Raw genomic sequence first — 576716 nt, forward strand, 5'->3', positions numbered from 1 at the left:
TGTTTTTTGCAGACTCTCCATGGAATACTGGAAACCCTGGTGGCATAGTGGTTAAGCACTATGGCTGCTAGCCGAGAAGTCGGCAGTTCAAATCCTCCAGGCACTCCTTGGAAACTCTATGGAGCAGTTCTACTCTGTCCTATAGGGTCGCTATGAGTCCGAATCAACTTGATGGCAGTGGGTTTGGTTTTTGGATATGGCATAGTGGTTAAGAGCTAGGCTGCTAACCAAAAGGTCAGCAGTTGGAAACCACCAGCCTCTCCTTGGAAACCCTGAGGGGCAGTTCTACTCTGTCCTATGGGTTCGCTATGAGTCAAAGTCAGCTCAGTGGCAATGGGTTTGGGTTTTGGCTATACTTTACCAAGCATGACGTCCTTCTCCAGAAATTGGTCCTTCCTGATGACATGTTCTAAGTAAATGAAACAAATCTTATCATCCTCACTTGTAAGGAGCATTACGGCTGTACTTCTTCAAAGACATGTTTGTGTTTTGGAAATTGGAAACCCCCCCCTTTTTCGATGTACAACCAAATATATACCTAAGTCCCTGACTAATTTGTAGAAGAAAATCTTTATTTAAATTCGGGAGACATATAAAAGCTTAATTTTTCATGTAATTTCCTTAATTTCCAAACATCCAACAACTGAAACTAATTGGTACTGATGTTTACAAGCCAGAGCTCTGCTGGTTTTGCACTAATGACCTTGTGAAACTAATGCAATGCCCCGTTTACATCAAACTGCTTCAGGGAGCTAAAGTGCTTTAGGTTTTCTGAAGATTCAAAGCTTATACAGTAAGACATTAATAGGGATTATCAATGGATAGAATGGTTTGGGTAATTTTTTTTTCCTTTAGTTTTTTGGTGTATTTTCTTACAGTATGTGTTTTTTTTTTTTTTTTTTTTTTTAAGGATGAACAGCTAAACTTAGATAATAAGGTTTCTCTTAAACTGATTTAAAAAGCAGGTTGTATTCCTAAGTAGTTTAAGTAGGCTCTGATTTTTTTCACTGACACTTCATTTTTCTGCACAGCCTCGTTTCACTAATAATAAAAATATGAAATTATTCCCTAACCCAATCTAAATTTTTATAAAGGGAAAGTTAATGGCAGTAAGTGGCTGAAGTGTTATTCTATTTTTCATATATTTCAAGCTGTTTCCTTAAAGTATCTCATCAACAACAGGTAGGTATCTGCTGTCCGATTTGTTCTGTATTGCCGGCTCCAGGGTATCTACGTAATGTGAATTACTTTGTGGATAACTAGTTTAATTTTATGCAGGTAATAATTTTTAAAAAGTGATTCTGTATATCGTATCTTTCCTTTTCACTTAGAAAGCAACCTCAGCTATTAAACCGTAAACAGGGCAAACTCTATTACAAACGCTATTACATTTGGGGAAACTCAAGACAATCATGCCTGCAGAACCTATATCGCTGGACCACGAAGGGGCACTCGAAACCAGAAATGCCTTTATTGTCTGATTAGAGCTTTTCCATTTGTCTCAATTGGTTTCTTAATAGCATATCTATCAAATAGATTTACTTTAACCCATGCTATTTAGAAACCGCTAGTAAAATGCTGACAGGAACAACCTTAAAAACCAACCATGACCATTTTTCTCTGACAAAAGTACAGAGCGACACAACATTTACTCTGCCATATCAAATCACTGCTGTTGCTCAGTGAAGACTTTATTTTCCCACTTGAACTTGAGCTCCTCTGAAAGATCACCCCTGCCAATCTTGCGGAGATGACGTGCCAAAAGGCGAAGTTTATCAGTGGAAGTTGGAAGCGATTTCTTCCAGAAGCTAAGAATTTCATGGATCTGTTCTGTGAGATTGTCAGGGTTCTTCAGTTTGATGAGCTGAATGGTGCTGCAGCGAAGAGGGAGGGATGAGGACAGAGACACGGCGTTGTCTTCTGAGAGCTCCTCTGCCAGCCAGTACAGCAAGTTATCCCACAGGACTTCTGTCAGGCACATGTTGAACACTTAGTGTTAGGGGCTATTTCTTGGAGGGTGTGCTTATCTAGCTCACCACACCTGTTTACAGGCTATCCAGGTGCTCTCTGGTTTGGTCTCTGAATGGTAAGCAAATTTGAGACAACCAAGATAGACACTTGAGAGCCTCTGCTGGAGTCACCTCCTCAGGGTACCACCTATTGCAGAGGGTTAGAAACACTCCTCAAATTTTCCCGTGCCTGAGAACCTCCTGATGGCTTGTTAAAACAGTTAGCAAGCCCTACCCCAGAAAGTCTGATATAGCAGGACTTGGGTAAAGTCAAAACTTGACATTTCTCACAAGTTCTCAGATGATACTGATGCTGGGGTCTCCAATCAATAGCACTGTGTTAAAGAAGGAAACCTTGGTGGTGTAGTGGTTAAGTGCTCCAGCTACTAACCAAAAGGTTGACAGTTCAAATCCACTAGGTGTTCTTTGGAAACTCTATGGGGCAGTTCTACTCTGACCTCTAGTGTTGCTATGAGTTGGAATTGACTCCACAGCAATGGGTTTGGTTTTGGTTTTGGTGTCAAAGGATATTTTTAGGTTCAAAAGGATACTTCCCTTAATTAGTACTAATCTGCTATATAAGTTATGCCAGCAGCTAGTCAATCCTCACTCCCCAACTACACACACAAACTCACCAAGATTCACTACCCAAAGAGTAATTCTATAGAAAGTCTTTTACACCAACATATTACTCAGGCTTCAAGACTACTTGTTGTTTCTAGGTGTGGTCGAGTCCTTTCTGACTCATGGTGACCCTACATACAACGGAACAAAACACTGCCTGGTCCTGCACTATCCTCACAATCATTGCTATGTCCAAGCCCATTGTTGCAGCCACTTAGACCCACAAATATCTCCTATGACTCCTGCCTACTTAAATCTACGATTCCTTCTTTCTGTTGTTATTGCTTTTGCAGTATAATTCAGATATATCACTCTCAGTAAAACCCCTACGCACTACTCTCTCTTCTCCCATTGGCTTCATGGGATCTCACAACACAGCTACTTTTTTCCACTATCCTACTATCTCTCTCTTTCCGTAGACCTCATGGGATCCCATATCACAACCATTTTCTCCCGCTACCTTCCTCACCCCTGTGCCAGGTACCATGATCTAGTGTGAGCGCAAGAATCTATAGTTGTCACCGTTCACACAACTACTCACTTACTTACATAAATTGGAATCTAGTTTTATACTATGAGGTCACCTTTGTCCTTTTCCTAAGGCTACTCACTTAGGTAAGGAGGCCACACATCTTTGCCCTCCATTGTCACTTTCAAACCAACATTCTGCTACCTCTAAGTGGCATATTCATTTTGCAGCCCACCCTATGTGGGTAAGACCTTCCACTCCTCATTCATATCATCTATCTCCTGCCATCAGCAGGCAGCATCTTCAGCGTCTTTGTTGATAATCATTCATATCCCTGCCCATATAGTTCCTTAATCTTGTCTGCTCCAAAACTCTATATTAGAAACTGACTTTCATGACCCATCTTCATGAATTGTCATCAACCAAAATTATTTTGCTTCCGTGGCCTCTGTTTCTCAAAATTCACTGCTGGCTATAACTACCTAAGCTTCTCTGCTTCTTTTCCTTTGCTCTTGCTTAATACACTATTTGCTCTCATCACTAATATGGCTATTTTCTGATGTCCTCTAGTCATTCAATCAAGGAGCCCTGGTGGCACAATGGTTAAGTGCTCAGCTGCAAACTGAAAGGTCAGCAGTTTAGATCCATCAGCCACTCCACAGGAGAAAAGTCCTGGTGATCTTCTTCCATAAAGATTATAGCCTGGGAAACCTTATGGGGCAGTTCTACTCTGTCCTATAGGATCAGTATGAGTCACAGTCAACTCTACAACACACAACAGTAGTCATGCAATCACTCCTAATAGGTCTCATATTTTGCACTTCCTCGATGGCAGTGGTGGGTTACCCATACTATGTCAATGATTACCTTGCTTCCACCTTATACTGTATTGTCTTTTTTTATCTTTCATTGTTCTCCATTTGTCAATTCCCAATCCTGATTTGCTCACAGAGCATTCAATTTCTGATCTGTCCAGCCTTATGAAACTAGGCTGAATATGATCAACAAACACTATGCTATTTCCCATCATTTGAGCCCTTAAAAGCCTACAAATCAGTTTTAAAATCTTTTTTTTTTTAACTGTATTTTCCAAAGCAATGACCCTAAACTTTCCCACCATCCCTAAGCTGCGATTTCACTCTCAGACTTTTTCACTCAGTGTCTGTTCCTGCTACCCAGAACCATTGGGCCTCAGTTCTCATAACCTCCCTTCCATGTCAAAATCACTTCTTTACAAAATCTCATTCCTCTGTATCTCCTTCCATACCCTCTTGCAGTGTTTTTCATCAAGGACTTCTCCTTCACACCTGTTTCTTAATTGCTCCCTCCCCACAGGTCCTTTATATGTTTCTTACAAACACTGTCAGTTCTTTCCTTGCTTCTGCTACTATTTCAAGTTATCGTCCTCTCAACTTCCCTTCACCATGAAAACTTTTAACGTCTGTTGTAAACTTGACACCTCAGTTGCCTCACTGTAAACTATCTTTTTAATTAAACCTTTGATTTGGGGGTAATATACCACCTTCTAAAACTCTATTGCAGCCTTTCTTTCAAACACTCTTAGCTCCTTCCTTGTTACTACTTACAGCGACTGTTTTTCAGTCTTCGTCTTCTCTGAGCCCCACAAAGCACTTTCCTCCTTTCCTTGGGTTCCATGACTCTGCCTCACCTGGTTCTCTTCTTGGCTCTTTTGTCACAAACCTCTTTTCCTTTCACTGGCTTTCTTTCTCCTGACCCCTCTGAATTATGTGCTTACTCTTAGGCCTCTTCAACTCATTCATTAACTTTCACCACCTTCACATCTCCTCTCGGTGAAATATTTCCAGATCTTCTATGCATTTATCTTTGGCTTTGCTTCCCAAATCCTAGGAAATTTGAAACATTCCACTGCTAATCATTTTTACCAGTGTATAGCACAGCCAATTCAAACTCCACATTTCTAAAATCAAAATCATCAACTCTGGCCTTTCTTTTCTTCTACCTGATCCTTCACCCTATTCGTTTTCTGAGTAAATGTGACCACTCAGTTGAATAAGCTAAAATATTTAATATTATTCAAGATTATTCAAGTCCTATTTCTCATCCCCACTTCCAAGTTCTATTGGTCCTAACTCTAAACTGTTCCCCCTACTTTCCCACCTTACTGACACAAGCTTAATCACGTCCTATCTCTTTTCCGAAGTATTGTAGGAGCCAAAGTTCTTATTAGTATCCCTGTTGTTTTGCTTCACTTTATCCTCCAAACAACTGACAGAATTTTTGAAATCCTAGTTTAAGCTTGTTGGTCCCTATTAATGAGTCTCTCTTAAGATCCCCCTATTGTCTAAACTTCTTTACTTGGCATTTAAATCTTTTCATAGTTCTATCCTGTTCAAAATGTCTAACTTCATCTATCGTCACCCTTTCTACAGCAGCACTAATGGTATTGGTCATGAGGGAAGATTCCCATGTGGACAAATATCTCCCAACCTGTGTTTCTGGGCCCTCCAGATACAAGGCACAGTCACCACCTAGAACTCCTAGTACACATGGGAAGGATCATTATACATTTGCATCCTACAGTGGTTATTTACAAAGGTAGCAATTGTGCTTTAATTTGAACATAAAATTCTTCAAAATTTAATAGCCATTATTAAACATATTGGGCTTTTATTTATTGCTGTTGGATTTATTTGTTTGTTTTGGGCTAATGTCACAAGCCCTCTCTTTGAAAACAGTTGTATTGTGCTTGAAAAAGTACATAATACTAGGTTTTATTCCCATCCTACTCACTTCCAATGTAGCTCATTAAAACCTACACAAATTTGTGTGCAAATCCACAAAGGTAACCCCTGATTGAAATTCCATGCCATCAGTTGTGGGCCTGACACATTAGTGAAAGAAAAAAATAAAAACCACAGTTCACTGATCTCTTTGGAGGACTAAGTACTATAATAGTTGATGCTAATAGTGCTAATGTGAAACCAAAATGAATAGTTTCAAAGAGTAAAATAGAATAAAGGTCAAGTTCTCTCCATGAAACCCACATCATTGTTATATAATTGAATTATGCATAATTGTGATCAAATGGTAAACATTGTCTTTTTTGTTTTATCTAGCATATCTTTATTTAAAATCTATTGATCTCAAATGTAAGTGTGAAGTGACCACACTATAAGATTTAAAACATAACAGCATTCCAGAACGAACTATGGTTGTCGGTTTACCAAATTAAGCAATTACTAGTTGTGCAAGTAAAATAACATTTAACAAGGTTCATATTTCTTATAGGTTATACCACAACTTTAATTAGTCCCACTTTCAAGAAGTTATTTGTTTTATATGTGTGAGACTTCCCCAAGGACAATTCATTTATTAGGCTGACAAACCTAATAATTGTTTAATTGCAAAGTCATACTTTCTACTCTTTTTCCTCTAAGGATTCACCAATACATATATAAAATATAAGGGAGAAAAAAAACAAATGTAATGAGGACAGAGCAAATATTCCTTACCTAGAGGATCTGTGGAAATTCTTTTGGTACCCTGTGGACGGTGGATTGATTTTTCATGCTATTGGGGAAAGAAGGCATAGAATAAGCTGAAGAAATCATTAATTTGTGAACAAGTTACAAATAAAAATCCATCTGAACTTCACCTCAATTTGAAAAAGTGCAGAGTTGCTTATCTCGCAAAATTAGATTGTGTATTTGTGCATGCATACTCAATAATTGCTTTCCTAAGATAAGGCAAAGAATATTAACCCAAATCTGTCAATATAAACAAATTAAAGGATACGTATTAAAATATTAACAGCACTCACATTAACTCTGAATAAACATTTTCCAACTAAAATTTAAAATTGTTTTAAAATCAACTAATATACAGCAAGCTACCTCTAAGCTATAGATATGGCATTTTGTAAAAGCCCTTTTTGGGGGCAGACACCTTGCCTCAACACTCCGCAGCGTAACTGGCACACATGGGTACACAAGCAATAGCTTTGTGGATGAATGAGTGAAGGAATATGCATATGTAGTGATGGAATGGCTCTGTATCTCTACTGGGGTGGTGGTTACACAAACCTAAGCATAGAATTATATGAACACATTGTACCAATATCAGTTCTCAGGTTTTGATATTGTACTATAGTTGCATAAGACAAAACCACTGACAAAAATGAAGTGAGGGGTACACGGGATCTTTCTGTATTATATTTCCAATTTCCTGTGAATCTATACTATATCTCAAAATGGAAGGATGATGGAAGGCCCTGTATGTTAATGCATAGCACACTATCTAGTCCATACTAAACACTCCATACAAGTTGGTTGAATCTGCATGTCATATTTTGTAAATATTCTGGCCACAGATGTTACATAAACATGGAGTTTTATAAAACTTACCATGTGGGAGTGCATTAAGAAATACAAGTTCAAGTATATTGTATTGTACTGTAAAAAAAAAAAAAAAGCACAGCAAAATAAAGAGACAGATGCCGTTTTAAAGAGTGCAGCAGATTCTGCCTATGGTTCCCCTCAAGGGACATACCACCTAGATTGTGACTGGAACAAGAGGCATGCATCATGGGTTTTCTCTTCTTTACGTAAATAGTTTTTTCCTCTTAATTGCTCTCTTTTCACAGGTTTCGCATAGAATCTTGGTGCACTGAGTGAGATTCTAATGTTTAAGTATACGTATTTTTTTTTCACACACATGAAAATTCCAGCCAAGAATTTCATCTGGCACGCAACCACAGAAGCAGTAATGGTGCACCACAGAAGACCCTGGCTCTGTGGACTTTAGGCACTCTCGGTCTACTACGTGTTCTCTTCCTTGGTGGTTTTCAGTGTTCATTTTGTCAGTGCATTATTTTTGCCTTGCACACTACCGTTTGAATTTCTCTGGTGCTCAGGGCCCTAAGCCAAACAGGGCAGCCTCTCTTAGTCCTTGTGCAAACTCCCCTCCTACAGTTTTTCCCTAGATACCTTCCTCAGCAGGACCAGCCCTAATTTTCCCCTACTTTCTGTCTTCTTCCACTCAAAAGGTGCCTTCCTGTTACATCTTCTCAGACTCTACTAATTGATAAAGGTGAGTTCATTACCCCTCCCAGGTAATCAATTTTTACATTAATATTCTGTATTTTAATTTGCTAAATACAATTTTTTTTAATGTCACTGCTCAGAAAGATTCTTGGGCAAATCTAAATCGGGCTGTCAAGCTCTCTGTAAACTGTTTCCCTGACACACATCTACCTTGTATATGGGTGAGTTGTTGCTGTGTGCCATCAAATGGATTCTATAAAGACCCTATATGACAGAGTCGAACTGCCCTAGGGTTTCTTAGGCTATAATCTTTCTGTGACCAGATCCCCAGGTTTTTTTCTTCTGCAGAGCTGCTGGTGGGTTCTAACACCCACCTTTCAGTTAGCAGCCAAGCACTTAACTATTGCACTGCCAGAACTTACATAGGTTTAGTGAGGGCCGATATGGTAGATATCTCCCAAGGGTATCCATATCAATGTAGAAATAATTCAGATATGTCAGTCATGTCTTATTTATACTGCTAAGCACAACTCAGGCCTCATCTATTTGGAAGTGGTTAAAAAGATTAAAACCAGTGGCAGCCACTAACAGTTGAAAAGGGTATGTATGTTTTGAGTTTTACAGGCCACTGTTGCTAAGGCTCCTACAATTACTGACTATTCTTGCCATCCTGCCTAAATACAACCCTGTTCTTGAATTCTTAATGCTAAGTAAGTCACTTTTACTTGAGCTCATACTTGTGACAACATGATCTGTTGTGTGCAAACCCAAAGAACTTAACTCGGGCACACCCATTATATTACACGACAGTATTCCCCATGGTTCCCCAAGAGCTTCTTCTCAGTGGGTCTTTAGGCCACTATAAAAACCAGCTGTGATCAGCCTAGGCTCTGCTTGTTAGATTTTAATCTCTTTGTGCGCCAAGAAGGTACCTTATTCTCAGGTAACGCTTGTTGGAATCGTAACCCCTATGCCTGTGGATGTAACCATTGTGTTATGTTAATGAAGTCATATCAGTGTAGAGTGTGTTCTAAACCTAATTATTTCTGAGTTACAAAAAGAGCAGATTAGACACAGTGTTACAAAAGGAGAAGATTAGTCACCAACATGGGGGAAGATAGACACAGACGATGGAAGCAGATGAATCTACAAGCCCAGGAACAAAAACAGGAAGCTAAAATAGACAAGGAAGGACCTCCCCCATAGAGTCATACCTTGAATTCAGGCTTCTAGCCTCCTGAACTATGAGAAAATAAATTCCTGTTCCTTAAAGCCACTCACTTGTGGTATTTCTATTACAGCAGCATTAGAAAACTAAGACAATACTTAATATGGTGTTGTAAACGTAGAAGTACAGGCAGTCACCGGGTTATGAACGTTAGACTTACATACAACCAACCCTGTAAAACCTATTACATTAAAAATTTGAGGCACATACAACAGTTCGTGATAACAAATGGGCACTACTTTGTGACACGCATCAAAACATTATTATTATTACTGTATTGTTATGTTACAGATGTTTTAGCGTATCTGGAAGCGTTTCTTTCATCTTTTTATGCATAGAAAAGTACACCATCTTCTAGTTATCTAGTGGTGGTGTAACAAATATCACAAGTGCATGGCTCTAACAAAGAGAAATTTATTCTCTCACAGTTTAGGAGGCTAGAGGTCCAAATTCAGGGCGCCAGCTCCAGGGCAAGGTTTCTCTCTGTTGGCTCTGAGGGAAGGTCCTCGTCATTGATCTTCCCTGGCCAAGGAGCTTTTCAGCACAGGGACCCTGGGTGCAAAGGACGTGCTATTCTCCTGGCTCTTATTTCTTGAAGACAGTCCCCCATCTCTCTGCTTGTTTCTCTCTTTTATACCTCAAACACATAACTGCCTCTAATCCTGCCTCCTCATTAATGTCATAGAGGTAGGATTTACAACATGCAGGAAAATCACATAGATGACAAAATGGTGGACAATCACACAATACTGGGAATCATGGCCTAGCCAGGTTGACATATATTTTGGGGGGACGCAATTCAATCCATGACATACACTACGTACTATACACTAAGACAAACATTTGACTAACTGATGTTAGACATGAATAGTACCTAACCATTTCACCTTACGTACAATTTCAATTTAAAGGCAGACTTAGGAACAGAACTCATTTGTAATCTGGGCACTGCCTTTAGTAAAAAGCATTTAATTTATGTGAAGTTATCTTTTGATTTGAATAATTTCTACCTTCCAATCTTACCATATTTATAAGCATAGGTCAAATTCCACCTCTTTTATCAACTATCTTAGTCCATTATTATTATTATTATTTTGGAGAATTTATGCACTATCATACTATGTATCTCTTCATATTGCCTTGCATTATTGGGTTTTTTGGTTTGCTTTTGGTTTATTATTATTAATGCCATTCACGTGCCCATTTTTCTTCCCCAATTAGGCTTTCAGCTTTTTTTTTTTTTATATCAGTACTTATATTTAGCACATAGTACTTACATCATGCACTCAGTAAAGACTTGATACCCATGGCAACAAAAGACACTTTAGTGGCACAAATGGTTAAATGCTCTGCTTCTAACCAAAAGGTCAGTGGTTTGAACCCACCCAGAGCCTCCGTGGAAGAAAAGACCTGGTGATTTGCTCTTGTAAGGATTATAGCCTAGAAAACCCTATGGAGTAGTTCTACTCTGTTCCGTAGGGTTGCTATGAGTCAGAATCAACTCAAGGGCACACAACAACAACCCCACGGGGGCCCTCCAGGAACAATCCCAAGGATTGCTATCACCAGAAGTTTAAGATCTGCAATTTCAACTAGGCCATGAGGGCTGCTCAGCAATGCTTTTATGTATCCCTGAGGACCATTCCCGACAGAAGATATCTCACATCATTACTACTCTGTGCAAGACCTCTACCACGTGTCTGGCCACCTTTCTCTCAGCAAGTGGTTTTACCTTCTACTTAGTGGGAAAATAAAGCAGTAGTTCTCAAACAGTAGTGTTCCTGTAAATCAATCTTGAAGGGGAAAAAGCAAAAAAGCAAGCTCACTCACTAGTAAGCTCACCCACCTGATATTTTGATTCAGCTGGTCCCAGATAAGCTACATTTACCACAAGCAAACCTGGTGATTGATGTTGAGGTGTGGAGAGCACACTTACAGAAACACTATCATTTTACACTCTTAAAAATGTATCTCGATGAATGCATGAAATTTTCCATTATTATGTTGGGACAAAATGTGTGATTCCAATTGCATGCCTAATACTATAGGGATACGGTAATAATAATGAACTCTAACTCATAAATTACCTCACAGGTGTCACACAGGTGACCCAGCTCTCATGTTCATCTCTTCATGCAGAAAATCCAGCTTCTGGTAAAGCCCTCTCCAAGTATTTCTGTTCCACCAGGTTTTACTGCTTCCCCACGATGACTGGCTGGGCAACGCAGCCCTCCACTCTCCTTCTGTGGGACAAGTTACCTTCTCTGTGGCTACCACCATGTAGCACACCATGATGGTTTCTACCCAGAGGCCACTTTTGCTCCTGAGTCACCATATAGGCACTCTTGTTCAACATCAATGGTGCCACAGGTTTGTTCTGCTGCTAGTCTGCCACCAATCTGCTGGGCTCTGACGCCACTCTGACCTACTCCATCTGAGCCACTCTGTCTTCTACTTCTCTTCCAAGAGAAGAAATCCTCCACTGGTGGCCACCCTAAGCCCTCCTGGTGTGTGAGCTTGAAGTAAAATGTGATAGAAAGAAGGAAGCGCCCCGCCACCACGTTACATAACATTGAAGTAGTATTGACTGTGCCCTGATGTGTCACAAAGCCCAGTGAAACAGGTCTTTCAGTTTTTAGTTAAAACCTTTTCCTTTAGGACATAGCCATGCATGGGGCTGAATTGGGAGACAGATTTCACTAATAGTTACGGCACTCTACAATGACTACCTGCTGGCCTCTGACAACTAAAGCTAAACATATTACATGTTATAATTTAACATATATTTTTATTAAAGATATATATTATTCATATAACATAATTATAATAGGTATTTACATATTTTTACTAAAATATGTTTATATATTAAATATATAATACAGCACATCACATATTTACATATAGAAATACATACTTATATACAGGTTTTTTAATTTTATGAAAACCTATGCACCCACCCTGTCTGACCCACTTACAAATAAATTCTTTCAAGTCATAGTTCATAGATAAGTTATGTTCAAGGTCTAGTAGTGGACACAAGTTAATTTCTTACCCCAGGAGGCACCTCAGCTTCCATACAATAACTTCCTGGGCTGGTAGAAACTCTGAACCCATTTACAAGGTATGTCTTGTCAAAGAGGGAAATTGATAGCACATATCTTGCTTTGATTTGGGAATTTTCTTACCCACAAAGTCAAATATTCACTTTAAAGAAATCCCTGACCAAAATCACTCCTTCAGCTCCTTGTCTTTCACCAGAAGTGGCAAATCTTTTCTTTCTTGTTTGAAGCTAGGCTTAATAAATTTGCATTTCTAAAGATACTGCTAGGTGGAGGGGCAGAGACTATTTTGTGAACTGATATCCCATGATCTCAGTGAAAGGGGGAGGGCAGTGCTCAGTCAATCATGTTAAGATTAGCCAAGGGTTGATCTCCTAATTTCTCCCTCATCTTCTTTATGGGGCCCTGGTGGCAAAGTGGTTAAAAGCTTGGCTGTTAACCAAAGGGTTGGCAGTTTGAATCCACCAGCTGCTCATTGGAAATCCTATGAGACAGCTCTACTCTACCCTATAGGGTTGCTATGAGTGGGAATCAACTTGACAGCAATGGGTTTGGTTTGGTTTGGTTTTCTTCTCTTTATAAACCCCATTGTACCTAGTTTTTTCAAGGCTTTTGCTTTTTCTGGAGTCAGAATGGTCCTGGTAACACAGTGATTGAAAGCTTGATTGCTCACCAAAGGGTCAGCAATTTGAATCCACCAGCCGCTCCTTGAAAACCATCCTATAGGTCCTATACAGGTCACTACGAGTAGGAAGACACTCGATGGTAATAGCATATAACTGCTCAGAACAAATGTTATGGTCAAATTTCAGTGAGTTTAGATTATTTTTAACAATCTGAAAGTCTCAAAATTGAGCTATTTCAGAGTTACTTACAAATTACTTTCTTCTTGCTTATCTTACGTGACTTTCACAAAAACACTGTGAGAAAGATGAAGCATCTCTTATTTTTTTTCCCCATGATGTGTGACAATATCAAGTCTCAAGGCACTTAGCTATCCTGGCTGAGACTATGGAGTATTTAAGCGAGAGATCAGGATTTGAACCCAGGTGTGATTGCCTACAAATCTGATGCTTTCCCTACTACCAAGCTGGTTGAGCAAGTGAGCTTTTAGACTTCCTGAACCTAAATCCCACTCTGTTAATTGCTGAATCCTGAATCAATTCATGCCTTAGTTTCTTGAACTTTAAAATGACTATCATTGTGAACTTTGAATAAAACAAACTGTGTAAAGCATTTTAAATGAAATAAGACAAAATAGTAGGTGCTCAATAAAATCACCTAAGTGCTTTTATCACACAAGTCTTGATAGAATTGGACTCTCATTTTTCATAGATCAGCTTTCTACAACTGTCAAATTCCAATACATAGATGGTTGTCCAAAGATTCATCTACAACTAAAGCTAATCCTGTAAGTATAGCCTTTTCTATAGCAAGGTGTGATCCAACTGTCACCATGACATGATGGCACTGGAGACGGCACTCTTCCCTGTGCTGTCACCTCAGACCTGGGCTCAGATGCTGCTGGCCATCTAGTCTCTGACAGTGCTTTGGTCTGAAAAGAATCTCAATTTTTTAAACTGGGTCAGGACTCACTCTGATTATAATGTGCTCTCAGGGAGCTTAGGATGGTGCTGGAGTTAACAAAGCTAAACACACTTTAGAAACCCGTATGAAAATAGGTGTGAAAAACAACACAATAGAAACAACTCCCATTATGGCTGACTTAGGACAGATCTTTTCATGATATCATGTCACTTCGTCTTCTCCCAGCCTAAAAGAATGAACATGGGTCAAATCCAGATGGACAGCAAAGATGATAGCATGTAATTCCTCTGGGTCCCACCACAATAACCCATTAAATTTAATATGAAAGTTGGGAAAGGGGAAGTCAGAAAAATGGTAAGTCCTTCCCACTATCTTATACATATTTTAAAGCGCTAATTAGAAACATAAGGAGCTCTGATGGTGCAATGGTTAAGCTCTAGGCTGCTAGCCAAAAAGTAGGCAGTAGGAACTCACCAGTGGCTCTTTGGGAGAAAAGACCTGATGATCTGCTCCCGTAAAGATCATCTAGTGCCATAGAGTCAATTCAGATTCACAGGATTTCCAAGGCTGTAATCTTTATGGAAGTTTCTACCTTGGAGAATCTGGGGGTTGAACCACCGCCTTCCAGTTAGCAGGTGCATTTAAGCACTGCACCACCAGGGCTCCTTACCATAAAGAATAAAACCACCCGTAACCATTGAGTTGATTCCAACTCATAGTGACCTTATAGGACATAGTAGAGCCTCCCCATAGGGTTTCCAAGGAGCAGGCTGGTGGATTCAAACTGCCAACCTTTTGGTTAACAGCCAAGCTCTTAACCACTGTGCCACCAGGGCGCCACCATAAAGAATACAGCCTAAGAAACCCTTTGGGGCAGTTCTACTCTGTCATATAAGGTTACCATGAGTCAGAATTGACTCAAGGTCACACAACAACAATTGGAACCTTAAGAAGCCCTGGTGGTACAATGGTTGAACGCTCTTCTTAACCAAAAGTTGGGTGGTTCGAACCCATTCAGTTGCTCTTCAGATCGAAAATCAACTTGACGGCACACAACAACAATCGGAAACAATGAAATAAAATAATGTCTTTGAATCCTAGAGCAATATCTTATTTTAAATTGTGCCTCAAGGACACTCACAACTATATTGTTATTATTTGGCAAATGTAAAAAGAATAAGTGGTAAGAGTTTGTCCTCTTTAATTTCTTCTGCCTAGATGTTCTTAAGGTATAAAGTAACATGCTAAGGACTTTCTGGTACTTGAAGCACATCTAACATTATTATCTAACATATAATATTATAGCTAAACACACTGTAATACAACCAACAAAGAAAATACCACGCTGGCATTAATTATTTTTTCATTTACTCTAAGGCACTATTGCATGAAGAAATTTTCACAGCTAATTATATCTCATTGAAACAATCCTTCTATGCAGAGTTAACCCCCATGCTCCACCCACCCCCACATACTTACTGAAGATTTTTTTGGTAAATAGGTAATTTATTCTGTAATTAGAAGGCATACAAGGGAGAGTGATATGGATAAAAATTGAACAAGGAAGTACATATAATTAGTATTTTTCTGTGTATCTTTACCACGAATTTTACAAGAAGTATTTATGGTACAGTAACCAAGTACCATTTTTCACTGCTTTACTCTATATTTATTTTGCACAGAGGTCTCCTCAAGTAAATAATTGCTGTTATTTGTTTAACTTGAGTTTATTTATCATATCATAAGAGTAACTAAATATTCTTGATGTTATAACGTATACCTCATATAGAATTCTTAGTGGTTTTATATTATAACAAGTTAGGTAGAATATTGATCAAAGATGAAATATAATAAAAGGATTAACATTAATATAAAAACTTTGCTCTACAGTTGCAGGTCCAACTTTACCATAAATCAAGTAAGAGATTATATCAGTATCCCATACGGCCTTACACATGTGAGAAAAAGCATTACCAACTCCCTTTTAAAGATATCTATAAAGAAGCTCCGGTGTTGCAAGAGTTGCTAACCAAAAGGTTGGGGACTTGAACTCACCCAGCATCTCCATGAGAGAAAGACCTGGCAATGAGATCCCTTAAAGATTGCAGCCAAGAAAACTCTATGGGGCAGTTAAACTCTGTCACATGGGGTCACTATAAATAAGAATCAACTTGATAGCACCTAACATGTCTCTAGGTGACACAAACAGTTATGTGCTCAGCTACTAACAGAAAGGTTGGTGGTTCCAATCCACCCAGAGGTACCTTGGAAGAAAGGCTTGCCAGGCTACTTCCAAAAGATCACAGACATTGAAAACCATATGGAGCTCAGTTTTACTCTCAGACACATGGGGTTGCCATGAGTTAGAATCGATTTGTCAGCAACTGGCTTGTTCTTTTTTGGTTATTTAAAGATGTAACTTCTCTAAAGTAACATGCTTAGTATGTTATAAAACTACTCTTGAAACCCAGACCTGTCTAAAACCCTAACTTAAACAATTGATAATATTGTCTTCAAATAATAATATTAGTTTCTGTTTTAATAATTACCATGTGCCAAGAATTACACTAAGAATTTAAAGTATATAATCTTATTATCTATAATCTTATAACATAGTTGTTGTTATGCCCATTTTACAAATGAGAAAATTGAGGTTTAGAGAAGCAAAATAATTTGACAAAAAACACACACTAACTGATGATATAACATTTAAATTAACATTTGTAAGACTTCAGGTGTTTTATTTATTACCTGTAAGTTAAAACTTTCACATACAGTGGAGGTTGCAATGCAAGACTTTTCACCCAGCCTTTCCAGTACCTCCTATACTATCATCATCATTTAGATATATCAACTTTACTGATCTGGATTTACAGGCAGTATTAGAGGGGTAATACTGCCTCTAATGAATTCTTAATCATACTACTTATCAACCATGTGACCTTAAGCAAACTACTCCTTCTGTGTCTGTGTTTAGAAAATGAGGATATTAATAATAGTACCTGCTTCATAGAGTCATTGAAAGGAGATATTGAGTAACGCCATTTAATAGCTTTGAGCAGGGTGTCACATGTACTAAATGCTAAAAATATGTTAGCTTTTATTACACCCACTCTTCACTTATCAACATGGTTGGGTCCCAAAGACCAGGTCATTATGCAAAAATTGGCTTTATGTGAAAATTAGGGTAACCTAGGTGAGCATTGCTGGAATATCCATTGATACTGGATGCAAGCCACACACCCTCAATGAAACACCCTTTCCACTGATTGGTTGCTCATATCAGATCACAAAATGGAGGATAACTACATCATTACATCACTGCCAAATTACAGAATTACATAGCTGTTGAATTACATCATCACATAACTGCTAACCCACTGAGAATCCTAGCCCAGCCACATTCACACATAACCTTAGCCATCACAGTCTGCATTACTCTCACTTCACACCTTGGTGTTCATTACTGCCAGACATGCAGTTTTTATGCAAAATAGATACTAGACTTTTTTACTATTGCTGTAAATGCAAGTATCAGATAACAAGATAACAGATGAAGACTGAGTGTATTTAATAATTTTTCTATTAAATTACTTTGTATATTTTACCTACATAATTACATTTTTAAAGATACTTTTATATTTCAACCTTAAGTTGAAAAAGGATTTCACTTTATAAACAGAGACAAAAACTTAAACAGAATTGAAACAAAAAAATGTTATTAAATTCTGTTGTCAGTCAAAATCTTTGAGCCTGAAGCTGCTCTCTGCTTGTTAAAAAGGGAGCTTAGCCAGTATTAGGAAGATGTGAAGCCATACTAACACCAAGCTGAGGTTTATCCTGAAGCATCAGAGAGGATTAAAAAGAGAATAAATATCTCACCATATGAATCCATTTTATTTAAAGCTGGTAAGTGTATTGTTCTAAAATTAAAATATAAATAAATAAATCACCAGCAAATCTAAAATTCGGGATAAAGGAGTATAACCACAGATCTCCTTTTATTTACGGGAAATTATATCTTTCATTTGTAAAAATGTATGGAAAGTGCTTTTTACCTTTTAAAACTATGGAGATAACATTTTGAAGGCACCTGATAAATCACCAACAAAAACAAGGGAGTTGATGGAACTCAACCCAAGTCAGAGAAAGCCGAAATCTTCATCTTACGAAAGCAATAATGGGAGTTATCTCCTTTGCCCTGAAAATGAGCTAAGATCTGATGTCATTACACAGATGAAACAGAGGAACTTACTGGGCTTTTCAGAAGTAAGCATTTAAAACCTAGGCAACAGAGGAAGTTGGCGTCTGTCTCTGGAACTGAAAAACTCCACGTAAACAGAGGATCCTCCATGACTCATGGCCCTGTGGTGTCAGAGTAGTACTGTGCTCTATAGTGTTTGCAATGGCTGATTTTTTTGGAAGCAGATTGTCAGACCTTTCTTTCAAGGTGCCTCTGGTAAACTCAAACCTCCAACCTTTCGGTGGGCAGCCAAATGCATTAACTGTTCGCACCACCCAGGGACCCCCATGCAAGGTTATGACTGCTCTATTCCAAACCTTAGTTTCAACAGAAAGTACAACCACCCACCAGCTCTTTGAAAGAGCCTCAAAAGAGACAAATGATATGAGAGGCAATATTACATAGTGGTAAAAGCGGTAGATATAAAGCAAGGACCCGGCTTGCTCAAGGAATAGAAGGAGAAGGAAAAGCATATAAGTTTAGAGGAAAGACTTGAGGCCTGAGTTCTAATACAGCCTCTGCCCCCGTGCAGTTGTGTAAGCTGAGGCAAGCAATCTAAACTCTCTTAATAACTGGTAAAACAGACACTGCAGCCCCTACCTTTGAAGTGTGTGAGGATAGGTTGAGATTACATCCATAAACGGTGTGCCCTACACTGAGAACTCAACAAACAGTGGCAGAGACACGCAAACCAAATGCAACGTGTGGACTTTATTTGGACTCTGTTTTTGAATGAATCAACTATAAAAAGAAAACATTGAGTCGTTAGGTGAATGTAGAACACGACCTATATAGTTGTGGTTGTTGTACTGTCAATTCTGACTCAAAGTGGCCCTATAGGACAGAGTAGAAGTTCTCCCACAGGGTTTCCTAAGCTGTATATCTACGGGAGCAGATCACAAGGTCTTTTTTCCTGCAGAGCCTCTAATAGGTTCAAACCACTGACCTTTAGGTTAGCAGCTGAGCATTTAACCCCTGCACCACCAGGGCTCCTTGGCTGTATAGTAGATGATATTAAGTAATAAGTGCTAATTTTATTGGGTGTAGTGATAGTATTATGGCTATTTTTTTAAGCTTTTACCTGCTAAAGAAACATACTGAAATATTGATTTGCTTTAAAATATACCAACAAAAAACAAGGATTAGATGAAAGAATGAGAGGAAGTTATAGGTGATAAGTTCATACAGGCTCATCGTATCTTCCATTTTTATGTGCATTTGGAAATCTGCCTAAAAAGGCTTTTTAAAATAAATTAATCAAAGCCAATACCCTCTTGTTGTTTTCTCATAGATACTATTAGTATTATAACCTCAGTGTAGAACTTCCACAAGCCCTGGGCAGAAATGCTTGGCTCATACAACAAAAGGCAGTGCCTTAACTTAGAAAGGCCTGGAGACCAACATAAAGCCGCAGAGAAGTAAGGCAACTGTGAAACAACATAGGAACAGAGCCCAGAGCAAGAAGTTCTGACCCAGAGGAATCCCTCTGAGGAAGAAATCTTAAGATTAGACTTGGACATGAAATCAGTCGGTTACCAATTCTGGAAGCAATGCAGATCCACACCTACCTGGGTTAGAGGTTTGAGCATCTTTGCTCAGCTCAGCTATTTATTGGTTTTAAATCCATGCAAAGTTTGATGCAGCCAGTTTTATGTTTAATTGCTTCTTAGAAAGTTACTCTTTTTAAGACTTTGATCTGGTTGTGCCTTTTTTCAAGGTGAAGATATTAAATATCATTCAGCGCTTGAGAAACTCAGTCACAAAAGAAGACAGCTTTAGTCTCCTTCTAACCAGGTGTGTCAATTCAAGAGACCCCACAGAATCTAAGGAGCTGTGACAGAAGGAAAGGGTGGTCAGGGATAGCAGCAGATATAAAGTGAGCAAGGTCTGAGTCATTCAGGAAATATATAAGGAATACATACATGAGGTAACAAAGAAAAACTGTCAAAAACAGTCTGGAAGAGCTAAATCTGGTTTCTAACTTTATGTCACAAGTTTGATTTTTTTATCCACCAAATATGCAAAGCAGTCTATGTACTCCATGGGATTGTGGTGAGGATTAAATGACATAATGTATATATAGCACTTCAAACATGCTTGGCATTTGGCAAGCTCTCTATAAATGTTAATATGCTTAAACTTTGTTCAGTTTTCCAAGTAATTTTGGCAAAATCTGATGCCTTTGACTCATAAATGCAGCTTCACAAATCAGAGGATACACTTAGAATTTGCATAACCTTCAACCTCCACCCTTCGTTGTTTGAGTTTTAGATTATAATCCCAACAGCTTGTTGTTAATACAGAAGGTCTGTCACTATGTCTATTTAATTCTGTGCATAATTCTTTCTAGAATATTCTAATGGATTTTTTTTTTTTTAATTTCCTTATGGGTCTTTTTTTGTTCGTTTTTGTTTGTTTGGTTTATAAACATGAATAGCCTTTCCTGATACAAAGGTTGCTGGGAAAGGCCTGGACAGCCACAAACATCTTCCTCTCAGATCTTGTCAGAGTGCGTGAAATCCCCACACATAAGTCACTTCTTTCAAGTCATGAAAGGCTTCTGCTAAGTATAACTTAACTGGGAAGGAAACAGGTAGAGCTTTTGTCAGCTAAGACTCCAACTTCAATTGCTTTATCAATTTCCCCAGCATGTGTTTATGTACTCATAGAATAATTTAACAAAACACTATTGAATGCATATTAGGAGATAGGATTATAAAATTGAATAAGCTATGCTCCCAGTCCCAAGGAACTCAGTCACAAAGGAGTTAGTAGGATATAATAATTAGGAATGCTGCCATTGGAATCAACAAACTTGGGTTTCAAAAGCAGTTTTGCTTTAGCGATTTCCCCTTGGAAGAATTTTCCTCTCTGTGCCTGTTTCTTCAACCACCCACCTCTTCAGTAGGTAGTTAATATGTGTAAATGTTTTGCCAAGTTACTAGCAGGGAATAAACAATAAGTATTAGTTGTTATTATTATCCTTATTATCATATACATAAAATTATAATAGACGACTTTTTCCATTTCTAGTTGAATCGATTCTGACTCATGACAACCCATGTGTGTCAGAGTAGAACCGTGTTCCAAAGGGTTTACAATGACTGATTTTTTGAAAGTAGACCCCCAGGTCTTTCTTCTGAGGTGCCTCTGAGTGGACTGAAATGTCAGTCTTCCAGTTAGCAGTCAAGCATACTAACCATTTGCACCACCCAGGGACAGACTACCAGTTGGTATATAAAGGGCTTTGGTTACAGATACAGTGTTGTGCATAATTCTGCCTGGGAAATTTAAAGGCTTCTTCTAAAGAGATGATACTAGATCTAAGTGTGGAGTTAGAAAGGCAGCTGTGGGAGAAGTTCATGGGCAAAGACTCTGAGGCAGGTAAGACCATAATGCATTAGAGAAGTGAGACCTTAAGTGGAACTGGGGCAAAAGATGGATAGGCTGGAGAAATGTAGCATGAAGAAGCTATGAGGGGAAGTTGTGGGAGTTTTTTGAAGGGCTTTATGCCAGGGTAAGCGTTTTGGACTTTGGTTAGTAACGATTCTAGTACCAAATGAGAAGTTTTAGGAGAAGGGTGACATAATTATGTTTGTTTTGAGAAAAATCACCTTGTCAGTTATGTATAAAGTAGCCTAAAGCAGAAAAGGGGGCTGGTGATAGGCTTTCAAAGAGAAAGCTGTAGTCATTCATAGGATAAGGCAATATTAGAGGGAGTAGAAGTGAAACACAAGTTTAAATAATACTTCCAAAGTAAAGTCAACAAAACACTATATTGTATGATAGAATATTAGCTCGAACCAGAGTCCTGGGAGCCATTCTAAGAAGCCCCTTCTCCACAATTCCTTTATCTCCCAATGCCCTCCTACCTCCCAACCCCACACACATTCATTCTATCACTAAGTCCTATTGATCCCAAGTCCTGAATCTCTTTCCAACTCTGTTCTCTTCTTTCCATCCTTACTGTCATGGTGGTTATGGTGTCATGGAACCCTGGTGGTTAAGAGCTTGCGTGCTATCCAAAAGATTGGCAGTTCGAATCCACCACCTGATCTTTGGAAACACTGTGTGGCAGTTCCCCTCTGTCCTATAGGGTTGCTCTGAGTCGAATCACCTTGACAGCAGCTGGTTCAGTTTGTCATGATCTCACATCAAGCCATTACCATCTCTTCAGTGGACTACTTCATTAGCCCCTTATTTTGCTGTTGCTAAGCCCACCACTTTCTAACTTATCCTTATAGACTGCAGCAGTGATATTGCTAACATAAAACTTGATCATCACCCACCTGGTTAAAATTTTCCAATGGTTTTGCCATTACATATAGGATAAAAGACAGACTTCATTAAAATCTTACTGGATACCTACTTCTCCATCCTCAACACTAGCTACATCAATTCTAAGAATTCCAATGAATGAGGCACTTTTTTTATTCATATGCTAAGGGTCTTTGGTTTGAATCCCCACTTTGTACCTGTGTCATGTGTACATTTTCTGTGTCACGAGAGCAATCTAATTTTTTTTTTAACAAATTTTGACAGAAGGCCCCAATATAACAATGTCAGACATATTTGGTTCACATTAAGTAAGACATTCAAAGCCGTCTATAATCTTTCCCCATCTTCCTTCTAATATCATTTTTCCAAATCTTCAACTCAAGCCAGACTGGTGTATTTCTTGGACTTTCTTGAAACACTTCCTACACCTTGCCACTTGAAATTTTCATCTCACATCGCCCATCTTGTAAGGAACCCATTGCCCCTCTCTAGGTCCTAAATATTGTCTAATCCATCTTGCTTTGTGAAGCATCCCCATGTCACTTCAATCCACAGGGATCACTCCTTTGTCTGATGTGCCTTGCAATTACAATCTCAGCAGTTCATTTGTCAATTTGTCATCATTTCCTGCCTTGTGATACTGCTGTATGCTTTACTCAATTATTATTTGTCTCTTGCATTGTTTTATAACTTTTAAAGTTTATGCTTTATTTCCTGATCTGAATTGTAATTTCCTTGAAAGCAAAGACGTTGTCTTGTATTACTATCAGTTTTTTTTTTTTTTTTCAGGCCTTACACAATGCCTCACATACAGTACTCATTTAATTGTTGTTACTGTTGTTAGGTGCCATCAAGTTGGTTCCAACTCAACTCATACCGACCCTTACTTACAACAGAAGGAAACACAACCCAGTCCTATGCCATCTTCAATATCATTGCTATGTTTGAGCTCATTGTTATAGCCTCTGTGTCAATCTATCTCATCGAGGGTCTTCTTCTCTTTTTCTGACAGTCTTCTTTAGCAGACATGATGTCCTTCTCCAGGGACTGGTCCCACCTGATAACCCATCCAAAGTATGAGACAAAGCCTCACCATCCTTGCTTTTAAAGGAAAAATCTGACTGTACTTCTTCCAAGACAGATTTGTTCGTTCTTCTGGCAGGCCATGGTATATTCAGTATTCTTTGCAAACCCCATAATTCAAAGGTATCAATTCTTCTGCCTTCCTTATTCGTCATCCAGCTTTCACATGCATATGAAGCAATTGAAAAAACCATGGCTTGGGTCAGGCACACTTTAGTCCTCAAGGTGATATCTTTGCTTTTTATCACCTTAAAGAGGTCTTTTGCAGCAGATTTGCCCAATGCAATATGTTGTTTAATTTCCTGACTGCTACTTCCGTGGGCATTGATAGTGGGTCTAAGTAAAGTGAAATCCTTGACAACTTCAATCTTTTCTTCATGTATCATGATGTTGCTTATTAATCCAGTTGTGAGAATTTTTTGTGTCTTTATGTTGAGATGTAACCCATAGCAAAGGCTGTGGGCTTTGATCTTCATCAGTAAGTGCTTCAAGTCCTATTTAATTTCAACAAGCAAGGTTGTGTCATGTGCATATCATAAGTTGTTAATGAATCTTTCTCCTGGTGCTGAGTCATTCTTCACAAATTTTTTGTTCAGCATACAGATTGAATAAGTATGGTGAAAGGATATAACCCTGACACATACCTTTCCTAATTTTAAGCCATGCAGTATCCCTTGTTCTGTTTGAACAATTCCATCTTGGTCATTGTACAGGTTCTGGAATTCCCATTTATCGCAAAGTTACCTATAATTTGTTATGATCCACAGAGTTGAATGTCTTTGCATAGTCAATAAAACACAGGTAAACATCTTTCTGGTATCCTCTGCTTCCAGCCTAGGTTCATCTGACGTCAGCAATAATATCTCTTGTTCCACATTCTCTTCTGAATCCAGCTTGAATTTCTGTCAGTTCCCTGTCAATGTACTGCTGCAACCATTTTTGAATTACCTTCAGCAAAATTTTACTTGTGTGTGATGTTAATGATAGTGTTTGATAATTTCCACATTCTCTTGAATCGCCTTTCTTTGGAATGGGCACAAACATGGATCTCTTCCAGTCAGTTGGCCAGGTAGCTGTCTTCCAAATTTCTTGGCATACACGAGTGAGCGCTTCCATTTTTGGCACATATCATTTGATATTCCATCAATTTCTGGGGTCTTGTTTTTGCCATTGTTTCAGTGCAGCTTGGACTTCTTCTTTCAATACTATCTTGATCATATGCTACCTCCTGAAATAGTTGAATATTGGATAGTTCTTTTTGATAAAGTGACTCTGTGTATTCCCTCCATCTTCTTATGAGGCTTCCTGATTCATTCAATTTTTTGCCCATAGAATCCTCCAATATTGCAACTGGAGGCTTGAATTTTTTCTTCAGTTTTTTTCAGCTTGAGAAATTCTGAGTGTGTTCCTCGCTTTTGGTTCTCAAACTCCAGTTCTTTGCACATTTCGTTGTAATAGTTTACTTTCTCTTCTCTAGCAGCCCTTTGAAATCCTCTGTTCAGCTCTTTTACTATCACCACTTCCATTCACTTTAGCTACTCTACGTTCAAGAACAAGTTTCAGATTCTCTTCTGACACCCACTTTGGTCTTCTTTCTTTTTTTTCCTTGTCTTTTTAATGACCTTTTGTTTTCTTCATGTATGATGTTATTGATGTCATCCCACAATTTATGTGGTCTTCATTCATTAGTGTTGAATGCATCAAATCTATTCTTGAGATGGTCTCTAAATTCAGGTGGCATATACTCAAGGTTGTACTTTGGCTCTCATGAACTTATTTTAATTTTCTTCAGCTTCAGTTTTTTTTACAATTGATGGTCTGTTCTGCTTTCAGTCCCTGGCCTTGTTCTGACTGATAATATTGAGCTTCTCCATCATCTCTTTTCACGAATGTAGTTGATTTAATTCCTGTGTATTCCATCTGGTGTGGCCCATGTATATATTCACCATTTATGTTGTAGAAATAAGGTATTTCTAATGAATAGGTCGTTGGTCTTGCAAAATTCTGTCATGCAATCTTACACATCATTTCAATCAACAAGGCCATATTTTCCAGCTACTGATTCTTCTTTGTTTGCAGTATTTAGATTCGAATCACCAGTAATTATCAATGCCTCTCGAGCACATGTTTGATCAATTTCGGACCCCAGAAATTGATAAAAAATCTTCAATTTCTTCATCTTTGGCATTAGAGGTTGGTGCACGAATGTGAATAATAGTCATATTATCTGGTCTTTCTTGTAGGCATCTGGATATTATCCTATCATTCACAGCATTGTATTACTTTAGGATAGACATTGAAATGTCTTTTTGACAATGAATGCTATGTCTTTCCTCTTCAATCTGTTATTCCTGGCATAGTAGGCCATATGATTGTCCAAGTCGAAATGGCCAATACCAGCCCACTTCAGCTAACTAAGACTTAGGATATCCATCTTCATTTTGACAATTTCCAATTTTCCTAGATTCATACTTTGTATAGTCCACATTCCAATTAGTAATGGATATTTGTGGCAGTTTCTTCTCATTTTGAGTTATGCCACTTCGGCAAATACAAGTCCTGAAAACTTTATTTCATCGACATCATAAAGGTCAACTCTGCTTTGAGGAGGCACCACTTCCTCAGTCATATTTTGAGTGTCTTCCAACATGAGGGGCTCATCTTCTGGCACTATATCAGACAATGTTCTTTCTGCTGCTATTCACAAGGTTTTCACTTGCCAATTTTTTTAGAAGTAGGTTGCCAGATCCTTCTTCCTAGTGTGTCCTTGTCTAGAATCTCCCCTGAAACTTGTCCATCATGGGTGACCCTGTTGGTATTTGAAACTCCAGTGGTATAGTTTACAGTATCACAGCCATACACAAGCCACCACAGTATGACAAACTGACAGATGAGTGCTGGAGTCATTTAATTAGTATTTGGTATTTGAAGTGTTCATAGATATATATACGGAAGGTAAAAATATTATGAGTTCATGAGCTAGAAAATAGTTTGAGTTAGTGAACTTCATTTTTAACTTATTACATGTTACAATTTTAAGAGATTTAATGCAAAAAAGGTTCCTTTTTTAGTTATTAAATATCCTCAGATGGGTGAGAATATATGTATTTCTTTTGTTAAATAATTCTTGAAAGCTCTAATGGTTAATTTCATGCCTCAACTTTGCTAGGCTGTGGTACCCAGTTGTTTGGTCAAACCCTTGTCTAGATGCTGCTGTGAAATTGTTACCTGTGATTAAATCAGTTGGCTTTAAGTAGATTACCCTCCGTTTTAATGTGAGTGGGCCTCATACAATCAATTGAGGGCTTTAAAAGCAAAAAGGGAGTTTTCCTTGGGGAATATCCTGCCTCTAGACTATAAATAGGCATCTTGCCAGAACTTTTCCACTTTTTTCTTTCCACCTCCTGATCTATGGATTTTGAGATACAAGACTACAGGAATCTCCAACCTGTCACCTGGCCTACAGATTTTGGATTTGCTATCACCTGCAATCACATAAACCAACTCCTTCTATCTATCTATCTGACTCTCTATCTAATATTTTACTGATTCTGTTACTGGAAAGAACCATAAAATAAAAACCATATGACAATACAGTACTCAGTTCCTCATTTAGTTACCTCTCTTTTCAGCAGAAAAAACACTTTCCCTTTTATGGATAGGGCATCAAGGAGGATGAAAAAGAAGGAGGGGTGAATGAAAAAAGAGGAAGAAGGAGAGAGGGAAGGTAAAAGGGAAGAGGGAGAGCTGGAAGGAGAAGAAGAAGGAAAGAGGAAGGAAAAAAGGGAGGGGAAGATGAAAGGGAAATCCCCATGAATTCACTATTCCTACCCCCCTCCCCAAAAAAACGTGATTTATAGAGTTTTTTCCAAACATCTACTTTTCTAACATGCTCTCTTAATAACTAGCATTAGGGTAGTAAGTTATGTTTTCTTTTTTGATCCCTAATATAATTTTATAAAGTATTGCAGCTGAAAACCATAAGTGAAATTGAAGTGCCTGTGAATATAAAACTTTTAAATAGCTGTGACTCTTCTCATTTATTTATCCAATATTGTTCTTTGGGTTTTCATATGGTTAGAAGAAAAATTATATAGAAAAAAGCCATCCGTGGTGATGCAGGGAGTTGGCAATGAAACTCCACAGTGACGAGAAGGTGGTAATTCTGACAACATGAATCTCACGCTAGCATCTGCACACTTCCTCCATTTGACACAGCAAAAGTTATTTAATGTGGTGAGAAAGTAGGTGTTGAGACAATATCATTGTTTCCTAGAAATCATGTGTCATGAGTTAAGATATATATAAAAAAGGGGGAAGTTCAGGCTAAGCAAAACTTGGGTCACCAGATGGCTTACATAAATATTTAGGTTAGCTATTACTGGGAAACGGCAGCCATGAACAGACTCCACCCAAAACGGCCGTCAGACTTGAAGCCCTTCTTTCCTTCAAAGGAAAGCCTCCAAACAGAAAGTATTAATAAAAGGCATTCAAAGTCCAAGAGCGCACAGATAAGCGAGGGCACAGATAGTATCAATGTGGAACAATTCCAAAGGCACGAAAGAGACATTTGCCCCAATTCCTCCTACCTAAAAATCTGGAGAGTTTGTTAAAACTTGCCCTGTTACTATCAAAGTACAAAAAACACATGCTGAAACTGAATTTACTCGAACATTTTAAGAAGGGGAATGTTTGGGGCACAACTTAGGAAAGATTTAGAGGCAAACCATTGTTCTTTTCACCCATGCAATATTGATTATGTGGCATTTTCAAGACATCATATAGAAATGTGAAATACCACCAAGACCCTACCTATCTTTCAGATCTGATCACATTTCTCTGCTCCTCGTTCACATGCTTAGCCTTGATGGCTTTCCCTTCATTCTCGACTAGCAGTTCCTTCTCATCTCAGAGTCTCAGTGCTGACTTTTCCCTTCACTGCAATGGTCACCTGGCCACACAGGCCAATGGGCTTCTTGTCATTAGTTGGTCCTCAGCTCAAAAAGCATCTCCACAGAGAAGCCTTCCCTGCCCATCCCACCAATTCTGTCAATCCTCTGGTACTAATTTTTTTTGTATTTTTATATGCAAGGTTTTTTTTAATGAATTCATTCATTCATTCAACCAACATTTACTGAGCACCTAACATATGCCAATAAGGCACTGGTGGTTTGGTGGTAGAATTCTCACATTCTCTGTAGGGATATGCAGTCAAGAAGAATTGATGCCTTTGAACTGCGGTGCTGGCAAAGAATATTGAATATACCATGGACTGCCAAAAGAACAAATAAATCTGTCTTGGAAGAAGTACAACCAGAATGCTCCTTAGAAGCAAGGACGGGAAGACCATATCTCACATACATTGGACATGTTATCAGGAGGGATCAGTCACAGGAGAAGGACATCATGCTTGGTAAAGTAGAGGGTGAGTGAAAAATAGGAAGACCTTCAATGAAATGGATTGACACAGAGGCTGCAACAATGGACACAAGCATAGCAACAATTATGAGGATGGTGCAGGACCAGGCAGTGTTTTGTCCTGATGTGCATAGGGTCACTATGAGTTGGAATGGACTCAACAGCACCTAACAACAACAACAACAACATGTAGAAGTCCCAGGTCTAATTCCCAGCAGATGCATCTCATGCATAGCTACCACCCATCTGTCAGTGGAGGCTTACATCTTGCTATGATGCTAAACAGGTTCAGCAGAACTTCTAGACTAAGAAGAACTAGAAAGAAAGACCTGGTGATTGACTTCTGAAAATCAGCCAATGAAAACCCTGTGGATCACAAAGGTCCAATTCACTACCAATCACGTGTATGGCACCGAACTGGGCAGCATTTTATTTCATTGTATATGTGGTCTCATAAGTTATGGACCAACTTGAAGGAAGTTAACAAAACAAAGCAACATATGCCAGGCACTATTCTAGATATTTGTGATTCAGAAGTGAACAAAACAGAAAAAGATTCCTGCCCTCATGGAGCTTAGAGAGCAGTCCTGATTGGACCCTTTCTTGTCCCCCAATTTCAAGTTGAACCAAATCAACTCCTTAGCCTGTCACTTAAGAGTTTGTAGAATCAGGCTCTAAACGGTTGATATGAGAATATTCGAATATTCCTTCAAGTCAATAGTTCTTTCCAAACTAATACGAGCATAGAACTCCCCCCATTCATCCAATCACAAATATTTAGAGTGCTTACTCTGTGCCAGGCACTGTTCTAATCATTGAAGATATAGCCATGAGCTGGATAGATAAGGTCCCTTCACTCATGGAGCTTGCTTTCTCAAGAGGCAAAGGCAAATAGCAATATATGAACAAATAAACACAATGATTTCGATTAATGATATGTGTCATGAAGCGACCCCAAGTGTATCAGAGTAGAACTGTGCTCCATATGGCTTTCAAAGGCTGAGTTAGGAAGTAGATCACCAGGCCTTTCTTCCAAGGTCCCCCTGGGTGGACTCAGGCAATCAGCTTTTTGGTTAGTAGACAAATACGTTAATGATTTGTACCATCCAGGGACTCCATCCTTGGCTGAGATCCTAGCTTTATTTGCTAAAGAGGCAATATGACACTGTGATTCTTAAACAAGTGGGCTCTTGAAACACATTTTCTGGGTTTGAATCCTAGATCTGCCTGCCATTTATTTAGCTATGAAAGCATGGTCAAGTTGCCTCAAATTTCTATGCCTCAGTTTCCTACAAAATGAAACCATTGATAATCCTCACAGGATGTGAGGATTAAGTGATACAATGCATATAAAGCAATTAAGAACAGTTAATGGCCCATGAGAACTTGGTATAATTGTTATTATAATAATTGTGAATTCCTGCTAAGCCAAACGGATTTTACAATGCCCTGTGCCTACCACTTCAAGTCAAACTCATTTCATTTTGTCAGTCTAACATTCTTTTTTCTTCATTTCCAATGGTCAAATTCCTAATCACCTGAGGAAGCTCAAATAAAATGCCACAACCGCAGTGAAATTTTTACTGATTTCAGCTTTTAGAAAAGTCATTTCCCTTCTCTGAACAGCTGTTAGTATATGTTTATACCATTAGTATAATTAGCTACCCTCTTTTAATGTAATTTTGTGTACATGTTTTCCATATTCTAATAAATTATAAATTCCTTAGGGCAGCACTGTTCAATAGAAGTATAATTTGACACACATATGTAATTTAAAATTTTCCAGTAGTCATGTAAAAAAATTTAAAAAACAGGTGAAATTCATTTCAATAGTATGTTTTATTTAACCCAATATAACCAAAATATTATCATTCCAACATGTAATCAATATAAACAAATTATTAATATGATTTTTTAACTGAGTCTTCGAAATCTGGAACGTATTTTATACTTAAAGCACCTCTCGGTTCAGAACAGACATATTTCAAGTGCTCAAAAGCCACTCGTGGATAATGGTTCCTCTGGGAATAACAAAGCCTTAGGACATGTGTCATCCCCCTGTTTTCATAACACCTTGCACAGCATGTTATCTATTACAGGAGTTCAATAAATATTTGTTAAATTAATTGCTTTACTCATTTATTTATCATCGGTACAAAAATCTAAGCCCATTTGAAAACACATTTCTGCTTCTCATAACCCGAAAGGTAAAAGCGTGGAAAAATTATTTTGACTTTCTTTAAAGAAAAAGAGGTTTGCCCTCTGTCTGGAGCGATAAAATGAATATGTCTATTATATCTATTATTAAGCATACAGTTTACAGCATTAACAAGACACAAACCACAACCAACAACACACAAACCCCAGAAGATAAGCTAGATAACTGGGATCTTCTAAAAATTAAGCACTTATGCTCATCAAAAGACTTCACCAAAAGAGTAAAAAAGAACCTACAGACTAGGAAAAAAAAATTGGCTATTACAAATCAGACAAAGGTCTAATCTCTAACATCTACAAGAAAACTCAACACCTCTACAACAAAAAGACAAATGGTCCAGTTAAAAAACAAGCAAAGGAAATGAACAGACACTTCACCAAAGAAGACATTCAAGCGGCCAACAGACACATGAGGAAATGCTGGTGATCACTAGCCATTAAAGAAATGCAAATCAAAACCACAATGAGATACAATCTCATCCTAGCATTATAGGCATCAATCAAAAAACCAGGAAATAACAAACTCTGGAGAGGCTGCAGGGAGGTTGGAACCTTATGCACTGCTGGTGGGAATGCAAAATGGTACGACCATTTTGGAAAATGATATGGCCCTTCCTTAGAAAGCTAGAAATAGAAATACCATATGATCCAACAATCCCACCCCTAGGAATATATCCTAGAGAAATAAGAGTCATCACATGTATAGACATATACACACCCATGTTCATTGCAGCATTGTTCACAATAGCAAAAAGTTGGAAACATCCCAGATGCCCATCAGCAGAAGAATAGATAAACAAAATGTGGTACACGCACACACAATGGGATATTATGCAATGATAAAGAACAACGATGAATCTTTGAGGCATTCCATAACACGGATGATTCTGGAGGACATTATGCTGAGGGAAATAAGTCAAACACAAAAGGACAGATATTGTATGAGACCATTCCTGTAAAAACTCGTGAGAGGTTTATACAGAAAAAGAGGGAGAGGAGGGATAGGGTTGGAAAAACACAAAATAGGCAATAGATAAGTGGTAACTTTGGCAAAGGGTAAGAGAGTACACAATACTAAGGAAGCCAGCACAACTTGTGTAAGGCAAGGTCACGGAAGTTCCCTGGATACATCCAAACTCCCTGAGGGACCAAATTGCTGGGCTGAGGGTTGTGGGGACCATGGTTTCATGGAATATCTAGCTCCATTGGCATATCATAGTTTATAAAGAAAATGTTCTACTTTCCACTTTGGTGCATATTGTCTGGGGTCTAAAAAGCCTGTGAGCAGACATTTAGAATACTCCACCGGTCTCACCCCTTCAGGAGCAAGGAAGAATGAAGAAAACTAAAGATACAAGGTAAAGATTAGTCCAAAGGACTAATGGACCACGTCTACCACAACCTCCACCAGACTGAGTCCAGTACAACTAGATGGTGCCCGGCTACCACCACTGACTGACAAGGATCACAGTAGCAGGTCTTAGACAGAGCTGGAGAAAAATGTAGAACAAAATTCTAACTCAAAAAGAAGGACTGGACTTGCTGGCCTGACAGAGGCTGGAGAAACCCTGAGAGTATGGCCCCCAGACACCCTTTCAGCTCAGTAATTAAGTCACTCCTGAAGTTCAACCTTCAATCAAAGATAGGATAGGCCCATAAAACAAAACAAGACAAAAGGGCACACCAGCCTAGGGGCAGGGACTAGGAGGCAGGAGGGGACAAGAAAGCTGGTAATAGGGAACCTAAGGCTGAGGAGGGAGAGTGTTAACATGTCGTGGGGTTATTAACCAAAATGTCATAGAACAATATGTGTATTAACTGTTTAATGAGAAACTAGTTTGCTCTGTAAACCTTCATCTAAAGTACAATAAAAAACTAAAAAAAAAAAAAGAATACAGTTTGTAAGTACTAAACCCTGGTTCACTGAAAGACATTGTGTATATAGTAATAAGATTTATTTATTAGTTTGTTTCACAAGTTTAGAGAAACAATTATAATCCTACTTTCTGATAAGAGTAAGAATTTTAGATAAGAATAAGTCATAAAGCAAGCATGCAAGATCTGGTATAATTGCTAAGTAAATCTCAACAAAAATATTCTAATACTGTCATTTCCTTCTCAGAACATGATACGTCCTTTAGGTAATATGCTCTAAAATGATATCCAATGCTTTCATAAATGATTTTCCAGCTACTCAGAAGCACCTACAAGAAAATGAATGATGTTATATCTACAGTCACTTGCAACATACCGTCCAGACCAGATCAGCTTGAACTGCCCTTGTTAGAATAGTTGATACGAGAGGAAGTGGAAATCCTAGTATGTATTCTACCACTACAAAATTGACCCTATCCATTGTTTATCTTTATTCTTATCTTTTTTTTTTAACCTTATATATGCCTGCTGTATTGATTGTGGGAGAGAATTATGAAAAATTAACACAATATGGTAACTAGGGAAGTAAAAAAACTCACCTTCGGCAAGCTCAATGGTAATTTGCAAACTGGTAACTGATATTGGTTTTCGTTCAGAGTGAGAGATTGATCCAAGTTAGGGACTATCTTTTCTTTAGGCACTTTATAAACTTCAACAGCTCCCTTGTAATGAGGACAGCTATAGTTTCCAAATTCATCCACCTCTTTGAGTTGGAGGTCCAGTCTGGGTTTTCTTTGTACGTGAAAAATAAGTCTGTAGTCTTTTCCATAATCCTTCCCATTGCCTACATAGAAGCAACATGCATGTGTTATTATTAAGGCATACCACTTTCTCTTAGCTCTTTTCTTAAAATGCAAGTAATAATTTCATTTGTTAATACAGCTAAATCTTCCTTGTGTTTTAATACAGCATTGCTTCTTCTCAAAACATGACCTGACAGCAGCAATAGGCTGAGGCCATGTAAATTATAAAAAGATTCCTTGTCTATAACTGGACAACCTGTTCTCTGTCTGGGTCTAGGTATGTTTTTTAATTTCTTTTTCTATTCCATTTTGCAGTAACAAGAAACTACTGGAAATTTTCAGTTTTTTCAATATTTAGAAAATGGTGAAGCAGAAAATTATTTTTGCCTTTCAAAAGTTATCTTTTTCCCTTTCCCCTAACTATTCATATCATATCGAACACTATCATGACCCCACAATAGACATTCTAAAACTGCACTCTGCAATATGGTAGCCACTAAAAACATACCCCTGTTTAAATTTAAAATAATTCAAATTAAATTAAATTAAAACTCAATGTATCAGTCACTCTAGTCACATTTCAAATACTCAGTAGCCACATAGGGTTAGTGGCTACCTTACTGAATAGAGCAAATAAAGAACACTTCCACCATCATAGAAATGGGTACTGCTATTCTGGAAATTACAAGAGAAACAGTTACTGGATTCATGTGACTGAAATTTCCATGTAAACCTGGTGGAGTTCCTCAAAACAATGAAAGATAAATGTCTTCTTAATTCCCCACTGAAAACACTGGGGCTTTGCTGAACACGGAACCTTTCTTTTATGGGAGTTTTACTATGACGGTTAGGATAACCCCTGATGACTCTATTTGAAATTGCTGCTCTTCCACCTGCTTTGAGACTTGCTATATTCTTTACCTGCTTTATTCTTTTCTTTTTGTACTTTTTGCCATCTACTAAGCTAATTACCTTATCATTGGGGAACCAGAAAAATCCTATGAGAACCACAGACCCAGAGTATTTCTATACTCTAACCCATTCTCTACCACCTCTGAGTCACTAGCTTGGTTTATTGCGAGGCCCTACTAACTCACCTCCTTGCTTCTAGCACTGCCATAACAGTCTATTCTCAACACAGTTGAAAACAAGTTCAAATCATGTCACTCCTCTATTGAAAACCCTTCATGTTTCCCCATTTCACTTAGAATAAAAGGCAAAGTCCTAGCAACGGCCTACAAGTCATGATCAGTCCTCATCTCATTTTCTACAGCACTCTTCTCACCTTCTTTGATCAGCCATCCCAATCTCCTTGCTGTTCCTCAAATACACCAGGCACACTTTTGCCTCACCTCATTTGCACTTGCTAATCCCTCTGCCTGGGACAAAGTTCCCTGAGGTCGGCTTATGGCTTACTCTTGCACCTTGTTTGAGCCATTGGTTAGATGTCACCTTCTCAGAAAAGATCTTCCCTGATGACTCTATTTAAAACTGATGATGAGTCTCTGCCATTCACTCTCAGATTTCCTATATCCTTTCCCTCCTTTATTCTTCTCTGTTACACTGTTCATCCTCTGTTAAGTAGTACATTTTATTTATTTATTTGCTTATTCTTTGTCTCCCATCACTAGAATATAACTGTATAAAAGCAGGGAGTCTTTGGTGAATGAATAAAAGATGATCATTCTAGCATCTTACACATATATCTGGAAAAATCACTTCCCTGGGTCAAAGGGTATTTAAGTCAACTTTAGACACACAGACTGCAATAGAGCATTGCTGGTTGTTACAAGTGAAGCTAAAATTTATACAATTTTGTAAAGTACTTCACAGCACTTTCCGGATTTGGGGTGTACCAGGGGCTTTTTTTTTTTTTTTAAAAAAAAAAAAAAGGATGTCATGCAACAGGAAGCCTAAATGCTAAACTGAGAGCTCTACCCTAGGGAGCACATGCTATCTTGTAGCCAGAAAAATACCGAAAACCAATAAAAAACTAAGAGATTTTGGCATTTCTCAAAGGAAAGTTGTCTAAATTCACTAATTAACACTTAAGTACTTTTAATCACCCATAATACTATAATGTTAAGTCCTTTCCTATTCCTCTGTCGTCATTCTTCCAACAAGTACTCACTGAGCTCTTTCTAGCTACCAGGCACTGTCCTAGGTGCTGGATTTGAGTGGTGCCCACCAAAGGAACAGACCCTCTCAAACATGACTGTAGTCAGAGAAACTGGCATTGGTCAAACAATTAAACAGATAAATAGAAAATTGTATCTATGGTAGACCCTGAAAAGGCATGTTGTTATTGTGTGCCATCAAGTGAATTCTGACTCATAACAAACCTATATGACAGAGTAGAACTGCCCCATAGGGTTTGCAAGGAGCAGCTGGTGGATTTGAGCTGCTAACATTTTGGTTAACAGCCTGAGCTCTTTACCACTATGCCACCAGGGCTCCTGAAAAGGTATAGTAAGGACTAACAAACATAATCAAGGAGAATAGAGACAGCTTCCCTGAACCTAATTATTGAGGTGAGATCTGAAGATATAGTAAGAGATAACTTGGGGAATGGGACAGAGAGAATCTTCCAGACAGGGCTCTGGCTGCATCTCTTTGATATTCACAGAGACTACCCCAGGTCCTAATGGAAGGACAGGGTATCAACTTATTACTGAGGATCTTGTTGCTCTTTGAAGTGTTGAAAAATCCACTGAGGCTCTAGATCTGAGCGTGGGCTTCTAGATATTGTGGATTGAATTGTATCCCCCCAAAACATGTGTTAATGTCCTGGCCCTTGTACCTGTGGATGTGATCCTGTTTGGAAATATATTTTCTTTTGTTATGTTTATGAGGTCACACCAATGTAGGGTGGATTCTAAACCTAATCACTTCTGAATTATAAAAAGACCACAATAAACACAGCAAAACACACTGGGGAAAGACAGACTCCATGCAAGAATCTTCTACAAGCCAAGGAATGCCAAGGAATGAAAGACAACCCAGGGCTACAGACCAGGGTTGCTGGCAGCTACTAAAAGCTGAAATAGACAAGGAAGGACTTCACCCTAGAGCCCTTCTAAGCTGTGAAAAAATAAGTATCTGTTATTTAAAGCCACTCCTTTGTAGTATTTGTGTTAATGCAGCACTAAGTAACTAAGACATTAAGGAAAACAAAGCAGAAATGATCCTGGCATTCTTCCTGACTCATGTTCCTTGAGTGAAGATGAGTTCTTTTCCACCCCTTACATGGGGAACTGCACAGGTGCTGGCCATCTCAAGGCACTCTTATTTTTGTAGGCACTCTCCACTTCTCATTACAGGCAATAGCACATTTAGTATTACTGCCTATGAGAAGAATAACAACTCACTCCTATTTAGGGAAGTAGGTAAACACAGCTGGCTGTCCCAAGTATTACAGGAAAATCATTTGTATCATTCGTTTGGGTGGGACACATCCGGTTCTTGACTATCTCTCATGAGAAAGATTGTCCCGCGGTGTGCACTGTGGTTTCTGCTCCGGAAGCTAAATAGGAAGAAATCTCTTCCGCCCTTCCTTCCTCTCCTTCCTGTCTCTCCCTGTCTCCTTTCTCAGATACCCTTGCACTCACTAAGTCACGTCAGCTGGCTCAGATGAAGAAGATCCTGAATATAGAAGTGGAAGAGAGACTTCAAATTGGGGTACTTTGTGTCCCACTTATTCCTGAGATACCAGAAATAGGGCAGCCTGGGCTTCAAACCTCATCATTTTGAAGCAACAAAGAGCCAGTGAGTTTGGGAGGCCATTTCCTGAATCATGGAGAATATAGGTAGGCATCATTCCATTCTGTGGGATACACATTAGTTTTTAAATGAATAGAGACCATTATTACAGCTATAGCTAGGCCTCCAGGACCAGAAATCCCCATAAAACCAATTTCTGAATCCCCGCCTCCCCCCACACCCCACATTTACACGCACACCTGTTAAATTCCACTCAGCCTCAGGGGCAAGTTAAAACCCAAAGCCCACTGCCCTCAAGTTGATTCCAACTCTATAGGACAGAGTAGAACTGCCCCGTAGAGTTTCCAAGGAGCGCCTGGCAGATTCAAACTGCCAACCTTTTGGTTAGCAGCCGTAGCACTTAACCACTACACCACCAGGGTTTCCGGGGGAAGAGTTAGAGAGAATTAATGTAAAAGAAACTGCTGTGATGGCAATTCCCTCAAAGACTTTTATCTTCTCTTCCTGCACACAGCTGTTCTCTCTCCATGTTCTTCTTTCTCCTCCTTTTCTTCATATCTCTTCTACCTCATTCCTACCCTCACTTCTCCCACCTCTCATTCTTTCATATTCCTTCATTCTGCTACTTTACTTCGGCATTGCCTTCTATTCATTTCATCCCGGCATATTTGTTGAGGGCCTTTGATGTACCAGGCACTGTGCTAGGCTAGGGGAGTACAACAAGACAGACATGGTCACTGCTCTCAGGAAATTTACATGAGGAACATAAGTATATGAGCAAAAATTAAGTAAACAAATACAAGTAAAATAACTTCAAAGTGTGACCATTTCTATAATGGAAACAAAATGAGTACTAGATAAATATGGGGATGAATGGAGGAGGCAAATTAAGATAAAGTTGTCAGGAAAGACTTCTCTGTCTTAAGTCGAGACTTGAAGAATGATAGATGGAATTAGCTGTTAACAATTGTGGCAGGAAGAGCGTTACAAGGAGAGGAAACAGTGTCCTGTGGCCAAAATGAACTTGGCCCATTCAAGGACTATATAAAAATAATTATAATAATCATATAGACTTATTATAAGATATGAGGGAAAGAGTTGCTTGAGATAAGGTTGGAGGATTAAATGGAAGCTAGAAAATGCAAGGCATTGTAGTCCATGATGAGAAATTTGACTTTAACTCTAAGTAAAATAAGGAATTTTTTAAGGGATTTAAGCAGGGAGGGAAACCCTGGTGGTGAAGTGGTTAAGAGCCACAGCTGCTAACCAAAAGGTTGGCAGTTTGAATCCACTAGGTGCTCCTTGGAACCTCTATGGGGCAGTTCTACTCTGTCCTATAGGGTCGCTGTGAGTTGGAATCGACTGGATGGCAATGGGTGTTTTTTTTTTTTTTTTTTTTTGATCAGGGAGGATGACAGGATTCCCCCAGAGATTCTCTCTTACGGCAATACAGAAAGTGGATTGGACCCAGCTGGAAGAGGGGAGGCCACTTAGGAGGCTATCACAGCAGTTTCAGTCAGAGGTGGAGGTGTCCTGGGCTAGTGTTTCTGCACGGGAGAAAAAGATGGACAGTGGACAGATTCTTGAGGGCATGTGGGAAAGGATAAAAAAAAAAAAAAAAACAGACCCGTTACTTAGTAATTCAAGTTTAGCAAACTCCTTCTGAAGGTTGTGACTTGTAGCCCATAGCGTATAGAAGGAGATTTTCTTATACTTACTTGAAGCAAATATGTTTCCAGTAAACCTTAAAAGCAGTTGTTCTCCTTCTCTTAACTGCAAACAGTGAGAAGGCTCTGGAGGACCACTGAACCCTCCCAAGCGCAATTGTTTAAGCTCCTGGTTTAAATCCTTATGAGGCACCGCTAAAATAACCGCTCTGTGTGGATTGTCCTTCTGGTGATTCATTACTATGCAGGCAGTGGTGCAGAGTGTGGCTTCCTCTAAAGATTTCACAAAAGAAACCAGGTGACTACTGTCCACAACGGAAGAGAGGTGAAGCACAATAAACCTGTATGGGAAAAATACAGACTCAACAACACCCGGCATTATCTGATAATACCCAAGAAAAGAGCCATTATCATCTAAACTCCCTGCAAAATCAAGCATTCTGATGGCCAAATGGTTAAATTCATTAATGACTTTAGGGAAGCTCTGGGCAGTTGCAAACTCAGCTCAAATCAAATTAAGTTGTAAAACACATGTCCTTAAGCATAGAAATCATCTAGTTTCAGGTCAGTTCTCAAATATGGCAATATATTTTAAATTGTATGTTTAATTAGCATTTTCTTGTTAGTTGCCAGTTGATCCTGACTCATGGTGACCCATGCGTGCAACATATAATGCTTGCACAGAGTTTCAAGACTGTGACCTTGCAAAAGCAGATTGCCAGCCTGTCTTCCAAAGAGCCTCTGGGTGGAGTCAAACCATCGACCTTTTAGCTAGTAGTCAAGCATTTTGCCATTTACACCATCCAGAGACTCCTAATTAAGCATTACCAAATAATATTAGATCAAAAGATAGAAGAGAAAAATGACCCAAGTAATCCATTCCCTCTCAATAGAATACAGAATACATGTCATCACTATGTGTCTCTTGTCACTGTCTGGTAAGGGCATTATGATGAACTCCTTTCCCTGGAATGGACCACTCGTCCCCCAATTCTCTTCTGAAGAATTTCTCTTGGCCTATGGGGGCCCCCTTATCCAGGGCAGCCAGGCACCCACAGGCAACCACTGAACAGTGAGGGTTAGAAAGCCAAACTCCTTGGCAGTGCTGTTGAAGCTCCAGAGTTTCCCTAAGGCGATCAGGATGAAGTTAGGCTTCAACCGAAACTATATTTTTGCCTAATTTCTTCCCTTGCCCTATTCGGTCCCTTCATTCCCTTACAGAATTCACCTGAGGGTGCCTTTCGCTAAATCACAGAAGCGTTCGCATCTCAGATTCTGTTGCTAGGGAAGCTGGTCTAAGACAATTGCTGATGTAGATCCTCCATTATGAAATCAAAATGCTATCTTTATATGTATGATTGCCCGATCTTTATGAGTGTCTATTCCTCATGAACCTTAAAACTCTTCTCATAATGCTGTCTAGAAAACATGGAAATGAGGGCACTGAAATAAACTGAGTTTTAGATACATAGCTATGAGATGAACACAGTACGAACAGTTAATTACTGTCTCCATGGAATTTCAGAAATGAAGGCACTGTTTTAAAACTATTTTGGAGTTGGAGAAAGCCTGTAAATACAAATCTAAGTTATGACTGGTTCTCAAAAGCACTTGTTAAACTGTCATGAATGAAATTGGAATTAGCATATTCATGGCAGTTCTGGTTTGCATTTTAAATACATCCTAATGGACTCCTCATACTCCTATATCAGGGATATAAATCTAGTCTCATGATTCCAGTTCTGTAACATCAATTATGCACTACCAAAATACAGTATTATCAACCTTTATTGTTTACTATTACGTTACCTCTCTAAGTGTTCAAACAAGTCAAATGATACCAAGCCACTCTGCATGGTTCTCACCACAACGTCATCAAGCCCAAACCAACCACCGTCTCGGCTTCTGAATCCTAGTAATTTCAAAGATTCACAGGCATTGCTCCCAGGTTTTCTTACGGAAACACTTTTTCTCCTATATAATGGTAGCAGAAGAGAAACTGGTGAACTTTACTTAACATGAATCATATTAAATGCATTCATTCTCTCATTAAATGAGTAATCCGGTAACAATTTATTAAGCAAATACTACATGCCAGTCATTATGCTATGCACCAGGAATACAAAGATGAGAAATTCAGAGCCCTTGCCCTACAGAAGCTCAGTGTATTATAGCATTCCCTTTACTACCCAAAAGGTTGGTGGTTCAAACCCACGCAGAGGTGCCTGGGAAGACAGATCTGGCAGTCTGCTTTCAAAAGGTCATAGCCTTAAAAACCCTACGGAGCGGTTCTACTCGCACACATGGGGCCGCCATGAGTCAGAATGGACTCAGCGGCAGCTAGCAACAACATCTAAATATAGCACGAATTAACCTGAACAATAATTAAATGAATGTACAGTTGTTTAGGAATAGAAGGAAGTGCTCAAAGGAGCTCGCAAAGTGCAAATACTGATATTCAAGATGGGCTATGGAGAATGAGAAGCATTCTACTAGTGGCAAAAGAGGTTAAAAAGGAACACACAAAAACATTTACAAACTTGCTCATGTAAACCAGCACAGCCAAGAATGTTGTTATTGCATAATAGTTAAAACCACAGATTCTGAAGCAAGACTACCTAGGTTCAGAGCCTGGGGCTTGTATGAGACTAATAATAGTACCTACATCATAGGATTTAATGAGTTAAATATTTGTAAAGCACTTGTAATTGTATAGTGACCTGTGAGAACCAGAATTCGAGAGGACTACCTTCTTTTTCCGGGTCTCACAAGCTTTTCACCTTTGACAGGGTACAGTTCCACCACTTTTCTATCTCTCATTTTAGTGGAAAATATTTGAATTTTCCTTCTCTTACAGGTTTCCACCTTACACAGGTTCTGGTTTTCGCAGGTCTTACTGTAGTATTAATGGCATTAAGGAGCTTGGGTGGTACAAGTGATTTGCAATCAATTGCTAGCCTAAAGGTTGGTGGTTCGAACCCATCCAAAAGCTCCGCCAAAGAAAAGATCTGGTGATCTGCTTCCATAAAGATTATAACCAAATAAACCTAATGGAGCAGTTCTACTCTGTCACGTGGAGTTGCTATGAGTCAGGGGCCAACTTGACCACACCTAACAACATAAATGGTATTGATATTCTCATCTTATTCCTACAGCAGACATATCAGTCAGTTAACTTTTCTTGTCTAACCCCCCTCCTTGCTTAACCCACCCTAGTTAAAGTCCCTGAAAGAGGCAGTTATATGTACCATGTGACAATTGCCCACAATCAGATCTGGTTTGACTAATAGTAAACCAATTTCTAAAAGCCAGCCAATTCATTCTTTCCCTTTGGAATTTTAATTAATAGGCCAAGAGACTGTAAATTGTCATGATCATTTAGCTGTCTGTGGTGCCCTTTCGTAACTGTTGTTAGGTGCCGCCGGGTCGGTTCCAACTCATAGTGACCACACGTACAACAGAACCAAACACTACCCTGTCCTGCACCGTCGTCACATTTGTTCTTCTGCTTGAGCCCACTGTTGTAGCCAATGTGTCAATCCATCTCTTTGAGGGTGCTTCTCTTTTTCACTGATACTCTACTCTACTAAGCACGATGTCCTTCTCCAGGGACTGATTCTTCCTGGCAACATGTACAAAGTATGTGAGACATAACCTCGCCATCCTTCATCCTAAGGAGCATTCTAGCTGTACTTCTTCCAAGACAGATTTGTTTGCTCTTTTAGCAGTCCATGGCATGTTCGATGTTCTTTGCCAACACCACAATTCAAAGGTGTCAATTCTTCTTCGGTCTTCCTTATCCATTGTCCAGCTTTCACATGCATATGAGGCGATTAAAAACACCAGGGCTTGGGTCAGGTGCACCTTAGTCTTCAAGGTGACATCTTTGCTTTTCAACAGTTTAAAGAAGTCTTTTGCAGCAGGCTTGCCCAATGCAATGCGTCTTTTGATTTCTTGACCGCTGCTTCCATGGGCATTGATTGTGGATTCAAGTAAAATAAAATCCTTGACAACTTCAATCTTTTCTCCACTTATCATTATGTTGCTTATTGGTCCAGTTGTGAGGGTTTTTGTTTTATTTATGATGAGGTGTAATCCAAAATGAAGGCTGTGGTCTTTGATCATCAAGGGTTTCAAGTTCTCCTCACTTTCAGCAAGCAAGTTTGTGTCATCCACATAGCGCAGGTTGTTGTTAATGCATCTTCCTCCAATCCTGATGCCCTGTTCTTCATAGAGCACAGCTTCTCAGGTTATTTGCTCAGCATACAGACTGAATATGTATGAAGAAAGGATACAACCCTGATGCACACCTTTCTGACTTTAAACCATGCAATATCCCATTGCTCTGTCCAAATGACTGCCCCTTGATCTATATACAGGTTCCTCATGAGCATAATTAAGTGTTCTGGACTTCCCATTCAGCCAAGATCCACCTGACATAAGCAGTGATATCCCAGGTTCCATGTCCTCTTCTGAATCTAGCTTGAATTTCTGGCAGTTTTCTGTCAACGTACTGCTGCAGCCACTTTTGAATGATACTTCAGCAAAATTTTTTTATTGAATTTTAGATGAATGTTTACAGAACAAAATAGTCTCTCATCAAGCAGTTAGTACAAACATTATTGTATAACATTGGCTAACAACCTCACAACATGTCAACACTCCCCGTTATTCACCCAGGGTTCCCTATTACCAGCTTTCCTTTTGCCTCCTGCCTTCCAGGTCCTGCCCCAGTCTTGTTTTGTTCTATGGGTCTGTTAAATCTTTGGCTGAAGGGTGAACCTCAGGAGTGATCTCATTACTGAGATGAAAGGGTGTCTGGGGGCCATACTCTCAGTGTTTCTTCAGTCTCTTTCAGGCCAGCGAGTCTGATCTTTCTTTTTGCGTTAGAATTTTGTTCTACATTTTTCTCCAGCTCTGTCCAGGATCCTCTATTGTGATCCCTGTCAGAGCAGTCAGTGGTGTTAGCTGGGCACCATCTAGTCGTATTGAACTCAGTCTGGTGGAGGCCATGGTAGATGTGGTCCCTTAGTTCCTTGGACTAATCTTTCCCTTGTGTCTTTAGTTTTCTTTATTCTTTGGTGAGACCAGTGGAGTATCCTAGATGGCGGCTCATAGGCTTTTAAGACCCCAGATGCTACTCACCAAAGTAGAACATAAAACATTTTCTGTATAAACTATGATATGCCAATGGAGCTAGATATTCCATGAGACCATGGTCCCCACAACCCTTAGCCCAGCAATTCGGCCCCTTATGGAGTTTGGATGTATCTATGGAGCTACCGTGACCTTATCTTGTACAGGTTGCGCTGGCTTCCCCAGTATTGTGTACTGTCTTACTCTTCACTAAAGTTACACTTATCTATTGTATATTAAGTGTTTTTCCATCCCCCACCCATCCCCTCCCTAGTAACCATCAAAGAATGTTTCTTTCTTTATGTAAATCTTTTCATGAGTTTTTACAGTAGTGGTCTCATGCAGTATTTGTCCTTTTGTGACTGACTTATTTCACTTAGCATAATGCCCTCCAGATTCATCCATATTATGAGATGCTTCACAGATTCATCACTGTTATTTAGCATTGCATAATACTCCATTGTGTGTATGTACCACAGTTTGTTTATCCATTCATCTGTTGATGGGCATCTAGGTTGTTTCCACCTTTTTGCTATTGTGAACAATGCTGCAACGAACATGGGGGTTCATATATCTATTCTTGTGATGACCATTATTTCTCTAGGTTATGTTCCTAGGAGTGGGAGTGCTGGATCATACATATTTCCATTTCTGGCTTTCTAAGGAAGCACCATATCAGTTTCCAAAATGGTTGTATCATTTTGCATTTCCATCAGCAGCACTCTGTTTCTTTATGGGTGCATTTAGGCCATTTACATTCAGTGTAATTATTGATAGGTGTGAGTTTATTGCTGTCATTTTGTAGCGCTTTTTTTTTTTTTGTGGTGCTAACATTTTCTTTGTTCCTCTAACTCTCCTGCGCTGAGTTCCTTTTGTTTGTGGATTTCTTTTGTTTTTGTAGATTTTATTTTTATTGACACTTTATGTTTTTTTTCTTTATTTTGATGAGTAGGTTTGTTAACTTTATTTGCGGTTACCTTGAAATTTACCCTTACCTTCCTAGGTTTGAACCAATCTATTATTGGTTCCACCTTGCCTTCCTCTCTATTAGTAAGTTCTATATCTACACCATTTATTCCCTTTTTTATTGTTCTGATGTTGTTGTCATTTATAGATTAACCTTTCTGGTTCCCTGTTGTAATTCTTTTAGTTTTGGACAATCCTTGAGAGTTCATTTCCTACATTGGTATCTGGTACAATCTTGTGTCCTACAGTCAGGCTGTTTTCTGATGTTGTTTGTTCTCAGACCAAAGGATACCCTTTAATAATTCTTGTAAGTTTGGTTTGGTTTTTACATATTCCCTTAATTTCTGTTTATCTGGAAATGTCCTAATTTCACCATCATATTTGAATGAAAGTTTTGCAGGATATATTATTCTTGGTTGGCAATTTTTTTTCTTTCATGGTTTTTTGTATGTCATCCCATTGCCTTCTTGTCTGCATGGCTTCTGCTGAATAATCAGAGCTTAGTCTTATTGTTTCTCCTCTGTATGTGACTTTTTGTTTTTCTTGAGCTGCTCTCAAGATTTTTTCTTTGTCTTTGGCTTTAGTGAGTGTGATTATGATATGCCTTGGTGTTTTTCTTTTGGCGTCTATCCTATATGAGGTTCATTGAGCTTCTTGGATGGTCAGCCTTTCGTCATTCACGATATGACGGAAGTTTTCTGTTAGCAATTCTTCAGTGATTCTCTCTGTGTTTTCCATTTTCTCTCTCTGTTCTGGAACTCAGATCACTTGCAAATTTTTGTTTTTGACTGTGTCCCACATAATTCTCAGGGTTTCTTCATTTTTATTCGTTCATTTTTCTGATTTTTTCTTACAGTTGTATCCAAGTGTTTGTCTCAATTTTGCTGATCTTGTCTTCCATCATTCAGACCTGCTCCTCAGCCTTTCTATGACACTGTCCAATTCTGAAATCTTGTTATCTTTTGGATTTCTAATTGTTTTTGTATGATTTCTAGTTGTGAATTTATTTTAGAATTTTGTTCCTGAATTATTCCATTTTTTGTCTGTACCTTCCATGAATTTGTCTGCCTTTTCCATAAATTTGTCTATCTTTTCCTCATTTTTGTCTGCGTTTTCCTTCAACTCTTGTCTTGGATAGCTTTGAATGTTAGAGATTTGGATCCCCTGTCAGATTTTTCTAGTGCCTTTTCTTCTACTGGAAAGTCATCTGGTGTTTTATTTTGGATGTCTACTGGAAACATCCTGTCCTTTTTTTTTTTTTTTTATGTTTTGATATTGTCAACTGTCTTCAGGGCATTCAGTATTTATTTTCTTTGTTTCCTGATTGTAGCTTTGTTTGTTTCATCCTGCTTTTTTGTTTCATTTGGTTATTTCTGAGCAGGCATGCCGTGCATTCTTTGTGGTTTGCTCGTCTGTAGTCACTATACTTTTCACTTCCTTGTCCAATGGGCAGGGCCAGTCACTCAGGTATGGTGCAGGAGGGCACATCCAGCAGAAAGGGAGGGACTGGGATGGCTTGTTTGTGGCATGTACTATGGCTGACATGGTGGGCCAGGAATCAGTGCTGGGCAGGTTCCAGTAGGCCATAGGCTGTGCCTGTGCTGCTCAGAGGTATGATGTTCAGTGCACAGTGCAGATAGGCAGGAAAAAGGGGTTGGGGGGGAGGTTGTGGTGTAGGTAGCTAATAGGGGCATGCGAAAGAGGAGAAAGGAGAGAAACAGCAGCCAAAAACAAACAAACAAAGGGAAAATAAAAAAGAGTGCTAAGGGATCTGCCGTTGGAGTGGAGAGATGAGAAACCAAGAAATGCAAAAGGGAAAAAAATAAAATAAAATAATAACTAGATAAAAATTTAGAAAAGAAAAGCCCCCAGGAGTCCCACTGGTGAGGCTGCAAAGACCGAGGAAGTGGTTCCCAGGCTGCGCAGTATAGCCTGGGTAGAGGGGGTATACATGTCACACAGCACCAGGAACTCAGGAGACAGGAAAAGAAGGTAAGTATAGAGAGACGAGAACTAAGAAACGAAGAAAGACAGAAAGGGAAAAAGAGGGAGAAAATAAAGAAAGAAGAAAAAGAAAAGCCCTGAGGGATCCCATCTAAGCAGCTGTGTAGATTGGGTGAGCGAATCCTAAGCTGTGCAGTTCAGCCTGGCTAGAAGGGGCTCCCAAGCCATGAAAAGAAAAAAGAAAACAAACAAATGAAACACAACAAAGCATAACAAAACGAGCAGAAGCCAAAAAAAAAAAAAATCCACGGGGATCCCGCCAGCATGGTGTTGCGGGCTGGGGGAGTGGTTCCCCAGTTGAGTGGGGCTTCACAGCCGTTCAAGAAGTAAAGATGGCACATGGAGCCAGGTGTTCACGAGAAAGGAGGAGGAGGGTTTAGGAGGCACAGAAGAAACCAAAAGAGATGGAAAGAAGCAACGCCACCTCAGGGGGCCAACCAGTGTGTGCAGGGTGAATCCAAGCAACCTGAAGCTAAAGCAGTTGCCTCCCAGCCAAGAGACTGCAGCTCGAGGGAAGCAGAGGAGGCTGAGGAGGGGAAGAGAAGAAGGGTGAGGGTCAGGAAAACATATATTGCTTGTTACCGGGTGTTCTGTCTCCCCGTACTCTCTGTCCACTGATTTCCAGTGTGGGTGGGGCAAATCCAAATGGCAAGAACGTTGCATTTCCCAGATGGCTGAACCACTGCAGCCATCCAGGAAGCTCAGAGGTTAGAGCAGCAAGAAGAGGATGGGGGTGGGAAAGTGTATATTGCTGGTTACTGGGTGCTCTGTCTCCTGCTGGGAGCCTCATGAAGCTGGTTTCCTGTGTTCACTGTCTCCTGATCCCCAACAGGAATCCAAGATGGCGGATTCATGCTGCATTAACTTGAAGGGGCCCTCCACACATATCATTCCTCACTCTCTGTCCTCCTTCAGCTTCTTACATTTCACACGTAAGGTTCCAGAAATGACGTTTGTCTCTATTTTACTCAGTTTTTTGGGTCTTTGCTGTAGAGGGACTGCATGGTGCTTCTGTTTGTGATGCCTTGTTGGCTGAAGTTACTTCAGCAAAATTTTATTTGTGTGTGATGTTAATGATATTGTTTGATAATTTCCTCATTTGGTTGGATCACCATCTTGGGAATACACATAAATATGAATCTCTTCCAGTCAGTTGGCCAGGTAGCTGTCTTTCAAATTTCTTGTCATAGAGAACTGAACACTTCCAGTGCTGCATCTGTTTGTTGAAACATCTCGGTTGATATTCTGTCACTTCCTGGAACCTGGCTTTTCACCAATGCAAAGAACATGCTCAGCATTTCTCAAGCCGAAAGAACTGAAGAAAAAAATTCAAGCCTCAAGTTGCAATATTGAAGGATTCTACAAAAAAAAAAAAATATTAAACAATGCAGGAAGCATCAAAAGAAGATTGAAGAAATACACACAGTCACTATACAAAAAAGAATTGGTCGATGTTCAACCATTTCAGGAGGTAACATATGATCGGGAACCAATGTTACTGAAGGAAGAGGCCAAGCTGCACTGAAGACATTGGGGAAAAACAAGGCTCCAGGAAATGACGGAGTATGAACTGAGATATTTCAACAAATGGATGCAGCGCTGGAACTGCTCACTTGTCTATGCCAAGAATTTTGGAAGACAGTTACCTGACCAACAGACTGTAAGAGAAACATATTTATGCCTATTCCCAAGAAAGGTGATCCAACCAAATGGAGAAATTATTGAACAAATATCATTAACATAGCATGCAAGCAAATTTTTGCTGAAGATCACTCAAAAGCAGCTGTAGCAGTATATTGACAGCTAAGTGCCAGAAATTCAGGTTAGATTCAGAAGAGGATGTGGAACCAGGGGTATCATTGCTGATGTCAGATGGATCTTAGCTGAAAGTAGAGAATACCAGAAAGATACTTACTTGTGTTTTGTTTACCATGCACAGGCATTGGACTGTGTGGATCATAACAAATTATGGATAACATTGCAAAGAATGAGAATTCCAGAACACTTAACTGTGCGCATGCCAGACCTGTACATAGACCAAGAGGCAGCTATTCAAACAGAACAAGGGGATATTGCGTGGTTTAAAATCAGGAAATGTGTGTATCAGGGATAAATTCTTTCACCATACTTACATTCAACCTGTTGCTGAGCAAATCATCTGAGAAGCTGGACTATACAAAGCAGAATTTGGCTTCAGGGTTGAAGGAATACTTGTTAACAACCTGTGATATGCAGATGACACAACCTTGTTTGCTGAAAGCAAACAGGGCTTGAAGTACTGATGAAAATCAAAGCCCACAGCCTTCAATATGGTTACATCTCAACATGAAGAAAACAAAAATCCTCAAAACCAGACCAATAAGCAATATCATGACAAAGGCAGAAAAGATTGAAGTTGTCAAGAATTTCATTTTACTTGGATCGCCAATCAACACCCACGGAAGCAGCAGTCAAGAAATCAATTGATGCATTGCATTGGGAAAATCTGCAAAATACCTCTTTAAAGTGTTGAAAAGCAAAGATGTCACTTTGAGGACTAAAGTGCACCTGACCCAAGCCAGGGTATTTTCAGTCACCTCATATTTTTTTTTTTTTTTCATATGCATGCAAAAGCTAGACAATAAGTAAGGAAGATCAAGGAAGAATCGATGCCTTTGAGTCATGGTGCTTGTGAAAAACATTGAATATACCATGGATTGTCAGAAGAATTAACACATTTGTCTTTGGAGATGTACAGCCAGAATCCTCCTTAGAAAGGAGGATAGCACAACTTTGTCTCAAGTATTTTGGACATGTTATAAGGGGGACCAGAAATCCTGGTGACATAGTAGTTAAGTTCTATGGCTGCTAACCAAAAGGTCAGCAGTTCGAATCCACCAGGCTCTCCTTGGAAGCCCTATGGGGCCGTTCTACTCTGTCCTATAGGGTTGCTATGAGTCAGAATTGACTTGATGGCAATGGGTTTGGTTTTTTTGTTGTCAGGTGGGACCACTCCCTGGAGAAGGACATAATTTGTGGTAAAGGGTCATTGAAAATGAGGAAGACCGTCAACAAGATGATTGATACAGTGCCTGCAATAATGGGCTCGAGCAAAACAACGGTCACAAGGACAACAGGGGATTGGGTAGACTTTCACTCTGCTGTATGGCTATGAGTCAGAACCAACCAGACAGCACCTAGAAACTACAACAAAAATTTATATGAACCAAAAAAAATTTCTCTTTGCTTTTACTTTTTTGTCATTATAATCAAACAAATCCTTAACAATATAAAAATCAAACTTAGACTATAATTAATATGGTGATAGATACAACCCCCATTCAAATTATTCAGTGGAATCCTTCTTTGTCCCAGTTTTTTAACAGCTCTGCAACTGAACTCTTCCCTTTTATATGCTATTAACAAACTTTGACAACTAGCCTTGTCTATCAATGAATAGAACTGCTCCATAGCGTTTTCATGTCTGTGATCTTTCAGAAGTAGATGGCCAGGCCTGTCTTCTGAGGTGCCTCTGAGTGGCTTTTGGCTAGTAGGCGAGTTCATAAGTGTTTGCACTACCCAGGAACTCCCTACGGTCATGGTTTTACAGGGTATTCCAGTTAATTGGCCTAATACATATTTTTTAATGATTATGTTCTACCTCCTGGGTCTTTGTGTAGTGCCTGGGATCTTAAAAGCTTGTGAGCAGCCACTCAAGGTACAACAATCAGTCTTTATTTGCCTGGAGCAACAGAGGAAGAAGGGGAATAAGGAATCAGAGGAGGAACTGGAATGCATGGCTAATTGCCTCTATAACATGAGACCAGAAGAACTGAATGTGGCCTGGCTACCATATCTGAATGCTTTGATGAAAGATTCTGTAGAAGAATCCTCATTCAAAGGGGATAAGTTTCAACAGAATTTCAAATTTTCATGGAATTCAGAATTTCTGGAGGCATTGAGGCTGGATGACCCCCCAAACTATTGCCCTGAGGTAATGTTTAAACCTTAAATAGCAACTGTCCCATTAAGCCATCTTTAAACCAAACAACAAAAAAATTTTTTTTTTTAAAAAAACAATAGTTTAGCTTAATTAGTAAAGAATGTCTGCCTTGAGCATTGTGCTTAAGAATTATCTGTATGTGTTCAAATAGGCAACAGCAACTTGAAAAGGTTAGATGAGAAGTTAATGGTGGTGAAATAATTTGGAAAAGGATAGCGAGAATGGTTGCATAGCTTCAAGAACACAATCAATGTCAGTGAATTGTACATTCAGAAATTGTTGAATTGGTGTATGTTTTACTGTGTATATTTTTGCCAAAAAATAGATAATATAATCAACCTTTATCAAAACAATTGTTTATCCAAGAATAGTCAAGACAAATTTTTCTTGCAACTCATCTAGACAGGAATAAGATCTCTGAGGACAGATTAAAATACATATGCTACTCTATCTCCAGGAAACCCTGGTGGTCCAGTGGTTAAGTGATATGTCTTTTAACCAAAAGGTCAGCAGTTTGAATTCCCCAGGCGCTCCTTGGAAACTCTATGGGGCAGTTCTACTCTGTCTTATAGGGTTGCTATGAGTTGGAATCAACTCGATGGTAATGGGTTTGGTTTTGGTTACTCTATCTGCAGGATAAATAATACGTAATGCAGATTTTGACAGGGAATCATATTGCCAAAGTTCTTATATTATTATTTTTAGAATATTTATTTTGTGATAACTAGAAATAATAACTAATGCATAGTTATTTTGATGTGAATGCTATTAATATTTTAGGATTAACTTTTTCTCAGAAACCTCAGAAAATATTCCAGGATTTAACTTTTACATAAAAGTCAAAAAAATGACTTTTAAGTTAGTCATTAAAGTAATGAATTTAAGTAGTATAATGTACTTAATGAGCTCTTAAAAATAAAGATTTTACCTGTTATAAGTTACACATGTTGATTATAAAATTATTTTAAAATAAAAAAGTAAATAGAAGAAAGTACATGCAATTGCATTGCCTAGATCCAAACACTATAATATGATGATAAATTTCTTGGAGGTCTTTTTTTTCTCCTTTTAGTTTGGTTTCTAAAGTAGTAACCATATGATAAATACAATTGTGTATCCTGACTCTAATATTTATATGATTATCCTTTGTGATAACAAACCTCTAAAACTGACATGAAGTCTGAATTAAAATTCCATTTTGTTGCAGGCTCCTGCTTCTGCAATCCTGAGAATGCAACCTCAACTTCTTCCTATTCATATGGATATGGACTTGGGCCTCTGGCTGGAGAGGATCAGAAGACCCTGACCCCTATCAGCCATCTTGTTTAACTGGCCTGGCTTTTGACCCAAGATACTGTTGTTATTAGGCTCTATAGAGTTGGTTCAGATTCACAAGAGACCCAGTGTACAGCAGAGCAAAATACTGTCTGGTCCTGCCCTATTTTCACAGTCTTTGCTATACTTGAGCCGATCATTCCAGCCACTGTGTCAATCCATCTTGGTGAGGGTTCCTCTCTTTCACTGACCTTCCACCAAGGTTCCGCAAGATGAGTCATGTCAAATAAGGGTGAGGATCAGGAATGTGATTGTAAGAGAACAAGTTTACTCAAGATACTCTAGAAAAGAAAGTTGCTGGTGACATACCCACCTTGTGACCATGTGATTATCACATACTTCCCTTCATCATCTTTACTATAAAACACACGCCTCTCCCTCCACGCTTTGGAGCATGTGGTAAATTCCTCTCTGCTTCGTGCTTCCCCAATTTGTGAAATGTGTTACCCTCAATAAATCTTGTTTTTTCTTTAACAGAGTAAGCATTCTTACTCTTGGACACTTTGAATATTAATTTGAGTGCCTTTAATCCCTATCTCACCACTGAGAGAAAATTTCTCTCCTGACTCAACTATCTTTTTTACTATCTCACCACTGAGAGAAAATTTCTCTCCTGACTCAACTATCTTTTTTACTATAGACCCATAAACCCCTGGAGCCTTACCCAGTCCAAGGTTTCATTAGTTTCAGTTGTAATCATCACATGGAGAAAAACCTGCAACACCTAAGCAATCTGTGCATGGTCCCCATTCTCCTTTGCTTTGCTTCATGCAGTTGAAAATGAAATCCCTCATAATCTGATGTCATACAGCTCTGTTGGTGTAGTTATCAGCATATGCCACTATTCCAGTGGTTTTTCAAGGTGTAAAGAGGAAAAATAAACAAACTCTTTCCTCACTGTTATACTTAGATGTGACTCTTATTTCATCATAAATATTACAAAGATACCGCACTTAAGCATACCACTTAAGCATCTTGCCCCAATCCCAACACGTATATAGCTGTTTTTCCAAAGGATTATCTACCATGCTAGAACTTTCCATCCTCTGCCCCATATTTTGTCCAGAGTCTGCTCTATTGATGAGCCTGGGGAACCCATTCAAATTCTCTTTTCCTTTGTGGTATCTTTTCTTGCCTGCTAACTTCAGAATGTCTACCCTAACCCAGTAGAAATGCTTCTATGGTGTTCCAGTGGGGGCGGGGGGGGGGGGGGAAGGGCTGTGGAAGTGATGATTTCAGTTGCTTTTCTCTCAGGAGGCTCTGTTTCCTCTGCAAATTTTCTCTTCCATCCTCAGGGATAACCAGTTCTATATATCAAGGAGTATACAGATAAGGTAGACTTATTTCTAAGACTCTTATGAGTAGCAGAAACCCAAATCAATTTTAATTAATTATAAAATGAAGAAATTATAATACTGATTTGTTAATGGAACAAACATGGAAGACCCCAGAAAAAAATTGAATCAGAGATTTATGTGTTATCTTTAATTACTTCTCCACTCTGTGTATGTTTTCTTGCTTTTCCAAGTGGTAGAAAGCATGGCCACTGACAACTCCTGAGTTTTATGCACTAAAACATAAACTACCAAAGAAACTAAGCTTTCTAGTCCTTGAGTCAAGTAAGTGTTCAATTTAAGTAGGTGTAGGGACATTGAAGAACATAGAAGCTCCAATTAGGTCAACACGAATAAATCTTTCTAGTCCTTGAGTCAAGTAAGTGTTCAATTTAAGTAGGAGTAGGGACATTGAAGAACATAGAAGCTCCAATTAGATCAACATGAATAGAAAGGGCAATTTCCAGGAATTCTGGTGTAATTCCCAAATAATGAGGTGGCTAGACAAAGCAGTAGGTATCTGCATCAGGCTAGCTTTTTTGAGTTAAGTGCCATAGTACATCTTTTCCAGACAAATGCCTTAATATTACATAATTAAAGGACACGGAAAAGATTTTCTTACTGAGAGAAAAGAGATCTTCTCCAAGGTATCTCAATATTTTGTCTCTTCAAGTGGAGATAGATGTTACTAGGAACTTATCAAGGGTACTTTTTTTTTTTTTTTCAAAATGAAGTTAAATTCTCCCTCACCTGAAATTCTAATTTATAGGTAACATTATATAATGGTAAGTATAATGGCATATAATAATTTTAAATTATTTCCAGTACACTGTCACTGAATTTAATTAGAAAAACCATTTTTCTCAGTGAACATTTGCTTCAAAGTTTTATCAAAAGAGGTCTGCCTATAATAATATAAAACTTGTAGATCAACACAAAGGAAAATATGGAGTGTATGATTTTGCTGTCTATAAATTTATTATTTCTTTCTCAAGCTAGATCTCTAAAATATTTCAAATTTAATACACAAAGCACAGAAGTATAAATAAAAATTTGAGAATAAATAATCTCAAAGCCCTCTTATTTAAGGAAAAAATAACTAGATAGCTACAACCTTGCTTTTTGATACATATTTTCACTATGATGACAAATTCCTTACAACACTGTAATTTATATATAGAAGCATGCAACTCTATGTGATAATTAAGTGAGCAGAACATGGAGCGGTGATCCTTGAGAGCCTGGCCACTTGGGGAAGATGAACTTGAGACCTTTACTAAGACTTTCAAGGAGGCTAAAGTATTCCCAGGTAATTAGTGCCGGTTCTCAGCAGAGGCAGAAACAAATGCCATCTAGAGAAAAGTAGCTCTATTTCGGCCTGCAGAAATCCCATGTACACATGCTCACAAACAACAGTCACCAAACAAATATGAAAGTAAATAGAATGAGTGACACTCAGCAGAAGCAATATGCAACAGATATAAACACCCCAACAACTGCATATTGGAATTAGTAAATACAGAATGAAATGCCTATATATGCAAAGTTTAGCAAAATAAAAGACTCAAAACCAAGCCCACTGCCATCAAGTCAATTCAGTCTCAAAGCGACACTGGAGGACATAGTAGAACTGTCCCATAGGGTTTCCAAGACTCTAATCTTTATGGAAGCAGACTGTCAACTCTTCTCCTGTGGAGCAGCTGGTGGGTTCCAGCCACCCACCTTTTGGTTAGCAGCTGAGTGTTTAAGCACTGTGCCTCGAGAACTCCATAAATAAAAGACAGCATGACAAAGATACGTAGGCAAGAAGAGACTATCAAGAATGAGAAACAGAAACAAAAGACAAATTTAAGTTTTTTTAAATTTAGAAATACACGCCAAAAAATTAAAAACACATTTCTAAATAGCTCATGGCTTAGCAAAGAAATCATATTGGTAATTAAAATTTAGCTAAAAATGGACAAAGCTGAAGTATCATACACTAAGATTTGTCAAACTAATGAAGACAGTCCTTACAGAGAAACGTATTCCTTTGGTGGTTTTTATTAAAAAAAAAAGAGAGAAAAAGTTAAGTACCTACCTGGGGTTATTAAGAAAAAAAAGAAAAAGACAATAGAATAAAACCTAAATAGTCAAGGAAGGATATAATCAAGATTAATAGAATAAATTAATTTTAAAGCAAAACATTTAACCACGTAAACCTTTAGCCAAAAATATCCCCTGAAGTCTTCTTTAAACCAAATGTTCGTTTAAGAGAACTATCTATATGAATCAAATCAGGGCTTTGAACCAGTTCAAAACAGTTTGGAACAGTTATTAATTGCCAACATAAATGAATAATATCCATATGCCTACAAGGAAGGCCAGTTAATATGACTACTATTCAAATTTATGCACCAACCACTAAGGCCAAAGATGAAGAAATTGAAGATTTTTACCAACTTCTGCAGTCTGAGATTGATAGAACATACAATCAGGATGCACTGACAATTATTGGCTATTGGAATGTGAAAGTTAGAAACAAAGAGGGATCAGTAGTTGGAAAATATGACCTTAGTGATAGAAATGATGCTGGAGATCACATGACAGAATTTTACAAGACCAAGGACTTCTTCATTGAAAATAACTTTTCACCAACGTAAGTGGTGACTATACACATGAACCTCACCAGATGGAACACACAGAAATCAAATTGACTACATCTGTGGGAAAAAGATGGAAAAGCTCAATATCATCAGTCAGAACAAGCTCAGGGGCCAACTGCAGATAAGGCCATCAATTACTCATATGCAAGTTCAAGTTCAAACTGAAGAAAAGTAGAACAAGTCCAAGAGAGCCAAAGTATGACCTTGAGTATATCCCACCTGAATTTAGAGACCATCTCAAAGAATAGATCTGACGCGTTGAACACTGATGACTGACCAGTTATGGAACGACATCAGACGAGTTGTGGAATGACATCAACCATTATCCATGAAGAAAGCAAGAGGTCATTAAAAAGACAGGAGAGAAAGAAAACACCTAAATGAATGTCAGAAAAGACTCCAAAACTTGCTCTTAAATGTCGAGTAGCTAAAGCAAAGAAAAAAATGATGAAGTAAAAGTGCTGAAGAGAAGATTTCAAAGGATGGCTCAAGGAGACAAAGTAAAGTATTATAAACCAAAACCAAAAGGGAAGAACATGCTCAGCATTTCTCAAGCTGAAAGAACTGAAGAAAAACTTCAAGCCTCGAGTTGTAATACTGAAGGATTCTACAAGGAAAATATTAAACAACGATACACACAGTCACTATACCAAAAAGAATTAGTCAACGTTCAATCATTTCAGGAGGTAACATATGATCAGGAGCCGGTGGAACTGAAGGAAGAAGTCCAAGCTGCACTAAAGACATTGGCACTAAACAAGGCTTTAGGAATTGATGGAATACCAGTTGAGATGTTTCAGCAAATGGATGCAGCACTGTAAGTGCTCACTCATCTATGCTAAGAAATTCGGAAGACAGAGAGATCCACATTTATGCCTATTCCCACGAAAGGTGATCCAACCGAATGCGGAACTGTTGAACAATATCATTAATATCACACGCTAGTGAAAATTTGCTGAAGATCATTCAAAAGAAGCTGCAGCAGTATATCAACAGACAACAGCCAGAAATTGAAACCCAATTTAGAAGAGAATGTGAAACCAGGGATATCATTGCTGATGTCAGATGAATCCTGGCCGAAAGCACAGAATACCAGAAAGATATTTACCTATGTTTTATTGAGGTGCCCTGCTCAAAGATGGTGGCTGAGTTCACCACTTTGAATAACTGTTACTCTCCACAGTCTTGCCAAAAATCCAATCTCCTGTCTCAGGCTCCTGAAACTTTCAGGATCCATGAGGGAGATTTGGATTATTGGAAGGATTGCATAGAGCTAGAGGAGCCCTAGTGGTGCAGTAGTTAAGAGCTGGACAGCTAACCTAAAGGTCAATGGTTTGAACCCACCAGTTGTTCCAAGGGAGAAGGATGTGGCAGTGGCTTCTGTAAAGATCACAGCCTTGGAAACGCTGTAGGGCAGTTCTACCATGTCCTGTAAGGTTACTATAAGTCAGAATTTACTCACCAGGTTTGATTTTTTTATGAAGAACAACACTCATTCAAAGTGGCGTGCTCAACCACCATCTTTGAGGCACTGCTGTTTGTTTACTAAGCCAAAAAGAAACCAAACCCATTGCTGTCCAGTCCATTCTGACTCATATTGACCCTATAGGACAGAGTAGAAGTGCCCCATAGGGTTTCCAACAAGTGCCTGGTGCATTCAAACTGCCAACCTTTTGGTTAGCAGCCATAGCTTTTAACCACTATGCCACCAGGGTTTCTGTTTGTTTACTACTCATGTCAAAATCGTAGGGGCAAAAGATTTGGTTGTTATGCAACATATACACAGCCCTCATTTACTGTGGCAATTACTGAACTGTTCTGAATCGTTTTGAACCAGTTTGAAGCCCTGGATCAAATCGACCACTACAGCTTGAAAGGTTAGATTGGAAGCTTAGGGGGCAGTGAATTTATGTTAATGGTGGAGAAACAATTTGGAAAGAGAAGGTGAGAATGGTTGCACAACTTGAAGAATGTAATCAGTGTCAATATGTACATGTAGAAATGGTCAAAATGGTGTATGTTCTCCTGTGTATATTTTCAACAACAACAACAAAATTATAGAAAAAGCAGAAGCACGTAAGCTTTTACTATAACTGATCAAGAATAATAGAGAAAAAATGTAAAATAGTAAGAATCAAAAAGATGTATAACTACATATGTAGCAAAGATTAAAATTAATAATAAATGCAAAAGAATAATTTCCTAGAGAAATATAACATCAAATCTGGTTCAGGAGAAAATAGTCTAAACAGTCCAAAATTATCAGAAAAATTAATGCAGTAGTTAAAAAATCGTCACAAGTAGAAAAACCCAGGTTTGGGAAGTTTTACAGGTATGTTGTACTAAACTTTCAAGGAAGAAATCACTCCAACTTCAGACAAATATCCAGAGAACAATAAAAAGGTTGTGTTCTTCAATTCAGTCTATTAGGCCAGCAGAACTTTGGTACCAGCGCAGACAAGGTTGCCACATTAAAGGGAAATTATAGGCTAATCCCACTCATGAATGTAAAAGCAAAAATCCCAATCAAATATGCATCAGCACATCAGTTCAAAGCCCTAGTGGCAAAAAGGTTAAGTACTCGGCTGCTAGCCAAAAGGTTGGTGGTTTGAACTCACCCAGCAGCTCCCTGGGAGAAAGACCTGGCGATCTGTTCCCGTAAAGATTACAGCCTAGAAAACCCTATGGGGCTGTCATATGGGGTTGCTGTGAGTTGAAAATTGACTCAATGTCACCCAAAAACAATAATAAATTTAAAATAATACATCATGACTAAATTAAAATATCCAAGGTCTTAAATGGTGTTATAGCATTATAAAAATCTATAAATGTAATTCACCCGATCTACTTAAAGAAGAACCACATGACATCTCAATAGGTACCTAAAACGTATTTTAAAGCCCAACACCCATTGCACTGAAAAGTCTTAGCTACTTAGGAATGGAAGAAAACTTCCTTAATCTGATAGAAGTATCTACCAAAAACCCACAACAAATATCCTTCTTAAAGGTGAGCATTAGAAGAATTTTCTTCAAAAACAAGAACAAAACAAGGATGTTCATTATCACTAGTTCCATTAATAAATACCAGATATCAGTCAGAAAAATAAACTGAAAACATGATTAGAAGGGTAAACAAAATTGTCTTTGCTTGAAATTGACATTTTATCTTAAATAAAAACTTTAAAGAATTTTCAGAAGAGATGTTAGAAATAATAAGAGACTTTAGAAAGGAGGTGGACCCCAAGGTCTAAAAAAAAAAAACATAAAAATTCACTACATCCATGTATATCCCCAACAAACAGAAAACAAAATTTAAAAATGCCATTTATGATAGCAACCAAAACTATGAAGTGTCTAGGAATAAGTCTAGCAAAGCATGTACAATATGTATGTGGAGACATAACACTTCATTGAAAGACTTTAAATAACTAAATAGAGACATGTATTGTAGAAAAAGGCTCAATATGGTAAGGGTGACAGTTCTTCCTAAACTTACCTACAGGCTAAAGGCCATTACAATCAAGATCTCAACAGATTCTGTTCTTGTGTAACTTGACAAACTGATTCTAAATTTTATGAGATGGGAAATGTTTAAGAAAGTTATGGAAGAGAAGAATGAGATGGGCAATTTGCCTAAAAGATATCAAGACTTACTATAATGCTGTAATGATTAAGACAGTGTTAAATTGGCTCAAAACTAGAGAAGAAAAAAAAAAAACTGACCAACGGAAAAGAGTGGAGAGCCCAGAACATGGATATTCGTTATATGACAGAGGAGGAATTGCGGATTGATGAGAAAAGAAAGAACCATTCAAAAAATGATGCTGAGATAATATGTCATCCACAGAGAAATACATTGAATTCCTACCTCTCACTGTATGCAAAAATCAACTGATGGATTGAATTCTTATGAGAAAATAAAATTTTTGAAATCAAAGATAATAAAGAAAAACCTTTTTATAACTTTAGGAGCTAGAAAAAGTTTGGACCAGTTCACAAAAAGCACTAAAAAGAAAAATGGGATAAATTTGGGAATCAGTATGAAAACACAGGCTACTAACTGGCAAATAATTATCATTGAGAATATGATAGAAATCATATAAACAAATGTAAAAAACAAACATGAAAATGAGCAAAGAAAGTAACAGATATTTCAGATAAAGAAACACAAATGTCTAATAAAACTTATGAAAAGATGTCACCTTTGTAGTAATCAGAGCACTGCAGTATAAAACCACAGAGATATATTTTACACCTATTAAAAAAAAAAAAAAATTTTTTTTTTTTTTTTTACAAATCTGACAACGTTCAAAGTTGGAGAGAATGAGGAGCAATGGTGGTGAAATTATAAATTAGTTCTACCACTTCACAAAAACTTGTAAAATTGCACACGTGCATGCTTTATGACCCATCAATTCTACTCCTAGATATATACCAAAAAAAAAAATACCTGCACAAAGATAGCATGAGCCAAGAACAAGCATAATATCACTATTTTGAATAGCAGACTATTCAAAACAACCCAAATGTCCATCATTTGTAGAATGGATAAAGAAAATATGTAGTCACACAACAGAATATTATATAGAAGTAAAAATGAACATATCATGCCACAACAAGCTTGGATCTTAGAAACACAATTGTAGGTGAAGAGTAAGTTGGATACCATTTTTATAACCCTCGAACTTATGCAAAACCAACAAGATATTGTGGAGGGGTGAATATTTAAATATGTATTGTAAAACCATAAAGTAAACAAAAGCAAAGAATAGTGGTTAGCTTCGATAGGCATGAGGGGTTATTAAGGTAGGAGGCAGGGACTAGGACAGGGAAGGGCCAAACAAGAAGATACAATTGTATTGATAAGGTCCAATTTCTTAAGTCACATGGTCACTTTAATAGTTGTCCATTTTATTATTATACACTATAATTTACACATATTTTACAAATATCCTTGAGTGTAACTGACACATTACCTTCAAAAAGAATCATTTTAAAACTCACAGGCATTATAGAGAAAATTTTTCATGGGCAAAACCATTCACCCACCTAACTCTCTAAAATATTTCTCACATAATACGGAATAAGTCGTATTAAACAAATTCATTTTCCCTTTCATTACTGTTGAGAAATCTTCTCTGGCTCATAATGAAATAATTCTCATCATTTCCTCAGAAATTATTCAGACATGAAGGAATGTAATGCAATAAAGACCTTTTTATTCTTAATATTCAGACTATGTTTTGGCCCCAAATAGTTTTTTCTATCTTAGGAAGCATGGATTGTTTCATTACGTTTCTGTTTCCATAGAAAATGTTCAGCTGGCTTCATTCTTTGATGAAAGAATGTTAAATAAACAGGTAAGATGGGTTACAATTTGGTTGTTTGATTCTCTACTGGATGAAGAAAACACTTCTACCATATCTGGTGCATATTATGGCATACTAATTTAGCATTGTCATAAGTATAGATGAATTATTAATATAATTTACATGTTTAAATATTTACTCATTAATTTATTTAGTTCACCTATTTTTTTTTTTTTGCAGGGGGAAGCCCTGGTGGCACAGTGGTTAAGAGCTCAGCTGCTAAAACAAAAGGTTGGCAGTTCAAAACCACCAGCTGCTCCTTGGAAATCCTATTGGTTATACTCTGTCCTGTGGGATTGCTATGAGTCAAAATTGACTCAATGGCAACAGGTTTGGGTTTTGGAATATGTTGTAATTGTACTTAATGATGATAAATGGAAAAGGGAATAAAATAATTGCACAGTATGGTATAGGTGTCACTAGGTGCCAATAGATGGACCTGGAAATCTGCTGCTGATAAATCAGCCATTAAAAATTCTGTGGAGCCACAGTACAGGGGAAGTCAGCACAAACGGACTAATCCAAAAGCAAAGAAGTTTCCTGAATACAACCAAACACTTTGAAGGACAGAGTAGCAGGGGCAGGGGTCTGGGGACCGTGGTTTCAGCGGACATCTAGGTCAATTGGCATAAAAAAGTGTATTAAGAAAACTTTCTGTATCCCACTATGGTGAGTGGTGTCTGGAGTCTTGAAAGCTAGCAAGTGGCCATCTAAGATGCATCAATGGGTCTCAACCCACCTGGAGCAAAGGAGAATGAAGAACACCAATGAGACAAGGAAAATATGAGCCCAAGGGAAAGAAAGGGCCACATAAACCAGAGACTACCTCAGCCTGAGACTGGAAGAACTGGATGGTTCCTGGTTACCACCAATGAATGCCCTGACAGGAAACACAACACAGAAACCCTGATGGAGCAGGAGAAAAGTGGGATGCAGACCTCAAATTCCAGTAAAAAGATCAAACTTAATGGTCTCACTGAGCCTGGAGGGGCCCCAGAGGTCATGCCCCCTGGACTCTCTATTAGCCCAAAACTAAAACCATTCTCAAAGCCAGCTCTTCAGACAAAGATTAGACTGGACTATAAGACATAAAATGATACTGGTGAGGAGTGTGCTTCTTAGCTGAAGCAGACACATTAGATTACGTGGGCAGCTCCTGTCTGGAGGTGAAATGAGAAGGCAGAGGGACAGGAGTTTGTTTAATGGATGTGCGAAATACAGGGTGGAGAGAAGGAGTATGTTGTCACATTGTAGGGAGACCAGCTACTGTCACATAATAATGTGTACATAAGTTTTTATATGAGAAACTGACTTGAATTGTAAACTTTCATTTAAAGCACAATAAAAAAAACAAAAAAAAACTCTATGGAGCACAGTTCTACTCTGACACAGGGGTGCTATGTGCTGGAATCAACTCAGCAACTGGTTTTGTTTTATGATATAGAAAAAGCACAAAGAGTAGGACTGGCACACCGGGAGAAGCAATCAAACCCTTCTGGAGATCTTGCGGCATCTTGACATTAAAGAAGAACTGAACTGAAATTCACAAAATGAGTTAAAAATTCCACAGGCAAGTGTGGTAGAAAAAGGATTTCCTAGCAGAGAGATCATGTGCAAAAGACAAAAAAAAAAAAAAGAGATTTCCAGCAACTTGGCCCATTAAACTGATGGCAAATGGCCATCTTCCCACCACATACGAATGCTGAACAAAAAAATCACACACGCACACACACACACACACACACACACACATAAAGTTAGATGATTTCAAAAACTGGAAAGAAAATCTAGATCTGGAACAAAAAGAGATATGAAAGCCAGAATTTTCTTCCCTCCCCGGAGAACTTGATGAACTGATTCTATGGAAGCCTTCTCCTCCCACCTGTAACTCCCAATCACACACACACATGCACACACACATACACACACACACACACACGCACACACACACCAGGCACTATGGACTGGGATTTAACATCTACTCTCGGACATCAGATGCAGTTGCCAGCTGCACAAGGAAAGGAAGGAGCTTTAATTAATTCAGTCATAAATCTGGGATTCTAGAAGGGCCACTTTGGCCATGAAAGAGGGAAATAGCAACTAAAAGTCCTTTGCCTACTGGCCCAAGAAATCGAATAGGAAGCACACAAAATCTATTTTGGGTTTGGGGGGAGGGAGAAGATGATGTTTAGCTCTGGTCAAAAATTATAATCAGTACTTGGAAATGAACTTCTAAGGGTGAGAGTCAAACAATGGAGTTAGTATAACATACAATATTTATACCATGATAATAGATATTGTTGTTGTTAGGTGCTGTGGCGTCAGTTCTGACTCACAGAGACCCTATATACAACAGAACAAAACACATTCCAGTCCCATGCGATCCTCACAATCATTGCTACGTGTGAGCCCCTTGTTGAGTCCACTGTGTCAATCCATCTCATTGAGTATCTTCCTTTTTTTTGCTGACCCTTTACTAAGCATGATGTTCTTCTCCAGGGACTGGTCCCTCCTGATAACGTGTCCAAAATAAGTGAGACAAAGTCTCACCATGCTCCCTTCTCAGAAGCTTTCTGGTTGTACTTCTTCCAAGACAGGTTGGTTTGTTTTTCTGACAGTCCATGGTACATCCCATATTCTAGGCCAATGCCACAATTCAAAGGTGTCAATTTTTCTTTGGTCTTCCTTATTCATTTTTCAGCTTTTTCACACGTATGATGTCCTATAGGGTCTCTATGAGTCGGAATCAACTCGACGGCTGTGGGTTTGGTTTGGTTTTGAAGTTCGTTGAAAACACCACGGCTTGGGTCAGGTGCACTTAGCACAGCTTTGCTTTGTAACATTTAAAAGAGGTGTTTTGGAGCAGATTTGTCCAAGGCAGTACATCATTTGATTTCTTGACTGCTTCTTCAATAGATGTTGATTATGGATTCACATAAAATGAAATTATCGACAACTTCAATATTTTCTCCGTTTATCATGATGTTGTTTATTGGTCCAGCTGTGAGGATTTTTATTTTATTTATGTTGAGGTGTAATCCATACTGAAGGCTGTGGGCTTTGATCTTCGTCATTAAGTACTCCAAGTCCTCTGCTTTCAGCAAGCAAGGTTGTGTCATCTTCATATCACAGCTTGTTAATGAGTCTTCGTCCAATCCTGATGCCTCGTTCATCTTTACATAGGCTAGCGTCTCAGATTCTTTGCTCAGCAAACAGATTGAATAAGAATGGTGAAAGGGTACAAACCTGATGCACATATTTCCTGATTTTAAACCACACAGCATTCCCTTGTTCTGTTCAAACAACAGCCTCTTGGTCTATGTACAGGTTCTTCATGACAGCAATTAAATGTTCTAGAATTCCTATTCTTTGCAATGTTATCCATAATTTGTTATGATCCACACAATTGAATACCTTTACATAGTCAATAAAACAAAGGTAAACACTTTCTGGCGTTCTCTGTTTTCAGCCAAGGTCCATCGGACATCAGCAATGATATCCCTGGTTCCACGTCCTCTTCTGAAACCAGCTTGAATTTCTGGCAGTTCCCTGTCAATATACTGCTGCAGCCATTTTTGAATGATCTTCAGCAAAATTTTGTTTGCGTGTGATATTAATGATATTGTTCTATAAGAATGGAGCATTTAGAGGAAGATTGATTAACAACCTGCAAGATGCAGATGATACAACCTTGCTTGCTGAAAGTGAAGAGGACTCAAAGCAGTAGTTACTGATGAAGGTTAAAGACTGCATCCTTCAGTATGGATTATAGCCCAACATAAAACAAAAATCCTTACACTAAACCAATAAACAACATCATGATAAAGGGAGAAAATATTGAAGTTGGCAAGAATTTCGTTTTACTTGGATCCACAATCAATGCCCAAGGAAGCAGAAGTCAAGAAATTGAAGGATGTATTGCACTGGGCAAATCTGCTGCAAAAGAACCCTTCAAAGTATTAAAAAGCAAAGATATCACTTTGAGGCCTAAGGTGCACCTGACTCAAGCCATAGTATTTTCAGTTGTCCCATATCCATGTGAAGCTGGGCAATGAAAAAGGAAGACTGAAGAACTGATGTCTTTGAATTAACGGTGATGGCAAAAGGTATGGAATATACCATAGACGCCAGAAGAACAAATCCGTCCTGGAAGAAGTACATCCAGAATGCTCATTAGAAGAGGGGATAGTGTGACTTTGTCTTATGTACTTTGAACCTGTCAGTTATCAGGAGGGACCAATTCTTGGAGAAGGACACGATACTTGGTAAAGTAGAAGGTCAGTGAAAAGGAAAAACCTCAATGAGATGGATGGACACAGTGGGCTCAACAAAGGTCTGAAACATAGCAAGCATTGTGAAGGTGGTGCAGGACAGGGCACCACCTTAAAAGGATTTTTAAAAAATCTTTTATGATTTTTTTTGTTTTCGTCTCCGATGATACCGATAATTATTAGGTTACATCACTTCCAGCTGAGTCCTCATCATACCTTGGTCCCTTTTCATCTCAGCTTATTATTATTGTATCTTATCCTGTTTGTCATTCTGTCCTTTTCATTGGTCTGTCCTCTTCATTGGTCTGTCCTCATGACTTTCTGTTTTATTTTTTCGAAATTATGTCTACTGGATGCTACTAAACTTACAAAAATAGATTTCTGTAATGTTCTTCTGGTAACTGTAATTCTCATTATTTAAATGGCTGTGGACTTTCAGGATAAAGTTCTTTCATTTTCTGTACAGTTTTTCATTGTTGTTTTTTCCAGATCTTGGTATTGATTTCTTTTTTTTAAAGGCACCATGTAGGATTTTTGTTGTTGTTTCTGTTTTTTGCTTATCCTTGAATGAATGCTTGTCCATCCCCCTTCAGTATGGGAGTCAGTTGAATCTCTTTCTTAGATTTGGAGAGCAGATTCACATGCATAATTCCTAAATCAATTCTCCATGTCTAGCAGTTTTCACCAAGTATAATTCTTCAGTATCAAGGTGTGACTTTCTTCTACCTCTGCTGACTGGCTTTCTAATGCTTCGTATCAACTGAGTGTGTGGAGATGTGCCACCTCCAACTTGTATTGTTATTGGGTTCTTATAACATTTGCCTTCATCCCTATATTTGTAGGAATTTAATTTCCAACAATATAATATGCTGCCTCCAATTTCTCTCTATACCCTGCCCTGTTATTTCTGATGAATGAGGAAATATATCAAAGAGGACAAAAAATAACAAAAAAAGATCTGATCACTATGAAAAATGATACTGTGCACTGCAGGTGTAAATTTATGTTCTCATTGCTATATATAGACTATGGGATCAGACCATAGAGGACAGGCAAATTGCTTTTCCCATCATCTTTCAGGCCAATGGCCCTTCTATGTTTTATGACATAAAGTACATATCAATCACAAATTTTTTTTATTAATCCTGTGCTGTGTGCTTTGTAAACAATAAAAATTCTTACTAGATTCTTGCAATAGCTTACCAATCAGAATCAATTTTTAGATTTTTTTTAAGTCCTTATTTTTTAAAATATGTATTTTTATTTTAGTTGGATACTTGGGAGAGGGTCTTTTTTTCTTAACATTTTGTTGTGCTTTAGATGAAAGTTTACATAGCAAATTAGTTTTTCAATCAATGATTTTTATATAAATTATTTCATGACATTGGTTACAATTTCCTCAAGGTGTCAGCACTTTCCCAGTTTCCTCCCTGGGTTTCCCCATTTCTGTTAGTCAGATTTCCATGCCCCTCTCTGTCTTCTCATCTTTGGATTTAGGTTAACGTTACCTTTTCGGTCTTGTATAGTCTATTGTTCTAAGGAGAACATTCTTCATCCCTGTTATTGTTTACTTTATAACCCAGTGCCATCAAGTCGATTCCGACTCATAGCGACCCTACAGGACAGAGTAGAACTGCCCCCTAGAGTTTCCAAGGAGCACCTGGCGGATTTGAACTGCGGACCCTTTGGTTAGCAGCCATAGCACTTAACCACTACGCCACCAGGACTTCCGTTCAGCTCTGTCTATTGTTTGGCTGAAAGATGGCCTCCACAAGTATCTATGGTTTCAAGTTAGGAGGTTAACTTAGGGCAAGAGTCTTGGGCGGGGGGGTTCCTCCAGTTTCTTTCAGACCAGTAAATCTGACTTTTTTTTTTCTTTAATTTGAATTTTGCTCTACATTTTTACCCATTCTTATTGGGATCATCTATTGTGATCTGAGTCTGAGTGGTTGGTAGTGGTAGCCAGGCCTCATCTAGTTCTTTCAGTCTCAGATTAGAGGAGTCTGTGGCTCATGTGGGCCATCAGTCCTTTGGACTAATTACTTCCTTGAGTCATCAGTTTTCTTCATTCTCCTTTGCTCCAGGTGGGAAAAAACCAATAGTTGCTTCTTAGATGGCTGCTTACAAGCTTTTAAGACCCCAGATGCTACTCACAGGCTAGGATGTAGAACACTATCTTTATAAACTGTATTTTGCCAATTGATCTAGATGTTCCCTAAGACTATGGTCCTTAGCTTTCATGTCCAGTAGTTCAGTTACAATGTCTAAGTAGTTTCTATAACTATCCCCACTATACATGCTATTATGTATATTAGTGTACACACAGTGTTTACAAATATGTATGTAGAGATATCCACGACCATACCTATACTGGGAGAGGATATTCCTTAATCTATCAGATTAATACATTTTAAAAGGGAAGGAAATTCTGGAATTTCTGTCTTTAATCTTACTTTGCTGTGATAAACAAGAACACGGATGAGCTAGACTGCCATCTATATACACACAACCTTACTTGCTGAAAGTGAAAAGGACTTGAAGCACTTACTAAGGAAGATCAAAGACTAGAGCCTTCAGAATGGATTACACCTCAACATAAAGAAAACAAAAATCATCACAGCTGGACCAATAAGCAACATCACGAAAATACTGACACTGTCAAGGATTTCATTTTACTTGGATCCACAATCGATGCCCATGGAAGCAACAAGAAATCAAATGGCTTATTTCATTGGGCAAATCTGCTGCAAAAGACCTTGTCAAAGTGTTGAAAAGCAAAGATGTCACTTTGAGGACTAAGATGCACCTGACTCAAGCCATGATATTTTCAATCTCCTCATATGCATGTGAAAGCTGTACAGTAAAAAAGGAAGATGAAAAAAAAATTGATGCCTTTGAATTATGGCATTGGTGAAGAATATTGACTATGCCATGGACAGTCAGAAAAAGAAACAAGGCTGTCTTGGAAGTACAGCCAGAGTGCTCCCTAGAAGGAAGGATTGTGAGACTTCCTCTCAGTACTTTGGACATGATTTCAGGAGGGACCAGTCCCTGGAGAAGGATATCATGCTTGGTAAGTAGCGGTACAGAGCAAAAGAGAAAGACCCTTGATGAGATAGATTGACACAGTGGCTGCAAAAATGGACTCAAACATAGCAACAATTGTGAGGATAGCACAGGAACAGGTAGTGTTTTGTTCTGTCGTACATAGGGTCGCTATGAGTCGGAACCAATTCTATGGCACTTAACAACAACATATATACAGCACAGCCCAGTATTCTACTGTTGCCAGCTTCCTGAATTGCAAACATAGTGAGGAAGAGAAAATGCACTCTTTCCGAATTTCTATCTTTGTAGCCCTGTAATTGTTAAGGTTGTTTGTCAGCTTGGCTGGGGCCATGATTCTCAGTAGTTTGGCAGTTGTATAATGATGTGATCACCTCCATGATATTTGATAGAATGTGATCACCTCCATGACAAGATCTGCTGTAAGTAGCCAAGCAGTTGAAAGGGAGTTTCCTTGGAGGTGGGGCCTGCCTGCAATATAGGTGGACTTTTCTAGCAAGGGTCCTGGGCTTTTGTTAGCTCTGGATCCTGCAGCTGGCTCCTGTTTTTCTGACCTCTGGTTCTTAGAACTTGAGCTAGCAGCTTAGCTACCATCTTGCCTGCAGAGCTTGGGATTCATAAGCCTTCACAGCCTATGAGCTAGATCCCTACTCTCTTACTTGCTGATCTTCAGCTCACTAGCCCCTGTGGTTACACCAATCAGGAGAAGCTTCCAGCCTGACTCACAGACTTGGGATATCCCAGCCTCTACAACCATATTAGCCATTTCCTTGATAAAAATCTCTCTGTCTCCCTCTCTCTCTATATATATATATTTATATGCTCTTACTGGTTTTGCCTCTCTAGAGAACCTGACCTAAGACAAGCCCCAAACCAAAGAAATGATGGCTCTACAGAGTCATGGTTAGACATAGAGAAATGTAAGTCCAGACGAAGATTGTACCACTTACTAGTTATAGGAACTTGTACAAGTTCTTACTCTCATTGAGCTTCAGTCTTCTCATTGATAAAAATGAAGTCGAGATGACGTGATTAGATGAGCTAATATACATAAAGTACCTTGCACATATTAGCTCCTCAATTAATAATACTTATTATTTCAATTAAGTGTCTGAAGTTGTATCTCCCTCTTCTGACATTTCAATCAAAAAAAAAATTTCCCTTCAGAATCAAAGAATAGAAATATTTCTACTTTTCTGTGAAGAAAAAAAGATAGGTACTAAGTGAAAAAGATAGGGAATAATGTCAGGGCTACTATCATTCAGCGTACCCTATTTGTTGCTAACAATTTATTTCTGGTTTCATTTTGTTCTGGGAGGAAACTTAACACACACACGTATACATAAAATCTTATTGGTGGGAATTTTCTATAATTGTAAAAATTGGGCAAAGAAGGAATTTATGGCAAAAACAGATTGAAACTAAATTTGTTTGGAGAACAAAACATTACTACCTGTGATGTTGCATAAGACTGTTACTACATTAAGGGAACACTTTAAAATACAGAAATTAAAATCACCATCTTCCTACACTACAATACACTACAATTTTGTAATTACTACAACACAAGTTCTTTGAAAGCAATGATTAATTTTTATATCTTTCACGTCTCTCATTGCATAGCAAACTTTGGGATCCTTTATGGCTAAAATCATTATCTTTTGTAGGTCCACAATATTTTATTTCTAGACAAAAATTTATAATATTTAAATACCAGACATTTGATTATATATTTTTAAATCATTTAGGTTTCTTTTCTGACCATCAAGTCAATTAGGGATATTAGGATCTTACTCACCGTTTGAGGTACAAAGGAATGATCCTATTCTTTGTGACGCTAGCTGTACCTTTATGATCTATCTCAGACCCCAGATTCCTTTTATCAGAGTGTGGACAGCAAGGTAGAAAAACAGTGATTGGCTTCTGAAACAGATGTGTTGACGGGTGCTGAACATGAATCAGTGGGCTTGTAGATACAACTGAGTAGGAAGTATCTTGCTTTGTTTTTAAATATGCCACCAGAGCAGAGTCAACTGGTTGAACCTAAAAAAAGAGAGAGAAAAAAAAATATGTATACATATATGTATGTATTCTCATATTTTAACAATGAATGCAAAATATCAGCATATTCTTAAGCCAATTTTCTGAAAATTTATACAACTCTTCCTTTGAAGTTTATTCCCAACCACCCTAGACAATGGCACCATAGCATCTCTTGAAATACTAGATCTAAAGTCCTTTGAATTCATTTGGCACTCATTTCTTACCTTCATATTTATTTTCTCAAACAGGGGAGGATTCTATATGATGCATGTTGCCATCAAGTTGAGTCTGACTCATAGCGACCCCATGCATTGCAAAGTACAACTGTGCTTCATAGGGAAGTAGATTGCCAGGCCTTTCTTCCAAGGAGACTCTGGGTGGGTTCAAACCACCAACATTTTCGTTAGTGAAGTGCTAAATGTTTGAGCCATTTAAGGACTCCTAGAGTATTTTAGAGTATGCACAGTGCCACAATATTAGAGATAAGCAGAGAGACAACTGCTACTGGGTTGACTCCAACTCATGGTGATCTTCTGTACAACAGAACAAAACATTGCCTGGTCCTACATCATCGTCACAATTGCCAGCATCTTCAAGTTCATTCATTCACTATGAGTCAGAATCAACTTGACGGCAGTGGGTTGGTCAAGTTCATTGTTGCTGCTACTGTGACAATTCATCTCCTCAAAGATCTTCTTTGCCATCATAGGCCCTCTATTTCACCAAGCACAATGTCTTCCTCTAGCAATTGATCCCTCCAGATGATGTGCCCAAAGTGAGTCAGACAATATTCTGTTTTGACCCATAGAGTTTCCACTGGTTAATTTTCAGAAATATTCCCAGGCCTTTCTTCCTAATCTGTCTTAGTCTGGAAGCTCTGCCAAAGCTTGTCGCCCTGATGGTATTTAAAAGACCAGTGGCATAGCTGCCACCCTCATAGCAACACACAAGCCACCACAGTACAACGAACTAACAGATGGGTGGTGGATCCCAGTATTAATACCAAGTATATGAAAATACGAGGTCTGTTGGCACAGCGGTTAAGAGCTCGACTGCTAACCAAAAGGTTAGCAGTTCAAATCCACCAGCCATTCCTTGAAAACCCTATGGGGCAGTTCTACTCTGTCCTATAGGGTTGTTATGGATCAGAATCATCTTGACGGTACAGGTTATATGAAAACAGATTCAAAACATAAGGATGCCTACAGGACCATGATCCTACTTGGAACATACATATATGTATATGTATAAACCAAACCCGTTGCCGTTGAGTCAATTCCCACTCGTAGTGACCTTATAGGACAGAAAACTACCACATAGGATTTCCAAGGAGCAGCTGGTGGATTTGAACTGCCAACCTTTTGGTTAGCAGCTGAGCTCTTAACTACTGCACCACCAGGGCTCTCTCTTTCTCACTCTCTGTCTGTATATATATATATATATATATATATATATAAAAGGTTACACATATATGCATATACATATATATATATGCATATATATGTAACCTTTTTTGGTGTAGTGTGCATTACATATACACAACTATAAGGGCCATAATTGAGAAAGGTGGGAAAATTTGAACGTAGACCATATATTAACACTGTAGTATTTAAGAGTTCAGCTGCTGACCAAAAAGGTTGGTAGTTCAAATCTACCAGCTGCTCCTTGGAAACCCTATGGGGCAGTTCTACTCTGTCCTATAGGGTCACTGTGAGTTGGAATCTACTCAACAGCAACAGGTTTGGTTTATTATTTTATTCATGGTTAATTTCTTGATTGTAATCATTGTATTATGGTTGTAGAAAAGAATGCCCTTAAGAGAATGTGCTGAAATTATTGGGGATGAAATATCTTGATGTCTGTCTCTAATGAAATCTCAGACATGTAGAGAGAAAAAAGATAAAGCAAATGAGTCAAAAGTGGCAAACATTGGTTATCAACTTAAATCATTCTGAAGTTTGAATATATTCAAGATAAAAAATATTTGCACACTATAAACCCTCACGGCCTATCTTCTATTATACTTATTAACAGTTACTGATTAAATTTACACTGAGGTCTTAGTTAAATTGTATAGGGAAATTGGCCAAAGCAATACTCCATTAATTTATAAAAGAACACAGCATTTGAGCCCCTTTTAAAAAAATACTTCCGAAATCCGGGTTCTCTGTCCTATGTTATAAATAGCTGTGAAACACTCTTAATTGTAGGCAACAAGATGACCTAGAAAACAAAATAGACACTTTACATAATTTCTAATTAGAACTATTGTTAGATCAAGTGATCTTTAGAAACTAGAAAAACAAGACTGTAGTCTCATAAGTATTTCCTCTCTCATAAGTATGGCTAGTAATAAAAGTGAACATATTTTCAAAATAGAAAAGTTTATGGAAAATAATTATGAATAAAATATTCATAAAATGTTTTCTACCTAATCATCACTTATCAATTACAGCAACATACTGGGGGAGATAAACAGGAGTGCATGGGCGAAGAGTTGAGGACAGAAGGACAAAGATTATTTAAGGAAATAAATCCTCTATAATTGACATTGACATACTTCATACACTCTGAGTAATGTTTATACACATTAAGTCCTTATTCCAAAAGAAGAGCTAATGTTTCATAATTAAATATAGCCAATTATTCATCATCATAAATATTTCAATTGATTGGCTTCATTCTTGTCATTCTCAGGTAGAAATCTTATAAGAATACCCCAATGTCTGTCATCTGCTCTATTATAGGTAGGTGCACAGCATATGTTTTTGTAAATAAATATCATAAACTAAGAAAAACAAAAATAGGTACAGAAGTCTTTTAAATAAGGCAGGTATTTATTTTGGAGAATAAGAATCTATATACTCAAAATTATCACTGTATCACTATCTGCTAGGTCATTGCAAGTATAAGAGAAGAATACATTATATTGTTTAGTGTTTGTATCCTCTTCAACCTTTAGGACCATGCTTAATGACCAAAAATATCTATATCTAGAACTCACCAATTTTTAATATTTACCTTTAATTGTACAAGCACTGGCGAGCTGAAAACTCCTGGAGGGTAATTTAAGGATATCCGGGAATCCATGCTTGGTTTAAGAGTAAGGCCTTTCTTTGTTACTGTGAAGGACTCTTTCTTTAAACAAGACACAACAGAAAAGATGCCCAGCTTGTAAGCTTTCACTTCAGCACAGGTTCCCTGTATGGATTAAAGGACATTAAAACAAGCTACAATGTCGGTTGGTGGGCAATACATTGCACACTCTGTGGACTCTGAAAAAAGTATATATTTGCTGTCCATGTATTCTCTCACTATTTGGAGTGATTCCAATAACTCAGAATGTAGGATCCTTTCATGAGATTAAGGTGGTATTGTTTTTAGCGTCTCTGGAGTCGGCACTGACTCATGGTGACTCCATGCACAACAGAACAAAATGGTGCCTGGTCCTGCACCATCCCCATCGTCAGTTGCAGATTGAACCATTGTGATCCATAGTGTTTTCACTGGCGGATTTTCAGAAGTAGGTCTCCGGACATTTTTATTCCCTAGGAATTGACTACGGCACTGGGTTTTTAGTCCGTCTTTTTTTTTTTTATTATTCTGGGAGCTTCCCTGAAACCTGGTCGGTATCCTAGCAACACTTAAGCCTCCACTGAGATACAAGTGGTTGCTGTGCTTGAGGTCCATTGGCTGGAAATCTGAACCTGGGTCTCCCACATGGAAAGCAAGAATTCTACTACTGAGCCACGACTACCCATGAGATTAAGGTAAAAATAGATAATTAGGTGTTTCTCAAATTTGTACTTTATAATCGAAGCGAGAGAAAAATATTTCTAAATTTAAATTAAATTCCCAAAATTTATATGTATAGCAATCACAGTCAGTGTTTTCACAAGTATGAATTGCTTCTTGAATCCTAACTTCCTTTAGCCAGAATGGACTTTACATTTCTTTATGCAGGATAGTCAATATTGTATTAGGGAATTCCAAGGACTGAAATGTCATCATTTAGGTAGTTTACTCAAATGCCATATCGCCTGTACTGTCAGCAAATTTTTCCTTCTGAGAACTCGTAATCTCTTTGGGTACTGAAGTAAAGTCATTTTCTCTATTTTTCTCCTTTGTAGAGTGGGAGCAGATGACTGCAGAGAGACATATTTGTGTTTCTTTTTATACCATGACATTTAAATTTGAGGTGCATAGATGTAGGCAAGTATTCAAGCTTTTTTATCACACAAAAGGGAACTGAGTGCATAAATGAAAACAAAATGATCTACACATATAATCACCAAAGCTTAAAATGAGGAGGAAGATTTAGAAGTAATTTGGTCTATTCAGGCTTCCCCAAACACCAGCTGGGCTCCTCCCCAGCATGAGTGGATAATCATGTACACACATACAAAAACATTTCAGGGACAATCACACGGAAAAAAAAAAATCTCTCACTTGAAAGCTGACTAAGGAAGAGATTTCACAATATCACTGCATGAATCTATTGTTGGGAAAATTCAGGGCATGATGAATGTTCTGAATTGGCTGCAGGGAAAAGGTCTTCTGGGAACTGCTCGTGGTTGTCATGCTAAAGCATTTAGACTACAGTTAGCAGCAGGTGCTGGGAAGCCCATGGAGTCCTGGTGGTGCAGTAGTTAAGAGCTTGACTGCTAACAAAAAGGTCAGTGATCTGAAGTCACCAGCCACTCCTTAGAAACCCTATGGGGCAGTTCTACCCTGTCCTATAGGGCCACTATGAGTTGGAATGACTCAACAGCAATGGATTTTTGTTTTTTTTTTTTTTGGTTTTGGTTTTGGGGAGCCCATAAGTGTTTTTAAGCAGAGGAGTGTCATGAACAGAACCCTGACAATGGTTTCTTTGACTCCAGAATTAGAATTCTTAAATAAATGTGATATGACTCACATAAAAAATTTTGGAAGGGATTCAGAATTTAAATTTTCTTAAACTAAAAATAGGGAGAACTACCATTAGAATACTAAAGTAAAGAGAAAAGTAAAAGCCCTTATTTTTTTTAGTCTAGGCAATGATTCTCTTATTTTTCTTTTGCTTTGGTTATCCACTAATCTATTTACTAAATACCTTAAGTGCCCATTTCATGAACGCACATGTGCTGTAAGCAGTTTTTGCTTTTATGACAGTCAGACGGACTGGCCAAGATTAAAAAGCTGCACTCAAGGGCAGCGCTGCCAGACTATTACAGGCTACCTAGACTTAATATAAAAGATATTAGTTGCATGAATTGGACCAAGTAATTAGAACAGGCTTAACTTTCATATTCAATTATATAAGATTTTTTATAGCTCAGAGAAGATCCAATTCAGAAAAGGGAGAGTTGTATTATAGTTCTACACACATCGAAAATTTTATATAAAGCTGAAAAGACAAATATTTTAGTAGTTTAAAAATGTGTTCATTAAGGGTGGTAACAAATTTGGAAATGGGCAGTGGTGACGATTGTACAACATGGTGACTATAACTAATACCACCGAACTGTACACGTAAAAGTGAATGAAATGGCAAATATTTAGTGGTATATATTTTACCACAAAAAAAAAAAAAAGAGAGAAAGTTCAGTGGCCTGCAGAATTTGCTAGATGTTAATTCCCAACAACTCTATGCTGAGCTTTATAATTGCATATATTCTGTCTTCCCACACTACGAATTCCCAAACTTTGAGAGGACCTCAAAGTTATTACAATAAAGCCTACCATGAAAAATGATCATTCATTTATCAAAATGATAATGTATTTATTTATAAGCTTCCTTTTATCTTTTTACATGTCATATCTCACCTAATCCTTACAAACCTATCAGACGGACACTATTATTTTGTTCATTTTTCAGATGAAGACATTGGGTCACATCAAGGCTACATAGCTGGTTCAAGTTCATATAGCAAAAAAAGTGTGGGAACCACATTTCAGTCCAGCCAATCTACCTCCACAGCCCACATCCCACTACATATGCTGTTTTCAACATGATACCATTTACAGATTTAAATATCTCACAGGCATACACACACACACTAAATACCATTTACAGATTTAAATATCTCACAGGCATACACACACACACTAAATACCATTTACAGATTTAAATATCTCACAGGCATACACACACACACTAAATACCATTTACAGATTTAAATATCTCACAGGCATACACACACACACTAAATACCATTTACAGATTTAAATATCTCACAGGCATACACACACACACTAAATACCATTTACAGATTTAAATATCTTGCAGGCATACACACATACTTACTTTTTTATTTTTATTTTTTACATGTATTCTCAATGCAAGAATGATAATAAATAAATAAATAAAAGCTACTATCATTGGGAAATTCTAACATTTTTAAATTTCGACTGGAGAGCCATCACATTCGAGATGTTAGTCTCAAGAACAGAACTAACTGGGCCAAAGAAGTCAGTTTTGTTTTCCAGGTGTAAAAAATAGTATTTGCTAGGTCCTATGTTTTTTATGCCCAAGTTCTCCATTTCAAACTCTGGTCAATAATTTCTGTCCTTTGATTTTCATGGATGGTAAAAAAGCACTAATGTACTCTCATTAATTAATTAGATTTACTATCAACCCTTCTATTTTTTTTTTTCTACCAATGAGCAGTTCTATGTACACTGCAATCTAGTAGTCTGAGTAATATTTAGAAAAGGAGCCAAACAGCAAATGTTAATGTAGCCAGGGAGGTACCAACCTTATAACTTCCTCTTGGTCCTTCCAGTGAATTTGGTGTTAGGTAACTTGATCGAAGGCTTATGTCAGACACTTTCACCATGATGTCTCTGTAGTTTCCCCTGTAACGTGCGGTAAATGGAATTGCAATGCCTATTGGGAATGGGATTCTCTTTTCCTGATCTGAGCACTCAATAATGATGACATTGCTGACCAACTCTTCATTTTCACTCACTATTAAAGAGCTCATGTTATTAATTATTTGACATTCTAGGTGCTGTAGAACATATGACGGTGCCGTAACATAGCAAGACACCTGTGGTCCAGTTTCATCATTCAGCACATCAAGAAACCTGCAGGATAAAAAATGGATGTAATTTTTAAACTTCTTTGTTTTATGTACTGTATAGCTAAATACTTAAGAGCACAAACTCGAGATCCACATTGCCTTGGTATGAATCGCAGTTCTACCACAATTCTGCCGCTTACTGACTCTGTGACTTTGGGCAACATACTCAACCTTTCTGTGCCTTGGTTTCACCAACTGTAAAATGGTGATAAAATAACATCTATCTCATAGGAAAGCCAAGTGAATTAAATGAACTATTATACATTAAAAACTTATAAAGTAGTGCCTGGCAAGTAAAAAAAAAAAAAAAATTTTTTTTTTTTTTTTTACCAATAAATACATAGTTAGATAGGTAGAGAAATAAATAAAACAACCAATCCTGTTGCCGTTGAGTCGATTTTGACTCATAGTGACCCTATAGGACAGAGTAGAACTGCCCCATAGGGTTTCCAAGGAGTGGCTGGTGGGTTTGAACTGCTGACCTTTTGGTTAGCAGCCAAGCTCTTAACCAATGTGCCACCAGGGCTCCCCTGGCACATAGTAGGTATTATATATGTTAACTACTATTAGTGTTATTACTATTATTATTTAAGTGGTTTATTCTTTCCTGTTTTGATCACAACATGAATCTGAAGATTGCTGAGGCTTCTTGATAAGCCAAGTACTTAGACCTGAATATTTCCCTAAGTTTGGGGGGATGGTAAACATGTATATGATATTGAAATTGTCTAAATACATTAGGTCAAGTTATAGTATTCATTTAAATTTTAGTAAAACCTATAGATGTACAAAAGTACTTTCTATTTATGATTAATCATAGTAATTAGAAATAGAATATTTATAATCCTCAAAAAATCAATTCAAAAGCCTTATTTTTAACATTCATTTTCCAAAATTTTAGAGTCTTATAGATTTGAATTTGAAATCAATTACTTACTCTTTGTTTGACCTGAGACATTGATAATTACTATTCAAATAGCTAATATTTTAGTGCTTTCTATGGACCAGGTTTTAGGCTACACATTATTTCATTTAATCTTTACAACTATGGTGTCAGGCAGGTACTATCATAATCACCATTTTACAGATAAAGAAACTGAGACTTAGAAAATTTAGCTTGCTAAAGATCATACAGATGGTGAGTTGTAGAACCAATAATTGAATCCATCTATCTTTAACGCCAAAGCTCAAATTCTCAAATATAATATCTTACCTCCTTAATCATTCCAGGGCACTGATTTCTTTATACATCACAAATTGAAACCAATACCTAATCCAAAATAGTGTGATGACTGAATAGGATGACACATTTAAACCTCTTTTTATGGATTGAATTGTGTCCCCCCAAAAATCTGTGACAACTTGGCTAGGCTATGATTCCCAGTATTGTGTAATCGTTCCCCATTTTGTGATCAGATGTAATTATCTTATGTGTTGTAAATCATAACCTCTATGATGTTAATGAGGCAGGACACAGCCTACAGGATTAGGTTGTATTTGTGTCAATCTCTTTTTAAATAGAAAAGAGAAATAAACAGAGAGGACAGAGATCTCCTTCCATCAAGAAAGAAGAGCTAGGAGCACAGCATGTCCTTTGGACTGGAGTCCCTGCTCTGAGAAGCTCCTAGACCAGAGGAAGATTAATAACAAGGACCTTCCCCCAGAGCTGATGGTGAAAGACAGCTTTCCTCTGCAGCTGGTGCCCTAAATTAGAGCTTCTGGCCTCCTAAACTGTGAGAGAAAAAAATTCTATTTGTTAAAGCCAACTACATGAGTATTTCTGTTATTAGTAGCATTAGATAACTAAAACACCTCTCATAATAATGGGTTAGCATAAAATAGGTACAAAATAAATGTTAGATCTCAACATTAAAATTATCAACTTGAGTTTCTTCTCTTGTTACTTCTCATTTTACACCACTGACATGATTGCAATATAGGTAGTATCAATGAGAAATAAGAGGATCTACATAAAACATAGCACTAATAACTAGTTCTAGAATAATCAGGTTTTGACCGTTTTTCAACCATTAGTAAATTGAATTTTATAGTGCACATAGCATAAAAATCTAAAATATATGTTGAAAATGAAAGATTCATTTACTTACACTTACAATTCTGAACTCATAAAATGAGAAGGAATAGAACACATCCAGCTTATTGTTCTGCTGGAGCATTCTCTGATGACGGTGATAATAGCGGTTCAGACAATGAGAAACATTGTTTAAAACAAAGGATGCAGTGTCACAACCTTGTATATCTTCAAGGATGACTCCTCCATGGTTACCAAGGACCCGTTCCCTAGAAACCAACTCAATACCCTCTTCTTCCAGAAGGCATGTTTCCCAACTGACAGATGAAGTAGGGCAAGGGGACCTGTAAATGGTTCCATTCCCCTTGATTCATATCACATAGGTCTAGTCCAGGCCCTAAAAAAACCACATCTTTTTTTTCTGGTGTTGTTTCCTCCTTCAGTCTGTATACACTAGGACAGCTACAGTAAGAGTAATAGGCTTGCCTTTCAGAAAGCTACCCAGGGAGAAATCACAACAGACTCTGAGCAAGGCTTTGTTTATGACACACATCTTTTATGTGGTATGATCGCTTCCTAGCCTGAGGGATTACAATGAGTAGTCATCTTCTTAAATATGCAAGCCAAGCACAATTGGTTTGAATACCACCAAGAGGAAATCAGCAACTAGTGAACACCTAAAGGAGGTGTTAGAGGGAGTTGTTTAGGCAAGGACTCATTAGCTGATGCTTTGAGTCATTTCTGAATGTTAGGGATATGAAATATTATTGTTTTTCTCAAATGAAATGTGTAACCACATATTGACTGCTTTAGTCGTTGTTTTGCAGAGGCAGTAGTTTTTTCAGATCATGGAGGTCTTTCATGAATTGAATGCATTCCGATGAAGTCCATAGAATCCTTTGGATTTCCAAGCCTGTAGGGACATCACAAATAATTGAGCCCTACCCAACCCTTTCATTTTATAGATGGGATAAGCCAAGGTCAAGGTAGGCAAAAGACTTGTCTGAGATTGCAGATTCAGTTAGGGATGTTTTTCTGGAAATAGTATTCTGCATCTGAAAGAGCACCACACATCAGGGCAGAGAAAGGGGGGAGTGAGGGATGGTAGTGATTGGGAGGCGGGGAAAGTGAGGGCTGTTGAGGATGAAATAAACTAACATACTAACATTTAGCTGAGTGAGAACATCTGCAAAGTGGCATGGAGCTCAGCCTTTTACATGATTTTCTCTTTACCAATTAATCCCAGGAGACATACATTATTTCTACAAAAAAGAGAAATGAGGCTAAGAAATGAGTCAAGTTACTCAGGGCCACAGAATTAGTATGTAATAAAATAAAATTTAAGTCTTTCTGATTTCCAAAGACAATTTTTTTTTCCACTATTCCTCATTACCTTCTAAGGGTATGGAAAAATGTAATTCATGAATATTTTATTTTATTTGAAGAAATAGGAGATTATTACACGTTTGTATAAGGGACCCTGAAAACCCGTTACCCTTGAGTTGATTTGATCCTGACTCATAGCAACCCCATAGGACATGTAGAACTGCCCCATAGGGTTTCCAAGAAGCACCTGGTAGATTCAGACTGCAGACCTTTCGGTTAGCAGCTCGAGCTCTTAACCACTGCGGCACCAGGGATCCTGTATAGGGAAGGTTATCTATGAAATAGATCAGTCTTTCTCACTTTTTTTAAGTCATGGGCTCTTTGAGAGTTGAGGAAAACTCTGGGTCATCTCCACAGAGATAAAATAGGTGTGAAGATATACATTCAGTTTTAAGAACCTCTCAAAGCTTATCCATGAGCCCCTAGACTTCTGCAAACACAGGTTAAGAATTAATGATAATTTGCTGGAGAGTGTAAATAAATCTGAAGACAGAAAATTCTCACCTCATTTCTGAACACACTGCAGCCTCTTAGTTTTGACTAATTATAATTGATAACGTAGTGTCTTAGAAAAGCATCCATGTTCAGGATAATTATATATTTTAACCACTTTCTTATCTAGTTAGGAGCCCTGGTGGCTCAGTGGTTAAGGTCGGCCATTCAAATCCACTAGCCGCTCCTTGGAAACCCTATGGGGCAGCTCTACTCTGTCCTGTAGGGTCATTATGAGTCCGAATTGACTCAATGGCAATGGGGTTATCTAGTTAATTCCTCCCCCCTTAAGGAAACATTTGTTTGCACCCTTAAGATATGAGGCAAGTAGTATTAGTAAGATCAGCCACACGTATTTTTATGGGATAGTTTAAGCTGAATTATTGATTTATAATAACTTCTGGAGATATGGAAAAGACATATAAAATTTTATCCATGTATAGATACTGTGTGTATTAACTACAAAAACACACCTATAAATAGGCATATATAATCCCCTCTCCCGTTGCATTTACTTACTCCTTTTCCATTATGTTATTCTTTTCATTTGCACTCTCTGAATCATTGGGAAGGAGACTAGTCACATATTTATTGAAGCTGTCATGTGTTATTGAATATGCGGTAATCTCTTCTCTTTGGCTTTCTGAGATCTCTTGAATTTCTCTTTCTGTTGTCTGGATTATGTCATGAATCTCTTCCTTGTTGCCATTTATGTTCTCAGCGGTCATGTGTTCTACTTGTTGATCATCTTTATTTTCTGCTTTATCTGGGAACATTTTGTTCTGTGAGTCTCCTTGTCCTGTTACATTTCTATTCAATGATGTGTTGTTTTCTTTTTCCATTAAGTCTGAACTCGTATGTGTTTTAATTTTTTTTATCTGGACTTGGTTCATGTAATGACTTTCCTCTCCATTTGTGGGGGAAAGAGCAACAGTCTCTATAACATTTAGCTCCCCTCTTGTAGCAATGTCTGTTGCTTTGATATCTTGAATGACGGACATTGTCTGTAGTGGAGTACATTCATCATGCATGCTGCATAAATTACACATCTCCTTTTCTTTTTCCTTTAAAAGTGTAGCAGCGCTTCCCAAATACTCACTTATTTTCATGAGGCAGTCTATGAAAGTAATGATTTCTGCACACATACACAGAGAAAAAAGAATAAATACAAAACTAAACCCAATTATATTTCTGTACTGACATGCAAAGAGGTATGGAAAGATAACCTCAGAAATCAAAAAAAGACCCTTACCAGGCATTGAAGCTAACCTCTTTCTTGAAGAAGTCATTTTTACAACCGTCATTCGTTAGTGACAGATCTAGGAATTAACGCTTCTAGGAATTAGGGACAAACAACTTTTTAAGGTTGTTGTTGTTAGTTGCCATGGAGTCGATTCCAACTCATAGAGACCTCAAGTGTGCAGAATAGAACCGCTTCATAGGGTTTTCCAGGTTGTGACCTGTTGGAAGCAGATGACCAAGCCTGCCTTCCAATGTGCACCTGGATGAGTTCAAACCATCAACCTTTGGCTAGGAGTCAAGTGCTTAGCCATTTGTGCCACCCAGGGGCTTCCTTTTTGATAGTCCATAAAACCCAAACCCGTTGCTGTCGAGTTGATTCTGACTCACAGCGACCCTATAGGACAGAGTAGAACTGCCCCGTAGAGTTCCAAGGAGCATCTGGCAGATTCAAACTGCTGACCTTTTGGTTAGCAGCCATAGCACTTAACCACTACACCTCCAGGGTTTCCCCTTTTTGATAGTAGCAAAGAGTAAATCTAATTTCTCTTGCTCACAAAAGTGCTTTGAATATTTGAAGTATCACCATGGCTCCCTGGAGCCCTAGTGATTCAATGGTTAAGCTCTTGGCTGCTAAACAAAAGATCAGCAGTTAGAACCCACCAGGCGCTCCTTAGGAGAAAGACATGGCAGTCTGCTTCCATAAAAATTACAGCCTCGGAAATTCTATGGGACAGTTCTACTCTGTCCTGTAGGATTGCTATGAGTCAGAATTGACTTGATGGTGATAGATATGACTTACCATAGGACTCTTCCAACAGAAGTTGGTATCTCTCTCAACCATTCCTCATTTGGTATGATTTTGAGAACTGTTTTTTCTCCTCTGGCTGTACCATATTTTATGAATGATACACTTACAGTGTTGGTCCTAAAACTTAGCTGAACACTCCAGATTAGGCTTGACTAGCAGGAATATCATAACTACATTATTTCTGCTGGCATAGATGCTATATTTTATTGAGTGTTTTTTTAGCTACTATGAAAATTGAATTTGGTTTACACTATGCCTCCTGCTGAACTTGTGATCATTGACAATTTTCAAATTAGTCTTCCAAAGAATAGCTCTGATCATACCAGTTCTCTGATCAGGACCTGCAGTAGTTACTCAAAAAAAAAAAGGACTCCTAAATCAAGTCAAACCTCTTCACTCTGATGTAAACTCTCACCACAGTCATATATAATCTCTCACTTCCAGTTCCATTTTCTTATATGTTCATTCCTCTTCACATAGCTGAGGCCACCTGATGACCACTTGCTGGCAGAGCACCTCTCCAATCTTTAAAATACAATCTGAACTAAGGAAGATGTGATTTAAGGCTCCATAGCTCAGAATGCTTAGACTCATCACCAAATAATCTTTTCACTAGTCTGGGATTGTCTTTGGGCTTTCATTCTGACAACTTGTGTTTTGTTTTCTTTTGGTTTTATCTTATACCAGAAGCCCTGTCTTTATTTTGATCTCCTGTCCTGGTAGCTGAGTTCTTCTAGGACCATTTTTAATGCTCCCCAGAGACTAAATGCCTTATTCTGAGTTCCAGCTGATGGGCTCTTTGTCCTGCTACCTTTGGACAGATTTCCCTGATACGTACACTCTGCTTTCAAGATTCAGTTACTTATCCTATCTCCCCTGGATTCTTGATTGATGGGACCTACCTGCTTGACTTGATACCATGTTACCTGCTTGACTTGATACCATGTTATTTAGAGTTAGATTTTATGATGTCACATACCTTCCTATCTGAAGTAACTCTTGTTGTCTGACATCATATTCTTTAGATGTCTTAGTGTACGCCTCAGCATCCATAGTTAGATATAGTCCCCCAAATTTGCCCCACCTTGTTGTGCATGTGTGGGGGAGTCCAATTCCATGTTTTAGACTACCCCAGTCCTCCAAGTATGTATTTTTGCAATTAATGAGCTCATGCTCAAATAAGTCTAGAGATAGAATATTCTACTACAGTCTAGAAACGCTACTTTCTCTGCCTAAACTTGATCTATTCTTGCTTGTTTCTAAGCCTTGAATCCTGCTAATAATACCTCTGCCTGTAATGCTCTTTCAAGGCTCCCAATTTCCAGCTGCATAAATCCTGTTCATTGTTTAAGCTTCAGTTTGAATATCACATGTATTCTAGCAAGTTTTTCTACCCTAAAAGTGGAATCTTGCCTGATTTTGAACAAATAGGACATTATCACACATCCCCTATTGCTTCGGCACCCTAGTGGCACAGTGGTTAAGAGCTACAGCTGCTAACCAAGAGGCTGGCAGTTCAAATCCACCAGCTTCTCCTTGGAAACCCTATGGGGCAGTTCTACTCTGTGTGATAGGGTCGCTATGAGTCAGAATAGACTCAGTGGCACTGGGTTTGATTTTTTCTATTGCTTCTGAAGCCCTGAAGTATTTCATTCATATGTCTCTGATGGCAGTGGTCTCAAGTCCCTTGTATTATTATGTATTTGCCTTATCTTATTTTTCCCTTATGCCCTGTGAGAGAGACTCTGTCTTAACCTTGATAGCATGCTTCTCAGTGCCCCTCAGACTGGTACTCAATTAATATTTCTTACAGAAAGAACAAATAAGAGAAATACTTGCCTTGTGTCCAGATACTTCGATTCTCCTTGTCAAACTGTACCTGCAGTTGCTGGCAGGTGGAGTGCAGGGTCCCTGCAGTGTGCTCCAACAGCTGGTGAAGGGCCCCAATGAGCTCTTGACCCAGAAAGACCACTGTGGTTAGCCAAGTGGCCCCACCATCCTCCTTATAAAGGTCATCCCCTAGGAACGCCTGCTTTAGCATCAGGTTTTGTCTCCAAATCTGCTTCAATATTTGGCCTAGTTTACCTGAGCCCATGTCTTCTGTATCCATTTTATGCTCCAAAATTGGTATGCTTCTTTCTTGCCAGCAGAGCCTAAAGGTTTAGCAAATTCAAACTTGGCAATGCTTATTTCTCCTAAAATCCAGGAGATGATCCAAGTCTGCTAGCCAAGCACTTTCCCACAACATAATAGTTTATTCAGCTTGTTGTTGTCCAGTGAAAAGTTACTAGGTGACCAAAGAAGGGGCGTTTCTGCACCCGGGTGCCATTGTGTACAGAATAGACTAATCACACAATCCAACTCTCCATGTATGTTTTACAAATGCAATATACTTTGGAAGTCCCAAATATTTTTCAACTTTTGAGCAACAAAATTTGAATTCTGTGGCAGGATGAGAAGTTTACTAATCAAAGGTAAACTGTTTTAACAACATTTCTAATAAGATCCCTATGTGATACTTATAAATATATATGAAATGATATGATGTCTGGGGTTTGATTCAAAATAATCTAGGAATCAAGGAGGGAGGGTATAGGTGAAATAAGATTGGCTATAAATAATTGGTGAAGCTGGCTATGGTTACATGTGGGTCTTTATAGTTATTTCTGCTTTAGTGGAAAGAGCTTAAATAAGAAAGAGTCCTCTTCGGGTGCAAAGCCCATTACTATGGGTTCGAAAACCAAAATTCATTGCTGTCAAGTGGATTCTGACTCATAGCAACCTTATAGGATAGAGTAGAACTACTCCATAGAGTTTCCAAGGAGCAGCTGGTGGATTTGAACTGCTAACCTTTGGTTAACAGCTGAGTTCTTAACCACTGTGACACCAGGACTCCTACTATTGGTTAAAAAAAAAGTAAAGACTTTTTTTTAGGTAAGTATAATTAGAATCTTCTTGTAAGGCAAGTCCGTGATGAGATTGAGATAGGCAGTTGGCTTCTTTACTCTTTGATAATTTTGCTCTAATTGGATAAAATGCCCTTCACTAAAAGAAAACAAACCTGAGCAGTGGTTTTCTCTGAACTAGCAAGGAGTCTTTACCATGTATAATTAAAATTCTGATACATCAAGTTCTCACCCACTGCTGCTTCCACGGTCAACACTTTTCATATGGGACCGCTGCAACACAGAACTTGATATGGGGGTCCTAGGGGTGTGGAGAGGAAACCAGAACAGCCTCCTTCCTCCTTTCTAATCCCCTTCTTCTAATACAGGAGAACACAGCACCAGAGGGAAAGGGGAGTACATTCCAGACAAGCTCATGTTCTCTCAGACATACTGGAATGAAATAAAAGCTTTCCAAAGGGGAGCTGGAATTCTTCCCTCCCACAGGCATTGCATTATCTCATCTTAAGCACTGGGGTTCTTACAGCTACATTCATGGCACCTGGAAGACTAGATGAGGGAAAAACAAACTCAGTGAATAAAAAAAGAAAACCACAGGTATCAATAATGTCCAAGCTGCTTCTGTTTCGAAGAGTCTGAGGGAAAGGAAAAAGAAGGGGTTTTCTTCTCTACCAGAAATTTAATTTTTCAGTAAATAAAAGAAAGCTGGACTTTTTTTTTTTTTGAAATGTGAGCCCATATCACATTATAGGTCACGTGGCTTTAATCCTTTCCAGCCTTGTCTCAATATTGAAGACTTTCTGGTTCAGTTTTATTTTATTTTTTCTCTAATTTCTGAAATATATGTGTGATTCTCAATAATTTTAATGAAAATGTACATATGGCTTTAATTCACTGCTAAATTTGTAAACCTTATATAGCATTTATTATGGGCCAGGTACTATCTAAGTGCTGAGGAGAGTACCCTCTAGGGCTTAAGAGGGAGTAAGACAAAAAATAACCAAAAAAAAAAAAAACTAAACCCTTTGCTGTCAAGTCGATTCCAACTCATAGCGACCCTACAGGACAGAGTAGAACTGCCCCATAGAGTTTCCAAGGAGCTCCTGGTGGATTTGAACTGCTGACCTTTTGATTAACAGCCATAGCACTTAACCACTATGCCATCAGAATTTCCAAAGACAAAAAATAGGTTATTAAAATACAGTGTAGACTTTGTTGAGAGCTATAGCAATGATATGAACAAAAAGTATCAAAAAAGATATGAGGAGTAAAAAATTCATTCTGATTAGCGACCTGGGAGATATTTTAATTAGGAGTTAAAGGATGAGAAGGATTTGAGCAGACTAGAAAAGAGAAGAAAGGAACATTTCATCGTAGGAAATAATACGATCAAAGGCACGGATCATGAGATTATACAGTGTGATAAAAAATGGGGAAGTATAGCTTTAGAGTTGTTATTGTTAGGTGCCTTTGAGTCCTTTCTAACTCATAGGGACCCTACGTATAAGAGAACAAAATGTTGCTCAGTTCTGTGCCGTCCTCACAATTATTGTTATGCTTTAGCCCATTGTTGCAGCCGCTGTCAATCCACCTCGTTGAGGGCCTTCCTCTATTTTGCTGACCCTTGACTTTACCAAGTATGATGTCCTTCTCTAGGGACTGGTCTCTGCTGATAACATGTCCAAAGTATGTGAGATGAAGTCTTGCCATTCTTGCATCTGTGGAGCATACTGGCTGTACTGCTTCCGAGACAGATTTGTTTCTTCTTCTAGCAGTCTGTGGTATATTCAATGTTCTTAACCAACACAATAATTCAAATGCATCAATTCTTCTTCAGTCTTCCTTTTTCATTGATGGCTTTAGAGTTGGCTTCAGTTAATGAGTCTGGGGAAGTGGCAGGACATGAATCTAGTAACTGTGGAGAGTCAGGATGAGAATTTAGAATTTTATTTCATAGAAAATAGGGAGATGTCTGTGCTGCAGAGATGCAGACAGTTTAGATGGGAGAGACACAAGAGTTAGAGGCTTGGAGACCAGAGCAGCTGCCTGTGCAGGAAGAGAAAGGCGCCTTGAGAGGGGATTTGAAGTAGAGTAGATGAACTTAATAAATGATCAGAGAGAGGGAGAGGACTAGAAAGCATTGAAAATCCACTGATTCATTTATTTGAGGAATATTTATTGGCCACTGGTACAAAAATTGTGCTTGGCAATGAAAAATGACTAAAATTTTTATGTTAACTGACTGAATAGATGGCAAAACCATTAAATTAGGAAATTTAGGAAGAGCACTAGACTTGATAGGTAGATAAGTTGATTGATTTCTGACTTAGAATTTGAAATATCTGAGGACAATTCTTTAGGATGGGTTAGAAGTTTAGAAGAAAAGTCAGAATAAGATTGGCATATTTGAATATCATCAGCAAATAGGTAGTGAATGAACCCCTGGAAGTAGAAAGATCAAAGGAGAATTTACACTATTCACTTTTCGAGTTTTGAATAAAACTGATAATGAGATGCTGAATTGCTAGGTTAACATACATCTATTCTCTTCTAGATAAGTGAGAAAATCCTTTCTCATGGGAAGAAAAAAACAGTTCTTACCCTCAATGACACTTGCTGTCCTCAAGTCTAAACTTGCTCTCTGTCTGGCTTCTCAAGAATATGTAATATTTGCAAGTGAGCCTTACCGTAGGTCACATTGCATTTACTTGTTCAAACAAGCATCTGCATGTTTCTACATCTTGTTTTCAATTAACTGATGTCACTAACCACGGAAAGAACTGACATTTGCAGTCAAGACTTGTGACACCCACAGAAGTTAACTGCAAAAATTCTTCTGGATGGTTTTAATGTTTGATTAGCATCTTCATTGTTGCTACTTGTCATTAGGACTCCTTTTACTTTCTTACTGAGAATTCTGTGCTTCCACTGACATTAGGGGAATGAGTATGCAGTCTTTGATTCACACAAAGCATTATATGGTTGAAAAGACAATAAACAAGATACCAAACGTACAAAAGTGGGTAGAGATAAGTTTCGGGTAAATAGGCTCTTCACTTGTTTACTACCTGAAGATATAAGACTCTGCAAGTGGTTAAGTGCTTGGCTGCTAACTGAAAGGTGGGTAGTTCGAACCCACCAGATGTTCCATGGGAGAAAGATGTGGCAGTCTGGTTCCATAAATATTACAGCCTTGGAAACCCTTGGGGCAGTTCTATTCTGCCCTACAGGGTCACTAGGAGTTGGAATCCACTAGATGGCAACAGTTTGGTTTTTTTTTTTTTTTGGTTTTAATAGGCTGGATAAAGATGACAACAACAAAGTTCTGAAGTTTAATAAAATGTGTCATTTTACCTGCAATTTATGGTGGGTAGTAGTGGATAAGTTAGATAGAAGCAAAAGAATTATGAATGTTTGAGATACTATGAGTCGATGTTAATAGTTCTATTATCTGATTTCGTTATTTTCTTTGAGCTCCTATAGTTGCCTACATCCAAGACATATTTTCTCTGTTTAAAGCAACCTAATACAGCTTGATTGCTGGCAGAAGAAGAAAGAAAACCCATTTTGTTTTGCCTTTTTTCTTTTTTGCTTTTCCCAGTAACCCTATGACACCAGGAAATTACAAATTAAATGTCAGAATTGCCAATGTGCTTATCAATTTTAAAATGTTTTTAAAAGCAAGACTTAAAATTCAAAGCTAACATTTCTGTTTAAACAAGGTAGATTAAATAAACATTTGTAAAATTCCACTAAACATTTAAAAAAAAAAAAGCCATATATAAGCTTCAATCTTGGTGGTGCAGTGGCTTAACTCTGTTGCTAACCAAAAGGTCAGCAGTTTGAACCCACCAGCCACTCTGTGGGAGGAAGATGTGACAGTCTGACTCCGTAAAGATTCTGCTGGGTCCTATAGGGTCATTGTGAGTTGAATTGACTCATCGGAAATGGGTTTGGGTTTTCGTTTAAGCGTCAATGGACAAAAAGAATGGGTGATAAAATGACAGACAAAAATGTCAACAAATTTTTGGAAGATGAATGCAGATGAATAAGTGGTTATGAACTAATCAAGCGGAGAAAGCTGAAACCTAAATAACTATATGTGGAAAATAGGCCAGTTCTTGCCATAGAATCTCAGCATCCTGGGGGCTGGAAACATTACGTGCCTCTAAAAGTGGGAGTGAAGGCTGGAATTGTAAGCAGAAATTTTGGTTGATAGTCTGTTGTAACAGTTAAGCACTTGACTGTTAACTGAAAGGTTGGTGGTTCTAACCCACTCAGCAGCTCTGCAGGAGAAAGACCTAGAGATTTGCTTCCATAAAGAGTACAGCCAAGACAACCCTATGGGGAAGCTCTACTTTGTCACATGGGTTCACTATGACCTGGAAATCGACTTGACGGCACACAACAAAAAGTCTGTTTTGAAAGCAGGTAGCTTGCTAGATCCCTTTCTTCTGCTTTAGGCAGCCAGGCAACTGCCCATCTTCCACCCAAGCAGACGCTAGAGTTTTTTTTGTTCAGTGATGAAACTGTAGCAGATGAACTCCAGTGAGGTATCATGCTGACAAAGGTTAAGTGAAAACTTGCACATTAAATATGGTGAGTTTCCTCTGCATTTCTCTGCTAAGTTCCCAGAATACAGGCTGGCAGGCATAACCTCTCAGGCAGGAAATTGGGGATTTTCTCCTTGGAGTAACTGAACAACCCAAGGGAAAAACCTACCAAGACTAAAAATTGCAGATCTTCCCCAAAATCTAGACATGTCCTGGCAAGTTATTCAACAGTAAAAACCCCAGTCATAAGACCTACTTTGTATATAAGGCTACCAAAAAATTCGTCTAATGCCTCATTTTTAAACATGCAGTAAGAGTCATTTGGATCAGGCATTTAAAAAACCTGTAATAAAAAACTAGAGACTAAAGCAAACAAATGTAAATAACCAACTGGAGAAAAAAATAGAGCCAATCCAGGGAACAGAAGAAAATATCAAGTAAATGTATAATTAACATCCTCAGAGTCCAGAATAAGAGAAGATAGTGCACCCACAAAACAAATTCTTGTGGATTGTCTAAAAAAAGAAAACATTCAGACAATGAGAAAAACTTCCAGAAATTAAAAATATGACAGCAGAAATTTTAAAAACTGGTATAAGTTTATAAAGAAGTAGATAAGGAAATATCCTCGAAAGTGAAACAAAAGGACAAAGATACACAATAAGAAAAAAAATAAGAAAATTAAAAGTTCAGTCCAGGTGGTCTAACTAATATGAGCTCTAGAAAGAAAAAAGAAAGGGAAAGATATTAGCAAAATATATATATACATATATATATAAGAAAGTTTCCAGAAATCTAGGACAGAGTACACCAGCAAAAAAACAAAACAAACAACAACACAAAAAAAAGTAACTGGAAAGGCAGAGCCAAGATGGCGGAATAGACAGATGCTTCCTGCAAACCCTCTTTACAACAAAGACCCAAAAAAACAAGTGAAATGAGTATATTTGTGACAAGCTGGGAGCCCTGAGCTTCAAAGGCAAGCTTAGAAAATGAACTGAGGGGCAGGGGGAGAAAGAGACCGTTCAGAAGCAGAGAGGAGCTACATCATTCCGGGAGCAGCGGCAGCAGTGGACTACTACTGGCGTTTGGCAGCAGTTTCCTCAGGGAGAAGCAGCCAGCCATACAGCCTACTCACACCTCCAGAACGTGAGAAGAAGGGAGCTCTCAGCAAAAGCTAAGTACTTGTGTATATTTTACCGCACCCCCGCCCCACACCCAACCAAGCTTCAGCGGCTGAGTTCCCTGACCTGAGATAGGCACTGTTGAGCACCTACAGCCATCCTCCCGACCTTGGGGAAGGAAAAAATTTGCAACTGGGGGGAAAAGATAATTTACTAGTTCCACTAACCAGGGGAGCTCAGGACAGAAGCCACTCCTGTCTAGGCACAAACCCTCCATGGACCTTGAGCACCTTTCCCTTCCTCATGGACCTCTGTGGGCCTATTAGAGGAGAATAGGCTCTTGCTGGCAGACTCCAACTGTTTCAGCTGTGCAGTGGAGAGGTGGCTGTTTGATGTTTGCAATTGCTTTGCCTATTAAACAAGGTCCTCACCTACCCACATCAGGGACCTAAGGGCTGGCAGCTCCAATCAGGTCACCCAGCCACCCGCAACAGGGGTCCAAAGATAACTGGTACCTCCCAGTCCTTACAACCAAAAACTTTGGGTGCTCATCGTCCGTCTGCAGAACCCACCCACCTGCACGGTCTAGAGAACAGGGACATGCTTTCCTCAGAGACACTTGGGGGTTGGCTTTCAGCCCCCTGCCTTCTTCAGAGCATGAACCCCTGCTGCAATCAGGTACCAGTATATATGCCAATCACTCCTGCCCCTCTAAAACTGTAGGACAGAGCCTGTACCACACATTTGATGATCAGCTACCTGGAAACCTGAGCTGAATTCATACAAGAAAACTGAATGGACTCCTAGACTGATATACCAGATAATAGCTCTAGCCATCCGGGAAGAGGACATCAGAGCTCCAAAGGCAAAAATAATCAAGCTAGCTCACTCAAGCAACCCATAGGGGTATACCAAAACAAAACAAAGCAAGAAGCTACAACACCATAAGCAAGCATAAATTAATACAATAACTTATAGATGGCTCGGAGACAACAGTCAATATCAAGTCACATAAAGAAACAGACCATGATCACCTCAACAGACTCTCAAAACAAAGAATCCAGGGATCTTCTAGATGCAAGTGCATTCCTGGAATTACCAGGTGCAGAATACAAAAGTCTAATACACAGAACCCTTCAAGATATCAGGAAGGAAATCAGGCAATACGCAGAACAAACCAAGGAAAACAGATAAAGCAATTGAAGAAATTAGAAAGATTATTCAGGAACATAATGAAAAGTTTAATAAGCTGGAAAAATCCAGAGACAGACAACAATCAGAAATTCAGAAGAACAACAATAAAATTACAGAATTAGACAACTCAATAGAAAGTCAGAGGAGCAGAATTGAGCAAGTAGAAGCTAGAATTTCTGAACTCGAAGATAAATCACTTGGCACTAGTATATTTGAAGAAAACTCATATACAAGAATTAAAAAAATGAAGAAACCTTAAGAATCATGTGGGACTCTATCAAGAGAAATAATCTATGAGTGATTGAAGTACCAGAACAGGGAGGGATAACAGAAAATATAGAGAGAATTCTTGAAGATTTGTTGGCAGACAACTTCCCTGATATCGTGAAAGTCGAGAAGATATCTATCCAAGATGCTCATCGAACTCCACATGAGGTAGATCTTAAAAGAAAGTCACCAAGACATGTTATAATCAAACTGGCCAAAACTAAAGATAAAGAGAGAATTCTAAGAGCAGTGAGGGATAAACAAAAAGTCAACTACAAAGGAGAGCCAGTAAGAATAAGCTCGGACTTCTCGGCAGAAACCATGCAGGCAAGAAGGCAATGGGATGACATATTTTTAAAAACTGAGGGAAAAAAATTGCCTGCCAAGAGTCATATATCCAGCAAAACTGTCTCTTAAATATGAAGGTGAAATTAAGATATTTCCAGATAAACACAAGTTGAGGGAATTTGTAAAAACCAAACCAAAACTACAAGAAATACTAAAGGGAGTTCTTTGGTTAGAAAATCAGTAATATCAGGTATCAACCCAAGACTAAAACACTGGGCAGAGCAACCAGAAGTCAACCCAGACAGGGAAATAAAAAAAAAAAAAAGCAAGATTATTAAAAAAAAAAAGCTCAAGACAAGGTAATAGCGATGTCATTATACAAAAGAAGGCAACATTAAAATAATAAAAAGGGATTAAGAAATGTAATCATACACCTTCCATATGGAGAGGAAGATACAGCAGTACAAAGAAATAAAAGTTAGGTTTAAATTCAGAAAAATAGGGGTGAATAATAAGGCAACTACAAAGAAGACAAACCATCCTACTCATCAATGTAAAATACAAGAAAAAAATAAAAACTCAGCAGAAACAAAATCAACAACAACAAATTTGAGGAAAGGACAATATATAAAGATAATCTACTCAGCACATAAAATTAAGAGGGAAAAGGAAACTGTCAACAACACACAAAAAAAGACATCAAAATGATAGCACTAAATTCATACCTATCCATAATTACCCTGAATGTAAGTGCACCAATAAAGAGACAGAGAGTGGCAGAATGGATTAAGAAACAAAATCTGTCTATATGCTGCCTACAAGAGACACACCTTAGATGTAGAGACACAAACAAACTAAAACTCAAAGCATGGAAAAAAATATATCAAGCAAACAACAATCAAAAAAGAGAGAGAGTGGCAATATACTGACAAAATAGACTTTAAATTTAAATCCATCAAAAAGGATAAGGAAGTACACTATATAATGATTAACGGGACAATACACCAAGAAGATATAACCATATTAAATATTTATGTACCCAATGAAATGGCTGCAAGATACATAAAACAAACTCTATCAGCATTGAAAAGTGAGCTAGACAGCTCCACAGTAATAGTAGGAGACTTCAACACACCACTTCCAGTGAAGGACAGGACATCCAGAAAGAAGCTCAATAAAGACACGGAAGGTCTAAATGCCACAATCAACCAATTTGACCTCATGGACATATACAAAACACTCTGCCCAACAGCGACCAACTATACTTTCTTTTCTAGTTTACGTAGAACATTCTCTAGAATAGACCACATATTAGGTCATAAAGCAAGCCTTAGCACAATCCAAACCATTGAAATATTACAAAGCATCTTCTCTGACCATAAAGCCATAAAAGTGGAAATCAATAACAGAAAGGGCAGGGAAAAGAAACCAAACACTTGGAAACTGAACAATACCCTGCTCAAAAAAGACTGGATTATAGAAGACATTAAGGATGGAATAAAGAAATTCATAGAATCCAATGAGAATGAAAACACTTCCTATCAGAACCTTTGGGACACAGCAAAAGCCGTGCTGAGAGACCAATTTATATCAATAAGAAGAAAGCACCAAAATCAAAGAATTATCCCTACAACTTGAATAGAAAGAGAGCAACAAAAGAAACCCACAGGCACCAGAAGAAAGCAAATAATAAAAATTAGAGCTGAACCAAATGAAATAGAAAACAGAAACACAGTAGAAAGAATTAACAAGACCAAAAGCTGGTTTTTTGAGAAAATCTACAAAATTGATAAACCACTGGCCAAACCGACAAAAGAAAAACTGGAGAGGAAGCAAATAACCTGAAGAAATAAGATGGGCAATAGTACAACAGAAAAAAAAAAAATTTTTTTTTTCTTTTTTCTTTTTGACCCAACTGCAATTAAAACAATCATATCAGATTACTATGAAAAACTGACTCAAACAAATTTGAAAACCTAGAAGAAATGGATGAATTCTTAGAAACACACTACCTACCTAAACTAACACAAACAGAGGTAGAACAACTAAACAGATCCATAACAAAAGAAGAGCTTGAAAAGGTAATCAAAAAAATCTCAGCAAAAAAAAAAGCCCTGGTCTCGATGGCTTCACTGCAGAGTTCTACCAAACTTTCAGAGAAGAGTTAACACCACTACTACTCAAAGTATTTCAGAGCATAGAAAAGGACGGAATACTACCAAACTCATTCTATGAAGCCACCATATCCCTGATACCAAAACCAGGTAAAGACACCACAAGAAGAGAAAATTATAGACTTATATCCCTCATGAATGTACATGCAAAAACCCTCAACAAAATTCCAGACAAGAGAATTCAACAACATATCAAAAAAATAATTCACCATGACCAAGTGGGATCCATACCAGGTATGCAGGGATGGTTTAACATTAGAAAAACAATTAATGTAATCCACCACATAAATAAAACAAAAGACAAGAATCACATGATCTTATCAATTGATGCAGAAAAGGCATTTGACAAAGTTCAACACCCATTCATCATAAAAACTCTCAGCAAAATAGGAATAGAAGGAAAATTCCTCAACATAATAAAGGGCATTTATACAAAGCCAACAGCCATCATCACCCTAAATGGAGAGAGCCTGAAAGCATTCCCACTGAGACTGGGAACCAGACAAGGATGCCCTTTATCACCACTCTTATTCAACATTGTGCTGGAGGTCCTAGCCAGAGCAATTAGGCTAGATAAAGAAATAAAGCGTATCCAGATTGGCAAGGAAGAAGTAAAAGTATCTCTATTTGCAGATGACATGATCTTATACACAGAAAGCACTAGGAATCCTCAAGAAAACCACTGAAACTAATAGAAGAGTTCAGCAGAGTATCGGGATGCAAGATAAACGTACAAAAATCAGTTGGATTCCTCTACACCAACAAAAACAACATCAAAGAGGAAATCACCAAATCAATGCCATTTACAGTAGCCCCCAAGAAGATAAAATACTTAGGAATAAATCTTACCAGAGATGTAAAAGACTTATACAAAGAAAACTACAGTACATTTCTGCAAGAAACCGAAAGAGACTTACATAAGTGGAAAAACATACCTTGCTCATGCGTAAGAAGACTTAATATTATAAAAATGTCTATTTTACAAAAAGCAACCTATACATTTAATGCAATTCCGATCCAAATCCCAATGACATTCTTTAATGTGATGGAGAAACAAATCACCAACTTCATATGGAAGGGAAAGAGGCCCCAGATAAATAACGCATTACTGAAAAAGAAGAACAAAGTGGGAGGCCTATCTTTACCTGATTTTAGAGCCTATTATACCTCCACAGTAGTCATAACAGCCTAGTACTGGTACAACAACAGATACATAGACCAATGGAAAAGAATTGAGAATCCAGACGTAAGTCCATCCACATATGAGCAGATAATATTTGACAAAGGCCCCAAAACAGTTAAATGGGGAAAAGACAGTCGTTTTAACAAATGGTGCTGGAATAACTGGATATCCATCTGCAAAAAAATGAAACAAGACTCATACCTCACTCCATGCACAAAAACTAACTCAAAATGGATCAAAGACCTAAATATAAAATTAAAACAATAAAGATCATGGAAGAAAAAATAAGGACAACGTTAGGAGCCCTAATACATGGCATAAACAGTATACAAAACAGTATAAAGAATGTAGAAAAAAAACTAGACAACTGGGAGCTCCTAAAAATCAAACGCCTATGCTCATCCAAAGACTTAACCAAAAGAGTAAAGAGACTAACTACAGACTGGGAAAATGTTTTTAGCTATGACATTTCTAAGCAGCACCTGATTGCTAAAATCTACATGATACTGCAAAAATTCAACAACAAAAAGACAAATAACCCAATTAAAAAATAGGCAAAAGATACAAATAGATACTTCACTAAAGAAGACATTCAATTAGCTAACAGGTATATGAGGAAATGTTCACAATCATTAGCCATTAGAGAAATGCAGATCAAAACTACAGTGAGATTTCATCTCACTCCAAAAAGGCTGGCATTAATCCAAAAAACAAAAAGAATAAATGTTGGAGAGGCTGTGGAGAGATTGGAACACTTATACACTGCTGGTGGGAATGTCAAATGGTACAAACACTTTGGAAATCAATTTGGCACTTCCTTAAAAAGCTAGAAATGGAACTACCATATGATCCAGCAATCCCACTCCTCAGAATATATCCTAGAGAAAGAAGAGCCTTTACACGGACAGATATATGCACACCCATGTTCACTGCAGCACTGTTTACAACGGCAAAAAGTTGGAAGCAACCAAGATGCCCATCAATGGATGAATGGAAAAATAAATTATGGTATATTCACACAATGGAATACTGCCCATCAATAAAAAACAGTGAGGAATCTCTGAAACTTTTCATAACATGGAGGAAACTGGAAGGCATTATGCTGAGTGAAATTAGTCAGTTGCAAAGGGACAAATATTGTATAAGACCACTATTATAAGAACTTGAGAAATAGTTTAAACTGAGAAGAAAACATTCTTTTGTGGTTATGAGAGGGGGAGGGAGGGAGGGTGGGAGAGGGATATTCACTAATTAGATATTAGATAAGAACTACTTTAGGTGAAGGGAAAGACAGCACACAATACAGGGGAGGTCAGCACAACTGGACTAAACCAAAAGCAAAGAAGTTTCCTTAATAAACTGAAAGGTTCAAAGGCCAGGGTAGCAGGGGCAGGGGTTTGGGGACCATGGTTTCAGGGGACATCTAAGTCAACAGACATAACAAAATCTATTAAGAAAACATTCTGCGTCCGACTTTGAAGAGTGGCGTCTGGGGTCTTAAACGTTAGCAAGCAGCCATCTAAGATGCATCAATTGGTCTCAACCCACCTAGATCAAAGGAGAATGAAGAACACCAAAGACACAGGTAATTAGGAGTCCAAGAGGCAGAAAGGGCCACATGAACCAGTGACTACATCACCCTGAGACCAGAAGAACTAGATAGTGCCCGGCTATAACCGATGACTGCCCTGACATGGAACACAACAGAGAACTCCTAACGGAGCAGGAGAAAAGTGGGATGCAGACTTAATGGTCTGACTGAGACTAGAAGGATCCTGGTGGTCATGGCCCCCAGACCTTCTGCTGGCCCAGGACAGGAACCGTTTTCGAAGCCAACTCTTCAGACATGGATTAGACCGGACAATGGGTTGGATTGGGATGCTGGTGAGGAGTGAGCTTCTTGGATCAGGTGGACGCTTGAGATTATGTTGGCATCTCCTGCCTGGAAGGGAGATAAAAGGGTAGAGGGGGTTAGAAGCTGGTGAAATGGACACAAAAAGAGAGAGTGGAGGGAGAAAGCAGACTGTCTCATTAGGGGGAAGAGTAATTGGGAGTATGTAGCAAGGTGTATATAAGTTTTCGTGTGACAGACTGACTTGATTTGTAAACTTTCACTTAAAACACAATAAAAATTATTTAAAAAAAAAAAAGTAACTGGTCATATCATCATGAAAATTCAAAGCACCAAGGACAAAGATGCTGAAATCTTCCAGAGAGGGAAAGAAAGTCACACTTAAATCAGAAGGCATTAGACTTCTCAGCGGCAACACTAATACCTAGAAAATAATTGTCTTGATTTCAATATTCTGAGGGAAACTTATTTCTGACTTAGAATCCTATTTCCCCCAAGTTATCATTCAAGTGTACAGGGAGGGTAAGGACATTTTCAGGTATGCAAATCTCAAAAAAAAAAAAAAAAGCCTCCCATGTATCATCTCTGGAGAAACTACTAAGAAATGTACTCTGTCAAATGCAACAGAGTAACGAAAGAAAGAAGACTTTGGGGTTAGGAAATAAAAAAATCCAACCAAGGAGAGAGGTAAATCAAATCCTAAAATAATGCCCCAGGTGACAGCAAGGCCTCAGGCCTAGATTGCACCCAGTCCAGACAGACTGCCAGTTTAAAAAAAAAATGAAAGAAAGAAACTGAAGAATTGGTTGATGTTTAACCATTTTAAGAGAAAGTTTTATTAGAGAATTTGGGGGAAGAGTTATTAACTGAGCAAATGAAATAAAATGACACAATTACTAAAACCAGGCTAAAACTAAATTCTAAAGAAAAGGAGACATACAGTCATAGCATGTGACCTGTCTCTGCTATGAATAATATTTCCCTAGCTATAATAATGAAAATACAGGGTCGCTATGAGTCGGAATCAACGAGACAGCAACGAGTTAATAATGACATTGTCTATAGCTGCTTTAACTACAAATAGCGATATAAACACGTTTCCAGGATGGATACAGAAAACACGTATGTGGAAGATGAGTGTAGTAAGCTGGATGTACGAGATTGAAGTGTTTATTTCTGTAATAGGAAGTCAAACTCTTAAAAATAAATCAAATGCTTAAAATGAGAAGAAATGAATATTTAGGAATCTAGAGGTAAGTGCCAGAAGACACTGCTAAAAAAAAAATAAATGTGATTGATTTTTCTGCATTTTTCTCTAGGGAGTTTTATAGAAAAGAAAAAGCAATACTTGACTTCTAGGAGCTGGGCCTTGGTGTTGCTACGAGCTGGCCTGGCACTCACAGTTAAACTGTGGTGTTCTCTTGTTGAACATAAACAACTCCACAAAACTTCAACATCGGATAAGGCCGCTCTAACTATGATGGATCAAGGCAAAATGAAGATCACTCCATAATCATGTCTATACATAGACAAAATAAGAAAATTGTTCAAATCATGAAATCCTGAAACATCACCCTCTTCCAGCTGATATGAGAAAGGGCTTCTTGCCATTTACAGCTTTAGCATGCTCGAATCTGCCCTCACTACAGATTTATTGAGATACCCAATTATAAAATTGTCTCCGCTTTTAGACAGTATCAAACCCAGAGCAAGGACTTTCCCCAAAATCATCCAACCAAAGTCCGTATCCTGTAACAAATCCTTTTATAACACCCTTTTATTGAGACATCCTACTGCTCCCCGTGGTGTGAATTCTACCTGACTGCAAGCCCTACTTGCACAACTATACATGTGTTCCTGGTGTTCTTTTGCTGATGGCACTGAGGGATGCTTGCGTACTTGGGCTAGGAGGAGGGCAAGGGGCAAGTGTCTGCTATATTTCTTCAAAGTTTTTACCATACTATTTTATTTTTTTAACTGTGTACATGTGTTACTTTGATATAAACTAGATTCACAAACTAAAACAAATACTAAATGCTGCATGTACCTCAGTCATTTAGTCAACGTAAAGTAGCACATCAAGTAGGTTACTTCAACAGCTAACCCATACTCTATTGACTTTATAAAGCTTAACTTATCATTTGAAAATGTTTGGAATTCAGTGGCAAGTGCCCAAGAACGAACTTAAAGCAGCCAAATGATCTCACTTCAAACAGTGGTAGAGTAATTACACCTGGGAATGGATGAATAGCAAATACTTCATCTGGAGCACAGAGCACTACGGAGCGATACAGTGTGAGCTCAACAAACGTTTGATGATTAAGACAATGATGAAATATAATAAACAATCTACGAGTTCTTTTAAAAAAAATAATCAGAGTACCATTTTCACACCTAAAAAATACTGTGTTTTTACACAGATAATGCATGTCTTCTATGTTTGTTTGCCAATTGAGCCCTCCCCCAATGAGGTATTTTTATAAGCCCTGCTATGGCAATTTTTTTTTTTTTAATATATTGCTGTGAAAAAAGATCAACAAAGTGTGATTGCGAAAATACCTCAAGGGAGGAGGCCACAGTTGCCAAACAAACGTAGAAGATGCATGCTATTTGTATAAAAATACAGTAACAAAAGTCTTTGATAGCATTACTTGCTCAGTTAGGCTTTAAATTTCCAGTTGTCTTGTTAAAATCAAAAAAAATTTTTTTATATAATTTCTTTTTAACTGGGCATCAAATTAGGTCAATAAAACAGCAACTAACTCCCTATTAATGGTTTTCACTTTCATACAAGTAAAAATAACTGAAAAACTCATTTGAAAACGTATATGTCAACAAAAAATGTGATAGAGCAGTTTAAAAACAGCTTTTGGACTTATCTTTCATTTTTGTTATTTTTATATGTTGATGAGGTTATTTAGAAGGAGTAGAAGAGGAGTGATCCAAATTAAGCGATCAGATTTAAAAAATGAGAGTGGACGTATTCGCAGAACTAGTTTCATTGCTTTGTATTCAAGTTAATCCTGAATTTTTACCATTCAATTAAAGCAGTTATTGATTTTTAGATTTTTTTTTTGTGTGGAAGTTTAGTATTGAAAGTTCTTGTTGGCAAGTTCTGCAGTTGCTACACAAGATTGAAAAATAATTACAAGTGTTCCATCATTTGGTTACTATGTGGATTTAATTATGTATACCTCAAAAATACGTTCAAGGTCTAACCCCTACTACCTGTGAGTGTGACCCTTTGGAAACTAGGCCTTCGAAGATGTCATTAGTTAACATGAGGTCACTGGAAGAGAATAGGCCTTAATACAATGCATGTGGTGTCTTTAGGAAAGAGAAGAGACACAGAGACATAGAGGAAAGATGTTACATGAAGACAGAGGCAGCTTTGGCGTGATGCTTCTACAAGCCAAGAAATGCCAAGGATCTCTACCCACCGCCAGATGCCTGGAGACAGGCATGGAGCAGATTCTTCCTCGAAGCCCTCAGAAGGAATCAGCACAGTTAACACCATGATTTTGAACTTCTAGCCTCCACAACTGTGAGAGACAATACATTTCCATTCTTTGAAGCCACTCAGTTTATGGTATTTTGTTATGGCAGCCGTCAGAAACTAATACAGTTGCAAAAGCTCTTTTTTAACAGCATTAATCACTTCTGAAATTAATATTAAGTCTTTGGGTTACGTTTTTATACTACTTCTGTGTTGAGTCATTGTTGTGTTTGTAAAGATGATCACTCTTTTTACCGTAATGGGCCTATAATATGAGACCAATGAAACACATTTTCGTGTGAAATAAAAACTAAGTGGTTTTCTTCTCCGCCAAAAGTTTCTGTGGTAGATTGTCAAATTGGGTGTCTGCCAGATGCATTGCTACAGCGTGCTTTCTGGTAGCCTAGTACTTAGAATATGTTACTATGCCCTTCTCACTGTTTTACTTCTACCAGACAGTGATGTGAGATTTGAGGAGTAGTTTTGGCAAAGGAAAAATCGAAATAAATGAAAGAAGAAAAGAGATTTGATTTAGAAAAACAAAAAAGGAGAATAAGAAATCTAATATATTTAAGACTAACATACTCCTTCAAATTCACTTCCAGGATCTCCTCTTTATCTCTGGACAATCATTAGGAAATCCACCAATGGGATGTGACTGTCCTATTCTAGATCTCACTTCCACAAAATATCCTTTCTACCTACACTCTATGAGAGCTCTTAGAAAACTTATTCCTAGATGTATCACACGAGATCTTATCTCTTAGAAAAGCTGAATTGCCACCTAAAACCTATTCCTCATGCTGCAAAAACAAATTTACAACAAGAAAATTCTGCAGCGTGAACTTTACCCTCAACATTATAGCAACTATTGCTTGAAGTGGGAAAAAGGATTCAGAGGGATGCCCAATTTGCTGCTTTTCAGAAAGACTTTAACTTTTTCTACTAACTTTGGGTAGACTGAGACCACCTCAAGAGCTCCAATGCCCATCATTGCTAGAAGGATGACATTGTACACACTGAACTCCCAAATAAAGTTTCTTTGTTTCTCACAAATAAAAAAAATTATTATAAAAGGAAGGTATTAAGACCCTTAGAATAACAACTCTCTCCCTCCAGATCCTTGTTCTCTTGACCTATTTGATCTTATCCTACCAACCGTTGTCTTAAATTACTTACGTCCCTTGCAAATATTAACCATGTTACATATCAGAGAAGAAAATGTTGCCACTCTCTCTTTTTATTTCACTTCCCTTCCTCACTTCTCTCAACACCAGGTTCAGGGCTATTTGCTGGGATATAAGGGAATGGCAAAAGGTGAGAGGAGGGTCAGCCATGGCTAGCCCTAAACTAGCTCAGTTGCCATTGAGAACACTGATTCGTAGCGATCCCACATGTGTCAGAGTAGAGCTGTGCTCCACGGTGTTTTCAATGGCTGATTTTTTGAAAGTAGATCACCAGGTGATCCAGGGCACCTCTGAGTGGACTCAAGCCTCCAAATTTTCTGTTAGCAGCCAAGCACATTAATACTTTACACCACACAGGGACACCATGGCTGGCACTAGGCAATCATTTTTATTATTAAGTTGTCTTTGGCATTCCTTTTGGCCCTGCGTCCCACCCATTTCACCATTTCCATGTTGTTCTTTTTTTCTTGCTGCCTCCATCTGCCAAAAATCACTTGGATAAACCCACTTACCCTACAATGTTGGCAAGTCTGTGAATTTCCTCACCAGCATTACTTAATTTGTTTAAAGAATGAACCTGTAAGGAAAAATCTGAAGCTTCTATGGCATGACTTTCCAGGTTCTTCTCAGGCTATGGGTTAGGTCATGTGGACTTTGTTGCTGTTGTTATTTTGAGCATTGTCAAAAATGCATGATTATTTACAAGTTCATTCTTAACTCAGACTTAGCTATAAAATATCTAAGGGAATTGCATTTGCTTTAAAAAAAAAAAAAAGTCCTTTTAACTGTTTGTGATAAGATGAGACCAAGAATGAATTCATTTCTATTGTCACGTGGCATTCAATCTTTGTTAGAACGCAAACAATCCAAGATGGTGCCACCTTTTAAAGATGCTGTGGCAGTTACTGATAGACTCAGATAACAGCTTCAATGTAATCTCAGGTGCCTATATTGAATTAAATCTGCTTTGGGTTATTCAGGTCACATACTTCAGAAATGCCCTCTTTGTCATTTCTCTGTAAATAGTGGGTGTGCTTTAGTTTCCTCTTTAATATACATTTATTTTTGGAGCTCATTAAACAGGTTAGGCAATTTAAATAGGTCTAGCAAGCAGAAAGAAGCTGAAGTTAGAAATATTCTCTGTGGTATTATCTAACAACACAAGAGGGTCGTTTTTAACTCTTGGCTGCTACCTACAAAGACATTGAAAGAACCATTTGAAAATCAGATCTTAAAACCGGGTCTCCACTTTAGATCCAAAAGCTTTTCATCAATTTTATGTCTTTCTTACCTTTTTTTTTTACCTAAGGATAATCATTAGCTTTAAGAGCAAAAATCCCAAAAGGTAGTGAAGTCCTCTAAGAGCTATTTTTCCCCCCAGGAGAAGGTGGGAGTAGGAAATTATAATTCAAATAGCATAAAGCAATTTGTCTTCCTTACCTTGACTCTGTTAACTCCTTTTTCTGCAGATAAGCGCTTATAGTCCCTTCCTAATCTTAAATCGGTCTGTATTCTTCTAAAGTCTAAAATCACTCCTAGAAAATAAACTTAGTGTTGAGGGATTAATGATTTAATTTCACTTCAGTAGTGGTTCCATGCAAAGTAATTTGATTACGTAGGTCAGTACAATAAGTCAGTGTTTCTGTATAGGCAGTGGCTTCCTTGTTTTTTAAAGGAGTTAATCACTCAGTGCCTCATTTATATCCTGGGGGAGACTGATGGTACTAGGAGATACATGCCTGAATGTTCAGCACTAGAGGAGTTCTTTTATTTCAAATGTGCAAAAGAAATAATGCTTTTATCCATGAGAAGAACTGACTCCTCTCTTTGGATACTTTAAAAAGCCAGTATTTCATGCATTAAATCTTCAAAATTTTAATGGTAGCTTAGAAAAGTAAAAAAAAAAAAAAAGCAATTTCAAAGCATTGATCATTACTAATTCAATACCTGGAAGTACTAGGAGCCTTCAGATTTTACCTTGTGGGGTTTGCTAGAAGATTTTAAAATATGAAATTTCAAAGTATGCTATATATTTTCATAGCCATAATTTTGAGGATGTTGTGGGACTGGGCAGTATTTCATTTTCTACATAGGATCACTATGAGTTTGAACTGACTTGATGGTACCTAACGATGACAAATATTTTCCTTAAGAAGATATAGATTTTCTTTAAAGTTCTAGACTTCCAAATATTGTATTGTGCTCTCAACTTAAGATCTGGAAAACAATCTCAACTTTCTTAAGAAAGTGGAACACTTCAGGGATAGATAACAGGGGATGTGCCAGGAGTTTAAAAAAACACACACAAGAAACACACACATGCAAGAAAGCATCTTCAGTATACTTCTGAGAAGAAGTGGCCCATGAGATGGATATTTATGAGTAAACAGGGGCATTCTGGGGATTTTCATAGTAGTTGGAATTCTTTATCTTGTCCAAAGGAGAGATATTAGTATGTTTGCAGGATCTCGAAGACTAAGATTTTGAATATTACTTGATCCAGTAGCTGTGGTAAAGCCCTTTTGTATGATACACTACTTAAGAAGCAGAATCCCCATGCATCTGTCAGTTTGTCCTACTGTAGGAGCTAGCATGTTGCTGCGATGCTGGGAGCTATGCCACCAGTATTCAAATACCAGCAGGGTCACCCATGGTGGACAGGTTTCAGCGGAGCTTCCAGACTAAGACAGACTAGGAAGAAGGACCCAGTGGTCTACTTCTGAAAAGAATTAGCTAGTGAAAACCTTATGAATAGCAGTGGAATACTGTCAGACGTACTACCAGAAGATGAGCCCCTCAGGTTGGAAGGCAATCAAAAGAAAACTGGGGAAGAGCTGCCTCATCAAAGTAGACTCCACCTTAGTGACGTGGATATAATCACACTTTCGGACCTTCATTTGCTGATGTGGCACGACTCGAAATGAGAAGAAACAACTGCAAACATCCATTAATAATCCTAACATGGAATGTATGAAGCATGTATCTAGGAAAATTGGAAGTTGACAAAAATGAAATGGAACACATAAACATCGATACCCTAAGCATTAGAGAGCTGAAATGGACTGGAATTGGCCATTTTGAGTCAGACAATCATATAGACTATGCCGCGAAGAAAACTTGAAGAGGAATGGCTTTGCATTTATTGTTAAAAAGAACATTTCAAGATCTATCCACATGCCTACAAGGAAGACTAGTTAATACAACTATTATTCAAATTTATCCACCACCCACTAAGGCCAAAGATGAAGAAACTGAAGATTTTTACCAATATCTGCAATCTGAAATTGTGATTGACTGAACATGCAATCAGGAGGCATTAATAATTACTGGTGATTGGGTTGCAAACGTTGGAAACGAAGAAGAATGATCGGTAGTTGGAAAATATGGCCTTGGTGATAGAAATGATGCTAGAAATTGCAAGATAATTTTGCAAGACTAACGACTTCTTCATTGAACATACTTTTTTCACCAACATAAACAGCTACTATACACATGGATCTCACCAGATGGAATACACGGGTATCAAATCGACTATTTCTATGGGAAGAGACAATGATATTGACAAAGCTCAATATCTTCAGTCAGAACAAGGCCAGGGGCTGACTGCGGAACAGACTATCAATTGATCATATGCAAGTTCAAGCTGAGACTGAAGAAAATTAGAACAAGTCCAAGAGAGCCAAGTATGACCTTGACTATATCCCATTTGAATTTAGAGACCATCTCAAGAATAGATTTGACTCGTTGAACACTAATGACCAAAGCCCAGACAAGTTGTAGAAAGACATCAAGTACATCATACATGAAGAAAGCAAGAGGTCATTAAAAAGACAGTAAAGAAAGAAGAGACCAAAATGGAAGTCAGAAGAAACTGATAGTTGCCCTTGAATCTCAAGCAGCTAAAGGGAAAGGGAGAAATGTTGAAGTAAAAGAGCTGGACAGAAAATTTCAAAGAGCAGCTTGAGAAGACAAAGTATTATAATGACATGAGCAAAGACCTGGAGATAGAAAACAAAAAGGGCATTTCTCAAGCTGAAAGAACTTAAGAAAAAATTCAAGCCTCGAGTTGCAATTCTGAAGGATTCTACAGGGAAAATATTAAATGCTGCAGGAAGCATCAAAAGAAGATGAAAGGGATACATACAGTCACTACACCAAAAAGAATTGGTTGACATTCAACATTTCAGGAGGTAGCATATGATCAGGAACCAACGGTACTGAAGGAAGAAGTCCAAACTGCACTGAAGTAATTGGCAAAAAAACAAGTCTCCAGGAACTGACGGAATACCAATCGAGATGTTTCAACAAACAGATGTGGCACTGGGAGTGCTCGCTCATCCATACCAAGAAATTTGGAAGACTGCTGCCTGGCCAACTCACTGGAAGAGATCTACATTTATGCCTGTTCCCAAGAAAGGTGATCCAACTGAATGTGGAAATTATAGGACAATATCATTAATATCACCCACAAGTAAAATTTTGCTGAAGATCATTCAAAAGCTGCAGTAGTGTATCAACAGAGAACTGCCAGAAATTCAAGCCAAATTCAGAAGAGGATGTGGAACCAGGAATATCACTGCTGATGTCAGATGGATCCTGGCTGAAAGCACAGAATGCCAGAAAGATGTTTCCCTGTGTTTTATTGACTATGCTAAGGTATTCAACTGTGTGGATCATAACAAATTACAAATAACGTTGCATAGAATGGGAATTCCAGAACACTTAATTGTGCTCATGAGGAACCTGTACATAGATCAAGAAGCAGTCGTTCAAACAGAGCAAGGGGAAGCTACTCAGTTTAAAGTCAGGAAAGGTGTACATCAGTGTTGTATCCTTTCACAATACCTATTCAATCTGTATGCTAAGCAAATAATCCGAGAAGCTGGGCTATATGAAGAAGAATGGGGCATCAGGATTGGAGGAAGACTCATTAGTAACTTGCATTATGCAGATGACACAACCTTGCTTGCTGAAAGTGAAGGGGACTTGAAGCACTTACTGATGAAGATCAAAGACCACAGCCATCAATATGGATTACACCTCAAATTAAAGAAAACAAAAATTCTCAAAACTAGACCAATAAGCAGCTTCATGATAAATGGAGAAAAGATTGAAGTTGTCAGGGATTTCATTTTACTTAGATCCATAATAAATGACCATGGAAACAGCAGCCAAGAAGTCAAAAGACATATTGCATTGGGTAAATATGCTGCAAAAGGCCTCTTTAAGGTGTTGAAAGGCAAAGATGTCACCTTGAAGACTAAGGTGTGCCTTACCCAATCCATGGTGTTTTCAATTGCCTCATATGCATGCAAAAGCTGGATGACGAATAAGGAAGACCAAAAAAGAATTGATGCCTTCGAATTGTGGTGTTGGTGAAGAATATTGAATATATCATGGACTACCAAAAGAAAGAACAAATCTGTCTTGAAAGAAGTACAACCAGAATGCTCCTTAGAAGGAAGGTTAGCGACACTGTGTTTCACATACTTTGGACATGTTATTAGGAGAGATCAGTCCCTGGAAAAAGACATCATGTTTGGTAAGTGGAGGGCCAGTGAAAAGAAGACCCTTAATGAGATGTATTGATACAGTGGCTGCAAAAATGGGCCCTAGAATAACAACGATTGTGAGGATGGCACAGGACCAGGCAGTGTCTTGTTCTGTTGTACATAGGGTTGTTATGAGTTGGTACCAACTTAATGGCACCTAACAACAACAAAAAGGAGGATACAATAAAACAAGCTAATTCTTAAGAATGTTTGCAATTGATCATGTGGTATGTAGATGCAGCTTCAGCCTTCATAAAATGTTAACTTTCCTGGTGGTATCTAACATACAGTTTAGCTATGAGAATTGAACCAAAAAGATATAACAACCCATTTGGGACAAGGTTAATCAATCTAACTTGTGAGCCATGAATAGGACAATTAGAAAGACAAAATCATTAGAGATTTGCATTTATCACCTAAAATCTAGGACAGCTGTCCTGTATACTTATACATTACAAAGAACAAAAGCCCTGAAGTTGGACATCTGTTCACCAGCCAATATTTATTGTTGGTTTAAATGATGCATTGGCGGTTCAGTGGTAGAATTCTTGCCTTCCATGTGGGAGACCTGGATTCCATGCCTGGCTAATGTGCTTCATGCAGAGCCACTACCTGTCTGTCACTGGAGGCTTTCCTGTTGCTATGATGCTAAAAAGGTTTCAGCAGAACTTCCAGATTCAGAATGAGTAGAAAGAAAGTTCTGATAACCTATTTACAAAAATCAGTCATTGAAAACCCTATGGATCACAATGGTTCAATCCCCAACCAATCATGGGGATGACGCAGGGCTGGGCAGCAATTCATTCCATTGTGCATGGAGTCGCCCTGAGTTGGAGGCCAACTCAATGGTAGCTAACAAGAACAACAAGCATTGTTCTAATCCTGTAGTTGGCATAAAACAAATAGTTCTCATCCCTAGGGATCTTAAAAATCTGGTTGGAGTGACCCAGCATTGCATTTAACAAAGATCAGAGGAAAGCAATAATTCATGCTTAAAAAGCGCAGATTAGCCATGTATTAAACAGGTTTTAAAAGAATGAATGCATGATCTAGATTGGATAAGTAAAACAAGGGGAAGAAATGGCAAATAGCACAGACAGGCAAGCAGAGTGGTAGGAAGTCAAATATAAACAACCCAACACATCCTCAAATGCAACTTCAAACCTGTTGCAAAGTCCCCGACTTGTGGAAAGAACAGTGAAACCACAGATGAGTAAAGTGTGCAGCAGTCAGGAGAAGTTCACAGTGAAACCATCTCTAGGGAGACAGCCACGGCATCCAGGCTGCTCTTTCACTCATCAGCTAATTATACCAAACACATCCTGTTTCCTGGGGATAAGAACTATGAAACAGCCAACATCTTGAAATCAAAAAGAAAAGAAAAGAAAGGCCTTCTCGGTTATATACCAACTTATTATTAATAGTGACATTCTTCTGCTCAGTCCTTGAATCTCTCAGACTAGTGGACATACTTAGTTTGGCCCAAGAAGATTGGGTGGATATGAGTTTGAATGAAAATTTAAGCTTTTTTTTTTTTGGCCCTGGCCTACAATGTGTAAGAGCTCAAAGAAGCAGTTGCACACACACCTGTTTCCTGTCTAGGGGATCCTGGGGTTTCTACTACTATTTCACGCTAATTGTCAATATAGCTTTTTTTCTTGTATTTATTTTCAAATAATTTTCTGGGATAGAAAACTGGAAATTCAGGGAAATATATATTATCAGATAATTGCTTTTGGTCTCTCCCAGCTGAGTCTTGAGATTTGAAACCTTTGGATTTCTGGTCAGCCTTCAGAAAAGTGTTTTTGTGCTGTGGCTGATTGCATCAGCCAAGTCAAATACAGCTTCCTTTGAGGTTTTGAAAGATATATCCTTTGGAGAGCCTCAATACCAAGACAAAATATAACTTATAGCAGTTAGTAAGCTCAGGCTGAAGGGATTTCCCACAACTAGCGGGTTCATTTTCAGTATTTTATAAGAAAATAACATCAACTACCTCAAACATCTACACACTACACTAGAAATATAATTAATATCAGCAGCATCTAAATATACATATATATTTATAAAGAGATATATATATATATACATATAAAACCCATTGCCTTCAAGTTGATTCTGACTCATAGCAACCCTGTAGGACAGAGAACTGCCCCCATAGGATTTCCAAGGAGTACCTGGTGGATTCAAACTGCTGACCTGTTGGTTCACAGCTGAACTTTTAACTACTATACCATCAGGGTTTATATATGTAGATAGATAGGCAGGCAGGCAGGCAGGCAGACAGAGAGAGAGAGAGAGAGAGATACATATATGGATATGCATATATGTACATAGATATATATAAACAAACATATTCTGAAATGTATTCCATATGTGATGGAGAAATAAAGTCAATCCATTTTGGTAAGTGTTAATAATTTCAATTTCAAACCTTAAATTGAGCAACATAATTTAAAAAGACATTTATTCGTTTAAAAAGCCCTGGTAGCACAATGGTTAAGGACTTGGCTGCTAATCAAAAGGTTGGCAGTTCCAACACACTAGCAGCTCTACAGGAACAAAGACCTACCATTCTGCTCCTGTAAAGATTACAGCCTAGGAAACCCTATGGAACAGTTCTACTCTGTCCTTTGTGGTTGCTATGAGTTGAAATCGACTCCATGGCACACGACAACAATGATATTCATTTAACAAATATTTACTGAGCATCTGCTTCCTGTCAGGTACTCTCAGGAACTGGGAATACAAGTTTCATTCTTCATGTAACTTATATTTAAGTGGAAGACTTATATCCTATTTGTAGTTTAACTACTGGGAGATGCTAACTAGCTATCTAGTTAACTATTAAAGGTAGACTTAGGGAAGCGATTTCTAGTACTGCGTAGTCTGTTCATATTTAAATTTTTGTTTGGAGTTTATCTTAGCCATACAGATAGAGGAGCAGTTCTCAACCTGCTGCAGCATGTAAACATTATCTGACATTTCACAACAACGTTAACAACACCAAATTCTTTCAGATCTGATTGTGTTGTTTATTTTGACTGCTAGAATAAGGTAATTGTTAACAGTTATGCTTGAAACAAAACAAAGCACTGTATTTCCAAATAGTTAATAAGACTATTCTCCATTGTCGTCAAGCACAGTATCTGTTCTATACTATGTGCATGTGTGTATTTGTGTGCATCTGTGTGTTTTTAAACTGGTTATACTTTCACCAAAGTACTATAACAACCAACGAATGCTAGACATTTTTAATATTATTTTGCCCATAACGAATTAGCTCTTCTGACTGGTTATGGTCCATTTTCATGATGTCAGATCACTGAATGGAATTTCAAGTTCTTGGAACTTCAAAAACCTTGTTATGTAATATAACTTTCAAATTTAATTTGAAAGGAGATGCTTCATTAAAGGCCATTTCCTGAGCATGTCTTTGTAAATAGGTGGGAGTTTGGAAGCTTTCTCCCATCACAACTTATTGTCATCCCTAAATGTGTTCTCCTATGATGATTAGGTGTTTAAAAGTTGATCAGAAATTGAACAAGATTAAACTTATAAAGAATCACGTAATTCTAGGGCTGGAAATGATCTCTTGGGTCTCTTTAGTTCAACTCCCTTATATGAATGAGGATGCTGAGGAACAAACTAGCTGCATTGCATGAGGGCAGACTGTACAGCTGGGCCTACAGTCAATGGGTTCCATATTCCCACTCCAATAGGTCAAGGAGAAAAGATTCATTCTTTTACATAAAAAAAAAGCTTTGAGATGTACAGATGTTCATACACTAACCTGAACTGAAACTGCTAAATTATTCACAACTCCCTATAGTATTATTTCTTTCTAAAGCATCATCTATTCATGGTTTGGGCAGAGTAAAACAGTGCCATGAATGTACACATGTAATTTATTTCAGATTTTATATACTGCTTATTTTCCCCCTCCAAAAAAAATCCAAATATTTAAAGGTACCTAATAAACCCATAAGCAATATAATAATTGCCAAGTAACCTAGAAAGATCAGAAATCAAATAAGAAAAAGAAAAAAAAAATTATGCAAAAGGTAAGATTATTCTAAAGCATTATACGTAACACTGAGCTGCATGACCACCAAGATAATGGCAGGATGAAGGCTTCTGGTCTCATTTTTAAATGAATGGAGGTATAAAGTATTTCGGGAACTGAATTCTAGATTTTAGCATCTAAATCAAAGGCCACTGACATAGTAAATAAGGCCTCCAAAAGAGGCTTTGAAAAAGTTTAAACATTTCTTCATTTATCTGATTCTTATACTGAATCCAGTGAAAGTACGTGAACATTAAATTGTATTCCTTAAAAAGAATTTTATTTGGGGCAATGTAACATTAATTTAGATATGCATAACACTGATAATCTCAGTTGAAGCAGGAATAGAGAGTAAAGCAACTGAAGAAATGGAGATTAGCTTGTCTCTTAGTCTTTTTCAAATATTATGTCAACTATACTATGGGCTAGATAGATGCCAGCCCATTCAACATTATCTTATAATTGGGAAGATAGGTCTACCTCCACCAGATTGGATTTCCTGGAGTATAAATAACTCTTGCTAGGATACTCTTTCAATGATACTTTCACATCCGTCATTGACCCAACAGAAGTGGGCAAGAAGATGGGAGAGTTGAAATGGGAGTGGTTTCCATCAATGTGAAAGGATGAGAGAATTTTTCTCTTCTAACAACAGAACTCTCCAATAACAGCCTGGCTTCTGTGAGGGAGAGCAAAATATGCCAACTAAAATTCTAAATTCTATGCAAAGAAATTCTTATCTTGAAACCCTGTGTAAAGAAAGTAGTCTAGAACCAATATTTGGCAGTTTCTTTGGTGCTGTAACCCAATCATAAAGGTCAAGATTTCTAAATTAATCATCTGTTACTTAGATTTCGCTTTTTAGTGCTAAACTTCATTTTTTTTAGTGTCCTGACATTTTTCGTTGAAATAGTGTAAGTCCACGTTCTCTGTCTTGGTTATCTAGTGCTACTATAACAGAAATACCGCAAGTGAATGGCTTTAGCAAACAGAAATTTATTTTCTCACAGTTTAGGAGCCTAGAAGTCTGAATTTAGAGCAATGGTTCTAGGGGAAGTTCTCTCTCTTTCAACTCTGGAGAAAGGTCCTTGTCTCTCTGAGGTTCCGCTTCTGGGCGATCAACATATGGCTTGGCATCTCTCTTCCCTCATCTCTGCTTCTTTCCCTTGCTTGTTTAATCTCTTTTATATATCAAAAGAGATTGATTTAAGACACACTCTACACTAATCAGAAACCCTGGTTGCATAGTGGTCAAGAGCTATGGCTGCTAACCAAAAGCTCAGCAGTTCAAATTCACCGGGTACTCCTCGGAAACTCTAAGGGGGAGCTCTATTCTGTCCTATAGGGTCGCTATGAGTCGTAATCTACTCGACAGCAATGGGTTTGGGTTTTTTTTTTTTTTGTCTACACTAATTCTGCCTCATTAACATAACAAAGACAATCCATTTCCAAGTGGGATTATAACTATAGGCATAGAGAACAGGATTCACAACACATATTTTTGGGGGAAGAAAACAAAACCCTCTTAACTGGGCCAATAAGCAATATCATGATAAACAAAGCAAAGACTGAATTTGTCAAAGATTTCATTTTACTTGGATCCACAATCAATGCCCATGGAAGCAGTAATCAAAAAATCAAACGATGTATTACACTGGGCAAATTTGCTGCAAAATACCTCTTTAAAGTGTTAAAAAACAAAGATGTCACTTTGAGGACTAGGGTATAATTGACCCAAGCCATGGTGTTTTCAGTCACTTCATTTGCATGTGAAAGATGGATAATGAATAAGGGAAACCTAAGAAGAATTTTTTTTAAAGAAGAATTGATGCCTTTGGATTACGGTGTTGACAAAGAACGTTTAATAGACCTTAGACTGTAAGAAGAATGAACAAATCTGTCTTGGAAGGAATACACCCAGAATGCTCCTTAGAAGCAAGTATGGAGAGACTTCATCTCACTTACTTGAGACATGTTACGAGGAGGCACCAGTGACTGGAGAAGGATATTATGCTCGGTAAAGTAGAGGGTCAATGGAAAAGAGAAAGACTCTCAATGAGGTGGACTGACCCAGTGGCTGCAACAACGGATTCAAACATAATTATGAGGAAGGCGCAGGACCCAGCAGTGTTTTGTCTGTTGTGCTCAGGATTACTATGAACCGGAACCAACTCAATGGCACTTAACAACAACATTCTGGGGGGACACAATTCAACCCATAACATCCTCCAAGAAGCAGACACCAAGACAAAATTAAATGAGCTAGAAATTTATTCAGGGAATTGCCTTTGAGAGAAAATAATGGAGGTAGGTAGGAGAGCCTTGGTCTGACTCTGCATGAAGGAGAGAGGGAAGGAAGAAAGGAAAGAAGACAGAAAGGGAGGGAGAGAGAGAGTTAGTTTGGGTGGAAACATTCTAGATTGGTTTTGCAGTTCTAAGTAAAGTTCGGCATGGCCATTGGAGAGTTCTTGAACCAAAGCCTGGGCTGTCAGAGGAGCCTTCGGTCTCCCAGAAGCAGATCTGCTTCAGTGTCCCTGCTGTACTCAGTCACTGGGTAGGGGCAGCTCCTGAAAAGTCTTGGCATCAGTGTAACTGAGGTGAAGAATTCTAAAAAAAAGAAACTCATGGGCAGTTACACTCCCACTGTCAGAGATCATGGCCATCATAGTAGTGTATGTGCACGTCTATCTGCATTATATATACTGACAAGCTATGCTTCAGACTTCCAGACAGCAATAAGACTGCTAGTAATGAGACATATGCACCCGCTGGAATCAATCATTATATGCATGCTACTTTCGTCTGTGACTGAGCCGGGCACATGAGGTACTTACACAGTGTTAGCAAAGTGAAAGCCATTATATTATTTATGGAAAGTAAAGAGTAAATAATAACAGAGTCTCAAAGAGGAAATGCTTAACTTTCCTTGAATTACCCTTGTCCATTCTTTCGTGGCTGGGCAGACTCTTCATTCAGGTCAGATGTTGTGTTCCTGTCACTGTTACCTCCAGCTACCACCACATTGCCCAAGGCTTCTGCTCTGCAGCTGGGCCACCCTGAGTCTTGCCTCCCAAGCCTCTGATGCTGCTTCTACCACACTACTCATGCCTCCCATGGTACCCAGGCCTACGCTGCCAGAGAGCCCCTGTGGTTCCTGCCACACTTCCCAGAGGAGGAGATAGGCAACCCCTGCATGGTGCACACTCAGGCCTCTGCCTCTCATGGCCAAGTGTTACAGCTCTTTTAGCTCTGCTGGCAAGCCTTTAGCCCAAAGGTGCTCAGTTCTTGCTCCATGGGCAGGAAAGTCTGCCACTATTACCTTACACAGGTTAAACTAGGAACTACCCAGAAACTATGTTTCCTAAAATTTCCTTACCTATATAGTCCACTTAGCTACAGAGTTAGCCTTGCAAGAAGCTTGAAAATTGGAAGTGATGCAGTAGACATTAATCTTTGAAAGTTGTTTGCAGTTAGGTGAGGTGAAGAACAGATGAAGCAGTACTCAGTGGGTTCTAGCTTATCTTTCCTCCGTCACCATGTCTTCTTTCAGCCTACTGACCCTGATGACCAACAGCTGCCCCAGGCTCACCACCAGATGCTTGACTGTGGACCTACAGAGGTAGTTGCTACAGTGAGTCAACAACTTCCTTTAGAGCTTTCTATGGGTTTCACTTTATGGTTCTAATTTAGCAACTGATATACCTGACTTCTTCAGTTGACTGGCTGCTAGCTCCTCCTATCTTCTACCTCTTCCTTCTCTACCTTCACTTCCCCTGCTCCCCCCCAAAATTGTGTAAGGTTTTATCCATATGATAAATTCCTTATTCCAGAACACATAGTGACTGCTTCTCTAACCTGAACCCTGGCTGATATTGTAACAGGGCAATAAACATGTGTTGAATGAATGAATGGGCAATTTAGGCTTAGCCTATGGATCAAAATCAGGGAGCCTGGCTTCAGAGTCCAATGATCTGTGTTTTGGATTTAAAGCAAGCACAGTCCACTTTTTTCCAATGCCAAATACGCAAGAATAAAATTTGACCAGAAGTTATTGAGATTAAAGTACCTCATTTGTAGTTTTCCCTACAAAGTTATTCTACTATTTCAGAGCGGTGCAATGTGTAGGGTAAAATTTCATTAAAAAAAAAAATACTTCTTTAAATGAAATTATTATGAACACCTATAATGTACCTGGTTGAGACTCCAGATTTTTCTGTCCTAGAAAGTAAAAGATAACATAGTAGACCAAGAAAATGTTAAGATCAGGCATTATCAGTCAAGCTTCTAATATTAGATAATTCTTCATGTATCTAAAACTGCCTGCAGAATCTATCATCAAGATGTTGAATGGGGTTATTTAATATTTCTCTGTCAATATATAAAATTGAACATTGAAACATATTTTTCCAAAATAATGGTTTTGCCAGAATTTATTTAATCATTCTTTCAGAGAATAATTTTTAAAAATGTTTAGTTTATTATTTTTCAACTTTAAGTATTGAACAATCAAGTATCAAAGAAAGAAAAAAAAAAATCACCAATGGTGCTGTCACACCAGCCTGGGAGAAAAAAATATAGGGCCAAAATAATAGTCACACCCAGTTCTTCTCTGCTTGCTGTATTTTTTTTTTTTTTTAAAGGTGACTCAAATCCACCCTGCACTATTCCTCTGTGATGTACACCTTTTGGTAACTGATGTCTTATTCTGTTCTGACAATTAGGGGGCACTAGAAGGAGATTTATGAGGGCAGGGGTGGTTCGGTGGTAGAATTCTTGACTCTTGTGCTGGAAATCGGGTTCTGATTTTCGGCCAATGTACCTCGTGCACGGCCACCACCTACAAGTCTGTAGAGGCTTAGGTGTTGCTGTGATGCCGACCAGGCTTCAGTGGCGCTTGCAGACTAAGACAGAACAGGAAAAAAGACTGGAGATCTGCTTCTGAAAACCCTTTGGCCAATGAAAACCCTATGGATCACAAGTTCTGGACCGCAAACAGCCATGAGAATAGTACAGGACTGGGAAACATTTTGTTCTGTTTCACATGGGGTTGCCATGAGTCGGGGGCTGACTCCACAGCAATTAACAACAACAACAACAACAGCAACAAAGAGAGCTTAGAAGCTGAGAGGAGGGCAGAAAGGACTTCCTTCCTCTTTCTAATTGTTTCTCTCAGCGTTACTTGGCAGCGGTACTTTGCCGCTAAGTGACTATTTATTCCCACCCGTTTTGGTACTCTCAGGATCACATAGCCTTAGAGATCACACAATCGACCAGGTGGTACCCCCCTCCCCCCTTATTAAAGATCTGAGCTTCACGTTCTTGGGGCCCTACCACTAAATTCCTAGTCCAGTAACCTCCATCTCTTTTCTTTCCACAGCCCTTGGGATAGAAGCTGCTTCCTGTAGTTATTAGCTGTGGGTTTACCAGCTGTTCCCTTTTTGCTTGTAAGGTCTTCAACACATACATAAGCAAGTTCTTATATTTAATTTTCTCTGTTGAACTACCTGATGTGAATTCTGTTCTCCTGAATGGACCATGTCTGATACACTCACTATCGTATGATTTCTATCATATAAAATTCCCTCTCCTGTCTCCTTCTTCCCCTGCCAACTATTTATGAGTATTGCTAGGGTAGTCTTAAACTTTCTCAGGAAGCATTCTATCAGTGATCATGGTCATAGGCAGCATCTGCTATTCTCTTCTTCTTCCCCAATTCCTTGTGATGTCTACTGCCAAGGGTTTAAAAACCCTGAGACCTAAGGAGGGACAGGGGACTTCTTCCTGATGAAGCTGAAGGGACTGGCAGAACTTACTGCTGACAGCATCAAAGATGGTGTCTTTTTTGAAGGCCCAGATATGGGCTTGCTGCTCATTCTGCTGCTCAGTCTACAGTGCCCACTCCATGTTCCAAAAGTGTCTATCATGATATAACCTCCACTTTCCAGGGCTGCATTCTTTCACATACTTAACGTAGTACCTTTGTGTTGAGCTCTCAGGAACTTTTAAATACATAGGAAAGCTTTCACTTTCACAGTCTGCTTCATTATACCCTATGGGACAGGTCTGAGTCATAGGTCTGGTCTGAAGGGCAATCTGTGTCCCTGATAGAGTACACTACTAAGGATTTTCCATGCTCCCACAGAGGACAACAGTTAGGCAGGCCTGCAAAGTCTCTACCTTCGCCACTGCCCTACTTCAACCAGATTATTATCAATTGTATCTGTTTTATTTTATGTTCATTTCCTCTAAAGATCTCATTTGAACAAAGAAGTCTTCTGCTGTTTTGGAAACTATTGCCATAGATCCTCCAGACATGTCCAGACTTATCTAAACCCAAATATAAAAATACCTAAGTTTCAAATGGGACCACCACTATACATATCTTGATTCTTAGCTTTCAGTATGAAAATCCCTCCAAAATTTTATGCTATTTTTTTAAAATAAATTCTATTTGTTGATGAGTATTCCTGTTGTATGTGCTCTCCTAGGAAACCCAAAGCCTATGATTCTTGAAATTGTATTTGTGAGTTCAAAGAACTTATTTGAAAAGGTACAGTAGTTACACTTAGTGCTTCTTGGAGGCTCCAGGGTGTAAGGAGAACCCCTCCGAACTATCAAATAGATGGTAAATCAGTACTCATGGATTTCATTAAACAAGAGAAAATTAAGAAATGTACTGAGCTTCAGAGATGTCTAATAAGAATCATACTTTGCATTTATATTCACCAGCGCCAAGAATTAAGTGGAAAATATATATGCAAGGTATTTGAAAGCTAATTAAAATGAGGTGTAGATCTTTGCAGTGCTTCTCTCCATGAAAAGTGGATACCTGGAAAAATATTTGAAAAGAAAGAAAGGGAGATGCAAAGAAAGAAAAAGTTTTATAGGTGGAAGCCTCATACAAACAGGGTTTTTTCAATTGACTTATTTCTGTTAAAGAGTTAAATTCACCACGTGTTAGCGTTTATTTGTTAAAATAAGCAAAATATGGAAAAACATTAGTATTCAAGCATTGTGCCATTTACTTCTAATATTATATTTGCAACATGTTCTGCGTGATTCCATAGATTTTTCTTGAGTCTAAATAGAAAATTTTAGTCTTTTTTTTGATATGTTTTATCCATATAAATTTTGAAATTGTTCTTATGCAGATTTTTCTCTTACTTGTTGTCTAAGTTTAACTCATATATAGCTTGATGCTTTTTACATGTACAGGTGGTCTCTGGATTGTGAATGAGTTTCATTCCTAAATCTGTCGAAATTTGTACGTAAGTCAGAACAGTTAGGTCTGGTTCATATCTAACGTCCCTTAGTAAATGTTTGTCTTTGTATATAGTGTATAGTGTACATTTCTATGCATAAAAAAAATTAAAGAAATACTTCCAGGTACACTAAACATCTTTAACATAACAATATAGTAATAAAAATTATAAGAGTAGTGCCTGTTTATTATTAAGAACCATAGTATGCATCTTGAATTTTTAATATAATAAGCTTTATGGTTTGTAACTACGGTTTGCATGTGAGTTGGACATTCATAACCTGGGGACTGTCTGTGTGTATTTAGTTAAGATAAGTATTCATTATTATCTACTATGTGACTGTTTTAAGTTACTTAGTGACTAATTTAGTTTTTTTTTTAAGATTCACTAGAAATAAGGGAGACCGATACTAGCTGAACTTTGTATATATGTATCATTCATGGATGTAGCTGCATGAGCTCAATGTAGATCCCTGAACATTGATGCCTTGACACAGTCTACATCTTAATAGTACCACAGAGACATGTAGAGTATATATGATCTTCAGCTGGATCAGAGAAAATTTTCCAATGACTTTATAATACTTTTGAAGAAGCTGGACACGTCTTCTGTCATGATAGCAGAAAGATTAACATCCTCCCATCTCTATGAAGAAAGAATTTTTTGTTGACTCAGATTTCTAGCCATATCATCCCACTGGCCCTGCTTTTCCGTTTCTAGCAAAAAGACTTACCTATACAAAATGTTCTAATACAAAATGTTCTAATGTTAGATCACAATTTTTGTTAGAAACTTCTGTAATTACTAACTTTTAACTAGTGATCCTGTGACAAAAAGTTCAAGCTGTCCCCAAATAGACATTCTCTTTTTGTCCCTTCAGTAATAAAACCCTGAGAAGTCTTGGTGGTACAATGGTTAAGCACTTGGCAGCTAACCTAAAGGTCAGTGGTTCAAACCCACAGGAGAAAAGACGTGGTGATCTGTTCCCATAAAGATTACAGCCTAGGAAGCCCTGTGGGGAAGTTCTACTCTGTTCTGCAGAGTCATTATGAATTGGAATTGACTCCACAGCACACACAACAACACAAGAATAAAACCCTAACATTTTAACCAAGCACATGACTACCCAGAATAAAGACTTCATTTCTAAGCCTCCCTTGAAGATTGGTGTATCCTTTTGATTAAGTTCTAGCCTATGGAATATTGGTAAATTAATAGGAAACCTCTAGGTTCAGCCCATGAAAGGGTAAACTATGCCCTCTTTTCTTTGTTCCTTCCCACCTGCTGGGATGCGGACGTCATGGTGAGGTCTGGAACAGCCATCTTTGACTATAGGATGGATACCACACGTTGGTAAAGAAGCAAAGAGCTTCAGTCCTCATCACCATTAATCCAGTCCTGAACTAAGAGAGGAATAAACTTCTATCTCGTTTAGGTGACTATTACCGTGGCAATTGTTACCACATCCAAACAAGTATCCTAAATGGTACAGTTTATACATATAAAAGTCCTATACTGGGCTATTGAATAGAGTAGGCGATTCTGGCTCGACCACTTACTACCAGTGTGAATTTGAGGCAATTTCTTAAAGATTCTTAGCCTCATATTACCTATCCTTCTATAAAATGTGGGTTGCTATGAGAATTAAAATAGGTAATCCATGTAAGCGCTATCCTCTGTCCCCAACCCAGTAAGACTTCAAAAATATTAACTAGCATTATTATTAGAGCAGTTAAATTATTTAGTTATATGGATGTATTTTTTGGCAAATTACTATCTCAAGAGTTTCTTTGGAAGTTATATTTTGTCAGATTGTAGGTCCTAAGGACATATGAGTGAGATCTTTTAGGGCCTATATCAGTATGTGTCACCACTCACTTACAAATTTCTAGGGTAAAATTTTCAGTGGTGTAGAATTTGTTAGTCTTTATTGTTCTTTGGCTATGGGTTGGATTGGATTCAGAACTGATTTTTTAAGTAAAATCTCAATTTTATCTAGGAAGAGGTAGACTGGCCTTCTACCTAGGCCCATCTTCTGGGGAGTGCCACAATTTTTTTTGTCAACCAAATGTCCAACTTGAAGACTATGGACCTTGAGCAGGTATCCTAAAATATCTGTATGCCAGTAACATTTTAAAGATTATTTCCTTTAACTCATGCCTATCAAAAAATTCACAATAGCTTTGTTGCAAGGGGTAATATCCCATAGTATTCTTTGAGGATTACATATGGGATATGGGGTTCCCTAATAAACTGGACCAACTTTTCCAAAAGTGTGCTTTAGTGAACTAAAGGTATTGAACAAAAAGAAGGCTTCCTGATCAAATAAATGTAGGAAATGCTAAATTAAACAGGTTTCTTTTCTGCAGGACTCCCTTGAAGATTTAAATATGATAATGTATATGCTAAATCTCCAGGAGAGAGTATTGATTAAAACATTTTCCTGATTTGGTTGATCAAGTAGCTCTTGTTTTCATAAAGCATTACATAGGCCTACTATGGAACCCTAGTTTATGATTAGTTTAAGCAGGATCATTGGAGAGCTGCATGGTTATCTGCTAGAAATAACCGTCCCATTCAATTTAACCCTTAGTCAAATGCTTTCTTGGATCAAGCCCTTGCTCCTTAAATCCCTTTAGACACTATGTATGAGAATGACCATCCCCAGATCCTCTCCTCAGCCCCCATTCTGGCTTTCTGTCTTCTCCATGGAATCTTGTCACTAAGGCCCCTGTAGGCCTAAAAGCCCAAAACCTTAATTTTCTCAAGGCTCAGCACTTATTTTACCTGTAAAGCAAATCTATCTGCTCTGAATCACTGTTTTACTAATGCGGCTTGTGGATGACCTGCCTGGTGTTATGGAATGAGCCTATTTTCTCTCACTGGTTGTTACAAGTAATGAGATAGTTTTCCATGCTCAAAAATGCCCCAAGGAACCTGTAAACTAGAATTCAAAATCCATAGCTAGACCTCGGGAAATCATGACTAAAGTAACTATTAATTTAATTAACTGTCAAAAGAAATTTGAATCATGGTACTGTTGACTATGTCATTGATCTAGCATGCAAAAAGATGTGTGAGGGAGTGAATGGACTACTTTGAAGTCTCCGTTTTTTTTATCGTTTCATATTATTTAATAAGAAGATTGCAGTCACGTATCTACCTATACCCAGGACACGCCTCAATGAAAGATTTCTATCAATAATACAGAGATGAAAGCTGTCAGTTAAAGTCTGTTATCTGGGTAAACCTTTGGCTATGGATGCAAGAAGCCATTTTAATAGTCTGTCTTAAGTAAATAACACTCCAGTCCCGAGGCGAGATGGCCTGTTGTAGTAATTACTGTAAGCTAGGCCTGAGCATCCGACAGAGATACTAAGCTTGAGTTCCAGCTCCACCATTAACAAAGTGTGTGACCCTGGGCAAATCATTTAAACTCTTAAACCCTTGAAGTGCTTTCATCTGTAAAATGAGGAATATAATAGAATCTAATTCATAGAGTGGTTGCAAGGATTAAGAGGAATAGTTTATGTTCTGGGTTTGCATGTGGGGAGTATTTAATAACTATGACTCCCCTACACACACACACACACACGTACACATATGCATGTGCGTACACATACGCACACTCCTGCAAAAATGAGACTCAAGCTTTGTTGGGGTAATGACATTCTTTTTCCAATTTGTGTCTGCAAAATGATATACTTGGCCCAAGATTCTTTTCTTATTCTTAGCCATGTCAGATGCAGGTTTGAGGTTCAATCTGAAAAAAAAAAAAAAAAATAGGACAACAGTTCACACATCTGAACTAAATGTCTGCTGTGTATCTTGAACTTTGCTAGAGGCTGTAGCAGGCATAAGAGCAGTTTGAGGTAGACCTTTGGAGTACTTTGTCAGCTGAGAGAAAGAAACTTAATGTACCAAAGAAGGGGAACAGGAAGGGTATTATGAGTTGCTGGCTGAGAGGAAGTATTTCCAGCATTTCAGGGAATACTCCAATAGCAGTTGGAGGATGGGATTCAGGGGAAAACTAGGTGAGAGAGAGCCAGAAAATGCTGCTAAACTACAGCTGCACCAACCACTTGAGAGACTGCCCTTCCTCTCAATCTCTTCTTCTCATTGATCTGAACTTTGAGGAGCCTCATGCAGCACCCAGTGAGTGAAGGAGGAGGTGAGCAAGTGAGAGAGAAAAGTCTACCGCTCCCTGTGTCTCATCCACCACCCCAATATATGCTTCCAGACCTGAGGCAGGCCTGTGGGAGAGGACGTGGTGACTGGTTAGTTTTATAATAAATGAATGGGACTGGAGTTATTCTCTTATGCTAGGTCAGAATGGACATTTTTATCACCTAAATGAGACTGTTACTGTCATTGGCACAGATCAGAAAATCTAGGGGACCCACCCTATGTTTCATTCAGGGGCAGAGAATGAGTTCAAAAGCACAGTTTCAAAGAGACACTGGAAGAAAGACTAAAGTTCTTTATATTTACTTGTCCCTATCTAATTCAGCTAGTTCAATAAAACCTTTACCCAACTGATGATTTTATAAATGTGCTACTTTTCATTTGGAAGTACATTACACACTTTGCAAAGCAAAGATAACGCAGTGAATTAAATTGGTGTCTTTTTTTTTTTTTTTTTTAATTTCTTTAGTAAAAATTATACCCAGCCAGAGCGTAAAGACAAGTGACTGGTTCCAGTGCTGTTTTATTTTCTTGTTTTTTTTCTGGAGAAAAAGCAAAAAAAAAAAAAAATCCTTTTTAGTGTCCTAGTAACTGTTTTGAAAATGCCAAGCATTCATGCCTGAATGAATGACCAGTAGTTCCTTTTTAAAAGTGAAAGAGAGAAAAGTCCAATCAAGCGTGACTGCTACAGGCTTCTTAATACACTTGCAAAATGTACTAGGCAGACGCTGTGTTTTTTGATTGCTAAACCAGACTGACGCTAAAGTGGTGTGGGTATGAGAGTTTCCACAGGAAAAAGTACAAAACCATCGCACAGGATGCTACAGAAGCCATGTGGAGTGAAGGAAATGTGAACATATGCGTTAAGTCTTTGAAGGTCTCTGCACCTGCTATTCAGCATAACTGAGGTGGTATGTCATATTTCACACGTAGAAAATGATCAAATGGCAGATATCTTTTCTAAAGAAATGTGGTTTTTAAACAAACTGAGCAAATACGCTCTTTTTGAGACAGAGAAACAGTGTATATGGATCTTTGATTTTTAAAGTAAGAACACACGCTGTTTGCATAGAGATTACTATCAACCAATGACACAAACTGTACATGAAATCAATGATGAGTGAACTTTTCATTCACGTGTTGATTTCTGGCAATCTCAGATATACAGAAAGTAACTTGGTCAGCGTCTTCATTCTCATATCTACCAAACCTTTTTCGCGAACTGCTAAGATAGTCTTATCCTATGTTCCCCATCTCCCAATTTATTTTTAACTACTTAGTTTAGGGGAAAGCGTTGAATTTGTTTATATAATACAAAAGAGGCAACTCGCATTTAAAGTATCAAATCTTCCCTAAATGATTAGAATTCTACTATGGAAACTGGAAGGATGAATTGACTGGATTGTCCATTTTATTTCCCTAAACACAGAGGTATTGAATTATAAAGACAAAATAGTTTCTATAAACATTTCAAAAAGCAAGTAAATTACTCATATATATTATTTGTAAATCATAGCCTGCAAATATATAATTAATATGAAATTTCTACAGATTTGGACTATGGACTTATTTTAGAAAGTTAGAAGAGCCAAAAGTAGGGTCCCTGGAATATATATATATGTGCCATAAAGTAACATATTTGCAATTTAACCTCTCTCCATCTCAGTGTATTTACCTGAAATATGGGCATGATAAAAGTGCCTTCTACCCAGGGTTGTTCTGAAGATTATATACAGTAAGGAAATAAAATGAAATATGTCATCTACCTGATGAATTCCTACCAATGATTTCCAAATCTTGGACATGGCCTAGGAGTTCCTGGGTGGTGCTAATGGTTAAGCTCCCGGCTACTAGCGGAAAGGCTGGCGGAACAAACCTACCCAGAGCACCATGGAAGACAGGCCGGGCAGTCTGCTTACAAAAGGTCACAATCGTGAAAACTCTGGAGTTCAGCTCTGCTCTGAAACACATAGGATTGCCATGAGTTGGATTCTACAGCAACTGATTAGGGGTTTGTTTTTATTTTTGACATGGCCTAAGGCTATACACGATGTAGACGCCTGACCCTCCAATTTCATCTTGTTCCACTATCCCTTTATTCACTATCTGGCTGAAAGGCCTTCTTTCAGTTCCTCCAAAGTTCCTGCTTTTTGCTGTCTCTGAGGTTTTACAAATGCTCTTCTTTGCCTGGAACCTATCTCCGCCCTCCCACACACAGGCACTGTGTCCATAGTTGACTCCCACTCAGCCTTTATGTCTCAGTTTAAGCAGTCTCTTGTTTAAAGAAGACTTCTCTGATTTACCGATCAAAAACCATTTCCCCTCCTTATTATTTTCTAGCATAGAATCTTGTTCCTTTCTAATACCACAAATGTTGAGGTATCTAGTTTGAATTGAATGGAAAGATAGATGGGAATCAGGCAGACAAGGAACCAAAAAAAAAAAAAATACTGGTATGGCTTTTAGACAAACATGTGAGGCTCTGGAGGCCATGGCTACAATCAGTTCTTCCATAAGTCTTGCAGCTTGAATGAGAAACATAGAATTCTGGCTCGCTGAAGGCAGCCCACGCTGAGAGAAAGAGGAGATGAAGGAGCAGAGGCTCCTGGTATCAGTTCCTCTTTCCAAACACTTGGAACAAACAAGTTACTCTACCTTTCACAGAGTAGAGCCTGTAGAGTGGACTAGGTGGTGGCAAAAAAAGGCCAGGAGGGTTAGCAACTTCCTCCACATAAAGAAAAGATTAACAGGACTAGAAAAGCATTTCCTCCATTCTCAACAAAAACTTTTTAATTTAAACCATATGCAATGGCCATTTTTGAAGTTAAATGTAGACAAATATCAGCAAATTTCTATAGTTTAAGCAGAATCATATGAATACAAATGTATGCATGCATATATACTGTGCAGTATATATAATGCATATTTACTAAAAAAAAAAGTTTTCCATCGAATCAACTCTTGCTCATGGCAACACCACGTGTGTCAGAATAAACTGTGTTCCATAGGATTTTCAATGACTAATTTATCTGGAAGTAAACCGCCAGCCCTTTTTTTCTCAGGTGTCTCTGGGTGGGCTCAAACCTCCAACTTCTCGGTTAGCAGCCAAGTGCACCATTTGCACTACCCAAGGACTCCAACGTACGTCTATACATATATGTATATATAACACATATGTAAAACCAAGCCAATTGCCCTTGAGTCAGTCTGACTCATGGAAGCCCTATATGTGTCAGAGTAGAACTGTGCTCCATAGGGTTTTCAATGGCTTATTTTTTGGAAATAGATTGCCAGGTCTTTCTTCTGAGGTGCCTCTGGTAAGACTTGAATCTCCAACTTTCAGTTAGCAGCTGAGCATGTTAACCTTTGTGCCATCTACGGACAGTAGATATATACATATGTGTAATACATACATGTGTGTTTATTTGAGTAATATCTGTCTCTGCTATAATACTGTAATCTACAAGAATATCGTGAAGTAGGTCTACTTTGTTTACCTCTGTATCCCTGTGGCCCACCACATCTTATAAAATCTATAGAAATTAGTTGAATGAATAATAGCTGTAAAGTGTTTAGCATGGTATTTGACCTATTTTAAGAATTCAGTAGATGTTAACTATGAATTATCATGACTGTTTTTTGAGGCTACCACTGACAATGAACCAGTCTTAATGTGCTTGGTATTAAATGTTGGTATGGACAATATGGAAACCCTGGTGGAGTGGTGGTTAGGAGCTATGGCTGCTAACTCAAAGGTCGGCAGTTTCAATCCACCAGGTGCTCCTTGGAAACCCTATGGGGCGGTTCTACTTTGTCCTATAGCGTTGCTATGAGTCGGAATTGATGGCAATGGGTACGGACAATGTATTTCCAATATTCCCATTTCAGAAGTCTGTAAGGTTGCCTTGAAGAGCACTCATGCAGCTTATCTTTAATTGGTCATAATTTCAGGCAACAGCACGTAGTTGTGACCTCAACAGCTCCTGAGTCATAACCCAAGGTGAGCCACAGTGGGTAGGGACTATGGTAAACTAGACTGTATGTCCTGTACAAAAAGGGCAGGGAATTTTCCAACCCATTTAGACTTTCATTGTGCTATCAGGCTTTCTGATTTTTAAAGAGAAGCTGAAAATCCAGATTTTAATATATAATCTTCTAAACTCTGAAAACTAGCTAAAAATTGCTAAACTCTATGTGGTCCCAAGCATACACCTGAGAACTTCTTGCTGCACACAAGCAGCCAGTGTATGGCCTCTGCTTTTATGTTAGTTGTTTTGTGATATGAGTTTTTATTTATCCTTTTATTTTTTTTCATTTACCTTTTCCATTGATATTACTCTGTGCCTTTCAAATTAGTTTTTTAACAGCTTAATTTCATTGCTTTGCACAGATTCTATTTCTAGTTGTTTCACTGTATTTCTACAACCCTATTTTTTGCTCTTCTAACCCTGTTTGTTTTTTGTTGATGTCAGAGAGCTTTCAAAGTTAATTAGCTCTTATAAGTACAGCATTTTTAGCGAAAAGGGAAAAAAAGAAACTACAGTATTTTCATGTTATAGAACAGAGAAATAGAATTTTGTAATTTGTTTAGTGAACTCAACTACAAAAACATATCAGAAGAACTGATGCATTGAAGTGCAAGCAATGATTTTGGACTCAGTGAATGAATGTATTTCATCTGCAAATCTGGGTAACGTAGGTTTCTAGAATTTCTCTTAACAATGACAGCTCTTTGAGAGACTTATTTCCATACGAAAATAAAATTTGATTTTTATGTTAGCAGTGGTAGAAACTACTCGATATCAACAACTCTAAGATTCAATCTAATTGAACCGGTTGCCGTCGAGTCGATTCTGACTCATAGTGACCCTATACAACAGAGTAGAACTGCCCTATAGAGTTTCCAAGGAGCGCCTGGTGGATTCAAACTGCCAACCTTTTGGTTAGCAGCCATAGTTCTTAACCACTACGCCACCAAGTTTTCCCAATCTAATTTAGGAGACATGAATACTTTCTATACTACTAAGAAGAAGAAGAAAAAAAAAAAAATCATTGTAAACTAAATTATAACAAAACATTAATCACTTAGGATTTTTATCTTACACATACAGAAAATGCTCTCTGAGATTTATTTAGACATAGATTTTTATCAAGTATCACACTGCTCTGTTTCTTTTCCTTCCTGCAGAAACCTAGTGAAATCTTTTTGAATACGTTTTACATAGCAATTAAGCTCAACATGCGTAACACTGATAATGCACATAGACCAAAAGAAGTGATGACAGTATAAAGACCGATGACCAGTTCACAAACACATAGGAATAACACCAGTTCTATAACTGCTGCTTGGCCAATAGCAATTAATTTTAAGATGAATACCCATTTCAGCCATGTTTAAACGAAAAACAGTACATATTAGTATCAATTAAATATTCTCTAGTGCCTAGATGAGTTCCTGAAATATTAGTTTCTAGGAAAATTTATGCTTTTTCTTGATATTAATGATTTTTAAAGACTAATTGTAATGGATTGGATTGTGTCCCCCCAAAATACGTGTCAACTTGGTTATGCCACGTGTGGTTGTCCTCCATTTTGTGATTTTCCTATGTATTATAAATCATAATCTCTGCCTGTGGTTAAAGATGATTAGGGTGGGATGTAACTCCCTTGCTCAGGCCATACACATGATCCAATGTAAAAGGATTTTCCCTGGAGTATGGCCTGCACCACCTTTTATCTCTCAAGAGATAAAAGGAAAGGGAAGCAGGCAGAGACTTGGGGACCTCATGCCACCAAGAAAGCAGCACCAGGAGCTTAGTGCGTCCTTTGGACCTGGGGTCCCTGAGGCTGAGATGATCCCAGACCAATGGAAGACTGATGACAAGGACCTTCCTTCAGAGCTGACACAGACAGAAAGCCTTCCCCTGCAGCCAGCGCCCTAAATTTTGGACTTGTAGCCTACTTGTGATGGCACTGGGTTTGGTTTGGTTGGAGCCTACTTGACTGTGAGAGAATAAATTTTTTGTTAAAGCCATCTACTTGTGGTATTTCTGTTACAGCAGTACTAGTTGACTAACACACATATTTTAAAATAAATTATTCCTACAATATCACCAATTTTTGGCCAATAATTAAAATAACTGAATATTTTGCCCTGCTCCTATGTCTATCTACCATATCCGCTGGGGCCATCCACTAAACAGCTCCCTGTCGAGAGAGAGTTAATAAGACTTTCAGAGCAACTCTAATAACTTGCACCAAAGTACCAAAAGGAGTTAATGCCAGTATGTTTAAATACTTCAACTTAATAAAACAAATATTTATCTAAGGCTCTATGATGGATAATTTAGAGAATACAAATAGTAATAAGAAAAAATTCCAAGTATTTGTAATGCAAGGCAGACTGACAAGAGTACTCCAACTGAGGTTTAACGGTACTTCGGGGGATACAAACAGTAATAAGAAAAACCTTTGAGTATTCACAATGCAAAGAAAACTGACAAGAATACTCCACTACAGTAAAAACAAAGGGCAGTGGAAGAATCCATGAGAGAGAGAGTATTGCATATGTCTGGACAGAAGACAAATTTTCCCCCCCAAATTATCAGTACTGATTACTATTGAATTGATTCCAAAATTCATGGCAACCCCATGTGTGTAGAACTGTGTTCCACAGGGTTTTCAAATAGCTGGTTTTTCAGAAGTAGATCACCAGGTCTTTCTTTCAGGGCTCTTCTGGGTGGACTCCAATCTCCATCGTTTTGATTACCAACTGAGCCCCTAAACTGTTTGCACCACTCAGGGACTCCCTTACCCTCCAAGTTAGGTCTCAGAAAACAGGTCTTTATGGTCAAACCCTTTAAAAGCCTCCTAATAGCATAATCATCAGAATCAACCTGACGGCACTGGGTTTGGTTTTTGGTTTTGAACAGCGTAATGGAAACCCTGGTGGTGTAGTGGTTAAGTGCTATGGCTGCTAACCAAAAGGTCGGCAGTTTGAATCCACCAGGCGCTCCTCGGAAACCCTATGAAGCAATTCTACTCTGTCCTATAGGATTGCTATGAGTTGGAATCAACAGCAACCGGTTTAACAGCATGATGCTTAAGGAATCGGATTTAAATCTATGTTATCTGGGTTTGAATCCTGACTCCCCTCCTTATTGCTTGTGAGTTCTTAGATGAAATAACCTTTCTGCTAAAAAAGGAGATAATGATAGTACCTACCTTCCAGTCCTGTCAAATGATTAAGAGTTAATAATGTGTAATATGCTTAAAATAGTGCTTGGCATATAGAAAATATATATCTCAGAATGCCTGTCTTCCCTCAATTACTGTACATTATTCTGAACTGCAAGCCACTAAACCACTGGGAATGGGGTGTAGCCTGAAACATCTTCAATCAGTTCTAGTACAGGATGCATTCTGGGGTCACCTGAAGAAATTGGTTTAAAAAACAAGGAGTCCAAAAATTTAAAACAGATTCAGCAATTATGTATGAAGGTATGACCTCATAACAATTTTAAGTGTCCTATGTTAGTGCAATTCTGCTTTTAAAAAAAACGTAAAAAAACATTAAATTAACTGTTGGAAATTATTAATATGCATATCTAAAATGAATGAGAAAAATCAGTCTCTTAATATTGAGCAAGTTGGAAACTGTGGTTTGGAATAAAATTCCCAGAGACAGAATCATAAAAGGAGTCAGAAATTTAGGTATCTCAAAATACTTAGAAGTGAAACTAAGAGCTCTGGGTGGGGGCGGGGGGGAACCCAACAACAAAAACTCCAAGTGTTTGATGATTCAATGTGTGGCTCCAGTGATGAAGGCATTGATGTCAAAGTTGCATGTTAAGAATGTGAATGAAATTACTTCATGAAAGATGAGTGGGAAAGGCAGTATTTTCAAACTGATTTGCAATTTTACATTACACTTTCGGTATTTGTTTATCTAAATTGATGGATTAAATATTATAAATAAACATTTGCCTATTTCTTCTATATCCCTAAATTTTTATATAGTTGGTAAAACAATATTGGATTATTTTATAGAGAAAATAGAGAGATTATCTCAAATTTTGTTATGTAAGTTATTTTGGGCATCAGAGATTTGGAAGGGAGGTGGGACTTGAACCTAATCTTGAGGATTAATTGGAAAAAAGAGAACAGAACTAAATGTATTTAGGGCTACTATTTTTTAGGTGTGTTATATACACCATCATATTAAGTCCTCATAGGTATTATTATTATTAACACTTTACAGATAGGGAAACTGAGGCTTAGTTAATTTGCCCAAGATGCCGCAATTTACATGGTCAGGCTCAATTTTGAACTCGGGTTTCTCAATCCCAGCAAAGTTTGCTTTTCCTAAGAGGCAATATAGTGTTAAAGGTGGGTGACTCAAGCAAACTGGATTGGAATTTCCCTCCAAAAACCGATTGACTTATTTAAGTTACTTGGCCTCGCTTTTTAAAAATTTTCTCATCTATAACATGGGTATAAATAATAACACTGTCTCTTAAAGGGGTAGTTGGAGAGAATTAAATGAACTCTTACAAATGAAATGCAGTGATTGGCACATAAGTGTTCAATGATGTGAGGAAGAGGAGAAGGAGAGAAGGAAGAGAGAAGAGAATGGGAAGGAAGAGGAGAGAAGGAGGATTTCTACTCTCTCAAACTGCCTCTTGCATAAACAGAGTGCTTCCTGGGTAGAAGGTAGGGGAGGAACAAAGGCAATTGCAAGTAAGGACAAAGCTTTACTTGCTTCCTTACTAAAAATCTAGGAAATAGGGGTGGGAGTAGGTCATCCTGGAATAAATCTAGCCTAGATGGAATTTTGGAGTCCCTAGTTGGTGCAAATGGTTAACATGCTTGGGTGCTAACTGAAAGGTCAGGAGTTTGAATCTTCCCAGAGGCACTTTGGAAGAAAGGTCTGGTGATCTACTTCTGAAAAATCAATCATTGAAAACTCTGTGGAACACAGTTCTACTCTGACACACATGGGGTAGCCATAAGTCATAGTCCACTGGATGGTAACTTAACCCGTTGCCGTCGAGTCAATTCCCACTCATAGGGACCCTATAGGACAGAGTAGAACTGCTCCATAGGGCTTCCAAGGAGCAGCTGGTAGATCAGAACTGCTGACCTTTTGGTTAGCAGCTGAGCTTTTAACCACTCCATCATCAGGGTTCCAGTGGTAACTAGTTAGAAATAACTGGAAATCTATACTTTAGCTGCCTTGGCAGTAACAGATTCTCATACCCTAATTCTTATAATGTCAATTTTCCTGTCTACTTTGCTCCCTGAATGCCTCACTGTGAGGGCTCATAAGTAAATAACTTGTACCTTATGAATAAGGCCTTGTTGTTGCATGCTGTCGAGACAATTCCGATTCGTAGCAACCCTATATGACACAGTAGAACTGCCCCATAAAGTTTTCTAGGCTGTAATCCTTATGGGAACAGATTGCCAGGTCATTTCTCCCATAAAGCTGCTGGGTGAGTTTGAACTGCCAACCTTTAGGTTAGCAGCTGAGTGCTTAGCCACCATACCACCAGGGCTCCTTATGAATAGATCTAAACCCAAACACACTGCTGTCGAGTCAACTCTAACTCACAGCTACCCTATAGGACAGGGTAGAACTGCCTCATAGGGTTTCCAAGGCTGTAGTCTTTATGGAAGCAAACCGTCATATCTTTCTCCTGCAGAGAGGCTGGTGGGTTTGACCTGCCAAGCTTTCTTTTAACAACTAAGTGCTTAACCACTGCTCTAGCAGGGATCCTATGAGTAAGCCCAGATGTGTTCAATTTATCCACTATCTACTACTTAACCTCTTTAAGTCTCAATTAAACTTATATTTATAAAATTGGAAAAAGAATTTCAACTCATAGAGTTATATCATATATATATATATATACGGCATAGTGGTTAAGAGCTCGACTGCTAACCAAAATGTCAGTTCAAATCCATCGGCTGCTCCTTGGAAACCCTATGGGGCAGTTCTACTCTGTCCTACAGAGTCGCTATGAGTCAGAACCAACTCAATCGCACCTAACAACAACAACATATATATATAAAAAAAAAAAAATACACATATATACATGTATATCAAGTGTTAGGCTAGAACCTGGTATCAGACATTTTTTATTTTCCCCTACATGTGAAGATTCCTAAAATCAGAAAACATCTTACAGCCAATGTGTACATTCAGTGGGGGAGTGTTACTTTTCTTTTACTCCTAGGGCTTTGAACTGGTTCACTCATGGCCTACGAAGTGAAATCAGAACAGATCCGAATTTCAAAAATTGGGGGGATCCGGAATGTGAACCTGAACATGAAAAGTTATGGGTCGAAACCCTGGAATGAGAAACTCAGAAAAGGCAGAGTCGGCCCTTTCAGGAATCTGATGCTTGTCGTTGAATTATATCCAGGGCTGTGGAGAGCGACACACATTTAAAGCAGCATGGATGGTTGCCATCTTTAAGCTGGGCACCACTGTATTGGACTCAGCCTGTCAAGTGATTTGGTTGCTAAGCAACACGCGAGCTGGCCTTGTTGTCTAAGAGGAAGATTAAGTTGCTAGTAGGGCTTCCACCAGTAATTTTCCCTGCTCCAGTTAGTGCTCTGGTACACCCACATTTTAAAAATCTGTGTCCATGCCGGTGTTGCTTTGTTAGCCATGACTGAACCAGGCTGAACTGGTTTGAAGCCCTGTTCTTAAAACTATTATTAAATCCTTGATGTGATTTACAGATAATAGTTCTTGACTTTATTTCCCCCAAGAGGAGAATAAATTACAGATATCATATTTTGTTAGCCACTGTATCTTCAAACTATCACAAAGTGGATGCTTAATTTTTTTTTTTTTTGTACTTTAGATGAAGGTTTACAGAACAAACTACTTTCTCATTAAGCAGTTAGTATACATATTGTTTTATGACATTGGTTAACAACTCCACAACATGTCAACACTCTTCTTCCTTGATGTTGGGTTCCCTATTACAAGATTTCCTGTCACCCCCTGCCTTCTAGTCCTTGCCCCCGGGTTGCTGTGCCCCTTTAGTCTTGTTTTATGTTATAGGCCTGTCTAATCTTTGGCTGATGGGTGGGTGGACCTCGACAGTGACTTCATTACTGAGCTAAAAGGGTGACCGGGGGCCATATTCTTGGGTTTCTCCAGTCTCTATCAGGCCAGTAAGTCTGGTGTTTTTTTGTGTGAGTTAGAATTTTGTTCTACATTTTTCTCCAGCTCTGTCCGGAACCCTCTATTGTGATCCCTGTCAGAGCAGTCAGTGGTGGTAGCCAGGCACCATCTAGTTGTACTGGACTCAGTCTGGTAGAGGCCCTGGTAGTTGTGATTCATTATTCCAAAGATACTCAATATTTTTAAACAAATAAAGGAAAATGAATAATAATTAAAAAACCAAGTTATTGTGGCAAAGGGGCATAAAGACCCACTTGGCTTATAAAATCTAGCAGGGAAAGTAACTTCAGGACAAAGCAATGCTTGACCTTCTGACACAAACGATAACTGATTTAACAGTTTTTGTTTACTTACATCCCATCTTGTTCAGAAAAGTATTTAAGATGGCTTACACAGATAAAAGTAAACGAGAAGTACATGAGAACTCCGAAAGCAGAGAAAAAAACAGAGTATGCACCCAAAACGAAGCCGGGGAAGAGCCACCTAAATAAAATTCATGCCCCAGTGCTACAGGAATCCAAAGAACAGACAATTCTTGAGATTTGGAAAAAGTCAAGAAAACTTTCCTGATGGAACTGGACGGACATTTGGTGCCTCTGGAGAGAGTCATCACTAGTTCAGAGACTCCCCAGGGCAGAAGGGTAATTTTTGGTAGGCAGGTAGTTTGGGTGAAGGTGATACCTCCTACATGCCTGGGTTTCTGGGAAGCCTCACACACTCTGGACTTCACCAATTACCTTATTTTCGTAATAAGCTTAGCACTTTCCCTAATTGCTTCATTTCCATCAACAGGTCCAGGGGAAAGATAAGTACGTTTCACCTTCGAAGGGAGAGGATTCCAGGCAGTCTTTGAAGAGATGATTATTAAAAATAAATACATAAAGTGCTGGCCATTGAAGTCATCTGCAAAGAAGTGGATTTTATGGACTCGTAGGTATTCGTGGGTCCACAAGGGTTTTTACGGAGCTGCCCTTATTTTCCTGTGCTGTCTCCTTACTTAGAGGGATCTCAGAGTGTCAAGGTCCATTTCCAAGAAGAAAATGTTATCTCCTGGATCTAACAGTCTCAGATGCAAGAATGACTGAGGCATGGCTATCCCACTCCTCCAAGGGAAAAAGACAGGAAAGGGGAATTTATAAAATAGGTGGAGGGGCTGTATTCCTCACAGGAGAGAGTTCAGATCTAAATTGAAAATAATTTCCATCCCTTAAAGCTATATCAGCTTTAAGGGAAGATGTTGGGCTCTTCAGATTTAACCAGATCAAGGGGATATTAAGCCCTGGTGGGGAAATGATTGAGTGCTTGGCTGCGAACAGAAAGGTCTCCTGTTGAAACCCATCAGGCGCTCCACCAGAGAAAAGACCTGGAGATCTACTCCTGTAAATATTACAGTGTAGGAAATTCTATGGGATAATTCTACCCTGTCATATAGGGTTGCTATGAGTCGGAATCCACTCAATAGCAAATAACAACAGGGATGAAGGTCCCATGGTGGGACAAGCTTTTTACACTGGACTACTTAACCAAGCGGTTGGGGGTTGGAACCCACCAGGGGCGCCACAGGTGATCTTCTTCTCTAAAAATTATAGCTAAGAAAACCTTATGGAACTCAGTTCTCTGTAACACAGGGTCGCCATGGGTAGAAATGGACTAACACCGCAAGGGGTTCGCTTCTTTTTTTGTGGTTTAAAATGGATGACATGAAGGAGAATCCTATATAATGGACTCAACCTAATCACAACTGGGACTTGTTAAAAATGCAGATTCCGGGCCACTATATGCAAATTTACAAAGAAGCTGCCCGGGAAATTAGCGCCCTAGATGAGTCTTAGGTGGTAAACGCTGAGGTAACGTGGAAAGTACTTAGTACAGTAATACTATAATCAGCCATGGGAAGGTTCCGCCCATTCGACGATCAACCCCCCATTAGTGCGCACAGACAAACCAACTAACCAGCACGGAAAGGGTCACCGGTATCTCCCTCCCGGGAGGGGAATGCCCTCACCGCTCAAGGCTCCCGGACGCACCCTCGAGCTTCCCCAGCCCGGCCGGGCCGAGCGTCTCCTGGCCTTAGGTGTGCCAGGTAGCTAGGGTGCCAGGCGCGGCCGAGAGGCGGCGGACTGAGTCAGTCGGCCAACTATGCTGCGGAACCAGGGCGGCCGGCTTGACAGCCCCCGCCGCTAAGCCCGGGCAGCCCCCGCGCGGGCGCCGGCTCCCCGCCCCCGGGGCCTTAGAGGAAGCGGCGGGGGCGCGGCGCGGGAGCACCTGGGCTGGACGCCGCCGGCGGGCGCGGCGCTTCCGGAGCTGCGCGCCCGGCCGCTGCCCGCGCTCCCCGCCTCCAGGTGCGGCGGCGCGGTGCGCCGGCCCGAGTGACAGCGCCGCCCGCGCGGCCGCCGCCCGGCAGCAAAGGCGGTTGCGGGCAGCCGGCGGGGACCGGGAAGGAGCAGGCCCCGCACCAGGAGCAGCTGGGTGAGGACCGAGCGACCCAGGCAGCGAGAGACGCGGACGCCAGGCTCTCTTGCCTCACCCTCTGAGCTGGGCGACCCGCGCGCAAAGGCGAGTACGTGGGACCGTGGGTGGACTCGGCAGGTGGGTCGGGGGCGGGTGTAGGGGTGAGGTCTCAGGGTGGGCCAGGGCTTTTCGGCATTTTTACGGGTAAATTTCCAGAGCGCGAAGTGCTGGGCTCTGGTTTCTGCCCCTTGGATTTCGCTCCCGCGTGTGGGCGTCTAAAAGGAAACCAGAAGCCAGTAAGTGATACAAAAACTCCACTTCTTTCTGGGATTTGGCCCGGGAGGGTGACAATCTCGACAGACAACTAGACCGCCCCCCCGCCCCATTGGCGAGTTTCAGGCACCAAGTTATTGACTCCATTGAGATGACTTCGCTCTGCTCCCCCACACCCTGCTTGTTACACTGTTTAAGAAGACAGGCCTGTTAGTTAATTTTAATTACAATCTTTTGGCGTCCACCTGCCTGAACCCAACACCATATACCAGGACCTGTCGGCAGTGAGTTTGCCAGATTGTTCTTTCTCCTTTAATTTTGGAGACTGGCCTCTTGAGAGAATGGCTGTACATATCATTTAGCAAAGTAAGTTTTACTTTATTTCATTCTGGCTTGTTAAACACTTCTCCCACCTCCTTGGGGCAATCTGGAGGCATTTTGTTTTGATTTGGAGGAAGGCTTTGTGAAATTATATTGTGAACGTTTGATAGAGGAAAATATACAAGAGAACGATAAAGTTGTGTGAAATGATGACACTTTAGGCTGTTGCAAGTTTGTATGGTGATAGCAACATTTTTTTTTTTTATTTTTCATAAGCTTGTCCTTGAAGTTAAGATGCTCAGTGAAATATATCCTTCTGGTTAAAAGAAGAAGAAGTATTGAAAAATAAGCTATTTTTAAAAGTACATTTAATCGGATGTCATTGTTATTACCAATAATAGTATTGTTCTTACAAACTCAATATTGATTTCCCCCGCACTTAAGCACTCTACACCCAGAGGAGTTTATGGAACATTGCCCGTAAGTAATTGGAAAATGAAATTATGGCTGTTTTAAAAAGGAAGCCAACTGTTTTTTAAGGAAAAAAATGAAGTGTCTCTAAACTCTTTTATTTATGAACTTTCATGTGCTTAGGACAGAAATATTGAGGAAAAATAATCATGACATTCTACTCTTTAACAGATTTTTTTTTTTTTACGTAAACTGGGTCATGGAACTAGGCTACAGCCTAAAGTAGAAATATCTTCTTTTCACACATATACTTAAAACACACACACGCTTAACATGGGTCTTAACACCAAGAGTGTTTTATATAGACTGGATTTGTCAGTACTCAAAGATTTATTTAAATTAAAATGTACCTAGAGGGTAAGTTGAACAACTCGTTAAAACTTATTTATGTGGGTGTGTATGTGTTTGTATTTTTTTCTTCCTCTTTAAATCTGTCAGGTTTCATATGAGCCGACGGTGAAAGGATAGGCTGATGGTACATTTAAAAACAAATTCTTCTTTTGCTAATACCACTGCAAGCAGGATGTGAGGCACATTGGTGTTCAATTAAGTACTTTTCAGTTTGGAGTACTCTTGGTTACTCTGGTTAAGTATAACGACAAAACAAAACAAAACAAAAACGCTACCAGTTGCCCTTAGTTGATTTAGACTCTGGTGTCCCATGTGTTTCAGTAGAGCTGCCCTTAACGCAACGGCTGTGATCTTTCAGAAGTAATCATTTGGCTTTTCTTCCAAGGTGCCTTTGGGTGGATTTGAACTGCCAGGCTTAAACAGTGAATTGCAGGGTTTCATGGAAACTGTTATACAGGTTTCCCCCACTTTTTGAAAGTTTGCTTTACGTTACTTTGCTTTTATGAAAGGCCTACATTAGTACCTGGTTTCCAATAACTTAAATCAGAAGATAATTTTTGCTTTTAAGAAAAGTGAAAAGCGAAACTAACGTTCATCATTTGTTTTGCAGCAAGGCTTTAAAGAGGCAGGGCGAACCCCAACAACGAGAGTTGTGTTGCCCAGCTCCCTCCCCAGGAACTACACTGTACGTAAATATTTCGACTTTATATAGGCTGTGTATTTATCATTCCTGCTTTTGTTAATGTTATTTTAGGTTTTATGTGTTATTTGGATGATTTCGTAGGTTATTTTTTGGTTCTGAGAAAGCTCAAAAATTTTCCCCATATAAATTAATGGTAATTGCTTCTTTGCTTGACGCCATTTCGGCTGACGCCATTTCGGCTGACGCCATTTCGGCTGACGCCATTTCGGCTGACGCCATTTCGGCTGACGCCATTTCGGCTGACGCCATTTCGGCTGACGCCATTTCGGCTGACGCCATTTCGGCTGACGCCATTTCGGCTGACGCCATTTCGGCTGACGCCATTTCGGCTGACGCCATTTCGGCTGACGCCATTTCGGCTGACGCCATTTCGGCTGACGCCATTTCGGCTGACTTAAGGTTTCATAGGAATGCTCTACTTTTGGATAGCAGGGGAAACCTGTATTAGTGCATGGAAAGTATGAAGCTTGGGATTCTGGGTTATAGTCTTAATGGTATCCAAGAAGGTATTTTGATTCCTTTTGTTATTTCTACTATCCCTACCACCACCAACGTTGAGAAAGCTGGATGAAAGACACTATTAAAAATGCTAAGTATAAATGATGGTTATTGCTTTAATAAATGGTTATTTTTTCATTTATTTCTTGGCCTATTTAAAGGGTCCAGTCTTCGTGTATATCAAACTAGAAGTTTTTAAAAGTGCTTTGTCAAATGTTAATTAGGTAGAGAACTTCTTATTAATGTTGGAAATATTTCTTAGCTTTGGTCAACTGTGTCTGGTGTGTGATTAGAGGCTATGAGATGTCATCTTACTCTTTTCTGAAAAGCCCTGGACTTTCATAGTTTATCATTTTACTTATTTTGTATTGGCCAGATTACATATGTAATGGTAGTTAAGCCATTTTGCTCACTTATTTTCTTAGTTGAAATAGTACTCAAGTCTCTTCACTTGGTCCTTTCTAGTTAGAAATTTTACTCCATGAAATTTTGTTAGTTTCCACTCAGCATAAGCTTATTTCTTACCCATGCTGTGGAGGAAACAAAGGAGTCCTGGTCTGGGTTGGAGCAGTTAATTTGTTGAGCAGCTTCTGTGGGAAAACTCCTAGTGAGAGATGAGGAGAATTCTTTTTCTCTCTTATGCCATTTGTGTACAAAGGTTGGTGGAAAGACGCAGAAATACTCAGAAAGGGGCTAATAAGACCATTGGTATGTCCTCATGGTTCTCACAAAAATAGGATGCAAAAAGGACTGTGTTGGTTACAATACATCGTTTTAGAAAGAGAATATTTATTCTTGTTAGGACTGGAGAGATGGTTAGGGAAGAGCAGAAGAAAAGTGTGCCCTGTGTGCTGATTATCCAGTGTTGTGTATTTTTTGAGGGGGGCAGTGGTGATGGTGAAATGGGTTGCCAAGACACTTCACTATATCTTGATTAAGTTCGGACTCCTTAGTGTGCTACTTAAGGTCCTCTGCAGCTGCCTCCAGCTTTCCTTTCTGGCATCCCCTTCCGTTACTTGTTGAGCCCTAGGTCAGTCCCAGATATTCTCCTTTGCTTGCTGTTGCCTGAAAACATCATCTCTCTTTTTGCCATATTTATGGCATTCCTTTTACTTCAGATGCTGCTGTCTCCACCTGCTACATTTCTTGTATACAACTTGAAACTCAGCTCCATGAAACCTTCGCTGATCACTCCAGTCCTAAAGTTCTGAATTGCTCTCGTATTTTGCTGCTCTGTTCGTGGAGTTGGTTTGAGATTTTGAGAGATTTTAAGCACTAATGAGGGATTCACTATGTGATTAAAAATAAAAATGATACTGAATTGTAAATCACGTGAAAAGAAAGGCCACAAAATTTTATTTTTCTCATTACTATTTAAGTATGCATATACATGTTATGTATATGTGTATTCCTTTGCTGACATTGACTGAGTTGTAAAAAGCTTATACTTACATGCATGTCATTTTCCTTTGCTTATGGTCATGTCTAATCTACTCCTTTAGATTTTGAACTTTGGAACAAAGAACTTGCATGCTCACTTTCTTTGTAGCCCTTATCACTCTTCTCAAATGAGAAAATTGTTGCCACTATGATGAGCTGCAAATACATCCCACCATTATCTAGGAGAGAATAGTGTTCCTTCAGTATTTGTTGTATGAATAAATGTAAATAAATGAGTCAATAAGTTAGGAGAGGTTTGCTGAGATGTGCTCTTTTCATAAGAAAAGAGACTTTGACAGTCACCGAACCAATAGCAATAAGCCCTCAAATTCAGTTGGAAAAGAGGTCAGGGTGCTATTTATAAATGCAAAGAAAGGAAACGTTCACAGTAGGCTATTTTGAAATGTCTGATTGCTAGTCCAAAAAATTGCCTCTTACATCCAGGGAAATGGTGGCATATGCATTTCTACTAAAATTCCAAAATTGAAATAAAATACACATACGGAGAAAAAAGTACCCATTATCATAAATGTACATTTTAACATACTTTTATTGAAGTATAGTATTGTGCTCGTTTTTGACCTGGATGGGTTAAACATTAAAGTTTTGTCCATTGTAGCCTGGAATGCAACAGAATCCTGAAGAATATATGCCCATGCTGAGGTCAAAAGTTCTAAGGGACCTGATTTTCCTACATTCCAGCTGTCAGGATACAGATGTGGCTCCACAGTACAGAGGGGTAAGAATAGCTAGCACAGGGCAGCAGTGTTCAGGTGTTGGGGCACACAGGTTGGGGTCCTTCACAGGGATGCAGGTTTTGGCTTACTCTTTCTTTTAGTTATCCCTGCTTCTGCTTTAGTAGGTACGTGAGAAGATGAAAGCCATCATCCCTGGTTACACAAGAATTATGGCACTACTTTAAAGGTCTCTTAATTAGAATTCAAAGCATGTCTCAAACCTCAGCCAATTAACTTAAAATCTAGACGGACAGCTTGAAAGAGAAAAGACTTTCTGGAGGTAAGAAGATATCTAGCATTTAACTGTTGAGATATTATCTAAAACTGCTAAACTTAGGAGTTATCCTTGCTACTAATGATCTCATAACTATCATACTTGACCTTGACTGGATGTGGAAAGAGATATTAAGTTCTAGATTTTGAAAGAGTTATGTTTTTCAGATTGTACGGTAAATACAGTAACCAAAACATAGAACAATCTTCCTTGATCCAGCTCCGCAATGACTTTTCCCAGAGCTGTAGTTTTTCAGCTCAAACCTCAGTTATTCTTCATCTAGCAGATACTACTTAAATGTTTATTGCTTGTCAGGTACTGTTCTAAGATCTTTATGCGTATTTACTTATTTTATCATCAAAACAGGCCCATGAGGTAGGCACTATTATCCCTGTTTCCAGACTACCACAGAGAGCCACAGGAAAATAAGGAACCTTCTCAAGGACATGTAGCTAGCAAATGGCCGAGCTGGGATCTATACCGCTGTGGTTGGGATCCACTGGCTCTGATGCTAATTACTGTACTCTGCTCTCCAACTCTGAAGTCTTCTGGTAAAATCATTTTTGCTACTCTGATGGCAACTATATTTTACTAAGTTGATAAACTATGTTTACTGCTGTGTTAGATGCTTTGCAATTTTATTAGAAAAATAACCTATAGTTCTGATTTAAAAGAAGGTAGTATTACTCTGCAGGCAGAAGAACAACACTCAAACCAAGTGCAGTAATAATAGTGTGACTATGATCAAGTGCAATATGGTATAAACAAACCTGTGCCGTCAAGTCGATTACGACTCATAGTGACCTTGTAGGACAGAGTAGAATTGCCCCATGGAGTTTCCAACGCTGTAAATCTTTTTGGAAGCAGACTGCCACAGCGTTCTCCTGCGGAGCAGCTGGTGGGTTCAAACTGCTGATTTTTCGGTTGGCAGTCAATTGCTTAACCATTGTGCCATCAGGGCTCCTTAGCAGTATGTATTATTGTGGATCAATAATAATAATAGCCAACATTTATTCATTTATTGTACGCTTATAATTCATGTCCAAAAAAAAAAAAAAACCAAAAAACCAAACCCGTCACTGTCTCATTCAGTGTCCCTATAGGACAGATTAGAACTGCCCATAGGGTTTTCAAGGAGTAGCTGGTAGATTTGAACTGCCGACCTCTTGGTTAGCAGCCAAACGCTTAAACACTGGTGCCAGTTTATGTCAGGTACTGTTACATGCCCTGCATGTTTTACTTGCTTTATCTTAACAAATCCTGTAAGATGTGAGGTAAATTATCTTCCTTTTACAGATGAGGACATTGAGCTTCAAGAAAGTTCAATAGTGTAATCAAGGCGCACGGTCATTAAGTGAGGAATGCTGGGTGGAAATTCAGGCAGCCTGATTTCAGGGCGCTCTGCTGTCTGTACTACTGCATGGAAAAAATTAATGAGGGATTAAGGAAAGGATGGAATAGGCAGAGGAGCGTTATGGATGTGGTGGTACTAGACTTGTAAAACTTGAACTGGTCCCTCAAAGGGAGAAAAATCCAAGTATCTACAGGGTGGTTTACTTTGAATAAAAACTGAGAGGTTGGCCAAAATTTTCTAGTATATCTCCTGTCTCTTTTTGCCTTATTTAAAATTAAACCTTCAAGATCATGGTCAGTGTGCTTTTGTATCAGTACTTTCTCTTCTGGACAAGTAGCTTTTTACCATCCCTGTTGACTGCCATGGTGGACAGTGAAAGGTTATTTTGGTCATATTTGATGATTTGGTTTTAGCTTCATATTGTTGTGCTGTATCTTGCATTTATTGTCTTTTTGTAATGAGATACACAGTAAACTTTAATAAACTATGTGCTGTTGTTATGTGCCATGGAGTTGATTCCAACTTATAGAGGCCCTTATAGGACAGCGGGAGTCCTTGTGGCGTAGTGGTTAAGAGTTACAAGTTTCAGCTGCCAACCAAAAGGTCAGCAGTTCAAATCCACCACCCTCTCCTTGGAAACCCTATGGGGCAGTTCTACTCTGTCATGTCGGGTTGCTATGAGTTGGAATCGACTTGATGGAAGCTTTTTTTTTTTTTTTTTTTTTTAGCTTATAGGACAGAGTAGAACTGCCTGATACTGTTTCCTAGATTGTAATCTTTGTGGGAGCAGATTGCCAGGTCTTTTCTCCCTTAGAGTGCTTAACCATTGTGCCATCAGGGCTCCTAAATCCTGTATTAAAAAAAAAATTTTTATCCTGTGATTTCAAAGGTATTCTCCCTTAATTTGTCATTGACTCTTAAGTCTCAAGCAATTAAAAAAAAATTTCCACCGAGTTGATTCCAACTCACAGTGACCCTATGTGACAGAGTGGAACTGCCCCATAGGGTTTCCAAGGAGCAACTGGTGGATTCGAACTGTCAACCTTTTGGTTAGCAGCTGCACTCTTAACCATTGTACTACCAGTGACCCTATATAAATATAGGCTTTGATATTTAACCACTTGTATGGACACATATAAAAAAAATTTTTTTTTTCGAACTAGAATGGTCTGTATACTTGTAATGCATGGTATATTTAAGCAGCATTTCCCTAGTGAGTATAAATGCTTAAGCTGGATAGTCAACAGAGAGGGAAAATACAAGTCTTTGATACCTCTCTACTATTAATTTAATTGTAAAATTCTTAGGAGGCATCACAGTTAACTGCACAGGCTGAAGAGTTTGACTCTTGAATTCTGGCTCTTCACTTTACCTGCTGTGTGATCTTGGGCATGGGGCTCTGCTTCTAAGGCAGTTGTGAGAATTGAATGAGATACTTCAGAAGTATTTTATAAACACTTCACACATAAATCAAGGAGGAGTGAAACAGGATGGGATGTGTTTCGAGGGGCATGGAACCATCATGTACAGAACATGGGGCAGCGGAGGTCAGCCCGTGGATGACCACAGTTGAGAGAGGTGGCCAGGTTGAGGGAAATGGGCTTCCTGTAAGGGGTTTAATAGGGGCAGTTTTGCTACAAGCTAAGGTAGGCAAATGGATAGTATAGGAGAGAGATGCTCAATCACTGATATTACAGTTTCCTGGGGGCTAAGTATTCAGGTTAGACTGAAAAGTTAGAAGTCCTGACCCTGGACGTTTTGCAATAAAGCTCTTCACTATGAGATGAAGAAATACAGCAAGAAACATACTTTCTCAAAACCACTTCCTCTGCTGCATGGTTATAAGAAACAGTCAAACTTAAATATGTTATCTTTATGAATACTTGGAATTAATATCTTGGTGTCAAAGAATAAGTTTGCTTGATAGGCGAATACACCTATGTCTCGTGAATATATTCTGTGCTGAAGCAAATGTGAAATTTTGTAAGACCTGTCGTTATGCTGTTAGCTGCCTTCAGGTGAGTCCCTGACTCATGGCAGCCCTATGTACAACAGAATGAAACACTGCCTGGTTATGCACCATCTCCATGATCGGTTGTGGATCAGTTATGATCCACAGGATTTTCGTTGGCTGATTTTTGGAAACAGATTGCCAGATCTTTCTTTCTAGTTTGCCTTAGTCTGGAAGCTCTGCTGAAACCTGTTCAGCAACATTGCAACATGCAAGCCTCCACTGACAGATGGGTGGTGGCCGTGCATGTGGTTCATTGGCCGGGAATAGAACTCAGGTCTCCCGCATGGAAGGCAAGAATTTTACCAGTGAGCCACAAGCATGTTAATCTGTATGGAGTTCCCTTTATTTTTCAAGAAATTAGCTATTTGTCCACAATAAGATACCATATGAGGAACTGATCAGTTGTGAGAGTAGGAGGATTAAAAAACTGAGGTTTTTAGCATGGGTACCATTGTTGGTCATCATGATCGTGGTTCTTGTCTGCTGGTGCCACTCAGTGTTTTGACCTGCAAAAACATTTTCTCACACATTTTCGGATCTCCCCCTAGGAGATAGTTCCATTCCTTGGAGAACCATTGTTCTAGAATATAATAAACTCATTGTTATTAGAATCTGTAAGACTTGTATCGATAACATTGTAAAGTTTCATTATTAATGTAGCAGACTAACTTTTGCTTTCTTTTTTTCATACTTATTTTCTAAGTTTCAATCTTATAACCCAGTGGTGGTTAAATCTATCATTTCAACAACTGTAGAATTTCTAACTGTGCTAAGGTTATGTTTCTGATTTTCAGAATGTTGTGCTTTCTCCCCCCCCCAATTGGGTTAAATATATAACAATTCATTTGTATTATGCTATTTTTAAGATATTAGAGTCAGGCAAAGGTGATTCCAGTAGTTGTTAAATTGAATATTGAATGACCTTGTGGTTTAATAAAGTGATCCGTAGTTTTCAATGTTTTCTTTCCTAGTACAGCTGGAGAATGTGACAGATCTTTACTGGTAACGGGCTCACCATGATGGTTTTTCTCACTTGAGGCAGTAGGAGAGGGAAGGCTATATCAGCTTATGAGTTCTTAAGCCCCACAGATGGTGTTGGAATGCTTCCATTTGACCTCTCCTAACTTCCAACTCCCCTGAATATGAGGATGTTTGGTGGTTAGATGGATAGGAGAAATCTATGTTTTGAATCCTATCTCTGCTCCTTACTAGCTTGATGACTTAAGTAGTCAAAATTTTACAACTGTATACATTTTTCATTTCTCGTCTTGAATTACCTAAAAGCTGGGAAGAAGTCATTCAGCAAACATTTATTGAGCACCTGCTATGTATATGCCTGACAGTGTTAAAGCTGCAAGACTGACTTCATGAACAATAGATAATATCCCCACTTCCTGGAGCAATAACAAATGTCAAGTATAAATGCCATGAAAACAAAGTAGGGGGAAGGAGCCGAGAAACATAAGGCATGCTTATATGCATAGGTTAGTTAAGGAAGGCTTTTCTAAAGGAGACGCTTTTGAGACCCACTAAAGTGATGGAGAGAACCATTTGCATATTTAGGGGAAGAAAGTTTGAAAGAGATGGAAATGTGAGTGCTAAGGCCATGAGATGGACACAGGACTGAGATCAACGTGGTTGCAATTGGGTGATGGAGGGAGAAAGTCAGGGAAGATGAAGTCAGGAGGTCACAGGGAGACCTTGTCAGTCCCTGTAGGCCATGGCAAGCACTTTGGATTTTATTCTAGCTGTAATGGGGATGCCTTCGGAAGGTCTTGGAAAGAAGAGTGACATGGTCTGACTTTTGTTATAAAATGAATCATTCGGGCCATTGTAATGAGAGTATACTGTGTGGGGGTGGAAGGGCAAGCAGGGATATCAGTCAGGAGGCTATTGCAGTGGCCTAAGACAAGATGGTGGCTTGGACTAGGATAAGACCAGGGGACGTGATCAGGGTATTTTTCAAGGTAGACTTGCATGAGATAATAAGATAGTGGTTATTGTGATATCGAAAGGGGCCGTGCAGCAGGTGCTCCTAAATATTACTTCTCTTTCACCTTTTACTTCCTCATGAGAACAGATCAGGGTAGAATACGCATGTGGACACTTGCATCTGTAATGAGCAAATCTGTAGTTAGTGCATTCTGTCAGTACACATTGCACATACATCATGTACTATGTGCATAAACAAATTATTTGGCTGATATTTATTAGGCAGCTTATATGGGCTGGTCATCATCTTGGCAGAGTTAATTATGGGTAATAAAAATAAAAATGATAACGGCAAACACTTATTTAGTGTTTACTGTGTGCCAGTCAGTGTTCTAAGTTCTTTACACATATTGACTTGTCTAATTCTTACAACATCCCTGTGAGGGTAGGTACTGTTACTATTCCTGTATCTTGATGAGGAAATTGAAGCACAGAGAGGTTAAATACTTGCCCACACTCACAAAGCTAATAAAGGAACTGGGATTTGACCCAGGTTGTCTGGATCCAAAGTCTTAGCTTTCGTGCTATAACACTATCCTGGCTCTTTAAGTTCTTGTGGAACCAGCAGAATGTGATGAAATGCTCTTATAAATATATTCTGTAGAAATACAGAGAAAAAAACCATACCTGTGGCCGTCAGGTCGATTCTGATTCATAGAGACCCTATAAGACAGAGTAGAACTGCCCCACATGGTTTCCAAGGAGCAGTTGTTGGGTTTGAACTGCTGACCTTTTGGTTAGGAGCCAAGCTCCAGAGAAGAGAGTTTATTTCTTGTTCAACGGTGGGAAGATAATGACTGTAGTGATGAAAAGAAATTATTATAGTGATGAGAGAATGAATGGTTACTAAGCACTTCTGGTGGATCTTCATTTCATCTTCACCAACACTAAGGTGCCTTCAAGTGTTTCCATTTTACAGGTAAGGAAATGGAGACACAGACATGTGCATATATTTCTACTGCTAGAAAGTGAAGGTGATGGGATTTGCATTTGACTTCAGACTTCTGGGTTAGGAAGGGCATTCCATCCAAGGGGAGGGAAGTGATGACTGGAAGCGGATGTGGGATAGTGTAGAGCATGTTTGGGGTGGGTAAGGGATTTAGAACTGTAATTACTGATTTGGCTGTACATCCCACTCATCTTTGGAGCGTGTTGCACATACAGATTGCTGAACCTGGTCATCAGCCACTGTTATTGCTGCTGCCACAGATCAGTACCTGGAGAACCATGCCATTGTACCCAAGTAAAGGTCAAAACGTGAAGGGCTGCAATTTTATATTAAGGAGTTTGCGCATGGTAGGATTTCAGAGAGTTAAGCATGCCTGTCTGTCTCTTAGCATCTACTCATGGGCATGGGGGCTAAGGAAAGAACTGAATCTGTGAACACCCTTGGGTAGTCAGTCTCTTAAAAAGTCAGGTGATTGGAGATGGAGCTGACATTAAAGCACACAGGTTTGCAGGGCCTATGGGAGGGAGCCTCTTCCGTCTCACAAAAAGGAGTGACATTCAATCTGCCATATTTAGCATGTTGAATGTTAGAAGAGAGGGATGATTTTGGGTGGAGCATTTGGTGTATCCATTCTTGAGTCAGCTACCAGGAAACATATGTGCATACTCCAAAGGAAGGAAAGGGCTTTGTGTATTAAAACACAAATGCACACACACGGACAAACACCTAAAACACTAACAAATTGGGTGTCTCATCCACTTCTACCATCCCTACCAGCCCTTCTCCAATTTCATATACCATCGAATGCCGGAAGAACAAACAAATCTGTCTTGGAAGGAGTAAGCCGGAATGCTCCTTGGAAGCAAGGGTGGTGAGACTTTGTATCCCATAACTTGGACATGTTATGAAGAGGGCCCAGTCGCTGGAGAAGGATGTCATCCTTGGTAAATTAGGGGGTCAGTGAAAAAGAGGGAGACCTTTAATGAGAGGGATTGACACAGTGGCTGCAACAATGGGCTCAAACACAACAACGATTATGAGGATGGCATAGGACGGCCAGTATTTCGTTCTATTGTACGTAGGGTCGCTTTGTGTCAGAACTGACTTGACGGCACAGGACAACCACAGGGACTGATCTCTCCTGACAACACATCCAAAGTATGTAAGATGTAGTCTTCCCATTCTTGCTCCTGAGGAGCATTCTGATTGTACTTCTTCTAAGACAGATTTGTTTGTTCTTTTGGCAGTCCATGGGTATATTCAGTATTCTTCACCAACACCAAAATTCAAAGGTGTAAATTCTTCTTCTGTCTTCTTTATTCATCGTCCAGCTTTTGCATGCATATGATGTGATTGAAAATACCATGGCTTGGGCTGGGCACACCTTAGTCTTCAGGTGACATCTTTACTTTTCAACACTTTGAAGAGATCTTTTGCAGCAGATTTGCCAGTGCAGTGTGTCTTTTGATTTCCTGACTGCTGCTTCCATGGATGTTGACTGTGGATCCAAGTAAACTGAAATCCTTGACAACCTCAACTGTTTCTCCATTTATCATAATGTTGCTTATTGGTTCAATTGTGAGGATTTTTGTTTTCTTTATGTTGAGGTGTAATCCATACTGAAGGCTGTGGTCATTAATCTTTTTTTTTATTGTGCTTTAAGTGAAAGTTTACAAATCAAGTCAGTCTTTCATACAAAAATTTATATGCACCTTGCTGTATACACCTAGTTGCTCTGCCCCTAATGAGACAGCACACTCCTTTCCCCCACTCTCTATTTTTGTGTCCATTTGGCCAGCTTCTGATCCCCTCTGCCCTCTCATCTCCCCTCCAGAAAGGAGCTGCCCACATAGTCTCATGTGTCTACTTGATTCAAGAAGCTCATTCTTCCTCAGTATCATTTTCTATCCCATAGTCCAGTCCAGTCCCTTTCTGAAAAGTTGGCTTTGGGAATGGTTCCTGTCTTGGGCTAACAAAGTCTGGGGACCGTAACTCCCAGGGTCCTCCTAGTCTCAGAACATTAAGTCTGGTCTTTTTACGAGAATTCGAGGTCTGCATCCCACTGCTCTCCTGCTCCCTCAGGGGTTCTCTGTTGTGTTCCCTGTCAGGGCAGTCATCGGTTGTAGCCGGGTGCCATCTAGTTCTTCTGGTCTCAGGCTGATGTAGTCTCTGGTTTATGTGGCCCTTTCTGTCTCTTGGGCTTATAATTACCTTGTGTCTTTGGTGTTCTTTATTCTCCTTTGCTCCAGGTGGGTTAAGACCCATTGATGGATCTTAGATGGCTGCTTGCTAGCATTTAAGACCCCAGAAGCTATTTTCCAAAGTGGGATGCAGAATGTGTTCTTAATAGATTTTATTATGCCAATTGACTTGGATGTCCCCTGAAACCATGGTCCCCAAAACAGCACCCCTGCCATGCTGGCCTTCGAAGCGTTCAGTTTATTCAGGAAACTTCTTTGCTTTTGGTTTAGTACAGTTGTACTGACCTCTCCTGTATTGTGTGTTATCTTTCTCTTCACCTAAAATAGTTCTTATCTTCTACCAATTAGTGAAAACGCCTATTCCTCGCTCCTTCCCTCCCTCTTGTGACCATCAAAGAGTATTTTCTTCTCTGTTTAAGCTATTTTTTGAGTTCTTATCTTATAATTGTGGTCTCATACAGTATTTGGCCTTTTGCAACTGACTAATTTCACTCAGCATAATGCCTTCCAGACTCCTCCATGTTATGAAATGTTTCACAGATTCATCATTGTTCTTTATCAATGCGTAGTATTCCACTGTGTGAATATACCATAATTTATCCATTCATCCATTGATGAGCACCTTGGTTGCTTCCATCTTTTTGCTGTTGTAAACAGTGCTGCAGTGAACGTGGGTGTGCATATATCTGTTCATATAAAGGCTCTTATTTCTTTAGGATATATTCCAAGGAGTGGGATTGCTGGATTGTATGGTATGTGGTCTTTAATCTTCATTAGTAAGTGCTTCAAGTCCTCTTCACTTTACACAAAAAAGGTTGTGTCATTTGCATAACGCAGATCGTTAATGAGTTTTCTTCCAGCTTCTCAGACTATTAGCTCAGCATACAGATTGAATAGGTATGGTGAAAGAATACAACTCTGAGGCACACCTTTCCTGACTTTAAACCACGCAGTATTCCCTTACTCTGTCCAAACAACTGCCTCTTGACCTATGTGCAGGTTATGAGCCCAATTAAGTGTTCTGGAATTCCCATTCTTTGCAATGTTATCCATAATTTCTTACGATCCACATAGTTGAATGCTTTTGCATAGTCAATAAAACACAGGTAAACATCTTTCTAGTATTCTCTACTTTCAGCCAGGATCCATTTGATATCAGCAGTGATATCCCTAGTTCTGTGTCCTCTTCTGAATCCGGCCTGAATTTCTGGCTGTTCCCTGTCGATATGCTGCTGCAGCCACTTTTGACTGATCTTCAGCAAAATTTTACATGCGTGTGATATTAATGATATTGTTCTATAATTTCCACATTCAGTTGGATCACTTTTCTTGGGAGTAGGCATAAATATGGATCTCTTCCAGTTGGTGGGCTAGGTAGCTGTCTTCCAGATTTCCTGGCATAGATGATTGAGCACGTCCAGCACTGCATCCCTTTGTTGAAACATCTCAGTTGATAGTCCATCAATTCCTGGAGCCTTATTTTTCGCCAATGCCTTCAGTGCAGCTTGGACTTCTTCCTTCAGTACCATCGGTTCCTAATCATGTGTTACCTCTAAAGTGAAAGGAAAATGTGATGAAGGAAAAGAACTAAGCAGAAGATTTCAAAGGGTGGCTCAAGAAGACAAGATAAAGTATTATGATGACATGTGCGACGACCTGGAGGTAGAGACCAAAAGGAAAGAACACACTTGGCATTTCTCAAGCCATAAGAACGGAAGAAAAAATTCAAGCCTCGATTTGCAATACTGAAGGATTCTACAGTGAAAATACTGTACACAGGAAGCATCAAAAGAAGATGGAAGGAATACACAGAGTCATTATACCAAAAAGAATTGGTCGACATTAAACCATTTCAGGAGGTAACATATGATCAGGAACCAATGGTACTGAAGGAAGAAGTCCAAGCTGCACTGAAGGCCTGGCGAAAAACAAGGCTCTGGGAATTGACGGGGTATCAGTTGAGATGTTTCAACAAATGGTTGCAGCCCTGAAGGTACTCACTCCTATATGCCAGGAAATTTGGAAGACAGCTACCTGGCCAGCTGACTGGAAGATCCCACATTTATGCCTATTCCCAAGAAAGGTGAGCCAACCGAATGTGGAAATTATTGAACAATATCATTAATATCACAGGCAAGCAAAATTTTGCTGAAGATCAGTCAAAAATGGCTTCAGCAGTATATCGACAGGGAACTGCCAGAAATTCAAGTAGTATATCAACAGGGAACTGCCAGAAATTCAAGAGGATGTGAAACCAGGGATATCATTGCTGATGTTGGATGGATCCTGACTGAAAGCAGAGAACCCCAGAAAGATGTTTACGTGTGTTTTATTGACTATGCTAAGGCATTGGACTGTGTGATTCACAACAAGTTATAGATAACATTGCGGAGAATGGGAATTTTGGAACACTTAATTGCACTCATGAGGAATCTGTACATGGATCAAGAGGCAGTCTTTGAAACAACACGGAGGTACTGCATGGTTTAAAGTCAGGAAAGGTGTGCATCAGGGTTTCACCATGCCTATTCAATCTGTATGCTGAGCTGCTAATTTGAGAAGCTGGATTTTTTGAAGAAGAACCAGGGCATCAGGATTGGTGGATGACTTATTATTAACAACCTGCCTTATGCAGATGACACAACCTTGCTTGCTTACGTAAAGTGAAGAGGACTTTTAGCACTTACCGATGGAGATCAAAGACCACAGCCTTCAGTATAGATTATACCTCGACATAAAAGAAACAAAAGTCCTCACAACTGGACCAATAAGCAACATCATGGTAAATGGAGAAAAGATTGAGGTTGTCAAGGATTTCATTTTGCTTGGATCCACAATTAACACCCATGGAAGCAGCAGTCAAGAAATCAAAATATGCAGTGCATTGAGCAAATATGCTACAAAAGACCTCTTTAAAGTGTTGAAAAACCAAAGGCGTCACCTTGAGGACTAAGGTGTGCCTGACCCAAGCTGTGATGTTTTCAATCACCTCATATGCACGGGAAGGCTGGACAATGAATAAGGAAGATAGAAGAATTGATACCTTTGAATCGTGGTGTTGGAGAAGAATATTGAATATACCATGGACTGCCAAAAGAACGAACAAATCTGTCTTGGAAGATGTACAATCAGAATGCTCCCTAGAAGCGAAGATGGTGAGTCTGTGTCTTACATACTTTGGACATGTTATCAGGAGGGATCAGTTCCTGGAGAAGGACAGTAGAGGGTCAGCGAAAAAGAGGAAGACTCTCAATGAGACGGATTGACACAGTGGCTTCAACAATGGCCTGAAGCATAGCAGCAGTTGCCAGGATGGCACAGGACCGGGCAGTGTTTCGCTCTGTTGTGCATAAGTTCACTGTGAGTTGCAACTGACTCGATAGCCCCTAACGACAACAACTCAAATCAAGGTAAATGTTTCTAAACAAGCTTTGATGCTGTATTTCTGGAAATCACACCTTAAAACAACTTGCAAAAGGGCTTACCTGTGACTAAATGTGTTACGTGCCTGTTGCTTATTGTTCTGTTGGTAATAATTATGTACAAAAAAATTAAGCAGTACGTTTTTTATTTCAAAAATGATTGTGGAGGAAAAGAGTTTTATATCTGAGAATTAGGTTTGCATATGGTATTGTGGTCTCTTTTTTTTTCTTTTGACACTTTAGCATTTAGCGTGTAACACAGGAATATGTCATTGACAAAGGCATTTTCTGCCTTTCATCGTCTTTATTTTTATTTTTTCTGCACTCCTGTTTTTTGTTTTTCTGCTCCTATGGTGATGCTTGAAGAAGATACGTGCTTTTCTTCTTACCATTTATACCTGCTTGTCGGTGTTTGCTGACACTTCTAATTAGTTGAGACCACACTTGGGGGCAGTTGGCACATAATATATGCAGAGTCATAGCTGTGCCTCTTGGAATGCAGTTTTAAGATGTGGTTTCCAGAAACATTGCATCAACGCTTGTTCAGAGACGTTTACCTTGTTTTGGTGTGTCTCATTTCACTACTTTCGCTCATGGATATTATGTGTATTCTGTACTTCTTGGTTCTTATTGAAGTGTACTATGCATAAAATTACACATACATGCATTTTCAAAAGCTGAACATGTTTGTATAACTCAGTACCGAGATAAAACTGGCCTTTTTTAAAGTTTAATTATGTTGTCTGGGAGAAAAATTAACCTATATGAATCTGTTTTGTACATTGGAGGAAAATGTGACCTTTAAACTGTTTCCTTTTACTTTCGCATTAGCTTATTTCCTGTTACATAATGTATTTAAAAGGTAGCTGTATTATTCAACTAGTGTTATTGTGTATTTGTTGTTAGGTACCCTCAAGTCGATTTTGACTCATAATGACCTTATGTACAACAGAATGAAACTTTGTCTGGTCCTGCCCTATCCTAACAATGAAGCCCATTCTTGCAGCCACTGTGTCAGTCCGTCTCATTGAAGTCCTTCCTCTTTTTTGCTGACCCTCTATGCTGCCAAGCATGATGTCCTTCTCCAGGGTCTGGTCCATGCTGATCACAAGTCCAAAGTATGTGAGACGTAGTCTTGCCATCATCCTTTCTAAGGTGCCTGTACTTCTTTCAAGACAGATTTGTTCTTGTTTCTGGCAGTCCATGGTATATTCAATATGCTTTGTTAACTCCATAATTCAAAGGTATCAATTCTTCGGTCTTCCTTATTCATTGTTGAGCTTTTGCATGCATGTGAGGTGATTGAAAATACCATGGCTTGGGTCAGGCGCACCTTAGTCCTCAAAGAGATGTCTTTGCTTTTGAACACTTTAAAGAGGACTTTTGCAGCAGATTTAGTCAATGTAATATGTCATTTGATTTCTTGACTGTTGCTTCCATGAGCATTGATTGTGGATCCAAGTAAAATGAAATCCTCGACAACCTCAGTCTTTTCTCCGTTTATCATGATGTTGCTTATTGGTCCAGTTGTGAGATTTTTGTTTTCTTTATGTTGAGGTGTAATCCATACTGAAGGCTGTAGTCTTTGATCTTCATCAGCAAGTACTTCAAGTCCTGTTTGCTTTCAGCAAGCAAGGTTGAGTCATCTGCATATCACATATTGTTGATGAGTCTTCTTCTAATCCCGATGCAGCGGTTTTCTTCATATAGTCCAGCTTTTCGGATTATTTGCTCAACATACAAATTGAATAAATAGATAAAAGGATACAACAGTGACATAACCCTTACCTGATTTTAAGCCAGACAGTATCCCCTTGTTCTCTTTGAACCACTGCCTATTGATCTATGTACAGATTCCTCATCAGAACAATTAAGTGTTCTGGAATCCCATTCTTCTTAGTATTAGCCATAATTTTTTATGATCCACACAGTCGAATGCCTTTGCATAGTCAATAAAATACAGGTATATGTCTTTCTTATAGTCTCTGCTTTCAGCCATGATCCATCTGACATCAGCAATGATATTCCTGGTTCCACGTCTTCTTCTGAGTCCAGCTTGCATTTCTGGCAGCTCCCTGTTGATAATCGCTGCAACTGTTTTTGAATTACCCTCAGCAAAATTTTATTTTTGGGTAATGTTGCTGATAATGTTTGATAATTTTCGCATTCTGTTGGGTCACTTTTCTTTGGAATGGGCACAGATGTTGATCTTTTCCTGTTGGTTGGCCAGGTAGCTATCATGTAAATTTCCTACCCTAGTCGGAGGAACGTTTCCAGCATTGCATCTGTTTGTTGAAAAACATCTTAATTGGTATTATGTGTACTTTCAGAGCTTGTTTTTTGCCAGTGCTTTCAGTACAGCTTAGATTTCTTCATTTAATGCCATTGACTCTTGATAATATGTTACCTTCTGATATGGTTGGAGGTCAACCAGTTCTTTTTGCTATAGTGATTCTGTGTTCCTTCCATCTTCTTTTGATGGCTCCTGTGTCGTTTAGTATTTTGCCCATAGAATTCTTTAATATTGGACCTTGAGAGTTGAATTTTTTCTTCAATTTTTTCAGGTTTAGAAGTGCTGAGTGTGTCCTTCCCTTTTGATTTTGTAACTCCAGCTCTCTGCACATTTCATTTTAATATTTTGCTTTGTCTTCTCTAGCTACCCCTTGAAATCGTCAGTTCTTTTACTTCATCATTTCTTCTTTTAGCTTTAGCTACTTGATATTCAAGAGGAAGTTTCAGAGTCTCTTCTGACATCCATTTTGGTCTTTTCTGTCTTTTTAATGACCCTTTGCTTTCTTCATATATGATGTCCTTTACGTCACCCCCCAACTTGTCTGGTCTTCTGTCCTTAGTGTTCAGTGGGTCAAATCTATTCTTGAGGTGGTCTTTAAATTCAGGTGGAATGCACTGAAGGTCATTTTTGGGCTTTTATGGGCTTGTTTTAATTTTCTTCAGTTTCAGCTTGAACTTGCAGATAAGCAGTTGATGGTCTGTTCCGTAGTTGGCGCCTGGCCTTATTCTGACTGATGATGTGGAGCTTCTCCATTGTCTCTTGCCACAGGTGTAGTTGATTTGATTCCGGTGCATTCCATCTGGTAAGGTCCATGTGTGTAATCACGATTTATGTTGTTGAAAAAAGGTATTTGCAATGAATAAGACATGAAAAAACGTCTTGCAAAATTTTGTCATGTGATCTTGCATGTCCTTTTTTTTTTTTATCACCAAGACCGTATTTTCCAACTACTGATCCTTCTTTGTTTCCAGTTTTCATGTTCAAATTATCAGTAATTATCAGTGCATCTTGATTGCATATTTGATCAGTTTCACAGTGCAGAAGTTGGTAAAATCTTCAGTTTCTTCATCTTTGGCCTTTGTGGTTGATGCATAAATTTGAATAATTGTCGTATTAAGTGGTCTTCCTTGTAGGCGTGTTGATATGATTCTGTTACTGACAGCATTTCACTTCAGGGCAGATCTTGAAATGTTCTTTTTGATCATGAGTGCAACACCATTCCTCTTCAATTCATCATTCCTGGCATAGTAGACCATATGATTGTCCAATTTGGAATGGCCAATACCAGTCCATTTCAGCTCACTAATGCTTAAGATATTGATCTTTGTGCATTTCATTTCATTTTTGACCACTACCAATTTTCCTGGATTCATACTTGGTACATTCCACACTGCAATTATTAGTGGACCTTTGCAGCTGTTACTTCTTGTTTTGAGTTGTGCTGTATCAGTAAATGAAGGTTTCAAAAGCTTTACTCTATCCACATCAGTTAGGTCAACTCTGCTTTGAGGAGGCAGCTCTTCTCTAGTCATATTTTGAATGCCCTTCTACTGAGGGGCTCACCTTCTGTCACTATATCAGACAATATTCTGCTGCTATTCGTAAGGTTATTACTGGCATATATATATATATATACATATATATATATATTTTAGGATTAGATCACCAGGTCTGTCTAGTCTGTCAGTTTGTTATAATGTGGTTGCTTGCATGTTGCTTTGATTCTGGAAGCTATGCCATCAGTATTTCAAATATCAGCAGGGTCATCCAAGGTGTGCAGACCTTGCAGCCTAAGACTAGGAAGGATTTTGTATATTAGTATTATTTATTTACATGTAAGACTATTGCTTTTTTCCAGTGAAAAGTATTCATAAGAGAAATATATGTTGTTGTTGTTGGTTGCCATTGAATGAGTTGATTCCGACTCAGGGCGACCGTATGTATGCAGAGTAGAACTGCTCCATAAGGTTTTTAAGGCTGTGACCTTTGAGAAGCAGATTGCCAGGCCTGTCTTCCCAGTCGTCTCTGGCTGGGTTCAGACCGCCAACCCTCTGGCTAGTAGTCAAGTGTAGAACTGTTTACGCCACCCAGGGACTACAGAGAAATATACACTAACTACTTTCTAGCTGTCTTTGAAAGGAAGTGTAGTAAAAGGGTAAAATGTTCAGCTACTGTTAAGAATTATCTAAAACTTGAAAATCAGAAGAATGCACAGCATGTTCTTTCAGTGCCCCTATTGGGGATATTGTTTAACAGGTTCGCCCTAAGGATTTTTGGATATTTAATTTAAAGTCTAATTCCTGTGTTTGACTTTGCTATTCATTATTTGGTTAGAACCCAGACACTGCGAAGTTACCTGTCTTGTAGATTTTTGCCCAGTGGAAATTGTAACCTCAAAGTTTATGGCTTTATTGCTCTGTGGGGCATTAAACCAGCTTTTTAAAATCTAATCTAGTGGAAAAAAAAAAAAAAACCTAGTAGTTTTATTGTAATACTTTTTTTTTTTCTCTAATACTGATTTTAAAATGCCATTCCCAATGGGCTGTACAGTCGGTCCTCTGTAGCTGCGGGTTCCTCATTTGTGGATTCAGCTAACTGCAAATTGAAAATATTTAGAGGAAAAAAAGAAGTTCCAAAAAGCAAAACCTGAATTTGCCCCATGCAGAGCACTGTGTTGAATCCTCAGGAATGAGGCGATGTGTAGGCAACCCTTGCTGTAGGCTCCCACCATTTCAGAGAGCCTCAGTTTCCCTAGCACTGGTTGTCTGAGCAATGCTCGCCTTGGTTCGTTTGCTACTTGTGTTTTGTGCACCCTTTGTTTCTGTGGGGAAAAAAAGCTCCTAAAAAGCAATTAAGTGGTCAGAGCAGCCCCTCAAAGGCTAAGAGGGAGCATAAAGTGCTATCTTGTTGAGAAAATTAAAATCTTAGCTATTTTGAAAAGTGGCAGGTCATCTGCCGAAGTTGCCTGTAAGGTTGGTAAGAATGAATTGAGCATTCGCATGATGAAGCTGAAATTCATGGAAGTGTTAGTATTGCCCTTATGACCAAAATTGGTCTCTCTGGTTCATGATAAAGTGCTTGTGAAGACTGAGAAAGCATTAAGTGTAAGTGGTAACAACTCTTTACATAGCATTTATATTGTATTAGATATTATAAGTAATCTAGAGATGATTTGAAGTATATGGGAGGATGTGAGTAGGTCATATGCAAATACTATGCCATTTTCTATAAGGGACTTGAGCACCCTCAGATTTTGGGATATGCAGGGTGTCTGGGAACCAACTCTTATGGATACCAAGGCACAACTGTTTCACAAATGCTCTTGGAGCCAGCTTTATCACCTTACTAAAACCAAAAAACCCACTATGAGTTGCTATGAGTCGGAATCGACTTGACGGAAGTGGGTTTATCACCTTACTAGTTCCCTCATTAATTAATGAGTTGAACTTTTGACGAATGTTCATTCTATATTAGTATAAGAGCCATTTTTTTTATCTTTTGAAATTCACGTTTGGACACTACCTTAACAATTCTGCTCTGTTCCTTAGGGCTACACCTAGGATTGGCATTCTAGGGCATACAAAGCAATGCACCAAGATTCCAAGATTTTAGTGAATGGAAGTTATTATCCTAACTTCTACTGTGTTTTCTTCAGAGAAAGTTTATAATGTAAATCTAGATTTAAAAAATTAAAATGTGGTAGTAAATTACCTCTTTTTTCCACCCCCCCACCCCCGCAGGCTTACTGTGGAGAAAACAACATGTGAGAAAATTTTCTCTTGCAAATGACAGCGCAAGAACCAATACTTCGAAGTACATTCTCTTGTGTGTCTCATTGTACTGTTTTTTAATAATTCAGCTTAGTAATGAAGCCACCATTATGACCTCAGTCAGTGAAATAAATGTTGATATCAAAGATTTCCTAATGAGCATTAATTTGGAGCAGTATCTCTCCCATTTCCGTGACTTTGGTCTTAATACTGTAAAGGACTGTGCAGCAATAAATGACAGCCTGCTACACAAAATTGGAATATCACCGACAGGACATCGTAGGAGAATACTTAAGCAATTACAGATCATCTTATCAAAAATGCAAGATACCCCGATATATGCAAATGTTCATAAAACAAAGAAGAATGACAAGACTTCAGAGAATAGCCATGCCCTGTCTTCTGATTCCTGCATAGAGCTTTCAGATTCTGGCAGCGCTCACACTCCCAGCCCAGTGCACTTGGAGACAGTTACAAAGCATCTCGATCAAAATGATGTTAGTGTAGAAAGTAGCCAGTCTCTTAAATCAGATGATAAGTTGTGTCTTCCTGTGCACAGCGTTCCCCTTCCAGGAAAAGAACCACACCTGGATTTGGGTTCTTCTCAAGATTCTTCTCTTGGTAGTGAAAATTTTAAAACAGAATCTCTGATTACAAAGAAGACTGTGGATTGTACCATCAAAGAACAGCAAACGGAAAGAGCTGACTTGACATCAGAGAATCTTAGCAAGCTTCCTAATTCGGATCCTGAATGCCGTTCTTCCCCTGGCTCTTCAATATCGGAAGCAAGTTCTGGAAATGGGACTAATGGTTTATTAGCAAAGCCACCACCATCTCCTTTCTTTCAGTTTCAAGGAGAAATGGTTGTAAATGATCTGTATGTTCCATCATCGCCAAACTTAGCACCTGTGCGAAGTCGTAGCAAGTTGGTTTCAAGACCATCCCGATCTTTCCTGCTAAGACATCGGCCTGTACCAGAGATTCCGGGGTCAACAAAAGGAATTTCAGGAAGGTAAGAACTTTTATAATAAACTAGAAATATTTGGTTTCGGGGAATTTAGTTATTTTTAATGATTATATTTTTAGTGTTCATTTTTAAATTTGACTTGCATTTATTTACCTACTCAGCCAATGTTTTCTTTGTTCTCTTTTAAAATTTTTTCCTCATGCCATGTAGAGAGTCCAGTTTATGACTGAGGCTCTTCTGCTTTCCCCAGTTAAGTTGGGCAAGATTTCTTCCCTTAATTCTACCTGGATATTCCTTCCCTCCCCTTCCTTCTACACTGGTGGCACACTCTGCATTTAGAGCACTTCTCATATTTGAGTTGCTGACTCTCTGTCTTCTCACTGGATAGTGCTCTTTGGCAGGGGCCGTGTTTTTAATATTTTTATCTCCAGTGCCTGGCACAATGCTTGGTACCGATTAGTAATTTTCAACAGACATCCATTGAATACCTACTTGGTACTAGTCACTGTATTAGATGCAGGGGATCTGAAGAGGAATTAAAGAGCTTATGGTCTAGTGGAGGAGGCAAGAGTAAACAGATGGCAACTGTACCTTATGAAACCAGATACGGTAGAGACCAGAACTCAGGAGAGGGGCTCTGCTAGCATGCGGGGTCATAGATATCCTGTGGTGACTGCAGACTCTCAGAGGAGCTGACTTGAGCAGAGAGCTTTCATCTGTTTCTCAAAGTTACACCTAAAAATAGTTGTGGTTTTCTCTAGGATTGAGGTGGGATGTTACTTTTTCCGCTAGAAGCTAACACTTTTCTCCCAGCTGAGAGGCATGAGGATGTTCAAATTTGACTGTTAATGCCGAGTTACTAAATGCTATTACAGACTTCCTGCACAGGCTCTAGGCTAGCTAGCATTTCTGCCAGATCCCGCCTCCCCACTAGTTAGTATCCATTCTGTGACCAATTCTTGTTCCCTTTGTCTCTTTGTTTTATTTTGTATATTTTCACCACAACTAAAAAAAATATACCAGTTCACCAATTTCTACACATATAATTCAGTGACATTGATTACATTCAAGTCATGCAACCGTTCTCAGTATCCTTTTCCAAATTATTATCGTTGACGTAAAGTCACAGCCTCCTAAGTAAAATTCCTCCCCTTTCCATCTCCCTCCCACCCCTGATAACAACTAATAATTTTTGGTTTCTATATATTTGCTTATGTCATGTAAATGAGGTCATATAATGTTTGCCGTATTGAAACTGATTCATTCAGCCTGTTTTCAAGGTTTGTTTATGTTGTGACATGCCTCAGGACTTCATTTCTCCTTTTGGCTGGGTAATATTCCATTGTATGTATATACCACATTTTGTGTATCCAATCATCCGTTGATGGACATTTTGACGTTTTTCACCTTTTGGCTGTTAGTGAAAAGTACTGCAGCGAATGTTGGTGTACAGGTTTCTGTTGTGTTTCTGCTTCACTTCTTCTGGGTATATACCTAGTGTTAAAACAAAAATAATATTAAACCAGTAATAGACATTGATTTAAGCTTATTTAATATACGATTTGCAAATCAGGGAAACACTTCTGACAAGAGAAGTGTTCTGAAGAAGAAACATCTTTCAAAGATTTCTTAAAATTTTATTTTTTTGTGTGTTTTAGGTGAAAGTTTACAGTGCAAATTAATTTCTCATTCAAAAATTTATACACAAGTTTTGTGACTTTGGTTGCAATCCTCGCAATGTGTCTGCACTCTCCCCCTTTCCTTTTCCACTCCGGATTTCCGTATCCATTCGTCCAGGTTTCCTGTCCCTTCCTGCTGTCTCATCTTTGCTTTTGGGCAGGTGTTGCCCATTTGGTCTCGTATACTTGATTGAACTAAGAAACACATTCCTTGCGTGTGTTACCATTTGTTTTATAGGCCTGTCTAATCTTTGGCTGAAAGGTGGACTTCAGGAGTGGCTTCAGTTCTGAGTTAGCAGAGTGCCCGGAGGCCGTAGTCTTGGGGATTTCTCCAGTCTCTGTCCGACCATTAAGTCTGGTCTTTTTTTGTGAATTTGAATTGGCGTTCTGCATTTTTCTTCTGCTCTGTCTGAGGCTCTATATTGTTACCCCTGTCAGAATGATCAGTGGTGGTAGCCGGGCACCATCTAGTTCTTCTGGGCTCAGGCTTGTAGAAGCTGTGGTTCATGTGGTCCATGAGTCCTTTGAACTTACATTTTCCTTGTATCTTTGGTTTTCTTCATTCTCCTTTGCTCTGAACGTGATGGGACCAATAGATTTTAGAGGGCCGCTTGCAAGCTTTTAAGACCTCAGGCACAACTTACCCAAGTAGGATGTAGAACATTTTCTTTATGAACTGTGTTAATGCCTCTTGGCCTAGATGTCCCCTGGAACCATGGTCCCCAGCCCTCAGCCCCACTAACTCCGTCTCTCAAGGTGTTTGGATGTGTCTAGGAGGCTTCTATGGTTTTGCCTTGGTCAAGTTGTGCTGACTTCCCCTATATTGTGTGTTGTCTTTCCATTCACCAAAGTTACCACTTCTCTACTGTCTTGTTAGTGATTTCCCCTCCCCACCCCTTTCCTCCCTCTCAACCGTCAAAGAGAGCTTTTTTTCTGGTTTTCTGTGTGTAAACCTTTTCTTGGGTTTTTATAATAGTAATCTTATACAATATTTGTCCTTCTGTGATTGAGTTATTTCACTCAGTGTAATGCCCTCCAGATTCATCCATGTCGTGAGATGTTTCACGGATTCATCATTGTTCTTTATTGTTGCATAGTATTCCATTGTGTGTGTGTACCTTAATTTGTTTATTCATTCTTCTGCTGATGGGTGCTTAGGTTGTTGCCATCTTTTTGCTATTGTGAATAATGCTACAGTGAACATGGGGGTGCATATGTCTATTCATGTGATGGCTCTTATTTCTCTGGGATATAGTCCTAGGAATGGGATTGCTGGATCATATGGTATTCCTATTTCTAGCCTTTTAAGGAGGTGCCATATCATTTTCCTAGTGGCTGTACCATTTTACATTCTCATCAGCAGTGCATAAGAGGTCCAGTCTCCTCACAACCACTCCATTTGTTATTTTCAGTTTTTATGATTATGCCAGTAATGTCGGGGCTGAGATGGTATCTCATTGTAGTTTTGATTTGCATTTCTCTAATAAGAATGATAGCAAGCATTTCCTTATGTGTCCGTTAGCCACCTGAGTGTCGTCTTTGGTGTTTTGGTGAAGTGTCTGTTCATATCCCTTCCCCATTTTTTAATTGGATTATTTGTCTTTTTGTTGTGGTGGTGTTGAAGTATTTTATAGATTTTAGAGATTAAACCCTTGTCAAATATGTCGTAGCCAAAAATTTTTTTGTGAAGATTTTTATATCCCATTTTATTATGACTCCTTGGGTAGTAATTATAGATTGCCATGGAAAAAAGGTCGGGATAGAATTGATAAAACAATTTGTGGTCATGCAGGATTCTACACAGTACTGTCTTGAAGAACATTTAATTACTGATAGAGCCTAAGACAGAGCTTCTAGTCTGACCTTTGGAGTTTCTGTTTGTTGAAACTGCACATAAGTAATTCTTTAAAAGAACATAATTCCCAAGGGAAAATGTTCTTCACCAATTAAGCCACACCACTGTTTGATGTTGAATAAGGAAGACCTAAGAAGTGATGCCTTTGAATTACAGTGTTGGTGGATAATATTGAATATACCATGGACTACCAGAAGAACAAACAAATCTGTCTTGAAAAAAATACAGCCAGAACGTTCCTTAAAAGCAAGGATGGCAGGACTTTATCTCAGGTACTTTGGACCTGTTACCAGGAATGACCAGCCCCTGGAGAAGGACATCATGCTTGGCAAAGTATAGGGTCAATGAAAAAGAAGAAGATCCTCAATGAGATGGATTGACACAGTGTGTGCAACAATGGGCTCAAACATAGCAATGATTGTGAGGCTGGTGCAAGACTGGGCAGTGTTTTCTTCTGTTGTATGTCAGGGTCCCTGTGAATGATGGCATCTAACAACAGCAGCATTGTTTGACCTAAAGATAACCCTCAGGAAATCAGTTTTCTCAAGGCTCAAGTTTCAAAGATTATCTCAGGGCGATAGCCTGGGTGGATCATTTCAACCTCAATTGAATCCAGAAGTAGGGATTTCATGAGAATTAAAAATTCTGATCCTCACTAGGATTGGGATTGCTGGGTTATGTGGTAGTTCTATGTTCAACTTTTTGAGGAACTACCAAACTGTTTTTCACAATAACTGTACCATCTTACATTCCCACCAGAGATGAATGAGGGGTCCTATTTTTCCACAACCTCTGGGAAATAATAATTGTTCTCCTGCCCTTAGGCACCCTTAGTAATTGCAGTGCAAGATACAGTAGTATTTGCAAGAGAAAATAATGGCAATTTACAAGACTATGTTAATTTAAGGGCCTCCCGTTAGAACTTAAGTTCTTTGAGGGTTGAGATCTTGTTTTATTTGTGTTTATCTTTGAATGCATAGTGCTAATATAATGTCTTACATTTACTAGTTAGTAAATAATAGTAGTGTTATTTCTTAAACACCTAGGTGCTATCTTGGTTTATTAGTTTCCATGGGTTATATAATCCTGGCAATAGCCCTGTGAAGTTGGTAATATTCGCCCAGTTTTGCATATAAAAAAAATAAATAAAATTTTTTTTTTTTTTTTTTTTGCATATGAGGAAGCTGAGCCTTAGGTTAAATGATTTCCCTGGGATCATTCTGGTAGTAAACTTGGGTTTCATCCTGACAGCTGACTCCAGAGCCCATTTTCTTAACAACTGCATTTAATACGTATTTAAAAATGTTGATTATATATATAATAATTGGATTACTTCTGGGGAATTTAGAAGGTCACCAATTTTTGTATGACACTTTAGCTTAGAAATATTTTGTTAATGTAAAACAACAGAAAGTAAATGAAAAATTACAAGTGTTTACATGTCAAAGACTTTTGACATGTGGGAAGAGTCTACTGTGAGTACACGTATTAAACCTGCTTCTTTAGCAAAACAGTATCCTTTTGGGAATCATAAGGATAATTTAAGATAAGAAACATTTGGTTTAAGTTTCAAGCAGAGTGTACTGTTTTTCTTAAATTTTGTTGAGAATCTTTTGATCACGGAGCAGCAACTATAAGCATTGTACAAGAAAGTCTTGTTATTCACATTGTGATTATGAGTCTTTGTAAATTAGAATTAAGGTGGTAACATGAAAATTAGTAGTAACTAACGTTCATAAAAGGAGCCCTAGTGGTGCAATGGTTAAGTGCTTGGCTGCTAACTGAAAGGTTAGTGGTTTGAATCCACCAGCTGTGCCATGGTTAGGGTTAGGGTTAGGGCAGTTCTACTCTACAGGTTTTTGGTTTAATGTTCTTGATAGCTACATTATAGTATTCTTTCTGATGTGATTTTTAGGCCAGATTACCCATTGTAGCCTTTCTTTTAGTCTTTGATTATGATATCACATGGATATTTTGCATTTGTAACTCTCAAGTCATAAAATGAGAAAACATTTTCATAACAGTATGACTGAGACTGGAGGAACCCTGTAGCCATGCCCCTGGATGCTCTGTTAATGCCAAACTAAAACCATTCCTGAAGCCCACACTGCTGACAAAGATTAGACTGGACTATAAAACATAAAATTGTACTGTGAAGAGTGTGCTTCTTAGTTCAGATACTCAAGACCAGATGGGCAGCTCCTGTCCAGAGGCAGGATGAGAAGGCAGGAAGGGACAGGACCTGGTTGGAGGGACGTGGGAAACTCGGAGCAAAATGGGGAAGTATGCTGTCTGTCACATTAAAGGGCTTGCAACTAGTGTCACATAGCAATGTGTGTATAAATTTTTGTATGAGAAGTTAACTTGAATGCTAAACTTTCACTTAAATCACAATTAAAAAAAAACGGGAAAAATGGACTTTTAGAGTTGAAGATTATAGCCATCTTTATACCAATGCAATCTTAAAATATAATTTTTAGTATATTTTTTTTTTTAATTAAGAAAAAAAAAAACCAAACTCATTGCTCTGGAGTCAATTCCAACTCATAATGACCCTACAGGGCAGAGTAGAACTGCCCCAATTGGTTTCCAAGGAGTGGCTGGTGGATTCAAACTGTCGACCTTTTGGTTGGCAGCCGAGCTCTTAACCACTTTGCCGCCAGGGCTCCTAGGGCCCATGGAAGTTGTGAGAGTATGCACTCTTGGAGCAGCAATGGACAAAATCACTGGCAGAGATGATCATGTGCCTTAAAAAATATGCAGAAGAAAAGAAAGTGGAGAATTCTAGAATTTTGGTAAGAATATTACATAAGTGGCTGATGATGTGGATTTTGAGACAGAAAAGCGCACTCAAAAAAGGAGAATTGAAAGAGGACAAGATTGAGAAGTGAAAGAGAAGGCTAGTGTGTACAGAGAAGTGGAAGAGACGACTAGTAAATAGGGTATGGTTGGAGATGGGATGTGTCAAATGGAAGATCTCAGGTGCCTTCTGATGACAAGGTCTGAGGAAGCTGTGCTGGAGGGAGTCCGTGATTCAAGGTGATGAGTTTAGTTAGAGAGAGAGGAATTGTGAGGTTTGAAAGCAAACATTAGGTAACAATGAATCCGGAAGGGTCTAAAATTTTTTTGGCACCAAAGCATGTATTTCCCAATGATTCCTATTACATTGATATTGCAAAACTCAGTCCTTACATTGTAATAGGGGAATTCCTGGATGGTGCAAAACGTTAACAAGCTTAGTTGCTAACCAAAAGGCTGGAAGTTCAAGTCCACGCAGAGGTACCTCAAAAGAAAGGCCTGGTGATCTACTTCCAAAAGCAGCCTTTGAAAACCCTATGAAGTACAGATCTAGTCTGACACATATAGGGTTGCCGTGAGTCAGAATCTACCCTGTGGCAGCTGGCAGCTGAGTACTAAATAGGAAGAGTTCTAAACTGGGAGAGAGATGACTTCATTCTAGATTCCCTTTACCACTAACTAGGTATAAATTAGGTAGATAACCTAAGCTCTTTGAGAGGGGACATAGCAAGTGGTATGCTTGAGGTATGTCCGAGCTCTGATTCCTGTCGCTCCCTAGTTCTACCCTGGTTGCAATACTGATTGCATAGGTAAAGTTGCCTTATAGTTGTATAGCATAACAATATAGCATAATAGCTACACCTGTGAGTCCAAAGGGTTAAGGGGTAGGCAGAACCTACAAATGGATATAAACATACAGATATAATAGGGATGGATAGTTCTTTTGTTCAAGAAAAGAGAGCATTTTGTTATCATTATATCACTTCTCCCTTTTTTAGTAATAAGGCATGAAGGACTATGCCTCTACTTTTCCATTTCTTGTCTCTTGAAGTTAATTTCTGATCCTTACTGTAAATCGGAAACCCTGGTGGTGTAGTGGTTAAGTGCTACGGCTGCTAACCAAAGGGTCGGCAGTTCAAATCCACCAGGCGCTCCTTGGAAACTCTATGGGGCAGTTCTACTCTGTCCTGTAGGGTTGCTATGAGTCGGAATCGGCTTGAGGGCACTGGGTTTGGCTTTGGTTTTTAATGTAAATCAGAAATTTTGCAATCTTTGATACGTTCCAGAACGATGAAAATTTAGTTTATGTAATGTCTTCCCCTTTTTAGTGTCTTGTTCAGTTGAGGCAGAAGCAGCTGTGAATGATGGCTAAGAATAAAAAGTAACATCAAAAAAAAAAGAAGAAAAAAGATATTTTCAGACACGCAGTCTGTTTTTCCTAGTGGTCATCCCCTGTGTTATAAGTAGGGATTACAAGATTTTAAATTGTTATGACTTTTCAAATAAAACTATGGATTATATGAGATTCTTTTTAGACAAGTAATAACACGTACAAATGATGTATGTTAAAAAATTATCAAAACTCACCAAAGTCTGAACGTGAGGTTTGTTCTGAGCAGTTACTCTGTATGCTTATAGGGAGGCCATTTTGATTCCAGAAAAAGCGAATGAATGGAAGGAGCTAGGTACAGTGAAGCTTATAATGAGAACAGGAGGAAAACAATACAGAAGATCAACCGTTGGCTAATGTTAACATGATTAATTGAACCCTGCCACCTCCCTTTTACTGAGATAACTGATAACAGATTGCTTCTGGCCTGGCTTGCTAATAATTTGGCCTTCCACCCACCTGCAGCCATTAGGCTTTTTGAGGTTTAATTTAAGAGGTAATGGTTTGACAGTTATTATTTTCTAGCTGGATAAGACAAATTTAGCCAATGGTTGATGTTCTATATTTTTCCTTCCTCTTCTCATTACAAGCTTCATTGTACCTAGCTTCTTTGAGCCATTGCTTTTCCTGGAATCAAAATGGCCTCTCTGTAGGTGTATAGGGAGCCTAGCAGAGCAGTGGTGGTTAAGAGATCGGCTGCTAACCAAAAGGTTGGCAGTTAGAATCTACCAGCCACTCCTTGGAAACCCTATGGGGCAGTTCTACTCTGACCTGTAGGGTCACCATGAGTCGGAATGGACTTGATGGCCACTGGCTTTGGTTTTTTTTTTTAAAAGGCATATAGAATAACTGCTCCGAATAAGCCCTGTGTTCAAACCTTGGTGAGTTTTGATTAATTTTTTAACATATACAATGCGCTGTTTGACTCCGAAATAAAAACATTCCTTTGGCCAATGCATTTAATTTAATTTCATTACTAATTAAAACAGTTCATGTGATGTTAGCTGCTGTGAAGTCAGCTGTGACTCATGGCAACACCGTGCACAAAAGGATCATACTGTAGACCCGTAGGATTTTTGTTGGGGCTGTGCTGGGCAATGAGCCTCTTCATTTCCTTTAATCTTTCTTGAGGGTCAGATCAGAGCAAGGCTTTAAGAACTGCGTCATCCTGATCACCTTCACCGGAGGGTCCCTCAGTCACCTGGAGGCCTCCAAGTAGAAAGCATCTTGCATTTTCACGAGAGTCATGGGAGCATCCTGTCATCTTTCCTAGGAGGCCCCGCTTAGTGCTTTGTGGCAGAAAGAAACAACCTTCTCCTCCTCACTGGCTTAATGATTTTTTTCTACATCTTTCAAGTCATTTTATCCTTGGCACAGGTCACCAAACCCTCTCCTTTAGGTGTAGTGCCTTTGAATGGTTTAGGGGACAGGGAACATAAAGCAGCTGAGGTAATGGGGGCTGTAAGAGATGCACTGAGAAAATTTATTAAGAATGGTTTTTGAGGATTTTTCAGAGGTTTGGAATCTAAATCTGAAGTCTGCATCCTTCCTTGAGCTTTATATTAAAAATAAAAATCCCAGACTTTGTAGACATACATAATAAAAAAAAATAGACATTAAAAACTAAAAAATCATACCCGTTGTCGTCGAGTCAATTCTGACTGATAAAGACCCTGTAAGACAGAGTAGAGCTGCCTCATAACACATAGCAACCCTACAGGGCAGAGTAAAACTGCCCCATAGAGTTCCCAAGGGGTAGCTGGTAGATTCGAACTGCCGACCTTTTGGTTAGCAACCTGAGCTCTTAACCACTGTGCCACCAGGGCTCCAGTATAAATACTAGAAATGGATACTATTTTAGACTTTAGTGTCTAAAATATATGAGCAAAAAGTGTACTGAAAAATAATAAGCAATTTGTTACACTGAATAACTAAAAACATTGCATCTTTTCTGTTCCAGAAAAAATTTCAAGGTTCAACTTATAGCAGAAAAATACTTAGAAATCTTAAAATTCAGTTGTATTGTTTTCAAATAGTTATTTATAAGCTTAATTAAGAAAATAGCCTAATGATTTCAACACTTGAAACATTTCAACTTGAATATCTAAATAATTAAATCAAAGTTTAAATAATACTCTGGTTTAATGTTACAAGGTAAAGGCAAGTATCAGCTTAATACTCTTTACAAGTAAAAAAAAATAGTCATTCGGTTTATACTTTTTATTTTTCTTTATTTAAAAAAAACCTTTGAAAAAATATTTTAAACTGTAACTTTTGCTAGTTGATTAAAAAAAATTTCATGGGAATGATGTATATAGACTTACGTCTTATAGTCCTCTTGTAATTATTACTTATTCTAAACATGGTTTTTGGAACTTCTCTGCATTGTAAGTTTCACATTATCTATCTCGGCTGTAGTTAACACCCACTCTTTTGATTTTGGAATTCAGGTTTGTGTTTTAACTTAGATGTCACGTCAAGGCAATTTCAAAAGTGCCGCCTAATGCTTGTGGTTGTTTTTCTTTTGAATTCGACTATGTAGTGAGTGACCTGTCGGCAGTGTGATGTGCATTGTGAGGACTTTATTTTGTTTGTTGTTTTAACATTCTGTGAAATGGTGATCTACTTAAGGTGTATGGTTATTTTCTGGTGTGACTGCCTTGACTAAGTAATAGACAAGTGTTCATAACGGGAGCTCTTGATCTTACCCTTTATGCTACTGCTTTTTTTGGCAATATTTAGCGATTAAAATATATATGATAGTGATAATATCTGTACGTATGCTGAATATTCACTTTGATAATCTAAATTATTCATTATTTCCCTTCTTTTCTATTCAGGTTTTTTAAATAAACCATTCTAATTCTTATACAAAATGTTGTTTTTCTTTACTTGCACACAAATTTGTTAATTCTACTTAAGGAATAAAAAAAAAAAAAGAAACCAAACCTGTTGCCCTTGAGTCAATTCGGACTTATGGTGACCATATGTTACAGAGTAGAACTGTACCTGAGGGTTTTCTTGGGTATAATTTTAACAGAAGCAGATTGCCAGGGCTTTCTTCCATGGTGCTGCTGGCTGAATTCAGACCACCAGCTTCAAGGTTAGCAGTCAAGTGCAAACTGTTTGCACCAGTTAGGGACCACTACTTAAGAGGTAGGACTTAGGTGTTTTCAAAGACCTTACAAACACCTTAGGATGTTCCAAGGGCATGGCTGTTCATCATAGGTAAACCGATCAGAACATCTATAGATTCCCTCTATTTCCAGAAAAAGTTTGATTTAGGGTTCTGAAAATAACGAAACTGACATGGCAAAAAACTTATCAGTATAAATCATTGACATAAAACTATTACTTGAGTTTAAAAATCTTACTTGCATTTGAGCACACGATTTACTCAGTAGGCTTTTTAATTTTGAAATTTCTTTTTTTAAAGCTACAAATGAAACTGTACATGCATACTCTTACAGGCTCATTTGCATATTGGACAGTTTCCATGCCTATCAGAGTGACATATATACTCTGATGTTTGTGATGCTTGAGAATGTTCTTATAAACACGTATTAGCTTGTTGAACCATACAGTGATCTAAAGCCCTGGGAAATTGTGGGGAGGGGCAGTGATACAAAGGTGATGAGGTCACAGCTTTCAAGGAATATATGAGGAAGAAGAAGCACCATCTCATTTTTTGGAGTTTAGCGAGTTAAACCTGACTTCCCTGTCAGAAATTGTAGTATGAGTCACCTTTAAGAAGTAGGATGAAAACTACAACAAAAATATTGAAAAGATTATTTTTAACTTGGAATATTTCACACATATGAAAAAAGTATGTAAAATAACAATACGATATAACATCACTTTTTTAAACTTAACAAGCATTAGTATCTTGCCATAATGAATTCAAAATTTTGTTCTGTTGAGAAATAATAAATTCAGCTAACTTCCCTACCCTTTCCGTCCCTGCCCAGAAAAAAACCAGTGTCCTGAAGTTGATATTTATCCTATTCATGCATGCTTTTGTACTTTTACGACAAATGCAGTAAAAGTATTTTGATTCATGAAGATAACTTTTATGACATGATGTGCTTTTGAAATTTGGTGTTTCACTTAATATTATTTTTGAGATTTGTCCACATTGGTGCATGTATTTTATGCAATAACTGTATGAAATCTACTGGATAGTAGAGTGTATATTATACAGCTGTGTATAAAGTGTAGCTGTATAGTTTTTCATTAAAAGAAGAAAAACACAGTTATTTCACTTCTAGGTTCTTTCCACTTTTTCACTATTACAAATGAAGTGTTTTCATACTCTTAAAGGCTTTACTAAACAAATGCACTCATTGGGTATGCCAGGAAGACCAAACATTGTTTTCTCTTATAAAAATAATAACATAATTCTTGCTAAGTGCTTACATTGTGAAGGGCACCGCCCATGAACTTTACAAACGATAGCTCATTACTGCTTACTCCTGTGCAGCAGCCCCCGTTTTTATTCCCCTTTACTAAATGAGGAAACCAGGCTCAGAGCTGTTAGGTAACTTGACCAAGGTCACAAAGCCCTACTAACTAGAGAAGATGATGACTGCTGCTTTTCTTTATAGGTTTTTAATTTTTGCACATCCCCTGTACTTTATATGTCAAATTTCAAAGTCATCTACCATTTTTCAGGCAACTGATGAGAAAATAGGGCAGAAGGCAGCAGAAAGAAGGAAAAAAAACCTCCTCAGCTTTGACCTTGAATACTAATTTTTCCTCTTGGAAACTGTGGGATTTGGCTTGATAGAGCCACTGTTTCTTTATTGGTAGTATTAAGACACCAAATCCTGCCTGATAGGGCTGTTCTGAGCATGACATATGAGGTACAGATATATAAAGCCTTGTGGTGGCCCAGTGGTTAAGAGCTCCGCTGCTAACCAAAAGGTCAGCAGTGTGAATCCACCAGCCACTCCTTGGAAACCCAACTGGGCAGTTCTACTCTCTCCTATAAGGTCACTATCAGTAGGAATCGACTTGACTACAACAGGTGTATGCTTTGGGCACAGTGTTGTTGCCAGATGCCTTTGAGTTGCTTCCAGCTCATAGCGACCCTATGTACAACAGAACGAATGAAACGCTGCAAGGTCCTGTGCCATCCTCACCATCACTGTTATGCTTGACCCCATTGTTGCAGCCACTGGGTCAATCCATCTCATAGAGGGTGTTCCTCTTTTTTGTTGACCCTCTACTTTACCAAGCGTGAAGTCCTTCTCCAGGGACTGGTCCTTCCTGATAACATATTCAAAGTACATGAGAACGAGGTCTCACCATCCTCACTTCCAAGGAGCACTCTGGCTGCATTTTTTCAAGACAGACTTGTTTGTTCTTCTAGCAGTTCGTGGTATATTTTTTTTTTTCCGCTATTAGGTATCAGATTATAGGGTGGCTTTTGATAATTTATTCATAGGTAAATGAGAATATAAATTGCTAACCACCCCCTTTTCAAAACAGCTGTTTCCAACTTGAGCTAATCTGTCAACTACAACAAATCAGATAAATTTGCTTAATAGATTTGGTAATTGCTTGCAGGTGGATATTGAATAGCAAAATCGGTAAAAATCATCACAATTTTTTTTTAATTTTATATAGTTAATAGTAAAACCAACAAAATATTGCTTAAAAATACCAGTAATGGATGCACTTTAAGTCATTCAAAGTCTTTTTTGAATTTGTTTATGTTTTCAGTAAGTTCATGTTGATTTTTTTTCAAGCATTGTGGTTTAGAACGTGGATGTGGAACTAGACTGTCTGGATTTGAATGTCAAAGTAGTTACTCATGAGTTGTTGAACTTGGGTAAGTCAGTAAACTGAGTGTCAATGAACTTCTTTAAAAAATGTGGATAATAATAGCTCTTACCGCTTAGGGTGTTAGTAACAGTTGGTATATGTAAAATTCTTAGACCTGTGTCTGGTACATAAAACCAAACCTGTTGCCATTGATCCAATTCTGACTCATAGAGACCTTATCCGACAGAGTAGAACTGCCCTGTAGGGTTTCCAAGGAGCGGCTGGTGGATCCAAACCATCTACTTTTTGGATAGCAGCCAAGCTCTTAACCAGGCCACCAGGGCAGTAAATGTTTAATAAGAGTTAGCAATATTTATTATTAATGCAAGTTACCAGTGATACAGCAAATATGAGAGCTGTTCCATTTGAGCATTTAAATCAATAATAGCATTTACATGTGTCAGTAATACACAAATATGTCAGAATAGCAACAGCTGTATCAAAGTATCAAAAATCTGGAGATAATGAAAAAAAGGGTGAATTTTTTTTTTTAACCACCTGGCAAACTTCTATGCCTCTCTCCTGCCAAAGGCTACCTCTTTTCTGACTTGAAATAGTGATTACTGTTACTGCTTTTTACGAGTTTTATCTCTTATGTCCCAAACACTATAGTTTTGCCTGTTTTGTTGGACATTTTCGTTAACATATGCAGTCATACAATGAGTATTCTTTTATGTATGGTTTCTTTTGCTCAACTTTTGTGAGTCTCCTTCATTTGGGTGCCTGTGGTTGTAGTTTGTTCATTTTCATTGCTGTTGTTTTATTGTATGAATAAAAAAAACAAAACAAAAACCAAACCCGTTGCCATCAAGTCGATTCTGACTCATAGTAACCCTGTAGGACAGAGTAGGACTGCCCCACAGGGTTTCCCAAAGAGTGGCTGGTGGATTCGAACTGCCAGCCTTTTTTTTAGCAGCCGCGCTCTTAACCACTGCACCACCAGGGCTCCATTGTATGAATATACCATGATATTGTATAAATATACCATGATATTTATTTTACCATTGATAGATGTGTCGTATTCTCAATGTTGCTCCAGTATTTTTTATATGTATGTATATGTACACATATATATTTATACACGTACAAATCAACTTTATATATAGTTTATATACAATAAAATGCACCCATTTTAAGCACATAGGTTGATGAGTTTTTTTTTTAGTTGTGCCTTAAGTAAAAGTATTTTTTTTTAAGTAAAAGTTTACAGTTTAAGTTAGTTTCTCATACAAAAATTTATACATACTTTGTTATGTGACCCTAGTTGCTCTCCCCGTACGTATAACAGCACACTCTTCCTTCCCGTACTGTATTTCCTGTGTCCATTCAACCAGCTCCTCTCCCTTTCAGCTTTCTCGTCTTGTCTCCAGGCAGGGGCTGCCCATCTAGTCACATGTATCTGCTTGAGCTAAGAAGCACACTCTTCACAAGTATCATTTAATGTCTTATGTAGTCCTGTCTAATCTTTGTCTGAAGAGTTGGTTTCAGGAATGGTATTAGTTTTGAGCTAACAGAGAGTCCAGGGGCCATGTCTTCTGGGGTCCCTCCACACTCACTCAGACCATTTAGTCTGGTCTTCTTACTAGAATTTGAATTCTGCATCCCAGTTTTCTCCTGCTCTGTCAGGGACTCCTTTGTGTTGCCTGTCATTGGTGGTAGCTGGGCACCATCTAGTTCTTCTGGTCCCAGGATGATGGAGTCTCTGGTTTACGTGGCAGCTTCTGTCTCTTGGGTTCATATTTTCCTTGTGACTTTGGTGGTCTTCATTCTCCTCTGCTCCGTGTGTGTGAGGACCAATTGATGCATCTTAGGTGGCTGCTTCCTAGCTTTTAAGACCCCACATGCCACTCACCAAAGTGGAATGCAGAACATTTTTGCATCTGTGTTCATGAGGGATATAGGTCTGTAATTTTCTTTTTTTGTGATGTCTTTTTTTTACCTAGTTTTGGTATCAGGGATATGCTGGCTTCATAGAATGAGTTTGGGAGTATTCTATCCTTTTCTATGCTCTGAAATACCTTCAGTAGTAGTGGTGTTAACTCTTCTCTGAAAGTTTGGCAGAATTCTCCAGTGATGCCATCAGGGCCAAGGCTTTTTTTTTTTTTTTGGGAGTTTTTAAATTACCTTTTCAATCTCTTCTTTTGTTATAGGTTTATTTAGTTGTTCTCCCTCTGTTTGTGTTAGTTTAGGTAGGTAGTGTGTTTCTAGAAATTTGTCAGTTTCCTCTAGGCTTTCAAATTTGTTAGAGTACGATGTTTCATGGTATTCTATTATGATTCTTTTAATTGCATTTGGGTCTGTTGTGCTATCTACTATCTTATTTCTTATTTGCGTTTTTTGCTTCCTATCCTGTTTTTCTTTTGTCAGTTTGGCCACTGGTTTATTGACTTTGTTGATCTTTTCAAAGAATCAGCTTTTGACCTTGTTAACTCTATCAGTTGTTTTTCTGTTCTCTATTTCATTTAATTATGCTCTAATTTGTATTATTTGCTTTCTTCTGGTGCTCGAGGGCTTCTTTTACTGCTCTCTTTCCATTTGTTTGAGTTGCAGGGCTCATGATTAGATTTTGGCCCTTTCTTCTTTTTGGATATGTGTAGTTATTGCTGTAAATTGACCTCTGAGCACTGTTTTTGCTGTGTCCCAAAGGTTGTTTGTAGGATATGTTTTCATTCTCATTTGATTCTGTGAATTTCTTTTTTCTGTCCTTAATTTCTTCTGTAACCCTGTAGTTTTTGAGCAAGGTCTTGTTCAGTTTCCATTTGTTTGATTTTTTTCCTTGCTTTTTCTCTTACTGATTTATACTTTCATGGCTTTGTGATCAGAAAAGATGCTTTGTAATATTTCGATGCTTTGGATTCTGTTAAGGCTTGCTTTATGGCCTAATATGTGGTCTGTTCTGGAGGCTGTTCCATGAGGGTTGGAAAAGAAAGTATACTTGGTTGGTGTTGGGTGGTGTGTTTTGTATACGTCCACAAGTTCAAGTTGGTTGATTGTGGCATTTAGATCTTACGAGTCTTTAGTGAGCTTTTTTCTGGATGTTCTATCCTTCACTGAAAGTGGTATGTTGAAGTCTCCTACTATTATCGTGTAGTTGTCTATCTCTCTTTTCTTTGCTGTTAGGGTTGGTTTTATGTATTTTGGAGCCCTGTCATTGGATTTGTAGATATTTATTATGGTTATGTCCTCCTGGTATACTGACCCTTAAATCATTATATAGTATCCTTCCTTATCCTTTGGGTTGGATTTTACTTTAAAGTTTATTTTGTCAGAAATTAATACAGCCACTCCTCATCTTTTTTGATTGTTGTTTGCTTGATATATTTTTTTCCATCCTTTAAATTTTAGTTTGTTTTTGTCTTTAAATCTAAGGTAGGTCTCTTGTAGGCAGCATATAGACGGATCATGTTTTTTAATTCATTCTGCCACTCTCTGTCCCTTTACTGGTGCATTTAGTCCATTTACATTGAAGGTAATTATTGATAGGTATGAGTTTATTTTTTTTTTTTTTTTTTTTTATGAGTTTAGTGCTGTCATTTTGATGTATTGTTTTTTGTGGTGTTGGCAGTTTCTTTGTTCCACTTAATTTCCTGTGCTGACTCATTTTTCTTTATGTATTTCCTTTTCATCTTTTTCATTGTTGTTGATTTTGTATTTGCTGAGTATTTATCTTTTTTTTGTTTTTAATTTTGGTGTGTAGGGTTGTTAGTTTCTTTTGTGGTTACCTTAATATTTACCCCTATTTTTCTAAGTTTAAACCAATCTTTTATTTGTTTATATCACCTTGACTTCCTCTCCATATGAAAGACCTATGACAACATATTTTAGTCCCTTTTTTTTTGTTTTAGTGTTGTTATTTTTTGCATAATGATGTCTGTGTTTCCCTATATTCTGTGTTTTAGCTTTGATTTATTTTTGTGAATTCTCTATCTGGGTTGATATCTGGTTGCTCTGTCCTGAGTTCTAGTCTTGGGTTGTAATCTGATGTTACTGATTTTCTAACCGAAGGACTCCCTTTAGTATTTTTTGTAATTTTGATTTGGTCTTTGCAAATTCTGTAACTTTTGTTTATCTGGAAATGCCCTAATTTCACCATCTTATTTGAGGGACAGTTTTGCTGGATATATAATTCTCGCCTGGTAATTTTTTTCCGTCACGACTTTATATATATTGTGTCATCCCATTGCTTTCTTGCCTGCATGGTTTCTGCTGAGTAGTCTGAGCTTTGTTTTATTGGTTCTTCTTTGTAGATGACTTTTTGTTTATCCCTAGACACTCTTAAAATTTTCTATTTAACTTCGGTTTTAGCAAGTTTGATTATAATATGTCTTGGTGACTTTCTTTTGGGATCTACCTTGATGTGGAATCCTATGAGCGTCTTGGATAAATATCTTTTCATCTTTCACAATATCAGGGGAGTCTTCTGCCAACAAATCTTTCAAGTCTTCTTTCTGTATTTTCGGTTATGCCCCCCTGTTTTGGTACTCCAATCACTTGTAGGTTATTCCTCTTGATAGAGTCCCACATAATTCTTAGGTTTTCTTCATTTTTAAAAATTTTTTTTATCTGATTGTTCCTGAAATAAGTTGGCATCATTTTTTAAAAATTTTATTTCTTGTAAATATATACACAGCAAAGGATACATCAACAAATTCTTCATTCAACAAATTCTACATTCAGTGACACTGTTTACATTCTTCAAGTTGTGTGACCCAGTCTTGCCATCTTTTTCCGTGTTATTCCACCACCATTAACATAAAGTCACTGCCCCCTAGGCTTCTTATCTAATCGTTTTTTTTAAATTAATTTTTATTGTGCTTTAGGTGAAAGTTTACAACTCAAGTCAGTTTCTCACACAAAAACTTATACACACCTTGCCATACACTCCTAATTGCCCTCCCCCTAATGAGACAGCACACTTCCTCCCTCCACTCTCTCTCCTTGTGTCCATTTGGGCAGCTTCTGGCTCCCTCTGCCCTCTCATCTCCCCTCCAGACAGGAGATGCCAACATAGTCTCATGTGACTACTTGATCCAAGAAGCCCATTCTTCACCAGTGACATTTTCCATCCCGTATTCCAGTCCAATCCCTGTCTGAAAAGTTGGCCCCAGGAATGTTTCCTGTCTTGGGCCAACAGAAGGTCTGGGGACCATGATCTCCAGGGTCCTTCCAGTCCCAGTCTGACCATTAAGTCTGGTCTTTTTATGAGAATTTGGGGTCTGTATCCCACTGCTGTCCTGCTCCCTCAGGGGTTCTCTGTTGTATTGCCTGTCAAGGCAGTCATCGGTTGTGGCCAGGCACCATCTAGTTCTTCTGGTCTGAGGCTGATGTAGTCTCTGGTTTGTGAGGCCCTTTCTGCCTCTTAGGCTCATAGTTAACTTGTGTCTTTGGTGTTCTTCATTCTTCCTCGCTCCAGGTGGGTTGAGACCAATTGATGCATCTTAGATGGCTGCTTGCTAGCGTTTAAGACCCCAGATGCCACTCTCCAAAGTGGGATGCAAAATGTTTTCTTAATAGATTTTATTATGCCAATTGACTTAGATGTCCTTTGAAGCCATGGTCCCCAAATCCCCACCCCTGCCATGCTGGCCTTCGAAGCATTCAGTTTATTCAGGAAACTTTTTTGCTTTTGGTTTAGTTTAGTTGTGTTGACCTCTCCTGTATTGTGTGTTGTCTTTCCCTTCACCTAAAATAAAACTTATCTATATCTAATTAGTGAAAACCTCTTCTCCTCCCTCCCTCCCTCCTCTCGTAACCATCAAAGAAAATTTTCTTCTCTGTTTCAACTGTTTCTCCAGTTCTTATAATAGTGGTCGTATACAATATTTGTCCTTGTGCAATTGACTAATTTCACTCAGCATAATATCTTCCAGATTTCACCATGTTATGTAATGTTTCATGGATTCATCATTGTTCTTTATTGATGTGTAGTATTCCATTGTGTGAACATACCATAGTTTATTTATCCATTGATCCGCTGATGGGCACCTTGGTTGCTTCCAACTTTTTGCTATTGTAAACAGTGCTGCAGTGAACACGGGTGTGCATATATCTGTTCGCAGAAAGGCTCTTATTTCTCTAGGATATACCGCAAGGAGTGGGATTGCTTGTTGATATGGTAGTTCTATTTCGAGTCTTCCAAGGAAGCGCCAAATGGATTTCCAAAGTGTTCGTACTGTTTTACATTCCCACCGGCAGTGTATAAGTCTTCCAGTCTCTCTACAATCTCTCCAACATTTATTATTTTGTGTTTTTTGGATTAATGCCAGCCTCGCTGGAGTGAGATGGAATCTCATTGTAGTTTTGATTTGTATTTCTCCAATGGTAATGATTGTGAGCATTTCCTCATGTATTTGTTAGCAGCCCGAATGTCTTCTTTAGTGAAGTGCCTGTTCATATCCTTTGCCCGTTTTTTAATTGGGTTATTTGTCTTTTTGCAGTTGAGTTTTTGTAGTATCATGTAGATTTTAGAGATCAGGTGCCGATCGGAAATGCCATACCTGGGAACTTTTTCCCAGTCTGTAGGTAATCTTTTCACTCTTTCGATGAAGTTTTTGGATGGTCATAGGTATTTGATTTTTAGGAGCTCCCGGTTCTCTGGTTTCTCTTCTGCATTTTTTGTAATGTTTTGTATACTATTTATGCTAAGTATTAGGGCAATGGGTTTTTTTTTTTTTTTTTTTAATTAGGGTTCCTAGTATTGTCCCTAATTTTTCTTCCATGATCTTTATTGTTTTAGATTTTATATTTAGGTCTTTGATGCATTTTGAGCTCGTTTTTGTGCATGGTGTGAGGTATGGGTCTTGTTTCACTTTTTTATAGATGGGTATCCAGTTATGCCAGCACCATTTGTTAAAAAGACTGTCTTTTCCCCAGTTAACTGACTTCGGGCCTTTGTCAAATATCAACTGCTCATATGTAGATGGATTTATGTCTGGATTCTTAATTCTGTTCCATTGGCCTGCGTATCTGTTGTTGTACCAGTACCAGGCTGTTTTGACTACTGTGGCGGTATAATAGGTTCTAAAATCAGGTAGAGTGAGGGCTAGCACTTTGTTCTCCTTTTTCCGTAACGCTTTATTTATCTGGGGTCTCTTGCCCTTCCATATGAAGTTGGTGATTTGTTTCTCCATCTCATTAAAAAATGTTGTTGGAATTTGGATTGGAATTGCATTGTATCTATGGATGGCTTTTGGTAGAATAGACATTTTTACAACATTGAGTCTTCCTGGTATGTTTTTCCACTTATGTAGGTCTCTTTTGTTTTCTTGCAGAAGTGTCTTGTAGTTTTTTTGGTATGGTTTTTTACATCTCTGGTAAGATTTATCCCTAAGTATTGTATCTTCTTGGGGGCTACTGTAAATGGTGTTGATTTATTGGTGTAGAGGAATCCAACCGGTTTTTGTATGTTTATCTTGTATCCTGATAGTCTGCTGAACCATTCTATTAGTTTCAGTAGCTTCCTTGAGGATTCTTTAGGCTTTTCTGTGTATAAGATCATGTTATCTGCAAATAGAGATACTTTTACTTCTTCCTTACACATCTGGATGCCCTTTATTTCTTTATCTAGCCTAATTACTCTGGCTAGGACCTCCAGCACAATGTTGAATAAAAGTGGTGATAAAGGACACCCTTGTCTGGCTCCAGTTCTCAAAGGGAATGCTTTCAGAATCTCTCCATTAAGGATGATGTTGGCTGTTGGCTTTGTATAAATGCCCTTTAGTATGTTGAGGAATTTTCTTTCTATTCCTTTTTTGCTGACAGTTTTTATCATGACTGGGTGTTGAACTTTGTCAAATGCCTTTTCTGCATCAGTTGATAAAATTATGTGGTTCTTGTCCTTTGTTTTATTTATGTGATTGTTTACATTAATTGTTTTTCTAATGTTGACTCATCCCTGCATACCTGGTATGAATCCCACTTAGTCATGATGAATTATTTTTTTGATGTGTTGTTGAATTCTGTTGGCTAGAATTTTGTTGAGGTTTTTTGCATCTAAGTTCATGAGGGATAAAAGAGGAATATAGGTCTGTAATTTTCTTTTTTTGGTGCCAGGTTTTTTATCTTTAGTCTCACTAATTCTGACTTCCATTGACTCAGTTCTGCTCCTATGAGTTTCTGTTGAGTTGTCTAATTCTGAAATTTTATTGTTAATCTTCTGGATTTCTGTTTGATCTCTTTCTGTGGATTCTTGCAACCTGTTAAATTTGTTCTTAGGCTCGTCTATAATCTTCTTATGTTCCTCTATTGCTTTGTCTGTGTGTTTCTTTTCTTCCTCTCCGGTTTGCCTGATTTTCTTCCTGATCTCTTGAAGAGTTATATATATTAATCTCTTGTATTCTATCTCCAGTAATTCCCGGAAATTATCGTCATCAGAATGATTTCTTGATTCTTTGATTTGGGATCTTGCTGAAGCCATCATGGTGTGTCTCTTTATGTGATTTGATATTGGCTGTTGTCTCTGAGCCATCAGTAAGCTATATTTATTTATGTTTGTTTACTGTGTCCAACTTTTTTTTTGTTTTCTTTTGATAAATGCCCAAATAGGCTGCAGGTGTAAGCTAGTTTGATTATTGGTGACTTTCAAGCTCTGATGTCCTCTCACCAAGTGGTTAGATCTGTTACCAGGTACCTGAGTCCAGGAGTCTGTTTAATATTCAGCTCAGGTGTCACCAAGTGTGTGGTGCAGGTCCTAGGTGAGAGGCAGGGGTGATTGTTGTAGGCAGAGGTATCTGGGTACAGTAGGGGGTCATGCTCTGAGTAAGGCAGGGGGCTGACAGCAGCCCCTGAGTGACTGTGAGGAAAGCGTGTCCTTGTAAGTGGGTAGGTTTTGCAGCCAGACTATGGGCACCCAGTGCTGTTGGCTGTAAGGATTGGGAGGCACCGCTTATTCTTGGACCCCTCATGTGTGGCTAGGTGGTATGGGTGGAGGCACCAGTTCTCAGGCCCCTGACATGGGTAGGTGAGGACCCTCCTTAATAGGCAGAGCGGTGTCAGATGTCACAAATGTCACAAAGCTGCCTCTCCACCATATAGCTGATACAGTCAAAGTTAGGCTTCACGTATATACCCTCTTGTACTGCGCTGATGGGCCTATGCTGTTGAAATGGGCCCACATAGGTCTATGCAGGGGTGAAAGGCATTCAACATCCACAGACCCCTTATGCCTGTGCCTAGGCAAAGAAGCTGTGCCTGCCCCGAGTTCCTGGCTTAGGAGAGGCAGCAGATTATTTTTCACTCTTTGTTAATTTGTTCCCACTCCAAGACCAGGAGAATGGGTGAGGACATGTAATAGGTCCTACTTCTGGCCCAAGGGACACAGCAATCTCTGAAGCTGGCTTGAGACCTGGTGCAGAGCAGGGAGGGGTCAGGTAAACGGGAGAGAGGTTTCTCCCAAAGGAATGTTTTTTGATCTGCACGGTAAGTTAGACGCACATACTTATCTTTTGCTGATTGAGTGCCGCTTTTCACTGGTTCTCTAGGCGTGAGTACACTCTCTGCTGCTTGTTCTCTCCCAATGTGGAAAACACATCCTGAATACCACTGTTTGCCTCACCATGCACAGTTGACCTGGCCTGTAGGGTGCTGATTCCTGCCAGGTCAGGTCTGGCAAATCCTGGCTGCTTCGGAACTACTCAGTCCGATTCCTCAGCTTTGCCTGTGTTGTTCAGGGCTCCTAGATTGTCATATAAAATCAATTCACTTGTTTTTTGGGTCTTTGTTTTAAGAGGGACCACAGGAAGCATCTGAGTACTCCGCCATCCTGATCCCAAGTCCAGGTTGATGAGTTTTGAGAAATGCATACACCCATATGACTACAACTACAGTCAAGAATATGGAATATTTCCATCACCCTAAAACACTCTCTTTTGCGCACTTACAGTAAATTCTCCCACTTCCTCTGCCAGGCAACTATTGATCTCGTGTCACTGTCATGGATTAAATTGTGTCCCCCGCCAAATATCTGTCAACTTGCCTGGGCCATGATTCCCAGTATTGTGATTGACCACCATTGGGTCATCTAGGTGTTGTAAATCCTACCTCTGTTATGTTAATGAGGTGGGATTAGTGGCAGTTATATTAATGAGGCAGGACTTGATCTACGAGATTAGATTGTGTTTTAAGCCAATCTTTTTTTGAGATATAAAAGAGAAGCAAGCAGAAAAACACAAGGACCTCATATTACCAAGAAACAAGAGCCAGGAGAATAGCATGTCCTTTTGACCTGGGATCCTTGTGGTGAGAAGCTCCTGGACCAGTGGAAGATTGATGACAAGGACCTTCCTCCAGAGCCCACAGAGAGAGAAAGCCTTACCCTAGAGTTGACGCCCTGAATTTGGACTTCTAGCCTACTAGACTGTGAGAGAATGAAGTTCTGTTTATTGAAGGCATCCACCTGTGGTATTTCCGTTATAGCAGCACTAGATAACTAAGACAAACACTTTTACCTATTTTTGGATTTTATGTAAGTGGAATCATACAGCATATAGTATTTTTTGTCTGACATCTTTCACTCAACATGTTTTGGAGATTTGTCTGTGCTGTCGTGTGTCAGTTTGGTCCTTTTATTGTTGAGTAGTATTCATTGATGTGGGTCTGCCACAATTTGTTTTTCTTTTTGCATGTCGACAGGCATTTTCTGGTTTCTTTGGAGCGTATATTTAGATGGATGTCTATGAGTATATACCTAGGAGTAGACTAGCTGGGTCATGGAATATGCACACCTTCCACTTTGATAGATAATGCAGAACAGTTCTTCTAAAATGGTTATACTAATTTATATTACCACCAGCAGTGTATGTATATCCCTCTTGTTTCATACCCTTAGCAACCTTTGGTTGTATTAGTATTTCACTGTGGTTTTAATTAGCGTTTTCCAATGACTAACTTGGTTGAACACCTTTCAGTGTATTTGAATCTTTTGTATGGTGCCTGTTCACGTTTTTTTTTTTGAATTGCATTTTCTGTCTTTCATAATGTTTTTTAAAGAGCTATTCAGACACTCTGACGTATGAGCCCTTCGTTGGATATATCTTCTCCCTTGCTGCATATTGCTTTTTTATTCCTTACTAGTGACTTTTAATGAATAGTTCTTAATTTCACTTACCAGTATTTTCCTTTAGAGTTAGAACTTTTTGTTTCCTTTTTAAGGAAACCCTGGTGGTATAGTGGTTAAGTGCTATGGCTGCTAATCAGAAGTTCGGCAGTTTGAATCCGCCAGGCGCTCCTTAGAAACCCTGTGTGGCAGTTCTGCTCTGTCCTGTAGGGTTGCTATGAGTCAGAATTGACTCGACGGCAATGAGTTTTTTTTTTTTCCCCCCCGGAACTTTTTGTTTCCTTTTTAAGACACGTGAGGGTATTCTGTATTATCTTAAAGAAGTTATATTGTTTGGCCTATCACACTGGGGTTAGTAATCCACCTTAACTTAATTTCCTTGTGAGCTCTGAGATAGTAATAAAGTGTCATTTCATTCCATATGTATACCTAACTGAGACCATGCTTTCGCCTTTGCTCTATATTGATGTTTTTGTCTTAAGTGACAATTGGGTTCTCTGTTGTACTTCACTAGTCTATCTATTCTTTTATCAGCATCCATTTATCCAAGAAAAACCAAACCCATTGCCATCGAGTCAATTTTGACTCATAGCAACCCTATGGGACAGAGTAGAACTGTCCCATAAGTTTCCAAGGAACAGATGGTGGATTTGAACTACTGACCTTTTGGTTAGCAGCCGTAGTGCCACCAGGGCTCCATTTCTTTATCAGTAGTAACAATATTACTATGTTTTTGTTGTTAATTGCCTCCCAGTTAGCTTCCCCTCATGGTACCTTTATGTATAATAGTGAAATATTGCCCAGTCCTGTGTCAACTTCATGTTCTTTTGTATGTTTGAGTCCGTTATTGTGGCTGTTAGGTCAGTTCATCTCATTGAGGGTTCCCTTTGTATTCGCTGATTCTCTGCTTTACCAAACATGATATCCTTTTTTAGCTACTGGTCTTTCCTTATGGTATGTCCAAAATATGCAAGATGAAGTCTCTTCATCCTCACTTCTGTTGAAGCATTCTGAATTGTCTTTCTTCTAAGATTGATTTATTTGTTTTTCTGACAGTTCACAGTATAGTCAGTATTCTTTGTCATCATCATAATTTGAATACGTCAGCTCTTCTGTCTTCTTTTTGCATCGTTCATCTTTAGCATTCTTATGAGGTGATTGCAAAGACTATGGCTTAAGTCAGACACACCGTAGTTATCAAAATGACATCTTCGCTTTTTAAAACTTTCAAGAGGTCTTTTGCAGTAGATTTGTCCAGTGCGATATCCCATTTGATTTTATGAGTGCTTTTTCCATGGATGTTGATTGTTAATCCAAGTAGAATTAAATCATTGACAATGTCAATTTTTTTCTCCATACTATAAATTATTATAGCTCTGTAATAAATTATAATACCTGGTAAAGCGTGTCTTGTCATCTTATCCTTCAAACATTTCTTAGTAATTCTTTGCCCTTTCTGGTTCAAACCCACCGGTTGCCACCAGTTGCTTTGCACGAGAAAGATGTGGCAGGCTGCATCTGTACAGATTTATAGCCTTGGAAACCCTATGGGGCAGTTCTACTCTATCCTATAGGGTTACTATGAGTTGGAATTGGCTCTGTGGCAATGGGTTTGATTTAGAATCAGCTTTTCTTATTACATACACACACGCACACGCACACGCACACACACACACACACACACACCACACACGGCATGTAACTTTTTATTGGGATTGCATTGACTCTACAGATTTATAGGAGTGGGGCTGGCACAGTGGTTAAAAGTGGTCAGTTGCTAACTGAAAGGTCCGGCGTTTGAACCCACCAGCTGCTCCATGGGAGACAGATGTGGCAGTCTTCTTCTGTAACGATTGACAGCCTTAGAAACCTTATGGGCAGTTCTCCTCAGTCCTGTAGGTTTGCAATGAGTTGAAATTGACTCATATATATATAGATATATATAAAATAGGGTTTAGGACTTCAGCATACCTTTTTAGGGAATACAGTTTAATCCATAACACTATATTTTTAGCTTTGCTGCTCTTTTGCAGTTTTCTAATCTTTTATGAATTCTGTTCAGAGATTCTAATTTCATGTATTTTATTTTTTCAATTTCTGGAAATTCTAATTGGTATCTTTTTATATTTTCTATTTCTTCCTTCATTTTGTTCATATTTTCCTTTAAACCATATTAACCATATTTATAATATCTATATTAAATTTCTTGTCTGCTAATTCCATATGTCTGTAATTCCTAGATCTCTTTCTAGTGAAGGTTTGTTCCCCTGCTCATAGTTCACATATGTCTCTTTTGCATGTCTACTAAGTACTGATTGGATGGTTTACATTGTGACTTTTTGTATGCTGAATTTTGTTTAGTTTTTTTGAAGAGTGTCAGACTTTGTTATGGCAGGTAGTTAACTTGTGGATCAAATTGAGTCTTTCAAAGCTTGTTTTTTAAGTTATTTTTTATGGTGGGCCTAGTGTAGTCTGTACTCTAATGCTAATTGAGTACCATAATCTTTCTGATGGTACTACTTATATTATTACTATAACAAATACCACAAGTGGATGGCTTTAACAAAAAGAAATTTATTCTCTCACGGTCTAGGGGGCTGGAAGTCTCATTTCAGGGTGGAAGCTCCAGGGGAAGGCTTTCTCTCTCTCTGTCTCTCTCTGTCCTGGGGAAAATTCTTGTCATCAGTCTTCCCTAGGGAAGGAGCTACTCTGCTCAGGGACTCCAGGTCCAAAGGACGCATGCTCCTGGCTCTTCTTGCTTGGTGGTAATGAGGTCTATCTGATCATTTCTCTGTTTTACATCTCAAAAAGAGATTGACTCAGGATACAACCTAATCTCATAGATTGAGTTCTGCCTCATTAACATAACTGCCTCTATTACTGCCTCATCAACATCACAGAGGTAGGATTTACAACACATGGGAAAATCACATCAGATGACAAAATGGTGGACAGTCACACAATACTGGGAATCATGGCCTAGCCAAATTGACATACATTTTGGGGGGACATAATTCAGTCCATAACACTGCTAAATGCCCCTGTGCATTCAGTGAGGCATCTTCACGATGGCTCCTGCGAATTTGAATGTTTCCCAGACTTATGTGTACTCTAAGGAACTGTTTGGCTTACAATACTTTAGTAATTGTTCTTTGCAGGCAGTTGTTCTTTGCTTGGTCTTGTGAACTTTAATACTCTGCCTTCATAAATTAGTATTGTGCCAAAGACTCAGGGACCACTATCTGCATAGTTGTGAAACGCTTTCTATGAATACTACCCTCACTGCTACTCTGCATTCCAGATCCTTTGAGCTTGGTCCCAGTCTCTGACGTGTCGTGGTCTTTTTGGGTTTTCCCTCTCTGTATGGCTCTCTGGAAAATTATGCCAGGCAGAATTCAGGGAATTTGTGGGGATTCCCGCATTCAGTTTCTTTCTCTAAGGTAACCATCTAGCACTGTCTGTGTGCAGTATCTGAAAATAGTTGTTTCATATATTTTAAACACTTTTCTAGTTTTTTGTAGTGGCAGGGTAGTTCCATAGGAGCTACTTCTTCATGGACTGAAGCACAGGTTTCAATTATTCTTTAATATTTAGTGTTTATGGAATATCTCTACTAGGCAGGTATCTTTCTAACAGATGTTAAGGGCATTGTCCTGATCCTTACATTTAGATGGAACAGTAATGTTTAAACATGAAATGATGGAGCTCTTTCGTATACTAGTAGGTATTCATTACACTCTGTTTCCACAATGTTTACTTTTGTCATAGCTGTTGTCATGCTGTATTCTAATTAATTGCCTGCAGTCTCTCTCCTCTAGGAAGTACGACCTTTTAAGTCTATAAGGTCTTTTCATATTATGTTAATAGAGCCAGACCAATGTTTTGACTTGATACTGTAAAGGTAAAAACAAAAAGAACCAAACACAAATTCTGAGGTGTAGTTAGTAAATTTGTTTCTCACAGGAATATGGCTAACTATTCTGAAATTAGCTTATGTGTATACTAAAAAAAAAACCCAAAGAAAACAAAAAACAGTTGCCATCAAGTTGATTTTGCCTCATGGTGACCTCATATGTGTCAGGATAGAATTGTTCCACCTAGGATTGGCAATGGCAAATATTTCAGAACTAGATCACTAGGCCTTTCTTCCAAGGTGCTTTGGGTAGACTTGAGCTGCCAACCTTTTGGTTAGCGGCTGAGCATGTTAACCATTCCTACCACCCAGGAACTCCATGTGTATACTACCATTGAACAAATAAGTAAATATGTTGTAGATAACGAATAACAGGCTTTTCATTGTTGGAGGAGGAATTGCAGGTGAGGAAAGAGGGTAGGCTAAAATGTACCCTGCACCCTGTGCTATTGGGAAGTGTCAGTATGAATTCAAGTTTTTAAGGATATACGTAGATAGATAGGTACAGAAATTAAAAAAAAAAAAAAAGTATATGTGCATATGTGTGGGTGAGTTACTACACATACATGTTTTCTAGCTCTTTTTTTGTTTTTTATTTTTAAGCTGAAGTAAAAAAAAAAAAAAAAACCCGCTGCTATTGAGTCGATTCCGACTCATAGTGACCCTATAGGGCAGAGTAGAACTGCCCCAGTTTTAAGCTGAAGTTAAAAAAAAAAAAGCTGAAGTAGTACCTAGTAATTCCCAATGGAGAGATGGTTGTCCATGTGGGGAACCAGGAGGTAGGCGTAAGGAGAAGAGAGCTGAAATTCCCTTCCCTACCCTTCCTGGGGCTCTTGTGTATATGTGTGTACACATATGCATGCATGTATATATATATATATATATATATATATATATATATAATCAGTATACACACACAAAAATTTAAGCAGTAGATTGTATTAGTTTCCTATTAAATTTTGTTTTAATCTCCTTATTTTCACTGGTTGGAAACCCTGGTGGCATAGTGATTAAGAGCTATGGCTTCTAACCAAAAGGCCTGCAGTTCGAATCCAACAGACATTCCTTGGAAACCCTATGGGGCAGTTCTGTCCTGTCCTGCAGGGTCGCTATGAGTCGCAGTTGACTCGACAGCAACAGACTTGGACAACGGAGTATTTTTACTGGTTAGGACTGGCATCTATGCACACAATAATTAATTTACTTTTGTAAATTTTAAAGGTAAGAAGCAAATACTTGCAAAATCTAATGAAATATCTTTAAAGATCTTATCTTTAAGATTATATAGAAAAAGAAAAAAAACAATTGTGGAGTTTGACCATTCTGTTCATTTCAAATCGGACTTATTTTTGACTATGGACTTTTCTACCCCCCAAAATGTATGTCTCTACTTATTAATCTTTCACCCAAGATAGTAACTATTAACTATTTCCCTCTTTGCTTAAAGCTACCTCCGTGAGAGAAGAAATGTAACTACCTCAGCTGGAAAATTTGTGGCCCAGCAAAGTAAGTCTGTGCATTTAAAGTCTTTGTAAATTAGTCAGCACTCATTTGATACTATTTAATTTGTTAAAATTGTGATTGAGAAGGCAGCCCACCTGCAGGATAGGCAATAATGGGAATAACTGCCTGTGTTCATAACCGCTTCAGACACTTTTAAAGGTGAATGAATAAAGGACAGTAGTATGCCCTGAGTCCCTTTGGAAATTTGCACATGCTTGTGTAAAAAGACTTTTTATACAAGCTTCATTTATTATTGGCCACAATCGAAGGTATTTAATGAAACTGAAATGGATTCAGGCAGCTTGAGCTACAGGACAAAGATGTATGGAAGGTAATTTTGCCATGGCAACAGGAAAGGCCTGGCATTATTACTTGGGTAAATTGTTCATTGACAGAGGCCTTATTTTCCTTTTGAAAATTCTGCTGGTATGTTTGGGTACATTCTTCTCAACAAAAAGATGGCAAACACTTGGGTACTGAACCTTTAACAGATTTTTACAGTAGCAGAAAATGCAAGTGTTTAGAATTTCCAAAGACAGTAGAAATTCTTTTGAAATTATTTAAAGTTGTGTAAGTAGCTATGGTGTTAGAAGAATTGTATTAAGTAGATTCTGGAATTTTGAACAATGAGCCCAGGTGGCCCAGTGGTTAAGAGCTACGGCTGCTAACCAAAAGGCCTGCAGTTTGAATCCACCAGCTGCTCCTTGGAAACCCTATGCAGCAGTTCTGCTCTGTCCTATGGGGTTGCTATGAGTCAGAATCGACCCTACAGCAATGGGTATAACATCTAGCTGTTCCGTTTTTGTTAAAAAAAAAAAAAGCTGTTAACTTTTTGTATTGCTTATTGAAATTAGTAATAGAATTAAGAGTAATTCTCTGGTATTTATACTGTTCTCTTATTTAGAGATTAACATAAAATGGCACTACCACAGTTTCCATGATATGTGGAAAATGTGCTTGGTTATATTAATGTGGGATCTTAGAGGTTAGCAAGGACGTGTGTGACACATGGCAGTTTCAGAAATGGTGATTCACACAGTATAAAGTGTTAACCAACTGAATGGTATATACAGTGAGCACTGCATCAAAAAGGTGATGAGAGTTATAAGTAAGAATTATGAGCTCAATTTTATATTCTCAAAGAATATAGCCTGAGATGTGGTATGGTATTGTTATAAACGCATGCTTTTTTTTTTTTTTTTTTTTGACAATGTTTCACATTATTTACATCTTTCCCTTCTCAACCTATTATTCCCCCAAAAGATTCAAGCGAGGAGAATTCATCTTCTATTTTTCCTTATGGAGAGACCTTTCTCTTCCAGAGATTAGAAAATTCCAAGGTTAGTCTCATACATTTTACATTTCTTCCATATTCAATTCTCTGCTTTTCTGCCTGTATGTACCTCTTTGCTTTCCTGTATACGATTTGAAGAATGCATTATATTGAGAAGTGAAATTTCCAATCAGTAAAATTTCTGTTTAATATAATCATGCTAATTCTATAACTTTATATGTCATGAAAACACAGTTTAAGTTCAAGAGTTACAGAACTGTTTTTAAAATTTACCACAAGATAAAGTGATTTTAATAACAACAACAAAACGTCAAAAACAAAAATAAACCAAAAAAAAAACCCTAGATTTTATTTTTTGTTACACTCAAAACAGACTTCTGATGTGTTTTGACTTCCAGCTATTTATATATCTTAATTATTTGGTTTATGACTTAGTCTTTCCTCTCTACTACGTGTGCCCTTTCATTGTTTTATGTTTTGAAGTCGATAGAAGTTGGAAGACAAAAAGAAACCAGGGCAAGAAAAGTAAAATGACTTTTATTATTGGTTAGCATCTTCTTATTAGTTGAAATTATGATTTATTAATGATTTAAATAAAATATTGAAAAAGGCAGTGAAATTCTATTGTTTTATTTAGTCTCCCTGATTGTCTTAATTTTACTGAAAATTGATCTAAGCAATTAGACATATGATTAATTTAAAAAGTACTCCCAAATATTGTGGACCATTGTAGAATATTGCTGCAGAAATAAAATTTAAAAAAAAAAAAAGCAAAAAAACCGATAAATGTATTTATTTATTTTTATAGAAGAAATCTATAAAAAATGAATTTTGGACCCATGAAGAAACACTTAAAAGGGAAACAACTACTGAAAGGTATATGGTCATTGATGGATCATGATTAATTTTTTCAAGTAAAAATGTGAAACGTTGACTGCTTGCTCATACTGTTGTAATTCTAAGAAATAATATTTATGTTGGTAAAATCAAATATTTTGTTTCTAAATATTTTGATAACAGCACACACTATAATAGTGGAATGTAAGGAATCAGTAAATGGAGACTAGAGTGATATTCTATAGTAGATTATTTTTGTCTTTTTCTAGATTGAACTGCTCTCCACCCAAAGTTGCAAATATGTGGTGACCATGACTGCACCTTAGAAATGAGAATTTATGTTAATATACAGGAGAAGGGCACAATTTAATATGTCACTTTGTGAGGTGCAGAATTTTTATAGTGTAATGTATTCTTTTTATTAGAGGCTCAGCATTGACAAGAGGCTTGACCAATATTTAGTTATTTGGGTCACATGTGAAATTAAACAATTTATAGGCACCAATATAAATTTATATATAAAATAAATTTTGGAAACCCTGGTGGTGTAATGCTAAAGTGCTATGGGTGCTAACCAAAAGATCGGCAGTTTGAATCCACCAGGCATTCCTTGGAAACTGTATGGGGCAGTTCTACTCTGTCCTATAGGTTCGCTATGAGTTGGAATTGACTTGATGGCAATGGTTTCAGTTTTTTTTTTTTTTTTTGGTGGCATAGTGGTTAAGCGCTACGGCTGCTAACCAGAAGGTCGGCAGTTCGAATCCACCGTGCCCTCCTTGGAAACCTAGTGGGGCAGTTCTGTTCTGTCTTGTAGGGTCACTATGAGTTGAAATTGACTCGAGAGCAACAGATTTGGTTTTGGTTTAATATAAATTTATTTTTGTCTTTTTTTTTTTCCATCAACTTTATTGGGACTTGATGTACTGGATCATTACCTAATGTTCATTTTATTTTCTACTTATCCTTCATTTTCCTAGGCTAACACTTAAGTTTAGCCTTGTTAAGTGGGTTTCCTTAAGTTGAAACTATCTTTATTAAGCATTAACTATCTTTAGTAAGCATTTGATATGAACCTATTATTGTATAAAGTGTAGAAGGCTAAATTTATCTTAAAGGAAGAAATGCTTTTTAGAACACTATATCCAGGAGGATATTATATGACCTCTAGTTATATCTATTTCACTGATTAGCAAAAACTTCATTGTAATGGGTTTTATTATACATAAATGACTGTGTGATTCTACTGTGTCGCTCCTTAAATCTATAGGAGTATTCTTAGCTATAATGAATGTGTTCCAGTAAATAATTTACATTATTGTATACTGTACACTGACCGTTTCTTGTTTTCTGTTAGCAATGTGGTACAGTTTTTTACCTCATTAATATTGCAAAATAATACTGAAACTCTTAGCAGTCAGACATAGTCTGTTTTCTTGTATTATGGTGGAACACTAAGTTCTTAGAGTTGATTAGAGGAAACCTTGAGAGGGGACAAGTTGGAAATAATTAAAATAAAGCATACATGTGCAAACAAGTTGTCATTTAAGTCAGTTCCTACTAATGGTGTCCCCATGTGTGTCAGAGTAGAACTGTGTTCCATGGGGATTTCAGTGGCCGATTTCTCAGAAGAAAGGCTAGGCCTGTCTTCCAAGGCACTTCTGGGTGGACTTAAACCTCCAACCTTTTGGTTAGTAACTAAGCATGTTAACTGTTTACATTATGCAGGGAGTCCTAAGTTGGAAATAAGATCTCCAAATAGATGAATTAGTAGTTCATGATGTGATCCAGAGAGTAAGCTGGGCTGACCACTTAATGGTGCTGTTGAAGTTGTTTAAATTGTAATGCAAAGAATATGGTTAGTCACCATCCTTACCATCTGCACCCAATCCCACAAAATAAAAGGGACCAAATTTAAATTACACATAGGGAAAAACTTGCTAGTAGTGTCCAGATATGTCCTAAGATAATGAAGGTTTCCATTTAATTTTCTGTAAGAGTTTTAAAAATTGACATTTGGGCTCATTGAACTCTTAACATTTTCCTGATCTTTGGTTTTTGGGATTGGTCATTTGTAAATACAAACAAGTGTTTAAATTACATATTATACTTTGAGGTGTTAACAACTCTCCTTTCCATTTAGCATATATGATAACAGGACAGAGAAAACAAGTGAAGACAAAGTGGAAGATATTTGGATACCTCGAGAAGACAAAAATAATGTTCTAATAGACTCTGCTTCTGAATCAGAATACTCAACAGTAGAAGAATGTTTTCACAGTTTAAGAAGAAAAAATTCAAAGGCACCTAAATCTAGGACTCAGAAAGTATTGAATTTGGACCCTCTTACTAGGCACAGTTATCCATGTAGCTCACCAAGTGGAAATGCTGATTCTTCAACTCTTCCCTCATACGCGATATCTCCTTATGCCTGTTTTTATGGATCACCTGCAAGGAGGATTAAATCTGGGTGGCTAGACAAACTCTCTCCTCAAGGGTATGTATTTATTCTTTTCTTTAACTTCATAAGTAATATATTTTTTAATCATTGAAGTTTATCCATTTCTAAACCTGCCTGGGGGGCATGTCTCCTCTTACCACCAAATACATAGAGATACAATTTTTAGGGGCTTTTCAGTATACTTTTGCAAATGCTGTTCTTTAGACATAAAGAGTAATGTGTAATTTGTTGTATAGAATGCTGGGTTAAGATTTCGAATAGCAGATTAGAGCTGAAAATTATAATTTTACACCCAGATCTTCAATGTTTGATTCTAATTTCTCAGCAAAATGTGCACTACTATCCCGTGTCTCAATTTGTGGCAGAGGAAAACAACAAACCGAGTTAGCATTACTCAGCCCACCTTGTTTGGCCTTTGCTTATGTCATGATGGTGTGTTATTTGAGAATACAGAGCTTATTGTAGTTAGGGGAAAGTATGTCGTTGTTAGATCTCGGTTTTCACTGTTATCGATACGCTGTTTTGATTTTAGCATGTTGCATAGGAAGTCAGGGTCCCTTGAATGTTATACTTTTGAGTAATTTATCACTTCTGATTTTGATAAATTCTATCCCTTAAATATTTTACAGTACTGAGAAATCTTTGGAGAGGAATTGTGTTTAATTTTAAGTATTTTCTGGCATCCCGATTTTCAGATGTCTTTTTGAAATACTTACTTGAAATTTTTTTCATGAGTTATTTAAATGATCTTGTTTCTCATGTTTAAGTAGTTAACTTGGTTAGTCCCTACAGTGTCCCACCTTTTTCTACCATGCCGTTAAAAATGTTCATCTCTAGAGTGCCTTGGTTTGTTCTAAAGTAAATTTTATTAGCAATGCATTTACCAGAAGAAGCCTCAGATGAGTAGTAAGAGCAGGAATTAAATTTCCTGAGAAAGCAGGAAAAAAAAAAAAAAAAGAAACCAAAAGTCTTATGGTTACTGATTATATGGTTAATAATTTATGACTGCATCCTTCTAGAAGATTAGATTTTGAATAAACAGAAGCTGAATATTTCTTAGCCTGCTGTGTATAGTATCTATTTTTATCAGCCATTAGTATTATTAAGAAATGCGTATTCAGATATCAAAGGCATGAGCCAGCATTCAAATACGCACACTGATGAAATTAAACAGTGAGTTTGAATGTCCCCAAATCTCATTTCTATAAAATATAAGGGTTTAGGGAGTTCCAAGTGATCTTTCAAATAATCAAGAATTTAGCCCACTCTGGGTCCAGAGCCCCCAGGAGCTGTGGTTTCCTGTGTGGTCTCCAGTGGTATGTTGCTCTTTATGGGCTGGGTATGTTTATGCTTCAGGCACACTGAGAAAGCTTGGTCATTACTGATCTCCTCTGGGGCAGTTAGAGCATTCTCCCTCTCTCTTTATCAGAACTCTGACTTTCCATCTTTTCTGTTCAGAACCTGCCTAAGGTTAGATGTTGTAAGTTGTCTAGATTTATATTTTTTCATTTCAGGGGAAATAATTGAGTGTTCTGGTTTAAAAGGTTTCTCTCCTGGACAGCCGGATAAATGGAGATGAGAAAGTAAACAAAGGAGCTAGTTGTATCATCGAGAAGTTTAAAAACTTTTCCATGGTCCATGCCGTATCGTTGCTATGCACTGAAAGAAAAATTTTAACTGGCTAAGAAGCATGTATTTATTAGTTCAGAAGTAGAAACCGAATTTTTCCTTTCCCTGTTTAGACTCCATAGGCTATTGTGAGGGTGTTTAAATGCTCATTAATAAGACAAAGTGATGCCCACACATTCTTTTTGCAGAGGTTGTGAGGCTTTGTGAAACTTGCATGGTCACATGTTCTTTTGGTACAGGTATCATGGACTCAGATGACATTCTGGATTCCATAGAGTAGGGGTCAGCAAAGTTTTTCTAAAAAGGGTCAGATAAGAAATATTTTAGGTTTTGCAGGCCATATGATCTTTGTTGCAATTACTCGACTCAGCAGTTACGGATGAAAGCAGCCACAGACAACATTTAAACCAATGAGTTCCAATAAAACTTGATTTACAAATACAGGTGGTAGACCAGATTTTGCTTATGGGCTATGGAAAGATAAACTAGATAGTTCTTTGAAGTCTCATCTCCAATAGCCTATTCCATCTCATCTGGGCCCCAAATGGAAAATTATAACATATTACAGAATAGGGAAATCACTGTCTATTAAATATACCAAAAAAACCAAACCCATCGCTGTCGATTCCAACTCATAGCGGTGCTATAGGACGGAGTGGAACTGCCCCATAGAGTTGCCAGGGAGCACGTGGTGGATTCGAGTTGCTGACCTCTTGGTTAGCAGCTGTAGCACTTAACCACTATGCCACCAGAGTTTCCGTCTATTAAATACAGTCATACTAAAAAGTGGATGTCCTTCATGGGGCCTTTGTGCTTGCTGTTTTTTCTGCCTGGAATGTTCTTCCCCTAGAAGCTACATGGTTTGGGCCTCACTTCCCTCAAGTTTTTGCTCTAGTGTTCCCTTTGCATTGGGGCCCTGACCACCAAATGTAAAATTATAACCTTTCCCTCCTGCCATCACTCTTAATAATTTTTCTCTATGGTGCTCCTAGAGTCCTGGTGGCACGGTAGTTAAAAGCTACAGCGAGCTATGGCTGCTAACCTACCGAGTGATGGCAACAGGTTTTGGGGTTTATAGTGCTCATATGTTAGATGATTTATTTCCTGTTTGTTTAGTGAGGCATCTTTGATAGTTACAATATCGCCCAGCATGTAGTAGCTGCTTCTTAATATTTGTTGTTGAGGGAATTTGTAAGAAATTCAGCATCAGAGATTATTTTTTTCTTTTAATTTTTCTACAACAGCTAGTATTTTTACTCACAGGGACTTTGTAAGAAAAATTGCTAAACTCTGGAAACTCTATTACCAAAAAAAAAACCAAACCCATTGCCGTCGAGATGATTTCAACTCATAGTGACCCTATAGGACAGAGTAGAACTGCCTCCTAGGGTTCCAGGGAGCATGGGGTGGGTTCGAAATACCGACCTTTTGGTTAGCAGCCAAGCTCTTAACCACTGTGCCACCAGGGCTCTGAACACTGTATTTAGTGGTTAAAAATCTGCAGATGCTATTGGTAGCACTGGTATGTGTAAAAAAACAGTAAAATTTCTGCTTTTCATAATTTTTAAAAAAATATTTTTTAACTCTTTATTAAAATTAAACATGATGTATCAAAACACAGTTTAAGAACAAAGAGCTACATTCAGTTATCATTTTTCGAGTAGTGTTTGAACCTATCCACCATCAAAAGTAACATTAAAAAAAAATCAGATTCATAATCTGTGTATTTCATTTGGTTGAGTGTCTGCTTGCTTTTGAAATACAGATGCCAATTTTGAACCAATGCACAGAATATGAAAACTGCTCAATATTTAGCAAGAAAATAATTGTATAATATCATGTAATTAAGGAAATGCTGGAACATTTCCAGTTGAATTTAAAGTATGAAAAAAGTATTTAAATATTTAGGTGGTATAATTAGAATATAGTGTGAGACTATCAGTTTAAAAAAAAATGAACGTAAGAAACTTGATAAATGCAGGACATGAGTTTGTTACCAGTGTTTTGAACATGTCAAAGCAGATGGAGAAAAAGGGTACTGGTTTTTAGAAAATAATCTCTGGTTTTTGATGATAAACCACCATGCCCCTCTCCTATTTTTCCAACTGTAGCTAATAAGTTCAAGATTTTCAGCAAATCTGTGTGAGTGAAAATTTAACAGATTGGGTAGAACTTCAGCATTTTCCAAATATATGACTCAGACAGGTAGTTTGAGAACTGATGTAAGAAAAAGAGAACATGATCGAATGTGTTCAGGAATCACCGCCTCCATTGCCACCAAGAGTTGAACATATTGAAATCTCCAAAAATATCTTGAAAAGGAAATCCATTTGACTTTAACTTATTGTTTTCTAAAGATGTTTGTGTGTAGAGATCTCTGTGTTTTGTATAATGCACAGGGCATACTTGTAAAATTTGTGATGTGTATTATGTTACTTGATGTGATTTTTGGGGGATCTTCTTTTTTTTTGGTCTCTTTTTCCTTTTTTTTTAAAAACCGTGGGGAAGTTTGATTTGGCAGCGTGAGCCTGAGATAACAGAAACTGAACAGGAGAGGTTAACTCGGCAGTTTGAGTATGCAGTATGCTTAAGAATTCATGGATAACTTTTCTTGTAGCTTTTGTAGTTTCTGTTTAAGACAGAAAAGAAACATACAAATAAATATAAAACCAAAAGATAGAGTATAAAAACTGGTATAGAAAGTAGCACAGAGAATATGGAATCACGAGAGCACAGGTGGTTGAGGAGAGCATGTCTTCATGGAGAAGAGGTAGCAGTTGAGTCGGCCTCTGGAAGATGGATAGGATTTTAACTGGCGTTTTTTGATGAAATTCTTTTCTGGCTGCAGGGAATGAAAAGACACTGAGGTTGGTTGTATCCAAATGGCTGAAGAGATGGAGAACAGGGCTTGAAACTAAAATGGAGGTTGGGGTTATTTTATTGAAGCGTGGGCTCTAGAACCAGGAGGAAGAAACTGTCAGTGAATTACGTGTTTGTGTTCCACAGATAAGCAGGACAAATGAAAAAACCAGTGGTCAAACACCAAGAAAAGGTCAAATCCTAGACAACTGCTGTAAATCACAGACCACCCAGAAGCCAGTAGCCCACATCTTCGTGGGAGATCAGAGCTTACACTGTTCATGGCTTAGTCAGTGACTGATTTCCCAGCCAGTGTCCAGAGCCTGCAGGGATGCTTTAGTGGCCCAGTTCCCTTCCTGGTTACACAGGCCTGAAGGCATCAAGCCTTGTGATATCACTATCCTTTGGCTGGTCTTTTAGTCAAAGGCAAGTGTTGTGGAAAGTGGGCAAGTCTTTACCTATTCATCAGTCACCTTTTTAAACTTAAAGTCAAATCTTAAATCCCTGATAAAAAGTACCTTTATATACTGACAAATTATTTTGTCATTTCTCAAATCATGAGTGACTTGAACACAGATCATATGAAGCAAACGAAAAGCTTAAATTTTTTTTTTTATCGTTTGAAGAAAAATACTCTGTTTGAGTCTTTATTAAACTAACATAGCTAATTTCTTGCAGTGAGTATAGCTGCAGAGAAGTGAATAAGGGGGTTTTAATGAGAGACTGAAGTTACTCATTACATCTTTCATTTGTTGGATGACTCAGTTTCTCAGAACTTCATTTCCCACATGAAAGTGGAAGAACGAGATTACGGGATAATTTGAAAAAGTAACTAACATTGGACCTGACACGTAATTGGTGCTCAATTAACCTTAATTTCCTTTCTGTCCAAACAAGCTTCGTTTTATTGCAGGTGACCTTTGTTAATGTTACGGAAAGTGAGTTCTAGTCACTTCTTCCCCTGAGAAATATAAATTGTGTGTTCACATTGAAATATTAAAATTAAGGTTTTTTTGGTTGGTATGAAAGCACATAGTTTAAAGTTTCAGAAAGTTCTCCATGGTTTATTAAAAAAAAAAAAAAAAACAGCTTTTCTTTCTCTCTCACTTCTTCAAAAGAGGCAGCCACCTTCAACTCTTTTAGTAGTTTCTTTTGGTATTTACTTTATATATCTTCATAATATTTTTATACTGATTCTTTTTGACTTTTTAGTGTTAGGAATTGACTGTTGATGTAACCACCATGGAAGATAATGTTTATTCTTTTTTCCATACTGCCCTCTTCATCCTTTCCACCAGAGATACAGTTCCCCTCTATCATCCTCCCAATATAGTTATAAACCAAACCAAAACCAAACCCAGTGCCGTCGAGTCGATTCTGACTCATAGTGACCCTATAGGACAGAGCAGAGCTGCCCCATAGAGTTTCCAAGGAGCATCTGGCAGATTCGAACTGCCAACCCTTTGGTTAGCAGCCATAACACTTAACCACTATGCCACCAGGGTTTCCATAGTCATATATAAATAAAATATTTAGGTTATATCTCTATTTCCCATTGCTGTCGAGTTGATTCCAACTCATAGCGACCCTATAGGACGGAGTAGAACTGCCCCGTAGGGTTTCCAAGGAGGAGCTGGTGGATTTGAACAGCTGATCTTTTGGCTAGCAGCTGAGCTAACCAAGTGCCAGGGCTTCCTGGTGGCACAGTTGTTAACAGTTTGCTGCTAAACAAACGGTTGGTAGTTCGAAGCCACCAGCCGCTGCTTGGAAACCCTATGGGGCAGTTCTCTGTTCTATAAGGTCGCTATGAGTCAGAACCAACTCAGTGGTGCATAACAGCAATAACAACATCTATATTTACTTTTATAATTTTATGACTATATAAATGCTATTCATAGTTGAGCCATGGCAAAAAACTGAAACCAAACCCATTGCCGTCAAGTCGATTCCGACTCATAGTGACCCTATGGGACAGAGTGAACTGCCCCGTAGTTTTCAAGGAGCGCCTGGTGGATTCGAACTGCGGACCTTTCGGTTAGCAGCCGTAGCACTTAACCACTATGCCACTAGCTTTTAGTTTTCCTTGGAATTAATAATTGCCAATTTTTTTGTTTGCTTAGTTTTTCATAAACTTATCATTGATTCATGCAAAACTTCCTCCTCAGAAGTGTAAATCTCAACTAACTACAAATACATATATCTATCAGTGTATGATACTAGAGCCTCGTAAGAACAGTTGTTTAGTTCAAGATAGTTGGTTCCCAGGCCTGTTGCAGAACTAGCGTCCTGGGATCTTCTCTCTGTCATCCTGCAGATTCTCCATGCCTCTGTCCAGTGTTTTTGTCTTTTCTGAATCTCTTGTCATTGTCTTTTATTTATTTTATTTTTCTCTCTTTCCTTTGGGTAAAGCACAGCTCCTTGAGGCTTCCTGAGAAAAGGGGTATTGGAATGGAGTGGTAATTGGGGTGCAGGTTCACCTCTTAAACTGCCTTTCAACAAATTTTCCTATACTTTTCAGGCCCCCTCACCTTGAATTGGAATCCACCCAATGGCAAATTATTTTTTTTTTTTTCTTTTTACCTTGATAGTCACTTCCAGACTTAGTTGGTACCCCTGTTTCCTGAGACTTTCTGGTTTTTGAGGGGTAAATTGCCTTTACTCTCAACTGGATTTGTTGCTGGCTTAGCAGTCAGATCTTTGAAGTTTGCTGAGTCAGTCCTTATTTCTCATTCAGCTTTTCAGATTTCTAAATATTGTTACTGTTGTCTACTTTTCTGGCTTCATTTCAGTGTTGATTTATAGATGCTTATTTATTCTTAATCATTTGCTGTCTTCTTAGTGAAGTTTTGGGGGCAGTAGAAGTGAAAGCAGGTTTTCAGTTCATCATCCTAAGTATAAGCTTGCTTCATGTTGGCTATTTTACAGAGTATTATTCCATAAATATAGAGGTGTGGATCTTTTAATATATCTTTTTCATATACCACATTGTGTAAGGGCTGAGTGAACTCTTTGAGAGAACTTTAAAATTTGATAGTCAGGCATTGAAGTTCAGTCTTTATCATTAACTCCCCAAAGTCCTTGTAGTATCTAGAATTTTATGTTAAATAACTTTTTTTTTTTCTTTCTTCTTATTTGAGAGGGTTAGGTATAGCAGAGCTGGAAGCTGGGATAAAAGGGAATTTTTTTTTTTTGGCCCCAACTCATTTTTCTTCATATTATCTTGGAAATTATCACTTTGGTTTACTCAAAAATGAGGAAAACGATATGCAACATTGGTTAGAAAATGTTGGCATTTTATAGATATATTTTAATAATTTCCTGCATTTATCTAGATAAGACACTCCATCACTATATAATATCAATTTAAAGTTTCATATAGGGGTAATTAGGTAAAATGAATAATTGGATAAATTAAAAAAATAATAATTAGATTAACAAAAATCCATACTTTTGAAGCTTGTAGTAGTTCTAAAAAAAATTGAGAGTAGTTATGGCTAGAGATAAGAATAGAATGAAATATGCATACAATTCTTTAAGATTATATAAGCATAGAAGGTGAATCTGGACCAGCATGTTGATATTTTTTTTCCTTAGAGATGTTAAGACTAACCGAGAAATATGTTTGCAGTGATTTAATACCATGATTAGTAAGAAGTGTATAATTGGCTTAGAACCTTAGAGGTTCATTCCAGTCACATGATTTTTAAGGATGACAGTTTGATAGCCTGTACCATCTTAAATGAATATGTCACTGGTTGGCAAGCTTGCTAGATCTGGGGAATTTTTTTTTTTTTCCACTAAAGCTAAAAGATACAGCCTTTTAAAAAACTCTGTTGGCACTTAGGAATGAAATTAAACATGAGCGCATCTGCATGAGTACTTCTTACATAGAGATTTTATTGTGTGTGTATGCACTGTTTTTAAAAAAATTTTAATATAAGCATTTTTGAGACAACAAAAACTGATAACCAGGTGGTGAGCTGTATTTATGAAAGCTTTTGAAACTACGCCACCTACCCTTCTAGAGCTCAAGGGAAGAGTTTATAGAAATCCGTTCAATAGTACTGCACAAGCCTTATAAATTATTCTAAAAAAGCTTCTTAAAGAAATATTTCCCTCAGAATCCTAAAAACAAAATGAGATAAAACCCAGGCTAACACATGTGTGCTTCACCTCTTCTCCCGAAGTGATTCTGAAGCACCTTGTAAAATTGAGGTCACATATAAAAATGTATAGCAACCAGATGTTACTGCTACCTGAAGGGATGTCCAAGATGCATCTCTAAAATGTCCTAGCAGTTTTGCATAGTGATGAAGGGCACAGACGTGGGGACCAGACTGCCTGGATTTGAATCACAGATATGCCCTTTAGTAACTGCATGACTTGGGCAAGTTATTTAACCTCCCAGCACCTCTTTATCTTTATCTGTATAATAAAAATAGGGGTAATAATATTGCTGTTTTCTATGGTTGCTTTGAAGATTGAAAGAGTTAATATTTGTATATGGCTTAGAACAGTGCCTGGAACACAGCGCAATATAAGTGCAGTTTTTATTACTGAGAGCTCAGATTGCTAACCAAAAGATCAGCAGTTTGAATCCACCATCCACTCCTGGAAATCTTATAGGGAAGTTTTGTTCTGTCCTGTAGGGTTGCTATGAGTCAGAATTGACTTGACAGCAAAGGGTTTGTTTTGGTTCGTTTATGAATTTTATTACCAAGTGCCAAATAAGTGCTTTTTTGACTAAGGCTTTAAATCTCTTCTCTGTACAATAATGATTGATTATTTTAGATTTGATTTATAGCCTGTGATAGTAGTAACACTGGCTAGGATGACATTTGTTTTATACTTTGTCTCTTTTTTAAAAAAAAGTTTATTAAGAAAATTAAACTGTTAATTAAAGTTTCAGGAAAAGGCATAACTTACTTCAGAGAAGGCTTTTAAAATATTTTGTAAACTTCTAATTGTATGTTATAGATTAGTTGTATACAATTCCAGTGGAATTAGTTGCCTGATACTTCATAGATTTTTATATGTACATGAGAGAAGTATTTAGCCCTTGCACAGAAAAAAGATAATACTTAAATATCTGGTGTTCACCAATATTTATTCATTTAAAATTTTATACTGGCATTTAGAAGTACAGTCCTTCTCAGGATCTGCTTGTTATTATTTAATTGAAATTTTGATAAATTCGTAGGTTTACCAATGTAAAATCTAAGTTTTCATTTGATAGAAAGGGGAATAATATTGTGAGAAAGGATCTTAGTATAAGTTCTCACCTGTAAGTAACTGAATTAGAATTTAGTATTGAAATTCATTTGCAGAAAATAACTACACCTACTCCTCACTTGTGGTCTACATCCTTATCTGCTATTTCACATTTACCACACTAGAAAAAAATCTAGTTGACTGTTTTGGGCATGAACCAGCGGAGGTGAGTTGGGGAGAAGGAAGAGGAGGTTTATGAGAGAGAGTGAGGCCGCTTGGGCAGTCAGTAGTCCATATTACCCAGATCGGGAGTTGGAGCCAGGCTGGACCTGTGGTGGTGGGCGGGGGGAGGGGGGGGTGGCAAGGAGGTGACTGGAGCCGGGGCTGCAGGAGTTGTGCTGGGAGCTTAGAAGTCTCTTCTTCCAAAGAGGTTTCCCTGTCACTTGCCTAGCCTCTGCCAGGCCTAGGTACAGCGCCTCAACCGTCTGCAGGCCCTAGAGCCACCAGCCACTGAGGCCCACCTATGGGGCTGACTGAGCAGGAAGGTAGAGAGGCGAGATGCGGGGATCCCTGCGAAGGCCTGGATGTTGGCCAGGTGATGGTGGGCCTCTGCTAATCTGGAGGCAGCAGGCAACCCCTGACAACCACCACCACCACCCAACCCCCACAAGCTTTGTGGTGATGTGGAAGGTGTAGAGGAGAAGGGGGGACCCCACCACGCCATGCCCATGTCGAGCCACACCAGGGGTGCCTGATGGGGGAGGGACACGGGTGTCAAAGATGGGGCCTGACTCTCACATAATGCCTATTTCCCAATAATGACCCGGTCTTTGGAACCTAACCCTGTCAATAAGTGAGGAGTGGGTGTAATAGAATAGTAACACATCTAATGAGCAAAATAGATTATTTAATGTTTATATAAATTAATTCAGAAACATCTTGAATTATTTAATTTGCATTTTTCAGTAGGAACGTATTGTGGATGTATATTATAAAGAACTAAATTAAAAAATTAAAAAAATCCTAATGTATTAAAAATTCCATGGAAATTAATGATGAATATTTCAAGCTTTCTGTTGGCTCTGATTTATTCTTTCGCAACAACATAGTTTTACAAAGTTTTTACTTCGTTATATTAAAAAAATCTGATTTTTAGTACTTGAACAAAAAAATAATGGAACTAAGGATGAAGTGTTTTAGCAGTTAAAATTTTTAATTTGTATATATTAAAAATACAAATTTGAGTAAGTATTTTTAGTAGGAAATGTATTCATTGATTCATTTACTAAGCTCACTTTATACAGGAGGCCACGTGGTAGTCAGTGGTTTTACATAGATAAGCAAAACAAATGATGTCTCCCGTTAAGGATCTTAGAATCTGGTATGGGAGACAGATGAAGCAAAACAACTGTATAATTACAAATTCTGCTAAGTGTCATTAAGTAAAGAAATGGAGGAAAAGGACAGTGGGACCTGAAGGAGCTATGTGGTGGTCAGTATTGGCCACTTGGAGGGATTGACTTTTAATCTGAGACCTGAGGGATGAGAAGGAACTAGCCATGTCAAGAGCAGTCAGGGAGCATCCCAAGCAGAGAAAATAATGTACAGGAAGGCCATGAGGCAGGAAAGAGGAACTGAAAGGAGGCAGAATGAACAGCACAGGGTAGTGTTCACGGATGAGGTGTCCCACAAAATTTGATGACTGGATGGCTAAATATTAACAGGAGAAATAAATTTTGCTGGTAGGGTTGCAGAGTAGCTCTGTCCAGCTGCTACGTACGCCATGTGTGGCCTCTCATTCCGTTTATTTGCAGGCAGGGATTTGTCTTGTCCACGAATTATTATTGTTGTTAGGTGCTGAGCTGATTTCCACTCTTGCGACCCCATGTGACAGAGTAGAACTCCCACATAGGGTTTTCTAGGCTGTAATCTTTATGGAAGCAGGTTGCCAGGTCTTTCTCCTGTGAAGCCGCCAAGTGGGATTGAACCGCCAACCTTTTGGTTAGCATCCAAGTACTTGACCAGAATATTAGAGAGATTCAATAATCTCTTAAAAATACTGAGTTAAAATGGCTGAACACATTTAATATTTACTTAGGCAGTTGAGAAAATGAAAATGGTTGGGAGAATATCTTAGGAGCTGAGCCTCTCATGGGTTGAGATTTTGGCTGGCTTTCCTTAAACAGGAGTGGAGCGTGCCCTTTGCAGCATCGATGTGACACATGAGACATTACCTAGTCAGATGGTGGCCTGACAAATATTGAGATGTCTGTCCTCCCTTTTCCTCTTCTCATTTTTCTGTGGGTATGAATGCTAAACTCCTGAATGCCTTAGACCTTGAATGCTGCCCCCCCCCCCCATTTCATGTCTTCCCAGGACCTCTGAATATGACCTTTTTTTGGAAATAGGATCTTGGCAGATAAAATTAATTAAGTTAAAATTAGGTCCTACTGGATTAGCATGGGCCCTAAATCACAGTTACTCCTACTGTATAAGTAGAGGAGAGGACAAACAGGGAAGGCGGCCAAGTGAAGACCAAGGCAGAGATTGGAGTGATGCTACTAAGAAGCCAAGGGTCACCAAAGATTGCCAGCTACTACCAGAAGCTAGGTGAGAGGAAAGGAAAGATTCTTCCCTAGAGCCTTCAGAGGGAGCACACCCCTGCTGACACCTGATTTCAGAGTTTAGCCTCCAAAACTGGGAGAGAATAAATTTCTGTTGTTTGAAGCCACTAAGTCTGTGTTAATTCATTTCTGTAGCCTTAGGAAACTAATAAACCAAAAAACCAAACCAAACGCAGTGCTATCGCGTTGATTGCGACTCATAGCGACCCTACAGGTCAGAGTAGAACTGCCCCATAGACTTTCCGAGGACCGCCTGGCGGATTTGAACTGCCGACCCTTGGGCTAGCAGCCGTAGCACTTAACCATTACTCCACCAGGGTTTCCTAGGAAACTAATACAGACCTCAAACCATCTTTCCAGATGGTGACAAAATTCTGAGAAAGCTTTACGAGTCCAAGCGGCTGCAATTAAATAATCTTAAGTAAGACATGTTAAAGTAGATGTTAAAGCTTTTTTTTTTTTTTTGCTGTAGGTTTTGAAACTTTGAATTTAACTCTTAAGTTTTCTGAAGCAATCCTGCGTTCCTAACTTTTTTTTTTTTTTAAAAGATGCTGACTACTTGAGTGCTGGTCGTTGGAGGTTTTATTTGCGTATCATTCTGTACATATTGCTAAAGGAATTGTGCTTAATCACGTCACTCATTCCTTCAGAAAAAAATTAGTGCCATATTTGTCTCTGTGTATTTGCTGATCATACAGTGGAGAATGAAACGTTCTTGGACTTTGTCCTTGTAAAGCTTAAGGCCTGGTGTAGGATACAGACATAAAGCAAGTTAAGTGAATGAGAGATTGTGTTTAGTGCTGTGAAGAAGAGCAAAAGGTGCTTTGAGAGAGAATAACTTTGGGATTTGCTTTGGAACAGGGAAGACATTTCTGAATAGATGGCTTAGGTGGCGCTCTGAAAGGCAAAGGAGTTAGCAGAGGGAATAGAGGGGGTAATGGAAGGCCCTAAGGCTTTTCTCTCCCCACAGATGTTGATTAATTTTATTTTAAAATGAAAGACTGTATGTACTGCTAAGCTCTAGTTTACCACCTTCATGATGTAAGGGGGTGTCAAAAACAAAATATAGATTTAAGGAATTACAGAGTATGACAGAGGAGTCACTAGGTGGTGCAAGAAGTTAGTTGCTTGACTACTAACTGAAAGGTTAGTGGCTCAACACCCCCCCCAGGTACATTGGAAGAAAGGCCTGGCAGTCTACTTTTGAAAGGCCACAGCCTTTAAAACCCTATGGAGCACAGTTCTACTCTGCAACACATAGTGTTGCCATGAGTGGGAATCGATTTGATAGCATTGTAAAGTATGACAGAAATAAATATGAAATAAGTGCAAAGTGATTTATTCAAGGTACATTTATTATGTTTGCTGAGTGCTGGGATTTTGAAGAACCTTTGGGTTTCTAGAAGAAGTAAAACCTAGATGTCTGTGATACTGTTGCATGTTGCTGTGTTAAGAAAATACCTTACAGATAGGCCAAAACCAAAAAAAACCAATCTCGTTGCCATCGAGTCGATTCTGACTCAGGGACAACCCTATAGGACAGAGTAGAACTACCGCGTAGGATTTGCAAGGAGCGGCTGGTGGATTTGAACTGATAATCTTTTGGTTAGCAGCCTGAGCTCTTAACTACTGTGCCACCAGGGCTCCCTATGTAGATAGGCCAAGGGAAGTTAAAAAGCAGCAAAAAGTTGAAGGAATAACATGGAAGGAAGGCTGGTAGGTAGTAGTTGTTATATGTTACATGTTCTTATTAGTAGTTCATAATTAATTCAGTGCTTAAATGTAAGCTTGATGGCTGTGCTGATGAACTTTGAAAATTCTTCCCATTTGATCAGTTTTGTTATAATTTTATCTTAAGGAAAATAAATGTATCAGTAATTAACGGGGGAGCCTCTCTAGATTTCCCTTGAGTAATAGACATGTGATACTCAGGAAGCAGCCTGGAAGACAAGTTCTCCATACTACCTCAAGTTCTTTTTTATCTTGAAAATCTTCTGAAAGCCACAGAAAGTTTTATCCAATCTTTGTCTTAAACATGTTAGAAAACTGCATAAGAAAAAAAAAAAAGAGAGAGAGAGAGAGATGGTTGATGTTTACCTATTTGTTTAGAGAAGACTTTTTTAAATGAAACTTTCAAATATCTTTGTTAAAGGCTGAAGTGTCTATATCATATCAGTCCACATGGAGAGCCATGCAGAGGACAGGATGTTCAAAACCTGTAGGACTGTCTGACCAGGGAGGGGAAATTTAAAAATAAAACAAAACAAACAAAAAAACCTAGGCCCAAATAGAAATGGTCTGTACTCTTTCCTTAAAAAGTCAGCAAAATAGTTTTTTTTTTTTTCTTTTCAGCCTACAATAGGAAACATAAGATTATATTATTTTGCTTTGTTTATCATGCCGGTAATCACTTTAACCGTTGCGTTTGCCGTACTTATGACCCCTTTTGAAAAAACTACTTATTTCAACAAATTTTGAATAATTATAAACGATTTCCTGTACTTGGACAGGGCTGTTTTGGCTTATTTAATTGAAATTAAATCACTTTATTTATGTCAACCCATTGACAAAGCTTTGTTATTTTAGGAAAATACTATTCATGCTTCAAAGTAAAAAATAAAATGAAAAAAATGCCATAAACTTAATGAGGGATGAAAACTCATATTATCGTTATTAAAGGATTATCTCCAAGCAGGAAAATAGATGCAGTGTCAGTGCTTCTGACCACACTTTGTTTTACACTCAGCTGTATAAATGTAGATAACACTGTTCAAAGTATCGTGTGTCATATTTCTAATACCTCGGTCAACTGATTATAAAGTGTCATTGTACCATTGCCAAAGCTATACATCATCATAGCTTCTTATTTTCTACCATTGAATAGCAATTGGGAAAGTATTGAACATGATGACATTACATTGCATTTCAAGTGCAAGTTCGTGGTACGTGAACATAAAGCAACAATTTCATATATTTTACAGAAAGCGCATGTTTCAGAAGAGATGGGTGAAATTTGATGGCCTGAGCATTTCTTATTACAATAATGAGAAGGTAAGTGCATTTTACAGTTTTCAAGAATTTCTTTAAGTATATTAAGGGTACTTCAGTAAACTAATCACACATTTTGGCTCTCAAGGATAGCACGTAGTTTATCAACACGAAAAGAATTTGAATAAGGTAAAACATACTTAGTCTTTTCATAGTTTAACTTTTCCCTGAGTCATATAATACTTGGAATTTCTTTTACTTATATATCTAACAGATTTTTTTTTTTTTTTAATATATCTAACAGAGTAGAGTTGCTCCATAAGGTTTCCAAGTCAGTCTTTACGAAAGCAGACTGCCACATCTTTCTCTCGCAGAGCGGCTGGTGGGTTCGAACCACTGACCTTTCGGTTAGCAGCCAGCCACTTAACCGCTGCCCACCAGGGCTCCACCAATGACTTTTATAAACTGTATGAACTACTATAAGGAATATAAAGGTGAATAAGAAGTTGCCTTTATCCTAGAGAACAACAAGGAATATATATAAAATGACACCACAGGTAGAAAATGGCAAAGCAAGTAGATTAGATTGCTTCTTACTCAGGTAGAGGTGATAGAACAACTGGGAAGGCTTCTTGCATGAAATTTCATTTGTTCTGGGTCGTAAAGAAAGGAGAATGTTTGTACGTATAGAAACTGGAGAGAACAGGACCTACTAAGCAACAAGGATAATATGAATGAGATGCCCACTTGCGAAAATGTGGACCATATGTGGTAGAACCGACTAGATCTTTCTGACTGAAGAATATTATGAAGGAGACTTGTGGGAGATGAAGCTGAGGAAGCTGTGTGGAGTTAGAGCTCATTGAGAACCTTGAATATTACATGAGGGTAGTTGAAATACATTCTTTAGACAGTTGAGTCTTGCTGAGAATGACATGTTCAGAGCTGTATCATGTCTCAGGTTTCATTAGCAAAATGTTCTTTTTGTTTTTCTCTCTTTTTCTTTGTCCAAACACAGTATCGAGAATTAAAAAAAAAATTTTTTTTTTTTTGGTTTAGATTGTTGGATTACAAGTTTTGAGGCCTAGAGTTCTTTATAAAAATTGACCTATTTTATGTGATACTTAAAATGAAGATTTCATATTTTGTGAGACAGTATGACTAGAAACAAACAAAAATTGCAGGCTTTCTGCTCTACCTCTCCCTCCATGACCTATTTAGCTCCAACACAAAACTTCATATTCAAATAATAGAAACCAGGAGACAGAACTCCCTAAATTTATGCTTTACCTACACCATTAGTTGTAACAACACTTAGGTACCTTGTTGACTTGATTTTCCATGAAGCTATATTCTTCTTTATCTTAAGGCATATGCATTTTGGAGGAAGGGAAAAAGATCTGAATTTGATTTTGCGTGTGTTTCACTGAATATACCATAAAAACAAAAAACCCGTTGCCATAGAGTTGGTTTCGACTCATAGAGATCCTATAGGACACAGATGAACTGCCCCATAGGGTTTCCCAGGTTGTACTCTTTACAGAAGCAGACTGCCACATCTTTCTCCCATGGAGCAGTCAAACCTCTGACTTTTCAATTAGCAGCCGGGCTCTTTAACCACTTTGACACCAAGACTTCTTAAATATACCATAATAACAATCGAATGTACTTAAAAGATCTAAATTTGATTTCACATGTGTTTGATTAAGCATACAATAATGACTCCACAGTGCAATGCATGAAGAAACTTCATTGGATCATGGTTTGAAAAAATAGAGTCAGTTGGAAAATTTGAATATAGACTAAAAGCCAGAACCAAATCAATTGACTTCGAGTCAATTTCAACTAGATATTATAAATTATTCTGAAAGTATTGTTAGTTTTCCTGTGTGTGATAATTAATTATGGCTATCTCAGGGGTTGATGTTATCATTCTTAGATGTAGGCTAAAGTATTTAAAGAAGCGTAATCATGTCTGCAACTTTTTTCAAATGTTAGATAAATATGTACGTGTGTGTGTATATGTTTGCAAATACGTGTGTGTATCTGAACACCAAAAACCAAAATACCCATCTCCATTGAGTCCATTCTGACTCACAGCAACCTTTTAGGACAGACTATAACTGCCCCATAGAGTTTCCAAGGAGCGGCTGGTAGATTTTGAACTACTGACCTTTTGGTTAGCAGCCATAGCTCTTAACCATTATGCCACCAGGGCACCTATCTGAACTCAGGCATAGTTAAATAAAACAATTGAAGATAATAACAATTGTAGAATCTAGGTAAAGGATTAGGATATATAGATGTTAGTTATCTATTCTTTCCATTTTTATGTTTGAAAATTTTTTAAATAAAAATTTAGAACAAATCAATGTAGCGTATTTTAGATGAAAATTAGATGATTTTATGATCTTAACATGTTAACTTTAACTTTTAACCATATTCTTCTGTATTTATACCCTGTATTCTAACATCATTTTCTTATGATTTAGATTTCTACTGCCTGTTGTTGTCAGGTGCCATTGAGTTGGTTCCAACTCACAGCAACCCTATGTACAACAGAAAGAAACACCGCCCAGTCCTGTACCATCCTCACAGTCATTACTATGTTTGAGTCCATTGTTGCAGCAACTGTGTCAGCCCATCTCGTTGAGGGTCTTCCTCTTTTTTGCTGACTCTCTACTTTACCATTCAGGATGTCGTTCTCCAGGGACTGGGCCCTCCTGATAACATGTTCAAAGTACATGAGGTGAAGTCTTGCCATCCTTGATTCCAAGGAGTATTCTGGCTGTACTGCTTCCAAGACAGATTTGTTTGTTCTGGCAGTCCGTGGTTTATTCAGTATTCTTCAAAGGGATCAGTTCTTCTTCAGCCTTCCTTATTCACTGTCCATCTTTTGCGTGCATATGAGGTGACTGAAAATACATAGATTGAGTCAAGTGTACGTTAGTCCTCAAAGTTACATCTTTGTGTTTTAACACCTTAAAGAGGTCTTTTACATCAGATTTGCCCAGTGCAGCATGTCATTTAATTTCTTGACCGCTGCTGTCATGGGAGTTGATTGTGGATACAAGTAAAATGAAATTCCGGACAACTTCAATATCTTCTCTGTTTATCATGATGTTGCTTACTTGTTTTCTTTATATTGAGGTGTAATCCATACTGAAGGCTGTAATTTTTCATCTTCATCAGTGTAATCCATACTGAAGGCTGTAATTTTTCATCTTCATCAGTTAGTGTTTCAAGTCCTCTTTGCTTTCAGCAAGCGAGGTTGTGTCATCTGCATATTCCAGATTAATGAATCTTCCTCCAATCCTGATGCCACATTCTTCTTCATATAGTCCAGCTTCTAGAATTATTTGTTCAGCATACAGATTGAATAAGTAGAGGGAAGGGATACACCCCTGCCACACACCTTTCTTGATTTTAAGCCACTCTGTATCCCCTCGTTTTGTTCAAATGACCGCCTCTTGGTCTATGTACAGATGTCTCATGAGCACAATCGAGTGTTCTGGAGTTCCCATTTTTCACAGTTATCCATAATTTATTATGATCCAGACAATTGAATGCCTTTGCATAGTCAATAAAACACAGGTAAACATCTTTCTGGTATTTTCTACTTTTCAGCCAAGATCCATCTGACATCAGCAGGAGTATCCCTCTTTCCACCTCCTATTCTGAATCTTGTCTGAATTTCTGGCAATTTCTTGTTGATATACTACTGCAACTGTTTTTGAATTATCTTCAAAATTTTACTTGTGCGTAATATTAATGATATAGTTTGATAATTTCCACATTCATTTGGATCACCTTTCTTTGGAATGGGAACAAGTGTGAATTTCTTCCAGTCAGTTGGCCAGGTAGCTGTCTTCCCAATTTCTAGGCATAGATGAGTGAGCACTTCCAACATTGAATCTGTTTGTCCGGACATCTTAATTGCTCCAATTCCTGGAGCCTTGTTTTTTGCCAATGCTGTCAGTGCAGCCTGGACTTCTTCCTTCACTTCCATTGGCTCTTGATCATATGCTACCTCCTAAAATGGTTGAATGTCAGTCAGTTCTTTTTGGTGCAGTGACTCTGTGTATTCCTTCCATTTTCTTTTGATGCTTTCTGTCATTCATTATTTTGCCCATACAATCCTCAGTATTGCAACTTGAGGCTTGCATTTTTTCTTCAGTTATTTCAGCTTGAGAAATGTCGAGCATGTTCTTCCCTTTTGGTTTTCCAGCTCCTGCTCTTTGCACATTTCATTATTATACTTTGTCTCCTCAAGCTGCCCTTTGAAATCTGTGATCATTTCTTCCATTCTCTTTAGCTACTCTTAAGTTCAAGAGCAAGTTTCAGAGTGTCTTCTGACTGCCGTTTTGGTCTTTTCTTTCTTTCCTTTCCTTTTAATGACCTTTTGCTTTCTTCACGTATGATGTCCTTAATGTCTTCCCACAACTGCTCTGGTCTTCGGTCATTAGTGTTCAGTGCATCAAATCTATTCTTGAAATGGTCTTTAAATTCAGGTGAGATATACTCAAGGTTGTAGTTTGGCTCTCATGGAGTTGTTTTCATTTCCTTCAGTTTAAAGTTGGATTTGCATAGGAGCAATTGATGGTCTGTTCCATAGTCTGTCCCTGGCCTTGTTCTGACTGATGATATTGAGCTTCTCTGTTGTCTCTTTCCACGGATGTAGTCAATTTGATACTTGTGTATTCCCCCCGGCGAGGTAAACATGTATAGCCGCCATTTATATTGTTGAAAAAACTTATTTGCAGTGAATAAGTTGTTGGTCTTTTAAAAGTCTATCATGTGATCTCCAGCATCGTTTTTATTACCAGTGCCATATTTTCCGGCTACCAAACCTTCTTTCCGACTCATGTATTCCAATCACCAGTAATTATAAATACATATTGAGTGCATGTTTGGTCAATTTCAGACTGCAGAAGTTGGTAGAAATTTTCAATTTTTTCATATTTGGCCTTAGTAGTTGGTGTATAAATTTGAATAATAGTCATATTAACTGGTTTTCCTTGTAGGCAAATGGATATTATCCTATCACTGTCAGAGTTGTACTTCAGGATAAATGTTGAGATGTTCTTTTTAATGATGAGCGTGACGCCATTCCTCTTCAATTCGTCTTTCCCTGCATAGGAGGCGATATGTTTGTCTAATTCAAAATGGCCAATACCAGTCCATTTCAGCTTATTAATGCCTAGGATATAGATCTTTTGTGTGTTCCATATCATTTTTGACATGACTTTGTATGTTCCACATTCCAATTATTACTGTATGTTTGCAGTTGTTCCTTCTCATTTTGTGTTGTGCCACATCAGTAAATGAAGGTCCAGAAAGCTTTTCTTTATCTACGTCATTGAGTTTGACTCTACTTTGAGGAGGCAGCTCTTCCCCAGTCAAATTTTGAGTGCCTTCCAAACTGAGGTGCTCTTCTTCCAGCAGGAAATCAGACAGTGTTCTGCTTCTATTCAGAAGGTGTTCAGTGGTCTATTTGTGTTTAGATGTAGATCACCAGGTCCACGTTCCTATCTGTCTTTGTCTAGAAGCTCTTCTGAAACCTGTCTACCATGGGCAACCCTGCTGGTATTTAAAATACAGGTGGTATAGCTTCCAGCATCACAGTAACCCCCAAGCCACCCCCGTATGACAAACTGACAGATGAGTGATGGTTCTACTGCCTTATATTAGTGATAATTGTAACCTGAATAGAGATTTAGACTCCACTTCACTTGTATTTTCAGTGCTGCAGGCCATAAGAGTATGTGCCTTTCAAAAGAAAGTAACTAACACACACTGCAACATCAGTGTGTTATAGTGCTAAGAATAAAAAGTTTTTTTGTTGTCAGTTGCCACAGAGTCAGCCCCCAACTCATGGTGATCCCATGCATGATGGGAGCTCATGCACAACGGGAGTAGACCTTTGCACTGGTTTTCACTGGCTGATTTTCAGATGTAGATCCCCAGCCTTTTTTCCTAGTCAATCTTTGCCTGGAAGCTCTACTGAAACCTGTTTAACATAAAAGTGACACACAAGCCTCTACCAACAGAAGGGTGATGGCTGTGTTGGGGTGCATTAACCTGGAATTACACCCATGCCTCCCTCATGGAAGACAAAAATTCTACCTCTGAACCACCAAAAACAAACACAAAAACCAAACCCTTTGCCGTTGAGTTGGTTCCGACTTAGAGCAACCCAACAGGACAGAGTAGAGCTGACCCGTATGATTTCCAAGGAGCAGATGATGGATTCGAACTACTGACTGTAGCTCACTGTAGCTCTTAACCACAGCACCACCAGGGCTCTGGGCTGAATCACCACTGCTCTCAAAAGGTTTAGAGAATTGCTTAGTGTTTATTTTACAGTGATCCACATAAGGCATCAGATTTGATTGTGGTTTGCAATATGGTGGGATAAATTATCTTTCAACTTTTTTTACTGTGATGAAACTGTACACTCCAAAACATTTACCAATACAAAAATTTCTGCATTTACTATGCAGTGACATTGATCACATTCTTCATGTTGTGGAGCCATTATTGCTTCCCTTTTCCATAGTATTTCACCAGCATTAACTTACACTCAGTATCCCCCAAGCAAGAGCTCCCCCTCTCACCCTTCTTCCCACCCTTGGTACCCAGTGCCCTCGAGTCGAGGTAACCACTATTAATTTGTGGTTTCTATATATTTGCTTATTTTATATAAGTGAGATCATACAATATATGTCCTTCTGCAACTGGCTTATTTCACTCAGCATAATGTTTTCAAGGTTCGTACATGTCATAGCATGCATCAGAACTTCATTTCTCTTTGTTGTTGTTAGGTGCCGTCGAGTCAATTCTGACTTATAGCGACCCTATGAACAACAGAACAAAACACCGCCCGGTCCTGCACCATCCTTACAATTGTTGTTATGCTTGAGCTCATTGTTGCAGCCACTGTATCAGTCCACCTCGTTGACCCTGTACTCTGCCAAGCATGATGTCCCTCTCCAGGGACTAATCCCTCCTGCCAACATGTCCAAAGTATGTAAGACACAGCCTCACCATCCTTGCTCCTAAGGAGCATTCTGGTTGTACTTCTTCCAAGACAGATTTGTTCGTTCTTTTGACAGTCCGTGATATGTTCAATATTCTTCGCCAACACCACAATTCAAAGGCATCAGTTCTTTGGTCTTCCTTATTCATTGTTCGACTTTCACGTGCATATGATGTGATTGAAAATACCATGGCTTGGGTTAGGTGCACTTTAGTCTTCAAGGTGACATCTTTGCTTTGCAGCACTTTAAAGAGGTCCTTTGCAGCAAATTTAGCCAATGCAATACGTCGTTTGACTTCTTGACTGCTGCTTCCATGGCTGTTGATTGTGGATCCAAGTAAAATGAAATCTTGACAACTTCAGTCTTTTCTGTTTATCATGATGTTGCTCCTCGGTCCAGTTGTGAGGATTTTTGTTTTCTTTATGTTGAGGTGCAGTCCATACTGAAGGCTGTGGTCTTTGATCTTCATTAGTAAGTGCTTCAAGTCCTTTTCACTTTCAGTAAGCAAGGTTGTGTAATCTGTGTAACACAGGTTGTAAATGAGTCTTCCTCCAATCCTGATGCTATGTTCTTCTTCATATAGTCCAGCTTCTCGTATTATTTGCTCAGCATACAGATTGAATGGATATGGTGAAAGGATACAACCCTGATGCACACCTTTCCTGACTTTAAACCAATTAGTATCCCCTTGTTCTGTCCGAACAACTGCATCTTGATCTATGTAACGGTTCTTCATGAGCACAAGTAAGTGTTCTGGAATTCCCATTCTTCACAATGCTGTCCATATCATTTCTCTTTACAGCTGTGTAATATTCCATTGTAGGTATATACCACAGTATGTTTATCCATCTCTTGATGAACTTTGGCTCTTTTGAAAAGTGCTGCAGTGAACATTGGTGTACAGGTTTCTGTTTCTTTTCCTGATTTCATGCCTTCTGGGTATACATCTAGGGTTGGGATTGCTGAGTCGTGTGGTAGCTCTATGTCCAATTTATTTTTGTTGTTAATTTTTTTTCTTTAATTTTGTTGTTGAGAATATACATAGCAAAACATACACCAATTCAACAGTTTCTATATGTACAATTTAGTGAAGTTGATAATTCTTCGAGTTGTGCAACCATTCTCACCTTCCTTTTCTGAGTTGTTCTACCTGCATTAAAATATATTCTTTGCCCCCTAAGGTTCCTATCCAGTCTTTCGAGTTGCTGTTGTCAATTTGATCCCATATGCATAGTTCTTAAAAGGGCAGAATGCTCAGGGAGACCTTTCTTACTAGTTAAGCTAAACTGTTGTTTGGTTTTAAGAAGACTTCATGGGATATTTTTAGTTAAAGGTTTAAAGATTATTTCAGGCCAGTAGTTTTGGGGGTTCATCTACTCTCTGTGGAACTAGAAAGTCCGGAGTCCATGAGAATTTGAAATTCTCTTCTGCATTTCTCCCCCTTTTGATTAGGATTCTCCTGTAGAATCTTTGATCAACATGTTCAGCAATGGTTGCTGGACACCAACCAGTTCTTCCGGCCTTGTGGCAAGGGAGGCAGTTCTTCACAGAGGCAATTAGCTGCACATTCCATATCTTCCTCCTGTTCTGGATTCTCCTTCTTCCTTTGTTGCTCCAGGTGAGCAGAGGCCGGTTGTTATGCCTTGGATGACGAGGATGAATATTTTTAAAAGTTAGTTTTCTGCTTTAATAATTGTTTGTAGCTTGCTTGGTCATGTGAATATTAAGAGAGGATACAAAGTAGTCACCATATCTGATGGAATCTGACTGCTGATTTTCTTCAGCAGCTTACGTTCTCTGGTTTGATTGATATAAGTAAGAAAACAGTTCATGGAGTGAGACAGGCTTCCTAGCCTAGAGGCTCTGGTGTTGGTGGTATTATTGTCCCTGTTGAGGAGAGAGAATTCCTAATAACTGTCCAACTGGACTGTTCTTCTCTCATTGCATTCTTAGACATTGGTGGAATAAAAGTGACCCTGGCTTGGTTTGAAATTGAGATAAAAAATCCATATTAAAATCAGTTGTTACAGATCATTTAGCTTAACATCAAACTTTTGTCGTTTCAGTTTGTCTCTTTTGTCACTTTATCTGTTTACTTGCCAAATGATTGGTTTCCTCTTGGTAAAAAGTCTAAATACTGGAGTGGGGGTTTACTAGAAGGAGGTTGAGTTTCTGTTTTTGTTGTACTCCTTCTGGGGAAAGGGATGGGTCAGTGGATTTAGAAGAGGGAATTTCAAGACCATTGAAGCAGAAGGCAGAATTGTGGCCATAGCTGCTATCTGGCAGCTTTAGTGGTTATGTGGGCAGAGTGGTTGGGTGTTCTCATGTTTAAATGTGCGCTTGAAGAGCATGTGGTTTTGTGCTCTGGAGGGAAATGTGCAGACTCATCTGCTCCCCTCATTTTGTTCCATTTTCTTTAATACTGCCCAATCATTGTCTCTGTAAGGACTTTTCCATTGTATCACAGAAAATGGTATTATCTCAACAGCCTTGATGTCTTATCACCTGCTAAGGAATATAACTCATCCCCATTCTCACTCAGTGTGGGCACAATTGCCCTGTGGTCATTTCATTGTCTGGAAGTGGTAGGTAAATGACAGACTTCATCTAGATATCTGTATGTTACAGGCTTCAAGGAATGCTTTAAAATTTCTTTCCTTAAGGAAAATTTTATACTTTGAAAAATGAATTTATTTTTGAGCTTGTTGTCATTTGAGTATTTTTTTTTTCCTATATTATCTCTATTTTGTGTTGTTATAAAAGAAATGTAAAATGAACTCTACTGTGTTAAAAAAATTATCAGATTTATCTTGGAATCTCATAAGAGATTGTAAATGAGTTGTTACAGAAACTAGAACTTCCTGAGGTTAAAATGACATATTTAGTTTGTGAAGTGCATTTGTTCATATCTGGGTAATTTAACTATTCATCTATTACTCTTCTGTAAGTACTGCCCTGTTAAATTTAATATCATTATTATAGGCATCTAGGTGACCTATTTTTTTTTTCTTCAAGGAATTGTTTTTTAATCTTTTTAAAGAGATCTAGATGAAGGAGAAATCACTTTTATTCCTCTCTCCCTACTATGCTGCCTGATTTTTCTCTACTGAAAAATAGGTTAATGGTAATACTTTATTCAACAAAGTTAATTCTGTCGCTAAGGATGTATTTTTATAAGTTCTAATTCTTATGCCAACTGAAATTTAAGCATGGATAATGCATGATGTAAGGAATGAGGTGTAAATGTTTTTGGACATTCTAAATTTTCCAGGCTCTGGTCTCAGCCACTACATATTTATAGGTAGAGAGACCCTTGTACTGTTCACAAAGGTACTGTGCCCCTTCCCTCCTCATAGGCTGCCTAGCAAAGACACTGTCATCTCTTCTCAAATCCTAGAGCACTTAGTTGTTCTTCCTAGTATGACCATTTAACCTACCTACATTTATTAGGTTTTTATTTTTATTTTTTGGTTAAGCTAATCATGTCATGTACTTCTCTGTAATTAATTTCTCCCAAATTTGAATATATTTTATGTGTTTCACCCCCATGTTTTTTCCCTTCTACCTGGAACCTCCCTAGGCATTGCCATCCGTCAAACCCTGTGCAAACTTCATAACCCACCTTGTTCTCCTCCTCTGTGAATCTTTATCTCTTCCAACGGAATGACATTTGAACAATAATATGCAAGAAAGTTTAAGATGAAAACCAGCTAAAAGTGGGGAGACAAATCAGAGTGTTGCAGTAAACTAGACCTTAATGTCTTAGGTTATAGATTAATGTATAGGCTTAGTGGAAGGGATAGAGAAGTGAATTGAGAAAAATAGTAAAAATGAAGAACTGTCGGAGTTTGGTATTGCAACCAATTGCACATGGGATTTATTTATTCAGAAAATGTTTATACAGTACCCACTCTGTGAAAGGTGGTGAAGAAAATAGATGGGATACACTGTCTAGTTAAGGAAACTGCATTAATAAAATGGTCACACAAATAAGTATAAAATCTCCATCATAATCATTAGTAATTGCTCTAAAGGAAAATTCTAGGTTGCTTTTAGCTGAAATCAGGGTGATCTGACCTAGTGAGGGCTGAGGGCCTGAGAGAGGCAGCTGATTAGAAAAGCTTTCTTCAGGAGCATATATTAATGCTGAGACATGAAGGATGAGGAGACAGTAGCTAACTGAAGATGGGTATGAAGAATATTCGCTGCAGAGAAAATAGCATGTGCAAAAGCACTGAATTGATCAGAGGTTCATAGAACCTCAAAAAGGCCAATGTGGATAGAATTCAAAGTTGAGAGTGGGGCTGGGTGACAAGTTAACACTGTAGATGTAGGAAAAGTTATGCAGATGTGATAGCACAAATCAAAGACCGTTATATCCTATTTAATAAAGAGTATGTGATTTTAGAAGAACGGTATTTTAATGGACAGATCTAGAGAGGATATGTTTTCAAGGGGTGATGAATTCAGTTTTAAAGTTCAAGGTGCTTACACGACAGTTGTATGTCCCTTTGATGACTTGAGGTATGGGCGTGGGGTTGAGTTAAATGGGAGAAAGAAGGATGGACGGAAGAGATTTTAGAATTTTTTGTGTAAAATTGATAGTTGAAACTGAGAAAAGATTGTCATTCTTAGGTAGAGAGAATAAAGACAAAAAATGGAGAGTAAAGAGAAATAATAAGTCATTTTATAGATGGACTCTGATAGAAAGAATGGGAGAAAGATGTGGAATAGAACTTACATTCTTAAAAAGTCCTGACTTACTAGACCAGTTAAGTCTAGAGGACTGCTTGAGACTATTGCCCTGAGATACTCCCTAAAACTGAACTGCGGTTATCCTGTGCTGTCATTTTTTAGTGAAATAACAGATTGCAATACAAAATAAAGGATATTATGCATGAATACAGTGCTCCATTAAAAAATCGTCTATATGAGACCAAAAGGTCAACAATTACCCTGAAGCAAAGATGAGAAAGGGGGTCGAGAAACGAGAGTACTAGAAACAGAACAACCAGAAACGAGAGTACTAGAAACAGAACAACCAGAACACAGTGAGAATTTTGATACATTGCAAAAAATGTAGCTAATGTCACTGAGCAATCTGTGTAGAAATTGTCAAATGGGAACCTGATTTTCTATGTAAACTTTCACCAAAAACACAATGAAATACTATTTTAAAAAAGTCATTTTCGAGGTACATGCTTTTTGACCTCATTTCTATATGAGGTTGCCCATTCATCATCCTGAATCGTAGTTCCAATAGCAAATACAATTTTGGGGCTGCATGGGAGGAGATAGGAAAATCATAATGGCACTGGCATTTAAATGACTCTAAAGAATGGATACAATTTTGAGGTATTCCTAACATGCGTTTAGTGATGGGGCTCCGAACACAGCCAGTGATGGAGAGATGCTGTCAGAGAACTAATGGGAAACCAGGATGGTGTAGTATACATCTCACCAACTTTCAGAGGAGGATGATACACCCAGCCAAACATCATCTCGCTGACTGCAACTATGCTTGACTTATCTGCTATGGCAGGAGATTCTAGTCGGAATATGGACTTGGTACTTGTTCTCTGCATGGAGTGGTTTAGTATATTTTTTTCCTAACCAGTGATTTCAGACACTTGGGACCTGCTCAGAAAGGACCTGCTCCCCTGTGAAAGGGGAGAGAAGAAACCCCATAGGCGCATGAACATATGCAAGTTGCCTCAAAATCCAAAGCAGCCATAAAGCTACTAGGATGAGGACTCCAGTCAGTAGTATAAACCCCTTTATGGGTGCTACGTCTGTCCAGTCTGGTTGAGTTGTACACACGAAACACAAAGGGTTGGCAAATGAAACCCATTATTAGTAAATGTAGAAAGCAAACCACAAACAATAGATTTATGGGCAACCACCCTACCCCACCCCTATGCATGCCCCACTTTGTACCATAGCAGAGGAACCTGCTTATGTCTCAAAGAGGACCTGTTTACCTTAAAACTGATGTCCACTCTTAGGTCACTGGGTGGGCATGCCTTGGCTCGGGTGTCAGCAGGTGTACCCTGGTTCAGGTGCTGTGTTCATGTTGCCGATTCAGGTATTGGGTTGTGTGGTGTGGGTGTGCTTGCTCTCTCCGTCTCTCTGTGGTTCCTCTTGGCTAGCTCTGTCTCTGTCACTGACTGGTCCAGCTCTCAACCAGCAGCCTCCGGACAACCCTGGGCCAGCCCCAGCTCTAGGTCTGCATCACGACAGCTCTCGAAGCAGAACTCCTCTGTGGGGGACCTCAGTCTCAGTGGACAGGCTCTCTGCGCTCCCAGCAAGCTCCCTATGCTCCCAAGTATTACAGCTCTCAGCTCAGCTGAGGCTTCTGCTGTGCTGCCTTTTCAGTAGGCCGGCTCAGCCTCACAATGCAGTCTACTCTGCTCTAAGAGCTGGTTTGGCCTCACACATCCGCCATTGAGTCACTCTAGGCTCTGCTGCGCTCTCCACTTTGGCTCCACTGCTGCGTTCTTGCCACCACCATTTTTCTTAATTTTCAGTGTTACGATTCAATGTTACACAGCCCTTTACCCATGTTACAGCTCTTTGACCTGGGCCTAGGATGTTCTCAGTGTGGAGACCACATGTCCAAAGGACTTGCTCTCCTCTAGGTGCTTGTTGATTAGGAGGTCCCCAAAACCTCTGTGAGATTGGCCATTTGTACAGGAGAACTCCTTTTCAATTTTAATGTCAGGTCTTCCTAGTGGGATCACAGCCCAAGGAATCCTCTTACATGGATTGCAAACCCAAGGCCAGAAAGGCAACATAAGGGAACCCATTGTACCCCCATAGGGATGAGTCCAAACTCTTCTGATATTCCAGGCATTCTGTAACGTGGCCTTGGTGTATGATTTCAGCCTCATCTCTCTTTTTTTTTTTTCTTAATTTTGATTGTGCTTTAAGTGAAAGTTTACAGATCAAGTCAGTCTGTCATATAAAAAAATTTATGTATACCTTGCTAAATATGCCTACTTGTTCACCCCCTAATGAGACAGCACACTCCTTCTCTCCACCTTCTACTTCTGTGTCCATTCAGCCACCTTCTGTCCCCCTCTGCCTTCTCATCTCACCTCCAGACAGGAAGTGCCCACACAGTCTCATGTGTGTACTTGAGCCAAGAAGCTCACTCCTCACCAGTATCATTTTCTGTCTTACAGTCCAGTCCAATCCCTGTCTGAAGAGTTGGCTTTGGGAATGGTTCCTGTCTTGGGCTAACAGAAGGTCTGGGGACCATGACCTCTGGGTTCCTTCTAGTCTCAGTCAGACCATTAAGTCTGGTCTTTTTTCGAGAATTTGAGGTCTGCATCCCACTGCTCTCCTGCTTCCTCAGGGGTTCTCTGTTGTGTCTTCTGTCGGGGCAGTCACGCGTTGTAGCCAGACACCATCTAGTTCTCCTGGTCTCAGGCTGAGTAGTCCCTGATTTACAGCCTAATCTCTTTTGACTCTACGCTATGACTCCCTTTATTTCTCTACTTAAAAAAAAAAAAAAAAGTCGCCATCAAGTCAATTCAGACTCATAATGACTCTTTATACATCTGGGGGTGTAGCTCAGTGGTATAGTGCGTGCTTTGCATGTTTGAGGTCTCAGGTTCAATCCCTGACACTTGCACGGATGTTTGTTCTAAGGAGCAGTAGTTAAGTTCTCAGCTGCTAACTGAAAGGTTGGCAGTTCAAACCCACCAGCTGCTCCATAGAAGAAAGATGTGGCAGCCTGCTTCCGTAAGGATTACAGCCTTGGAAACCCTCTGGGGCAGTTCTACTCTGTCCTGTACGGTTGCTGTGAGTCATTATGAGTTCTCTACTTTACACCTCCTTTACCTACTCTTTCTGGGCAGGATGGCACCCATTTATTTATCTATTTGGGTAAACGTAAGGTTTCTCACATTTGACCACGTCTGTGGAAACACCCCTGATTCCTTTTAAGCAGAATTTCCATTTTTGTACTCCTATGTCCCTTGGTTTGTACTCAGTTTTAAACTTTTCTCTCATTTCATTATATGGTTTCTTATTTAGAGATTCTTTGAATGTATAAACCCTGTTTGAATTTCCTTTCCCATACCGGGCTTAATAAACATTACATCCTTAGTAAGTAGTGGAAATTATGGAGTGGTTATCATGCCAACTTCTTTAGGAAGGTCCAGGCAAATGAAGACTGAGAACAACTTGAATCTAGGAGTGACCTTCTTGAGAAAAACTGTAATACGTGTATACCAGTTGCAAACAACCTAATTCCCGCCCCCCTCCCCGACTTTTTATTATGAGGGGAGAGGGTAAAAAGTAAAATGCTGTAGCGTAAGGTTAAGATTCTCATTATGAGAGCATTGAGTGATGTGGCTAAGTGATGCACTCTAGCAGTTTGTTGTCTTAGGTGTATAACCTTATACACAATATGTAGTGGCAGTAGTTCTGAAACGGTTCAGCTACAGTACCTGGTGTGGCCAGCAGATGCCTGCAAACACCATAAAATGATTTTGGGCAGATTGTTTTTTTTAAAAAATATGCTGCTGTTACTTTTTTTGTTGTTGTTACTTTAGAACTGTATATTGCTGTTCTAGTAGGGTTTTTTTTTTTTTTTTCTTTGCCTTTTAATTCCAGATGAAGAGAAAATTGAAAAGACATCTCTCTTAAAAGAAAGGGGGAATTTAATATTTTCCATTATGGGATATTAAGCCAGTGTGTGAGCGTGCATACTATTTTCATGTCATTTTTAAAATTTAGACTGAAGATATAAAAGGGAGACAATAGTAAATATTTTTTGCCATTCTCTTTTTGAGCAAGATCAAGAGAATTCCATTTTAATGTGTCTTCTGTATCTGTCTTTTCTTTTAATCAATACAGGAGATGTATTCAAAAGGAATAATTCCCCTTTCTGCTGTATCTACAGTACGAGTTCAAGGAGACAACAAATTTGAAGTTGTTACAACACAAAGAACTTTTGTTTTTAGAGCAGAAAAAGAAGGTAAGATGATTTCTTTATTCCTCTAAAAACATTCACAGACATTAAATTCTGTCCAGTCAGAAGATGGATAAATCAGTTACGTTAGAAATGTAAAGAAACCTTTAAATAAATTTATTTCTAAAAATTTGTATTTTTATGATTCATTTTTTTGAATGCTATAATGCTAAAACACAAATAAAAAGCAAATGCCAGCAAGTTGATTCTGACTCACATTGACCCTATGCAACAGAGTAGAACTGCCCTATAGGGTTTCCAAGGCTGTAATCTTTATGGAAGCAGACTGCTACCTCTTTCTTCCATGGAGTGTGGCTGGTGAGTTCAAACTGCCGACCTTTTGGTTAGCAGCAGAGTGCTTACCCACAGTGCCATCAGAGCTCCTAAACATAAATAAGTTAACTAGTAATTTGTTGTTTGTTTACTTATTTCATGAGACAAATATTTAGTGACACTCTACTCCTAAGCTCTGAGGACACAGCAGTGAAAAACGTAAACAAAAATCTCTGTCCTCAAGGAGCTCACACTTTAGCTATTGTTTTGATAGTGCAAAATGGGTATTTATGCAGGTTTTTTCTTATTAAAAAGTTGATTTTATGTAGGTTTATGTATGGAAAACTTTAGCTGAACACTTAGGCACAGTAATCATTCTCTAATAGATTTTGGGGCATCTTTTATATTTATTGAATCCTTTTTACCTTCATCATCTACTATGGATCACTTTATGGTGAAAATTGATCTAGAGATGGCTTGTGGTTTCTGTGTGAAGAAAAGGTGTACGGAGAGGTCTTTTCTCACTCATTTTTTTGGGGGATGCAGAAGGCCAGGGAAATTAAAAGTTCTCTTGTATAATTTCATAGCAGTTCGAATCCACCAGTCACTCCTTGTAAACTCTGTGGGGAACATTCTTCTCAGTCCTGTAGGGTCGCTATTAGTTGAAATGGACTCCACGGCAGTGGGTTTATTATGTCATTGTTGTGATTTGCACTAGTTTTAAATAATATAGGTAATGCCATCTATTACTATTACTAAAGAACTCCCCTTATTGCTTAGGATAATCAGTACATGAGTCAGTCTCGCTGCTGTTCACACTGGAGCAGTATTTTTAAACTATGGATCACTGCCTTCATTCATGCAATCAACTTAGTGGTATATGACCATACCAAAAAAGAAAATAGATAAATAGAATAAGGATATGAAAGCACATTGCTTTTAGTAAGCATCGTGAAATATACATATGTATATATTGTACATATGTAACGTAAAAAGTGTTTAAGGACTTGGTATTAAAAAATGTTGGAAGCTGTAGCCTTTGAGCAGGGGTCAGCAAGCTGTGTCTTGAAGTGTAAATCTGACCTGCCACCTGTTTTTGAAAATGAAATCTTACTGGATCACAGCCACTCTTATGAATTTGCATGTTGCCTGTTGCTGTTTTGTGGCTCAATGGCAGAGTTGAGTAGTTATAGTAGAGACCATACATATGGCCAGTAAAGCCTTAATTATTTGCTATCTTACCGAGAAAAAGTTGACCAAATCCTTGTTCTAGAGCATTTTATATAGAATTGCCTATGTGAGAAGATAGTTTTTGTGAATCATTGCCTGAAATTCAGAAAGTTGTCCACAGTTGTGATACTTAACATGGGACTTACATTTGAAACCACAGTTTTTCTCTTTCTGTGGTTCTTTGAAACACACCATATTTCTCTCAGTTGACTGTCACGGTAGTCTTTCATTTTGCCTCTGTTTCCACTGTCCTGTTTCTTTAAGGTGCTTATTACCTTCCCCATGGGCCTTTCAAAGTGAATTTCACATATGCCACATAGCCTGTGAATAGACATGCTCAATAAAGCCTTCAACTTTGTGTGAAAATCTGTTTAGCCATATTTACTTGCTACAGTTAAAAGTTAAACAGACACATTTTATTTAAGTAGAATGTATCAACCCACACGTGCTGAAAAGTTACATGCTTATAGTAAGCCCTTTGATTTATGGTTCATCTTTGTAATGTAAACTTATTATAGGTATTTTTATTAATTTTGAAAGAAATTATAGTTTGTTAAGTTTTAGGTCTTTAGTTTTTGAAACCATAGAAATACTTCCACAGTAGAAACTGAGACTGTATCGACATGGAATTATGAATAAATTATTTTCATTGAAAGTCATTTTTAGATAGTAAAAATTCACCCCTAAAGTCATACCTTTACTGGCTGTATAATCATCAGTAAATTATTTTGTTTCTCTGTATCTCAGTTTCCTCATTTATGAAATTAGAGTAATATCTGCTTTATAGAATTATGTGGGTGTGTGTATTTAGTATGAACCCTTCAGTTTTATTAAGTGGTCTTCCTCCCGTATATGTAAGTAGTTGATTATTTTCCATTTTGTGGGAAGTAGGAAATCAGAGTAGAATTGCCTGATAGGATTTCTAAGGAGTAGCTGGTGGATTCGAACTGCTGATCTTTTGGTTAGCAGCCGAGCTGTTAACTACTATGCCACCAGGGCTCCTAGGAAACCGACCATAGTGGCTTATGAAAAATGTAAGTTAAAGAACATTAAGACAAATTAGAATTTGCCCCTGTCTAATCAAAAAGTGGAAACCCTGGTGGCGTAGTGGTTAAGTGCTACGACTGCTAACCTCAAGGTCGGCAGTTCAAATCCACCAGGCGCTCCTTGGAAACGCTATGGGGCAGTTCTACTCTGTCCTATAGGGGCCCTATAGGGTCGCTATGAGTTGGAATCGACTCGACGGCAATGGGTTTTTTTTTTTTTTTTTTTAAATCAGAAACCAAGATCAAAGTTTAGAACAGAAAGAGGAAAGAAGTGGTTTGACACCTTACCGAGACAGATTCTTCACTTTCAGTGAAAAGGTGTTGAGTAACCTGTATACAACAATAGTTATCTTCCACAATGTTTTTGTCCAAAGAGTGGACATGACTTAGTTATACAAAACATCTTGGTGCAGTCCAGTGTAGAAAAGGTGAAAAGGAAGAAGTGTTTGTATACTAGCCCTTTCTAAGAATAAACTAATAACTGCTTTTTAGAGTTTACTTGGTGCCATGAGCAGTGCTGAGTTTTGTTTTTTTTGATGTACATTGTCATTTAATTCCTCACAATTCAATGCTGTAGGACATTTATCCTTTTTACAGATTAGAAAATTGAGGCTTAGGGATTACATAACTTGCCCTTAAGTATTGGAGCCAGAATTCAAACCTCTGTGACTCCAGAACCAATGCTCTTAACAGCTATTCTTTGCCTCCCCTGAGACTAGTGTCACTATTTCTAAACTGCTGCATCACCCACTGGCACTACAGTTGGACATCTTTACCCACAAGTTTTCTAAGGCTTCTCTTTGTTGGGAGTGAATTATTGGAAATAATAACTTTAAAAATATTATTCCTTAAGTAGAAAATTTTGTCTGGTTCCTCATGTCCTCAAGCAGAACCATTGGAATGGATCAGGTCATAACAGCTAATGGTATCTCCAGTCAGTTTTGGTCATTCATGAAGCTGTGTTACCTGTTGCAGGTGATTTTTTGAGTGGCCAGCTCTTATCATTAGAAGAGGGCTTAAGAATTCTGAGTGGTCAGTGTCTTTCCAGGGGCATTTTCAGTACTAGCTCTTCAACTGCAGGTCCTGTTGGAGGTTCCCTGTATTTCTGGCCACATTAGTAAATATAAGGCCCCTGAAAGACAGTCAAGTCTGTCTGTCTCGCAGCTCTGTGTTTCTAGATGGCAACTGCAGCCTTCTAGTGGCAGCTATGATAATGCAAAACCTTTTTTTTTTTTTTTTGAAAGACTACCTCTTATGAGAAACATAAATTTCTCTTAGTTGTTTTGGGCAAGCAAGCTTACTTTTGAGATTTTCAATGTTTTTACAAGCAAGAGATGGTACATTTGATATCCCTTTACTTTCTTGTGATATTTAGTCTCAGGTCCCTTAGTGTCTACTTTGTAGACTTCATCAAGGTCTTCAGGAAGTTTCTGACATAAGGTAATTCAGGAACTTGGCTAAAACTCTAAATGCCTTTAAAAATATTTATTATGGCCCCCCACATACCTTTTTAAAGCAGATTTTGTGGTTTTAAAATTGCCTATACGGTGACTGTTCCCAAATGCGTTTCTCCATCTTCAGCATCCCCCTTGAACCCCAGAATCATAGATTCAGCTGCTACTTGACATCTCAACGCAGATGTTTCATAACATCTCAAACGTCCTATGTCCAAATTCCTATCTCCACATTCCTCGGCAGACCTTCCTCTCTTGTCATCTTCCCCATCTCAGTAAATCTTTCCAAGTGCTTAGGCCATAAGCGATGGTGTCATTCTTGAATCTTTTTCCATCTCTGATATTTCATCCAGTCCATCAGCAAATCTTGTCATTGTCACTTTGGAAATATGTCTGGATTCTGACCAATTCTCAACACCTCCACCACTACCGCTCTGGAATAAACTACCACTTTATAGGGTCTCTGTGAGTTGGAATCCACTTAATGCCAGTGGATTTTTTTTTTTTATGTCTAGATTATTGCAGTAACCTCCCTGGATCCACAACAGTCATATTTTCAACACGGTTCTTGGAGTGATGCTTTAAAAGAAAGTCACATCCTGTCAGTCTACTTTAAATGCTCCCTTGTCTTTCAATCTCCCTGAGAGTAAGTCCTTATGGTGCCCTAACACACCTGTGTGATCTGCCCTTCTGTCCTTGTCTCCTTCCGTGCTCTCCCTCCATTTCAACTACAGGGGCCTCATGTTCCTTGAACTTGCCAAGTCTGCCACTGGCTTGGGGACTTGATACTTGCCATTGTCTTTATCCTGGAATGCTCTTCTCCCAGCCTGCTTCATTACTTCCTTCAGACTTTTGTTCAGCCATCTCCTTCCTGCAGCTTTTTCTACTAACCTGTAAAAAACAGCACCCCTTCCTCCAGCTCCTCGCATTGTCTACACATGTCGTTCTGTGCTTTGTTTTCTCCCATTGCCCTTACTACTGTGTAATACATTATATATCTACATTTTATTGCCTTTTTCCATTCACTAGAGCATAAACTCCAGGAGAGTTTGACCTTTGTACGTCTTGTTCACTGCTCCATTCCTCATATTCAGATCAGTTTCTGGAACAGAGTGGGCATTCAGTAAATATTTGTATGAATGAATGGTTATTGATTTCAAGACCAACTCTGGTGTCAAGACTTCTTCCTCTAATATCGATCCTGGGTTACAGTGAGGGATTTTTTGTTAGATTATATTATCTTATGAAAAGTAAAAGCCCAACTAAACTTTGTTAGAATATGGTATCGATACTTTGCATGTCCCTTAAGTAGTAATCCTCAGTATAATCAACCTTTAGTGACCGGTGAATGTGCCATTCCGGCTAAGTCCAGAAGTTCAGAGAATATGAAGTCTCTTCTGTTGAATTTATTTTATTTCCTTTTTTTGATCCTTACATTATAAGCTGACATGTCTGAAAACCTTAAGAGCTAATTTAAGATTGAGAGGACTGATAGTATCTTTTGTTTACACTCTAGTAAAATCAGAAGAATGTGGCCGTTTAAAATGTTATTCTTTGTTTTCCCTGCTACCCTGACCTCTTTTCCCAGCCTGTAATGCTATAGTCATAGCAAAGCAGTGTCTAGGTCAGAGCACAGTCTCAGAAGGATTGGTGCTTAGCACAGCGCTGAGATCAATATAGGCATGCAATAAATATTTGTTATTGGGAAGAATAAAAGTATCTTGGTGTGAAGAGCAAGTAGAAGTTAGCATACTATCCAGCTGCGCCCAAGACACCTTTCCAAGGGGAAATTATTATTTAATCTGGAATATTGTGATTTATCAGAATGTATTCCCATGCCTAAGAATGCACACACGTACGGCCCAATACAAATGACATTTGTAACGTGTTTATTGTGTTCGAATTATCTGTACCACGGTTTCTCTCCATTGACGTGGGTAATTAAGAATAAACTGAATGTTACTGTTAATCCCTGTTCTTTCTCGTGAGTATTTACTTCCTATTAGTAAATGAGGCCCTCAGGAACTAGATAATTCTTCTAGACTGTAAGGGAACCATTTGTTGAGGTGCAGCCATAATATGGTTAAATCCAACAGATGCAAATGCCAGTTTCCAGTGAATTCCTGAGATACTGAGTCATATGCTAATGGAAATGTAAAGCCACAAACACTTTGGCCCAGGTCATTAAATTTTGATTTACATTTCAAATGCTGTGATTTATGAGGGTTAACACACACAAAGAAAAAAACATTACTTCCCATTTAATTGGCAGGAATATCATGTGTGGAGTTAATGATCACAAGTGATAATAACCAAGTTAAGTTGAAGGTCTGCTGCTGTCCCTGAAAATGCGATAAATTATAGTGCAATCTGGATCTGTTTCTGTAGATGTAACGTAAAACCAAAAAACCCACCCCTTGCCATCCCGTTGATTCTGACTTACAGCAATCCCGTAGGATAGAGTGGAACTGCCCCGTAGTTCCAGGGAGCAGCTGGTGGATTTGAACTGCCGACCTTTTGGTCGAGTTCTTGACCACTGTGCCACCAGGGCCCCAATGTGTAGAGTAGCTGCTACATATTCATATTGGCTTAGCTGCCTGAATATTTCATGTCTTTCAGTGTATGATATATAGTGATGTTGAATTAGTTTGATAAATATTTCATCCTAAAATATAGGAACAAGCACCATTACTTGGGGATCGTGCAATAATATATTGAATAATTTTTTAATAAATACTTTGGCTTTGGTCATTAAAAACAAAACTGTTTTTAGTACTTTTGAAGGTGTGCAAAAATGAAGATAAGTTAAAAATTCAGACTCATACTTATGAAATACCTTTGGATTCATGCTTGAATATGAACAAGGCTGACATGGAGACAGTTCACAATGAAGTTCTTCGGGGCAGATATGTCTTAAAAGGATCTGAGAAACTCTGTTTCCAAAGCTTGGCCCTCATTTACTTTTTTCTCCTTGAAACATTTTCCTTACCTGGGATTCAGACTTCTTCCTCTCTTCTTTGCATTGACAATCCCTCCCCCGCCCTCTTTTTTTTTTTTTTTTAATACTTAGACCCCTTTCCAGCCTCCTAGATACAGTTGTACCTCAAGATTTGTCCATTTCTTTTATATTAAAAATTTATTCACTTCCATGGTTACTTCCATTAACATGTTGCTTTTTTTTTTTTTTTTTTAGCAGCTAGAGACTGAAAAAACCGAGATGGTTCTGTTAATAAAACAATCTCTTACCTTCTTTGTGTGGCCAGTTCATGATCCCAAACTACATATTTTCTCTGAGTAATTTATTGTGACTACTTGTCAAACGTATTCAAACCTATTTTAAGTCCCTATTGCCTTATTCAGGAGGCTTGGTGGTACGGTGGTTAAAACGCTCTGCTGATAACTGAAACGCTGGCTGTTTGAATCTATCAGCCACTCTGGGAGAAAGATGTAGCAGTCTGCTTCCATAAAGATTTACAGCCTTGGAAACTGTATGGGGCAGCTCTACTCTATCCTGTTGGGTTGCTCTGAGTCAGAATCGACTCTACGGCAATGGGTTTGTTTCGGGTTTTTTTAAATTGCCTTATTCCTGATTTCCAAGCTTTCAGAAGAGGTAGTCTACCTGCTGTCCTTCTGAACTTTTCCCTTCCTTGCTAAGAATCCTAATACAAAATTACACAGTGCAGATTCTCTAGCCACATTTCCTATAACTTCCTTGTGAATCTAAAATTATAAATATACTCATCTCCCAGTTAGTCCCTAAACATATATTAGCTCTTCCTGCCTTTGTTCTTGTGTTTCCCCCTGCTTCGAATTCTGTTTCAGCTTTTCTCACTTCCAAACTCCAGTTTTGTCTTTTGAGGGCCTAGTACAGATACCCTTTTATGATAGTGCCAAGAATAGTTGTCTGAGAGTTAAAACATTTGGTTCTCCTAATTCTAATAATCACTTGCTGTATGACCTTCAGCAAATAGCTTACCTGATTCAACGTGACTCATATATTATTTGGTACCATTTATATGACATTTATACTATGCTATGTTCCATTATGTGTTCAAATCTAACTTGACTTACGGCTTTGATTGCTCTTTGGGGACTAGATCAAATTCTTATTCCTGTAACATGGACTGTTTGTAGTTGAAGGTCATTTAACATTTGTGGAATGAGTGAGAGAACCAAGTTTTGCCAGATGGTGTGCTATATTCTTAGTGACTGTGGTGGGAAAGAGTGGGTAAGTGAGTGTAAAGGCATACAATTTAAGTAGGGTAGGTGCCAAGTGGAAACCCTGGAGGTGTAGTGGTTAAGTGCTACGGCTGCTAACCAAGAGGGCAGCAGTTCAAATCTGCCAGACGCTCCTTGGAAACTCTATGGGGCAGTTCTACTCTGTCCTATAGGCTTGCTCCAAGTCCAAATCGACTCGACGGCAGTGGGTTTAGTTTGGTTTGGTTTTTATTTTAGGTGCCAAGTAACTGTAAACTTGAAAGTAAGACTTTTGGGGTATTTGAGTAACTGACTTGCCAAGTAGGATTTGTTAATTGATGGGGAGCAGTGTCACAATCCATTTCCTGAACAGTCTATAAGAGTACTTCTCAAACATTAACATGCATACAAATCACCTGGGGATTCTTCTTAAAATGCAGATTATGATTCACCAGGTCTGGGGTGGGGCCTAAGATTTTACATTTCTAACAAGGCCCCAGGTGAAGTCTCTGGTACTGGTTTCAGGACAACTGAGCAGTAAGTTTCTCTTTTTCCCTTACAGAACTGGGCCGTTTGTCCTTGCGTACAGTAGCATTTAGCTTTGTCATTGTGGGAAAGACTCTGTGAATTATTTGTTGCAGATAATTGTTCATATTTCTATGTCTATATAACTTACATAAATATGGATTTATGCACTTTCTCTTGTCTTTATTTTCAGAGGAGAGAAATGACTGGATCAGCATACTGTTAAATGCGCTGAAATCACAACCCCTTACCTCACAGTCTCAAGCAGTTGTTGCGCCTGAGAAATGTGGATATCTTGAATTGAGAGGCTATAAAGCCAAAATCTTTACTGTGTTAAGTGGCAACAGCGTGTGGCTTTGCAAAAATGAGCAGGTGAGCAATGTTACAGTAATTGCAAGTTGCTGTTCCTTGATTACATTAATAATTGTGCTGTTAGAATTATTGTTTTTTCTTAGCGAGTTGCTTTTCCCTTGAGTACTCTGCACAAAGAAGGAATTGTTTTGTTGAATTCTCTCAGTTCCTTCAGCAGCAAGAAAGCTATCTACATCAGATTTGAGGCAGGACATCTGCTTTTTAAGGGATCGAGGAAAGAGAATCATTGAAAATGATTTTTGAAAAGTATTCCTTAGTTGAAATAATGTTATAAAACTACATGGAAGAATAATTAAGAGCCAATTAACCATTACAGCTGTTGATGAAATAGGCCCAATTTTGTGCCTGTTGTGTTCCTCTTGCTTTGTGATACAAAATTATAGATCGAGTATACCCCCCCCCCAAAAAAAACCAAACCCACTGCCATCAAGTTGATTCTGACTCATAGCGACCCCATAGGACAGAGTAGAACTCCCCTATAGAGTTTCCAAGGAGCACCTGGTGGATTCAAACTGCCAACCTTTTGCTTAGCAGCCATAGCACTTAACCATTACGCCACCAGAGTTTCCAAACCAAACACAGGTAATATACTTCCTTGAATTTTCAGGTGGTTTTTTTTTTTTTTTTTTTTTGAGAAGATGTGTTGCCTTCCGCAGGAACTAATTGATTAGAGGAAAGTGATATGCATACGCACTCGTCTGTTTATCTGTCTGTTTGTCTGCCTATCAATAATAGACTTGAAGTGTTGGGTTATTGAATTTGGTTACTATCAAGTAATTCAATAGAGAAAATAAATATTTTAAGGAAAATAATGGCAAAATAAAGGTTTGACACGTTCTCTTAACACCATTTGCTTCTGTAGACTTTCTTTTCCCTTACATTTCTGGTTTTTAACGTGTATGAGTAAATTCTTCCCCTGCCCCTGTTTGGCAATAACTTCTTATTCTTTACTCTTTCAGTCCAGAATATACTAGATTCCTTGTAAAGTATTTGTGGGATTAAAATGTGTGCTTTGGATATCTGATCTATGATGAATTTATATTATGATACATTGTAATGGGTCATGGTAAGGTTAAATATAAATGCTGAGTGTTTTCATAATAAATATTAAAGCTGTCAACTGAAAACAAACAATAATTTCAAACCGGTTAACTGTAGATCTTTATCCAAAGCTTCCTCTGAAGTTCAGCTTGAATCTGTTCGTTACGTTTTTTGGATAAGATTTCTTAGCCAATTAACTGTGGGAGTCATCATTGAACGCTGTTGGCATATTAATAACTTGGATAGTTAACATATTCCTCAAGAAGAATAGTGATGTACAGCTTAATAACATGTACAAACTGAGTAGGAACATAACAAGTCTGTGAAGTAAGATGATTAAAACTTTTCTTATTGGAATAAAGGTTAAAAATGCTTAATTTGCATGTATCAGTATGGAAGTTACTCTGTCAAATTAATTGCAGCATTCATTTTTTTTTTTTACTTGCACAGACCTGATGAACTTCAAATTACTAGTTTCATCACTCACATTAGCTAGATTGTCTGAGTTTTTTATTTCCTAGAAGTTAAGTAGATATTTTAAAGTTTTGGTAACACTTTCTGATTAGCAAAAAATTATATGACAGTATTGCTTTAGTGGAAACCCTGGTGGTGTAGTGGTTAAGTGCTACAGCTGCTAACCAAAAGGTCAGCAGTTCAAATCTACCAGGCTCTCCTTCCAAACTCTACGGGGCAGTTCTACTCTGTCCTATAGGGTCACTATGAGTTGGAACCAACTCGACGGCAGTGGATCTGTTTTTTTTTTTTTTATTGCTTTAGTATTAGTAATTGAAGGTAAATAGCAGTTGTTAGTTGCCGTCGAGTTGATTACAACTCATGGTGATGCCATGGGTACAAAGTAGAACTTCTCCACAGGGTTTTCAGAAAACCCTGATTGTGTAGTGGTTAAGAGCTACGGCTGCTAACTAAAAGGTCGGCAGTTCAAAGTTACCAGGTGCTCCTTGGAAACTATGGAGCAGTTCTACTCTGTTCTATAGAGTTGCTATGGGTCGAAATTGACTCGATGGCAGTGGGTTTGGTTTTGGTTTATAGGGTTTTCAAGGCTGTGACTTTTCAGAAGCAGATCACCAGGCCTATCTTCCAAGGTATCTCTGGGTGGATTTGAACTGCCAGTCTTTTGTATAGTAGTTGAATGCTTGACTGTTTGTGCCATCCAGGGACTCCTAGTAGAGTAATAGTGATTAGTATTTGCTGAGTATCAGGTACTGTGCTAATTAATTTATAAACCTTTCATTTTTATCTTCCCAGAAAATCTAGGAGAAAGATATTCTCATCCATGATTTATAGATGAGGAAAATGAGGATTCAGTAACTTGTCAAACATTACAGTTTATCTTCTAGAGTTTGATTTAAAACCAGAACTTCAGAACTTTTGTTGTTGTTAGGTGTTGTCGAGTCAGCTCCGACTCATAGTGACCCTGTGTACAACAAAGCGAAAAAAACACTGCCTGGTCTTCCACCATCCTCACAGTTATTGCTATATTTGAGCCCATTGTTGTAGCCGCTGTGTCAGTCCATCTTGCTGAGGGTCTTCCTCTTTTTCACTAACCCTCTACTTTACCAGTCATGATGTTCTGCTTCAGAGATTGGTCCCTCCTGATACCATGGCCAAAGTAGGTGAGACAAAGTGTTATCATCCTTGCTGCTAAGGATATTCTGGCTGTACTTCTTCCGAGACAGATTTTTTCATTCTTCTAGTGTCAATGGCATATTCAATATTCTTTGCCAAGACTGTAATTCAAATGCATCAATTCTTCCTCGGTCGTCTTTTTTATTGCCCAGCTTTCACATGCATCTTACAACTCTTAGTCTAGCTTTTTAACCACTATACCAAACTGCCTTTTAAAGGTGTATGTTAAAAAGAAATTTTCTGATTAGTGAATTTTTAGAAATAGCCAAAGGATTCTTTCTTTGAATAATTTAGCTTCTTAGGAGTTTCAGAGTATGCATTCAATAAACGCTGCATGTAATATGGCAGAAACTCTAATAATGATATGCATGCTGAGAAGAAAGACACAGACCTTATCTTCTAGGAGATGAAATCAGAGAATATTAGCCTTTATGATGGATGGTGAGCTCAGTGCTCTACTGGAGTTGTGCAGGAGAATTATAGAGAAGTGCAGAAATGGTATGTCTAACTAAGCCTGAGAATTAGAAATACTTCAATGTACCAACAAAACCAAACCAGACCCATTGCAGTCAGTTTCGATTCATAGCAACCCTTAAGACAGAGTAGAACTGCCCCGTAGGGTTTCCAAGGCTGTAATCTTTGTGGAAGCAGGCTGCCACATCTTTTTCCCGTGGAGTGGCTGGTGTTTTCAAACCATCAACCTTTCAGTTAGCAGCCAAGTGCTTTATCCACTAAGCCACCGTGGCTCCTGCTTTCATAGACGCAAGTAATAAATGAATATATTTTCCTTCTGAAAAATTAAAGCATTAGTGTTCGGGCCCTAGACTTCTCCCCCCATCTTATACATATTTTGATGTATGTATATTTCAAGTCATTTTTTTTCTATGTATTAACATGCATATATATGTACTGTTAAGAAGCCGTGGTGGTGCAATAGTTAAAGTGATCAACTGCTAACTAGAAGGTCAGCAGTTTGAAACCATCAGCAGCCCCTTGAGAGAAGGATGTGGCAGTCTGTTTTTGTAGAGATTCATAGCCTTGAAAAACCTGTGGAGTCTCTGAGTCGGAATCAACTCGAAGGCAATGGGTGGATTATATATGTACCCTTAAAAAACTGCATACTATTGTTTATGTATGTATTTTTTAAAAACACTGTATCAAATTATGGAGCCAGTCTTAAAGGACTTGACCTTGAGCAAAGTTTCTAAGTATTGATTGGCTCAAGACTGAGTGGGTAAGTTAAGGAAGACCTTTATGTTTACACCCTGACACTACTGTTCTGATTTCATCTCCTTTTACATCCTAGTATACACGTTTTTCTCCAGAAGAAAAGTTGTCCATAGTTTATTTCATACAGTTGATCAGGTAGTATGGAGAACCTCGTGTGACTTCCTGAGGAATCTTTCTCCTGAACACAGGGGGCTTTAAACCAGTGGATGTGTGGGCATCAGACCTATGTTTTAGGAAGAGCACAAAATGATAGTAAAATAGTTTAATGCAGCTTCTTAAAGTTTTATGTACACACATACATGAAGTAATATGTTATTTTTCAGAGGTTATGGAAAATATTTATTCATCATAAAAATGTAAGAGGTGATAGATTGAACTCCTGTATCTTCGTAATGGATCTAATTTAGTGCCATGCACCAAAGTGCAATTATTTATTAGTTTATTTTTATTTTAAAACAGTTGAATTAGTTGCCCACATAGCTTAATAGCTTGTATAGAATAAAAATAATGACAATTGACCTATGATCTTACCACCCTTGTATGTGAACTCCTTTCCTTTTGCTTGTCTCTGTATGTGTAGTTTTACCAATTTACTTTGGAGTCACTGACAGTGCATGGAGGTGGAAGAGTAGCTATTACAGTATATGCTGAAGAGCTAGTAAAGAGTAAACTCATTTATAGCAAAGACGACTGTACTAGGCGGTAGCAGTGGTGAGTTTTCATTCTTGCTCTGCTGCTAATTGGCTCAGGTAATTAAGTTAATCTCTTTAGGTTTAAATGGCATCACATGAAGAAGAGGGATTGGTTATTGTCTCTAAGGCCATCACTTAGGTTGCATGTTAACATGCCAGATTTCTGGGCCTATTCCAGGCCCATTGATTGAGAATTTCTGAGAATGGGATTGCTAGACTCTGTAGTCAGTAGAAAGCACCCCAAGTGATTCAGTGACAGGTGATCAAAAAACCACATTCAGTAAAATATGGCTCTAAGGTTTTTTTCCTCTTAAAAAATGATAAGTATTCAAGTGAGCATCCAGGGAAAGAGTCAGATATTTCTGGAGTTAGAAAATGTGTACCAATAGCTTTCAACAACATTTATGAGATCTGTGCTTCTTTAGTTCATTCCTCCACCTGTGGTTGCTATATCTTTTTTGTACTTAACTTTAATTTCTGAGTGAACATTTTCACACACTTAATGTAAACAAACATGTAGGTGGAAAGATGAGAAAACCATTCATAATGGTAAAATTTTTTAAATCTTGAACTATTACTAATAAATAATATATCATTTTAAACTAATCTGTAGTTCCTGGTATTTTTTTACAGAAATCTCAATGATTTTTATATAAACTTTTAGTCTTTCAGCTTTTAAATCCTGCTTTAACTACTTAATTCCTTTTTCTTAACACAACATTTATTACCAGGGAATGCTGTTTTGGAGGAATTAAAAAAATCCGTTTGTAAAATCAGCATAAAGGGAAGTCTTTGAAAACTAGTAAAGATATTTTTTATCTATCATTTACCATGAATTCGTTTAACTTTACATATGTCTAGAAAGTTATTCTAATTTTGTAGATTATTGTTGGTCTTTTCTAGATCTTCCTCTGTACATCCAGTAGATGTCCAGAAGATTCCATGTCAAACATCTGTACAAAAATATTTTCAACAGTTTTTTTTTCCTTTTCTATGAATCTGCCTCTTCTTTTGAATCAGGAAGTTATGTTTTCTGAGGTAAAATACTGAAACAGACTGTCGTGATTATTACCTTTACTTATTTTTGAAATCCCTTTTTTTTTTTTTTTCCCAAGAAAAGTAGCAAGATGGTAGTAAGGGGATGGCAATCTGCATGTTCTCATTGATAGTTTCCTGACTATTCTAAACTCTGTGAGTGATGTCTTACTTTCTTAGTGCTGCTATATCAGAGCTGTCACTAGTAGGTGGCTTTAAGGAACAGAAATTTATTTTCTCACAGTTTAGGAGGCTGAAGTTTGAATTCAGGGCACTGTCTCTGGGGGAAGACTTTCTGTGTCCTCTCCGGGGGAAAACCCTCATCTCAGTTTCTCCAGCATTGTTCCTGACGTTCCTTGGAGATCTCCAAGTGGCGTTTACCTTTCCCCCATTCACACTTGCTTACTTTTGTGCCTGGTCTGCTCCTTTTATATCTCAAAAGTGATTGGCTTAAAACACACCCTATACTAATACGGCCTTATTAATATAACAAAGAAAACCCTATTCTCAAACGTGGTCACACCCATGGTATAGGGGATTAGGCTTTATAACACACATTTTTCAGGGACACAATTCAATCCAGAACAAGTCATATACTTAAACATGAAATAAACAGGGATTTTTGGATTTCCTGATTGTTCAGTTCAAAGATTCACTTTTTGTTCCCTTTCTTTTCGTTTCATTCATTAGGAGATTGTAGAGACTGAAACTTTGCATAGGTCTGGGCTACATAGGAAAAATGCCTTAGACAGTGTTAATTCTCACCCCCCGCCCCGACCCTCCCTGCCACAGACATAGATGGGCTCTAAGAGGAAGTGGAAAAGAACTGTAGAACTGTTAAGAAACACGTAAAAATATTTGTGGGAGAGGGAGATGGCGTAGTAGAAACTGACACTAAAATATTTTACCTAATTATCCTCTTGCAGAGAACACCAAGGTGTTATTTTCTCATAAATTAAATACCATCTCTTTAAATATTTAACAACTGTCTCACAACTCCACCCCCCATGTGTTTTCATTTTTGCACGTTCACTTCTATTCATTGTCTATATGCTGATGCTTTAGATGCCAGCGATATATTCCTAATAATGATTGTTTTTCCACATTGTTACTTTAGCTTTGTATAGAATGAGTTGTGTAATTGAGGTTTTTTAAATAACACCACAGTCACTATGTTTCTGTATTTATTCATCTGTTGTATTGCAAATGTTTATGGGCACCTTCTCATTCTGGACCCTGCTTTAGACATAAAGGACACAGTGGTGATCCACAAGATGCCTACTCAGTGAGATCTTACATCCCAGTAGGGGGAACACATAGTGATAAATGAACTCATAAATAAATGAAATTTCTGGTAGCCTTTTCTTCCTTTTTGATTATGACTATTTCCTAAAAGAGTTGTTTACATTTGAATTGCTGTTGGCTCTGTGAATAGGTACTAGTTTTATTTTAACCTGAAAAGTGTTAGAGTTATAATTTTTAGATCCCCAAATTAGTGTTGTTGTTCTTGTTAGATGCCTTTGAGTTGCTTCCAACTCATAGCAACCCTATGTACAACAGAACAAAACACTGCCCGGTCCTGCGCCATCCTCAGGATGGTTGCTATGCTTGAGCCCATTGTTGCAGCAAGTGTGTCAATCCATCTCGTTGAGGGTCTTCCTCTTTTTCGCTGACCCTTAACTTTACCAAGCATTATGTCCTTCTCCAGGGACTGGTCCCTCCTGATAACATGTCCAAAGTATGTGAGATGTAGTGTTACCATCCTTGTTTCTAAGGAGCGTTCTGGTTGTACTTCTTCCAAGACAGATTTGTTTGTACCTTTGGCAGTCCATGGTATATTCAGTATTCTTTGCCAGCACCACTACTCAAAGGCATCAGTTCTTCTTAGGTCTTCCTTATTCATTGTCAAGCTTTCTCATGCACATGAGGCGATTCAAAACCTATGGCTTGGGTCAGGTGCACCTTTAATGTTGTTGTTAGGTGCCATTGAGTTGGTTCTGACTCATAGTGACCCTATGTACAACAGAACGAAACACTGACCGGTCCTGCACCACCCTTCCAATTGTTGTTATGCTTGAGCTCATTGTTGCAGCCACTGTCAGTCCTTCTTGTTGAGGGTCTTCCTCTTTTTCCCTGACCCTGTACTTTACCAAGCATGATGTCCTTCTCCAGGGACTGATCCCCCTTGACAACATGTCCAAAATATGTAAGATGCAGTCTCGCCATCCTTGCTTCTAAGGAGCATTCTGGTTGTACTTCCAAGACTGATTTGTTCGTTGTTTTGGCAGTCCACGGTATATCCAACATTCTTCGCCAACACCACAATTCAAAGGTATCAGTTCTTCTTCGGTCTTCCTTATTTATTGACCAGCTTTCACGTGCATATGATGTGATTGAAAATACCATGGCTTGGGTTAGGCGCACCTTAGTCCTCAAGTTGACATCTTTGCTTTTCAACACTTTAAAGAGGTCCTTTGCAGCAGATTTGCCCAATACAATGTGTCTGTTGAGTTCCTGACTTCTGCTTCCAAGGGTGTTCATTGTGGATCCAAGTAAAATGAAATCCTTGACAACTTCAGTCTTTTCTCCATTTATCATGATGTTGTTTATTGGCCCAGTTGTGAGGATTTTTGTTTTCTTTATGTTGAGGTATAATCCATACTGATGAGTGTGGTATTTGATCTTCATAAGTAAGTGCTTCAAATCCACTTCACTCTCAGCAGTACCTTTAATAGTGATACTTTAATAGTGATCATATTCATTTCACTCAGTGCTGTATTTTAGGAGCTCCAGACACATAGCTGGCACTCAGTCAGCATTTATGGAAGAAACTTATTGAGTTATTGGTCATTTATGACTTTTCATGACTAAAGAGTCTAATTTTTTTATGTTTATTTAAAAAATTTTTTTTTTCTGTGCAAATTGTCTTTTTCACCTATTGTTAGAATTTTATTGTTTTTCCTGCTAGTTTCTTTAAACTCTTTAAATTATAAAGATATTAATCTTTATGTCATATTTTCTACAAAAAAATTAAGCTATTGGTTACTTTGCTTTTTCAGGTTAATTTTTGTTGTGCAGAAATTTTGTTTATATATTTAAATTATCCTTTATTGACTCAAAGCTTATGAACTTTCTGTATTCTGCAAAAATAATTATTTGTTTTCTAAACTTACCGTACAATGGCATAGATGCAATATATAAGCCAGTATTATTTAAATTTTAAATGAGATCATCAAATATGAGCACACATTGAAATATATATAGTATTATATTGATGGTATTGCTAGTAGAATGGAATTGCTGCAAATGGATTTGAGGCGAATTTTTAGAGACTCAGCTTTTGTTTCCGTGGTTATGTTGTCCTGATAGCCAGCCTCTCATCTTTTCTCGATGAGTTTTTTGAGTATCACGTTAATATTACTGAATTGATCCCAGCCAGATGTCTTGCTTGGTGGATTTGGGTATCCATTTAGTGATAATTGTGGTATTGATGTTCTAACTGCATAAACTCAACTTGATTAGACATTCTCAAATCAGGGTATAAAAAGAGACCCATTCCCCCAACATTATGTTCCCTGGTGTCCTGGCATAGGCATGAAACTCTAATAGAATTTAAATAGACCTCACAGGGCTGTGCGATGTCTGGTGCAGAAAGAAGCAGCAGGATGTAGGTGGTGCCCTCAGATTCTCTGGGTTCTGTATCTGGCCAAACTTTGCATCTGGCGTTTTCCAGGAAATCTGGTGCCAATGTCATACAATGACACATCTGTTTTCAGCAAATGTTTAAGCACCGAGTTCTTAAATTCCTGGCATGGAAACCTGGCATCCGGTATTTCTAAAAATAAGTTTGAGATTTCAGTGAATTTGGGGTTAACAAATGCTTTAAAATGTTTTGTTTAGTAATCAAACTTTCTTTTTGCTCTTTCCCTGTGCCTTTTTAAAATGTAGTTTTAACCAGCTTCTATTTCTATATGAATTCATATAAATCACCCATTTCAGCATCTTGGTAGTTATTTCCCATTAATTCTACCTGAATGGTTAATATAGAATCATTGATGTGAATATTTTCAGTCATTATATGAAAATTTATTTTTTAAGACCAAAGTCTGTATTTAGAATCCTCAAATGAAAGGACTGCTTACTGTGTGTCGGGCCCTTAGTTCATATTGCTTCAGTTAATTTTTGTTAACAGTGCTGTATAAAATAGGTTTTACTTTCATTTCATAAATGAGGAAATTGAGGTTTGGAGAAACTAAATAACTTGCTGATGATCATATAGCCAATAAATGACCCAACCAAGATCCCCCACCCAGGTCTGACTCCCAGTGCCCACTTGGTCATTATCCCATTTACAATGACCAGGTCTGTTATACCAAGCATGACCATTATTGTTAGTATTAGTGGTGATGTTACATTCTCTAACAACATATTAAATATAAATTGTTTACACTATAATCTCTGTTTAACTTTATTTTTTATAGTAGTGTAGCTCTACCCACTGAATTTCTATGCTACTGTTTTTTGAATCCACGTTACAATATTTTAAAAGTTGAAAGTTTGCTTTGTCCCTGGCTGGTGCAAAATAAATATAGAGTTCATGATCAGATCATGAATTAATGGATAATTTACTTTCAATATTCTTGAAAATTTAACATTCACAGTTTATTCCATTTTTGGTGATTTTTAAATATACTTATGCCCTGTAGTTATTTTTAAACATTGATCTTCACATAATTAAAGTTTTCAGTAGGTAATATATTTGCCTGTTTTAGAACTCAAGAAGTATACAATAGCAATAATAATAACAGAAGATAACTAGTACTGTGTAGCACTTAAACTGTGTGTCAGACATTCTTCTAAGCATTTTTAGTGCGTTCACTTAATCATCACTAAACCAACAGAATAGGTACTCCCGTTACTCCGTTTTGCAAGTGAGTGAACTGCAACAATAGAGGTATACCTGAACCATCTATCTACCTCTTAAACCTGGTTCCCACCCATCCAGCTTCACTCCCTGGAGGCAGCTAATAACATTTCTTTTGCATCCTTCCAAAGACAGTCTGCACATATCAAGCAAATACAAAGGCTTGGGTGTTTGTGTGTGAATGAATGTATTATTTTCCTCTTCAAAAAATAATAACCTATTAACATATGCTTTTCAGCATCTTGCTTTTTTCAGTTAATGATAGATCTTGGAGATCACATAACGCCAGTACCTAGAGTTTTCTCATCTGTTTTGCAGCGACACATCTCTCACTGGTTGGCTGAACCAAAATTTACCTATCTGGTAAACTTTTTAAGGTGCAGCAGTATCAATGTTTTGTTGTTAGGTGCCATTGAGTTAGTTCCGACTCATAGTGACCCCACGTACAACAGAAGGAAATGCTGCCCAGTCCTGCGTCATCCTCACAATCCTTGCTATATTTGACCCCATTGTTGCAGCCACTGTGGCAGTCCGTCTCATTGAGGTTCTTCCTATTTTTTAACTGACCCTCTCCTTTACCAGGCATGATGTCCTTTCCCAGGGGCTAATCCCTCCTGATAACATGTCCAAAGTACGTGTGATGAAGTCTCACCATCTTTGCTTCTAAGAAGCATTCTGGCTGTACTTCTTCCAAGACGGATTTGTTTGTTCTTCTGGCAGTCCAATATTCAATATTCTTTGCCAGCACCTAATTCAAAGGCACCAATTCTTCTTCGGTCCTCTTTATTCATTGTCCAGCTTTCACATGCATACAAGGTGATTGAAAACACCACGCTTGGGTCAGGCTTAGCTTAGTCCTCAAAATGACATCTTTGCTTTCTAATACTTTAAAGAGGTCTTTTGCAGCGCACTTGCCCAATGCAATATGTCATTTGATTTCTTGACTCCTGATTCCATGCTTTAGGTATCTTAGTTAATAGGTGTGAATACTTACAGCTGCAAATATTTATTTTTAACATGGAATCGATCAGTTATCTATGAATAATAAAACTTTTTCACCCATTCACTCCTAAAGCTTTATGAAGAAAGTGATCCCTTGGCCATTTTGTTAAATAGTTTCTATTGGTGTACTCTTCTCTCATAGCTTCATAAAGTTAAGTTAGTAATACTTAAAGAAGCGTGTGTTTGTGTGTGTGTGTATTTCACGGGTGAATTTTTTAGGGTAATGCAAGTAAAGTCAGAATCAGATGATTGTACTGGAAGTGCTTTTGTTAATGTCTTGATTGCGATTTGGTGGTCCCTACTAAATAAGGGAGCATTATATTTCAGTAACTTTTTTCTAAGCAAAATACCTTTTTTTTCTTTTTCCATTCCCCCCCCCCCAGATTAGGCTTTGTAGAATTTAGTGACAAGCAAATCACCTAAGAAGTAGCCAAGAGCCTTCCAGTTTTAAGATTTTTCCATAATTGGATTATTAGACAAATTTGTTTTGAGTCAAATGTAAACTCTAATTAGTGGAAAATAACTAGTGGAGTTATGTAATTTATGCACTCAGTTGTTGGGTTAATTTTAAGTTTATTTGAGGAAACTGGCTAGAAAAGTCAGTGAAATTATATGCATCTGACTGTATTTTCTGCTGTCGTTTTTTATTTTCTCATCTTCATTTTGTTGTCCATTTATGAAACTTTTTAGAAAACACATTAAAATAGATACATTTAAGCCAGAGTAAAAACGTGATTAGTATTTGACATTAGAGAGACTATGTATTAAGTTCTGCCTACATACCTAGAGTGTCTGATTAAGCTTAAACACAAGCATACACACACAAACTGTGTGAATACCAACAGCTTCATATTCAGAGAGCACCACTATGAATTATTCTTAAGAGAAATTTAAAAGGAAATTGATTTAAATGTTTCACTATGTATAAAAAGCCTTACTTACATGATTTCCTAACTGTGTACGACGCTGTGTACCTAGAAATATTAAGGATGTTGGTGAAAAGTAACTACATGGGTCAACATGAAGATTTTGTGCAATTTTATTTAAAAGCTCTTACAGTTTTTTCATTATTTACATATACAGCTTATTTTCTCCTAGTTGTACATTTCAGCTTTTTCTACTTTGTTTTATTTTGGAAAACCAAAAACGGTACTCTAAAGAATCTTCTTTTATGTTTGCAAGTTCCTGGAGTCCAGGGATGGGAAGATACTAGAGATGGGGTTGACAAGCTAAAATACGTTCAAGTTAAAGCTGTATTGTGTAGACTGGGGACGTGTTAGATAAAAAAAAAAAATTTCATTAAATAGGGACAGTGAGGAAACATTTCACGTCCCATTACTGAGCTACAGGTATGGTTGCCAGTCAGTGTATTTAACATTCTGAGTGTTCACTGGCCTTACATAGATATTAGCTGTGTGGAGTCTACTGGAGGGTTTCTCCTCAGTTGTGAAGTGAGGAGTCTACTGGAGGGTTTCTCCTTAGTTGTGAAGTGACACCTATAAGTAATTTTGTAAGTGGAAAGAAAATCTATCTGACTGTAATTTTCTAATTTTAAGATGAAATGTATCTTAACCTAATACAGGAGAAACAGTGAAGATGATTTCCAATATGTAATGTTTGTGCAAGTTCTGAAAGGATTTTAATTAGAAAATTTTATTAAATTCGCACACTCTGCCTGTTTTAGTGGCAGCAATTAATACATGTACAACCAACTGTTCCTTTCGTGGAAAGAAGCATTCACTTTCCTTTTTTGTGAGAAAGCAAGGCATCGTATCACTTGAGTACTTGAACTCTGTAAGACCCTCTTCAGTGTTTTTGTTTTCAAACTCAACTTTCTGCGTTTAGTGGTTGTAGATGTTTGGGTTTTGGGGTGTGTGTATGTGTGTGTACATATCTGTGCCTGTCTAATCTGTCCATCTAGTTAATCCTGTGGCTGGGCTGCTTAGCTCACTATCTGTATCCTGTTTCGTCCACACAGGAAACAGAGCGTGTGTATAGCATGAGCATTTCTACTGAGATGCCTACACAGATACCCTAGATACGTTTCACTGTATAAAGCAGATTATGGACAGGTATGCAGCACCCTTTTTTATTTTTACTTTTTGTATAACTCAGTGAATTTTTGGGGTTATTGATATTAAACTGGTCTGTGTTTTGTCCTGTGACACAGTCAAGTGTCACTTCCTTTGGAAAGCTTTTTATAAACACAGCTATTATTCTTTTCTGGGCTGGATTCAGTGCTTACCTTACAACCATGCTTTTTTTTTTTTTTTTCATTGTGCTTACTATACTTCTTATTCCTTTATTAGACTATAAGCTTCCCCAGGGAATGTACTTTTATTATATTGGGTAGACCCAGGACTTGGTACAATTCCTGGCACTCACTAGGTACTTAATAAACACAACTTTGCCAGGACTAATTTCCCCATTTTAAAAATGGCAGTGTCTTCTCTAGCTATCTCATAGAATCATTCAGAAAATGAAATGAGAGTTTATAGTTGTTTGCAAACTTCAGAACACTACGTAAATTGATACCAGATCAATTATGGAGTGCTCTGTATATGCTTAATGACAACTGGTGCTTTTAAAGTATCTGATCATTATCACAGGAGTTGGCGCTGAGGGCAGATAGGATCTTGGCGAGCCGACATTTCATTGTGTCGGGCCTACCTATTTTTAACCCATAGTCTTAATAATTTCAGATGGTTTTTATATAATCTGATAGCATGCTTTCTTGCTTTGCAGAAGGCGGAGAGGAGTGTTTATATCCTGATATTTAAATATTGCAGGCTCATACTGTCTAATTCAGTGTTTCTCAATGTTGGCTGCATATGAGAAGCATGTGGTCATAGTTTTGTTTTTAAAACTAAAGATGCTTAGGCCCTACCCTCTGATTTGTGGAATCAGAATCTTGAGATGGGAGGGAGGATTGCCATAGGTAATTCTGATAAGCATCTAGGAATGAGAACTGTTCTAAATAGTGACTGAAAAAAATGGCTTAATGTGAGGGGGGCGGAGCCAAGATGGCGGACTAGGCAGACGTTACCTCGGATCCCTCTTACAACAAAGACACGGAAAAACAAGTGAATCGATCACATACATAACAATCTACGAACCCTGAACAACATACACAGATTTAGAGACGGAGAACGAACTAATACGGGGAAGCAGCGATAGTTTCCAGAGCCTGGAGCCAGAGTACCAGTCAGGTACGGCACAAGCACAGAGAGCTGCTCCACCCCCCTGAACTAACCCCGGGAGGGGGACCAGCCGGTTCCACGGGAGGCGTGGGACGCAGCCGGTAGGAGAAGTCCCCGGGAGGCAGTGACTGATCTTGGAGCAGAAAGAGCAGCATCCGAGCCGGGGAACCGTCCCGCAGGGATTTGGACTGCACGCAGGTACGCCATAAACACGGAGAGTTGCTCCACCCCCTGAACTAACCCCGGGAAGGGGACCAGCCGGGTCGCATGGGCGGCGTGGGACGCAGCCGGTAGGAGAAGTCCCCGGGAGGCAGCGACTGGTATTGGAGTGGGGAGAACAGCGTTCCAGCCGGGACACTCGGTCGCGGCACAAGCACGGGGAGCTACTCCACCCATCTGAACTAACCCCGGGAGGGGGCCCACCTGGTTCACGGGGGCGGCAAGGCCACGCGGCTGGAGAGACGAGAAGTCCCCGGGAGGCAGTGACTGATTTTGGAGTTGAGAGTGCACCGTCCCAGTAGGGGAGCCTTGACGCTGGGCGTGGGACTGGAAGCGGAGGATCTGACCGTGACTCCAGCGGGCCAGACCCCCTGGGGGCAATCTCCACACAGCCAGCACACATAGGCGACGCGCCCGCGGGAATCTCAGATATAACAGTCATTCCAAGCAAGACAAGCACCTCTGGCTATATTCTAAGGTGCTACTCTCCTATCTCTCTGTTCCCTCCCCCACCCTCCCCAGGCGGCTTCATTAACATCTGAATAGCCTGAGCCAGAGGGAGAACTCTGATAGGGATCTGACTGCAGTTTTTTTTTTAGCGGATTTTCTGGAAAAACTAGTTTCCCAGTGATGGCTCGGAGACAACAATCCATATCAAACCACTTAAAGAAGCAGACCGTGACAGCTTCTCCAACCCCCCAAACAAAAGAATCAAAATCTTTCCCAAATGAAGATACAATTTTGGAATTATCAGATACAGAATATAAAAAACTAATTTACAGAATGCTTAATGATATCACAAATGAAATTAGGATATCTGCAGAAAAAGCCAAGGAACACACTGATAAAACTGTTGAAGAACTCAAAAAGATTATTCAAGAACATACTGGAAAAATTAATAAGTTGCAAGAATCCATAGAGAGACAACATGTAGAAATCCAAAAGATTAACAATAAAATAACAGAATTAGACAACACACTAGGAAGTCAGAGGAGCAGACTCGAGCAATTAGAATGTAGACTGGGACATCTGGAGGACCAGGGAATCAACACCAACATAGCTGAAAAAAAATCAGATAAAAGAATTAAAAAAAATGAAGAAACCCTAAGAATTATGTGGGACTCTATCAAGAAGGATAACCTGCGGGTGATTGGAGTCCCAGAACAGGGAGGGGGGTCAGAAAACACAGAGAAAATAGTTGAAGAACTTCTGACAGAAAACTTCCCTGACATCATGAAAGACGAAAGGATATCTATCCAAGATGCTCATCGAACCCCATTTAAGATTGATACAAAAAGAAAAACACCAAGACATATTATCATCAAACTCACCAAAAACAAAGATAAACAGAAAATTTTAAAAGCAGCCAGGGAGAAAAGAAAGGTTTCCTTCAAGGGAGAATCAATAAGAATAAGTTCTGACTACTCAGCAGAAACCATGCAGGCAAGAAGGGAATGGGACGACATATACAGAACACTGAAGGAGAAAAACTGCCAGCCAAGGATCATATATCCAGCAAAACTCTCTCTGAAATATGAAGGCGAAATTAAGATATTTACAGACAAACACAAGTTTAGAGAATTTGCAAAAACCAAACCAAAGCTACAAGAAATACTAAAGGATATTGTTTGGTCACAGAACCAATAATATCAGTTATCAGCACAACACAAGGTCACAAAACAGAACGTCCTGATATCAACTCAAATAGGGAAATCACAAAAACAAACAAATTAAGATTAATTAAAAAAAAAAAATACACATAACAGGGAATCATGGAACTCAATAGGTAAAAGATCACAATAATCAAAAAGAGGGACTAAATACAGGAGGCATTGAACTGCCATATGGAGAGTGATACAAGGCGATATAGAACAATACAAGTTAGGTTTTTACTTAGAAAAATAGGGGTATATAATGAGGTAACCACAAAAAGGTATAACAACTCTATAACTCAAGATAAAAGCCAAGAAAAACGTAACGACTCAACTAACATAAAGTCAAACACTATGAAAATGAGGATCTCACAATTTACTAAGAAAAACGCCTCAGCACAAAAAAGTATGTGGAAAAATGAAATTGTCAACAACACACATAAAAAGGCATCAAAATGACAGCACTAAAAACTTATTTATCTATAATTACCCTGAATGTAAATGGACTAAATGCACCAATAAAGAGACAGAGAGTCACAGACTGGATAAAGAAACACGATCCATCTATATGCTGCCTACAAGAGACACACCTTAGACTTAGAGACACAAACAAACTAAAACTCAAAGGATGGAAAAAAGTATATCAAGCAAACAATAAGCAAAAAAGAAGAGGAGTAGCAATATTAATTTCTGACAAAATAGACTTTCGACTTAAATCCACCACAAAGGATAAAGAAGGACACTATATAATGATAAAAGGGACAATTGATCAGGAAGACATAACCATATTAAATATTTACGCACCCAATGACAGGGCTGCAAGATACATAAATCAAATTTTAACAGAACTGAAAAGCGAGATAGATACCTCCACAATTATAGTAGGAGACTTCAACACACCACTTTCGGAGAAGGACAGGACATCCAGTAAGAAGCTCAACAGAGACACGGAAGATCTAATTACAACAATCAACCAACTTGACCTCATTGACTTATACAGAACTCTCCACCCAACTGCTGCAAAATATACTTTTTTTTCCAGCGCACATGGAACATTCTCTAGAATAGACCACATATTAGGTCATAAAACAAACCTTTGCAGAGTCCAAAACATCGAAATATTACAAAGCATCTTCTCAGACCACAAGGCAATAAAACTAGAGATCAATAACAGAAAAACGAGGGAAAAGAAATCAAATACTTGGAAAATGAACAATACCCTCCTGACAAAAGACTGGGTTATAGAAGACATCAAGGAGGGAATAAGGAAATTCATAGAAAGCAACGAGAATGAAAATACTTCCTATCAAAACCTCTGGGACACAGCAAAAGCAGTGCTCAGAGGCCAATTTATATCGATAAATGCACACATACAAAAAGAAGAAAGAGCCAAAATCAGAGAACTGTCCCTACAACTTGAACAAATAGAAAGTGAGCAACAAAAGAATCCATCAGGCACCAGAAGAAAACAAATAATAAAAATTAGAGCAGAACTAAATGAATTAGAGAACAGAAAAACAATCGAAAGAATTAACAAAGCCAAAAGCTGGTTCTTTGAAAAAATTAACAAAATTGATAAACCATTGGCTAGACTGACTAAAGAAATACAGGAAAGGAAACAAATAACCCGAATAAGAAATGAGAAGGACCACATCACAACAGAACCAAATGAAATTAAAAGAATCATTTCAGATTATTATGAAAAATTGTACTCTAACAAATTTGAAAACCTAGAAGAAATGGATGAATTCCTGGAAAAACACTACCTACCTAAACTAACACATTCAGAAGTAGAACAACTAAATAGACCCATAACAAAAAAAGAGATTGAAACGGTAATCAAAAAACTCCCAACAAAAAAAAGTCCTGGCCCGGACGGCTTCACTGCAGAGTTCTACCAAATTTTCAGAGAAGAGTTAACACCACTACTACTAAAGGTATTCCAAAGCATAGAAAATGACGGAATACTACCCAACTCGTTCTATGAAGCCACCATCTCCCTGATACCAAAACCAGGTAAAGACATTACAAAAAAAGAAAATTATAGACCTATATCCCTCATGAACATTGATGCAAAAATCCTCAACAAAATTCTAGCCAATAGAATCCAACGACACATCAAAAAAATAATTCACCCTGATCAAGTGGGATTTATACCAGGTATGCAAGGCTGGTTTAATATCAGAAAAACCATTAATGTAATCCATCACATAAATAAATCAAAAGACAAAAACCACATGATCTTATCAATTGATGCAGAAAAGGCATTTGACAAAGTCCAACACCCATTCATGATAAAAACTCTTACCAAAATAGGAATTGAAGGAAAATTCCTCAACATAATAAAGGGCATCTATGCAAAGCCAACGGCCAATATCACTCTAAATGGAGAGAACCTGAAAGCATTTCCCTTGAGAACGGGAACCAGACAAGGATGCCCTTTATCACCGCTCTTATTCAACATCGTGTTGGAAGTCTTAGCCAGGGCAATCAGGCTAGACAAAGAAATAAAAGGTATCCGGATTGGCAAGGAAGAAGTAAAGTTATCACTATTTGCAGATGACATGATTATATACACAGAAAACCCTAAGGAATCCTCCAGAAAACTACTGAAACTAATAGAAGAGTTTGGCAGAGTCTCAGGTTATAAAATAAACATACAAAAATCACTTGGATTCCTCTACATCAACAAAAAGAACACCGAAGAGGAAATAACCAAATCAATACCATTCACAGTAACCCCCAAGAAGATAAGATACTTAGGAATAAATCTTACCAAGGATGTAAAAGACCTATACAAAGAAAACTACAAAGCTCTACTACAAGAAATTCAAAAGGACATACTTAAGTGGAAAAACATACCTTGCTCATGGATAGGAAGACTTAACATAGTAAAAATGTCTATTCTACCAAAAGCCATCTATACATTTAACACACTTCCGATCCAAATTCCAATGTCATATTTTAAGGGGATAGAGAAACAAATCACCAATTTCATATGGAAGGGAAAGAAGCCCCGGATAAGCAAAGCACTACTGAAAAAGAAGAAGAAAGTGGGAGGCCTCACCTTACCTGACTTCAGAACCTATTATACAGCCGCAGTAGTCAAAACAGCCTGGTATTGGTACAACAACAGACACATAGACCAATGGAACAGAATTGAGAACCCAGACATAGATCCATCCACGTATGAGCAGCTGATATTTGACAAAGGACCAGTGTCAATTAACTGGGGAAAAGATAGCCTTTTTAACAAATGGTGCTGGCATAACTGGATATCCATTTGCAAAAAAATGAAACAGGACCCATACCTCACACCATGCACAAAAACTAACTCCAAGTGGATCAAAGACCTAAACATAAAGACTAAAACGATAAAGATCATGGAAGAAAAAATTGGGAGAACCCTAGGAGCCCTAATACAAGGTATAAACAGAATACAAAACATTACCAAAAATGATGAAGAGAAACCCGATAACTGGGAGCTCCTAAAAATCAAACACCTATGCTCATCTAAAGACTTCACCAAAAGAGTAAAAAGACCACCTACAGATTGGGAAAGAATTTTCAGCTATGACATCTCCGACCAGCGCCTGATCTCTAAAATCTACATGATTCTGTCAAAACTCAACCACAAAAAGACAAACAACCCAATCAAGAAGTGGGCAAAGGATATGAACACACACTTCACTAAAGAAGATATTCAGGCAGCCAACAGATACATGAGAAAATGCTCTCGATCATTAGCCATTAGAGAAATGCAAATTAAAACTACGATGAGATTCCATCTCACACCAGCAAGGCTGGCATTAATCCAAAAAACACAAAATAATAAATGTTGGAGAGGCTGCGGAGAGATTGGAACTCTCATACACTGCTGGTGGGAATGTAAAATGGTACAACCACTTTCGAAATCTATCTGGCGTTATCTTAAACAGTTAGAAATAGAACTACCATACAACCCAGAAATCCCACTGCTAGGAATATACCCTAGAGATACAAGAGCCTTCATACAAACAGATATATGCACACCCATGTTTATTGCAGCTCTGTTTACAATAGCAAAAAGTTGGAAGCAACCAAGGTGTCCATCAACGGATGAATGGGTAAATAAATTGTGGTATATTCACACAATGGAATACTACGCATCGATAAAGAACAGTGACGAATCTCTGAAACATTTCATAACATGGAGGAACCTGGAAGGCATTATGCTGAGCGAAATTAGTCAGAGGCAAAAGGACAAATATTGTATAAGACCACTATTATAAGATCTTGAGAAATAGTAAACCTGAGAAGAACACATACTTTTGTGGTTACGAGGGGAGGAGGGAGGGAGGGTGGGAGAGGGTTTTTTATTGATTAATCAATCAGTAGATAAGAACTGCTTTAGGTGAAGGGAAAGACAACACTCAATACATGGAAGGTCAGCTCAATTGGACTGGACCAAAAGCAAAGAAGTTTCCGGGATAAAATGAATGCTTCAGAGGTCAGCGGAGCAAGCGCGGGGGTCTGGGGAACATGGTTTGCGGGGACTTCTAAGTCAATTGGCAAAATAATTCTATTATGAAATCATTCTGCATCCCACTTTGAAATGTGGCGTCTGGGGTCTTAAATGCTAACAAGCAGCCATCTAAGATGCAGCAATTGGTCTCAACCCACCTGGAGCAAAGGAAAATGAAGAACACCAAGCCCACATGACAACTAAGAGCCCAAGAGACAGAAAGGGCCACATGAACCAGAGACCTGCATCATCCTGAGACCAGAAGAACTAGTTGGTGCCCGGCCACAATCGATGACTGCCCTGACAGGGAGCTCAGCAGAGGACCCCTGAGGGAGCAGGAGATCAGTGGGATGCAGACCCCAAATTCTCATAAGAAGACCAAACTTAATGGTCTGACTGAGACTGGAGGAATCCCGGCGGCCATGCTCCCCAGACCTTCAGTTGACACAGGACAGGAACCATCCCCGAAGACAACTCATCAGAAATGAAAGGGACTGGTCAGCGGGTGGGAGAGAGATGCTGATGAAGAGTGAGCTAATTATATCAGGTGGACACTTGAGATTGTGTTGGCAACTCTTGCCTGGAGGAGGGATGGGAGGATAGAGAGAGAGGGAAGCCGGCAAAATTGTCAAGAAAGGAGAGACTGAAAGGGCTGACTCAAGACGGGGAGAGTAAGTGGGAGTAGGGAGTGAGATGTATGTAAACTTATATGTGACAGACTGATTGGATTTGTAAATGTTCACTTGAAGCTTAATAAAAGATATTATAAAAAAAAAAAAATGGCTTAATGTCACCAGAAATATTTTTGATATAAAATATAACTGTTTCATATTATTAGCTCTCTAGAGTGCAGACATTTGTTTTGTTACTTTGGTATACATTTTGCAGGCAATTTGTGCTGATGAGTTCACTGGATATTCTAATTGCTCGAAACCATATGGCCATGGCAAGCAGCTGATAAATGGGTTACAATTATCCAGGCTAAGAAATCATCCTTGCCTCGATTTGGGGGACTTTGGGACCTCGAGCCAATCCTGAATTACTTTTTCAACAGACCTTGCAGCTTTATATGTAGACATTTTATGACTCACTTGTAGAGATGAGGAGGACATGTATTCAGGCAAGAACATGAGTAGAGTGTCAGTTTCTAAGTGACGTCATCAATCTTCCCATCTTTTCGTCTGGGTATGTGACTCTGCCTTTAGTAATGTACAATACCGGCAGGCTTGCTCCCTATCAGAGGATATAACCTGGAGTGGTCAGAGCTCTTGTCAAAAGCCTTATTATGAAAAGCTGAAGGACATGCGGTCAACTATTCTCTTCTAGAGTTTATTCCTGTATAAAGTTAGGCCACCAGAAAGTTATTTTAAAACTGTATGATATTACTACCCTCACCGTATTTCCACATATGTAAAAGACAGCGTGAGTTCCCAATCACATGCGCAGGGAGTTTATCCAACAGTTCAACAGTTACATTATCTGGTGGGAGCGTTGGTATGAATAATTGAGTTTTTTTTTTTTTTTTAATAAGTTTGTACAGCACTGTGCTTATGTGCTGAAACTTATCAAAGTATGGAAGATTGGGAAAATTTGATTTCTCCTTCTTTCATGTGTTGTTAGGTGCCATTAAGTTGGTTCCAACTCATCGCGGCCCCCTGTACAACAGAACAAAACACTGCCCAATCTTACGCCATCCTCACTGTCCCTGTTATTCTTGAGCTCATTGTTGAAGCCACTGTGTTAATCCATCTCGTTAAGGGTCTTCCTCCTTTTCACTGACCCTCTACTTTTCCAAGCATTATGTGCTCCAAGGACTGGTCCCTCCTGGTAACATGTCCAAAGTACATGTGATGGAGTCTCACCATTCTCGGTTCTAAGGAGCATTGTGGCTGTACTTCTTCCAATCAGATTTGTTGGTTCTTCTGGCAGTCTACGATATATTCAGTATTCTTCACCAGCACCATAATTCAAAGGTGTCGGTTCTTCTTCGGTCTTACTTAGTCACTGTCCAGCTTCTTCATATATTCCTTATATACAACGAGATTCAAATACCATGGCTTGGGTTAGGCAAAGTGACGTCTTTACTTTTTAACACTTTAAAAAGGTTTTTTGCAGCATATTTGCCCTATGCAGTGTGTTTTTAGTCACGAAAACTATGACGTATGACCACCTGTAGCTGCAAGGGAGATGGGAAAGTAGTATTTTTACTTTTAGACTGTAAAGCCAGAGACATAAAGAGCAGAGGGCCTGTGAATTCTTTCACAGTCTCTGCCACAAATCTCCTTGTTGAAAATGGACCTACGTTTTTTGTAGTTTGCCCTTATTATAGTTACTTTTTCTTATCGTGATTTGATTTAGAAATTCAGAGCACATTCAATCTGAATCTGTTAATATAGTATAATTCATTTTTCGAGGCACAGATTAATTACAGTTTTTAAAAACGTTTAGCTTATTTATTTGATAAATTAAATTTCCAAATCCCATGTGACTAGATAACATACTGCAAACTTCAAAGATTTTAGAATGCTGACTTTGCGCAGCCTTTTGAACAGTTTTTAATTTTGGTGAGATAAGCTGGACACGGTGGTTGTGGTCGTTGAACAAATGCCAGTTTTCATACTAAAATGTCATTAGAAGAATTTTTTAAGAATCTGATAGAATGAAGAGAAATATAAAATACTGGAAATGAGATAAAATTGTGTACTGCATGAAACTAGTAATACTTCTGCTTGAGAAAAGTGACAGAGCAGAGGTAACATGGTAAAACAAAGAAGGAGCGATCAGACAGCACGAGTGTCGGTTCCTTTCTACCAGGTGGAACTAGCTTTTTACTTGCAACATAGCTAGCTCTGTGGTTTGGGTTCTCCTTTTTTTATAAATGGCGTTTATGCCAACATCACAGTGTCATTCGGTTCCCCACCTTAGGAAAGTGCTTGGGGCATAGTTGGGGTTAACTGTTATTTTCCTTTACTGAATGGATGAAGGTGAATATGGTGCTTACCTTCAAAAGCAAACATCTGTAGTTCAAGATCTGTGGCCCAGTTAGCTTACGTTCCATGTGAAAGAAACAGTCATGCTTTATCGATTGCTCAACTGTCAAGTTTAGAATGACTTGGTGTTATTAAAAGCGACTACCTGAAGTGAGAAAAAACTCTCAATCTATTCTTTAAACGAATTGTTATGTTTCCTACACGTATTTTTTATGTGTAGGAAAATTTCATAGAGTTTATTAGAAAATATGATTGGAGTTTCAAAACCCATTGTTTCTGTTTCTTTTAATTTTGTTTTGTTTTGTTCAAAATAGGATTTTAAGAGTGGGCTTGGCATTACCATAATTCCTATGAATGTAGCAAATGTAAAGCAAGTGGATCGAACTGTGAAACAATCGTTTGAAATAATCACTCCCTATAGGAGTTTTAGGTAAGCTGTTTTTAAACGTTTAAAATTGTACTGCTATAGAAAGGCATGGGCAATCTGCCTTTATACCAGTAATGATGATCTTACCTTTTATAGGACACTTAGTTATCTCCTATTTCCATATTGTCTAGTTTTATTAGCCAGTGTATACAGAAATCTTGTATAATAGACATTGAATAATCACACAAGCTTGCTAGCAGTTTGAGATTTGAATTGTTTCTTTTCTTAATAACTCTTTTTCTTAGTAGTCTTGGTGAATATGTTAGTTTTTAATCATCAAATATATAACATATCTTCTCACACTTGGAAGGAATAGAATAAAAAAAATACATATTACATGTTTTTAAACTGTATTACTGTTTACCTTCTTTTAGCCAAATCAAATATAATCTCTCCTTTAAGATCAACCACTAATTTAATTTCTCCACAATGATTTCCTATAAGGAACTCTAGCCTAAAGTGATGCTAAATTTAATGATTCTCATAGAACGTATTGATCCAAACATGTTAGCATTTAATGATATATTTTGTATTATGGTGCTCTAGTAATTGTTTCATTGTGACAACAAAACGGAAAAGTTAAAATCCTTAATATGTTTTATTAATCTATAATGGCTCCGTAACTTTAGTATACAGAATAGGCATAAGTCAGTATCTTACTGAGTTTAGGCATGTTAATTTATTTTCTGAAATAATCAGCATACCACAAGGTTCTGTGCAAATTAGAGTCCTTTGAGAACCTGATGATTACTTGGCATTTTCAAAAATGCTGTCATATCTGTTATTCATTTTATCTGTCAAAATATATTCACTGGCTCAAATTTTGAGAAAATAATTACATAAAGAATAATAAGCTTTATTTTCACATGTGCAGATTCTAGCCTTAACTCAAAATGTAGATACTGCTTATGACCAATCAGTCTCTCCTTATGTGGGACGGGAAACCATTAGGAAGTTTATCAGTATTGTAGTAATTATTATTAAGATATAAGATGTTTCAGGAAAAATATAACCCATGTAGGCAACCCATTTTTTTAGTGGATTGTTTAGAACATGTTAGTCACCTTTCATGCCTGATGGCTCAGTGGTTAAGAGCTCGGCTACTAACCAAAACGGTGACAGTTCGAATCTACCAGCTGCTCCTTGGAAACCCTATTGGGCAGTTCGGCTCTGTCCTCTAGCGTCGCTAGGAGTCCGAGTGGGCTCAGTTGCAATAGATTTTAGTCATCTTTTATGTTCATTATTTTTCTGTGCATTTTGATCTTTAAATCAGAAAATTTTAATGTGAAGAATCATTCTGTGGGCCATTGACCTGATACATAGTACCAGAGCACTTGCCCTGGCACATTGTATGTACTCAGTTGATATTTCTTCAATGAGTGAACTAATATTTAATGCTTTCTTCCTTCTCTTAGGCACCCAATAAATACTAAGAATTAGAATAAATTAGAACGTGCCTAAATATGAGTTAGAAATCTTAAAACTTTTTTGGTTCTACAGTTTCTTAAAGCCATCTGGACATTCTTTTAACTAAAAAAAAAAAAAAAAGTCTATTTTTTAAGTTTGAAAAAAATCACAGTTTCTGGTGGGTGTTTTTGATAATTTAGTTTCAGGCTATCATGGCATAATTGCTTGACAAAGTATTTCAATAGTCTTGAAACTCTGCCAGACAGCTACTGATTATTATATAACCAGTGCTTAGGAAACGTGGCCTCTCACTTGAGCTTTTGACCTACCAAGGCAATTTTAATATACTGGTCAGAAAAATGTGTGTGCTAATTTTGGTTCAAGATAAATAAACAAAATCACAGCCATGTGGAAAATTAAAAGGAAAAAGATTTGTTAAATTAGATGATTTTTAACAGAAAGGACAGTCCCGGACTGCCTGGAAGGCATTTTTTTCAGCTACTGTTTAATGTGTGAGTGCAGTGAATATGCAAGCTTAACACACTGCTTAATTGGCCTTTACAAGGCAGATCGATAATGCAGAAATGTTAATTGTTTCAGCTTTACAGCCGAGTCTGAGAAAGAGAAACAAGAGTGGATTGAAGCTGTGCAGCAATCGATAGCAGAAACTCTCTCTGATTATGAAGTAGCTGAGAAGATTTGGTTTAATGAGTCCAACAGGAGCTGTGCAGATTGTAAAGCCCCGGATCCTGACTGGGCATCCATCAATCTCTGTGTTGTCATCTGTAAGAAGTGCGCAGGTAATTAGCGATGAGTTATGCTCATCACTGCTGGGCGGTAGATCAGCACCGAATGCTCATTGTTGTCATATGTAATGTGTCCCAGCCAATGTTTGCGAAAAATCGAACTAGAGGAAGCTTATTACATTTAAATCAAACTAAGAAATATCTTACAGTTCTAAACTTCTCTTATGCATGACTTAGATGTAAAAATGGATTTTTAAGTGTGTAATCGTATTTTGTGCCTACGGATCTATGTGTGGATTTTAAAAGGGCATTTTTTTTAATTTGTGAATTTTGGGTTTCCGAATACACCCTGAGATGTGCATCTTTGTGTGAAGATTTGTCTGTTTTTCCCCAGTAATTTCTTGTAAGACAGGTTTTTCACATCGATGTTGTTTTGAGCCCTAAACTTCATGTACCAGCTCCAGATTGTCTTATAATGAGGACTTTAATGTAGAAGCATTTCATTGGCATATTGGTGTTTATGCAGATAACCAGTACTGTGATTGGCGTTGTTGTTTTGACCTTATTCCTTATACCTGAGCACCCTTACATCTCAGTGTAATTGGGAGCTCAGACCATTGTCCAGGTGAATGAAGGGAAAAAGACCCCAGCTTGGGTATTTTATCATAGAAGTCTTGAAGAAAGTCAGCTACAGTCTAAACATTAATTTATTTTCAAGCCTTCCGTGCCTCTCACCCCCGCCCCCCAAAAATACAGTTCACATGAAATATAGATACTGTACTTGTCCTGGAAATTAAAGGTGAGTAAGACGTGGCCTTTCCTCCACACATAAATGGCTAGCGCTTACAGTAGAGGAACATCTAACTTAGGGAGAGCAAAGGCAGTGGGTAGTGCAGCCACAAGAATTGTTACAAACCCTTACTGCTTTTCCTGAGTTCTTTCTCCTGCATTTCTTATACTACATAAATTTCCTCACCAGCCAATTAGCAACAACAACAATAAAAAATGCTTAGCTAATCACCTACCACTTTGTGTTTACCAAGTTATTGGTATTTTTCCTACCCTTTTCCCTTTCTTCCCAGTCTTACTGGAAAAAATACCTTTGTGTTGTCCCAGGCTATTCTTTTTACTATGCTCCCTTTTCTCTTCTCTCTTCAGTATCCTACCCCATCACTTATATTCAGCTTTTTTTTTTTTTTGGTTTCAGCGTGTAAACCTGCATCAGCCTTTCCCATTAATGTAACACCAGAAAGCTTTCTAAAAACTTTCCTTTCTCCTCTATGTATCATCAAGGAGCCCTTGTGACACAGTGGGTAAAGCAATCAACTGCTAACAGAAGGATCGGTGGTTTGAAACCACCAGGGGCTCTATGGGAGAAAGATGTGGCAGTCTGCCTCCTTAAAGATTTACAGCCTTGGAAACTCTGTGTGGTTACTATAAGTTGGAATCCAATCTATGGCGGTGGGTTTGGTTTTGGGTTATGTATCATTATCTGTCCCTTCTTTCTTTCATAAACAAGTACTTGCAAGAATAGTAGCCTGGATGAACTATCTTCATTTCTTTAACATCCTAGTTTTTCTTTAGCTTCTTATAATCAGCTTTCTTTGTTTTCTACTATAGTAAAAAATCTTTTGGCTACATTTACCAGAGTCTTTTACCTCTCAATTTCTATGTGGTCAATTTCTAGCTTTATTGATTTCTCTGCAGCATATGACACTCTTGACCAGTCTGCCTGTCTTTTACATCCCTTAGTTACTTGACATCCAGGATACCATTTTCTTTTAGTGTGGTCTTACCATGCTAATCAGACTTTTTCAGGTTATTTTTCCTTAGCTTGCTCCTGAAATGTACGTGTTCCCTTGGGTTATGTCCTCAGCTGTCTTTTCACTCTGTTGTTCCTGAGTGATATTATTTAATTGCATGACTTCAACACTTGTTCTTAAGCAGGTGGTTCTTTCTCTGTTTAATACCAAACTCTTATAATTAACTAGCTAGTAGAATCTCTACTTGAATTTGACAGCGATACCTCAAAAATGCAGTCCTGGTGGCAGAGTGGTTAAGAGCTCAGCTGCTAACCAGAAGGACAACAGTTCAAATCCACCAGCCACTCCTTGGAAACCCTATGGGTCAGTTCTACTCTGTCCCGTAGTGTTGCTATGAGTCAGAATCGACTCGATGGCAATGGGGTATGACTACCTGAAAAATAATGTGTGCATTCTCATGTACTCCCAGTTCCCAGTCTTGGTCAGAAGCAATACTGTCTACCCTATATTATTGTTGTTAGGTGCAGTCAAGTTGATTCAACTCATAGCAACCCCATGTGACAGAGTAGAACTGCCTCAAAGGGTTTTCTAGCTGTAATCATCAGGTCTTTCTCCTGCAGAACCTCTGGATGGGCTTGAATTGCCAACCTTTTGGTTAGAAGACAAACACTTAACCGTTGGGCTACCAGGGCTCCTTATCTACCCCATACTCATACCTAAACCTTGGGAAACCCTTTCCCTTCCCCTTTCCTTAAAGCCTACCACGCCCATGAATTTTACCTTCTCAGTATCTCCCACTCTCTTTCTTCTCCTGTCTCAATTCAGAGCCTCATAATTTCTTGCCAGTGGTACTCCAGTAGTCCTTTTCAGTTCCTCCCATATTCCTCCAAGTTTGCACCTAAATTTTTTTTTTTTTAGGTAGTCTTTAAAAATGTAACTTTATACAAATTCCTGCCCCGAGAATTCTAGGGCTTGGTGTTCTGAGTAGTATCCACCACAAAGAGGGGAGGAAAGGAACCTCTTACCTAATGTAGAAGGAGTAATGAACTTTTACTGATGATAAAGCAGTAAGTCCTTAAGGTCAAGGACAGTGTTTTATATACCTTGATTTCTGCGATGAACGCTGGTGGCATAGTGGTTAAGAGTTCAGCTGCTAACCAAAAGGTCTGCAGTTTGAATCCACCAGCTGCTCCTTGGAGACCCCGTGGGGCAGTTCTACTCAGTCCTAAAGGGTCACTATGATTCAGAATCAATCTGATAGCAATGTTTTTTTTTTTTTTTTGGTTGATTCCTTCACAGCTTAGAAAGCACCTTACATATGCCTGGGTGCCCAGTAATCACTGAATGATGATTTTTATAGCAGAGTAGAATTGATGATAATAGAACTTTGGACTGTTACCTTTCTCTTCCATATACAGTTGTAAAAAAAATCACATTAGATTTCTAAGTAAGCATTTATTAGAGAGTTGTGGTTAATTTTTTTTAATGGTAAAGGAATAATATCCAGGTACATGTAAACTAAACAGAACCATTATAAAACGTTTTTAATGACCTACAATTTCTAGCTAATTACCAAATGAGGAAAAAAAAATTAGGTATGCTTTTAAAAGTATAGTTTAGGCCAATATAAGATGGTGATTAAGATGTTTGATGTTATTGTCATCGTGGTTGGCTATGGTTTTTTTTAAATTACCATCACTATGCTTAGTGCTGTTAGCATTTAGGAAAGTAGAGATTGATATGTTTTAAGTTGAAAAGATACAGATATATACTTATAAACATAAGTGTATACATTGTTCTAGGGTAAAAACATGGCAAAGTTTAGTAAAGCAAAAAGAAAGGTTTTATTTGGCATATATTCAAAGAGGCAAAAGTAGGAAATGGACAAGCATGCCGCCAGAGCTGTGTCTGCCCGAGTCTGAGGAATACTATAGAACAGACAAAAGTGGGAGAACGAACAAGCATGCCGCCAGAGCCATGTCTGTCCAAGTCCGAGGAATATTACAGAATCCTTAGTATATATTAACATTTCAAACGGGCAAAACCATTGAAAGCTTCACCTTTTCACAGATTGGCTAAAAACTGTTAAGTCATCATCATTCTACATTTTGAATCACCTTTCTTAACAATCATTGGTACGGGTTTCTGTAAAGACAGTCAGAAGGGTCTTCATCTGTCCAACAAATCTTACTATTCACTAAATGCTAAAAGAAAAAGATGAGTGGAAAGTATGTGGGTCTTTTGTTCTGTTTATGATTTGTTTATATGAAAGTTTCCCTGAAAGATGTTTACCAAGATGGTCCAAGCAAGCTATTGTCATTATACCTCAGGGCCCAGGTGATACGTTCTTGTAAGTCCTTGTTGGTCCAGCTCCAACTGGGTCACCTTCTTTATGCTCAAGGTCAGGGAATAGTGGCTCCAATATTATCTCCCAAATCAACACACATATTCATATATTCTTTAAAATGTAAAATAAGTTTACATTCAAACTAAAATAGAAATATAATTGTTTTTTGATTCCAGGACAACACAGATCTTTAGGTCCTAAAGATTCCAAGGTTAGAAGCCTAAAAATGGATGCCAGTATTTGGAGCAATGAACTCATTGAGGTAAGTCTGATTTAATGGTGGTGATGAGTATAAGAGATTGGGGAAGAACCATGCAATCGGGCCGTTTGGATTTCTTTAGGGTAGTAACTCTTTCAGCTTGCTTCCTAACTGAGACAGTTAATTTAAAATAAAAACTACAAGAAGCTTTAATAGTAATGACTACTTTTAAGAAGTTTTGGCTGTTTTTTTTTTAAGTTTGAATTTTCTTTCTCTCTATTTAACCCAGCATGGATAAATTATAAGAGGCATCAATGAAGATATTCGGCAAAATTTGTTATTTTTTTTTCTTGTCTACACTGGACTTACTGTGATTATGTCTAACTTGATGTCTCCATTTTCTACTAGTGTTACTTGCCACTCTAGACAGTATTAGCCCACCTTCTTAGCCATTTTAAATGAATCTGTCTCAATGTGAGCTTCAAAACATACTTAAATAACAGTGTTTATGCTGCAATTTGCGTTACTTGGATTTCCTTTCTAATTTTTTTTTTTTTTTTAACCAATATTGTGAGCAGGTAGGCTGTGTTCAAAACAGAAATAGTATCTGCTTTCATACGCCATCTTACTGAAAGAGTGGGTCTTTCCTGAGCTTACCTGTATTTTATATTGTTACACTGTAATTTGTAATGTGAGTTCATTTTCTGAAAATTTAAATACATTTTACGCACTGATACATTATCTGTTTTTTTTTGAAAATTCAGCTTTTTATTGTCATTGGAAACAAAAGAGCAAATGACTTTTGGGCTGGTAATCTTCCCAAGGATGAAGAATTACACATGGACTCTCCAGTAGAAAAGAGAAAAAGCTTTATCACTCAGAAGTATAGGGAAGGAAGATTCAGAAAAACCCTTTTGGCGTCTCTCACAAAAGAAGAATTAAATAAGGTATTCAATGAAATGTATCAACAAAACTGGATTTTAATTTTTTTTTTTTAAATATGTGCCAAGGCTCTTGGTAAGAAGCAAAATCTTATATTATTTGATACAATTTTTATTTAATTTTATTTCTGCTTACAAGAGTGCATGGGTGGTTTTCTCATTGGTTCCCTTAAGGATCCAGTATCATAGAAGATTAACTCTTCCTTACTGAAGATTCCAGCTAACTCAGGCCTACCCTATCATTCTTAAAATGTTAACCACTTTCCCTATTTTAAGTACAGGATACTAAACGTAACTTGAACTCCTATGTTACTCAGTTGGTGCCATCATAATTGACATCATTTCCTCAATTAATTTATTGTTACCAACTGTGTTTTGCTTAGTGGTATTGAAGTGTCGTTTGCCTTTGCCTGAGTCATTCCGGGTCTTGTGCCTATTTCATGGGACCCATTTAGTCCTCACCCTTTCGGCAAAAGGTTTTGTTAGCACCCTCCTCCCCCGCCCCCCCCCTTTCTTTTTCTAAACTGCCTTTTCAACCTCCTGTGTGTTAGGAGGCTTTTCTATGTATAGGTATATTTTAAGCATATACCTCATATATCTATATTTTTAATGCTTAGAAGATGTATTTTTACATGGTTCTCAATTCTTTAGTATCTTTTTAATGGTAATGCTTATTTGATAAAGATCGCCAGGTAGTAGCAATATGGTGAATATTTTAGAAAAAAAGTAAAGACAATTTTCCATACTTCTCTAGAAACTGCAATATATATAAAATCAATTTACATTTCTATTCTATTGGTTACTTTCCCCAACAATGTTTTTTCTTGCTTGTGCATTTTTGATATTAATAAATGGAGGTCACCAGCCAATTTTAAAGCAATAACACATAGTGAACTGAGGATTTGGGATGGTTAACTGAAGTGGGGAGAACCAGATGGATCGAATGGGATGGGGGATTATATGGTTAAATGTAGGTTATCGTTAAGGTAGTTAATTTTATTTTGGGTGGTGTTTTTTCATGGGTGCTCATTCCATTATTAAAATAAGTGACCAGTTATACCATACATGTATGGAATAGTGATGAGAGGGTATCATAAACCAAGGATTATGATTAACCTAATTCCTAATAAATAATAAGTGTGTGGATAGTAAGTTATGGATCTGTAGAGGTAATTGGTGAGATTGGAGAACAAGGACATGTCTTCCCCCAGTTGCTTCTCCTTCTTTGATGGTGATGGAAATCTTGTCAGTGAGTACATATTTTTGTTCCCAAGTGAAGTCTTGTCTGGTACAGTACACTGTTTACATGAGCTAAGCTATTAGGTAAGTTTTAGATTAAGTGCTAGCAATTGCATTCCTTCTAAGAATATTTTAGGAAAGTCTATTCATTGGGACGTACATCCACATCGGGCTTCTTGAAAGTGACACTCTTAGTGTCGGTGAGCAATTTTAACCAAAATTTTTTTTAATAGCTGTTTATTATGCAAGGACCCCTGGTGGCACAGTGGTTAAGCGCTTGGCTGTTAAATGAAAGGTCAACGGTGCGAACCCATCAGCTGCTCCACGGGAGAAAGATGTGACAGTCTGCTTCTGTAAGGGTTACAGTCTTGGAAACCCTATGAGAAAATTCTACTCTGTCCTATAGGGTTGCTGTGAGTCGAAAATCAGCTCTACCACAGTGGGTTTGGTTTGGTGGGTTTATTATGCACTTGTTATTTGAGAATCCTTTTTTAGGTGCTGGGGATAAAATTGTGGAAAAATATGGATGTGACTTTTTTTAATTCATGGGAAAGACAGGCAGGTAGGGAAACCCATCATTAAAAGGTACCCCTTGCCATCAAATCAATTCTGACTCATCACGACCCTATAGAACAGAGTAGCACTGCCTCGTGGGGTTTCCAAGGCTGTAATCTTTACAGAAAAATATACTTTCTGTCACATCTTTCTACCATGGAGCGGCTGGTAGGTTCAAACTGCCAGCTTTTTGGTTGGGAGCCAAGCACTTAACCACTGTGCAACCAGGGCTCCTTAACAGCTAAACACCCCAATAAATATAAAATATCAAGTACATTGTGTTTGGAAGGAAAGGAGTAGGGTGACAAGAGGAAGAACAAAAGAAAACACATGTGATTAAATTGGGAATCAGAGACACTTAGGATGAAAGAGAAGTTAGCCATTATTTTATGCAATATACTCATTTGGAGGTGAGGAAGACTAAGGCCCAATGCAGCGAAGAAATTTGCCAAAAATCACCTAGCAAATTGGTGCAGTCAGATACCTGGATTCAGGTTTCTTGATTCTGAGTTAAAGGGAATTCTAGAGGTCAGATGGACCATGGTGGAAAAAGATTAGTAGTTTTTTTTACCAACTGACCGTCCAGGTCTAGAACTGTGAAGGAACGTGCCAAAGAATGTTCCTCACTCTGAGGTGTCCATGGTGACAGTTAATGAGCGATTGTCCTGAGGTTGCATCACAGAGGGAAAATTGACCAGTGATCTGTCTAGGTATACTGTGACAGGAAGCAAATAAAATGGTAAGGCCAAGGTTAAAAAGTCAGATGGAGTTAGGTGCCCAAATCAGAGGGTTTAGAAGCCAAGTGGGAAGCTGATAAAAGTGAGGTCTGGGGGTGCACATAAAATGGGAAGAAAAAGAATAAGATGTAAAGTTAGCTTACTTCAAGGCAAAAGAAAGATAAAAAAGTTAGATTCCTGAAGTCCTTTCTGTTTGTACAAGTATGATAAATACCAGAAGTAAATAATGTTTTATTGTCTCTTGCTTGCTCTTTGCACACTCATGCCCTGGCAACCCTTCAAAAAAAGGGAGAGATCTTGAATTTGTTTTGTATTCATTTTTCAGATTCCTAAAGCACAACAGTAATTTAAAGATTCTACACATCAGGATTAAATAGGAGATACACACACACACACACACACAAGCACATATGTAAATATATACACACACATATTAGCATTCACATAATAAAATGTTACTGAGTATTTCTTTATTACATTTGAAATGTATTTAGTTTTCTAAACATCATCAACTGCCATAGTATGTGAGCGTAAAAATATTTTCAAAAGCAAATATGATGGATTGGAAGGCTTGGAACATCACACCAACAAAACAATGAATTGAGACTTAGAGGGCATGGGTGTCATTTAAAGTGTAGTAAACAGGCCTTATGTGCCTATTGTCTAATTCAGGGCACAGTTAATGATTAGCCTTCTTGGGGAAAAAAGAAATACACTTCATCTCATAAATGCATTACCAGACTTTCTCTCATTTTGATAGCTAGCATCATATTTTCTTCCCTTAAAAAGTATATTTTCTTTGAACCACCAGGCTCTGTGTGCTGCTGTAGTGAAACCAGATGTCCTGGAAACGATGGCTTTGCTGTTCAGTGGAGCAGATGTTATGTGTGCAACCGGAGACCCCGTGTACAGCACCCCCTATCTGCTGGCCAAGAAGGCTGGGCAGAGTCTGCAAATGGAATTTCTCTACCATAACAAATTCTCAGGTTAGTTGTTGTCCCTGTACACGTTCCGTCTCATCTGGTATACTCCTAAAAGGAAAAATGCTCAAATAATGTTTATTTCTTAAATAAGGAAAGAAAAAAAAGCAGGAAGAAAACCACAGTCACCAAAAAACATAGAAGATGCTTAAGACTAATTATTTTCTACTTCGTTTCAGGAAAGTTTAGTAACTAAATCTTATATATTTCTGCAGGCTTATAAATGGAAGATTAAAATAGTTAATCTCACATAATTTTTTCCTACCAAAATGAAGTCCAATTTATGACTTAAATGCTTTTGTGCAAAGTAAAATAAATCTCTCTATATATTTACTCTGTGGTATATTTCGTGTGGTTTGTCTTCTGTTCAGAACTTACCTGTATATTTATATGCAAAAGGAAAAATTGCTTTTTAGATTTCATATTTATTATTTCTTTAATTTTTTCAGATTTCCCACAACATGATATTCCTTCTGAAGGTGGATTGAGTCAAGAGTTCTCCCAGTCCACCTTTCTCTGTGACTTTTTATACCAAGCCCCTTCTGCTGCTTCTAAACTCTCTTCAGAGAAAAAACTGTTTGAAGGTATCTTTTCTGCTCCTCTTAGATTTTGTTACCTGATAAAACTTAATTCCATTATCAATGCAATTTTAAATTTTGATTTTTTTTCCCTTAAGATGTTAGATTTGATATTGCAGTAGAGAAATATTTTTTTGAGAATTTATAAATGCTTCCAGGCACAAATACTATTTCATACACTGCAGCTGGGATTTACCACTGGGTTGCAATGCTGAACGAATCGTCAGCAGAATTTCCTGAAGTCTTTCCTAGGACCAAGGAACCTAGTGGTACAATGGTTAAGTGCTTGGCTGCTAACTGAAATGTTGGCAGTTTGAACTCATTCAGCAGCTCCATGGGGGAAGGACCTGGTGGTCTGCTTCCATAAATATTACAGCCAAGAACGCCCTATGAGGCAGTTCTGCTTTGTCACTATGAGTTGAAATCGATTCATTGGCACCCGGCAACAATGACACCTTAGAGCCAGCTGATTGTGTTTCAGGTTTTAAGGGCTGTCCCAAAGAACTGTGAAATCTAGCTCTCTTCCTTAGAGATGGACACCCCAACTGAGGAGATAATAAAGGTAAATGTAATCATGTAGGAAGAACTGACAAGTTTTCAGTACATATTTTATCAAAGTACTAAGTGAAATCAAGTGGTTCAGTTTGTTCTAAGTGTGTGTGTGTGTGTTTTAAGTGAAAAAAAAATTGTAAGAATGATTTTAAAAAATGAGAATTAATTTGATTTAAAAACAGTATTTGAACAGAGTCACAGTGAGCATTTATACATCTCTCTGTCCACTTCCATGTGACAGAGATGCGTTAGGCATTAAAAACCCAAACCAAACCCAGTGTCGTCAAGTCGATTCTGACTCATAGGGATCCTATAGGACAGAGTAGAACTGCCCCATAGAGTTTCCAAGGAGCGCCTGGCAGATTCGAACTGCCAGCTCTTTGGTTAGCAGCCATAGCGCTTAACCACTACAGCACTAGAGTTTCTGTGTTAGGCATTAGGAATATAAAAACGAGTGAGGTGTATAGCTCATGCTCATGTCACATCCATCCTCATTGATTTGAAAAATGTAGGCAAGGAAATGTGATGAAAGATTTCTACTGGAACGTAGAGTGTAAGCAGAGATTGAGCTGTTACAAGCCAATTGGTGGTGGTCATTGACAGATTCAGGAGTATGGCATTAATTCCCTTGGTAGTATATTATTGTTGTTGTTGTGTGCCAGTGAGTTGATTTCGACTCATCGAAACCCTATAGGACAAAATAGGGTTTTTAAGACTGATTTTTTTGGAACTAAATTACCAGGCCTTTCTTCCAGGGTACCTGTTGGTGGACTCAAACTGCCAACCTTTCAGTTAGCAGCCAAGTGCATTAGTCACCACCCAGGGACTCCACTTGATTTATACAAAGGCGAAATATACAAAGATAAAATAGGGCATTTTAAATATAACATTTTCTTCCTAAAGCTTTTCAAGAATTCATAAGCATCCTGTAAGCTAAAAATAAGCTTTTTTCCCCCACAGTTGGTGTTACGATTTTTATATATCTATCAATTTGCCTTTATATTTTTCTTGAAATATTTTTCTTAATCACTTGAGATCTAAGTTGATGTAGTAAACTATTGTAACTAAATCATTCTTACATTTTACTTTTATGCATCAACCATGGAAGCGTTTGTTAAAATTTATTTCCAAAAAACAGAAACTGGTACATTCTCTATATATATAATTTAATAAGAAATGTGTTCTCATTTTGGGACATTCATTTTCAGGTACTGTGAAATTAAGCTTTTGTATTTTGGCTCTATGCAGCACAGCAGAAATGATTTCATGGGAAAAGAATCTCCTGGCAGGGTATTCTTTGATTGCCTTCATTTCTTCCCATCCAATTTATCAGCAGGTTCTATCATTTCAAACTCAAAATAGACCTTGAATCATTTGAGTACTCTCCATCTTCACCGATACCACAGTAGCCCCAGTCACCATCATCTCCTGCGTATGCCGTGATAGGTGCACTCCTAATTTACATCTGCCTTAGCTCCCCTCCGAACTGTTCTCAACAGATATGCCTTAACGTTCTTTAAAAACATGTAGGTCCATTGCTCAAAGATGTTCAGTGGTTTCCCATTCCAGAATATAACCCTGTTCCACATGGAAGCCTAAAAAGCCTTTTCGTACCTCCCCCATTTCATCTCATATCACTTATCTCTATGCTCATGTGCATGGCCACACTGGTTTCTTCTCTGTTCTAAGAACATGGTATGTTCTTTCCCGTCTCTCCTGGACCTTTGCACTTTCCACCTGTTCTGTAAGGAGGACACTTCCCCCAGTCTAGCTCCTTCTCACCTCTCAAAGATGAATTCTCCTGCCACCTACTCAGACAGGCCTCTCTGACACCCTGCTGAAGTGTGCTTCCACTGCCAGCTTTTCTGTCACTCTTACACTTAATTGACGTGCAGGAAGATGATCCTCCTTTATTTACTTGCTTTTCCCCTCCCACTAGAGTGTATGCCCACTGAGGTGTCAACATTTTCTGGCTTGTTCAGAATTGTCCAGTCTTTGGTGCCTAAAACAGTATTGACACATACTAGCCATGTTAGAAATACCTACTGAATGAATGACTGTTTCTCTAATCAGATTACCACCATGTAAAAGTGCAGTCCCACGTTAGTATTTTGTTTTTGATCTGGGCACGAAAACATATAATTGCAGGGACAAAGCATTCCCTTGGTTCAGAAAAAGCCTATTTACAAACAAAAAAGAAAAAGCTGAACTACCAAGAAACAAAATTTTGGATTTGCTTCTTTTTCCCCCCAAGATTCCTTACTGCTGTTGAACATCAGGCTTACAGAAAAAATGAATCACTTGGGAAGATTTGGAGGATAAGTATGATTGTCGCCTCTGCCTTTGAAAGGCGAGCACCTGGACTGGACTACTCCATCAGCTCTTGTCGGGACGGCGTAGAGCAAAATGATTAAAAATGAAAAAGCCTGAGAATAAAATGCACGCAGTCCTTCAGAGTGTTACAGAGGCTTCAAATTGTCCGTTCAGGTTTTCAGGATTTGAAGTTCTTCTGGCCTCTGGTTATGAAGACTGATCTATATTTTTCTTTTTCCTTCTGGATTTAATGTTCATGAAAAGAAGGATTGATAGCTCTTGTTAAATCTAAGTACAGAGCTGAATAATAGCATCCTGGTTTTGTCCTCTGTTTTTTCCCCCTCGATCATATATTTTTTTTTTTCTCTCGGTATCCTTACCTTGATTTGTTGACACAATATTTGATTTTTTAAGAAGACAGGGGTTGATGTGGTTTTCTAAATTTTTTACTCCATTTCTCCTGTTTGTGCTTAATTTTATAGATTAGCACTGAGGAGTTTTGAAGATCTTTTGTTGTAGGATTGCCTAGCTTGTACAGTTTAAACATGTTTCTCCAAAGCTAGAACACATTTATTTGAAATGAAAAGGAATCCTAATGGGTATTCTTATTATCAGTGAACTCTAAATTCTATCATACTATACCTTTTAGGAAAACCCTGGTGGTATAGTAGTTAAGTGCTAGGGCTACTAACCAAAAGGCCAGCAGTTCAAATCCACCAGGCCCTCCTCGGAAACTCTATGAGCCTGTTCTACTCTGTCCTATAGGGCCACAGTGGGTCGGGATCAACTTGACGACAACGGGTTGGTTTGTTGGTTCAGAAAATTCTTTATCTGGAAACAATGATTTAATCAAATAATTTTGCCTTAGCTATCTCAGATTTATGGTGCACATATGTATCGAAAGGAACAGTCTCTTCTTTACCTTAATATATTTTTAAAAGGGCATACATACTTCAAACATATAATAGGTACAGAGGCAGCATGTTCAGTAGTTAAGAGTGTAGCTTTTAGACCTCCAGGGGAGGTCCCACCTCCCCTCTGATGCTAAGTGCGTGTGTGACATTGGGAACTGCTCTGTGCTCGTAGAAAGGGTGGATATAATAATAGAACTGACTCAATAGGGTCGCTCTGAGGATTCAATGATTTACTGTATATAAAGTGCTTAGAAGAGTGCACAACATATGAATATGATGATGACTGAGTAGAGGAGTTATACGTATGCACAGCTGTTCATACTTTCAGTTAGCCTTTGTGTTTAGGTATGTCCTGTTGTTGTTAGTTGCCATCACGTTGATTACAACTCATAGCAATCCATGTGTACAGAGTAGAACTGCTCCATAGGATTTTCAAGGCTAGGACCTTTTGGAAGCAGATCACCAGCCCTGTCTTCTGAGGTGCCTCTGGGTGGTTTCAAATGCCAACTTTTCAGCTCATAGTTGAGTGCTTAGCATTTGTACCACCCAGAGACTCCTTAGGTATGTCATACAAGCAAGCTGTAATTGACAATCAAGATACTCAATTACTCTATAATAGAATTTAAATAGGTCATCTGTGGAATTCTTTACCTGTGCATGGATAAGTCTAGAGTAATGTTTTTCTTCCCTGATCTAAGCATCAAGATTAAAAAGAATGAATGAACAATTCCCATCCCCTCTGGCCAGTCCAAGGCACTTGGCACTTTCTACAAACTCCAGTATATTAAATAGCTGAGTCTTAAAAGTTACCCATTTTGGATGTGTCCTGATGTGTGATTAGTAGTAAGACTTCTGTAGCAGAGAGGGTGTCCTGTAGGCTTTTGACAGTTCTTAAAGTCAGGAGGGTACATCTGAATTAGCCTAAGCAGACCAATATAATTCAGCATAATTTTGTTAAAGCTTTTATTTCTTCCCAAATGCATAAGAATGTCCAGATTTTCTATCACAGCTTTTGTTATTCTAAGTCCTCAAAGGTAATATCTGTGCCTGCCTTGTCTCACACCTGGCCCATTTTCACTTACAAAAATAAGACTAGTAAATGGTTATAGTAATGACACTACTACAGGAACAAATTTCCTCAAGCCTTTCTTTACTTAAAATGAGTTCGTACCCACTTTTTAAAAGAGAGCTGTCATTTGTTTCCCATTAGAATTTACATAAATAGATTCTACAGTCACACTTATTTTATGCATTATTTGTTTCACACATTTTGTTTAAGGCCCTCCAGTGGTTCCTACTTGTCTATTAAAAAAGGAACAAACTCTTGAACACCTGTCCTGGAAGACACTTGGGGTCCATCCTCTGCTATGACCCTACATACAGTCTTATTTCCAAAGTCCTAAATTCTGGGTAATCTGACTCTGCAGTCAAATCGATGTTTCTACAATTTCCCTTTTCTATGACTTTCCTTACACTCTTCTTTCTCAAAATTATGGAATATTGGAGCTCTGGATGCATTTTTTGTTTAGAAACATGTCTTTCCAGTCATAAAGAGCAATTTCAAAAGCTATTTTTTCTGTGAACTCTTTTCTTATCACTCCAGTTTGAGGAGGCTTTCCTTTGTGAATGCTTTTAACCGCAAAGGGACCAAAGTGAGAACATCACATACATGTCCGCTTTCATTGCACAACAAGCTGCCTGAGGACAGAAATGCAGAATTCCTATTCAGTACCTTGCTCTAAGCATGTAGCCTCCTGCCTTGTACATCATTCAAGGCTATCTATGTACTGAATGAATGTACACTTTTGCTTTGTTGTTTTATGAAGATTATTCTATACATCTGACTGCTTTGTTTTGAAATTCATAACGACCTTTGATTAGTACTTTGACTTTTCTTATATTTTAGAAATTTGTAATGAATATTCATTTAAAACATATGGCTTTTGTGAGTTTTATAAAGCTCTGCAGGGTACATACTGTGACACAGGATTTGAGGACTGTGAGATGTATCACCTTCCAGTAGGACAAAGAATGGGTCTCTGCTAGGTTTCTATTCCAGCGTCCATAAAGAAATTCTGTAAGCTGTTTGTTTCTGCTAGTTATGATTTGGTGTTTCATTTGGCAGTCAGCTTCTCAGAATATAGTGATCATATAGTTCTCAGCATTTCTACCTATTGTTTTTCCTCTTGATTGTTTTTGAGGCGAAACAGCATCTTCTTTTCTTTCTTCTGCTGTTCACCACTATATTCACCTAAGATTCTAAAGATTTGATAAAGGGAAATTCAAGCAGTGATTTAATATTTTTTTCTTTTAACTTCTTAATTACCTTAACATAATCTCATACTTACAGAAAAGTTGGAAGAAAAGTACAAATAATTGTCATATACCATATTTTTTGCAAATAACGTGCCCATGTAAATAATGCACCCACACATAGAACACACATAACATGCCTAGGAAAATAATATACAAGTGGGTTGTATGGTTGGCAAAAAATGTATAACGAGTGTGTGTTATATCCAGACTTCCCAAATACTATCATTTTAAATATTACCCTTTCTTTCTGTGTGTATATAAATATATGCATATTCACATATATATGTATATATGTACATAAACACATTTTTTTCAGAATCAATCAAGAGTTGGTTGCATGCATGATGCACTGTGCCCCTAGGTACCTCAGTTTGTATTTCTTAAAAACAAAGGCATTCCCTAACTTAACTGCAGTACAGGTACCAAAATCAGAAAATTATCTGCAAACTTTATCCATTAGGTCTAATCTACAGAATTGTTTCATTAGTCTTAACATCTATGGATCTAATGTATTTTTTAATGCAAAATCAAAGGTTGCTTATATTGTTTAAATCTTGGCAGTACCTTGGAGTTTGAGAGTTGCTGGAATTTCTAGACTCCACATACAAGATGGTAAAGTGATAATTCAAAAATAATTCTGTTTATCTAGGGAAACTAAAAATTTCAGGTAAAGTTTTCTTTCCTAGTATTTTTATTTAAAAAATTTGAGTTTAATATTTTGCATCACTTGTTCAAAGATTTATTTGGCAGAATATAGTGAGGCCTTGTATGACATCATTATACATCATTATATAACATCATTAAAAGCTAGCTATAGAAAATAATACAAATATTTCATAATTTAATTTTCACATGTTAGTGCCTTTCATTGGTAATTCATAGTGCATGGCATGATTTTTTTTTCCCTCATGCTCAGCTGGAAAGCTGCCTTTTTTATTTTTTTAAATAGAGAATCAAAAAGGAGTGATGAACATTAATAATAATTTTTGGCAATACAAAACAGATCACGTAAAGTCATTCTTTCTGGTTGGTATTCATCCCTTTTGTTTGAAATCTTTCACATTTGTATTTTCCACAAGGGTCAGTCAGGAAATAAGTTAAATACAAGGGATAACATAGACCCTTTTGGAGTGAGTAATAACATAAAAACAACTAGAAAACTTACCTAATAGACACATTATTATTTGCACACAATTTTCAGAATCCATCAGGAGTAAAACAAGCCTGACCGGACCCATGTCTAAAGTGGCATTTTCTTCCCAGCCCTGCTGTCTACCATTAGCCTCTCTTGTAACAAATCTGTATTACATCTTTTTAGAAACTACTCAGAATTTTATTTCCAACTCTTATTTAAATGAGGTAAACCATGCATAGCTTTTAGGATAGTTCCTAACTTCCATTGTAAGTACTTAGTTAAATAATAGCAATTAATAGCTTCTCCTTCTCTTTTATTATCTCCACTGTCAGTAACAATCATCAATCAAATCTCCATTTGCTTGATTTTTTTTTCACATTTATTTTCATGGATATATTGAGTGGGATGTTCTAGTAACCTATAATTTACTGTACCTTCTAAAATGATATTCTCATTTTATAGTTGATGTATTAGCAGAATTTTGTTCAATATACTTTTTTAAAGTATTAATTCCATAATTACATTTTTTTGCTTCGGCCTTATTTTTATATGTATGTCTTTGACCTTTTTGGGTTTCCTTATTTATCAACCTTGGACTATTTGTGGTTTTGATTCATCAGCGTGCTTAGACCGTCATTTGAATCCTAACTGCAATTGCAAAAGCACATTCTTGCTACTTCCTAGGATTGTTGGTCTGTTTTGAAATTCCATTCTACCCACAGTTTTTAGCAAACAGCTTGGCCAGCCTCTTCGGCCGATTTTCATTGCTTCTGCTTCTGGACCCCTGAGGCTGTGTAGTATGGCCTGAGTTAGGGACCCATGTCTAATGAGTTCACCATAAATTCATTTTTGTGCGTGTGAGGTTGCTTATTTGTTTTGTTTTTTTGGTTTTACCTAATCTGAGTGTAACCTAGTAATTGATGATCTTGATGACCTGTTTTTTATGTCTCACTTTTATTTTTACCAAAGGAATACGTGCACATTTAAGAAACAAAAACAACCCGTTACTGTTCAGTGGATTCCGACTCTTTGTGACCCTATAGGACAGAGTAGAACTGCCCCATAGGGTTTCCAAGGAGCAGCTGGTGGATTCTAACTGCTGAGCTTTTTGGTTAGCAGCTGTAACAAACACTGTAGCTTTTAACCACTATACCACCAGGGCTCCATATACGCACATAGTTGTAATGAAAAACAAGTTTGTTCCTTAACTTTTTATTCATACACATTATCGATTTCTCTTTGATAAATCTACTCATCTATACTTTCTCAACTTTCTTAGAAGTAATGTTAGTTGGATTTGGACTTTATGCCTCAATCATCTGATTTTATATTGTTTTCTTACTAAGAGAGTTCTTTTCCCATGCGTTCTTGTGATTTTTTTTTTGTAATTTATTATATATTTTTAATACCAAGAAGTGTTGATCTGTCTTGACTAATTCCATTTACCCTCATATAGTCTTCAGTATACTGTACCTGGTTTCTTTCACAGCACTCTCAGTAGCCAGATACCTCCTTACTATGAAGATAAACAGGCATTTTGTCAGCTCTTTTATTAAATGTCTTTGCTATATATACTTCACTCTTTTTCTGTTTTATATACTGTCCTCTTCTCACGTGCTTTATAACATTCATAGGCCCCTCTATATCTGTCAGTTTGTCATACCGTAGGGACTTGCATGTTGCCCTGATGCTGAAGGCTATGCCACAGGTATTCAAATGCCAGCAGAGTCATCCATGGCAGACAGGTTTCAGCTGAACTTCTAGACTAATACAGACTAGGAAGAAGGACCTGACAGTCTACTTTTGAAAAGAATTAGCCAGTGAAAACCTTGTGAATAGCAGCAGAACATTGTCTCATTGAAGATGAGCCCCTCAGGATGGAAGGCACTCAAAAGAAAGTAGAGTTAATCTTAATGACGTGGATGGAGTCAACCTTTTGGGACCTTCATTTGCTGATGTAGTGTGACTCAAAATGAGAAGAAACAGCTGCAAACATTTGTTAATAATCGGAATGTGGAATGTACGAGGGATGAATCTAGGAAAATTGGAAATCATCAGAAATGAAATGGAATGCATGAACATTGATATCCTAGGCACCAGTGAGCTGAAATGGACTGGTATTGGCCATTCTGAATCGGACAATAATATGAAAGGAATGGTATTATACTCATCATCAAAAAGAACATTTCAAGATCTATCCTGAAGTACAACACTGGCAGTGATGGTATAATATCCACACACCTACAAAGAAGACCAGTTAATACAGACTATTATGCAAATTTATGTACCAACTACTAAGGCCAAAGATGAAGAAACTGAAGTTTTTTTTACCAACTTGTGCAGTCTGAAATTGATTGAATATGCAATCAGGATGCATTGATAATTACTAGTGATTGGGATTTGAAAGTTGGAACCAAAGAAGGATTAAATAAACAAACAAACAAACAAAACCAAACCCATTGCCCTCAAGTTGATCCCAACTCATAGTGACTCTGAAGGAAGAGTAGAACTGCTCCATAGGGTTTCCAGGGAGCACGTGGTCGATTCAAACTGCCGACCTTTTGGTTAGCAGCCATAGCTCTTAACCGCTATGCCACCAGGGTTTCCAGAAGAAGGACTGGTAGTTGGACATTATGGTTTTGGTGGTAGATATGATGCTGGAGATCACATGATAGTATTTTGCAAGACCAAAGACTTCTTTGTCGCAAATACCTTTTTCACCAACGTAAATGGCAGTTATACACATGGACCTTGCCAGATGGAATACACAGGAATCAAATTGACTGCATCTGTGGAAAGAGACAATGGAAAAGCCAGGGACCCACTGCGGAACAGACCATCAGTTGCTCATATGCAAGTTCAAGTTGAAACTGAAGAAAATTAAAACAAGCCCACAAGAGCCAAATTATGACCTTGAGTGTTTCCCATGAAATTTAGAGACCATCTCAAAAATAGATTTGACCATTGAACACTAATGACCAAAGTCCAGACAAGTTGTGGAACGACATCAAGGACATCATACATGAAGAAAACAAGAGATCATTAAAAAGACAAGAAGGAAAGAAAAGACCAAAATAGATTTCAGAAGAGACTCTGAAACTTGCTCTTGAATGTTGAGTTGCTAAAGTGAAAGGAAAAAATGATGAAGTAAAAGAGTTGAACAGAAGATTTCAAAGGGCTGCTCGAGAAGGCAAAGTGTTACAATGTTTGCAAAGAACGTCATGACAGAAAACAAAAATGGGAGAACACGCTCGGCATTTCTCCAGGTGAAAGAACTGAAGAAAAAGACTCAAGCCTCTAGTTGCAATACTGAAGGACTCTGTGGCGAAAATATTAAACGATGCAGGAAGCCTCAAAAGAAGATGGAAGAAATACGCAGAGTCACTCTACAAAAAAGAACTGGTTGATATTCAGCCATTTCAGGAGGTAACATATGATCAGGAACCGATGGTACTGAAGCAAGAAGTCCAAGGTGCACTGAAGACACTGGAGAAAAATAAGTTCAGGAATTGACGGAATATCAATTGAGATGTTTCAACAAATGGATACAGCACTGTAAGTGCTCACTCATCTATACCAAGAAATTTGGAAGACAGCTACCTGGCCCACAATATACGAATTCATGAATTGTTCTTCCTGATATGTGTTTCTACTTGGATTTCCAACAGATACTTCTCATTCAGTGTATCTAAAAGAAAATTCAAATTATGTTCACTAGAACAGTTCCTAATTTGTTTTCTTTTAAATAAAAGTAGGTATCACTGCCTACCTTGTAATCAAGGCTAAAAATGATAGAATAATTAACAAGTTCGCCCTTAAGCCCTTATCCAATCAATGTTTTATCTCCTTAACACATATGCACGTGTATGTGTTTGTCTCTGTCTCTCTGTCCTTCCCTCTCCTGCCTTTATTTTTCCCCATGGTTCCCCACCACCATTGTCCTGATTTCAGTCCTCTTTACCTCTCCCTTAAGTCCTGTCAGCAGTGTCCTAACTGGCCTCCCTGCCTTTCACTTCCTCCTCTCAAATCCATTTTTCACAGCAAGCAGAGTGTGTAAAACTCGAATCTGACTGTACTCCTCTTTTGAAACCATTAAAATGGCTCACCATCTCACCTACAAAATCAAGACTTGGTGAACTTTTTTTAAAAAAAAGGGTGAGACTGTAAATATTTTAGGCTTCGCAGGCCAGATGATCTATGCTGCAAGCACTCATTTCTGTCCTTGTAGCTAGAGAAGGCCATGATGGACAATCCATAAACAAATACAAGTGGTCGTGTTCTAGTATAACATTATTTACAAAAACAGACGATGGGATAGATTTCGCTTATGGACCCTGTACAAGATGAATTTTAAGTCCCCTAACAAATTTTTTTTTTTTAACAAAACGTTAGGGGCACTACAGATTCTTATACATTCTTCCTTTGCGTACCTACCTAACAGCAGCCACTGTCTCACTTTTTACAGTACATTTTTTAACTTTCTAATACTCTGGGGACATCAGTCTTTGCAGTTTAAAAGTTGTCTTGCAACAATTTCTTTATGGATCTGCCTGCTTCTCTGGTCTTCTGTGCCATAGTTATTTCTGTCTTATAGATCCCTGGCTGCTACATAGTTAAGTTTTTTGAGAGCAGATAGTTTGACAGATGTATACCTTGTGCAGTTATTGCATACTCTGTGCACAAAATAGGAAATTAATATACTTCAACTTATTTAATTGATTTGTTTTAAATTCACAGAGACAAATAAAAAGTGGTGTGTCTTGGAAGGAGGTTTTTTGAGTTACTACGAACACGATAAGTCTACCACACCTAATGGAACCATTAATATCAATGACGTTATCTGCCTGGCTATACACAAAGAGGACTTCTATTTAAGTACTGGGTAGGTCTCACATTAAACAGTTAAGAGGTGAAAAGTATTTTCAGATATTTTTCACACCAGGTGGTAAGAGTTTTGTTATCAGTTCAGTTTTTCAGTTGCTTCTCGTAGAAGAGTTTGTCCCTTGCTGCCTGCTTATTTTGCAACTGCTGCATGGTCCTTAGAGAATTCAGTGAAAAGTAGGAAAATTAAAATACTATACTAGGTAGTATGAACGGCTAACATGTTCCCAGCTAATCTTAAGTGAATTTGTAACATTCTGTTCTTGAACATTTTAGTCCTGAAATTTTTATGATTTACTCATTTTCTAAAATAGTGAATGAGTTGCAAAGTTGATGAGTTCTTTTAGGGAGAGACATTGTTGAAACAGACCACAAAAGATGATGATTTCTCTATGTTAAAATAAACAAAATATTAAATATATTTAAGAGTATATGGGAATACTAAATTCTGTTAAGATCTACTTTGTCATCTTAATGGTCTAAAAAAGCTGCAATTAAAAGTTAAGTATTATTTGTTTAATATATTTGACTCACAAAATAGTTTAATAGAATTTTTGTGAGGACATTTTGAAACAGACCATCTGGGATCTTTGGTGTGAAAGTTTCCTAACAAATTTTCTGATATAAATAATGAAAAAGTACAAATATTAAAATCTAAAAAAATTAATTACATAGAAGCATAGTATTTTAATAATAATTTTATACGGTAAAGTGGGGGCACTTGCAAAGCTGTGCTATTTACATAAAATTACATTAAATATATCAACATTATATAATGACTTATATGAATTAGCTGAGATGACTGTTGTTTTCTAGTAAATTTAATTGGTTTTTTTTATGGGAACAAAACTGATTACTCGTTGGTTTGTCTTTTGCATAATTGTAATTGTGCTTTTATTCTAGGTGCATAATCATTTAATGAGGCTTGGAATGTTAAGAGTATTTCTTTTATTGCTTTTTACCATGGAATGTTAAAATAAGTGTATTTCTTTTATTGCTTAATTAATTAATTGCTTAATTAATAAATACATATAACCTAAAATTAATATTAACATACAAACATTCAAAAATATAACATTGTTGATGAAATACAACTGGTACAGTTAGATGTGCAAGGAGAGCAGCTACAGTGAGACAAAGTTAAAAATAATTGTCGCAGCCAGATTCTGAATTTCCTTAGAATAGGATATTAGAGTTTGAACAATTTGCATAACTCAGTTATACCAGGAGTTATGCAAATTTGTACTTTAGTAAGATATCTGGAAGAAGTGGTAAGTAAGAGATGGAAGAGAGGCTATGATTGATGAGAGTTTATCTAGAGGGAGAGATTTTTAAAAAGGAAAGGAACCGTGAGCTTGAGAGAATCTTATGGTTGAATTAATAAGATTAAATGACTGACTGGATAAAGAATGGATGTTAAGTAGAAGAATAAATAAAACTCCTTCGTTTTAAATTACTTGATGAGGTAGATGTGATGCTTTAAAATCAGGACATGAAAAGGATACAACAGGTTTAGGGTAAGAAATGAAGAGAAATAAGGAAATTTTAGCATAGGGTGTTTTGAGTTTTTGAGGTAATAGGGGTGTATATACTTAGCATATTTTAGGAAACAGTTGGCTTGGCGTTAAGGGCTAACAGTTTGCACAGTGTTGGCACTGGCCAGTTGGTCAAAGTAAACCAAGAAGAAGTGGTTCTAGAGACAAGAGGAGACCGAGGAGAGCACTTTGTCATGTCAGACAACTGATGATGCATCTAGTGTATCAGAAGTCAGGTGATAGAGTGACTTCAGTCATCAAAAGGATATTCCTTGTGTCTGATCCAGCATGTTCTCCTTTAGATCACTAGGATAAAATGCAAACTATCAACAGAGTAATGCTATAGATAGATAAATAGATTTCACTGCATTATCTCATTTTCCTAAGAAATTTAATTAACAGTTTGAACTTTGCATTATTTGCCTTCCTAATTTTTTAAGAGTGAAACACACATAACCGATGGTATCGTTTTATTCATGTGACCTGTAGGCCCATCTTTACCTTTGAGATCTACTTACCCTCAGAACGTGTGTTTCTTTTTGGAGCTGAAACATCTCAAGCACAAAGAAAATGGACAGAGGCAATAGCCAAGGTATTTAAATATTGTATTACTATCATAAATCCAAAGAGCCCTGGTGCCTCAATGATTAAACACTCGGCTGCTAACTGAAAGGTTGTCAGTTCAAACCCACCAGTGACGACAGGGGAGAAAGACCTGGCAGTCTGTTCCTGTAAAGATTACAGCCTAAGAAACCTTATGGCCCAGTTCTACTCTGTCCTATAGGGTTGCATGAGTCAGAATCAGCTCGACACGCAACAACAACATCATAAATCCAGAGAAAATTCTTAACCCAGGGTATGTGACTGAACTTCAAGTTTCCATGAAAATTGTGTACAGCATTCTGGTCTATACTTCATTAGATTTTTAAAGATCATTGTCAAAAGAGGTGAAGAGCTACATTTCTAGTGCCTTTAGCAGAGAAGGAATTAATGTAGGACTATGAAGAAATCATTGTTTCAATTAAGAAAATCTTTTGGTGATTAAAATCTTTTCAGTATTGTAGTTATTTCTGTGTATGTCTTTTTGTAGGCAGATATCTTATTCATGGTTTACACAAAGGAATAGATTCACTAAAGGGTATAAATACATTGAAGGTTGACATTTTAGAAAGATGCCACAAATTAACAAAGAGAATGCCTTCTTATTTCAACTCCCTTCCCTGTCTGTAATATCCACAAAGAAGAAAAACAGTTAAAAGGGCTCCTTTTTGAAATGCATTATAGCTGTTCAGTTTTAAGATTGATAGCAAGTTTAGATAATTGTTTTGAAATTTTGGTTTATTTATAAATCTTTAAAATATTTTTTAAAAGATTAACTTTTCCATCCTCCCTCATATGTGTAAAAAAGAAGAGATTTCCTATTTTCACTGTCTTTATTACCTTTCTGTATTTGTTTTAACAGCATTTTGTTCCCTTTGTCGCTGAAAACTTAACAGAAGCTGACTATGATTTGATTGGTCAACTCTACTACAAAGACTGCCATGCCCTAGATCAATGGAGAAAAGGCTGGTTTGCTATGGACAAATCTACTTTGCGCTTTTGCCTTCAAATGCAAGAAGCTCAGGAAGATAGAATGCACTTAAGAAGACTGCAAGAACTAAGTAAGATGTCTTCTCCCCCCAGGCCCCATCTTTAGCTCACAATTATTTATGACACGTGAAAATGGAAGTTTTTTTTTTTTTTTTTTTTTTTTACATAAAATTAGGATGGTTCACTCCTGAATATGTATCTTCACAGGTATTTAGTGTAATATCCTTCTATCTTTCAGTCCAATTCTATTTTGACACTAGTTGTAATGTAGTTCTTCTGACTCTAACTACTCAGAGTTAGGTCTAAATTTCATACTTAAAGGGTTCAGTCCTACAGAGTGCCAAGTCTGCCTAAGATTTCAGATACCAGCTGCAAGCTCACGGGTTCCCAGAACTACCTGCAATTCTGACCAGCTAGCTACAGATTTGGGTTTCCCACTTCCCTCTTAAGTTCCATAATTTTCTAGAATGACTCACAGAACTGAGGACAGTGTTACACTTTTATGAGTACAGTTTTATGATAAAGGATACAAATCAGGAACTGCATAAAGAAGAGATGCATAGGGCAAGGTCTAGGAAGGTCCCAAATGAGGAGCTTCTGTGTCCCTAGGGACACATTATCTTTCTGGTTCAGTGATGTTTATCACCAACTGGAAAACGCACTTGAATTTCAGCGTCCACTGTTTGTATTGGGGTTTCATTACCTAGGCATGATTGAATGATTGGTCATGTGATTGAACTCAGTCTCCAGCTGTCTCCACTTATTGGAGATTGGGCTGATATCATGTGGTGTGTGTTTTTGTCTTGGCTAGCTTTCACCCTGAGTCATCTCATTATCATCAACTCTCAGGTATGGTCTGGAGACATGTACTAATAATACCGACAATTCAAAACCAAAAAACCTATGCTGTTGAGTTGATTTCAACTCATAGCAATATCCTGTAGGACAGAGTAGTACTGCCCCATAGGGTTTTCAAGGCTATAGTCTTTAAGGAAGCAGACTGACACATCTTTCTCCCACAGAGGAACTGGTGTATTCAAACCACGACCTTTTGGTTATCAGCCAAGCACTTAACCACTGTGCTACCAGGGCTCCTTAAAGATAATCCAGTCCCTCAAAATTCCAAGAGTTTAGAAATTACCTCCTAGGAATCAGGAACAAAGACCAAATTCTTTGGGTAAAGTTGTTCTTCATCCCAGAATTCTTTAAAAATATGTTCGTATTTTTTTCTTACCCTCCCAGCAATCAGCACAATGCTTCAAAATGGGGAAAAATTGGATGTACTGCTCTTAGTAGAAAAAGGGAGGTAAGTGATGAATGTTTGCTTTTTGTTCTTTATTGGAACAGTTCTGGGGTATAATATTCTGGTTTTTCTCTTGGGTAAGAACCCATTATTTTAAAACCTGATGGAAATTTTCTGAATCATATGTGTGTGTATGTATATATAAAACCAAAACCTATTGCCGTCAAGTCAATTCTGACTCATGACATACTCATCAATGTGATCAATTACTGTATTTTTCTATAGACCTAGATCCTTTGGGACATTCACATACAAGTATTTTGAAGCACTTTGGTAATTATAAATACATTTTTAATTTAGGTAGGTAGTGGTGGATACAAATAATATCCTGAATTAATTTTGCATGTGGATCATCCATAGCTAAAGCTTGATTTCTGGAATTTATATGGTCATTCAGTAAATATTTATTAAGCATCTACTGTGCATCAGTTACTGTTATAGTTACTGGGGATACAAAGATGAATTAGACAAGGTCACTGATGTCATGAAATACACACTAGTGGGAAACAGATTATAAGCAGACAAAAATATAATTATGTAGTATTATGTCACTCAGTGTTAAATGCTATGAAGAGAATGTAAGCGTGGTAAACAGAGAAAGAATGGACCTGATGGGAAAGTATCGTGTTTTAGATAGGGTGGCATGAGAGAGGTATCCTTGATCAGAGATCTGCACAAAGTGAAGAAGCAAATGTTACAGAAGTCTGCATAGAGCATTGCAGACACAGGGTCAAGTTCATTAAAAAACCCTAAGACAGAGTTGTGCTCAGCATGTTCAAGGTCTGCAGGGAAGCTCTTTTAGCTGGGAATATTCAAATGAGTAAGGGAGTTGGAAATGTCAGAGGAAGCCCGGGGCCACCCAGATAATACAGTATTTTACAGGTCATGGTGTGTAAGGATTTGAATTTTATTATAAGGGTGATGGGAAGCTGCTTAGTTTGAAAGCTAGATGTTTTAAAAGGACTACTCATGCCACCAATGAAATAGGCTTTCCTTATGGGACCTTTCCCCTAGGCAGCACTTGATCCTTTTGACTGTTCTTGACTTCTTGAAATACTCTCTTCCCGTGCTCTGTGATACCACTCTTTCTAAGTCTCTAACCTCGCTCTCTGGATAAAGGAGTTTAGTCTCCCAGGGCAGCTACTCCTCAACAACTTTCCCCAATAAAATGACATGTATTTATCAGGGTTCTAACCTATGACTTCCTGCCTTACCATCTTATATACTCCGCCTAAGTGATTTCACTGTCTTCGTTCTATATACAAATAACTCCAAAATCTGTATCTTCACCTCTTTAACCCTTTTGTTCAGTTAGGATGCTGCTGCAGATGCCAGGCAGAAGATGGCTAGATGTACACCTCCTCCTCACTTAACGACTATCTCATTATCCACCATTTCACATTTATGTGTATATACACACACACATACATATGTGCAAGGTATATGTACATATATACATATATGTATGTATATATATGTAGAGAGAGAAAGATGCCTTCTCTAGTTATTTTCCTTGCTGCTGACAAGGATAATGACTTTCAACAGTTACCTGAACCTGTCTTTTCTTCATCTTTATGAGAAGACATCAGTAGCTTTAGACAGCCAGCATATTGCTGATTATGTTTGTGTCAGGTTGTGTTTTTTAACTGTTTACAGACATAATTAGGATTTTACATTTTAACATATTTATATCTGGGTTTATGAAGGCTAGTGATACTTTACATTCTGATTTTTGGTTTCAATATACTATTAACCAAAAACAAAACCAAACCCACTGCCATCAAGTCGATTCCGACTCATAGCGACCCTATAGGACAGAGCAGAACTGCCCCATAGAGTTTCCAAGGAGCGCCTGGCGGATTTGAGCTTCTGACCCTTTGGTTAGCAACCGTAGCACTTAACCACTATACCACCAGGGTTTCCGCTATACTATTAAAAAATAAGCTATATTTATTAGAGTCCTGTTAATTATATGTTCAGAAATAAACCAGTTGCCATGAGTTGATTCATACTTATGGCAAACCCCATGTGTGTCAGAGTAGAACTGCCATCCATAGGGTTCTCACTGATTTTTCAGTAGATTTCCAACCCTTTCTTCTGGAGTGCCTCTGGGTCGACTTGAACCTCCAGCCTTTTAATTAGCAAGCCAGCTATTGAGTGTTTGCACCACCTACGACTCCTCCGAAATAATAATGAGATAGAATTATGGCATTAAAATATTAGCACAAAATGCAGTTTCTGTGCTTATTTATTAATACTTACGGAGTACCTGCTGCCCGCTACCTCCATGACAGGAAAAGATGGCCAAGAATATAGACTTAGTGTCTAAGCTCACAAAAGTTATTAAACACAAGCAGGAATATACTGTTTGAATTTGTTATTTTATCATTTTAATTTTTCTATCAGGTTATTATATCCAAGGTATTTTTCTACCATTTTTATCTATGAAGTAATGACCAGGGTTTGTAGTGATACATACATTTTAGTTAAAATGTAGCAAATGTGAGTTAGAATTACTCAATTTGATTAATTTTTGCCTAGTTCTTCATGCAGTGTATTCGCCATGAATGCAAAGCATGGAATGAGAAGACTGTGTTTGTTATTCTGTATATCTTGACCTTTCTCCTCAACTGCAGGAATCAGTGGGTGAAATCTTTGCAATACAGATACATTCTGAGCTTATGGAATAGTTAGAAAGTATTGGAATTCCAAAGTAATGGTCACATCTGATTGATCATGTTTTCGATAATAGTTTAAAAGTGTTTCATCTACATGTGTTGCTAGCAAGTTATGTCGAAAGTGTTTTTAGAAAAGTGAAGAGCAAAGAACGTGCTAGGGTGGGAGCAGAAGAAGTACAGGGACAAGTATATAATCAGGCCATTTTCCTTAAATCTCTTTGAATAGCTACAGTGCATTATGCACCATTTGAAAACAACTTTATTTACTGAATGCTTATCTCTTTATTTTACTTGATTTTCCTGTTTTCTCCAAACCGATAATAATTTGATAGTAACAAAAAATACAGTGATGAGATTGCGTAGACTTTACCATGTGCCAGACACTGTTTTAAGTACTTAGCTGGCCTTTGATTGTCTATATGATATTGAGGAAATCATTCAGTTTGAAATAAAAATAAGGTCATTTCCTAACTTAGCAACCTAAAGATTTTTTTTTTCTTTAAACAAGTGTAAATTTATCAATGAATTTGTATGGATCATCCTCAAGAAAAGTCAGTAAAGGTACTAGGAACCTGGATATATAAGTTCGCATAATTTCAAGTTCCATCATTTTATTAGAAAATAAAAATTTTTAAAAAACTTTAAAAAGTATTCTGTTAGAAATATATATGTGTATGTGTTTGTGTATATATGTATCCCTATGATTACTATAAAATTAAGAATGGAGCAGAGAGAGAAGGAGCATCAGCAGTGTGAAAAAGAAAAAAAAAAAAGATGCACCTAGTGGATGGTGAGTTCACTAGGTCACAGACCCTGAAAGAAGAAAGAGCATACAGTCGTGCTGGCATATGGTACGCTGTCTGGTACAGAATCGGCCTCATTATTTATATATGTATTTATTTATATGCACACACACACTCGTATGTATATATGTATATTATATATGTATAAATTTTGTGAAAAATAGATCTCAGATAGGGAGTAGTGGAAAAGAATCAGGACCCGGAGAGAGCTTGGGATATAATGAGTATGATCTTGGATACGTTGAATATGAGGTGCTTCTAAGACATCCAACAAGAAGTTGCTAAGGGGAAGTTATTTTTAATGAGCCGATGTTCACGAAAGAGTTAGAGAGGTGGAGATAGAGATTTTGGAGTTATCAGTATATGGAAGGGAGGTGATACCACTTTTGGATAGTAAATAGAATGAGAAGAGCGGAAGTCATGGGATAGAACCCTGATAAATGTATGTCATTTTGTTGGGAGACTGGGCTGCTTTATCCAGAGAGTAAGGCAAGAAACTTAGAAAGAGTGCTATCACAAGGCATGGGAAGAGAATATTTCAAGGAGCAACAGTCAAAGGTGTCAAATGCTGCCTAGGGTACAGGTCCCCTAAGGACAGATACCCCATTGGATAAGGAACTCAGCAGCCATTTGGTGACTGGGGAGAGCAGGAGTAGTAACACAGAAACCAAATTGTATTAAGGTTGCTGTTGTTGTTAGGTGCTGTCGAGTAGGTTCCGACCCATAGCGACCCTATGCACAACAGAGCAAAACACTGCCAGGTCCTGCGCCATCCTTACAACCGTTGTTATGCTTGAGCCCATTGTTGCAGCCACTGTGTCAGTCCACCTCATTGAGGGTTTTCCTCTTTTTCTGCTGACCCTGTACTTTGCCAACGATGATGTTCCTCTCCAGGGACAACACGTCCAACGTATATAAGACACAGTCTTGCCATCCATGCTTCCAAGGAACATTCTGGTTGTACTTCTTCCAAGACAGATTTGTTCGTTCTTGTGGCAGTCCATGGTATATTCAATATTCTTTACCAACACCACAATTCAACTTGGGAACTGAATAAACTGAGACTGTTGCTGAGGTCAGCTTGTCAAAGATGCATGTAGGTCTATAGGATTATTGAGGGAAAAGGGATTTGACAAAGAAAGGGAGATGTGTGCAGTTTCTTTTAAGATGGTTTGAACATGTGCGTTTTAAGTTCTTACGGATGGGAGCAGTAAAAAGGGAAGTAAAAGGGAGGAATTATGAGAGCAAGGCCCTTCAGTGGAACAGGAAGAAAGAAGGAAGTGGTGTATAGTTTTGGATGGTTAGTACCTTTCTGTATCTGGTGGTAGGGTGTTGAAGGAGTACCAGTGTGATAGTTTTCATTTCCTTTGTGCAGTGGGAGATAAGGATGACTTCTGAGCTTTTGGCCTGGGTGACTGTGTGGGTGGTAATATTTTTCACTAAAATAGGGAATATGTGTTTCTCTCCCCAGTACTCAGACACCAATCAGTTAATTTTAGATGTGAGTGTTTAAGAGCTGTTTCAATACCATGTCAAAATAAGAAAACTTCATTGCATTGCCCTCCTTTTCATCTCTTTTGATCTCTTAGCCCCTTGGGAAATAATGACTGTAAGCTGAAGTGATTGTGTTAAACTTGTCAATGACAGATAAAATTGTGACTTTAGGAAATAAAACAACTTCCAGTTATTCATGTTGATGGCGTGTAGAGATAATGTAAATCATTGAGAGAGAAAGTAACAGACTCATGTTATCTGTAAGTTTTTACCTTGATTTTTTGCTGGTAACGGCCTGACCTAGAATCGCATATTGTAAATAACTTTAATGAATTAATTTCACATGTTTTTCCCTGTCCTAGTCTACCTTTGATTAAAGTACTATTTTAATGTTTCTTAAAGGCAAATAGGAGAAGGAACCCTGTGAACTGGAAAAGTCCATAAATTGATAATCATCCACTGAATATAGTCACTATTTAGATATAGTTTGTAATCTTCCTGGTAGTTTATATGCATAGCATGAGTGTCTTTAGACAGAAAAATATTGCAATAATATTTTCCACACACAGAGCATTTTTGCTCTAAAAATCTCTAAACAGAAGGTGTTCCAGATGGTGTAGTTTTAATGTGTATTCTTTGTATACTTTGAAAATTATTATTTTGGAAAATAAAGCTTTCTTGATTACACTTAAGGGTTTCTGGCATGCTATTTGATGCTGTTATTGGGACTTAGATTTTGGGTTTTTCTTTAGCTCTTAGTCAGAATTTCTTTGTGAGGAAGAAAATCATGTTTTTGAATATCTGTGAGTCAATCAGTGCATGGTGAGGACTGTCAGGTCAGAAGGCATTTTCCTGGAGAGTAAGTCATATCTCCACATGACTGGAATGTTCAGTAGATTACAGCAACCAGTCCTTAAAATTTGAAAAATATTTCTGTACTTTAGATCACTTTTTGATAATAAGCCACTGTATTCAGCATCTTCATATTCCATAGCTGCTGGTTGTGTGCCCTTTTGCCAAAGAAGCATATCGTTAAGCTTCTGCTGAAAGGCTCTTGCTTATAATAAACATGGTATGATAACTCAGTTTGTGTTATTAGAAACAAACAAAAGAAGATTGGTGTGTTTTTGTTTTGTTTTAGATTCCATGGTTGACCTGTAGTAAAGTATAACGCACATGATGGCTTCCAAGCTTGACTGCGTTTCAGTTTTAACTGGGAATTCCAGACATAAGGATGCTAAAATTGAGTAATAAATACTTTATCAATATGTTCTGAAATTATAAAACACATTACTTTTCATAATTAGGGAGATTAACACCCTAGATTTAAGATTCTTTATTTCATATCAATTTATTACATATGATCCTTTTTTTTTTTCCTCTTTAGGTTGTTTTATAGCAACTGCTTTGTTAGCAGTACTCTGGAGACTGCAGTATCTTAAAGTAGTTTCTACATTGTGCATGTAATTGCAAATTAAACGGTAGCTGATTGCCTACAATATCAGCTTGACTGCTTTTGTAACTTTCTGATGATTTAATTCTTAAAGATGGTTTAATCTGAATGTTGCTAAGGCAAAAAAGAGATTCCCTTATCCCCCCACTCCCACAGGTCTTAAAAAAAAGAAAGGCAACCATACAAACTTATAAGTGATTTTATGTTAAAGAGAATTAGGATAAAAGGAATATGTGACTATTTAACAAAAGTTGGATTTTAAAGTATATCTTACTTCAAAAATTTCTTTATTTCAATTCAAAGTAAAACATGCTGGTTTTAGCTAAATTGAGGAGGTAGAGAGAGGAGTTCCAGGGAGCTGGAATTTGCAGGGTACCTTACCAGCACAGAGGGAGATTCACAGAGAGTTTCAGAAATCTGCATATGAGTTCCCTTGTGTCTTTGGTTGAATATGTATAGTGTCAGTTTCCAGGAGGCCAGTCAAATACAATTCCCAGCGTGGTATGAGCTGAATGGTTCTCAGAATTTACACAAAAAAAACCCACTGCCTTTGAGTCGATTTCCACTCATAGTGACCCTATGGGATTAAGATATTTTCAAATTCTTTGCAGCCTCATTAAACACACAGAGTATTTAGTAGAGACCTCAGAAAGGTAACGCCTTATGGTTAAGGCTAAAGCAGTCCCAGGATAAAGGCTGCTGTATTCTTACCTTGTTGTTGTTAGCTGCCATTCGGTCAGCCCCCAGCTCATGGCGATGGAAAGAAATGCCGCGCCATACTGCACCATCCTTATGATTGATTGTGAATTGGACCATTGGGATCCATGGGGTTTTCGCTGGCTGATTTTCAGAAATAGATTGCCAGGCCTTTCTTGCTGCTCCAGCTTAGGCTGGAAACTCCAGTGAACCCTGTTCAGCATCGTAGCAACCACAAGCCTCCACCGAGGGATGGGATTCGAACCTGAGTCCACTGCACGTAAGGTGAGAATTGTACCATGGAACCACTGATGCCTCATTCTTACCTTATGTAGCTTAAAAAAAAAAAAAGACTCCAAAGAATCAACTACTCCACAGGTAATTTAGTTGTTTACCAAAAGAAACATCAACATTATCTAAAGGAAGACAACAGGATTCAAATTCTCAGCACCTTAACATTCACAATGTTTGGCATGCAGTCAAAATTACTAGTAATAGGAAAAATTAGCAAGACAATAAAAAAAAAAGAACAGACCCAGAAATAACAAAGGTAATAGAATTAGTAAAGAATCTGAAACAGTGATTTTAAATATTCTAAATATATTCAGTGATGTAAAGGAAAATATAAACGTGAAGAAAAATAATTATAAAAGAACCAAGTAGAACTTACAAATATAAAAAATTCAATAGCTGAAAAGAAAATTTCCCTGGATAGGTTTAACAGACAAGTAGATTCTTTAGAAGAAAAGATCAGTGAAGGCATGGAATTAGAAACTATCAAAACTTGAGCACAGAAAAAAGACTAAAAATCAAAAAGCCTCAGTGACCTCTGGGAAAAAGAAACCACTCAATATACATCGTAATCAATTTCCTGAAAGCCAGTGTGGGGGGGCGGAATTAAAGCACTGGGGAAGGGGAGTATATTAACTATAGGAGAACAAAGACGAGAATGACCCATCAGAAACAGTGAAAGTAAAAAGACAGTGTTAAGAAATCTTTAAGTGCTGAAAAAAAGCGCACACACACAGCAACTGTCAACCTTGAATACCCTGTTCCGCAAAAATATCTTTTAGAAATGGAAGGAAAATACAGAATTCTTCAGTCAAACAAATGTTTGAGAGAATTCAGACCTGTAGTACAAGAAATGCTAAAGGAAGTTCTACAGGTTAAAAGAAAATCATAGCTGGTAAAGACATGGATCAATGGAAAGGACAGGAAACCACCAGAAATTATATATATATATGTAGATTTAAATAAGGTTTTAAAAATCATTTAATTTCTTTAAAATCTAATTTACTTTTTAAATTAGATTTTTTTAAAAAAACAAAAATAACCTATGTATGCACTAGAATTGTTCCAGCATCACAAAGGACAACAAGGAGAAAATGAAAATACATATTTTGGGGCTCTTATTTATGAAGTAGTATAATATCATTGGAAGGTAGAATTAAAAGATGGATGTTGTAAACTTTAGAACAATTCAATAACAAAGAAGAGGTATAGCTAATAAGCCAGTAAAAAACCAAACCCATTACTGTCGAGTCGATTCCGACTCATAGTGACCATATAGGGCGGAGTAGAACGGCTCCATAGGGTTTCCAAAGGATGCCTGGTGGATTCAAACTGCTGACCTTTTAGTTAGCAGCCAAACTCTTAACCACTATGCTGCCAGGGTTTCTGTAATAAGCCAATAAGCTGCCAGGGTTTCTGTAATAAGCCAATAGTAGAGATAAAATAGAATCATAAAAAATAACAATAATAATGATAATATTTGAAGCCAAGAAAAGAGGAAAAAGGAACAAAAAGAGGGAACAATAGAAAAACAATAGGTAATTTACTTAAACTCAGTCAAACTCAAAATTAAATGTTAGTGGTCTAAAAACATAGTTAAAAGGCAGATTGGCAGAATAGATAAAAACATACATACTGTGTACTGGTAGTCCCCAACTTACAATGAAGTTCTGTTCTGATGACTCCATTTTAAGTTGGTTCTGACATAAGTTGAACACTCATTTTTTTTCTTTTTTTGTTTGTATTATTACTGCCTTCTATTATCAGCATTTCCCACTCTATTTGTCTTTGGAGTTGGCAAGAGAATGATAACATCAGCAAATCATGTACTGCAACACATTGTATGTAGTAGGTATTACTAATAATCAGGTGTACCAAAAAAATTGTTTAAGTGTAGTTCATCATAACTTGAATACATCGTAAGTCAGGGACTATCTGTATAAGATATTCACTTTAAATATAAAGACAGACAAGTTAAAAGTAAAAGGGTTGAGAAAGATGTACCATGCAAACACTAATAATAACACCGGAGAGGCCATATTAATATAAGGCAAAGCAGACTTTAGGACAAGGAATATTATCAGAGAAAATGCCCTCATTTTGATCAATTCCTTAAAAAGACTTACAGTCTTAAATATATACGTGGCTAAAACCAAACTTCCAAATACCTTAATTAACAAGTGACAGAAGTACGAAAGAACTAGACAAACCCATAATTCTGGTTGGAATTTTCAACTCTTGGCTGTCGTTAACTGATGAGACCAGTAGTCAGGAAATCGGTAAGGATATAGAAGACTTAGACTGTTTAATATATGTAAAGCATTACATCCATAACTGCTGAATACATATTGTTGTCACATGTACGTGGGACATTTGCAAAAATAGACTACCTCCTAGGCCATGAAACAAATTTCTGTAATTTTGAAAGAGTGGAATCACAGAGTACATTTTCCAACCAAAAAACAATTAAATTTAAATCAATAATAGAAATATATCTCAACACTACCTAAATGTTTGGAAATTAAACACACTTAAAAATAGCCCATGCTTCAGAGGCAGGGCCAAGATGGCAGAGTAGTCAGATGCTTCCTGTGATCCTTCTTACAACAAAGACCGGTTAGAACAAGTGAATCGATTATATATGACAATCCAAGAGCCCTGAACATCAAAGACAAAGTTGAGGAGTCGGAATGAATGACGGGGAGGAAGAGACAGTTCAGAAGCAGTGAGGATTTGCCAGCCCTGAGCTCACTGACACCCTGCAGGCTGAATTAGCTGGTGCACGTGGGCTGACACAAGCAGTAGTGCTCGGAATGTGTTTTCCATACCGGGAGAAACTGAGCAGTGGAGAGTCTGCACAATCAAGGGGAAAGCAGCGCTAGATCTGCAAAAGTTAAGTGCAACCATCTAACCTACCTCATGGATTAAAAAAACCCTTCCCCCTCTGGGAAGTACCTCTCACCCATTTACCCATCCCCTTCCCACTCTGCTACAGTCCTGGTCTAGCTTCAGTGATGGCTATGTACCCTGGGCCCGAAGTGGGACCCATCTCATGCCCCTATCCATTCTCCCGGCTTTGGAGGGGGAACAATTTAACATACAAATAACGAAAAGGGAAAAATAATTTGCTAGCTGGCCTAAACTGGGACCTCAGAGAAGGGACAGCCCCTTTGCCGAGGCACAGATATAAGATATCCACAGACTTTGAATGTCTTTCACCCCTGCCAAGACCTGTGTGGGCCCATTTCAACAGCATAGGCCCTCATTAGCATAGTATAACAGGGTACATACTTGAAGCCTACTTTCAACTGCAACAGCTAAGGAGGATGGCAGATGCATGATATTTGACCCTGTCCTACCCGTTAAGCAGGGTCCTCACCTACCCACATCAGGGGTCTGAGGACTAGTAGCTCCACCCACTCCACCTAACCATCCAACACAGGGGTCCGAGAATAAGTGGTACCTCCCAGTCCTCATAGCCAACAGCATTGGGTGCTGAAAGTCCAGCTGCAAAGCTCACCCACCTATGTGCTCTAGGGAACAGGGATACATCTTCCACTCAGGCACTCGGGCAGCCATCATCCCCCTACCTTGCTCAACACGTAACTCACTACTGCAACCAGATACCTACGATTCCTCCAATCAGCCTTACGTAGCTCTGGCCATCTAGGACTGTAAGTGAGACCCTGCACCACACACTTGGTGACTGACGACTTGGGATACCTGAGCTGAACCCATACAAGAAAAGTAAATGGACTCCTGGGCTCACATACCTAATAGCAACTCTAACCACCTGATGACAGGATGTGACAGCTTTAAAAACACCACTAATCAAAGTTGCTTATACGACAAGTGTATTTGGGTATATCAAAACAAAAAAAAAACAAGAAGATAGGACATAGTAAGCAAATATAAAGCAAGTAAATATACTAACTTATTGATGGCTTGGAGAGAACAGTTAACATCAAATCATATAAAGAGGCAGACCATGATGGCTTTAGCAGGCAACCAAAACAAAGAACCAAGAAACCTCCCAGAGGAAGATAAGGTCTTGGAATTACCAGAGGTAGAATTCAAAAAACTAATATACAGAGCTTTTCGAGAGATCAGGAAGAATATTAGGCAAAATGCCAAAAAACACACAGACAAAACAATAGACGAACTTAAGAAGGTTATAGGAGAACATAATGCCAAATTTAACAGGCTGCAAGATTCCATAGAGAGACAGCAAATAGAAATCCAGAAGATTAATGGTAAAATTTCAGAATTAGACAGCTCAATAGAAAGTCATAGGAGCAGAATTGAACAATGGAAGTCAGAATTAGTGAAGCTGAAGATAAAATAGTTGATACCAATTTATTTAAGGAAAAAATCAGACTAAATAAAAGAGGAAAAAAGAAACCCTAAGAATTATCGAGGACTTTATAAGAGGAATAACCTACGAGTGATTGGAATACCAGAGCAGGAGATAACAGAAAATACAAAGAAAGTTGTTGAAGATTTGTTGGCAGAAAACTTCCCTGATATCAGGAAAGATGAGAAGATATCTATCCAAGAAGCTCACCGAATCCCACACAGGTAGATCCCAAAAGAAAGTTACCAAGACATGTTATAATCAAACTTGCTGACACCAAAGATACAGAATTTTAAGAGTGGCTAGGGATACACAAAAAGTCATCTACAAAGGAGGGTCAATGAAATTAAGCACGGACTGCTCAGCAGAAACCATGCAGGCAAGAAGGCAATGGGATGACATATATAAAGCCTTGAAGGAAAAAAATTGCTAGTCAAGAATTATATATCCAGCAAAACTGTGTCTCTGATATGATGGCAAAATCAGGGCATTTCCAGATAAACAGAAGTTTTAGGGAATTTGTAAAAACCAAACCAAAATTATAAGAAATACTAAAGGGAGTCCTCCGGTTAGAGAATCAATAACATCAGATAACAACCAAAGACAGAACAGAGGACGGATCAACCAGATATTAGCTCAGATAGGAAGTCAAAAATAAATCAAAGCTAAAATACTGAAAATAGGGAAACAGATATTTCAATATGTATAAGATGACATTAAAACAAAAAAGAAGGACTAAATAATGTAGAAATAGAAGTTTCATATGGAGAAACTCAAGGTGATACCAAGAAATAAAAGATTAGTTTAAACTTAGGAAAACAGAGGTAAATACTAAGATAACCACAGAGGAAACAAACAATCCTACGTGTCAAAATAAAAAAAGAAGAAAGACATAAAGACTCAGCAACTACAAAATCAACAACAAAGAAAAAGATGAAAAGAAAATGCATAAAGAAAAACAACTTAGCACAGAAAAGTGGAAAAAAAAACTGTCAGCAACACAAAATACATCAAGGTGAGAGCACTAAACACATAGCTATCAATGTAAATGGACTAAATGCACCAATAAAGAGATAGAGAATGGCAGAATGGATTAAAAATCACAACCTGTCTATATGCTGCCTACAAGAGACACACCTTAGACTCAAAGACACAAACAAACTGAAACATAAAGGATGGAAAAATATCAAACAAACAACAATCAAAAAAGAGCAGAAGTGGCAATATTAATCTCTGACAAAATATATTTAAAGCAAAATCCACCACAAAGGATAAGGAAGGACACTATAGAATGATTAAAAGGTCAGTACACCAGGAGGACATAACCGTAATAAGTATTTATTTACACACCCAATGACAGGGCTTGAAAATACATAAAAACAAACTCTAACAGCATTGGAAAGAGAACAGACAGCTCCACAATAATAGGAAATTTCAACATACCACTTTAAGCTAAGGACAGAACACCCAGAACAAAGCTCAATAAAGGCATGGAAGATCCAAATGCCACAGTCAGCCAATTCAATCTCATAGACATATACAGAAAATTCCACCCAACAGCAACCAACTATACTTTCTTTTCTAGTGCACATGGAACATTCTCCAGAACAGACCACATATTAGGCTACAAAACAAGCCTTAACAGAATCCAAAACATTGAAATTTACAAGACATCGTTTTTGACCATAAATCCATAAAAGAAATCAGGAACAGATAAAGCAAGGAAAAAAAAAAAATCAGATACAAGGAAACCATACAAAACCTTCCTCAAAAACTACTAGGTTTTAGAAGAAATCAAGGACAGAATAAAGAAATTCACAGAATCAAATGAAAATGAAAACATCCTACTGGAACCTTTGGGACACAGCAAAAGCAGTGATCAGAGGTCAATTTATAGCAATAAATGCACACATCCAAAAAGAAGGGCCAAGATCAAAACACTAACCCTACAACTTGAACAAATAGAAAGCAGCAAAAGAAGCCCTCAGGCACCAGAAGAAAGCAAATAAAAATTAGAACAGAATTAAATGAAATACAGAATAGGAAAACAATTGAAAGCATTAACAAGACCAAAAGCTGGTTCTTTGAAAAGATCAACCAAATTGATAAATCCTTGGCCAAACTGATAAAAGAAAAATAGGAGAGGAAGCAAAGAACCCAAATAAGAAATGAGATGGGCGATATCACAACAGACCCAACTGAAATTAAAAGAATCATAACAGAATACTATGAAAAATTGTACTCTAACAAATTTGAAAACCTAGAGGAAGTGGACAAATTTCTAGAAACACGCTATCTACCTACACTTATACAAACTGAGGCAGAAAAACTAACAAAAGGAGAGATTGAAGAGGTAATTAAAAAACTCCCTACAAAAAAAAAAAAAAAAAATTGCCCTGGCTCTGACAGCTTCACTGGAAAATTCTACTCAGAGAAGAGTTAACACTGGTACTACTAAAGGTGTTTCAGAGCCTAGAAAAGGGTGGAATACTCCTGATCTCATTCTATGAAGCCTACGTAACCCTGATACCAAAACCAGGTAAAGACACCACAAAAAAAGAAAAGTACAGACTAATAACCTTTATGAACACGGATGCAAAGATCCTCAACAAAATTCTAGCCAATAGAATTCAACCACATATCAAAAAAAGTAATTCACCATGACCAAGAGGGATTCATACCAGGTATGTAGAGGGGGAAAAAAAAAAAAAAATTTTTTTTTTTTTATGTAGAGATGGTTCAATGTTAGAAAAATATTCAATGTAATCCATCATGTAAATAAAAGATAAAAACCACATGATCTTATCAACTGATGTAGAAAAGGCAGTTGACAAAGCCCACCACCCATTCATGATAAAACCTCTCAGCAAAATAGGAATAGAAGGGAAATTCCTCAACATAATAAAGGACATTTATACAAACCCAACAATCAACATCATCCTAAATGGAGAGAGTCTGAAAGCATTCCGCTTGAGAACAGGAACCAGACAAGGGTGCTCTTTATCACTACTCTTATTCAACATTGTACTGGAGGTCCTAGCCAGAGCAATAAGGCAAGAAAAAGAAATAAAGGGCATCCAAATTGATAAGGAAGAAGTCTTACACACAGAAAACCCAAAAGAATCCATAAGAAAACTACTGGAACTAATAGAAGATTTCAGCAAAGTATCAGGATGCAAGGTAGACATACAAAAATCAGTTGAATTCCTCTACACCAACAAAGAGAACTTTGAACAGGAAATCACCGAATGAATACCATTTATAGCAGCCCCACAAAAGATGAAATACTTAGGAATAAATCTAACCAGAGATGGAAAAGACCTATACAGATGGAAAAGACCTATACAAAGAAAACTACAAGACACCACTGCAAGAAGCCTAAAGAGACATACGTAAGTGGAGAAACATACCTTGCTCATGGATACGAAGACTCAACATGGTGAAAATGTCAATTCTACCCAAAGTGGTCTACAGGTACAAGGCGGTCCCAATCCAAATCCCAAGGACATTTTTTAACGAGATGGTGAAACAAATCACCAATTTCATATGTAAAGGAAAGAGGCCCCAGATAAATAAAGCATTGCTGAAGAACAACAACAAAGTGGGAGGCCCCACAATACTGAGTTTAGAGCCTGTTATACCTTCACAGTAGTCAGAACAGCCTGGTACCAGTACAACAACAGATACATAGACCAATGGAACAGAATTGAGAATCTACATGTAAATTCATCCACCTATCAGCAGCTGATATTTAACAAAGTCCCTAAGTCAGTTAAATGGGGAAAAGACAGTCTGTTTAACAAATGGTGCTGGTGTAACTGGATATCCAGCTGCAGAAAAATGAAATGAGGAGTGCTTCACACCATGCACAAAAATTAACTCAAAATGGATCAGAGACCTAAATATAAAATCTAAAACAATAAAGAGTGTGGAAGAAAAAATAAGGACAATGCTAGGAGCCCTAATACATGGCAAAAACAGACAAACACAACTAAATTTACAAACATCAGAAGAGAAATTAGATAACTGGGAGTTCCTACAAATCAAACACTTATGCTCATCAAAAGACCTCACCAAAAGAGTAAAAAGACAACCTACAGACTTGGAGAAAAAAATTGGCTATGACACATCTGATCAGGGTGTAGTCTCTAAAATCTACAAGATACTGCAAAACTTCAACAACAAAAAGACAAATAATCCCATTAAAAAATGGGCAAAGCATATGAACAGGCACTTCACCAAAGAAGACATTCAGGCATCTAACAGGTACATGAGGAAATGCTCGCCATCGTTAGCCATTAAAACAAAAAAAAAAACCCCATGGCCGTTGAGTTGATTCTGACTCCTAGCGACTCTATACGACAGAGTAGAACTGCGCCTGGGTGGATTCGAACTGAGGACCTTTTGGTTAGGAGCTGTAGCACTTAACCACTCTGCCTCCAGGGTTTCCCATTAGCTCTTAGAGAAATGCATATCAAAACTACAGTGAGATACCATCTTATCCCAACAAGGCTAGTATTAATCCAAAAAGCATTAATAAATGTTGGAGAGGTTGTAGAGCGACTGGAACATTTATACACTGCTGGTGGGAATGTAAAATGGTACAAATACTTTGGAAATCTATTTGATGCTTCCTTAAAAAGCTAGAAGTACCATATGATCCAGCAATCCCACTCATTGGAATATATCCTGGAGAAATAAGAGCCATCACATGAATAGATATATGCACACCCATGTGCATTGTAGCACTGTTTACAATAGTAAAAAGATGGAAACAACCTAGGTACCCATCAACAGATGAATGAATAAACAAAATATGATATATACACACAATGGAATACTATGCAATGATGAAGAACAATGAAGAATCCTTGAAACATCTCATAACATGGAAGAAGCTGGAAGGCATTATGCTGAGTGAAATTTAGTCGCAAAAGGGGAGATTTTTTATGAGACTACTATTATAAGAACTCAAGAAAAGTTTTAAACGCAGAAGAAAGCATTCTTTTGATTACGAGGGTGGGGTGGGAAGGAGAGGAAAATTCAGTAACTAGATAGTAGACAAGAATTATCTTAGGTGAAGGGAAGGACAACACACAATACCGGAGAAGTCAGCACAACTGGACTAAACCGAAAGCTAAGAAGTTTCCTGAACACAACTAAACACTTTGAGGGACAGAGTAGCAGGGGCAGGGGTTTGGGGACCATGGTTTTGGGTCATATAGGTCAATTGCCATAACAAAGTTAATTAAGAAAATATTCTGTATCCTGCTTTGGCGAGTGGCATCTGAGATCTTAAAATGTTGCAAGTGGCCATCAAAGATGGATCAATCATTTCCAACCCACCTGGAGCAAAGGAGAATACAGAACATCAAAAATAAAAGAGAAACAGCCAAGAAACGAGAGGTCCACATAGACCAGAGACTCCATCAGCCTGAGACCAGAACTAGATGGTGTTTGGCTACCACCACGATAGGGAACAAAGCAGAAGAGTCTCTAATGGAGCAGGAGAAAGGTGTGGTCCAGAACTGAAATTTACGTAAAAAGTCCAGACTTAATGGTCTGACTGAGACTAGAGGAATCCTCAAAGACACGGCCCCCAGACTCTCTGTTAACCCAGAACTGAAGCCATTCCCAAAGCCAGCTCTTCAGACAATATTAGACTGGACAATAAAACAAAATAATACTTGTGAAGAGTGTGCTTCTTAATTCAAGTAGATACATGAGACTAAATGGGAATTTCCTTTCTAGAGGTGGGATAAGGAGGCAGAAAGTGGTAGGAGCTAGTTGAATGGACACAGGAAGCCTGGGGTGGAAAGGGAGAGTGTGGTGTCACATTATGGGGATTTTAACTAGAGTCACATAACAATATGTATATAAATTTTTGTGTGAGAAGTTAACTTGAGCTGTAAACTTTCACCTAAAGCACAATAAAATAATAATAATAACCCAAGCTTCAAAGTTGAAATCACAAGGAAAATTAAAAAATACATGAATCAAATGATATTGAAAACCTTTCAAAATTGTTGAGTTATATAGCTATAAATCAGTTGTTGTTTTTAGGTGCCCTCGAGTCGATTCTAACTGATAGCAGCCCTGTAGGACAGAGTGGAACTAACCCATAGGGTTTCCAAGAAGTGGCTGGTGAATTTGAACTGCCAACCTTTTGGTTAGCAACCATAGCTCTTAATCACTACGCCAAAAGGAAATGTAAGCGTTAAATACTTATATTAAGTAAAAAAAAAAAAAAAAAATCAGCAAGCTTGTACCTTAAAAATCTAATAAAAAAAAAAAAGAAGAGCAAATTAAAGCACTATAAAGTACATCATACAGGAACTTAGGAACAAAAATCAATGAAATAGAAAATGGGGAAAGAAAAAAAGCAGAAAAAATCAGTGAAATTAAAAGCCAGTTCTAGGAAATTATCATGTTGATAAACATCTAGCTTTTCTCTGAAAAGTTAATAAGATTGATAAATCTATAAAAAAAAAAAAGGAGATACAAATTACTAGTTTCAGGAATTAAAAGAGGAAAGTTTATTTTAGGTGCTCTAGATATTTCAAAGATAATGGATTATTATGACCAACTTTATACCAATAAATTTGACATCTTGATTTTAAAATTTCTTGCAAATTTATATTAAGGTAAGGAAGTTCACTGTCACCACTTGTGTTCAACAATTTATTGCTAGTTCTGGTCAGTGTAGTAAAGCAACAAAAATAATTAAAAGGTATATCTATTAGAACCATAAATGAAAAAAAAATTGGTTAGTTGGACTTAAAATTAGAAGCTTTTTTTTCTTCAAACATCATCATTAAGAAGATGAAAAGTCGCACTCTAGGGGTAAATATGTATCACAACACATGTATCCTATGACAGACTTGTGTCTAGAATACATAAAGAATTCATATGACTCAATAAGACAAAAAAAAAATCGGAAAAAAAACTAAATGCATACTTTCTAAAAGAAAATATATGAATAGCCAGCACACACCTAATGTTCAGCGTCAGGGAAACAAAAATTAAAACCCCAGTGTGATAACATCCTACAGCCTAGAAAGAATGAGATTTAAAAAATAATAACAAAGCAAGGTGTTAGCAAGAATGTTAGAGTGTAAAATAGTACCATCACTTTGGAAAACAGTTTAACAGGTTTTTGGTTTTTAATAAAGTTAAATGTGCACTTACTATACATCTCAGGCCAAGACAAATGGTAACATATGTCCATCAAAAGCCTCCTACATAAGTATGTCAGCTTTATGCATAATAATCAAAAACTGGAAATGCTCAATGTTCTTCAGTAAGTAAAAGGAAAAAGACAGTGTGGAATATTTATATATGAAATACTAATTAGTGTTATAAAGACACCTGTATTAATGAACTGTGTGCATAAACACACACCAACCAAACCAAACCAAACCTGTTGCCATCAAGTTGATTCTGACTCATAGTGACCCTATAGGACAGAGTAGAACTGCCCTAATAGGGTTTCCAAGGCTGTAATCTTTATGGAAGCAGACTGCCACATCTTTCTCCCGTGGAGCAGCTAGTGGGTTTGAACAGCCAACCTTTTGGTTAGCAGCCAAGTGCTTAACTGCTGTGTCACCAGGACTCTTTAAACACACACCAGTTGCCTCAAAATTACAAGCATAAATAAGAATGCTGGGATGAGGACTCTATACCTGAACTGACCGGGTCACAGACACAAAGATACTTTACAAAGTGTTGGCAATTGAAAGCCATTATTATTATTTATAGAAGGTAGGCAGTAAATAGGAACAGATTACTTACAGAAAGCAAACAGTAAACGACAGGAACAGATTTGAGGTGAACATTTCCTCTCCACCTCCACAAATACCCCATTTAGCATCGTAGGAAAGGAACCCACTTATGTCTGAAGGGAAACCTGCTCACCTTTCCCAAATTACTACCTGTTATAGATTGAATTGTGTCCCCAAAAAATGTGTGTCAATTTGGCTAGGCCATAATTCCCACTATTGTGTGGTTGTCCACCGTTTTGTGATCTGATGTGATTATCCTATGTGTTGTAAATCCTAACCTCTATGATGTTAACGAGGCAGGATTAGTGGTAGTTATGTTAATGAGACACAACTCAAGCAGTTACGTTAATGAGACACAATTCAATCTACAGGATTAGGTTGTATCTTGAGTCAGTCTCTTTTGCGATATAAAATAGAGAATCAACAAAGAGATGAGGGATCTCATACCACCAAGAAAGAAGCAGGGCATGTCCTTTGGAGCCAGGTCCCCTGTGCTGAAAAGCTTCTAGATCAGAGGAAGATTGATGACAAAAACTTTTCCCCAGAGTCGACAAAAACCTTTCCCCAGAGTCAACAAAAAGAGAAAGCTTTCCTCTGGAGCTGGCACACTGAATTCAGACTTCTAGCTTCCTAAACTGTGACAGAATAAAATTCTGTTTGTTAAAGCCATCCACTTGTGTGGTATTTTTGTTATAGAAACACTAGGTAACTAAGACACTGCCCATGTCCATTTCTGTCACTGGGCAGGCAAGCTGTGGATTAGTTGTCAGCAGGTTTCCCTCTCTCTCTGTCGGCTGGTGTGTCTCAATTTAGGTCAGGTGCGCAGGTGGCTTTGTTCATTCTCTCTTGTTGCCTCTCTCAGTGGCATTTCTTGGCCAGGTTTGGTGCCTGTGCTTGCTGGTTCAGCTTTCAACCAGCAGCTTTGGAACAATGCTAGGCTAGTGCCAGGGTTAGGCCAGCATTTCAACTGCTCTCAAGGCAAAACTTTTACAGGCAACCCCTATAGGGTGTATGCCCAAACATCTTCATAGCTCCTTTCAGCCCTCTCAGGTTACAGATCTCTGCACAGCTTGAGTGTCTGCCACTGCCAAAGGCAGACCAGCTCAGCCCCCATAATGCCGCTGACTCTTCTTGGTCGTCCACCTGCATGGTCTGAACTTAGGCCAGTTCCCATTTCGGGCGTGCGCAGCCCTGTTGGCGATCTTCTGCCCAGAGGTGCCCATTTCCATTGGTAACCTTCTGTCCAGAAAGACCCACCTGCATTGGTGACCTCCTGCCCAGAGGTGCCCCGCTCCACTCCATGGGCCGAGTGGCCCACCACTGCCATCTGCATGTCTGGAGGTTCCTGCCTTTACTGCTGGACTCTGCTGTGTTTGCTGCTGTTTCTCTGGGTTTCTGGATCTTCCGTGTTAAATCAGCTCAGTGAGTGCCGTCAGCTCAGCGTTACAGCCTTTGGCTTATATTACGGGTCTTCTAGGGGTTCTCAGCACAGGGACCAAAGAATGGCTCCCTTCCTAGCTCTTCTAGATCAGGAAACCCCAATTTAGCCTCCCTGTTCTAGGGTTTTTATCAGTTCCTGGGTGGGCCCCCAGAGAACCCTAGTAAAGGTCAGATCCAGTGTGCTGTCCTCAGCCAATCTGGATAAAGATCAAACTGGGTGTGGCCCTCAGCCAGTCCCTGTGAATGATGAATGTCAACTATTGGGCAGGGCCAATCTGTATAAAGGTGGATAGTAAACCACCCAATCCCTTGCAAGCCGCTTATGTGGATAGCATACTGACCATTCGTTTAACAGATTTCAACTTAACCAATCATTTCACAAGCCCTGAGCCCAAAAGACCAGGTGAGAAGAAAACCCAGGACACCGCAATTAACACTGTGCGTGAATCTTAGAAAGCATCATGCTCAGCAAAAGAAACTAGACACAAAAGAGTAAATTGTATGATTATATGAAATTCTAGAACTGGTATACTAATGTATAGTGTCAGAAAACAGACCAGTTTTTGCTGGTACAATGAGTTGGGTAAGGAATTCACTGCAAAGTGTCGTGAGGGAACTTATTGCAAGTGACAGAAATGTTCTATAACTGATTGTGTTGTGGTTACATAGGATGAGACTGTTAAAACTTATGCAACTTTGCACTTAAATAAGTTCATTTTATTAAAGAATTCTTGTGACCAGATATTATTCACAACAATAAAATAATTCATCTTTTCCAGAAAAAAAAAAAAAAAAAGATGCGCACTACGTTTAGTATGTTCCGGTTCAAGAAGTTGCTTAGGAAATATTTAAAAAAAACAAAATGCACAGTGAAAGTTATCTTCAAGCTTTACCCGTTACATTTCTGAAACGCCAGGGGTACTTCTCAAGGTAGAATGGAAACTATCCGTCTTTGAGATGAGAGAGATTTTCTTTATGGTGGCTCTAAGAGATGATCTTTTAGGTCCTTTCCAATAATGTGACTTTGCTTTGATAAGTTCCCTGTTTTGTGAATTTATGTATAATAAAGAAGACTGAGAAAAAAAAGACATGTAAAGGGAAACACCAGAATTTTACCTGTTGAATGAGTATTTTTGGAATCTGGGATCAAGGCTCTAAATTGTGAAGATCTAATTCTTCAGGTAGAAGAAGAATCATGGACTAGGTAGGACCAAAAGCCCACCTCATTAGGTCACATTTACTGTTTTTGCCAATCTCTGCCTTAGGCAAATTATTTCTCTGGGCCTGAGCTTCCTTATGTATAAATGAAAGGATTGGCAGAGAGATTTCTTTCATCTCCTCAAAAACTCAATGACGTGCAGTCTAGGAGGGCTGTAGTTCAGAGGCAGTAAATACCTTTTCTTTCAAGGGACCAATCCGTACTTTTAGTATGTGATTTGTTCCCAGTCACTTTTTTTTTTTAAAGAAAACATTCCATGTATAAAGAAGGAAACAAAATCTCTGTAAAATCTTTGCCTAGAGATGAGTTAACACTTCGGCAAATGCAGTTGAATTATGTATTCTGCATTCATTGTACTAAACATGTCACATAGATCTTATGGATATATCTTAAATCACTGAACCATTCCCTCATTGTTGAGATTTAAGTTTATTTCCTTTTTTACTATTTTTTTTAAATACTTCGTTAAATTGTGTGTGAAGAGAGAGATTGAGAGAAACAGATACTGTGTCATTTTAAATCGTGTCCTTATGGTAGAATCCTGTGGTTGGAATTACTTGTCAAAAGTTGTGCGTACATATTTTAAGATTCTTTGTACATATTGTCAATTCCCTTTTCAGGATATCTAATCTGTCCTATAAAATACTGTGCCAGTCTCGCTGTACTCTTTAGTGATGAACATATGTAAATATTTGGTGAATTGTTATTTGGTATATTGCTGTTTTAATGTGTCTCTTTGATTGATAAACTGTATTTATTGGCCATTGACATTTTTTCTGAGTTATCTTTTCATGACTGATGATTATATTTCTGTTGAGGACTTAATGTTTTCCTTTTTATATAAATGTTCAGCATCTTATCATCTTCAGTCTTCATTCATATTTGGAGTTTGTTACTTGGTTTTTAGATTTGTTTAAAATGTTCTTTTATATTTATGCAGTCAAATTTATTGACTTCTTGTTTTTGAAGACACCTCTATTTTTTGCCAATAGACTAGGCTCAAATATATGGTCTTCATTTTGTAGTTATTATGTTGCAGTTTTGACAGGATGGTTTTATTAGTCCTGGGATTCGATATGTAAGTCTTATAGTACTGTCTTGATTCATTATAGGATATAGGAATATTTCCTGTATATGGCTTTGAAGTACCTTCTAAAATTTATGCTGGGGAATGGGCAATTAGAATAATTTATTTCTTCATAATTAGAGTTCATCAAAATAACTTCAGATTTTCAATATGTAGATGAATGTTTCTTTGGAATTCTTAATGAGAAATGTGAAATGGTTATATGATAACACTTCAAATCAGCAAATCATTCAGCAATTTTGTTGAAAATATCTTTTAATACTTTATTCGATCTGCACAGAGTTTAGATAAGCATCAGAGGGAAAAGTTGTTGAACTGATGCTATAAAATGTCAAACATCTGCTGCACTAGTTGATGTATTTTAGGATTCACTCTTTGACAAGTTGACTCAGGAGTTAACTTGTCATTGCTCGTTCTACCCCTCCCTAGTTTATAAGGAGGCAGTTATACCTATCACAGGATTTCTTCTGACTAGAAAGAAAGTTTTACATTTGAAATGTTCACAGTTAATGGCAGATTTTTGCTGGTATTTTAGGAGAGCCATTGCATTTTTGGATTACCTTCTCTGCTTGCTGAAATACTTACGCCCTTTGGATGTTTATAGGCAAACACTATTAAAGGTTTTGTATTATCAGATAAAAGAAAGTCTGTGCAAAAAATGAATCAGAAGAAATTTTTTTCTTTTTATCTAAGATCCTAAATTTAGCAAGACCTAACTTTGATTAAGTCTACATAATGTAGGGGCTTGGTGTTTTTCGGGGGAATTACTTTAGTTATAATGTTTCATTTAGACAAATACACTCAGCAACAGAATACTTTTGAGCTAAGGATGATATAAGATAAAAGAAAAGGCTAAAACATGTCAAGGGTATTAGAGCAAGTGTCGGAATTCTAGAGAAAGAAAATTACAAAGCCTAGAAGTCAGGGCCACTGTGGTGGAGTGGAAAATGAAAACAATAGCTAAAGATGTCAAAAAGGTAGAAATGAGAATTACTGGCACAAGTGTCAGTGAAAATAGTAGCTCTGGCAAGTTTGACGATGTTAGAAATGAATGTGGTAAGGTGCTTGTAGCTCTGTCTTCCTGCAGGAACATTTCATGAAGAGAAGACAGAGAAGGACTTTTCTTTCTTAACTTAATGGTACAATGAATTATCAGGAATAGAATAGATCATGAAAAAAGAAAAAAGGCCCCAGAGCCTGTATAACTCATTCCCTTCTCTTTGAATCCACAGCAGCCCTCTCATAGTCTGAAAGCAAGAATAAATAATTTCACATTGTTGTAAATATACTTGAAATAGATCAGCAATTACTTTGTGTTTCAAATCAAAATTTTTGTCAGTTGATGTTGTGTGCAATCAAGTCAATTCTGACCCATAATGATACTAGAAGACAGAGTACAACTGCCTATAGGGTTTCCTACACTGTAATGGAGGAAGATGGCCAGGTCATTTCTCCTTCAGAGTTGCTGGGTGGTTTTGAACTGCCAGCCTTTCGTTTAGTACCTGAGCACTTAACCACTGCACCATCAAGGCTCCTTATCTACTGATAGAGCTCTAAAACTAAACGCCAGACAATATGCTAGTAACTTAAAAAAAAAAAATGTAAACTCGTTCCTGTCAAGTTGATTCTGACTTATGGTGACCCCATGTGTTACAGAGTAGAACTGCTCTACAGGATTTTCTTGGCTGTAATCTTTATGGATTTCAAGAGTTGAGTTTAATCTTTATGGAAGCAGTTCACCAGACTTCTTTTCTGCTGAGCTATCGGGTGGGTTTGAATCACCAACTTTTAGGTTAGCATCCTGTAAACCACTTGTGCCACCTAGGATCCTATGCTAATAACTAACAAAAAACCCAAACCCGATGCAGTTAAGTCAATTGCAACTCATAGTGACCCTGCAGAGGTACTGAAATACTTTTTCTACTTGGCTATACACAGTCTGTGTCCTAGTAGCTAAAACAGTCCTAAAGATAATTAAAATAGATGGTATAATAGAGGATAAGGTGGCTATTAGAAAATTTAAAAGGGACACCTCTTGCCCAATAAGTGCAGGAAGGAGATCAGGGATGAAGTGTCAGGGAGGATCACCTGAAATATGACTTTGGGAAAGTCATTGGAGTAGCCAGTCAAAGAATAGGAAATATTTACCAAATTACTGGGTTGAGGGCTGTGGGGACCATGATCTTGAGGAACATCTAGCTCAATTGGCGTAACATAGTTTATAAAGAAAATGTTCTACATTCTACTTTGGTGAGTACCGTCTGGGGTCTTAAAAGCTTGTAAGCGGCCATCTAAGACACTACACTGGTCTCACCCCACCTAGAACAAGGGAGAATGAAGAAAACCAAAAACACAAGGGAAAGATTAGTCCCAAGGACTAGAACAAGGGAGAAAGAAGAAAACCAAAAGCACAAGGGAAAGATTAGTCCCAAGGACTAATGGACCACAGCTACCACAGCCTCCACCAGACTGAATCTAGCATAACTAGATGGTGCCTAGCTAACACCGCTGACTGCTCTGATAGGGATCACAATAGAGGGGCCTGAACAGAGCAGGAGAGAGGTGTAGAACAAAATTCTAACTGAAAAGAAAAGACCAGACTTACTGACCTGACAGAGACTGGAGAAACCCTGAGAGTATGACCTCTGGACAGCTTTTCAGCTCAGTAATGAAGTCATTCCTGAGGTTCACCCTTCATCCAAAGATTAGACAGGCCTGTAAAACAAAACGAGACTAAAGGGGCACACCAGCCCAGGGGCAAGGACTAGAAGGCAGGACGGGACAAGAAAGCTGGTAATAGGGAATCCAAAGTCGAGAGGGGGAGAGTGTTGATGTGTCATGGTGTTGGTAACCAATGTCACAAAACAATGTGTGTACTAATTGTTTAATGAGAAGCTAGTTTGTTCTGTAAACCTTCACCTACAGTACAATAATAATTTAAAAAAAAAAAAAAGGAAATAGTTTCAGAGATAAGTCTCCATTTTCTCCCCTTCCCCAAGTGCTTTGAGTGTAGAGGAATGTCAGCCACATTTCGAAGGCTTTTTAGTGTTGAAAACTCAGGAGCTGTAGAATAACATTGGTTAGGAAGTGATATCATTAGCTTTGCATTTTAGAAAGATCATTCTGGCAGCAGTGGGGAATACGGATTAAAGGGATGGAGAATAGGGAAAGAGATTCTATTAGGAGTTGTAATGACCTCAACGAGCAATGTGAAGACGTGCAATGAGGTGATGTTAGAATGAATTGAAGACGTAGTGGAGATTCCAGGCAGCTGGTGTCAACAGAATTTTGTGAATAGATGTATGTGGCAGTGACTGGGGAAGGAAACCAAGTCATAATTAAATAATCTAAATTCCTGGTGGGGTAAGTGGAGAATTGTGGTGCCAAAGGATCCCTGGTGGTGCAGTGGTTAAGCTCTTGGCTGCTTCCACCAGCTGCTCTTTGGAAACTATATGGGGCAGGTCTACTCTGGCCTGTAGGGTCGCTTTGAGTTGAAATTGACTCAAGAACAATTTTTTTTTTTTTTTTAACGGGTGGTGCCAAGAGCAGATTGGTATGGTGTGAGAGAAAGGTTTGAGATGCCTATTGCTTGTTAGGCGATGTCCAGAAATCTTAGCTATTATTATTACTGTTTATTACTTAAATGTTATTATTGCATTTATTGAGTGCTTAGGTAGGTACAGGGAGCTCTGGTGGTGCAGTGGTAAAGCACTCAGCTGCTAACCCAAAGGTCAGCAGTTTGAACCCACCAGCTGCTCTGCCAGAGAAAGATGTGACAGTCTGTTTCCATAAAGATTTACAGCCTTGGAAACTCTATGGCAGTTCTACTCTGTCCTGTTAGAGTTGCTATGAGTAGAAATCAACTCGATGACAATGGGTTTTTGGTAGATAGGTACTATTATTATTCTCATTTTACAGATGACGAAACTTGTCCGAGGTCACAAAAGACGTAAATGGCAGAGCTAAACTGAGTTGGAAAATCTGGTTGTAGTTCCCACCCTCTTAACTGCTCTGTGATCTTGCCTTTCAGCCACATGGAAATCTGATTTGTGAGAGAAACTTATAGCTTAGAGATATGGATTTGGGAGGGGAGATGAAACCACTGGCCTAAATGATGTGTCCCTGGAGACTCCTTGGAGTTTGTGGGTGAATAACCGTTATTCAGAAAGAGGAGATAGGCTTGGGAAACAGGCTGAGTGACCAGAAAGATAGGAAAAGGCAGGAAGAATTGTGCTCTAAAAGGCAAATTGGATAATAATTTTCCCTCCTTTTAAGAAATGAAAATATCATCAGTTCTAAAGTCTTGAAAAGTACACCCAATGATGTCCGTTAGAAGTCACTGATGATGCTTGCTAGAACAGTTTCAGTTTAGTTATTTGGAAACAGAGTAACAGGGGTTGAAGATTGAAATAAGATGAGATCACAAATCCCTCTCCACTGTGGAGAAACATGACTATATAGGCAAAAAAGAAATTGAGTGAAAGCTAATGGTAGATGGAGGTTAAAGCAAGAGTTTTCTTATGATGAGTGAGACAGGAGCACGTTTATATGGGTTTAAGTGTAATCTGTCTCGAAATAAGATTTTTTTTTTTTTTAATATATGACTTGAAATGCTTTTTAAACTTTGCAGAACATTATACATCCATGGGCATACCAAGTTGGATTTCACAGTCTGGCATACTGCAATTGAAAAAGCAGCAGGTACAGATGGTAATGCATTACAAGATCAGCAGCTCAGCAAAAATGACGTTCCCATTATCGTGAACAGCTGTATAGCATTTGTTACACAGTATGGTAAGTCTCACCGAGTTCTTAACTCAACCCCCAGAACTCAGTATCATTCTTACAGTTTTTAAGTGGTACCTCTATTGGACCGAATTAAAGTCCTTTATATTTGTAAGTACACCAGTGAAAAATAAAAACGTAGTCACTGTTCAGCTAACTGCTATTCCTTCTCCCAGTAAAATTCATTCAAACTATATAATGTTTCATCTTATGGTTATTTTTACCATTTCCTTCTTCCTTTCATGCCTAAAATTTTTAAGTAACATACTAAAAGAATCTGTACTATAAAACATACATTAAAAATAGTAGATAAAAGACTATTTTTCAGAGATTACAAGCTTAGAAAAAAGCCCAGAGTGACTCAGTGTGCTAAGCATGTTTTTGGAAGTGGAAACTATGGGATAAAATATAAAAGAAATCACTTTTCATGAGCATGCATATAGTCTCTGTGTGTGCATTTTATTCAGCATGCTATAGGTCACATTTATATTAAGAAATATTCTTAATTTTAATATTTTGCCTTATTTACAACAGATATTTTTATGAACAATTTGCAAGTAAAAAAACAAAAAACTGACCCGTGCCTGTATATCCACCTGTATATTTCCATAGCATATTAATTTTAACTGAATATGCTATGGAAACATTTTAGATACGCCTGTAAAGTAACCTTTATTGCTCATGTATATTTTCAGAGTATTACAGTCCTTTAAATTCATTCTTTCGATTACATATTTCCTTAATACTCCAAAAGGTATAAATTTCTTAAGTGTATTTCTAATATAAAAATGTTTTACACTTTAAAATTTGTAGATAAATGCCGTTTGTTTAAATTACAAATGTGGAAAAAAGTAAACTGATTGACCCGGTATTTTGAAAGGTGTCTTAACTTTTCTTGCTTTTGTAATATCAGAGGTGTCTTTGGGTGTTTTTAATTTGAAAAGCAGTTGTAATCAGTACAGCACTGCAGTAAAACATCGTGTTTTTAGTTCATTACTTATTTATTGAGTGCCTGTTGTGTGCTAGCCACTGGTCTCAGTACTAGAAATGCAGCTGTAGGGGAAAGAGTTAAAGACAAAGCCATGATCTTATGTCCTAGTATGGGAAACTGATAATAAACTGATATGTAACAAAATCTCAGAAAATAACAAATGCTATGAAGAAAGTAATTTTTGGAAATTACAGATTTATATATGTGTGTATTAATCTTCTTTATTCTGGGGGACTGCCATTTTAAGTATCTTACTTATTTTGTATGTAATCTAAGTACAATTATCATTAGTGTCCAGATTCACTGTGTTTATGTTGGCATTATATATCTAAATATGTATGCAATCACATATATGAGCATTACTATGTGAAGTTCCTTCCTTTGATAGTTTGTTTATATTTTTCTTAGCTGTAATCATCTGTTTATTAGAAAATGATAGAGAAAGCAGGCGATCGTTTTCATTTTTTACAGTCATTCAGTCTTAGAGCACTTGAATTTTGGAGGTGTATGTGAATTGAAAAAAAAAAAATTTTTTTATGTGAATTGCACACATAGTGTGTTTTAGTAAGAATATAACCTCATTCCAAATTTTCATATCGTGTTTGCTTCATAGTGGCATAGGGTCTTTCTTAAACTGAAGAATGATTAAAATAACTTGACTAGCTTCGGTGTAGTCAATTTAATATTCCTCTAGGGAAATCAGAAGTTTCCCTGTGGTGTTGATTTGAATTTAAAATCATTAAGCACTAGATTGTTTTCAACTAAATTTCATACATTGTAACTTCTTTATGACTCTAGCAAATGGTGAATTAACTTGCATATAAAGGTAATAAAGCCAATGAAGGACTATTTATGTTTTCTTTTTGTTGTTGTTGTTATTTTTTTTTAATGAGCAGAACATGGGAGAAAGCCCCAATGTTATCGGCATGTGTAAAAGGAAATATTCGATATGAACTCTGAAAAGCCCAGTTCAAGTGGCTGGCTCAGGGCTTTCAAGATAGTGGTTATTTTTATTTTGATAAAAGATTCTGTAGAAGAATCCTAATCAAAAGGAGGAAAATGCAGAACAGAATTTGAGATTTCCCTGAACTCTAGACTTTCCGGAGTCATGGAGGTTGTATGAACCCCTGAAACTATTGCCCTGAGATAATCTTTAAACCTTAAACCAAAAATATTCCCTGAATCCCTTCTTAAAACCAAGCAACAGTTTAGCTTAGCTAGTAAAAAAGGTCTGCCTTGAGCTTTATGCTCTTTTAACAACTATCTATATGGGATCAAATTAACAACAGCAATTCAACATCTTAGAAACTTGGAGGGGCAGTGAGTTTATGTTAATCGGGGAGGAACACCTCAGAAGAGGAGGGTGAGAATGGTTGCCCTTTGGTTTAAAATCTTTGCATAACTCAAAGTAATCAATGACACTGAATTGTACATGTAGAAACTGTTGAATTGGTGTATGTTCTGCTATGTATATTCTCAACAGCAGCAGCAAGAAAATAAATAAAATTTAAAAAAACACAGTGAGATACCACTTCAGATCCACTAGGATAGCTATTATAAGAAAAATGGAAAATAACGTGTTGGAGAGGATATGGAGAAATCTGAACCCTCATGCATCGCTTGTGTGAATGTTAAATGATACAACTTTTGTAGGAAACAGCTTGGCAGTTCCTCAAAGAGTTAAACATAGAGTTATTATATGACTCAACAATTCTACTTCTAGTTATATACCCAAAAGTCTTGAAGCAAGAACTCGGACAGAGACTTGTACACCAGCATTCATTGCAGCATTATTCACAATAGCCAAAAGGCAGGAAAAAACCCAAGTGTCCATCAACAAATGAAGGGATAAACAAAATGTGGTATATCCATACAATGGAATATTATTCAGTCATAAAGAGAAATGAAGTTCTGATACACACTACAACATGAATGAACCTTGAAAATACTGTGCTGAGTGAAATAAATCAGACACAAAAGGACAAATATGATCCCACTTATATGAAATATCTACAATAGGCAGATGTATAGACACAGAAGTCATAGTGGTTAAGTGCTACGGCTGCTAACCAAAGGGTTAGCAGTTTGAATCCACCAGGTGCTCCTTGGAAACTCTATGGGGCAGTTCTACTCTGTCCTGTAGGGTCGCAATGAGTCGGAACCAACTCAACGGCACTGCGTTTGGTTTGGTTTACCAGGGGCTGGGGATGGGGAAATGGTAAGCTCTTGCTTAAGGGATACTGAGTTTTTATTTTGGGTGACAAAAAACTTTTGAATATAGGTATGATGAATATATTTAATGTCACTGAATTGTGTATGTAAGAAATGGTTTAAATGGCACAACTTTTGTTATATATATATATATATATATTAATAAAATTTGAACAACAACCAAAAAAAGCAGTTATTTTGAACCCGTCTTGTGCTTTGGTTTAAAATCTATGCTCATAGTGTCAAGGTTTGAACTTAGTCAAAATACTGAGTTCACAGTATAATTTTTAGACTTAAGTTCTTTTTTGTTTATTTTTATGAATTGTAGTACCTAGTTCTTAGGGAGTGCTGTGAGTCGAAGTTGACTCAAGAGCACCAAACAACAGTAGTTCTTGGCTGGAATTAGTTTATGTAAACAAAATTATGCTCAAGTTCATATTAACTTTATTAGAGTACCAGTTATTAAAAATTTACTCAGCTGGAACATAATCTCAGAAACTTAGTCACATTTTTGTAAAATTTGCTTATTTTTGCATTCAGCATTGGTTTATTGAATACATACTGAGTTCTTCAAGGCATCGTGTAGGTGCTGGATATATACAGAGAGTGAGACATAATTCTTGCTTTCCAGGAGTTTATAGATTTATTGATAAAAGACAAACAACTGAGCATACAGCTGTATCTCACTGTACAAAATTCTGTGATAGAGAGATTCAGGGGTTGTTATAGGTGTTTATGGTATGCAGATAAATTTCATCCAGACTGTGGGTGGTCACAGAGTACTTTGTGGGTGAGACACCGTGCCTTGAGCCTAAAGAGAAAATAGAAACTAGTTTGTGGAAGGGAGAAAGGATTCCAGGAGGAGAAAACAAGGTGTGTTGAGGTACGGAGTCATGACAAAAGATTGTTGAGGGAACTCTATAATTAAATGTGACCAATGCTTAATGTGTGAATATAATGTCGATGAAAGAGGCAGGAGAGTTAGACCAGTTAATGTAGGGTCTTATATATCATTATAACATATTCAAATTTTAACCTGTAGACAGTCGGGATGGTAGTACACCCTCTCCTCACTTATCAACATGATTAGGTTCCAAATACCAGGTCATTATACAAACTTGGTGTTATGTGAAGATGGAGGATGACCACATCAGATCACAAAATGGAGGATAACCACATCATTACATAACTGCCAAATTATATCATTACATAGCTGCCAAACCATTGAGAATCATGGCCCAGCCAAGTTGACGCATAACCTTAACCATCAAAGCCAGCATTACTCTCTCACCTTGTCCATTGGTATTCGGTGCTGTTTGTTATTGCCAGGTATACATTGTTAATGCACAAAATAGCTGGGTAGTAATTTTTTACTATTGTAAATGTGCAATGTTGGATAACAAGATAGTCGATAAGTGAGCAACAGGTATATTTTTAAGCACAATGGTAACACCAACAGGCTTGTATCTTAGATCACGCTGTCATCGTTGTGGAAGCACATTGGAAGGCTGCACAACAATGGAGATAGAGCGTTGTGAAAAATGTAACGAGGAATTGAGGGCCCAAAATAATAGCATGTGGATGGAAAGAAGAGGACAGTTTTGAGAGAGAGAACATGATGAAGAATACACATGACATAGTAATTTTTTTTTTTTTTTTAAATGAGTGAGAAAGAAAGGTTTGACTTTTGAGAGGTTGGGGATAAGGCAATGCCATATATTAAGATAGAGGAACAAGATGAAGAACATGTTGAAGTTGGAGGTGAGGTGGTGGAGGGGACAGGAAACAATGTAGATGGGGTATGTGTGTGTGTAATTCTAGAAATTAAAACCTGGGTGAAAACATATGTAGTATTTGAGGTGATGAGGCTCAGAAGATTTTGCAGAGGGGGAAGGAGAAAAGAATTGAGGATGGATTCCTGGAATCATCAGTTAATTCTAGATAGGCTGAATAACAGAAGATCGGGAGAATAGCCATGGAAGAAGGAAATAGAGATTTGAGATCATGATGTCATAAAAGCCATGGGATTAAAAGAATTTTAACAGAAAATCATTTCTAATGTCAGATGCTACAGGATATTCTTGTAAGATTAAAAAAAAAAAAAGCATCTAAAAAATAGTCACTTCTGTTCCAGATGAAGATGGTTCCAATAGAGTGGGAATTCAGCACAGGATCAAGAATGTGACTAAAGGAATACAGGGATGTAAAACCTTAGAATCAGTATAGGAAACGTAGCTTGATTTTGAAAGGATGAGAGACAAGAGACCCAGGAGGGGACAGAAGAGGATTTTTGTATTTGTATCATCATTCCCAGACTATCACTCCTACTTCTACTAATAATTACCTACAAACCCGTTGCTGTTGAGTCAATTCCAACTCATAGGGACCCTATAGGACAGGGTAGAACTGCCCCATAGAGCTTGCAAGGAGCGCCTGGTAGATTTGAACTGCTGATCTTTTGGTTAGCAGCCGTAGCATTTAACCACTACGCCACCAGGGTTTCCACTAACCATTACTACTCCTCTTACTTTATATTGGCCACTTGATGAATCAAAAACCTTGAAATGGAGATGACCCAGTCTTCATCTGGAATAAGGTGCAGATGGGGAAAAAGTTAATATACAGATGTGAGGTTAGGAGGTTGGGGAACTTGATATCGGAGAGCTTTGATATCAGAGAGCTAGTAAAACTGGAGGCAAGTTAGATTTTGTTAGACTTAAGGCAAGATAGGACACTTGAGGTAAAACAGCACTTGAAAAAGATACTACAGAGAACTGGAGGAAGGAGCGACCAGGGACTTGCTAAAAGTTGAGGAGGTAGCATTGGTCCATCAGGTTTGCTACTGACTAAGTTTGGGAGTAAAGGCTCTTCATATCAGCTCTTTCGGATAATGATTTCTTCATCTTGTTCATCATCCCAGTGCAAAATTTTGTTGTTTTTTTTTTTTTTAATGTCAAAGTAGATTTTGATTTTAAACTTACATTTTTTTCTGCTCATTACCTTTATTTGAAAACACAGGTTTAGGATGCAAGTATATCTATCAAAAGAATGGGGATCCTTTGTGCATAAGTGAACTCCTGGAGAGTTTCAAAAAGGACGCAAGAAGCTTTAAACTGAGGGCTGGAAAACATCAGCTTGAGGATGTGACAGGCGTGTTGAAAAGTTTTCTCTCAGACATTGATGATGCACTTCTTACCAAGGAGCTTTATCCATATTGGGTCTCTGCCTTAGGTAATACCTAATCAGACATAATAAATGCTTACCTTTTAATTTCATACTTAGGTTTTCTCTTTAATCTTTTTCTGATGATCTGAAGATTTAATTGAAAGGAACAATAGTTGCTAAATAGTGTTTTATATACTTAGTTTTCAGTGAATTTCTTAGTGCTTTGTTTTAAATTTGGAAGTATCATATTCAAATCTGTGTATGCTATTAATTTCTCATTAAGGATAAAATGAAGAGTTTAATAAAAGATAAGTTTTGTAAGATTTCTCCATATGACCTTTTATGTTCTATGATTTATCCTACCTCTTTAGTGTTCATAACAATTTTTTCAGTCTTTCTAACTTCATTTCCCCAGATGCTGCCTAATGAAGTAAAGAAGTTTACTATTCTATAATAGAGCCAATTTAAGAAATGATCCTAGAAAAATACCACTCATGGGGGCAAGATGTTGTCAGGAAAATGCCTTTTTACATCCATTAATTCAAAACAGCTCCTTTTATTGAAATATTACAATGAAGACTTTTAAATATACATGTTGCCTTTAATTCCATCTTTCTAATTAAGCCGTTATTTTTGTATGTATTTTATAGTCTTTGTCCCCACATATGAATAATTTACATATATAGCGTCTTTATTTTTACTTAATATGCCACAACCATTTCCCCCCATTTCTAGTTTCCAAAATTATAATTTTCAGCCTTAATTTTTTTTTAAGTTTTTAAAATTTATATTGAATCATACCATAATTTGCCAGTCTGTTTTTCTCTTGTAAATTTAATCTGTTTCAAGAATTTTTGTAAAATGGCCTTTAAATTTGACTGCATGATACTCTGTTGAAAAACACGTTTTTTAACTTAAAGTATTTTAAGGAATTAATTACGAAATTGTGTCACAAAACATCCACAGCTTGAAAATCATCCCAAGGAATGAACCTTTTTAGGGTTGGCTTTTCTTATTTCGCTACTTAATTCAGAAATCTATTCCTTCCTTCCTAATATTTTTCAAAGTAATAAGTTTAAGTCTAGAACTATGAAGTTATTTATAGTACCTGTGTTTTAAGGACTTACCTTTTGTCTTTATAAAATCAGTCATCAAAAATCCGTGTCAGAAAGCTTTTGCTGAAGTTGTCAAATGCAATGACAAAGAAGTCTTTACTGTTGTCATGTACCAGAAGGAGGTAGTTGGCAAGTGGCAGGCATGTGTCAGAGGAATGTGTTCACTTTTGACCTGGCACTGAATGCTTTGAGAATTCCCTTGGAGATTAATTTGAATCCTGAGCTAAATATCCTTAAATCCTTTGCATTTAGATCCATTGTAGCTCACCCAGACCCGCCAGAAGTGTCTCGTCTTTGTTCTGACAAGGACAATCCTGGAACTCTCCGGGTGACCTCATAGAAGAACTCTCTGGGGTCCCGTAGACCCAAGGCCAAGACTGCCTTCAGTGGCATACCACATATTTACATGATATATGACCTCTTCTTCTAAGAACCTTTAAATTGTCTGACTTCTGTACAAAGTTGAATTACTCACTGTGATTTCTACATGACCTGAAATCTTTCCTGAGTTTTACTTTCAAATGGCTTAGCGTTATTTTTACAAGATTATCTACTTTATTCTTACAAGATACGTGAAAATATATGCTGAGTTTGTAGGACATTTGTTACTAATACAGTATTAATTAAATGTTATTGAATGAATGCAATTACCCCTACAATTAGGAACTGGATGACTTGAGGATAAGTATTTGAATTATACTTGTTGTTGTTATTGTCATTGAGTCATTTCCAACTCATGCAGACCCCGCGTATGCAAAGTAGAACTGCCCCATAGGGTTTTGAAGGCTGTGACCTTTTCGAAACAGATTACCAGGCCTTACTTTCCAGGCACCACTGGGTGGGTTTGAATTGCCAACCTTTTGCTTAGTAGCCCAGTGCTTAACCATTTGTACCACTCAGGGGGTCCTTGGACTATATTACCTAAAATCAGTTGCTGTTAAGTTGATTCCTACTCATAGTGACCCTATAGGACAGAGTAGAACTATCTCATAGGGTTTCGAACGGGCAGCTAGCTGGTGGATTCGAACTGCCCAGCTTTTGGTTAGCAGCTGAGTTCTTTACCACTGTGCCACCAGGACTCTAACCTGGACTATATCAGAGACAATAAGTAATTCTTAATTCATTTTCAGTTTAGTCTAGGAATGTAATGTGGATGTTTCCCCCTCTTTGTTTTTAGAGAATCATTTACTATGCTGTTAAGTCAGTCTGACCATGTTTAGTTTTATAAATCTCATGTGCAGGCTGCAAAAGAGGTATCAGTTGCAGTTTGGAAAAGGAGTATACTTGAAAAACGTTTCAGGGAGTTTCTTACATCCCCAGGGATCCTAATGTCTTTACAAGTGACTGTGTGCTTTTAAAGAATCATTAATGTGCTGCTAGCTTTCTGTGAATAGAATAGCTAGGGATAAGCAGGAACTGAAAAGTCATGTTTCCAAATGTAGTTGAGAAATGAGAGGTAATACATGAATGCAGCCCCCTTCAGTTAGGGTCAACCAAAGTTATTTATTTGAAGAATGGTCTTTTATTTCCCCTGTCAGCTAGTAGGTTAGATCAAACCACCACCTTGCATCCTCTATAGAGTCTAATACTTTGAGGAATACTATCTCTAGTTTCTCCAGGTATTTGACATCTTCAAGTCAGAAGCATGGAAGGTAACTCCCCTTCCTTTTTTCCGTGAACCAACCGAGTGCTGTCCATTCCAGTGTCAAGGGTCCATCCTCTAAGTCTGCATCACAGTTTCTAGGGCCTGCACATGGCTCCTCTGATTATCCCTTCATCTTTTCCAAATAGGTGAGGTAGCAGGGCTGGTAAATGGCCCTGTATGTAGATCTGAAGGGTAATGCAGGCAGTTCCTAACTCTGGGCTTGTTCATAACTTTGAAAAGAGTTTTATGATCTCATAAGGAAAGAAGAATCAGAAATGTCATTTTTCAGTTGCAAATAATGAAACCTTTACATAGCAGGAGTTAAAATACTTGTGGCTTTTCTATTTAATTTGTACTTTAATTTGTGTAATTAATGTATTCCGGTTAAGTGAAGTTCAATATTTTTGAAAGTGCTTTATTTTTAATTACAAAGTATAATAGCTATAGCACACCACTATGGAATCTTTATCCTTATGTAAATGCATGCTTTTCCGAATTGTAGGTAGTTACTTTATAAGCTTGAATATTTTTTACTGAAATCTGATTGTTTACTTATTGAAAAACAGTTATGAATATTGCTTTAAAATACCTTTAAAAGGCAAGTTAATACTACAGATCATTAGTTACCACGTCAAGTAAGCCTAAAGATTTTCTGTTTCTCCAGATACACAAGATGACAAGGAAAGAATTAAAAAGTATGGCACATTTATACGTAATCTTCCAACGGTCAATCGAGCCACTTTGGCAGCTATAATTGAACACCTTTACAGGTGGGTGGATGCCTGCACTCTTCTAGACATTTCGAACGTGGCACTCAATAAGTTATTATTTCTTAAATTTAAAGTGTGTTTAACCCTCGGCATGTTCCTGAATCTTTCACCGTATCTTAAGAACTTTTTGAAAATGAAATTCCTGCTAAACTATCACTTGAGCTTCTCTTTCTGTGTAACTAACCTACACACACAGAAAAATAGTACTAGAGAATTTCTTAAAAGAGTCAGAAATAATCACATAGAGCACCCGCCAAAGCATCCAGTGTGTAGGCAAGAATTTCAGAACTCATTTGGGAGGGCAGTTGGAAAGGGAGGGAGGAGGTACAGGGACAGACGTCCAGACGTCTATTGCAGGAATCTCACTGTGAGCACCACGTGTTCTTGTGTTAGACAGTTATAAACTCTCACCTCTTTATTAATATTTTACCAATTTTGATGTCAGACCATTGATTGGATGAGGAAATTTGAAAAGGTAGAAACATTGTCGGTGTCAGGGCATGAAGTCCCCCCCATTTGGAAAGATAGGAGGAGCATAACGACTTGAGAAATGAGATCTGAGGGATGAGGATGTGTGAAAATAAACTTTTCAGTTAAAACTAAAGGTTCGTTTATTTATTTCTCTATTGGTCAGAATTATTATACAAACTTTAATAAGACTTTAAATATTGCTTAAGGATTAATTTTTGTAGCTTACTACGTAGATAGAATACTCTCTTGAGTGTTTCTGTGAAGCTGAATTTCACTGTTGTTAATGTGCTGTTGAGTCTATTTTGACTCATTGCAACCCCACATGACAGCATAGAACTGCCTCATAGGGTTTTTTAGGCTGTAGTTTTTAAGGAAGAAGATCGTTAGATCTTTCTCCTGGAAGCCACTGAGTGGATTTGAACTGCCAGCCTTTGGATTAGCAGTTGGCTGCTTAACCGTTGTGCTACCAGGGATTCTTTGAATTCTACTAAGGGTATCTTATTTGGGATCTAAATTTAGAAATTGTCCATAGTTTGTTTTCTTTTCTCTTTAGCTGCCTTTTCCAACCACTACTTCTCATATATGGAGCCCTGGTGGTGTGGTGGTTAAGAGCTCACCTGCTAAACAAAAGGTTGGCAGTTCGAATCCACTGGCCATACCTTGGAAACCCTATGGTGCAGTTCTACTGTGTCCTGTAGGGTCACGCTGAGTAAAATCTGTTATTGTGAGACTGATTTTCTTATTGTATCATGCAAATAGAGTCCGTATGATATGTAGTTCCATCACTACACCTATGAGATATTGGGACAAATCTTAATATAGACAAATTTAGTACGTGGTATAGATTTATAGAGGAGAGATTAAATGATTAATTTTGTGCTGAGGTCAAGGGAATTCTTCTGTGCCTCAGATTGAAAAAAATATATATATATATTGCTCTCAAGTTGATTCCAACTCACAGAGACCCAATTAAAAAGGGTATATTAATTGGGAATGAAAGAAAGATCAGTATGCAAAATGAGTAAAGGGTATCTTTTGGGAACTAGGAAATGAGATTGTTAAAGGTTGGTCAGCAGGAGATTGTGAAAGGCTTTGTAGGTCATGCAAGACATTTGGGTTGTATTCCTTTCAGTGATGAGTTACTGATCAAATCTGTTTTAGGAGAGTAACTCCTGTGATGGTATTGGTTGGGAAGAGGAAGAATAGAGGCACAGAGTCTAATTAGGTATCCATTTCCTTGGACTTTTTGATGGAGGGCCTGAGTGAGAAAAGAAGGAGCAAACTGAACATAAAAACACTTGGGAATGCCAACATCTGGGGGCAGAGAAATGAAGGAAGAAAAGGAAATAATATATTTCACCCACTCATGCCAGAAGTTAAGGCAACCGCAGAGATTAAAGATGAGAGTGAGAAACAGAGTACCAAAGGAGAATGGTGTAGAAAGAAGTCTAAAGGAGGAAGAGAATGGTTGATAGTGTCAAAAGTTGGATGAGATCAGGTTGACTTAGCATTTACTTCATTCTCTAGACTAATAATCCATGACTAACATTACTTAATTCTATTTACCAAATATGTATTATTCAGCTACAGTGTGATTAAAGCCACACTCTCTAGGCATGAGATGTTTGGATTCTGTTAATGCAGGCAGACATTGCACATAAATATTCCGGATGTTTACAATCTAGTGTAGTAACAGTGCAGAAGTGGTTGTGAGAGGGGTTTTCACAATTATTTCATCCTCTTCTATTAACTTTCCATTTCTTATGCATCCTATAAATCATATGTGATGATCACGCTTGCTTTACCTGTCTCTGCTGTACAATTTGTCATTTTATTATGCGTTTTATGTTATCATATGTATTGCTGTCATGTTTATTCACTTTTCCATGTTTTTTTTTTACTAGAATCTGTGCTCCTTTATAGACACGAGTACCTAGCTCAGCCTTGCTGTATTCCCTTCCGTTGGTAGAGTTTGGTCTCCTCTATTTAGTCTGTGTTTAAAATTCTCCAAATATAATTAAATAGGCAGTCTAGCAGCTGCTGTATACACAGTGAGTGACAAATAAGTAGAGAGTATTAAAGTGATTTTCATATGCATCCCACTTCTCATATAGTGCGTTTTTGTTAATATAATGTTCCCTTTCTTGGGGTGACTGTTGTAATATTTTAACTTATGAACCCTTTAAATGCTCATTGTAGGATCTGAACATTGTGACCGACTGATTGGGAGAGTTGACTTGCTTGATCAGATCTGACAGCATGAGCCCAAAAGTTCCCTTCCCCAAATACAGAGATTCATGAGACATGGAGAAAACTAAAGCTAGAAGAGACCTGACTTATCATCTAGCCCAGCATTCTTAGGTTACATGAAGAAACTATATCTAGAAAAAATGACTTCATTATAAAGAACGATTCTTCCTTGTATCCAGGAAATGTGTGGTTGTGTTTTTTTAAATCAAGTGTCTACTTTTTCAGATGTAATATCCTATTTTGAATAATCAAACACATACTACCAGATATTCTTTTTCAGCCAATGTGCATGTTCTTGAAAATTTAGCCCAGACCTGACCCTGGAATTTGGAGCTCACTACCACTGTATGCCTCCCAGTCTACTTTTCTTGCCTTGTTTTCCTACTCAAGCTCTGTCCTATTTTACTTTTTTTCACCTGTGCTCCAGTCCCACCAGACTTTCATGCTTCTTCAAACACACCTTTATGTCTTGGCCACAGGTTGTCCTATTGTCTGGAATTCCTTGGATGTGTCTAAATCAACAGTCAATTACTGCTTCTTTTTTTTTTTGTACTAATGTCATCCTTATCTAGTCTGGAAACTGCTTGGAAGAAAGAACTGTTTTTCTTTGAATCATTGCTACACCTTTTATATCAGAGGCCTTCTATATGTGTGCATTTGAAAAAACAAAAGATAAATGAGTACTATGGCTTATAGTTTTATGCAGTGTTCAAATAGAAGTGAATCGTAATGAGCTGTGTTTTTCCCTGGCAGGGTACAGAAATGCTCAGAAATCAATCACATGAATGCTCATAATTTGGCCATGGCCTTTTCATCCTGTTTGTTTCAAACTAAGGGACAAACTAGTGAAGAAGTGAATGTAATCGAGGACCTAATTAATAATTATGTTGAAATATTTGAGGTAAATATTATGTGTCCTGCCCTTGTTAAAATAGTTTTGATGCAAACAAAGATATGTATTTTCGGATGTTTTATTCAGGTCTTTATGAATATTTAAAAATAAAGGATAGTTACAGCATCTTTAACTTTATAGATATAACTAGCTTTTTAAGCTATAGCCATTCATTGAAATTCAGGTTCCTTTTAAAGCTTTCTTACCATCTGGTGTCTGCTGGACAGAACGGTTCTATTTATAGGGCTTTTATTTATTTATTTTTTCATTTTCAGGATGTGTATGTTTTAACTATGTCTGCTTAGAGGTGTGAAGTTATAAATTTCACAAGTTGGGTAATAAACACGAGGCTGTTAAATTCTGTAACTGAACTTAGTTTAAGGTTTTACTTATTTTTTATTGGGGGAAAAAAAGGAAAATTCTGAAATATTATTGTTATATGGTTTTTACTAAGACATCTCTATTTTAATTATTTGACTTTTCTGTTTGCTCTTTTCGAAGTTAAAATGTTCATGTTTTATCAGAAAACTGCTAGAATAAGAATGATTCCTTGGTTCAGAGACATAAAAAGTGAGCAAATAAGCACACTATTGGAAATTGATGGATATCTGTCAATGATAAAGAGGTCTGGTGGCACAGTGGTTAAAGTGCTTGGCTGCTAACTGAAAGGTTGGTGGTTCCAACCCACCAGCACGTCTGTGGGGAAAAGATGTAGCAATCTGCTCCATAAAGATTACAGCCTTGGAAACCCTACGGGCTGTTCTATTCTGTCCTATAGGGTCTCTGTGAATTGGAATTGCCTTGATGGCAATAGGTCTGGTAGATTTTTTGGGGGGTGATCAAAGATGCAGCTCTATTACTTAACTAGTTCTAGCACCCCAGTTTTTTCATTCAGACTGAGTATTCCATAAAATGTGTTGGATAACACTGCTTGTCCTTCAGGGCTATGGATATGCCAGATGAAATCAAATGAGTTAATGTAATAGGTTTTTATATAGAGGGCACGGTGGTTAAGAGCTCGACTGCTAACCAAAAGGTCGGAAGTTCGAATCCACCAGCTGCTTCTTGGAAACCCTAAGGGGCAGTTCTACTCTGTCCTATAGGGTCACTATGAGTCAGAATCGGCTTGATGGCAGTGGTTTTGGGTTTACATTATTATCACAAGATAATATCACAAGAATCCATTGTGAAGAGAAATGAACTATTTTAACCAAATAACAATATGTGTATCTTAATTTGTGTAGGAATGGATACCAGAATTGTTGAACTCTCTTTGCTCTTTCATCTCCTTTTTATTTCTCTCTATATGTGTCTGCTGTTTTGATCAATAGCAACTTTTTTGCAATAATTCTGATGCTGAGAAATGATATAATTAGAAAAAAAATTAATGTGTGGCTTTACATGCTCTCTTTCTTTATTTCTCATTTTATTGTGCTCTACCATTAATAGAAAATCAGTAGCTGTCTTCATAGTTGTGCTAAGCTCAACTTTAACAGAATGGTGGAAATGTAATAAGCACTTAATGAGCATTTCAGTATGAAAAATGAGTTTTGTCTCTTAACTACATAAACTTTATGGAACCAATCATCAGCCTCCTGGCTTATTAAATCTCCTTAGACATAGAACTTCCATTATCCACCTGCAGCCTGAAGTCATGTCATCAGAAAATGTTCTGAACTTTGTTAGACTCTCTCTCTCGTTTTATCTGTAGCCCTAGATATGTGGGCACGTGCTGATGAAGATGATCATTCTCATTTATTTTTAACTTGTTGGTATTTAAATTCCTGAAGAGTTCCCTGAGGATACTACCATAGATCCTTGTGTTCTACATTATTAGAATCTCCCAAATTATATTTTAAACAGGTTAAAGAAGAACAAGTCAAACAAATGGACATAGAGAATAGCTTTATTACCAAGTGGAAAGACACTCAAGTGAGTAGAACTAGTGAGATCTCTAAAGAATTTAAATAAATATATATCCTTCCATTGTAAGTGAAGACATTTGCCGTGTTTATTTTCAAGTTCCTACTGGGAGCAAATGAAAAGTAATGGGGGGAAAAACCCTAGATAAAGTAGTTTTCTGTAATTCTGCAGCATGATACATACATGCAGAATGCCAAAGCATATTAATGTGAATTTTTCAAAATATAGAGGGAAAAGTCAGTATTAATCTTTTGAAGCTTTCCTTTACATAATCAAATTTCATATGTAAAAACAGTATTGAAAATGCCAGCGGATTTCAAAGGAAGCATCTAAAGCCAAAAAAATTTTAGAATGATTTGAAAATTCAGACTCCTGAGTCTTAACGATTCTTTCCATTTGACTTAAAAAATATAAAATTGTTCCTCACATGCTTTTGCTCTGCACGCTCTTAAATGATTGTGTTAATCAAAATATTTCTAATGTGGTCCTTCTAACATGCTAATTTTTGTCTGAAGTCAGCTTCTCTAGATCCTGTCTTAACTTTTCTCAGTCACATTGTATTGGATTTGTGTGTTCATGTTGCACTATACTTTCCAAGCTACCTTTCCTTGTTGATGAGTATTCATTGGAACTTCGTAAGGTTTATCATTAATTGTCTGAGAACTGGGAATTATACTAGAATTCAAGAACCAATATATATAGTAGAAATGGTTCACATGTTCTCTGTTTACAGATAACAGTTAGAAAATTAGGCAAATTCATCCTTATTAGCCAGACCCTAAGTTTTCCTCAGTCCTGCAATGCCCGTTATTACTGAGAAGAGTCATCAAAGCTGTCAATCTATATGAAGAATCCAGATAGAGGAGGCTTCCATTTTTAATGCCAAGTACTAATTCTGTGATATTAAATACCTAAGGAAATATTTCTTACATTTTGACCTAAAGTAATTTGTGCACCTTCCAAATCAGTTATCCTTAACACTAAAATGTCTGGCTTGTCATCAGTTCTCTTAAGTTCTCACTTTTGGGGACGGTTTTAACCATGAAATAAAGGGTTTTGTGGGCCTAAGGGATAATCTTGGGCAATATTATTTATATTGCTTTTAGATAAATGTGAATGTCCTTCTGGATTTTTATCTTTGTTATACTTATTATAACAAATGAGTCTTGAATGCTTTCGAAATCAGTATATTTAAGTAAAAATATGAAAGAGTGATCTGTAAAATATAGTGATTGCGAGAGAAAAGTAGAAGAGCTTAGAAAAATTTGTTCTTTTGCTTGAAGTTTTCTCTAATTTGTTTAGAACTCTAGATCATTTTCTGACAGTCTCTGTCTTACCTCTTAGCTGTTGTTCTTTTTGGCTTCACTGTATGAATTCTTTGTGTTTTCTTTTTTAATTTTGAAGATATGTCCTTCCTGAAGAGTTGTTTATACAGACATAGTGAAAAGCAAAAACGTTAATTCTACCTTTTCTTCCCCAGAATTTTTTGTGTAGCATCTAAAGTGAGGAAGAAAAATTGGAAGTAAGCTTTTCTAAGCTTATGGTACCAATATAATTAAGAAGACTTTTTCAGAATACATTCTTAAATGATTCCTCCACAAATTTACTTATTAGATTTTATTCTGAGCCAAATTTAACTTCTGAATCATTGTTTCTCCATTAGGACCACTAAACGAAAAAGTGGTAGACATTACTTCTTTGCGATTACACACCTTAAACCCTTTTGAGACCAGTGGTACATATAGCTACCAGCTACTTTTTCTACTTCTAGGGTTCACTGGGAAGCTGCTGTCCCACTGACAGTACTTGGTGCTGGCAGGTGGGGACCTGTATAACCAAAACAGAATAAATGGGCATCTGCCACAAATTACTGTTTTCACAGGGTTTTGTATGAGGTGGTGCTGAATAGATGTTTTTGGTAGGAAAAATACAGAATTTGGAAAAAATTTTATGTACCTCTGGATTCTGGTGGCAGAATCGAGGGTACTGCTGGACTGTGAGGCTTGGATTTTTGGCATCAGGTTGGAATAAAGAGTCCATATTACCTACAAAAAATTCAGACACAGTCAATGATTCAGCATGCATTGTATTAATGAAAACACATGGTATCAACAAAAGATTCAAAGCAGAAAAATATTGGGTCTTCAAAGGGCTAAGAAAAGTTTTGAAAAATGCTACTCAAAAGATTTCTTATAGATTCAGATGGCTCTTTACTAAGCTTATCCACATTAATCTATCTAAAAAAAAAAGTGTTATGCTTTTTTATTTTATGGCTTGTATCTTCTTCATTTACTATACCTTCTAGAATAATGACCCAACTAACTTAATGTTTGGCCAAAGATTATTAAAATAAAAACTTATTCTTATTACCTGCCTTATTCTAGCACTTCATGTTATTTTTTTCTTGATAAACTTACTTTTTTCTGTTTGTAATTTAAATATAGCTCTGACCTAATTTATCCTCAAATTTCATTTTTTTGGACACATTATCTGTTTGAAAAGTTAGTAGGACTTAATTTCCCCTTTAATTATTGGTGTTATGCCTGCACTGCAGCCTAAAGCAGAATTGCATATGGCTCATTTTCCCTCCTCGTTTTGTTTATCCTGTTAACATACTTGGTGATCACTGTTACAGCTTCTGTTGCTGTAGTCTGCATATTTTAATTGTAGCCAGACTCATTATTTTTTGTCAGAATGTGAGGGTTTTCTAGGACACTGAACTCTGAGTAAAAGATTAAAAATTGCATTGTGTGTGTTGCTGTTGATTGCATTTGTGTAGATTCCTTGTCCCTAATCTACCATATCTGAAATACGGGGATCTTCGTACTTGTTAACAGGGCAATTGAGCTCACTTCATCATCATAAAATAGTTAGAAACATAACTAAGACTTTATAATCTTCTTAAGTGTCTTATGTGTGTTCATGCAACACATACTTACATATCCTTTCTTTACATTTGCCTTTTTCTAGGTTTCGCAGGCTGGAGATTTGTTAATTGAAGTGTATGTTGAAAGGAAGGAACCTGATTGTAGTATTATAATTCGGGTGAGTCTTGAAGATGGGTGAAAAGAGTACTCTTGAAAATCACAAGTGTTAGAATTAATTTATATATTTTGAATTTCCCAGTGTTTCTTACATTTTATGTTACATCTCCAATTCAAGCCATGATTCATGACAAGATTGATTTTTCATGCCAGTATCCTCTGGAATTCTATGATCTGGTCATTTGGAAAGAGAACAGCTTATGTGGTTTAGGTGAAGGTTAGGATTTTCCAGAGGTCCTGGAAAATAGCTGAGTGCAAACACTAGCTCCTCCTGTCTCAGCTGTTTAACAGTAAGCAGCTTTCTGAGTCTTATGCTTTTCATCTGTAAAATGAAGAAAAATTATATCATAGCACTGATGTGAGTACTCAGTAGGACAGTGCATGTAAAACACTTAGCAAATTGCTCAGCGTGTAGTTAATGTTCAATAAATATTACAACTGATACTGTTAATAAACCCTCACTCTTGTGTCCTCAATTTTAGCTGCCAGTCTCCCAATTTAATTGAATATTAGATAACTCTTTTCTTCCTTGAGAATATTTATTGTTTGTTCTGTATTAAAAATAGGTCTTACTTATATTAACATGTCCATTAATTAGTCTGTGGTAGGGATAGTAATGCTTGGTAAAGTAGAGGGTCAGTGTAAAAAAAGGAAGACCCTCAACAGGATGGATTGACACAGTGGCTGCAGCATAGGCTTAAGCGTAACAATGATTGTGAGGATGACGAGGACCGGGCAGTGTTTTGTTCTGTTGTACGTAGGGTCGCCATGAGTCAGAACCAACTCGATGGCACCTAACAACAAACTATAGAATAGATAGCAACAGTGATATTTCAGGATCTTACTTAATAAGACTATCTTCTCTGTGAGGAATAGATAATCTGCCATGTAAACGAGAGATTGAGCTTTAGCTCCTCATCTTTGTTAAAGTCAAGATTAAACAGGCTCAGTGTTTGGTACTTCTGAACTTTACTTATGTTAAATATATTGTCATTGTTAGTTTATCTAATTTTAATGAGTGTTTACTGTGACTGTATGGCACTACTATAATCATAGGGTTTGTCCTTACAGGGCAATTGTTTCTCCATTCCTTACCAAAAAACCAAACCCGTAGCCAATGAATTGATTCCAACTCATAGCGATCGTATAGGACCGTAATACTGTCCCATAGGGTTTCCAAGGCTGTGATATTTACAGAAGTAGACTGCCACATCTTTCTCCCATGGAGCAGCTGGTGGGTTCAAACTGCAAACCTTTCGGTTAGCAGCCAAGTGCTAAACTCCTACGTCACCAGGACTCCCTTTCTCTACTCCTTAGCCATACTGTGTTTCTTATACTCAGTGTTTGATATGGATCATAATGAAATTTAGGAACTATTACATATTAATCAGTGCAAGCCCATCACTAATGCTAGAAGAGGTATTCAGAGTATGTGACTTAACTCTGTTGTTGTTAAGTGCTGTCGAGTCGGTTCCGACTCATAGCGACCCTGTACACAACAGAAGGAAACACTGTCCAGTCCGGCTCCATCCTCATGACTTAACTCTACCTGCAAATAATCTCTTTTGCTGCACATTTTAACTTTATCTTTCTTATAGAACCGTGACAGGTTATAATTGGGCAAAATTCTCCTGTCATTTTAGGTGTATTCAGATAAAGTACTATCCACTTTGACCTAGCAACTCCAAATGCTTTTACAAAACATAACAGCTATACAGAAATAATTATTAACAACTTATTGATTTCTTAAGACTTTGTAAAGCCTTTATTTATATTTATCTTGGGTGATCATTAACTTATTCCCCAAAGGTATTTGAAGCAAGTGATGTCCCAAATTTGTAGGAATGGAAACTAGGAAAAAAAAATTATGGCTAGTACTCAAACTTGGGTCTTCATAATTCCATCCTGATGTTCACTGTACTGATCTGTGTTATCCCTGGAGTAAGGATTTCCAAACTATGCTCTGTAGAATCTAGGTGTGCTAAGAGCAGAGTTTGTTTCTTCCATTCCCGTTTCAACCAGAGGCACTCCCTACCTGCCTATTTTACAAGTTTGGTTTCTTAATAATTCATTATTTTAAGAAAGGGCTTTACTTCTTATAATTTTGAAATATATGCAGATGAACAGCATCATTGAAGTCAGTCATTTACTGTTTCTTCTGCTTCAAGCTTTCCACTTTTCCCAGATCCTGTCTTTCTTTTGTTTTAAGCTTATATCTTGTTGGGCTTTTCTGAATAGAATGCATTAAACTGTAAGGTATAATTAATATATTACAAAGAAAGCACTAAGTTCCATGAAGTACAAAAGATAGACTGTATGAGTTACCTGTAATGAAAAATGTATGTGATTTGTGTGTGTGCAGTATGCTTATGAGCAGTCATGGGCAGGAGAAATGGAAATGAGCCCATTCTTTTTTGAGTATGTTTTTTAATAGGAACATACTTTTACTGAGCTGTGCAAACTAAGTTGAAGTGGCAATATTCTAATTCTTGAAACATCTTTTGTTTAGCATTATAACTAAATTCTAATTGAAGTAAGCCAACTTGCTTTTGGCTAGCATGCACTTAAGATTGGCAAAAACAGAAACATGAAAAAAATTAACTACAAATCCCAAAAGTTCCTGAAGAGGATGGTATGCTTACACAATGACCTGAGGTTTGGGGACTCTTGTTGAGCTATACTCCAGGCTGGCAATCTAGATTCTGCCCTATGACCTGAAATTCTGGCTCCAGCATGCCTTCGGTATCCCACCATCTGCCAGGTGGAATGACATAGACATCTCAGACAGCTAAAACCCTGGGCCTTTTGGCATGGTGGGACTGCACCTGACTGTATGATTTAAGGCGCAGACTGAATACACCAAGCCACACTGAACTGTTGATTATAGAACTGATGAGTGAAAAGGTTTACTGCTAGAAGACAATTGGAATCCCTTTTTGTGTGTGACTAGGTACAGTCTTCCTCCTGAGTGATCTGATTGCTCACTCAGTAAGAGAAAAATACTCTTCCTGATTATGTCTATGTTGTAACATCTTTTTTCTTTTGCATGAAAACGCATTACATTTTATGGAGTAGATATGAAGATGCTGTTTTTTTCTTTGTGCATAGAGAAGCTAGTTAGACATATTGTGAAGAAACTTGGGGCATCCAAATATGCTACAACAATGGGCTCAAACAGCAATGATTGTGAGGATGGCAAAGGGCGGGGCAAAGTTTTGTTCTGTTGTACGTAAGGCTGCTATGAGTCAAAACCCACTCAAAGGCACCTAACATCAACAACATTGTGGTGAATGGGGAGTATTATTGCCCTAGCATAGCCTACTTGTTTGTTTGACATATCGTCTAAGGAAATTTTGCTTTTCTTGCAGATATCACCTATAATGGAAGCAGAAGAATTGACTAATGATATATTAGCAATAAAAAATATCATTCCTAAAAAAGGTGATGTCTGGGCCACTTTTGAAGTCATTGAAAATGAAGAGCTAGGTAAGTTTCCATGCTAGGATTTCTTAATTTTTTTAAGTATGAAAAATACTATTTTTATGAAGTATCATTATTAAAGTTTTATGTTTTACTAAAGATTAATATCTTATTACAAATTCCCTTCTACTTCAATACATGTGATGAAATATGTTATCACCTCATCAGGTTATCGTCCTGTGATTTTACTCATCAAACTGATTAGATTATTTTATAGACTTTAAAAATAGAGTACAAAGCTTTAGATACCTATATTGCCGCCTCAGGGACTTTGTCTATAAGCGTAAGCAATTTCATTGATTTGTAACCACATCCTAAATGTGGTTACCATTCACCACCATTCACCTTATTCGTGCATGCCACTTATTTAATATGAGCAAAGAGGGTTAAATTGGTTTAAAATATTATTTATTTATAAAAACAATCTTGTTTTAAGCCTAACCAAAGTTTTTTTTTTTTTTTTACATTTTTCTATTATATCTTTAGTGACCAAATATTTTGTCATCTTTCATCCCAAAGACATCAAAGGGTAAAGAGAGCTTTGAAAACACCTTGACTACCCTGTAACATTGTAATAACACCATTTAGTTTTAAAGACCTCGAGAAAAAAAAAATAATAAGATGCAGGGCATCTTTGTACCTAGACCATCTGTCCATCTGTTACCTACTTGAGGTCTTGGGACCCTTTCAAGTACAGCTGTCAAACTGCCAAGAATGAAATCTTGCCCCTGCAAGCTGAAGATAGAAATTAAAATCCAACATTGAAATACCCTATGGTATATTGTTCGGAGTGTTGAAATCAGTGTTAGAGTGAAATGGACTTACAAAATACTCTTTTATTGTTCCATCTTGTTTTTATTCCTTCATTTCTTTTATTGTGCACAATTTTTTAAATATTTAGTTTGTATTAAAGTGATATTTTTCAGTTTACACTGCCAAGATTGAATGACTGTGATGCTTTGGTGTCAGTTTGCACAGTATGTCCCCCAGAGCCAGGCTCAGTCCTCCCCATTCATGGAAACAGCAATGGAAAATGGCTCCGATGCCCTCTAACTGCCAAGTCCGGTGGAATTGCGTTGCAGTCGACTTTATGTGTTCTTTATGTTGGATTTTTTGTTAATGACTGTTCTTTCTTTTTGAAGGTCTTCATTCTGCTTTCAGTCCTGACTGGATTCTCTTCCTGGTTCTCTCAGCATTTTTCGTTATCTCATTTGTAGTCCTTTTTCATCTGTTCCCTGAACATTGAGTTTGCCCAGCTCTAATCTCCTTTTCTACCTTTCCTCATTTTACATATTCTTTACAGGTAATCTCTTCCATTCCTTGTGCCTGACTAAAGTGTAAACTGGTTTTCAGGAAACACACTTCTGTTATCGTTAGTTATCATTAAGTTAGCCCCTGGTTCACGGAAATCCCATGTACAATAGGACTGAACAGTCGCAATCCATAGGGTTTCCATTGGCTGATTTTGGTAGGCTGTGTGTCTGAAAGCTCCCCTAAAACCTATTTGGTATCATAGCAACACGCAAGCCTCCACTGACAGATGGGTGGTGGCTTCTCTTTAGGAGCATTGACCAGGAATCAAACTGTAGTCTCCAACATGGAAAGAAACCACCACTGCCCCCAAATAAACCTTTACCCTTGCTTTCTTTGGCCCACCTGATTACCTTCTTTAGAATCTAAGCTAAGGCTATTACTGCAGTTTGTCATATCTTCTTTTACAGTGCATATGTTTTTCTTTCTTGATGGAAGCTTCCTGGATGGAAAGACTCTGCCTTTTTTATTAATCCCTAGTGTGTAGCACTAAGGATTAATTCCCAGTGTCCAGCACTAAGGGCTAGAATGCAAAATTTGGAAACCAAGAAGGATTAGTAGTTGAAAAGTATGGTTTTGGTGATAGAAATGACACCTGAGATTCCATGATGGTATTTTGCAAGACCAGCGGCTTCCTTGTTGCACATGCCTTTTTTCAACAACATAAATGGCGACTATACACGTAGACCTAGCCAAGTGGAATACTCAGGAATCAAATCGACTACATATGTGCAAATCGACTACATGTGTGCAAATCGACTACAAGGCTGGAACAGAGTATATCAATTGCTCATATGCAAGTTCAGGTTGAAACTGAAGAAAATTCAAACAAGTCCATGAGAGCAAAAGTACAAACTTGAGCATATCCCACCTGAATTTAGAGACCATCTCAAGAATAGATTTGACACATTGAACACTAACGACCGAAGACCAGATGAGTTGTGGAATGACATCAAGGACATCATACGTGAAGAAAGCAAGAGATCATTATAAAGACAGGAAAGAAAGAAAAGACCAAAATGGATGTTGGAAGAGACTCTGAAAGCTGGTCTTTGAATATAGAGTAGTTAAAGCGAAAGGAAGAAATGAGGAAGTCAAAGAACTGAACAGAAGATTTCAAATGGTGGCTCCAGAAGACAAAGTAAAATATTATAATGAAATGTGCAAAGACCTGGAGATAGAAAACAAAAGGGAAGAGCAGGCTCGATATTTCTCGAGCTGAAAGAACTGAAGAACAAATCCAAGCCTCGAGTTGTAATATTTGAAAGATTCTATGTGGAAAATATTAAACAATGCAGGAAACTTCAAAAGAAGATAAAAGGAATACACAGAATCATTGTACCGGAAAGAACTGGTTGATGTGTTCAACCATTTCAGGAGAGGTAGCATGTGATCAAGAACCTATGGTACTGAGGAAGATCCAAGCTGCACTGAAGGAATTGGCGAAAAACAAGCCTCCAGGAATTGGCAGAATATCAATTTAGATATTTCAGCAAACGGATGCAGCACTGGAAAGTACTCACTAGTCCATGCCAAGAAATTTGGAAGACAGCTACTAGAAAACCAACTTGAAGAGATGCATATTTGTGCACATTCCAAAGAAAGGTGATCCAACTAAATGCAGAAATTATCGAACAGTGTCATTAATGTCACACAGAAGTAAAATTTTGCTAAAGATCATTCAAAATAGTTGCAGTAGTACATCGACAGGGAACTGTCAGAAAATCAAGGTGGATTTAGAAGAGGATGTGGAACCAAGGATATCGTTATTGATATCAGATGGATCCTGGCTGAAAGCAGAGAATACCAGCGAGATGTTTACCTGTGTGTCACAGATTGAATTGGGTCCTCCCAAAATATTTTGTCAACTTGGTTAGGCCATGATTCCCAGTATTGCGTGGTTGTCCTCCATTTTGTGATTTTCCTGTGTGTTATGAATCATAATCTCTGCAGGTTAAAGAAGGTTAGGATGGGGTGTAACACCCTTGCTCAGTTCACATCCCTAATCCAATGTAAAGGCAGTTACCATTGAGTATGGCCTGCACCACCTTTTATCTTACAAGAGATGAAAGGAAGGCAAGTAGAGAGTTGTGCATCTCATACCACTAAGAAAACAACGCTAGGAGCAGAGCGTGTCCTTTGAACCTGGGGTTCCTAGTCTAGGGGAAGATTGATGAGAAGGACCTTCCTCCAGAGCCGACAGAGAGAGAAAGACTTCCCCAGGAGCTGATGCCCAGAATTTGGACTTCTAGCCTACTAAAAAAAAAAAAAAATTTTTTTTTTTTTTTTTTTTTCTACTAGACTGTGAGAAAATAAATTTTTCTTTGTTAAAGCCATACACTTGGGGTATTCTGTTTTAGCAGCACTAGATGATTAAGACAGTGTTTTATTGACTATGCAAAGGCATTCAACTATGTGGATCATAACAAATTATGGATAACATTGTGAAGAATGGGAATTCCAGAACATTTAATTGTGCTCACGAGGAACCTGTATATAGATGAAGAGATGGCCATTTGAACAGAACAAGGGATACTGCATGGTTTAAAGTCAAGAAAGGTGTGCATACTTAGTTTGTATGCTGAGCAAATAATCCAAGAAGCTGGACTATATGAAGAGGAAGACTAATTAACAACCTGCATCATGCAAATGACACAACCTTGCTTGCTGAAAGTGCAGAGGACTTGAAGCACTTACTGATGAAGATCAAAGACCACAGCCTTAAGTTTGGATTACATCTCAACATAGAGAAAACAAAAATCCTCACAACTGGACCAATAAGCAACAGCATGATAAACAGAGAAAATATTGAAGTTGTCAAGGATTCCATTTTACTTGGATCCGCAATCAATGCTCATGGAAGTAGCAATCAAGAAATCAAAAGACGCATTGCATTGGGCAAATCTGCTTCAAAAGACCTCTTTAAAGTGTTAAAAAACAAAGATACCACCTTAAGGACTAAGCTGTACCTCACCCAAGCTATAGTGTTTTCAGTCACCTCATATGCATGAGAAAGCTTGACAGTGAATAAGGAAGACTGAAGAAGAATTGCTGCCTTTGAATTATGGTGTTGGCAAGGAATATTGAAAATACCATGGACTGCCAGAAGAATGAACAAATCTGTTTTGGAAGAAGTACAGCCAGAAGACTCATTAGAAGCAAGGAGGGCAAGACTTTGCCTCACGTACTTTGGACATGTTATTAGGAGGGACCAGTCCCTGGAGAAAGACATCATGCTTAGTAATGTAGACGGTCAGGGAAGATGAGGAATATCTTCAGCAAGATGGGTTGACACAGTAGCTGCAACAGTGGGCTCAAGCATAGCAACGATTGTGAGGGTAGCACAGGACCAGGCAGTGCTTTGTTCAGCTGTGCATAGGGTCGCTATGAGTTGGAACCGACTTGACAGCACATAACGAGTGTCTAGCATTGTGCCTAATACATATGAGGCATGCAGTTAATGTATTTTGAATAAGTAAAGCATAATTTTGTATAACTATGTGTTTAAAGTTGGTAGGGTCTTTTGTTTTTTGCTGTTGATGTTGTTTAATTTTAAGGAAAGGGCCTGCCTAGTTTACCAGCTTCATCGTATTTGTGAGGAAAAGATAATGGTCAGAATTACTGCCAGAATTATTTCTTATGCTGCAAAACCGATCATAGTGTTTCACCATTTTAAACTTTAAATTTCTCTTTACTCATTCATCCTTCAAGGTCCATATCCAATGACCTTTGCTCCAGGATGATATTCAGATGAACATAGTTCACATCAGTCTCTTTTTGATCATTTGTTTATAGGTCTGTGATACTTAATACTGTCTTCTTTATACAATAGTAATGTATATGTGTCTGGCTTGACCCAAGAGCATATGTTTCTTTAGCGCATACAATATATGTCTTAGATCTTTATATCCCTCACTACCACTTCCATAGTGCATTGGTGTAGAAAGTACCCCATAAGTGACTTTTTTAATTGAGGTGGAGCAAAATAGATGCATTCTGGACTTAAGTGACCTGAACTGTCTCTCTTTGGAGAGATGGACCCAGATATCAAAGGCACATAGAAAGTGATCCCTGCTTGTAGATTAGAATTCACTAGGACATCTCAAAGCCCTGCTTAGTGCTTGAATAGCCGATTGTCTCCTGCATGCTTCTGTGTCTGTTGTTTTTTAGGAGATCCACAGCAGTAGGATGAATCATGGACTTGGGTGGGCATCCTCTCCCTACCACCCCTGTTCTCTTAAGGCTCGAGTTACATTAAAGCGTATATCTGCCTCCAAGCATTGGAGCTCTGTGCCTTTGGGTTCTCCCAACTGAGAGGAGAGAGCAGAAGGGGTGATGGTAGAAAGGAAATCGTATCTATCCAGAAGAGGGAGTGTATTATTTCCAAAAACACTTTATAAATTTCATCTTGAAGAAATCAGGAGATACCCTGACAATGACTGATTATCAACTTGCATGAGGTAATTAGAACATCACAAATGGCAAGATAAAATGGAAATTTTTAATTTGGGGGCCCTTGTCTCTAAAAAAAAAAAAAGGTAAGATATAAAAAACTTACCTCGAGTTATTTTGATTTGTGGGTATCTGAATATATAATCAAAGAAACACCCCATGTGCACCAAGGAATAATTCATTTAATAGAGTTAGGAATTCAGCTGTGGCATGGTTTTAAAGTTAGGTCAACTGCACAAGTAGAATTTGCAAAAAAAACCTAAGATTATTTTTTTCAATGCTTCTAGAGGAACAGTGCTAGGGAAGCCACAAAGGGGCCTACGATTTTGTTGGGTTACTGAAGCAGATGGAACCTGTGTGTACTACCTGATCTTCTAAAATGTTAAAAGCTTTATTTCTAGTAACGTGCAGGGAAGATAAAGTGAAATATAAAAATAAGATAAAAAGTAAAGACATAAATAGTCTCAAGATTGTCGTTGATAGGAGGAATGTCAGCAGGAAATTGGTGCTTTTTTTAATGTAAAAATAAACCCTCCAAGTAGTAAGCAAACATGAGTAAATAAATAAATGCATCAACAAGTAAGCAAGTAAACCAAAGTGCTCCATTTTATTTTCTTGTAGTTTGTTTTAGGTATCTGCAGTTTTTAAAGAAATGGTTCTCCACCCTGTCATACTTAATGTGCTGTGCCCTTTGTATAATAAATGTAACATTCTCTTTACTTTTCTAAGATAATCTGTTAATTTTTTTTGAAAAATGAATGCAGCACCCTAATATAGTATAAAAATAAATAAGAGGAAAATATGTATTACAACATGTAAATTCTCAGGCACTCCTAAGTAGTCAAAGATCATTAAAATAGATTCCTAAACCTGGGAATGCAGTTATCATGGATGTGACAGCTACAAAGGCAGAATGATATAAGCGTGCCGTATCGATAACTCCAAATGCATTAACAGCATTGCCATTGTTGGTGAAGTGCTTTTCTGGAACAGTGAAGGACTTTTAGAGAAGTTCTGACTAAACCAGAGCACAAACTTTTTTTGTTTATGTGGCCATGACAGTCGTGGAAAAAATAAGTGCATATTAAAACCATGTAAAATATTTTGAGACTATAAAGCTCAAGGAGATGCTGGGATCAATTAATTTATAAGTAGGTTTCCCCTCTAATGTTTGGTCTGGTGGGATCTTTGAAATTTGGGCTGGATTGAGAACAATTCTTTCTTGCCTTTTTGAAAAACGACAGGCATCCTTGACCCATAGCCACCAATTATGAGGACAACCTGAAAGCCACCCTAGGGGATGGTATCACCTCCAGAGAGGGAGACTCTTCATCTTAAAAGTGAACTCATCCCCTGCCCATATAGCACCCACACCCCATTGTTTCTTCATGTTCTGGGGGCGAGGGGCGGGGGGGAGGCTTACTGCTTGAGGGACGTAATTTAAGTAGGCTTCTCCACTGAGAGGTTCAGGTGTATGAACCAGTTTTTATCTATACTGCAATATCATAGCAGAACATTTTTTGTTTCTTCCTCATAGTCACTATGATAAGGAGTATCTGTTTAAGGTTAATCAGGATTCTTTCCAGCCCTTCAGACTGACACATAAATTGCTGCCACCCACTGATTATGTGGACAAGACAGAGGCAGACTTACACAGCTCTAAGTTTGATACTGTCATGGATTGAATTATGTCCCCCCCAAAATATCTGTCAACTTGGCTAGGTCAGGATTCCCAGTATTGTATGATTGTCTACCATTTTATCATCTGACGTGATTTCCATATGTGTTATAAATCCTATCACTATGATGTAATAAGGATTAGCAGCAGTTAATATTGATGAGGATCTAGAAGATTAGATACTGTCTTAAGCCGATCTCTTTTGAGATAAAAAAGAGAGAAGCTAGCAGAGAGACATGGGAACCCCATACCACCAAGAAAGAAGCACTGGGAACACAGTGCATCCTTTGTACCCAGGGTTCCTGTGTGGAGAAGCTCCTAGTCCAGGGGAAGATTGATGACAAGGGCCTTTCTCCAGAGCCGACAGAGATGGAAAGCCTTCCCCTGGAGCTGATGCCTAGAATTTGGACTCGTAGCCTACTAGACTGTGAGAAAATAAATTTCTCTTTGTTAAAGCTATCCACTTGTGGTCTTTCTGTTATAGCAGCACTAGATGACTAAGGCAGACACTAAGATTTTAATTATTGGGAAAGTTGTAATTGTCTTTAGAAATCCCATATCATTACTACCAGAAATTTAAGGATGACAACTGTTATTCCAGGTGGAAAATAGATGGTTCTCTGTTTAAGTAGGGAGGCGTTTTATTCTGTGAAAAAGATTTTAAACAATTGGTAACTTTTGCCTAGCTAAAGAACCACCACAGTAACCTGTTCACTGAATTTTTTGCTATCTTCATGCCATAGTTAGTATGCAATTGAATTATATTTATTTCTAGTAATTCTGGTACGCCAGATGACTTAATACCATATGATCTGTCATGACAGATGGTTGTAAATGTAACTATAAGTAAAAACATGTTTATTTGTAGCCATTTATATTGTAACAATGTTTGATGACTCAGTTTTATCACTTTCTTAAGGTAGGTTTTGGTGCCATTTCATAATTCTAATATTTGGAAGTGTAATAAACATTCCTTATCTTTTCATCCCGTTTTTCACATCCATTCTTTATATAGGAACTTGAATCTTAAGAGTTTTCATTCTCCTGAAGTATTTCATACAAGATATTTGACTGACTTTTTGCAAACAAAATGAATTGTATGCCTGTTGATAAGCCTCTGTATCTGCTATGATATGTTTCCCAATATAACTAAGAAACTTTAGAGCTACCACTGTAGTAGCTACTTGTAATAGTTACCCTATTTAATATAAATATTCTGACATTTAGAAGCCTCATTACCAATTTAATCTTGTAATAGAGTAAGCTTTTGTTTCAGTCCAGTTCCTGCGTTCTGGTTAAAAATGCTGTTCTCATCTTCAAGGCAACTACAGTGTCATCATCCCCGTACATGCAGGATTTTGAAACTATCTTGCCATTATTTCCTTACCATTTTCCCACAAGGGATAGGGAAGAGAAGGGGAAAAGGGGAACTGACACTGGTTTTCACTTTTGCCTACGTTACCTTATTCAGTACTCAAAAATGCCTTGGACAGTTGGTACTCTTTAACCCCTAAATTACGTGTGAGAAACCCATCTTGGGTAGGCTCACGTGCCTGCAGAGAATAAAGCTAAAACCCAGACACCCAGTGCTGTCTAGTATAAAATACCAAACCTGTTGCCATCAAGTCGATTCCAACTTATAGCAACCCTATATAAGAATTTGGCCTTTCAAGTCGGATGACTTTTCCTCACCCTACCCAGCTATATGACATTAGGCAAGTGACCAAATCTGTATGATCCTTTGGTTTCTTCCTTTATATGAGATACGAATAATAATATCCACTGTTGTTATGAGGATTAAAAGTGGTAACTGATGTCAAACACCCAGTATATAAATAATGCCTAGTGCCTGATTGTTGTTCAGTAAATAGCAGCTGTTAATGGAGACAATAATGGCTCAGTGCTCTCAAGTAGAGGAACCAAGAGTTACAGAATACCAGACATAAAGGTAGTGCTCGCTCTAGACTGACCTTTGACTTTAAGTACATTTAATTTTGATCTTAATCTCCATTAATAGAACACATCAAATTTATGGGTTAATAAACAGTTGAATTATAACTTCAGCAAATTATGGGCAATTATTTTTTCCCAATTTGTAGAAAATAATTTGAAGAAAATCAAGACTGATATATCACAAAAGATCACACCTGGTTTTACAAAGAATTATATTTTTGCCTGCTAATCTGTCTGCAAATATTTTCTGTTCAATTTATGAACCACCGAAAAAAATTTGCAGGATAGTTTATTCCTCAAGTACTTATTAAGCATCTGTTATGTACTCAGCATTGTGATCTAGGAGATACAATACTAAGCAAAACAGAGGTAGACAGGTTTACCTCCAAGAGAATATAACCTACTGACTCCTTTTTTGGCGGGGGGAGAGGTGCAGGGGGCATTATTATAAGGAGTGGCTTACTCTAATGAGCACAGAATGCAGAACTGGGTTTCAGTTTACTGACTAGGGAGCAATGATCTGGTTATTTACACTGAAGCAGAAAACTTGTTCTCTTTTTTATGGACCTGAAGATTATTGATGACTTATAGAATAATGTGCTCATAACAAGAGAGAGCAGTATTAGGGAGAATGTGATATATTTGGTCTTTTTTACTTGTAATTTTATTACCAATTAAAATGTCATGGGTGATATATGAGTTTGATGCTTTAGGCATGTTGTTTGTTCGTTCGTTTGTCATTTGCCTGACTATATTATAACCAAAAATAAAAAGCCTGAGTGCTATGAGCCTTACATTTAAAACAGCGTCTGAGAGAGCTGAATTGACGTGTATGGCTGCGGAGGAAAGCTGCACCAACACCTTTGTGTCAGAGCTTCTGTTCTTGCTGTTTCACTTATGCTATTTTCAGTGTACTGTGAAAAGGTTTAAGTTTCTTTTTTCCCAGCATATGCTCCTGTTGTTACATTTTATTAACTGATGGACATATTTTGATCAGCAAAAAATATTCCTATGAAGCTTTGATGGTAATTGTAAAATTTTTTTTTTTTAAATCTGTGCTAAGAACTTGTGATGCACTTAAAAATATGGATACCTAAAACAAAATGTATATGGATGAGTATTCATCAAGGATAGAATAAAGGAAACATCTTTAAGCTGTCATTTAATCTCTTATTAGCCTATTCTATCAACAGTTAATGTATGATATTGCCACATAATGTTTCTGATTGATATTTCTATTAATAGTTAAACATGGATGACTCAGTACCCCTTTGTAATTATTTTTATATATTTTATGTAGAAGTAATATCTTATAATTTCATATAAATTGACAATGCAAATACCAGCTGTAAGTTGTTCACTAATATTGGTTAGAAATATGAGATGCTAATTTTATTGTGCTATGAAAAGGGTTAACTTATGTTTTTTACTTAGTACTGAGCAAGATTAATTTTGCTAGTACTTCTAAAATTATTGAATTTTTGTATGTGCAAATAGCTTTTCCTAAGGAAACCAGAATATTATTTAAATTAATATAAAAAAATGTAGCAAGAATTACTTCCAAGAGTTTATCTTGAGGAAAGCATCTCTGATTTTTTTTAAGCAGTTGAGTAGCAAGCAAGTGTACCTGCATGAAATACAGTAAATTTCATTTTATGCTTAAAGGTATTCTAGGTGCTAGAGTCTCTTAGTCTGTAGTGCTAGAGCTATTACTGTGTTATATAAGCTATGGTTATGTATATTATTGCATACAGATCTTTTCAAAAGGACATTTTTAATTTATAATTATAAAATAAAAATTGGTATCTTAATGTTTTTCTTTTCAATTTGATTTTTGGGTTTTTATTTTTTGCAGAGCGCCCTCTTCACTACACAGAAAATGTGCTGGAGCAGGTGCTTCAATGGAGTTCATTAGCCGAACCTGGTTCTGCTTATCTCGTGGTGAAGCAATTCTTAACCATTGACACAATCAGGCACTACAGTGGTAGGTTCCATTATTTCGCATTGCAATGATAGTTGAAAATTCAGGTGGCTAAAGGATTTTTTTAAAGGATACTTATTATTGTACAGGTGGTATTTGAAAAGGTAAAAAACGGGCAACCCAAAACAGAATCTACCAACAAAGTAGAAATTAGAAAATCCTTACTGTTGTAGAGGAAAAAGAAGAGTATATAGATAAGACTACTAAGTGCCAAAGTAAGAATTTTCCTGGTTTGTAGCATGATGGTAATAGTTGACTAGTTTTGCGGTCCCCAAATAAAGGCTTTAGACACAATGGTTTGTGTTTTTAAGGATTGTTCGCACTGCTTATGTGTTTCCCAAATTTTTCGATTGATGATGAGTCTTCTTCGTGAATTATGCTTATATTTCAAAATTCTGTAGGCATTCAGGAGTGCACACTATGAAGCTCTAAGATTCAGTGCTTACTATAATTCTAACTTTTGCCGTGGTGATATTGGGAGAGCAAACACAAAAAAGGCAACACTTCTAGTGAGGTTACTTGCTCTTCAACAGAGAAGAGACATATGCACATGTAAGGTTAAATTAGAAATTAGCTAGCACAAGTGAACCACATAAGACAGTCTCTGAACTGAATGAGCTATTAGAAAACTTTCATTTTCAGATTCTTTCATGCTTGCCTCATGTGGTCATTGACAGATTAGAAAAAGATTTTTTGCCCTGCCAGCACTATGTGTAAACCAACACCAAAAGCAAAAGGATTCAATTTTGTAATATGAAATTTACCACAACTTTTATAATTAATAATAATCATTTCTGTTTATTAATCATGTATTACTAGTTGAACCATATAGGCACCAAAGCTCATTTAAACTTTCCTGTGGGTTGTACTCTCATTTGAATTTTATAAATGAGTAAAGAGAAGTTTGGAGACGTTATGTAACTTGCCCTAGATCACACAGTTAATAAATGTTGAATTTGGGAATGTCAAATTATAAAAATGGGAGAGGGGATGGTACAGCTCTTAAATGCTGTAAGCCTGTTCAATATGATTACGGGGTTTCTAACTAATAGGCCTAGGTCAGCAAGCTCTTAATTAAATCAAAGCTAATCCAATAAAGTATCTCTAATTTCATGATACTTTCCTTTGTATTTTAAACATATGAAAGTATTTTTTTTTTACCAAATGCAAACAATATAACAACTATGTCACTTTAGTCTTAGTAGCATCTAGGTAAATGGAACAGATATTATTCTTTTACTGTAGAAATTTAGCCTTTCTTAAATTTCTTTATCTTAAATTTCTGTATTACTCCTGTGTATGAGATTGCCTACACCCCCCTCAAACCTTCTTTAGAATTCCAGTAGAATTTCTGTCTAGTTAAACACAGGTGACATACATCCATGGCATAAAGCAGTGGCTCTCAACAAGGGGCAGTGTCGCCCAGAGAACATTTGGCAGTGTCTGGAGAACTTTCTGTCACAACTGAGGTGTGGAGGTGCCTCTGTGATCTAGCACATAGAAACCAGGGATGCTGCTACAATACACAGGACAGCTTCTTCACCACAAAGAATGATCGGGCCCCAAATGTCAATAGTGCCTAGGCTGAAACACCCTGATTTAAATAATCTATGAAATCTGTTCTAGCTCTCAAATTCTGTTATTCTTTCACTGTAATATTGGGGTAAAGAAAAAGCGTGGAGCATATGAACCAAGTCCCATCATCGTTATGAAATAGGCATGATAGATTCTTATAGTTTATCTTCTTTTAGAAAATAAGTCATCTTTTCAGGTAAATTTTTATCTTTCTGGCGAGTTTTTTTTTTTTTTTCTCTCTCTCTAATTATCCTCTGAAATGTTTCTAATTCTCCACATTGAAAACTCTTTGAAACCTTTACTCAAAACATACTCTCTTAGATATTGTTAGAATGCTAGGACCCTGGTTATGTAAATAAAAATCCCTAAGAATAAGATCATAAAAAGCTGTGATATAGAGGTTTTGTAGAAGGGACTTTTTGATCTTTGAAAAAAAAAAAAAAATCAGCCATGTACAGAGTGAGCTGATTGAGAGCAAGCTCATCTGGATAAAATCTTAATGCTGTCTAAGAGCAGGAAGAAGTGGTAGAATGACAAACAGTGCATTGGCTCTATCTACAGTGGGGTAGGAAGACTGGATGTTATAACAATGCCTCACATATTCCTAAGTATCTTCTTTATGGGGATAAGAGAGTCCTTCTGTTGTGAAAGCACCAAATGCCTCTGAGGACTAGATAAGCCATCTTGCATAAGATCTGGAGAACCCAAGGATGGAAAGAAAGCTGCCACCATATTATTTTCAGGCATTTGTTTGAAACATTCTCTAGAGTAACAATGTCAACAAACTTCCGTGTTGCTCGCATATCTCCTTTACACCTCTAACAGGTCAGAAACTATGAAGCATATCCCTGTCCCTGAACCATCCCTGCCTCATTTTACCAAACCAGTATGCAACTTGTTACTGTAATAGCTACAGTTCTTCCAAGAAATTAGTTCTTAGAGTAATGCTACCAGCAAACACATTCATTAGACCATTTCATATTCATGGTTCTGCATTTCTGCTCAGATATAGCAGTACTTATGAGGTAAATGTTTAAAAATACTTTTTAAGCCCATAAAATTTTTATAAATGTTTTTAATTAGAGCTTGATTTACACTCAGATTGTCAATGCAAAATAACCTCTCTTTTCATCGCAATTGGCCCTACTCGTGCTTGAATTTAGGATTGCCATTTTAAAGAAGCTTGGACTTTTTTTTTTTTTTTAATCGGTTTCTTCTTCTTATAGTTTTATCCTGCAGTAACCGGGAGCTTATAAATACCTTTTACGAGGTGTACTTTGTGATAGATTTTGGGTTGGTTGGATATTCAGTCTACTTTATCTCTGTCTTGGTAAATGTCTCCTATATCAATCACAATGACCGCCTACTCCAGAATTATTGCTCCATCCATTACATCCACTACACTGTAGAACTGGGATCTAAGGAAATAGATGAAAGTAAATCAAATGTGATTTCTCTGTCAATTTGTTAGCAGAAAAACTGGGATCATCTCAGAAACACTTACTGCATTTCACAGCAGAAAGAGAACAATGTTAAAGATTTCTTTTCCTTTCTTAAGGTTTTCTCATTCTCAACTGGTGGGCAGGGTAGAAAACAGCAGAGCTTAAAAACAAGGGTAGTTGGTTGCAACCACATTTCCTCTCAGTGACAAATAGCTAACATGGTACCATTTTGGTAAAACCTCAAGCACCACTACCGCATCATTTGCACCCTGCCCCCTACACTTGGTACCTCGCATCACAAAAGAAACCCTGATGGTGTAGTGGTTAAGTGCTATAGCTGCTACCCAAAGGGTTGGCAGTTCAAATCCACCTAGGCATTCCTTGGAAACTCTATGGGCCAGTTCTACTCTGTCCCCTAGGGTTGCTATGAGTTGGAGTCAATTCAAAGGCAACGGGTTTCAGGGTTTTAGTATCACAAATGTTCTTTCCAATATGTCTCCTCCTTTTCTCCTTCTCTCCCTCTGTCTGCCTGCCTACCTACCTACCTACCTGCACACGTATGTATGTGTGTATACAAATATATGTATGGGTGTATATACAGATATAGATATATAGCTATATTGTCATTGTTGTTAGGTGCTGTCGAGTCAACTCTGATTCATGGCTATATTAAGTATAACACAACGAGACACTGCCCAGTCTTGTGTCATCCTCATAATCACCAGCATGTTTGAGTCTATCGTTGCGGCTATTGTGTGAGTCCCTTTCACTGAGAGTTTCCCATGCCCTTCTTGGCCCTCTACTTCACCAAATATGATCTCCTCCCTTTGCACTTTATCCCTCCTATGATGTGAACAAAGCAAGCAAGTCAGATAGTGTTCCGTTGGGATCTGTAACATTTTCATTGGCTTATTTTTAGAAGTAGATTGCCTGGTGTTTCTTCCTAGTCTTTCTTAGTCTGGAAGCTCCTCTGAAGCCTGTCCATCTTGGGTGATCCTGTGGATCACAGTGAATACCTACTCTAGAAATACCAGCATCATAGCAACATGCAAGCCACCACAGTATGACAAACTGACAGACGGGTGGTGTTGCTCATATACACACACACACATACACACACATATATATATATATATGATTTTTCTATTTATGGAAAAATCGTAAGCATCTAGTGTTTTTGTTTGATACTATGTTTTCACCATTGTCTTGTTAAATCAAAATTTTATCAAATAATAAGTCTATTGGTGTAGTTTAGGGGTTGTAATTCCCTTTTTTTTTTTTTTTCTTTAGCTTTATCTGAACAGTTTAAAACATAGACTTCATAGGTAGGAAGATACTTTAGAATCATCCACACTTAATTTCTGCTCATTCATTTAAGTTAATGAGGCAACATACATAACTTTTATAGAAGTATATGGGTATAAATGAATTTTCTTTTGCCTCTCCTTAAAAATCAATTATGTTTTCAAAAGCAGCATTTTATTTCTTAGAAACATTTTGTGCCAATGCCATTATTGTAATGAGAACTTAACTAACTTGAAAAGAAAGATAATAGTCCTCAAATTTCTTTTCTACTCCATGGATTATGACTGAGACATTGAAACAGGGAAAATAGAACTTCATTTTAAGTTGCCATTTAGACTTTGTCATAGCGAATCTTACTAGATTACCTTTTATTATCATTATCTTTTATATTCAGTAAGGTTTTTAGCATTTCTATTGCAAGTAAACCATAAATTTATAGCTTCTGTAAGACTCCAGAATACATAATTTTATGTTACCCAAGTGGTATTTTAAAATTACTGAAGTTCTTTAAAATTACCCCCGTAGTATGTGATACATGAGGTTTGACTCTGAATGATCTCAATTGGGAAGGAATACTTTTAAGATATGAGATTTAATGCAAATCCCTGTGGGTTCTAAATTTAGACTGCTGCACATGACAGATGCTTTGGAATTAAATTTGCATTAGAATAGAGTAGCTCAGAATGCAACTGCTTCTGGCAAATTCAGACCTGGAATGCAGAGCCATTCACTATCAACTGACTTAGGAAGAAGAGAAGATTCTAGCAAGAATGGTATGAGTCCATAAATCATGGTCTAGGTGAAATAATTTACATTCTACTCCCCATCAAATGCTTTTTAATCCAAAGATGTGTAAAAGATTGAAGGTAAGACCTAGCCCTCTTTAAGTGGAAGTATTTTTCTTGGAAATTGATGATAATCCTTGATACTCACTATGGGTATGAATGTCCTGATTTCTCCTAATAGTATAGCTCTGCAGTGAGAAAATTAATTGGTGAGTGTTTATTAGCTCCCTGTTTCATGCAAGAATCTGCTTTGGAAAATTTAAAGAACTGTGAAGCATAATCTTTACCTACAAGGAACAGGAAACCTAGACATATGAAGCCTATTTAAATATAAGATTACACACAGAAAGAGAAGGCACTAAATGACTACTCTGTACAGGATGTTTATGGAGAGCTTTCAAGCACAGAAAAGCAGTTCAACTAGGTGATTTTTGGCATCTCCTCTAATATTGAATGCTCTCATTCAAGGAGGTATCATTACTTGTTTAGTTTCTCTTGTACATGTTGTCTTCCCATAAAAAAACTATATCTTACTCATTTTTTTAATTCATTGAAAGTACTTGCGAAGTAAACTTTTTAAAGTTAATGAATAGATGAAATACTTTGTAACAGAGCAAGTACTGACAAAAGTTGAGAGGACTGCAAATTCGTTCCTGCGAAGTAAACTTTTTAAAGTTAATGAATAGATGAAATACTTTGTAACAGAGCAAGTACTGACAAAAGTTGAGAGGACTGCAAATTCGTTCCTATCCAGGTTGTTGTTGTTAGTTGCCCTCAAGTCAATTCCAACCCACGGCAGCCACATGTTTGCAGTTTAGAAGCACGATAACACGTTTGGACTAGGATAGTCGGAAAAGTTCACTCCTCTTTTCCTCCCTCACCTCCCCCATAGATTGATTATTTTATTTGGATAAGGGACCACTGAAGGAGCCGTGGTGGTGTCATGGTAAAAGCATACAACTGCTAACCAAAAGGTCTGCTGTTTGAATCCACCAGCTGCTTCTGTAGGAAAAAAGACCTGGAGATCTGCTTCCATAAAGATTACAGCCTAGGAAACATCGTGGGGCAGTGCTTCTCTGCCCTGTACGGTGACTCTGAGTCAGAATCGACTCAAAGGTGTACAACAGTAACAACAGGAGTTACTTTTGTGTAAGAACTTTTTTAAATGGTTTGGAAGAACTCTCCCTCCCCCTTTTTTTTAATACTAGTTTCGTTGTCCTGGTAACATAATATGTCAGTTTCTTATAGAAATAAATTTGGCCATTCTGTTTTGTTTCATACATACTGATTTTTAAGAACTTTTCTAATTAATATGAGAGTTCAGTACAACTAAGAATACCAGTTTGTTTTCTTAGCCATAGTATTAATTCTAAAGACCCTCCACTATACTTCCACCAGCCTTCTTCTTCTTCCTCCTTGCAACCACCAAAAGGGGAGAGGGTTTTAATAATTCAATAGAGGGAACAAAAGACAAAAAGGAAATAAATGAAATAGCTATTAAGGTGCATCCCAAAATCCTTCTCTGGGGGAATTAAGTGCTTTAGGAGTGCATTAAATCTTTAGACCTGTTATGCTAGGTGGAAAAAAAATAGTAATTGGTTTTCCCAAGTCTCTTACTTAATGGCTTCCTTCAGTACATTAATTATGTTCAATAGCTGTTTTTGTTTTCCAATTAAAAGCAAATAAACATGCTGTCCTTTTTTTTTTTTCCTTTTTTTAAAATTCTTACTACAAAGAAGTTTTCTATGGATGTTGTTGTTGTTGTTAGGTGCCGTCAAGTCGGTTCTGACTTATAGCAACAGAGTAGAGCTGCCCCACAGGGTTTCCAAGAAGTGGCTGGTGGATTTGAACTGCCGACCTTTTGGTTAGTAGCCGAGCTCTTAACCACTGCACCACCAGGCGCCTTTCAGTGGATAGTAAGTTATGTAACACCATGCCTATGGTTTATATCATGGACCATGTGATATATGAAATCAATCTTTCTTTTTGTATAGGTTAAAGGGGTCTGATAGATATTGAATGAGTGTAATAAGAGATTGTAGCTGGAAAGACTGCTGATGTGGCATTAGACATATTAATACTCTGACGTCTTAGGAGCTAGAAAAGTTTGACATCTAAAAAGGTCAGTGTGCTATGGAGGAGTAGGTGGAGAATAGGATTTCAGAGAAGAGAAAGAGAGACTGAAAGCACAGCATGGAGACAGAAGTTCTGGCTAGAATCTCAAGAGTTGTAAAACAGGGACCCCAGTGCAAAGATAGATCTAAATTGCAGGCATTTGAACTCCAGCTCACAAAGGATATCCAGGTTATGAAACTTGCATACTGACAAACCGGACCGTAGAGCTTAAACCTAGATAAAGTCAGGACAGCAGGTATGGTAGACACAGCTGGCATAAACTATATACTGAACTAGTCTTCTGGAGCAAGAGAGCATAATAAGCTTTCTGCCCAAGATGGGAGGTGGACGGAAAGAAAAATATTAGAATGAAGTATTCCAAAGTCAGGCACCAAGCTATACCTGAACTATTGGGAGAGTGAATTAGCAGAAGCCTTATTCAATTCATGACCTTTTGTGGGTCTCCCTCCATGTTCCCCAAAGTCTATAACTTTGCTTTGGCCCTTAATTTATAAGTGTCTTTCTTCTTAATTTAACATTCTGGACCAGACTAATTTAGTTCTGAGAGTTTTTAGAAAGTCTTTTAAACCCTCGGTATATCAGAGCTTCATATTTTAATTCTTGCCGCCTTAATATATGGTCCTCTCCAAGCCTGAAAGTATGTATTCCAAGATTTATATAACATGCTCCATTACAGTAATTATTAAATTTTAGCAAATATGCAACAAAAAATCAAAAGTGTATTTTTTATATTCTAAGCCTGTTTCCCTTTGACCTATGAATGGTCTGAACTTATTTTTTATTGCTGGAATTTGAAAGGTTTTGCTCATTTGAATAAAAATCTGAAGAAAAATGGTTAAGTCAAAACATACAAGTGGAATTTGTCTGACTTAAGCTGTATTCAGTATTTGTAGCTCATGCCTTAATGGTAATATATTTAGTGCTCTTTGGAATACCTGTTTCTAAAACACCAGTACTATAAATGCTTTTCTTTACTTTCCTTTTCTAAACTGAATCACCAAGCACATCCAGTGTTTTCTAAATTGCATCCTATACTTCCAGTAACAAAAGATATACAATTATTGTTTTAATCCATGTTTAATTCTGTCTTTAACATGCACTACAAGTGCAGAGACCATTTCTGTCTTGCTGGTTGTATATTCCTAGAACCTAGTGCCTAAAACAAAACAAAAAAACAAATGCATTGCCATCGATTCCAACTCATAGTGACCTTATAGGACGAAGCTGAAATTCCCCATAGGGTTTCCAAGGAGTGGCTGGTAGATTCTAACTGCTGACCTTCTAGCTAGCAGCCAAGCTCTTACTCACTGAGCTACCGGGAACCATAGAACCCAGTGCATAGTAGACCCTCAGTTAATACTTGATGAAAGAATGGATGTGTTACAGTGTTTCACTGGGACCTACTTTTATGTAGTTTATTTTCTCTTGATATTCTAACTGGGTTAAAATCTGCCTTTCAAGTACTTTAGTTGGAAAATTAATTCTTTTACTTTAATTAGAAAGTAATTAGAAAGTACTTAGCTATGATATATTCTTTAAAATATTTTTCTGCAGAATTGACCATCAAAGATTGAACCAAGGAGATAAGATTTGTAATATGTTTTTTATGATGTAAGTTTTGTAATATGTTTTTTATAATATTTTAAAGTAACAAAGTACCTAGAAAGAACCTGTTAGTATGACAGTGTGATAAAACCTATATTGTCTGTGGCAAGTATGCCTATCATGAAAATTGTTTGTTTTTTTGTTTGTTTGTGGTTATGATCAGTGAAGTGGTTAATCCTAGGGATTTTTGCTTCTAGGTAATCATTCCACACTCATATTTAAGTTATAAAGAATTTTTTTTTTTTTTTTTTTGACTCTTGTTTTCTCATGGCATGTATAGTCCTATGCATTTGTTGGAGCCCTGGTGCAGAAGTGGTTAAGAGCTTAGAATGCTAACCAAAAGGTGGGCTGTTTGAATCTACCAGCCACTCCTTGAAAACCTTATGAGATGTTTATTATTACTTGTTCTATAAGTAAAGGTCCCCCTCTCCCCCAAAAAACAAAAATAAACCAAGGGATTGTTATGTCTACAACTAAGGACTCTCTGAAGTCTTCCAAGTTGCTGTTTTATAACTTAGAAAAACTATGCCTGAATATTTAAAATTGTATCACCTAAATACTAACAAACTGCAAATGGTCCCAGTTCTTACATAGTGCCCAGCCATACACCTTTTATGTACATTGTCTGATAGAATCACCGCAGCAGGTCCGCAGGTATAATTTCTTCTTCTTTCACAACAGAAGCAGAGGTTGACACTTTAACAACTGTGTCATGGCTAGTTGACTTTTTCTTTTCGCTATTTTTCAGTTCTCAAATAGGCAGTTGAATATCTTAAGTCTGGATTTTAGGGGAAAATGTTAGACTGGAGCTATAAATTGACAAATTTACACATGATAAAACAAATACAAATTTGGTGTTCTCACCCAAAAGTGTTCTCTTTAATAGAATTAGCTAAAATGATTTCTAAGCGTGAGACATTGACAGTATGCCCAGGAGCTACAACTGTTTTCAGATGCTCTATTTTAGCAATTTTGCCTTTCTTTTATCTGATTCAAATTTATAGGAATTACTCTAATCCCTCACCAACTGTTGGATTCCTGTGTCAGAGTTCGTAGATATATGTTTGTCTTTTTGCCTGTGAAGTTGCATTGTTCCTTCCAGTGCTGTTCAAAAGTAATACAATGCAAGCCACATATGTAATTTAAATTTTTTTAGTAACCACATTAAGCAAGTAAAAAGAAACAGGTGAATTTAATTTTAATTTAGTCCCTGATATCTAAAATATCATTTCATCATCTAATCAGTATTTTAAACTATGATATTTCTAACAAGTTTTCATAACCCATGTATTTCACATTTATACCCTGCTGCTGTCAAGTCGATTTCGATTCCTAGTGACCCTAAAAGACAGAGTAGAACTGCCGCCATAGGGTTTCCAAGGCTGTAAATCTTTACAAAGCCAGACTGCCACATCTTTCTCCTGTAGAGAGGCTGGTGGGTTTGAAACACCAGCCTTTCCGTTAGCAGCCAAGTGCTTAACTACTGTGCCACCAGGGCTCCTTTTACATGTATAAAAAGCCCATTACAATTCAAACTACCCACATTTCAAGTGCTCAGTAGCCACCTGTGACCAATGGCTGCCATACTGGGCAACACAAGTCTATTTAATATAAACAGTAATACTGTTCTGAAGCATGGTATTCCCAGAAATGAATCTTGGGCTTCTTAGTGGTAGAAAACAAATTATTACTTTATATTATCAAAACTGAAAATATGCTAATGTTTATATTATATTCCAAATAAGTAAAAATGTACATAACTTACAAAAGTAATCGCTATACTTTACAGAGAGGAGTGCCCTGGAAAGTATCAAAGAGGGAGTTTTGAAAATCAAAGAAGAACCATCTAAAATACTATCTGGAAATAAGTTTCAAGACCGGTATTTTGTTTTACGAGATGGGTACCTCTTTCTTTACAAGGATTTGAAGGTATTTATATATGAAGTATTTTTTTTATATATATATATTATTTTTTATATATGAAGTATTTGAATTTGTGTACATTTTTATTTCTTGGGTGTTGACATTCCTGTGTTATACTGCTCTCAGCCCTCTTGCTTCGAAATCACAGCCTGATAGTAAATAAAATGCATAGTAAGCTGATGACCTAATTCAACCTCTGGAATATGACATTCATGCACTTAGTAACACAGTGAAGAATTTCATATGGCCTCTCTAAGTGCCTCACTTTTTTTTTTGGCAGAGAATGACTTTAGCCCTGAGGAAAAATCTAAATATGTGTTATATAAAATAGTCTATAAGTTAGCAGCACAGTGAATAAAATTAAGAGAGAATGTGTCATGCCCTGAGGCAAAAGTAGCTTGAGTTTAGTTAATGGAAATTAATAAAAACTGGGACAAAAAAGGCAAAACCCAGAAGTTAAAATGAATCTTACTAATATACTAATATATTTCCTATATGTTTTAATTAATTGACTCATGTGATGTCGTATTTATGTATTGAATCTTATTATTATATTCCCAAAGGTTTGAAGTAATTAATAAAATGTTTTTATTTAATAATTGTTGAATAGAGGTGGGGAGCAGAGATGAAAAATGGAAAGGAAACTAGTGATGTAGCTCTAAGAATGTTGAACCTGGCATCAGAAAATCTTCGCTCTGTTAAGAGTTTGTTGTGTGAATATTTAACCTTTCCACCTCAATTTCTGAATCTGTAATATGATGATTGTATGAGTCCTGCATACTAGGTTATATTAATGCTTAAATAAGAATATATCTAAAAGTTCTTTTTAAACTGAAACATTTAGTATTTTGTAGTCTTAGCATGTTTATCAAAAGATGCTATTAAAAATATGAATACGCACATCACAGACTGAGAAAAATACATTCACACACACGCACATATGTATACACAAATATATGTATAAAGAATACTTCTACAAATCAGTAATAAGAAGACTAACAAAACAATAAAAAATGGGCAAGGGACGATTAGGAATAAGCCATTGAACCAGAAGTGCTCAACATCATTAGTCATCAGGGAAATGCAAATTAAAACCACAATGAAATACTGTTTTACACCCACTGGTATGACTGAAGGAACCCCTAAGTGGTACAAATGGTTAAATGCTAGGCTACTAACTGAAAGATTGACAGTCTGAACCTACCCAGTGTCACCATGGAAGAAGACCTGGTGATACGTTTCCAAAAGATCACAGCCATGAAAACCCTGTGGAGCATGCATTCTACACTGAAACATATGGAGTCACCATGAGTCTGAATTGACTCGATGGCAGCTGGTTTCATTTTGGTTTTTGGCGTGACTAAAATCAAAAAGACTAACAACTAGAACTCTCATAAATTGTTGGTAAAAACCAAACCAAACCCAGTGCCGTCGAGTCGATTCCTACTCATAGCAACCCTATAGGACAGAGTAGAACTGCCCCATAGGGTTTCCAAGGAGTGCCTGGTGGATTCGAATTGCCGACCCTTTGGTTAGCAGCCATAGCACTTAACCATTACACCACCAGGGTTTCCAAATTGTTGGTAAACCAAAAAAAAACAAACCCACTGCCGTCAAGTCGATTCCGACGCATAGTGACCCTGTAGGACAGAGTAGGAACTGCCCCGTAGAGTTTCCAAGGAGCGCCTGGCGGATTTGGGTAAAATCACACTATCACTCTGGAGAACTATTTGGCTGTTTTCTTTTTTTTTTTTTTCCTGTTGTTGTTTTCCATGGAGTCATTCATACATCTGCCTCATGACCCCATCAGTTTCACTTGTAGGTATTATGTCCACAAAAACACTTGAACAAGAATGTGTGTAGCAGCTTTATTGAAAAAGTCCAAACCTGAAAACATTCCAGATGCCCGTTAATAGGACAATGATGCATTCATCCAATAGAATCTAGACACAAAATAGTGACACGATTCTTCTTAGAAAATGGTTGCCTGAGGTGGGGAGAATGTTTATGGTATTGGCAGGGAAGAGGGTCAGTAGGAGACTATAAGTAATAGAAATGTTCTATATCCTGTTTTGGGTAATGGCTACATGAGTATTTACAGTTGTTAAAGCACATTAAACAGTACAATATTGTGCATTTTATTGCATGTAAATTATACCTCTGTGAAAAAGTACATAAGTACCAACTGCAGGAAACTATACATCCTTTTCCAGCACGTGTGGAACGTTATCCAGAATGTATCAGATTTTATCCACAAAGCAACCTTAAATAAAACCCAGAACATCGAAATAATGCAGATCATTCTCTCTGACTACAACTCTATAAAAGTAGAAATCAATAATAGGAAGAGCAAGAAAAAAAAAAAGAAAAGTCAAATACATGGAAACTGGATAAAACCTTGCTTAAAAACAACTGGGTAATAGAAGCAATCAAAGAGGGAATCAAAAAATTTTCTAGAATCAAATGAGAATGAAAACACATCATACCAAAACGTTTGGAACACAGCAAAGGCAGTGCTCAGAGGTCAATTTATAGTAGTAAACACACCCATCAAAAAAGAACAGGCTAAAATCAGAACATTAGCCCAACAACTCAAACAAATAGAGAGCAGCAAAAGAAACAAAGGAGATAAAGATAAGGGCAGAAATAAAGAAAGAACAGAAAAATAGTCAAAAGAATCATCTAGACCAAAAGCTGGTTCTTTGAAAAAATCCATAAACCATTGGCCAAACTGACAAAAGAAAAACAGGAAAGGGAGAAAATAACCCAAGTAAGAAATGAGATAGGGTACATTACAACAGACCCAACTAAAATAAAAAGGATCATAACAGAATACTATGAAAAATTGTACTTCTACAAATTTGAGAACCTAGAGGACAAGGACAAATTTCTAGACACACTACCTACCTAAGTTTACACCAACGGAGATAGAAAGTCTGAACAGAACCATAACAAGAGAAGTGATTGAAGACGAATTAAAAAAAAGTCCCAACAACAACCAAAAAAAATCCCTGACTAGGATGGCTTCACTGGAAAATTCTACCAAACATTCAGAGAAGAGGTCACATTAGTAATACTCAAACTATGTCAGAACATAGTAAAGGAAGGAATACTCCAGAATTCATTCTGTGAAGCCAGCATAACTCTGATACCACAAAAAAAGAAAATTACAGACTAGTATCTCTGATGAGTATACATGCAAAAATTCTCAAAACTCCAGCCGATATAACCCAGCATCATATCAAAACAATAATACACCAAGACCAAGTGAGACATACCAGGTATGCAAGGATGGTTCAGCATTAGAAAGTCAGTCATCATAATCTGCCACATAAATAGAACAAAAGAAAAGAAACACATAATCATCCCAGTCAGCGCAGAAAAGGCATTTGTTAAAGTCCAACACTCATTCCTGATAAAAACTCTGAATAAAATAGGAATAGAAGGTAAATTTCTCAACATTATAAAGGGCATCTATACAGCACCACCCCCACATGTGCGTCAGTTTCTCCTACTGCAGGGGCTTGCATGTTGCTGTGATGTTGGCAGCTATGCCACTGGTATTCAGATATCAACAGGGTCACCCATGGTAGACAGATTTCAGCTGAGCTTCCAGACTAAGACTAGGAGGAAGGACCCAGCGGTCTACTTCTGAAAAGAATTAGCCAGTGAAAGCCTTATGAATAGGAGTGGAACGTTATCTGATATAGTGCCGGAAGATGAACCCCTCAGGTTGGAATGCAGTCAAAAGAGGACTGGGGAAAAGCTACCTCCTCAAAATAGAGTTGACTTAATGACCTGGAGGGGTTCGTTCCTAATTATTTTACCTTAAAATTTTGTGAGCAGCCATCTAAGATACTCCGCTGGTCTTACCCCATCTGCAGCAAGGGAGAAAGAAGAAAACCAAAGGCACAAGGGAAAGATTAGTCCAAAGGACTCATGAACCACAACTACCACAGCCTCCACTGGACTGAGTCCAGCACAAATAGGTGGCGCCCACCTACCAACACCGACTGATCTGACAGGAATCACAATATAGGGTCCTGGACACAGCTGGAGAAAAATGTGAAACAAAATTCTAACTCAAAAAAAAAAAAAAACCTACTGGTGTGACAGACTGGAGAAAGCTCGAGAGTATGGCCTCTGGACACTCGTATAGCTCAATAATGAAAGTCATTTCTGAGGGTCACCCTTCAGCCAAAGATCAAACAGGCCCATTAAAAAAAAATGAGACTAAAGGGGCACACCAATCCAGGGGCAAGGACAGGAAAACTGGTAATGGGGAACCCAAGTTTGAGAAAGGAAGAATGTTGACGTGTGGGGCTTCTCATTGTTTAATGACAAACTAATTAGCTCTGCAAACCTTCATCTAAAGTACAATAAAAAAAATTTTTTTAAGTACATAAATAATAAAAAAGACAGCTGTCTTTAAGTGTCTATGATGAATCACTCCACCACCCTGTCAGTTTGTCCTACTCTAGTTTGTCCTACTCAGCATGTTGCTGTTACGCCGGAAACTATGCAGCCGATACTGCAAATATCAGTAGAGTCACCTATGATGATCAGGTTTTAGCTAGTTTCCCGACTAGAAAGAAGGACTTGGTCTATTTCTGAAAAAAAGTTAACTACTGAAAACCTTATGAATAGCAGTAGAACATTGTACGATATGTTGTTCTTAGGTGCCATCAAGTCGGTTCCTACTCATTGCAACCCTTTGTGCAACAGAACGAAACACTGCCTGTACCTTTGCCATCCTCACAGTTGTTATGCTTACGCCCATTGTTGCAGCCACAGTGTCAATCCATCTCATTGAGGTTTTCGTCTTTTTCGCTGGTAATGGGGAACCCAAGGTCGAGAAAGGAAGAATGTTGACATGTGGGGTTTCTCATTGTCTATTGAGAAACTAATTAGCTCTGCAAACCTTCCGCTAAAGTACGATAAAAAAAAAATTTTTTTAAGTGCATAAATAATAAAAAGGGCAGCTCTCTTTAAGTGTCTCTGATGAATCACCCCAAGCGTGATGTCCTTCTCCATATCTACGTTGTCTGATATAGTGCTGGAAGATTAGTCCCTCAGGTTGAAAGGCACTCAAAATACAACTGAGGAGGAGCTGCCTCCTCAAAGGAGAACTGAACTTAATGACGTGGATGGAGTCAAGCTTTTGGGACCTTCATTTGCTGATGTGGTACGACTCAAAATGAGAAGTAACAGGTGCAAACAACCAGTAGTAATAAGAACTTTGGAATGTATGAAGCACAAATTAGGACAATTGGAAACCACTAAAGAAAATTTGCTAAAGCAAAATGAAGAAATGATGATGTAAAAGAGCTGAACGGAACGTATCTAATGAAAGTTGGAGAAGACAAGTATGATAATGACATCTGCAAAGACCTAGAGTTAGAAAACCAAAAGGGAAGAACACACTTGGCATTTCTCAAGCTGAAGGAATTGAAGAAAAAATTGTTGCCTTGAGTTGCAATACTGAAGGATTCTACATGAAAAATTCTAAAAGACACAGGCAGGATCAAAAGATGATGGAAGAGATACTCAGAATCACTGTACCAAAAAGAATTTGTTGACGTTCAACCTTTCAGGAGGTAGCATATGATCAAGAACTGATGGTTCTGAAGGCAGAAGTCCAAGCTGCACTGAAGGCATTTCCAAAAAATAAGACTCTAGAAATTGATGAAATACGAATTGAGATGTTTCAACAAATAGATGCGGCATTGAAAATGCTTACTCATCTATGCCAGGAAATTTGAAAGACAGCTACCTGGCCAACCATCTTGAAGAAATAAATATTTTTGCACATTACAAAGAAAGGTGATCCAACAGAAGGTGGAAATTATCCAACAATATCATTACTATCTCACATAAGTAAAATTTTGCTGAAGATATTCAAAAGCAGTTACAGCAGTAAATTGACAGGGAACTCAAGAAAGTCAAACTGGATGCAGAAGATGACATGGAATGAGGGATGTCTTTGCTGATGTCAAATGGATCTTGGCTGAAAGCAGAGAATACCAGAAAGATGTTTACCTCTGTTTTATTGACTATGTGGAGGCATTAGTCTGTTTAGATCATAACAAATTATGGGTAACATTTCAAAGAATGGGAATTCAAGAACACTTAATTGTGCTCATGAGGAATGTATACACAGACCAAGAGGCAGTCATTCAAGGGGATACTGTGTGGTTTATAATCAGGGTTGTGTCCTTTCACCATATTTATTCAGTCTGTGTGCTGAACAGATAATCCAAGAAGCTGCACTATATGAATAAGAATGCAGCATCAGGGTTGGAGTAAAACTCATTAATAACCTGTGATATTCAGATGACACAATGTTGTTTGCTGAAAGCAAAGAGGTGTTGAGGCACTTATGATGAAGATCAAAGAATACAGCTTTCAGTATAGATTACATCAACATAAAGAAAACAAAAATCCTCAACAGCTGGACCGATAAACAACATCATGATAAACAGAGAAAATATTGAAGTTTTAAAAAGCATTTCAGTTTACTTGAAATCACAACCATTGCCCATGGATGCAGCAGTCAAAACTCAAAACGACGCATTGCACTGAACAAACCTGCTGCAAAAGACCTCTTGAAAGTATTAAAAAGCAAAGATGTCACTTCAAGGATTAAGGTGTGCCTGACCTAGTCCATAGTGTTTTTAATCACCTCGTATGCGTTCGAAAGCTTCACAATGAATAAGGAAGACCAAAGAAAAATTGATGCCTTCCAATTATGGTGTTGGCCAAGAATATTGAATATACCATGACGTGCCAGAAGAATGAACAAATCTGTCTTGGAAGAAGTACAGCCAGAATGCTCCTTAGAAGCAAGGATGGCAAGACTTCATCTCACATAGTTTAGACACGTTATCAGGAGGGATCAGTCCCTGGAGAAGGACGTCATGCTTAGCAAAGCAGAGGGTCTGCGAAAAAGAGGAAGACCCTCAGTGAGATCAGTTGACACAGTGCCTGCAACAATCAGCTTATGCATGACATCGATTGTGAGGATGATTTAGGACTGGCAGTGTTTTCTTCTGTCGCACATGGGGTCGCCATGAGTGGAAACTGACTGGAAGGCATCTAACAACAGCAGCAGCAACAACATAATGAATCAAGTGCCTTATCAAGTGCCTCTCATGCAGTGTATTTTTCAGTTGTGTACAACCTTATTTAGACAAAGATACTGCCTTTCAGTAACAGTGGTGCTCATGGCAATGACTGCATTTAAGGGACAAAACATTAGGGATTTACCAGTATATCTGGCAAAAGTTTTCTTTGTTTCTATGTTCTCAGTTTTTTGGATGGTTCAGGATTTATCTATGGAGTGTTTTTTGAATTGAGGAGGTAATACATAAGAGTGAGCATAATTGCTACTTGCTGTTAACATAGAAGGATTTACCTATTGTTTAATTCATAACAACTCTACTTCCTTGAGATTCAAGCAATAGCTAAGCAGTTAATTTAAATATAAAATGACAGTAAGCAGGACCTGGAGAATGAGAATACTTATTTATCCTGTACTGAATTAAATTCACTTGAGTAGATGTTGTTTGTGTACTTTAAGTTCATGGTGCTTAGCTATGTTCCTTTGTGCTTGTATACACAGAAGAAAGACCAGACTAGCAACAACTGATAATATGTTATGAAGAAAGAATTGTTAAGCAGCTTTCCAAGGCTCTGTGTCCCCCCATTTTGTTGTGGTTTCTGTTAACACTCCACTTTCCTGAATGTTTCTCTAGCAAGGAAGCCTCCATGTGTGTGTATGTGTGTGTGTGTAAATCTTAGTAGCATTACCCCTTTGTGTATACATCTCATTTTCACTTTGTTCAAGGACGATGGAATATCCAGGCAGGAGGCTAACAAGGTAGCACTGGGTTCTGCATCCCTTATCCTTTTATTCAGAGAGTTTTCTTACATACTGTCCTTGAACTTTCATGTCATTATTTCAACTGGAGACAGACTAGCAGGAAGTCTGTCTGGCATCAAGTGATTGTTATTATTTATTATCACTCTTCTACCAGGGTTTCCTCTACTTTATCGGTGGAATGGTAATGGATTTTGTAGAAATAAGTCATGTAAGTATTTGGGGTTATGTCCCACCAGATTTTAAGGTTCATGAGTTCAGGTTTGTGTTTGTGTAATTAAATGCTGGACTTACAGCTTATAGCCATCTAGAACTGAATCTGATGGAATTTTTTTTTTTTTTTTTTTTGGTTTTCGGTAAACGGGCACTCATTTTGATCTTGATTAGACTGAATCCCATCTTTGTTGCTTTTCTGTTTATGTAGCCTGTTGGTTAAGGGTCACTTTTGTAGTTGGATATTTGCCTGGAGTTATTTCAAAGCCAGGTTGAACTCTTTAATTCCGGTGAGGAACTGATGCTTTCCCATTGTGTAGCAATAGAAGGATGCTAGAAAAAAACAGTTTCTTTGATAACATTTTTTTGTTTTTTGTGGTTTTTTTTTTTTTGGTCAAAGCTTATCCTCTCTAAATGCCTTCCCTTAAGTTCTTAACATGTGTCAGAACCAGGGTTCAGAGTGACCTAGGCATTCTTAACAATTAACCAAATGCCAAGAATAATTCTATCAATTAACCCAAGTTAAATGGATCCAATTACAGATGAAAAACATATTATTATATGTATGTTAAAAATATTGACATATGCAATACATATAAAAAAGTTTAAACACCAAAGGAAAAGTAGCAGTAAACAAAAACAATTGACTTGGATTGAAAAATTAATTGAAATTTTAAAAATAGTTAATTTTAAAAAAAAGCCAATGAAAACCTACCTATTTCTAGTCTTCTCCTTTCATTGCAAGCTAATAAAATATTAGAGGTTTTCACCCAACTCCAGACTGGCATTTGAGAAGCAGAGATGTAAACCAGCAGTCCTCAGTCACGGTGTGTGATAAGTACTTTTTTAAGTCTAATAATTAAAACTATGATAATTTGAAATGTATGTATAAGAGCTATCCTTATCCGTGAGAGCTAGCTCTCACTTACTGGCGTTGTAATATGCTTTCTTAAATGAGGAAGGGGACGGGCTTATAGCACCGGGCAGGACTCTTTACCAAAGAAGCTAAGCTGTCACCCTGCAGCCAGAATGAGCGCTTCATTACAAATTTGTGAAGTGCCTTATTAATAATACCCCCTCCCTTTCCAAATAATGCTCTACCATGTTGTTTGCCTGAAAAATAGATGGCTTCTTTTTGGCAATCAGTCAAGTGTATTGGAAACTTTAGATACATAATATTATCCATCTTTTGAAAAAGAGTCTGTGTCAGCAGCATTATTTGGGAACTTAACTTTACCTTTCTGTGTTTATGAAGAAAGACAAAGAGCTTTATTTTTGTTGTTGTTAGGTGCCATCTGGTCATTTCTGACTCATAGCGACCCTATGCACAACAGAATGAAACACTGCCCGGTCCTGCGCCATCCCTACAGTCGTTGTTACACTTGAGCTCATTGTTGCAGCCACTGTGTCAGTCCACCTCGTTGAGGGTCTTCCTCTTTTCCGCTGACCCTATACTTTGCTAAGCATGATGACCTTCTCCAAGGACTGATCCCTCCTGACAACATGTCCAAAGTATATTTCCTTGCTTCTACGGAACATTCTGGTTGTACTTCTTCCAAGACAGATCTGTTCGTTCTTTTGGCAGTCCGTGGTATGTTCAGTATTCTTCACCAACACCACAATTCAGAGGAGTCAGCTCTCCTTCAGTCTTCCTTATTCATTGTCCAGCTTTCACATGCGTGTGATGTGACTGAAAATACCATGGCTTGGGTCAGGCGCACCTTAGTCTTCAAGGTGACATCTTTGCTCTTGAACACTTTAAAGAGCTTTTTTAGTTGGTTCCTTTTAGCTGGTGACTCTTAAGCAATACTCAGCATTAGAAGTCGGTTTAATGTTAATATAGTAAAGCCTGTGAAAGCCAGAACCTATGTAAAGCGGAAACCTGTCAGAGAAGGGAAACTCAAATATTTTCCACTAAAGTGAGCAATAGAAAAGTGATCAGACTGTACCCAGTCAAAGGCAGAAAACTTGCAAGACCTGGAAAAATGAAGCAGGCTCATTGAGTTCCCGTTCTCATAGGTTTCGCTGTAGTAGTAATAGTACTAGTGCTAGTCTTTAGTATTAGTAATACCAACACAGTCATGGTAAAAAAAAAAAAAAAACAAACCAAGCCCTTTGCTGTCAAGTCAGTTCAACTCATAGCAATCCTATAGGATTGAGTAGAAATGTCCCCATAGGGTTCCCCAAGAGCAGCTGGTGGATTTGAACTACCAACCTTTTGGTTAGCAGCTGTAGCTCTTAACTACTGCACCACCAGGGCTCAACAGTCATATTAGCAGCAGCTAATGTTCAAAAAAAAAAAAAAAAAAAATCAAGGCCTTACTCTGTGTCAGAGTTCTATTTGTTTCACTTGGATTATCTCATTTTTACAATCACCCTATTAAATTTGTACTGTTATTCTTCCCACCTTACAGATGAAGAAATTGGGTCATAGAGACATTGCATAACTTCCCCAAGATCACATAAGCCAGTAAGTGATGGAGCCAGGAGTCTGACCCCAAAGGCTCTATGTGAGGATTTGCTAAGGAAACTTATTCTTTTTGCCTTATTTTAGCTTGGTGTTTGTGCTTACGGAATTTTATCTCCAGAGAATAAGTTTGTTTTTGTTTTTGTTTTTTAAATAGTACCAAATATTTTTTTATACAATTCAGTTTTTCACTGTATTTTCTCTTAAGCAAAGGGCCCTGGTGGCACAGTGGTTAAGTGCTCAGCTGGTAGTCCAAGGGTCCACGGTTCGAACCCACTAGCTGTGGGAAAATGATGTGACAGTCTGCTGCTGTATAAATTACAGGCTAGGAAACCCTATTGGGCAGTTCCACTCTGTCCTATAGGGTCGCTATGAGTCGGAATCAATTGGACAGGTTTTGGTTTTTTTTAAGCTGAAGTAAACTTTAAAATCAACCACAGGAAGCTAGCCTATTCATGTAGAAGTGACTCTTAAAGATAGATTTTCTAAGTTAGATGAGAAATCTCATACCCCTTAACAGAATATGCTTTGAAAATGTTACAAGAATTTGTATCTTCTTGAAAGGATAGACCTGTTCAATCTAAGACAATTCACATAAATTGATAGGCTGTGATAGTATCCAGAGCTTACCCAAAAGACGGTGTTCTTTAAGGGTACTGAACACATTTTTTTTTTTTTTTAAATCACAGTGACTTCAGGCTATTCAGTGTTAAAAAGTATCTGTACGTGTGTCAGAATAAATTAATGCAACTAATACTTTAATTTTCACATTAAGGCAGGCAGGTGAGACTTAAGTATTTCCTTGAAACTCGAACTACTATTTTTATCAAGACATGATTTTATTTTGCTGATTATTTTTCCATTTTGCTGATATCTTCCCTTTTAATATTGATGGTCAAGTCATTGGCAGTGTTAACATTTCAAATGATTTTGCAGTAAATAGTCAGTGTAAAATGCCCCAACTTATTTGAAGAAAGATTTGCCTCTGGTTTTGGCAGTTGCTTGGATTTATTTAGAAGATGAATTGCTGAGAAGGAAGTAGAAATTACAAATTGAGAAATGTATTTAAAGAGACTATGTGTTAATTAGAGATAATTTACAAATATTCATTAACAACAAATTAGGATATTACACAGGGGAAGATATATTTTGTGAGTTTTCCCTGAATAGAAAATGTTAATTAAAATGTTTTCATACTTGATTTAAATAAAAGGTAAGAGGTTTCAAAGAATATTACCATTGCACTGCTAATGGTGTGAAAAAGCAAATGGCTAAGGGGGGGTTATTAAAAGTTACACGCACTAATAAGCAAAGTCCTTTTTAGTCAAAAGAATAATTTTTAAGTGCACTAATTTAATTGGCTTAGTTAAAAAGTTTATTTTGAAATATGGTGGCTGAGCAACACACTACAGACTTCATAATACTCTAGTATATTTAACTTTTTGAAGAAAGTGTCCAGGATATACACTTCTCAGAAAAACGAACTGTGATAGGTGAACAGTAAAGTTATCTTGCCAAACGAGATGTCTTTTTATAGAACTTTCCAAGAGGAACATTATGCTGTTGTCATTAGTTGTCGTCAGTCAATTCCAATTCATGGCAACCCCATGTGTACAGAGTAGGACAGCTTAATAGGTTTTCCAGGCTGTTACCTTTCAGAAGTAGGTCACCAGGACTGTCTTCAGAAGTACCTCTGAGTGGCTTTGAACTACCAGCCTTTTCTTAATAGCTCAGTGCTACACAGAGACTTCCTGCTTACTTGCATATGAGGATTTAGTTTGTGATAGATAAATGCATGTCTAAAAAAAGGTTTGCTCAATAAATAGGACTATGATAGTTGTTAAAAAAAAAAAACCTTTCAACTTAAATTCTCACCTATACTTTGTATAAAAAAAACTTCCAGATTGATACAAGTTTTAAAACTATATTTAGCAACCCTTAAAACTATAAGATTATTTCATCGAGTATATATCAGCTATGTGGAAACGTTTTAAACTTGATGAAAAGGTAAGAAAGTCCAAAAGAGCAGATCAACATATTTGAATTCATAAAAATGAGAAGAATATACAATTAGCAAACATAAGGTAAACAGCAATTTGGATAGAATATTTCCTTAAAGAAAACAAAGCAATTTCATATTTAATATGTAAAGAACTAATGGAAACAAGTAACTGAAAACACAGATAATTTGTAGACGATTCAAAACTAAGAATGACTAGCAAATACATGAATACATGTCTAACTATAAGTAAATGTGCTCTGTAAATTTAGCCAGAATCTTACTCAGAACCGTGTTCCCAGCCTTTCACTCAATGATTCCATTTCTGGAAATCTAGTCACAAAGGAGAAAAAACTCCAAAGTCTGTTTTAAAATATTTTTTTTTTTACAGTAATAACAATAGCAAACTTACTGATAATCGTGATTTGGAGTAAATTCACCATGGAAACCTCAGGCCTTGTAGTTACGACAGAGAAACCATTAGTTGTCGTTCGTTGATCTCACCAAATATTTTTTCTTCTCTCACTCTTCTGTATACCCCAACCTGTTTCTTTACTTGTATACCTTTATTTACATATATACCACACCTTCTTATTACAGATGAGCTTAATTAGCTAATACATGTTTGCGCTAATATTTTTCACATTCAGACTGCTTTCATGAAGAAAAGCCATAGTAATACCTTAACTTCCATAGAATTTAATAACGCGTTTAGCTACATATGTGCTAAGTGGACTTTGGTATGTTGTCATGCAATCCTGACTACCGTCTAGGTTGCTGTTTCTATGAAGTGATGTGCTCTATGTTTATAATTACAATATCTATAATTTCCAGTGAGTTAACTACATGCCAATTACTGGACTATTTTCTTTATAGGTATTTTCTCACTTAATCTTCACAATAAGGCTTTCTTTTTCATTTAATATTCATAATAACTCTATGTAAGACACTTGGTATTTTTATTATCACTATGTACAACAAGGGAGCCCTGATGGTGCAGTGGTTAAGCACTTAGGTGCTAACCTCAAGGTTGGCAGTTTTAGCCACTCCCAGGGAAACAAGACCTGGAGATCTGCTCCCATAAAGATTTTAGACTAGGAAACCCTATGGGGCAGTCTGCTCTGTCCTATGAGTCCAAATTGACTCGATGGAACACCACAACAACAACATGTACAAACAAGATAATGAGGTTCAGAGAGAAATCATGTGAGGTCACAAACTAGTAAGGAGCAAGGCCGATTAGCACCCAGTTGTCTATGACCCAAACCCCTTACCATCTGCCTACCAGTTTAAACCAGAGACTGACTTGTGAATTTTAGAGATGTGGGGATGTATTATAATATCTATATAAAATCTACTGCAGTGTATGTATCTAAGCATAAATAATAAAATGTATGTGATTTTGGTATTAGGTTTTTAAATTAGAATATAATGATGAAATTTTTGTCTCCATCAGACAACTTTCTTAATGGTGTGTGTTCAAGTAACTTAAAAAAAATTTTTTTTAATGTTTTCCTGAGTGGAGAATATGTCATTGTTCCAGGGCCAAATGTGAATTCTCTTCTTTTATTGACCGCTTTCATGAATTACTAGCCATTATTTCATTTTCATTAAAATGTATATTTAGTGTGGTCCAATATGTTACCGTACAGGTTCACAGTTTGTTTTTCATAATTCTGAAATCCAAAAAGCACTGAAAGCCATAAATCATTTCCTGATAAAACTTGGACCAAACTAACATTAGAGTATTTATAGTCTATATTTATCTCACACTATGTGAAATGTTATGTGAAATGCCATGAAATATGAATATATCTGAGTACAGGGAGCTGCCTAAGACAACACTGGTGATGTAGTAGTTACATAACATATGGGATATAATACACTGTACTGTATATTTAAAATAACAAATATGAATTCTGATACACATATGGGCCCAGATGTTTTGAATAATTGTAGACCTGTATGTGTGTGTATATTTATGCATATATGTGTGTGTATACACACATATATATATACATATATATCCAAAATTGTATATTTGTATTTATAACTCTAAGTGAAAGAGCCTTCTGTAACTAAAAACTTAGTATTTCATGTGTGAAACATTGGAGAAACTAAACAATTCTAAATCTAATCATTAACACTCAGGGTAGTATAAGAAAACTTAAAAGGTTTATCTAATTGCAAATTATTTTATTTTACTTACAGAGTAGTAAACATGACAAAATGTTTTCTCTCAGTTCAATGAAGTTTTATCTTGGAGTGAAAAAGAAAATGAAGCCCCCAACAAGGTAAACTTTGAAAGGGAAGGGTTATTGAAAGGAATAAGCCATGGGGAAATATGTCTGAGGATTTAGGGATCAGAGGCATTGTCTAACTTTCTTATAAATTAAACTTTAGAGAAATTATTTAAGTTGCCTTTTCTGTGACAGGGACCCTGTCAAAGAGCAAGGGAACTTGTGTGAGTAGATAAGAAGAGATGGTGTTCCCAGTGGAACCCAAGCCTCTGGGTGGTTGTAGGCTTGCATGAGGCCAAGAAATCCCCAGGAGCCCTGCCTGCTGGGAAGCACCAAGACTTCCCTGCATACCATTCCTTGACCAGTCATAGCCTGGGGGACAGACAGCGTGTTTCAGCACACGCTACTCTCCAGCCTCTTGCTGCTTGGTTTCTAGAACATTCTGGTCCTAGCTCTGCAATTTGCCCATTTTCATTGTGGACACGCTCAGTGCAAGCAGCCACAGTTGGTGCTGAATACAGAGTACATACGTAGTAGAAAGAAGTAGACCCCTCTTTTACTTAATGTGCTTCTTAAAATTTGATTCACCCTCCAAAACTAAACCAAACCCATTGCCATTGAGTTGATTCTGACTCATAGCGACCCTACAGGACAGAATAGAACTGCCCCATAGGGTTTCCAAGGAGCGGCTGGTGGATTCGAACTGCCAAGCTCTTAACCACTGTGCCACCAGGGCTCCATTTGGTTTGTACCACACCTTCTTGTTACGTGAGCTTGATTAGCTAATACAAGTTTACACTAGTATTTTTTCTAATATCATGAAACATTTAATGAACTGTATATACTTCCTTTTCCAGTTATATTACTGAAAACTTCCTCATTTTTGCCTCCATACGTAATTTCTGTTTAAGTATATATACACATGTTACAATTAGCACATTCTTTAATTTACCCAAGTATCAGGTTGATATGTATATCACCTTATTTTGGACACTGCCACATATTACTGTGGGACTCCTTGCCCCTGACTCCTTTCACCCTGTTTAAATGTGTAGCCAAATCCTTCAGCACTTGGTATTTATCTGTAGACAAGTTAAAACCAGTGAACCATCACCCGTGGAAATCTATACTAGTGTGCATTCCTGCCATTTACAGTTGCTTCTTTAACATCTGATTTTGTTTTCAATCTTGTAAAGTGTATTGTTTTTAATGCGTGTGTGTTGTGTTTTGTTTTCCATGTGATACAGTTGGGGACTGACAGCATATTCTGAAAAACATCACTGGTAAGTTAACAGCTGGCAGCAACTTTTGGATTTGATATATTGGTGACAACCTCTATAAAAGAATAACTTTATTATTTGGCACATGGAACTACAGACAAGAAATGTTTCACCTAAGTGAAGTTGAAATCTTGCCCAAATACTTTGCGTCTAATAACAGGAAAATAGATTTCTGTCAGGGTTCAGGTCTCTTTCAACCCCATGTATTCTATTTTCCAATGCTCTTAAGAGAAGTACTTCTTATTTCTTCCGTACTTAATCATATGAGTATGTTGTTGTCATCGTTAAGTGTCATCGAGTCAATTCTGACTCATAGTGACTCCATAAGACAGAGTAGGACTGCCCCATAGGGTTTCCAAGGATTAGCTGATGGATTTGAACTACTGATCTTTTGGTTAGCAGCTGAGCTCTTAACCACAGTATGAGTGTAGAACCTCAGATTTAACGGGATAAAAAGTAGCAACATTTTGTTTTTTTTTTTTTTTAAAAAAGGGTAAGCACTACCCAAAACTCAGTTACAAAAAAATTTCTATTCCAGTTTCAAACCTATTTTTTCCGTATACGTACTTTTTTCCATTAGCATTACCACTATTCCACCGATCTCCCTGGAGGCCATACTAGATTTCTTTCTCCCTCGCCTACCTGCATCTAATTAATAAGTCAGGTCACATCTGTCTCTGAATTATCTCTCTGATCCACACCTTTATCCCTAGGGCCATGCCTTTATTCCCAGACAAATCCTCATCTGCCTGCATTATTCCAGGAGTCACTAAGTGCTCTTCACCCGTCTGATTTTGTTTTCCCATACATTCACCTAATCACCACACAGATATTGCTAAGCTGTATCATATTTCTCTCCTGCTTTAAAACTTTTGTGAATCCTCATCACCTACAGAATAGTGCAGAAGATTCCAGGTATGAAATGCGATACATGCTCTATCAGCTTCATTTTCTACGACCTTTCCCTTTGTATTTACTGATAAAACAATAAGCTTCCTTTTTTTTTTTTTCTTACTGCTTCATATCCACATGCTTTACGTATATGGTCCCTTTACTGGGCCCCCTTTCTTCTTTTCCCTAGACACCACTGTATACTTCTTCTTTCAAAGCATACTTTAAATGCCCCAAAGGCTTACCAGGTATCTCTCACCTTTAGGTATCATTTGCTGCTTCTTCACACCTACAATATTTTGCATGTATGGATTCGTAACTAAAATATTTGTGGGGAGAACAGTTGCCTTGCACCGGTAATAGGAAGGGACAGTGTCTCCATGAGGAGCTAGTGAAGGAAACAAGAATTTTTGAAAAATTTCCTTTTTTTTCCAAATGTATCTTTTTTAATTATATGAGAATATGAAAAATATTACATTGAAATGTCCATCATGTAATTCTAACATCAGTTATGAAATTTTTCCCTAGGAAACAACTCCCACCCCATTGCCAACTTTGCTGTTACTGTGTTTGTGCTCAACTTTACTTTTTATTTTTTCTCAGTGTATTAGAACATATTTGTTTACATGCCTGGCTGCCCCTAATCGCTTACCAGAACCTTAAGGGCTTGATCTCTGTTTTATTTAGGTTTTCAATAAAAGGATACTGAATCAGTGTTGTCGAAAATGCAATGATTTTTTCATTTAGTTTCTTTTTCATGAGTCTTGTGGGTATTGGTGTTTATGACCATAATGATGGAGACTGTGTCTGAGCCCTTTTTAAAGATTTGCTGTTAAGAGAATGTGCACACATTTTTCTACTTAGGTTCGGAGTTTCTAGGGAGAAAAAAAAAAATGTTTTCCCATCATACACCTGAAAAAGCAAAATGACATTGACCTTTCTGCCTTTCCAAAAATATTGCTCATCATTTTTTCAGCAGTTACCAAATCTTTAGCTATATTTTTTTAATTAACATATTACCATCATTATTTTGTTATGCACTTTAACAGAAGTCTGAAGCAACTTGCTCTCAAATATTCCACTTTTGATTACATTACATCATTAATCAGGAGAAACCCAAAGAAATTTCCGATCATGAGGCACAAAACAAATGAGACAAGTCCATTGTCTTTTTGAATTAATGCATTTTATAAACCTTGTTTTGCAGGCATCTGTGTTGTGATAGCTTACAAACTCAGATGGAGTGGATGGCCAGTGTTTTTATTGCCCAGGTATGATATATGTATTTCAACTATTTTTTATGTGTATGTGTATATATATATAAAAAAAAAAAAAAAAAAATATGTATATTTCAACTTTGTTTATGGGAAATGTTAGTGTGACAGTAATTTTCAAATAATTTTTATAAGAGTTTTATATATTTGGCATAAACTTTTATTTTCTTATTCGTATTTCTAAAACATATGAGAATTCAAATGTATTCATTACCTTTTGAAAGAATGAAGTAAGCCTGTCTGTAGAGTCTTATTTTGCCAGCCCTAGCCGTTTCTAGCTTAGGAGAGGTAGATTGGCTTGTGATCATAGAGTAGGAAAAAGAGACTTGTTTAATAAGCTGCCATCTTCCGAGGATCCCCAGAGGATCTTAGTTTAGAAAAATGTTCTATTTTCCTTCTTGTTCTCCCTGTGACCTCCTACTCTGCACACCCCTTTTTCCAGAAACAAGAAAGGGAACCTACATTTCTTTAATACTTATTGTATGCTAGATACTTCGTGTCAACTTGTGTATTCCTTGTAAAAATGAAGTCTAAGCCATTTCCTTTTACAGGTGAGAAAGTACAGGTTATGAAAAGTTCCATCATTTGCTTGGGAACATACATTTAGTTAGTGGTTCAAACGCAGGGGTGTCAGAGGCTAACACTTATACCTAGTTCTCTGTTTAGTCTCCTCCCAAAGGAGGACTCACTCTTTAAGGGAAAGGTTAAATAGTCACATTAATAGGATTGGTTTCTTTCCCAACCTTGTCTGGCTGAATTCCCAGCAATGCTTCCCAGAAGAGCATTGAAATTCACTGGTAACGATTAAGTTGCCACTCTTTATTACTGAAGATATACTTCCCTGTTTCTCTTACAAGTGTGAAGTTAACTCACCCCAAAATCTGGTCCTGAGTTGTTTTGAAAACCATTTTCTCTGTTCATTTAATTTATTAACCTTTCCAGTGGTTAATAAACCCTGCTCTTCTCAGTCCGACTCTCCAAATACTTCCTGGGAATAACATTTGCAGAAAAAGACTGACTGCTGACTTTTCGAAGACTTCTTTTCATGACTTTTTAAAATCCAGATATATAAGTACTACTTAGAAAAACCAGATTAAACACATTTTAGTAAAATTCATAGAGTTGAAAGCTGTTGCAGTGTCTGTTTACAGTACAGCTCAATTGTTTTTGTTTTTATAGACTCTGTAGGTGAGCAGGACCAGGCTGATTTTCCCTGCCGCATATATCCATCCTTGGCTGGCTCCAGAGATGTAGCCTAGTTACTCTTCCTCTGCCCAGTCCACTTCTTAGGATTATTCATCTCCTCCCTTTAAACATAAAGGCCCTCTAGGATTTAACAAAATATTAAAATATAAATCCGTACACAGACAGTATATACACACGAAAAAATAATCAAGAGCAACTGCGTCTACCCTGTAATTCCGAACGTTTTTGGTGCAGTGACCACTGAATACCCCTCCCTGCCCCAGGCTTTAACAGTGAGTTCTTCCTGGTACCTGGAATGCTTTCCTAATATCCATTCTCATCCTTACTCCTGCCTCAAAAGTCCTCTAGATTTCAGCTTAAATATCACATTCTCAGAGAAGCTTTCCTTGACCTTTGGATCACTTAGACCTTCAGAGTATAGATCTGATGGCAGGGGATAGGTCCTTTAAGAGATGAGGAAGGCCAGGAAGTTATCATGTAGTCCAGCTTTAGGAGTTGTAATTTTATTCTAGTGTCATGGGAAACAACGTGAGTATATGATCTGATTTATACTTACTGAAAGAAAAATATAATTTTGGTTACTTTGTTGAGGCTGCACTGTAGGGATCAAAGGTGAGAGAAGAAAGAACATCTATCTGAAGAAATATGGCAGCTCAGCCTGGGATGGTAGTAATGGCGATGGTATGGCATGTTCAGATTCTAGAATATGTGGAAAGTAGAACCAATAAGGCTTGCTGATTGCTTGGCTATAGCAGGTGAGAGAAAGAGCAGAAATCTAGGAAGAATTCCAGTTTATTGGCCATGGGCAGTGGCAAATCAAATTGTATTATCTAGGATGCAGAAAAAAAAAAAATAAGAGTTCTGTTTTGGCCATATGAAGTTTGAGATAACCTAATAGCTATGCTGAGTAATGGGTCAGATGTATGGATCTAAAGCTTAGACAGAAGCTTAGGGCTGAAATGTAAATATGGGAAGGTCAGCATTTAAATTGTATTTAAAATCATAATATTGGATGAGATGACCTAGAGTGTATGTATGTGTTTGTGTTATATATATATACATACATACCTATATGTGTATATATATATATACGTGTGTGTGTGTGTGTGTGTATAGACACACATACATACAGAGGACAAAGCCTTGGGACGTTCCAAATTTTAAATGGTAAAACAGAGAAGAAAAAGAAAAATAACAGAAAAAGAGAAGGGGCAAGGAAAGCTGAGAGCTAGGTGATGAGTAAAGAAAATTATTTTAAGGAGTTTTGCTGTGAGGTTGTGGCCAAATGGAAACAAGAAGTCAAGGGAGGTTTGAGGGGTTTTGATTTGTTTGTTTTTGTAATGGAAGAGTATATAGTTTACATATATGCTGATGGAAACAATCCTGTAGTTGGAGGAAAAAAAAAAATTGATAGCAGGGAAGAGCAATTATTGCACCAGCAGAGGCCCTGAGCAGACCTGAAATGATCTCATCAAATGCACAGTTGTATGTCATTGATTAGAACAAATGCTGATTGCAGGAGGTGAGAAGCTCACTTACATGACTCCAAATGCAGGAAGATTTCTATGCTTCTTTGTGGAAGATTTCTATGCTTCGTTGTGGAAAATTGAGATTCTTCAGTGATTACTAATAATAAAAGAAAAATACCTTAATTAAATCATGGAGGTCCTCACATGTGTGGTGGGGAAGGATATTAGAAACATAAAGGCAGGGGAAAGGAAGAGAAATAATCTTCAGAGACTGAGAAAGCCATTGTCCTGTAATAGAACTTTGGGATAGTAGTGAGTGCTCATTTGAAATTTAAGGTCGGATTTAAAGTGAGATGAGTCCTTGGAGGGATGCCCCCCCACACACCCTATCTGTTTGGAAGGCGCCTTTAGAGCATAGAATTGAGTTTAACTAGGTTTAGGACTTTGTCAGGCAAGTATGATGGAGAGTTACTTACTTCCTCCCCAACCAGTTTTCTTCCAGCTTTACACATTAGAAATATCCCAATTATGTAATACTAAGTCATTTTTTTTACCAAGTTTGTGACTATGACCTAAAATAATAATATGAATCTTGAAACTTTTTCTCTGGTTGAAATGTTACATAATCTACCTATATAGATTTGGTTTACCAGAGTAGACACTTCACTAAAGTAGATATGGTGCACATACTATAAGTCTTATAATACTAGGACCTTTACTGGAGGATTATTGAGGGTTAAATGATGTAACACATGTAAACTGCTGAGCACAAACACTGGCAGTATATCCCTCCATATAAATTAACTATTATTATATAATGGGTACACAGTAAATAGTTGTCGAAATTAATTCTTTGCTATAAAATACCACCCACCCACTGCCCTTGAGATTTCGACTCATAGCAAAACAATAGTTGTGACATGAAAAGATCAAGAATCTATTAACATATCTTCAGAAGAATTGAGAAAAATAAAGTAGGCATTTAGCTGCATAGTTTACCAACTGGTTTTCAGTTCATCAGAACGTCCTTGAACTTCTTATTTTATAGGTGGTTTTTTTTATTTTGTATTTCTTTCATAGATTTAAAAAAAAAAGTCAATTTGCTTTTCCCACCTTCCAAAAAGTTAAATCTACCCTAAGGAGTAGAAAAATTCTTTAAAGATTTTTCTTCTGTGCACATATCTCAAAGATTTATCACTTAAGTTTATGTTTTTACCTCTGGACATTTATCCCCATCGCAAAATTAACTTTTCTCCAGTCATTCTATAATTGCTCAGTGGGCCAGAATATGTAGTCAATATTTTGAGAACAAATGTGCCATACTCTCTCTTGTGCAATGATTTTCAGTATAAGTGTCTGTGTAAAAGGTAACATTTCTTTGGAATTCAATTAGATGAAAAGGTAACATTTTTCAAAAGGTTATAAAATAAGGCCAGTTTTTCTGATAGCAGTGCCTCAGGCTGATTTTTGGTATGTAAGATCAAATTATTTTTGCACTGAAATCATCTTTTGTGAATAGGGAAAATGAATATATAGATTCTTTGATTACAGGGCCTAAAAATGTAGACAAGGGTGTTTTTTTCTCCCACAGTGAGATTTGCCAGTTTCTTCAAATATTTTTCCCCTTTTGGTTTGTATAGAGGGCTTGTACTTGAAACTTAGAAATTGAACTGAGACCTAAAAGCTCAGTTCACTTAGCGAGTTTCACATCCTGGAGCGATGCTGCCACAGAGTCAACATCATAATTACAAATGGCATTCTCAGGGAAAGCAGATAATTTGATGTGGATATGTGAAAAAGGAATCCCAGTGACTATATAACATGGTGTACAGTGTAATAAAATCACACACCAACAGCAAAAACTTGTGTTTCAACAGCATGAAAATGATATATGGCCGCCAGCTGGAAAGGAACGAAAACGCTCTATAACCAAAAATCCCAAAATTGGAGGTTTGCCTTTAATTCCCATCCAGCAGGAGAGAAATACAACACTATCCCGGAGAAATCTTGAGGTAGGTTAGGAATTTATTTGTTGTATAATTGCAGAAATTGAATTAAATGATAGCATTTGTTTTCCTATGTATTGATGTGATTTGGTGCACTAATTACCTCATTGACTTTCAAAACCACATAATAATCACTTTGAAACACATAGTAATAATCGTATACATCAGGAAACATTAGAAATAATCATATACATCTCTGAATTTTTGTGGGTTTTTTTTTTTAAACTTAAATATTTGGTTTTAATAATGTCATTGGCTACCCAATTAAATATATAAAACGCCACTTATTTTCTTACATCTAAAGTAGCCAAGCAGTTTTAAATATGTAAACAGAAATTCTGGTGGTAAAGTCACAGACTGAATTAGCCTTACAAGTTTCCCTATAACACCACCCTGAGAGCGAGCTTGGGGAGGAGTCTGTCCGGAGCCATGGCAACTAGACGTGCTAGTAACACCATCAGATTCCAACGGTATGGTAAACGATGGGGCGTCTCAGTTAATTTAAGGATATACAAGGTGACCCTTAACAATCAGTAAAGAAAATTTGGCATTTTTCATGATGACTGTTATTTTTCTTTTCACTTTGAGGGGCAGGAGAACATAAGTAACATCAATCTTGCCAGGAAGCACAGTCTCTTCAGGGAAGGACATAGGCCGTTAACTCTTAGAACTCATTAGACATGTTGGGACTAATGTGTGTTTCAGTGCCTTAATTAAGCCCCTCAATGGAAAAAAAAGTGTTTTAAAGGTGTTTTTATATCTTCTTTGAGCGTAGGTTTGGAGTTAGACTCTTTGAATCTCTTGCTCTCCAAACAGAGGTAACTTTTGAAAAACAAGAACCGTTTTAATCTAGTCATCAGGGTTTTTTTGGGATGTTTCTTCATGTGTATCTTTTCTTGGACATTTACCTTACTGTAATATTTTCTTCTCTAAAAGATGAAATGTTGGAAAATAATGACTTATTTCTATCGTTGCCTTACTGGTCCTTCTGCGCTGATATAATCAAAGGAAAGAGTAGGGCTCCAAGAAGCCATGACTTTGTCAACCCTGCCATTCTGCACATAAAGGTTTCCACAGTAATAAGCTATTCTGCAGAGCTATAGGGTCTTCAGCGAATCTCTAATCTGTGAATCACATTTGCCCAAAGCCCAGGTCATGGGACACAGTTGGAACAAATGAAGCAATCGTAGGTTGTAGATGTGCCCAGCAGTGACCTTAGGTTCTCCTGACACCGCTTTAGGATTGATTATGGAGCAAAGCAGAAGACAAATTATTAGAATCAAAATATGTTAACTAGTATCAAGTATACAATTGGAATATTGATTGGATATACAGTACTTTGTTACCTAATCCCAAATCCAGAATTTTAGAGTTAATTTTTCTTTAGTATTAAGGTCAGAAAACTGATGAACTGTAAGCTAATTGTTAAAGGCCCTTAGAACAGTCCCAAGGAATATTATTGGAAATTTATGAGTAGTTGAAAATCAACTTTTTGAGTTTCAGTTTTTTGTTTTATAAATTTAGTAAATGTTGTGAATTGGTTATTTGGCAAATTTGGAAATTTTACAATGTCCAGATATTAGCAAAACATTGAAACTTACTTTAAATAGCACTAAAGCAAAATAAATATAAATAGTCCTAATGCAAAATATATAGAATTATATTCATGAAAATATTCAAGAAAAAAGTATTTATACAATAACCACTTCTGAACTTATGATTAAAAATGGAAAATGAACTAAAGTACTACTAAAAGAATGTAGTCATAAGAAAAAATATCCTATCAGTGGATATATTCATGAAGAATTGTCTTTCAAACAATTTTTTTGGCAGATTGGTAAATTTGGCAACTTGACCATTCAGTGACTTCTGTGTTTGGTGACCTCTCTTGCTTTTGTGAGGTTCTGTGGGAAGTCATATGAAGGTACCTCATCCAGGCAGGAAATACTTCCTAGAGGAAGTGATTTCTAAAATGAATTGGCTAAATTAGTAGTGAGCTAGTTGAAGAAGCCGGGGAAAGTAAGTTGTTGCAAAGGAAATCGCACATAAAGAAGCAAGCATAGTACTTCAGAATGCACAAGCTGGAGTAATACTACCTGTGGCCTTCCTGCTTACTCCCTGTAAAGCCTTGGATACATTACTTTCTTCAGGTACTCAGCTTCATTATCTGTAAGCAAGGAGGGATGATAAAATCCCTACTCAAAGGGTTGTTGTGAGGATTAGATTATATCATACATGCAATTTGTTAGAATAATGTCTGGTACTCAGAATTTATTGAGACAAAAATACAGAACTTAAAAGTGAAGAGTGGTTTTCAAAATTGCAATTCTTTTAGGAACTCCTAAAGAAATTTTATCTGTAAAACAAATAAAAATAATTAACAAGGAAGAATGATGCAATTGAAGCAGAAGATGGTGACCTAGAATCCCTCCCATTGGGACTCCTGTCTCCTCCTAGCCATCCCGGAGTACAGTGTGATATGGTGAAAAGCAGCACATTGATTTCAGACAGAACAACCTGGGGTCCCATTCCAAACTCTCCCTCTTATGTAACCTTGGCCAAATTGTTATTTCTCTGAGTTTCTATTTCTGCATCTTAAAATAAAATTTTAAAAAACCTAAAACCCATTGCCATCAGGTCAATTCCAACTCATAGTGACCCTATAGGACAGAGTAGAACTGACCCGTAGGGTTTCCAAGGAGTGCCTGGCGGGTTCAAACTTTCGACCTTTTGGTTAGCAGCCATAGCACTTAACCACTATGCCACCAGAGTTCCCATCTTAAAATATATATAATTTATACTGTAAATAATTGTATAAAATTTAAACCATTATTGTGAGGATTAAATTAAGTGATATGCTTATATTTGTCCAGCATGGAAATTATTAACAAGTCCAATGAGTTTAATAGTAGAAATCATTTTAAGAGAGCTTCTTTTGTAATTGCACATCTTGGTCACATCACGTTTTGGTGTCATGAGACCCCCATAGCCAGCCATTGGTCCACATCTCTGGATGTAACGGAAAGTATGTAAGGGCACAGACTAAAGCCACGTGAGTGGTTTTCTGTGAGAACCGATTCATTGCACTGTACTTATATCATTAGGCTAATATTAGACTTTATATTTTACCTGAAAATTCCACATTATATGTATTAATACTTGACCCCTAAATTCTGCACTTAAAAGAGCCCCAAAGTATTTCTGCTGATAGTTAAGAAATAAAAACTTCTTGCTATATAAAACTAGTGCCATGCTTGCTATATACCACCCTATAATTATCTTCAATTTTTTCCAGGTAGTAGATGCCAAGTGAAACTTTTTAACAAGACTAATATTTATTTATAAATTCCTAGTCATGGACCTATACTGGTTGACCATCATTATCACTAATCCTTCTCTTATTAACCTACCATTCTAATGAAACTTGAGAATTAAACTGCATACCAAATACTTCATCCTACCAGTTTTAAAGTAGGAAAAAATGTATTCAGCTTAAGATGGATAATCATAATCCTGTCAGAAAATTCCAAGTTGTAAACTTATTTATAAATTATACTTAGGAATATTCTTATTCAACTGGAATTTCTCTGCTGTATTTTCATGTTTAATCCTGCTGGAATTTAGGAAAACAGAATAGAGCTCTATAGATTATGAAATAGTTTAGTTATTCATTCATTCAGAAAATATTTATTGCTCACTTCCTTTGTGCAGGCACGGTACTAATTCACTCTTTAGTGAATGAGTCAAACAAAAACAAAAAACAAAACCCCTTCCTGCATTGTGTCATCCTCCTAGCAGGGGCATTGGGACAATCACAAGAGATATAAATAACTGGTCCATTAGAAAGTGATAAGTGCTATGGAAGAAAAGAAAGTAGGAAATGTGGTCCTTTTAAACATTATTGCACAAGTTTAATTACTCAGCTATTTCAGTTGTACCACTTCATACTTAATATTATAGTTTTCATTTAATCTCATTCAAACATTCACAACTCAATAAAAAATCATCCTTGAGACATCTGGTTTACATATTTTACAATTTTTACTGAAGAAATTTTGAAGAAAACTCTCCTGCTTGTGAAAAGAAAAATAACTTTTCTCTTCCCACCCCAGCCTTGCTGTGTCTCAGTTTATTGGGCAGTCTTTCTCTGTGGCTCTGTACTTCTAACATGCTTCATTCTCTGTTGTTCTATCTTACACTCCATTGGGTTGTAGTTCCCTTTGAGAATCTGATAAAACCTCTGTATGCCCTCACCAGAAAATTGGTCACCAGACATCCCACACTACAAGGTCACTTCTGTACCATCATCGCAGGCATCATGAAGTAGTCCTGATATGGCTAGGCCCTCATAGTTCACTAAGGAAATGTATACTGTAGCCCACTGGTACAAACATGAGTTTTAATACATAAATAAATAAGTACATTTCAGTGTTTGTAAAAATATATCTCTGGGATTCCAGGCATTATCTGGAGTGGAAGCTTTCACTAGCCAGATATGTTTAAACCAAAAACAAAACCAAACCTATTGCCACTGAGCCTCTTCTGATTCATAATGACCCTATAGGACAGAGTAGAACTGCCCCAGAGATTTCCAAGGCTGTGAATCTTTATGGAAACAGAATGCCACGTCTTTCTCCTATAGAGCAGCTGGTGGGTTCAAATCACTGACCTTTTAGTTAGCAGATGAGTATTCAAACTACTGCACTACCAAACCAAAAAAAAATGTTGCCATCGAGTTGATTCTGACTCATAACAACCATATGGGACAGAGTAGAACTGCACCATAGGGTTTCCAAGGAGCAGCTGGTGGATTCGAACTGCTGACGTTTTGGTTAGAAGCCGTAGCTCTTAACCACTGTGCCAGTGGGGCTCTTCAGATACATTTAGGAGGAAAAAAAAAAAGCAGGAAAAAGGAATTAAACAGATTTCTCTGCCATAATACTTCTGAGTGTCTTTAATATGTTAGTACGCATTGTGAGTCTCCAGGGAGGAGGCTATAGAACAGAGTATTTCCCCAGCTTCCATGGCCATGGAGACCACCTTTCCTCCTCAGCGCTGCAGTCTGTCACTGTAGGACATCCAAGCCACCCAAGCAGAAGTATGTTGGGAGAGACAAATTTAAATGAGAGTTAATTTGAATAACTAACCTGAAAGACAGCTTTGAAGTGGCATGTTAAGTGCATATTAAAATGAACTTCTGTGGTCTACATTTTACTTGACTTGATAGCTGTAAAATCAACATACACATTCTGACATGCTGCTTGTTGTCAAGAGAAAGTGAGAACGCAAGTCACAGAAATAAGCTCTTATGTAGGAAGCATCAACTTTTGTGCAAAATGTATTTTTTTAAACTTAGGTTGTGCCAAGTCTTGCTCTCTTGTGAGACTTTTTGTTTTTTTCTTGCAGAGTGCCAGAGCAGAACTGGAAAGGCTGAGGCTCAGTGCAAAGCCTGATAAAGAGCCTGTGGACCCCAGCTTGAAGGAGAGAGCCTCCATCGTGGCCCACTGCCTGGAGCACAAGGAAGATAAACTTCGAAACCGAACCAGAAAGCATCGTAGTTTCAACTGCCTGGAGGACACAGGGGCTGAGGTCCCTCATGGCCAACAAAAATTCTATAAAGGCGTTAAGACATTGAGAAAGACCGAGGACAGAAAGACTGAGGACAGAAATAGTAAAGCTACTTTGGACTCTGATAATAAATTACCGTCAAAAGTAATTGAAGAACTTAATGTGGTCCTACAACGGACAAGAACGCTTCCAAAAGAGTTTGAAGATGAGCAGATGTTGCAGAAAGAAATAAAATGAATTTTCCCACAACTTATTTTTAAATATTGTATATAGCGTTCGTGTGCAAACCGGAAACCAAACTATAAGGTGATTCTTGGTTTGTGAGATTTCACTCTCTATACTTAAACATATAGAGCATTTTAAATATTATGTATATATGTGGTAAGTGTAAGATTAACTTTATTTCGGCCTGAACAAAGCTTGTAAAGTTTAACTGTTTAACCTTGTGTAAGAAGACATTTGGTTACGTTGAGTAACCAACACTTTAAAATAGTTCACTTAGTGGTATAACTTATGAGCAGAAATCTCAAGTTGTATAAAATATTGTGTATAAATGAGGCCATACAAAACTATATGTAACACATTTTGCACTTTGAGAAACCTTGTATATTAAGTTACAATATGTTTTTAGGTTTACATAGGGTCCACCTTAGGGAAAAGAAAGGGAAGTTGAAAAAAGGGAGGATTTATTTTAGTGGCTGCCTAACAGACAACACTGGGGTTTTCAGATGAGGTAAGGAGTTAATAAATGTCCTAAAAACCAAGGAGGTGAGTTAGGATTCATTCTAGTTCGCTGCTGACCAGAGCTTACTAATAGGAAACTGCCTGTGAAGAAAAAAGTCCAGTGTTTATTTCCCAAGAGTAATCTTCAGCCAGCAGAAGTGGTTCATGGCACTGGCCATTCTTATTTATGGTGTTAGTGAACAAGCCACAGTATATATTCACTACACTTTGGTTCCTGGGGGTGGCTGCTGAGAAGAAACTTACACTGCATTGGAGAGCTTGTATGGAAAGGACCTGGCACTGGTGCCCTTTGCACTGTTGCTGTACACAAGCAAATTTTGAGAGTCCCTAACTATTACTTCTGGTGTGAACTAAATTCATCGTCACAGGGTTTCATTGTAGTTGAATTTTTTGTTGTTGTTGTTGTTATTTTGTATGTTTATTTGCTGTTATTTCAAGTAATGCTGAAATGTCTTTCTCTGGAATGTCAGAATTAACTGAAAAAGCATAACATGTGGCCATTTCGTTTTGGGGGATGGTTGACTCACGCTGGAGCTTCTAGCTCACATTTGGAGTCCCTGGGTGGTGCAAGTGGCTAATGTGCTTGGCTGCCAGCTGAAAGATTGGAGGTTCGAGTCTACCCAGAGGCTCTTGGAAAAAGGCCTGGTGATGTACTTACAAAAAAAACAGCCATTAAAAACCTTATGGAGTACAGTTCTAGTCTGACACCCTTGGGGTTGCCATGAGTCAATTCATTTGGACAGCAACTGATGGTGGTGGTAGTAGTTCACATTTAATTTAGTCCTTTAAAAAAAAAAAAAAAGATAAAGTAGTAGTCTCCTCATTCTTCCTGGTGAATAATGACTGTTGTTGTTAGTTGCCCTGGAGTCAATTTTGATTCCTGATAACTAACCCTAGTAGTTGAGCACTTAACCATTTGTGCCACTCAGAGATCCTGAACAATGCCAAAGCCCCCGATTTTTCTTCCACATACAGTCAGCTGCCAAATTAGTGGTTTTCCTAAGGCAGACGGTACCACGAATTCTAGTTCATGTCAGGGCAGCACCTTTCATCACTTGCAAATTTTATTAGGGTTGGGGAGTTTTGATATTAAAAATATATTTTGGAAAGTTCAGCTATATTCCTAGCATTTCTTTTTTCTCTGTATCCGTTACCAGAATTTATCTGTATACAAAGGCCTATTGGATACTTCAGTCAGCCCAGTGATATGCTACGAAGTTCTCCATTATAAAATAACGATCTTTTATATTTGATGATGATAAAAGATAGTTTATCATGGCGGGTGGTATTTATTCTGTAAATCCAAATAAATTGAAATTAAAAGAAGGAAAAACTGCTGGTCAGTTTATGAAATAGGTGGCCTCCTTTAAAGCAAGAAATCATGGTATTTACGGAGGAAAACTAATCAAACTATTATTTCTAATAATATTTCTATTTTTATTAAAAGAGGGGGTGTACAAGAATTGATATGTTTGACTTTGTTGGCGTGACTTTGTTGGCATGTTGTGGGAAAGCACCTGAAGTTTTTAACCTGCCTCATCTGAATTTTTCTGATACCTAAACTTAAAAGTCTAATAGCTTGTGCTTCCCTTCCTTCCCTGTATAATTATCCCCTTGTCTCAAGTGTAAGATATGGGCTAAGGATGACATGTATTTTGAGTAAAAATTAAAATTGTTTTACAAGTCCACTTGAACATGACTATTAATGATTTTCAAAAGATGAAGGTTGTTTTGGAATAATTCGAATAGGTTTTCTTTTTTTTTTTTTTTTAATTTGGATTTAATATATACTTCAAACTGGATCTGTCATTTCTTTAAAAAAACACATCAGCATGAATATTGTTCTATTTAAAATGATGTATATATCCAGACATGACACAGAACAGATTGATGGCACTCTTTCATTTCCATAACCCAAAGTTAATTACTAGACATGGTTTTTAAATATTTGATTTCTAAACAAATCACCTGATGTTTCATCAAAGTAGTACTAAGAATTCAAAATGAAGCAAAAAGTAATTGAAGTAAAAATACGTCTTATCTGCCTGCATGACTATATTAACTGCTGATTTGCATTGTTCAAAAGACAGTTTTTAATTTTAAAATACACAAACTACATTGCAGAAGGAGATATTTTTTGAAAAGGCATCAAATATATTTGGACAGATTGTAGCATCCAATTGTTTGCATGTTTGTTTTCTCAAACTTGACAGCCACTCTGGGGAGAAAGTGATGAAAATTTTCAACATCTCATCAAGATTCGTACTCAAACTTCACTCAGCATAAGACAGAATTAGGTTTATGATGTGAGCATTTTTTCCATTGTTCATACAATCATTTATCTCTAATGTGAAATTGCAGAACACAGAAATGAATCTTAAGGGAACTAAAGTTCATCTTTTTAAATTCCCCAGTTATTTTAACAAGTTTTTCTTTAAAATACTCTATTTTGTATATCCTGATCTTCTCTGCTGTGGCTACTATATATTAGATGTAAGTTGGTGTATTTTTTTTTTTTTTTAATGTATCTCTGCAGATTTACAACATTCTGTGAAACATTTGGTTAAAGTTCAGGGCACAAATATCCTGATCTGAGACAAGGGAATAATATCTTCTGTAGGCTTTTTGTGACAACTAGATTATATGTATGAGGGACATACTTGGCCCATAGAAGAGGTTCAGTAAATGTAAGTTTTTAATGTATTAGTTTTCGTGTTCTTATTTGGTCTAAATTGACACTTCTTACTGCTGTTTCTCAAACTGCTTCAAGCAGTTTTTTTTTTTTCCTAATCCCTTTTAAAATAGCACTAGTAAAGCAGATTACCACACTTTCATGTTAATCTGTTAATATAGATGAGATTGGCAAATCGCCCCCTAATATTTGCAAGTAATACTCCTTGGCCTTCTTATTCCCCAAATCTCAGAGTATCTTTCGTTATAGCAGAGTTACCATTAAAAACCCATTGCCGTTGATAGCAGAATTACAACTACTATAATGAATAATGGAGGCTAAGAGAGCCATGTTGAGATGTGACTGCTTAGAAGTCAGCTAGTTGAGTAACTTGAACACTAAAATATTACAGCATGAACAAAATTGTGATTCAGTGAAATTACAGTCTGGGGTTGCTTGTAAAGGATCAAGTTCTCTGGTACTGAAGACCACTTTTCCAGCAGAGTGAAGATGCTTGGTCACTCCATAACTAAGACAATGGAAACCCTGGTTGGGTAATGGTAAGTCCTACAGCTGCTAACCAAAAGATCAGCAGTTCAAATCCACAAAGCACTCCTTTGAAACTCTATGAGGGCAACTCTACTCTGTCCTTTAGAGTCACTATGAGTCAGGATTGACTCGACTCCAATGAGTCTTGTCATAAATCACAAGCCCTGAAGTGATCGGGTTCATTGTACCGCCTGCTACTTCTGTCATCTGTTAGCATTCTTCATCTCACTCACTTTGCTAAAAGGATACTCTTCCTCAAAATCACTAGATATACCACACACACAAAACCCTTAGGACTTTGCACTTATTTTCTCTGCCAACAAGACTTTCCCCACATATACATGTGGCTCACTATGTTGATTTAATCTAGATCTCAAATGCTATATAAGATGGCATCATCATTCTCTATTCTCTTTATCTGAGACTACCTGAGAATTTACATATTTATTAGCATACATTTTAATGGTCCAATTCCTTCTACTAGAATGTAATTCCGAAAGTGTAGAGTTTTTGGCTCACCCTTGTATCCCCAGCTTCTAAAACAGTGCCTGAGCCATATCTCATAATCACTACTCATACACGCATTGAGTAAAGGAAGTCAGGGTGCAATGAGGTAGCTTGAGGAAGACCAATGATCTCATCAAGAACTAGAAACAATGGGTTTTTTTAAAAAATCTGTATAAAGTCTCTTGACTAGAGGTGCCAAAATTCTGATGAGTTTGTGACATCACAGAAGTGAGCTAACATTATGCAGCTGCTCTTTTTGAATCTTTAGTGAATCTGTACACAGGGAGCTGGCGGAAAACCTGGACTTTGCCCAGGTGGAGAGATGGTGTTTGCAGACTGAAAAACTACCAGAGCTTTTGTAGCCTTGAGGAGCTAGAGACAAAATTGGAGACTCAAAGTGATAAGATCCCAGGGAGAAGGGAGGAATAAAAAATTAATTATAACTGCTTTTACTTTTAAGATATTTGTTGAATTTTGATGCCTTATGGAGAAGTAGGCCAATAAGCTCATCAGAAAGTCTCTGATAGGACAGTGGAGTTTTTTGTAGTCTTGTTAATCTAAGGAGATAAGGACTCAACTTTATTTACTATCATGGAATATGCCCCTGTCTGCACATACAGGCTTTCAGTCAGAAGCCTTGGAGAGCTATATGATGGGGGTAGGTATGAACTGGAATTTTGACAGAAAGTTACCAAACTGCCCCACATCCTCAATGCAATTCAGTCCTTGATTAGATTAAGACCATCAGGCCTCCAACCTCCCTACAGATGAAAAGTTGAATCCTGTTTGGAGAAAGACAATATCTAGAGTATCTACAATTTTTCCCCCCACAGCATCTGGCATTAAAACAAAAGCAAAACAAAATCAAGCATTCAAAAGATAGGATCCTGTGACCAAAAACCAAAAGGAAAAAATAAACAATAGCAACAAATCCAAAAGTGATCAAGGTATTGGAGTTAGTAAACAAGGACTTGATGACAACTATCATTAATATTATCAAGAAAATAAAGAAAAAAAACATTCAGGAAAAGTCGAATAACTGCCAGATAATTGAAATTAAAAAAAAAAAAAAATCAAGTGGAAATTCTACAAGTGAAAAATAACTGAAATTTAAAATAAATGGTTTAACAGCATCATAGACATAGCACCAAAGAGGATTAGTGAATTGGGTGAATCGAAAGAGAAAAAAAAAAGAAAAATGTGTATTACAAGCTATTAACTATGAACAGGATGGTGAGAAATGAAAAGGTGCAGATGACAAAAAGAGAAATGCCCCAAAGGGAGATGCCTCGGCAAAATGTGTGGCTGTCTTTTTTGATCCATGGATTGGGTGTTTAGCTGAATTCTCTCTGTAATCTCACTTAGCCCTTCTTCAGGTTAGTACACGTTCCTCTGTTGAGGCCAAAACCCAGCTCTCATATGGCATCACGTTTATAAGTCAGTCTTGATATTTTTTCCCAGAATGCAAATCTTAGGTAATAAGTCTTTAGAACTGTTAATAAAGTGGATTTGTTCTCCTGCCCTAACCCGTGGTACTTCAGAATGCGATAAATCAAAGTAGTGGCAATATATACATATATACACACACATATATATATATATTCAAAATGAACACACAGGAAAAAAAGTAAAGAAAAATGAGGGATATGGGATACAGATAAAAGGCCTAATATATTTGTTTCTTAGTTTCTTAGTGCTATTGTAACAGAAATATCACAAGTGGTGACTTTAATGAACAGAAATTTGTTTTCTCTCAGTTTAGGAGGCTAGAAGTCCAAAATCAGGTCACCGGCTCTACAGGAAGGCTCTCCGTTGGCTCTGGGGAAAGATCTTTGTTTTTTCCTACTTGTGTTCTTCAGTTCCTTGGTGATTTTCATGTGGCATACCCAGTGCCGTCGAGTCGATTCCGACTCACAGAGACCCTAGGTGCATACATGTTCCCCATTTGTCCTGCTGGCTTGCTTGCTTTTGTGCCTAATCTGCTCTTTTTATATCTTAAAAGTGATTGGCTTAATCACACTGATATGGCCTCATTAACATAACAAAAAATCTTGTTGCCAAATGGGGTTAATTCTACATGTATTTAAAAAAAAAAACCCACTGCCTTTGAGTCAATTCCAACTCTTAGTGACCCTATAGGACAGAGTAGAACTGCCCCATAGAGTTTCCAGGGAGTTTCTGGTGGATTTGAACTGCTGATCTTTTGGTTAGCTGCCAAGCTCTTAATCGTGTACCACCAGGGCTCCATCGACATGTATAGGGGTTAAGATTTACAACATGTATTTTGGGGGGATACAAGTCAATCCATAATATTCCACCCTTTGGTTCCCAAAAATATATGTCCTTCCCACATGCAAAACACACTCACCCTATCACATTATCCCAAAAGTCTTGTATCAATACTAACTCCAAAATCTCATCTTCTGAATCAACTAACTCAAGTACGGGTGAGAATCTGAGTATATTCCATTCTGGGGCAAAATTCCTTTCCATCTCTGGGCCTGTGAAATCTAGAATACAAGTTATCTGTTTCCAAAGCACAATGGTGGACACAGGGTAGACACACAGCATAGACATTCCTATTACAAATGTGAGAAATAACTGGTACCAAGCAAGTCCACAACCCAGCAGAACAAATAACAGTTCTCAAGGCTTGAAAACAATCATCTGTTCTCTGAGACCATTTGGGCAGTGGCCTTGCCCTCCAGACTCTAGATATAGGCCACACTCTCAGATTCTAGGTGGAGGCCAGTCAGCCCTGGGAGCAAGCCCCACCTTCCAAGTCCACTGGGATGTCAATTCTGTTCCTGCAGCTCTGGGGAGCACTGGTCCCACTCTCTTGGCGCACCTGAATGGCAGCACCACCTTCCACAACAGAAGTGGTGAAGACTGAACTTGAAACCTGGTAGGCCCTGGATCCACCCTTTGAAACCAAGACAGCCCAGCTTCCCCTGCTTTTTCCAACAGTTCTGCTGATCTCTGAACTGCTCTAGGAATGGTATTTTTCTTTTTTTGAAGGACAACAGGTTTTTGTAACCAGGTGGCTCTATTGGCCTATTTTCTGTCTGTAGAATTCCAAGAGGCAGACAGTTTTCCTTTAATTTGTCCTGTCTCTGTCCCCTTCAACTAAAACGAAACAAAGAAATAATGAAGTAAAAGAGCTGAATAGAAGATTTCAAAGGGCAGCTCGAGAAGTTATAGTAAAGTATTATAATGACATGTGCAAAGAGCTGGAGTTAGAAAACGAAAAGGAAAGAACACCCTTAGCATTTCTAAATCTGAAAGAACTGAAGTAAAAATTCAAGCCTCAAGTTGCTATATTGAAGGATGCTATGGGGAAAATACTGACTGACACAGGAAACAGCAAAAGAAGACACAAAGAATACACAGAGCCACTATAACAAAAAGAATTCATCAACATTCAACCATTTCAGAAGGTAACATATGATCAGAAACCAATGGAAGGAAGAAGTCCAAGCTGCACTGAAGGCATTTCAAACAACAAGGCTCCAGGAATTGATGGGATACCAACTGAGATGTTTCAACAAGTGAATGCAGCACTGGAAGTGCTTACTCATCTATGCCAAGAAATTTGAAAGACAGCTACTTGGCCAACCAACTGAAAGAAATCCATATTTATGCCTAATCCAAAGAAAAGTGATCCAACAGAAAGAGGAAATTATCAAACAATATCATAAAAATCACAAGCAAGTAAAATTTTTCTGAAGATCATTCAAAAGTGGCTACAATAGCACATTGACAGTGAACTTCCAGGAATTCAAGTCAGATTCAGAAGAGGATGTGAAACCAGGAATATCAATGCTGATGTCAGATGGATCCTTGCTGAAAGCAGAGAATACAGAAAGATGTTTACCCGTGATTTATTGACTTTGCAAAGGCATTCGACTGTGTGGATAATAACAAACTATGGATAACGCTGCGAAGGATGAGAACTCCAGAACTCTTAATTGTGCTCATGAGGAGCCTGTACATAGATCAAGGGGCAGTCATTCCAAAAGAACAAGGGGATACCTGTGTGGTTTAAAGTCAGGAAAGGTGTGCTTCAGGGTTGTATCCTTTCATCATACCTATTCAATCTGTATGCTGAGCAAATAATCCCAGAGGTTGGACTATATGAAGAAGAAAAGGGCATCAGGATTGGAGGGAGACTAATTAACAACCTGCATTATGCAGATGACACAACCTTGCTTGCTGAAAGTGAAGAGAACTTGAAGCACTTACTTACAGATGAAGATCAAAGACCACAGCCTTTGGTATGAATTATGTTTCAGCATAAAGAAAACAAAAATCCTCATGACTGGACCAATAAGCAACATCATAATAAATGGAGAAAAGATTGTCGAGGATTTCATTTTACTTGGATCCACAATCAACATCCATGGAAGTAATACTCAGGAAATCAAAGGATGAATTGCACCAGGCAAATCTGCTGCAAAAGACCTCTGTAAAGTGTTAAAAAGCAAAGATGTCACCTTGAAGACAGTTGCGCGGGACTCAAGCCATGGTATTTTCAGTCGCCTCATATGCATGTGAAAGCTGGAAGATGAATAAGGCAGATGGAAGAATTGTTGTTGTTGTTGGGTGCTTCGGGTTGGTCCCAACTCAAAGTGACCCTGTGTACAAGAGAACGAAACACTGCCTGGTCCTGTGCCAAGCTCACAACTGTTGTTATGCTTGAGTCCATTGTTGCAATGGATGTTTGCAGCTGTTTCTTCTCATTTTGAGATGTGCCACATCAGCAAATGAAGGTCCTGGAAGCTTGACTCCATCCACGTCATTAAGGTTGACTCTACTTTGAGGAGGCAGCTCTTCCCCAGTCATCTTTGGGGTGCCTTCCAACCTGGAGGGCTCATCTTCTGGCACTATATCAGACAGTGTTCTGCTGCTATTCATAAGGTTTTTCACTGGCTAACTCTTTTCAGAAGTAGACTGCTGGGTCTTTCTTCTTAGTCTGTCTTAGTCTGGAAGCTCAGTTGAAACCTGTCTGCCGTCCGTGACCATGCTGGTATCTGAACACCTGTGGCATAGCTTCCAGCATCACAGCAACATGCAAGCCCCCACAGTACAACAAACTGATGGACATGTGGGAAGAAGAATTGGTGCCTTTGAGGTCATTAGCCATTAGAGAAATGCAGATCAAAACTACAATGAGATTTCATCTCACTCTAACAAGGCTGGCATTAATCCAATAATAATAATAATAAATGTTGGAGAGACTGTGCAGAGATTGGAACACGTATACACTGCTGGTGGGAATGTCAAATGGTACAACCACTTTGGAAATCGATTTGGCACTTCCTTAAAAAGCTGGAAATAGAACTACCATATGGCCCAGCAATCCCACTCCTTGGAATATATCCTAGAGAAATAAGAGCCTTTACATGAACAGATATATGCACACCCATGTTTATTGCAGTACTGTTTACAATAGCAAAAAGATGGAAGCAACCAAGGTGCCCATGAATGGATGAATGGATAAATAAATTATGGTATATTCACACAATGGAATAGTACGCATCGATAAAGAATAGTGAGGAATCTGTGAAACATTTCATAATCATAACATGGAGGAACCTGGAAGGCATTATGCTGAAATTAGTCAGTTGCAAAAGGACAAATGTATAAGACCACTATTATAAGAACTTTAGAAATAGTTTAAACTGAGAAGAAAACATTCTTTTTTGGTTACGAGAGGGGGGATGGAGGGAGGGTGGGAGAGGGATATTCACTAATTAGATAGTAGATGGGAACTACTTTAGGTGATGGGAAAGACAGCACATAATACAGGGGAGGTCAGCACAACTGGACTAAACCAAAAGCAAAGAAGTTTCCTGAATAAACTGAATGCTTCAAAGGCCAGTATAGCAGGGACAGGGGTCTAGGGACCATGGTTTCAGGGGACACCTAAGTCAATTGGCATAATAAAATCTATTAAGAAAACATTCTGCATCCCACTTTGAAGAGTGGCGACTGAGGTCTTAAACGCTAGCAAGCAGCCATCTAAGATGCATCAATTGGTCTCAACCCACCTGGATCACAGGAGAATGAAGAACACCAAGGACACAAGGTAATTATGATGAGCCCAAGAGGCAGAAAGGGCCACATGAACCAGAGACTACATCATCCTGAGACCGGAAGAACTAGATGGTGCCCAGCTACAACCAATGACTGCCCTGACAGGGAACACAACAGAGAACCCCTGAGAGAGCAGGAGAGCAGTGGGATGCAGACCCCAAATTCTCATAAGACCAGACTTAATGGTCTGACTGAGACTAGAAGGACCCCGGTGGTCATGACCCTCAGACCTTCTGTTGGCCCAGGACCTGAACCATTCCCGAAGTCAACTCTTCATACATGGATTGAGCTGGACAATGGGTTGGACAGGGATGCTGGTGAGGAGTGAGCTTCTTGGATCAGGTGGACACTTGAGACTATGTTGGCATCTCTTGCCTGGAGGGGAGATGAGAGGGTGGAGGGGGTTAGAAGCTGGCGAAATGGACACGAAAAGAGACAGTGGAGGGAGAGAGCAGGCTGTCTCATTAGGGGGAGAGTAATTGGGAGTGTGTAGCAAGGTGTATATGGGTTTTTGTGTGAGAGACTGACTTGATTTGTAAACTTTCACTTAAAGCACAACAAAAATTATAATAATTAAAAAAAACAAAAAGGAATTGGTGCCTTTGAATTGTGTTGTTGGGGAAGAATATTGAATATACCATGGACTGCCAAAAGAATGAAACAATTGGTCTTGGAAGAAGTACAAGCAGAATGCTCCTTAGAAGCAAGAAGAGACTATGTCTCACATATTTTGGACATGTTATCAGGAGGGATCAGTTTCTGGAGAAGGACATCATGCTTGATAAAATACAGGGTCCGTGAAAACGAAGGAGACCCTCAAGGAGACGGATCAACACAGTGGCTGCAACAATGGGCTCAAGCATAACAACAATTACGAGGATGGTGCAGGACCAGGCAGTGTTTTGTTCTGTTATACATAGGGCCGCTATGACTGGGAACCTACTTGACAGCACCTAACAACAACAATGGAAACCCTGGTGGCATAGTGGTTAAGTGCTATGGCTGCTAACCAAAGGGTCGGCCATTCGAATCCACCAGGCACTCCTTGGAAACTCTATGGGGCAGTTCTACTCTTTCCTCTAGGGTCGCTATGAGTCAGAATTGACTCTACGGTACTGGGTTAACAACAACAACAACACAACCTGTGAGTCAGCAAAGGTCTCCAGCCTACCACCTGACCCGCAGAATTGGGACTTGCCAGTCTACACAATTATGTGAGTCATTTCCTTGAAGTAAATCTCTTTCTATTTATATGTTTCGTTAGTTTTGCTCTTCTAAAGAACCCAGACTAAGATAAGTGGCAAGGAGAAACCATGCAGCCCCTTTAAGTTCTTGCTTAGAAATCTCCTCAGCCAAATATTTAAGTTGATTACTGTCTTAGTTATCTAATGCTGCTGTAACAGAAATACCACAGGTGGACAGCTTTAACGAAGAGAAATTTATTCTCTTACAGTCTAGAAGGTTAGAAGTCTGAATTCAGGGTGTCAGCTCTAGGAGAATGCTTTCTCTCTCTGACAGCTCTGGGGAAATGTCCTTGTCATCAATCTTCCCTGATTGTGGAGTTTCTCAGTATACGGACCCTGTGTCCAAAGGATGAGCTATTCTCCTGGCTTTTTTTTCATGGCGATATGAGGCTCTCCCATTTACATCTAAAAAGAGATTGACTTAAAACACAACCTAATCTTGTAGATTGAGTTCTGCCTCATTACTGTAACTGCCTCTAATCCTGCCCCATTAACATCATAGATGTTGTTTTTGTTAGGTGCCATTGAGTCGGTTACGACTCATAGTGACCCTATGCACAACAGAATGAAATGCTGCCTGGTCCTGAGCCATCCTTACAATCCTTGCTATGCTTGACCCCATTGCTGCAGCCACTATGTCAATCCACCTCGTTGAGGGTCTTCCTCTTTTCCGCTGACCCTGTACTTTGCCAAGCATGATGTCCTTCTCCGGAGACTGATCCCTCCTGACAACATGTCCAAAGTATGTAAGACGCAGTCTCGCCATCCTTGCTTCTAAGGCGCATTCTGGTTGTACTTCTTCCAAGACAGATTTATTCGTTCTTCTGGCAGTCCATGGTATATTCAACATTCTTCGCCAACACCACAGTTCAAAGGCATCAATTCTTCTTCGGTCTTCCTTATTCATTGTCCATCTTTCACATGCATATGACACAATTGAAAATACCATGGCTTGGGTCAGGTGCACATTCGCCCTCAAGGTGACATCTTTGCTCTTCAACACTTTAAAGAGGTCCTTTGCAGCAGATTTACCCAATGCAATGCGTCTTTTGATTTCTTGAGTGCTGCTTCCATGGCTGTTGATTGTGGATCCAAGTAGAATGAAATCCTTGACAACTTCAATCTTTTCTCTGTTTATATCATATCATAGAGGTAGGATTTACAATATATACGAAAATCACATGAGATGACAAAATGGTAGACAATCACCCACTTACCACCCACTGCCGTCGAGTTGATTCCACAATAATGGAAATTGTGGCCTAGCCAAGTTGACACACATTTTGGGGGGCACAGTTCAATGCATAACAATCACTTACAAATTCTAACTTCCACCAAAACTTGAACATAATTCAGGCAAGTTCTATGTCACTGCATGAAAAGTATTGCTCTTCTTCCATTGTTCAATCACGTTTATTATTTCCTTTTAAAGCCTCGCCAAAAGCACATTTCATGTCCCTATTTCTAGAAACATTCTGCTCACGACAACAGAAGCTCTCATCTCAGCTCTCAGTTCTTTCTGAGCCTTCATTAGAATCATCTCTAATTTCCATAATTCTACCAAAATACTTTTTAAGACAAACTAGGTCCTTAGTGTAAAGTATATCAGAATTTCTCTAGATTCTACCCATTACCCAATTCCACAACCACTTCCACATCTTAGGTATTTGCTGGAGCAGCACCCCACACTTGCAACCAAATTCTCTCTTGGTTTCTTAGTGCTATTTTAATAGAAATACCACAAGTGGGTGCATTTAATGAACAGAAATTTATTTTCTCACAATTTTGGGGGCTAGAAGTCCAAATTCAGGACACCAGCTCAAGGACAAGGCTCTTTCTTTGTGTGTTCTGGGGTAAGATCTTTGTCTCTTTCAGCTTCTAGTCATTGGTTCCTTGGTGATTTTCGTGTGGCATATATATTCCCAGTTTGTCCTGGTTCCCTGCTTCTATGCCTAATCTGCTTCTTTTGTATCTCAAAAGTGATTGCCCTAAGAAACTCTACAGTTATATAACCTCATTGCCATAACAAAGAAAACCCAGTTTCCAAATGGGATTACATCTACACATATACATGTTAGGATTTTACAGCATATTATTTTGAGGGACACCATTCAGTCCATAATTAAATATCCAGAAGGAGAATAGACAGAAACTTGAGAGAATGCAGTGTTAAAAGAGATAATGGCCAAAATTTTTCAAAACTGATATAAGATAGCAACCAATAGATTACATAAACTATGTAAACTCTAAGTTAAATACAAAAAAGAAAAAAACTGGCACCTAATGATATCAGAGTAAAACAGTGGAAAACCAAACAGTTAAGAAGAAAATCTTAAAATCAGCCAGAGAATAAAGAAGCATTACATTTAAAGAAGAAACAATGAAATGACAGTGGCCTCCCATAAAAGATGAAGGCCCTAAAGGAATAGAATAGAATTATCAAGTGCTGAAAGAATATAGCTGCCACCTAGAATTCCATGTTCCTTAAAAAAAATCTTCAAAAAAGATGACAGGATAAGGGCTGTTATAGTGAAAAACAAACAAACAAAAAAGTTTTAGTTGGAAGATCTGCACTAAAAGGAATACCAAAGAGAGTTCTTTAGGCAGAAAGAAAAATGGTTTCAGATAAAAGTGCAAAAATGCAGAACTAAAGAACAAATGAAAGGGAAACATGCAGATAAACATAAATAAATATTGACTCTAAAAAATAATCATTTTACTTGGATCCATAATCAACATCCATGGAAGCAGCAGTCAAGAAATCAAAAGACGCATTGCACTGGGCAAATCTGCTGCAAAAGATCTCTTTGGAGTGTTGAAAAGCAAAGATGTTACTTTAAAGACTAAGGTGTGCCTGACCCAAGCCACTGTGTTTTCAATCATCTCATATGATGTGAAAGCTGAACAATGAACAAGGAAGATCAAAGAAGAATTGGCGCCTTTGAGTTATGTTGTTGGCGAAGAATATTGAATATTCCATGGATTGCCAAAAAAAGGAAAAGATCTGTCTTGGAAGAAGTGCAGCCAGAATGTTCCTTAGAAGTGAGGATTGTGAGACTTTGTCTCACGTACTTAGAAAATGTTATCAGGAGGGATCAGTCCCTGAAGAAGGACATCATGCTTGGTAAAGTAGAGGGTCAGTGAAAAAGAGGAAGACCCTCAACAAGATGGATTGACACAGTGGCTCCAACAATAGACTCAAGCATAATAATGACCATGAATATAGAGCAAAACCCTGCAGCGTTTCGTTCTGTTGTACATGGAGTTGCTATGAGTAAGAACTGACTCAAAGACAGCTAACAACAACAACAATACAAAATGATGATATACTGTCTTCGCTCATGTATAATGTATGTAGAATTAAGAATAGAAAAGAGGTAATAGGTGCTGTATGGATTTAAACTGTTCTGAGGTACAAGCATTATCAGGGAAACAGTGGATGTAATAATTTGCATTAAACTGTAGTGAATCAAGGTTGCATGTTGTAATCTCTAGATGAAAAGGTCCATTCCCAAACTGGAGAAGACTCGTGACAGTACTCAGAGCCATCACCAAAGCCATGGACCTTGAGATTATTCCTACTGAATCCTTTTTATTTACCAGATCTCAGCAACATAAGGCACCACTTTCCTTCAACTATCGATTTGGACCACATTCTGTATGTTGGATCCATTCTTAGGTTCCTCAAATCTTCCATGAGGGAGTATCCAGGGCTCTTGTTTCTGGAAGTGCTGGCTACAGAACAAATCAAGCACTACAAATATGCTCTGACCCCAGTGCGACTGTGTATATGTATACACACATTCTGCAAATCGTTACCCTGGTGAAAGGACTTTTATATTTATATTTTTTAATTCAAAATGGCTCATAATCTGTTGGAAGTAACAAGTATATGTAGAGTAGATTTGTATTAATCCTAATGTTTCTTCTGATTTAAATACATGCTTTTAATCAATTTCTACCCAGGCACTCAATTACCTTTGCTCTTCAAAGAGCAAAGGTGTCACCTTGAAGACTAAGGTGAGCCTGACCCAAGCCACGGTATTTTCAATCACATCATATGCATGTGAAAGCTGGACAATGAATAAGAAAGACTGAAGAATTGACACCTTTGAATTATGGTGTTGGCGAAGAATATTGAATATACCATGGACTGCCAAAAGAACGAACAAATCTGTCTTGGAAGAAGTGCAGCTAGAATGCTCCTTAGAAGCAAGGATGGCGAGACTGCGTCTTACATACTTTGGACATGTTGTCAGCAGGGATCAGTCCCTGGAGAAGGACATCATGCTTGGCAGAGTACAGGGTCGGCAGAAAAGAGGAAGACCCTCAACGAGGTGGATTGACACAGTGGCTGCAACAATGAGCTCAAGCGTAACGATTGTGAGGATGGCTCAGGACCGGGCAGTGTTTCGTTCCATTGTGCATGGGGTCGCTATGAGTCGGAACCAACTCGATGGCACCTAACAACAACAACAACTCAATTACCTAAGCAAAATAATGGGTATTCTTTAATGAGGTATATTTTGTCTTTGGTACATGTACTTATTTTTTTGCTCCCAAGTGATCTGTCTGGCCTGTATTTTCATGTATTTTATTATTCTAGCTAGGACCCCTGGTGGTACAATGGCTAAGTGCTCAGCTGCTAATCAAAAGAAAGGTAGGGAATTTAAGCTCACAGCCACCCTGAGGGAGAAGAGAGCTGGCAATCTGCTGCTGTACAGATTACAGCCTCAGAAAATTCTATGGGGCAGTTCTACTCTGTCCTATAGGGTTGCTATTAGTCAGAAGTGACTCGATGACACACAACAACATTATTCTAACTACATACCATTTCTTGTCTCTCCCTGAAGTAAAATAGTGAAATTGTCTTACACAAATAACTGATACAGAATTATTTAATTAATAATTTTCCCAAGGTATTTAGAGGGTTACATAGTTGATTCAGGAGACATTTAATATTTTCAAATAATTTAGAAGTTACTTATTTGACATGCTAGATCAAATGACTAGAGATGTGATGGTTATTAGAAGTATGATTTTATAAAACATGACCTTCTGTTGTATTTCATCGCATAAAGAACAGTGCATGCTCGTAGGCAAAAAATGTCATACATACATTCCAGATAGATAGTATCCAAGATTTTATAATGATATTAAAAAGATCACCAGAATTTCAGCACCTTTATAGGGCTTTAGTGGGATACCTAAACCTAATTTATTGACAGACGGTGTACCCTGTCTATAGAGGGTTCAACCACTTCTTAAGTATTTTAAATGCACCCTTATACAACCAACATAATCCAAATACTAAAAACATTTAAATCATTTCTACCAGTGGACAGTTTAAACCACAAACTCAACACTGAGAGTTATTTAATTATTTTCAAAGATATAATCTCCCTATCAGTTAAAGTTATTAAACTTGAATAATAAATGCATAGCAGCACACATTTTAAACTATTATTGCAAAACCAATAAACTCTCAACTTCATCTGTAATCAACAATCATTGTAAAATGTCCTATATTAATAGACAGGCCCTTTGGGGATTTTCTATTACGCCCCAGGACTAAGTGCTGAAATTAATAAAAATTTCTGGATCAATGTATAGAGATGAGCATGATGCCACCAGATTAATAAAAAATATATATATATAGTTAAAAAAAGCCAGATTTTTTTTTAGTTAGTAAAAATTATTTCCAGATTATGATAGCTGTTTATCTGTCAGTGTCTTAGTCATCTAGTTCTGCTATAATAGAAATACCACAAGTGGATAGCTTTAACAAAGAGAAGTTTATTCTCTCACAGTCCAGTACGCTAGAAGTCCAAATTCAGGGCGTTAGCTCCAGGGGAATGCCGTAGAGGAAGGTCCTCATGATGAATCAGTCTTCCCTTGGTCTAGGAGCATCTCTGAGCAGGAATCTCAGGTCCAAAGGACACACTCTGCCCCCAGCACTGCTTTCTTGGTAGTATGAGGTCCCCAACTCTCTGCTTACTTCTCTTTCCTTTTATCTCTTGAGAGATAAAAGGTGGTGCAGGCCACACCTCGGGAAACTCCCTTTATATTGGATCAGGGATGTGACCTAATAAGGGTGTTACAATCCAACCCTAATCCTCTTTAACATAAAATTACAATCACAAAATGCAGGACAACCACAGAATACTGGGAGTCATGGCCTAGCCAAATTAATACACACATTTTTGGGGGGACATAATTCAATCCATGACAGGCAGTTTATGATAATGGTGTAATTATTTTTTTGTTAATTGTTATTTTGTTTGTTTCATCTTTTGGTTTGCTTTTTCCCTTTGTTAATGATATTTAAATGGAAAATTGGGAAAGGCTTTTTCAGTTATTCTATTTATGTAATTTTATACTGGAAATCCAGATATAGTCTCCCTCAATTCTGATTAAAATTCACTTTCCAACATAATTTTGGAAGTAAGATTCATATCCTTATAAACTTCTCACCCTACCACCTGGGCAGTTAAACTAAAATTCAATTGTCTTTAGTGAGGTGTACTAGAAACTGACATGTCCCACTAACCAGAAGCTTTGTAACTTTCTGCTTACCAATAATAGTAGAAATAATTCTGACCCTGAAATAAAGTTGCTAAATTTCACATTTTTTAAGGATAGTAGAACAATAACTGGCTACCAAATGCCTTTGATTTATGGTCATAAAAACTGTCTTTCCTGGTCTAGGAGAAGACTTTGTGATACGGAAAGGTTAGTGCTGAGCTTATGCAGATGAGAAATCCATTTGCTGATCTGATGTTCTCAGAGATGCAAACCTCTTAGTGAATTAGAGCCTGCACACTTCAGCAGTTATACAAAAACTCACTCAGCTGTTACAGTGATGCATTTTAGAAGTTATAGCAATGTAATAATTATTTAGGATATGCATTGCATTAGCAAAGTATACCTACCTTGCAGGATTGTTTTAAGTGATAACAAGATAATTTATTTAAAACATGTAGAATTCTGTTAGTCACATATCCTAAACACTCAGCAAACATTAGTTCCCTCTCCATTTATGCCAGTGTCCTTTTATTATTTTACTCAATGCAACATTTATTATCTACTGTAAAAAAAAAAAAAAATCCATTGCCATCGAGCCAATTCTGACCTATAGCAACCCTATAGGATGGAGTAGAACTGTTTCGTAGGGTTTCCAAAGAGTGGCTGGTGGATTTGAACTGCCCACCTATTGGTTTGCAGCCAAGCTCTTAACCACTGTACCACCAGGGCCCTATCTACTCTACAGCTGACATTAATCTAGTTAGCAGTTTCATAACTGGATCTATATTTGAAAGATAATCAACTAGCTGAAGAAGAAAATTCATTCACAATGCAGATGACTTGCCAGCTCTCTGACATTTGACAGAAGCTGCCTAATGCTCCACTTCAGTCCCCAAGTGCCATGGATTGAATTGTGTCTCCCCAAAATGTGTGTCAACTTGGCTAGGCTATGATTCCCAGTATTACCTGATTGTCCACCATTTTGTCAGCTGATGTCATTTTCTTATGTGTTGTAAATCCTACCTCTGTGATGTTAATGAGATGTGATTATCGGCAATTATGTTAATTTAAGACACAACCTAATCTACAAGATTAGGTTGTGTCTTAAATTAATCTCTTTCAAGACATAAAAGACAGAAGTGAGCAGAGAGACAGGGGAACCTCATACCACCAAGAAAACCCTGAAAAGCACCAAGAAAGCCCTGAAAAGGTCCTAGATCAGGGGAAGATTGATGACAAGGACCTTGCCCCAGAGCCCACAGAGAAAGAAAGCCTTTCCCTGCAGCTGGCACCCTGAATTCAGATTTCTAGCCTCCTAAACTGGTGGGAAACTGTGAGAGAATAAATTTCTCTTTGTTAAAGCCATCCACTTGTAGTATTTGTGTTATACCAACACTAGATAACTAAGACACCAAGAAAACACAAACTTTTAATGAATGGTTTCTTACTTTAAAAACATTTTATTTTTTATTCAGCTGTTTGAAAGATGCATAAATATTTTACGAGAACAATTTGAAAGATTTTTCTTTTAATAAGAGAGACTTCAACGTCTTTGGAAGCTAGAAGCCCAACAGTTGAATACAGCATATTTTTATGCAAATAATATGTACCTTCTGCATATATTTGCTAGACATGCCCTCCCCCCTCCAGTTATTTTCATAAGCGTGCTATGCTAATTTTTTTTTTACAACATCTTATGGAAGGGGATGGGCAAGGTAGTGCTTGTGAGGGCACCTCACAAGGTAAGGGTACGGCAAACAAATGCAGAAGGCATGTTTTATTTGTATAAAAATGAGGCATATGTAATTTCTTTTTAGTAAGTACTAAAATTCCTGGGTTAAATTCCTTTTTACTTTTTGGGTGTGCAGAATTGTGGTGGATAAATATCATAAGAATAGTTGATTTGGGCAGGGGTGGGGATGGACTTGGAAGATGTGAGGGAACTTCCTGGAGTGGATGATTATGCATTTTTCAAAATTTAGGAAATATACACTTAAGATATCTGCATTTTGCTTTATGTAAATTTTATATAACAACTGTATCCTGAAGAGTTTAGAAGAAGGTGCTCAGACTTTTGCAATTTTCTTTAAACAAGTAGAAAATAAGATGAATTCATGGATGGGAAGAGGGAGGGCCGTATGGCTAGATATACAATTAGGCAACAACAGTAGAAAGTTAATGGCAGAGTCTAGGTGGTGGATTTTTGTTTTTCACTGAAAAGTTCTTTCAACTTTGCTGCGTGTTCAAATTTTTGCATAACAAAGTGTTGAAAAACAGAAAGCGGGATTAAAAATGCCTATCAATTATTCACTATGTCTAGCATTTTTTATGTTAATGAAAGCATTCGGGACTGAATTAAATTCTCTTTAATTTCAAAGCTGCCTGTACTCACTATTCATAATATTGAAAGCTATTTCCTGCATGTGTTCCCTTTAGAACTCAATTAACATTGATTTGTCCACTGTTGCTGACTATATTAACACTAACAACTGAGAATAAATTAGTGTTTGCTCTTTATGAATAAGTTCAATAACTTCCTACTTCCTTTCCAATGTGTTCTAATTAAAAGCTATTAAAGTTTGTGTTTCCTTGCAATTTTATTTTTATATTCATATTCAAATTACCATGTTTCTGAAATGTATATTTTTCCTAATACATGTCAGGTTTCATTGTTTGTTATTCTATTTAAGAGTTTAATGACTCTATTTGGATGTTCAACATTTAACTTTCTTAAAAAAAGTTTATAAATTTTATATGTCTTATTTTTCTGTTACGAACTGTTCTAATAGGAAGAACTAGAGCCAAAACCAAGACCATACCAAACCCACTGCTGTGAAGTCAATTCTGAGTGACAGCAACCCTACAGGACAGAGTAGCACTGCCCCCTAGGATTTCCAGGGAGTGGCTGATGGATTTGAACTACTGACCTTTTGATTAGCAACCAAGCTCTTAACCACTGTGCTACCAAGCTCCAGCACTAGGGAAGAGGTCCCCAAAATGGTTAGATTCATTGAAGGTGTCAGAAGAAACTGTCACAGCTACTATTTGCACTTAATTTTCATTTAACAAAAGCTTTATCAATATATAGGTTCACTGGGACATGCTGACTTGGTCTTTATCAGAGAGTCACGTATCGAATACAGTATCTGAATTTCCTAAAGAAAGAGTTAGAGTTTAGCAATATTAAGAGGTTAACTGTTAAGCTCATTATATTATATTGTAGTATATACTTGGCCATTTAAGTAGAATTACAAATATTTACTGCACTTTTAAGCAAATTACGAGTCCATTACCCCCCGCGTTATTTTCCTAAGTTTACTATACCAATATTTTACATGTTTGTGACTTCAATTTGAACTTTTTTTTCTACCCAACGGATTTAATGTTATGCTTTTGTCTTGGTGCCTGTTGATGCAGAGGTTTGGTTCCCAGCAGCAGACCCTCACCAGCCTACCCTTGAGGTTCTTAAGCAGCCCCTTTCCCAAGATTCCTACCCTGCTCTGCAAACTGCTTTTTCCAACGCAGGAAGAAATCACTCTCTCCACCCCAGAAACAGCCCAGCCTGGACTGCAGGCTCCAGCCCAGTAGGTGGGCAGGTCTGCACACCCTGGGCTAAAGAGGCCACTCAAGAGGACGAGGCCCGCCAGGCGCAGCCACCGGCCTTTCACTCTGTTGTCCAGCTAGCTAGCTGCGATATTTGGGCCGTTTGAATCTCTCGCCCATGTGGATGCTGCGGAGTGGGTGTGAGAGCCACAGGCCCAAGAGATAACACATCCCTTACTCGGATGAGACAGTCCCACTGGCCGCCAGGGGTCCCCCTCACCCACACCATCCTTCCTCCTGACTTTGCCTGGGGCTGGCACAGCAGGACCTGGGCATGTATGGGCAAAGACCCCCAGCTGCGGGACCAGCCTGTGTTTGAGCTGTGGCAGCCCCTAAAGACCTGTGCTTGGTGCAGATAACTATACGGAACTCCACCGCTCTCAGGCCAAGCGGCCAACTGCCCCAGAGCAAACACACAGTTTCAATTATTTATTTTCTGATTACCGGGGTATTATCAAATTTGATCCATGACTTCTTGACCGTGGCTTATACCTTTATTATACAAATATGATCAAAAATAACATTTCAGACTATTCAGTGAGGACAAATGAGGCTGAAATTGACTTCTGAAGATGTCGGGAGATTTGAGCAGTATATGCACGGGTATACTATGCCAGAACTTTTTAACATAATTTTGTCATTCCCTTGCATTATGTATGTGTGTGTGTTAGCGTGTTATTTACGTGGGGATTGTTATTTGGCGGGCGGGGGGGGGAGGAGAGAATGGGTACTAACTTCAACCAAGTTAACTCTTAGAAAAAGATTTAAAAGATTTCCAGAAGAGAAGGAAATTAAGAAAGGAAGAAAAGGAAAGACAAACTGTGGGATGAAGATAATAGTGTGAACATAAAAGAATGAAACTGACTTATCTTCCCGAACATAAAATTGAAGCATTTCATCAGCCTTGTTATGCAGTAAAAACAGAGGTGTTCTAAAGTTATCTGGCCAAAAGTCCACTGAAAATGGTGATTATCAAGAAGACTATCTGAAATTATATCCATTATCATTAGTGATGAATTTAGACTTAAGGGAATTTTATGTCTTGAGGTATTAACTAATGACAGTATAAAGCCTTCATGAGGAGCAAGGCTTTTTTAACATGGAGAAAATGAAGACAAATCTCTGCAGTATCTGGGAGTGATTTGTAAAGTCACTTGTTATTCAGTCTAGTACTTAACAAAAGTTCACTGTCATAACTAGTAAATGTTTGTTGTTGTTAGCTGCCATCTAGTTGGTTCCTACTCACAGGACCGTACGTATAACAGAAGTAACACTGCCCAATACTGTACCATCCTCACAATCGTTGTTATGCTTGAGCCCATTGTTGCAGCCACTCTGTCAATCCATCTCATTGAGGGGCTTCCTCTTTTTCACTGACCTCCTGCTTTACCAACATGATGTCCTTCCTCAGGGACTGATCCCTCCTGACAGTATGTCCAAAGTATGTGAGACATAATCTCGCCATCCTTGCTTCTGAGGAGCATTCTGGTTGTACTTCTTCCAAGGCAGATTTGTTTGTTCTTTTGGCAGCCCATGGTATATTCAATTTTCTTTGCCAACACCATAATTCAAAGGTGCCAATTCTTCAGTCTTCTTTATTCATCATCCAGCTTTCAAATGCATATGAGGTGACTGAAAACACCGTGGCTTGAGTCAGGTGCACCTTAGTCTTCAAGGTGATGTCTTTGCTTTTTAATACTTTAAAGAGGTCTCTTGGAGCAGATCTGCCCAGTGCAATGCGTCATCTGATTTCTCAACTGCTGCTTCCATGGCTGTTGATTGTGGACCCAAGCAGAATGAAATCCTTGACAACTTCAATCTTTTCTCCATGTATCAGGATGTTGCTTACTGGTCTAGTTGTGAAGATTTTTGTTTTCTTTCTATTGAAGTGTAATTCGTACTGAAGACAGTGGTCTTTGATCTTCATCAGTAATTGCTTCAAGTCCTCTTCATTTTCAGCAGGAAAGGTTGTGTCATCTGCATAACACAAGTTTTTAATGAGTCTTCCTCCAATCCTGACACCACGTTCTTCTTCATATAGTCCAGCTTCTTGGATTGTTTGCTCAGAATACAGATTGAATAAGTATGGTGAAAAGATACAACAGTATCCATGTGTCTGTCAGTCAGTAAATGTTTAGGAGACTTTTTTCATGAAAGGCGAAAAACCAAGAAGAATTAAACACTTGTTCTTCCTGAGTAGACGGTTGAAAGAGCACATGAAAAACAATGTGGCTATAAAAATAAATGCATTTCTTTGGGAGACAAAAATAAATTGTCAGAATATTTAAACAAATGAGTGCAACGTGGGAGGTGGTGTGCTATTCAGTTAGATGAAGGTGCTTATATTTCAATATGCCCCAGTTTATGAATTTTCTATATTCCTCTTCAGTAATAAAGAATTACTTTCTTTTTTGTGATCTTCTAAAGGTAAGTATAGTGTAGAAAATAGATTTTCAGTAATATCTTTTTTAAAATCAATGTTTTCCTGAAACACTTGTTTAAATACACTGAAGCCTCTGAGAGCTGGAACTCGACTGGACTGCCTTGTTTTTCCAGACCTCACGAGTTTTCTGCCTCTGACAGAGTTCAGTCTTATCATTTTTCCATTGCTCTTTACTAGTGGAAAATATCTGAATTTTCCTTCTCTGACAGGTTTCTGCCTTTTTCAGGTATTTACTATATAACTGTTGATGGGGTAGCTTCTTTGACTGGAATGAAAAGAGACTTCCAGGATGACTGAGCACCACACATAAAATTTATTCCTCCCATATTCAGGGAGAAGCTTTTGTGATGAAATATGTTGTTTGGGAATGCCCTCATTTTGTGAGAGAATTTCAAAGAATTCCTGCAAGTATTATTTGTTCACGAGTTTTATACTAATTGTTTGAAACTAAAAGTAAAAAAACTCTGACAAACATTGCCAAAGACATGAGTCTTGGGTGATATGGATTTGACTTTCTGATAGAAAGAGACCAGATAGAATCTGGCTGTAGCCACTCTATGAAAGAACACATCTGTATAAGTTCAAAATCCAAGACAGCTTAAAAATTATACTCTTGAGGTTACGGTTATAAAATACCGCAAAATCTTGTCAATATATAGAACCAAGGTTAAGAAAGTCCTTTCAAAGCATGGAAAATAAGTCCCAAGGCTTCTTCTGTGCGGCTGTCAAAACCTCCTTCTATGGAAGCTTATGTAAAGTATGTATTGAATAAATCTGCATTAAATCAATAAATGAATGAATAAGCTAATGACGAAATGAGACTTTCAGTTTCAAGCATAGTCTAAAGTTGTATTGTCTCCTCCATTGAGTTTGTTTAATAATTCATTCTAAGAAAAGCAGGGTAACTGAGAAAATTCTCAAAGGTAAACTCTATAAGGAGGCAAGATATTTATTCATGTCTTTTTGCACTCAAATCAAATATCAATCATTATGTTCCATGGCCATTGGGTTCTCGTAAGCTTTTCTACACTGAAAAGAATTTTCCTTTCAAGTCTTTTTAATGGACATTTATTTAGCTCCTAATGTATACTAGGTATTTGACTTTAGTTAGAACTGAATACTAAATCTGAGAAAAACCAAAATTTTGAAAATCTGCAAACAATGTATTTCCAAATAGCTAAATGCTGAAATGAGGACATACTTGAAACAATTGCAGGAGCTCTGTAGCAAGCAGCTGCTTCTCAAGAAAGCAGCATAGTTACAAGGGGCAAAGGAAGCCTCCTGCTAGATGCCTGTGGCAGTCATTTTCAATGAGGCCTGGGACACAGATCAGGAGGCCTGTTTGTAGAGCAAGGATATCAGCTTTGCCAACTGCTTCAGAGTTGGCAGAAGGGTTTTTCTTCAAAGGAGATTCTCTCTAAAAAAATGATACAGTACATTTTCTTTTTTTTTTTTTGAAAAAGCAAACATTTTAATTACATAGTGTGATGGTTAAGACTGTGTATCAATTTGGCTGGGCCATGATTCTCAGCGTTTATATGTGATCACTCCCATGATGGCATCTGCTGTGAGTAGCCAATCAGTTGAAACGGAGTTCCTCTGAGGGTGTGGCCTGCATCTAAATATAAGCAGACATGCTGGCTTTTTGCTTGCTCTGGATCCTTCGGCTACCTCCTGTTCCTCTGATCTCTAGTTTTAGGGACTTGAGCTATCAGCTTATCTGCAGATCTTGGAATTCATCCAACTTCACAGTTAGTGAGCAGAGTCCTGATCTCTGACCTGCTGATCTTGGCTTCTGCAGCCACTGAAGCTACATGAGTCAGAAGCCTTACTCTCTTGCCTGCCAATCTTAAGATTCATCGATATTCACAGCCTGTGAGCAGGAGCCCTGCTTTCTGACCTGCCAATCTTGGGTTCACCAGCCCATGTCGCTACATGAATTGTGTATCCTAATCCACGGATTTGGGAGGTTCCAGGATGATGTCCCAGCATCTACAATTGCGTGAGCCATTCTTTTAATATAAACCTTTCTACATATGTGTTTATACGCATTACTGGTTTTACTTCTCTAGAGAACCCAGCCTAAGATGGAATTTGGTACCGAGACTGGGGTGCTGCTCTAACAGATACCTAAAATGTGAAAGTAGTTTTGAAAACTGTGAATGGACTGAGGATTCAGAACGAAGTCTGAAGAACTGTTAACACTAGAGACAGTGCAGATGGTGAGAAGCAGCAGAAGTTGACTGGCAGCAGCAGAGAACTGGCAGTAGCAGAGCCAGGAGACCAGTGCCAGACAGTGCTGGAGCTGAACCACATGGAGAGAGAGCTGATTGCCTTGGTGCAGGAGGCTTCCTGGCAGAGTGGGGTGCCTTTGGGCATGTAACGGTGGAGCTAGACTTGCTGACCTTGCCGACCCTTGGAGCAAGAGAGCTGAGTACCTTCTGGTAGAAGTTTACTTGCAGAAGGAGGTGCCTCCTGGCCTTACAAGTGGAGCTACTGAGCTTTGGAATGTTATCCCAAAACACGGGTTCATGGGTTGGTGCCGCCTGCTGCAGAAGCCAATACTGAGAGAGAGGTGTGATGAGCAGCAAGAGGGGTTTGTTGTATACCAGTATACAAGAGACAGAGGGGAATGGGCTTCTCTAAAATCTGTCTGCCTGCTGGAGGCTGAGGTGGGTGTGATGATCACATTCCAGACATGTTGACCTTCTGTGGGTATTCTTAGAAATCCTCTGACATCATCCTGGTTTCAGTCACAAGATGGGCTCCTTTGTCCGGTCGTCTCACCCCAGATCTTATCGGTTGTTGTTCTGCCTCTCAAAGAGGAACATAAGGTAATTTTAAATGTTATAGAATCACGGAAGAAATGAGAGAGGAAAAGAAGGAAACTACTAAATCTCAAAATCACCAGGGTATGCAAAAGTTAACTATGAAAGAGGTTTCCAGGATAAACTGAATACTTCAAAGGTCAGCGGAGCAAGGGCGGGGGTTTGGGAACCATGGTGTAAGGGGACTTCTAAGTCAATTGGCAAAATAATTCTATTATGAAAACATTCTGCATCCCACTTTGAAATGTGGTGTCTGGGGTCTTAAAAGCTAACAAGCGGCCATCTAAGATGCATCAATTGGTCTCAACCCACCTGGAGCAAAGGAGAATGAAGAAAACCAAGGTCACACGACAACTAAGAGCCCAAGAGACAGAAAGAGCCACATGAACCAGAGACCTACATTACCCTGAGACCAGAAGAACTAGTTGGTGCCCGGCCACAATCGATGACTGCCCTCACAGGGAGCACAATAGAGAACCCCTGAGGGAGCAGGAGATCAGTGGGATGCAGACCCCAAATTCTCATAAAAAGACCATACTTAATGGTCTGGATGTGACTAGAGGAATCCCGGCGGTCATGGTCCTCAAACCTTCTGTTGGCACAGGAAGGGAACCATCCCCGAAGACAATTCATCAGACGTGAAAGGGACTGGACAGTGGGTGGGAGAGAGATGCTGATGAAGAGTGAGTTAATTATATCAGGTGGACACTTGAGACTGTGTTGGCATCTCCTGTCTGGAGGGGGGATGGGAAGATAGAGAGAGTTGGAGGCTGCCAAAGTTTTCACGAAAGGAGAGACTGGAAGGGTTGACTCATTAGGGGGAGAGCAAGTGGGAGTAAGGAGTAAGATGTATCTTAACTTATATGTGACAGACTGACTTGATTTGTAAAAGTTCACTTGAAGCTCAATAAAAGTTAATTAAAAAAAAAAAAAAAGTTAACTATGCAAGCCGTGTAGAAACAATACTACAATACCCAGGATGTTAGGCCCCTACAATCTCTTTCTCTTCACGCTGATCCTTTTGTTACCAATTGTCAATCTGACACAAAGGGTCCTTGTCTTTTCTCGAGTAAGAATATGCACGAAAGACAAACCCTATCTTCAGCAAGCTTTATTTTGCTTGAATCAAGCAAAAGGAGTCAGAGGGGATCTAAGCCTCTCTAAAAGACTGACTAGAAAAGGGAAGCAGGGCTAGGGCTTATATGGGTTCAGTGGAGACAATAGAGTAATGAATATTTAGTGGGCTTCTTTCAAGGGGTGGGTACTTCTCAGAATGGCAGTGTATGTTAGTTAGGTTGCCCGCTCATCTGGAATCTAAGATGGAACCCGCTGATATCCAAGATGGAGTCCTCTCGTCAGCCCTTGGCATCACTTACGGGATATAGCGCAAGTGCACTTGATCTTCGTTGCTACATCGCCATCTTTGGAGAGCTACCCAAAACCCAGTGCCTTCCAGTCGATTCCATTCAGAGAGCTAAGGAAGGTCAAAAAGCAGTCATGCTCTGCTCCTCTGTGTGTACGGAGCCTGGAAAGGAGGAGGGGAATAGGAAGACACTAAGATGGAAGTAGTAATTCATGGCTGCCCCAATCTTATCTCAGGTTGACAGGGTGGGTTCCTGTTTACACAACTTCTAGATGGCAATCTTTTTAAAATCTCTTTTGTTCCACCAGCACAGTTAACCCTCTCTGTCTCACTTTCAGGAACACTTGCTCAAGCAGGGCAGATGTGGGCATGAGGACGGAGGAGCTGAGAGGCCAAGAAACCATGAAGCAAAAGCTGAAGAGACAAGGAACACAGGAATCTGAGCTGCCTCAGTCTCAAAAGGTATGTCCACAACCTCTGGGGTTTTAAAGGTGGAGCCATGGCCTCTGGTGTTTCTAAGGGTGGAGTCGCCACTAAGAACTAGGAGAATGGTACGCCTACAGCCAAGAGAGCAGATTTGCTGTCCCAGTGGGCATGGAAGGTGGAGCTGAAGCCCAGGGAGGGACCTCCACTCAGAATCTGGAGAATATAGCCAACACCTAGAGCCTGGAGGGCAGGGCCATTGTGTAAATGGTCTCGGAGAATAGAGGCTTATTTTCAAGCCTTGAGGGCTAATGTAATGTGTTCTGCTGACTTGTCTGGTGCCTGTTATGCATCCTTTCCCTCCAATTTCTCCCATTTGTAATAGAAATGTCTAGCTTGTGCCTGTTCTGCCATTGTACTTTGGAATCAGATAACTTGTATACTAGATTTCTCAGATGAAGAGGAATTTTTGGATTTTGGATTTGAAGCTGACTTATGACTTTTGCTATGATATGGTGGGGTAAATATGTTTTACATGTAGTAAGGACATGAATTTTGGGGAGCCAAAGGGTGGAATGCCATGGATTAAATTGTGTCCCCCCAAAATATATGTCAACTTGGCTATGTCATGATTCCCAGTATTGTATGATTGCCTACCATTTTGTCATCTTATGTGATTTCCCTATGTGCTATAAGACTTATCACTATGATGTAATGAGATGGATTAGTGGCAGTTATATTGATGAGATCTACAAGATAGTGTAATAAGCCAATCTCTTTTGAGATATAAAAGAGAGAAGTGAGCAGAGAGACGTGGGAACCTCATACCACCAAGAAAGCAGTACCAGGAACAGAGCTTATCCTTTGGACCTGAGGTTCTTGCACCAAGATGCTCTCAGGCGAAGGGAAGACTTATGACAAGAACCTTCTTGCAGAGGCGACAGAGAGAGAAAGCCTATCCCTGGAGCCCGTGCCCTGAATTTGGACTTCTAGCCTACTGGACTGTAAGAGAATAAACTTCTCTTTGTTAAAGCCATCCACTTGTGGTATTTCTGTTATAGCAGCAATAGATGACCAAAACACATAGGGAGTAATTTTCTCACAAAGAGGCAGGAAAAAAATATATATATGTGAACATAAGCCGTAAGTTCAATTTGTCACTATTAAAAACACAATTAATATGCAAACAGTCAAAAAAATGATGTTTTATAATTGTTTCTTGGGCATAGTTCCACTGGACTTCATCTTCAGATGCCCAGGTTACTGGCAGAGAGTATTTTTGCAAACTGGAAGGTTAATAACTTGTGTATAGTTTATGGTGTTCCAAAAGGGTGTGGCAATGAGACAACTGGTTACAGGTCATACGTACTGAATATTCAAAAAAGTTATACACCAGAGCTAGCTCTCAGTTTAAGGTCCTAATGTTAAGCTGGCAGTACCAACTGTGGTTTTACAGTTTGATCCAGTGGGAGATTATTTTGAGCATTTTTCAGTGTTTGGAGAGTCACTGAGCTAACCTACAAGGACCCAGATGAGATTGAGATAGAATTGCTAAACTGTGAAATTAAAGCATAATGGATCAGGAAAGAGCTAAAGAAGGGAATCTTATTGAGCAAAATTCACTTACAAAACCTGGATGGAGCCACAAATCTACTAAGGTCCTATGTTAGCAAAACCAAACCTGTTGCCTTCGAGTTGATTTCCAACTCATAGAGACCCCACTGGACAGAGTAGAACTGCCTGTAGGGTTTCCAAGGAGGGGCTGGTGGATTTGAACTACAGGACCTTTAGGCTAGCAGCTGAGCTCTTAACCACTGTACGACCAGGTTTCCAATATTAACCAAAAAACCCAGTATTAGGTAATTGCAATTCAATGCTAAGCAAAATAGGCAACATTTGCCCTCAAGAAACTTACTGACTGAGGAGATGTCTTAGTTTCTTGGTGCTGTTGTAACAGAAATACCAGAAGTGGATGGGTTTAACAAATGAATTTATTTTCTCAGTTCAGGAGGCTGGAAGTCTTAATTCAGGGCACCAGTTTTCTCTTTCTGATCTGGGGAAAAATGCTTATCTCAGCCTAATTCCTATTTTGGAAGTGAATGCCTTCCTAGTCTGATGTTGTTAAGCTTTTGACAAATATATGTAGCCTAACGTATATTTAAGGAGCCCTGGTGCCAAAGTGGTTAAGCACTCTGCTGATAAGCAATAGGTCAGTGGTTGGAACCTACCGGCCACTCGCTGGGAAAAAGTTGTGCTAGTCTGCTTCCATAAAGACTTACAGCCTTGGAAACCCTATGGGGCACTTCTACTGTCTTCTACAGTGTTGATACAGGTTTGTTTTGTTTGTTTGTTTGTTTGTTTATATCTATTCATTTAGTGAACTCTCATTAATTAAATTTACTTTCATATTTGTTATGTATACCAGACAGACACAACATTGTCCAAAAGAATTCAATGGCTGATTCCCTTTGCACTCAGAGTTCTCAGTGCAAACCACAGCAGTCATCTTTACTGTTATGACTATTTCCACATTGTCTGTCTAAAGGGAAAGAAGGATATGTTGCCAAGAAGAAGATTCCGACTGCATACCAGGATAAGACCAGGCTGCTTGGGCCTTGTGGTTTTATTTCTTCCTAATTGTGTGGCTTTTGGAAATTCAATTAATGTCTGTGCTTCCATTTCCTCATCTGAAAAATGCTAATAATAAACTAATGGGATTAAATAAGATAATATATATGAAGAGCATTACAGTATCTAGATTTTAAGGTATGTGGGTCATGAGAGAATGATAACTGTCTACCTGAGGAGATGGAGAGGAGGTGGTATCCTTAAGACTGAGATGAATTTCACTTATGCCAAATGAAAAAGAAATATTCAATGCACATTGAGGAATAAAGGCATTAGTAAAAATGGAATCAGGGTTTCTGATGGCACAGTGGAGAGTTCAATAAAGAAGTGAGCAACAAGAAATAGTATGAACCCAAAATTTGTACATTACAGGATGTTTGTATTGAAGAGACTAGATGACCAGAGTGGTCTATAATTTTTATAATAACCAAAGTTATAAGTTTTTTGGGGAGTTTAAGTGAGAAAACTTGTTGTTGTTGTTAGGTGCTGTTGAGTTGATTCTGACTGATAGCAACCCTATGTACAACAGAAGGAAATGCTGCCTGGTCCTGTGCCATCCTCACAATTGTTGCAATGTTTGAACTCAATTGTTGCAACTACTGTGTCAATCCATGATGTTGAGGGTCTTCTTCTGTTTCACTGACCCCCTATTTTACCAAGCATGATGTTCTTCTCTAGGGGCTGATCCCTCCTGACAACATGTCCAAAGTATGAGAGAAGAATTCTCGCCATCCTTGCTTCTAATGAGCATTCTGCCTGTACTTCTTCCACAACAGGTTTGTTCGTTCTTCTGGCAGTCCACAGTATGTAGACAACACCATAGTTCAAAGGCATCAATTCTTATTTGGTCTTCCTTTTTTATTGTCCAGCTTTCATGTGCATATGAAGTGATTGAAAACACCATGATTTGGGTCAGGTGTACCTTAGTCCTTAAAGAGACATCTTTGATTCTTAAAACTATAAATAGATCTCTTGCAGCAGATTTGCCCAATGTAATGCATCGTCTGACTTCTTGACTGCTGCTTCCATGGGCATTTGATTGTGGATTCAAGTAAAATGAAATCCTTGACAACTGCAGTCTTTTCTCCTTTTATCATGACATTGTTTATTGGTCCAGTTGTAAGGATTTTTGTTGTCTTTATGTTGATGTGTAATCCATACTGAAGGCTGTGGCCTTTGATCTTCATCAATAAGTGCTTCAAGTCTTAACTTTTAGCAAGCAAGGTGGTATCATCTGCATATTGCAGGTTGTTAATGAGTCTTACTGCAATTCTGATGTCCTGTTCTTCATATAGTCCAGCTTCTCAGGTTGTTTGCTCAGGATACAGATTGAAGAAGTATAGTGGATAGATACAACCCCTTTTCTGACTTTAATCCATGCAGTAGAATGAGCTAAGTCCTTTCAAGTCTCAGCTGTGTCCAGAATGGATTGTACCTTTTTAGAAGTCATATGTTCTTTTGAGTGGGGAGCAACTTGTTTTCTGCATTGGTTGTCCAGGCATTAGAGAGCCTTTTCTGGCTGGAGAGTGCTTGCATGCAGCCTTCAGGGGAACAGCTAAAGACCTGGTCTCTATCTGCTCCATCTGGTGTGCAGAGGCCCTGGTGGAGGAAAACCTGGTCTCCAGGAGATGGAGACAGAGTATCCTTTTCATCAACATCACATATAAGGCATTAGATTTCCAACATGTACCTCTGATGTCACATGGGCCTCTGAAGGTGCTGCAAGCTTGGATGGGATCTCCAGACAGAGGGGCTCCTGAAAGATCTGGTACTTGACTAGTCAGGAAAGAATGAAAAATTGTATTTAATTTATTAATATGTTAGTATGGTTTGAACATATTTTGTTCACATATTTCTAATGAAGTCATTTTCCTGATCTAATGAGATGGTTTACTATGTGCCTCACAATTACAGTTATTGGGCATTTGCTGAACTTGATTCACTCATACTGTTTGGACGTGGGTAGGAACAGAAAGAGAAACTTAAATATCTTCGTTTCCTTGTTTGTCATTATTGTGGTTGGTGGATGGTTTTTCTTATGCCTGCAAGCCAGGCCTCTGGTTAGTGCCTCTGCGGTTGTTGCTTAGCTGTTTTACACACCACCTTTGGGATGATGTCTTAAACTTTTCCACAAAACTCCAGAAGAGTTTTTCTGTGGTCTGCATGAGAAAGTTTTCTAACAAAAATACTGGCATTCCCTACTCAAAAAAGTTTATAAAAGAATGTTATGGCAGGGAATAATGGCCAGGAACTCTCTTATCTGTAGGCTGCTAGAATGAAAATATTTTGAGGCATATACCCAATTTATGGAGTCCATAGGTGGTGTAAATCATTAACACACTTGGCTAAGCAAAAGGTTGGAAGTTCGAATCCACCCAGAGGCTCCTTGAAAGAAAGCCCTAGGGGTCTACTTCCAAAAAATCAGCCATTGAAAACCCTATAGAGCACAGTTCTATTGTGACACACATGAGGTTGCCATGGGTCAAATCCACTCAACAGCAACTGGTGGTACCCAGTTTACAGTGCGCCAGTTGATTATCCTCTGCTTGAGATAAGCAGTTTAAGAGTAGAACTTAAGAGGAGAATCTCTGGAGTGAGACACCCTGAGATTTTATTCCAATTCTCCTCATTACTAGCAGTGGAATCTAAGGCAAGTTTCTCAGTCCTTCATGTCTTAATTTCCTCATATCTAAAATTCCAATAACTGTCCCTTTGTTTCCTGCTTCTTAATTTTTCTGTCTCTACAGTATTATCGCCACGACCATATCAGATTGTTGTAATAGGTTCCATCTTAACTAAAAAAAAAAAAAAAAAAAAAACTAGGGAAGGAAATAAAGAAAGAAAAGCTTCCTTGATTATATATACTCCTCTCAGTATCTCCCAATACGTTCCAATATCTCCATAACAAACCTTCTCAAAAGATCCTCTTTATTGTATTCTCTTTACTCCCTTTCTCTCTTGAATTCTCTCCAATTAGGCTTTTCTCTCCATCATCTTTCCAAAACATTTCTTGATCAAGATCTCCAACGACTTCTGCTTTGCCATATTAATTGTTTAATTCTCATACTTCAGATAGCTCATTTAGTCAATGGCCTTTGACACAGTTGATCACTTCTTTTCTAAAACCTTCCTTGCTTTGTAAATGGAACTATACTCTGAATGAAAATAAACTTCTAAATGTTGATACTCTCTAACCTTTTCTGTATTGGTGCTCATTTCCTGAGTTATTTCATCCAGCATCATTGCTCTAAATACTATCTGTTCACTAATTACTCCAAATTTACATCACCAACAATATTCTTGAACTTCAAATTGCATGCCTTTGGGTCCTGAGAAATTGGTATCTATCCTTGTTATAAATTCCTAAAATAGTTTCTGTTAAATGCAACCCCAAAGTCCAAATGTGTTGTCTAATTAGTCTCTGGAAATGTTATTTCTGAGATCTGGACTAAAGTTCCCATATGCACACTAAATCTCAGGCAGGACAATTTTCAGAAGACTCTGAATCTAAAATTTCTAAATGAAATATGGGAAGAAAAATGCAATTCTCAGATTTTTCGCTTAGTTGTTTCTCATTAGTAGGAATTATGTGATCAAGTTGGTAAATTATTGGAATACAGAGCGCAGAACCTTCAGGAGTGTCAGAGGAGCTTTGTCACTATAGTGGGGCTACTTAGCAGTGGATATGATTAGAATGCTGAACCAGAGAGGGAAGGAGTCAGTCCACTGAAGTCTGTAGAAGCGTTTTAGAGAGGATGCCCTGAAATCAATGTATCTATTGATTGAATGAATAAGTGAGTGGCCAATGAACTCTTGACAAGAGGGATCCATTAGCATGAGATTCACAGAGAAGATATTAAGTAGGTATCTAAAAACAGAAGAAACTAAGCCTGTTGCCATTGAGTCAATTACAACTCATAGCGACCCTATAGAATAGAGTAGAACTGCCCATAGGGTTTCCAAGACTAAATATGAAAGCAGGCTGCCACATATTTCTGCCAAGAAGTGGCTGGTGGGTTCCAACTGCAGCCAAGCGCTTATCCACTGCACCACCAGGGCTCTGGAAGTAGGTATCTACTGACCCATATTTAAAAGGCACACTTGAAAATTTTCGTTCAGTGATATGAAGAGGTCTCCTGTCATTTAAAGTAATCTTGCCAAACATCTAAGGAATAGAAATAGTGAGGGAAGTGGAAGAAAAATGTTATCAAGTAGGTTGAGAGCCAAGAATGATCTTAAAGCATTTACAAATACCTAATCTTTTGAGAAAATAAATGCAAGAGAACAAATACATTGGAACAGCCCCATAATTGTGTTAAGTCTCTAAAGGTTAATGCCCAGTACATTAAGCTTGTTATAATTGAACTGTTGAGAAACAAATTAAAATTTTAATGATCTCTCCTCCCTTTGGAAGTAAACTTAGTTCTCTAATACCAATGCTGCCAGAACTCATAATATCATTGTCTAATCATCACTGAATGGCCCTCTCTTAATGCCTCTAATTTCACATAATGAATGTGCCTGTAAAAGAGCCTTGTAAATGTTTTATTTTCATCTGCTACATGGTGGAAAATAGAAGCAACCTACTACTAGATCCTTACTTTGGAACCTCTCAAGATCTTGGTCAGTATTTTTGCATAGATATGGCAACACGTGTGTTTTGTGTTTATATGGGCAAATTTGTTCATTACAATTTTCTTTTTGTGCTAACTCCCTACCCCCTTTCCGACCCTTTTGGATGTTACTGGAAAGAATAGCAAAGTAAATAAAAAGAAAAAAAACAAATCAACTGCCATCGAGTAGATTTGAATTCATGATGACCCCATGTGTGCAGAGTAGAACTGCACTCCCTATGATATTCAAGGCTGTGAGCTTTCAGAAGCAGATCACCAGGCCTTTCTCCTAAGGGACCTCTGGGTGAGTTTGAACCATCAACCTTTCGTTTAGTAGTAAGGAGTTTAACGTTTGCATCATCCAGGGACTAATGAAAATCTCTTTTATGAGAACACAATTCAACTTGCAAATGCTAAAATTTACTCACTCAGATTAAGTAAATTAATTTTTTTTTCTTTGTCCAGGGATGTTCATAGGAATACATTTTGCCTCATATGACTTCCCCTAAAAATCCCTCTGGCTATGAGTTTACAACTTGGATAAAATGGCCCTCTCCCTAAACAGCTTTGCCAAAACAGAGAAAGCCTATTACCTCTTTCATAATTCACTGTTCTCTTTTCTTCTTTGGCCTTCGTCCTTTGGCAGTCCAATTTATTCCTTACAGAAATTTCTCCTGAGTTAGTATGTTTTAAGATACGGAGTTGGCCCTCGGAGATGTTCCATGCTTATTTGCTACTTGCCTTCATGCTCTTCATTAGGGCACCTAATTCAGATCTGCCTTTCCTGAGCCTCTTCATAACAGCGACTTGCTAAGTCAAGGACACTTGGAAATGCTCGAAATAATTTCAAGCCATATGGCCCAGACATAGGACTCATGTTATGCGAGGAACTTGTTTTAAGGAAAATGTGGGAATGGGTTGCCACAAGGCCCGGGAATGAAGCAAAGTTAAGAGAGTGGGTATGAAGTGTGTCTGAAAATGCGAGCAGGATTTTCATGCTCAACGTTCAGGCTAGGTATAGCTTCCAAATTTCCAAGACAACTAGGGTGCACAAGCAAAGAGTTGTACACGCCAGTAATGACAGGCCCAATGAGGTTAACTTACCCAAGTTCATGCTGAGGAGGAAGGTATAAGCAGAAACATAAACTGATTACACAAGCAATGTTCCAGCTAGGCCTGAGAAAACTATAGGAAGCAGTTTTTATACCAGATGACTTAACAACAGCTGTACAGAATCAGGAAGAGATTTACAGATTTATACAGTCACCTGGGTGGGTGACTCTAGAACAGGAAATCCTTTATTTTTTGCTATTTTTTTTTCTTTCATTGCATTTCTCTGCATGTGTGTTGGAGTGGTTGTGTAACTAAGGAATAGCATGTGAAGGATGCTTCCAGAGGGAGGCAGAGCTCGACAAGTGCTGCCTTGTGCAGCGGAGGGTGAATTTTTCACAGAACCTTTTCTTCCTCCTTATCTTCCTGTTCCTGACAAATATCTTGAATCCCCCTTCTAATCCTTCACCTGATTTTTCCTTGTCTGTATCTCTTCTGAGAAAAGACAATGATAATTATTTAAATAATGTGGCTATTCGTCAAAGGCATTTAGCCATATTATTTTTCCCCTTTAGTAAGGTAGGAGTGATATTAGGGCAATTTTACATTTCGTTGGCATAAATGTTCTTAGAAAATTAAAATAAATGCAAAAGATGACATTTTACAAGATTGCTTTCCATTCTTAACATAATGAACAATTCAGTCACTGTTGAATAGCCCAATCTATTTTATTTCTTTGAACAAATTCCATTGTAAGGGCCAACATCATCCATGTGCTTCCAAAGGAGAAAGTAATTATCATCAAAATTAGCTTTTACAAAGATACACATTTTCCTTATGGCATTTCTTCTCATCTTTACCTTCTTCTCCAATTTGTATTCATATCTTCAAAGTGGCTTGTATAAAATAGATGCCTGCAGCATCTACTTATATAGCTCTGTTAGAAACTCTGTAAGAGACATTAAAATATAGATTAAAACCATTGCCTTAATCACTGAAGGTACTATTAGCCAATATGTAAGGTCAACGGTTTGTTTTATTCTCCTGTGGAGTGGCTGATGAGTTCGAACCTCCAACCTTTTTGGTTAGCAACCTAGTCCTTAACCCTTGCAACACCAGGAAATGAAACCAAAACCAAACCAAGCTGTTGCTGTTGAGTCAACTCCTACTCACAGGGACCTTATTACAACAGAGTAGAACTGCCCCAAGGTTTCCAAGGCGTTAATCTTTACAGCAGCAGACTGCCACATCTTTCTTCCCTGGAATGGCTGTGCGTTTGAGCTGCCCACTTTTCAGTTAACAGCCTAGCATTTAGCCACTGTGCCACCAGGTCTCCTAACTAGCTAACGTGATAAAAACAAAAAGAAGGTACTAACATATAATTTGAAAAATGATAAGGGGAAATAACTATCGAAAACCTAGATGAAAGGGAAAAATATCCAATGAAAATCAAGTTTATAAAATTTGACTAGAGATAGAATGTCTAATCAGAGCGTGTGGAATTAGGGATATTTTTTGCTGATGTCACAGAGAAACAGAAAGATGTTTACCTAAAGTTTTATTGACTATGCAAAGACATTCAACTGTGTGGATCATAACACGTTATGAATAACATTACGAAGAATGGAAATTCCAGAACACTTAATTGTGTTCACAAGGAAGCTGTACATAGATCAATAGGCAGCCGTTTGAACAGAACAAGGGGATATGCATGGTGTAAAGTCAGGAAAGGTGTGCGTTGGGGTTATATCTTTCACTGTACTTATTCTATCTGTGTGCTGAGCAAATAATCTGAGAAGCTGGCTATATGAAGAAGAATGAGGCATCAGAATTGGAGGAAGGCTCATTAACAACCTGCGATATGCAGATGACACAACCTTGCTTGGTGAAAGTGAAGAGGACTTGAAGCACTTACTGACGAGGATCACAAACTACAGCCTTCAGTATAGATTACATCTCAACATAAAAAACAAAAATCCTCACAATTGCACCAATAAGCAACATCATGATAAAAGAAGAAATTATTGATGTTGTCAAGGATTTCTTTTTACTTGGATACACGATCAACGTCCCTGGAATCAGCAGTCAAGAAATTGAACGACTCATTGCATTGAGCAAACCTGCTGCAAAAGACCTCTTTAAAGCTTTAAAAAGCAAAGATATCAGTTTGAGGACTAAGGTGCACCTGACCCAAGCCATGGCATTTTCAATCACTTCATATATATGGGAAAGCAGGACAGTGAATAAGGAAGACCAAAGAAGAATTGATGCCTTTGAATTATGGCATTGGTGAAGAATATTGAATGTACCATGGGCTGCCAGAAAAATGAACAAATCTGTCTTGGAAGAAGTACAGCCAGAATGCTCCTTAAAGCAAGGATGGCGAGACTTCATCTCACATAGTCTGGACATGTTATCAGGAGGCACCAGTCCCTGGAGAAAGACATCATGCTTGGTAAAGTGAAAAAAAAAAAATTTTTTTTTTTTAAAGTAAAGCATCATCAAAAAGAGGACAACCTTCATTGAGATGGACTGACATGGTGGCTGCAACAATGGGCTTAAACATAGCAATAATTGTGAGGATGGTGCAGGACTGGGCATTCTTTTGTTTTGTTGCAGATAGGGTTGCTATGAGTTGGAACTGACTCGACAGCACCTAATAACAAAAACAATATTTCTGTAAAAGAAATTTCTGTAAAAGAGCATTTTCAAAGAAACACTACTCAAAATAACACTGTCTAGATGTTTTTAATGGAAGAATTCTTACTGCAGTGCAGAGACTAACTAGTCATAATGTTACATAAATTGTTCCAGAGCAAACAAAGGAAACCTTTGAATGATGCATATAAACCAAAAAACTAAACCCACTGCTGTCTAGTCAATTCCAACTCACAGCGACCCTATAGGACAGAGTAGAACTGCCCTGTAGAGTTTCCAAGGAGCACCTGGCGGATTAGAACTGCTGACCTTTTGGTTAGCAGCCATAGCACTTAACCACTATGCCACCAGGGTTTCCATGGTGCATATATAACTTTAATATCTACTATAATAATAGTGGGAAACCCTGGTGGCATAATGGTTAAGTGCTACAGCTGCTAACCAAAGGGTCGGGAGTTCAAATCCTCCAGGCACTCCTTGGAAACTCTATGGAGCAGTTCTACTCTGTTCTATAGGGTCATTATGAGTTGGAATCGACTTGACGGCACTGAGTTTGGTTTTTGGTTTTGTATGATAGTAGGACTAGAAAACTATACATATATCTCCCTTAGGAATATAGATATAAATTTCTAAATAAAGCATTAGCAAATATGATACACCACCGCATTATAAATATGATACATTATGAACAAGTGAAATTTATTCTGGGAATACAAGAGTAGTTCATTATTAGTACATCCACTGATGTACGTCAGTCCTAAAGTGAGCAAATGTTTCACAAGTAAATATTTAGTGACATTCACACTGGTCCCTGCCAGTGATGGCTTCATGGATGTGGATCCAGTGCAGTCACACAGGGCTCTACACTTAAAAGGGCTCCATGCTTAGTTTAATGTTCTCCTGTGGCTGTCTTGAAATTCTTCCTTTTTTTTTCTTTAAAGAAGAAACCCCACATTTTTATTTTGCAGCATTAAACCTATCAATTATGTAGCCAATCTTGATTCTTTCCTCATGGAACTAACAGTTGATTAGAAAGCCTGGACATGGAAACAAATCTTTGTCATACACTGTAATAAGTACAGGAATAGAGATGTGGGAGCCACCTCAGACTTGGGCAGATCTTGGTTTGAATACTAGGCACGTCACTCATTATGTTCCTGTCCTTGGGCAAGTCACTTAACCTCAGGGTACCAGGCTACTGTTGAGATGTGCTCTGGTGGAGACTGAAGTTGGTATATGACAATGCCAGACATATAATAAGTGCCATACTAAAAAACCAAACCTGTTGCCATTGAGTCAATTCTGACTCCTGGTGACCCTATAGGACAGAGTAGAACACCCCATAGGGTTCCAAGGAGCACCTGGTAGATTTAAACTGCTGACCTTTTAATTAGCTGCTGAACTTTTAACCACTATGCCACCAGGGTTTCCAATTTAACAAGTGCCATACTAAATACCAGATATGTTGCTATTATCATTACTGTAGCTGTTGTCTTTGTTGTCAGTGTGGTGGTGGCGGTGATGGTGGTGGTGGTGATTGTTATCGTTGTGATATTTCCCCTAGGTCTAGCATTGCCAAAAAGGAGGAAGTAGGCAATACTAATTTGAAGTATCACAGATTTCTTCACTAGGAACTATGTTCTTTAGCTGAGTCTTAAAGAAAAAGATATTCAATCAGAAATGGAGAAAAAGTGCATTCAAGAAAAAAAACAGCTACCATCAAGTTGATTCCAACTCATGGAGTTGCATGTGTTTCAAAATAGGACTGTGCTCCATACGGCTTTCATGTCTGTGACGTTTTGGAAAGAGATCACCAGACTTTTCTTCTGAGGCATCTCTGGATGAGTGTGAACCACCAACTTTTCCTTTATTATCCGAGTGCTTAACCATTTGTGCCCCCCAGGGACATTCAAGATGAAGAGAACAGCAAATGCAAAGCTATGAAAGCTCTCAAGTAGATGGGGATATGGGGGAGTCAGCATAGTGGTCAGGAGTGTGGATTTTGTTTAGAATCTCAGTTCCCCGGGCTGCATGACCTTGGGCAAATCACTTCACCTCTCAGTACCTTAGTTTCCTCACCTTTAAAAAGGGAGATAGTAATAAATAATATGTACCTTGTAGAGCTGTACTGAGAATTAAATGAGTTTATATATATGTAAAGAACATAGAGAATAATAACACCTAGCAAACTGTAAATGCCAAATAGGTGCTATTATTATCATCCAAGTAAATCTGAGTTCCAAAAGAGGCTTAAAATAAGGAGACAAGGGTCAGTTCACAGAAGGTTTTGTCTACCATACTAAAGTCCTTGGACGTGATCTTGCAAGCAGTGAAAGGCCATTAAAGTGTTTAAGCACAATTATGACTTGTGCTTAAACACTTGTAGAAAACGGCTATAACAGCATTATGGAGATATGAAGAACCGTGGAATAAAACTTGCTGTCGCTTTCCCTGTTGGCACTCCTGACAAAGACGATTTCAAAATCTAGCGTAAGCAATAGTCACCCTGGAGCAGATAAATTCTCAGCTTAACAAAAGTGCCTTCTGTCCACAGCATCTGTCCCAAGAGGCAACTCACATTCTAAACATCACTCGCACCTCACACTGGAGAAAGACTCAGAGTATGCTCTAGATTGCCACTCTTAATATTTTCTCCAAACCAAGACCAGACTTGTGGGGCCAGAGTCAATCCCCTGCTGAGGGCCGTAACACTTCCAGTCCCGTGATACCCCATGTGATATCCTCACCATTTGCTAGAGCTGCCCGGGGGTCCCTGCATGCAGGCTTCTCATACTCGTTGTCATTCACAGCAGATGTAATGGTAGCTGATCAAGAGTTTATTGAGCACCCACTGTGTTCCGAGCACAGGAATAGGGCTACGGAAAACTGCCACAGCAAAGAAAGCAGTGGAAGATGGAAACACTCCGTATGTGTGTCTGACACCACTGTCAATAGCAGTAGTTCTTCCAGACCATTAAGATTATTCAATACAACCAAAACAATGACTTGAAGACTAAGTCTCTGTCACCTTAGAAAGACATCTGATAGCTAAATATTTGTGACGCATTGGACAATTCTCAGAGAAAATTCTGAATTCTGTTAATGTATCAAAGAAAATGTCCATTGTCATGGACTGAATTGTGTCCCCAAAAATATGTGTATCAATTTGGCTGGGCCGTGATTTCCAGTATTGTGTGATTGTCCACTATTTTGTCATCTGATATGATTTTCCTGTATGTTGCAAATCCTATCTCTATCATGTTAATGATATGGGATTAGTGGCAGTTATATTACTGTGTCAGGACTCAAGCTACAAGATTAGATTGTGTTTTAAGCCAATCTCTTTTGTGATATACAAGAGAGAAGCAAGGAGAGAGACATGGGGGACCTCATATCACCTAGAAAGCAGTGCTGGGAACAGAGTACATCCTTTGGACCTGAGGTTTCTGTGCAGAGAAACTCCTAGACCAGAGGAAGATTGACGACGAGGACCTTCCTCTAGAGTTGAGAGAGAGAAAGCCTTCCCCTGGAGCTGGCACCCTGAATTTGAACTTCTAGCCTACTAGGCTATGAGAGAATAAACGTCTGTTTGTTAAAGCCATCCACTTGTGGTATTTCTGTTATAGCAGCACTAGATGACTAAGACATCTTATTTAGCATGCATAATCAATTATCTTCTGGTTTCAATTTGACTTATTTACTCATTCGAGGCAGATTTGACAAGCAGCAATTATTTAAAATAGTGAAAAGCAATTTATTTTTTAAGTGTTATATTTCTTTTTAAACTTTCAATAGCGTCAATGCCAAGTAGGGTATATCCTCCAACAAGGAGATTTTGTTTGTTTTGTGAAGATAAAACATTTTGAATTCTCATAGAGAAAAAAAGAAAAAAAAATGGTGTATACAATAAAGCTTTGAGAGTATATTTCTCAATAATAAACCTCGGCACCTTTATTCCATTATTTAAGATGCTCTGAGGGGGAAAGTCATTAACATTTAAAACCAAGCTTCTTCATCATAAGCAGAAATGTAATTACTTTTTCGTAATTTTTTTTCGAGTATACACAAACTATTTTACATAATATCATTATCTCAATGTCAATCACTAAGTAATATTGAGCTGTTGTGGGTGGTTATCTTCTGCGTTTCAACTTTTCTGGTTTTTGCAAAATATAATTCCCCACAGCCATTCCATAATTATATTTACAAAGATAGATGGAGGACCTTGCTACAGATCTCAATCTCATCCAAAAAATGAGATTGAAAAGGATGTCAGATTGTTCAACTCTTCTGAAAGAAAAACATTCTGGAGATCCCATTTGTGTGACAACAACATGCATTTAACAAAACAAAAAATAATCAATTTCATGCCAGTGACAGGAGGTGATTCAGCTAGCTGGCTGGCAGTAAAGGTTGTTTAGCAGGTTTCAGACTCCTAATTGGGCATCTAGCTTACTAAGTAGCAGCTGGTCTTTAATTAGCTGAAAAATTATTACCACTAAGAGTTGCTTTAAAAAGAAAAAGAACAAAATAATTAAAATGTTAGAATCCATATGGTGGATGCTTTTATCCTCACTTGTTAATACCTGTTTTCCTTCTTTATCACTAATAGGTTTAAAAATAATCATATGCCACTTACTTTTTAAAGTGTTGTTAGGTGCCATCGAGTTGGTCCTGACTTGTAGTGACCCTATGTATAACAGTAAATAAAGTATATATGTATAACAGTATGTAAAGTGTAGCTTGTGTAAACGTAAAACCCCCAGACTGCCAGAATGGAATACCCTCTCCACTCCCCCTAAAAAAATGCATTTAATAATTCTTTTTGACCACAAATTATCTCTAATCTTCCCCCCGGCCCCCAAAGGATTGAATATGTAGTTGATAAGTGAATCCTACAACAGACCTCATTATTGAAGGAATTACTAAATTCTGCAACTTGATTGGTTATAAACACAATGACTCTGGTGAAAATATCAGTACCCTATAGATGACAGGAAAATTGCCTTTGCACACAGATTCCGTTTAAGGCTTAGCGGTAAGTTAGTATTGCCTCGAATTACAGGAAACTGAAGTTTGCCATGATTTTGTAGTTATAATTCTACCCTATTTAGAGATAAAAATTTTCTAAGAAATATGTCTTATTTAGAGAAAAATCATTCTATGTACATGTAAACCCTATAGTTAATTATATATGTATACATACATGCATACATATACACATACATACATATATATATATATGACAATTGTCTTACCTCTCATATTGATGAAATATCACTTCTTACACCAACCATTTTTAAAAACATTTTACTTTCCTTCTCTGAGTTTGGGCTAGTGTGTAGTAGGAAATGTCTGAGTTTTGGTAATAGTGGAACAATGTTCAAATTTCAGCACTCTCTGTTCCAAACCCGTGTACCCTAGCTCATCTTTGATCTACATATTCTGTGATGTAAGAGGAATAAAATCCAACCTGTCAGATTATTGTGAGGATTAAAAAACTCGGCAAAGTACCTAGCATTGTTTCTAAACTGCATTACCTACTCTGTAAACACTCTCCTTATATTTATTTCCATAGACATGTCTTGTGTTTCAGGCATCTGGAAAAAACTTATTGGGTATATCTCATGCTGTTATGACACGTTATCAATGAGGAATGTTTTACACATGCGTCTAATGTTACTTTGAACAAATATATAATTTATTCACAAATCTCTGTAATGTGGCCAATTTTGAGGAAGTGATAAATATCTGATTTTTATGCTGTTCATTCCAACGGTTGCTAAAGATAATGAAACTTAGTTGAATGGAAATTTCAATATAACGTTTACACTTCATCCTTCAGAAGATTTAATTTGGTCAAAAGCACTACCTTCACATGAAGAAGTGTTTTTGTGTAGGTATCTGTTACCTGTTATTGTCATTGTTAGGTGCTGTCCACTCAGTTCTGACTCATAGTGACCCTATGAACAGGCAGTGCCCAGGTTATGAATGTCCGACCTACGTATAACTTGTAGTTACAAACCAACCGCCAAAAAGCCTATTATATTAAAAATTCAAAGTACATAAAATGGGTCATAATTACACACAGTCCATGCTTGGCAATGCATATCAAAATGGTATTATTATTACCGTATTATTATGTTGTTGTTATGTTCTGTTGTATATAGGGTCTCTGTGAGTTGGAACCAACTTGATGGCACCTAACAGCGACAACAGCATTATCATGTTAAAGATATTTTAGTGTATCTGGAAGTGTTTCTTTAATGATTTTTATGCATAGAGAAGTACACTATATACTAAAACAAATGTTGAACTGTTTCAGCATACGTACAAATTTTACTTGAAGACAGATTTAGTAACGGAATTTTTTCATAATCTGGGGACTACCTGTAAAACAGAATGAAACACTGCCTTGTCTTGAGCCATCCTCCCAACCCTTGCTGTGTTTGAGGCCATTGTTGCAGGCACTTTGACCATCCATCTCCTTGAGGGTCTCTTTTTTTTTTTGCTGACTCTCTAGTTTTTAAGCAAGATGTCTGTCTTAGTCATCTAGTGGTGCTGTAATAGAAATACCACAAGTGGATGGTTTTAACAAAGAGAAATTTATTTTCTCACATCTTTTTTTTTAGTAGGCTAGTAGTCCATATTCAGGGCATCAGCTTCAAGCGAAGGCTTTCTCTCTCTGTTGGCTTTGGAGAAAGGTCACCCTTGTCAGTCTTCCCCTGGACTAGGAACTTCTCTGTGCAGGAACCCTGGGTCCAAAGGATGGACTCTGCTCCCGGTGCTTCTTTCTTGGCGGTATGAAGTCCCCAACTCTCTGCTTGCTTCTGTTTCTTTGTATCTCTTATAAGATAAAAGGTGGTGCAGGCCACATTCCAGGGAAACTCCCTTTACATTGGATCAGGGATGTGACCTTAGTAAGGGTGTTACAATTCCACTCTAATCCTCTTTAACGTAAAATTACAATCACAAAATGGAGGGCAACCACACAATACTGGGAATCATGGCCCAGCCAAATTAATACACGCGTTGTTTGGGGGGGACATAATTCACTCCATGACAATGTCCTTCTCCAGGGACTGATCCCTCCTGATAGCACGTGCAGTCAGATGTGTTTGTTCTTCTGGCAGACCATGATATATTCAATATTCTTTGCCAACACCATAATTCAAAGGCATTAATTTTTCTTCGGTCCAGCTTCTGCATGCATATGAGGTGAATGAAAATACCATGGCTTGGGTCAGGCACGCCTTAGTCCTCAAAGTAGCATATTTGCTTTTTAACACTTTAAAGAGGTCTTTTGTAGCAGACTTGCCCAATACAATATGTTGTTTGCTTTGTTGACCGCTGCTTCCGTGGGTGTTGATTGTGTATCCGAGTAAAACGAAATTTTTGATGACCTCAATACTTTCTTCATTTATTGCAGTGTTGCTTATTGGTTCATTTGTGAGAATTTTCATTTTCTTTTGGTTGAGGTGTAACCTATAGGCTATAGTCTTTGATCTTCATCAGTAAGTGCTTCAAGTCCTCTTCACTTTCAGCAGGCAAGGTTGTGTCATTGTCATATCACAAGTTATTAATTAGTCTTCCCTTAATCCTGATGTTTCATTCTTCTTCATGTAGTCCAGATTCTTGGATTATTTGCTCAGCATTCAGATTAAATAAGTATGGTGAAAAGATATGACCGCAACATACACCTTTTCTGATTGTAAACCACCTACAATTCCCATGCTCTGAACAACTGCCTCTTAATCTATGTACAGATTCTGCATGAGCACAATAAAGTATTCTGGAATTCCCATTCCCTCACTGTTATCCATAGTTTGTTATGATCCACACAGCCAAACGCCTTTGTGTAGTCAGTAAAATACAAATAAATATCTTTCTGGTATTCTCTGCTTTCAGCCAAGATCTATCTGACCTCAAGAATGATATCTCTCATTCCGTGTCCTCTTCTGAATCTGGTTTGAATTTTTGGTAGTTCCTTGTCAATGTACTGCTACAACCATTTTTGAATTATCTTTGACAATATTTTACTTGCATGTGATATTAAGAATATCATTAGAGAATTTCTACATCCTATTGGATCACCTTTCTTTGGAATGAGTACTTATATTGATCTCTTCCAGTCAGTAGGCCAGGTAAGTGTATTATAAATTTCTTGGCATAGACAAGTGAGTGCTTTCAGCATTGCATCCATTTGTTGAAATATCTCAACTGATATTCTGTCAATTCCTTGAACCTTGTTATTCACCAATGCCTTCAGTACAGCTTGGACTTCTACCTTCAGTACCAGGGTTCTTGGTCATGTGCTACCTCCTGAAATGTTTTAACATCGACCAATTCTTTTTTGGAGCAGTAACTCTGTGTAACCTTTCCATCTTCTTTTGATGCTTCCTGTGTCATTAAATATTTCGCCCATAGCATCCTTTAATATTGCAACTCAAGGGAGGCTTGAATTTTTTCTTTAGTTCTTTCAGCTTTAGAAATGCTGAGGATATTCTTCCCTTTTGGTTTCCTAAATCCAAATCTTTGTACATTTCATGATAATACTTTTTCTTTCTGAGCCACCCTTTGAAATCTTCTGTTTAGCTCTTTTACTTCATCATTTCTTCCATTTGCTTTAGCTACTCTGCTTTCAAGAGCAAGTTTCAGAGTCTTTCTGACATCTGTCTTGGTCATTTCATTCTTGTCTTTTTAATAATGTCTTGCCTTCTTCATGTATGATGTCCTTGATCATTCCACAACTCGAGTGGTCATTAGTGCTCAAAGTGTCAAATTAGTGTTCAGTCACTAGTGTTCAGTGAGTCAAATCTCTTCTTGAGATGATCTCCAAATTCAGGTGAAATATACTCAAGGTTGTGCTTTGGCTCTGCTGGGTTTGTTTTAATTTTCTTCAGTTTCAACTTGAACTTGCATATGAGCAATTGATCATCTGTTCTGCAGTCAGTTCCTGGCCTTATTCCGACTGATGATAATTGAACTTCTCCATGGTTCTTTTCCACAGATGTAGCCAATTAGATTCTTGTGTATTCTACCTGGTGAGATCCATGTGTATAGTCCCTGTTTATGTTGTTGAAAAAATGTATTTGCAATGAGTAAGTCATTGGTCTTGTAAAATTCTCATCATGGGATCTCCAGCATCATTTCTATCACCAAGTCCATATTTTCCAAGTACCTGTCCTTCTTGTTTCCAACATTTACATTCCAACCTCCAGTAATTATCAACACCTCTTGATTGCATGTTTCATCAATTTCAAACTGCAAGTTGGTAAAATTTTCAATTTCTTCATCTTTGGTATTAGAGGTTGGTAAGTTTGAATAATAGTCGATTTAACTGGTCTTCCTTATAAAAAATAAATAGGTGTATGGATATTAGCCTATCACTGACAGTGCTGTGTTTGAGGATATATTTTGAAATGTTCTTTTTTGATGATAAATGCAATTCCTCTTCAATTTGTCATTTTTCGGTTAGTGGACCATGTGATTATCTATTTCAAAATGGCCTATATGAGTGCATTTCAGCTCACTAATGCCTGTGATAGAGATCTTCAAACATTCCATTTCATTTTGACAACTTCCAATTTTCTTTGATTCATACTTTGTACATTGCACATTCCAATTACTAATGGATGTTTGCAGCTGTTTCTTTTCATTTTGAGTCATGCCACATCAGCAAATGAAAGTTCCAAAAGCTTGACTCCATCTACATCTTTAAAATCAACTCTACTCTGAGGAGACAGCTGTTCCCCAGTTGTATTGTGCAGACCTTCCAACCTGAGGGGTTCGTCTTCCAGCACCTTATCAGATAATGTTTGCTGCTATTCATAAGGTTTTTACTGGCCAATTTACTTTAGGAAGTAGATCGCCAGGTCCTTCTTTATAGTCTGTCTTAGTCTGGAAGCTCTGCTGAAACCTGTCCACCAAGGGTGACCCTGCTGGTATTTGAAATACTGGTGGCATAGCTTCCAGTATCACAGCAACCATAAGTCACTACAGTAAGAAAAAACTGACAGAAAAATGGTGGCTTAGTTATCTAGTGCTGCTGTGACAGAAATACACAAGTAGTTGTCTTTAAAGGACAGAGACATATTTTCTCACAGTTAAGAAGACTAGAAGTCTGAATTCAGAGTAAAGACTATAGGAGAAAGTGCTACCTCTGTCATTCCTGAGGGAAGATCCTTGTCTCAACTTCAGTAACCTCTTTGTTCCTAGCTTCCCTGGCAATCCTCACAAGTGCTTTGGTTTTCCAGTTTGTGCTTGCTTGTTTCTGAGCCTAATCTACTCTTTTTACATCTGATTAGGTTTAAACATACCCTGTCCAGTGACTGTAACAATGGGCTCGAGCATAACCAAAATTGTGAGGATGGCACAGGACTGGGTGGCATTTCCTTCTGTTGTACATAAGGTTGTTATGAGCTGGAACCAAGAACAACAACAGCACAGTAATATGGCCTCATTAACATTACAAAAAAACTGTTACCAGTGGGATTACAGCTACAGGTTTAGGATTCCAACATATTTTTTTAAAAACACTGAACCAAAGAGTTAATCCCAACTCATAGGGACCCTATAGGACAGAGTAGAACTGCCCCATAGGGTTTCTAAGGAGCAGCTGACAGATTTGAATTGCTGATCTTTTGATCAGAGTCATAGCTCTTAATCACTGTGCCACCAGGGCTCCAAACATGTATTTTAGGGGGACACAATTCAATCCATAAGAGTATCCAAGTCAATTCTTCAAAATATATGTTTTAGGGGGCATGCACTAAGACTAATAGCTATACCTAATCCTGTGGTCCCATGTGGCTACTCCAGGACAAGAGTTCACTCTTGACAAAATTAGAAGTTTTTTTTTTTTTTTAATACAAGTCCTTATATTTTTCATTAAACCATTTCTTTTCCTTATTTTATTATGAGTTCTTTGAATTCATTAAAGGATGAAGAAGGAATCATTTCCAATTAAATTTTGTATCAACATTTGTCCTCATTTTCTTGTTTACCCTTCAGGACAATCTCAAATTTCTGGCCATGAAATTTCTCCATCATTACATTCTGCAAGTTACTGAGTTCACTGCTGATGTTCAGTAACTATCAAATGGTAGTTATCATGATCAGGCAATGCCAGTTGGGAAAAAAACACTCACATACGGTACAGTAGGATGCAAATCAGGCAATATAGATTAATAGCAAACATTTGGTTGACATGTCTAATTTGCTAAAACGTTTTTGCACTTCTCCGTGGTCTGCCATACTACCAGCTGCCTTTCCTACAGATGTTCTCAGCATATGAAGGGGAGTTTGAGCCTTAACCCCCTGCTGCATACCAACTAGATTCAGATTATCATGTAATAATATGCTTCCTTTTCAAGAGCTAACATTTGATATGACATGATGGAAACCCTCATTGTTATACACTGTTACAAATGTACATAATTACTGCTGCTATACAACTAAATGATTCAGTTCATCCATTCCAGCACACTCAAAGTGTTACCAAGAATATTTCAATTTTCCCTGTCCTTGGTCTCCCCCAAATAAAGGCAGCTGGAAAGCTCTTTCACCTAATCATGAACAGTCTAACTAGGGCATTTAAAGTTCTACTGTGACTAGACCTTGAGGTGACAGTAGCTGTTTTTTTGAGCTGATTAAGGAAAAGATAGAGACAAAAATGGAGAACGCTGACTCTGCGAGCTGTGTTCTGTTTCAACAGACCGGTGCAGTGCTGGAAGTGCTCTCTCATCTATGCCAAGAAACTTAGAAGAGAGCTACCTGGCCAACTGCCTGGAAGAGATCCTTATTTATGCCTATTCCAAGGAAAAATGATCCAACAGAATGCAGACGTTATCGAACAATATCATTTATATCACACACAAGTAAATTTTGCTGAAGATAATTGAAAAGCAGTTGCAGCAGTACAGCTGCAGGGAAGAGCCAGGAATTCAAGCCAGATTCAGAAGAAGATGTGGAGCCAGGGATATCGTTGCTGATGTCAGATGGCTCTTGGCTGAAAGCACAGAATACAAAAAAATTGTTTAACTGTGTTTTATTGACTATGCAAAGTCATTCAGTTGTGTGGATTATAACAAATTATGGATAACGTTGTGAAGAATGGGAATTCCAGAACACTTAATTGTGTTCGTAAGGAGCCTGTACATATACCAAGAGGCAGTAGTTGGAACAGAACAAGGGGATAGTGGGTGGTTTAAAGTCAGGAAATGTGTGCGTTAGGATTGTATTGCTTCACTATACCTATTTAATCTGTATGCTGAGCAAATAATCCAAGAAACTGGACTATATGAAGAAGAAACGTGGCCATCAGGCTTGAAGGATGACTCATTAACAACCAGAGCTATGTAATGATACAACCTTGCTTGCTGAAAGTGAAGAGGACTTGAAGCACTTACTGATGAAGATAAAAGACTACAGCCTTCAGTATGGATTACGCCTCAACATAAAGAAAACAAATATCTGCACAACTGGACCGATAAGCAACACCATGACATATGGAGAAAAGATCAAATTGTCAAGGATTTCATTTTACTTGAATCCATAATCAACACCCATGGAAGCAGCAGTCAAGAAATTAAATGATGCATTGCATTGAGGAAATCTCCTGCAAAAGACCTCTTTAAAGTGTTAAAAAGCAAAAGAGTACTTTAGTCCTCTTTAAGGACTAAGGTTCACCTGACCCAAGCCATGATGTTTTCAATTGCCTTATATGCGTGAGAAAGTTGGGCAATGAATAAGGAAATCCGAAGAAGAATTGATGCCTTCGAATTATTATGTTGGCTAAGAATATTGAATATACTGAGGACTGCCAGAAGAAGGAACAAATGTCTTGGAAGAAGTATAGGCAGAATTCTCTTCTGAACATCTAACAGCAAGGCAGCCTAAAAAATATGGTCTTTATTTTAGGAAGGCATATGCTCAGCTAAAGTTCTATTTAAGTGGAAGATGGGAAAAGTAGATATTGGGAAAAAGTCATCAGTCTTATTCATATTTGCATGAGTACATGTATTTATAATTTATTTGTTAAAAAGTCCAGATTAATCAGATCACTGTGTCGTGGTACCTCCACCTATGTCTGGAAGTATGCAATATCTTCATAGTTTTTAGGCAATTCTAATAAGTATGTATTTTCAACTGAGCTTTTGTTTAAGGCGTTGCATGAGTTTTATCCTGTATTCTATGTCTTGGTTGCAGCAATGCTAGGTTGTTGTTAGTTCAGTGCAGAGCCAGGTGCTCTGACAAATAGCAGACCTTCTAATCAACCATTGAAACTAACAAACACCCATGTCAAAATAGGCCATTCCAGTTACTCGCACAGGACTTCTCATGGCACTTCTCAATAACTTTGGGGTCTTGTTTAGTATAGGGACAAATAAGTAGTGTTGTTGTTGTTAGGTTCTGTTGAGTCAGTTCCAATTCATAGTGACCCTATGTACAACAGAACAAAATACTGCCCAGTCCTGTGCCATCCTCACAATCATTGCTCTGCTTGAGCCCGTCGTTGTGGCCACTATGCCAATTCATCTTGTTGAGGGTCTTCCTCTCTTTAGCTGATCCTCTTCTTTGCCAAGCATGCTGTCCTTCTCCAGGCACTGGTCCCTCCTGATAACATGTCCAAAGTACTTTAGACTAAGTCTTGCCATCCTTGCTTCTAAAGAGAATCCTGACTGTACTTCTTCCAAGACAGATTTGTTGGTTCTTCTAGCAATAGATGGTATATTCAATATTCTTAATCAACATTGTAATTCAAAGCCATCAATTCTTCAGTCTTCCTTAATCATTGCTGAGCTCTCGCATGAATATGAGGTGATTAAAAATACCATGGATTGGTTCAGGTGTACCTTAGTTCTCAAAGTGACATCTTTGCTTTTTAACAGTTGAAAGAGGTCACATTTTGCATCAGATTTTGCCCAATGCAATACATTGTTTGATTTTTTGACTGTTGCTTCCATGGGCACTGATTGTGTATCCAAGAAAAAGTAGTCCAAAACCACAAAACGAAACCCATTGCCATTAAGTCATTTCCAACGTCCTAAATGTTACATTTCATGGCCACAATAATTTTAGACTAAAAGCATTTTAAACTAGATACACTTGTTGCACAATGAAAAGCTAACTCATGCCATTATGATTTTGAAATTGTATAACTTTCATATGTTTTAATATAGGTATAGTAAATATATTAAACTCAATTTATGGGTAATCAAAAATATACTTTATTTAAAATGTTGTAAAAAACCGAAACCAAACCCATTGCCATTGAGTCGATTCCAACTGATAGTGACCCTATAGGACAGAGTAGAGCTGCCTCATAGTGTTTCCAAAGAGCGGCTGGTGGATTTGAACTGCCAATCTTTTGGTTAGCAGCCAAGCTCTTAACCGCTGTGCTACCAGGGAGTAAAAATAATCACACATGAAATTTGTTATTATTTTTTCTTCTACCCCCAAATATCTTGTAGCCCAAGCCATCACCATCCTTTGCCTTCTCAGAGTTCTTCCCACTTTGAATCTTGCTTTCTACAGTTTATTTCTCTGTTCAGAAATCCTCATTCAACACAGTAGCCAGAGTATTTGGGGGTAGGGGAAAAAATAGCCAGAGTACTTACAATGGCTTCACTTAGCATCGTAACCAAAGTACTCAAAAAATCCTAGCATAGACCCTTACTTCTCTCTGATCTCTTCCCTACCATTCTTCCTTCACTCACTGCGCTGCAGCCATGTTTTTTGCTGTTCCATAAATACTAAAGCAACACTCAAGAACACTGTACATGCTGTTCCCTCTGCCTGAAACGCTCCACTTGAAGCTCTTACCACTTTCTTAAGTCTCAGCTTAAAAGTCACTTTATAAATTAGACATTTTCTTACAAACACTCTCTGCAAAAAAGTTACACCTTCCATCTTTCAGAGCCTCTTATCTTTCTCATCCTGATTTGTTTTTCTCCATACTGCTTATCATAAGCCAAAAAAAAAAAAAAAAACCTTGTTGCCGTTGTGTGGATTCCAACTATAGTGATCCTATATGACAGAGTAGGTCTGCCTCAGAGAGTTTCCAAAGAGCAAATGGTGGGTTTGAACTGCCAACCTTTTGGTTAGCAGCCTGAGCTCTTAACCTCTGTGGAACCAGGGTTCCATTTTTTTTTTCCTCCTTATTGCTTATCATAGTTTGACAGAAATAATGATTTTGTTGTTTTCTGTCTTTCTCTACCAGATTTTAAGTGAGTGATGGAATGATTTTCTTTTTCTCTCTTTATCAATATTTAAGTGATTGAGGGAAGGGACTTTGTTTTTTGCTTATTGCTGTATCCCTAGCACCAAGAACTATGCTTGGCACGCAGTAGGCTCCCTACAATATTTGATAAGTGAATAAATGCATGAGTCTACCTCACTTAAAATACACCAAAATGACTGATTTGTTCAGAAATAGATATTAATTTTTCATTTTTAATTTGACACTGATTTGAATATATACCTGAAAGTGGGTTTTATAAAATTATATTGTATTTCTTTAAGTTTTCAACTGTCATTTTCTGTGCTGGGCTTTAGTCTTTTCAGGCTTCTGTGATTTCAAATAGCATATGGTAAAACAAATGAGCATAGGTTTGACACAACCTGACCTTTAAATGACAATGAGAGTGAAAGGTCAGAATGAATGTGGCCTTATCAGACTTTTATGAGAATGGAAAATTTCTAGCAGTCCCTGAGAAGGTCAAAAAAAAGTACCATAAATGGAATGGGTAGCCAACTCAAAGTTTTTCATCCAGTGAGGGTGACAGACAGAGGTCTCTCAAAGAATATATAATGAGGATCACCCAAGTCATTCAAACTGAAGAATGGCCAAGAGGTTGTATGATTTATCTAACTTTTTCCAGCAAGGTATGATCATTATGAAGAAATAATGTATTTTTGAAGGCAACACATGATAACGTTATAAAAATTCAAACTACCAAAAGATATAAAGTGCAAAATGTTTACCCCATATCTCCCTTAGCTCTCTGATTACCTTTCTCGAAGATACCAACTACTGCTAATTAGTTTTACAAACTTTTAAAGATACTCTGTGCAAACACAATGTGGATTCTATTTCATTTAAAATTCTCTCAACTCTGAAAGATTTCAAGCAGGCAAGAACCATAGAGGTTAATAGGACAGACACCAATGTACATACCACCCAGATTTTATAAATATTAATATTAGTCCATTTTGCCTTAAGCATGTATTAAAAAACGCAATGCTACAGACATAGCCAAAGCGCTACTGCAATTTACGACTCCCTTCCCAGAGGTAAACACTGTCCTGAGGTTGATGTATATCTTTCCTAATCTCTTTTCTTCATGCTTTTATTTGCATATATGCTCATAACAATATATACTATTGTGTTGCTCCTTAAATTTACTTAAGTGCTATCATACTGTACACATCTTTTTGTAACTAACTTGCTTTTTCATTTGAGAATGTGATTTCAAAATTAATCTGTGTTGATAGATATAGCTCTGGTTCATTCATTTTAACTAACTTCTATATCCACCGTTGGGGTCCTGGTGGCTCAGTGATTAAGAGCTCGGCTGCTAACCCAAAGGTCAGCAGTTAGAATACACCAGCCACCCTTTGGAAACCTTATAGGGGCAGTTCTACTCTCCCTTACAGCATCGCTATGAGTCTGAATCGACTCTATGGCAACGGCTTTGTTTTTGTGCAACGCATGGTGACAGCCTGGTGTCAGAGTCATATTGTGCTCCATAAGGTTTTCTATAGCTGATTTTTCAGAAGTAGAGTGCTAGGCCTTCTGAGGCACCTCTGGGTAGAATCGAACCTCTAGCCTTTGGGTTTGTGACTGAGCCCATTAACTGTTTGCACCACCCAGGGTCTCGTCCTGTCACATACTCACCTTTCAAAACGGATTTGTATGCCTCTCATCTACTCAAAGACCTTGTTCTTCTAACTTTTCCTTCTCTTTCCTTCCTCATAAGGTTCTTTCTCTCTATTATTGCAACCAGCATTCCAGCAAGCTAAAAAAAATCTTGAAACCACGTCAACATTCATCCAATTCCCTACTCTTTAGCTCCTCTTTCAGTAAAAACTCCTGGGGAGAGATTTGTATACTGGATGTAACAATTTCCTATACACTTCTCTTTCTGTTGTGAAATGGTCACACACACACATTTCCTCAGTGATTTGAGGAGACATGTTTTTCATATACTAAATTTCTATAAGTATTTGACTCTTTTTCTGGGCTTGTACTCTTTCACTGGTCACGAACAAGTAGCACACTTTTTTAAAAGAGTGCCTTTACAGTGTGTTTTAAGTCTGGCAGGACTAAACCAAAAAAAAACAAAAAAAAGCAAACCTGTTGCCGTCGAGTGGATTCTGACTCATAATGACCCTGTAGGAAAGAATAGAACTGCCCCATAGAGTTTCCAGGGAACGCCCTAGTGGATTCAAACTGCAGACGTTTTGGTTAGCAGCCATAGCTCTGAACCACTACACCACCAACTAGCTCTGTTTATTGAGGTTTTTTTTTTTTAACCATTGTTTTCGTAGATGTTTTTGTATGTTTATTTTGCCATATTAACGTAGAATGAATTTTTCTAGCTCAAAAATACCAAATATGTTGATATTTGGTATTTGTACTGGGTTGACATTAAGTCTAATTATTTTCTAAGGCAGATTGACATCTTTATGAATTTGAGTCATTCTAAGAAAAAGGATATCTTTGCTTTGTTCAACTCTACCTTACTATTTCCCAGGAGTGTTTAAAATTTTCTCATATGGGTTTTACACCGAAACAAACCCACTGCCCTAGAGTCGGTTCTGACTTTTTTCTTTTTAAATTTATTCCTAAATATTTTATCGTTATTGCTACTATTGTACATAGCTTTTTCTCTTTCATTATATTATATCTTCTAAACTGTTGCTTAAAAAATAAAAGCTATTGCTTTTTTAATATTAATTTTATACTCTGATCCTTCACTGATTTTTGAAAAATGTTTATCATTGACCCTTGTAAGAACCAATGTCATATCATCAGCTAGTACAAATAATTTTGCTTCTATTTTACCAATTATTATGCCCTGGCTTCCTAATTCCATTGACTAATAATTCCAAAACAGTGTTAAATGTCAGTGGAAAAAATGGGCATTCTTGCCTTGCTGCTGATTGTAGTGCAGGAGTAAAACCGTAGTCAACCTTTATGTTACTAACACCTAACAAAATCCTTTGCACAGTATAGGTGGTCAATAACTGGCTTCGAGCAGGTAATCAACCCGATTGTGATTTGTTTGCATGTTATATATATATATATATATGTATATTTGCTTTAAATTGTGATGAAGGTAATGCTTGCAACAAACTTGCTGTAGCAATTCTTTAAAAATCTGGAAATGAGAACTGCACTCTCCAGCATATCACATTTTCGTCATCCATGATAACATTTTTGTGAAGATTTTATATCATAAAGAGTCCATGTTCAAAATAGTTTAATATTGGTAAAGGTACACCCTGCAGAAAGTCTTTCCACTGAAAAAATGCTTTTCTCTCACTTAGAACCTAATGCCGATAATTCAACATAAATATTATTTATGGAGAACAAAGCTTTGTTCAACTACAAAGTACATCTAATATGTAACATACAGTACACATGAAACCGTTTCAAAGTCTTCACAGCTGCCTACTTACACTGTGCTGCTTCGAAAGGCATTACATTCATCAAATATTAGACTGTAATTCTATTTTGTGTGTACATATTTAATGCATATTAATTGCATAAACTTAGGTAAAATCAAGCAGACTTTCCTGATTATTTCACAAAGTTTGGTAATCATGAGTTTTCCAGAAAACTCTCCATGTCCTCCACAGGGAAGGACTGAGGTCAAAATGAGAAATGTGTTCCTAAGAGACTTCTGAGCATCAGTACATAAGTACCCATGTGTGCTCTATTCTGCAGCCCTGAGATCTCCTTCCTACTTGGAAGGGAACAGGCTGTACTGCATGAAGAGGTGTGCCCTTTGGAAATGCCAATGAATGCGGGTCAAGACTACACAGCCTTTTGAGATGATCCTTTTGATCTTTTAGGAGCTGCACATTTTGAAAAACTTGGGTGAATCAGAAGCTTGATGTCAATTATATGCTCTGCTCTAAATTTTATGAAATTGTATTAGCTGGGAAATAGATCAAGAATTGCTGGACAAATCAGAAAATATATTGGTTGCATTTACATTAAAATACACAGACCCATCTATAAAGGCAGTGCTGGGTTACCATCATCCAGTTTATATGCAACTCATAGTTATGAACCAATGACCATAAAGTCTATTATATTAAAAATTTGAGGTGCATGCAATGGTTCCTAATAACACATGGGTGCTACTTTGAGACGTATGTCAAAACATTATTATTATTATTATTATTACTGTATTATGTTAAAGATCTTTCAGTGTATCTGAAATTGTTTAATGTTTTCTTATGCATAGAAATGCTCACTACATACTACACACTAAGACAGACATTTGACTAACTGACATTAGATACAACCATGCCTAACTCTTCTGAATTACGTACAAATTTGACTTAAAGAGAGTAGAACTTCCCCACAGGGTTTCCAAGGAGTGACCGGTGGATTCAAACTGTTGACCTTTTGGTTAGCAGCCAAATGCTTAACTACTGGGCCTCCAGGGATTCTATAAAGAGATTTAGGAATGGAATTTGTTCATAATTGGGAGATTGCCTGTATACATATTGCTAAGACCCGGTCACAATGAACACCAAATAAAGTATTAAAAAACATCAAAATTTTCAAAAACAGGTATCAATGAAGACAGCTGGACAGCTAGAGTATTTAGAATAACACTATTTTAGCAATGAAGAAACGGCATGTTTTCTACTAAAGCAAGTTTATGTTAGTGACCTAAAGTCCCAGTTGTACCTGACAAAAATGAAATGTTCTCGTATCAGGAGACCAACACTTTTTGCCTCGGCAAAATTTTGCATCTGTAGAAATAGTTTCCAAGTAACAGCTACAGATTTTTCCAAAAAAGCTAGATATCACAGCTTACATTTTCTGAAAAAATGTAGAATTTTAATTCACACTTTCTAAAACTTACAAATTAAGCATCCTTCGTAGTTATACTGATAAATAACTTGAAAAATTTACTTAAAGGCCACTTTGTTTATGATCACCCTGCGATGCTTTAGGTGTTTTAGAATCATTGACACATGTGACCCCATATTGCTTTAAATTATAAAATAATAATGTGTTAGTAGTATTTATAGTTTTAAAAGTGTTTTCATTCCCATTTTTTGTTTGGAAAATAGTCGCAAGCTGCCATCCATATCTTTTTTCCTGTGAAGAAAGAAATGGAGCCTCCAAGTTTATTTCTTATGTTTGAGATTTCCTTAATTCTACTAATAGATAAGTGTTTCCAACTCAGAGCGACCCTATAGGACAGAGTAGAACAGCCCCACATGGTTTCCAAAAAGCAGCTGGTGGATTCGAAGTGCCAACCTATTGGTTAGCGCCTAATGCTTAACCAGAGCCACCAGAGCTCCATATAAAATGTAATTGTTTCGTATTATTAGCTCTCTAGAGCACTGACATTTGTTTTGTTACTTTGTTGTACAGTGTTCAGTCAGTTTGTGCTGGTGAGTTCCCTGGATATTCTAATTGCTCAAAACCATATGGCCATGGCAAGTAATAAATGAGTTACCATTTTCCAGGCTAAGAAATCATCCTTGCCTTCTTTTGGGGGACTTTGGGGCTTTAAGCCAACCCTGAGTCAGAATCGACTCAACCACAACAGGCGTGTTTGTGAGAGTATCGGTGGTTCAGTGACAGAATCCTCACCATCAATGCAGGAGACCCAGGTTCAATTCTCAACCAGTACACCTCGTGTGCAGACACCACCTGTCTGTCGGTGGAGGCCTGCATGTTGCTGTGATGCTGAACAAGTCTCAGTGGAGCTTCCAGACTAAGATGGATTAGGAAGAAAGGCCTGGCAATCTATTTCTGAAAAACCCTATGGATCACAATAGTTCAATAGTTCCATTGTTTATGGGGTCTCTATGAGTTGGGGGCTAACTTGAGGCAGTTTTCAACAACAATGAACATTTACTTTAAACTTTCAAAAAATGAAACGTACCACGCATTCAAGAACGTGTTTATGTAGCTATATGTATGTTTTAAAGAATAATTGTAAAAATTCCTGTAAGAAGAAAAACCAACACAGGAAATAAAGAGCCTGTGCTCTTGAAGATCCCAGGTGTGACCTCCCCAATCTCATCACACTTTCTCCCTGCAAGAGGTTACTAATAATTGCAGACATTGATGTACTGACAATCGGTGTGCTCCATGCTGTGTTTCTAAGTGTTCTGTGGAAAAAGAATTTCGTGATAAAATAGGGCTGGGAAATTTAATTTTTAAGCCAAATTTTAAAGCAGGGCTTGTTTAGTGTGGGAGTTCACAAGTCTTTAATATGCTAATGAGCATTTGAGTCTACATGAAATTTTATTTTCTGCAAATTTACCAAGGAACATATCTTTTGAAATACTAATCTAGCTATATTTTACCAAGCTTCTGTGTAATTCATAGTGAAATAAAGATCATACAAGTACAGACATTTCTTTATAAGACTTGAAGTGTCTTTAATGGAAGCTGAGATTGATATCAGGTAAATATATTAGGATAAGCAAGGCTATGGTTCAGTGACAAAAATTCAAAATATCTGTGGCATAAATGAGCAAAGATTCATTCCTCACTATCTATCATAGGTTTGATAGCGACTCTGTTCTAAGCAGTTCTCATTTTGGGGACTCACTCATTTTGGGGACCCACTCATTTTGGGGACCCTACTGTCTGGAAAACTTCTGGTCGGAACAAGTCTATTAACAATTAATGTAGCAGAACTTGTCAAATGGCTTCATCCAAAAATAAAAGGGCCAGGAAATGCTACCTTACCATGTCTCCTGGAAGGCAGAGAGCTGAAAATACTTGAAGACCACAATTATTGGTTATTATAGGAGGACTGGGATCAAAGGCATCCATCTATACAAGGGGTTGAACATGCTGGAAAGGAAAGAGCATTTATATGTCATTCAGCTTCCCCAATATACATCTGATGAAGGAGCACTGGGATGGTAGCAGAGTGTAGGACTCTTGTCTTTGATGACCATGAACGTCTCCAATATCTAGAAGGTTGGTGCCTGAGTTTAAATCAGAGTGTCATTTCACATATCAAGGCAAAATTAGAACTGGGGAATAAAGCATTTTAACATATCCCTAAAAAGTTGTACATGGATCAAGAGGCAGCCCTTTGAACAGAACAAGGGGACACCACATGGTTTAAAGCCAGGAAGTGTGTGGATCAGGGTGGTATCCTTTCACCATACCCATTCAATCCGAATGCTGAGCAAATAATCTGAAAAACTGGACTATATTAAGAAGAAGGAGGCATCAAGATTGGAGGAAGGCTCATTTACAACCTGTTTTATGCAGATGACAGAACCTTGTGCTTGCTGAAAGTGAAGAGGATTTGAAGCACTTGCTGATGAAGATCAAAGCTCACAGCCTTCAGTATAGATTACACCTCAACATAAAGAAAACAAAAATCCTCACAACTGGACCAATGAACAATGTCACGATAAATGGAGAAAAGATCGAAGTTGTCAAGGGTTTTATTTTACTTGGATTCGCAGTCAACACCCATGGAAGCAGCAGGCAAGAAATCAAAAAACACATTGAATTGGGCAAATTTTCTGCGAAAGACCTCTTTAAAGTGTTGAAAAGCAAAGATGTCACCTTGAGGACTAAGGGGCGTCTCACCCAAGCCATGGTGTTTTCAACTACTTCATATGCATGCAAAAACTGGATGATGAATATGGAAGGCCAACGGAGAATTGGCCAACACGGTGAAGAATATTTTATATACCATTGACTACCAAAAACTAACAAGTCTGTCTTTGAAGAAGTGCAGCCAGAATGCTCCTTAGAAGCAAGGATGCCTAATTATTCTCACTATTCAATTTATCCTATTTAGCTGTATTTTGTATTTCTTTGTAAGTCACTTGAAATGGTTTTTGAAACAAAGTTAGTAATAGCTATTTAATTTATAGAGAAAATTATAAGTCTTTATAACTTTATAGATTCTTCAAGCACTGTGCTATGTGATTGATTAATAAAACCCTGATTACTGAAATTTAAATAGTTGACAAGGCAGAGAAAGTTTACGATATGTTGGGAAATGATGAAACTAATTTATAGGCTCAAATGTTTTTTTTTAATAATAAAAATAATGAAAGAGACCAACTTTTTCATCAGATGTTGTTTTAATGTCTATTAGATGGTCAAAGTATTCATAAAAGACATATTAAGTGAGAGAACAAAATATATATTAATGATACTTGGATATTCTTATCATGAATTTTAGTTTTTTTTAGAGCATATAGATTGGTATATATCTGAGAATTTTTGTATAGATGTTTTCTTAGGAAAAAATGTCTAAATGTCAGATGATAATAATGTGTAAAGCAAAACAAACCTAATCTTTTAGGAAAATTACTTTTCTTTTATGAGGTATGTCTGTTCAATTGAATTTTGTGGTACAAGATTTTGGTTAATACCAGGTGAAAGGTTAAAATTTGCATGTTAATAAGAATATTTTATTTAAAAAAATCTGAGAGTATAGACTTACATGTTTTTCTTTTTGTCCATTTTGACAAAATGCTAAATTAAGAAACTCAAAGATATATGCCTCATCAGAACTATAATTATATAAAGTGGCTATCATACTATTTCCTCATGAATTATTGATAGGTATTCATTTTCAAAAACGCATGACAAGTAAATCTTTAGGAAATAGGTAGTCTTCTGTGTTGATACACATTAGTCAAAAGGAATTATCTTTCTTTTACATCTGGCTCTTTGAGCACTCAGAAGTGACAAGCATTTGTTACATATGTTCAGCTGACAATGAGACTATGTCATGAAAAGACAAATGAAAAGAATTGGATTAATTTAGTTATAAAGAGATTTACATTTTGCTGTTGCTACAGCACCTTTTGGAGATGGATGAGTAAGAAATGAGATAAGAAAGCCCTTCACAAGCTAACGTTGCTGAATACGGCAGAAAAATTGCTCTTGCTGGAAGATGTATCAAGTTTCTGTCAGGGAAAGCCAGGGAAAATTCTCTCGTGTTATCAACTAATCTTACCAGAGAGGGCATATTATGCAAGATGTATGACAGTTCTTTCTTCCTCTCCCAGAAGTCAGGTGATTGTACACTACAGCAATCTAACAAGATTTCTACACCTTCGCTTTATTTATTTACCAGCTTAACTGTGAGTCTAAAACAAATATTGTCTGATCTTGCCTGTCCACTAAGCTTCTTCTGGAAGGTTTTCTCCATTTTAAATTGGTTGTTAAATCTTTTATAACAACAATAATGCTCAATGTACTGAGGTTATTTGCTTAGCTTTTTTTTTTTTTTTTCCTGATTGACATACCTGTTGGTAAGCAGAAAATAATCTAAATACAATGAATATGTATTTTTAGAATTTTGCTCGCTGGGTGTATGCTCTTCTGTTAACCAGAATTTTAATTTTTTAAAATATCCTTTACAGTAAGTATTTATGATAGCACAAAGTCACAAAACTGTAATTCTGTATAATTCTTATGCTTATCTGGGGATTTCACCAGTGTTTTGCCAAGCACAACAGCTGCAATAAAAATTAACTTAGTGTGAAAACTCATTCTAAAAAAAAAGCCCTATTTAAGTAGCCTAGACTTAGTACTGTAGAACGAACAAGACATGAGAAAGAAAGCACCTATTTCAAACAACTAGGATATTTTTTTTCAATCCTAGTGAGAGCTATTTAATGCAGTACTTCACAGTCCTGAAATCACACTCTTTAAGGAAATACAGAAGAGTTTTGAATCCTTGGGAATCCTTGGGTGGCATAAATAATTAACATGGTAGGCTGCTAACTGCAACGTTGGAGGTTCCAGTCGACTCAGAAGCACCTCAGAAGAAAGGCCTGCTGATCAACTTCTGAAAAATCAGCTATTGAAAACCCTATGGGGCACAGTTCTACTCTGACACACATGGGGTCACCATGAGGTGGAGTGAACTCTACGGCAACTGGGTGTGTATGTGCGTGTGTTTGTTTTTGATACTTTAGATAAAGGTTTACAGAATAAACTAGTTTCTCATTAAATATTAGCACACATCTTGCTTTATGGCATTGGTTAACAAGCCCATGGCATGTCAACACTCTCCCTTTTCAACCTTGGGTTCCCTATTACCAGCTTTCCTCTCCCCTCCTGCCTTCTAGTCCTTGTCCCCGGGCTGGTGTGCTCCTTTAGTCTCGTTTTGTTTTATGGGCCTGTCTAATCTTTGGCTGAAGGATGAACTTCAGGAGCGACTTCATTACTGAGCTGAAAGGGTGTCTGGAGGCCATACTCTCAGGGTTTCTCCAGTCTCTGTCAGGCCAGCAAGTCTGGTCTTTCTTTTTGAGTTAGAAATTTGTTCTACATTTTTCTTCAGCTCTGTCTAGGACCCTCTATTGTGATCTCTGTCAGAACAGTCAGTCAGAGTGGGCACCATCGAGTTGTATTGGACTCAGTCTGGTGGAGGCCATGGTAGATGTGGTCCATTAGTCCTTTGGACTAATCTTTCCCTTGTATCTTCAGTTTTCTTCATTATTCTTTGCTCCTGAAGGAGTGAGACCAGTGCAGTATCCTAGATGCATGGCAGCTGGTTTTAGATCCTCACTGATTGAATAATGGCAACTTAGGAAAAACAAAGATGTATGATTCAAGCATCTCAGTGTCAAAGTAGTTAAAATTGATCACAACTAGGCAATGTTACTCCCTGCTTAAAGGCCTAGAATCTATTCTGCTTGGAATAGAATCCATGTTCCTTATCCTGATGTACAAGTCTTTCTACCATCCTTCCATTCACCTTACACTTGGTCCTTGTCATGGACCAAATTATGTCTTCCAGATAATGTGTGTATCAGTTTGGTTGGGCCCAGTGTTCTGTGCTTGCCCTCCATTTTGTGACTAATTTTATGTTTAAAAGGATTAGCATGCGATTGTAACACCATCCTTACCCAGGTCATATCCCTGATCCGGTGTAAAGGGAATTTCCCTGGGGTGTGGCCTGCACCACCTTTTATCTTTCAAGAGAATAAAGAAAAGGGAAGAAAGCAGAGAGATGGGGACCTCGTACCACCAAGATGGCAGCACCAGGAGCAGAGTGTGTCCTTTGGACACGGGGTCTCTGTGCCTGAGAAGCTCCTTGACCAGGGGAAGATTGAAGACAAAGACCTTCCTCTAGAGCTGACAGAGAGAGAAGATCTTCCTGGGGAGCCAATGTCCTGAATGTGGACTTGAAACCTAATAGGCTGTGAGAAAATAATTTTTTTTTGTTAAAACCATCCACTTGTGGTATTTCTGTTAACGGCATCACTAGATAACTAAGACAGCCCTCCTTATAAAAGCCTCCTCCATTTGAATTAGTCAATTGAAGTAGCATTGAGCCTTTTTCTGTTCCTTTTATATGCTGAGTTACTGCTTGAGGACTTTGCCCTAGCTGCTCTCCCTGCCAGGAATGCCTGCCTTGAGATTCTTTGTCTAATTCCCTCCTTTTCTAGTCAGTACTTGGTTTAAACGTTACTGCTTCACCAAATACTTCCTTGATCACCCAATCTAAAGCAGACTTTCAGTCCCTTTCCATTGCATTAGACTGCATTTGTTTTTTCCTCCAGTGCAACCATAAATGACCTGATATGTTTGAGCTTACTTGTTCATTGCTTATCTCCTACTAGTATAACATGCCTTCTAATAGAGAAGCAGTCTTCTATAACAGTCATAGCCCAGCACATTGCTGGTGCTCAGCAATACCTGATTAATGAATGAACTTAATCCTCACATTATCCAAGAGATCATTATCTTGATACTACATGATTTATATGCTAGAACCTCACTGTGTCTGTTTTTAACAGTCCATTTGGGTTATGGATAACATTTTTGAACTTTCTCAGTTATAGGCATTAAAATGCTTCAAGTCTTTGTATATTGCCAGACTGCTACAAATGATAGGCAAATACAATCATAATTACCTAAATTCTGGCTAAAACTTGAACTACATTTACTAAATCCTGCACGCCTTAGGTTCTATTATCTTTTTGGAGTTCCTCCTATTTGGCAGTCATTGGCCTAAGTTAATACATACATTTCTGCAAAGTGGTTAACATTATACTGATTTTGTAGATGTAGAAATGGGATATCAGTCCAAAAATATCAAGTGTGGTCTTCCGAATTCACAGCCAAAGCTCTTTCCACAATATTACTTATTAAGGCACAATAAATATTATATACTTTTTTTTCCTCTGTATATCCCCATAACAAAGAATGAAAGACTGATGTTTTAAAATTTAAGAAATTATTTATATACTAGTGCACATACTTCCAAAAAATTAAAATCCAAGTTAAGGGGCAATATTGAATAAAATGTTAGCAGAGTTCAGCTACTAAATTTCTGGGAATGACAAATTGAAGAGGAATGGTGTCCCATTCATCAACAAAAACATTTATTTTATTTTTTTTATAATTTTTATTGTGCTTTAAGTGAAAGTTTACAAATCAAGTCAGTTTCTTTCACAAAAACCCATATACACCTTGCTACACACTCCCAGTTACTCTCCCGCCAATGAGACAGCCCGCTCTCTCCCTCCACTCTCTCTTTTCGTGTCCATTTCGCCAGCTTCTAACCTCCTCCACCCTCTCATGTCCCTTCCAGGCAGGAGATGCCAACATAGTCTCAAGTGTCCACCTGATCCAAGAAGCTCACTCCTCACCAGCATCCCTGTCCAACCCATTGTCCAGGCTAATCCATGTCTGAAGAGCTGGCCTCGGGAATGATCCCTGTCCTGGGGCAACAGGAGGTCTGGGGGCCATGACCACCGGGGTCCTTCTAGTCTTAGACCATTAAGTCTGATCTTATGAGAATTTGGAGTCTGCATCCCACGGCTCTCCTGCTCTCTCAGGGGTTCTCTGTTGTGTTCCCTGTCAGGGCAGTCATTGGTTGTAGCTGGGCACCATCTAGTTCTTCTGGTCTCAGGATGATGTAGTCTCTGGTTCGCGTGGCCCTTTCTGTCTCTTGGGCTCGTAATCACCTTGTGTCCTTGACGTTCTTCATTCTTCTTTGATCCAGGTGGGTTGAGACTCATTGATGCATCTTAGATGGCTGCTCGCTGGTGAACAAAAACAATATTTAAAGATCTATTCTGAAGTACAGTGCTGTCAGCAATAGGATAATATTCATTTGCTATAAGGAAGACCAGTTAATATGATTATTATTTGAATTTATGCACCAAACACTAATGCCAAAGGTGAAGAAATTGAAGATTTTTTATCAACTTCTGCAGTCTGAAATTGATCAAACATTCAATCAAGATGCATTGATAATTACTGGTGATTTAAGTGCAGAAGTTGGAAACACAGAAGAAAGATTTGCAGTTAAAAAATATGGCATTGGTGATAGAAATGATGTGGGAGATCACATGATAGGATTTTGCAACACCAACAACTTATTCATTGCAAATACCTTTTCCTAACAACATAAACGGCTGCTATACACCTGGACCTTGAAGAATGAAATATATAGGAATCAAGTTGACTACATCTGTGGAAAGAGATGATGGAGTTGCTTATCTTCAGTCAGAACAAGACCAGAGGCTGACTGCAGAACAGACCATCAATTGCTCATATGCACATTCAAGTCGAAGTTGAAGAAAAAATAAAACAAGTCAACAAAAGCCAAAGTACGACCTTGAGATATTTCACCTGAATATAGAAATCATCTTAAGAGTAGATTTGGTGCACTGAAAATTAATGGTCAAAGGCCAGATGAGTTGTGGAATGACATCAAGGACATTATACATGAAGAAAGCAAAATGTCACTAAAAAGATAGGAAAGAAAGAAAAGACCAAAATGGATGTCAGAAGAAACTCTGAAATTTCTTCTTGAGCATAGAGTAGCTAAAGAAAAAGGAAGAAATGATGAAGTAAAAGAGCTCAATAGAAGATAACAAATAGCAGCTTGAGAAGACAAAGTATAGTATTGTAATGAAATGTACAAAGACCTGGAGTTAGAAAACCAAAAAGGAAGAACGCACTTGGCATTTCTCAAGCTGAAAGAACCGAAGAAAAAATTCAAGCTTCAAGTTGCAATATTGAAGCTTTCTATGGGCAGGATATTGAACTATGCAGGAAGCATCAAGGGAAGATGGAAGGAATACAGAGAGTCCCTATACCAAAAGAAAAAAAATTGATTCATATTCAACTATTTCAAGAGGTAGCCATATGATCAAGAACCAATGGTATTACATGAAGAAGTTGAAGCTGTAATGAAGGCATTACAAAAAACCAGGCTCCAGGAATTGACGAAATACCAATTGAGACATTTCAACAAACAGATGCAACGCTGGAAGCTCACTTGTCTACGCCAAAATATTGGAAGGCAGCTTACCTGGCTGACTGACTAGAAGAGATCCATATTTGTGCCCATTCCAAAGAAAGGTTATCCAACAGAATGAGGAAATTATTGACCAATATCATTAATATCACACACAAATTAAGTTTTGTTAGAGATAATTAAAAAATGGTTACAGCACTATATCAACAAGGAACTGTCAGAAACTCAAGACAGATTCAGAAGAGGACATGGAATGAGGGATATTTTTGCTGATGCCAGATGGCTCTTGGCTGAAAGCAGGGAATACCAGAAAGATGTTTACCTGTATTTTATTGACTATGGAAAAGCATTCAACTGTATGGATCGTAACAAATTATAGATAACATTGCTAAGAAAAGGAATTCCAGAACACTTAATTGTGCTCCTGAGAAGTCTGAACATGGACCAAGAGGCAGTCGTTCAAACAGAACAAGGGGATATTGAATGGTTTAAAATCAAGAAAGGTGTGCATCAGGGTTGGATCCTTTCACCATACTTATTCAATCTGAATGCTGAGCAAATAATCTAAGAAGTTGGATTACATGAGGAAGAAAGCAGCATCGGAATTGGAGGAAGACGCATTAACAACCTGCGATATGCAGATGACACAACATTGCTTACTGAAAGTGAAGAAAACTTGAGGGCACTTACCAGTTGAAGATCAAAGATTTCAGCCTTCAGTACAGATTACTCTTCAATATAAAGAAAACAAAAATTCTCACAACTGGTCCAATAAGTAACATTACAATAAAGGGAGAAAAGATTGAAGCTGCCAAGGATTTCATTTTATTTGGATCCATAATCAACACCCATGGAAGCAACAGTCGAGAAACCAAATGATATACTGCATGGGGCAAATCTGCTGCAAAAGACCTCTTTAAAGTGTTGAAAAGCAAAGATATCACTTTGAGGACTAAGGTATGCCTGACTCAAGTCATGGTATTTTCAATTGCTTTACCTGCATGTGAAAGCTGGACAGTGAAAAAGGAAGACTGAAGAAGAGTTGATGCATTTGAGTTATGGCTTTGGCAAAGAATGTTGAATGTACCTTGAACTGCCAGAAGAACAATCAAATCTGTCTTGGAAGAAGTACAGCTAGAATGCTTCTTGGATGCAAGGATGGCAGGACTTTTTCTCAAGTACTTTGGCATGTTATCAGGAGGGGCTAGTCCCTGAAGAAGTACATTGTACTTGGTAAAGTGCAATGTCACTGAAGAAGAGGAAGATCCTCAACAAGATGGATTGACACAGCGGCTTCAAAAATGGGCTCAAACATGGCAATGATCGTGAGAATGTTGCAGGACTGGGCAGTGTTTTGTCTTATTGTACATAGGATCACTATGAGTCAGAACTGACTTGATGACATCTAAGAAGAACAACAACAGAGTTTAGCTAAATAAACAAACAAACAAACAAAAAAACCATTGCCATCGAGTAGATTCTGACTCATAGTGACTATATAGGACAGAGTAGAACTGCTGCATAGGGTTTCCAAGGAGCAACTGGTGTATTCAAACTGTCGACATTTAGGTGAGTAGCCGTAGCTCTTAACCACTACACCACCAGGGTTTCCTTTCCTTAGCTAAGTAAATTTGCTATTAGGAAGTGGTAAGGTAAACTTGTTCACTGAAAAGAGAATTGGAATGCGGAGAAAAAAACAAAAAGAAACAAACAAATCCAACCAAACAAGTAAAAAAACATTAGCTTTCATTTTTGGATCTGAATTTTGTGATCTTAGATCTGTTATCATATTTATGTAGCTTGGTTTCTCTATTTGTAAGATAAAGATTATCCATTTCTTAACCTTTCAGCACCTCTAAAAGGAATACCTGCATTAAGTGAAATTTGCTTTGGTAAAGCAGAAGTATAATTCTGTTGGATGAGAAGTGCAGAGAAGCAAAATGAGGTGTAACACTTGAAGTCTGGTCCGTCTTGGCCAAAATTGGAGTTTACACCTTGGAAACTGACATTTCCTTTCTTTCTTTGAGGAAGAAGCTTGCAGTATCTATGGAAAATGCATTTTTCAGTCAATGCTTTTGTGATTTAGATATGGACAATATTAGAATTAGGAATATTTTTCTTTTGATAGGTGTTTCATGTATACTTTTTAAAGTAAAACAATTGGATTCAGCATTGTCTGAGTTACCTAGGGTTGCTATAACAAAGCATCACAAAATTGGTGGCCTTAAAGAACAGAAATTTATTATCTTACAGTTCTGGAGGCTGAAAGTCTGAAATCAGGACATCAGCAAGACCACGCCCTTTCTCCATAGGTTCTAGGGCAAGATCTTTCTTTGTCTCTTCCAGCTTCTGGAAGTCCTGGGTGTTCGTTGGCTTTCAGATGCATTTTCATACAGAGTCTGTCTTCTGTTGTGTGACAGTGTCTTCCTTTCTCTTTTCTCCTTTTATAAGACTCCACTCAGAAGGGACTAGAATTCACTCTACCCTAGTATGGACTTGTTAACTGACAGTATCTTCAACAAAATAACTTTTTTCCAAGAAAGGTCACATTCACAAATACAGGGGTTAGGATTTCATCATTTTTGGGGGGTGGCACAATTAAATTTATAGAAGCTTTTATAAGTAAATATGTCCTTGGCACAGTGGTTAAGAGCTCAGCCTGCTAGCCAGAAGGTCAGCAGTTTGAATCTACCAGCCGCTCCTTGGAAACCCTATGGGGCAGTTCTGCTGTGTCCTATAGGGTCACTATGAGTCAGAATTGACTTGACTCCAACAGGTAAATATGTCCTTAATATGTATCCGAGAGAGAGAGAGAGAAAAAAAAAAAAAAAAGAGAGTGACATTGTTGATGAAGAATTGATGCATTTGAATTGTGGGGTTGGTGAAGAATATTGAATATACCATGGACTACCAGAAGAACAAACCTGTTTTGGAAGAAGCACAGCCAGAATGCTCCTTAGAAGCAAAGGTGGCGAGACTACATCTCACATACTTTGGACATGTTATCAGGAGGGATCAGTCCCTGGAGAAGGACATCATGGTAGGGAAAGTAGAGGGTCAGTGAAAAAGAGGAAGACCCTCAAGAAGATGAATTTATACAGTGGCTGCAACAATGGGGTCAAATATAGCAACAATTGTGAGGATGGTGCAGGACCAGGTAATGTTTAGTTCTGTTATACATAGGATCACTATGAGTCAGAACTGACTGGAGGACACCTAAAAGCAACAACAACAAACATGGCTGAGATCTAGTCACACAGTACGTATGTTCTAAAGCAGAATTAATGAGCATACACAAGTACTTTTAAGTGACTTCTAATAGACTAAAATGAAAAATTTCAGGAAAAAAACTGATTAAGATGGCGTGATAAAACAGAAGTATTAACTCTTGAGATGTTCCCTTTGGTGAAGCTATGCCCACTCCTCAAAACAATGCAAATATGTATGCGTATGAACGTATAGCATTGACAGCTCTCTAAAGACTGTTCTTTTAATAAGGCTTATTTTTCACTGTGTGTGCTAAAGGATATACTGTGTAAATGTTCAAATATTGAAGCATCATGGAAATAATTCTTTTAATCTGCAACTAAGGTGATTCATCACATTATAAAAGAAAAAAATAATCTTGAAGTTTGCAAGGCACTTTATTAGTTATTAAAATATATCATTTCTAGCACCTGCACATAATGTAATGAGAAGATTGCTGTGCTTTGGGGTAACTCTCCACAGATTCAAATGCTTGAGAAAGGTTTAGAATTTCTTTGCATTCAATTTTATGCTCTAAAATTCAATCTTTAGAATATTTTCCCCTTCCGTGAGACAGACCTCTCAGAGTGGCCTTTATCCTTAATCTACAGGGATTTTTTAAGAAGAGGACATCAGTTTTCCTAGTATTACTTCTTTTAAGGCCTCAAACCAATAAATTCTTTCCTTTTCAAAAAGCAATATATATATATTTTTTCATTTTCATCGTTTGTGTAAAAACACTTTGTCTACGAATAGGAAAGCTTTACTTACCCTAGGTTTTACTTCTCCTCGTGGTATATTGCATTTCGTTCCACTGTTAAAATATTTTTATTGAGATAAAAATCACGTACTATAAAATTCACTAATTTAAAGTGTATGGTTCAATTATTTTTAGTCTACTCAGAGTTGCACAACCACTAACATGATCTAAGTTTAAAACATTTTCATCATCCCCAAAAGAAACCCTGTACCCATTAGCAGTCACTCCACATTCCAACTCCCTACCCCAGCTCTAGAAAACCATTAATATATTTTCCATTCTACTGTTTCATTTGTTCTGGACATTTCATACAAATGGATACATACAATATGTGGTTTTATGTGACTGGCTTCATGTTTTCTTCATAGTGTTGCATGTATCAGTACTTCATTCTTTTTTATAGCCAAATAATTATTTATTCGTTCATCAGTTGAAGGATATTTGGGTTGTGCCTTCTTTTGGGCATTTATGAATAACACAGCTCTGAATATTTGTGTACAAGCTTTGGGTGGAAATATGATTTCATTTCTCTTGCGTGTATACCGAGAATAGAATTACTTGTCACATTGTAACTCTACGCTCAACCTTTTCAGAAACTGAAAAATTGTTTTCCAAAGAAGCTGCACTATTTTACATCCCACCAGCAACATATAAATGTTATGATTTATCCACATCATTATCTACAATTACTATTATGTGTCTTTTTTATTGTACCCATCAATGGCAGTGGGTTTTTTTGGTTTAGTGGGTACGAAGTGGTATTTCATTGCGGTTTGATTTTCATTTCCCTACTGTGGTATTGGAGCCCTGGTGACACAGTGACTAAGAGCTTGGCTGCTAATCAAAAGGTGAGCAGTTTCAATCCACCAGCAGTTCCTTGGAAACCCTATGAGACAGTTCTACTCTGTCTTGTACGGTCGCTATGAATCGGAATCAACTTGGTGGCAACAGGTAATGTGGTTATTGGCCATTTTATTATCTTTCTTATAGAAATGCCTATTTGGATTCTTTGCCCTTTTTTTTAATTTGGTTATTTGTGTTTTTATCATCAGGTTCTTTATATTCTAAATATAAGTCCTTATCAGATTTGTAAATATTTTCACCTATTATGTAGATCATCTTCTCACTTTTTTGATGACATAATTTACAGCATAACATTCTTATAAATTCCATGGAATTCAATTTATTTTTTCTTTTGTTGTCATATCTTTCAGCATTTTGCTTCTTTGAACCTAAAGTATGTCTCCTATTAATATCGTATGTTGTATCTTTTTTATTTATCCAGTCTGATAATCTCTGACTTTTGATTGGGTTACTTAATCTACTCACATTTAATGTTACTATTGATATGGTTGGATTTACGTCTGGCATTTTGCTATTTGTATTACATATTTTTTGTTCCTCTGTTTCTCTAGTGCCTTCTCTTGTCTTAAGTGGATATTGTCTACTGTTATATTTTAAGTTCTTTAATATTATATTTTCAAACTAGTTTTTTAGTGCTTCTCCTAGGGCTTACAATATAAACCTTAACTTATAAAACTTCAGATTTAAAGTAAGTTCATTCAGATGAGATGTGGACATTTCACTTCCATATAACTCCATTCCTTCTCCCTCTTTTTGGTTTTATTATATATATTCCTTTATGTAATATATGTTTTTTGTAAATAAGCTGAGAGAAAAAAGGAGGGCAAATACGCATTTTAGAATTTGTTATATCAACTTTCTTATTTACCACTTTTGGTTCTCTTCATGTCTTCTGGTGGATTCAAGTTATCATCCTATTTCATTTTCTTATTTCCAAACAGCTTTGTTCCAAGCCCCCTCCTTTTTCTGTTATTGTCAAATATGTTGCATATTTATGTGTCACAAGCCCAACTATACAATTATGTACATATTGTTTTATGCAATTACTTTTTAAAATCAGTTAAGAAAAGCATTGAGAAGAAATATAAAATTATTTTTTCTTTTATAATTACCTGCATAATTACCTTTTCCAACGCTTTGTTTTTTCTTTTTTTTAACATGGATTCAAATAATTACTAGATGACACTTGCTTTTTGTCTGAAGAACTTCCTTTAGTATTTCTTGTAAGGCAAATCAGCTAACAATACATTTTTTCAGTTTTTGTTTGCCTGGGAATGGCTTTATTTTGCTTTCATTTTAAAAATATTCCCCTGCTATATTTTTTTTTTATATATAAGATTTTTGGCTGAGAGTTTTTTCTTTCAGGGCTTTGAATATGCCATTCCAATTGCTTTTTTCCTCCATTGTTTCTAATGAAACTCAGCTGTTCATGTTATTGGGACGCCCTTGTAAAAGGTGATTTTTTTTTTTAACCGATTCTAAAGTTTTCTCTTTATCTCTGACTTTCAACATTTTGATTATGATATGTCTGGGTTTTTGTGGTGCCCTGACTATATGCCAGGCATAGTGCCAACCTCATTCAAGGTGTGAGTCTCATAGACATTGTACTATGTAGATGTCCTTATCTTAAATAACAAAAAATAATAAAAATTTAAAATTAACCTCACTCTTAGTAGAATGAAGTCTTAGTCTTTCTTTCCCAAGCTGCCGGGGTTTGTCAGGAAGACTGAAAATATTTTGGTATGCATTTGAGTATAGAAATGGCCTTAGGCTGGTTACTTAACTTTATTAAGCCTCAATTTTTCTTATCTGTAAAATGGAGATAAGGACATACATACATATACACATATATAAATAATATACATACATTAAGATATATACTGTATGCTTTGTATCCTCAGGAATGTTTTATCTATTTATTTATTTTTCATTCCCATGTGTGCCTTATGGAGTCTAATATGATTTCAGTTTGTATAGTTTTCCAAACACATCGGACAGTGTTTTCTTCTTTGTGCCTTTAGCATTCCATAACTTCTCCTTATCTTCCAAGAATAACTTCATCCTAAACCCTTTGCACTTTTTCTGTGTATTATGTTTATTTGTGAACCTGTATCAATTTCTGTCCTAGACATGATTTTCCTATATATTCTATAGTGCTTAACATGGTATCTTGCAAATGTTAGACACTCCTTGAATGCACATTGAAATAATGAATATGCAAAGGATTTGATGAATGTTATTGCATGATCAGTCAGTACAGTGGCATCCCAGTCCTCACTCTGCCACTCACTTCCTGTTGATTGATGGCTTTTTGTTGCTGTTAGTTGCTGTGAACTTGGCTTTGACTCATGGTGACCCCATGTACAACAAGAGGCCATCTTCATGATCTTGCACCATCTTCACAATTAGCATGCAGGGAAGAGAAGATATTATTATTACAAGCATCTTATTTATTTATTTAAATATGTCCCAATTTACCAAGTTCAGTAAAATCTTTTAGAAGGCATTATTTTATTGGCCTCTGTAGTGGAATGGGATGGCTGAAATTCTTATCTGTCCTGCACAATTTACTTTCCACTTCCTCTTTCTTTTGGTACTAGAGACTCTCTTTCTAATGAGGAATTCATAATTTGTACCCAGTGCCATAAATCTAAGCATGTGATCAAGCTGTGGCCAGTGAGAATGTTACATCCCTAGCCTCAGTAGTTTGTTGTGTTGTTGTGGGCCATGGAGTTGATTCTGACTCATAGTGATCCTATACGACAAAGTAGAACTGCTCCACAGGGTTTTCTAATCTCTAATCTTTGCAAGAGCAGATTGCTGTGTCTTTTCTCCAGTGGAGCAGCTGGTGGGTTCCAGCAGCAGATCTTTTGGTTAACAGCTGGGTGCTTAACCATTGCACAATCTGGGGTCCTTCTCAGTAGTTTAAGCAAAAGAAAATTCACTAAGACAATTGAGATGGATGAGTACCACTCTAGGGCTTTTGGTGGAAGTACTGAGAGAAAGGCACCATCAATAGCTGAAATGTTTGATGTAAACCCATTTGCAGGTGCCAGCTTTGCCTGAGAATAAAGGCCACACAGGTAATAACAGAGCTGAGAGACAGAAAAAGGCAGCCAAAGTTCTGGTGGTATCTCCTGATTATCTGGTTCAAGCAATGCCTAAAGCCAGCACAACTTTGGGCTTCCCGCTACATAAATCAATAGAGCCCTACCCTCCACTTCATTTTTTAAGTGAGTTAAGTTTTTGTGTTACAAAACAAATGGTTCTAACTAGTGGACTTAGATATGTATCATACGGAATTTAGCAAATTATTCCTTTTTTGTAATATTGTATTTATCCAGATTTTTAAAGTAACAAACAATTCTATAGCTCATGTTTGTAAATTAATGTTTGCCCATGTATCTGAAGAAGGGATGAGACAAAGTAGATTAGTTTCCTAAAATGAAAACTTGCGGAACATAGGGTCTGATTTTTTCTAAAAGACTCTTTATGTATATTATCAAATATAAATACAGAAAACTTGAGAGTTGATTGGTGACAATAATATTTGAGATATATACATCAAGACAAATGGGTTGAGACATAAAGCGCCTCTATTTTTGTCATTTTTATTATCTCTTTAAATTAATTCAGTGGGGCAAAATCTGCCTGGTTCCCTGTATTGGGTAGCTTCTCTGATTTTTATGCTCACTCTGTGGTCATACAAAGCCTTCTAGTAAGTAATTAGAAATTATAGACCAATGTAATAGTCAAAGCATTGTCCCTTAATCCAGCTTGTTTGTCCCAGACAAGGAAGCATGTAATCAGTGATGGAGTACAAATGACTTTTTCTCGGTTTCTCTAATTGAAGTTGTCAAGTATTTCATTCTACTTGGGTCAACAATCAATGTCCATGGAAGCAGCAGTCAAGAAAGCAAACAACATATTGGATTGGGAAAATCTGCTGCAAAAGACCTCTTTAAAGTGTTAAAAAACAAGGACATCACTTTGATAATTAAGGTGAGCCTGGCTCAAGCCACGGTCTTTTCAATCATTTCATGTGCGTGAGAAAGCTGGACAATGAAAAGGAAAATCAGAAGAGAATTGACAACTGTCAGAAGAATGAACAAGTCAGTTCTGGAAGAATTATAGCCAGAATGCTCTTTAGAAGTGAGGATTATGAGACTTCATCTTGTTTACTTTGGACTCATCAGGAAAGATCAATTGCTATCAAAAGACACAGTATTTGGTAAAGTAGAGGGTCACTGAAAATGAGGAATACCCTCCATGAGATGGATTGACAGGGTGGCAACTAAGGACTCAAACATACCAAAGATTGTGAGGATGGCACAGGACTGAACAACAACATTTCATTCTGTTATATATAAGGTTGTCATGAGTCAGAGCCAACTTGAGGGCAACTAACAACAACACCATAAGATTTAACTTTTTATTTCCTCCTATCTTATTCACCAAGATTTCTAACCAGTAACCTCCCTCACCCCCCACCCCCCCCCCCAGGTGAAATGGGAGTAGGAAGAAGAGATAAAAAGAAGCAGGAGTGTTCTTAAGTTACTGCTACTTTTGTGAGATAATGTTGAGCTCTCTAAGCCTGGGAGTATAAACATTCCCTCAAGAGCAATTGTGGGTTCTCCTGCTGCCCCCTGTCCACTACCAGTTTTAAAGATTTCTCCCTCATAGTTACAATGATAAGGGTAAGTAATTTCTGTTACAGTTTGTTGCTTATTCCTTCCTCGGACCCTAGTTTTCAGTTGATATAATCTGCTATGATAAAAAGAATGTGTCTGTAACACAAATTGGATGATACATGATTAACAAATAAGTGAACAATATCAATATACTGAGGACATCTTAGGTGATCATATGTAATATCTTTGTCCAGGATGTTAATATTTGACCACCAGTAACAGTAGCTGAATGCAAAGTGCACTGATAGAGCTAGTCATAGGAAGCAATGGAGGCATATTGGCCTGGCCATGAAGCCCAATGCCTTCACATTCTCCCACTTGGCCCAGTTTGGCAGTATGCTGTCTAGGAAGTACCTGTCTCTATTCTGTGTTCATTTTGCCCTTGCTTCCATAACTTAGGAGGCTCAAACCCTCCATATGTGTCCCTTCATTGAACTAACTATATTTTTAAAATAAAATCTTTCCAAAGCAGGTCCTGCTCGGTGCAGCTTTTTGTCAATAAAGACACACTGAGGTGAGCAGGGAGGAAGAGCGTTTATTGTAAGCAGGCAGGCAATGAGCAAGCTCAAATCAAGCTCTATGAACATAGGGAGACAGAACCTTTTATACTACCTCTTACAAGGAAATACCTAAAACATTATGGACTACATAGGTTATCATGACACACAGATTCGGTAATATTAATTGCATTTTTTTCTTTGGCATGTAGGCTAGTAAACTGGATTTGACTGGCTTGAGCCACACGCAGTGCTTTGAGGACAATGGACAGGAGGTGGTAGTTACTCCTTGGTCTGAGCAGCTCCCAAGGGAACCGCACCCATCACCATCACCTAAGCTTTTATTTGCTAATGGACAGGAGGATCCCTTAAGCAGCTCCTGGCTGTGTTGGCTACCATTTAACTAGTAACCAGCTGTCTTGGGTTGCTTCCTACCCATGGCAATCCAATGTGTGTCAGAGTAGAGCACTACAGGGATTTAACACGTCTTTTGAACTGCTAGTGTGTATGTGTACATGTATATTTATGTGTTACTTTGTATTACTATGCTTTTTTTAGTGATAAAGTTATAAAATTGCCTAGGTTTTGAGTGGTCTGCCCCTAATTTTATTATCTGATAAACTGAGGTTATTCTTGCAGGTTTTTGAGGATCACTTGAATCTCTTTATTTCAAAATGCTATCTTTTCTCTCATGAGATTTGTTATGCCTTCTAGGGGAGCCTTTTGGACAGGACTCTCCCTCTGACTTGGGGTTAGGAGGTAGCACAACTGACACATTATCCTTGGAGCAGGTGTCTTCCAGCACGGCCCTCTCCGCAGAATATCCCTCAATATTCCTTCCTTTTGCTCTCTGATCTCTTGATTCTTTTACGTTATTGATGTGGCGTGGAATTTAAAAGTCCTGTAATTCATTCTTGGTCATGTCACTTCACTACCATTTTGGAAATTGCCAGTTCTTAGTTAATCTGGAGCTTCTCTTTTAAGTTCTTGTCACATATATCTTTATCTGCACGTGTCTGTAATATAATGATCCATATTGTTGACAAACTGGTAAGTTAGTACATTTCATTTAACTCAAAAAACATGTAAAACCTTATTTTATTCCATTTAGAATTTCCTGTGTTTTTAAGATACAGAGTGATTTAACATAAACAGCTAAAACTTTTAATTTGTTTGAGAAAGTGTTATTGCTCTAAAAATAAATGGAAATATCGTCTTAAATGGCTCCATGAGTTATGAATACATGGCTCAGTGTTGTAGAATGGTTATAAAAGGATGCTCCACATCCTTCAGAGTGTACACACTTCTTGATCACTGTAGTCAGCATAACTGTTGCAAGTAATCATGGGCTGTCTTTCTAAATATTTACCATGTGGTGATTTTTGCACATTTTTCTTCCAGCTGGGGCATACTTCTCCTGGAATCCACGGCCTCAGACCATCACTCTCATTTTGTGAAGGAGTAAATGCTGAAAAGCACCATCGATAACAACATATGAACCCTGCAAGGGCTCTGAATCACTCTCTTGAAATGTAAGTAACACAAGCAAGAAGAAACACTGTGTCTGACTTAAGGTTTCTTTATTCAGATGTTAAAGATTACTTTGGTTTTTCTAAAAAAGATAAAATTATGACTCCAATATAGTTGCAAAATGAACACGTATCACAGATATCATTTGACTCATTGGTTAAAGAGAAAACCAGTGAGATATAACGACTGTTTAAAAAGAGAACTCAAGGTACTATACACTTAGAGTCTGATAAGGACTATAAATTTACAAATTTGTTTACAAATTTATCAAGTCTACAAATTTGATAAAGCTCTTCAACTTCTATAGGGTCATTATCAACTGCATTCCACCAAACACAACGTGCTCATATGGACAGGGATTATTTGCACTAGCATCAGTTTGCTGTAAGTTAACTTCTGTGTGTGCAGAGTAAGATAATAGCCTAGTCTGAGACAAAGATGGAGATAATGAGATGAATGAGCTAGCCAGGATACCCAGTAAATTTCAAAGTCTTTTGCCATTTTCCCTTTAGAAAGCATATCTCAAGAGTTTTCTAGGCGCCACTTCATTTATTTAGTGGGAAGGCTAAATCCTTTGTATCCTACTTATACACTATTAAGCAAATTTTTGGTAAATCATGACCTCCAAAAAGGATCACCTGAATTGGCTCTACATCATGCTTTGTCTTTATAGTGAAGTTCTAATTGTCTGTTTGTCTGGTCTCCCACTAAAATAAGGGATCCTGAAGACCAGTAACCACTTTGTACATGTGGGCTAGCCTGATCCCTAGTTTACAGCAGATGCTTCGTTAACTTTGAATGAAAGCATGAAGGTTTGAGAGACAACTATTCTATGGTCACTTTGCTCATTTAAAAGCTTATCTCTTTCCTCATCCTTATAAAAATTGAGTAATCCAGAGAGGCGGGACCAAGATGGCTGACTAGGTAGAAGCTTCTGCTGATCCCTCTTGCAACAAAGATGCGAAAAAACAAGTGAGTTGATTACATACATGACAATCTATGAACCTTGACCATCAAACACAGAACTAAGGAGTTGACCTGAGTGACAGGGGAGTGAAAAGCCACACGCTGAAACAGCGACCACTTCCAGAGCCGGTGTGCCATGCCACGGCCTTGAGCCCTCGCGGTTCCCTGGAGCCAGAGTGGTGGGGCTGATCACGGCTTACTGAGACGGGGCAAGCACGGGAGGCAGCCCTAACCCTCTGAAGTAACCTTGGTGGGGACCCAGCCAGCGCATGCAGGCTGCACACTGACGCAGCTGACAGGAGAATGAGAAACCACAGGGAAGCAGCGACTGGCTTCGAAGCCTGGAGCACAGCGACCCAGCCAGAAAACGTTGGCACTGGGCTTTGGACTAAGCACAGAGGAGCTGGTCACGGCTTCCTGAGACAGCGCAAGCACATGATGCAACCCTAACCTTTGGGGGCAATCTCGACCCAGCCAGTGCACACAGGCTACACACCCCTCTGGAATCTCAGATAAAACAGTCCTCAACAAATAAGATAAGTAACTTTGTCTATCTTGCTGAGCTACCCTCTCCTGCTACCCTCTCCTATCTGTCTGATCCCTCCCCTCCCTGCCCCAGCCAGCTTCATTAACATTGGAATTTCCTGGGCCAAGGAGTGAAGTGCTCTGCGGGTTTTTTTTTTTTTCTTACTCATTCTCCTGGCCTGAGAGAAGCACCAATTAACAGTCAAGGGGGAAAAATCCTTCCCTGACTCCCCTAAACTGGAATAATAATACAGAACCAGCTCCAGCCAAGTATAAGAGATCCACAGTCATTGGCTTTCACCCCTACAGGGAACCAGGTGGCTATTATAATACAAAGGCAATTCTGATAGAGCTCTGACTGTAATTGTTTTAGCTGAGCAGTGGAAAGGCAAGTTTTTGAGGTCTGATACCTCTCTACCTATTAAACAGAGCCCTCACTGATCCACAGCAGGGAACTGAGGGCTGAAGCTCAACCCACACCACCTAGCCACCTGCTAAAGGGATCTGAAGATAGTGGTGCCTACTAATCTTTAGAGGTACAAGCATTGGGTGCCTAAAGTACAGCTGCAGAGCCCACCCACCATAGTACTGTAGAGAATAGAGACACTCCTACCTCACTGGCATGTGGGGAAAGGCTGTCAACATCCTGCCCTCCTCGGAGTGTGACCCCCTACTGTTACTGGAATCTGGTGTATACAACCATCACCACTACTCTTGTAAGCTAATAAGTGACAGCCTACACCACACACTAGGTGACCCACTATCAGGACACCTAAGCTGATTCTATTCAAGAATAATGAATGGACTCATAGGCTCATATATCTGGTAACAGCTCAAACCAGCTGGTGACGTAAGTGATTTAAAGGCTACAACAATCAAGATAGTGCAATCTAGTAGCCCATCTGGGTGTATTGAAACAAAACAAAACAAGAAGATAAGACTCAGTGAGCAAATATAAAAAAAAAATCATTACAATATCTTATAGATGGCTTGGAGACAGCAGTCGATATCAAATCACGTAAAGAGCTGATCAAGATTGCTTCTACAAACCCCCAAATCAAAGAATCAAAATCTTTCCCAAATGAAGATACAATCCTGGAATTGCCAGATGCAGAATATAAAAAACTAATTTACAGAATGCTTCAAGACATCAGGGATGACCTCAGAAATGAGCTAAGGCAATCTACAGAAAAAAGCCAAGGAACACACTGATAAAGCAGTTGAAAGAATCAATAAGACTATTCAAGAACATAGTGAAAAATTTAATAAACTGCAAGAATCCATAGAGAGACAGCATTCAGAAATCCAAAAGATTAACAATAAAATTACAGAATTAGACAACTCAATAGGAAGTTGGAAACGCAGGTGGCATCAGAGGAGCAGAATCAATGAAATGGAATGCAGAATGGGGGAGGTGGAGGAAAAGGCAATTGACACCATAAAAAAAAACCAATATAGTTGAAGAAAAATCAGATAAAAAAATTTAAAAAATGAAGAAACCCTAAGAATCATGTGGGACTCTATCAAGAAGAATAACTTGCATGTGATTGGAGTTACAGAACAGGGAGGGATAACAGAAAATACAGAAAGAATAGTTGAAGATCTGTTGGCAGAAAACTTCCCTGGCATCATGAAAGATGAAAGGATATCTATCCCAGATGCTCATTGAACCCCATACAAGATAGATCTCAAAAGAAAATCACCAAGGTATATTATCATCAAACTTGCCAAAACCAAAGATAAAGAGAAAAATTTAAAAGCAGCCAGGGACAAATGAAAAGTCACCTACAAAGGAGAATCAATAAGAATAAGTTCAGACTACTCGGCAGAAACCATACAGGCAAGAAGGCAATGGGATGACATATATAGAGCACTGAAGGAGAAAAATTGCCAGCCAAGAATCTTATATCCAGCAGAACTCTCTCTCAAATATGAAGGTGAAATTAAGACATTTCCAGATAAACACAAGCTTAGAGGATTTGCAAAAACCAAGCCAAAGCTACAAGAATTACTAAAGGAAAGTCTTTGGTCAGAAAATCAATAATATCAGAAACCAACACAACCGAAGGTCACAGAACAGAACATCTGGATATCAACTCAGATAGGAAAATCACAAAAACAAAAGAAGATTAATTTAAAAAAGAAAAAAATGCTCAAAACAGGGAATCATTGATGTCATTATGTAAAAGACTACAATAATGAAAAAAAAAAAAAACGGGACTAAATACAGGAGGAATAGATCTTCCATATGGAGAAGAAACCCAGGCGATATAGGACGATACAAGTTAGGTTTTTACTTAGAAAAATAGGGGTAGATATTAAGGTAACCATAAAGAGGTCTAAGAATTCCATACTTCAAAATAAAAACCAAGATAAATATAACGACTCAGCAAAAATAAATTCAACTACTATGAAAATGAGGAACACACAATTTACAAAGAAAAACTCAGCACAAAAAAGTAAGCGGAAAAATGAAATCGTCAACAACACATAAAAAGGCATCAAAATGACAGCACTACTTCTCTGTAATTATGCTGAATGTAAATGGACTAAATGCACCAATAAAGAGACAGAGAGTCGCAGACTGGATAAAAAAACATGATCCGTCTATGTGCTGCCTACAAGAGACACACCTTAGACTTAGAGACACAAATAAGCTAAAACTCAAAGGATGGAAAAAATATATCAAGCAAAGAACAATCAAAAAAGAGCAGGAGTAGCAATGTTAGTTTCTGACAAAATAGACTTTAAAGTTAAATCCACCACAAAGGGTAAAGAAGGACACTACATAATGATTAAATGGACAATTTGCCAGGAAGATATAACCATATTAAATATTTATGCACCCAATGACAGGGCTGCAAGATACATAAAACAAACTTAACAGAATTGAAAAATGAGATAGACACCTCCAGAATTATAGTAGGAGACTTCAGTACACCACTTTCAGTGAAGGATAGGTCATCCAGTAAGAAGCTCAATAGAGACACGGAAGATCTAATTGCTACAATCAAGCAACTTGACCTCGTATACTTATGCAGAACACTCCACCCAACAGCTGCAAGGTATACTTTTTTTCTAGTGCACATGGAACATTCTCTAGAGTAAATCACATATTAGGTCATAAAACAAACCTTTGAAGAATCCAAAACATCAAAATATTACAAAGCATCTTCTCAGACGTAAGGCCATAAAAGTAGAAATCAATAACAGAAAAACCAGGGAAAAGAAATCAAATACGTGGAAAATGAACAATACCCTGCTCAAAAAAGACTGGGTTATAGAAGACATTAAGGAGGGAATAAAGAAATTCATAGAATGCAATGAGACTGAAAACACTTCCTGGCAACACCTTTGGGACACAGCAAAAGCAGTGCTCAGAGGTCGATTTATATCAATAAGTGCACACGTACATAAAGAAGAAAGAGCCAAAATCAGAGAACTGTCCCTACAACTTGAACAACTAGAAAGAGAGCAACAAAAGAATCCATCAGGCACCAGAAGAAAACAAATAATAAAAATTAGAGCAGAATTAAATGAATTAGAGAACAGAAAAACAATTGAAAGAATTAACAAAGCCAAAAACTGTTTTTTTTTGAAAAAATTAACAAAATTGATAAACCATTGGCCAGACTGACTAAAGAAATACAGGAAAGGAAACAAATAACCTGAATAAGAAATGAGATGGGACATATCACAACAGACAGAACTGAAATTAAAAGAATTATACCAGATTACTAAGGAAAATTGTACTCTAACAAATTTGAAAACCTAGAAGAAATGGACGAATTCCTAGAATCACACTACTTACCAAAACTAACACAAATAGAAGTAAAACAACTAAATAGACCCATAACAAAAAAAAAAAAAAAATTGAAAAGGTAATCAAAAAACTCCCAACAAAAAAAAAGCCCTGGCCCAGACAGCTTCACTGCAGAGTTGTACCAAACTTTCAGAGAAGAGTTAACACCACTACTACTAAAGGTATTTCAGAGCATAGAAAAGGATGGAATACTCACAAACTCATTCTATGAAGCCACAATATCCTGGATACCAAAATGAGGTAAAGACACCACAAAAAAAGAAAATTACAGACCTATATCCCTCATGAACATAGATCCAAAAATCCTCAACAAAATTCTAGACAATAGAATTCAACAACATATCAAAAAAATAATCCACCATGACTAAGTGGGATTTATACCCGGTATGCAGGGAAGGTTCAATATTAGAAAAACAATTAATGTAATCCACTATATAGATTAAACAAAAGAAAAACCACATGATCTTATCAATTGATGCAGAAAAGGCATTTGACAAAGTCCCATACCCATTCATGATAAAAACCCTCAGCAAAATCGAAATAGAAGGAAAATTCCTCAACATAATAAAGGGCATCTATACAAAGCCAACAGCCAACATCATCCTAAATGGAGAGAGCCTGAAAGCATTTTCCTTTAACGGGAATTAGACAAGGATGCTCTTTATCACCACTCTTATTCAACATTGTTCTGGAGGTCCTAGCCAGAGCAATTAGGTTAGACAAAGAAATAAAGGGCATCCAGATTGGCAAGGAAGAAGTAAAATTATCTCTATTTGCAGACGACATGGTCTTATACACAGAAAACCCCAAGGAATCCTCAGGAAAACTACTGAAACTAATAGGAGAGTTCAGCAGAGTGTCAGGTTACAAGACAAACATACAAAAATCAGTTGGATTCTTCTACATCAACAAAAAGAACATCAAAGAGGAAATCACTAAATCAATACCATTCGCAGTAGCCCCCAAGAAGATAAAATACTTAGGAATAAATCTTACCAAAGATGTAAAAGACCTATACAAAGAAAACTACAAGATACTACTGCAAGAAACCAAAAGGGACCTAAATAAGTGAAAAAACATACCTTGCTCATGGATAGGAAGAAGTAATATTGTAGAAATATCTATTCTACCAAAAACCATCTATATGTATATACAATGCACTTCTGATCCAAATTCCAATGACATTTTTTAATGTGATGGAGAAACAATCCAAATTCCAATGACATTTTTTAATGTGATGAAGAAACAAATCACTGACTTCATATGGAAGGGAAAGAGGCCCCAGATAAGTAAAGCAGTACTGAAAACAAGAACAAAGTGGGAGGCCTCACTCTACCTGATTTTGGAACCTACTATGCAGCCACAGTAGTCAGAACAGCCTGGTACTGGTACAACAACAGGCACATAGACCAATGGAACAGAATTGAGAACCCAGATATAAATCCATCCATGTATGAGCAGCTGATATTTGACAAAGGCCCAGCGTTGGTTAATTGGAGAAAAGATAGCCTTTTTAAGAAATGATGCTGGCATAACTGGGTATCCATCTATAAAAAAATGAAACAGGACCCATACCTCACTCCATGTACAAAAACTAACTCCAAATGGATCAAAGACCTAAACGTAAAGACTAAAACGGTAAAGCTCATGGAAGAAAAAATAGGGACAACGTTACGAGCCCTCATACAAGGCATAAACAGAATACAAAACATTTCCAAAAATGACAAAGAGAAACCAGATAACTTGGAGCTCCTAAAAATCAAACACCTATGCTCATCTAAAGACTTCACCAAAAGAGTAAAAAGACCACCTACAGACTGGGAAAAAAATTGCAGGTACGACATCTCTGACCAGTGCCTGATCTCTAAAATCTACATGATTCTGCTAAAACTCAACCACAAAAAGACAAACAACCCAATTAAAAACTGGGCAAAGGATATGAACAGGCACTTCACTAAAGAAGACTTTCAGGTGGCTAACAGATGCATGGGGAAATGCTCTTGATCATTAGCCATTAGAGAAATGCAAATCAAAACTACAATGAGATTCCATCTCACTCCAACAAGGCTGGCATTAATCCAAAAAACACAACATAGTAAATGTTTGAGAGGCTGTGGAAAGATTGGAACACTTATAAATACACTGCTGGTGGGAATGTAAAATATTACAACCACTTTGGAAATTGATTTTCGTGCTCCCTGAAAAGGCTAGAAATAGAACTACTGTAGGACTCAGCAATCCCACTCCTTGGAATATATCCTAGAGGAGTAAGAGGCTTTACAAGAACAGATACATGCACACCCATGTTTATTGCAGCAGCGTTTACAATAGCAAAAAGCTGGAAGCAACCAAGGTGCCCATCGACGGATGAATGGATAAATAAATTATGGTATATTCACACAATGGAATACTACCCATCGATAAAGAACAGTGAGGAATCTGTGAAACATTTCATAACATGGAAGAACCTGGAAGGCATTATGCTGAGTGAAATTAGTCAGATGTAAAAGAACACATATTGTATAAGACCACTATTATAAGATCTTGTGAAATAGTTTAAACTGAGAAGAACACATTCTTTTGTGGTTAGGGCGGGGGGGGCGGGAGAGGGGTATTTACTAATTAGATAGAAAATAAGAACTACTTTAGGTGAAGGGAAGGATAACACTCAATACAAGGGAGGCCAGCTCAACTGGACTAAACCAAAAACAAAGAAGTTTCCTGAATAAACGGAATGCTTCAAAGGTCACTGAAGCAGGGGCAGGAGTTTGGGGACTATGGTTTCAGGGGACATCTAAGTCAACTGGCAAAATAAAATCTATTAAAAAAACATTCTGCATCCCACTTTGAAGAGTGGCGTCTGGGGTCTTAAATGCTAGCAAGCGGCCATCTAAGATGCATCAGTGAGTCTCAACCCACCTGGATCCAAGGAGAATGAAGAACACCAAAGGCACAAGGTAATTATGAGCCCAAGAGACAGAAAGGGCTACATGAACCAGAGACTACATCACCCTGAGACCAGAAGAACTAGATGGTGCCAGGCTAGAACCCATGACTGCCCTGACAGGGAGCACAACAGAGAACCCCTGAGGGAGCAGGAGAGCAGTGGGTTGCAGAGCCCATATTCTCATAAAAAGACCAGACTTAATGGTCTGACTGAGACTAGAAGGACCCCGGCGATCAGGGTCCCCAAGTCTTCTGTCGGCCCAAGACAGGAACAATTCCTGAAGCCAAATTGTTTTACATGGGTTTCACTGGACAATGTGTTGGAGAGAGATGCTGATGAGGAGTGAGCTACTTGCATCAGGTGGGCATTTGAGACTATGTTGGCATCTCCTGTCTAGAGGGGAGATGAGAGGGTGGAGGGGGTTAGAAGCTGGCAAAATGGTCACGAAATTAGAGACTGGAAGGAGGGAACAGGCTGTCTCATTGGGGGGAGAGTAACTGGGAGTATGTAGTAAGGTGTATATAAGTTTTTATGTGAGATACTGACTTGATTTGTAAACTTTCACTTAAAGCACAATAAAAATTATTAAAAAAAGATCGAGTTATTAAAATGCATGTAGCAAAAAAAAGGACCTCGCGATAAAATGTACCATGCTTATCATAAGGGGAGTGCATGTTCAGTTCATTGTTTATTATCATGAACACTTTTTTTTTTTTTGGGAAAATATAATTTGGAGATAATTGTGTGTAATTCCCAGTTATTTGTCACATTTTTTCTGGGATTGAAAGTATTTATCGTTACCTTAGAGCATTTGGCTTTTATGCTCCAGGGAGCATCTCTGGTAATGAAAGACTATGTTTTGTGCATTCCTGGTGCTGCCAGTAATGTTTTCAAACTCAAAATTAATTTTTAAACAGTAGGCTTCTGTGACCATGACACTGTTATTAAAATCTCTTTTTGGCACAATATCCAGCTTTCTTTAGTCACTGGTGATGCTTTTATTTTTAAAAAGCTATATTTTATGCTACATTGGTACCTTTTCCCCCAAATTAATATTTAATACAAAGTATATTGGAAAATAAAATAGAAATGCATTAACATTACATAAGCCTGAAGTTAGTAGGGTCTTAAACTTTTGTTTAGTAAGTTGGAACCGGGGCACATATTTTTTTCATTTCTGGAAACAAAAAGTATAGGAAGGAAGGGTGCTAAGAACAAATAGATTAGGACCTTCTACTTATGTGGAACGAATAATAATAAAGTATAATATCCATGTATGTGCATCATTAATATAGACTTAATAGCTAAAGCATTTATATTGATACTATTTTTATACTTAATTATAACGCATGTTTTAGAAATGTTAAGTTTTTTTTTAGAATTGTTTGTGTAAGTTACCTTGAAATTATTCCTCACTGAGGGATAAGGAATAATTCTCTCTCTCTCTGTCAGTTTGAGTTTAAAATAGTAATATGTGGCTTATAAAAGCAACAGTAAGAGCATTTAGTAATACATTGCTAGTTACTTTTAATAATAAAGTTTCATTGCCTAGGGCCTTTGCTGCTACTTCCTTGAATTAATTTGATTCTTTCAGTTTCCAGATGGATTCCTTCTCTTTTGGAAAAAATAGAACCTCCAATCTAAGTATGCCTCTACCAGAGAAAAATTGCTGGCCAGTTCAGTTCAGATCAGTTCATTAAGTATCTCTTGACAGTCTATTATGTATCAGACCTGACTTTTAATTACAGGGATACAAAAAATGAATGGCACTTTCAGAGGACTGGAAGAGATAAACATAAAAATAGTTTCTTGTTCAAGTGGATAGGACTCTAAGGAAGCAGTTAAAATGGTCACGTTGCTGAACCCATGAATTTAGTGAAATCTTCCGGGAGTCCTGACTCCTGATTTAGGGGTTGAGCAACAAACAAGTAAACAAGATGGAGAAACACGAAAAAACCTTTCCAGGCAGAGCAAAGATATAGAGACTTGGGAGAAGTATGGAGTATCTGTGGGCTTATGTGTGAGTGTATGTAATTTCTAGTTGTTCCTAATTATAAAAGTCAAAGGGTGAAATGAGGTATAACAATGAGATGTGGTTGGTAAGACGGGAGTCATGTGTTTCCAGCAAAAACTTCTAGTCCCACATGGTTCGTTCTTATATGGAGCTCCCACACTTACGGAGGTATAAGTAATTAAAGAAGCCATTACAATAGCATGATAATATTGTGATGACAGGGGAAGTAGAGGGTGCTGACACTCCTAATTTGGTTTTAGGTATAGAGAAGATTTCCTGGAGGTGTGGAAAATAAGGCAAAAAGATGAGTCTGAACTAGTCGTAAGGGAAGAAGGTGGAAGGAGAGGTTTAACAAAGTAAGGCCAGGGATACCAGAGAACATGTGGTATTAGAAGAAGTCTTAGAGCTTTGGTATTTTTGAAGTGTGCTGAGAGAAAATGGCAAAAATGAGACTGAAAAAGCACATGGAATTTTCACACACACACACACACACACACACATACACACACAAAATAAACTATTTTTTAAAAATAATTTTTATTGTGCTTTAAGTGAAAGTTTACAAATTAAACTATTTTCAAACAACTTTACATTTTTTGGAATTATTGCAAAGAAAGTACAGAGTTCTCATATACCCAATATCTGGTTTCCCCTATTGTTATTAATGTCTTATTCGAACTCATAGCGACCCTATAGGACAGAGTAAAACTGCCCCATAGAGTTTCCAAGGAGCGCCTGGTGGATTCAAACTACCAACCCTTTGGTTAGCAGCTGTAGCACTTAACCACTACGCCACCAGGGTTTCTGTCTTATATTAGTATGGCATATTTATTACAATTAATGAACCAATATTGATACCTTGTTATTAACTAAAGTCCGTGCTTTATTAAGATTTCCTCAGTTTTCATCATAATGTCCTTTTTCTGTTCCAGGAACCCATCCGTGATAACACATTACTTTAGTAGTCATCAAGCCTCCTTAGGTTCTTCTTGGCTATGACAGTTTTTCAGACTTTCCTTGTCTTAATGACCTTCACAGTTTTGAAGAGTACTGGCCAGGTATTTTGTAAACTACCCATCAACTGGAATTGCTGTAATGCTTTTCTCATGATTATACTGATTGTCATGATTATGGCTGCCAGTGATTAGTCAAAGCAATATGACTTATCAATGTTGATGCTTATCACCCGAGTTAAGGACGCGTTTGTCAAATTTCTCCACTACAAAGTTACTTCTTGTTTCTCTTTCCAGCTTTGGCTTTTGGGAGCATTTTTAGTTGGCTCCAGCGTCCTTTCAAAACACCTACATCATTGTGGATTTTATTTATTTATTGACCACTTTCTTATTTTCTGAAACTACAAGATGCTCCAGGCTTATTTTATGTGTTTCCTATCCGAGTCTTAAAATTAGCCATTTCTCCAAGAATGCATAATTTCTTTTATTGAGTAATGGTATTAGAAACCAAATCTGGGTATTAGGTGTGCTCATTGCTACATGGTCTGGTTACTTCTAGGCCCTCTTGGGTGACAGATAAAGGAGGTACATTAATCTGATTATATAAATATATCTCTAAATGTTACTGTATGTAACTGTCTGCATCTATAGTAAGTAAACATGAGTTCATACTGCTGTCTCCAGCTTTAGTCTATTATCACATGAATCATCTCTCATTGCTTATCTAAACTCTCACCCCAGCAGTGAGAAACCTGGCTCCCACCATTCACCATCCATTTATTTAATGGTTCAATTCCAGTATACATGTATAGTGGTTTCAGAATTAACTCATACTCCCATGGGAAGCAACTTTACCAACCAGAGCACAGTGCTTATTTACCATTCCTTGTGCCTTATATGGAAGCCCTGGTGGTCTAGTGGTTAAGTGCTATGGCTGCTAACCAAGAGGCTGGCATTTCAAATCTGCCAGGTGCTCCTTTGAAACTCTATGGGGCAGTTCTATTCTGTCCTGTAGGGTCTCTAGGAGTCAGAATCGACTCGATGGCAGTGGATTTGGTTTTTGGTTTGGTGTGCCTTATAGATGCACCGCATTTCCAAAGTTACTTAAGCCAAAATCTATTTCCCCCACTCACTTCAGTGAAATTTAAAAAATATATATATTTGTAATACGGTTTGTTCGTTTTGTTGCATTTACATTCCACCCTGGGATCTCCTGAACTCCTAAGTGATTTCGACAAAAATTTGCGTATCTTAAGGTTACTCCTTGTTTTGTAAAGATCTATACATTTTGATAAAGGTTTGTTGTGATTCCCCATCACAATGTCATAAAGAATAGTGTCACTGCCCTGAAAAATCTCCTGCACTTCATCAGTTCAACCTGGAACCCCTTGCAGCCACTGATCTGTTTACTATCTCTATTTACCATCTCTATTATTTGTCTTGTTGTGTAATTAGAATCACACATTACCTGGTTTTTCCAGGCTCACTTGTTTTACCTCACAATGTATATTTAAGATCCATTTATGTGTTTCATGGCTTTATAGATCCTTTTTTTTTTTTTTTTTTTTGCTGTGTAATATTCTATAGTTTGATCAACCATTCATCTGATGGGCAACTTGGCTATTCCAGTTTTTAATGATTATAAACAGAGCTGCTGTAAAAATTTGCGGGCAGAATTTTGTGTGGATCTAGGAGTGTGATTGCTATACTGTATAGTGAAATTAGAAACCCTGGTGGCATAGTGGTTAAGTGCTACGGCTGCTAACCAAAGGGCTGGCAGCTTGAATCCATCAGGCACTCCTTGGAAACTCTACGGGGCAGTTCTACTCTGCCCTATAGGGTCACTATGAGTCGGAATCAACTTGAAGACACTGGGTTTTTTTTTTTTTTTTTTGGTTATGGTGAAATTATATTTAGTGTTGTAAGAAACTTTCAGACTGTCTGCTTTAGCATTTTTCATTCCCATCATCAGTGAACATGAGTTCTTATTGCTCCATATCCTGACTAAAGCATTGCCTTGGAGTCCATTCTGACTCATGATGACAGCGTGTGTTACCAAGTATATCTGTTTTATAAGGTTTCCTGGATTGTAATCTTTATGAAGCAGAATGCCAGGCCTTTCTTCCACAGTGGTGCTGGGTGTTTTAAAACTATTAACTTTTGGGTTAGTAGTCAAGATCAAACTGTTTGCATCACCCAGGGACCTTAACATCCTCACTAATAGAATTGTCAGTTCTTTGGGATTTTAGTCATTGTAATAGGTGTATGTGATGGCAATGGTGGTTCAGTGGTAGCATTCTCACCTTCCATGTGGGAGACCAGGGTTCAATTCCTGTCCAATACACCTCAGGGGCGGCCATCACCTGTCTGTCAGTGGAAGTTCGTATGTTGCTGTGATGCTGACCAGATTTCACCAGAGCTTCCAGACTAAGACAGACTAGGAAGAAAGACCTGGTAATCAATTTCTGAAAATGAGTCAATGAAAACTCTGTGGATCACCATGTTTCAGTCCTCAGCCAGTTATGGGGATGGCACACAGTTGAGTACTGTTTCATTCTGTTGTGCATGGGGTCATCATGAGTAAGGAGGCCAACTCACGGCACCTAACACATAGGTGGTAGTGGCATCTACCAGTAGGTGTATAGTGGTATCTCATTGTTGTTTTAAATTTCAGTTCCCTAATGACAAATTACTTTGCATATCTTTTCATATTTTCATCTGTCGTCGAGTTTTATAATTTTGAATTTTACGTTTAGGCATGTTATCAGGAGAGGACAGTTGCTGGAGATCGTCATACTGGGTAAAGTAGAGGGTCAGTGAAAAAAGAGGAAGACCCTCAAAGAGATGGATTGACAAAGTGGCTGCAACAATGGGCTTAAGCATAACAACGGTTGTGAGGATGGCACAGGATGGGGCAGTGTTTCATTCTGTTGTATATAGGGTTGCTATGAGTAGAAACCAACTTGACGGCACTTAATAACAATAACAACAAGAAGCAGATCTTGGCTGTGAATCTCTGGTTTCACCCGTCCTCTCCAGAATTTTCTTCTCTTTTTTTTAAAATAATGTTTTATAGTGTTTTTGGTGAAAGTTCACACAGAAAATTAGGTTCCCATTTAACAATTTCTACACAATTCGTTCAGTCGACATTGGTTACTTTTTTCACATATCAACTTTCTCTTTATTTCCATTTTGATTGTTCCATTTCCAGTGATCAAGATTCCCTGACCCTTGCCGTCTCATCTTTTCTTTAGAGTAAGTGTTGACCATTTAGTCTCATGTAGATTTTTAAAAGGAGCACAAAACTCATGGGTGATATTGTTTATTTTATGAGCCAATCTGTTATTTACTAAAAGATAGCCTCATGAAATAGTTTTGGTTCAAGGTTTAAAGAGTATTTTAGGGTGATAGTCTCAACTGGTTTAGAAGGTCTGGACTTTTTAAGAATTTGAGTTCTGTTGCACATTTGCTTCCGTTCTATGGGGATCCACTTATTGTGTTCCTGGGTACTGTCTAGTTCTGGTCTCAGGGTAGATGATGTGGTGACTCGTTTAGACTATTAGTCTTGTAGACTAGCTTTTCTCTGAGACTTTTGTTTCCTTCTATCTCTTTTATTCTTTTACAAGATACTCTTGTATCTTCCTTTCCAGGCTTTAATGTGGTGATTTGTCCTGCAAACTTAGTTCTTTGATGTGTCTGAGTAAAGTTACTAACTTTCAGTTTGCTCCACCTTTGCCTGTAAGATCGGAACCAGTGACTTCCAAGCTGAGACCACAAATTTTGCTATATATTTAAATTTTTAAATCAAATTAAATCTGATTCTGATCCCACATTCCGATAGGATGCAGGAAGTGTTGTAACAGCCATTATTGTGGATGTTATTCTCTAGAGTGAGATAAAATAGCTCCATGTGGCACACAGTGCCAAGGCACCGAGGTCTTTCACATACAGGTAGTCCCCAAACTATGACAGGGTTCTGTTCTGATGACTACTCTGTTGTAAGTCAGTTCTGATGTAAGTCTAATACCTCATTTTTTTAAGTTTTTATTATTATTGCCTTTTATTATCAGTATCTTTTTATTATAAATCTTATTATATATCTTATAAATTCTTATTTGTCTTTGGGGGTTGGAAACATACATGTGAGAATGATAACATCAGCAAATTGTGTGCTGCAACATTGTGTATAGTTCATATTACTTAAGATGCCTCAAAAACAAAACAAAACAAAATCATGGTCATGAGTACAGATCATTGTAACTCAAATGCGTCGTAAGTTGGAGACTGCCTGTACTGGTTTTTATATGCACAGGGCTTTCTGCTTAAGTGCCTATTATCCTGTTTTACAGAGTGCATTTGGACTGACTGCCAATCTGCACTTCTGTTCAAGGATTCATCTACTCCCCTCAGTTGCACTGCCATTCCTACCAGTTATTTTTGGAGTGTAGAAAACAAGGTCAACGATCTAGGAAATTGTTGGTCACAGAACACATAAACCTCTATGTCTTCCTCATCTCTGGGCATCACGGCCCCGTGCTTATTCTAGTAATTCTTTTAACTTTTCTATTAGGAAACTCTCATTATAATTGCCTCACTATATTATATGTTTAAATACCTCTTCAGTATCTTGAATGTATTTAATAAAATGAAAGCGAGAAAGAGAAGTGTTTTCCTGAAGAAAAACTAAATTTCTCATGGTATATATCCCTAAATTCAAAAGATTCGATATTCCTCAACATAATATACACCATAACATCGGTAACTTTGTGTGCCTGTGTGTGAAGACACACATGAAAATACATGTATATGGATGAGAAACAATGAAAACTGGGAAGTATGTACATTTAGCAATGATCACTGGTTTTTTGCTTTTACTTTTTTTCTATTACAGTAACATCTTTAACCTAGAGTTAAAAAGTGGGAGAGGGAATCTCCAGAATATACTCTGAATTTGTATTTCAGCCCGTAGATGCTTCTAATCACTGACACCCTGATGTATTCTGGGCATTCAAGTTTCAAGTCAGTTTCATATAAAGATTAAAATGCTAAAATTTCAATGTTAAAAAAAAAAAAAACCTCCCCATTATTTCATGGATTTCTAAAATAAAAATTTTACAATTGTATTAGCTGATAAAAGTATTCTTAAATCTCTACCTTGTTGTTGCTGTCATTGTTAGGTGCTGATGAGTTGGTTCAGGCTCGTGGTGGCCATATGTACAACAGAACGAAACACTGCCTTGTTCTGCGCCATTCTTACAATTGTTGGTGTTTGAGCTCATTGTTGCTACTGTGTTAATCCATCTTGTTGAGGGTCTTCCTCTTTTTTGCTGACCCTCTACCTTACCAAGTAAGATGTCCTTCTCTGGGAACTGATCCCTCCTGATAACATGTCCAAAATATGAGAGAAAAAGTCTCTCCATCTTCGCTTATAAGAGCACTCTAGCAATACTTCTTCCAAGATAGACTTGTTCATTTTTCTAGCAGTCCACGGTATGTTCAATATTCTTCACCAATATCTTAATTCAAAGTCATCAATTCTTTGGTCTTCCTTATACATTGTCCAGCTTTCGCATGTATGTGAGGCAATTAAAAATACCATGGCTTGGGTCACGTGCACCTTAGTCTTCAAAGTTACATCTTTGCTTTTCTACACTTTAAAGAGGTCTTTTGCAGCATGTTTGCCCAATGCAATGCATTGTTTGATTTCTTGACTGTTGCTTCTGTGGGCATTGATTGTATATCCAAGTAAAATGAAATCCTTATTAACTTCAATATTTTCTCTGTTTATCATGATGTTGCTTATTGGTCCAGTTGTGACGATTTTTGTTTTCTTCATGTTGAGGTATAATCCACACTGAAGTCTGTAGTCTTTGATCTTCATCATAAATGCTTCATGTGCTCTTCACTTTCAGCAAGCAAGATATGTCATCTGAATATTGCTGGTTGTTAATGAGTCTTCCTCAAATCCTGATGCCACATTCTTTTCCATATAGTCCAGCTTCTTGGATTATTTGCTCAGCATGCAGATTGAGTAGGTATGGCGAAAGGACACAACCTTACACACACCTTTTCTGATTTTAAACCATGCAGTATCTGCTTGTTCTGTTCAAATGACTACCTCTTGGTCTATACACAGGTTCCTCATGAACACAATTAATTGTTCTGAAATTCCTATTCTTTAAAATGTTATCCATAATTTGTTATGATTCCCATAGTCAAATACCTTTGCATAGTCAAAAACAAACAAAAAACCCACTGGTAAACATCTTTCTGGCATTCTCTGCTTCCAGCCAAAATCCATCTGAAGTCAGCAACGATATCCGTCTTTCCACCTCCTCTTTTCAACGTGGCTTGAATAACTGGCAGTTCCTTGTTGATGTACCGCTGCAACTATTTTTGAGTGATCTTCAGCAAAATTTTACTTGTGTGTGATATTAATCATATTGTTTAATAATTTCTGCATTCTCTTGGATCACCTTGCTTGGGAATGGGCCCAAATATGGTTCTCTTCCAGTAGTACGGCCAGGTAGCTGTCTTCCAAATTTCTTGGCATAGATGGGTAAGCACCTGCAACAATGCATCTGTCTGATGAAACCTCCAGTTGGTGTTCCCTCGATTCCTGGAGCCTTGCTTTTTGCTAATGCCTTCAGTGCCGCTTGGACTTTTTCCTTCAATATCATTGGTTCTTGATCATATGCCATCTCCTTGCTGCTACAGTATTTGAAACAACCACAGGCACATTAAAAAAGTACTCTTTTAGGAAAACAACACAAAATCAGATGTAAATCAAAGAGAATTATTTATAATCTGTGAAATGTATGAAAACTTTATTTCTGGAACATTGGGAAATTAGCTGCAAAATAAATTGGGGAAGTGGAGCATCAAAAAAATGTAATTTGCAGCACGGTGATCCCTCTAAGCTGGGCTGATGACCTAACTATGAGTCAGAATTGACTTGATGGCAGCCAATTTTTTATATCATTAACAGCATGAAAAAATATTATATTTTATTTGTTCCTAACCCATAAATGTTTTTCACAGTGCATAATGATTTTTAATATAAAAGGAGAGAGGATCACTTTACCTCCTTTCCAAAATAACTTTTCTGTAATCTGTTTCACTTTTTGTGTCTCATAGCTACAAAATAATAGCAGAATAAGGCATTAATATAAGACTAATATTCAGTCTGATTCATATATATGTATATATTCATATAAATATCTGTATATATATCCATATATAATATATAAAGAAAAACAGGGATGGGACAGAGAAGAAGAACATATAGGGATAAGACTTTGCTTTGTAACATGGTGGATTGATTTGAGCAACACTTTATCCGTGTTTTTTACTCACCTGCACAACCTCTAGACTCTTTTCCATAGTTTCTGTTACTTTATCATTCAAATGCAATCAAAGTGCTGAACTCCAAAGTAGTCCATAGTTATTCACAATGGATGTAATGTGTGAAGAAACCATATTTCTTAACTCCAGGATGTCAGTGTGTCTTCTAGGATGAATGGTATTTTGAATATGTTCACTATTAACTTTCCTTCCAGTATACAGATTGGGTTCATCATCAGTTATATTGATGGGTTGTCCTCAGATGGTTGAAAACTGGGGCTGCTAGGATGATTGAAATTTGTAGGCGGAAGAGACAACTGCAATTCCTGGAGGTGTTAGAAGTCTGCAGTGTTTTGGAGGTCTGGTGCTGCCATTTATATTTCTTTTCCCTGGAACTCTTCCTTCATAACAGATTTTGAACTAAAAATAAAGAAAATATCCTATACTCTGTTAGAAGTTTAATTTTTCAAAGAATTCTTGCCACCTCCTTTGGGAAAATTTCTAATGCATTTTATACCCTTTCCTCCTTTTATTATTTCCACCAATCTGGCCATATTTTTCTTTTAAAATAAGGACTTTATGGTCAATATTGCTTTTTATTCTTACAACTAACTTGATTGTTTTCTTTCTACCAGTTGTCTAGAAACTTTGTGCTCCTGGAGGTAATGGTAATTAACTGTATGCTATGATTTAGTTCTTTACTTTTATTGGATATTTATAAAAGTTTTAAATTTAATCACCGAATATATTACTGTGTGCATATGTGTGTGTGTGTGTGTGTGTGTGTGTGTGTGCACTTTTTGCATGTTTCAGGTACAGAGTCTACCTTTTCTGTTTGTAAATAATATAAGGCAATGAGCTACAAATGACAAATGGCGAAGATGCTTTTAATGGACCTGTATTTTCTTACAGGAGTGCTTATCAATATATCTGTTAAGTATTTTTGAAAGGCACATTCTTTGTTGATTTATAGCAACTGGTACTGACGAAGATTCTCTAAACAGTGAGATTATAATTTTTTTTTATATAGAGTGTTGACCTGTATTAAAACTCTATTTAATAATCTATTTAGTTATATGAAGAACTCATTGAATTTGAGAACGTTCATATTATCAGAGACTTATTTTGTTGCTGTATGATTTAATGGCCCTATACCCAGATGCTCCACAGTTAGAAATTAATGCTGATAAGCAGAGGAGTTAGATGAAGAAATATGATAATGAAATATGCCTGTTTAAGGGTTTTAAATGGAAAAATTCTAGATACATTTTGGCATCTTGAAAGTTACTAATTTTTAATGTTAACATAATATCTCTTGAAATAACTTTAAAAATATGATTTTCTTCCCCATTTAGCAGTTTCTGAAGAGGCTGTATTTGGGCTTTGGGCATATTTCCTGGCCTAAATAATTTTAAAGACAGGTTATATTATCACCAAGAGAAAAACCACAGAATCTAACGTTGGTAATGGTCTTATAAGTCACCTGGCCAACCTTCAACCAAGATAGAAATTAATGTTATATGCTTGATCACATGGTAGTCAGCCAGTTTCTATTTGGACCCATCTATGCTGATGTGGAAACCCTGGTGGCATAGTGGTTAAGTGCTATGGCTGCTAACCAAGAGGTCAGCAGTTCGAATCTGCCAGGTGCTCCTTGGAAACTCTATGGGGGCAGTTCTACTCTATCCTGTAGGGTCACTATGAGTTGGAATTGACTCGAAGGCAGTGGATTTGGTTTGCTTTGGTTTATGATGGGGGTTTTGATCTCATGAAAAAGTAGTTGCAATCATTACTCAGCTGAAACTTGCTTCTTAGTAATTTCATCATATGAACATTCTACTCCCGAGTTCTCTTCTTCATCTTGAACTTGATATAGGGTAAGTCTCTTTCCTCATTGACTTAATGTCTTTCATTTGAGGATAGTTAACATGTCCATATTATCTTTTCTATTCGGCTCTAATTAAACTGAGCTTAGTCATTCAGAAGGACACATACTGAAGAAACAATTCGCTTCTATTATTCAGAGTCATGATTGTCTAATTTCTCTTCCTTTCGGGCCTCCCCCTTTCTCCTTTTCTCTCTTCCCTTCTGTGCTGTGAGTTGGTTTGTCTCATTCTATACACTTGTTTTTGCTGAAATAAGATTGAATTGGATTTCATTGTTTGGGACAGAAGAACTCCACAGTGAAACAGCTGCTATCTTCCTCCTCATCACAGACATAGCTAAACAAAATCATATATATTTTAGATTTCACTCTTCAACATACTGATTTTATCTTTTGAAATTATTTCCATTGTGATTTCATATAAATGACCCATTTCTGTAATTCTTTTAACTGCCTTATGGCATTCCATTGCTACCCTTAGATGGAAGGGTGAAGCCATTTTATAAGCACAGCCATGGCCTCTTAATAAAGAGACAGGAAAACAGGCATGAACTCAGCTCTACTGAGTACAAGAATAGATTCGAGCAAGTATCCATAGAAGACAGTGTTTGATTTAATTGCTCTTAGAGTTGAGATATATGATTTAATTGTTAATAAAAAGTAACCTCTTAGATTTTAGTAGTTAAAATATGGACCTTAATTTGTCTTCTATGTTTTCCTTAACTAGAAAACAAAATCACTACTAAGCTGCATGCTATTTAAGGCATTCTTTAGTAAAATCCATTAAGTAATTCATTCTGGCAATGTAATTGACAGCTAACTTAGATAAGCGACAGCTTCAGTACTTACTGTTAATCTTGAAAAAGGGGAAAAGTGCTGCCTTTGCCCTTGAAAAGTTAGAGGGAGGACAGTCAAATAAAAGAACAGTGATAATTGAGTGGGGTGTTACATAATAAATACAAATAATTTTGGGAGAATTGAAATTAATACCTGAAATAATACAAGAAAACGTAAAAACCATCCTGTAAAGTTCTGAATAGAATGAATTTAGTCTTAACGAATCTCTTAGTGTGGGTTGTATTAGTTGGAAATGAATTAAGGAGAAGGAAGCTAATTCAGTGTCTTTCAAGTTTTTAAGTTGTGATTCATGATATTAAGTGAATTTTGTATTGTGAACCAGGAATACATACACATATATATGTATCTGACAGAAGTTTCATGAAAACATATGTAACCTTATTAAATATGATGTACTCTGATATATTCTATTCTGTTCTATTCCTTTCCAGTGCATTAAAAAATCCTGGTTGTGAATCCTTTCATTGATTTCACAATCTGCACTCTGAAATACTCCAGGCCTTTGCACATTTCATTATAATACTTTGTTTTCTCAAGCTGCACTTTGGGATTTTCTGTTCAGCACTTTTATCATTCCTTCCATTTGCTTTAGCTACTCTATGTTCAAGAGTAAGTTTCAGAGTCTCTTCTGACATCCATTTTGGTCTTTTCTTTCTTTCCTGTCTTTTTAATGACCTCTTACTTTCTTTATGTTTGATGTCCTAGATATCATCCCATAACTTTTCTGGTCTTCAGTCTTTAGTGCTCCAATGTGTCAAATCTATTCTTGAAATGGTCTCTAAATTCAGGTGGGATGTACTGAAGGTCACACTTTGACTCTTATGGACTTGTTTTAATTTTCTTCACCTTCAACTTGAACTTGCATACGAGCAATTGGTCTGTTCCATTCTGTTGCACATGGGGTTGTTACAAGTTGGAGCCCACTTGGCGGCACCTAACAACAACAACAAATCTAAAATACACTGAATTAACATGTGTCAAGTATCTGGTACACATCAGCCTTGTGGCTAGGCACCTCACATATGCTACCTCACTTGATTTTCCAGGACTTGGTTATCTAGGTATTATAACATCTTTTTAGAAATGAGTAAGCTGAGATACAACCTGAGGACATCCACTGCCTGAACTGAGATCCAGAGATGGTGTGTCTGACTGCAAAGTTTCTGCTCTGGGAAAGTTGATCCAGCTACTGTCCCTTCAAACCTTCTGGGACAGTGTGTTTCAACACTGTCCACCTGAATCTTAAGCAGGAGACTAGGTAGAGCATTTAGGCAAGGTGAAAGGCAGGTTGTTACTTCTGTTGTTAGGTGCCGTTGAGTCGGTTCCAACTCATAGCGGCCCTATGAAGCACAGTTTGACAGAATAAAACACCCCTGGCCCTGTGACATCCTCACAATCGTAGTTATGCTTGAGTCCATGGTTGTAGCCACTGTGTCAGTCCATCTCACTAAAGGTCTTCCTCCTTTTTGATGACCCTCTTCCAAGCATGATGTCCTTCTCCAGGGACTGATTCCTCCTGATAACACGTCCAAAGTACGTGAGACAAAGTCTTGCCATCTGTTCTTCTAAGGAGGCATTCTAGATTTACTAGTTGCAAGACTGATTTTTTCGTTCTGCTGGCAGTCCTTCGTATATTCTATATCCTTCACCAACACCACAATTCAAAGGCATCAATTCTTCTTCAGTCTTCTTTATTCATTGTGCAGCTTTTGCATGCATATTGGTGATTGAAAACACCATGGCTTGGGTCAGGTTCACCTTAGTCCTTAAAGTGACATCATGAAAGGCATGGAGGTACAAAAAAAAGCTTGGCAAAGAGCTGGCAGAACATGGGAACTGAAGAACAGGCTTGACCTGCGTTCCCTGCACTGAGGCCCTTTGGGCTTCATGCAGACCCATTTGTTTTCCCAGGAGCTTGTTCTGTACGTGGCAATTCCATAGACTTTTTCTTTCCTCTTACTTTCATTATGGGAACATTTCAACTCTCTAGTCCAATGGTCTTTTGCCCTAGCATCTACAAGATTCATTTATAGTTAACCTCAGGCTAAATAAGCAAAGAAACAAATAAACAAACAGGCATATGTGTTTAGGAGCCAGACACACCTGAGTTCCAATCCTAAACCTAAAACTTACTGGCTGTTTGGTCTTGACTGCATCATTCAGTCTTCCTGAACTTTCATTTCCTTAATGTGGACCTTGAACATTATTATCAAAATTTGAAATTAGAACATAAGTAGCCCATACATAGGAAACACATGAAATACCGTAGCTGCTGTTCCTGGAACAGTGCTCCCCAGGAGAGCTCTTTTGTCCATGGCACCAAACAGGTTGGAGGCCTCCCTAGAGAGCCTCAGTACTGCACAGTGATGATGCCCTGCAGTCCTGTGGGGGCATTCCTACACCGATGCCTTCTCTTTTCCTTTTGGTGTCATCTCGTATCCATTTATTCCTGGAGTACGTAAAAGACTGTCAGAGACAGCCTTTGTTGTCAGCTCTGCTGACAAGTTGCCACCTGATTGTGAATTCTACCATGAGAGAGACCATTGTCTAATTTCACCCTTTTATGACACCAGAGCTCAGTGCATAGTAGAGCTAAGTCGTTATTTTTGGAATGAATGAATACCTCGAATCGCTTTCTCATAGAACGTCTCAGTGCCTGAAACTCAGAACAGCCCTTCTTGCCTGATAATAGATAGCTAGCATTTCCTGAATACTGACTCTCGTCCATTTATTCCTGACGACAAGCTGGTCAGGCAAATGCTATCGTTAGTCCCATTTCACAAGTAAAGAAATTAGAGGTAGTAAGCAACTTGCCTTTGATCACAGAGCTAAGATTTGTTCAAGCTGAGATTTTATCCTAGGCAGTCTGGCCTAGGCCTGCACGCTTGATTACTGCATTGTAACATCTCCTTTGTGGAAAAAATAAATTGTCTTTAGAAAGATTCTTTTAAAATGATGAGTTGTATTGAGAGGGAGATATTTAAGCACACTAGGAGACTCAATAGCTATTATATCTGGTTATATTATCAGGGGCTCACAAACCCTGAGCAGATCCTGAGATAATAGGATGGAGAAAAGCACATTGTGGTGGAGGAGCAGGAAAAGGGGGACTGAGTTTTAACACCATCTGTTATCTTGTCCAGGTCCATGTCTAAGAAGACTAGGTCAACAGAAGCAAGTGCCAAATGGCAGCTCACCCTGCTGGGCTCTAGTTTTTTTTTTTTTAAAAAGCTGATTGTATCTCATCAAATTAACTGGAATAATATATTTAAAATAAGAAATTGTTTACACATAATGACAGAGTGTGTGTGATGAAGGGCTAGGCAGAAGCTCTAAGACACTGAAAACGGCTGGCAGTGAGGCAGTCCAAGAGACTGGTTTTTGAATTTGCTATTCAGATATTCTAATAGTTGACAGTTAACTAATAAGCTCCCCTTCCGTGTAGTCAAACTCTATTTGGTAAGGAGGAACGTAAAGCAGCCGTTGATTACTGTGTGCTCACTGTAAGTTAGGTAGTTGTTAAGCATTCTCTGATATTTCCTTCATTGATTTTTTATAACCATCCTTTGAGATAGGTATCATTATCCCCATTTGACATATGGGGAGACTGAGATGTGTTGAGGTAAAGCAGCTTGCCTGGATAGCTGAAAGTTATATCACTACACCTGGAGTTAGGGTCTTTATAGGTTTAGCCATATTAAACGGCTGATATTTGATCTCTTTTGATTTAAGGACAAAAAATGCAATTTCATGATTCAGCTTCACAAATACAACTGCGAAGTTCATGACCTTAATCACCATGTTGTACTGCCTCCCTGAAAGGAAAAAAGAACAAGCTTTCAGAATCACTGAAAGAGTCTCAAATTCCTTTCAATTTTTCTGATACTTCCATTTTCCTCTCTGCCAATTTCTCCTGAGCCATTTGACCCAATGCCAACAAGATTACGGAAAAGACCAGAAAATCTCATTTTAAAAGCAGTGTTTGTATCTAAGGGCTCTATAGTTGTTTCCCATAAGATGCCTGTTGAGTTGAACGTAATATATTTTCCATATAATTTTTATGATAAAAAGATGAAATTATATGCAATTCTTTCTGTTTGAAAAAGGTTGCGAAAGTGTTAGTTTTCTGATGTTTTTCCTTATTTCCAGCTCTATTCTTAAGCACTTAACTTTGGACAAATTTAAAATGTCAGGAAGACCCCGAAAATCTGTTTTTGACTCATGATTATAGTAATTTACAAAGGCACTATGACTTGTGAGTTTCAGGGTGATATAGATTTTTTTTTTAAGTTACTTAAAGAAAGTTTATTTTGGGTTCTGCTCTCACTAACTTTTGTTTCCTTCAAAAAATTTTCCAGAAACTGTGAGCTTCTTGGTTTTATACACACAACCAGCCTTGTTTAAAATTTGTCCATTTTATAAATTGTTTTTACTGTACAATATGCACAATTTATACATGAGTAAATTTATAAGAAGGAAAAAAAAGGTTCGTTTAACTCTATAGAACAGATAGACAAGCCAGGTTTTTAAAGAACTAATGTTTCCGGGCAAAACCACCAAGGAAAAAGTGGATGGAGCTGGAGAGCATAGAATTGTATGTGCTTGGATAAACAAATGATTCCACTAGGTGGCACTGTTGATTCATATACTTATTTGCTATTTGTTTGGAGGTAGAAATTTCCATCTTCTGGAAAGCTGTAAGACTATGTTTGTGAGTTTTTTTTTTTTTTTTTTAGCCTAATGAAAATTCCTGCATAGAAAAGAGCTGATTTGGGCAATTCCGAACTTGAAAAATGGTTGTTTCTTGCCATTAGAAACCTTATAAATAAGCCTCTACCAAGTAGGTTAGTTCTTTTGGCATACAAACAAGAAGGTTGATGACATATGTAACTTCCATCTGGATTCAATAGTTTCAGAAGCAAACTGTTTTTATCTTATCTATGTCTTGATACTCAGGAATTGTTTTTAATAGGAACTATGTCGTTGAAATATCTTTTCCCCGTGTTATCTGCTTTCTTCGGTACTGGTATGAGCGAGGGATCTACATTTTTAATAGCTTTGCCCGTCTGTGTTGAGAGAGGCAATCTACATGAGTCAAACCGGTCTCTGCACGTTCTTGATGGGTGTGCAAAGAATACATGGCCTTGGCCACCTGGGCTATCTTTGCGTTGTGTTTGTAGGGGATGACCTTGAAGGATAAGGTAATGGCTCTCTCTGGAAAAAAGAGCAGACTTGCTTTCACTTACATTAAAAGTGGCTATTTCCCCAAGCTGAGTGTGTCTCTCCTGAAATGTAAGCACCCATCATGGGCCCTTGGAGTTGGCCCGGTGGCATTGGGGGACATGATGCTCTGGCTACTGCTTTTGCTGTAATAAAACCCTTTGTCTCTGATTCAGGAATGTCATTTTTCTTTTTCTGCTAGCACCCATGAGACAGTAAATTCAAGACCCTACACAGTTACTGACAGTATATTCTGTTGTTCCTTATAGCCAAAAAAATTTTCGATTCAGAATGGATCTAAGAAGTCATCTAGTGAAGGTGAATGTTCTATCTAATTCAGGAAGACTTTCTACAACTTCTCTGTGTAGTAAGTTGCTCATTTTCACATTTAACGCTTCCAGTGACAGGGAATTTAATACACGTGAAGTAGCCTATTACAATTTAGAATTGCTGGTCATTATTCTTTTATCCTATGCCTTTTCCCCAATGGAACTAGTTCTTTCTTCCAAAGCTACCCAAGTATTTTTGATCACTTTCCACATGAGAACATTTTAGTCCTCTCTCCTTTCCAGCTTTAGTGGCCCCTGATATTTTGATCATTTCTTCTGTGCATTGGTTCTAAACTGCCTTCCTGTTGTGGTTGTTTTCTATTTGTTTTGTACCAGTGTGTCAATTAAAAAAAAAAAAAATATATATATATAGTCCTCAAATACGTATAAAAGCCCACAGTATTTTAGATGTGCTCTCATTCTTCTTCACCCCAAGCATCTCTCCTCCTCCTCTTTTCTCAGGACTAATTGAATTAGCTAAGTTGATGATTTATTCTTTTATTTTTTATGAATTATAGGTGCCAAGCACAATGCCTAGCACTTGGTGTGTTCTTCTAAACACTTCTTGAAAGAATTGAAGAATAAATGCCCTGTACCTTTCAGATTAAGTCTATCATCACTGCTACCATTTGGGGTATGATTATTGTTAGTTGCCATTGCTTTGGCTTCTTCTCCTGGTAACGTTAGGTATAGCAGAACGAAATGTTGCCCAATCATGTGCCGTCTTCATGATCATGGATATGTTTGAGCCCATTGTTATGGCTATTGCATCAATCCATCTCACTGAGTGTGTCTCTCACCTTCCCTGCGCTACTACGTTACCTAACATGATGTCCTTCTTCAGCATCCAGTCTCTACTGATGATGCATCTGAAATAAATGAGCCAAAGTTTCAGACAATATCTCGTGATCCATAGGGTTTTCATTGGCTAATTTTTGGAAGTAGATTGCTAGGCCTTTCTTCCTAGTCTGCTTTAGTCTGGATGCTCTGCAGAAACCTGTCTACCATGGGCGAACCTGATGAGGGTCACTATGAGTCAGAACCGATTCGGGTGCAATGGGTTTAATGTGGCCTAACGTTTTTATTTTATTAAGTTTCATTACTCTATTGAGTTATATCAAGAAGTTGAGCAGGGAACGAAAACAAACTTACATTCTACCTCTGCCACTTAACTAGATGGGCCAGTAGTCATTCACTGTGCCTCAGTCTCTTCATTTGTAAAATGGCAAATAAATAGTAACTACATCATAGGGTTTTTGTGAGCATTGAAAGAATTTATAAATATGTAAAAGACTTAGATAAGTGCATAGTATAGAGTTGGAACTAAATAAATGTTAGCTGTATTATTATCAGTTGCCATGTCTTAGTCATCTAGTGCTGCTATAACAGAAATACCACAAGTGGATGGCTTTAACAAAGAGAAGTTTATTCCCTCACAGTCCAGTAGGCTAGAAGTCCGAATTCAGGTGCCAGCTCCAGGGGAATGCTATCTCTCTCTGTCGGTTCTGGAGGAAGGTCCTTGTCGTCAGTCTTCCCTTGGTCTGGGAGCATCTCTGAGCAGGAACCTCAGGTCCAAAAGACATGCTCTGCTCCCAGCACTGCTTTCTTGGTGGTATGAGGTTGCCATGTCTCTCTGCTTGATTTTCTTTTTTATATCTCAAAAGAGATTGGCTTAAGACACTATCTAATCTTGTAGACCTTGTCATGTAACTGCCACTAATCCATTTTATTACATCGTAGTGATAGGATTTACAACACAAAGGGAAATCACATCAGAAGATAAAATGGTAGACAATCATACAAGAGAATTATGAACCTAGCCAAGTTGACAGATATTTTCGGGGGACACAATTCAATCCACGACACTGTGGAAGCAAATAATATCTCATACATAGCAAAATGTAGTTGAAGAAATGTAAAGAGTGGTAGGCCCACTGGTGTAGTCGGTGGAGTTGAGGAAGGCTTCTCAGAGGAGCTGCTATTTGAGGAGCTTTGATAGTGTAGAAGAGAGGGCAAAGTGTTCCCAGGTAGAGAGATCTGAATGAATACAGATCTAGAGATGGGAAATTCTTTTTCTCTTCTACATCTATTAGTAATTTATATAATATTGGAAATGTATGCTGCCAAACTAAGGTACAAGTCAGGGACACATTTTTTTTTAAAAGAAAAGGCAAAAATAGCACTACCCTCAGGTACCACAAACAGAATTAGAAAAGCTATCATTTGATTAACACCTTGCAGTTTGTAAAACACCTTTAACTATATCATCTCATTTGATTCTCAAAAATAAACAAAAACAAAAGAATGGATCAATATTGTCTTCTAAGGTAAGCTGTCTTTTTTTTCCTTTATGAGAACTAATATTGTCCAATGCAATTGCCAGAAAAACAATAATATTCCTATTAGATAATAATAGATAAAAATTGCAGGAAAACAAAGCTCCACTTGCAACAGCAAAATCACCAGACAGCATAGAATGTAACAGACTTCCACACAAAGAAGCCCAGGAAAGACTGAAGAAACTAAGGACACTTGAATAAACGTGGGGGCAATTCTAGCTGCTGAATGGAAAGAATAGATATAGAAATGGCATGTTCCTTCCTAAGCACATTTGTACATTTAAAGTAATTTCAATAAAAACATAACCAGTACTTATGTTTCTATACCTGTATTAGCTACACAATGTGTAAACATCGTGAATTTGTTCTGGAATCAGTCAGTCAACAGATATTTATGAAGAACTTATTATGTGCCACACCCTGTACAAGAAGTAGCTATGAACAAGGCATGGTCCTTATTCTCAAGGAATTTATGTTTAGCAAAGGAAGACAAAAAAAAAAAAAAAAAAAAAAGCTAGCAAGTAAACAGATAAATCAAGTAATATTAGATATTGACAACTACTTTGTAGAAGATAAAATATTCTAATGTGGAAGGCTGTAATTAAAAGGGACTGCTTTATCTAGGGTGCTTGGCAAACATTTTCCTAGGGAAGTGGCATTTGGGTTGAGATATGAGTGATGAAAAGAAGGGAGAAACTTCTAAGAAAAGGGAAGAAATACAAACACCAGGGAATAGAAATAATCTTGAACTGTTAAAGGAACCAAAAAATGTTAAATATGAATAGAATGGAGCGAAAAGGGTAGAGAGAGTTAAATGATGTTAGACATGTAGCCAGGAGACAAATTATTATGACCTTGCAGACTAAGGAAAGAATATTTTTTGATATATATATATGTATGTACACACACGCATATGTATCTTAATTTTTTGGCGGGGGGGTGCAATGTGATTTATGGAGCCCTGGTGATGCAGTCATTTAAGTGCTTGGCTGCTAACTGAAAGGTGGGCAGTTTAAACCCACCAGCCACTCCGCAGGAGAAAGATGTGGCAGTCTACTTCCATAAAGATTATACCTTGGAAACCATATGGAACAGCCTCACTCTGTCCTACAAGGTTGCTCCGAGTTGCAATTGACTTGATGGCAATGGGTGACGGGTTTGGTTTGGTTTAATGTGATTTGGTCCACTCTGACTTCTGTGTGAGGGATGGGATTTGGAAAGTGGTGGATGACAGTAATGACTTTTAGACCAGTTACAAGTTGACTGAAGTCTGTCAAGGGAAAGGAGGAGATGTTTGGAGTTTTAGCAGTGATGGGATTAGGGTTATATTTTGGAGGAAAATTGACAGCCTTACAAACGGGAAGTTTTTGAGATGCAATGAAAAGGAAAGACTCAAGAATGCCTGCCACGCTTACGTCTGCATAGTTGAAAATGGTCGTGCTATTTCCTGGTGAAGTCTTGGGGGAAGTGAATTTAGAGGAGGAAATATGGAAGGTACTGGGTGAGAATCAAATGATGTAATCAATATGAAAGTGCTTTTTATAGGAGAGCAGTACAAATATTAGTTACGTGCATCATCCTTAGGCTCCCACTTTATGTTAAAAAATATTTGAAATAAAGTACGTGTTGACTTCATGAAGTTAATTTCTATAATGATACCACAGTCACTTGATTTATTTGTTTTATGCATTCAAGACATATTCAAATAAAAAAGCAAATAGATGTCAAGTTAAAGATCTCTAACACAGCGGTGCCAAACTTCAAGGTGAATGGCAACTTTCTGAGATTCTTCTTAAAAGCATATCCTTAGGCACAACCTTCAAAGATTTTTTGATTCAGTAATTCGAGATGGAATCAAGGATTCTCCTTTTTTAACCAGAACCCTGGTGATTTTAATTTGGCTTGTGCTATCCCAAACGTCCACGTGCTTTTTAATAAAAAGGATCAGGGTTTGAAATCCTGTTTGGTCATTTCTACACAATAGCTCAGGCAGAATGCTGAACCTCTTTAAGCCTCAATGTTTGAATCTGTTTCCTAGGGCTTCCATAACAAATTATCACAAATTGGGTGGATTACAACATGAGGAATTTATCACTTCGCGATTCTGGATGCCAGAAGCCTGAAATGAAGGTGTTTTCAGGACCATGTTCTCTCTGAAGGCTCTAGGGAAGGCTCATTCCTTGCCTCTTCCTAGCTTCTGGTGGCTCCCAACAATCTTTAGCATTCTTTGGTTTATGGCTGCATTACTCCAATCTCTGCCTCCATCTTCATGTGGCCTTGACCTCTCTGTTTCTCTGTGTGTCCTCCCCTCTTTTTATAAGGGCATCAGTTATTGATCTGGGCCCACCCTAATCTAGTATGGCCTCATCTTAACTTATTTATATCTGCAAATACCCTATTTCCAAATAAGGTCACTGTCTTAGTCATCTAGTGCTGCTATAACAGAAATATCACTAGTGGATGCTTTAACAAAGAGAAATTTATTCTCTCACAATCTAGTAGGCTACAAGTCCAAATTCAGGGCATCAACTCCAGGAGAAGGCTTTCTCTTTCTGTTGGCTCTGGAGGAAGGTCCTTCTTGTCAATATTCCCTTGGGCTGGGAACATCTCAGCGCAGGAACCTCAGGTCCAAAGGACATGCTCTGCGTCCGGCACTGCTTTCTTGGTGGTATGAGGTTCCCCCCTCCCTGCTCGCTTCTCTTTTCTTATGTCTTTTGTAAGATAAAAGGTGGTGCAGGCCACACTCCAAGGAAACTCCCTTTACATTGGATCAGGGATGTTACCTTAGTAAGGGTGTTACAATCCCACCCTAATTCTCTTTAACATAAAATTACAATCACAAAATGGAGGACAATGACACAACATTGGGAACCATGGCCTAACCAAGTTGACACGTTTTGGGGAGACACAATTCAATCCACTAAAGTCAGTTTTTGAGGATCCAGGCAGAAATGAGTTTTTGAGGGAATCTATTCAATCCGATACAATGTCCTGGTATTAAGAAGATTCATTGTGATAGCATTTGGAAGCATCTAACCAGTGCTTAGCTATAGTAGATGCCAGCAAGTAAGAGTTTTTCTTCTTTCCTTGTAAGTATGGCTTAAACATTGGGTCTCAAAAATAAATCTGCAGACTAGGGCTAACTGCATTAGAATTACTAGGAAAATTTTGAAAAATACAGATTATAGACTTCTCATTGTAGGTTATTATTATTCATAAGTCTGGGGTGAGGCCCAAGAAGCTGTAATTTTCAAAGGCTATAAAGGTGATTCTGATATGTGTTCAGGCTCAGGAACAACTTTCTTTAATTGCCAGTTTATTACCTTGCTAACAGAACTAGAACTTGAAGCACTTGCTGATGAAGGTCAAAGACTACGGCCTTCAATACAGATTACAGCTGAACATAAAAAGAAAATTCTCACACCTATTCCGATGAATAACATCATGATAAATAGTGAAGAAATTGACATTGTTAAGGATTTCATTCTACTTGGATCAACAATCAATGCCCATGGAAGCAGCAGTCAAGAAATCAAATTACTTGTTGCATTGGACAAATCTGCAACAGGCCTCTTTAAAGTGTTTTAAAAAAAACCAAAATGTTACTTTGATGACTAAGGTGTGCCATGGTCACTTCAATTGCCTCATATGCATGAGAAAGCTGGAAAATGAAAAAAAGATTGAAGGAGAATTGACATATTTGAACTGTGGTGCTGGAAAAGAATGTTGAATATACCATGGACTGCCAGAGGAATAAACAAATCAGTTTTGGAGGATCTATAGCAAGAATGCTCTGTGGAAGGGAGGATGGTGTGACTTCATCTTGTTTATTTTGGACAGGTCATCAGGAAAGACCAATTGCTAGAAAAGGGTATCATGTTTGGCAAATTAGAGGGTAAGCAAAAAACAATGGAAACCCTCTAAGAGACCAATTGATACAGTGACCGCAACAACGGGTTCAAACATACCAATAATTGTGAGGATGGTGCAGGACTGGACAGTGTTTCATTCTGCTAAACATAAGGTTGTTATGAATTGGAGCCAAGTCAATGGCAACTAATAACAATAGAACTTGAACTCAAGGCTACATCATTTGCATAAATTTTATATAAAATAAAAAAACATTTCTTATAAACTAAATTTATTTACAGAATGAAGATGTTAAAATTAAACCTTTCAAAAACCTTGAGAATCAAATTTTCTTTTCTGATTCAGTTTCAAATTTCAAAGAAAGTATTTCTTTTTTTTTTTTTGCATATTGGCTTAAATGGAACTAAATATAATCAGAAAGAAATTATAATAATCACCAAATCTTATAAATCACAGCCTCTCAAATCAGTAATTTCTCCCAGTTTGAAATACATGTTCTGGGCATTTTGCAGTTGTGCTGATGAAACCTTTCATTCATTTCTCCCACATTCCTTCTAATGAAGTCTTTGGAAAAAAAAAAAAAATTCTTCTGTAGAACCTTAGTAGTTTATAATGTGACTTTCTCTGAAAATTCTCCCTTTGCTTTCCGAATAGTACAAAAATTCTCTTCTTACTGAGGAGTACTGAATCACACAGTGGTTTCTTCATAGCTTAGTGGGCCTACTGGCATCAGCTATAAACACTGAAAATCATAGTGACAATGAAATCAATATGGATAGAATCTGTTTTGCTGATTATAACTTCCATTCACACTTGGGGTACCCTGTCCCATTGTCACCATCAGTTGTTGCACCTAGTTGTTGAAAGAATGTAAAATTGCTTATGTCAAAAGAACAAATTAGTCTCATAATAATTCACATCTTTACTATACTTAGGACTTAAAAAAAAAAGGAATATTCTGCTCCCTCTTCTGTCACCCTTGTGCATTAGCTTTGGTGACTGAATCTGATGCATGAGAACAGAACGTGGATATCTGCTCTCTCTGCAAGACAATACACATTTCATACGAAAACTTGACTAGATTCCTTATGCTGAACTTGGGGAGATAAGCTAGCTTTCCCTGAGTTGCTAAGGGCAACTTGTTTGCACATGAAATTAGGTGCTACTCTGAGAAAATAATGTCTAGACATGCTCTTATATTTCATTTCAAGAAAATATTCACCTAATATCTGTTATCTCCTGCTGTCAAAACAAGGCTGATGAATACTGACTATCCCTTGAATCATATATCTGGGGTCTGTGAAGGAGCGAGCATAATAGGAGTGATAATATTTCCATGTAGCAAGAAACGTCATTTCAGCATAGAATTGTCAAGTAGCACTAATACATTTGACTTCGTATATTTTTTATATTTGAAATTGTTGACATATGTTCAGGATATGCTTCCACTTATATCCTCAGGAATGTCATTCTGTTGTTTTCCTTCTCTGCCTTTCTGTCCTGTTTTTGTTAAATATTCAGTTCTTCAAGCCACAAGTTACAACCATGACTCTTTTTCACAAAAGATGGTAATTTATTGTATTCTCTATATTTAGTTAAGACTTTGCTCAGAATATGATTATTAATGTACACAAGTGTAACTATGATATTCACTGCAAAAGTGAAAGAGAAATAAGATGTCAGAGAGGGAGGCAGGACCTTTTGGTGTAGCCATATTGTGGCAGTCACCATGTCTCAGCTTCTTTCCCTTGTCTTTGACATGAAGGCCTAGAGTCATTTATGCTTACTGATTCAGAAACTAAAGATGACCCGTTAAACTGAAACTCTTTAAAGACTGATGTATAAATCCCCCATTGATATAGTCATTTTTCATGGCAAATAGCTGATAAACCCCAGTGCAGTCGAGTAGATTCCAAGATCCTAATTCTTACACCAGCTCATGAGGGCAGACTACAAATCCCTTGTTGGAAAGCCTACACAGAAAATTGAGTTATACTCTGCAAGTTGGTCAGTGAGCATAAATTATAGCCAGGGAGTGAATCAGAGGTGAATGAAAACCCCAACTCTACCTACGATGTTCTTGCTAATCCTGTGACATAACCACGTACCTAACATTCACCAGGGCAGAACTGGAGACACCTTGACAATCGTCTGTTTTTGGTTCCATTTAAAAATATCTTTGCTTCAGACTTCAGACAGAGTACCTTCTAATGTTAATCATTTACTTGGATAACACCACAATGTATTTTGGAGTTTGATTTTTTATGTCCTGAGATCTTAAATAGACTTTCGTGACTTGTGGACCATATGATATCCTATCCACTTTTTTTTTTTTAATAACTTTTATTAAGCTTCAAGTGAACGTTTACAAATCCAATCAGTCTGTCACATATAAGTTTACATACATCTCACTCCCTACTCCCACTTGCTCTCCCCCTCTTGAGTCAGCCCTTTCAGTCTCTCCTTTCTTGACAATTTTGCCGGCTTCCCTCTCTCTCTATCCTCCCATCCCCCCTCCAGACAAGAGTTGCCAACACAATCTTGAGTGTCCACCTGATATCATTAGCTCACTCTTCATCAGCGTCTCTCTCCCATCCGCTAACCAGTCCCTTTCATTTCTGATGAGTTGTCTTCGGGGATGGTTCCTGTCCTGTGTCAACTGAAGGTCTGGGGAGCATGGCCACCGGGATTCCTCCAGTCTCAGTCAGACCATTAAATTTGGTCTTTTTATGAGAATTTGGGGTCTGTATCCCACTGATCTCCTGCTCCCTCAGGGGTCCTCTGCTGTGCTCCCTGTCAGGGCAGTCATCGATTGTGGCCGGGCACCAACTAGTTCTTCTGGTCTCAGGATGATGTAGGTCTCTGGTTCATGTGGCCCTTTCTGTCTCTTGGGCTCTTAGTTGTCGTGTGGCCTTGGTGTTCTTCCTTTTCCTTTGCTCCAGGTGGGTTGAGACCAATTGATGCATCTTAGATGGCCGCTTGTTAGCATTTAAGACCCCAGACTCCACATTTCAAAGTGGGATGCAGAATGATTTCATAATAGAATTATTTTACCAATTGACTTAGAAGTCCCCGCAAACCACATTCCCCAGACCCCCACACTTGCTCCACTGACCTTTGAAGCATTCATTTTATCCCGGAAACTTCTTTGCTTTTGGTCCAGTCCAATTGAGCTGACCTTCCATGTATTGAGTGTTGTCTTTCCCTTCACCTAAAGCAGTTGTTATCTACTGATCAATCAATAAAAAACCCTCTCCCACCCTCCTTCCCTCCCCCCCTCGTAACCACAAAAGTATGTGTTCTTCTCAGGTTTACTATTTCTCACGATCTTATAATAGTGGTCTTATACAATATTTGTCCTTTTGCCTCTGACTAATTTCGCTCAGCATAATGCCTTCCAGGTTCCTCCATGTTATGAAATGTTTCACAGATTCGTCACTGTTCTTTATCGATGCGTAGTATTCCATTGTGTGACTATACCACAATTTATTTACCCATTCATCTGTTGATGGACACCTTGGTTGCTTCCAACTTTTTGCTATTGTAAACAGAGCTGCAATAAACATGGGTGTGCATATATCTGTTTGTATGAAGGCTCTTGTATCTCTAGGGTATATTCCTAGGAGTGGGATTTCTGGGTTGTATGGTAGTTCTATTTCTAACTGTTTAAGATAACGCCAGATGGATTTCCAAAGTGGTTGTACCATTTTACATTCCCACCAGCAGTGTATGAGAGTTCCAATCTCTCCGCAGCCTCTCCAACATTTATTATTTTGTGTTTTTTGGATTAATGCCAGCCTTGCTGGTGTGAGATGGAATCTCATCGTAGTTTTAATTTGCATTTCTCTAATGGCTAATGATCAAGAGCATTTTCTCATGTATCTGTTGGCTGCCTGAATATCTTCTTTAGTGAAATGTGTGTTCATATCCTTTGCCCACTTCTTGATTGGGTTGTTTGTCTTTTTGTGGTTGAGTTTTGACAGAATCATGTAGATTTTAGAGATCAGGCGCTGGTCGGAGATGTCATAGCTGAAAATTCTTTCCCAGTCTGTAGGTGGTCTTTTTACTCTTTTGGTGAAGTCTTTAGATGAGCATAGGTGTTTGATTTTTAGGAGCTCCCAGTTATCGGGTTTCTCTTCATCATTTTTGGTAATGTTTTGTATCCTGTTTATACCTTGTATTCGGGCTCCTAGGGTTGTCCCAATTTTTTCTTCCATGATCTTTATCGTTTTAGTCTTTATGTTCAGGTCTTTGATCCACTTGGAGTTAGTTTTTGTGCATGGTGTGAGGTATGGGTCCTGTTTCATTTTTTTGCAAATGGATATCCAGTTATGCCAGCACCATTTGTTAAAAGGGCTATCTTTTCCCCAGTTAATCGACACTGGTCCTTTGTCAAATATCAGCTGCTCATACGTGGATGGATCTATGTCTGGGTTCTCAATTCTGTTCCATTGGTCTATGTGCCTGTTATTGTACCAATACCAGGCTGTTTTGACTACTGTGGCTGTATAGTAGGTTCTGAAGTCAGGTAAGGTGAGGCCTCCCACTTTCTTCTTCTTTTTCAGTAGTGCTTTGCTTATCCGGGGCTTCTTTCCCTTCCATATGAAATTGATGATTTGTTTCTCTATCCCCTTAAAATATGACATTGGAATTTGGATCGGAAGTGCGTTAAATGTATAGATGGCTTTTGGTAGAATAGACATTTTTACTATGTTAAGTCTTCCTATCCATGAGCAGGGTATGTTTTTCCACTTAAGTATGTCCTTTTGAATTTCTTGTGGTAGAGCTTTGTAGTTTTCTTTGTATAGGTCTTTTACATCCTTGGTAAGATTTATTCCTAAGTATTTTATCTTCTTGGGGGCTACTGTGAATGGTATTGATGTGGTTATTTCCTCTTCTGTGTTCTTTTTGTTGATGTAGAGGAATCCAAGTGATTTTTGTATGTTTATTTTATAACCCGAGACTCTGCCAAACTCTTCTATTAGTTTCAGTAGTTTTCTGGAGGATTCCTTAGGGTTTTCTGTGTATATAATCATGTCATGTGCAAATAGTGATAACTTTACTTCTTCCTTGCCAATCCGGATACCTTTTATTTCTTTGTCTAGCCTAATTGCCCTGGCTAGGACTTCTAGCACAATGTTGAATAAGAGCGGTGATAAAGGGCATCCTTGTCTGGTTCCCGTTCTCAAGGGAAATGCTTTCAGGTTCTCTCCATTTAGAGTGATATTGGCCGTTGGCTTTGCATAGATGCCCTTTATTATGTTGAGAAATTTTCCTTCAATTCCTATTTTGGTTAGAGTTTTTATCATAAATGGGTGTTGAACTTTGTCAAATGCGTCCACCTTATTCTTGTTGTAAGATTGTCAGTGATGGCTTCTAAGAAATAGAAGTTAGTATTCACTGCTTAAAACAGAAACAAGTCCTAATCTGTTTCAGAAGAAAAGTAATTGTGTAGTATAAAAGTACTTCTCTAACTTTTCAGGAACATTTAAGCAAACTTTCCAAATAATAATTTGCAATAGATTTGTCTAGAATGAATTGCTAGTGACATGATGCCTTGGACCATCAGTTTCTGACATTTCCTTCTCAGCCACATTTAATCAAAGAAAATGTTCTTATTAAGTATAACTATATAATGTGCATAAATAGGACAGCTATGAAAGATCACCAGTTGCAATTGTCAGTGCAAGAAAACAATTAAGACTTAAATATCAAACTAAAATTTAAGTTGTCATACATATTTTTTTTTTTTTAAAGGGGATGAGTAAAATGAAGCATGATAATCTTTTGGCATAACCTAGAAAAATGTGAGATCCTGGAAAACCACCAGGATGAGACAAACTGAAGGAACATCATAAATCAGAAAGAAATTTCTCAAGTGGAAACAAGAAGGCAAAATCATTAAGAGTGCATTATAGTTACTTTTTTTTTTTTGTATTTTTCAACTTGGACATTTTAAGGTACCTTTTGAAGTTGCTTATGTTAATTTTTAATGTTTGACATTGGAATTTTAATGAGTTCAATCACAGTACTCCTTCATGCATAAAAGTAAAAGACTTTAATATACATTACCTCATTGATTAACCACAATTCTAAATTTTAGATAGAAGAAAGCTTATTATCCAAAAAAAATTCAGAGAGATTAAAAGACTGATTCAAAGTTAACAGCTAGGTAAATGATAGAAGTAAAATTAGAAAATGTATTGTCTTGTCCCTAATGTAGGGAAGTGTTTTACGAATCATTCTTACGTAAAGTGGATCTGTGCCAAAAAGTCAGCCTGATCACTGGCACTTTTAAAACTACTGGTTTTGACTTGAGAAGTTATGAGGCAATAATGTAGAGTGGAAGAGAGATAGACTAAAATAAGGAAATAAAAGATAACTTAAACTGTCCATTTGAAGCTGATTATTATGATTATATAGTCTTAATGGCTTCTTAAAAAGAACAAAGTCAACAATAAAGCAGCAATTTTTCTGAGGACTCTAATTTCCAATGGTGAGATAAAAATAAGTACCACCTAAGCTTCTTCCTCCCATGGCAGGTTATCAATGGCCACAAATTCTTTGAGATTTCTTACTGAGGAATGGAATTTTTCTCCTCCTTTTGAATCTGGGTGGGCCCTGTGAGTTCCTGACCATTGGAATACGGTGGAAGTAATGTCGTGCCATTTTCTAGGCCCAGGTCTTAAGAAATTGGAAGCCATGATTTAAGTTGTCCAACCATCGTGTTGTAAAGACCATGTGCAGAGACCCTGAGATGGCATGGAGAGAGAGACCAGGAGAGAGAGGTCCAACCATTCGAGCAGTATTGGACTCTCCAGACTCACCTAGCCAACAGCTGAAATCCACTAAGTGACTCCAGTAGACGCCAAGTGAAACGGAAGAATCACCCAGCCTAGTCCTGCCCAACAAAACAATGGGATTTAATAAAATGTTTGTTATTTCCATCTCTACATTTTGGAGTGAGGAGCCCAGGTGGAGCAAGGGTTAAACTCTTGGCTCCTAACCCAAATGTGGTAGTTCAAACCTACCAGCTTCTCAGTGGGAGAAAAGACCTAGTGATCTGCTCCTGTAAAGATTATAATATTTTATAGGAAACCCTTTTGGGCAGCACTACTCTGTCATACAGCGTTGCCTTGAGTCAGAAATTATTCAGAGGCATGCAATAACAACAAAGTTTGTAGTACTGTGTTAGGCAGACATAGACAAGCATAACACCGTTTTCTCTTGTCTGAATCTCTTCCTAGGCTGTAGGACTCTTGCAGACGATTCTATATAACCTTTCCATGGAATCTAAAAAGGAAGAAAATACATTTCCTAAGGAATTAACATAATGTTCCTAAGTATTCTTTATACCACACTGCAATCTTCTTTCTTCTTTACTTAGTCATTGACTCAGAACTTTAAATCTCACCTAATTAGCACATACATCTTGCCCCCCCTTCTGCTCTCAAAGTAGAAGATACATAATTAGAACCCATAAACCTCATTTTTATTGTTCTTCTCTGTGGCTCCTTTTCACTGGCAAATTAAGTTTATATTATCCCCCAACAGGTGATCGAAACAAAACGAGGGCATTGCAATATGCTTGCTAACTGTTCCTAATCTTACTTTGCTTCTCATTCTTCACTATTAACTACAAACAACCTGTTTTACCAGCTCAGACCCCAGTTTTTATTAAGAGAGTGGACTCGGCAGCAAAGGCATTTCCTCCACAAGGCTACTCCTACAATGCTTATGTCATGAGTGGGAGAAGAGAAATAACTTAGGCTCTAGCTCAAGAGTGGCCAATGGCCTTCATCTTGTGTGTAAATTCCTGTGTATTGGCAGTGACTGTATGCTGTACCTTGTTCTGAAGAATTTTGACACTGGGCTCAGAGGGAATGAATTCTGTGATCAATTACTGATCTCTTCCATGGGTACAAAGAAGAATTTGCTGTTGTTGCTATAGACTTTTTTCCATACGCAAGAAACCCTCCAAGGGGAGCACAAATAGGTTAGGAAGGGGCAAAGGGCACTGGTAAAAGTGGCTTGTGTAGACCACAGCTCCAGTACTGTGGCCTTGGTGGAACACTGGGGTAACAGCCTGGGTCCCTTGGAGTCAATGAGAAGTATAATTCTAAATATATGCTTTGCTGAAAGCTGATATTCTCTGCAGTTTCTCTTGGATTATGTAGTGTTCGGGTGAGTGGATTTGTGATAATAGCAATAAACTTATGTTTAATTTTTGAAGTGCATTTACTAATATGATATGCATTTCACCACAACCCTGTGATTTTTTTTTTTCTGTGATTAGATCAGTTGAGAATTAATATTCTTTTTTTCCACCAAAGAGGAAATAAACACAGAAAATTTAAGTCTCTTTCCTAATACGATACATGAGGAGAAGAAGTAAGATTTCTTGATGCTTGATTTTTGTGCTTGTTCTTCAGAATGGAATTCTCAATCTTGATGTTTTGTCGGATACCCAAAATATTGTGCTAGTTGATGCTTTGCTTAAGACGAAATACTCATCTTTTATTAAAATTTTCTAGAATGCCTGATGTGACAAGGTAAAAAGTGGAAAACCTTTAAAAGGACAAAAATCTGTTAGATCTTCAAAAAGTCCAAAGTAAATTGCTACAGACTAGTGACAATACAAAATAGAAAGCATAATGTCTATAAATATGTAGGTGTGTATATACAAAACCAGACTTCTCTTCCACTAAATCTAAATCAATATATTGGAAAACATATTGAGGAAAACTTTCATTACAAAATTGTTACAACTGTCAAAACAAAACACAACTCACCTTTTATCAGAAAAATCTGAACACCAGCTTCCAAATGGTGTATGTTTAAAAATAAAATTATGTGAATATTTTCCAAAAGAAATAATACCCTTAGTTTTCTAAGGGAATATTAATATAATTCTTTATTTTCCCTTTCCTGGTATTTCTTCAGCCTTATGGTTCATGGATTAGTATACCAATCTCTGCTTCTTGTTGTCGTTATTAGCTGCTTGTAGTTGAACCCCGACTCATGTCCACCCCGTGTACAATGGAAGGAAACGCTGGCAGGTCCTGAAGTGTTCCACTGATTGGTGGTTGGTCAGACTGTTGTGATCCACAGGACTTTGACTGGCTGATTTTTGGGGAGTAGATCACCACACACACAGATCACCAGGGCTTCCCTCCTAGCCTGTCTTAGTCTGGAAGCTCCACAGGATCGTAGGAATACACAAGCCTCTACTGACAGATGGGTGGTTGCTGGGGAGGAGGTGCATTGGCTGGGAATCAAACCTGGGTCTCCTGCATGGAAGGCAAGAATTCTAACACCGAACCACCACTGCTCTGAATCCTCTTAATGGTCCCAATTCTGGATTTTAACCAACCTCTCCAGTGAGGAATTAGTAAGGAAGTAATTCTCAGTCTTGAAGGGTAATACTAATTATCCTTCAAGATTCAGAGTTCAGTAGTATAGGGAAGATCACTGTTGTTTTTCCTTAAGTTTTGTCTCTTTTATCACTACTGCTTTTCTTTAAGTTTTATTTGCATTTCTCTGCCCCATTGAAGGAATCTTCTTTGTTTTCTGGTTCTTAACCTTGTCCTGGTCATCCTGTCTCTGATGGATTGGGACCCTACTCCTGAGTCCATGTCTAGCGGCTAGTGCATTCTTCATTTATGGTCGCATTGTCAAGGTGGAGGGGAACCAGGTGACAATGTGACCCAAGTTTTAGATACACTACCACCTAGTTTACCTGTTTGATTGAGAAGCTGTGACCTACTAGAAGTCACATGCCAACAAACTTTGTTCTCCATGTGCAGACAAGCTTCAACTAATTGCTGACCCACTTGCACCCACCCTTCTTCCAGTCTCTTTCGCACTAGTGAAGATGTTCTGTGCCAGAGGTCCTTTTCTTTACTTGTTCGCATTGTATTTCTTTGAAGAACAAAACCACTGTCCGAGTCATGAGATAATGACAGTTATTGTTAACAATTGTCAATTAATCCTGCTTTATAGATCAAAGAATCACAAATTTTCATAGTGAAGAATTCCCCCAATGATCATTTAGTAACTCTTATTTGTGACATGACTTTTATAATAAAATATTAGTATAAAATTATAGCAGGGTAAATATATGTATCATTTGAAGCAAAAACTTTTTTTATCTGTTTGGTTTAAGTGTGTTTAGCAGGTTTCCAACTTTTTTGCATGAGCGACTCAAGGCAAATTAGGCAAATAAGAGGTTTAGAAAAATGAGAGTATTTTAATTTTTATCTTGGGGAACTTAGTAAACATAGACTCCTAATATTAGTAACAGTAAATATGGTTTAAAAATTAAAGTTTTCTTTGGAAAATTAATTCACCCTTAACTGCTGCTTTCATGATGCCACTTACCTGCTGTAAAGAAATTAATAGCGTTTCCTTGTAGATACCACTGTGAACATTTACTGAGCACTTGCATGTAGCCTATTCTGGAGGTAGTAAATTAACACCTAACTGTAGCACAAGATTCCTGCCTTCAAAGGGATTATAGATTTGTTGCAAATATTTGAAATTAAATGTTTTGTTGCTTGATTTGGTTCAGGAAACATACAAAACATACAAAAACCTTCTACTTAAAACCATAAAATGGCCTTTATCCCCCCTCCCCAACAGTGTTTGCATCACAAAGGAGTATAGCACTTTTAAGCCATTGGAAACTTCTTTCATTATAGAAATGGAAGGATGTTAATGGAATGATAAAGTTATTTCTTCAGGGCATGAGGAGATCATCAGTAGCATGGTGATTTTAGTTACTGAAAAAAAATAGAGGAGGTTGTTGTATGATGAAGATGAAAAAAAGTAAGATAAACATACATCCCTTTCTACCATTTCATGTAGCTAGAAGTCTGCCATGAATTGATACCAAAACCGAGATTGATCCAAGATTTCAGGTAATTGCCACTTCTTTTCATTTCTGAAGCCATTTCAAGTCTCTTAAAATCAATTTTCAAACTGGTATATATTAGATCTCATCTGTAGAGCTCATACATCAGAATGTTTGGCACTTTGTGAGTTGATTAATCAGATTAAGATGCACAAAAACCACTACTCTACTTCGACTTGATTCTTTTCGTGTAGTGCAGACCTTGAGACCAGCTTTCAATTACCTTTATTATCTTTTCCTCTCTCTGTGATTTTAACCTCCAAAATTAGATAAAATGTCAGAATACTGCCTACCTTAATTCTCTTCAGTACATAGGCATTCAAACCCCTGCTAAAAATTCCTGAGATAAATAATCAACTCATGGGTTAACCGCAATTTATTTACAATTTAATGAAATTTTCAAGGAACTGTTGTATTTTGTCATAGCAGCAATGGTATACATAATTTATATCTTGTTTCTAAGCCTGACAAATGTGTTTCCAAGAGATAAGAGGCCTATTTCCACTGTAAGTTTGTACTTTGTAGAGCCAAACTTTTTAAAAAGAGTTATAAACATTACTTGTGATACTTTTGTTAATCATTTTTCCCTTTTAATTGTGGGTTTAGGCTCCATTTTGTATGCTGAGGTTTATGTCTCTGTTTTATTATTTTGGTAATATAAAGGGATCAGATATGACTTCCAATAATTTATTAGCTAATGTAGAAATAATCTACCTCTTCCACAAACACATGTGTGTATTAACAGCACATATTGTCAATTTAAAATAAGTTATGCAAAATCTTATTGTCTAGGGGAAATGAAACAAAATACTATTCTACTTGATTTCATGGCTTTCCAGAATCTTGCCCCTGAGAATGTTGTATATTTGGATTTAAGCCCTATTACTCTATTTTTACTCTATTTATTAGTGAACCTCAGAAATAAAGTTGATGAAAAACTTTCTTTAAATTCAATAGTGGTCGATTGTCGAGAGATTGGGCAGATTTAAGTGAAATCCCCGTAAGGTGCTGAAACCTAATAGCAACAGTCATGCCATATTTGTTTTTATTACGTTTTAGAGTTCGAATAAAATAAATCTCTTGGAAAGTAAGCTTTTGGAAAATAAAAATAAGAGAGTAACAGCCTTAAAACTGCTCAATGTTTATCATATTATTTCACCTTCATAACCTTTCATCTGTAAATTATTATTCTTATTTTACAGAGAAGTAAATGAAGATTCAAACTGGTTAGATGAATTAGCTAAGATAACATAGTGAGTCGAAGAACCAAGAGTTGAACCTAGCTTTTGAGGCTCCATGTAATGATTTTTCTCTTATGACACAGCTTCCAGCATACATAATTAAAGTTAGAAAACTTGGGAAGAGGCCAAGTCATACAAGCACTCACTATTAGCCCTACCTGGGCACATACAGGAAACCCTGGTGGTGTAGTGGTTAAGAGCTGCTAACCCAAAGGTCAGCAGTTCAAATCCACCCGGTGCTCCTTGGAAACCCTATGGGGCAGTTCTACTCTGTCGTTTGGGGTCACTATGAGTTGGAACGGACTCAATAGTAAAGGGTTTGGTTCTGGATTTTTGAGCACTTACATTCAGGGACCTACTTCACTCTTCTAAATGTGACCTTCTGGTTAATAACAAGTATTTAGAGAAAATAGAATTATTATCATACAACTACCAATGCAAATAAACAGATTAGCATATGCAAACAACATCCTCCATGCAAATCCCAAAAGCCATTATTTAGGAGAGCTGAGGATTACTGGAAAACACTGGTGGCATAGTGGTTAAGTGGCTGCTAACCAAAAGAACAGCAGTTTAAATCCACCAGGCACTCCTTGGAAACTCTGTCTGATAGGCAGAATCAACTTGTCGGGAACAGGTTTGGTTTCTTTGTTTTGGGGATTACTGAGTATTGATAAAACAGGGGTTTGAGCCATGTCCTGGGTAACTGAACATAAAAAATTCCCTAATGGTCAAATGTTTACATTGGTCCATCAAATTTTACACATAGTGCCTTGTTCTTTTACTGTTGAGAATCCAAAGAAGTTTTGAAAAGATTATTATTAAGTGCTGTTATATATTTATGGAAGATTTTACCAAACTAATCAATATAAGCCAATAAAAGAGTAAATTACATTTTTTTTTTAATACCTGAAAATGAAGTGCTAGTTTCCAGATCTTTGTCTCTTAGATTTGGCATGAGCAACAAACAACAGTGTGTTTCATCTGGCTTTTATTAAGAAAAAACTTTTACGTTACAAAAGTGGAAGCACACTATCATCTTCGTGATTCAAAACCAAAGAGGGTGTGGTGAAATTATACTTGAACAGAATATACACACATAATACAATCTTAGAAACACTGGAAAGCACAAAAAAATGGAAGCAAATCCATTGAAAAAAAGGAGATATAGAGTGGATGTACTAAAAGGAATGGGTGGAAATCAGAATTTCTAATTTTCATTAAAATGAAATCTCCTAGAATATAACAAATATAAAAAGAGCAATCTAAGAGACCGAAGGAATTTATTTGTGTCCCTATCATTCCTACGAAATTTTTAAATGGAGGTGATAATTATTTGATGGAATTCTGATTAAAAAAAAACTATTTGGAGACTAAATTTGGAAGCTATCAGGTAATATGCTCTATTTGGAAGAAAAAAGAACAGAAAAACATGGTGGAAGAGTAACCATCAAATACCACACTTAAAAAAAGTCCCTGACCTGAAGACAGACTTGAGACATCAGTTCAAAAGGGGTCCAAGAGTACCAGGCAAATTTAGTGAATATAGACACCCTGCATATCCAGCAGAAAATATGGTGCCTTCAAAGGATATGGTGAAGTTGGTGTTATATTTATACATTTTTTTCCTGATCATTAAGAGTCTGAAATCAATACAGCAACATCAGCAGCTTTGAAAGCAAAAAAGTTTAAGGTCTAAGAATTATATACTTAGAGAAGCCATCATTTATTTGCAAGGGCAGGAGAAAGATTTTCTCTGACATGTAAGGACATGAAAATTATACCACCTAGGTACTCACCCTGAAAAAATTACTTGAAGCTATATCCAGCTAATGGAAACATGAATCAAAATAAAGTTCTCAATAGAGAATGTGCATGGCATAAAAAAATAATGTGAAGAGCAGCAAAACCAGAAAAAAGTAAGATAGAAACAATTATTGTTGATATAATAAAATACAAGGAGAATTTTGAAAATAGATCTTGAAATATGAAATTTTAAGAAAAACACATAATAATTTGCAGCAAAATTGTTATCTCAATAAAAATAACAAGTTGGAACCAGTGAAAGTGTGGAAATTTCTCAGTTGATTTAAAAAAAAAAAAAATTGTTGCCATCGAGTTGATTCTGACTCATAATGACCTTATAGGACAGAGTAGAACTGCCCCATAGGTTTTCCAAGGAATGGCTGGCAGATTAGAACTGCCGACCTTTTGGTTAGCAACCAAACTCTTAACCACTATGCCACCAGGGTTTCTAGTTGATGATTTCCTTACACTTACCTAGTGCTGCTATAACAGAAATACATGTGAGTAAACTCAAAGAAAAGAAATTTATTTTCTTACAGCTCTGGAGGCTAAAAGTCTAAATCAGGTTCTTAGCCATGTCAATTCTGATTCCTTCCTTGCTGGTTGGTAGCCCCGAGCTTTCCTTGGTTCCTTGAAGATTCTCACATAGCATTTGTCTTCCCCAGTCTGTGCTTGCATCTGTGTCTAAACTTCTCTTTTATAACTCTATCTTAGGTTGGGCTCTCTAGAGAAGCAAAACCTGTTAACATATATATATATATATATAGAGAGAGAGAGAGAGAGAGAGAGAGAGAGAGAGAGAGAGAGATTTATAACAAGGAAAAGGCTCATGCCATTGTAGAGGCTGAAACATCCAAGTCCATAAACAGGAAATAGGCTTTTCCTGATTCATATAGGTGCAGGGGCTGTTGAACCTAAGATCAGCATGTTGGAGAGCAGAGCTCTTGCTCACAGGCTTTGAAGATGGACTCATTCCAAGAGTGGCAGGCAAGACTGCAGATAAGCTGCTAGCTCAAGTCCCAAGAACTGGAGATCAGATGAACAGGAGCCAGCTGCAGATCCAGGACAATGAAAAACCCTAGAGCCTTGACAGAATGTCTGCTTATATTTGGATGCAGGCCACAAGCCTGAGGAAACTCCCTTTCAACTGATTGGCTATTCACAGCAGATCCCGTCATGGGGATGATCACATATCAAATCTCAACAGGAAGGTGATCACAACATTATGTGACTGCCAAAACACTGAGGATCATGGCCCAGCCAAGTTGACACAGTCTTAACCATCACAAACTCAAAAGTGACTAGGTTTACATCACCTACAATGATATGACCTCAATTATGTAACTAAGAAAACTCTATTTCCAAACAAGATTGCATCCACAGGTATAGGGGTTAAGATTCTGACACATATTTTGGAGGGATGGGATACAATTCAATCCATAACAGTGGTTGTTGTTGTGAAGTGCCATCAAGTCAGTTCCAATTCATAGCAACCCTATGTATAACAAAAGGAAATGTTGCCTGCTCCTGTGCCATCCTCACAATAGTAGGTATTTTTCAGCCCACTGTTGTAGCCATGGTGTCAGTCCATCTTGTTGAAAGCCTTCCTCTTCTTTTCTGATGTCAATAATTACAATTAATCATTTGGTATTGATTTTTTAAAATACAAAGCATACCTTAAGACTAAATGCACATTAAGAGTCACCTGGGCACATTGTTAAGCATATGCATCTCCAGGACTCATATTAGACTTTTGAAACAGAATCTAGGTGTGGTGTCTGGGAATTGGAACTGTTGGAAAAGCCCACCACTAGTTTTTTTGTGTGTGTGTGTGCAGCTGGAATATATCTATGTCTATACCTATATCTTCATCTATATCTATACAAAATCTGGGAACCCTTGGGGAGTAGTGGTTAAGTGCTACAGCTGCTAACCAAGAGGTCAGCAGTCCGAATCCACCAGGCACTCCTTGGAAACTCTATGGGGCAGTACTACTCTGTCCTATAGCATTGCTCTGAGTCAGAATCGACTCCACGGCAGTGGGTTTGGTTTGATTTTTATATAAAATCTTAGCACAGTTCCCCATTGTTCTGGGAGATAATCAATCAAATATCCCTTAATGGAATTCAAGGTATATCTTCTCTTAGTCTAGGTTCTCTAGCAAAATCAGTGAAGCTGTATACAGAGAGATTTACTTCAAGGAAGTGGCTTATGCAGGTGTGAGGAAATGGCTCAGGCAATTGTGGGGGCTGGCAAGTCCCAAACCCATGGGTCAGGTGGTAGGCTGACCACCTCTGCTGGCTGAAGTCCCATGAACTGGAGGTCAGGAGATGAGAAGAGTGCAGGGTCAAGGGAGAGAACGAACTTTGCTAGAACATCCATTTACACACTGGAGGCAGAACGCACCTGCAAGGAAACTCCCCTGTCAACAGATTAGATTGGCTGTTCACTTCAGATCACAAAATAGAAAGTGATTACCTGGTGCCTGCTAAATCACTGAGAATCATAGCCTAGCCAAACTGACAGATAACATTAACTATAACACCTCCCCCACTTTGTAACTGATTTTTTTCCCTCCCTTTTCCTTCAGCAATTGTTTAGGATGCGGGGGAAAGAAAACAGTGACTGTTGCCTATTGTGTTTAAAAGTTCCCAAAAGATTTCATTTCTTTTTCTGGCTAAGTACTATTCCATTGTTTGTACGTTGTACGCACCACATTTTGTTTATCCGTTCGTCTGCCGGTGGACATTTAGATTCAGTGACATCGCCAGGGTTGGTGTCACCTAGGGTGGTAACTCATGGCATTACCACCCCCTTCCATGGACCTCCTCTCATACCAGAACATACAGAATCCTTAGTAATGTTTGTTACTAATTTTAATAATAGAATGATACATAATAAATATAGCTGTAAATTGCTGAAATGTAATATTTCTCAGATTATATGAATACTAACAAAATTGTTTTGTAAAATCTACGTTGAATTGCAACATTATTAGTAGCTGAGCAGAAGCCTTTGTTGATTTTTCTTCTTCTTTTCCTTTAATTACTACTTCATTCTCAAAAAAAGTATTGATATAGATTCGCTAATACTAGTTACCACAATACTGTAGCTAAAACACCAGAAAATCTGACAAAATTGGTAGCTATAAAAACACTGGCAGAAACGAAAACAACAGCAGATGCTTGTAGTGCGTGCAGACAAAAATCAAGTGATTTGAAGCTTCCTTGTAATTGGGTAATAATGATAGCTCTGACCAGAGCACATTAGAAGGTTCAACAAGAAAGTCAGCATAGAGTTTTAGCCTTGTGGGTATACTGATACATGGGAACCGGGCTTATGAAAAATGTCTTTGTTATTATAACTAACTACAAGAATATTTTTATAAAAAATATTAAATTTCTGCTGAAACACTGCAAAAAATTTTATAGACTGACATTTTGAAGTCACCCTCCCTGACAGTGTTACCTGGTGCAGTCTGTACCCCCACATCCCCGTAGTGACATCACTATTTAGGTTGTTGTTACTCTTTGGTTGTTATGAATAATGTTGCTGTGAACATTGGTGTACATATGTGTTTGTGTCACTGCTTTCAAGTCTCTTGGGTATATTCCTAAAAGTGGAACCGCTGGGTCATATGGTAGCCGTATTTTTAGTTTTTTGAGGAACTACTGCACTGTTTTCCACGACAGCTGTACCATTGTTCATTCCCACCAGCAATGGATAAAGATTCTAATTTTCCCATATCCTCGACAATATTTATGGGTTGGAATTGACTCAATAGCAATGGGTTTTGGTGTGATTTGCCAATATTTATTATGTTCTGTTATTATTATTATTTTTTTAATCTTAGCCCTCCTAAAAAAAAAAAAAAAATTTTTTTTTTTCTCCTAGTGGGAGTGAAATTGTTGTTTTGATTTGCATCTTTCCGAAGGCTAATGATGCTGTGCACTTTTCTTGTGTTTGGTGGCCATTTAAATGTCCTCTTTGGTGAAATGTCTGTTCAAGTCCTTTGCCCATTTTTTGGTTTAGTTATTTGTCTTTTTGTTGCTAAGTTGTTGAAGTTTTACATACATCTTGGTTATTAGATTATTACTGGGTCTATGATTTCTGAAGATATTCTCTCAGTTGGTAGCTTGTCTTTTCACTTTTTTTGCAAATGGTCTGTAATCTTCTGGAACAACAGAGAAAGAAGGAGATCCAGGAGGAGAAGGAGGAAGTGGAATGTGTGGCTTAATCTCCTCCATGAATAACTGTATCCTTTGCCACGAGACCAGAAGAAATGGATGGTGCCCAGCTACCATTACTGAATGTTTTGATCAAAGATTCTGTAGAAGAAGAATAATCAAAATTGGGAAAATGCAAAACAAGATTTTAAGTTCTTATGGAATCCAGACTTTCTGGAACCATAGGAACTGGATGAACCCCTGAAACTATTGTCTGAGATAATCTTTAAACCTTAAACCAAAATTATTCCCTGAAGCCTTCTTTAAACCAAACAATAAAACAAACCAAAACCAATGTGCATTGCCATCGAGTTGGTTAGTAAAGAATGTTGGCTTTGAGCATTGTGCTCTTTTAAGAGCTATTTATATGTGGTCAAATTGACAACAGCAACTCAAAAAGTTAGACAGAAAGCTTAGGGGCAGGGAGTTTATGTTAATGGGGGGAAACAATTTGGGAAACGACGGTGAGAATGGTTGCACAAGTTGAAGAATGTGATCAATATCATCAAATTGTACATATAGAAATTGTTGAATTGGTGTATGTCCTGCTGCATATATTTTCAACAACAATAAAAAAAATAATTAAAAAAAAAGTTCCCAAAAGATAATATTTTACAAGGGCAGGAGAATCTAATATTTTAAAAAATTCTATGAAAATTTTCTCATCATTTTCTACTTCCTGTTCAAAATTTTACTGAGAGAAGAGAGACTGCCTTTTAAGGTCTCAAAGGTGGTCAGCAAACAAAAACAAACTTCCAAATGGACATCATCAATGATCCCACATAAAAGGAGGTAAGAAATTTGTGAGCTGTGGTCCAATGGCCAGTCATTTCTTCCCCAGGGAAAATAATTCAAGGAGTCCGAATACCTACCCCTTTTAAGGCTGTCTCCTGATTGTGACCTTAGAACTTGGCTGTAGGTTGTTGGTAAACAATTCTGGGTTTGCCCCAAAAGCAAGTGAAGACCAGGACTTACCTTTGCAGAGAGCTGAAGACAGATGAGATAAATGTTGTTCAGGGAACAAAGATTAACAGTGCATTAGTTAAATGGTCAAAGCCGTTGTAACAAGTAGACACAAAAATCCATAAAGACTTAAACACTAGTGAAATTTATTTCTTACAAAAAAAAACATTCCAAGTAGGTTGCTTTTGGTTGGTGGGTAACAACTCTTTACTTCGTGACTCAGAGATCTGAGTTCTTTCCGTCTTATGGCTCTGCCATCCTCTACAATCTAGTCATAATCAGCATCTGACTGGCAGAAAGGTAGAATGAAAGAGTTCCCATTAAAAGAACTAAAGACAAGACAACAGTGAGAAGCAAGGAAGCCTTAGTTAGATAGCCGTCCTGTCATAAAATATAAAAAGCTTAGACTTGTCTCTGTCTTTTTTTAACACCCTCAAACTTCCATCTCTCTGCATTGAAAAGAGTCCAAACTGATCGTAGCCCTATGTTGGGTATCACCCTAATAAATGTAGACTAAAAAATATGAAATTATTAAGAATAAAAAAGGGATGAATGATTTAACTGGAAAATAGCCAAATGATGCAAAATCACACACACAAAAGGGATGGACAGTAAACTTAAGAAAAATTATATTAAATTTCACTAAAACCACAAAATGCAATTGACCCTGACTCCTCAAATTGAGAAATTCCATTGCATTCAGCAGTATACAAAGCTGTTGAGGTTGCGCCATCTTTTCCTCTCCTTGCTGGTGGACTTTTTGAAAAGGAGAGATTTTTTATATTTTTATTTTCTGAAAAATAACTTGGAAATATATGTCTACAGTCTTAAAATAATGTGTACTCTTTGACTCAGTAAATTCACTTCCAGCCACCTACCCTAAGGAAATCAACAGAGATGTGGACCATGATTTATGAATAAGGACGTTCGCTGCAGCCTTACTTATAGTAATGAAAAAACTGGTGGAAAATTCCAGTTATGGTAGAATAACTAAATAAATTATGGTATGGCCATACAGTGGACTGCCACTCTATTATTCAATAATATATCTAAAAAACTATATACATGGAAAAGTGCTCACAATATAACTAACAGAAAAAAGTAACTATAAACTATATATATATGTATATACATATGTATATGATGTATCATAAAATAGCCATTTGGTGAATAGAAAAGTATAAACAAACAATCCAAATCAAAATAATGCATATAGACCAAAAATTCTGATGTGACTTATAATAAAATATCAACAGCAGTTTTTCTTTTCTAGGTTTTAAGATTATGTGTAATAAAACTTTTATCCTTTGTATGTTTCTATGTTTCCCAGACTTTCTAGAGCTAGCCTACATCACTTTTATTGTTTTAAATATCATGTTAAAGAACAAAATGTGACATTTTATAGAGTTATGGAAACAAGTTTGTAATAGACGTTAGATATAATTTATTCTAAACTAATTTTACCCAACATAATAATTTCCTCCGTACTGACTGGTGTTAGTCACCAAAAAAGTTTCTTTAAAGTTTGATATTCATTTCTATAAGTAAGAGAGCAGTTAGGAACTTGTAGATAGAACCAGATTATTAGCAGTTTATTTCATTTGTATTTATTTCAAGTGTTACAATATTTATTGTTATTACTATTATTATTTTAATTCTGTACCTCCAAATGACTATACTATGTTTTTCTTCACCAAAGGAATATTTGAATGAAAATGGAATCTAATGAATAATTTACAGTGAACCTTTTCATTAGTGCTATGGATTCTTGTCAGAGATTTAAGATCTCTCTCTGCTAAAGGCAAACCGCAGTAGCAATATGACAGCAGCATCTCCTCACTTTTGGAGATGTTGACTTTTTAGAAACCATTTTCTACACAGAATTTCAAAAGATGCTTTTAGATAACTTGCTTCTATTTGTTTTTGAAAAAGTGCCTCTAAAGTAATCTATTATAGAGTATGTACGCAGTTTTCCAGAAGCCATCGCTAGTTGCCTAGCAACGCACTTGGTTATGCCATGGAATAAAAGCAATATGATAAAATGCTATTTTCCAGGTATTAATTTTTAAACACATTTCTAACTAAAAGGATATATTTTACAGCAGGATATTTTGTAGAATGGCTCATGTAAAAGCAAAATAAAAGAAAGTAAATAGCACACTAATTGAGAGACATTTTCTTAATGACACAATATTAAAATTCAAGCCCAACTGTAAGGATTTGAAAACTCCTTCCCAGGTCCCAGGCTCTACCTTGTACTCCCTAAAGCACTCACTGCATTAACAGCCCAAGGTAAGAGAATAAAATTGCATGTCTGTGAAGGGGACTTAATGGCATTATGACATTTACTGAACACACAGAGTATCTTGAATGCAACAGGAAATCTCTAACTTTGTAAAAGTTCTTTAGTTTTTTAAATGTCAAAACTGTTAGAGTAGAAAAATTTTAAAAGCCAAATTTAAATCCTAGAGTGAAAAGCAGAATGATCACCTCTTGCTTTTTTTACCCCCTCTGTACTATTTTATTTCTATTTCTAAGACTTGCTTGAGAAATCCTCCCTCACTTTCTTTTATTGGCTTAAATATTTTCCTAATATTCACTAATATTAGAAATCATCCAGGCTTCCTATTTCCTCTCTGCTTCCTTTTCATAATTTCGTCTGCCTTTTCTGTTTCCCACAAACCTCAACTTCTTTCTTCCTTTATCTTTTTGTGCTCTCTCTCTGTGTGTGTGTGTGTGTGTGAGAGAGAGAGAGAGAGAGAGAGAGATAGTGGTCATGGAAGAGGATGCTGGGAAAATTTATATAAAAGATGGGGGATCCTCTCATAGATAAATATATTTAACCTCCTGTCAAATTTTTTTGAAGACTTATAATTTAAACCTAGGCCACTGTATTAGTTTCCTAGGGCCACTGTAACAAAGTTCCACAAACTGGGTGACTTCTAAGAACAGACATTTATTGTCTGGAGGCTACAAGTGCAAAATCAGGGTGTGGGCGGGGCTGATACCTTCTGAGATCTCTGAGGAAGAATCTGTTGTGGATTCCAGTGGCTCCTGACAATCTTTGGCTTTTCTTGGTTTACAGATGCATCACACCAGCTTCCACTCATCATCACATGGTCATCTTCTTTCTGTATCTCTCTGTGTCTCTTCTTCCCCTTTGTAAGGACACCACTAGTATTGGCTTAGCACCCACTCTACACGAGGATGAGCCCATGTTAACATCTTTAAAGTTCCTATTTCCAAACAAGGTCACATTCACAGGTACTTGGTACCGAGACTTCAATATATTTTTATGGGGGGAACAATTTAATCCATTACAAACATTGTTTAGAATCATTCATTTTTATCTGATTCTTCTTCCTTTTGGTACTTAATAGACATACTGCTGTCTATTATGCTTTCATATTCCAAAAAGTTGTTATTATCAGTGATGAACGGGAATGACAATCAAGTCAAATGCCTGACCATCAGTCATTTTAATGTTTCATTCACTGGCAAACTAATCTGTACAGTTTATGTCACAGCTGCTATCAGGAGAGCCTATTTTTATTAACAGTTCTACCCTTCCTTTCTGTTTTACGAAGAGTTGGTCATAAAAATACCGGGGAAAAGATAACACTATGCATTCCCCAAAGAATTTTATCGTGGAAGGACTACATGTTTCAGCCCTTTAATCTAGGTGGGTCACATTAATTACATTGCCCAATGAAATGGGGGTAGAAGTGATATATGCCACTTGCAGATATGACAAAATAGAAGTCCTCCTCTTCTGCAACAACACTGTAGTACAAGAATTGAGAATGATGGCAGCTAAGATGGAGGTGGCCTGGATCCCAAGGCTGAGGGACTTCTGAGAGGCAAGACGCTAGGGTAACTGTCTAACCATAACCGCCATACTTGATTTTGAGTGAGAAATAACTTTTATTGTGTCAGGTCATTAAGATTTGGAGGACATGTGTTTTGTTACAACAGCTAGCGTTACTTCCACTGAGCCGTTCACTTTCCGTTCACACGGCAACTAGATTCAATGTGATGTCTAGGCTTATATACTGTGATCTACAGTTGCCATGGAGTCAATTCTGACTCATGGTGACCCCATGTGTGTCCGGGTAGAACTGTGCCCTAAAGGGATTTTAATCGTTGATTTTTCACAAGTTGATTACCAAGCCTTTCTTCTGATGGGCCTCTGAGTGGACTTGAACTTTCAACCTTTTGGTTAGTAGCTGATCATCTTAGTGGATTGCACCACCCAGGGATTCCTACAGCAGCATAAGTCATGTCTCTGTCAAAATAGCACCTCAACAGACTTACCTACCAGCCTTCCATATCTCATTCTTAAATCCTCTCCATATGATCATCTTCTATTTCAATTGTTTATTTCTTTTCTGAATAAAAGTGGGAAATTAATATCATTTTTCACATTAGCATGACATTTCTTTAAAAATCTCTGGTGGCACAATAGTTAAGTGTTCAGCTGCTAACCAAAAGTTTGCTGGTTCAAATCCAGTGGCTCAGCTGGAGACAAGGTTGGAGATCTGCTCCCATAAATATTACAGCCTAGGAAACCCCAGGCTGTAATGGAGAAAAGATTGATGTTGTCAAGGATTTCATTTTGCATGGATCCACAATCAACACCCATGGAAATGGCAGTTGAGAAATCAAAAGATGCATTGCATTGGGCAAATCTGCTGCAAAGGACCTCTTTAAAGTGTTGAAAAGCAAATATGTCACCTTGAAGACTAAGGTGCCCCTGACCCAAGCCATGGCATTTTCAATTGCACCATATGCATGTGAAAGCTCGGCAATGAATAAGGGAGACAATGAATAAGGCAATGAAAAAGGAAGAATTGACTCCTTTGAATTGTGTTGGCGAAGAATATTGAATATACTATGGACTGCCAAAAGAACAAAGAAATCTGTCTTGGAAGAAGTACAACCAGAATGCTCCTTAGGAGCAAAGATGGAGAGACTGCATCTTACATACTTTGGACATGTTATCAGGAGGGATGAGTCCCTGAAGAAGGACATCATGCTTGGTAAAGTAGAAGGTCAGCAAAAAAAAGGAAGACCCTCAACGAGATGGATTGACACAGTGGCTGCAACAATGAGCTCAAGTATAACAATGATTGTGAGCATGGCACAGGACCGGGCAATGTTTCGTTCTGTGGTACATTGGGTCACTTTGGGTCAGAACCAAATCCATGGCACCTAACAACAACAACAGGAAACCCTATGGGGCAGTTCTACTCTGTCCAGTGGGCTCACTGTGAGTCAGAATCAACTCGACGGCACAGAATAACAACATGACATTTCTTTAGGAATTCATTATAAAGGTCCTGTCTTAGTCATTTAGTGCTGCTGTAACAGAAATACCACAAATGGTTGACTTTAACAAAGAGATATTTACTCTTTCACAGTCTAGTAGGCTACAAGTTCAATTTAAGGGCATCAGCTCCAGAGGAAGGCTTTCTCTCTGTTGGCTCTGGAGGAAGGCTGTTGTCATCAGTCTTCTCTTGGTCTTGGAGCATCTCAGAGCAGAAACCTCAGGTCCAAAGGATGTGCTCTGCTCTCACCACTGCTTCCTTGGTGGTATGAGGTCCCCCAGGTCTCCCTGTTCACTTTTCTCTTTTATATCTCAAAAGAGATTGGCTTAAGACACTGTCTAATATTGTAGGTCTCATCAATATAACTGCTGCTAATCCATCTTACTACATCATAGTGATAGGATTACACAGGGAAATCACATCAGATGATAAAATTATAAACAATCATACAATACTGGGAATCATGGCCTAAGCAAGTTAACAGATATTTTTGGGGGAGACAATTCAATCCATGACAGGTCCCATAGAGATTCCTAAGGAGAACAAGAAAAGCACTGATTATATAAACCCGTTGGCATCGAGCCAATTCTGACTTATGGAGACCCTATAGGACAGAGTACAACTGCCCCATAGAGTTTCCAAGGAGTGCCTAGTGGATTTGAACTGACATTTCGGTTAGCAGCCATAGCTCTCAACCACTATGCCACCAGGGTTTTCACTGATTATATAAGGGGGATTATTTAGGGGGTTTTGAGGCATCAAGAAAACCAGTTATCATTGATATAAATTGTATATTCTTCTATGTGGCAAGATTTTGTATTATTTAAATATTATTTGTATTCCTCATTGCTATTCCTGTGTTTTCTTTTATCTCTTGGCACCTTCCACAATTCTCTCTCCTCAACGCTTTTAGTATAGTGCTTATTGCTTCAATGGAGGAAGCGTGGATTTTACAAAAGGGTGGGAGTTGGAAAAGTGGGAAGAAACAGAAAGGACTCCAGGAAAAGATAATGTGTTTGAGTGAAAACATGCTAAAAAGGCTATGACTTTAGAGCAAAGTTTTCTGTCCCTGAGATTTGTAATGCTTTCTGGTCTGGGAGGCGGGGAAGAGTTGGAAGAAAAACAACAAGAGCTTTTTAAGTCCCATAGGATTTTTAAATGCAGGAGCAGCAGATAATAGAGTCCCTCCTTGGGAAGTGTTAAAATTCCAGACAATATATGGTTTTGTGATATACAGACAGGACTTTTGACAGCCTGAAGGAATTTTCAGAAAAGTACAAAAGAAGCTGAATGAGTTTCATGTGTGCAAGAGTGGCATGAATGTTGTGAAACACAGTGTGTCCTGGTAGACAGATATGTATGATGTCTTGTAATATGGCAAAATAAACTCTGTTTATTACTTAAGGACCATAAGAAAGTGGGAGTGACAAAAGACCCTATGTAATGCCCTAGAATTTTCACTAAAGCAGCAAAATTATACCTGTTTACCTGATTGGTTAAAAAGTTGCAAGAACTAAAGTGGTCTTATGAAAGCAGTTGAGAGAAAAGTGAAAGGTAGCTACACAGAAAGATTTAACTCTTAGTGGAGGTCTTTATTGAAGATAAATTGTGACTGCCTTTCATATCCATCCCATACCATGCCAGTGGAGCCCTGATGGTACAGTGGTTAAGTAATATGGCTGCTAACCAAAAGGTCAGCAGTTTGAATCCACCAGCCTCTCCTTGGAAACCTTATGGGGCAGTTCTACACTGTCCTATAGGGTGGCTATGGGTTGGAATTGACTTGACAGTAACAGGTTTTGTCTTGGTTTATTTATTTTTTTAACCATGCCATTATATGAAGGATCTAGATTTTAGAATAAGCTTCAGGAAGGAGAATGGGATTAAGTTTCTGTGAAATGGTGAAATGTAGTTTCTGATTAGAAATTAAATTCAGACACAAAAATTAAATTGTATTTATTGTCTACCTGAGTTTTCAGATAGACTTACAACTGCTGTAATAAGTATGCTCAGACAGATCCACCTTCTCAAACATTCTTGGTTTGCTTTTGTTCTTCAAGTATTCTTAGGTATTGCTGTGCCCTCTCCATTTTCAGTAGTTAGCTGTAGAGTGAGCAGTTCTTTAGGCATTTGGAGTCTATCTATCATGTACCTACATCCTCCCAGATGAGTTATAATGCATCAAGCGTTGACTCTGAGCCTTCACACTAACTGCGGTCTCATAACTCATTCTGCTTTACTAATTGATGTCAAAAACAGTTCTTAGGTGACTATAAAGCTCTCCATAAAGGCAATTATGCCATCTGGAGCTAGTGGGAGCCCAAGAGCTGCACAGATCTTGAGGAGAGATGTTCACATCAGAATCATCAAGAGAGTTTTATCAGAATCTTTTTTTTTTCCTTTACCCAAAAGATCTGATGTAATATTTTAGTATAGGAGGAAAAAGACAGCAGTTTGAATGAACTTTTACACACCCCCCCTTGATAAATACAATACTCCTCACTCATGGTTATTAAAACTACTCCTAATGCATCAAAAATATGTTTGGGAGGACAGTTAATTTATTCAATAAGTGTTTATTTTGTGCCTCTTCTGTGTAAAACACTGTTTTAGGGGTTGAATATATAGGACTGAAGAGAGTAGACAATATCCTTGTTCTCAGGAGACTTGGAAAACAATGTGGAGAGAAAAAAAATGGAAAGAAAAACACGTTAGGGTCATTAAATTAAATTAAAGATGAGCAAGGTGAAAGCAAGGTAGAGAGTTCTCTTTATAGGGTAATCTGGAAAAACATCTTTGAGGGGCTGGCTCTTTAGTCAGTCTCTGAATGAAATCAGAGATGAAGTCACATAAGTACTTTGGGAAAGACATTCTAGGAAGAACCAATTAGTGCAAAAGTGCAGACATGGTTGTATGCCTAAGCATGTTTAAGGAATGGCAACACCAGAGTGACTGGATCTCTTTAAGCATATTTATGACAGTAGTTATAAATCTATGTTCAAAACTCAGGTAGACAATAAATGTAATTTCATGTCTGCATTGCTTTTCTTATCAAAAGCCTTGTTTTACCATTTGAAAGAAACTTAATTTTATTAATTTTGGTGTTCTCCATTGTCCTAGTTACTTAGTGCTAACCTAGCAGCAATATCACAAGTGGGTGTCCTTAAAAAAAAAAAAAACAGAAATTAATTTTCTCACAATTCAGGAGGCTAGAAGTCTGAATTCAGGGTTTCTGGTCCATTTCAGCTTCTAGTAGCTGCAAGAAATCTTTGGTGTTCCTGGAATTGTTAATGTATCTGTCTTCATCATTTGTCTTCCTCTTCCCCTTATGTGTGTCTCTGTGTCTAGTCTACTCTTTTTATAGCTCAGAAGTAATTAGGTTTAGGACCTACTCTACACTGGTGTGATCTCATTAACATAACAAAATGAAACCCCCTGTTTCCAAACAGGGTAATAAAACACATACATGGGTTAGGACTTCAACACATATTTTCTGAGGACACAATTGAGTCCATAGCACCCATCTTCCTCCCTGAAGCTGGTTTTAAAATCCAGAGCTTCATATAATGGCAGTTTGGAGGAGGAGTGAAGTAGGAGATGAAAACACACTGGTAATGGGGGCTAGATCATGTAGAGCTTTTGAGGAATTAGGCTTTTACTATGAATGAGATGGCGGAGCTATTGGAGAATTTTCAGTAGGCAAATACATGATATGAATTATGTTTTAACATTATCTTGTAGCCTAATGGGGACATCCCTGTGTAGTCCATCTGGAGAAGAATCATATCAACTATATCTGCGGAAAGAGATAATGGAAAAGCACAATATCATCAGTCAGAATAAGGTCAGGGGCTGACTGCAGAACAGAATGTCAATTGCTCATATGCAAGTTCAAGTTGAAGCTGAAGAAAATGAAAACAAGTCAAAGATAGTCAATGTATGACCTTGAGTATATCCCACCTGAATTTAGAGACTATCTCAAGAATAGATTTGATGCATTCAATACTAATGACCAAAGACCAGACGAGTTGTGGGATGACATCAAGGACATCATATATGAAGAAAGCAAAAGGTCATTAAAAAGTCAGGAAAGAAATAAAACCAAAATGAATGTCAGAAGACTCTCTGAAAATTGATCTTAAATGCAGAGTACCTAAGCAAATAGAAGAAATGATGATGTAAAAGAGCTGAACAGAAGATTTGAAAGGGCAGCTTGAGAAGACAAAGTATTATAATGGAATGTGCAAAGACCTGTAGTTAGAAAACCAAAAGGAAATAACAACGCTAGGATTTCTAAAGCTGAAAGAAATGAAGGAAAAAATTCAAGCCTCAAGTTGCAGTATTGAAAGTTTCTATGGGCAAAATACTGACTGACACAGGAAACATCAAAAGAAGATGGAAGGAATACAGCGTCACTGTACCCAAAAGAATTGATTCTTGTTCAACCATTGCAGGAGGTAGCATATGATCAAGAAGTGATGGTACTGAAGCAAGAATTGCAAGCTTCACTGAAGGCATTGGCAAAAAACAAGGTTCCAGGAATTGATGGAACACCAATAGAGATGTTTCAACAAATTGACACAATGCTAGAAGTGCTCACTTGGCTATGTCAAGAAATTTAGAAGACAACTACCTGGCAAACCGACTGGAAGAGATCCAAATGTGTGCCTATTCCAAAGAAAAGTGATCCAACAGAATGTGGAAATTATTGAACAAAATCATTAATATCACACACAAGTAAAATTTTGCTGAAGATAATTAAAAAATGGTTAGACCAGTTTATCAGCAGGGAACTACCAAAAATTCAAGCCAGATTCAGATGAGGCCATGAAACGAAGAATATCATTGTTATGTCAGAAGAATTGTGGCCGAAAGCAGAGAATACCAGAAAGATGTTTACCTGTGTTTTATTGACTAGGCAGAGATATTTAACTGTGTGGATCATAACAAATTATGGATAACATTGCAAAGAACGGGAATTCCAGAACACTTAATTGTGCTTGTAAGGAACTTAAACATGGATCAAAAGGCAGAACAAGGGGATTCTGCGTGGTTTAAAATCAGGAAAATTTTGCATCAGGGTTGTATCCTTTCACCATACTTATTCAATCTGTATGCTGAGCAAATAATCTGAGAACCTGGACTATATGAAGAAAAACATGACATCGGGTTTGGAAGAAGACTCACTAATAAACAGCAATGTGCAGATGACACAACTTTGCTTGTTGTAAGAGAAGAGGACTTGAAGCACTTACTGATGAAGATCAAAGGCTACAGCCTTTAGCATGGGTTACACCTCAATATAAAGAAAACAAAAATCCTCACACCTGGATGAATAAGCAATATCATGATAAAAGGAGAAAATATTGAAGTTGTCAAGGATTTTATTTTACTTGGATCCACAGTCAACGCTCATGAAGGCAGCAGCCAAGAAATCAAAAGATGTATTGGGTGAATCTGCTGCAAAAGACCTCTTTAAAATGTTCAAAAGCAAAGACGTCACTTTGAGGGCTAAGACATACTTGACCCAAGCCATGGTATTTTCAATCACCTTGTACATGTTAAAGCTGGACAGTGAATTAGGAAGACTAAAGAAAATTGATGCATTTGAATTATGATGTTGGCAAAGAACATGGAATATGCCATGGATTTCAGAAGAATGAATAAATCTGTCTTGGAAGCAGTACATCCAGAATGCTTCTTAGAAGTGAGGATGGTACGATTTTGTCTTATGTCCTTTGCACATGTTATCAGGAGGGCCCAATCCCTGGAGAAGGACATCAAACTTGGTAAAGTAGAAGGTCAGGGAAAGAGAGGAAGATCCTCAACGAGATAGATTGATACAGTGGCTGCAACAATGGGCTCAAATGTAGCAACAATTGTGGGGATGGGGCAGGACCAGGCAACATTTCATTCTGCTGTCCATAGAGTCGCTATGAGTCAAAATTGACTCAATGGTACCTCACAACGACAAAGGAGGCAAGTTATGCAGTCACTGCAACAGACCAGGGAAGAGGTGATATTATTGGAATAGGGTAGTGATAGTAGGGTAGTGGGAGTGTTCTGATTCAACATTTATTTTAATCATAGAGGTAACAAGATTAGTTAATATGGTGGACATGGGTTAGAAAAAAGAGGACTTTGCCTAATAGATCAATAAAGGCACCATTTACTGTGATAGGGAGTCTAGAGAAGTAGCAGGTTGCATTAAAATTGAATTATGTTGTTCATATGCTATATTTAAGATATATTGTTTTGAATATTATATTTTAAAGAGAAACTGTTAAACAGGCAGCTGGATAAATGAGCCAGGAGTTCAAGAGATGAATTGTGGTTGGAGATATAAATTTAGCTGTTTCTAAGAATTGAATTAGTGATTAAGGTCAGAATCTGGTGTAGACCGAGAAAATATCTAAAGACTAATCCCTTGGATACTCTAACATTTAGACATAATGATAATAATGAGGATACAGGAAAGGAAAATGAGAATCAAGCACAAATGCACACAGGCTGGTGGATTTGGTGGTGGAGAATGTGGCAGAACTCTTCTGGTGGCTTCATATTCTCAGTCAAGTAAGAAGCAAAGTCATCAGGTGAAAGTTAGATGGAAAGGATCCTGGAAGTTGAGAAAAGAGAGAATGTGATGAAGTCACCTGAATAAGTAGGAGAACGTACTGACCAGAGAAATAGAGACATATTCTGGACTAGCACTCAGTGCTCAATTTGTATTTGAGATGAAAAATGTAAATAGAGACCAGCCACCACAGTCTTACTTTTTTTTTCTTCTTCAGACCTACTTAACTGTTCAGTTTCAATAGGAGTAAGCAGAGAGGTAGATTGAACTGGCCAAATCAGTACGATTGAGGGAAAGATAGGCAAAGAAATTGATGCTTATATTAGTCTTTACCCTGTAAAAATAGACAAAGTAATGGTTTAATGCAATTTAATTGTATTTCTTATATACATGTCAGGTTGGTGGGCATCTCTCCTCCATGAATCGATTGAGGGATTGACAATTTTTCTCTTTTATGACTTTGTTATCCCCTAAGGTCTTGATTTTCTGCATCCAACTAGGAAGACAAGAAAAAAAAAAAAAGAAATCCTAGAAAAGAAGGAGAACTATCTTAAGAGCAGTAGCATACATTATATTCACTCACATTCTATTGGGGAGAACTAATCATATGATCACACCTACATGAAGCATGTTGGGCAAAGGTAATTCTTGGTTGGGTATCTGGTTTTCAACTATACATTTATTACTATAGAAGGGTAGAATAAATTTTGGTGGACTTATAGCTGTGTCTGCCAGTTTTAGTTACCTAGTGCTGCCATAACAGAAATACCACAAGTGGGTGGCTTTAAAAAACAGAAATTTATTTTCTCAGAGTTCTGGAGGCTAAAAGTCTAATTCAGAGTCTTAGATATGTTAATTTGTGCCTTGTAGCATTGAGGTTTCCTTGAAGTTCCGTGGCTTGTATACTGTCCTCACATGGCGTCTGTACATTTCTGTGTGTCTATTCTATTCTTTTTATAAGTCAGAAATGATTCAAATTAGGACTCATCCTGCACAAGTGTGACCTCATTAATACAACAAAAGAAAACCTCATATTTCCAAACAGAGTCACATTTACAGATATAGGAATTAGGATTTTAAGACATACTTTTTGGCAGGGGAAAGAGGACATAATTCAATGCATAAACTGCCATACTAGTTATAATGATTAAAAAATTCCAGTAGGTATAGAAAGAAGTGAGAATATAAGGGATTATTAAAGAGAGTTAAGTAGATTGGAGAACCTGACAGTAGAGAAGAATTGTTGGAATTGGGTCATTGGAGGTTTGACCCAGAAAGGTAATGGTCAGTAAGTGGGGTGCTTGAAAAGGTGAAGAAATAGTGAAAGCCAAGTTGGCTACCAATCTGTTTAACTGACAAAGTCAGTGCTATGTAAATATAGGGTGACTCAGCATCCGTTGTTGTTGTTGTTAGGTGCCATTGAGTTGGTTCCAACTCAAATCAACCCTATATACTACGGAACGAAACACTATCCAGTCCTGCACCATCCTCACAATCATTGTTATGCTTGAGCCCATTGTTGCAGCCACTGCGTCAATCCATCTTGTTGGGGGTCTTCCTCTTTTTCGGTGACCCTCTACTTTACCAAGAATGATGCCCTTCTTCAGGGACTGGGCCCTCCTGATAACATGTCCAAAGTATGGGAGACGAAGTCTTGCCATCCTTGCTGCTAAGGAGCATTCTGGATGTACTTCCTCCAAGACAAATTTGTTCCTACTTCTGGCAGTCCATGGTATATTCAATGTTTTTTGCTAACAGCATAATTCAAAGGCATCAATTCTTCTTCGATCTCCCTTATTCATTGCCGAGCTTTCACATGCATATGAGGCAATTGAAAACACCATGACTTGGAAGGGTGTACTTTACCCCTTAAAGTGACATCTTTCCTTTTTAACACCTTAAAGAGGTCTTTTGCAGCAGATTTGCCCAATGCAATGAATCTTCTGATTTCTTGACTGCTGTGTCTATGGGCATTGATTGTGGATTCAAGTAAAATGAAATCCTTGACAAATTCAATTTGTTCTCCATTTATCATGATGCTGCTTATTGGTCCAGCTGTGAAGATTTTTGTTTTCTTTCAGCATCAGGGTAGATCTCAAACCTGATCCTAATTCTTCAACTCGTGTGTGTTCTGGAATGAATTTCTTAACTTCTCTGAATTTCAATTTTCTCTTGTAAAATGGGACATTCATGGTTCTTGAATACTTTAAAGGACTAGAGTATGAAATAAAGATTCCTCTAACCCTTAATGTATCAACCCTGACCAACAAAGGAAGGTCAAATGGGTTTTCCAAAACCAAGTCAGAATATTAACATAATCATTGCGGACTATGGGTTGGGTAGAATAGAACTATGGAATTACATTTTTACCATATGTCTTAGTTATCTAGTGCTGCTATGCCAGAAATACCACAAATGGGTGGCTTTAACAAACAGTTTAAGAGGCTAAAAGTCTGAATTCAGAGTGACTGCTCTAGGGGAAGGCTTTCTTTCTCTGTCAGCTCTGGAGGAAGGTCCTTGTCTCTTTGAAATTCTGCTTCTTGATGATCACTATGTGGCTTGACATCTTTCTTCCTCCATCTCTGCTTCTTTTCCTTGCTTGTTTAATCTCTTTTATGTCTCAAAGAGATTGATTTAAAGTGCACTCTACTAATCCTGTCTCATTAGCATAACAAAGGCAACCCATAACCAAACAGGATTATAACCATAGGCATAGAAATTAGAATTTACAACCCATATTTTTGGGGAACACAATTCAGTCCATAACACCATACAAAATATTTTCCACTTACTTAGAAAGAGTAATTAATTTATGATGTTTGGATTTTATCTTCAGGTGTACCGTGTTGTTATTGTTGTTATTTGTTTTCAAGTCAGCTCCAACTCATGGTGGCCTTATCTATAACAGATCAAAACATTGCCTGGTTCTGAGTCATCTTCACAATTCTTGGTTGGTATGTTGAGGTCATTGTTGCAGCTATTGTGTTATTCCATCTCATGGAGGGTTTTCCTCATTTTCACTGACTGTCTACCAAACATGGTGCCCTTTTTTAGTGATTGTCTTTCCGGATGACTTTTCCAAAGCCAGCAAGATGAAAGCCTTGCCATTCTTGCTTATAAGGAGCTATCTTAGGAGGTAGCTATGGTCTACCATACCACTAATTTATTCAAATCAAAGTTAAAATCCTCTGTTATAAAAAAAATCTTTTCTCTCTTTGTCACAAAACAAACTTGTAAACTTAGGCTAAATTAGAATTAGTATTTTTCCAATTTAATAATATATAGGAAAACATATCAGTCTAAATTTAAGCCACAGCAAGGAAAAAAACAAAATTACCAAATATAATTATGTTCTCTCTACTTGAAGAAGTAAAGAAAATAAGTGAAAGGTATTTGGAATTCTCTTCCCCTTTCCATCTTCTCCATCAATCCAACAAGAAAGGCTTTACATCTCTGCTGACCAAAAAAATCCTAAAAAAAAACTGAAAGGCTGTCAGGATTTCTCCTAGAAGAGAGAGAGTTTTAGGAATAACATAATAAAATTTGCAGAAAAATGAAGGGAGCAAGAGAGTTTAGAATCCATGAGGCCTTAATGGGTTTTGAGTAAGAGATGTTGGAGGAGTTTTGGAAGGGAAAGAGAGAGATTTTAAGAATACATAAATGTGGTGGCCTGGATATTAGCCTACTAATGTAATGACATTGAAAGTGGAAAGAAGAAGCAATAGAGATTGAAAGTGGTGGACAGATGTGAGAATTGGCCTTGGAGAGAGAATTGGCCTGCAATTCCATGATTTGGGGTCTGATTAATCCAAAAAAACCAAACCGATTGCTGTCGAGTTGATTCCAACTCAGCAACCCTATAAGACAGAGTAGAACGGCCCTATAGGATTTCCAAGGAGCGGCTGGTGGATTCAAACTTCCAACCTTTTGGTTAGCAGCCAAGCTCTTAACCACTGTGCCACCAGGGCTCCTGATTAGATGTGGCAAAAATGCTACATGCTCTTTTCTTTAAAATATCTGAAATGCTCTCCCCATGCAACCTGTTTTGCCTGTTCATCTTTGTACTCTTTTCTCAACCTTCAGATTTAAGCTTAGTTATTATATCCTCAGGAAGGCCTTCCCAGATGGTATAGTCTTAAATGGTGTCACAGAATCCCATTGCTGCCTATCCCAGGTTTAATGATTTTCCTGCTTATTTCATTAAAACGTATCTCCTGCTTTAGACTGTAAGCACCTTAGAATTGGGCTGTTCCTATGCTGCTCAGTGCTAACATAGTGCTTGGCATACGGTGGTGTACAGTAAGCACTCAATAAAAATTGTTCTAGAAACTAATGATTAGGAAGTCTCAAGGATGCATTATAAAATACTGGTATGACGACTAGTCGACCAATGATACCATTCACTAGGATAAACTAAGAACAGGTATAGGAGGTAGAAGAAAGAGCTTTAGTTTAGTTTTGTAGGTGTTGAGTTTGAAATGCCTATGGGTCATGTCAGTGGGGATGTTGTGTCTGCTCTTGAGTATTATGGAGGTGTTTAAATGCCAGGATAAAGAGTTTAAAATTCATTCAATTGAAACAGCATCTAGAAAAAAAGAGTGCAAAAGAGTGATTGGACGGAAGTGTAGGAGGAAGAACACATTCACACAGAAGTAAAAATGGCAAGGGGGCAGAAAACTTAACCCACATTCCCTCATTCATGGAACGAGCTGGAGACTAGACATTTTGGATGTTATAGTTTCTTAACACCCTGTCTCTGACTTAGCTACATAGCAATGTTAATGCTTAATCAGAGGTTCCAAAACACTGAAAAAATTACTTCTTCTGTTTTTGTTCACATTTATGCAAATCTGCACCTTATTATTTGCCAGATAAGAAATAGCCTGAGGCCTTAGTGACCAATCATTTAAATATATATTTGAGCCAAATGAAACCCTGAGAAATCCAGACTGTACAAAATGTTACCTTAGAATATTTTTGCATACATTAGCAGAAGAAATGGTTTTAGGCTAACTTGTATGACTTATTAGTGCACTACAATGCAATTTGTTAGGGTGAAAGCCTGTGCACTTTCTTTCCATCAGAACTATAAATGACAAAGTAATGATTTAGATAATATATTTGTTACATTGATGTAGATAAACTTTTTGCTTTATTTTTGTTAAAGTATCGAGAATCATATCTCCTTTTCTCTTTAAAACAAACCCCCAAATATTCCTCTGCTATCGTCCATACAAAATTTGATTCCTCATATAACATTTTAGATGTTAATCAGAAGCAAAGCTAGCTCAGGCCAGGCAGGGCTATGCTTTAGAAACTAACATTTACTCTGCACTTTTCATTTGAAAAGCCATTTAAGAACATAAATTAATCTTTACAACACTGCTGAGAAGTAGTTAATGACAGAAAGGATGATCATTACTCCCATATTACAGATGAGTAAAACTGCACTGCACATTCGTGACCAAATTAAAATTATTACTCATCTGACAAATCATTTATGACTATCCCCATCTGATATTTCATGCTTCAAATTTTTTTAATGCATAATCGTCTCTTGGATGAATAACTGTATTGCTCCCAGGTCTTTAAGAGGAAAAATACTGAAGAAAGAAGACAAGGCACATGGAGTATGGTCAGCACACGATGGAAAATCATTACCCTCTACTGCACACAGTGAGAGAGAAAACTTATACATCACGGACACACTTCATCACTTCCCATACAGACATCATATTCAATTAAGTAGAGAGCTCTCTGTCAACAAACTTGACATGCTCACCTAGGGAATGTCACAGACTCCCCCAAAATCAATATTCAAGTAATGATGGACTGACAGCTTCACAGATGAATGAGTGTCCCTTGATTTTTACCTATTTTTGTTGCAGAACAGAGAAAAATGCTCAAAGCATGAACAAACAAACTTAATTAAGCTGAAGGGATATGGTTGAGTAATGCAATTCTGGAGCAAACAAACTCATGGAGCATTAAAGAACAGCGTAATGAAATTCTGATCAACAGGAAAAAAAAAATGAAGAGCCTTTTCAACTGATTCAATGAAGTTAGGTCTTGGTGATTTAAGAAGGCAGATATCCACTTGTAAGTGGTTACATTTGAGAAGCAATTTCCTAGACTCCAGACTGATGCATGTCTTGAGAATTTCTATACTTTATAATATATTTGACAAATTGCTGATAGTTTTTTCTTTCTCCTTTGATCTATAAAATGATGATTAACAGGCTCCAGAAATGGAAAAAAAAAAAAAAAATGAAAGCTTGAGTGAAAAAGAAAGAAGACTGAGACTAGGGTTATCAGAAAACGCAGCTTGCCCAGCCTCAGAAGTCTTTGACGCATGTCATTCTTTGGTACAACTTTTTTTTATGAAGGCAAGGTATTTTTTCTGATAGAGCTGGATTCATCTAATACTTCTCTTTTCCGATTCATTCTTCTATTCTCTGACTTTTCCTTTTAGACTTTAATCTTTTGGTTGTCACATTAGCCACTTCTTTGGTTAAGACATCTGTGAACTAAATTAAATGGCAACGTTTAAGACCCTGTGAACTATTATATTACAAATAATATCATAAATTTACAACTTAAAAAAAACCACCAAACCAAACCATATTGCCGTTGAGTGGATTCTAACTCATAGTGACCCTACAGGACAGAGAACTGTCCCATAGAGTTTCCAAGAAGCATCTGGTGGATTTGAACTGCTGACCTTTTGGTTAACAGCCATAGCTCTTAACCACTATGCCACCAGGGTTTCCATTTAGAACTTACTACACGTCAATTTGACGCATGAGTCAGCTGGGAAGGCCCTCCTTCCCAGGAAATTTTACTGGGAGAAGGATAGAAAAGACGAGGAAAGTGACCCATGAAACATACGATCTAGAAGCTGCTGATTTTTTCTGTTCAGAAATTGTGGTCTCTCTAGATTTCAGTTACAGCACTGACTTCGCTCCATGGGGGGGGCGGAATGGATAGAGCGAGTGAGGGCAACATAGAAATCCATGTCTACAAGTCAACATAGTTCTATGCATAGGAAAAACATGTAAACAATAAGCAATAATATTGAACTCATATTCAAGTACAAGTACAGATTTTCCCACTTTGGATGACTTCTCTTTTTAGAGGGACAATATAAAATAGACATTGTTGAGCTTTAATTTTAACACATGAAGTTAATGTCATTCATATGTCCAGCAATGTCAGTTCCTCCAATATAATTCCAAGGATCCCTGGTAGCACAGTGATTAAGTGCTTGGCTGCTGACCAAAAAGTCGGCAGTTCAAACCCACCAGCTACTTTGTGGGAGAAGGATGTGGCAATCTACTTCCATAAAGATTTACAGCCCGTGGACCAGTCCTGCTCTGTCCTATAGAGTAGCTATGAGTTGAAATGCATTTTGACTGCAATGTGTTTGGTTTTTTGGGGGAATATAACTCCAAGTCAGAAAGTTAAAAAAAAAAAAGGCAATGAATTGTCCAAATAATGTCATAAGTGTTCATGCCAAAAGGGAAACATTCATCTACACTCTCTTCTTTCACTAAGAACTGACATGCTTTGAACTTAACATACAGTTCAAAAGTTTGCTTAACATTTTCTAAGCCAGTATCAATTAGATACAGAAAAATAGAAGGGAAAAGGGTCATATGAATTCTGGTTTTAAAGATATTTTAATGATGTCCCTGAGTTACCAACAAAACTAAGCCTTTTCTTCCTCCCTTCATCCCTCCCTTTTCTCTCCCTTCTTTCTTTCCTTCCTTCCATCCTTTTTCATAATTTTTCTTTTGGTCCTTCCTTTTCTTTCTTTCATCAATTCAATAAATATCAAGCGTGTGTGATGTACCAGTGCAGTCCTGGGCACTGAGATTATGTATATTCTGTTATGCAGTGGCAGAGCAGTTTGCATAGGTTCTAACTTAGATATATTTCTATATAAAAAAGATCGAATAAACCTTTTGGTATTTTGCATTTCTACTTGATTACTAACTTTAGCTTCTTGGACAAGTTATTAACGTTACTGAGACTCAGTTTTCTCCAATGAAAATGAGCAAACAAGATGATATTTTTAAGTCCCTGGTCAAGGCCAATCACACAATGAGCACGCAATGAAGGTTAATATCATCCAGTATTAAAGGTATAATTTCAGCCTTTCTGTAAATAAAAGGAAACCCTACTGGCAAAGTAGTTAAGAGCTATGGCTGCTAACCAAAAGGTCAGCAGTTCAAATCTACCAGGTGCTCCTTGGAAACCCTATGGGACAGTCCTACTCTGTCTTAGGGTACCCCACCGGTTTTGCATATCTAAATGTTACCATTTTTGGTCTCTCGTCAGTTCATTTCCGGGTTATTTCTTCCTCGTGAGGGGACTTCAGCTTAAGGCACTCTGAAAACCTGTCTAGACAGGCAAAGAGAGTTCAGGTAGAAAGTGTGTTTCAGGATGTTTGGAGGCCTGGAGAATTCCAACTATTTTCTACCAGCTGAATTCATTGTGTAATTATTCAAATTCTTTTATCATCTTTAGAAAGAACCTGTGCATTTAGATTTCCTAACTTTTATACAAATGTTAGTTGTTTTTCCCCAATCCTGATTTTTTTTTTTCTTAGAAAACAACGACAAACACATCAAATTTCACCTTAAAAATATTGATTTGGATTCTTTATGAGACACATTGTTGCTTCTAGAATCATTACTAATTCTCAGAAGCAAATTTTACTACCTTTTTAGAAATATAGCAAACTATCCACAATGTCACCCAGAGCTATAGTTGTAAATATGGGTAAAAAATTCATGGCTTCAAACCAGCTAGATCTATTTGAAGATAAGCACAAACATAAACATGGCACAATATTACCGCAATGCCCTGTCTCCTGAGTGCCACCAAACATCTGTGTTGGAAAGGAAGAAGCAAACACACAACTGAGTCCTGGTCTCTCCATCTGTGCACGTGTGTTCTGAGATGACACATCAGGGTGTATGCAAACAAATAATGAGAGGACGTTGTGATCAGCATGACTCATTACCAAAAACTCAAGTGGATTCCTGTTGGCAATTTTGTTGTCAACTTGTGCCTCACTAGCTCTGTGGTCCTGAACAGAAACCAAGCTCAAAACAGAGTTAAGAGATAGTAATACCAGTTCATTTTTAGGCATTTGAATGAAACTTCTCAGACAGTTTATAGGTGCTATTACCTGAAATTGTAAAAGACTGATAATCAATTTATTATGGGGCCCACATCTGTGCTACTTATACATGCATACACAATGTCCCAATGTATTGCCCCATTGTCAGTGAATTGGACTGACACAGCGACTTGCACTTAGGTGCTTCTCAAATAAGTGCTAATTATATAATAAAGAAAATGAGTCTATTCACCAAGCCACGTTTCTAAGATTGAGGGGAATCAATTTGAGCATAATATCCTTCAACATCAGTTAAAGTTAGCATTTATTAATCCACATGTATTATGTACTAGACATAAGGGCTAAGTTCTGGGATATAATGAAAAACAAAAATAAACAATGTCTCATGTAGTTGAGGATCTTATTGGGAAGACAAACCTTAATTACGTAGCCAAAAAGCTACAACTTTGAGTAACTACTAAGAAATGAGAGGAATTAAATGCTAGTTAACTGGGCAAAGGGGAGAAGGAAGTGCCGTCTGTGTTGGAGAATCAATTGTTGCAAAGGTCCTGTGGTAGAGGGATTAGAGGAGGACAGTATTATGGATTGAATTGGGTACCCCAAAAACGTGTGTCAACTTGGCCTGGCAATGATTCCCAATATTGTGTGGTTGTCCTCCATTTCATGATCTGATGTAATTTTCCTGTGTTATAAATCCTAGCCTGTAGGATGTTAATGAGTCAGGATTAGAGGAAGTTATGTTAATAAGGCAGGACTCAATCTACAGGATTAGGTTGTATCTTAAGTCAATCTCTTTTGAGATATAAAAGAGAGAAGTGAGCAGAGAGATGGGAGACCTCATGCCACCAAGAAAGAAGTGCCAGAGTAGAGCGCATCCTTTGAACCTGAGGTCCCTGAACTGAGAATCTCCTAGACGAGGGGAAGATTAATGACAAGAACTTCCCCCTACCCCCACCCCCGCCCTGAGCCGACGGAGAGAGAAAACTTTCTCCTGGGGTTGGCACCATGAATTTGTACTTCTAGTCTTCTAAATTGTGAGAGAATAAATTTCTTTTTGTTAAAGCCACCCACTTGTGGTATTTCTGTTATAGCAGCACTAGATAACTGAGACAGACAGTATGGCTGTAGTAGGGAGACTGAAGTGGGAGCATAGTTCAAAATGAGGCTGGGGAAGTGGATAGGAGCCAAACTCTGTAGGAATTTTTGTTGTGCGAGCTATAGGATCCCATGAAAGTTTGTAAAATGAAAGGTGAAAATTCAAAGCTTCAGAGTATAAAGAATAGGACTGTTTAGAAGATGATGAGTGTAGTTGAAGATGAGCAAATCAAGAGTAAACTCTATAGTTCTGGTGGGCAATATGGCTTTGGAACAACATGGAGAGAAATAGATGGATTTGAGAAATATTTTTTAGATAAAACAGGAGTTAGTGAAGTGGGTGAAGGAGGGCAAGATTTAATGTTGACCAGGGCGGGGAGTTTGAAAGTATTCTACCAGGATCATTAGGAGAGTATACTGATTTGCAAAGAATAAAATTATTTTGGTTAACTGGAGGGTAAAAATTGTCTATGTTGGCCATATAGGGATCTTTGCGGGAGGGCAGGAGGAACAATCCTTTTTTTGTGGAAAGATTATTTTAACTTCAAGAATTTATTGGGAGTCAAGATTATAACCAAGAGTTAAACCCCTTGTCATCCTTCCTTGCTTCCTCCTTCTTATCCTCCCCAGTCAGCTAGAGGACCAGCTCACTTCAACTGATTCAGGATGGGCAAATAGTCATGAGGACAGACTTCACACTTTTGGGTAGTTCCAGAAAGTGCTGGCTAGAGGAAAATCACCGAGGACAAGCAATAGGTCTGTGAAATTTGTAAGATATTTGAAAGAACAAACATTGAGATTTACATCTGGCTGGGGGAAACCAAAAACAGAGGGGCTTAAAAAGAAATGATTATGGAGAGTAAGAGAAGAGACAGATGTAAAGAGCTTGCGAGATCTATGTAAAACAGGCTCTGAAAGTGTAGGGACCATTCGTATTCGACATTCTTCAGCCTTCTCCACCATCCCTGCCACCTAAGCAAGGGGGGCTTTTTGGAAATTTAGTTGGTAGACAAGGAGCACGTGTTCTGATTCTCAGTCCCCTTTACCCACATGTCTCCCATTACAATCCCCAGACTCTGTATATCTTGCTTTGTGAACCCATCATCAGTATTCTTGAGTAAAAAACTGATTAAATTCTCCTTGAGGGACACAGAGCATTTTCTGGAATGAGGTACTATCTCGAGTAAGTGGGTAAGTGATGGTCCCTTCCCTTGGGAAGTGACAGGCTCTGGCGGAATTATTTTTATGAATTACTGGGTGTCCAGGAGCATCTTCCCTAGAGAGAACAGTATGGTACACCACTCAAATTCTGCTGTCCTCAGAGGCTAACTGGAGATACATTGAACGGAACAGAAAAAGAATGAGCCTGCCACATTCATCAAAACCATTTTTTCCATGTTTCAGACTTACTTTTAGCATATCAGGAGCCCTGGTGGCACAGTGGTTAAGAGCTACGGCTGTTAAACAAAAGGTTGGTGGTTTGAATCTACCAGCTGCTCCTTGGAAACGCTATGGGGTAGTTCTACTCTGACCAATAGGGTCGCTATAAGTCAGAATCGACTGCTTAACGATGGTTTTTTTTTTTTTTTTTTGGTTTTAGAATATCAAGTCCTTCCATGATAAAATACAGTGAGAGGGTTCTGAGTCTTCTATAGTCAGACAAGGAGCTGTTGCCTTCCTGATTGGTGCTGTTGCTATACCCAGTCATGTTTGCAGATAAACAGGGAGACGAGAGAGGTGTCAAAACATACACAATTCCATGTGAGGACAGAGTGACTCTATGTTAGTAATAACATGAAGAGGTTTTTTAAAATGGCAGTCAACAGACCAAGTTCTAATCTTATTTTTTTCACAGCTTTCAAAAACAGCCCTGGTAACCTTTGAGAGAGAACAGTGAAGTCTACCAGAAAACTCCAATGCGTAATTTCCAGCCTCAGACCATGATCTAAGACCCAGGCCTCTCTGACCCCCTTTCCAAAGGATTCAGAATTTTTCTTATATAATAGTCTCCACCTTATTTCATACTGGAAACTGGTGGTAAGAATGATTCAAGCGAATAAAGAGAATACGAGTAATGGCAAATACTGATTCCTTCTAAATACACCTATTTAGAAGGGCTGATAAAAGATTCTATGAAGGTTAGGCTTGGGCAATATTTCTGAAGCACAAATTCTAATACAGGTATCAAATAAATGTGTTTACAGTACCAGTTTAATACATATAAAAACATAGAGCCTTTTAAATATGTCCTAATTCAGTGATAAAATATCGCACATGCTTTAGTATTTTTAAAATTGTCGTGAGCTGAAGATTACATAGGCTATACTGTTTAATGTTTATTTCCAGAGTCTCCCTAACACATGTAATAAATAGATTCACTGGCCTTGTAAAACTTTATTCATTGCATATTCCACTAATGCAGTACATATATTTCTGGGCTTAATGTGAAAAATGATGAAGACTCAGCTGCCTACTGTAAATAGCAAATGATGTTTAAAGCTATCTTTATCCTTATTTTTCATGTAGGTTCCTGATGAGAAGATGCTACAAAGACACACCTGCTTCTTTAAATTTAGTGTGTTTCATGGGAAAATAAAGGGCGAATTGTCACCTTAGCAAAGGAGTCGAATGTTCTTTGATCATCTTAAGGACTATTCTAAGAAGGAAATACTTCTTTAGCACCATTTTGGGAGCCTGGTCACTTAACAGCTTGAAAGTATTATATGGTCTGCAGAAATGGAGGTGTATTTACTCAGGAAATCTTACGAACAAGTGATTGAGAAGATTTTGAACTGGCTTAGCATTTAAAATTCAAAATGCAGCTACATGAGTCAATTCTTTAAACTCTTCTGAGGTCAACCTTCCTCCAGGACTAAAATGTGAAGGTAACATTGTCATTAACTGAAGACTGAAATTGGATCACTGTGAAATTGTCAGGTTTGGGGGAAATAATAGTAACTCGGATTGGAAGGTTTCCTAATGTTTTTCTCTTGCTCCTTTCGTATGCACCGTGATCTCCGCCTGCACAATCTGGCAACGAACTGGTATCAGGGGATTAGCTCATTATGTGAAAGTAAACCTAACCCATCTAGGTTATCATTGCTGTGGAAAACTGGGGCATGCAATAATAGCACATTAATAGTCACCAAGTGGAATAGGGAAAATCTCAAAGCAGATGTGTTGAGTTCAAACTTGGAAGGTATAAACAAATGCAGTCAACATTTCTGCCTCTCGCTGACTCTGAAAGCATTTAGTAAGCTGAAAATCACTCCACAAATTTTAGTTACTGTTATTTATAGATCTTAAGTTTTAGAATATCCCAAACATCACAAACTGCTCATGGATATCCTGAGAAATAGGGACATCAGGTTAACTCTCTAACCTATATCCTCATCTAACAGATATTTGTTACTCTCCTTTGCCCTCAGATTCACTCTCTGCCTTGCTGTGCATCCTGGAAGGCTGGCTCCTTTGGACTCACCTGGACTCCTTTGCCCTCTGATTTCTGGTTGGAATTAGCTAATGAGAGATACTTGAGGATCAGGGTTTTTTTTTTTTTTTTTCCTTATCATTCAGTCCCTGCTTCAATGTGATTCTAGCCTAAAACTGTGGGTTTTGTCTGGTGGCTCCTATATCATAGCTTTGACTCTCAGTCAACCACTGGTGACTCCATTTTCTCCTTTTTCCCCTGCAAGCCTAGGAGGATGTTATCAGATTCTTGATATTGCTTACTTCTTGGGTGTTTCAACATACCTTGTTGTTTCCTCCACTAAAAATGGAAGACATCTTCATTTTAAAATCTCAGCTGAACATGTTGTCTCTTTCTTACTGGACCTTGACTAAGCTATACATTTTCTGAGAGTTTAACTTTAAGGACTTTAAAAACGGTTCAGAGCAAAGTATTTCTTTAAAAAAGCAGAATAATTCCATTTCAACACAACTTGTTTGTAATTAAGTAGAATGTCTTACCCTGTCTAAAGAAGCCATTATGGGCTGGTTGTTCTTCCATGGAACAGAAATAGGGTTTTAAAAAGCCCATTTAACGCTTGCTGGGGATGACGACACCTTGGCCTAGGGATATAAACACTCCACATAAACTCCCCAGTCTGAGGGGTAGATACGTCTCCATCCTGGAAGGGATACCTCACATAAATGTAACCCTCATTCACCAAGAAATATTCTGATTTTACTTTCAGACCTGCCCATTCTGAAACTTAAACATGTATTGAGCACTTAAGGTACTGTTCAAACACTTTACATGTTTTATATAACTTAATCTTTACAACAATCCTGTAAGGAAGTTACTATCAGCATAGTCAATTTTCAGATGAGTCATCTAAGACTTTGGGTCAAGTCACTCGACCAAAGACTCCTAGCTGCTACTTGGTGGAGCCAGAATTAAGATCTTAGGCCTCTAACTCCAGAATGGACTCTCTAAACTACTGTGCTGTATTTGACCACAGCAAGAAAATGTGATAGTTAAAGATCCTAGTGGCCGGTTGCATTGCACATGTAGGTTACCTCAGAGGCAGTCCTAAGATCCCAAACAATCACATATCTACTGGGATGAGGACCCCATGAGTGCTATGTCCATCTGATATGATTGACACACTTACGCAGTGTGGTCAAAATGAAAGTCGTTTACTCATAGAAAGTAGCCAGCAAACAACAGGAACAGACTCATGGTGAATCAGTCCCCCTTGGGCTCAGGAGGCAGTCTGGGTGAGATAGAGACACCTCTGCACACGCTCCATGTTGCACCTTAGGAGAGAAACCCGTGCAATATCAAACCAGTCCAGGGAAATCTCAGCCTCCCTTCCCTGATCAGTTCAGACCTCAGCTGCTCCGTGCAACCCTTTCCCTCTCATCTGCATTTACCTGGGGCCAGATCAGGGGTACTGGTCCCTTTTCTAGTTCTTAAAAAAATTTCAGTCTCTCATCTCCCTGGCTTACATATCCACTCTGGGACAAAGACTGAGGGTGGGGGTTCAATAGCACAGAGTTTCAACATCCCCAAGGGATATGCTTACTCCTTTCCCTAAAAGCCATATGTTTGCACTCTCCTACCTGGGGAATTCCAGTGAGCCCCCATCTTCCAAGGCATTTATTGGCCTCGCCATATGCTCTACTGAAGTTTAGGCAGCATCAGGCTCCCAGGTGATCCCTCTTAGTCAGGTAGCTCCCCACTTATTGACTTCAAGTGTGGTCCAACTCTCAGAAACAGGATCAAAAAGCCAAATTGTTTATTGCAAAGAGTTCCATACTTTGCAGTGGTCATCTTGGCTTTCTAATTGTTTTGTTTAAATTATCAAACTGAAATCTCATCTCAATAGTTTATCGACATGAATATCAATAGTTTATTAAATGTTAGTTTGTCCTGGGACCAATTGATGTCTTCTGCTACCAACTCTAGTTTCTAATAGCTAAATCTGAAGGTCAGCTGTGGCCCCTGTGTCTTTACTCATTTCCTTTAAACTTTCCCAACAACAAATAAACATGGAGTTACTCTGAAACAAATTTAGCTAAAAAATATTTTTATCCAACCAAATATAATTTTCTATACTTCCTTTTTTTTATTGAAAAACTTTTTATGCGATGAAGACATAGAAAATAATTCTCTCCCACCACTCCTGCCAATTATGTAAGAAATGGTAATTTTCTGTAGAGGTGGACCAAATGGACGCGGGAAATGAAAAGAAGCTGTGTAAAACTGCATTAGGAATTAGGAAATGTTTGATCTTTGCCACTGGTACAGGTTGCAATACTGACTGACCAAGATAAAAATATCGGAAGAACATTCTTTCTCTTTGTTCACTGTGAAAGAAACAGAAAGGCAGCAAAGAGGGAAACACTATAAAACAGATTGGGTAGAGGGACTGAAATGTTGGCAGAGCTCCAGCCACCAGACATTTCAACTATAATTGTTTTTCTTCTCACAGCTTACTTACTAAGAAATGTAATTCCTTACAGTTAGCCAGAGAAAAATTGCTTTATTGGGCCAGATAAACTTCCCAGGTAAATCTTGTTAGCTTTAAGAATGACTAGATGCCTGTAGTCAGAGTGGGTGCGTTTTTGCTCTGTTTTCGGTTTCATAATGCAGTTTAAAAGCTTTGCTTACATTTCAAGCCAATTTCCTCTGCTTCGATCCCTCCATAACTGGACTTCAGAGATTTGAGTTTGAAATTGTTTTTAATATATATACGTGTGTGTGTATATATATGTGTTTATATGTATATATGTATATTATATATAGTCATAAATGGAAAGTTTATGGACATCAAATAAAATGAGAAGTTTTGGCTTCTCAGTATTATGGAGAAATGGGAAAATTAGTGTCCAGGGTGCGTCAGTCAGCCTCTCTCACCCATTATGAGTTACGTTAATTCCTTCAAAAATGTTGTGAGATGAGTATGATTGTGTTGCTATGATGCTAAACAGATTTTAGCAGAGCTTCCAGACTAACAGACTAGAAAGAAAAGCCTGGCGATCTACTTCTGTAAATCAGCCAGTGAAAACCCTGTGGACCACAACAGTCCAATCCCCAACTAATCATGGGGATGGTGCAGGACCTGGAGCATCTCCTTACATTCTGCATGGCATCCCCACGAGTCAGGGCTGACTTGATGGCAGCTAACAACAACAATGATTACATTTATCAATTTTATGAGGGTGCTGCCCTTCAGAGACATTGTTATCCAAGTTCTCATAGGTAGTAAACATAAGAGCTGAAGATATATATAAGATATATAGAAATGTATCTTAGTCTTAAGCTCTTTATAGGGTATAACACTACTTTGTATATCTAATTGTTTCTTATCACATACATTAAAACACAATTTTTATAAAAAGTGTGTTTTGTAATAATTTGCCCAATCAGTTCATATAAATACATTTCCTTCCTTTCCTCCTTCTTCTTTCTTTCTCTCCTTCCTTTCTTCCTCAATTTCTTTCTCCTTCCTTCCCTTTCTTCTTTCTTTCCTTCTAACATACATTTATGGTACACTACAACAAACCAGGCCATGTTCCAATTTCACTGGACAGGGGTTCATTAATCCATAATGCTCAGGGGATGACTGTTGACTCAGGGGTCCCAGGGTTTAAGAGATCAGAGCTTGTGGACCACATGGTGAGTGAGCTAGGAAGCCATCTCCTGGCAAGAAAGTAGAGACCTGGTAGGAGAAAAGGAAAATTCAGAGGATGGCACAGAGCCCAGGTGCCTTAACATATACCAGTGTGGCCAGTCCTTTCAATATGGAAATTTTATTACTCTAGTTTTAACTAATGGAGCAAACTTAAGGCCTAAATATAAAGTAACACTGACATCTTAACCTGTGCTCTGGATCAGGTAGTTCTGTACTTGAGATCAGACTGGTAATAACAAAACTTGAATTCAGAGATGTGGCTTCTGGGTGGTTCTTTTCCCCACATCTCTGAACTCAGATTCAATGCATTCTTGGGATACTACCCAAATGTCTGTGGATGGTAATTAGAAATCAGTTTCCCTGGTCATGTTATACTTTTAATTATATTTCCTTATGCAGATTTGGAGCCCTGGTGGTGCAATGGTTAAGGCTGGCAGTTTGAATCCACCAGCGGCTCCTTGGAAACCCTATGGGGCGGTTCTGTTTTGTCCTATAGGGTCGCTATTAGTCAGAATCGACTCGGTGGCAATGGATTATATAAATTTATTTATTCAGTTATTAATAAACCAAATATATATTAATATTTAACTGTTTTCCCAAACCACTGGTGGTCTTTGAAATTAAAGAAGAGAAAAAAACAGGAAAGGTCCCTGTTTTCTGAACTTGATTTAAAATGTGGCTGGTGTACACTTGCTGTATTTTCATATTCTCTATTCACTTTTCACCAACCAGCTTAACTGTGGACATTATCAGAATACAAGTATAAATGCATTTCAGGGAAGTAAACATTTTGACATGTTTCCCATCTCCTAGAATTTGAATATTGAATTATTTTATCAAAATAATAAGTTACACAATGACATACTACATATGATTGAAAAAAAAATATACAAGTGTCTACCATTCAGATGTAAGTATTGGCACCAGAAACTTTTCATGGGAAAGTCCCAAGGTTCCTCTTAAAAAACCTTGAGAGGAGTCTGAAATGTGTTGATTGTCATCTTGAGACAAAGGAGTGCTGAACTTGTCAAGATTCAAGCCTGTCCAACTACCTTTCAGCTCTTCACTATCAGAGCTTCATTTTGCATTCAACACAATCTCTTGGCATTTGAAGCCTTGTCAAACTAAACAGCTCTGTTTTAGACACATGTTTTGAAAAGCCTCACAGATTCTCTGTTCGCACATACAGTATACCTTTTAAATAATATAACCTTGAAGCAGCATTGAGCTATTACTTTCATAAAAGGAAAACCAGAAACCAGTGAAGCTTACATATTTGCTATCTTCGAGGAAAAAGAAATTCACTTCTTGCTTTATTTTCACACGGTAACACAGTTCTGCCATTTTGAGACTATCAGCACATTTTATTTTTTTGGAGATAATTCATAACCAAGATATGGGTTTTCTTCATTTCTCCCTAAGCCTAAGAGCAAAGTTGCTTCTTTTATCATAAAGCAAATGTTTTCTTAAAAAAATTGTAACTCTGGGACACACATTTTACCTATTCTTTGCATCCCTGAATGTCAACGAATATTATTGCTACCATATAAACTCAAAGGCTGGTAACAAAGAAAAGCCCACTGTAACATTAATGGGGCAGAGAGTGGACAACGAGGGAGAAACATCATGCTCTGATTTTCTTTTTTGTTATGCTGCACTCCTCTCTGCATTTGTATCATACCTTCCTCCTTCCACTTTTAAAAATTTTGAAATCTGGTTGTTGTTCTCTAGCCATTTCTATTCTGGATACATATGAACCTTTCCCTTTTGGAGAAGCGAATGAACTATTAGCCTTTTTCCGTTCTTTGGATTCAGTACCATGCGTACATACAGACCTGAATTCTACAGATGTCAAGACATAATATTTGGTCCTGGTGACACCTCATGTTTCTTTACCATGCATAGCAGTGATCCATGCTGTTAGCTCCTAGGCACTATACCCATTGCCCATGGCCGTTGAGTCAATTCTGACTCATAGTGACCTGATAGGACAGAGTAGAACTGCCCCATAGAGTTTCCAAGGAGTACCTGGTGGATTCGAACTGCTGGCCTTTTGGTTAGCAGTTGTAGCACTTAACCACTATCCCACCAGGGTTTCCTCATAGGCACTAAAACCAAAAACCAAACCCAGTGCCGTCTAGTCGATTCCGACTCATAGCGACCCTATAGGACAGAGTAGAACTGCCCCATAGAGTTTCTAAGGAGCCCCTGGTGGATTCGAACTGCTGATCCTTTGGTTAGCAGCTGTAGCACTTAACCACTATGCCACCAGGGTTTCCTTCACAGGCACTAGGTAGTAATAAATAGCATATTATCTGGGGCAAAAAAGATCAGCACAGAGGAAGAGTAAAAGAGAAAAAACATCCTCGAATGTAGCATTTTCCATGTTCCTCACCATAATCTTATGAGGTTACTCACCGGAGATATGTAACTTGTCAAAATTCATTTAGCTCTTAGGTAATAGTACTATTCATAACCTTAAACTTGTATAAATCTAGCTCCAAGTCTATGCTATTCCACAGTACTTTCTGCCTCTCACACTGATAAATCCTTTGCTGAGCTATTCGTTTATAAATATATACTAAGTGCTGATCAAATAATCCAGGAAGTTGGACTATATGAAGAAAAGGTGGCATCAGGGTTGGAGGAAGACTCATTTAACAACCTCTGTTATGTAGATGGCACAACCTTGCTTGCTAAAAGCGAAGGGGACTTGAAACTAACTGATGGAGATCAAAGACTAAAGTCTTCGGTATGGATTACACCTCATCATAAAGAAAATAAAAATCCTCACAACTAGACCAATAAGCAACATCATGATAAATGGAGATAATATTGAAGTTGTCAAGGATTTCATTTTACTTGGATTCACAATCAGTGCCTGTGGAAGCAGTGGTCAAGAAATCAAAGGACGTGTTGCATTGGGCAAATCTGCTGCAAAACATCTCTTTCAAAGGTTAGAAGCAAAGGTGTCACTTTGAGGACTAAGGTGTGCCTAACTCCAGCCATGGTATTTTTAATAGCCTCATATGCATGTGAGAGCTGAATGATGAATAAGGAAGACCAAAGAAGAATTGATGCACTTAAATTACAGTGTTGGCAAAGCACATTGAATTTGCCATGGACTGCCAGAAGAATGAACAAATGTGTCTTGGAAGAAGTACAGTCAGAATGTTCCATAGAAGTGAGGATAGTGGGACTTCATCTCACATACTTTGGATATGTTATCAGGAGGGACCAGTCCCCAGAGAAGGACATCATTCTTGGTAAAGTAGAGGGTCAGTGAAAAAGAGGAAGACCCTCAACTAGATGGATGGACACAGTGGCTGCAACAATGGGCTCAACACATAGCAAAGATTGTGAGGACAGTGCAGGACTGGGCAGTGTTTCATTCTGTTGTACATGGGGTCACTATAAGTTAAAACCAACTTGACAGTAGCTAACAACAAAATTATAACAAAATACATGTATGTATATATATATGTATTCAGCCAATTGATATTTATTGAGCATTTACTACATGAACTGCGTGAGGCTAGTTTTACCAGAAATGATAAAGTGAATGAGACAACACAATGTAGATGAAAAAGTATTGGAATCAGGCAGACTTGGAGTGAATTATCATTAATATCATAGAACATCAAAATACTAGTAGTAATAGGTTATGCACACAACGAAATTTAAAACAAAAAATAGTATACTTTAAGTCCCATATGAGTAGCCATTGCTGTTGTCAGTTCTGACTCATGTGACCCCATGTGTACACAATAAAATGCTCCATAGGACTTTTTTACTAGAAGCTTTATGAAGGCAGGTCACTAGGCCTTTCTTAGATATCACTGGATGGGTTCAAACCACCAACCTTTAGATTACTAGTCGAGTGCTTAACCTTTTGCACCACAGGGACAGGACAAGTGTTTGGAATTCATGAGAGGGAGTCCTTCAGTGAGTGAAGTGAGTGTGTGTGTCTCTCTCTCTGTGTTTACATTTAGGAATTGTTTATCTGTATAATCTATTTATTACCGATACATCTATATATTGATGTATTTCAAACCTATCTGAAGTAATCAGCCTAAGAGATCTATGTCTACTAATTCCCACTTGGGATTATCAAGTTACATGAAGCATTTCTACGGTTTGTCTATCTTTAAAATAAAACTGCTAAAAATAGCTAAGAACAGAATAATTCTAGTACAACATTATCTCTTTATTTAACCTAACTTTCTAAAGTGGAGTGTGTTTTCCAAAATGTATGTAAATGGGATACAAATAGTTCTAATTTATTAAAAAAAAAGCCTATTAAACATGATTTATCCTCCCTTCTTTAAGATATTGACCTCATTGCTTTATAAGCCGTATCATGAGTAAGAGGAAGGAGAAGAGGATCCAATTCATTTAGAAACATTTTACTCTTATCCCATCCCTACCTCTCTTGGCTGCCTGTGCTGTGTTTGTCCTTTACAAATCTGTGTTATACTGTGCGTGTTTTCTTATCAGAGGTTGTAAACTGGCATCTGAATTGTCCCAGATGGTCCACAGATGTATTTTGTTTGACTCATACATGTTGGCCTACGTAGTATTTACATTTTATTTTTCATTACAACTGGGAGATTTCACTTCAGATGTGAATAACTGACTTCTCTTGAAAAAAGGAATCAGAGTATTTGGTATGAGTGGTTTTTTTTTTTTTTTCCAAACGTGGTGGTTATTGGCTGGGGTCGAGGGCACCTTCTCTCCTGTTCACCACAGTCCGCACTATTCCCTATTGCATCTTACCAGTGAGGCCAAGCATCAGTTGCTATCTAGCAGACCATTTGTGTTTTTCTTATTGTCAAATGAGAAGAAAAGTGAAATATTTCTTACATCCCTGTGTATCTTATGCAACACCAACAGTGCACATTTATGTTATTTGTATTTCTTTGAAAGTATTTGATTTTATGACTCTCCCCTCCTTTTTTTTAATAGGATAGTTAGCCTAGTGTAGTGAAAAAAAAATCAAATATATTTGGAATCTGAGAGATCTAGGTTCAAATCCAAATTTGCTACTACCTGACTGTGTAATTGTATATAAATTAAGGCAAGTAACTTAACCTTCCAGAGCCCTTATTTCTTCACCTTTAAAATATGTAAAGAAAGTAAAACCACCTCACAGGGTTGATGTGAGGAGTAGATGAGACAGTAGTTGTTGAGGGCGCATGATAGCCTTGATGCACGGTAGCACTGCATGCATATTTGCTCCTTCAGTGCAGTGGTGGGATGGACTTTTTCATGTGAACATTTATGTTTTGGCTTCATAAGAAAGTGTCAGTCCTACCCCTCTCTCCTCAGGCCTCAGCACAGAAATGTTGTTAGCGACTGTCAGTTGGCCCTGGACTCAGGGTGACTCCATGCACAACAGAACAAAACTTTGCCAGGTCCTGCACCACCCTATAAGCAATTGCGAACTGGACTGTTGGGATCTATGGGGTTCTCACTGGGTGATTTTCAGAAGTAGATTGCCAGGTCTTTCTTTCTAGTCTACCTTATTCTGGAAGTTCCATTGAAACTTGTTCAGCATCATAGCAACAGGTAACCCTCCACTGAGGGATGGGTGGTGGCTGGGAATTGAACTCAAGTCTCTGGCATGGGAGGAGATAATTCTAACACTGTTCCCAAGCATGGAACTAGCAGCCATTAATAGAGACTTTAAGAGTTTGGCTGCTAACCAAAAATTCAGCAGTTTGAATCTACCAGGCACTCTTTGAGAACCCTATGGTATAGTTCTACTCTGTCCTGCAGGGGTTGATGTGGTTGGAATCCCCTCAATGGCAACGAATTTTGTCAGGAGTGTAGCTTAAAACACATTGCTACTGCTAGCTTCCTTAGGAATCATATACACAAACATGGCCCATTTAACATTATTCATATGTACGATTCAATGACATGAATTACATTAATAATGTTGTGCAACCATCACCAATTGCTAAATTTTCCATCACCATAAATGGAAACTCAGTGCTTCCTAAACAACGATTCTCCCTTTCTCCTCTCCCATCCTCCCGTAGGAACCACTAATAAACTAATAAACTTTGGTCTCTGTGCATTTGCCTATTCTAGATACTTCACATAAGTGACATCATACAGTATGTGTCTTTTGGTGATCAACATATTTTGAATATTTAACTTTTTGAAGAACTGCCAAATATTTTCTGTAGTGGCTGTACCATTTGTTTTGATTTTCTCATTTAAGCATTTCAATTTAATTTTTTTTTACTGTATTTATTTCTGGATGAAAATTTAAATATTTTTGGTAAGACAGTGGGGAAAAATGTTGGTTTCTTTTTTTATTTCTGATTGTCACAATGGGATGGTGGTGGCATTGATGAAGGCTTGCAGACACAGTGAGAGATGTTTTAAGGGGCAAAGCTTACAGAAATTTATGGAGATTATAAAGCAGGTGGTAACACAGAGCACTCTTACCAACCCACCAACCCACCAACCCACCAACCCAACCCAACCCAACCCAACCCAACCCAACCCAACCCAACCCAACCCAACCAACCAACCAACCAACCAACTAACCAACCAACCAACCAACCAACCAACCTGTTGCCTTCTAGTCAATTCTGACTCACAGTGATCCTGTAGGACAGAGTAGAACTGCACCATAGGGTTTCCAAGGAACAGCTGGTGGATTTGAATTGCTGACCTTTTGGCTAGCAGCGGAGCTTAGAAAGGTATAACTCTCCAGAAAGAGCACAGATTTCCTCACACAGATAGGCATCTGGGGACAATACTACCTCCCAAGAAGGGAAGGCATGGAAAACTTCTTTGGACGTTCATTCTCTAAGGTTTTTTCTTTTTTAATCTTTCTGGCATTCCCTAATACCTGACTGTTCTATGACGATGGTCTCAAGTGTACTTATTGATCAGGGGAAAAATGACTGCTACAAAACAAAAATAAACAAATCCCTTCCCTTTTCTTCACGCAAGATTAAGTGAGTCAAGTTCAATTTCCTTAGTGTGTGCTTTATCATATCCAGGATTGTCAATCTATGCTCATTCTGCATTTTATACTAGGAAATTATCTAGTGGAAAGCCTTCTCGCAGTAATCCAACACTTGGCAAGTCCACATCCCCAGCAGGCCTTAGACTGAGTTCAGTAGTGAGTGGTCAATGGATATTTTTAACCTAGTCTTTATGAATGTCTTCCCCTACTCAGGGGTACACTAGTTGAGAATTAAACACATTAAAATATCTCAGAAAGAGCACTTTTCTTAGGCAGAACACATGGCAGTTGTTCTGCTATTCTTTTTCTTTTTCATCCAGAGAAGAATTCCCTGTCAATTATGGCACCCTTCCTTTTGAGCTCAGAGATGATTTCACTGTCCTTGTCATGACAGTATGCTAGAGCTATCACCACCAATGAACTCACTTGATATGTCTTGGTTTAGGCCTGCTGTCCTGGCATTTGTTCCAACTTTCTCGTATTTTAAGGAAGTATTATTGCTATTTGCATGAAAATAAACCAGAATAAAATCCGTCAGCTTCCATTTTGTATTCTAACTTCTGCCATCGTCTCTTTTAGCCCTTGTGAAATGCAAGTGTAGGAAACTCACTTTCATATGTAGCTAAATGTGAGACAAAAACAAAAGCTGAGATAACCTGCCTTTCTTTTCCTGACCCATTGCATATGTAATGTAACCAACACCTCCTGTTCCAACCATCAGGTAGGGCACAGCCTAGCAAAACGAAATGGATTCAGACATAGGAGGCTAGGATCAGCTAAGTTCTGGTTTGGGGTGGTAGTAGAGGTATTTGATGCCTGCCACTGTGCCAACCATTGTGATGTGGTCCAAGCTGTGGCTTGAAGCATGTGGGAAGATGCAAAGCTGCCAAATGATGGGACCAATGGGAGACTTGGTAAGTTATAGGTTTGGTACTAACAAAATATGTGTAGGAAGTGGGACCAAGCTGTTTTGCCATTAAGAATATTCTGAGTACCCTTTCTAGAGTGAGTTTGGCACAAATTGTGTGGTGTAAACCAACAGTTATTTATTTTATTTTTGGTACCATTTTTTTTATTTTTGAAATACACTCAGCAGTAATAAGCTAAAAATATAGAAACAAAAATGCAATTCTGTTAAAATATTAAAGCACCAGGTTTCTAGCTTCGAGAAAGTTGATGATGAATGTGCAATTTGTCCAAAATGTTTGTTGACATTTACCCTCCACCACAGGGATTGTAGGAATGTGGCAGCTATACAAAACTCAGAAGCCAGAAATCTGATGAAGAAGTACCAGTGCCTTGTTCACAGGTTGAAGGAGACTCTGTCCAAGGCAGGAGACAAAAACTCATAAGGTGCTTTTACATAACATTTTTTGAAAAATACGACTTTTTTCTTGATCAGAACACAGTTCGTCTAAATTTGCTGAGTAACAATTCCAAGTTTCTCTTACATGTTGTTGTTGTTGTTAGGTGCTGTCGAGTTGGTTCCGACTCATAGTGACCCCATGCACAACAGAAGGAAACACTGCCCGGCCCTGCGCCATCCTTACAATCATTGTTATGCTTGAGCTCATTGTTGCAGCCACTGTGTCAATCCACCTCGCTGAGGGTCTTCCTCTTTTCCGCTGACCCTGTACTCTGCCAAACATGACGTCCTTCTCCAGGGACTGATCCCTCCTGACAACATGTCCAAAGTATGTAAGATGCAGTCTCGCCATTCTTGCTTCTAAGGGGCATTCTGGCTGTACTTCTTCTAAGACAGATTTGTTTGTTCTTTTGGCAGTCCATGGTATATTCAATATTCTTTGCCAACACCACAATTCAAAGGCATCAGTTCTTCTTTGGTCTTCCTTATTCATTGTCCAGCTTTCACATGCATATGATACAATTGAAAATACCGTGGCTTGGCTCAGGCACGCCTTAGTCTTCAGGGGGACGTCTTTGCTCTTCAACACTTTGAAGAGGTCCTTTGCAGCAGATTTGCCCAATGCAATGCGTCTTTTGATTTCTTGACTACTGCTTCCATGGCTGTTGATTGTGGATCCAAGTAAAATGAAATCCTTGACAACTTCAATCTTTTCTCCATTTATCATGATGTTGCTCATTGGTCCAGTGGTGAGGATTTTTGTTTTCTTTATGTTGAGGTGTAATCCACACTGAAGGCTATGGTCTTTGATCTTCATTAGTAAGTGCTTCAAGTCCTCTTCACTTTCAGCAATCAAGCTTGTGTCATCTGCATAACGCAGGTTGTTAAAGAGGCTTCCTTCAATCTTGATGCCCCATTCTTCTTCATATAGTCCAGCTTCTCGGATTATTTGTTCAGCATACATGTATAACGGGTGAAAAACAAAAACTATTAATGTATTTTCTACATTAGTAAAAGAAATCAGGTGTTTCACAAACAATTAAGTTCTGTCACTTTTCTATCAGTGTCATTAGATGCTTCAAACCAAATACCAGTTAACATAATTCTAACGATTAAATCAATTTCCCATTTAATTCAAAAGAAAGCTATTTCAATTTCATTCTGTGGAAGATGAAGCATCTGTCATTATTGTAAATGGGATTGTAAATGCTGTTAAAATTATTTGCTAATATAGTAATAAGAATGCAACTTTTGTTGAAGTAATTGTTATGGTAAAAAATAATGTTTTAATAAATAAAGAATCCTATGGAGCCGAAATGTACTTTCAGTTGGTTGAGGTGTACACGTAATTCATAACTGTGTAAAAATAAGCTTTATATATATTCAATCACTATAGAAGCTATAATCATTAATACTGACAAATATTTTAATAATATACACATATGCACACATACAGATATGCAGATACAGTTAGAGTAACTGAACTACACATTTTTGGACTAAGAGGCTAGTTGTTGGAGTCTAGGGTGCCTTGAAAGAAAGACCTGGCAATCTATTTTCAAAAAAGTCACAACCAGTGAAAACCGTATGTAGCACAGCTCTACTCTGACACACATGGAGTCACCATGAGTCAAAATTGACTCAAAGGCAATTTTTTGTTTTTTTTTAACATGCTCAATTATGTACCAGGCATTATTCTGCAACTAAAATAGATTAGGGGGGGATCTCTTTTCTTATGGAGCTTAATTTCTAGTTGGGGAGAGTCCATACTGAATAAGTGATAGAGTTTCTGAAATCTAATAATTGCTACATGCGTAAGGAAAAAAAAAAAAAAGGAAAGCTTTACTTAAAGGTGACACTTGAGCACAAATCTCAAGGATGTCAAGGAATAAGCCATAGATGTATCTGAACAAGCATTCGAAGCAGAAATAATGCCTATATTTGGAGTATAAGAGAAACAGAATTTGCTGATAAACGGGTTTGTCAAAAGGATTGATTTTCCATTTATTAAACTAAGGAAGACTGTGAGAGGTGAAAGTTTGGGGGTTGATGGGGAGATCAGGAATTTGTTTCGGAACGTGTTAATTTTAAAACACCTATTAGATATCCAAGCACTGTTGTTGAAAAGGTAGTTGGATTTATGTTCTTGAAGTTCATGGATAAGGTTCTTGGTCTAGGTCTAAATGTGGAAGTCAGCAGCATATAAATTATGTTTAAAGACAAGGGGCTAGATGAGATAACCTAGTGAGTAAGTGTAGAAAAGGAACAGAAGTGTTTGATTAATGGGCTCAGGGTCACATCACGGTTTAGAGTTTGGGATGATTAAGATATACCAGCAGTGGAGATTGAGAAGGAAAGAGCACGAGGAAGGCGGTAAACCAAAAGAGTATGGTGTCCCAGAAGTCGAGTATGTAAGAGTTTCAAGGATGAATAATGAACCTGTCATATGTTGCTCATGGGTCAAGTGGGATGAGAACTGCAAATGTGGTATTGCAATTAGAAATTTAGTGCCGTCAGGAACCTCAGTATGTAAAGTTTCAGTGGAATGTGGGGGCAATGGTTTAATTTTCAAGGGTTTAAGAAAAGAAAATGCCTGGAGAGAAATGAAAAACAATGACTACATGTAAATACTCAAGGGAGTATAGAAAGGAGGATAATAGTGGGTGAAGAGTATTTTTTTTTTTTTTTAAAGCTGGAAAAAGAAAGCATGCTTGCTACTGCAACTGTTTCGTAGAAAGTGAGAAATTGAAAGAGACAGTGGGGACAGGATGCAGGCTGTGGAAGTGCGCATCAATGTTGTAGGATGGTTACAGACCCGCGTGATATCCCAGGAACTGCGAAGCCCTGTTTGTTAAACATGAAAGTGGTTTGTCGAAAGGATATTTTTCCTGTTTTGACATAAGCCCATTTCCTCTGTAGCCTGAGAGAGCAACTGATTGAACAGCATCCCTGCGATAAAAAACCTTGCTCAGAAATGAAGATAGGTGTCCTCTTTTGTCTATCTTTTTTTTTTCTCCCCTTATTCTTCATACTTTTATTAAATCCAAGGGCTGATATTTACCTGTTTTCATTTCCTTGCTCCCGAGTTGAAAACTACATAACCAAATTTAATACATAATCCAAGAGCAGTGATGTATAAGTGATTCATTCTATATTTGTTATTTTAATACCCTTGTACTCTCTTCAAAATCTTAAATATCTTAGTGTGTCCATTTTAGAGTATGTCTTTTTGTGTATGCCCTTATGTCCAATACTATAAAATAGAAAGAGGCTTAGATTTCTAATATCTGGTCTTGTGCTATACTGCTCCCCCTTTTAGCTGTATAAACTTCTGCAAGCCATTTAGTCACATGGAAACAGTTTCTTCAATTGTAAAATGGGCACAACATATCCCGGTTCACTATACTGATGTAAATATTTATTAATTAATTCAAAGATTACTATCCACTTAAGTAATATATTTTCCAGGTAGATTAATACGATATTAAATTATCAAAATGCTCTTAATGTTGATGAATGTTGATGAAATTATCATCTTCATTATCTTGCAGTGCCTTTTAATTTCAAATCCCAATGCCTGAAGTACAGTAATAATGTCCGCGAGTCATTCTTTGATGTTAAAAATATCAATATAGGTTGAGGTTAATAATAATAATCTGTGGAAACCCTGGTGGTGTAGTAGTTAAGTGTTACGGCTGCTAACCAAAGTGTCGGCAGTTCAAATCCACCAGGTGCTCCTTGGAAACTCTATGGGGCACTTCTACTCTGTCCTATAGGGTTGCTATGAGTCGGAATCGACTCGATGGCACTGGGTTTGGTTTTTTTGGTTTGGTGTACTGTCTCATGCCAGTAATGCAGGGGTGAGATGCGAGACTGTTGTAATTCTGATTTTTTTTTTTTTTTTTTAATGGCTAGTAATCTCGAGCATTTCCTCAATGTCTGTTAGCCGCCTGCATGTCTTCTTTGGTAAAGCATCTGTTTATATCTTTTACCCATTTTTTAATTGGATTATTGGTCTTTTTTTTTTTTTTTTTGTAGAGGTGTTGGATTTTCCTATAGATTTTAGAGATTAGACCTTTGTCGGATATGTCGTAGCCAAAAATTTTTTTCCCAGTCTATAGGTCCTCTTTTTATTCTTCTGGTGAAGTCTTTTGATGACCATAACTGTTTCATTTTTAGAAGATCTCAATTATCTAGCTTATCTTCTGGTGTTTTTATATCGTTAGCTACAGTTTGTATTCTATTTATGCCGTGTATTGGGGTCTCTAGCGTTGACTAAGGGAACTTTTTCTATTGTGAGCTGATAAATTATATTTACTGAGTCCCTAATATTTTTTTTTTTTTTTTGTGTACAAGGACCTAGGCTAAATTATCTCTAGAATTCAAATGGAGAGTTTGTGGAGGTCTATTCTCCCAAAGTATTTACTTGTCAGAGAGATTAGACACAAAACATAAGAGACAAATCAAAGATCACATGCAATTAGCTGCTGAATTGTGCCTTAATCTCTATCCGAGAGCAGAGAAATATCAATAAAGACTGAATAAATCAGAGAAGTCCTCCCCGATTTTTATTAGGTCTTCACAAGTGCTGTTTTTATATGGAAGTGCTAGATTGTAGGACATTCATAATCTTAATGATTGAAGAGAACTCTCACAGTCTCCTAATGAAATAAACAAGCATTCTTGTTATTGTACCTGTAATTGCATCTGGAAGGCTCTTTCATTGATAGTTCTCTCTCTCTCTCTCTCATGGATATAATCTAGTATCTCATTGACACTAACATAGTGCTAAAATAAGTGCTGAGTCACCAATTGAGGTTTGATACATTGTAAGAAACTTACATGGGTAAGTTGACTTCAGGAAAAGTCTATTGTTGAAGTGGAAAGAGTTGAAAACTTGTAATAAAAAAACTTTGGAATTTTTCCCAATTTAGTAGTTTTTTGGGCTTGGGTCAAGTTTTTCTCAGAGTTTTAGTTTTCTCATATGTAAGATGGGAATAGTCATAGTATCTATACCACCAAAATTTTAGTGGTGTTTATGTTTCTATGTAAAATATTGGTTATTAAAGTACTTATAAGCTGCACATATTCATATTAGTGTTAATTATTTTTGCCGTTTGTCCAAGGAAGTTTCCAAATTTCCATATTATTAGCTGGGGTGAAAACTAGATAGATACGACAGAGTTGAAAACTGCAAGAAACTTGGTCTTAATAGCTAACTTTTGTCTAAACTTTTAACTACCCAATAGAATCAGTAGAATACCTCAGCCAAATCCATAACACACACACACACAAAAAAAACAATTTTAATACCATAAAGGAAATAAATTCCTTGGCTTTCTAGTATAGGAAAAAATTTCCACACAAAGCTGCTTTAAAAATATCAGCAAGTGTTCAAAGTTCAACTATTTGGAGCTCTGAAGATTTTATGCCAGAAAAACTTCACAAGTAATAAGAGGACTCAAGTTTACTTCTGTATGGAGGAGCTCAGAACAAGCTGTGACCTTATTGTTTCCAATTTTTATAGTCACTTTTGCTTAGTACTTTCAAGAAATACAGCTCAGTTCTGCGAAATATCAGAAAAGATGATATAAGAACCCAAACTGGAGTAAAGTCTCTGGTCAGATATCTCCTGCTCAAACTCAACAATTTTGATATGTGTACAATTTTGAAAATTGGGTTTAGAAGGAGAAACCACAAGTTACAGTTTTCCCATAAAACAAACTTTTGAAATGGTGAATTTGAAGCATTAACTAAAAATGTTTTGAAATTCTGATAACATGAAGTAACCACTGTAAGAATAGTACAGCTCTGTGCTAAAAGACGTGTAGAAAATTACATATTTGTCTCCACCTCCACTTTATGCTCATTGCTTTTAAATCTAAATCCAAGAACCAAATACTGTGCTTGCAAAATTATGATGCATTCTAATTTCAGTCTCCTCTTATTTCCATGCAAACTATTCTCATATTCATACGGAGAAGAAAAACAGAAAACAGAGTGGAGAAGACCGTGAACTTCTTATTACTCACATTTCATGAACTATTGCTCTTTTTATAATCAAATATGGTTGCAAAGGAAAATTGATTTTTTTTTTAGAAAGAAGATGTTTACTGTAATATTTCACTTAAACTGCAAAGAACAGTGAATGATGGATAATTCACTGAGAACTATTCCAGGGAATTTAAATGACTAGTTTACCTGCTGTGTTAATGTCTAATTCAGTCCCTATTGATTTATCGTAGTTATTTTTTTAACATTATTCCTATCCACAACCAGGATGAGCTTACCACATACCGTTGAAGGATCACGTGATTCTGGATAGCAGTGAAATATGTTAAGGTTAGTATGCCTATGGGGATTCCAGATACATTTTCCTCACAGTAAAAACAAGGAACAGATGCATATCAATATTCTGGGTAGGAAATACATCTTCGCCCTCTTTTCATTATGCCAAAGCAAAACAGGGCCGACTTGGAAATGTTGATCAGAATCTTCCAAGAGGATAAATATTTTCATGAAGAAAGGTAGTATTATTATTAAGATAGAATTTCTATCTGAAGTTAAGCTGAATGTTTCTACAGAGAAAGGTTTCTTCCACCATCTGAATTAATCACTGGGGCTTATGGTGTTCTTTACCGAAATTCCATTTGAGTTGGAAGGCAGGTTGGTAGAATATATTATGAACACTGTTAGACTACAGAATGAGAACTTTGTCATAGTTACCACTACATTTCATTGACTACTGGAGATATGAGGAAATGATGTTATTGGTGAAGAAGTTCCAAACCCTCTAATAGAAACACAGGAGCCCTGGGGTGCAGTGGTTAAAGCGCTCGATTGCTAACCAAAAGGTCGACGGTTTGAACCCACCAGCTGCTCCATGGGAGAAAGAGGTGGCAGTCCACTTCAGGAAAGATTTACAGCTTTGGAAACCCTATGAGGCAGTCGTACTCTGCCCTATAGGGTTGCTATGAATTGGAATCGGCTCAACTGCAGTGGGCTTTTTTTTTTTTTTCTTTGTAGTAGAACATACATCAGAGAATCGTATTCAGTATTTATGTTATAATCGCTCATTGAGTATCTTCTAGGAGACTATCATATTGTTAAAATATGTAGACAATGCAAAATAAGAGGTGGGAGGGACAAGAATGGTCAATAGCAGGGAAATCACCATGCTGCAATTGTCCATGATGATATACCTAAGGCTAGTCTTCTCTCTCATGAAACTCTTTGCAATTGTTATAGCTTGGTATGACTGTAGCTCTTCCAACTGCACAATTTAGTATTTTTACTCTTTATTTTCCATATTGCTTGCTATATTTTCACTTTGTAGCATTGTCACCACACAGGTGCAGACTCCTTGATAATAGCACCTAACACAACTTCTCTAACCCCACTGCACTTAACACAGTACTGAGCACAACATGTGTGTTCAGTAAATTTTTGTTTGTTAGGTTCACTGTGGTATACATCATTCCAACTCGATCTCAATATAACTACAGTGAATTGAAAATATTTCTATATCCACTGGAGTTTGCAGAATCTAAAGGTCTTCTATCATAACTCTTTTTAACAGATGCCGTTGAGATGCTTTAGTCCAGAGAAAGTTTTTACCAGCATTTGACAGAGTCTCAGACTGGTAGAGACCACAGCTAAGTTATATTCAGCGAGTAAATAGAACTTGAACATTTAGCACAAAGAATTTCTCAGGATTCTCTCAATCCAGGCTGACAAAAAAAAAAGCCAAAAGAAATGTGTTCTGTTACTATAAGATTTGTAGTAGTGGTTACTTGAAAATTTCTAAATAAGAAGGGAACAGCATTGCATTCTGATTGGAAAGAGTTGGGGTGCTTAATCTCAAATGTTCATCAATACTATATCAATTACATTAATTGTTCCCGGCAAAAAACAGAGTGGTTAAACTAGGCCCACATAATCCTACTTGAAACTATTGTGACTAGCTAGTAAGAAAAAGGGTAGGGGACTCTCTTTCCTGAGTTATAAAGATATTTATTCTCAAGGCAGTTAATACTTCCCTGAACCTCAGGAAATTGATTTCTTAAGCAATTTAAAGAATAACAAATTATGTAAGTAAACACTCTATTATTTTCATTTGGTTTTAAACAAAGCATAATTTATGTCTTATAAAGTTAATTCTTATTTTCTATATAATACCAGTAATTTTGTAAAGCTGTGCTGCGCTATTGGTTTCAAGTGCAGATAATCTAAAAAATGTCCTAATTATTAAAATTTAATCAACAGTTGACAAGAACAACCATTTCCCAATTCAGAAGTTTGGACATATCTTTCTTTAATATTATATTGATGACAACAATTAATAGTTGTCCAAAATCTGAGAAAATGCCATAAAATTCCATTGGCAAAATTGAAAGTGTATTTTCTTAAGGATATGGAAAAGTAGTGAATAATATTTCATCTTAATTGATCTTTGTGTGACTTACTGTCTGAAATTGTGTCCCAAATTAAATTTCAGATGAAAACCAGTAACTACTCAATGTCTGTAGTCATTCAGATGTCTTCCAGTGGACACAGATTAGTTTCTTATAAAAGATTGATTTGATTAACTTATAGAGGGAAGAGTACATTTTAAAAAAGACATCCTTAGATAGCAATAATTAAAAAAAAGCATTGCTGTTCAGTCAATTCCAACTCATAGAGACTGTATAGGATCGAGTATAACTGCCCATAGGGTTTCCAAGGAGCAGCTGGTGGATTCGAACTACCAACCTTTTGGAACCACTGTGCCATCATAGCAACAGCTAGTGATAATTCAACTGAATCACTTGATTGTTTTTACTGACTACCCTTTTTAAGCTTCTATCACTTTATGCTTTTTTAAGTTTTATCCTTGCATTCTCCTGTAATGAAGAATATATTTTTGTCACTGCATGTGTGCAGGTGTCAGCTTTTCTTCTCATCAATACCCCATTTGTCACTAAGAGATCTTACAAATCTGTCTTGGAAGAAGTACAGCTAGAATGCTCCTTAGAAGTGAGGATGGTAAAACTTCTTCCCATTTACTTTGGACACATTACTAGGAGGGACCAGTCCATGGAGAAGGACATCATGCTTGGTAAAGTAGAGGGTCAGTGAAAAAGAGGAAGACCCTCAACAAGATGAATTGACACAGTGGCTGCAACGATGGGCTCAAGCACAGCAACAATTGTGGGATGGCGCAGGGTCAGTTATCATCTCGTTCTGTTGTACATAGGGTCCCCAGGAGTCAGAGCAACTCTACAGGACCTTACAACAGCAACAACAAAGCCATTCTTGCTTTTAGGGATGACGCATATGAACTTGAATAAACCCTCTCAGCTTATTTCATTTTCTGGCAGGTATGATTAGTTCATAGGTGGTGTATGAATTAATCTAATTGGAGTAAATCTCAGCATTTTGTTGGATATTTTGAGATAAAGATACTCTCCCATTTTCACGGGATGTGGAAGAGGAATTGTGCATCCAGGTACACAGAGAAAGCATTGTAAGACCATGAGGGGAATCCTACACAGCAGAAAACCAAGTCGTAGATGGAGCAGAGACAAGAACAAAGTGTTTCTTGTTTGGAAACAGCCTTGTGGTCCTGGCTCAAGCCTCACCAGAGAATAGAATAACTCAGGAAAATGTTTGAATTGGGTTTGCTGTTATTGAAACTGCAAGCTTCCAAACATAAATATTAATATCATATGTTTTTATTCATTGGATGAAATGCATTTAGAATTCTATTTTAATTGGACTAAATGCATGCAGAATGTCCTTTTGTAATAGAATGGACTCCTGAACCCTAGGGCTACTTAACTAAGACTGGAAATAAGCTACCTTGATTCCCAGTACAAATCCCTTTTACCTGTCCCAGCTTTTCTCTAGTTGGTGCCCCTCCAAACACCTCCACTAGTTAATAGGCTTTTCCTATAAATATTCACCTGTGCTTGATTAAATTTGAAAATTATATTTTGTAGTTTTAAACAGAGTCAAGAGAGTTTTCTTTCTGTGCTAAATCTCAGAGTTTTAATTATGCTAACATACTAGGTGAATCCACAAGAGATTGAGGTTCAAGATTTCCTAGTCTCATGTAAGCACCATATTTTTCAGGGCATCTTTACTAGCATCCTCCAGGATGGAGGAGTTCCAAGGAACAAAACTTTGGTAACCGTGGTCCTACCTTTTTAAGGATAAGACACTGAACTTTGTAAACTCCTTGTGTTTAACAATTTTAATCTATCTTGATGTTTCCAGGGACATTCTTTTGCTATGTGATCTTCATGTAGTAATGAGCTGTGTGATAGGATTCTAGAACACTAAATTGTGGGTGCATAGAACCTGTACATAAATTGAGAGGCAGTAATTCGAACAGAACAAGGGTATATTGCCTCGTTCAAAACAGCAAAATGTGTCCAGCAGGGCTTTATCCTTTTGCTTTACTAATTCGATGTGTATACTGAAGAAATAATCCAAGAAACGGGACTATATTAAGAAGAATGTGACATCAGGACGGAAGGATGACTCATTAACAACCTGCAATATACAGATAAAACAACCTTGCTTGCTGAAAATAAAGAGGACTTGAGGCACTTGCTGACGAAGATTAAAGACTTTCAGCATGGATTATGCCTGAACATGGAGAAAATGAAAATCCTTACAACTGGTCCAATAAAAAAACATCGTGATAAATGGAGAAAAAGTTGAAGTTGTCAAGGATTTCATTCTGCTTGGAAGTGGATGGATTCAACAACCCATATCCATAGAACGAGCATTCAAGAAATCAAATTATATTATATATATATATATATATATATATATATATATATATATATATATATATATATATATATATAGGAAACCCTGGTGGCGTAGTGGTTAAGTGCTACGGCTGCTAACCAAAGGGTCGGCAGTTCGAATCCGCCAGGCGCTCCTTGGAAACTCTAATTATATATTACATTGGGCAAATCTGCTGCAACAGATCTCTTTAATTTTTTAAATAGCAAAGATATCACTTGATGACTAAGGTGTGCCTAACCCAAGCCATAGTTTTTTCAATCACCTCATATGCATGTGAAAGCTGGACAATGAAAAAAGAAGACTGAAGAAGAATTGATATATTCAGATTGCGGTGTTGGTGAAGAAACTGAATTTGCTGTGAACTGCCAGAAAATCGACCTCTAAGACGGATCAGTCTTAGAAGCAGTACAACAGAATGCTCATTAGAAGTGAGACTGATGAGACTTCAGTTTGCTTTCTTTGAACATGTCTTCAAGAAAGACCAATTGCTAGAAAAGAATGTCATATTTGGTAAAATAGAGGTCAGCAAAAATAAGGGAAGCCATCAATGAAATGGATCTATATAGTAGCCAATACAATATACTCAAACATAGCAATGGTCATAAAAATGGTGCAGGACCAGGCAATATTCCCTTCTGTTATACATAAGGTCACCATAAATTGGAGCTGATTTGGCAGCAACTAACAACCACAAGGAAACCCTGGTGGCATAGTGGTTAAGAGCTATGACTGCTAACCAAGGGACTGGCACTTCGAATCCACCAGGCACTCCTTGGAAACCTTATGAGGCAGTTCTACTCTGTCCTATAGGGTTGCTATGAGTTGGAATTGACTCGATGGCAATGGGTAACAACAATTTAGATTTTATATTTTAAAATATAATTTACTTATTTTAATTATTTTTTATGTGTTTACTCTTCGCTAGGCAAATATGTTTGTACAAAGATAGGAGTGGAAAGAAAGGAAGAGTAGTCGTATGTGTTTGTCAAACCGTTATTACTGTCACTGCTGGTGGGTTGGGCACTAAAGGAAGCAAAATAATAAAAGCACAGCACAAGGAGTGCATCATTTAACCAGTCACGAAGAGAAGGGTGAGGCTGGAAATATGGAGATGATTTTAAGGTAGAACTGTAACTATTTTCACCATATTCTTTTAAACATCATATTTAGTTTAGAATTTTTCTTCTTTTTTTCAATAAATCTGTTTTCTTTCTTCTATACTCTCTGCTCCAAACTCTATGGGATATAAAGAGTATACTGATTTTACCATGTGCTTGAGAAATCTATTTATGTTGGTGTTATGGATTGAATTATGCACTCCCCCCCCCGCCAAAAAAGCTCTATAATCCTAACCCCCTGTACTTGAGAGAAGGCATCCTGGTGGTGCAGTGATTAAGTGCTAGGCTATTAACAAAAAGGTTGGTGGTTCAAACCCACTCCATAGAAAAAAGATGTGGCCATCTTCTTCTTGGAAACCCTATGAGGACAGAGTTCTACTCTGTCCTATAGGGTGACTATGGGTTGGAATTGACTCAATGGCAGCAAGTTCCTTTGTTTGTTTTTTGGTGCCTGTAAGTATGACACTCTACGGAAACAGGGTTTTTCTTTTGTTATATTAATGAAGTTATGCCAGAGTAGGGTAGATACTAAACATAATTAATTCTGAGTTATAAAATGAGCAGAATAGGTACAGAGCCACACAGAGGAGTTAAGTGAGACATCTTGAAACACCAAGGAATGCCAAGAATGCCAAGGATCATGAGCAGACACCAGAGACTAGGAGAAAGATTCAGAGAACAAACTGACATGGATGAGACCCTGATTTGGACTCTTAACCTTCAAAGTATAAGAAAATAAATTTCTGTTCTTTAAAGCTCCTCACTTGTGGTATTTCTGTTACTACAACACTAGCAAACTAAGACAATTGGCAAAAGGAGATTAATATTCAAAAAGCTTTAGAGACCAATATTCAGTTAATAAGGGCTGTGGAAATTCAAGAAATGAAAAAAAAATATATATAGTACTGTGGACCTGGGTAGTTGCAAAATCTCCTCAGGGGGGCAACACTTGCACAGAGGAAAATGGATAGCACTGGGGAGATGAAAGAAATAATCACATGTCAAAGGAGAAAAATCTTCCAGCTATTCTGAAGGACCATGGATTTCATTAATTTATTAGACATTTCACTTATGTATATTAAATATGAAGAACACATACAAAAAACCAAAACCAAACCCATTGCTGTCAAGTCAACTTCAATTCATAGCGACCCTATCGGAGAGAGTGGCACTGCCCCATAGGGTTTCCAAGGAGCGCCGGTGGATTCGAACTGCTGACCTTTTGGTTAGCAACTGTAGCTCTTAACCACTACACCACCAGGGTTTCCGAAGGACACATATATGTCTTATTTATTCTTCACTTACAAGATGTTACTGTTGACTCAGATCAGGTAAATTTGAGAGAAAATTGACTTGCTTAAACAATTTTATAATTAATATATCTTCTTATTGTTTAGTCTTTGCTCATTAACCTTGTGATTAATTCTAAGCTATATAATGAGAAAGAAGAAAAAAATTCTAGTGCCAGGAAGATAGGCACAAACTGCAAAAACTCTTCACTAAAATATAACCAGCTCTGATCATTGTTTGGAGAACTCAGCACTGATAACTATTTCTAAGGCAAATTTCACAGACTATAGGCAGTCCCTGGGTTACGTAACAAGATCTGTTCCTATGTCTTCAAGTCTTGAAGATGAATTTGTAGGTAAGTTGGAACAGGCGCATATGGTTCTTATTTAGTCCTACTTTAGTGCAAGAAAAGGCTCAGAGACTTTTCAATGATTTTTCAAGCTACATGTACAGCAAATGAAGGTGATTATGATGAAGAATTTGTTGCAAGTAGGGGTTGGTTCAATTATTTCATAGTGAGGTTATAATAGATTGAATTGTGTCCCCCAAAAATATGTGTCAACTTGATTAGTTCATGTGTGGTTGTCCTCCATATTGTGATTTTCCTATGTGTTTTAAATCATAATCTCTGCCTGGGGTTAAAAGAATTACTGTGGTATACTCTTGCTCAGGTCACCTCCCTGATCCAATGTAAAGGGAGTTTCCCTGGAGTGTGGCCTGTACCCCGTTTTATCTCTCAAGAGTTAAAAGGAAAGGGAAGCAAGCAGAGTTGGGGACGACATACCATCAAGAAAGCAGTGCTGGGAGCAGAGGGTAGATGGTGTCCTTTGGAGCTGAGGTTCCTGTGCTGAGATGCTCCCAGACCAAGGGAAGATGGGTGAAAAGGCCCTTCCTCCAGAGCTGACAGAGAGAGA

At 37.8% G+C, this 576716-nt stretch overlaps 2 protein-coding genes across 7 annotated transcripts; one reads left to right on the forward strand and one right to left on the reverse strand.

Moving 5' to 3' along the window:
* Window positions 1-1648: 1648 nt before the first annotated feature.
* Window positions 1649-92942, reverse strand: DTHD1 (death domain containing 1). Its single transcript, XM_064286318.1, is given in 10 exon segments — window positions 1649-1968; window positions 6597-6654; window positions 33675-33919; window positions 39317-39606; window positions 41075-41239; window positions 71174-71418; window positions 74440-74619; window positions 78159-78489; window positions 82915-83530; window positions 86285-92942. Coding segments are annotated over 10 exon segments (2721 nt in total). The 5' UTR covers window positions 86556-92942.
* A 46396-nt stretch (window positions 92943-139338) lies between these two features.
* Window positions 139339-393272, forward strand: ARAP2 (ArfGAP with RhoGAP domain, ankyrin repeat and PH domain 2). Of its 6 annotated transcripts, none has more exons than XM_064285968.1 (34): window positions 139339-139490; window positions 141412-141486; window positions 162419-163460; window positions 193378-193436; window positions 194697-194773; window positions 195536-195603; window positions 197705-198058; window positions 213327-213396; window positions 229239-229359; window positions 238272-238450; window positions 262901-263016; window positions 265021-265220; window positions 269453-269538; window positions 270240-270422; window positions 273759-273933; window positions 274377-274511; window positions 286473-286617; window positions 288641-288743; window positions 289614-289812; window positions 290984-291047; window positions 318971-319134; window positions 325346-325558; window positions 328917-329022; window positions 332497-332644; window positions 334499-334567; window positions 337529-337603; window positions 340971-341088; window positions 352332-352460; window positions 363095-363234; window positions 377998-378080; window positions 379274-379309; window positions 381405-381468; window positions 386024-386158; window positions 391559-393272. In XM_064285968.1, exons 3-34 carry the CDS (start codon window positions 162559-162561, stop codon window positions 391955-391957), a joined length of 5115 nt encoding a protein of 1704 aa, XP_064142038.1. In that variant the 5' UTR covers window positions 139339-139490; window positions 141412-141486; window positions 162419-162558; the 3' UTR covers window positions 391958-393272. The 6 variants fall into 6 exon arrangements, with proteins under 6 accessions (XP_064142038.1, XP_064142043.1, XP_064142040.1 ...); XM_064285969.1 differs by lacking the exon at window positions 139339-139490 and adding an exon at window positions 139774-140024; XM_064285973.1 differs by lacking the exon at window positions 334499-334567.
* The last annotated feature ends 183444 nt before the right edge of the window (window positions 393273-576716 follow it).

Source organism: Loxodonta africana, chromosome 5 (genome assembly GCF_030014295.1).
Source record: "Loxodonta africana isolate mLoxAfr1 chromosome 5, mLoxAfr1.hap2, whole genome shotgun sequence".
In the NCBI taxonomy this organism is placed as follows: domain Eukaryota; kingdom Metazoa; phylum Chordata; class Mammalia; order Proboscidea; family Elephantidae; genus Loxodonta; species Loxodonta africana.

Excerpts from the sequence above, each read along its gene's own strand:
- ARAP2 (XM_064285968.1), top strand. The coding sequence starts at position 162,559 with ATGACCTCAGTCAGTGAAATAAATGTTGATATCAAAGATTTCCTAATG. Across the intron at positions 193,437-194,696 it reads AAAATTTGTGGCCCAGCAAA|ATTCAAGCGAGGAGAATTCA; the intron begins GTAAGTCTGTGC and ends TTCCCCCAAAAG. Across the intron at positions 269,539-270,239 it reads GGAGCAATGAACTCATTGAG|CTTTTTATTGTCATTGGAAA; the intron begins GTAAGTCTGATT and ends TTGAAAATTCAG.